The sequence below is a fragment of the Erithacus rubecula genome (assembly GCF_903797595.1).
Source record: "Erithacus rubecula genome assembly, chromosome: 27".
NCBI classification, from domain to species: domain Eukaryota; kingdom Metazoa; phylum Chordata; class Aves; order Passeriformes; family Muscicapidae; genus Erithacus; species Erithacus rubecula.
In genome coordinates, this window is record NC_136679.1 from 1436585 (window position 1) to 1945264 (window position 508680).

General features: G+C 55.7%; 40 protein-coding genes and 2 long non-coding RNA genes across 76 annotated transcripts in view; 26 read left to right on the forward strand and 16 right to left on the reverse strand.

The window, feature by feature from the left end:
- The window catches only part of FBXL20 (F-box and leucine rich repeat protein 20), a 60100-nt gene extending 40515 nt beyond the window's left edge, over positions 1–19585 (reverse strand). For 2 of the 3 annotated variants that reach the window (XM_079327585.1, XM_079327584.1), the window contains exons 1-3: positions 18417–18567; positions 7673–7734; positions 137–191 (exon numbers count right to left, since the gene is read on the reverse strand). In XM_079327585.1, the coding sequence (XP_079183711.1) occupies positions 137–191; positions 7673–7734; positions 18417–18458 (159 nt within the window). In that variant the 5' untranslated portion in view covers positions 18459–18567. Of the gene's footprint in view, positions 1–136; positions 192–7672; positions 7735–18416; positions 18568–19418 lie in introns of those variants that run through there. The other variant, XM_079327586.1, reaches the window with a different exon arrangement.
- Positions 19586–19737: 152 nt separating this feature from the next.
- MED1 (mediator complex subunit 1) lies at positions 19738–38731 on the reverse strand (the record flags this gene model as incomplete). 2 transcript variants are annotated; one of them, XM_079327567.1, is made up of 18 exons in its annotated part: positions 38558–38731; positions 36749–36855; positions 36103–36181; positions 35552–35606; positions 33996–34128; positions 33491–33519; positions 33060–33131; positions 32804–32878; positions 32379–32452; positions 32086–32175; positions 31076–31187; positions 30725–30849; positions 30434–30552; positions 28297–28498; positions 26961–27056; positions 26753–26858; positions 22441–25713; positions 19738–21942 (listed from the first exon to the last, which is right to left on the reverse strand). In XM_079327567.1, the coding sequence occupies exons 1-17, from the start codon at positions 38583–38585 to the stop codon at positions 22467–22469; spliced, it is 4749 nt and encodes a 1582-aa protein (XP_079183693.1). In that variant the 5' UTR covers positions 38586–38731. The 2 variants fall into 2 exon arrangements, with proteins under 2 accessions (XP_079183693.1, XP_079183694.1); XM_079327568.1 differs by lacking the exon at positions 19738–21942 and having other exon boundaries at positions 22467–25395; positions 25573–25713.
- Positions 38732–38845: 114 nt separating this feature from the next.
- Positions 38846–70022, forward strand: CDK12 (cyclin dependent kinase 12). Its single transcript, XM_079327570.1, is given in 15 exon segments — positions 38846–40636; positions 46918–47796; positions 52135–52311; positions 53377–53516; positions 54773–54943; positions 55587–55776; positions 56156–56212; positions 56690–56791; positions 58680–58757; positions 59642–59758; positions 61003–61134; positions 63520–63679; positions 63681–63735; positions 66522–66968; positions 69138–70022. Coding segments are annotated over 15 exon segments (4395 nt in total). The 5' UTR covers positions 38846–39599; the 3' UTR covers positions 69791–70022.
- A 20613-nt stretch (positions 70023–90635) lies between these two features.
- NEUROD2 (neuronal differentiation 2) lies at positions 90636–92983 on the reverse strand. The gene is made up of 2 exons (XM_079327872.1): positions 92898–92983; positions 90636–91772 (listed from the first exon to the last, which is right to left on the reverse strand). The coding sequence occupies exon 2, from the start codon at positions 91765–91767 to the stop codon at positions 90691–90693; it is 1077 nt and encodes a 358-aa protein (XP_079183998.1). The 5' UTR covers positions 91768–91772; positions 92898–92983; the 3' UTR covers positions 90636–90690.
- Positions 92984–104216: 11233 nt separating this feature from the next.
- Positions 104217–108667, forward strand: PPP1R1B (protein phosphatase 1 regulatory inhibitor subunit 1B). Its single transcript, XM_079327625.1, has 8 exons — positions 104217–104447; positions 105573–105633; positions 105991–106013; positions 106709–106781; positions 106870–106977; positions 107499–107567; positions 108006–108152; positions 108240–108667. Exons 1-8 carry the CDS (start codon positions 104367–104369, stop codon positions 108326–108328), a joined length of 651 nt encoding a protein of 216 aa, XP_079183751.1. The 5' UTR covers positions 104217–104366; the 3' UTR covers positions 108329–108667.
- A 588-nt stretch (positions 108668–109255) lies between these two features.
- On the forward strand, positions 109256–130101 carry STARD3 (StAR related lipid transfer domain containing 3). Its single transcript, XM_079327939.1, has 15 exons — positions 109256–109384; positions 115441–115696; positions 118733–118810; positions 118990–119067; positions 120058–120111; positions 120213–120330; positions 121283–121378; positions 122537–122592; positions 123218–123310; positions 124395–124457; positions 125366–125461; positions 125888–125967; positions 126258–126362; positions 127469–127562; positions 129497–130101. Exons 2-15 carry the CDS (start codon positions 115484–115486, stop codon positions 129599–129601), a joined length of 1329 nt encoding a protein of 442 aa, XP_079184065.1. The 5' UTR covers positions 109256–109384; positions 115441–115483; the 3' UTR covers positions 129602–130101.
- Positions 130102–131040: 939 nt separating this feature from the next.
- Positions 131041–132414, forward strand: TCAP (titin-cap). Its single transcript, XM_079327801.1, has 2 exons — positions 131041–131211; positions 131831–132414. The coding sequence occupies exons 1-2, from the start codon at positions 131066–131068 to the stop codon at positions 132084–132086; spliced, it is 402 nt and encodes a 133-aa protein (XP_079183927.1). The 5' UTR covers positions 131041–131065; the 3' UTR covers positions 132087–132414.
- Positions 132415–133624: 1210 nt separating this feature from the next.
- PNMT (phenylethanolamine N-methyltransferase) lies at positions 133625–136362 on the forward strand (the record flags this gene model as incomplete). The annotated part of the gene is made up of 3 exons (XM_079327867.1): positions 133625–133874; positions 134038–134245; positions 135790–136362. 3 exons carry the CDS (start codon positions 133625–133627, stop codon positions 136223–136225), a joined length of 894 nt encoding a protein of 297 aa, XP_079183993.1. The 3' UTR covers positions 136226–136362.
- A 611-nt stretch (positions 136363–136973) lies between these two features.
- On the reverse strand, positions 136974–141946 carry PGAP3 (post-GPI attachment to proteins phospholipase 3). 2 transcript variants are annotated; one of them, XM_079327873.1, is made up of 8 exons: positions 141708–141942; positions 141035–141132; positions 140808–140960; positions 139862–139924; positions 139689–139750; positions 138892–139028; positions 138004–138208; positions 136974–137491 (listed from the first exon to the last, which is right to left on the reverse strand). In XM_079327873.1, the coding sequence occupies exons 1-8, from the start codon at positions 141895–141897 to the stop codon at positions 137428–137430; spliced, it is 972 nt and encodes a 323-aa protein (XP_079183999.1). In that variant the 5' UTR covers positions 141898–141942; the 3' UTR covers positions 136974–137427. The 2 variants fall into 2 exon arrangements, with proteins under 2 accessions (XP_079183999.1, XP_079184000.1); XM_079327874.1 differs by having other exon boundaries at positions 137297–137491; positions 140808–140930; positions 141708–141946.
- Positions 141947–143204: 1258 nt separating this feature from the next.
- ERBB2 (erb-b2 receptor tyrosine kinase 2) lies at positions 143205–153488 on the forward strand. 2 transcript variants are annotated; one of them, XM_079327538.1, is made up of 27 exons: positions 143247–143452; positions 145997–146148; positions 146233–146419; positions 146634–146771; positions 146862–146930; positions 147532–147644; positions 147720–147861; positions 147931–148047; positions 148406–148532; positions 148612–148685; positions 148767–148857; positions 149359–149558; positions 149649–149781; positions 149869–149959; positions 150044–150204; positions 150295–150342; positions 150426–150564; positions 150653–150775; positions 150852–150950; positions 151032–151217; positions 151294–151449; positions 151537–151612; positions 151689–151835; positions 151923–152020; positions 152095–152265; positions 152430–152676; positions 152774–153488. In XM_079327538.1, the coding sequence occupies exons 1-27, from the start codon at positions 143377–143379 to the stop codon at positions 153088–153090; spliced, it is 3678 nt and encodes a 1225-aa protein (XP_079183664.1). In that variant the 5' UTR covers positions 143247–143376; the 3' UTR covers positions 153091–153488. The 2 variants fall into 2 exon arrangements, with proteins under 2 accessions (XP_079183665.1, XP_079183664.1); XM_079327539.1 differs by having other exon boundaries at positions 143205–143452; positions 149869–150204; positions 152774–153226.
- Positions 153489–154425: 937 nt separating this feature from the next.
- MIEN1 (migration and invasion enhancer 1) lies at positions 154426–155844 on the reverse strand. Its single transcript, XM_079327565.1, is given in 5 exon segments — positions 154426–154591; positions 154593–154655; positions 154829–154905; positions 155119–155216; positions 155691–155844. Coding segments are annotated over 5 exon segments (348 nt in total). The 5' UTR covers positions 155780–155844; the 3' UTR covers positions 154426–154570.
- Positions 155845–156698: 854 nt separating this feature from the next.
- GRB7 (growth factor receptor bound protein 7) lies at positions 156699–164244 on the forward strand. 4 transcript variants are annotated; one of them, XM_079327545.1, is made up of 15 exons: positions 156699–157007; positions 159125–159263; positions 159366–159510; positions 160087–160243; positions 160321–160442; positions 160523–160597; positions 161423–161560; positions 161640–161750; positions 161860–161958; positions 162250–162330; positions 162455–162571; positions 162650–162710; positions 162794–162881; positions 163198–163298; positions 163373–164244. In XM_079327545.1, exons 2-15 carry the CDS (start codon positions 159133–159135, stop codon positions 163651–163653), a joined length of 1707 nt encoding a protein of 568 aa, XP_079183671.1. In that variant the 5' UTR covers positions 156699–157007; positions 159125–159132; the 3' UTR covers positions 163654–164244. The 4 variants fall into 4 exon arrangements, with proteins under 4 accessions (XP_079183671.1, XP_079183669.1, XP_079183672.1 ...); XM_079327543.1 differs by having other exon boundaries at positions 156700–157007; positions 160520–160597; XM_079327546.1 differs by having other exon boundaries at positions 156702–157007; positions 160520–160597; positions 163205–163298; positions 163373–163656.
- Positions 164245–164577: 333 nt separating this feature from the next.
- RDH8 (retinol dehydrogenase 8) lies at positions 164578–171914 on the forward strand. Its single transcript, XM_079327558.1, has 6 exons — positions 164578–164679; positions 164754–164915; positions 165489–165668; positions 165741–165834; positions 165928–166111; positions 166808–171914. The coding sequence occupies exons 1-6, from the start codon at positions 164583–164585 to the stop codon at positions 167045–167047; spliced, it is 957 nt and encodes a 318-aa protein (XP_079183684.1). The 5' UTR covers positions 164578–164582; the 3' UTR covers positions 167048–171914.
- IKZF3 (IKAROS family zinc finger 3) lies at positions 170694–227592 on the reverse strand. Of its 10 annotated transcripts, none has more exons than XM_079327548.1 (9): positions 217331–217717; positions 204955–205017; positions 199619–199672; positions 198302–198412; positions 185175–185435; positions 184333–184500; positions 183259–183375; positions 176609–176725; positions 170694–173172 (listed from the first exon to the last, which is right to left on the reverse strand). In XM_079327548.1, exons 1-9 carry the CDS (start codon positions 217416–217418, stop codon positions 172475–172477), a joined length of 1677 nt encoding a protein of 558 aa, XP_079183674.1. In that variant the 5' UTR covers positions 217419–217717; the 3' UTR covers positions 170694–172474. The 10 variants fall into 10 exon arrangements, with proteins under 10 accessions (XP_079183674.1, XP_079183677.1, XP_079183679.1 ...); XM_079327551.1 differs by lacking the exon at positions 217331–217717 and adding an exon at positions 200577–200683 and having other exon boundaries at positions 204955–205019; XM_079327553.1 differs by lacking the exons at positions 204955–205017; positions 217331–217717 and adding an exon at positions 227371–227592.
- LOC306812948 lies at positions 205448–207735 on the reverse strand. The gene is made up of 3 exons (XR_013776919.1): positions 207621–207735; positions 206653–206781; positions 205448–205535 (listed from the first exon to the last, which is right to left on the reverse strand). It is a non-coding gene; the product is annotated as an uncharacterized lncRNA (long non-coding RNA).
- Positions 207968–213740, forward strand: ZPBP2 (zona pellucida binding protein 2). 2 transcript variants are annotated; one of them, XR_013776897.1, is made up of 8 exons: positions 207968–208093; positions 209013–209090; positions 209558–209683; positions 210004–210165; positions 210898–211116; positions 212047–212139; positions 212696–212873; positions 213407–213548. XR_013776897.1 is itself a non-coding variant. In XM_079327557.1 (8 exons), exons 1-8 carry the CDS (start codon positions 208012–208014, stop codon positions 213505–213507), a joined length of 1032 nt encoding a protein of 343 aa, XP_079183683.1. In that variant the 5' UTR covers positions 207968–208011; the 3' UTR covers positions 213508–213740. The 2 variants fall into 2 exon arrangements, 1 of the variants encoding a protein (XP_079183683.1); XM_079327557.1 differs by having other exon boundaries at positions 212047–212132; positions 213407–213740.
- On the reverse strand, positions 218963–226525 carry LRRC3C (leucine rich repeat containing 3C). Of its 4 annotated transcripts, none has more exons than XM_079327559.1 (2): positions 223343–223483; positions 218963–221584 (listed from the first exon to the last, which is right to left on the reverse strand). In XM_079327559.1, exon 2 carries the CDS (start codon positions 221528–221530, stop codon positions 220733–220735), a length of 798 nt encoding a protein of 265 aa, XP_079183685.1. In that variant the 5' UTR covers positions 221531–221584; positions 223343–223483; the 3' UTR covers positions 218963–220732. The 4 variants fall into 4 exon arrangements, with proteins under 4 accessions (XP_079183685.1, XP_079183686.1, XP_079183688.1 ...); XM_079327560.1 differs by having other exon boundaries at positions 218963–222217; positions 223343–223455; XM_079327562.1 differs by lacking the exon at positions 223343–223483 and adding an exon at positions 226387–226525 and having other exon boundaries at positions 220263–221584.
- Positions 221698–223638, forward strand: LOC306812897 (uncharacterized protein; the record flags this gene model as incomplete). The annotated part of the gene is made up of 3 exons (XM_079327817.1): positions 221698–221824; positions 222290–222879; positions 223006–223638. 3 exons carry the CDS (start codon positions 221698–221700, stop codon positions 223636–223638), a joined length of 1350 nt encoding a protein of 449 aa, XP_079183943.1.
- ORMDL3 (ORMDL sphingolipid biosynthesis regulator 3) lies at positions 226714–234044 on the forward strand. Of its 2 annotated transcripts, none has more exons than XM_079327563.1 (4): positions 226714–226803; positions 230592–230792; positions 233322–233473; positions 233585–234044. In XM_079327563.1, the coding sequence occupies exons 2-4, from the start codon at positions 230619–230621 to the stop codon at positions 233718–233720; spliced, it is 462 nt and encodes a 153-aa protein (XP_079183689.1). In that variant the 5' UTR covers positions 226714–226803; positions 230592–230618; the 3' UTR covers positions 233721–234044. The 2 variants fall into 2 exon arrangements, with proteins under 2 accessions (XP_079183689.1, XP_079183690.1); XM_079327564.1 differs by lacking the exon at positions 226714–226803 and adding an exon at positions 229257–229639.
- A 4615-nt stretch (positions 234045–238659) lies between these two features.
- On the forward strand, positions 238660–251145 carry LOC306812936 (gasdermin-A3-like). 2 transcript variants are annotated; one of them, XM_079327861.1, is made up of 10 exons: positions 238660–238715; positions 239816–240080; positions 246757–246952; positions 248258–248423; positions 248496–248589; positions 249025–249066; positions 249313–249467; positions 249652–249802; positions 250503–250576; positions 250709–251145. In XM_079327861.1, the coding sequence occupies exons 2-10, from the start codon at positions 239861–239863 to the stop codon at positions 250943–250945; spliced, it is 1335 nt and encodes a 444-aa protein (XP_079183987.1). In that variant the 5' UTR covers positions 238660–238715; positions 239816–239860; the 3' UTR covers positions 250946–251145. The 2 variants fall into 2 exon arrangements, with proteins under 2 accessions (XP_079183987.1, XP_079183986.1); XM_079327860.1 differs by lacking the exon at positions 238660–238715 and adding an exon at positions 239580–239703.
- Positions 241751–243450, forward strand: LOC306812938 (gasdermin-A2-like). The gene is made up of 4 exons (XM_079327864.1): positions 241751–241905; positions 242084–242234; positions 242745–242818; positions 242956–243450. The coding sequence occupies exons 1-4, from the start codon at positions 241780–241782 to the stop codon at positions 243187–243189; spliced, it is 585 nt and encodes a 194-aa protein (XP_079183990.1). The 5' UTR covers positions 241751–241779; the 3' UTR covers positions 243190–243450.
- Positions 251146–254044: 2899 nt separating the features above from the next.
- On the forward strand, positions 254045–258891 carry LOC306812934 (gasdermin-A3-like). The gene is made up of 9 exons (XM_079327855.1): positions 254045–254341; positions 254498–254693; positions 256002–256167; positions 256240–256333; positions 256770–256811; positions 257059–257213; positions 257400–257550; positions 258251–258324; positions 258457–258891. The coding sequence occupies exons 1-9, from the start codon at positions 254122–254124 to the stop codon at positions 258691–258693; spliced, it is 1335 nt and encodes a 444-aa protein (XP_079183981.1). The 5' UTR covers positions 254045–254121; the 3' UTR covers positions 258694–258891.
- A 3322-nt stretch (positions 258892–262213) lies between these two features.
- Positions 262214–274110, forward strand: LOC306812932 (gasdermin-A3-like). The gene is made up of 8 exons (XM_079327851.1): positions 262214–262438; positions 262595–262790; positions 263030–263204; positions 263277–263370; positions 264107–264261; positions 264440–264590; positions 265101–265174; positions 273077–274110. The coding sequence occupies exons 1-8, from the start codon at positions 262219–262221 to the stop codon at positions 273311–273313; spliced, it is 1302 nt and encodes a 433-aa protein (XP_079183977.1). The 5' UTR covers positions 262214–262218; the 3' UTR covers positions 273314–274110.
- Positions 267523–279593, forward strand: LOC306812933 (gasdermin-A3-like). 3 transcript variants are annotated; one of them, XM_079327852.1, is made up of 10 exons: positions 267523–267610; positions 275858–276122; positions 276278–276473; positions 276692–276857; positions 276928–277021; positions 277409–277462; positions 277706–277860; positions 278043–278193; positions 278846–278919; positions 279060–279590. In XM_079327852.1, exons 2-10 carry the CDS (start codon positions 275903–275905, stop codon positions 279291–279293), a joined length of 1344 nt encoding a protein of 447 aa, XP_079183978.1. In that variant the 5' UTR covers positions 267523–267610; positions 275858–275902; the 3' UTR covers positions 279294–279590. The 3 variants fall into 3 exon arrangements, with proteins under 3 accessions (XP_079183978.1, XP_079183979.1, XP_079183980.1); XM_079327853.1 differs by lacking the exons at positions 267523–267610; positions 275858–276122 and adding an exon at positions 268653–268961 and having other exon boundaries at positions 279060–279593; XM_079327854.1 differs by lacking the exons at positions 267523–267610; positions 275858–276122; positions 276278–276473; ... (3 more) ...; positions 277706–277860; positions 278043–278193 and adding exons at positions 268653–268961; positions 269118–269313; positions 270622–270787; ... (2 more) ...; positions 271683–271837; positions 272024–272174 and having other exon boundaries at positions 279060–279580.
- Positions 279594–280776: 1183 nt separating this feature from the next.
- On the forward strand, positions 280777–285954 carry PSMD3 (proteasome 26S subunit, non-ATPase 3). The gene is made up of 12 exons (XM_079327745.1): positions 280777–281002; positions 281873–282063; positions 282777–282914; positions 283066–283202; positions 283289–283479; positions 283659–283762; positions 284303–284417; positions 284639–284758; positions 284832–284935; positions 285107–285262; positions 285357–285407; positions 285503–285954. The coding sequence occupies exons 1-12, from the start codon at positions 280831–280833 to the stop codon at positions 285578–285580; spliced, it is 1557 nt and encodes a 518-aa protein (XP_079183871.1). The 5' UTR covers positions 280777–280830; the 3' UTR covers positions 285581–285954.
- A 2173-nt stretch (positions 285955–288127) lies between these two features.
- CSF3 (colony stimulating factor 3) lies at positions 288128–291034 on the forward strand. Of its 2 annotated transcripts, none has more exons than XM_079327862.1 (5): positions 288128–288304; positions 288732–288892; positions 289239–289346; positions 289461–289607; positions 290433–291034. In XM_079327862.1, exons 1-5 carry the CDS (start codon positions 288289–288291, stop codon positions 290730–290732), a joined length of 732 nt encoding a protein of 243 aa, XP_079183988.1. In that variant the 5' UTR covers positions 288128–288288; the 3' UTR covers positions 290733–291034. The 2 variants fall into 2 exon arrangements, with proteins under 2 accessions (XP_079183988.1, XP_079183989.1); XM_079327863.1 differs by having other exon boundaries at positions 289832–290568.
- Positions 291035–293077: 2043 nt separating this feature from the next.
- On the reverse strand, positions 293078–310692 carry MED24 (mediator complex subunit 24). The gene is given in 26 exon segments (XM_079327955.1): positions 293078–293394; positions 293502–293650; positions 293770–293847; positions 295268–295367; positions 295710–295803; positions 296045–296226; positions 296388–296423; positions 296425–296653; positions 297177–297352; positions 297662–297761; positions 297857–298035; positions 299213–299295; positions 299876–299913; positions 300573–300715; positions 301275–301386; positions 301653–301739; positions 302072–302154; positions 302269–302316; positions 303280–303393; positions 303601–303751; positions 304243–304354; positions 304845–305068; positions 306132–306205; positions 307502–307540; positions 308013–308095; positions 310342–310692. Coding segments are annotated over 26 exon segments (2961 nt in total). The 5' UTR covers positions 310472–310692; the 3' UTR covers positions 293078–293277.
- A 4592-nt stretch (positions 310693–315284) lies between these two features.
- On the forward strand, positions 315285–331155 carry THRA (thyroid hormone receptor alpha). 2 transcript variants are annotated; one of them, XM_079327945.1, is made up of 10 exons: positions 315285–315441; positions 320768–320813; positions 321796–322032; positions 323266–323327; positions 324889–324989; positions 325069–325216; positions 325545–325750; positions 326618–326764; positions 326861–327119; positions 328096–331155. In XM_079327945.1, exons 3-10 carry the CDS (start codon positions 321980–321982, stop codon positions 328344–328346), a joined length of 1227 nt encoding a protein of 408 aa, XP_079184071.1. In that variant the 5' UTR covers positions 315285–315441; positions 320768–320813; positions 321796–321979; the 3' UTR covers positions 328347–331155. The 2 variants fall into 2 exon arrangements, with proteins under 2 accessions (XP_079184071.1, XP_079184072.1); XM_079327946.1 differs by having other exon boundaries at positions 315290–315441; positions 320765–320813.
- A 240-nt stretch (positions 331156–331395) lies between these two features.
- On the reverse strand, positions 331396–337675 carry NR1D1 (nuclear receptor subfamily 1 group D member 1). 2 transcript variants are annotated; one of them, XM_079327944.1, is made up of 8 exons: positions 337547–337675; positions 334657–334998; positions 334476–334564; positions 334248–334392; positions 333248–333711; positions 332902–333087; positions 331957–332167; positions 331396–331732 (listed from the first exon to the last, which is right to left on the reverse strand). In XM_079327944.1, exons 1-8 carry the CDS (start codon positions 337572–337574, stop codon positions 331533–331535), a joined length of 1665 nt encoding a protein of 554 aa, XP_079184070.1. In that variant the 5' UTR covers positions 337575–337675; the 3' UTR covers positions 331396–331532. The 2 variants fall into 2 exon arrangements, with proteins under 2 accessions (XP_079184070.1, XP_079184069.1); XM_079327943.1 differs by lacking the exon at positions 337547–337675 and adding an exon at positions 335106–335749.
- A 7818-nt stretch (positions 337676–345493) lies between these two features.
- On the forward strand, positions 345494–351631 carry MSL1 (MSL complex subunit 1). The gene is made up of 8 exons (XM_079327947.1): positions 345494–345780; positions 348445–348668; positions 348981–349357; positions 350007–350071; positions 350250–350317; positions 350549–350673; positions 350751–350823; positions 350938–351631. The coding sequence occupies exons 1-8, from the start codon at positions 345637–345639 to the stop codon at positions 351026–351028; spliced, it is 1167 nt and encodes a 388-aa protein (XP_079184073.1). The 5' UTR covers positions 345494–345636; the 3' UTR covers positions 351029–351631.
- A 738-nt stretch (positions 351632–352369) lies between these two features.
- Positions 352370–363598, forward strand: CASC3 (CASC3 exon junction complex subunit). Of its 3 annotated transcripts, none has more exons than XM_079327940.1 (14): positions 352370–352722; positions 354419–354446; positions 354727–354764; positions 356139–356297; positions 356374–356525; positions 356917–357093; positions 357277–357962; positions 359408–359472; positions 359647–359761; positions 360296–360394; positions 360974–361188; positions 362220–362342; positions 362518–362581; positions 363160–363598. In XM_079327940.1, exons 1-13 carry the CDS (start codon positions 352444–352446, stop codon positions 362560–362562), a joined length of 2181 nt encoding a protein of 726 aa, XP_079184066.1. In that variant the 5' UTR covers positions 352370–352443; the 3' UTR covers positions 362563–362581; positions 363160–363598. The 3 variants fall into 3 exon arrangements, with proteins under 3 accessions (XP_079184066.1, XP_079184067.1, XP_079184068.1); XM_079327942.1 differs by having other exon boundaries at positions 352371–352722; positions 362505–362581; XM_079327941.1 differs by lacking the exon at positions 362518–362581.
- Positions 363599–367819: 4221 nt separating this feature from the next.
- On the forward strand, positions 367820–375530 carry RAPGEFL1 (Rap guanine nucleotide exchange factor like 1). The gene is made up of 15 exons (XM_079327868.1): positions 367820–368348; positions 370216–370294; positions 370896–371046; positions 371119–371216; positions 371658–371770; positions 371941–372108; positions 372189–372286; positions 372405–372527; positions 372612–372790; positions 372871–372961; positions 373693–373743; positions 373992–374079; positions 374159–374223; positions 374496–374550; positions 375277–375530. The coding sequence occupies exons 1-15, from the start codon at positions 367919–367921 to the stop codon at positions 375399–375401; spliced, it is 1914 nt and encodes a 637-aa protein (XP_079183994.1). The 5' UTR covers positions 367820–367918; the 3' UTR covers positions 375402–375530.
- A 660-nt stretch (positions 375531–376190) lies between these two features.
- WIPF2 (WAS/WASL interacting protein family member 2) lies at positions 376191–386176 on the forward strand. 2 transcript variants are annotated; one of them, XM_079327622.1, is made up of 8 exons: positions 376241–376331; positions 382103–382215; positions 382386–382518; positions 382657–382773; positions 383191–383841; positions 384867–385073; positions 385182–385283; positions 385984–386176. In XM_079327622.1, exons 2-8 carry the CDS (start codon positions 382153–382155, stop codon positions 386022–386024), a joined length of 1314 nt encoding a protein of 437 aa, XP_079183748.1. In that variant the 5' UTR covers positions 376241–376331; positions 382103–382152; the 3' UTR covers positions 386025–386176. The 2 variants fall into 2 exon arrangements, with proteins under 2 accessions (XP_079183747.1, XP_079183748.1); XM_079327621.1 differs by lacking the exon at positions 382103–382215 and having other exon boundaries at positions 376191–376331.
- Positions 386177–387550: 1374 nt separating this feature from the next.
- Positions 387551–391377, forward strand: CDC6 (cell division cycle 6). Its single transcript, XM_079327620.1, has 12 exons — positions 387551–387756; positions 387929–388180; positions 388395–388613; positions 388846–389045; positions 389121–389284; positions 389420–389526; positions 389667–389806; positions 389892–389992; positions 390126–390190; positions 390301–390500; positions 390579–390719; positions 390936–391377. The coding sequence occupies exons 1-12, from the start codon at positions 387561–387563 to the stop codon at positions 391023–391025; spliced, it is 1875 nt and encodes a 624-aa protein (XP_079183746.1). The 5' UTR covers positions 387551–387560; the 3' UTR covers positions 391026–391377.
- Positions 391378–394774: 3397 nt separating this feature from the next.
- RARA (retinoic acid receptor alpha) lies at positions 394775–416833 on the forward strand. Of its 2 annotated transcripts, XM_079328057.1 has the most exons (9): positions 394775–394920; positions 401500–401787; positions 412614–412762; positions 412858–412999; positions 413885–414045; positions 414131–414307; positions 414388–414592; positions 414728–414886; positions 416391–416833. In XM_079328057.1, the coding sequence occupies exons 2-9, from the start codon at positions 401610–401612 to the stop codon at positions 416600–416602; spliced, it is 1383 nt and encodes a 460-aa protein (XP_079184183.1). In that variant the 5' UTR covers positions 394775–394920; positions 401500–401609; the 3' UTR covers positions 416603–416833. The 2 variants fall into 2 exon arrangements, with proteins under 2 accessions (XP_079184183.1, XP_079184184.1); XM_079328058.1 differs by lacking the exons at positions 394775–394920; positions 401500–401787 and adding an exon at positions 407520–407796 and having other exon boundaries at positions 416391–416832.
- A 302-nt stretch (positions 416834–417135) lies between these two features.
- On the reverse strand, positions 417136–419404 carry GJD3 (gap junction protein delta 3). Of its 2 annotated transcripts, none has more exons than XM_079328068.1 (2): positions 418911–419404; positions 417136–418650 (listed from the first exon to the last, which is right to left on the reverse strand). In XM_079328068.1, the coding sequence occupies exon 2, from the start codon at positions 418621–418623 to the stop codon at positions 417904–417906; it is 720 nt and encodes a 239-aa protein (XP_079184194.1). In that variant the 5' UTR covers positions 418624–418650; positions 418911–419404; the 3' UTR covers positions 417136–417903. The 2 variants fall into 2 exon arrangements, with proteins under 2 accessions (XP_079184194.1, XP_079184193.1); XM_079328067.1 differs by having other exon boundaries at positions 417136–418630; positions 418911–419400.
- Positions 419405–420320: 916 nt separating this feature from the next.
- TOP2A (DNA topoisomerase II alpha) lies at positions 420321–438274 on the reverse strand. The gene is made up of 35 exons (XM_079328050.1): positions 438147–438274; positions 437667–437810; positions 437401–437491; positions 436909–436972; positions 436348–436493; positions 435644–435741; positions 435136–435348; positions 434771–434944; positions 434477–434578; positions 433907–434048; positions 433663–433797; positions 433237–433394; positions 432714–432839; positions 432160–432270; positions 431961–432066; positions 431470–431579; positions 430646–430738; positions 430061–430175; positions 429653–429774; positions 428951–429099; positions 428421–428652; positions 428158–428292; positions 427856–428056; positions 427117–427312; positions 425778–425869; positions 425449–425592; positions 425243–425326; positions 424943–425140; positions 423937–424042; positions 423506–423649; positions 422940–423084; positions 422749–422810; positions 422507–422626; positions 421363–421562; positions 420321–420957 (listed from the first exon to the last, which is right to left on the reverse strand). Exons 1-35 carry the CDS (start codon positions 438177–438179, stop codon positions 420820–420822), a joined length of 4629 nt encoding a protein of 1542 aa, XP_079184176.1. The 5' UTR covers positions 438180–438274; the 3' UTR covers positions 420321–420819.
- A 723-nt stretch (positions 438275–438997) lies between these two features.
- Positions 438998–439725, reverse strand: LOC306813051. The gene is made up of 2 exons (XR_013776931.1): positions 439611–439725; positions 438998–439484 (listed from the first exon to the last, which is right to left on the reverse strand). It is a non-coding gene; the product is annotated as an uncharacterized lncRNA (long non-coding RNA).
- Positions 439726–439865: 140 nt separating this feature from the next.
- On the reverse strand, positions 439866–445504 carry LOC306812898 (uncharacterized protein; the record flags this gene model as incomplete). The annotated part of the gene is made up of 21 exons (XM_079327818.1): positions 445229–445504; positions 444868–445007; positions 444500–444568; positions 444260–444322; positions 444104–444169; positions 443683–443898; positions 443130–443492; positions 442802–442921; positions 442673–442726; positions 442470–442496; positions 442106–442207; positions 441878–441922; positions 441628–441708; positions 441482–441523; positions 441367–441394; positions 441096–441145; positions 440877–441011; positions 440686–440748; positions 440510–440578; positions 440259–440327; positions 439866–440129 (listed from the first exon to the last, which is right to left on the reverse strand). Exons 1-21 carry the CDS (start codon positions 445440–445442, stop codon positions 439866–439868), a joined length of 2280 nt encoding a protein of 759 aa, XP_079183944.1. The 5' UTR covers positions 445443–445504.
- A 2078-nt stretch (positions 445505–447582) lies between these two features.
- IGFBP4 (insulin like growth factor binding protein 4) lies at positions 447583–454601 on the forward strand. Its single transcript, XM_079328066.1, is given in 5 exon segments — positions 447583–447923; positions 447925–448030; positions 453719–453873; positions 453989–454123; positions 454388–454601. Coding segments are annotated over 5 exon segments (792 nt in total). The 5' UTR covers positions 447583–447656; the 3' UTR covers positions 454517–454601.
- A 3085-nt stretch (positions 454602–457686) lies between these two features.
- Positions 457687–474681, reverse strand: TNS4 (tensin 4). Of its 2 annotated transcripts, XM_079328051.1 has the most exons (13): positions 474597–474681; positions 467628–468263; positions 464037–464463; positions 463457–463872; positions 462595–462681; positions 462090–462209; positions 461756–461848; positions 461446–461523; positions 460998–461069; positions 459912–460080; positions 459552–459620; positions 459311–459337; positions 457687–458785 (listed from the first exon to the last, which is right to left on the reverse strand). In XM_079328051.1, the coding sequence occupies exons 2-13, from the start codon at positions 468133–468135 to the stop codon at positions 458656–458658; spliced, it is 2196 nt and encodes a 731-aa protein (XP_079184177.1). In that variant the 5' UTR covers positions 468136–468263; positions 474597–474681; the 3' UTR covers positions 457687–458655. The 2 variants fall into 2 exon arrangements, with proteins under 2 accessions (XP_079184177.1, XP_079184178.1); XM_079328052.1 differs by lacking the exon at positions 457687–458785 and having other exon boundaries at positions 459331–459395; positions 474597–474651.
- Positions 474682–493035: 18354 nt separating this feature from the next.
- CCR7 (C-C motif chemokine receptor 7) lies at positions 493036–501802 on the reverse strand. The gene is made up of 3 exons (XM_079328063.1): positions 501715–501802; positions 496505–496554; positions 493036–495262 (listed from the first exon to the last, which is right to left on the reverse strand). The coding sequence occupies exons 1-3, from the start codon at positions 501722–501724 to the stop codon at positions 494198–494200; spliced, it is 1125 nt and encodes a 374-aa protein (XP_079184189.1). The 5' UTR covers positions 501725–501802; the 3' UTR covers positions 493036–494197.
- Positions 501803–508680: the final 6878 nt, after the last annotated feature.

Consider the following 508680-nt stretch of genomic DNA (forward strand, 5'->3'; position numbering starts at 1 on the left):
ATGCAATTCCAGTTTGGAATTCCCCTGGAGTGCTGCTATGGGAATTTTCCAGGACTTCCAGGGGACAATAAATAAATAAACACAACCCAAATCCAACCCCCTGCTAAAATCCTCCAGCAAGGAGAAAAGTTCTTACCCTGGAAACTTGAGCACAACGACACAGAGTGACCACATCCAGGAAAGAGAAAATTCTGGAAGAGAAATGAGAGATACCTTATTGGTTATTGACATTTCAAACAAAGGGATGTGGAAAACAAAGAGGGGAAAAAAAAATAAAAAAAAAGACTGGGACAGCAAAAGTTCTTTGTGATTGAAGTGTGAAAGGAAGTGCAGAGGCAGCAGGTCCCAAATGGAAACAAAACATGGGCATGGAATGAAAGGTCACACCTTGGAGAGGACCTGAGCTCACCCCAAGGGACCCTGGGGAGCCTCAGAGCCAGGACAGGGATGGGGCTGGCCCTGAGCTGCACAGGAGGAGACCAACACCCCACACTGCCAGACCCCAAAATGGGCAGAGCAAGACCCATTACCAGACCCCAAAATGGGCAGAGCAAGACCAATTACCAGACCCCAAAATGGGCAGAGCAAGACCAATTACCAGACCTCAAAATGGGCAGAGCAAGACCAATTACCAGACCCCAAAATGGGCAGAGCAAGACCAATTACCAGACCCCAAAATGGGCAGAGCAAGACCCATTACCAGATCCCAAAATGGGCAGAGCAACACCCAACTGCCGGATCCCAAAATGGGCAGAGCAACACCTGACTGCCAAATCCCAAAAATGAGCAATGTCATCCCCATTACCAAATCCCAAAATGGGCAGAGCCACAACTCACTGCCAGACCCCAAAATGGGCAGAGCAAGACCCATTACCAGATCCCAAAATGGGCAGAGCAAGACCCATTACCAGATCCCAAAATGGGCAGAGCAACACCTGAACTGCCAAATCCCAAAATGGGCAGAGCAACACCTGAACTGCCAAATCCCAAAATGGGCAGAGCAACACCTGAACTGGCAAATCCCAAAATGGGCAGAGCAACACCTGAACTGGCAAATCCCAAAATGGGCAGAGGAACACCTGACTGCCAAATCCCAAAAATGAGCAGTGTCATCCCCATTACCAAATCCCAAAATGGGCAGAGCCACACCTCACTGCCAGATCCCAAAATGGGCAGAGTAATACTTGACTGGCAAATCCCAAAATGGGCAGAGCAAGACCTGAACTGGCAAATCCCAAAATGGGCAGAGTAATACTTGACTGGCAAATCCCAAAATGGGCAGAGCCACACCTGAACTAGCAAATCCCAAAAATAGGAAGTGCCACACCCCACTGCCAGATCCCAAAATGGGCAGTGCAGCACCTCATTGCCAAATCCCAAAATGGGCAGTGCAACACCTCATTGCCAAATCCCAAAATTAGGCAGTGCACACCCCATTACCAAATCCCAAAATGGGCAGTGTAACACCTCATTGCCAAATCCCAAAATTAGGCAGTGCCACCCCCCCAATCCATGGAATTGTATAAAATTCAATGGGACTACAAAATTCAATGTGATTACAAATTTCAATGGGATTACAAATTTCAATGGAATTACAAATTTCAATGGGATTACAAATTTCAATGTCATTTTATGGTTTATGGTTATTCAAACAATTTTGTCCCAAAACAAGACAAGGTCAAGCAGAGGGTGGGAGGACATCAAGGTCTTGTTCCCTTTGGGAACAATTATAAAACTGGATTTTTTGTACAGATAATACAAGAGTTCCACCAAAAGATGCTTTAATATTTTAATTTTCTATTTTCAGCTTGAAGGAAAATGTTGTCAGCCACAAGCAGCCTGAGAAGCAGGGATGGAAAAAAAACCCCTCAGAAACAGCAGTACTGGGGGGGAAAGGGTGTTCCTGCAGATAATTAATCAGATTATTAATCAGAATGCAGATTATTGATCAGAACTCTGATGATATCACACAGCAGCACTCAGGTAAATCAGGATGAACAGCCTGGGCTCATGCACTCACAGATACTCACAGATCCAAAGAGTTAAAATGTTAAAATCCAAGGAGCTCAAGGCACTTCTGATCTTATCAGGAGATAAATGTGACAGTGATGTGCTGGGGAAAAGCTCTGGAGAAGAGCCCAGTGCTCTTTAACTCTGGCTGGAACCCCAAATTCTGCATTTCACAGCAGTTCCATCCTCCCTGCCTACACACAAGGCTCACCCTGAACCCCAGGTTTGTTTTTTTTTTTTGTGTTCAAGGGTTTATTCAGCACCATGTCCATGCACAACAATACCAGCAAAGCCTGGGAATGAGAGGAAATGGGGGAAATTCTTAATGTTAAATTCTTGTCATAGGACTAAATAAAACATCCAATTCTGCAAGAAAGTTTTCTGTATTTTCATTAAAATTCCCTGTTCCATAGGAATCCCAGATTGTTAATGACAACCTCATCCCTCTATCAGGGCTGGGGGATCTGGAATAAATTATAAATTATAAATCCACTTCCTGCTCCTCCCTTCCCAGCCTGCCCACACACCACAGGGATTCACCCTGGCCAAACCCTCACCCATCCCTCCCCAGCACAGAGATCTCAGCTCTGAGGAGCTCCAGAGACTTTACCAAAATTCCCTCAGCTCCTCCTGTACTTCTCCAAGACCCTGAGTTAATAATTCAGCAGAATCAGGCTGCAAAAAAAAAAAAAAGGATTTTTTTCACAGCAGGCACTCCTTGGTTGTGGATTTTCATCATTCAGAGCTGGATCCAGGGAAAGTCCTGCCTGAGAATTCCCCTGCAGCCCCGAGGATGGAATTTGCCCTCTCCAAGGAACTGCTGGACAACACTAAAATACCCCAAACCTCACAAAAAAAGCAGCAGTAGAAGGTTGATCAAATCCTTGAATGATTTTGCCCAATTCTGCATTAACAGGTCCCAAAGCACCGTGCTGGGAACATTTATTTTTCCACCCAAACAGGATCCCTGTCCTGCTCACAGCTGCCTGATGAACTCTTTTACATCAATCTTTTTATTCTTCAGAGTCAACAGTGCAGGAAATAATCCACAAAATTAACTTTATCATCAAACAGTGATCACAGCTGAAGGCAGACTGAGCTTCCCAAACAAGAATTAAACTGGAATTGCAGCAGATTAAATTGTCTCACTGCAAAGGGATTCCCTGCCTGGATGATTTTGTCTGAACAGCTCAGCTCTGCACAATTTGGGTACAACACAGTCACTGTGAGCAATTTTCAGGTTTCAACCTCTTAATCCACTCAGGGGTTTCTAGGACTCCTCACTTTCCCACTGCTGCCCTAATTAGATTAGGGTCAGGACTCTCATGAAATCCCTGCATGCTGCAGGCTCCAGCAGTGAGGAGCTTAAATCTCCAACCTTCTAAAATTATCCACACCCATTTCTGCCAGTGACCCTCCCACCATCCTGTGCTGGGGTGATGTGCTCAGAAATGTGAATTCAACATCTGTTAAACCAGGTGTGGCAGTGATCTTTATCTCCTGGCACACATTATCTGCTAATGGGCCAGCTTTAAACCAGCTGGGCAATCATCTTTATCTTCCCACAGCCCATCCTCCCTCCAGGAGATATCTCCTGTTCATGGGTCAGGTATTAAACCAGGTGAAACAGTGATTCTTATCTCTGTGGGGATATCTCCTGTTAATGGGTCAGGTGTGAAAATACCAGGTGTGGCAGTGATCTTTATCTATCCAGAACCCATCCTTCATCCAGGAGATATCACCTGTTAATGGGCCATTGTTTAAAACTGGGTGTGGCAGTGATTCTGATCTCTGTGGGGATATCTCCTGTTAATGGGCCATTGTTTAAAACTGGGTGTGGCAGTGATTCTGATCTCTGTGGGGATATCTCCTGTTAATGGGCCATTGTTTAAAACTGGGTGTGGCAGTGATCTTTATCTCCTGGCACACATTATCTGCTAATGGGCCATCTTTAAACCAGCTGGGCAATCATCTTTATCTTCCCACAGCCCATCCTCCTTCCAGGAGATATCTCCTGTTCATGGCCACTGAGTCCCAGGGCATGGCTGATAAAATTCCATCATCCCACTGGGAGATGCTCCAGCCAGGGGAGGAGCCAAACATTTCCTGCCCAGATAAAAACTGAGATTTGGAACAGCAGAGCACCTTTCCCACTGGATTCCAGAGGAAATCCAGACCCTTCCACATCATCCCTGGAGCTTCAGAGGAAACTGCCCCTTCTCCAGGAGCACTGCTCCAGCTGAGCCACATCTGCCCCTGCAGGAGGATGCAGCACCATGGAATGGGACTGTGCCACCACCCTGACTGACTGACTGTGCCAGCTTGGATTCTGACTCTGGCAGGGCTGAGATTGTTCTTTGTAATTCTGCATTTCTATTTTAATTTTAACTGTTATTCCTAATTCCCTTATCTTTGCCTGAGAGCCCCTTAATTTCAAAATTATAATAATTTGGAGGAAGGGGGTTTACATTCTGCATTTCAAAGAGAAACTCCTGCCTTTATTGGCAGACACCTGTCCTCCAATCCAGGACACATCCCAGCTCAGTTCCAGCTCAGCCCTGACAGCACAGCTCTGCTGCCAGCTCAGCTCAGCTGGGCACAGCTCCAGCTGCCCAGGGTAAGCAGCACATGGGCATGGGCTGCAGTCAGTGAGTCAGGGGTCTCTCTGAATCCTTCAGAGAGAAATCAGAGTGCAGGCATTGAATTAAAGCTTTTGGGTGGACTGAAGCACATGAAGCCACTCACACATAAAGTGGATATTTAAGTAGAATAAGTCAGCAATTTTAGGGTGAGCTCTAATGCTTTCAGTAAGTTAAAGGTTTCAAATGCCAGAGTAGCAGAGTTTTAGTGAAGGTTGAAACATACTGATATCTTCAGTGGAGGCTCCAGGTCCACAATTATAGACAGGACTTAGACATAATAGAGCTCTAGTAAGAATATTGCTGACATTTTCCAGACAGAACAAGATAGATTGTATACATAGTTCTACACATAACCTGGTGTGCTAAGAAACTGGAATTCTAATAGGTTAAAGAATGGTGGTCTGAGTTTGCACCTTATATAGGATTTTCTTAACAAGCTAAGAGTTGGTATTGAGGAGAGTTGCTGCTTTTAGCCACAGGCAGGGGCTGCATGAGCAGAGCACAGAGTCAAAGCTGCTCAGGCCAGGAGAGAGCTGCAAACTGCCTGAGCTGCAGGGACAGCTGAGTTCTGCACTGAACTCTGTGCAAGAACTGAATTCTCTGTGTGAACTCTGTGCATGAACTGAATTCTGCACTGAACTCTGTGCAAGAACTGAATTCTCTGTGTGAACTCTGTGCATGAACTGAATTCTGCACTGAACTCTGTGCAAGAACTGAATTCTCTGTGTGAACTCTGAATTCCTGCAGCCTGTGCTGCTCCAGGCCAAGCAGCAGCCCCACATCACACTGGCAGTGCCACCCTGTTCAGGAGGGCAGCAGAGACCCCCCTCTGGCAGGGGAAATGCAGGTTTGGGGCTGGGGGTGGCTTGGGGAATACAGGGAAATGGGGACAGGCTGCACCTCTGGGGACACAGGCACAGCTGGAGCCACCAGGGATTCACCACTGGGAGTCACCAAGGCAGACCCTGCCCCAGGAGGAGAGGCAGGGGAGGGAATTCTGCTTTTTGCTGCTTTGGCTGATTGCTCTCTGTGTGTGTGTGTGAAGGGACAGCAGCTCCATAAGTGTCCCCTCCTGGCTCTCAGGTGGCAGGGGACAAAGCTGGAGCAGTGCCAGGACATGGATTGGAGCAGCCTGGGACAGTGGGAGGTGTCCCTGCCATGGCAAGGGTGGCACTGGATGGCCTTTGAAGCCTGTCCCAAGCCAAACCATTCCATGAATGCTGCTGGACAACTGGAGAAGGATTTGTGGCAGGAAGGAGGGAAGGTCCTGCATGGAGCAGGGAATTCCACCAGGACACCTGTGGGAATCTGTGTCCTGCTGTCCTTGATCATCCCAACCTGCTGCAGAGCAGGGAACTGCTCAGCATGAGGGGAAATCAGGAGTTGATAAATGTTTAAAGCTCATAAGCAATGATTTGGAGAGCTGGAATTCACTGTTAGCATACTGCAAAAATTAATGACTGTGCATTGACAGTGCAGCCTTTGAGAGAGAGGCCTGGATAGGTTTTCTGTGGGAATCTCCTGTAAATGGGTGGCACTGTGTGCAGGACAAAGGCTGGTGTGTTTGGGCACTGCTCTGTGAAGTCCTGTCCCTGCTCCAGGCACTCTCACACAGCTTTGGGGTGCCCTGGGCGTGGAGTGAAAGCTGCACTTGGGCAAAATAAAGAGGAGGAGGGTGTGAAGGAGCAGAGCAGCAGCCTCTGGAGGTGCTGTACCTTCACACACACAGCAAGGGGCCAAACCTCAGCCCCTGGCTGCACTCAGGATCATTCCAGTTCCATCTCTTAGAAACCTCACCCTGCCCCTGCTCCTGGGGAGCCTGATGCCCTCACACTGCTCCTTCCCCTGAAATCCAGGCAAAATCACATTTACATTCCATCCCCCTTTTCTCTCCCTACTCTGTTCCCCACATTCCCAGATCCACACACACTCCCTGCCCCACCTACCTGCATCTGCTCCCATCAGAAAAACCATCTCAGAAAAATCCAGAAAGACAATTTTTTGCCATCTCATATCCCAGCCATGGCTCAGGACAAACAAAGCAGCTGCAAATTCCTGTGCCAACTCCTCCTGTGAAGGTTGTGACTCCATCCTGCTCCTCCCACAGGTGCCCCTCACTCCCAGATCCTGGATTCTGGTTTCACACAGGGATCTCCACACCCCTGGACAATCATTTCCTGTGTCCCAATCCCAAATATCCACCCTGGCAGCAGGGAGGGCTCTAACAGGCACACACTGGGAGGAACACTGGAATAAAAGAAATGGAACCAGAGGAGGCAGGGCACTGAAAATGAGAGATCCTCATCCCTTTTCCCTGCTCCTTTCATTCCAGCAGCACTTCCCTGGCTCACACTCCCCTCCCCAGATTTCACTGTCACCAAGTGCTGACAGAACCAGTTTCCTGCAGTGTAACAACGTTGTTGCTGTTAATAATTCAAGCTTCCACCTGCCTCTGCTTTCCCCATTTCTGAGCTCAAAGCACTGACAAACTCAGCTCTGCTTCCAGAGCCCAAAATGAGGGATAACCCCCCCCACAGGGGCAGCAGGAAAGGGCAGAATTATCCACAGAGACCTTACAGGACTTTTGAACCCTGACAATCCCCAAAGTTTGGTTTTGCCATCCTGCCAGGAGTTGAACATCTGGCTCTTATTGACAAGGGACAGCACAAAGTCCACTGGAGTGTAATTGGAGCACAGGGATTCACTTTTGCTTTAAACTCAACCCCTCAGAGAAGCAAAATCCTGTTTTCCACATCAGCTCATCCTCACCAGGAGGATTAATGAGAAAATCCTCACTCTCATTAAGGATTCAAAAATTCCTCCATCCACCAAACAGACAAATCATTTAAAACCCCAAAAACTTCACCCCATTTAGCACAAACTGCTGACACACAGACCTTTGCCCTGCCTCTGTTTGGGTCTGGCTTTATGAGTGACCTCATCCAAGCTCATAATTTGGGAGCAGAGCAGCAAAATCCTGGATGCAAACACCAACCCACCGGTGTCCAGGGAGGACTCACCGAAGCAGCAGCTCTTTGGGCAGTTTTTTGTTGATGGCAGCTTCATCATTGTTTGAGAACATCTGCAAAAACAAGCAAACAAAAAAAAAAAAATGCCACAGTTTAGCCATAAGAAAAAGGAACAAAGCCAGCTCTACCCCAGGGAAGAAGTGAGTGGTTTACAAGGTTGTTTCCAGATATTTGGATCAGTCAATTCCTGACTTTGTGCTGCAGTTTTGCAGCTGGATGGAGCATTAAAATATCTTCAGACAGGAAGGGGGATGCTCTGTGGATTGAGAGGTTGAACATCAGCTGAGATTTGCAGCAGTGAAATAAATGATAATCATCTGTGTTGTGAGCTGGCTCTGACTGGGGAGGCTCCCTCAGCACTTTTTGGGGTGCACCAAGGCACAGACACAGCAAAACTGGGAGGTTTCACACACCAAGCATCAGGTCTGGGTGGAGGGGAGAGGAACAGGGGTCCAGCAGCCCAAATCTCCACCCAGAGGTGGGAGCTGCAGCAGGGCTGGTTTCTGGGATGGAAAAAGTGCTGGTGAACAGAAAAACAAAATCTTACAGAGCCCAGAATGTTCTCCCAGCCCTCAGGAGCTCTGGGACAAACAGGATTTTTAAACCTGAGGAAGGATAATGCTGGGAAAGCTCTTCCAAGGCAACAAGGCCAGAGCTGGTTCTTGTATCCCCCCAAATCCATGGACAATTCCTGATGCACCTGGAATGGAGTTTGGGACCAGGGAAAAGCATCTCAGACCCTCCAAAACAAGAGAAACTTCTCTTTTCCAAGCAATCTCAAAACAGAGAGCAAAGCCTCACAAGGATCTTGAGAAGAATCTAAATAAAAATAGTTCTAAGATTTGGGATTTTCTTGCCATGGGGAAAATCCAGCATGTTCCAAATATCCTGTTCCTGAGCATGGATCCAGCATTTCCCAAATATCCTGTTCCTGAGCATGGATCCAATCCCATCCCAAATATCCTGTCCCTGAGCATGGATCCATCATATCCCAAATATCCTGTTCCTGAGCATGGATCCATCATATCCCAAATATCCTGTTCCTGAGCATGGATCCATCATATCCCAAATATCCTGTCCCTGAGCATGGATCCAATCCCATCCCAAATATCCTGTCCCTGAGCATGGATCCATCATATCCCAAATATCCTGTCCCTGAGCATGGATCCATCACTTCCCAAATATCCTGTCCCTGAGCATGGATCCATCATTTCCCAAATATCCTGTTCCTGAGCATGGATCCAATCCCATCCCAAATATCCTGTCCCTGAGCATGGATCCATCATATCCCAAATATCCTGTTCCTGAGCATGGATCCAATCCCATCCCAAATATCCTGTCCCTGAGCATGGATCCATCATATCCCAAATATTCTGTCCTTGAGCATGGATCCAGCATTTCCCAAATATCCTGTTCCTGAGCATGGATCCAGCATTTCCCAAATATCCTGTCCCTGAGCATGGATCCAATCCCAGCACAATTTAACATGAAATCCAGTGTGAAAATCCAAAGTGCTGCCTCTAAATGACCCTTTCAGTGCTGCAGCAGGTGATGGAAAACTGGGAATTGTGGAACACCAAACCCCAGGATTTCAGTGTGCTCCCCAAATCCCAGTTTGCTTTTCAATTATCCCAATTTACCAGAGCATGGTGCTGAAATGGGAACTCTCAGACTTGCAGCTCTCAGCCCAATTTGCTGCTAATTAAAATGAGGTTTTGCCATTCCCAGCTCTTCCCTCCCATCTCCAGGTGACTCTGGAGTCACAGTGGGTGGGGACAGATATTCCCAAGCTGGGAGAGCAGCACCTGCACTTTCTAATTAAATTGATTAGTTGATTGATTAGGAGATGGAGGAAACCACAGAGGAGGAATTATTTATGGGAAAATGAGATTATTTCTTTTCCCCCAGCTACAGGCAGCTCCAAACCCTTCCCACCACTGCCCAGACCTTGAATCAGGACTCTCCTTCCCCCACCAAAAAAAAACCAAAATCAGAGAAATTAAAGGAGCAATCAGAGAGCAGGAGCAGAATTCCAAAAAGGAAAGCAGAGCAGAACAAGGGTTAAACACAGGGAACTGTGCCCATCAAATCCCTCAGCAGGAAAATCTCACCTCAGTCCCAGCACAAATCCCATCCCCAGACTGGTTCCTGCAGGAGTTTCCCTTTGACCAGCACTAATCTAAAGGAATGTTTGGTTTTTTTTTGGTTTTTTTTTTTTTTGTCTTGCTAAAAATAATCCTTGGACTTAAATCATGACAGGGCCCAGGCAGGATGGGCTCCATGGAGAACCTTGGCTCTGGAATTCTCCTCCCCTGGAAGAACCAGACCTAATTTTTCTCCAGTTTTCCTTCAAAATCTGAAGCTCAGATGGCAGAGGCTGAGTGAAAACAGGCTGGAATTGGGATTTTTTTTTTTTTTTTGCTAAGTCATGGCAGCATGTACAGCTAAATATACCACAGGGCATGGGGACCTTCAGGCAAGTCCAGACAAAAATAAAGCTCTGAAAAAAATGTCAGAGGCTATTCCAGACATCCAGGCTTTCAAAATGCTTCCAGGGATAAAAAACAAAATTCCCCAAGTTGGTTTTTCTCCTAACATCTATTTTATCTTCTTTAATACAAAGTGTTGTCCAATATATGAAATTATTCTGGACATGGCACAGAAAAACACTTTTTTTTTTTTTTTTTTTTTTTTTGTAGTAAATGTTCATTTTTGTACCAAACACAGAATCCTCCAGCCAGGAGCAGCTTTGCTGCTGTGGGAAGCCACAGGGGATGATATTGGGAAGAATTCCAGGCATGGATCAACCACAACTTCCCTGGGAATTCCATCCTCACCCTCACAGGGAGGGATTTTTTCACACAGCAGCAAAACTGTCCCTGGCTGGAGGATTCTGTGTTTGTAACAATTGAAAATTTATGGGCAGGAAAAATGTGGTTTTCTGTGGCCTGGCCAGAATAATTTCAAATATTGGACAACATCTGGTATTAAAGAGATAAAATAGATGTGAGGAGAAGCAAAATTGGTGCATTTTGTTTTTATCCCTTGAAGCATTTTCAAAACCTGGATGTCTGGAATATTCCAGATTATTCTGATTTCCATCCTCTCTGCAAAGCCCATTCCAGGGCCCAGCATCCTTACAGGGAGGATTTTTTTTCCCAAATATCCAATCCAGTCCTGCTTTATCAGGAATCCATTCCCCTGATGGAATTTCAGCAGCTCCAGAGCCAAATCCAAGTATCAGCCCCCTCTGAATCCAAACACTTTAAAGCAGAAAATTCAAAGCTTGATGGAGAAAAAGGGATGAAATTAATTCAGAGTTTTAGGGAATTAAGTGGCTGCAAGGTTAGAGGAGGCACCTGTGACAGTGAGAGACAGAATTATCCTTGATGTCCATAGCAGGGAAAAAAATGCAGAATTTAAAGCAATTATCTATGAAATATTAGTAAATATTCTGGTTTTTAAACCACTCCCAACTTGTTTATTTGTTGGACAGAAACTGTGAGATGGCAAAGTGTGCTGAGGATGAAACTGAGCTGGAGCTCAGGGTCCTCATGAGCCTTTTCTAATTCAGGATATTCCAGGTTTCTGTGAGCCCTGATCCACCAGGAAATGCTGGCCAGACCTTCCACAAATGCACAGAACCACAGGAAATGAAACAATTCAAAGCAAGCCAGAAAACAGGCTGCAATTATTAATTATTAGAGAGCAAATAATGTGCTCTGGAAACTGGTTTTAAGTTGGGGAAGGTGGGGGATCAACAGAAATTAAGGTTTATATCCATAGTTTGAATATTTTGGAGTTTGCAGCTCAGCCAGACTGTACCAAGACACTTTGGAAAATGAATTTTCCAAGATCTAAAAGTCTTTTCTGTTTTGAAGCTCTGTGTGAATTTGTTGAGAGTTTAAGCCCTGAGATGCACTGGGAGGTTTTTCCAGCTGGCTCCCAGCCCAAATCTCAACATTTCTCACAGAATTTGTACCAATTTTATCTGGTTTGGTCCACATGGAGATGAACAAGCCTGATACAGTCACTGACACAAGACAAACCTCACCCACAACTCCAACCTAGTGACAAAAAAAACCAAAAAAAAAAAGATCAGCACAAAACCACAGAACAAGAGGAAAAATGTGGAATTGACTCTGCATTTCCCATGGAGAAGCTCAGCTAACAAACATGGTCAATGTGTGCTGACACCCTGCCTCCAGTTCTGCTCATTTTGGGATAAAACTCCAGCCTCAAATAACACAAACATGGATTTTGGGGGAGACAAGATTTTGGGAAGCAGCAGCTGGAGGCAAAAAAAAAATTTTCCAGTGCAGAGATAAGTCACAGTGAAGTGACAGCAAAATCCAAAGGCTCCTCAGAGGAGGCCAAAGAATGAAGTTTACATCCACAGGCAGCTGTGAGTGAGGGAATTTTCTCTCCACAAACATTCAGTGAAGTTTCCAAGGATGGAGGATGCAGGATGGAGGATGCAGGATGGAGGATGCAGGTGTCCCAAGCTCTGCTGTGGGATGCTCTGGGATCAGGAGGGATGGGAACTCCTCTCACCCCTCTGCCTCCCATGAGCTCTGCTCAGGCAAAATCCTGACTAAGCAGGACAAACAGAAATAGAGCCTGGCCAAAAAGGCTGATTACAGGCTTAATATTCCTAAAAATAGCAGGACAGGGAGGGGACTGGATGGGCACTGTCACATTGCTGCTTCCTCAGGGAACTTTAAATTGCTGCTGGGATGGAGGAGTTCCCTGAGCCCAGCCTGCACCTGGGATAGATGAAATTAAGAACCTCTGTAGAGGTTTTTTTTGGAAGCAGCAGTGATTCAGCTCAGTGAAACCCTGCAGGAATGGAGCTCCTCCTGCTGCACATCCCTGAGTGTCCTGGAGGGAAATCCCTCAGTGATGGATGGGCAAAGGACAAGGTGCTGCTGCTGCAGAAAGGAGAATTCCCCATGTTCAGGTGAGATAAAACCCCACAGATTTCACATCCCACTGAAAGGAATCCCCTCCAGAACCTGCTGTCACCCTTTTTTTTTTTACCCTTTTTTTGTTCTCCTCCCCCATCCTTCCTGCCAGACACTTCTCCCCAAACCAACCCCCCCAAAATCCCCTCCCTGTGCTCAGCTGAAAATCACAATTGCAGCCCCCCAAGCCCCCAGTTACCAGAGCAGCTCCTGAGCCTGGGCACAGCTCACTTAATCAGCTTTGAACTTCCACCTGCAGCTGAATGAGCAGAACAATCCTCCCCCAGTGTCACACACACAGCAGCAGCAACATTTTTACAATTTCTCATTTTTACAGGTTCTACAAATGCACTTAGAATGGATTTAAAAAAAAAAAAAAAAAATCAAACCCCAAAAACTGAGAAATGATTCAGTAATTTCAGGCTAAACCCAAGACTTAACCAGCTCTCTGAGGCTCATCACAATTCAAATAAGCTGCTTTGAGAAATTATAGTTCTGCCCCTCCCCAACACTGCAATTCTGTTATTTTTACTGGTAATATTATCATTATTACTATTATTATTATTGGTAATAAGGTGTTTTTTTTCACTGCTGGGTTTATATCCAGCTATTATGTAAGAAGATGCTGGGATCATTGGCATAAATAATAGGAAATAAAGTCAAATGATGGTGTTTTAAATTAAAAAATATAAAAATCTACCTGAGCTGAGGTGTGAAGGGCATGGGGGGAGTTTAGGAAAAGTGGGATCAGGGAGGGTAAAACCCTCCCAGGCTTGACTTTCCCAATGCTGTGACTCAAAGGAAGCTCCCAGGCAGGCAGGCAGCAAAAACAATAATTAGTGCAGAGTCCCAGGCCCCAATTAATGCCAGCAGCAAATGGGATGTGGCCATTTGTGGGTGCCAGCCCTGGGTCCCCTCTCCTGTCACACAGGCAGGGCCAGATGGGCACAGGGTGGGGAATTCTGGGTTCCCCAAAATGCCCCAAACCACCCCAGAACCAGCAGGAAATCCCTCAGTGGAGTCAGACACAAAATCAGGGAATGGGATATGAGAAATTTCAAGTTCACCCAGTGTCATGGCAGGGTCACCTCTCACTGTCCCAGCTGCTCCAAACTCCTTTTTGGAATTTCCAGGGATGCAGGGGCAGCCACAGCAAACCTGGGAATCTGTGCCAAATCTCTCCTCTTTTAGTGTAAAATTTTCTCCTTTTTCCTTATCATTATTATCTGTGATCCTGGATGAGCTTTAAGGCCTTTCCAACCCAAAAATATCCTGGGATTCTGTAAAATCAGTTTGCCAGCATTGCCAGTGTCACCCAAACCATCCACACAACTCCTGGCAGAGAGGAAAGGAAGAAGTGAATCCTATTTAGAGCAAAAACAGCAATAAAAAAATTTGGGACATTTTCCTGGTGGACTCTCCTCAGTCTCCAGCTCCTTTTGTACAAGCCATTGGATATTTTCATTTTTTTATTTTCCAAATCCCTCTTCCCTCTGCTCAAGCCACAGGAGCAGCACAGAGAGGTGTGAAAACACAACTTGTGGTTTACATCTCTTCCTATCTCAGTGTTTGAACAATCACTTTGAGCCAAATAAATTAAGAGTTTATTATTCACCTGCCCAAATGAAGTGCTGGTTTTCAAAGTGTTACTTGTGATGTGGCATGACACCAAAATCAAAAATAAATGGGGGTGGGGGAGTGAACAGGAATAAGGAAAATCCATCAGCATGGACACCCCCCTCCCAAAAAAATCTTTATTTTTCTACAGGTTTTTCTCATTATATGATTAGAAACCATGAAAAAAAAAATCAAAACCAAACCCTGTTTCAGCTGTGCCACCTCAGGTGTTCCCTGGGTTGTGTCACCAACAGTTTCTCTTCCCATATAAATCAAATTCCATGGGGTTACATCAGTTATTGCAAGGAGAGCCAGAGTTTTCCCTGCCCTGTTTGTGTCCCTCTGTTTGCACAACCTCCATCCCTTGGAACAGCAAATGCCCAAGGAAAGGCAGCAGGGACAACCCCCAAAAGGATCAACCCTAAAGCCAAACCCCCTGAAAAACACAGAATTGAGAGGCAGGAACACAGCAGATTCCAAAATGGGATTAGGGTCAGGGAGATTATTCAATTTCTGAACACAGACAGGATTAATTATTAGAAGGCAACTCGATTTTGGAGCATTGAAGTTTCTCATTTTGCATCTCTCCAATCAAACCAGAGCAGAGTTCAGAAGGGTCAGCATTTCCAGAACAGAAACACAGACTGCTCAGAAAATCCCAAAATTTCATTTCTAGCAGGACAAACTGCCCCATGGACACTCACAGCAGGAGCACTGCAGGCTCCCAGAGGAAGCTGGAAAAGATGGAGCTTTTTTTGTGTTTTTTGAGGATGTAGAGGAGACTACACAGATGGTGTAAAACAAAAAAAAAAAAAAACAAAAAAAGAACTGGAATTACTTCATGCTGATAAGGTGGAGGAACAGCTCCAGGTGACATCCCAGCCTACAGGAACATGGATTAAGGAAATGCTGAAAACTTGGACTTTGATCAATGAATCCTCCAAGAGCATCAGGAGTCACTCAGGAGCACCAGGAGGTGCCTCCCCCACCCCAAAAAAAATCCCAAACAGGGATTGGGATCTGCCAGGGCACATCCAGCACCACAGAGAATGAAGAGTCAATCTGGGTCATGTTTTCCCTTTTTTTTTTTGTTTGCTTTGCTGCAGTTAAATGGTGATTTTCTCTGTGGTGGCCACACCTCCTGGAAAGGGATTAATCCCAGTTTGCTGGTGGGGCTGGGCATGGCATTCCCAGGAAAAAAAGAGAATCCCACTCTTCCTGGAATCACAAAGCCACATGCAAGTCCAATTTAAGGAGCTTGGCCCATATTCCACACTGGATTTTATTTTGAGAGTAAAGAATTATTATTATTAACCCCCCCTTCACGAGTGGATTTGTGAATTACCCACCAACAATGGCTCAGGAATCTGTTTACGTGGCTCCACAAAAGACAATAAATGAAGTGCAAACCCAACCCAGCCCCCAACTCTGCATTTTACCCGACATTAAAAGTCTGAAAAAGATACTATATATTTGTCACAGCCCCCAAAATCGGGTTGTTTTTACCCCAGGACTCCAAGGCCTTGCTCAGCCAGGGGAACTGCCTGGAGGAAAATGAGAATTAAAGCCCCATTGCCTTCATGACCTTACAGAATTCCACAGTTCTAAGCAGATTTTTCCCAGATTTTTCTCCAGATATTCCTGCTCCATTTTTCCCCCTGTCCCACAAAATGTGAACTCTCACAGCCATTCCAAACTGCTTTCCAGGAAGCAGAGAGGAATTTCCACCCATTCTGCCCCTCTGGAAAAGAAATTTATTTTGAAGTGTGAACACCCAGTTTGGGAAGTCTTCTGAGCAATATAACCTCAGTGGAAAATCATGGATTTAAAGGAAAACAACTCTAAAACTTTCCAGGTTATCCAGGTGAGTGGGTCAAAGTTAAATGGGGAAATAAAAATACTTTGGATTTATAATCATGGAATAGTTTGGGATGAATCTTAAATCCCATCCAGTGCCACCCCAAAATGTTCAGGGATATTTTCCACTGTCCCAAATTATCCCTGGCCTTGGGATGGGGCAGCCACAGCTTCTCTGGGTAAAACACAACAAAGAAACAGGATAATATTTACAGGCATTTCTTGCAGCTCAAAATAAGCCTTTCTATAACACACCAACTCTTCCTGTATAAATATAGATTAAAAAAATTAATTTAGGCCTCAAAGGCTCGTGGAGCATTTTGCTCGTTTTCCAACTCGTCTGTTTGTTACTATGAGAAGAAAATAACATTCCAGCAAAATTAAAAAAAAAAACCAAAAAAAAAAACCCCACCCAAAACAAGCCAAACAAAGCTCTTCCCCACTCTTTTTCCCCAATGATTTGGGTTCATCGTGTCCTGATGAAAACCCTCCCAAAATTGGAATAAACTCCAGCACAGCAATGAAAGCTGAGGATGTTGATACCCTAAGAGACATTTCCCCCCAAAAAAAATCTGTCACCAACCTGCTTTTACTATCTGCTCTGTAAACAGCCAATCTGCAGCAGTGCAAAGTAAAAAAAAACCAAAAAAAAACTCTCAGGTGGTAAAAAAAAAAAATAAAAATAAATAGTCTGTGCAGGCAAGAAGAGCCCAGAACAGTAAATACAATAAACACAATAACCCTGGATAACGCAGGGCTCACGTGCAGCCTCCTCTCCAGAGTTCCCAGGCTGTTTTTAGCACTGGATGCTACAGAAACACGAATATTACAACGCTGAAAAAAAAAAAAAAACAACCCCTTTGACTGCTGCAGATCCCATTTCCAGAGGAAGAAAACAATCCCACGTGCAGCATTTCCTGCACCTTTCTCACCTCCAGCGCTGAGGAATTTCTCCAGTTTAACTCCGGATCGCCATCCCACCCTTCTGCAGCATGAATAGCCACGTTTTTATCTTTTTTATCATTTTTAACAGTCCAGGTTTTTTGGTTTTTTTTTTCTGTCGCCGACACGGGTCGGGCAGGGATTTCCTGGGGAGTAAATCCCGCCGTGCCCTTCCTCGCTGCCCCTCCTCCTCCTCGGGAAGACAGCTGGGACAACAATGCGGCTGGGATGGCTCCACACTCCGCTTTGTGCCATGTCCTTTCAATAGATCTCATTGTTTACCCTCCGTTCCTTCCGTCCTCTCCATCCCCCACCTCCCTGCAAGTAAATTTGGGGGTTTTTTCCGAAGTTTATTGCACGTCATCCCCGTAAAAAATAAAAATAAAAGGGGTGATGGGGGTATTTTTCAACCCTCCCAGTTTCGCTCGTCAAAGGTTGGGGTGTTTTCTAGGAGAAATTCAGATTATTTCCTGCTCGATCAAGTTCTGAGCTGCAGCAACATGTTGGTGGCGATTTCCCCTCCCCAAATTCCCCACGGAGTTTGTAAGAAACGGGGGAACCCCCAAAATGTGGCGGGGGAGAAGTTTTACACAGGTACAACCTCCCCCCAAATTCGGACCCCACTCTGCACCCACAGATCATCCCCAGGCTCATTCAGAGAAGGAGTTTAAATTTTGGGGAACCCCCTCCCCAAAAGGAAGGGAGAGGAAAGAAGTTTCACATCCCCAAACTTGGGGGTCACAGCCCTGGGTGCCCCCACAGTGACCCCCATTACAGACCCACATAGACCGGGGGGAATATCCCCCCAAAAAATGACAAATTTCACACCAATCCCCCCCAAATTCGGGGGTCACAGCCCTGGGTGCCCCCACAGTGACCCCCATTACAGACCCCCATAGATAGGGGGGAATATCCCCCAAAAAATGACAAATTTCACACCAATCCACCCCAAATTCGGGGGTATAAGCCTTGGGTGCCCCCACAGTGACCCCCATTACAGACCCACATAGACCGGGGGGGAATATCCCCCCAAAAAATGACAAATTTCACACCAATCCCCCCCAAATTCGGGGGTCACAGCCCTGGGTGCCCCCACAGTGACCCCCATTACAGCCCCACATTGACGGGGGGGAATATCCCCCCAAAAAATGACAAATTTCACACCAATCCCCCCCAAACCCGGGGGTCACAGCCCTGAGCCCCCCACAATCCCGACCCCATCCAACACCCCCCCCTCTTTGGGATCCAAACCCGGGATGGCGGCGCCCTCATGGCTGAGGGTGGGGGGGTCACACACCCAAAATCCCGCGGCCTCCTCAGGCGGGCCCAGCCCCGCGGCACCGGCCGGGCCTCACCTCAAAGCGGCTCTTAGTGACCCCGTTCATCTCCCTGCGCATGGCGGGGCCGGCGCGGGGCCCGGGGCTGCGGGGCTGCCGGAGCGCGGCCTCCGCCCGGCGCCGCCGCCACCGCCGCGTCCGCTCCGGCCTCAACTTCGACCCAAAACAAAAACACTCGGCACCTGCCAGCAAGGCGAGCGCTCATTGGACAGCGCGGGAGGGAGGGAGGGAGAGGGAATGGGAGGGGAATGAGGGGAGAGGGACGGGGAGAGGGAATGGGAGGGGAATGAGGGGAAGGGGAGAGGGACGGGGAAAGGGAATGGGAGGGGAGAGGGAATTAGAGGGGAATGAGGGGAGTGGGAAATGGAAAGGGAATGAGAGGGGAGAGGTACGGGAGGGGAGGGGGGAGAGGGAATTAGAGAGGAATGAGGGGGAGAGGGAATGAGAGGGGGAGAGGGACGGGGACAGGGGAGCGGGAGGAGGGAAAGGGAGGGGAATGAGGGGGAGAGGAGAGAGGGACCGGGGAGAAGGAACGGGAGGGGGAGAAGGACCGGGGAGAGGGAACAGCGGGGTGGGGAATTAAGGGTTTGGGGTGTCACGGCAGCAAGGGGAGGGGAGAGGGGAACGGGGAGAAAAGGGGAGTGCGGAGAGGAAAGGGAGAGAAGGGTGAGGGGAGGGGTGACGGGAGAGGGACGGGGGAGAGGGAACGGCAGGGGAATGAAGGGTTTGGGGTGTCACGGCAGCAAGGAGAGAGGGGAGAGAGAACGGGGAGAAAAGGGGAGTGCGGAGAGGAAAGGGAGAGGGTCCGGGAAGGGGAGAGGATCTGGGAATGGGAGGGGAATGACGGGGAGAGGGGGAACAGCGGGTGGGGAATGAGGGGCTCGGGGGGTCACGGCAGCAAGGGGAGGGGAGAGAGGAACCGGGAGAAAAGGGGAGCGCGGAGAGGAAGGGAGAGGGTCCGGGAAGGAGGATGGGGGTTGTCCTGGGGGGGACACGCAGCGAGGCTCCCCCCCCACCTACCCCGCAGGCCGCCGCCCCCATCGCGCCGCCGCGCGCGGGCTCCTCCCGCCCCCTCCCGCCGTGCCCGGGGGTGCGGGACCCCCCCCCAAATCCCTGCAGGATCCTCCCCCCGCTGTCCGGGGGGCTGCGGGGCTCGGGGGTCCCGGGGGGAGGGGGGGGTATCCCCCGCCTCTCCGCTCCCTTCCGGGTGCAGCGAGTTCAACCAATCAGCGCGCCGCGTGGCTGTGACGCGCTGCTGACGTCATTCTCGCGGGAAAATCAAGCGTGGCGGGGATGCCCCCGCGCCCCTCCCCCGCCCCAGCACACAGCGCACACCGCGTTGTACCAAAGGGGTTTATTTGCGTGTAAATAAACGTGTTCTCTGCGATATTTCCAAAAAAAGTCGAAATTCCACTTTCCGCCCCCAAAAAAACTGCCGCGGGATATTTACAATTCCAGCGATTTTCCAGCCAGGGATTTATGTACATCATGATAATCCAGGAAAGAACCAAGTTTCTTTTAATCTCCGTGTTCGCCACCTGAGATTAAAAGGTTTGGCTTATATTTAATTTTTCACTTTATTTTATCTTTCTGAATACTGAAAGATGTAAAATAATTGCGAATAAGCAAAAATATTCCAAAAATAAACCATTTTCTCCGAGCCCGAGCACTGACACCCCAAATCCTCCGCGTGGCCACGCCCCTCAGCTCTCCCAGCAATGACGTCACTGGAAGGGGACAGGGCACCAAATTGGGGTGAAAAGCTTTAAAATTGGGACTCTTGCCTCCCACAGTGCTTGAGGGAGACGCTGTTCCCTCTGTTCCCACCTTCCACAGGGGGAATTTTGGATACTGAGCTTTGGTCTGGGTGAGGGGAGAGGAAATGAGTGCAGCTTGTTCCTTTAAAACAGATTTTTGTCTCAATTTTGCTGCTGAATGGGGTCTCCTTTCCAATTTTTAGCAGGAAAACACAGCTCTGGCTGAGGACAAGCCCATCCTGGGGGATTCCCAGCCTGGATTCCAGTTGAAAGTGCTTCTTTTGGAAGGCTGGCTGTGCCAGAGGGGATCAAAGGGTTTTTGTGAAAATAAAACCAGGAGATGGGGGCAGGCAGCTCCACACAGAGCCACTGGAGCAGGATCTCCAGCTGAATTCCTGTGGGATTTTATTCCTGACATCCCCTTTGCAGCACCCCAATCTCCAATTCCAACACTGTCAGGTATCAGCATTTGGATTTAATTCCCATTTTCCTATCGTTCCAAGCTCTGCTGAGGGGGAGCTTGTGGTGTGCAGGACACCAGGAGCAAGGGATATTGGAAAATATGAGAAGGAAAAGTTCTCCAGAGTTGGGGGAAGCTTGGGAGAAATTCCACACTCTGCAGGAGCTTTGGAATTAAATTGGAGGCAGCAGGAAGGGGTGAAAAATCCCTACAATTAACAGGATTGTTGGCAACCTACTAAAAAAACTTTTCCAAAAAGCTGGAAACCAAACAGCTTTCCTGGGGGATCAGCCCAGGATGGGAAATTTCAGTGGTTTAAAAGAAACTCAAATCCTTGACACCTTTTCATGCTGCATCCCCAAAGGTGAAGCACAACCTCATTCCCACAGGGAAATCCAGTGGCAGCAGGATCCTGCTCAGTACATAATTCCAAAGGAGATGTGTTTGCAGAACTCCTGATTTCCCACATTCCTCTTCAGTGAATCAGATGAAGCTGCTTTTAAAAATAAAACACTCTCCTGAGTCTCTTTTCCTTTCAGGGACCACAAGATCAGCCTGGAGAGGATGCCTGAGTCATGCTCCTAATTCCAGCCAAAAGGGGAAAATCCATCTTTTAAGGAAATCAACACTTCTGTAACTCTGATCCCACTCTGGGACTGTTGGTGCAGACAGGAGTTCCTTCCTTTTCCATGGAGATTTGCTGGAATTTCACCAAAGCTGCAGAGCTGCCCAAAGCCACAGGCTCTACCCAAATTCCCATTGGGGGGAAAAACAAGGAGCACGAGGTGTTTCCACATGGAGGTGAATAAATAGCTGAAAGAAATGGGAAGGCAAACCCAAGGCAGCAGCAATCCCTCAGAGCTGGGATAAAAATCCTGATTTCCATGAGGACACAGTGCCCAGCTCATGCCATTGAATGAAGGAATGCAGTGGGGATAAAATAAATTAAAAACCTCGTGGTTTTTCCTTCTTCCAAAGAATTAAAACCCAGCTCTAAAACATTTCCTAAAATAATTACTTGAAAATTTCCTACATCCAAAAGGAGCTTATCCTGAATGGGAAGAGGGCAGAGGGACTGGGATTTCCCAGACCAGCCTATGTCTGATTGCCCCATTTGGGAGCTGCTCCCACATTCCCACACTCACTTTCATCCCCATTAATTCAGACAGGGGATGATAATACTCATAAATTCAGGAAGAATGGGAAGTACCCACAGGCTGCTGGTACTCACATCCTTCTGCACAAACCTTGGATCTCAGAAATACCTTGGAAATACTTTTTTTTTTGTGAAGATAAGTACCCACAGGGTGCTGGTACTCACATCCTTCTGCACAAATCTTGATGACCTGAAAATCTCAGAAATACCTTGGAAATAACTTTTTTTTTTGTGAAGATAAGTACCCACAGTCTGCTGGTACTCACATCCTTCTGCACAAACCTCGATGACCTGAAATTCTCAGAAATACCTTGGAAATACTTTTTTTTTGTGAAGAAAAGTACCCACAGACTGCTGGCACTCACATCCTCCTGCACAAACCTTGGATCTCAGAAATACCTTGGAAATACTTTTTTTTTTTTTGTGAAGATAAGTACCCAGAGTCTGCTGGCACTCACATCCTTCTGCACAAACCTTGGATCTCAGAAATACCTTGGAAATACTTTTTTTTTTTGTGAAGTTCCCACAGGTTTCTGGCACTCACATCCTTCTGCACAAACCTCGATGATCTGAAATTCTCAGAAATCCCTTTTTCCCCCTCCTCTCCAAACACACCCCGTGACGATCAGCGCGGCAAATCGGCGACGAGCCCTTCCTCCCCTCAAAGACCTGCAGCCAGCTGACGTGGGGACAAATTAATTACCAATTAAAGCAACATCCATGAGATCATCATCCTCCTCTCCGATGAGGAACTCGGGGCTGGCGCGGGGCGGCCGCTCTGCCGAGAGGATGGAGCTGCTGCCCATGGCCAGCGACTGCTCGGCCGAGATGGGAGATTTGGACCAGCTCTCTGGTTTCATACCGTGCGATTTCTTCTTGTCCCTGTCCTTATCCCTCTCCCTCTCTCTGTCCCTCTCTTTGTCCTTCACTTTTTTCTTCTCCTTCTTGTGTTTCTTGTGTTTCTCGGCGCCGTAGTCGGGCAGGGGCCGCACGCCGTCGTCGGAGCTGGGGCTGTTCTGGTAGGATTTCTCGGCGATGGAAGAGCCCGACTCGCTCTCGCTGTCGATGTTTTGGGGGGTGTAGGCTGGGGATTTGCTGTGGCTGGGGGAGCAGCGCTCGTGTTTGGGGGTGGAGCCGCTGATCAAGGGGGAGCCGTAGCTTTTGGATGAAGCCATTTGAGGTCTCAAGCCGTCCCCACCTCCTTCTCCAGGTTTCTGCAAGGTTACTTTGGCTTTAATGCTAGGGGAGCCACCATCGTGTTTGCTGATGATGATTTTGGCCACTCCAGTGCTTCCGACGTTTTTGGAATCTGAGTTCTTCTTGGAGGAGTCGACAGATCCTCCAGAAACTGAGACCTTTGACTTCTCCTTGTCGCTCTTCTCCCGCTTTCCCTGGAACTCCCCTCCAGACATGTTGTGTTTGGAGGACATTGTATGGCTTGAGGAATTGGAACTGGGCCCCATCTGCCCATCCATGGGGTCGTCCCCGCCAGGCCCACTCGTCACCACCCCGTGTTTCAGCTTGTCTATGACTGCAGTCAGAGATGGTTTCTTGTTTCTGCTCGGGGACTTGCCTTTGGAGCTGCCATGCTGGTTCTGGGATGAAGACATGGAAGACCCACTGGATGAAAAGGATGATGAAGAGGCCGTGGAGGAATTGGAGGAGGGAGGCGGTTTCTGTGACATAGACCCAGAAGATCCCATTCCTGAAGATGACTTCATGCTCGAGCTCGACCCAGTCCCAGACATGTGGGACCCACCAGAACCTGAACTGATGGGCGACTTCGCTTTAGACGAGGGGGGCGTGCCTGGGACGGGTTTCATGGGAGAGGCGAGTTTGTCAGAACCCCCCGAGGGTCTGGAGTGGGATGGTGAAATGTTTGGTTTGCTCATGGAAGGGTTCATGAGGGATGATGGCTTTCCTTGAGGTTTCATCTTGGTGCTGCCAGAGCCGGTGCTGAGGCCGTGCTTGGTGATGGGGGAGGATCCTGGTTTTCCCACCGACTGCGCCGAGCCCTTGGACTGACCCGAACCAGAACCGCCTTGGCTGGAGTACAGGCTGCTGCTCATCTTTGAGCCAGAAGACCCTTCTGATTTGCTTTTAATTTTGCCTGAGGTTGAAGAGGAGGAAGAAGAGGAGGAGGAGGAAGAATGGCTATGATGGCTTTTGCTGCTGGAGGAGGTGACAGAACCACTACTCGTGTACTGGCCGTGTGAAGACGGTTTGCCAACAGTCACTGTTCCTTTTGGGATCTGAATGGTTATTTTTGGAATAGGAGGAGTAGCTACCCCGGGAGGAGTCTGGGATCTGCCCGAACTCCCAGGAGATTTGGACCCACCTGTGCTTGCTGGTGGCGTGAAGGGCCTGTTGGATGAGCTGTGGGATGGAGATTTCCCATCTGTCTCCTGCTTCTTCCTCTTTGGAAGTTTCTCTTTGCTTTTGCCATCGCTGGACGGGGTCCTGCTGCGCTTCCCTGGCTTCCCATCCATGCCAGCACCTGCCATGGCACCTCCAGACCCATTGCCTTCCTTTACCCGTTTCTGAGACTTCTCTTTTCCTAAATCCCCCGTGTTCAGCAAAGGGCTCTGACCTCCACTGTGGTGCTCCATGATGTCAGAGGACCCCAGTGCTTTGCTGGCAGCTGCAATAATACTAAAATCCACCGTATCGGATGGAGTGCTCCCCTTAAATTTATTTTCCCCCCCGTCAGCCCCCAAAACTTGCACCCCCAAATTAGTTAGAGCTTGGGGGGCATAGCCCTTGAAATCATCAGTGTCACCGCTCTGACTGCTCTCATCAAAGTACTCCTCCCCAAAACCACTCTGGCTCTGACTGTTCAGCAAGTCAGGGTTGAAATCTACCCCATCTGGAAAAAAATGGTTGGAGGAGTCGCTGTTGGGGCTCACAGCGGCGTCCGCGATCAGGTCAGCGGGGTCTGTGTAGGGATTCTCACTGCTGTTGGTCTGAAAAACATCGGGGTCAAAGAGGGCACTTTGTGAATGTCCTGAACTAGAAGAGTCTCTGACTGGAGTCCCAATGGGTGGGCAGTCCTCAGCAGTGGTGGGCAGCTTGGAGGCCTCCTCGGCTATGTCCGAGAGGATGTCGGTGACATCGGCCCCGATGCTGTCCGAGCTGGACAGGCGAACCATCCTCTGGATACTGGGCTGGGCGTGGGGCAGAGCCTGGGGGTATGTGGTGGGAGGAGTGCTGCACTGGCTGGGTGCTGGAGTAATGTGAGGGGTGTCCAAGGTGTCTGCAGTCATGTTGACATCAAAAATGGGGTTCTGGGAGTCAACATCCATGGAAAAGAGCTCCCTCTGGAAATCGTCCTCAGTCTGGTGCTTGGGTTTGTCGGCTGGCATGCGGGATTTTTTTTTCTTTTGTTTATTCCCCCCAGGGCCCATTTCCATTCTGGGGGAGCCAGAGGAAGAGTTCTGCCTTTCCAGAGGGCTGCTCCCATACAGAGTGGAGAAATCCTGAGGGGGATTCTCCTTAAGAAGGTTCATGAGCATGGGGTGGTTCTTGGTGTTGCTGGCTGGTGAGGATACTGGTGGTGGTGTGTGGTGGGGAGGGGTTGGACTTGAACCAATGGTAGACCCCACATTCCCTGTGATCTGCAACAAACTAGTGAGAATAGGGTTCTGAGACACTTTGCTGAAGTCTTCCCCATGGCCCACCGAGTCATGCCTCTCTTTCATGCTTATGCTCATGTTAAACAAAGTAGTGATGGGCCCCCCAGGAAAAGTGTTGGTTGGGGTGGTGGTCCCGCTCATTGGGTTGCTGCCTGTGGTCATGCCATACCCTGGGCTGCTGGCTGGGGGCAGGTTTTTCTTCACCATGTCTTCAACTGTCTCTGCAATGAGGGACAGGGCTGGTGTGTCAGCTTGGATGGTTTCTGCTTTCCTACGGATGGCTCTCATGGTGACAGGGATGGACATGCACCTGCAAGACACAGCACAGGGTCAGGGTGGGGCTGCCTGCCCCCACAAAGCTCACTGGGGAGATTTTACACCTCCAGCAGGTGGGAAATGAGCACTCAGGGGTTTGCACAGCAGCAGCAGGTCCAGTTTTTATCCAGTCTGCTTGGATTCACTCTTATCCCAACACCCCTACTCACCTGCACTTGCAATCACAGAGGGAGAATGAATCAATTATCCCTAATAACTGATAGCTGACAGGTCATTATCTGGTAGTTACAAAGCACAGGGTGCCATCATAGAATCATGGAATGGGTTGGTCTGGAAAGGGCTTTAAAGCCCATCCAGTCCCACCCCTGTCAGGGCAGGGACACCTCCCCCTGTCCCAGGGTGCCCCAAGCCCTGCCCAGCCTGACCTTGGGCACTGCCAGGGGTCCAGGGGCAGCCACTGCTGCTCTGGGCATCCTCACAGGGAAGAATTTCTTCCCAATATCCCACCTAGAGCCACTGTTTCAGTTTTCATTCCCCTTTGTTCTGTCTTCATGAAGGAATCTGGGTTGTTACTCCAATTCTGGCAGAAAACACCTTCATCAAAGCTTGGCAAACTTGATTTCCTACAACCTCATAAAAATCCTTGGATGGATCAGGTTGGAAGAGCTTAAAGCTCATCCAGTCTCACCCCTCTGCCATGGGCAGGGGCAGCTTTTTAAGCTCAAAAATCAGTGATAACCAATAATTCTGGTGATAACATCACATTCTCCTCAGGGATAACAAATCTATAACATGCTGCAAGCAAAACCAGTGGTTCCCACTCAAAAGGTGACAGGAGAGTTGTGCCCTGTGAATGTCCTGCCCTGTTCTGAATGTGACTGAGGTGAGGGAAACCACATTCAAAAATAAGTAGCTGTAGTTCAATGCCTGGCATTGAATTTTCAGCATGGCACTGAGTTCTTCTCTCTTCCAAACAAGCACAGAGCAGCTCCAGAACTGCTGGACAAACACAAGATGGAGCAGAACTCATCTGTGTGACTGGGAGCACAAGGTGAGACAAAATCCCAGCTTACCTTTGAACAACTTTGGCAATAAAATCATCTGTACAGATGAGGGCATCAGACAGCCCTTTGTACAGCTTACAGTTCACATGGCTGGAGTCCTGCACATCCATCACCACTGCAAGAGAGCAGGGAGACATCAAAATCCTGCACACAGGCAGTGAAAACCCTGCCAGCCCTCCCAAAAAATGCTGCTCCTGCTGCCCCTGAGCCCACTCACCACACACCAGGGAGTCATTCACAGGGTGCTGGAAGGACACACTGAAACAGGAGTCAGAGAGAGGACAAACTTCAAACTGCAGGATCCCAGGAGAATCTGAAAGACAGGAGAACCATGAACTGAGGGAACAGTGGAGATGAGTTCTAGTGAAAACAAATTTGGGTCTTGTCTGAACAAGTCCAGGTCATGCACCAGCCAAACTGTATTTAGCTATTTTTCTCCATATTTAGCTGTTTTCTCCATATTTTGCTGCCTAGTTGTTTTTCTGCTTCTTCACATGCTTAACTTCTATTTCTTAGTGCACAAAATAAACCATTTTCGGGTGTTTTTCTGCAACTTGTTAAAACCCTTCAAAGCCATTAAAACATAAATTGTACTAAATCAAGAGAAAAAGAGCTAAAAACCAGAATACTGAAATTAAAAATCCAATATAAAGGTGGGCAGTAAAATTTTAAACAACCACCAATCATTGTACCTGAAAAGCTTTGTGCAAAGCACATGAACAGTATAAAAACACCAATCAAAAAATGCATAGTTGTGTAAACAGTAATCTTAAAATGTATAATTAAAGCTAAAAAGCAAACAATAAATCAGCTTCTGCATAATCATGTTAATTTGCTGTCCAAAAGTTCTGTTTCTCCCACAATGTACCAGAGCCTCAAAACCCCTAAACAGAGGGGGAAAAAATAAGGGAAGCAGCAGACTTTGTTTTTATGAGGAAAACTGCCCAAAGTCCATAATTCCCACTTCATTTTTTTTTTGGAGGGGGTGAAACACTAATCTTAGAAAATTAGGATTTTAGTTACCTTGCTGAAAATAATTAAAGTTAGAAGGGGATAGTTATCTGAAACTTAAATAATTGATTGTCTGTCATTTTATGTTTGCTCAGCTGTGTTTACAATGGGAAAAGAAGAAACTAGTGAGCAGAACCAAAGGAACATGGACAATGCAACCAGAAACCCATTCTTTGAAAAACTGGACTGTCCCTTGAAATTATTTGTATTGTCACTGATAGAAAAGTCAAGAGTTTTGGGTGAGGAAGACTCAACTTACTTCCTCCTTTGAAGACCCCTCCCCACAAAAACAACGCCAGACTTAAATTAAGAAGTCAATCAATACTCAATTCAAGCTAATTACCAATGAAGTGAGGGATGGGAGGGGCTGTTATTATGAATATATATTTGTTAGAATCCTTTGTCAATAAATAAACTCTGTGATCACCTGTGATTTTGCAGTGTGTATTAGAGGATTACCTCCAATGAATAAATTCTTAGAGAGGATTTTATCCACCGCTGTCAGACCAATACTGATATTTTGGCCATTCAGGGGCACCCACCTTCCTTCAGGACTGTTCTCTTGACACAGCTGCCAATGAGGGTGTTGTAGGCAACCTGGTGGCGGATCAGGCTGAGGATCAGGGGCACCCTGCCAGGGTGCTGGAAGGCAATTTTGCTGAGCAGAGTCCCCTGCAGGCTCCGTCCGTCCGGGAGAGGAGCGTCCTTGTTCAGGAAGTAACAGTGTTGCTGTCCTGGGAGAGCCTGACAAACAGTCTGTGTTGGGGTGCAATACAGGATGTGCCCAGAAATGTGGATTTTGTCACCTGATGTTGAAGGGTTGGGGTAGTGACAGTGATCTCCTGGCACATATTATCTGTTCATGGGCCTGCTTTTAACTAGCTGGGCAATCATCTTTATCCATCATCCATCCTCCCTCCAGGAGATATCTCCTGTTAATGGGTCAGGTGTTAAACCAGGTGAGACAGTGATTCTTATCTCTGTGGGGATATCTCCTGTTAATGGGTCAGGTGTGTCAGTCATCTTCATCTTTCTACAGCCCATCCTTCATCCGGGAGATATCTCCTGTTAATGGGCAATAGTTAAAAATTGGTGGGGCAGCCATTCTTATCTCCCTGGGAGATATCTCCTGCTAATGGGCCAGGGGTTATACCAGGTGGGACAGTGATCCTTATCTCTGTGCGGATATCTCTTGTTAATGGGTCAGGTGTTAAAAACCAGCTGGGCAATCATCTTTATCTTCCCACAGCCCATCCTCCCTCCAGGAGATATCTCCTGTTAATGGGTCATTGTTTAAAACTGGGTGTGGCAGTGATTCTTATCTCTGTGGGGATATCTCCTGTTAATGGGCCATTGTTTAAAACTGGGTGTGGCAGTGATCTTTATCTCCTGGCACACATTATCTGCTAATGGGCCATCTTTAAACCAGCTGGGCAATCATCTTTATCCTTCCACAGCCCATCCTCCCTCCAGGAGATATCTCCTGTTCATGGCCAGTGAGTCCCAGGGCATGGCTGATAAAATTCCATCATCCCACTGGGAGATGCTCCAGCCAGGGGAGGAGCCAAACATTTCCTGCCCAGATAAAAACTGAGATTTTCCATCTTTCCACTGGAGTCCAGAGGAAAGCCAGACCCTTCCACATCATCCCTGGAGCTCCAGAGGAAACTGCACCTTCTCCAGGAGCACTGCTCCAGCTGAGCCACATCTGCCCCTGCAGGAGGATGCAGCACCATGGAATGGGACTGTGCCACCACCCTGACTGACTGACTGTGTCAGCTTGGATTCTGACTCTGGCAGGGTTTGGGGATTGTTCTTTGTAATACTTCTATTTTAATTTTCCTAGTGAAGAACTGTTATTCCTAATTCCCATATCTACCTGAGAGCCCCTTAATTTCAAAATTATAATAATTTGGAGGGAGGGGGTTTATATTCTCCATTTCAAAGAGAAGCTCCTGCCTTTATTGAGAGACACCTGTCCTTCAAACCAGGACACAATTCCTGTTTCAGAAGGGGGTAACAGACATCCAGCAGTGCCCAGATGTCACTGACACCACATGACCTTTCTGGTTGATAGGGATAAACATTGAGGATGTTTTCCTTCTGCTCTGAACAAGGAAAACATGATTTTAATTCCTCAGAAATACTGCCCAACAGCATTCATTATTCCCACTAAAAGTTTCACACTGATGGCATCTCTTCTGGGCAGATAATCCTCTCACTCATCCCCAAATTTAAGGATTTCTCCTAAAATACTGCAATTTATTCAGACACACATCAAAAAAGGAAGGAATAGATTCTGGGAAGGCTCAGCCTCTCTGCTCTCCTGAAGCTGTACAACATCAAATCATTTTCAATACCTAATTTTCCTAAGTACCATGGTCATCACAGAATCATGGAATGGTTTGGGTTGAGAGGACATTAAACCCCACCCAGTACCACAGACTGGGACCATTCCCACCACCCCAGATTGCTCCACGCTCTGTCCAACTCAACACTGGAAACTGCCAGGGCTGGGACAGCCACAACATCTCAGGAAACCTGTGCCAGAGCCCTGAATCCCAATGCTTGAAGAACAAGTTTTATCAGTGAATAAGCACAGAGCCCATTTTGTTTACCCCACTTGGAAGGCCCTGAATGCTGTGGGGGTGTCCCAGGCTGGCTGGAGCTCACACTTACTGCGTAGAAGTGCATGTTGTGGTTCAGGGGCACAGGATCAGCCTCCTTGGACAACTCAAACTGTGTGATCAGCTCATACAGGGGCACAAAGGTGGGAGCTGTGTCGAACAGTGGGATACCTGAGGGGACAGGACAGCATGGAATGATGGCACCTGGGAGCCAAGGGTGCAAGTTTCACTGAAAACCCCAAGCAACTCCCCTGGCACATGCTAAAAAACACCAGGATTTACTGATAGAAAAGAGGGAACATTGATAAAACCCCAGAGATGTGACTGGCAGGTGTGAACCCACCTGTGCAGTTCTGCAGCTTCTGGATGAAAGCTCGAGACACTGGAATGGGACGTGGGAACTTCAGGAAGAAACAAGCTGGCAGGTCCACACTGTTGGCACTGGTGATGGAGGAGAAAGATGGAGTTCTGGAAGATTGGGAGGAACAAGAGGTGCTGTGAGCTGTTGGGCTTCTGCTGTCACTTACATAACATTTATGTTTGCTCCAATCCATGCTGTTACACCTGAGAAATGAAGGCCCTCCTCAGAAACACCTGAAACAGGCATTTCTTGGCCTGAAGGCAGCACGTGTGGAATTCACCAAATGCTGTGACAATCCCCCAGCTGAGTGCTGGCCTGGGGTGCTGCCCTTACCCTTTGCTGTCCACAGGATGGGAGCCCATGATGAGTGGAGCAATTGGAAGTTTGTGCATTGCCATGGTTCCCTCGACTGTCACCGACACGTTCATACCCAGCGAGCGAGGAACTGCAGGGGAAGAACCCAACAAGGACATGAGCTGATGGAAAAAAAAACCCACCAGTGGAAAGGTTTGTGGATTAAATATGAATTAAATATGTTCTCCATCCCTGGAAGTGTTCAAGGACAAGTTGGATGGGGTTTGGAGCAATCTGGGATAGTGGAAGGTGTCCCTGCCCATGAAGTGAATGAGATTTAGGGTTTCCTCCCATACAAAATATTCTGTGATTCTATAAAATATCACTCTGGCTCCCTCCACAAGAGTTCACTGTTCACCCCCAAGGACCAAATGAACAACAGCCAAACTGACTGTTCTACCCAAAGCTCCATTTCCCTCTTGCCAGGTGGATCAATTGCATCATTCTCAAAATATTTTCCAAACACATTCGGGAGTTCATAGTTTGCTCTTTGCAAAGCAAAACAAATAATGATTTTGGATAAATTCCTCCTCTTTTTACCCTGACAACTGGAGCTTGGTTTTGGCATTGTAACAAGAGCCAGATGTCCATGCATCAAAACAATCTTCCAGTAGGATGGGAGAGGCATGAGGCTGGATGGGGCCCTGAGGAAAACCTGGGATAGTGGAAATTGTCCCTGCCCATGGCAGGGAATTGGAACTGGATGAGCTTTAAGCTCCCTCAAAACCCAAACCATTCTGGGATTTTGTGGTTTTATTCAGACAACAAAACAAATTTCATGTTAAAATGAGATTTGACTGCAAGGGGAAAAGGCTCTGCCTGCAAAGTGTGACCCCATGACCCCACAGAGCTCAGCTCCAACTCCAGCACACCTGAGCCAGAGTTCAAACCTGGGCTCTTCAAACCCACCAGGGTTTAAAGTCCCAGAGTGATTGTCCTGCTGGACAGGCTGGAATTCTGCTTCCTTCCCTTCTCCACAGCTCACCTACCATTGTTCTCATGCAGAACCATGGGGGCTCCAGTGCCATCCTCAAATAAATCATAGGGGGAGACATAATATTTGAGGTTCATCAGGAGACCTGGGGGAGAGAAACTCCTGATGAGACATCCTGAGAAATCAGCCTGCTCATCCCCACAAAGCCACACAAACACCCCAAGATTCTGTCTCTCTTTTATTTTATTATTTTCCATTAGTTAATGTGGAAACTATCACCCATACTGAGGAGCAGGAATAAATAAATTGTTGTTAATCCCTTTTTTTTTAAGAGTGAATCACAGGTACCTCCACTCCTGGGGGTGAGATAGCCAACACTGCCATGGAGGATCTTGTCCAGGGGGTTTGCATTGGTGGCTTGCCTGCAAGAGGAAATCACAGTCTGAAACAAACCACAGCCACACCTGAAGCCAAAATTCATGTGCTGAGACTGAATTCAACTCAAAATTCACATTTCTGGGACCCAAAAAGAGATTGATCCTAAATTTCACATTGCACAAGAAAAACAAAAGCTGCTTGACCCTCCACAGCATGGCTGGTTTATCAGAGAATCTACAGCAGTGAAACATGGCCAAAAGCTTTCTCAAATTAAAACACAAAATCACTGAACCCACCTAGCTACAAACTTTTTATTTTGCCTTTTAGATTCTCTTCCTGCAGTTAAAAAGGAATTTCTCAGAGCTCTAAGCATTTATAAATATTTACAAACTTACCAGTACATCCCAGCCATCTTTTGGAGATCCAACTCCAAGGACTGCAGAGCCAAGTACATTTTAGTTTTAAGTTTGCTTAGGGAAAAAACAAAAAAACAAACAATAAAACAATATAAGAAATTTTGAAAGGAACTGTGCAGTGCAAACCTACAAACTTGGAGGGTTTTTTTTTTCATTTATATGTGTGGGTATAAATAAATGTATTCTAAACTTGGCTCATTTTATATATGTGGATATAAATATATCCTGTACTTACTTGTCCCCTGGCAGCTTATACAGATTCACAAGTCCCCTCAGATGCTTTGAAAACTCATCAAAATTTTTCTCTCTGAAAGGAAAAAGGGAAGAAAAGTTACCAAATATTCAAATTACTAACAGATAGGGTTCATTTTAAAAAGTGACATTAAGAAAGATGCTGAGCCACTTAAAAAAAAAAAATAACAACTTGCTGCATGAAAATGTATCCTTTAAATGATTCAGCTTTAATGTGCTGTGGGCTTTGAAGATACCTTGCACAGCAGCCAGAATCACAAGATCTGAGCCAAAAAATCTGAGAAAATCCCCTGGAGAAGTGAAGACACTTGGTGGGGAAGGAACAGTTGTGAAGAATTTTGTGTTTCCAGACATCAAATAACATCAGATCATCAGAGCAAAGAGAAAACACAACAAGCCACCCCTGTCACTCACCTCAGATGTTGCACCAGCTCTGGACAGCTCTGCAAAGGAAAGAACACACAAAGATGTCAGTGTGGAATGCAGCCACTCCAGGTTTACACAGGGATATTAAAGATGAGCTTTTTTGAGGAGAGGCCAATCAAACACCAAATTCAAACTCTTCTCCACATGTACAAGGGCAGTAAAACCATTTTACCCCAGCATTAGAAATTTTAAAAATTTCTATTGTCAGATTTGAGCTTTGTAAGAATAATTTCCCTTTCCTCTCCTTGAAAACACAGCAATAACTTCCATAAAATTATCAGAAACATTGAGGTAACTTCTTCAAATAATTTTGAATCTATAGTGTGCATAGATTAGAAAATCCCACAGGAGCAAACTACTCCATGGAGGATTTTAGAAGGAAAATTAGATTCCCATTAGAAGGAGCAGCAAGGGTGGAACTCTGAGTCTAAGGGAATAAACAAAACCTATTTCCTCTGCTCAAAATAAACCCCAAAAGCACAGGGATACACACCACAGGGTTTTCTCCATGGTGAGCCACCTTGACATCACAGAGCAGCCCAGTGGGGTCCAGCTGCACCTCCACATAAAACATGTCAGAGGTGATGTAACACTCGGTGCCGTTCGCACTCAGGTGGGAGCCCAGGCTTGGGAGGAACAGAGCAAAAATTGCTGTGAGATGGACACAAAACCTCCAAAAAACCTCCACAAAACCTCCCAATCCAACCCCAGAAAACCCCCACAAAACCTCCCAATCCAACCCCAGAAAATCCCCAATCCAAGCACACAAAACTCCCACAAAACACGCAAAAAACTGCCCAGTCCAAGCACTAAAAAACCCCCACAAAACCCCCCAATCCAACGCCACAAAAACCCCAGTCCAATCCCACAAAACCCCCACAAATCCCTCCAGTCAAACCCCACAAAACCCCCAAAAACTTCCACAATCCAACCACTAAACCTCCCTAACCCAAGCACACAAAATCCCACAAACCAAGCACACAAAACTCCAAAATTCAAAGACCTCAAATCCAAACACACAGAATCTCAAAATACAACCACACAAAATCCCCAATCCAAGCACACAAAACCCCACAATCCAAGCACACAAAATCCCAAATCCAGGCACACAGAATCTCACAATCCAACCATAAACCCACCCAATTCAATCACACTAAACCTCACAATCCAAGCACACAAAAATCCCAAATCCAAGCACAAAACTCCACAATCCAAGCACACAAAAATCCCAAATCCAAGCAGACAGTATCTCACAATCCAAGCAGACAGAATCTCACAATCCAAGCACACAAACCCCACAATCCAAGCACACAAAATCCCAAATCCAGGCACACAGAATCTCACAATCCAACCACATAAACCCCCCCAATTCAATCACACTAAACCTCACAATCCAAGCACACAAACCCTCACAATCCAACCACATAAAATCCCACAATCCAAGCACAAAACTCCACAATCCAAGCACACAAAAAACCCAAATCCAAGCAGACAGAATCTCACAATCCAAGCTCACAAAACCCCAAATCCAGGCACACAGAATCTCACAATCTAAACTCACAAACCCCCACAATCCAAGCACACAAACCCCCACAATCCAAACTCATAAAACCCTACAATCCAAGCACACAAAATCCACAATCCAAGCACACAAAACCCACAATCCAAGCACACAAACCCCCACAATCCAAACTCATAAAATCCCACAATCCAAGCACAAATCCCCACAATCCAAGCACACAAAAACCCCAATCAAACCACACAAATCCCTACAACCTAAGCTCACAAATCCCCCCAATCCCAGCCCCACAAGGCTCTGCTGGGGCAGGGAAGCAGCAGAACTCTTGAGCCTGAGGAGGAGCCTCACCCTCTCTGCCGGGCGATGGACTCCAGGCATGGCAGGAAAAACCCCACAACTCCAACAAAAACCCCAAATCCAGGCACACAGAATCCCACAATCCAAGCACAAAACCTCCCAAACCCAAGCCCTACAAGGCTCTGCTGGGGCAGGGAAGCAGCAGAACTCTTGAGCCTGAGGAGGAGCCTCACCCGCTCTGCCGGGCGATGGACTCCAGGCGATCGGTCATGGCAGGCAGAGATGACACTGCATGGAGGGGACAAAACCAAAATTTAGGGGAATGATCCCACATTCCCTAAGGAATAAACCAAATCTCAGCTGGTGATTCCCTCCCACTGTCCCATGTGCAGCTGCACAGGACCTGTGATTAAACACAGACATGAGGGTCAGCACAGAGAAACCCAAATATTCCCAAAGTGCAAGGAGAGAATGGAATTTCCTCTGCAAATGGAATCCAGGTGTGGGAACTCACATCTGGAATGGTTTGTCTTGGGAGGGATTTCATCCCAGAGTGCTCCAAGCCCTGTCCAACCTGGTCTGGGACATTTCCAGGGATGGGACAGCCACAGCTGCTCTGGTGAAAAAGAGGATTTTCCCAATAAAAGCAGCACAGCCAGTCCTGACTGTCCTGCCTGGCACTGAGCTCAGTGTGCTGATGAACCCCTGAATATTAAATACCCCTGTGTGCTTTTTATGTGCTTTTTCTATAGGGTTTTCCACCCTGTGGAGAGCACACACCAACCTTTCAGGGCCTTCTGTAGGGTCTCCAAGCAGCTCACCAGGTGTTGGTGTCCCCCTGAGTTCAGCACCACTCGTTTTTCCTTGGGCAGACAGAAGAAAAAAAATGTCATTTTCCTTTGGATCTCAATAGGAGGGAATTAGACAACTTTTGAGCAGTCAAGTGAGGTTAATTTAGATAATTAAAAGCAGCTTAAGTTTCAGTCCCAAATTACAACATCCTGATTTCTGTAGGTGGTCAGTATCTGATTGCATGCAGATTACAAAGGCAGGCCTGGAATTGAGTTATTTTCTTTTAAGCACCTGTAAGAACAGAATGTAACAACTTTTTTGATAGATCTAAGATGAGAGTTTTAGAAGTAAGGACAGTAAAATAAAGAGCCAGGAAACTTTTAATACCTGAATATGGGCAGGAGGCTTTGCTGGAGCTCTCCCCTGCCTCCTGCTCCTCTTTCCCCCACCCAGACCAATATTTCCAACCTATTTTTAACTAAGCCAACACTTGAGTGTTGAGTGTCACTAAAAACTGCTCCACAAAACAATATCCTGGAAGGAGATGAGTAGCAGAAAACACAGATTTGACTCTTTTCCTGGCACTGAGCTGACAATTAATCTGTAAGAGCATCAGGTCCTGCTCAGAGCAGCCTCACCATGACCTGCCGGACCAACTTCATGGTTTCTGTCCAGGGTCTGTTCTGGCTGTACTTGGAGTGGAGCTTTTCCAGGAGGGAGCTCATCTTGTTCAGCTTCTCTGCCTCTGTGACACAGCAACAGTCAGCAAAAAGAAAGTTTTAATCAGTTTAAGAATCCTTTCCCACCTTGAAGATGACTTCAGAGAATTTGCTTAGTGTTGGTTTAACCCAGACCTGGAGGTGAGGTAAATGTTATGGAATATCCCAAGCTGGTGAAACTAAAGGATGATGAAAATCCTATTTTCCTGTTTGGGAAATGCCCAGCTCCTGTTCTGCACAATCCCTGAGTGATGTGGCCCCAGCAGGTTCAGTTCTGTCAGGGTCTGGGTCAGGAAACATGGTGCACTGAGGTGGAGTTTTGTGTCCTGGATTTTCCCCTTGTTCTCTCTCTCAACTTCTTGAAACTCCTTCACACCTTCCATCATCAAAAATCTCAAATAAGTCATCCCAGTTGTCACAAATTCTGTGCTCAGATAGACAGCAAGGCACAGGGGAGTGGCTGGAGCAGTGCCAGGGAGGTTTAGGTTGGATTTTGGGAAAGGTTCTTCCCCCAGAGTGGTTGGGCACTGCCAGGTTCTCCAGGGAATGCTGAGGAACATTCCAGTGACAGCTCCAGGAGTGTTTGGACAGTGCTCTCAGGCACAGGGTGGGATTGTTGGGGTGTCTGTGCAGGGATGGGAGTTGGGCTTTGATGGTCCTGTGGGTTCCTTCCAGCTCAGGACATTCCATGACCCCACAATTAGCTCAGAGCTGAGAGTTGGTGTCCCCTCAGAGCTGCTCCACAGGCAGGACAAAGCTCCACGTGCTGGGAGGAGCTAGAGCAGTGCCTGAGTGACCAAAAGGTGACAAAGAGGCCTCCAGGAACACTCAAATCCTGTATTTTATTTATTTTATTTCCAAGACACAGAGTATTCCACACTCCAATGTCAAAAAAAAAAATCCTGGTGGACATGATTCCAGAATAAACCCTGTCCCCAGCCCCAGAGGGTCCAAGGCAAACGTGACATTTTAGTGTCACCTCACAGGATGCTGTGACTTCCACCTGCCAAATTTCCACAGTTTGTGTTTCTTATTGATGCTCTCCCAGCCCACAGACCTCATGCTGAGTCCTCCATATCCAAGTGTAAGGAATGTGTGCTGGATATTTTGGAGTTTCCTGCTCTGGAGCCATTCCAAACCCACCTGCACCCCCTGCCCTGGCAGAGGGGTTGGACTGGGTGATCTCCAAAGATCCCTTCCAACCCCAGCTATTCTGGGGTTTTGGTTTCAAATCTTTACATCTCTCAGCTGCACCAACACGGGATGCTGAAGTGGGAAGCTGGTCCAAACCCTTTCCCCAACCAAAATGCAGAATCCCAGAGAGAGCAGAATTCCCATCCCCAGCTGGGTGTGGAATATCTGCAGAGAGGAAAATCCACACCCTGCCCTGGCAGCAGTCCCAGGGCTCTGACACCCTCAGCAAATAAAATCTTCCTCGAGTCGAGGTGGAACTGGCTGTGTTTCGGTTTCTGGCCATTGCTCCTCGTCCTGCCTGAGAAGCGAGCAGAGACTGGAGACATTTGTAGGGATTGATGATTTCCTATCAGCCTTCCCCACATAACCAGGCCCGGCTCCGCGGTCCCTCCTCACCACAGAGACACCTCAAATCGCCTTTGCGACCCTCTCCCGGTTCACCTTATGGGCGACACCTCAGCACCGGAGCCTGGGATGCACCGGGCCCGCTGCTTCCCTCAGGGGCCGCCGGGACCCCCCGCGCCCCTCACTCACCCTCGGCGCTGCCCGGCGCTGCCTTCATATTGCAGGGACAGAGAGAGGGAGCGGGACCGGCAGCGGGCGCGGAGCGGCGGCGGCGGCCGGGCCGCCCTCGCCCTCACACGGCGGCGGCCGCCGCCATGGCTGCGCCCGCGGCTGCGCTCCCGCGCTCTCGCGAGACTCCGCCGCGCCCACGGGGGGTGGGCGTGGCTTGAGGGCCAGCACGCCCCGCCCCCTCCGCTTCCTGCAAGCGCGGCGGCGGGCTGTGTGCAGCCCTAACGGAGCATTAACCGCCCGTTACCCGACAGCGAGCCGCCGGCGGCTTTAGAGCGCGGCGCGGCGCGGCGCGGCGGGAGAGCGGCGAGAGGCCGGGCCAGCGGGGCGGCAGCGCCGCCATGGAGCTTTGTTGCGGGCCGGGCGTTAGGGGGCGCTGTCCCCGCCCCGCGCCCCAATAAAGTTCGCTGGGAAGCCGCCATCGGCCGCGCGATTTCCGCGACTCTCGCGAGAGGACGAGCGCGCGCCCCCGCCCATCTCCGAGAGGACTCGCGGACGAGGAGGACTCGCGCGGAGGGAGGGGTGGTGGCGGCGGCGCTATCGCGAGAGTTGCGGGCGGGTCTCGCGAGAGTTGGCGGTGCCCCCGGACGGCGCCGCTCCGGTTCGGGCAGAGCGCTGGGGCCGGGCCGGGGGCGGCGGCGGCTCCGGGGCCTTTCGGCCGGGGATCCGCGCCCAGGCCCCGCCACCGCCGCTGAGGCCGCGGGCAGCGCTCCGGGCCCGGGCCCCGCCTTCCCGGGGCGCCCCCGCGGCCGCGCTGCCCGCCGGGCCTGGGCCCCTCGGATGAGGCGGTGAGGCCGCGGCGCTTCCCCCTCCCCTCCCGGGTCCTTCCCCCCTCCCCTCCCCGTCCCTCCCGCCTCCTCCGGGGCCTCGGGCCCCGCTCCTCATGTAGGAGAGAGGACCGAGGCCGGGGTGGATGGTGCGAGGGGCGGGCGCGGAGGGAGTTTGAAGTTCGGGGCTTTCGCCGAGTCCCCCCCTCGCCGTTCCCGAGCGCAGCGGGGGAGGAATGCCAAATCCGGAGAGACATGGGGGCAAGAAGGACGGCGGCGGGGGGTCCTCGCAGCCGGGCAGCGGGAGCTCCAACAGCAAGGAGAGGCACCGGGCGGGCTCCAGGCACAAGAGGCACAAGTCCAGGCACTCCAAGGAGTCCCCGCTGGCGGCCCAGGAAGCGGCGGCGCCCCTGGGAGCGGTGATCAAGCCGCTGGTGGAGTACGATGACATCAGCTCGGACTCGGACACCTTCTCGGACGATGTGGGCCTCAAGCTGGACAGGAGGGACAACGAGGAGAGGAGGGCGGAGAGGAGCGAGAGGGCTCAGAAGCACCGGCACCACCAGCACAAGCGGCTCCGGGAGCTGATGAAGAGCAAACAGGCGGAGAAGGACAGGAAATTGGAAAAGAGCCTGGATGCTTCCAGCAGGTCCGCCAAGGAGAGGGTATCGGGATCCTCCAAGAGGCTCCTGGAGAGCGAGGAGCACCCCAAGGCGCTCTCCTCCAAGAGCAGCAACAAGGAGTCGCGCTCGGCCAAGGCGCACAAGGAGAAATCCAGGAAGGAGCGGGAGCTCAAGTCCAGCCACAAAGAGCGCAGCAAAAGCCATCGCAAAAGGGACGCTCCCAAAAGTTACAAAACCGTCGACAGCCCCAAGAGGAAATCCAGGAGCCCTCACAGGAAATGGTCGGACAGCCCCAAACTGGACGACAGCCCCTCGGGAGCCTCCTACGTGCAGGAGTACGACCTCAGCCCGCCCCGCTCGCACACCTCCAGCACCTACGATCCCTACAGGAAAAGCCCCGGCGGCTCCTCGCGCCGCCAATCCCTCAGCCCGCCCTACAAGGAGCCCGTGGGCTACCAGTCCAACGCCCGCTCGCCCAGCCCCTACAGCCGGCGGCAGCGATCCGTCAGCCCCTACAGCCGCAGGCGCTCGTCCAGCTACGAGCGGGGCAGCGGCTCCTACAGCGGCAGGTCCCCGAGCCCCTACGGCCGCCGCCGCTCCAGCAGCCCCTTCGCCTCCAAGCGCTCCGTGAGCCGCAGCCCCATCGCCAGGTGCGTGTGCCGGGGAGCTGGGGAGGGTTTGGGGTGGAGCTGGGAGTGGGTGAAGGGAGTTCCAGGAAGGCGGGATAATGTTCAGGAGGGGTTGGGATGGAGCTGGGAGTAGGTGAAGGGAGTTCCAGGAAGGCGGGATAATGTTCAGGAGGGGTTGGGATGGAGCTGGGAGTGGGTGAAGGGAGTTCCAGGAAGGCGGGATAATGTTCAGGAGGGGTTGGGATGGAGCTGGGAGTAGGTGAAGGGAGTTTCAGGAAGGTGGGATAATGTTCAGAGCTTGGGATGGAGCTGAGAGTGGGTTAAGGGAGTTTCAGGGAAGGTGGGATAATATTCAGGGTTTGGGATGTGTCTGGGAGTGTGTGAAGGGAGTTCCAGGGAAGGTGGAATAATGTTCAGGGCTTGGAATGGGAGAAGGTGAAGGGAGTTTCAGGGGAAGTGGGATAATATTCAGGACTTGGGATGGAGGTGGGAGTGTGTGAAGGAACTTTCAGGGGAAGTGGGATAATCTTCAGGACTTGGGATGGAGGTGGGAGTGTGTGAAGGAACTTTCAGGGAAAGTTGGGTAATATTCAGGAGGGCTTGGCATGGACTGGGAGTGGGTGAAGGGAGTTTCAGGAAGATGGGATAATGTTCAGAGCTTGGGATGGAGCTGGGAGTGTGTGAAGGGAATTCCAGGAAGGTGGGATAATATTCAGGGTTTGGGATGGAGCTGGGAGTAGAAGGGAGTTCCAGGAAGGTGGGATAATGTTCAGGGTTTGGGATGGAGCTGGGAGTAGAAGGGAATTCCAGGAAGGTGGGATAATGTTCAGGGCTTGGGATGGAGCTGGGAGTAGAAGGGAGTTCCAGGAAGGTGGGATAATGTTCAGGAGAGTTTGGACTGGCAGGATAAAGGTGTTCAGGTTGAAGGAGAATGGGTTTGGATGGGTATTAGGAATTGTTCAGTGGGAGGAAGGTTCCCCAGGGAAGTTGAGTGTCCCATCCCTGGAATTGTCCCAACTTGGACAGGGTTTGGGATGGTGGAAGGTATTCCCTAGCCATGGGATGGCCTCGGGTGCCCTTTCCAACCCAAACCATCCCCACTGATACCCAACCTCTGCCCGGTGATGTGTGTGGAGTTGCTTTGCTCGGGGCCCTGACAATTCCCTCGGGGAAACGCCTCTGGTGGCAGGAGGCAGCTCCATGTTGGCTCTGGGCAGGGAGGGAGGCTGGAGAAGCTGCCGGGATTAAGTTTCACCCACCCCTGGAGCCTGGGGAGGCTCCCTCAGCACCATCTAAGGCGCTTACCTGGCGGCAATGGGCAATGTTTGCACCTATTTCTGGAAGCCTTTATCTGTTTACTGCATGTGGCAACCTGATCCCGATTTTCAGGAGGGTTTATTTAGGGTGGGTTTTGCTCTTTCTGAACTGATTCATCTTTTCTTTGCCCTTGGGTTAGAGGCAACCACGTGCAAACTCCATCTCTCAGCCTAAACTTTTTCTCAGCACTAGAATTTCTTCCCTTTCCTTCTGAAATTTGGGCAGCCTGGAAGGGTGAGGAGCAACCAGCTGAATTTTAGCTTAACTCTAATTTTCTCTCTTTTTCCCTTTTAATCAGTAACTTTGCTACAGAAGGACACAATTATTTCAAGGTAGCTCTGTGTGTTTTATTTCAGGTGTTCATTAATCACCCTGTGACATGGTTTAATGTTGATCTTTTCTTTCTCTAGCCCTGGCTCACATTCAGTGAGTTTGCAGTTGTCTCCATGGATGCTGTGGAGCTTTGCTTGGAGCTCCATGGCAATTCAGATGTGACCTGGAATGTAATGGCCATAGGAATGCTGTGCTGCATCCTCCAGCTCAGCACTTCTCCAAGCTCTGGGAATTTGGTCTTTGTTGCTAAAACCCTGAACTTCAGGAATCCATGGAGAGCTTGCCTTTGTCCTTGCTGCCAGTTCTGTGTTTGTTTCATCCTCCTGCAAGCTCTGATGTAAAATCTCCCTATTCCACTGTGATTTTACAGTGGAAATTTGCTCCTCCTCTGGCCTGTTTTCTCTGTGTACACCTGGGAGTTTTTCAGGGACAGACCTCCATGGTTTTCTCCTCCTTCCCTTCAATCCTTCTTGCTTGGTGCTGCTACTCTACATGATTTACTAATCCTGTGAAGAGTTAAGGGTGCAGTGGTAGGAGGTGTCAGCTCACCTGTGAGTGAGCATAACCTGTGAGTTGTGGCTGTGAGTGAGTGTCCAGCCCTGGGCAGGGAGAAGCCATTGGAATTTCAGTGCTATCCTGAGTTTTCCCCCAGCTTACTCCACTTCCCAGGAGATCCTCTCTGTGTAAGTGGCTGAGAAATCCAGCAGAAATTCCCCTGATTTATGGGAGCAACTTCTGAGCACTTTGTGCTGCTTCCCTCAACTTTCAGGGGTTACTTTTGAAGAACATATTTGACTCCTGATTAAATGCTGGACCCCAAACCAGATAAGTTCCAAAGGTTACTCAGTGTTTACACTCAGTTTGTACCAAACTCTCTGAACCTCTGGCTTGATAACTTACTCCTCTCTCTTTCCTGGGCAGATAACTCAGTGACTGTGTGAGGTGGTGCAGCCCCTTTGGAAAACACCTGCCTGCAGTGGGTGTAGTGAAGGGACAGAGGGAATTTCACATGTCAGGTGAAGTCTGAGTTGTAATTCATGTGTTCAGTTTGGCTTTGTGGAGCTGCCAGGCTGTGAGGTGAGACTGGAGGGGGGAACTCTTGGTCAGGTGTGTCCAGAAAACAGAGGGGGGCTCACCTGGAGGGGGGCTCAGGGCTCACCTGGAGGGGGGCTCAGGGCTCACCTGGAGTGGGGCTCAGGGCTCACCTGGAGTGGGGCTCAGGGCTCACCTGGAGGGGGGCTCAGGGGCTCACCTGGAGGGGGGCTCAGGGCTCACCTGGAGGGGGGCTCAGGACTCACCTGGAGGCTGGAGGGGGGCTCAGGGCTCACCTGGAGGGGGGCTCAGGGCTCACCTGGAGTGGGGCTCAGGGCTCACCTGGAGTAGGGCTCAGGGCTCACCTGGAGGGGGGCTCAGGGCTCACCTGGAGGGGGGCTCAGGGCTCACCTGGAGGCTGGAGGGGGGCTCAGGGCTCACCTGGAGGGGCTCAGGACTCACCTGAGGGTGTGGCTGTGAGAGTTTGGGCTGAGCCCTCCTCACCTTGAGGTGCTGCAGATGAGTGTGAATGGAGGCAGCTGGTTTAGGGCAGTCAGAAATCCCTTCTGTGCTTCATTTTTTGGGAGAGAAAAACCTCTTTAACTGGCACACTGAGACAGGAACACCTGATCATGCCTTGTGTTCCTCAGGCTTTTCTAGGACACTCTATTTCCACTGACTGACAATATGGGGGAATTTTTAAATTTTTTTTTTTACTGCATTCTGTGTTTTCTTTCATCTCCATTTCCAAAACACATCATTAGGGAACTGCACCCATGTGCTGTGCTGATTTGGAGAAAATCCAGAGTGTTTGCATTTCCAGTGGCTGTAGGAAAACAACTCATTTCCCATCAAGGGGGGAAACCAGGATGATTTGGTCAGTAGGGAAAATAACAGATGTGCTTTGCCTTTCTCTGTAGCAACTGTTGTCACTGCAGCTAAAACAGGGAGATGAAATTCCAGAGTCCCTCAGCTTGCTGGAGATGGATTGTGCTGAGTGCTTGTGTGTGGTGGAGTGTGAGCAGGTGGTGAAAGGTTGCTGGGAATTCAAAAATAAGAATTGAAGCTGTTTGCTGAGAAATTGGAGTAGTTAAACTTTCCCAGATGTTGTTTTCCTGCTTTATCCTTAAGTGTGTGTTGTTTAGAGGAGGTAAAATAATGAAATATCTGTAGGTGATTGTGGGTGGGTGATAAGGAATTTTGTGGCACCTCTGCACCATCTCATGGAAGATCCTAGAATTCCCTTCTCCAAAAACCATCCCAATCTTCTGATTGTATGACTTAAATAAATCTCAGTGCTTTTTAATGTGGATTTTTAGATAAAGCCATAATTTCTTTGTTAATTCACAGCTGTCATGGTTAGTATAATTTATTTGTTTTCCAGTTCTGGAGGGCAGCAGGTTGGGTTTTAATCCCAGAACATTTTTATTCAGAAAGAGGAAGAAATGTGAGGTTAAATTACCCCTCATCCATCCTGGATAACAAAACCAGCAAGGTGTGGGATGCTACAGCAAAATTTAACAAATTAAGGGTGAAAGAGTTAAAATACCTGCAGATAAAGCCACAAAAAATCATCCCAGAGTATGGAAATTGTTTTCTTCCAGCAGCAAAACCTACCTGTGCATCTTCTGTATTTACTACCTGTTTTTTTTTTTTTGAGATGTGCAGTGATAAAAGCCCCTCAGCAGGTGCTGTGTTGGTGTTTTTTGGATGCCCTGGGGATGACAGGTGAGGTTTGCTGTAGTGCTGTTCCTGTTCTCAGGTCTGTGAACACCAGGCTGGAAAATAAAAGCCAGCAGTTGTTTGTGTGGTTGCTGTGGGGAGTTGTTGTTAGTGAAGAGAAAAAGGGTGAGTGGTGCTTGTGGAGTGAGCAGGGCTGGGAGGAAATGGATTTATTCCTGGTGGAACTGTGAATATTTGTGAATATTTGCTGCTGGAAGGTCAGGGAGTTATTCCAGCCCTGGGAAATTCTGTGGTTATCCCTGTGAGAGGATCTGATCATTCCACCTCACCTGTCCTGCTCCAGACAGGTAACCCTGTTGCCTGTTTCTAAATCACCTTTAAAACTTTAAATTTTACCATTAAATAAGGTAAAATTGGACTTTTGGAGAAATTTACTTTGGATCTGGTGAGTGATTTCTCAAGGAGCAGGAAAAGGGGCAATGCAATAAGGAGCATTAACCCCAAAGCTGTTTGTGGGTGCAGTAGGTGACATCCTGCAGGATTCATGTTTTCCATAAACTCCAAATATCTTGGAGCTGTTTAAAAGGTCCCTGCTGTCCCAGACTATCAGCTCAGTGAGCAGAAACCTTGGGGAAAGAGGAGATCCTGAGGCAGCATTGCCATGGCAGAGCAATGTGCTGAGGGAGGAAACAGCTGTGTGACTGCAGATCCTGATTTTTGATTTTCCTCCTGGTTGTATTTTTATTTTTCAAGTGTAAAAGGAAGGATTTACCTGCAGTCCTGGTGTTCCTTGAACACTCCCATTTCCAAGTGGAAAAAAATAATGCTGATCCTTTGGGAAACCCTTCACCTCCCACCCTCAGAGCTGCCCCTCCTGCAAGGTGCTGCTGGTGCAGGGACAGGAACTTTCTGTTGTCTCAGTTATCTAAATGTTTATTGTCTTGGGATAATACTAATTATTGTTGTTAATGATGTTCTGAGCATGGTTACAAGGGAGCCAGGGTGTTTGGATTGCAGCTATTAAATGTGTTTTATAACTACTGTGGGACTTCTTTAGGGAATTCTGTGTTTTCCAAGTTAGATGTGTCCTGAGTAATAAATCCTGGAGTGTTGTGTCTGTCACAGTATTTGTAGGGTCTGAACTCAGAATTTTTCATTGTCCTGTTGGCATCAGAGCCCATCACACCATTAAAACCTCCTGCCTCACCCTGCCCAATCCTTGTTCTTCCTGGAGTGGAGGAAACATTTCTGGCTTAGCAGGAGTTTGATATGAGCCCTGAAAGTGCCACTTTCCACTTCCATTTTAGTGTTGATCTGTTTTCCCCATCAATTTCCCCCTCTCATGAGCAGATCCATGTGAGGGGAACCCTGATGATGTGAGGTGTTTCCTGCCTTGCTTCTCTCCTAGCACAGATTTTAGAGCCCATTCTTTGTAGAAGAACACCAAGACCAATAGACTTAAAATCATTTTTCCTTCTTCCAAATCACACATTGCAAATTCGAGTTCTGATGGCAACAAAAGAACCAGGGAGGTACAATTTCCTGAGACAGCATTCCTGTGAGGGCAGCTGTGTTTTATCCATGGTTTCCTTTAAAGTTGCACATAACTCCTGTGAAAGATTCCTGAGCTTCCAGCTCATCCTGTTGACTGAAGATGATTTGGTTGGATCTCCTGTTGGGTGTGTGAGCTGTTGATCTTCCCCTTGGGGTTTGTCCAGCCTCGATCCTTCCCTTCTCTTCCCATTGTGACAGCAGGTCTGGCATGGGAAAGGTGGATGATAATGATACAAAACTCCTCCTGATTGAAGGACTGGAAGGAGTTTGTGATTCAATCTCTCCTGCCAGGTGCTGTGGACTCTGAGCTGACCAGCACAGCCTCCAGCTGTCGGTGAGCAGCTCAGAGTTTGAGCCCAGCTCCGTTCTCTTGCTCCCCGCAGGAAATCGGTCAAGTCGCGCAGCCGCAGCCCCGGCTACTCCCGACACTCATCTCACAGCAAGAAGCAAAGGTCTGGCTCCCACAGCCGTCACTCCAGCATCTCCCCCAGCAGGCTGCCCCTCAACTCCAGCCTGGGGGCTGAGCTCAGCAGGAAGAAGAAAGAGAGAGCGGCCGCCGCTGCAGCCGCCGCCAAGGTGGATGGCAAAGATGCCAAAGGCTCCCCTGTTTTCCTGGCTAGGAAGGAGAACAGCTTGGCTGAAGTGAAAGAGGCTGGGACAGAGTCTAAAAAAGTCACCAAAAGTGTTAAATGTGAGAAAGGTCTGGATGCAGACTCGGTTAATTTGCTGTACACAAACACAGAGCCTAAAGCCTCTGCGGAGACGACGAAATCCAAGGCGGAGGAGAACTCGGAGAGGAAACATCCTGTTCCAGTTAGGGATTCCAAACCCACGGGAACAAAAGACTCGAAGCCTGTAGCAGTGACAGAGGATCTGGTATCTCCAAAGGAGACAGACACAGCAGAGAAGGAGATTCCACCCCCTCTGCCAGCCATCAAATCCCCCCCTCCACCTCTGCCCAGCAGCACCCCTCCTCCTCCCACGCCGCCGCTGCCGCCGCTGCCTCCGTCCCCCGCCGCCCCACCTCTGCCTCCAGCCCCAGTGCCTCCTGTGCAGCTCCCTCCTCCAGCCCCAACACCTTTGCCATCATCTTCCCACCCAAGGACGTCTACTTTATCCTCTCAGGTGAACTCCCAGTCCTCTGTGCAGGTGGCTCCAAAATCCCAAGTGTCTGTGACGGCTGCTATCCCACACCTGAAAACTTCCACCCTGCCTCCGCTTCCGCTCCCCCCTGTTTTAGTTGGGGAAGATGACTTGGATAGGTAAGGTCACACCAGAGCATCCCCTTTGAATTTCAGAGCAAAACATTCAATAAAGAGGGTTTTGGGGCTTTTTTTTTTTTTTTTGGGGTTAGTTTTACAGTTGGAATCCTGCAGAGTGGTGTTGGTACAAAGGAGTTACCCAGGGTTGTTCCAGGTTTGTGTGGAGAGTTTTATGATCTCGTGCAGGTTGTTGCTTTTTTATCTCTGTGGGAAACAAGAGGTTTGGCTGCTGCTTGGTAAAGGTTTCACATCATTCCTTGCTTGTGGTTATTACAGGGATGGAATGTGGGGCTGGGATTTTGCCTCTCTTTGTGTTGGAGCTGTTTGCACACTTTAAAATGTCAGGTTTTTTTGTTTGATTGATTCTTTAGAAGCTTATAGTCAACAGGAAAAAAAAAATCATAATTTCAATACAAGAACACAAACCAGAGCTTTTTCTGTTTCAGATTCACCAGCCACACAGGCCATGGCCATGTGTGAAAACCACCATTGGTTTAATTTGAGTATTGTCTTCATTCTTGAGTAATTGATGCAATCCTTTATTGCTGGAGAAATAGATATTATTTGCTAGAAAAAGTTTAAAAATGAGTGAAACTGCACTTGGTACAACTTTATTTCTTCATTTCTGATCAAAACATTCAAGCTTGGCTCTATCCTGTAATTATAGCTGTGGCTGGCCTGGGAGTGATGAGCTTGTCTGAAAACCCCACTCTGGGGTTTGCTTTTGGTGAGGAGAAAGGAGCAGAATATCCAGAATTGAGTGGAGAAGAAAAAAAAAACAAAAACAACCAAGTATTTGTTTTTTCTCTCCTTTTCTAGCTGTTAATATGTTGCAGTGCTGTTAACTTAAGGTCATCTCTGATATATTTTTTTTAATATTTGATCTACTTAGCCTGTAGTTCCCTAAAAACTCCTGTATCCTCCCAGCCATCACTAAAGTGCTGGAATTGAGGAATAAAACACATTTTTAGTGCTCAGTGTGGGATCCCACAATTCTGACTCCTGTGCTGAAGTGTCAGACATTCTGAATAATTGCATTTATTCTGATGGATGATTGTGGTATTGATGGCAATCAGGGAAATCTTCTCACCTAATAGTGAGGCTGGGTTTGTGTTTCTTGCCCTCCTTGAGCTGTGGGATGTTGTTCAACAAATATTATTGGTTTGAAATCTCTGTGCTGCTGATTTTCCCAGCCCAAACACCAGGCAAAGCAAATCCTGCTGCAGCATTCCCTCCTTTCCAATCCCAGAAGTTATCCTGCAAAATTTCTATTTTATTTTTTTAACTATTCACACATACAGCTCTTTTTTATTATTATTTTTTTTCCCACCACCCAGGTGTGGCTTTAGGAGTATTTTACCACTGTCCTCATGATGCTGGGACTCACTGAATAGCTCTGTGTGACTTTTTCCCAATAAAAGGATGGGAAATCCCACTTGTTTTGCTGAGTCTGGTGGCAGTTCCATGTGGCCCTGACTGTGCAGAATCTCACCCTTCACCAGCTGCCTTCATTTTTTTTTATGAGCAAAACTCTTTGAGCTGGACTTTTTGTCCTTGCTGAGCCTGGGGAAAGTTCCAGCCCCAAACACAGGGGTTGAAAATTTAGTTTGCAATGTCCAAGGACAGAACATACTTTGTACAGGTGGAAAATCCTTCACCTCTCCACAATTCCCACTCCTGGAATGATTTTTACACCTGGGTGGTTCCACCAGGAGAGGAGGAAAAGGAAATTTAGGAGAAATTGGTTCAAATTTTGTCCTGGTTTGGTGCAGCTTCTTGGGAACACAGCACTCACCTGGCTGCTAAAATTCCTGCTGGTTTTTGGGGTGACCCTTGTGCTGGTTTTTAGGGGTGACCCTTGTGCTGGTTTTTGGGGTGACCCTTGTGCTGGTTTTTGGGGGGTGACCCCTGTGGAGGTTTTTAGGGGTGACCCCTGTGCTGGTTTTTTGGGGGTGACCCTTGTGCTGGTTTTTTGGGGGTGACCCTTGTGCTGGTTTTTGGGGGTGACCCTTGTGCTGGTTTTTGGGGTGACCCCTGTGCTGGTTTTTGGGGTGACCCCTGTGCTGGTTTTTAGGGGTGACCCCTGTGCTGGTTTTTGGGGTGACCCTTGTGGAGGTTTTTGGGGGTGACCCCTGTGGAGGTTTTTGGGGTGACCCTTGTGCTGGTTTTTGGGGTGACCCTTGTGCTGGTTTTTGGGGTGACCCCTGTGCTGGTTTTTAGGGGTGACCCCTGTGCTGGTTTTTGGGGTGACCCTTGTGGAGGTTTTTGGGGGTGACCCCTGTGGAGGTTTTTGGGGTGACCCTTGTGCTGGTTTTTGGGGTGACCCTTGTGCTGGTTTTTTGGGGGTGACCCTTGTGCTGGTTTTTGGGGTGACCCCTGTGCTGGTTTTTGGGGTGTTACCCTTGTGCTGGTTTTTGGGGGTGACCCCTGTGCTGGTTTTTGGGGGTGACCCCTGTGCTGGTTTTTGGGGGGTGACCCTTGTGCTGGCTTTTGGGGGGTGACCCCTGTGCTGGTTTTTGGGGTGACCCCTGTGCTGGTTTTTGGGGGTGACCCCTGTGCTGGTTTTTGGGGGTGACCCCTGTGCTGGTTTTTGGGGTGACCCCTGTGCTGGTTTTTGGGGGTGACCCCTGTGCTGGTTTTTGGAGGTGACCCCTGTGCTGGTTTTTGGGGTGACCCTTGTGGAGGTTTTTGGGGGTGACCCTTGTGCTGGTTTTTGGGGGTGACCCTTGTGGAGGTTTTTGGGGTGACCCTTGTGTTGGTTTTTGGGGTGACCCTTGTGCTGGTTTTTGGGGGTGACCCCTGTGGAGGTTTTTGGGGTGACCCTTGTGCTGGATTTTGGGGTGACCCTTGTGGAGGTTTTTGGGGTGACCCCTGTGCTGGTTTTTGGGGTGACCCTTGTGGAGGTTTTTGGGGTGACCCTTGTGGAGGTTTTTGGGGTGACCCTTGTGCTGGATTTTGGGGTGACCCTTGTGGAGGTTTTTGGGGTGACCCTTGTGCTGGTTTTTGGGGTGACCCCTGTGCTGGTTTTTGGGGTGACCCCTGTGCTGGTTTTTGGGGTGACCCTTGTGCTGGTTTTTGGGGTGACCCTTGTGCTGGTTTTTGGGGTGACACTCCTGCTTTGGCTCCTTCCCCCTGGTGACCAGCCCAGGTGTCCTGAGGGAACTGAACTTTGAGGAACCAAGAGCTGCTATGCAAATAGAGAACTGAGCAGATAAAAGGCAAGAAAATGAGAATTTTTGGTGAAAAAAGCACTGGAGGTTCACTCTCCAGACATAATTTTACCCTTCCCAATCTGGTCTTACAAAAAAAAGTTGTTTTTGAGGGATTTTTGTATGAGATTTTGTGATTTAGTGGTGAATGTGCCAGTGTTCATGGTTTGACTTGATCTTTTCCAGCCTTAACAATTCCATTTGATTCTCTGTTGATATTTGATTATTTTGCCCCTGAGGATTTTGCTGTCCATGAGGGGAGAGTTTCAGCCACCCACCTCTCCCATTTCTGGTGTTTTTTGTTTTCCTCCTTCCTTAAACAGCTTTCACAAGAGATTGTCTTGCAGATTAGGCAGTATCTTCTAAAATAATTAGGAACCCAACCTACTTCCATCAGTTCATTTATTCTGAAGTGTTAGACCTGATGGTACAAACACCAAACCTGCTCCTTGCCCTAAAAACAGAACCTGGGGAGACTTTTTGGATCTCTTTAATTTCCTTCTTTTCCTGGTAAAGCAAAGATTTGCATGGAAAATTTGTGACTGCTCAAATCTAGGAACTCTCCTCACTCAATACATGAAAGAGAAAATAGATTTTGCTCATGCAGCTGCTGCCAGCCTAAACCAAACTCTTGATGTAATTGGATATAAAAAAAATCAACTTTTGACTCCTCAGTTGCATTCAGGAGTTCAAACCTCATCTCAGTCCTTACTAAGAGGTTAAAAAGTTTCTTGTGGAGGAAGGTTTAACTCTGGGTCTGTGTTTATAGTGATCCTCACCAAGTCAAACACTTAATTTCATGGTGATAAATGGAATAAATAGAGGAAGTAAAGATGAGAAAGTGAGGGCTGGCTGATCCCCTGAGCTGCCTCACAGGAAATTCTCAATTATTATTACTGATGAGTACAAACTGAGCAAGTTTTGGTGCAGAGCTGTTCATTTTGTGTTGCACTCTGACACTTTTCTCTGCGTGTTTGCATTATAAAGTGAAACTGATTTATTTTCCATTTGAACGTGCCAATTTTTAACACTTACACCTCGTCAAGCAGAGCTGTTGTCCTGCAGTAACTTTGTTGCTTGTTTGAAGTGGCTGTCAGTCTGACTTTTGTATTAACTTTCCGGAGTTTAGTCCTAAAGAGATTCTTCCTCCAAAACCTGTGAAGAAGGACAGAGAGCAGAGACCACGACACTTACTCACGGACCTCCCACTCCCCCCAGAGCTCCCTGGGGGGGACCCATCTCCTCCTGACTCCCCAGAACCAAAGGCAGCCACACCACCTCAGCAACCCTTCAAAAAGAGACCAAAGTAAGTCTGATTACTTTTGTTTTCTTTTTTTTTTTTATTTTATTTAAATCTTTGAGTCTCTTAAATCCCCAAATTTGTTTGAGAGTTTATATTGGGGGAAGTGAGATGGGGGAGAGAGACCAAGTTCCTATTTTCTGTATTATTCAGTTTTAATGAGTGTTTCCTGTGGGTTGGTTCACATTTGGACTCTCAGCTAAAGGCAGCTTGCCCCATTTATTTGAGAATTAATGGCAGAAATTGCTGGAGTGTGTCATGTCCAATCTTCAGCCACCAAAGTTCTTTTCTCTTTGATTTAGCCAGAAGAAACCTCTGGATGAGCATCTCCTTATAAAACTCTTTGTTGCTTTCAAAAGTTGGTTGTTCCAAATGGGAGATTTGGATTTTTCATGCAGTTTATGTTTGAAATGTTGGCCATGGAGCTGCACAGGCTGCCCCATCCAGATTGGGATAATGGAAGGTGTCCCTGCCCATGGCAGGGGTGGCACTGGATCATATTTCACATCCCTTCCAACCCAAACCATTCTGGGATTCCACAATTCCATGTTCAAGGCATGGAGAACATCCCTTGATAACAAATTTAAAATCCCCTGATGTTTTCTACAGTGTTTTAAATAAAAAAAAATCAAACATCCAGCATCCTGTAAAATATCCCAGACATTCATTTTTCTCCTTCCTTCTTGTGGAGGAAGGTTTAACTCTGGGTCTGTATTTATAATGATCCTCCCCAAGTCAAGCACTTCATTTCATGGTGATAAAGGGAATAAATAGAGGAATTAAAGATCAGAAAGTGAGGGCTGGCTGATCCCCTGACCTGCCTCACAGGAAATTCTCAATTATTATTACTACTAACTACAAACTGAGCAAATTCTGTACATATCCTCTAATAATCCCATCCAGCATAAAATTTCTGTTCAGCACCGGGATCACTTGAAATTACACATCCAAAGCACTGAAATTCCAATTCTTGGCATACAGATGTGCCTGAGGCTGTGCTTTAGGGTTGCCCAGAGGTGTGCTGTGTGGGCTGGGCACTGAGGTGAGTGACAGGTCTCCTGTTTGGTGCAGAATCTGCTGTCCTCGTTACGGGGAGAGGAGGCAGACGGAGAGCGACTGGGGCAAGCGCTGCGTGGACAAGTTCGACATCATCGGCATCATCGGGGAGGGCACCTATGGGCAGGTCTACAAAGCCAAGGACAAGGACACAGGTGAGCCCTGCTGCAGGTGGGTGCCACCTTAGGGATGGGGGAGTGCTCAGCTCCCTGCTGCTGCTGGAGCACTAGTCACCCAGCCCTTCAAAAGGGGTTGAAGGGCAGAGATCTGCAAGATTGAGGTGAGGTTTCTGCTCTGCGGGTGAGGTCCTGTGCTCTGGGGTGGGGTTTGACACCTGGGCAGAAGGTTCTGGTGATGCCAGCTGAATCCCTGCTTTTGAAATTGTCAGGCTTTATTGCAGCAGAGTTTGGGACATTTCAGAATAAATTTCTGTTTCCCCTTGGTGGTGGAGCAGGTTAGGAAAATCTCAGGTATCATGCAAGAATCCTGGCACAGATATCATGTGAGATCCTGTGCTCTGAGGTGGGGTTTGACACCTGGGCAGAAGGTTGTGGTGATGCCAGCTGAACCACTGCATTTTAAATTGTCACATTTTGTTGTAGCAAAGTTTAGGAGATTCCTGAGTAAACTTGTTTTCCTCCTTTGTGGTGGAGCAGGTTAGGAAAATCTCAGGTGTCATGCAAGAATCCTGGCACAGATATCATGTGAGATCCTGTGCTCTGAGGTGGGGTTTGACACCTGCTCAGAAGATTCTGGTGATGCCAACTGAACCCCTGCTTTTTAAAATTGGCCCATTTTATTGCAGCAGAGTTTAGGACATTCCTGAGTAAACTTGTGTTCCCCCTTGGTGGTGAAGCAGTTTAGGAAAATCTCAGGTGACGTGCAAGAATCCTAGATGTGGGATCCTGTGCTCTGAGATGGGGTTTGACACCTGGTCAGAAGATTTTGGGTAATGCCAGCTAAACCCCTGCTTTTTAAATTATTAGCAAGATGATTTCCAAGCAGAGCTTGGGAAATTCCAGAGTAAACTTCTGTTCCTCCTTTGTGGTAGAGCAGGTTAGGAAAAGCACAGATGTCGTGTGAGATCCTGTGCCCTGGGGTGGGATTTGACACCTGGTGACAAGATTGTGCTGATGCCAGCTGAACCCCTGCTTTTTAAATGGGCACATTTTATTGCAGCAGAGCTTGGGACATTCCACAGTAAACTTGTGTCCCTCCTTTATGGTGAAGCAGGTTAGGAAAATCTCATGTATCATGTGAGAATCCTAGCAGAGAAATCAACCTAAAACCAACAACGAGCTAACTAAACCTCCCTCTGCTGACCCTTGCTGATCATTTCCCATGCTCAGAGCTACTCCCAGGCTCTGTGGCAGTGCAGCTGAGCAATCCCTGACCCTGCTGTGCCCTGCAGGTGAGCTGGTGGCTCTGAAGAAGGTACGACTGGACAATGAGAAGGAAGGGTTCCCCATCACCGCCATCCGCGAGATCAAAATCCTGCGGCAGCTCATCCACCGCAGCGTGGTCAACATGAAGGAGATTGTCACAGACAAGCAAGATGCACTGGATTTCAAGAAGGACAAAGGTACAGATGTGATGCAGCTCCTTGGTTTAGTGTAAAATTTACCTCTGGGGTGGGTTTGCTGCTTTTTGTGTTCTGGTTCTGGTGTTTCATCCAAGGGCTGATTCCGGTTGGAGTTGGTCGAAGGATGATTGTGTTGCTGTAGAGTCTTTAAAAAAAAAAAAAAAGGCTTTGCAGGGTCACTTTTAACACTGATTAGTGGCAACAAACTTGCTAATAGTGTGAAAAGCTCTTTGTCCTAGGTCACTGTGGAAAAACAGAGTTTTAGCTTCCTACTGGTTCTTGTTTGGGACTTTCAAACCACGCTTGGCAGTGGTCCTTCAACAAATTGTCTTGTAAGAAAATAACCAAAGTGTGGAGGTGAACCTGGCCAGAGCTTCAGAGGAATTTCTTTGGAGTGGATACTTAATTTCAGATGTCAGTTGGTGGGGCTACTTTGTTGTTTTGGGGGTTTTTTTACACTTTGAGGGAAAAGGACACCCAGTAAGCCCAAAACAGCACAGGACTGTTAAAAAAAAAACAAAACAATTCCAGCAGAATTGTGCATAATAAAATCACTCTCAACAATTTAATCTCCTTTCATTCCTCCTCTCTTTTTGTGTCTCTCCTGTTGTTTTTTTAACCATTTCTCTGTTTACTATCCCAGGTGCCTTTTACCTTGTGTTTGAGTACATGGACCATGACCTAATGGGGCTGCTAGAATCTGGCTTGGTACATTTCTCAGAGGACCATATCAAGTCTTTTATGAAACAGTTAATGGAGGGTCTGGATTACTGTCACAAAAAGAATTTCCTTCATCGAGACATCAAGTGCTCCAACATCTTACTGAACAACAGGTAACCTGGGAGTGAGTGAATCCACCTGGAGATCTCTCCAAGCTCTTTTCCCTAAAAAAATTCTCTGGGACATTGGTCTGTTGGGAAGGGTTTGTGATACTGATGACTGAATTATTTGTGGTGGTTTTGGTTTTTTTTAAAACTTTGTAATTCTTTGAAACATTCAGTCAGAAATGGAGAATTCACCTTTGCATATCTAGCAGTAATTCCTGCAAATGTGGCTTTGTGAGGTTTTCTGCTGCAGAGGGGGTTTCCTCACCCTTTCACTAGGATTTAAGTAGGAGTTTGGTTCTGATGGGTGCCTGACAGCTCAATGCATTCCATAATTCTGTGATTTAACTGTGATTTAAACCAGGGTCTGGTTTTTTTTGTCTTTCAGTGGGCAGATCAAACTTGCAGATTTTGGGCTCGCCCGACTCTACAGCTCAGAGGAGAGGTGAGGAGGGGGAAAGGATTTATCTGGGTGGGATGAGCTTCTTTCTTCTTGATATCCACATCATCCCTCACTTGGAAGGCCTGACAAATTATTTTCAGTGGTATCCAGCTCCAGCTGTTGGACAAATAGGACAAATACACTCCTGGCTTGTGTTAAGAACTTTTCATTACAAGAGAAGCTCAGAAGGAGCCAAAACTTCTCTGCTTCCTTTGACCTGCCTTGGAGTGGGTTTTGCTCCAAAATCAGTCAGCATTCAGCTTGCAGCAGGGATTTTCAGTCTTGGGTACCTACAGCAAATCCTGATTCCTGTAAAATCCTGTAACATCCATTGCACCTCCTCAGCTGTTTTTAACTGAGAAAGTGCAGACATTAAAACCCCCCTGCTGCCACCAACAGCTGGGATGAAAAAGGAGCAGTTTTTCAGTGTTTTGTGGCTCTTGGGATGAGTCTTTGTGGTTTTTTTTTTTTGCTTTGCAGCCGTCCTTACACCAACAAAGTGATCACGTTGTGGTACCGACCCCCAGAACTGCTGCTCGGGGAGGAGCGTTACACCCCTGCCATCGACGTGTGGAGCTGTGGGTGAGTCCTGCTGGCCTCTCCTCAGCATTCCTGGGGGAGCTGCTCCTGCATCTGGGACAATTCCCACTGCTGGAGCTGTCCCAGTGTCCTGGTTTGAAGGATAGGTGTCTGCCAATAAAGGCAGGAGTTTCTCTTTGAAATGAAGATTGTAAACTCCCTCCCTCCCTCCAAATTATTATCATTTTGAAATTAAGGGGCTTTCAGGCAAAGGTATGGGAATTAGGAATAACAGTTAAAATTAAAATAGAAATGCAGTATTACAAACAACAATCCCAACACTGCCAGAGTCAGAATCCAAGCTGGCACAGTCAGTCAGTCAGGGTGGTGGCACAGTCCCATTCCATGGTGCTGCATCCTCCTGCAGGGGCAGATGTGGCTCAGCTGGAGCAGTGCTCCTGGAGAAGGTGCAGTTTCCTCTGAAGCTCCAGGGATGATGTGGAAAGGTCTGGTGTTCCTTTGGAATCCAGTGGAAAGATGAAACTTGCTGTCCAAAATCTCATTTTTTTATCCGGGTAGGAAATGTTTGGCTCCTCCCCTGGGTGGAGCATCTCCCAGTGGGATGATGGAATTTTATCAGTCATGCACTGGGACTCACTGGCCATTAACAGGAGATATCTCCTGGAGGAAGGATGGGCTGTGGGAAGATAAAGATGATTGCCCAGCTGGTTTAAAGCTGGCCCATTAGCAGATAATGTGTGCCAGGAGATCAGGGTAACTGCCCCACCAGGTTTAACAGATGTGACAGAATCCACATTTCTGGCCACATCACCCCAACACACCCAGGCACTTCTGTCCCAGGAATATTTCACAGTGCTGTGCTCTGAGGGTCAGGTGTGTGTCCCCTCATTAAAACCACTCAGTAAATCTTCTAGAATGAGGTTTTACTTGGTTTAGAAATGAGAAGAGGTAAAAATCAAATTTTTCCTATTTAAAATGCAAGCCAGCCTGATATTGATGTCCCCTTGAGATCAAGAGGGGTGGCACAGCCCTGGAGGGGTGACACATTTGCCCTGTGCTGCTCACTCCTTCAGTGCATTTTGTAGAGAATTTTTCTCTAAATTCTTTAAGTTGCTGTTTGCCACTGATTTTTTTTTTTTTTTCCTGGTACATTTTTTTAAGTAGATATTTCATGTTTCAGGAAGTTTCAGTAGTACAGGAAGCCTGGGGAGCAGGAGTCTGGGCAGTTCAGCCACAAAAATGGAACATTTTCCTAAGTGACTCAGAAGCAGAGCCTGGAGAATTCAGCAGTGAAACTGAGGCAGGATTCCCCAGAGCGTGCACTTCCCTCTGGGATGTTCCTTCAGCAGAGTTTATAACACCATGAGAGGTTGGGAAAACCAGTAATTAGTTATAATTACTGACTGTGAGGTCCAGTTGCTGCTGAGTTCCTGTTCCATGTGCATGGGGTTACTCTCATTCCAGCACATGCCAGGCATGGATTCCTTGTGAATAAGGAGAGGTGTTGAAGGCTCAAAGATTCTCCCTCCCTTCTCTCTTTCCTTCTCAGTAATAAAAGAGTTCTATGTGCTTAAACCCAGCTCCTCTGCTGGCCCTGCCAACCACAGGCAGCAGAGGGAAGTTAAAAATCCAAACAAAGCTGAAGCTGGAGGAAATAATTCTGAGCTCTTTTCTCATCACGCTGACACATCCTCCCTTCCCTACAAAGAGTTAACGTGGCAGGGGCTTCCTGCACAGAGCAGCCACTTGCAGGAGGTGATTCCCAGGAGCCCAGGGCTGGGCACTGCATACACACAGGTCACTTTGTCACTACAAGCCCTGATGCAAATCACCCTCCTCAGGCAGAGCTGCTCCCCAGCACGAGCGCCGCGTGTTCAGACGCTCATCCCCAGGGTTTGCTGTCGTGACCTCTTGCTTTTCCTCCTTCCAGCTGTATCCTCGGGGAACTGTTTACAAAGAAGCCTATTTTTCAAGCCAATCTGGAACTGGCTCAGCTTGAATTAATCAGGTAAAGCTTTGCACACACATGTCTGTGAGGGGAGGTGCTGCAGGAGCTGCTCGTGCACACAGGCAGCGAGTTAGGAGGGCTCTTGTTCTTTAACCTGCCTGGAGAACAGGGCCAGGAATGCAAATGGGAATTGCCAGGTGTCCACACCTACCTCAGGTGTGTGGTTGCTGATTTATGGACCCCTCAGTAAACCTTTGCTGTTTGCTGAGTCCAAAAATCACAAACCTGAATTGCTTCTCACACTGGAAGTTGGAATCCTGGAATGGTTTGGGATTGGAGGGACCTTAAATCCCACCCAGTGCCACCCCACTGTCCCATGTGCAACTGCACAGGACCCAAACACTGACATGAGGGTCAGCACAGAGAAAGCCAAATATTCCCAAAGTGCAAGGAAAGAATGGAATTTCCTCTGCAAGTGGAATCCAGGTGTGGGCACTCACATCTGGAATGGTTTGGGTTGGGAGGGACCTTAAATCCCATCCAGTGCCACCCCTGACATGGACAGGGACACCTCCCATTGTCCCAGGGTGCACCAAGCCCAGATCAACCTGGCCTTGGACATTTCCAGAGTGGTCACATCTTCTCTGGTCAGCCTTTGCCAGAGCCTCACCACCCTTATTACAAAAATACTAAAATTTAGTGAGTTTAGAAAGCTTAAAGAAACATTAAAACTTCATACTAAGAAAAATAAAATATCATTATTTTGAGTGATTTATCAACTCCAGCTCAGCATTTTCCTCTTCCTCATCCTCCTTTTCCAACCCCTCACCTGAGCTGTGCCCAGCCCTGGGTTATTCCTGCTTAGGGAGGTGTTTCCCTGGGCTTGGTGGCCCTGCTGCTCCTGGCTGAGTTCCAGCTGGCTGACTGTGTTCCCTGCTCCCCAGCCGGCTCTGTGGGAGCCCCTGCCCAGCAGTGTGGCCAGATGTCATCAAGCTGCCCTACTTCAACACTATGAAGCCCAAGAAGCAATACCGGCGACGCCTGCGCGAGGAGTTCTCCTTGTGAGTGGGGCTGGGCTCCCTGTCCTTTCTCTAAACCCTTCATCTGCCCCCAGAGGGGCTCCTGGGGCTGGGCTGGGGCTCCCTGTCCTTTCTCTAAACCCTTCATCTGCTCCCAGAGAGATGGCTGGGGTCCCTGTTCCCTCTGCAAACCCCTCATCTGCCCCAGAGAGATGGCTGGGGTCCCTGTTCCCTCTGCAAACCCCTCATCTGCTCCCAGAGGGGCTCCTGGGGCTGGGCTGGGCTCCCTGTCCTTTCTCTAAACCCCTCATCTGCCCCCAGAGAGATGGTTGGGTTGGGCTGGGGTCCCTGTCCTTTCTCTAAACCCTTCATCTGCCCCCAGAGGGGTTCCTGGGGCTGGGTTGGGGTCCCTGTTTCCCTCTGCAAACCCCTCATCTGCCCCCTGAGAGGTTCCTGGGGCTGGGGGTTCCTTGTCCACTCCTCAAACACCTTTTTCACCTCCAGAGAGCTTCCCTGGGGCTGGGGACTGCACTGGGCTCCCTGTCCTCTTTCCAAACCTCTCATCTGCCCCTAGAGGGGTTCCTGGGGCTGGGAACCCTCCTGGAAGTGTGGAACTTCAGGGGGATGTTCTCTGAGTCAGAAGAAGGAAGAAGAATACAGAGACAATGCCCAAGAGCTTTTATTTTGTCTCATATTTATTACTATATTTTAAAAACTCTAAATTTAAAACCCTTCACTGTGTGAAATGATACACTTGTATTTTAATTGCATATTTTAACTTCATCACTCAAATTTGGGAGCCTTTTCCAAGGATTTAAGTCAGAAGCAGTGTTCTTCCAAGGGTCAGTGTTGGAAAGCACAGAAAGTTCAGAACTCTCTGGGTTCTGGGCTGTGAGATAATCTTGTGGGAGTTGTGGCTTCTCATATATGGCAAAATACAGAGTGGAAATATGATGGAATATCCTCAGCTGGGACTCACAGGGATCATCCAGTGCAGCTCAGACACCCCAAACTCCCACCCTGTCCCTGGGAGTGTTGTCCAAACCCTCCTGGAGCTCTGGCAGCTTTGGGCTTGTCCCCATTCCCTGGGGAATCTTCAATTCCTGAGCACCCTCCGGCATCAAAACCTTTCCCAAAATCCATTCTAAACCCCCCAGGGATCTCCCCACACCTGCTCCTGCATCAGGAGCAGTGAACTCTGACTGTGTGGATTTCCTTTAGGTGTCCTCTGAGCTTTTCCACACATTTCCATGAACTCACCCACATTTCCCACTCTCTCCCCACAGCATCCCCTCATCTGCCCTGGACCTGCTGGACCACATGCTGACCCTGGACCCTGGCAAACGCTGCACAGCAGAGCAGGCCCTGCACAGTGACTTCCTGAAGGACGTTGACCTCAGCAAAATGGCACCTCCAGAGTAAGTGCCAGCTGCCATCCCCCCACCATCAGCTTTGGGAGGGAGACAAGGTGGTTTTTTTTTCAGTCAAAATTGTGATTTCTGGGTTTTTCTCCCCATGTGGTTGAGCAAATGGCTTTTCTTTTCTGCTTGATGCCCAGTGTAATGTTTAAGAGATGCTCTAAAGCTCTGCTGGAGGATGTGCAGGAGTAGATGTAGCACACCCCTGTCTCTGCCATGGAGAGCTGCTAGGCCTCATTAAGGCTGTGTGTTAATTGACTGCAAGGGTTGAGCAGTGTCACTCAATTTTCTCCATTCCAACCAAGCAGGTGATAAAACTATAACAGGTTTTTGTGAAAAATGCAGCCACAGCTTTTGAGATCCCTATTTGCTTCTGTGTTCCTCAAGGGCTTTTCCTGATGCTCCCAAACTTTGTGTGCCCTGCAATGAGATCCAGGAACATTCAGGAATGAGATCCCAGTGCAGAGTAAATAATTTTTACACTGGTTCTAGAACCTGCACCTTCCTGTGACAGTCTGGCTGCAGTCAGGGGTGATGGAATCCCAGGAGGGTTGGGTTGGAAGGGACCTGAAAACTCACCCAGTCCCACCCCACCATGGGTAGGGACATAATTCACTATCCCAGCTTGCTCCAAACTGCCTTGGACACTTCCCAGCTTCTCTGGGAATCCCATTCCAGCCCTTCAGCACCCTCACAGGGAGGAATTTCTTCCCAAAATCCCTTCCTGAGTCCTTTTCTCCATCTGTAAAAGTGGAGGAACATACAAAGTTGCATCCTGCAATGGTTTGGGTGGGAAGGGACCTTAAATCCCATCCAGTGCCATCCCTCCCACTGTTGGGAAGGATGAGGAGTTAATTAAGAAAGCAAAGGGCAAGTGAGTTGGAAGGGGCTTTTATGACTTAAAGAACAAATTTCTTTAAACAAAAGATGGTTTTACTAAGTAAAAGGATTTTTACACGCAAACAAAAATGCTATGTTCCAAGCAGAGAAAAGATTTTTGAATTTTCTACTACAAGAAAACTGAAAAACAACTTTAAGCTTAAACTTTTAACATACTAACTTTTTGTGATTGGAAAATCCTAACATGAATATGGTAATGTCAGTAGTTATGTGTCTTGGTTTGAAGGACAGGTGTCTGCCAATAAAGGCAGGAGCTTCTCTTTGAAATGAAGATTGCAAACCCCCTTCCTTCAAATTATTATTATAATTCTGAAATTAAGAAGCTCTCGATATGGGAATTAGGAATAACACTTCTTTACTAGGAAAATTAAAATAGAAATGCAGTATTAAAAACAACAATCCCAACCCTGCCAGAGTCAGAATCCAAGCTGGCACAGTCAGTCAGTCAGGGTGGTGGCACAGTCCCATTCCATGGTGGCTGCATCCTCCTGCAGGGGCAGATGTGGCTCAGCTGGAGCAGTGCTCCTGGAGAAGGTGCAGTTTCCTCTGGAGCTCCAGGGATGATGTGGAAGGGTCTGGCTTTCCTCTGGAATCCAGTGGAAAGATGGAAAATCTCAGTTTTTATCTGGGTAGGAAATGTTTGGGTCCTCCCCTGGCTGGAGCATCTCCCAGTGGGATGATGGAATTTTATCAGCCATGCACTGGGACTCACTGGCCATGAACAGGAGATATCTCCTGGAGGGAGGATGGGCTGTGGGAAGATAAAGATGATTGCCCAGCTGGTTTAAAGATGGCCCATTAGCAGAGAATGTGTGCCAGGAGATAAAGATCACTGCCACACCCAGTTTTAAACAATGGCCCATTAACAGGAGATATCCCCACAGAGATAAGAATCACTGCCACACCCAGTTTTAAACAATGACCCATTAACAGGAGATATCCCCACAGAGATAAAAATCACTGCCACACCCAGTTTTAAACAATGACCCATTAACAGGAGATATCCTCACAGAGATAAGAATCACTGTCTGACCTGGTTTAACACACACACCCCCCCCCCCGGCCCATTAACAGGAGATATCTCCCAGGGAGATAATAATGTCTGCTCCACCAGGTTTTTAACAATTGCCCATTAACAGGAGATATCTCCTGGATGAAGGATGGGTTCTGGATAGATAAAGATCACTGCCACACCTGGTATTTTTTTTGCACCTGACCCATTAACAGGAGATATCCCCACAGAGATAAGAATCACTGTCTCACCTGACCCATTAATAGGAGATGTCTCCTGATGGGAAGGTGGGCTGTGGAAAGATAAAGATGATTGCCCAGCTGGTTTAAAGCTGGCCCATTATCAGATAATATATGCCAGGAGATCAGGGTCACTGCTCCACCTCGTTTAACAGCTGGTGATGGAATCCACATTTCTGGGCACATCACCCCCACCCTCCCTGGTTCCCTGCCATGCTCTGCTCTCTCTTGCAGCCTCCCCCACTGGCAGGATTGCCACGAGCTGTGGAGCAAGAAGCGGCGGCGGCAGCGGCAGAGCGGCCTGGCCCTGGAGGAGCCTCCGGTATCAAAAGTTTCTCGGAAAGAAACTACCTCTGTTACAAGCACAGACACTGTGAAAAACAACAGCAGTCCTGTGCCCCCCCCAGCCTGCCCAGCTCAAAGCAGAGCCTGGTGCTGCAGATGCAGTAGGTCAGTGCTCACCTGGGGGGGGGAAGAGGTTCCCAGTGTGTTCCCTGCCTGGGTGTGGGAGGTTTGTGGTGGTTTTTTTTAAGCCAGTCTGGTTCTTTCACCTCTAATTCTGCAGAAAGGGCATTCCAGGCTCTTCCTGTCCTCATTTCTTTTATTTATTTTTTTTTTTCTCCTCTCTCTGCTGTGAAGAAGCAGAAGGTTCTGTCTGGTCTTCAGGAGTCACTGATGAGCTGACTGTGAATTTGTTCTGAGCTGTGTTATTAGTTCTAAAAGAGGCTGAATGATAAAAGGAGTTGTTGAGTCACTTGAGCCAGTGGAGGAACAAATCATAGGAATCAGGCTGCAAGGTGGAGCCAGGTTCAGGGTGTGCAAATGAGCTGAAGTTTGATCTTGTTGACAAATTACATGAAGATTAGGTATGGGAAGTATCAGGCTGGTGGGCAAAAATCACATTATTGCACTTTGCTGCATAAAAGGTCATCCAGAGTGGCAGCACCTGGACTTGTGCACTGTTCCAATCAGCGACCAACTCCCCCTGTGCCCAGAAAATAGTTGGAGGGCAAGAATGTGGATTTACACAAAGCTGCCCTGATTGTTGTGTAGAAGCCTTACAAAAACCCAGATATGGGCTAAGGCTTCCTTTGTGTCCAATGCTGTGCTGACAAGTAACAAGGAAGACAGTTCTTGCTCCAGGGAATGCACAATCCATGTGTTCAGTGAAACATGGCAGATGGACAAAAGGTGGTGCTTGGATTAACAAACAGCTGGGGAAAAAATGTCCCACTCTGTTGCCTACCAGCAAGAGAAGCTCCATTTTGAGCTGCTGAAACCAAACCCTTGCACCCTTATTCCCAAAAAGTTCCAGTCTCACTGGCAGCGTGAAGGGACACCCTTGTCACTTGTCACTGGGCTGTGAAGGGAGGTGGTGCCACTCCCAGGATGTATTTTAGGATAACCTGGATCCTTGCAGGTCAGGACAGAGTCCTGTGATCCCAGGCCAGCTCCCAGCAAGGAATTGCCTTCTGCTTGACCTAATTCCTGTGCTGTGTCAGGGAACACGCCCTTCCTCCACCCCCAGGAGCAGCTCAGCCCCATCCTGGGAACCCTTCCTGTGCAGGAGGCAGTGATTTGGGTCTGTGGGATCTCAGGGGGGCCAGGCTGTGATTCCCCTGCTGTGGGCTTGGGGCTTCCACTGCCATCCTCATCCATTGCCCCCTCACCATAGCCTGGTGTCCTCGGGGTGCCCCCACTGCCCAAACCTGGGAATAGGGTGGTGTGAGCTGATCCTGAGCAGCAGCCACGTGTGCTGTGGGTTTGGGGAGGTTTTGGGGCAGTTTAGGAGCAGCTGTGTGTGTGAGAAGTGGATTTGGGGAGGTTTTAGGGCAGTTTGGGAGCTCCTCTGTGGGTGCAGTGGGTTTGGGGAGTTTTGGGGCAGTTTATGAGCAGCTCTGTAGGTGCAGTGTGTGTGCAGTGGGTTTGGGGCACTGCAGCTCCTCTGTGGGTGCAGTGTTTTTTGGGGAGGTTTGGGGCAGTGCAGCCCCTCTGTGTGTGCAGTGTTTTTTGGGGAGGTTTGGGGCAGTGCAGCCCCTCTCTGGGTGCAGTGTTTTTGGGGAGGTTTGGGGCACTGCAGCTCCTCTGTGGGTGCAGTGTTTTTGGGGAAGTTTGGGGCACTGCAGCTCCTGTGGGTGCAGTGTTTTTGGGGAGGTTTGGGGCACTGCAGCTCCTCTGTGGGTGCAGTGTTTTTTGGGGAGGTTTGGGGCAGTGCAACCCCTCTCTGGGTGCAATGTGTGTGCAGTGGGTTTGGGGAGGTTTTGGGGAGGTTTGGGGCAGTGCAGCCCCTCTCTGGCTGCAGTGTGTGTGCAGTGTTTTTGGGGAGGTTTGGGGCACTGCAGCTCCTCTGTGTGTGCAGTGTTTTTTGGGGAGGTTTGGGGCACTGCAGCTCCTGTGGGTGCAGTGTTTTTTGGGGAGGTTTGGGGCACTGCTGCTCCTGTGGGTGCAGTGTTTTTGGGGAGGTTTGGGGCAGTGCAACCCCTCTCTGGGTGCAGTGTGTGTGCAGTACCACGGGGTGCTGCTGCCGTGCCATGAGTGCAGGGGCTGGGGGGGAGTGCTGGCACTGCATCCCAAAATCCTCCTCACAGAGCATCCCTGCTTCCCCCAGCCTGGGGACACAGAGATGGGGTGCTCAGTGCTGTGGGGCAGGGAGAAGGGGCATTCAATGCTGTGGGATGTGGATCATGGCTCTGGGATGTGGAGAAGGGGTGTTCATTGCTGTGGGACATGGAAATGGGGTGTTCATTGCTGAGTGATGTGGATCATGGCTCTGGGACATGGGGGACCAGGTGTTCCTGCCTGTGGGATTGGATCATGGCTGTGGGATGTGGGGAAGGGCTGTCCATTGCTCTGGGGTGTAGGAAAGGGCTGTCCATTGCTCTAGGACATGGGGAAGGGCTGTCCATTGCTCTGGGACATGGAGAAGGGCTGTCCATTGCTCTGGGCTGTAGGAAAGGGCTGTCCATTGCTCTGGGCTGTAGGAAAGGGCTGTCCATTGCTCTGGGCTGTAGGAAAGGGCTGTCCATTGCTCTGGGACATGGAGAAGGGCTGTCCATTGCTCTGGGGTGTAGGAAAGGGCTGTCCATTGCTCTGGGACATGAGGAAGGGCTGTCCATTGCTCTGGGGTGTAGGAAAGGGCTGTCCATTGCTCTGGGGTGTATGGAAGAGCTGCTCCTTGTGCAGCACCAAGCCCCCAAACCTCACCTCCCCGCTCTTGCTCCCCGCGTGTCCCGCAGGCCTGGGTGACATCACGCAGCAGCTGAACCAGAGCGAACTGGCCGTGCTGCTGAACCTGCTGCAGAGCCAGACCGACCTGAGCGTGCCCCAGATGGCCCAGCTGCTCAATGTCCACTCCAACCCTGAGATGCAGCAGCAGCTGGAGGCTCTCAACCAGTCCATCACAGCCCTGACCGAGGCCACGGCGCAGCAGCAGCAGCAGCAGCACGAGCCGGCGGCCGAGGAAGCCGTGGAGGAGCCACCCACTGTGGAGGTGATGGAGGAGCAGCAGACTCCAGAGGCAGCCAGTGCTCAGGGAGACATGCAGAATGTGCTGGCAGTTCTGCTGAGTCAGCTGATGAAGAGCCAGGAGCCTGGGATCACCCTGGAGGAAAGCAACGGGGAGAAGAGCAACGAGCAGCGGGCGCCCAGGAAAACCCCGACGAGGCATCCCGAGGAGAGCACAGGTAAAGAGATGGAGCAGCACAGCTGACTGGGAGCAGGGAGAGCATCCCAGAGAGTGCTGCTGCTTCAGCTGCAGCCAGCAATAATGAGAGCTTGGAGTGTTGGGAGAGAAGGCAGCAGGGGAGTGGATGGGAGGAGGGAAAGGGGTAGGATGTAAAAAGAGCCTCATCCCCTCTCTGCGGTAAGTGCTGGACTGCTCAGGAGGTTGGACAGCTGCAAACAGGCAAAAAAAACCCTAAAATCCACAGTGCTCCACTGTGAGTGGGCCAGTGAAGGTGAATTGGAGGTTTTGGGGTTTGGCCAAAATTGCAAGGGAAGTTTGGAGGGTCAGTTCTTCCTCAACCTCCCCCCCAGCAATCAGTTTGCACAGTCAGGGAGTTTTTTTGCACAGGGTGCTGCTGCATCTCTGTGTTTTTTCCCCAGCTCTTTTTTACCATCCCCTCCCTGCCCTCTTAAAAAATTTAAAAAAAAATTAAACCTGCAGAGATGATTTTAAAGAGCTGAAATAATGGTGAGTGCTGAAGGGAGGGATAGTGGCAGCTGTGTATATAAAACCTGAGCATCCACAAGTGCCTGGTTCTACCTGGAGCTAACTTGGAGCCCTAAAACTCAGCAGCTCCTGAAGCTGAACCAAACCACTGCTTCTCATAGCAAAACTTTAAAAAAAAAAACAACCCTGCTTGTGTCAGTGAGCTCTCGGATTTCCTTTCCAAAGGTGAGTGTAAATGTCTCCATGTCTTTTTTTTTTTTTGTTTGTTTTGTTTCTGTTGATTTTTTGAATTTATTAGCAACAGCCTGTGACGACCTCACCAAATTGTAGAAGCGCCTCCTGAGTTTGTCTCAGACTCTCCGGGGAGCCTGTTTTGGCCAGATCCCACCTCCTGCAATGTAGCTGAACGTGCTGTGTTCTCGTGCCTTCAACACCCGCCCACCACGAGCCAGTTGTGATCGTGCTTTTTTTTTTTTTTTTTTTTTTTTTTTCTCCTCCTCTTTTTTTTTTTTTTTAATTTTTTTTTTTTTGTTGTTGTTGCCCTAGTCCTGGAAGATAACTAGGTTACTGTAGAGCAGATGGAATTCGATGCCGTTGTTCTCTGTTGATAATTCTTTGGAATGATTTGCTGTCCCCCCCCCCCAAGATCAGCTTGGCTTTACAGATTTTACCTGAAGATTGTTTTGTTTATTTTTTTTTTTGTTTTGTTTTGTTTTTTGGTTTTTTTTTCCCGTTGTTGTTTTATTTTTCTGGATTTCAATACAATCTAGTTTTCAAAGTGGACTGACGGATACGGGTGGAGGGGTGGTCCTGGAAGACTACTGGTTTTCACAATAAAGTTTGACCTTTTTAATAACCAGTTTTGCCAATGTTTTGAGGATCTGATTGCAACAAGGTGTCCGTGGGCTCTGCCATCGCCAGTAATTCCTTCCCCCGTGGGCGAGGGAGAGGAGGCAGCTCAGGTGTGTTGCTCCAGAGGAGGCAGGGCTGGTTTGGGGAGTGGAGCAGGTGCTGTCCCCTCCCTGCCGTGCTGGTGTCACCTGCAGTGGTGGCACTGCCCCGGGGGAGGCTCCGTGCTCTGCTCCCTGTTTGAGCAGGGGGGGCTGGGGGTGACTGAGCTTTGTTCTTCCAGGAGGGAAACAAACCCTGATTTGGGATGAAATCAGGGCTGAAGAGGCACAGGGGGGGAGGAAGCAGAAGGTTTTTCTCGTGCTCTCTGTTCGCTCGTGCAAATATTCAGGGGATGAGCTGTGGGCTCTGGGGGTGGCTGGGAGGGGGCACTGGGTGCCATGGGGACACTCAGGAGGTGGCACCTGTGTGCTGGGCTCGGCTCTGTGTTTGTTGAGCCGGGGCCGGGCGGGGCCGCGTCCCTCTGCCCCGGGGGGAGCCCCGGCTGCCGTGTGGCTCCACATCTGCCTCCTGCAGGGCTCAGCCTCTGATCCGGGAGCAGCAATTCCCCGCACGGGTGCCCAGGTGTTAGGACAGCTGTTACCGGCGCGTTGGGTGCGCGGGGCCGGGGCGAAAGCGTTAATGAACATTGTTAATGAATCTCCCAGCCAGCGTTCCAACTCTCCCTCCGCCTCTTCCCAGACCCGACCTCGGCAGGGATTGATTTTGATTTGCTTAGAAATGTCTTTGTGTGTGTTTGAAACGCTGTTTAAAAGAAGTCACCCTTCCACAGCGTGTCCTCCTGGCATTGTCCCAGCAGAGAAGAGACCCCCCGAGCCCCCCGGACCGCCGCCTCCTCCTGCCGTGGCCGCCGGGGATGTGTCCAGCGCAGCCCAGGAGCTGAACCCGGCCGTGACGGCCGCGCTGCTGCAGCTGCTGGCCCAGCCCGACCCCGCAGCTCCGGACTACAGCCAGCCCGGCAGGACTTACAGCAGCGACAGCTCCGAGGGCGGCTTCGGCCCCGAGGAGCTCAACCCCAGCCAGACTCTGCTAGAACCTTCTGCACAAGCCGTGGGGAAAAGCAGGACCTTCATGGGCTCCGTGAGCCACCTCGGGGAGAGCAGCGGCTACCAGGGCACGGGCTCGCTGCAGTTCCCGGGGGATCAGGATTTGCGCTTCGCCAGAGTCGCCGGCAGCGTCCAGCAGCCCTTCAGCAAACCCGAGGGCAGCGGCAGCAGCAGCAGCAACAACATCCTGCTCCACCCCGAGGCCAAAGTGCAGAGTTACGGCGAGCTGGGGCCGGGAGCAGCCGCTGCCGGCGGGGCAGGAGCAGGGACAGCTCCCGCCTGGGGCGCCCCGACCCAGGCGCCGCCTTCCTATGGGAAATTCCGAGCGCCTGGCCGAGTGCCTCCGCGGGGGGGACGGGGCAGGGGGGTTCCCTACTGACATTCCTGGGATCCCCCCTTGCCTTTCCTCCTTTAGCCACCGGACTTGATTGTTTTTTTTTATTATTAATTTTTTTTTAATTTTTTTTTTTTTTTGGCCAGAGCAAGGTCTCGTCCGCATTTCAGAGCTCCCCGAGCATCCATCCTTCCCTCCCTCACCCCTGCTTGGTTAGTGACAAAAATAATCCCAACCCTGCAGCAAACTGAGCCAGGAGAGAGGGGGGGGATTGATGGGTTGATGAAAAAGTAGGAATGGAAGGAAGAAGAAATTTTAAAAATGTTCTTTCCCCTAAACTGAGCACTGGAGTTTGCCGGTGGGTCAGGGAGGGCTGGGGGGAGGCTGCTTCCCAAAGTGGTTTTGTTTTTTTTTGTTATTGTTGTCTTGTTTGTTTGTCCCCATTTCTTTAAGAAAAAAAAAAAAAAGAAAAGGGGAATTTATTGATGCAGAGGCACCTGGATGGGTTATCCCAGCAGTGGGGACCTGCAATGTGACACTGGTTGTGTTCAATTTATCCAATGTTGCTTCCTTTCCATAAAACATCCAATTTTCCCTCTGCTCCCCTGTGGCAGCAGCCTTATACATTGATTTTTTTTTTTTTTTTTTTTTTTTTGGGAAAGGTCTCTGGGTGTTGGATCCTGCTGTAACTTGGCAGTAGGAATTGTCTTTTTTTCTTGTCTTATTTTTAATTTTTTTTTTTAAGAGCCAAGGAGAACACCTTCCTGAAAAAAACAGGGATTTCTCTCATTTGTAACTTCCAGAACACTTCAAGAATTTAAAAAAAGGAAACAAAAAAATAAAAAATCCCAACATCTGGTGGGATTTGCCAGCAGATGGGAGTGATTTGTCCCCAGAATCCTGGGCTGGTGCTGCCGAGGTCGGTCACATCTCAGCCCTCTGAGGTTTTCCAGGTGTTCCTGTGTCATTTCCATGAGCATATTTCTATTTTTGTTGTTGTCAAGGAAGTATTTACGATGGATTTTTCTCCTCCCACAGACCCTTTGGCTGTTCATTTCAATGAGACTTAAAAAGAGATGAATAAAACAAAGGTACCTATTTATCAGCTTTTTTTTTCCTCCCCCTTAGTAGGCCTTTCCTATGGAAAACATTTAATTTTAGAGCCGACAGTTTTGGAGTGTTATAAAGGGGAGGGGGAATTTTGGGTTGGGCTGAGAGACCTTCTTGCTACTAACAGGATTTAATTTCTTTTTTTATACAGAGAGATAAATTTAAATAAATGCACCTGAATAGGTGATGCTTCTCCACCTGGGGAGATCCTGCCTTACCCAGCTTTGCCGTGGGAGGAAGGAAGGGAGAGAAATTAAATATAAAGATCTATTTTTTATTTTTATTTGCTGGTGATGTGCGGGGACTGCTGGTTCCCAGCACTGAGGAATGATGCTCTTTGCAAAATTCCCACTGGAAATTTGTAGGGTTTGGGATATTTTTTTTGGTTGGTTCGTTGTTTGTTTTTTTTATTTTTAATGTAGTTCATGCCTGATGTGCAGAGAGAAAAAAAGAAGTTCTGAGACACAGAGTGCACTGAACCCACCAAAGGGCTTTAGGGAGGTTTCATTTCTCTATTTTCCCTTTTCCTTGGCACCAGCTCCAGGCTGCCATGGAGCTGCTGCTGTTCCCTTTCTTCCCAATCCCATCCTCTTTGGAAGGAAAAGTCTCGTTCCCGTGCTGAATCCTCTTAGGAAACCGATGCCTGTTTATTGTCTCTCCAAATTGGCACATTCCCAGCAAAGCTGCCGCGAACGAGGCGTCCCCTCCTCTGCCTTGGGGCCCCAGTTTGGGGTGGCTGGTCCCAGTTTGAGGGTCCTCAGTCCCAGTTTGGGGTCCTCAGTCCCAGTTCAGGGTGGTCTCTCCCAGCTGAGTCTCTCTCTGGTCCAGCTCTGTCTCTTGCACAGGGCTGGGAATGGGTTGAAGGACCAGCAGTGGCTGGAGGGTCCCCTGTCCCCTGTCCCCTCTCCAGCAAGGGAGGGACATTCCCAGGCATCTGTTCCCTGCTCTGGTGGCCAGTGGCAGCTGCCAGCTGTCCCCAGGGGCCCTCAGGGCTCCTTGGAAGGTGATTCCTCCATTCCCCTCTCCCAGTGGCTTTTCCTAACTGGTCCCAGCATGAGCCTTTCAATCCTGCCAGGGCCAGGTCCTGGGGGGCTGTGGGGCCACTCCTACCTTCCATCACCTCTTTTTCTTTTATTTCCTCCCACCTTTCTATTTTTTTTTTTTTTTAATTTTACCTTTTTTCCAATACTCTGCACAAGGAAAACAAAAGGATTCTCGGCGTTGGGTGGGATTTGTGTGTTTGGAAGGATTTAAGCTGGTGCAGTTACAAATAAGGGGGTGAGGACATCTCCCCCCTCCTTCCCCCCATCCTGGCTCTGGGTTCAATCCCAAACTCTCCTGCTGTAGCAGTTCCCAGCAGAGAAGCCTCTGGTCAGACTCTTGCTGTACCTCTCCCGAGTTTCCTTTGGAGACCGAGCGCGCCTTTTTTCGGTTGTACCTTTGTCTCTGTACAGATATTTTGTAATATATTGAAAAAAAATTTTTTTTTTCTTTTCAGTTTATAAAAATGGAGAAGTGGAGATTGGAAAATTAAATATTTCCTGTTACTGTATCTTGCTTGCCTTTTGCTCCCTTGCTTCCTTTAGCCTTTGGAATCACACGGTAACTTGTGTTTTCCTTGGAAAGCCTTTTATTCCCTCCTGGTGAGAGGGGTGGGATTTGGCAATGCCAGCCTCTGCAAGCCCCCAGATTCCACTCTCTAATTAAGCTCCAAGCCATCATTAGCCCTGGGTTCCCCCCACTCAAAGGGGTGGGAGATGCCTGAATTGGAGCAGGGGATGGTTTGGTTAAGGTGAGAAAACCCTGGAGCTGATGGGAAGGTAGGAGATGGGATGATGCCGTAGGAATGGGAAAAATTGAGGTTGAGATTTATCCCCAAAGCTTCTCCCAGCTCCTGGCAGTTCTTTGTGAACTGGAGAGGAGCCCAGAGTGCCTGGAGGGGCTGGAGGCTCAGCCTGAGCCATGAGGGCAGGGAGCTGTGCCTGTGTCATCCATCCCTCCATCCATCCATCCATCCCCTTCCTCCACAGGAACCCTCCATGCTTTTCTCCGTGCTGCTCCCATCCCCAGCAGGATGGTTTATCCCAGCAGGAATTTGGGATGGTGAGAGCTCCCAAAATCGCCTCCTTCCTGCTGGGCTGAGGCTCGGCCAGACCCTCCCTGTGCTGAGGAGGAGCTGCGGGTCCCCAACCCTCCATCCCACCCATCTCCCGTTCCAGCCCCGGCTTTCCCGCTCTCCTTTCGCCTGGTTCCGATCCCTGCTCTGACACATCTTAAAATACATCCCCGTGCAGATGGTGGGGGGGTGGCGGCGGCGCCGGGCGCTTCCCGGTGCCTACGAAAAGCAGGAGCGAGCCCCCCGCGCCCACCCGGCCTCCCCTGATTTATGGAGGGGGCAGCTGCGCCCCGTGCACTCGGCTGGGTCCCCAATCCCTAATCCAGCTCCTGCTCCCTGCCCGCGGCTCCGGCAGAAGGGACTCGGTGCCATCCCGATCTTCCTCACATCCCACCTTCCCTTCCCTCTGCCGGCAAACAAAGCCCCACGTGGCCCCGGCTCCTGCGGCATCCCGATCCAAAGGTGACCAGCCCGTTTTATCCCATTTAATTTGTTTTGGCATTGAACTTCCTCGGCAGCAGCTGCCGTGCCAAATGGCCGGGGGCTGCCCGGAGCCGCCGCTGTAAATCTCCAGCGTTCGGCTCTTCCCGCTTGGATTCTCTATCCCGACATTCCTGCCCGCTCCATCCCAGCCTTCATCGGCTCCAAATGGGGGGTCTGGCACAGCTCTCCTTCCTCCTCCTCCTCATCATCATCCCCGCAGTGCCCTCACGGCGTTGGGATTGTGGTGGTGGCATCGGAGCATCCCGGTGCTCCAGGCTCGGCCCTTGGAGCCAGCGGCTGCTCCGGGAATGGGGATGGAGGTGGAATGATGAGGAGGATGAGGAGGAGGAGGATGAGGACGGGGCCTTCCCACCCAGCAGATCCCCATGGGATCCCCGCATCCCTCGGGATCCTGCCGGAATCTCCACCCGGAGCTGGCCTCGCACCTCCCCGGTGGAAATCCCGCGCGTGCCAAGGTGTGCACACACCTGGGGTGGCACACGCGTGTTCACGCGTGTCCGGGGGGGGTGGCTGTCACCAGGTGTCGCTCTCGGCACGGCCACCACCTCCCACCGCGTCCCCGTCCTCCTCCTCCTCCTCCTCTCCGGCTATATTTGTCCTTCCAGCTGCTCCGGCTGTCGGCATTAAAGGTTTTTCATCCAATTTAGACGTTTCCTTCCAAAAATCCGTTCACACCTTTCCCTGGCATTTGCAAAGGAGAAAGAAGAAAAGAATTGAGAAGGATAAAACCACCCAAAAAAACCCCTTGGAGGTGTTGGATGGGGGATGGAAGAGGTGTTTGGGTTGGGTTTTGGGGGGGAAGGATGGGGGTGTGAGACCCCAGTTTTATCCATCCCACGGCATCCTGCACTTTCCATCCCTTGGGCTCAAAATGCCGCGTTTTGAGGGCCCGGGTGGGTTTTTTGATTGGCCTGGATGGGGTGGAGATTCCTTGGGCACGGTCTGGGGGGGGATGGCAGGGGGGTGGCACGGTCCCTGTGCCATGGGGCCACCTGGCCCCGTCCCCTCGCGCTGGCAGCTTGATTAAGCGGCGGCGCGGGCGGTGGCACAGCTGGTGCCTCCTGCCAGCCCCCGGAGCGGGGAGCGCCCGCCATTAGCGGCTCCAATTAACGGGAACGCGGAGCCGCCGCCGCCCGGGGGGTTCCCCAGTGCCCCCCGTGCCACCTCCCAGCCGGGCTGGTGTCGCCCACCCCGTGTCCCCGTCCCCACGCTGGCCATGCCAATGCTGAGCTGAGCACTCCTCGATTTTGGGGACATTCCCCTCGCTGCCACCACGTGCCACCTGCCATGCCCGGCCTGTGGGAGGGGACAGGCGGGATGATCCCACCCCAGCACCGCCGTGACCCCAGCGGGCGCCAGGATGGGGACAAGGCCCCGGCGTGCCCGCGGTGGCGGCGGGGACAGGAGCTGGCACCATCGCCCTCCCCGCTGCCACCGGCGCAGCTGAGCCGAGGCACGGGGGGGCTGTGCCTGCGCGCTTTCACCTGCCATTTAATTGGATGTATTTTTAATTAATGGCGCCTCTGGGACCAACATGAGACAACATGATCTCTGAATAGGGGCAGGGGAGGAATTGGGGCCGCGGGAGGATTGGGCCGCCGGGTGCCCTTACGCGCCAAACGCTGCCATCAATCACCCCCTACTTTTCGGCTCTGGACTTTTGGCTGGGGCTCAAGGCGGGCGCCGGGGCCGCCCCTCGCTGCCGCCTGGCACCCGTGTGACGAGTGGCGCGTCCTCAGCCGCGCTTGCCGATGGTGGTGGTGGCAAATCCTGCCCCAAATCTGCCCTTGGGAGGATCACGGGGGGTATTTGGGGGGTTCCCAATCCCTCTGCCCCCTTCCACCAAGAGGGCTCCCCGTGCCCCCATCATTGTTTTGTCCCTCCCGCCTGGCTCTGGGGAGGGCACACAGCTGGCACCCACCTTCTGGCACAGCCCCGTGGTGCCAGGGCAGCTGCCCACCCCCGCGGGGGCCGCCGGGGCCCGCCCGTGGCAGGTGCCGCGGCGCAATCTAGGGCAGCATTAATATTTAGCGGCGCTGGGGGGTGGCACAGCTGCCTCCTGCGCTGGAATGCAGACGGCAGCCAGCGGGGATGGCGGCCACGGCTGTCACCACACCCCCTGGGCCACCAGGGCCACCACTGTTACCATTGTCACCACACCCCCTGGGCCACCAGGGCCACCACACCCTCTCGGCCACCGCGGTCACCGCACCGGTGTCACTCGGCCGCCATGGTCCCCGTGGCCCCGTGTGCACCCCCAGCTTGCCCAGAGAAACGGGGTGCACATCACCGGGGGGGGGGCACAGCCCCCACAGATCCCAGCTCTTGGCACACAGGAGGTGGAAAGGTGGTGGCCAAACTCCAGGCTCTTGAAGCCACCGGCCCCATGAGGGGGGATGGGAGGATGCTGGGGGTCCCAGCCTGGCTGTGCTGGGACCCTGGGCCAGCTCCCCAGTGCTGGGGCAAACAGCCACAGTGCCACCACAGTGTCAGGGTGGCACACGGTGCCATTGGTGTTTTCCAGGGAAGTGTGGTGTCACCAGAGCCTGGACCCACGTCCTGTGACACTGGTGACAGTGGCTGTGGCTGGAGGGGTCACACCCATCTTGTCTGGCACCGCTGGACACTGCAGGGAGCAGGCAGGGCTGTGCCACCAGTGAGGGGTGGTGGCACATGAGCCCTGGGGGCCATGGCCAAACCCTGACCATGGACAGACCCTCACCATTGCCAAACCCTGACTATGGCCAGACCCTCACCATGACCAAACCCTGACCATGGACAGACCCTCACCATTGCCAAACCCTGACTATGGCCAGACCCTCACCATGACCAAACCCTCACCATGGACAGACCCTCACCATGGCCAAACCCTGACTATGGCCAGACCCTCACCATGACCAAACCCTCACCATGGACAGACCCTCACCATGGCCAAACCTTCACCTTGGCTAAACCCTGACTACGGACAGACCCTGACTACGGACAGACCCTGACCATGGACAGACCCTGACCATGGCCAAACCCTCACCATGGACAGACCCTCACCATGGCCAAACTCTCACCATGGACAGACCCTCACCATGGCCAAACCCTGACTATGGCCAGACCCTCACCATGGCCAAACACTCACCATGACTGGTCCCTGACCATGGCCAAACCTTGGCCATAGCTGGACTCTCACCATGACCAAACCTTCCCCACGATCACATCCACACCAGTCCAACCCTCACCATGGCCGGACCTTCAGCACAGCCAGGCCCTCACACGGCCGTGCCCAGCCCATCCCCACCCCCAGCCCATCCCCAGCCCGCTCCCGGCCCGGCCGAGCCCCGCGGTGCCCGGGCGGTGCGGGCGCGGTGCGGGCGCGGTGCGGGCGGTTGATTAGCGTGATTCCCGCATTGTGATGCAGAGGCGGTCGGGGCACCAGCTGCTCCTGCCCGGGTGTTTATTGTTACCTAGAGACGCCCCTGGCTCCCGCCCAGCTCCCCCCAGCCCCGCACGATGCAAAATTTATAGCGCGGCGGGTCCCGCGTTAACTCTCTGCCTCCCGGGCGGGGGAGGCTGCGGGAGCCCAGCGGGACGGGCACGGGCGGGGGGCAGCGACCGGCAGAGCCACGACGGGCGCTGATGCCAGGCTGCACCGTGCCACATCACACCGTGCCGTGCCACCGGAGCCCCAGGCCTGCAGCACAGCGTTCCCTGCGGAGTCCGTATCCATGGCACGGCTAATCCCCGGCCGGGCACGGAGCCAGCCCGGCCGCGGTGCCCGCCGGCTGCCAGCCCGGCTGGCGGAGAGGACACGGCCCCGGCTGCCCCCTGTCCCGGCCGGGCGCCCTGCTCAGGGCGACAAGAGGGTCCCCAAATGTCCCACAACGTCAGCGAGTGGGCAGAGGGGAGATGCCGGGCGCTGAGGGGCGGGATGGGCTGGCAACACTGGCATCAGCTCCGTGCCCTCCTCCTCTCATGGCAGGGAACGGCTCGGCTCGGCACGGCTCCGTGCTGCACGGGATGGCACAGCAGGAATGGCACAGCACGGGATGGCACAGCACGGGATGGCACAGCACGGGATGGCACACACGGAACAGCAAGCACAGGATGGCACAGCAAGAATGGCACAGCACGGAATGGCACAGCACGGAATGGCACAGCACGGAATGGCACAGCACGGGATGGCACAGCAGGAATGGCACAGCAGAAATGGCACAGCACGGGATGGCACAGCACGGGATGGCACACACGGAACAGCAAGCACAGGATGGCACAGCAAGAATGGCACAGCACGGAATGGCACAGCAGAAATGGCACAGCAGGAATGGCACACACAGAACAGCACAGCACGGAATGGCACAGCACGGAATGGCACACACGGAGTGGCACAGTCGCTGCCATCTGCCCCCGCGTCACCCTGCACCGCTGCCACTCCCTCCATGTCCCCGGCCTGCCCTGGTGACATCGGTGTCGCTGTCACCTGCCCCCAGCCCCAGCCGAGCACCGCGACACCGAGAGCCACCGAGAGCCACCGGGGGCCACCGGGGGCCACCGGGAGCCACCGGGAGCCGGGACCCCGCCGTGTCCCCCCGCCGTGTCCCCCCCGCCACAGCTCCCGCTCCCCCCCCTCCGCTCCCTCCACCTCTCAGCAAGTTTTTTATGTGATTACAGGCACTGCATGGTAATTAGTGCTAAACTCATTTGCACAACTACAGTTAATTGGCTACAACAATTAATTAATGTGTTGGAAATTTGGCACTGGAAAAAAAAAAAAGAGAAAAGAAAAAAAAGTTTGTCATCAGAGGGGAGGAAGGGGGGAGATGAGGGGGATGCACCCACCTGCACCCACCTGCAGCCCTGCTTCTTCCCCTAAGTTTCCCCAGAGCTGCAGTTCCTGCCCTGCTCTGCGCTTTGTTTTCCGTTTTTTCCCCTTCTTTTCTATTTTTTCCCTTTTTCTGTTGTTCCTTTTTTTATTTCTCCCTGTTTTTACTGTTTTCCTGCTTCTTTCACCCCTTTTCCCGTTTTGTTTTGTTGTTGGTTTTGGGTTTTTTTTTTTTTGCAACTTAAGCAAACTCATTTCCCTGATAAAATACAGCATGACTAATGACTGAAGCATGTAAAAATCATTGGGAAAATGTCCTTGGAAGACGAATGCATTTTCAGCAGAATAATTAACTTAATTAACAAATTCACATGCATATTCATCAGGCTATTAATGTCTTCTCAGCTCAGCTTGACGAACATTGCGGTAATAACCATCTCATTTGCATATTGCATTCTACCGCTATCCAAAAAAAAAAAAAAAAAAAGGAAAAAAAAGAGGTGGATGCACAGGGGTGTGCTCCTCTCAAGGCTCCCGGGGGACGGGTGGTGGGTGGGGTGTGTGTCCCGGGGAGGGTCCGGGCCTCGCGTGCCGGGGTCCGCGTGCCGGAGCGGCGGGAGGCGCGAGGCCACGGCGCCGTGCCGGTACCCGCCGCTCCCGGCCCCGGCATCTGCGGCGGGCGGCGCCGAGCGGGCGCGGAGGGGGAGAAGGACCCGGAGCAGCTGTCGGCCTAATTCGGCAAACGTGCTGCTCGTGGGCGGCTTAGAAAAACAGATTAGGCGCCTGCGACAGGCACTGATTCCTGACATACGCTCGGGGTCTGCGTCTTCATCGGTGGAGAGTGGAGGAGGGAGGGTGAGGAGGGTGGTGGGGAGGGTGGGGGTGGTGGGGGTGAAGGGGATGACAGGGATGGTTGGGGTGGTGGGGAGCATAGGGGTGAAGGGGATGGTTGGGGTGAGGAGAATGGGGGTGAAGGGAATGATGGGGTGATGGGGATGAGGGGGATGATTGGGGTGGTGAGGAGGATGGGGGTGAAGGGAATGATGGGGTGATGGGGATGAGGGGGATGATTGGGGTGGTGAGGAGGATGGGGATGAAGGGAATGATGGGGTGATGGGGATGAGTGGGATGATTGGGGTGGTGAGGAGGATGGGGGTGAAGGGAATGATTGGGGTGATGGGGATGAAGGGAATTATTGGGGTGATGGGGGTGAAGGGAATTATTGAGGTGATGGGGAAAATGGGGATGAAGGGAATGATCAGGGTGATGGAGAGGATGGGGATGAAGGGAATGATGGAGGTGATGGGAATGAAGGGAATAGCTGGAGTGAGGAGGAGGACGGGGATGAAGGGAATTATTGGGGTGATGGGGATGAAGGGAATTATTGAGGTGATGGAGAAGATGAGGATGTAGGGAATGGTTGGGGTGATGGGGATGAAGGGAATTATTGGGGTGATGGGGATGAAGGGAATTATTGAGGTGATGGGGAAAATGGGGATGAAGGGAATTATCAGGGTGATGGGGATGAAGGGAATTATTGGGGTGATGGGGATGAAGGGAATTATTGAGGTGATGGGGAAAATGGGGATGAAGGGAATTATCAGGGTGGTGAGGAGGATGAGGATGAAGAGGATGATTGGGGTGAGGAGGAGGAGGATGGGGATCAAGGGGATGATTGGGAGTGATGGGGAGGATGGAGATGAAGGGAATAATTGGGGTGATGAAGAGCATGGGGATGATGGGAGTGATGGGGTGATGGGATGACAGGGATGATTGAGGTGATGAGATGAAGGGGATGATGGGGTGATGAAGAGCATGGGGATGATGGGGGTGATGGGGTGACGAGGATGAAGGGAATGGTGGAAGTGAGGGGGAAATTGGGATGAAGGGGATAACGGGAATGATGGGGGTGAAGAAGATGAGGGGGATGAAGGGGATGATTGAGGTGATGGAGCAAAGGGGGTGATTGGGATGATGATGAGGATGGGGATGAAAGGGAGGATGGAGGTGAGGAAGAGGATGGGAATGAAGGAATTGATTGGGGTTGTGGGGTGAAGAAGATGATGGAGATGAAGGGAATGATTTGTGATGGAGTGAAGGGGTGTTTGGGATGATGATGAGGATGGGGATGAAAGGGATGATGGAAGTGACGGGGTGATGAGAATGAAGGGGATAATGAAGATGTTGGGTGTTATGGAGAAAATGGGGATGATGGGGATGATGGGGATGAAGGAAATTATGAGGATGATGAGGATGATGGGGTGATGTGGGTGATGGGGATGAAGGAAATTATGAGGACAATGAGGGTAATGGAGGTCATGAGGATGAAGGGGAAGATGGGGATGATGGAGATGAAAGTGGTGATGGGGAAGATGGGGTTGAAGTGAGGATGAAGATGAAGGTCATGGTGGGGATGAAGGTTTGATGGGGTGATAGGGGTGAGGGTGGTGATGGTGATCATGAGGGTGAAGGGGATGATGGAGTGATGGGGAGGATGGAGAGGATGGGAGTGAAGAGGGTGATGGGGAGGATGAGGGATGAAGAGGATGATGGAGGTGACAGGGATGAAGGTGATGAAAGGGATGATGGGAAGGAGGGGCAATGGGATGAAGGGACTCTGAGGATGATGAGGGTGATGGGGAGGATGGGGCCATAAAGCAAATCCTGCCCCCAGGACATGGATGACGGATGATGGATGGATGATGGATGGATGGATGATGGATTATGGATGGATGGATGATGGATGGATGATGGATGGATGGATGATGGATGGATGATGGATGGATGATGGATGATGGATGGATGATGGATGGATGATGGATGGATGATGGATGGATGGATGATGGATGATGGATGATGGATGATGGATGATGGATGGATGGATGGATGGATGGATGGATGGATGGATGGATGGATGGATGGATGGATGGATGGATGATGGATGGATGATGGATGGATGGATGGATGGATGATGGATGGATGATGGATGGATGATGGATGGATGGATGGATGGATGGATGGATGGATGGATGGATGGATGGATGATGGATGGATGGATGATGGATGGATGATGGATGGATGATGGATGATGGATGGATGATGGATGATGGATGATGGATGGATGATGGATGATGGATGGATGGATGATGGATGATGGATGATGGATGATGGATGATGGATGGATGGATGATGGATGGATGGATGGATGGATGGATGGATGGATGGATGGATGATGGATGGATGATGGATGGATGGATGGATGGATGGATGGATGGATGGATGGATGGATGATGGATGATGGATGGATGATGGATGGATGGATGGATGGATGGATGGATGGATGGATGGATGGATGGATGGATGGATGGATGATGGATGGATGATGGATGGATTGATGGATGGATGGATGGATGGATGGATGGATGGATGGATGGATGATGGATGATGGATGGATGGATGGATGGATGATTGGATGGATGGATGGATGGATGGATGGATGGATGGATGGATGGATGGATGATGGATGGATGATGGATGGATGGAGGATGGATGATGGATGAGGGATGGATGATGGATGGATGATGGATGATGGATGGATGATGATGGATGGATGATGGATGATGGATGGATGATGGATGGATGGATGGATGATGGATGGATGATGGATGGATGGATGGATGATGGATGGATGATGGATGGATGATGGATGATGGATGATGGATGATGGATGGATGATGGATGGATGATGGATGATGGATGGATGATGGATGGATGGATGGATGATGGATGGATGGATGATGGATGGATGGATGGATGATGGATGGATGATGGATGATGGATGGATGGATGGATGGATGATGGATGATGGATGGATGATGGATGGATGGATGATGGATGGATGGATGATGGATGATGGATGATGGATGGATGGATGATGGATGGATGGATGATGGATGATGGATGATGGATGATGGATGATGATGGATGGATGGATGATGGATGATGGATGGATGATGGATGATGGATGGATGGATGGATGATGGATGATGGATGGATGATGGATGGATGGATGATGGATGATGGATGGATGGATGGATGGATGGATGGATGGATGGATGATGGATGGATGGATGATGGATGATGGATGGATGATGGATGATGGATGATGGATGGATGGATGGATGGATGGATGGATGGACAGCTGACATACAGGAGGGGACAGACAGAACGGTGACCAGGTGGGAAGAGCGTGCCTGGACACACCAGCACACAGGGCTGGACAGACAGACAGACAGACATGACGACTTTCCTCCACCAGGAGCCATCATTGAGGGGACTCTCTTGTTCCCTAGAGAAGGGACAGACCCTTCCATCACCCCTTGGTGGCCCTCAGGGCCTGAAGGGGGCCATGGGGCTGTCACCCTGGGGTCAGGTGTGTCCCCTGGGACAATGAGGGGGGTCCGCAGGACACCTGTGTGTCCCCTGTCACTGGGGGGCCACCAGAGACTCCCCCAATACCTGGGATGAGCCCAAGCCTCAGCCAATCCCCGTCCAGGGCTGGTGCTGCTGACCAATCACAGCCTTCCCTGGATTTGGTCCCGCCCACCCTGGGCACATAAAGCCTTTGCCCATCTGTGCCTGGGGGTCTTTGGGGTGTCCTGAGTCCCTTTGGGACACCGTGGGGGTGCCCTCAGCACCCTCAGCTGTTCCTCAGAGTCCCCATACACGGGGGGACACAGCCCAGTGTCCCCACACACTTCTCTGGTGTCACCAACTCCTGGGGCACAGCAGTGACAGAGGGTGGGTGACCAGCACTGACTGAGGGGTGGGACATCAGGGATGGGACCACCCCATGTTTGCTCATGGCTGCGAGGTGCCACCAACCCCCTCCCCAGCCTGTCTGTCCCCGTGTCCCCAGGGGGGAAGAAATGGGGAAGCAACGGGGAAACTGAGGCACGGGTCACCTGGGGTCACCACAAGGCCAGGGAACAAAGCCACCCCACATCATATCCCCAAAACCCCACAGCATCTCTAGCTGCTCACACCTGGAAAAAAAAATCCTCCAGCCATGCCCAAAATGAGGGGGATCCGCGGAAAATGGGGGGCGGGGACCCCTCGGGGGGGGCGTCGGGGCGAAGGTCGGGTGAAGGGCGCCGGCGGAGGGGCGGGGGAAGCTGCGGGCGCTCGGTGCCAGCTGTATCCGGAGAAAGGCAAATAATTCAGCGGCACCAACCGGAGAGGAACCAGCCCGCGGAGCCACGTGCCAAAATACCAGCAGTAAAGTAGTTAAATGGATCCAGCGCGGGAGCGAGGAGCTGCGAGAGCGCTTGGGCCCCCATCCAAAGGAGTTAATGTCCCACAGTATGATCGATTAGTTGTCAGACGTGATTTCAAACCAATACAAGATGAATGGCATCATTTTCCTTCCCTCGGTTTCGGCGGAATTAAGAAGCCATTAGCTAACACAAATTTTTGGCAACTTTAATAAAAAAGAAAAAAGGAAAAAGAAAAAAAAAAAAAAAAATAAAAAAGCTCCAGTGTACATTTTGTAGCGAGCGTTCCCCAAGGTAACGGGCGGGGTGGAAGTGTCACTGTGTGTCACAGCCGTGGGGGTGACAGTGACAGTGACCACGGTGGTGGCAGTGCCAGCGCCGTGCCCACCACTCAGATGCCAACAGAGGCTTTGCTTCCAGCCAGAGCCACACACCGGGGTGCCCTCTGCTCGGTGTCACACCTGGCCACACCGGGGGTCTCGGTGGCGGTGGCGGGGGGGGTTTTGTGCCGGGGTGGCCACGCGGGGACTCGTCAAGGACAAACGGCGCTCAAGCTGCTGCTGCCCGTGTGCCCGCAGGCGCGGGGCCGCCGTGCCAGCCCAGCCGTGGCCATTACGGCTCCGTGCGCCAGCTGCGGCCGCCCGATCCCCCCGTCCCCGGGGACGGCAGGGGGGGCTCGGGCACCGTGCCACCGCCCGGGCACCGGGGCAGAGCCGCGGAAGGGTGGCGGGGTCAGGCAGGGTGATGGGCAGCGAGGATTTGGTGGCCGCAGGGTGGGGACGCCCCCATGGACCCCAAGGGGTCGCATAATCTCATGGCACCCCAGGGATCCCACAGAGACCCCCGGTTTTGTCACCTCTGTGGTGAAAGGACAACCTGGAGGGCAGAGCTGAGCCACAGCCACCCCCCCCCCCTGCCCCGACCCCGGCTTTCGCTGCTGGATCGCCGGATTTTAGGCACCAAATGGGGTTGAATTAGGATTATTATCACAGCTGCTCTAAATGTAATTAGTTTTGCTCAGAATTTGTTTGCTTTCCCGGGATTACGGCACAATCCTGCCCGGCGCTAACTTGGGGAAGGCTTTAATCGCTCTGATAACGCCGATGCCGGGTTAATGCGATGATTCCGAAGGTGTGGTTTTCAATCACATTTAACAAAAAGATTTGTAGTCGGGTAAAATTTAATGAGGAGCGTGCGGGAGGGTTGGGACAGCCGGGACACTGCTGCCACCGTGCCCAGGTGTGCCCAGGTGTGCCCACCTTGCCCGGTATTGATGGATCCATCACCCCATCCTGCAGTGCAGGAGGATGGAAGAGGAATCCAGCGTGACGTGAAGTCACCCATGCGCTGTCCCAAATCCCTGTCCGTGACCCCTCCAGCCCCAGGAAAAGTATTTTGGTCCCTCGAGGGCATCGGGATTTGCTCCAGAAGATGGGATCCAGCTGCCAGCAGCAGCACGAGGAGCGTGGCCGGGGCCCGAGGGCCATGGGAAGGGGCCGGGGGCTCTCGCTGCCCGGCACAGACTCCGGCGAGCCCAGGCGAGCCAGAGCTGCCAAGAGAAATGGGCAGATTATGGGATGAACGCAGGCCAAGGCAGGGCTGGGATGCAGCCGCCGTAAATCAGCTTTTAAGTAGCAACAAAATGGACATTTCCCATATGAAATGAGGCACCGGCTGCCACGGAGAGGGGGGAGCGGGACCCCGGCCCGGGGGCACCGGAACAGGGTGCGACCCCCAGCCCGGGGCTCCGGAGGGGCTGTGGGGATGGGCTGGAACCCGGGATGGGGGGAAATGGAAGGGAAGGGAAGGGAAGGGAAGGGAAGGGAAGGGAAGGGAAGGGAAGGGAAGGGAAGGGAAGGGAAGGGAAGGGAAGGGAAGGGAAGGGAAGGGAAGGGAAGGGAAGGAAGGGAAGGGAAGGGAAGGGAAGGGAAGGGAAGGGAAGGGAAGGGAAGGGAAGGGAAGGGAAGGGAAGGGAAGGGAAGGGAAGGGAAGGGAAGGGAAGGGAAGGGAAGGGAAGGGAAGGGAAGGGAAGGGAAGGGAAGGGAAAGGAAAGGAAGGGAAGGGGGTCTCACTGATGTGGAGTGCTCAGGTGGGCACCACCTGCTCTCCAGTGTTCCCAGCCAGAGCTGGCCTGGTGTCTGATGGATCCAACCTCTCCCTCTGCCCCTGCTTGGGTTTTGTCCGTTTTCTTCCTCTGAAGCCCGGGAAGGGCTGAGGGGCAGCTTCCCACCTTCACACAAACCTCGGGGCTGCTCACAGAGCCCCGGCCCCCAGGTGCCCCCAGCCCTGCCCCCCATTGCTTTCTCCCCTCCCAGCTCTGCCCGTGCGCCCGTGCCCCACAGGAGTGCAGGGCCCCCTCCTCACCCCCTCCACCTCCCACCACCCCCGTAACCAGTGTGGGGATGGGTGGAGAGGACTCAGTGGGGCAGAGAGTAAATGCGGGAGGAAAACACGAGCCCAACGGGGCAGCGACTGGCGGGGACACGATGGGGGACAGACACAGGTGGGCACACTGCCCGGCCGGGCCAAGGCCCTCCCGACCCCGCAGCCCTCGGGGCTCCGGGCGGAGCTGCCGGCGGTGCCGCATTCCGGAGAAGCCGCCTCCGCCGGCGGCCGGTGCCAGCAGGCGCTGGCAGGTTCGGAGCTTCGCAGCGATTCCAGGCACAGATGTCCTTGTTTTAACTCCTCTGCGATGGAGCCTGGCAGACCGGGCGGGGGAGGGGGCGGCTCTGCAGCCCCCGGGGCGGCGGGGATCGTTGCCAGCCCGGCCAACCCCGGCCGCGGCTCCGGGGACCGCCGGGACCCCCCGATCCCCCGCGGGACTGCGATGGGGGTGTCATGGGCTCCCCATCGCACCAAAACGGGGACAGCCCCCCATATAGTGGCCCCCACATCCCTCCCTGTCCCCCACATCCCTCCCTGTCCCCCAAATCCCTCCCGACCCCCGGACAGCCCCAGGCCCCCGGAGCGGGGCCGCCTCCGCAGCGCGGCGAGCGCCGGGCGCCGGGAGCCTCCGGTTTTTTATGGTATCTGCAATTTTGGCAGAAATCTGTCTTTAATTTAGCTGTCCATATAAAAATCCGCACTGTATAATAATGAACAGATGCCATGAAATTTAAACTGAAGCAATGACTCCTCCTCCCCCCCCCCACGGCTGGCACTCGCCGGTGGCAGCGGCGACCCGGAGCTGGCGCTCGCCCTGCGCCCCCGCCGCGCTCCGCCGGGCCGGGAGAGGGGCCGGGCCGGGGGCACCGGGGGGCACCGCGGGCACCAGGGGTGGTGTAGGGGGGGGAGACACCCACCCCCATCTCATCCTTCTCTGAAATAGCCGGGCTGCGTCCGGCCGAGCCGCCACCGCGAGGTTCCCTCGGTGCTGCCCGAGCTCCGCTGCCCCCGGTGCAGCCGTGCGGGGTCCTGGCAGCTCCCCAGACCCCCCAGCCCACCCGAGGTGAATTTGGTCACACGAGACACTCTCAGATCCCGGCGGGGCGGCGGCTCCCGACCTTCCGCTTCTCTCCACGAGAAGGGCTGGGCACCGGATCGGGCACCGGAGCTGTGAGCCGGGCCGGGCACCGCACCCTTTTACCGCGGCTGTGTTTCGGAGCCGGGCACCAGGACCGGGCACCGAAACCTTGTACCGAGGCGGGGCAGAGGAGGTTTGCAACGAAACCGTTCACGAGAACCGTGCACCAAAATCTTCCACCGGAGCCTTGCACCGGAGCCGCTCTCCGGAGCTTTGCACCGGGGCCGTGCAGCGAGTGCGGGGCCGCATTGCGGGGCCGGGCCTTGCCGGAGCAGCCGGGCGGGCACCGGGGAAACAAAAATCCCGACAATTGAACATAAACCACGGCTCCGCCAGCGGGACCGGCACCCCCTGGCATCGCCGGCCCCGGGAGCAGATGTCGACGGCCCCCCCGCAGCCCCCGGCCCCTGCGTCCTCCTCCTCCCCTCCGCGGGGCCACCCGCCCTTCGCCGCCGCTGCTCCGGGCCGCGGCCCCGGTGCCGCTGGTTGCGGGTGGCGGCAGAAGGGCCGCGCATCGCCAGCCTCGGCCCCACGGAGCCTCCGTCCGGCCCCACCGATTGTCCCCGGCTCCTCCCGGGTTTTTTTCCCCAGAGAAACGAGTCCCGGGAGGATGTTGGGGCTAGAGCCGTCGGAAGAGGATCCGCTGTTTTGCGGAGAGCAGCGAGTGCCGGGGCCCGAGCTGGGGGTCCGGGGCCGCTGCAGCGGCTCGTGGGGCCGTGGCGGATCCGCTCCCGGCCCGGCCCCAGCTCCTCGCCGCCGGTGGCTCTGGCACGGACCCAGCACGTCGGGGCCGCGCTGGATCCGGACCCAGTTTGCCCGACCCTAAACCGGTCCGGTTTATCCCCAAAAGCCGCGGGACTGCAGGGTGCGGGCATAGGACACCGCTCCAGGGTGAAAACCAGCGGCTCTGTCCCCGCAGCCCCTGTGCGGCCCCAGCGCTCGATGCTCCCGCGGGAAACCGGCGATGACCGGGAGCGCAGTGCCCGGTCCTGCCCGGTGCCCGGTCCTGCCCGGTGCCGATAAGCCCCGGTGGTGCGGGCGGTGAACGAACCCTCGGTCGTTAAGAGGCCCGGGCGCCCGTTCAGCACCGCCGCAGCGGATAGCTCCGGGCACCGGCAACGCGCCGGGCACCGGGCAGCGGAACCGGGTACCGAGAGTGGCACCGGGCATCGGGTACCGGCACCGCATCGGGGTCCCGGGGATCCCATGGGCACCGGCTCCCTAAACCGGAGCGAGCGCTTGAGGGGTTCCAACGAGCGCCAGCGCCGGGAACCGTCACAAACACCGGCACTGGCACCGGCGCTGGCACCGGGCACCGAGCCGAGGCTCCAAGGGGAAGCAGCACCGGGAACCGGCACCAGCTCCGGGCACCGCGCCTAGAACCGATCGAGGAGCCCGGCCTTGGCCACCGCCACCGCGCACCCTTCCCGAGGCACCGGCGCCGCGGCCCGGTGCCAGCCGCGGGCACCGAGCTCCCGGGGGATCGCAGCGGTGTCACCGCCGCTGGACCGAGCCGGGCCGCCGCTCCGGATCCCGGTGCCTTTATTGGTGAGGGGGGGACACCGCCTCCCCGGTCCCGGGGGGGACACCCGTGGGGCAGAGCCGCGTTATATCAGCGCCGCCGCCCCGCGGGCCGCACATTCGGGCGGCGGGAGCGGCGGTGGCACTGCCGGGGGCGGGCAGGGCGAGGGGGGGGGTCGGCCCGGTGCCCCCGGTGCCCCCGGGGCGGAAGGAAAGCGGCGAAGGCGGCGGAGTCAACATTGAATATTTATTAATCGCCGTCGAAGGACGCTCGGTAATTACAGCCTGGCCGCGATCGCACCGGCGGCGGCTCGTCACGGCCGACGAGTCCTGGCGGGGCCGGGACCGGGCGTGGAGCGTCCAGCGGGGCCGGGGGGGGGCGGCCCCGGGAGGGAGGGGAGGGGGCCGGTGCATGCAGAACGGCCGGGCCCCCCGGCCCCGCGCCCCGCGCTCCGCCGCCGCCGAGCAGCGTCCGGGCGGCGGGGACGGGGACCGGGAACCGGGACCGGGGAGCGGGAGCGGCGCCCGGCGCGGGGGGGTCTTGCATATCGTTGGCCATAAATATTTATTAATCGAAATGAAACGGAACGGAAACACGAAAGCACTTCTGGTGTCGGGCAGCGGGTCCCCTTTGCTACAACGGTTTGTGGGTTTTTGTTTCTTTTTCCCTTTTTTTTTTTTTTTTTGTTTTTTCCCCGTTTTAGTTTTTTTCCCCGAAAACTTTTTCTTTCCTTTTTTTCCCCCATTTTTCTTTTTTTTTTCTTTTTTTTTTTTTTTTGTTTTGTTTCGTTTTCAAAACATTTCTCAGAAATCCTCCTCCTCTCCTCCTCCCTGGTCTCTAAAAATGCTGGTTTCTCGAAGGTGGTGCGGGCAGGTTCCGACAAAAAAAAAAAATCCCAAAAAACAAAGAATACCCAACAAAATAAAAAGCATTATCGGCTTCCCGGCGTCTCCCGGCTGAAGGAATGCGGCAAACCGGGACGGAGACCCCCGGACCGGGCGCCGCGGGGGGGGCGCAGCCCCGCCAGCCCCCCGGAGCCCCGCTTGCATAGCTCGGGCTGCGCTTCCCGGCTCCGCCAGCTCGGGAAAACCGGGGCGGCTCCGCGGGGGGGAGGGTCTTTTTGTTTTTGTTTTGTTTTGTTTTTTTAGTTATTATCATTATTTTTCCTTTTTTTTTTTTTCTTTTTTTTTTTTTTTTTTTTTTTTTTTTTCTTTTCAAGTTTTTAAAAAAGGTAAAAAACGTCCTGACACACACGCTGCGAGGAGCTCCCGGGGCGGGGAGCGGGGCCGGGGCCCCCCCAAAGCAAAGTGCATCTCGGAGCGTCCGCCGGGCCGGGCCTCTTGCATAGATAGAAATTGGGGTTCGTTCCTCCCTGCGCCTCTTTATTGCTTCGGAAAGTTTCGCTCCGCGCCGCAGCGCGGGCTCCTCTCGCTCCCACGGGCCGGGGCAGCGGGTGTCCAATGCCGGGGGGGTCCGGGGGGGTCGGGGTTAGAGCTGGGGAGAGGAGAAACGGCCCAAAATGGGGGTGGGAGGGGGGAAAAAATTTTAAAAATAAATATATAAAATTTAATCTAAACGAATTAAAAATGAAACGAAGCGGCTCAACCCAGAGGGTCGTGCTGGGTACCGGGGGAGCTCCGCTGGGCTGGATGGGGGGGTTGGCCCGTGCGGGGCGTAACCCCCTGAAAAATAATAATAATAATAATGATAATAATAATAATAATAATAATAATAGTCGTAATAGTTATTGAAATAATAGTGACAATAACAGCGATCATAATAAAAAAAACTAAATAAATTACATTAAATAATCAAGAAAGAGCAATAAATAATGAAAATTTTAAAAATAACGAAATCGGCAATAATAAAAAAATTAAGGAAAAGGGAAAATCCTCCCAAAAAAGCACTTTGTCCCCACGGGGCGCGGGGACCCGCCGCCGGGGCCGGGTCCCCATATTGCACCAAAACCCACGGCGGAGCCCCGGGGGCCGCTCCGCGGGGCCGCCGCGGGTGGGGGGGATTTGTGGGGGAGTCTCCCCCCCTCCCCGCCAGCTCGGCGATGGGGAGGGGGTGTCGGGGGAAGGGGGTCAGTTGTGGAAGAAGGCGTTGAGCTCCTCGTACATGGGGCCCCGCTCGTGCGGGAGGTGCATGTCGTAGGGGAAGATGTTCTCGGAGTGAACCCCCCCGCGCATCCCCGCCGACCCGAAGACCAGGTTGTGAGCGGCGGGGCGGGAGCCGGGCAGCGCCGAGTAGTGCATAGAGTAGTGGTAGCTTTTCTCGTGGTCGGGGGATGAAGAGTCCTGCTTGAGGGAGAAGTTGCCGTTGATGCAGAGCGGGGGGCTGAGCCCCCCGTCGTACTCCGAGCTGTTGTAGTCGGGGGAGGTGTTGCCGTAGAGGCTCTCGTAGGCGGAGGCGCAGTAGCCGTGTGTCCTCAGCCCGTGCGGCCCGGGGCCGGCGGTGGGCGGGCAGGGCGCCGCGGCCAGCCGCGAGCAGGGGTAGGGGTAGGGGTGCACGGCGAAGGAGGCGGCGTTGGGGCCGTGGAACCGACCCCCCTCCTGGCCCTGCTCCGTCAGGAAGTTGCGGGAGTTGAGCTGGAGGCAGCCGGCCACCAGGTTGGTGGTGGGCTGGGACAGTCCCTTGCACAGAGTCTGCACGTAGGAGACCAGGTCGGGCCGCTTGCCCGAGCGCAGGATCTCGGAGAGAGCCCAGATGTAGTTCTTGGCCAAGCGGAGGGTCTCGATTTTGGAGAGTTTTTGGGTTTTGGAGTAGCAGGGAACCACCTTGCGCAGGTTGTCCAGGGCCGCGTTCAGGTCGTGCATCCGGTTCCTCTCCCGGGCGTTCGCCTTCTGCCGCCGCAGCTTGGACCGCTCCAGCCGCGCCTTCGTCATCTTCCTCTTCTTGGGGCCGCGCTTCTTGGGCCGCTCGCCCTCCGCCTCCTCCAGGCCTTCCTCCTCCTCCTCCTCCTCCTCCTCGTCCCCTGCTAGCTCCCCTTCCTCCTTGCTCTCTCCCAGCGAACCCTCGGGCGGCTCCTCGGGGAGGGCGCAGCCTTTCCCCGCCCGCTCCTCCTTCTCGCTCCGGGCATCCTCCTCGCACTCCTCGGCCCAACCGGGGAATTTCGGGACTTCGGGGACCAGGCTGGGCTCGCTGAAAAGTCGCGTCAACATGGTGGCTGCAGCGGGGGGCAAAGAGCCAGGCGTTACCGGCGGCCCCGCCGCCCGCCCCCCGCCTCCCCGCCCCGCTCCCACCCGCCGGCACCGGCGAAAACGAATTGGGCTCGGGGCCACCCTCCGCTGCCCCCCGCCCCGGCTGCCCGAGCCCGGGGCCACCGGGGCTCTCTCGGGGTGCGGTGATTCCGCTCCAGCCCGAACCCCCGCCAGCCCCACCGCCGGGGTCCCCGCGGCCGCCGCCCGCGCCCCTCTCCCGTTCCTCTGCACTACCTCCCGCGCCCCCCCACCCGCTCCCGGCCCGCCCGATGTCCCCCCCGCGGTGCCCCGAGGGCCGGGCCCGGTGTCGCCGGTCCCTCTTTGACGCCTCCAACTTTTCCCTGCCGCGGGCGCGGATCGGCCCCGGTCGCGGTTTCGCCGCCGTCTTCCCGGGGTTGGGGGATCGAGTCGACTCCGCTGTCCCCCCCCCATATCCCCAGGTACCCCCCGTACCCCCTCCGGCCCGGTCAGCCGCGCCCGGCTTCCCCTCCCCACCCCGGGACTCCCCGCGGCCACCGGAGCGCGGCCCGTAAAATGCGGCGGCACCAACCGGGGGGCGGCGGGGGGCGGAGGGGGCGGCCGGAGCCTCCCCGGGGGTCGCGGGGGCCGCGGGCGGTGGCGCTGCCGGGGGCGCCCCCGGGGCCGGGGGGAGCGGCGGGGCCGGGGCGGGGGGCACCGCCCGGGGCGAGGGCCGGGGGCGCCGCGGGGGAGCGGGGGGGCGGCTCCGCCAGGTCGGGCCCCCCCGGGGCGGCGGCGCGGCCGCTCCGCGCTGATTTCGTTGATGCCGCTCGGCCGCCGCTGCCCACTCCGTCCCACCGGGACCGCGGCGCCCCGGGCGTGCCCAGGCTGGGGGGGGCACCGGGGGCGGCGAAACCCCAATAACCCCCCTTGGGGGGGGCTCCGACGGGGGGAGAAAACCCCATCAGCGGGGCCCGCGGGGAGTGGGAGAACCGAGGGCCGGGGGAAAACGAAAGATGGGGGGAAAAAAGGGCGAGACGTGGCGGAGAAACAAAATCAACATGGAAGTTGCCTTTTCTCCATTCAAGTTTCCTCCGTTGCCCTCCCAACCCTCCACTTCTTACATAACTCACCTTCGGGCGGACCGCAGGAATTCTTATTTCATTGTTCCCAGCATCTTCTGGGAGCGGGACGCGGCTCCTTGAGGTGCTCCAGCCTCCTGCAGTCCTCTATCCAAAAGGAGGCGAGAGTGGCATCTCTACCCAGCAAAGGGGGTACCAGCTCTGCTGCCAGTGCCATATGGTTGGCACGTCATGCGCGAGAGCTATCACATGAGAGCTAATGATTGACATGCGCTTGCATTCAGGGAGATTTGTCTCTCTGGGGAAGGAGGACTCGCCATCTGTCACTCTGTACTCTAAAAAAAAAAAAAAAAAAAAAAAAAAAAGAAGAAGGAAAAAAAAAAAAAAAACCTCTTCCAAATCTCCAGCTCTGCCTACACGCTGCAAAATGGGACCCGGGCGAGATGCAGGCGATGGCGGGGCCGGGAGGAACAATGGAGCCAGCGGGAAAAGCCACCATCCCGGCTGGGCCGAGCGTGGCGGGGACACAGGCGGGCGCTGGGGTGAGGGGGAGATGCCACGGGGACCCTGGCTGGGAGCTGGCATCTGCGGCTCGCCGCAAAACGCCGCCGCGGCTCCGTCCCCACCCTCAGCCGGCACCGGGCGGCGATGGCTGCGCCGGCGGGGGCCTGGAGCGGGCTGGGGGCTGCGGCCCGGCACGGCAGAGGTGGTGGCAGTGCCCGGTTTGGCCGCAGCGGTGCTGGCAGGTGTGGCGTGGGCAGGGCTGGTGGCCTCAGGGATGTGTGTCCCCATGCAGGTGGCACATGGACACGCGGCCACGCCGATGTCCCTGCACCCCGTGGCACGGCCACACGCAGCTTTTGGCACCCCCTGTGCACACACACACCCCCCACACCCCCTGCACTCCCCGATGCACACGGGGGCTGAGCCTCCATGGATGCCAGTCCCACGCTGGTGGTGGCCGAGGCCTGGCTGTGCCACAGTGCAGCCAACAAGGCCTTTGTCTGTCAGGCAGCTCCTCACTGCCCTGTCACTCTCTGCCCCCCCAAATGTCCCCAGCACAGTGTCTGTGCACCCAGAAATCGCTGTGGGTGATTTGGCAGGCAGCAGCTGGGCCGTGGAGTGGAAATGGGCACACAGTGTCCCCAGAAGCCACTTCCCATCATCCAGTGACCCTGGTCCTGGCTGCACCCATTGAGGCCCTGAATCTCTGTCCCCACAAACTGCCTGGCCTGAGGGGCACGGGCAGGGGCTGGGTGCCACACACCATGCTGTGCCAGCCAGGCGAGGGTGGCAGGGCCGTGACATGGACACGCTGACAGTGGTGACTGTGGCAGTGCCCACAGCAAACAAAGGGCTGGCCATGCCCGGCCACCGGGGCATTGCCAGGGCCATCAGTGGTGCCCATTCCCTTGGTGCAGGTGCCTGGGCTGGCATGTGACACAGGGGCTCCACCGGTGGCCAGGTCCCCCTGACTGTCACTCAGGCTGTGGCTGAGCAGATGGCACCTGGGCTAGCGCTGGCCCACAGGGAGGCAGCTCCCACCCCAGCCCTGCCGGTGCCATGCTGGGCACCGATTCCCGGGCATCCTCCTGGCACAGTGTGGCCCTTTCCCGCAGCATCCTTCAGCTCCCTCTGCTGCTGCCATCTTCCTTTTGCCGGTGGGTGCCCTGCTGGGATCAGGAGCCCACCCTCACCTGATGGTGTGGCACACGGGGTGAGCCCCCTCCCCTGCCATCGGTCCCCAGCCCAGGGGACTCGCAGCTCTCGGAGGGTGGCCACACCCCAGGTGTCAGGGCAGTGAAGCAATCGATGTCCTGTTTTTTGGCAATTCTGATTCTGCCTGAGGCCGAGGAGATGTCGCAGTGTGAGCGGCTGAGCTGGCCCGTGCGGGGACGAGGATGGGGACAGGCACGAGCCACAAGCCCCTGGCCCAGGATAACCATTGCAGCCTCATTAGCAGCCGGTGAGCGCGAGGGTGGGCGCCGGCGTGAGGCTCATCAGCATGCGCAGTGCTTGGAGGGAGAAGAAAGTGGAGACATGAAACGGGGAGAAGAGATGAAAGGGGAGCAGGGAGATGAAAACCCAAACCGCTGCCTCGTGGCCGGGCGGTGCTGACGGCCCTCGTCACGGAGAGGGCAGGAGTGACATCCAGTGTTGTCCCTGTGCTGTCCCTTCTACCCCGGCCGGTGATGGCACAGGGCACAGCGGGGCAGGGGCGGCCCCATCCCGGTCCTTGGGTGATTTTGGGAAGGGGCTTCATCCAGGGAGGTGAGCAGGGACCTGGAATCACAGCTCAGGGGATGAGCAGGGCCCGTCCCACGGGAATCGGGGCTGTCCCGTGCAGCAGGAGCGGGTGAGGTTCAGGTGAACCCTGGCACAGTTTGGGCAGGAGGGGCAGGGCAGGGCTGGGTGCTGCCTTTTTGGGTGTGGGGGCTGGGGGAGATGGTCCCAGCGACCCCAGGGCTCTGCTCCCCATCCCACTGATGGCCCTGATGTGCAGGGACCGGCTGTCCCAGCACTGCCACCTCTGCTCCCTGGCCACCACCGCCATGTCTCTGGTGGCCTCGATGCCAGGCAGGCACAGTGAGGAGTTTGGCTGAGGCACGAAGCTCTTTCCCCTTCCAAAACCCACCCTCCTCCTCCTCCAGCAGGAGGGCGATGGATGCAGGCGGGGACCCGCCTGCGGCAGCGGTGGCTCCGTCCCCGAGGTGCGTGCCAGGGGACACGCTGAGGGCACGGAAACAGGTCAGCACTGGCAGAGCCGGCGGTGCCAGCCGGGTGCTGGGTGGTGCCGGGACACGGCTGGGAGCCAGCTGGGCCCGTGGCGGCTCCAGGGGCCCCGCGTGGGGCGAGTTTGCCGGCTGCCACTGCCCCAGCGTGCGGCCAGGCCACGCTGCCCCTCCCCGGGGTGGCGCGGGGAGTCACCCCAGCTGTCCCCTATCGCCGGTGGGGTCCCTGCTGCCCCTCAGCGAGGCAGATCCGTGCGCGGCCCGAGCGATGGATCCGGCTCCGGCATCTCCCCGCGAGCGGTGGCGGGGGGAGGCGGGGGCCGCTGCCAGATGGAGCCGGCTCTGCACTGCAATATTTCTGGGAGGTGAAGGCTGGGGAGAGATGGATGCGCTAACGTGCGGCGGAGCCACCGCCGGGAATGTCACCGAGGGGAGGAGAGCGGCGGGAGCAGGGGCTGAGCCCATCCCTGTCCCCATCCCTGTCCCCGTCCTTGTCCCCGCTGCCTTCGGGCCGGGTCTCTGGAGCAGCTCCACCCTCGTAGGACCCATCCCTGGGCATCTCCCAGTCACCGGGTGAGCTGTGGGTGGGGGGCTCTGGGGGATGGGGAGGGGTGGGTGGCGCCCTGCCTGTGCCCGTGTCCCCAAAAGTCCCCGCAGTGACTGCAGGGTCATGGGTGGGGAGCTTGGCAGGAGGGAGCTGATGGAGGAGGGAAACTGAGGGAAGAGAGGGGCTGAACTGGCATCAGGGGGGTTTGGGGAACTCCCACACCTTCTGCCAGAGGATGGGGAGATGCTGTGCCAGCCCTGGGGCTGTGCTGTGGCTGCTTCACCCACCAGATCCTGCTCCCAGGGCATCCAATCCCTGCTCAGATCCCCAGCCTGTCCCCCAGCCTGTCCCCCACACTCACACACAGGCCGGGGACTTGACAAGTGTTTTTTAAGCCACACGTTGTTAATTAGGAAAATGACACCTGGGAATTGCCCAGTGGGAAACTGCTGGAGCTGAGGCTCCGTGTGGAGCTGGGGACAGATGATCACGGGGTGGGGACACAGAGGACTTGTCCCCCCTGCCCCACGCTGCTTTGACACCCTGCTGGGGTCAGACGTCCTTTGGGGACAGTGGGGGGGCTGGGACAGGACAGGGGACCCCAACCCAGGGCTGGAGGGAGCTGCCATTGTGCCACCTGCAGAGTTGGCTGCTGCTGAGCTAACGAGGCCACCCTGATGATGTCACAAAAGTCTGTGATGTCACAACTGGCCTGTGACATCACCAGGCTTCAGAAATGGCCGCAGCAGCTTCTCCATGGCCACCATGGTGGGTCGGGGGGCACACACTGACAGTGCCAGTGCAGGTGTGGCTGAGCTGGTGCTGCTGGCACCCCTGTGGCAGAGGGTGACTGCCCAGGCCCGTTTTGGGGGGCTCCCAGGGCCTGGTGCAGGGGGGATGCAGCACATGGTAGGAGTGGGTGCTGCCCATAGCCATGGCCCCCTCCATCACCCCCTGTCTCACTCACCCGCCCCCCCAAAACCAGACAGAGGCAGCTGGTGACCCTCCTGGAAATGCACTGTCTCAGGCCTCAGTCACAGGGGTTAAGGGACACCTGGGTGGCACCAGGGACAAAAAACAAGGGCTGGACTCGGAGCTGTGGGGCTGGGGGTGCCAAGCCCCATCCTGGGGAGTCTCGGGTCACATCCCCTGGGAGCAGGTCCAGCCGGGTGCTGCTGTCAGAGCTCCAGCACAGGGGCACCCTGGGGTGCTCCAATCCCTGGGGACACCGGGGACCCCCCTCCCTCCTCCCGGGCGCTTTCGGGGACCCCCACCCCGAGCAGCAACACCCCCACCCCAACCCCGAGGCGGAGGGGTCGGGCAGGGAGTGGATTTGGGGAGATGGGGAGGGTCTCCATGGCGACAGAGCGCGATGACGACAGTCGCCATGGCGAGGCTGCGTGGCCCGGCCCGTTGCCATGGCGATGCGCCTGGCACAGCCAGTCGCCATGGAGATGGTCGAGGGATGGAGCGGTCCCCAAGCCACGGGGCTGCCGTGGGATGGGGGAAACGGGGTGTCCCGGGGGCTGAGCCCCCCAATTCCTGGTGCACGGCCTCGCCGGGGCCGCCGCCCGCCCGGTGCCGCCTCGTGCCCGGCGCCGCCGCCGCCGCCCGGGATCATTTTCACGAGGCTTTTCCACTCCAGTTCACACTCCCATCTGACAGGCCCAACTTCTCATTTTCAGAGTAATCACTCCACTGCACTAATTGCACATGCAAATATGCAAATTCGTATTAATTAATTACTATACTAATTAGTTCTGTGGTATTTGCGAGTAATAAATCATTCGGAGGGAGCGGGAAGCTGGAGACCTGGCCCATTTACACTTCGCATAAAAATTTAATAGGCGCTCCGGCTGATCCGGGACAGCCACCGCACTTAAAGGCACAGAGCTGGCCTGGCACGGCGTGGGGGGCACCGGGCTGGCCGCTGCCAGGCGGTCAGGGCGTGCAGAGGGGCAAAAACTGGGGGAAAGCACCGGGGAGGAGGGATTTGGGGTGGTTTAGGGGCGTGTGTGTTGTGAAAGGGGTGATGGATGTCGTGGTTTCCTCGTGGGGAAACTGAGGCAGGGAGGGTAGGTTGGGGGTTCACACTGTGGTACCCCAGCATGGGGGGGTCTTTCCTCGTTCCTCCTGGCACACAAGGATGGGGGAACCTGGCGGGGGGTCACCCTGCTTGGCAGCTGGGCTGGCTCTCACTGGCCACAGTGACCACACCAGAATGTGACCACGCCAGCACTGCCACCAGACTGGCACCATGACCATGCCAGCATCATGACTATGACCACACTGACCCAGTGACCACATGCCACCACATGCCAGCATGGCCACCACACCGTGACAGTGACCACATTGGCACCACAACCAGGCTGGCACTGCCACCACACCAGCACAGTGACCATGGTGTCAGGGTGACCATACTGGCACCACGACCAGGCTGGCACTGCCACCACACCAGCACAGTGACCATGGTGTCAGGGGTGACCTCATTGGCACCACGACCAGGCTGACACTGCCACCACACCAGCACAGTGACCATGGTGTCAGGGTGACCATGCTGGCACCACGACCAGGCTGGCAGTGCCACCACACCAGCACTGTGACCGTGCCAGCACAGTGACCACGCTGTCAGGGTGACCATACTGGCACCAGGACCAGGCTGGCAGTGCCACCACGCCGGCACCGAGCTCGTGCCAGCCCGGCGCAGCCGCTCCCCGCTGCCACCTTGGGGGATTTTGCGAGCCTTTAATTGTCGTAAGCACAGATTAATTAAGCAGCGATAAACACAAACCCATGCATTATTGATGAATAAGGGTGAGTTCAGGTTGGTGCGATCGGTGTAATTAAATATAAACCTCAAGCTGCCCATTGTTAACGGACAAATTACATTACTATTGTGACACGTGTCGGGGCGCCGCGGCCGGCGAGGGGCTCACGCCCTTGCACCTCCACCCACAGCCTCCAGAGAGGGGGTGTGGGGCAGGAATGGGGACCCCCCCTGTGCCGGGGCCAGGTTGTTTTCCATCCTGGATCCGTGTCCAGCGAGGATGGTGCTCCACAGGCGCAGGGACACCTCACCAGCTCACGGATCTGTGGGGACAGCAGAGAGATGGGGTGTCCCCACACGGCCCCGCTGGGGTGGGGGGGTTTGGGTGGCACACACACGGACGCACACGCATGAACATCCCTGGCACACGCGTGCAGATGTGCACAGCCCTGGCACACACACACGAGCACACACGTGCCCATCCCTGGCGCACACGCACATCCACACACACCCCCAGACTCCTCCTTCCTTCTTCCCTCCTCCCCTACCCAAACACCCCCCCCGGCAGCAGGGAACCCCCGCCCCCACCGTGTCCCCGCATCCCCGACCCCCCCTGCACCACCAGACCCCCCCCCCCCCCCGTGGTCACCACGCTGTCCCCTCCGTCCCTCTGGGATCCCCCTGAGCCCCGCACCGCGGCCGTGCCCCCTCCCCGCAGGCACCGGGATCTCCCTTTGAGTCCCCGGGGACACCCCCACACCCCCACGGGGACAAAGTGACACTGACCCCGGGGGGCTGCGCTGGAGTGGCGAGCCCGGCTGTGCCCTCCCGGCCCCCCTTGCCCGGCGCGGGGTGGGGGTGCCAGCTGGAAGCTATTTATTAACCAGTCATGGTTAAATTGGTTTATAAATTAACAGATGTTTTAACTTTATTCTTTCTTCTGGGAATGGAGGCAGCAAACTGGTCTGTGCTGGCGGCCGGGACCCCCCGGGGGGGGGGGGTCAACGATGGGCTGAGGGGAGCGGGGCTGGGAGCCCCCCCCTCTTCAGCCCACCCTGGCAGGGCTCCGTGGGGGCACCAGGATGAGTTTTGGGGTCCCACTCCGCAGGGAAGGGGGCAGGTGGGGCTTCAGGCTGTAGAGAGCACGTGCCACAAGTGGGTAAACTGAGGCACGTGATGTCCCCCTTCACCCCTTCCCTCCTGGAACCCCCCAGACTTGCCCCACGCCCCCATTCCCCCTTTATCGCCCCCCGTATTCCCCCACAAAGTTCCATTTCCATTTTACCCGTTCAGCCTCTCCTGGGCCAGGCACACCTTGGCACTGTGTTCATGAACCCCCCAAACCAGCACAGCCCCTGTTTTGGGGGGGATCTCATCCCCCAGGACCCCCCAGTGCCCCCAGCCCAAATCCCACCCCTCGGGCCGGTGGCCGGTGGCCGGTGGCCGCCAACCAGGGCGGCTCCAGCCGCGGCTCCGCTCCGGCCACTCTGTGCCAAAGCCCTTGAGCCGCTGCCCGGCCCGCGGGGCCGTGCCAGCCCCGGGTGGCCGTGCCAGCCCGGCCGTGCCAACGGCGGCAGTGACATCTGCGTGACATCCGCGGCGCCGGCGGGCACACGGGGCTGCTGAGGGCACCGATGGCACCGGGACCGGGCACGGCCCCAGAGGGGCCGGGGGGATGCAGCCCCCTGCCCACCCTGCTGAGGGTTCAGGGGTGTGACTCCTCCTCGTCGTGATGGGGACGCGGCCGCGCCTGTTCTGCCAGGTTTGGGGACACAACGGCCTGTCCTGCCGGGTTTGGGGACACAACGGCCCGTCCTGCCGGGAATGTGGGGACACAACGGTACATCCTTTCGGAAATGTGGGGACACAGCCCCCCATCCTGCCGGGAATGTAGGGACACAGCCCCCCATCCTGCTGGGAATGTGGGGACACAGCCCCCCATCCTGCCGGGAATGTGGGGACACAGCCACCCATCCTGTCTGGAATGTGGGGACACAACGGCACATCGTGCCGGGAATGTGGGGACACAGCCCCCCATCCTGTCGGGAATGTGGGGATACAGCCCCCCATCCTGCCGGGAATGTAGGGACACAGACCCCCATCCTGCCGGGAATGTAGGGACACAGACCCCCATCCTGCCGGGAATGCACGGACACAGCCCCTCCAGCTTTGGAGTCCCCGCATTTTTCCGTGGGTAGGGGGCTGCAGACCGCCCCACATCATGCTAAAGACAGGGGACTGGAGCCCCCCGATCGCGGTGGGTTATAGGGGTGCAGCCCCCCAGTCCTGCCAGCGCTGGTCAGTGCCTCAGTTTCCCCGTCGCACTCCCCAGTGTTGCCCTGTACCTGGGTAGGGCAGTGGGTGCCCCTTCCCCAGCCCCCCATGAAGCCCCACTTAGGAAGGGTCTCTCCCAAGCCCCCTTCCCCCCAGGATGGTGGCTGGGGGTGTTCCCAGCAGCGAAAGGGTTAAGCCCCCTGCACTCCCCCCTCCCACCGCCCCCTCGGGCTCCCACGCGAGTTCTACTCCCACGCGTGTTCCCACTCCCGGCATCTCCTCTGCACCCAAGGGAGCACCGGCACCCACCCGCCGCCCCCGCTGCAACTCCTGGGGGGCGGCTGCCCCCACGGGGGGTCTTGGGGTGCGGAGGGTGCCCGGGGGGCTCAGCCCAGGGGGACACACGGGAGTGGGGTGAGGGGCACCCCCGCAGGGCCGGGCGGGGGATCCGGAGGGGGATACCGGGGTGAGGAGCACTGACGGGGGGTCCCGGTACCCCCGACCCGACCCCCGCCCATCCAGTGGCCACGCCCCCTCAGTGCACAGGCCACGCCCCCTGACACTCACCCTGGATTCGTGCGTTCGTCCCGGTTTGTTTGTCCCCGCGATGCGCTGTCCCCGCAAGGCCCTGTCCTTACGGTGTCCTGTCGCAGTAAGGTGCTGTCCCCGTGGCACCCTGTCCCCACAATCCCTGATACCCCCATTGGCCACAACACTGTGTCCAGCACACCCTGTCCCCACCGTGCTCCATCCATGAGACATTTTATCCTCTTGGAACCCTGTCCCCACCGTGCTCCATCCCCAGCACACCGTGTCCCCACCGTGCTCCATCCCCAGCACACCGTGTCACCACCATGATCCATCCATGGGGCACTTCATCCTTTTGGGACCCTGCTGAGCACGATGTTCCATCCCCAGCACACCCTGTCCCTGCATGATCCATCCCTGGGGCACTTCATCTTCATGGGACCCTGTCCCCACCGTGCTCCAACCCCAGCACGTCCTGTCCCCACCATGCTCCAACCCTGCGACACTTCGTCCCCACAGGACCCTGCTGGCCACTATGTTCCACCCCCAGCACGCCGTGACCCCGCGGTGCTCCATCCCCAAGGCACCCTGTCCCCGTGGCACCCTGTCCCCACCACGCTCCGTCCCTGGTGTTCCCCACCACCGCAACGCTCTGTCCCCATCTTGTCCCCACCACGCTCCATCCCCACACCCTCTGCCCCCATGACACCGGTTCCACGGTGGGTGCAGGCTCCGGCTCCTCGCCGGTGCCCGCTGGCGGGGGGCGAGCTCTTCTTCCCTCAACCTGCTGCTATTTTTACTCTCTCTCTGCGGGAGGATTCGCTGCTGCGCGGAGCTGCAGCCCCCGCGGCACCGCGGCACGGGCACGGGGACGGGCACGGCACGGGGACGGGCACGGCACGGGGGTGCCCACGGTGCCGTCCCGGCGACGAGAGGGGCCATGTGTGCCACACGTGTGCCTGGAAGGTGCCCCCCGTGTTCCGGGCCCCCCCCATCCTCCCCGTGCCACTCCGCAGGTGCCACCCGCGGGTGACGGTGCGTGGGCGCGGGCGCGGGCGGCGCGTGCCGATCCCGGGGGGCTGCGGGTGCTGGCGCTGCCGCAGCGCAGGGAGGGGAGGGGGCCCGGCCACCCCCTCACACGGCGTCTTCGTGGGTGGGAGAAGCGGGAACAGCAGCGGGATGGAGCCCGGGAACCTGTTGCCATAACGACTCCGGTCCCGGGATGGGGACGGTGCTCAGAGGCTGGCGCGGGGACACCGGCACAGGGCCAGCCCAGGTACAGGGTGACCCAGGGACCCCTCACCTTGTCCCAAGGTTTTGGTCTCCATGAAGACACTGGGCTCTGCTGGCGCCTGTCTCTGGTTTATCCCCACCCGGTTGGTCACTGCGTCGTGCCACAGGGACAAGTTTGTCACCCAGAGCCAGGTTTTGTCACACAGAGCCAAGGCTTGTCACGCAGATCCAAGATTTGTCGCCCAGAGCTGGACTTTGTCACCTAGAACTGGGCTTTGCCACCCAGAGCCGAGATTTGCCACCCAGAGCCAAGATTTGCCACCCAGAGCTGGGCTGCGCCGTGTTTTGCCGAGCTTTGCCGCGTGGTGCCGGGCGGGCGGGAGGCTGGTCCATGGCTCGGTGCCACTCGGGTAAATATTTTGCTGGAGCGGTGGCTGCTGGCCCACGGCCACCCGCAGCCGTTGGAGCACCGGGAGATCCGGGGGACGGAGCCAGTTCCCAGCTCCCCCTTCCTCGTTCCTGCTCGGAGGCGGCTTCCACCGACACCGCCCCGGGACATCCCAGGAGAGGACGAGCCACCGCTCCGGCTGCTGGGGACCCCGCTGTCCCCCTGCGTGGGGACCCTCTGGTTGTGCCCTTTCGGTGGGGCCAGGAAAAGTGCCCTCGATGTCCCCCGCTCCCTGCCTGGAATGTGCAGCTCTGATCCCGAGCGTTGCCCTTAGGGATGAGCCTCCGCTTCCCCAGGGGGAAAATTTTGCGTCCCGTGGGATTTTCTATGGGGAAAATCTCCAAAAGCTGGGGAAGAGCCAGGGCAGGTGGGCACAGCCCTGGGTGAAGACACCTCGATACCCCGGGGGCTGCAGCTGGGGGTGGGGGGACCCCCGGCACTCCGGCCATGGGATATTTTGGGATTCCCATGTCCCCACGGATGACCCCTGTACGTATCCCCAGAGTGGTGTCCCCATGAGGCAGAGTAGCCGGGTGGAGGGAATTTTGTCGCTGCCCACACAGGGGTGGGAGCAGCTGTGCCCCTGTCCCCCAACCTCTGGGGAGACTCAGGCGTAAGGGACAGGGACACACATGGAGCCACCTGTCCCTGTCGCATCCCAACCGGCACTGCTGGTGGGGTCCCCCATGGCAGGGAAGGGGTTAAGGACCCCCCACAGGTTGGCTGAACCCCCCGGGGGCTCCCCAAGGGCTCATTACCGCGGTCTCAGCCCCCCTGCCCGGGGAGGGGGGGATGAATAATTCAGCGCCTGGTAGGAAGACGTGTCCTCCCTCCCTCTCCTTCCTCCTCCTCCTCCTCCTCCTCACCGGCTCTGCCTTCCCCACCTCCCGCCACTCTCATTCCTCGCCGTACCGAGCCCCGGGTGCCACCGAACTCCGCTCGGTACCGGTGCCAGAGACCCCCCCGGCTCCGGTGACTCCCGGCCAAGGCCATGGACCCCAAGGAGCGCAAGAAGATCCAGTTCTCCGTGCCGGCCCCCCCCAGCAACCTGGACCCCCGCGCCGTCGAGATGGTGAGGGGGGAGAGGGGAGAGGGAGCGGGGAGCGGGGACACCCCGGGGTCCCTCCTCCCTCCCAGGGCAAAGCGCTGCCGGTGACCTCGGGGCAAGGAGGGACCCCCGGAATGACCGTGTGGGACGGGAGGGGGACACGGGAGAGCCCCGGGGTGCTGGAGGGAGGCGGGGAAGGACGGGGACAGTGGGGACGGGATGGGGACAGAGCGGGGCAGGAGGGACGGGATGGGACAAGGGGGATTGGAGGGACGGGAGGGACGGGTGGGACAGAAGAGCTGGACAAGGGGGATCGGAGGGGACAGGAGACAAGGCAGGGGATGGGACAGGGGGGATCGGAGGGGACAGGAAGATCAGGATGGGACCGGCAGAACAGGACAAGGGCGATCGGAGGGGACAGATGGGACAAGGCAGGGGGTGGAAGGGACGGAGTGGACCGGGGGGATGCGTTGGGACAGATGGGATGGGACAACAGGGATGGGGTGGGAGGGGACAGAAGGAGGGAGGGGATAGGTCCGGGGGGAGATCGGAAGGGACAGAAGGGACAGGAGGGAGAGGATGGGACAGGCAAAGCAGGACAAGGGGGACCGAAGTGGGCAGGGCATGGGACGGGCAGACCGGACGGGACTGCGTGGGGACACAGAAAGGGACAGGATGGGGGAGAGACGGGGACGGGACGAGAGAGCTCCAAGGTCCCCGTGGGAGCTGCGGTCCCGCGCAGGGAGAGTTGTACCAGGGGGACAGGGAAGGGACAGGGACAGGACAGGGATGGCATAGGAGAGCAGGGAAGGGATGAGACAGAGACACAGGATGAGGACAGGGATGGGATGAAGGCGACAGGACACGCTGGGAGTCGGTGCAGCCACCCCCACCGGTTGTCCCTGATCCGAGGGATCGTCCCCAGCGCACACCGGGCCCAGAGCACCCCGGGGGAGCTGGTGTGGGGCTCTCACGGGGCTGGGACACACTGGGGACACCCCGGGGACTCCGTGTCGGGTGGGTCCGTGGCCCTGCTCCCACAGGCGCGCACACACGCTCACATACGTGCAGACACCTGTCCCTGGGGCGCAGGGCAGGGCACAGGGGACCCGGGGCGTCCCCAGCCGGTGACACCCCGCTGTGCCCCAGATCCGCCGGCGGAGGCCCACGCCGGCCATGCTCTTCCAGCTGTCCGAACACTCCTCCCCAGGTGAGCGGGGTGGGACACGGGGCAGGGGACGCCTGGTCCCGGGACGGGAGGCGGTGGCGGGGATGGGACACGGTGTCTGTCATGCACGGTGTGGCATGTTCGGGGGGGGGACATGGTGGCACGGAGGGGACGTGGTGGGGGGTGGGATGTAATGTCACCTGTGGAATGGGATGTCTGGGACGGGAGACAGCGGCAAGGAGGGGACGGGGTGTCACATTCGGAAGGGGGTGGCAGGGAGGGGACGCGGGGGGGCACAGGGTAACCCCTGGAAGGGGTCCGAGGGTGGGCACGGCCCTGCCCGGCTCCACTGAATACCCGTGCCCGCTCACTTTTCTCTCCCTGGCGCCGCTGACACAGAGGACGAGAACCTGCCCTACCAGGTGAGTGGGCACCGGGACCCCCGACACAGCCCCGCTCCCCCACCCCATGTCCCCCGGGGGGCGTTATCGGGGCCCAGCCCCGGCGCCTGGAGCTTATCGGGCACACGGCGCCAGCGGCAGGGACGGGGACGCGGGATGGGGACATGGAGCAGAGCCAGGCTCTGGAGTTCGGCCGCGGTGCAAACCAGCGCGTGACCGCCGCGGGGTCACCCCCACAGTGTCCCCAGTACCGTGTCCCCAGTGCCACATCCCCGTGGTGGGGTCCCTGTCGTGGGGTCCCAAACACAAGGTCTCCATAACAGGGTCACCATCAGGGGCACTCCAAAAACACGTCCCCAAGGCAATGTCCCCATCGTGGGGACTCCAATGACAGGTCCCCATAATGGGGGTCCCCAACACAGGACCCTCATAGCGGGGTCCCCAGGATGGTGTCCCCAGTACCTCACCCCCAATACAAGGTCCCCACCTCAGGGTCCCCAGCGCAGGGTCTCCATGGCAAGGTCCCATCACGGTGTCCCCAGTGCCACTTCCTCTTAGCGGGATCCTCATTGCTGGGGAGGGATGAGTTCCAGCCTTGTGTCCCCATCGCGACACCTCCATCACAGCCCCTCCCCACCTCCCCGGGGGGGTTCCCGGCTCTCCCGGGGCTGTGGCGACCCCCAGGCCCCCCAATCCCGACTCCTCTCTCCCCGCAGCGCTCGGGCGAGGGCTGCCTGCTCAAACCAAAGAGGACCAACCCGTGTGCCTACACCCCGCCCTCGCTCAAAGGTACCGCCCGCGGGGGGAACGGGGGGACACCAGTGCTCCCAGTGCTCCCAGTGCTCCCAGTGCTCCCAGTGACACCGCGTCTCCCCAGCGGTGCAGCGCATCGTGCAGTCCCACCTGGAGAGCGGCATGGGCGGGGGTGACAGCTCCGACGGGGAGCCCGATGACGGCTGCGACCCCGACAGTGCCCTGGAGTCTGGTGAGGGGACGGGGGACGTGGGGATGGGGCTGCCGGAGCCCTGGGGATGCGGGGACATGGATGCCAGAGCCTGGGGGACAGAGGGACATGGGGAGGGGCGTTCTGGAGCACGAGGGGTGTGGGGATGGGGCTGCTGGAATCTGTGATGTGGGGACATGGGCCTGCCAGAGCCCAGGGGACAAGGAGATGTGGGGACACGGGGACCAGAAGCCCAGGGTATATGGGGACAGGATTGCTGGAGCCTGGGGGACACGGGGCGATGGAGACGGGGGCCATCATCCCCTACAGCCGTCGGGGACAGGGTTGGGACACGGACTGGCTGCTGCCTGTCCCTGCTGCCGGTGCTTCTTGTCCCCGCCGGCGAGGCCACCACATTCCCCCGCCGGGCTTTGTCCCCGTCCCCCGCGGGGCCGGGTGACGCCAGCCGGACCCCCGGCCGCTGAGTGACGCGGCACTGCCCGGTGCCCCGGTGCCGCGCGTGCCTCGCGGTGCCCCGGCCTCATCGACCCCCGCCCGGGCAGCCCCGGGGAGCCAGGGCAGAGCCGAGCGCAGCTACTTCCCCGCCGGGCTCAAGGCGCACAAGCGGAAAGGTAACGGGGGTGGCGGAGGGATGGGGATGAAGGGGACAGGGATGGCGGAGGGATGGAGGTGACGAGGGGACAGGGATGGCGGGGGGATGGGGACAGCCGGAATGTGGGGAGGCAGAGGGGTGGCAGGAGGACAGATGTAGTGGAGGTGATGGCGGTGACAGGGGTGACAGGAGGATGGGGACACTGAGGGGACGGGGTGGTGGAGGGATGCGGATGGTGAGGGGTAAGGATAAGGGATGATGGGAGGATTGGGACAGCGGGAGGATGAGGATGATGGGGACACAGGGACAGCGAGGGATGTGGCTGCTCACTCGCCCGCTGCATCTCCTCGCCTGGGGGTGCCGGGCGGGCACCAGGGCTGGGGGCCGCGTCCCCCCGTCCCTCAGCCGTGTCACCTCACGCTGTGGGTCCCTGGGGCCACCGTGCCGGCCCCTACAGGCGGGCAGAAGGTGTCCTTTGCCGGCGGCATCGACGAGCGCGAGGAGGACCTGAAGTCGCTGACGGTGTCAGAGATCCCCGAGGACCCCGAGGGAGCGGAGGGTGACGAGGAGGAGCCGGGGCAGGAGCAGGACGGTGGCACCGGGGGTACGTGGGGTGCCACCCCCGCACCTGCTCTCCCTGCAGTCCCCAGCGCCACCACGCCCGCTGCTGACGCCCCGTTTCTGTCCCCAGAGCGGCGACACGTCGGCTTCGCCGAGGTGCCCTCGCGTCCCATCGGCACCGAGCGCCACTCGCCCACCTTCCCGCTGGGCACCAGTTAGCTGCCACCGGGCACCGGGCACCGGCCCCCCGGCCCCCCCGGCCCCCGCAGCTTCGCCTGTGCCCCCCGGCTGCCCCCCGCCCGCTGCCTGCGCTTCGTCTGCCGTGTGCCATGTGCCGTGCGCCATGTGCCGTGTGCCGCGCCATGCTGGGCCACGCCGGGACACGTCGGGACCCCCGGCCACGGCCGCCCCCTCCCCACGGGCTTCGTGCCCCCCCGGCTGCAGGAGCTGGGGATGGGACCCCCGGGCGCTGGCGGGGTCTGGGCCCCCCCCTGGCTGCTGCCCCCCGGCCCCAAGCGAGCAGAGCCCCCCGCCCGCAATAAACGGCTGTACAGAGGCTGGAGAGTGTTTGGGGGGGCTGATCCCCCTTTTGACCCTTGTTTGGGGGGTGGCAGACTGGGGGTGTGGGGATGGGGATGGGGGGGGGGGTTTGGGACGGGAAATGTGGGACAGAACCACGGGGCGACCCATGGACCCTCCCATAGGGGGACCCACCCCCCTCTCCCATAGGGAATGGTCTGTCCCTCGCCCCACTGCTTCCCCCCATGTGGGGAATGGTGTCTCCCAGCCCCATGGATACTCCCCCACCACGGAATGGTCTCTCCCAACCCCCCACTGGAGAATGGTCTCTCCCAGCCCCACTGGAACACCCCCCAAAGGGGGGAATGGTCTCTCCCTTGCTCACCCCATAGACACCCCCCCACCACACGGGGAATGGTCTTGCCCTCACCCCACTGACTCTCCCCTTTGGAATGGTCTCTCCCAGCCTTACTAATTCCACCTCCCACCAGAAATGGCCCTTCCCAGCTCTATTGACCCCCCGCATGACAAATGGTCCCTGCCAATCATAGCGATTCCCCCTCCCACGGGTAACGATCCTCCCCAGCCCCACTGACCCCCCCTCCCGCTATGAATAGTCTATCCCCCCCCCCCCGCTCCCGGCGATGGTCGCTGCCGGCGCAGCCTCGCTCTGGAGTTTCCCTTCCGGGGTCAGAGGTGGCGGCGGGGCCGGAAGCGGCGCCCGGCGGGACCCGGACCCGGACCCGGCACCGGGAGGTACCGGCGGCACTTTGGGGGGGGTGGGCTCGGCTCCATTCCCGGCCCCGCTGCTGGCACGGGGCTGGGCTGTCACTGCGGCTCCTGCGCCCGCTCCCGGCGGCCTCGGGGCTCCGTTCGGGCCCTGTCCCGGGGGCGGTCCCGTTATTCGGCGGTGAGACCGCGGCGCGGTGAGCACCGAGCGCTGAGGGGCGAGAATCGCTCCGCTCCGGGCTCCTTGCAGCGCTGTCACCGCCGGGAGCCCGCGGGGCTCGGGGCGATCTGGGCTGTTCTTTTCTAACTTTTTCTTTTTCTGAGGTGCTGGAGACCCCCCGGGTTTCATCCCCTGCTCGAGACAGGGCAGCACCGGGGACCCTTTTGGTGGGAGGTTTCCAAATCCCCAAAAATCCAGCCCCAAATCCAGCCCAAATCCCGACCCAAATCTAGCCCAAACCCTGACCCAAATCTATCCCAAATCCAGCCAAAATCCAGCCCAAATCCAGCCCAAACCCTGGCCCAAATCTATCCCAAACCCTGACCCAAATCCAGCCCAAACCCTGACCCAAATCTATCCCAAATCCTGGCCCAAATCTATCCCAAATCCAGCCTAAATCTAGCCCAAATCCTGGCCCAAATCCAGCCCAAATCCAGCCCAAATCCAGCCCAAATCCAGCCCAAATCTAGCCCCAAATCTATCCCAAATCCCGCCCCAAATCTATCCCAAATCCCGCCCCAAATCTATCCCAAATCCTGGCCCAAATCTAGCCCAAATCTTGACCCAAATCCAGCCCCAAATCCAGCCCAAATCCATCCCAAATCCAGCCCCAAATCCAGCCCCAAATCCAGCCCCAAATCTATCCCAAATCCTGGCCCAAATCTATCCCAAATCCAGCCCAAATCCAGCCCAAATCTAGCCCCAAATCTATCCCAAATCCCGCCCCAAATCTATCCCAAATCCCGCCCCAAATCTATCCCAAATCCTGGCCCAAATCTAGCCCCAAATCCTGGCCCAAATCCAGCCCAAATCTTGACCCAAATCCATCCCAAATCCAGCCCCAAATCCAGCCCCAAATCCAGCCCCAAATCCAGCCCAAATCCAGCACAAATCCAGCCCAAATCCAGCCCCAAGTCTAGCCCCAAATCCAGCCCAAATCAAGCCCTAATCTTGACTCAAATCCCGACCCAAATCCAGCCCAATTTCAGCCCAAATCTTGACCCAAATCCAGTTCCAAATCCAGCCCCAAATTCAGCCCTAATCTAGCCCCAAATCCAGCCCAAATCAAGCCCTAATCTTGACTCAAATCCAGCCCCGATTCTAGCCCAATTCCAGCCCAAATATTGACCCAAATCCAGCCCCAATCTAGCCCCAAATCCTGACCCAAATCCAGCCCAAATCTAGCCCCAAATCCAGCCCCAAATCCAGCCCAAATCCTGTCCAAAATCCAGCCCAAATCCAACCAAAATCCAGCCCAAATCTTGACCCAAATCCAGCCCCAATCTAGCCCCAAATCCTGACCGAAATCCAGCCCAAATCCAGCCCCAAATCCAGCCCAAATCTTGACCCAATTCCAGCCCAAATCCCACTGGGAATGGTCTCTCCCAACCCCCAGGAGCAGCCCCGGGGGGTCACAGCACTGAAACCCCCAAATGTTGGGCTGGGCTGTGCATGGAGAGCTCTAAGTTTCACCCCAGATCTTCTGGAATTGAGGGGAAATTCGGGATGCTGCAGGATCAGGGACAAATCTGTTTTTCCTGAGGTGTCCCCATCTCTCCCTGCAGTGCCAGCTGCTCCTGGGGGGTCTCAGTGTCCCCCCAATGCTTTGCCAAAACTGTTCCCTGATTTTTTTTTTTATTTTTTTTTTTCTGGAGGTTCGGTGTCTGGTTTAATATTAACCTTTTTTTTTGTTGTTTTAAAGAAAAGCTCAGACACCCCTCAGTGCCCAGTGGAAGCAGGGTCTCCATCCCTCTGGTTCTCCAGGTGTTCTCTCACCTGGCACATCCCCTTCTGCAACATCCCACAGTCATCCCCTGTCCTTTGCCCCTGGGATGGCTCAGGGGGCTGCAAGGATTTTTAATTTTTTGTTTTTTTGGGGGTGTTCTCTGCGTGTCCTGGGACAGGAGGAATTGTCACATGAGCTCAGGGGAAGTGTGGGAGGAAGGAGAAGTGGTGTCACGGGGTGGGAGCTGGGTCATCAATGAGCAAACGGGGCTAATGAGGGGCTGGGACAGGAAAGCAGCTCAGGGAGGGGGTGACACGAGGTTTTGGGGGGCTGGGGCAGGGTTGGGACGTGCCTTGGCACAGCCCCTGGGGGTGTTTTGGGTGGCCAGTGTGCTGCTGGAACTGGGCTGGGGGGGTTTTGGGGTGGTGGCAGTGTTTTGGGGTGGTGGCACTGGGATGATGATGGCTCTGGGCTTGGCAGGGTTTTGCTGGGTGTTGCTGTTGAATATTGATCAGGATTTCACCACCTGCCCCTCCTCTGTGTTTGCTTCCCTCTGGGATCCACAGGATGTGGTGTCACCCTTGTCCCTGCAGCCCCTGTCACCTCCTAATCCCCAAACTGGGAGGTTTCCCAGCAAAAATCCTTCCTCAGAGTCTCAAAATCCCCTTTTTTTCAATTCAGATATGCCCAGAAATGTCCCTGGAGTGTCCCTTGGGCTGTGATCTGTCACCCAGAATGTCCCCTGGGCTGGGATTTGTCACCCAGGCTGTCTCCCCTGGGATGTCATTTATCTTTTGGGATGTCCCCCAGGCTATGATTTGTCACTTGAGGTGTCTCCCAGGCTGTGAGCTGTCCCCTGGGCTGTGATCTGTCACTTGGGGTGTCCCCTGGGCTGTGATCTGTCACTCAGGGTGTCCCCCAGGCTGTGATTTGTCACTTGGGCTGTCCCCCTGGGGCATGATTTGTTTTTTTGGGGTGTCCCCAGGCTGTGATCTGTCACCCAGGGACCCCCCCAGCAGTGTTTACCCCTTGCTGCAATGAAATCCTGGAATCATTTAGGCTAAAACCCCCCCCAAGATCATCAAACCCAGCACAGCCGTGTCACCCCAACCCACATCCCCAAGTGCCACATCCACACGTGTTTTTTAAACATTCCAAGGATGCCAATTCCACCTGGGCAGCCTCTCCCAGTGCCTGATTGTCCTTTCAGTGAATAAATCCCCCCTGATGTCCATCCTGGCACAGCTTGGGGCTGTTCCCCCCCCCATCCCACCAGTTCCCTGGGAGCTGCAGGAGTGGAGGATGCTGGAATGCATAATGGTGCTCAATAATTCATCTGTCACCCAGGAACAGCCACGTTTTCCACATCCAGCCCCTGCTCCCAGCTCTCTCAGCTGCTGGAGGGGGGCAGGGGGGGCTTGTCTGGGATTCAAACATTCCACAGGGTGGGTTCTCCCTTGGGAATTGGATGGTTTGGGAGGAGTGTGTGTCCAAAACAGCTTGGGAAAAATGGGATTCATGATGGATGAGCTGCACCAGGGTGCTCTGGTGCTTGTCCCTGTGTCCTGCCATGTCCCAACACCCCATTGTGACCCCACCCAGCATCCAGGATCAGATCCCTGGGGCCTCTCTGGGTGATTTTAAAGCGCTGTGAAAGTTGGGGAGGAGCTGCCTAAGTGCAAAGTGCTGTTGGAGGGGAGGAGGAGGCGGCAGCAGCCCCGGCAGGGGGGGATTTATTATTTATCCCTCACAGATGTCCTTAACTTTTGTCACTTCAAGCCGGGCCAGCACGGGGAGCAGCTGATACAAAGTGACAAGGATTCCAGCTCCTTCCCTCTGAGAGGAACTAACTGGGATTTGACAGGAGTCCAGCTTTGTTCCCTTCCCAGCCACGGCACTTCCCGGGGGTGGGATGTAAAATCTGCTGGCTCAGGGAATCCAGGCTGGCCCAAACTGCCCCAAATGGGGCTGTGCTCCTTCAGGTGCTCCTGGAACACTCCTGGCTTCACATTCCGTGGGGTTTCCACTTCCCACAGGTCTGGACACAACCTTGTGACTTTTTTCCTGCAGTTTTCTGGGTGTCAGGAGTGGGATCTGTGGTGGGCAAACCTCCCTGGGATCCCAGCAGGCACAGGGAGCTCACACCACAATCTGGGGTGGTTGTTTATTTTTTGGAGGCAAACTTCCTGAGCAGGAGGATGTAGCAGGGAAGGAGATTGTGGCTGTGACTAGGAGGTGGCAGATCCCTGGCCTGACCAGTTTTGGGATCCTCTTTGTGTGTTTGTCCCCTGCCTGTCACCCTCCCTTCCCACAGGGGCCTCCTTGTGCTGTGCTGACGGAGAGGAAAAAATTTCAATACAATGGTTGGCACAGCTGCAGGAAAACAGCCCCAACAGCTTCCAACACCTCACTCGTGCAGGGATCGTGTGCCTGGCACTGCCAGGCAGGGCTGATGACAGGGAGCAGCCCCTTTCCTGACACTGGGACATGGGAGCAGCTCCTTCTGTGACACTGGGACGGGATCAGCCCCTTTCCTGACACTGGGACAGGGATCAGCCCCCTTTCCTGTCACTGGGACATGGAAACAGTCCCTTTCCTGTCACTGGACATGGAACAGTCACTTTCCTGACACTGGGACAGGGAGCAGCCCCTTTCCTGACACTGGGACATGGAGCAGCCCCTTTCCTGTCACTGGGACATGGAACAGTCCCTTTCCTGACACTGGGACAGGGAGCAGCCCCTTTCCTGTCACTGGGACAGGGATCAGCCCCTTTCCTGACACTGGGACAGGGAGCAGCCCCTTTCCTGACACTGGGACAGGGAATCAGCCCCCTTCTTCCTGACACTGGGACAGGGATCAGCCCCTTTCCTGACACTGGGACAGGGAGCAGCTCCTTTCCTGACACTGGCACATGGAGGAGCTCCTTTCCTGACACTGGGACAGGGAGCAGCTCCTGTCTGACACTGGGACAGGGATCAGCCCCTTTCCTGACACTGGGACAGGGAACAGCCCCTTTCCTGACACTGGGACAGGGAACAGCTCCTTCCCTTCACTGGGACAGGGATCAGCCCCTTTCCTGACACTGGGACAGGGATCAGCCCCTTTCCTGTCACTGGGACAGGGATCAGCCCCTTTCCTGACACTGGGACATGGAGCAGCTCCTTTCTGTCACTGGGACATGGAGCAGCTCCTTTCCTGACACTGGGACAGGGATCAGCCCTTTCCTGTCACTGGGACATGGAGCAGCTCCTTTCCTGACACTGGGACATGGAGCAGCTCCTTCCTGACACTGGGACATGGAACAGTCCCTTTCCTGACACTGGGACATGGAGCAGCTCCTTTCCTGACACTGGGACATGGAGCAGCCCCTTTCCTGTACACTGGGACATGGAGTCGAGCTCCTTTTCCTGACCATGGGACATGGGAGCAGCTCCTTTGACACTGGACATGGCAGCGTCCTTTCCTGACACGGGACCATGGAGGCAGGCTCCTTCCCTTCACTGGACAGGGATCAGCCCCTTTCCTGGCACACTTCGGGAATGGAGCAGCTCCTTTCCTGACAATGGACAGGGAGCAGCTCCTGTCTGACACTGGGACATGGAGCAGCCCCTTTCCTGTCACTGGGACAGGGAGCAGCTCCTTTCTGTCACTGGGACATGGAGCAGCTCCTTCCCTGCTGTTCTGCCTGGTCCAATTGGGCATCAGGGCCCGGGTTCTCTCCTCGGCAGAGCAGGGTGGGATCTGTTCCAATGGGATGCCCATCTCCTAAAGCTTTGCCTTCCCTGCAGAGGGAATAGTTGCTCCATGATTTCAGGAGAAATCCCAAAACATCCTCAGACCCCTTTTCCAGTATCCACAGTGTCTCCATGGGATTTGTGACTCCTTTTTCTTCTTCCACAACATTTCCATGGGGTTTGCAGCTCCTTTCCCTGCTGCCATTGCATTGAAGCCCATCCAGTCCCATTATCCATCCCACCTTCCTCTATCCCAGGCTGCTCCATCCTTGTGCCACGGACACTTCCATGGATCCAGGGGCTTCTCTGTGCAGGAATTTCCCCCTGGGATCAGCTTTGCCATGCGAGGGGGACAGGAGCAGGGGTGTGGCCAGCCCTGAGGGTGCCGGGTGTGTCCCGTAGGTGACGCTGCCGTGGCCGATGTCCCCGGAGCCGAGCCCGGAGGATGAGCAAGCCCACGGACCTGCAGCACGACCTGGAACGAAGCCTGCCGGCCATTGCCTCCATCAGCTCCTCCTTCTCCCAGAGCCAGGGCTTCTCCCCCTATTTCTTCTCCCCCGAGAAGAGAAAAGCCATCTCGGATGTGAGGAGGACATTCTGCCTCTTTGTCACCTTCGACCTGCTCTTCATCTCCCTGCTGTGGATCATCGAGCTGAATGTGAGTTGGAGGAAGCAAACCCGGGGAATCTTTGCCCTTTTTAAGCTCAGTTCCCTCCGTTAATTGCTCTGTTCCAGCCCTCCTGGGACAGATCTTTGTTTGCTGTTCCCAGTGCTGGCCAAGGAGTTGCTGTTCTTTAGTGTAAACTAAAGTCCAGCTCGTTTCCTGCCCCAGGGTTTTCTCAGGGCTGTCCAGGGTTGTTAACACCGTCCCTTTGTTGTGTTGTAACAAGATCCAAGGCTTCTGGAATCACCAAGTTGAGCCAAATTCCCCTCCTGCTCCCTGGGTTTGCTGCTGCTGTGTTCTCTGAGCTTCAGATGAGCAGGGGAGGATCCTCCAGGGGCTTTGATCCCGAAATTCTGCTGCTAATCTCAGCTTTGGGAAGCTGGAGGTGCTGCTCTACCTCCCAAGGGATTGTTGAGGGGGATGTGAGTGGTTTGATTCCCTCCAAAGCGACTCACAAGCTGCTGTGTTTGCTCTGTGTTGCAATAACAGAGAAAATCCAGTTTATTTACCTCAGTCCCACCAAGTCCAAATCCCTCCCTGGGCTATATTTTGTTTTTATTTTCCCTGAACCGGCCCTGGCTGGTTTCAGGTACTCCATGTCCTCCCCTGGAGCTCCCAGAGCAGAGATGAACAGATAGACCCTGGGCTCTGGCCTGCATTTATCAGCACTGGATCCTGCTGCTCCCTCAGCAGCTCTTATCTCTGCCCTCTTTATCTCTGGGTGTCTGCACTTAACAGACTGTCCAGTCCAGCAGCTCCTCACCCTGCCCAGAGCCCCCTGCTCCCCACCCCACTTAGGAAAAACCATCTCCCAGCCAGCATTCCAGCCATGCCAACGGTGTCCTGGCCAAGCCCAGCTTGGACCCCAGCCCCCTGCCCTTGTCCCAGTGCTCTCAGGGAGAGCTGCTGGAATTCCAGCCCCCAGGAGATAATCCTGGCTCGGTCACCAGGGTGATGCTGAGCGTGGGTCGTGCAGGTAGCCATTAATGAGTGACTAAGTGCTGATATTTGGGCCCCCGAGCTGAGATGCTGCATATTTAAAGCCATTAGAGCAGCTTATTTGCCTGGTTATGAAGAGCAACAGTTTGATTTCATGACTAATGCCTTTTTTCTTTTTTCTTTTTTTTTTTTTCCTTTTTTTTTTTTTTTTTTTTTTTTCAACCGTTTCCTTGGCTGTGAGATAAGCTGAGCAAATTGCCCCTCGTTAAAAGCAAATCATAATTGTGCAGGCTGGGTGCTCTCAGAGATGCCTCAGGTGCTTCATCTGCCTGGTGCACAGCCTGTGTTTAAGCTGAAAACATCCCCCAAACCATGACCCAAAGCTTTCCCTGTGTCTCATCCTTCCTGCAGCATCCCATGGAGTTGAGCTGTGGGGATGAGGCTCTCAGTGGCCACTGGGCAAAAAAAAAAAAAAAATCCCATGGCCACAGGTCAGCTGGAGGCACAGCCCAGCTCTGCCCCCCTCTTTTTGCCCTTTTGTTATATATTAACCCCATCCCAAACTGGGAGAAATCCCTTCCCAATCCCAGTGATTGCTGTGCTTCTCTTGGAGTGCCAGGACACCCCTCTGGCACCCCCCCAACTCATTCCTCTCAGCCCATCCACCAGAAACAACCCCCAAAAAACCCAAAACAGAAACACCCCAAAACCCCAAAGCTTTCCCTGTGTCTCCTCCTTCCTCCTGGAGGGGGGAAAGTCTCTTGGTGGCCACTCAGCAGAGCTGGCTGAGTCCTGTGGCCACAGGTCAGCTGGAGGCACAACCCAGTTTCTTTTTGCTTCCCTCTCCCTGGATTTGAAGCCAGAGCCTTGACCCAGAGGGATCCTTTCCCTTGGAGTGCCAGGACACCCCTCTGGCACCCCCCCCAACTCATTCCCCACAGCCCATCCAGCAGAAACAACCCCCAAAAATCATCCCCCAAAGCTTTCCCTGTGCCTCCTCCTCCCTGCAGCATCCCATGGAACCAGGGAGGGGGGAAGAATCTCTTGGTGGCCACTCAGCAAAGCTGGCCTGGTCATCTGGAGGCACAGCCCTGCTTCTTTTTGCCTCCCTGTCCCTGGATTTTAACCCAGGGGGATCCTTTCCCAGTGGCTGCCCTTGCAGTGCCAGGACACCCTGGCTGCCAAGGTCTGGCCTGAGATCCACCAGCCTGTTCCTCACAGCCCATCCAACAGCTGCTGACTCCACCAGCTCCCAGCCAGCTGGGCCCTGTCCAAAGCTATAGCCTAAAGGTGAAACATTTGTTCCAGTTACCTGAGCCCTCCACTTCCTCCCAGACAGCCATTCCAGGCTCCCAGGATTTATGGTGGCCAAAGGACTGGGGCTGTCAGACCCTGGATTATTTCAGGATGAGTTTTTTCCACTCTCCTGTCAATCCCAGAGTGGTTTTGCCTCTCTGAGATTCCCTTGCAGCCTGTGGCTGTGCATCCCCCTCTCCTCCCTCTTTCCCTTTGCCAGCATGTTTGATGCTTCCCTTCTTCCACCAGATTTCCTGGAGCACTGTTGAGAGCTGTGGGAAGCTGGATGGAGGGAGAAGAGACCCCTCAGTGCTTTGCATGAGGAGGATCCTTAAATCCCCCCAGGTCCTCAGTGATGCTGAGAGCCCCCCACAGGAATGTTCAGTGCATAAGTGAAGGTTCCTGAGGAACATTTTTCTTGTGGTTTTCCATTTTTTTCCCATTCCTCTGGAATCTGCCAGCAGTGGTGTCCATCCTGGGGCTCCAGGCTGTGAGGAGCCAAGGATTTGGGTGCTGGAAATCACCACTTAAAGGTGTTTAATGTCCCTCCTGCCCCACCCACGCTCCTGGGTGTGAATCCCAGGGGGAAATGTGATGTGAATCCAGGTAGGAGATGTGCCATGGGATCCTCCCAGGTGCTGTGCTGGCAGAGGAGCCCACACTGAACCTGTGGGATCTTTTGTACTCCAGGTGCATTCCCTGACCTGACCATAACCCCAGGCACTGCTTTGCTCCTTCTCCCACAAATTTCTTATCACTGCACTCAACAACTTCCTGCTTCCATGTCTCCCTCAGACCAAGGTGGGCATCAAGGAGAACCTGAAGGATGAAATCATCAACTACAGATTCAAGACCTCCTTCTTTGATATCTTTGTGAGTATCTCAACCTCCTGCAGGGCTCGGTGGGGCCGGGAGGGTCTGGAATCTCCCCTTGCCCACCTCAGTGAATCCCTGCTGGTGCTGGTGAGGAGCTGGTGCCTGTCCCTGCTTTCCCAGCAGCTGGCAGAGGCACCAGGGCAGTGACTGGTGTCTGTGGCTGTTTTTTGTTGCAGCTCCTGGCTCTGTTTCGTTTCCTTGTGCTGCTCTTGGGCTACGCCGTCGTCCGCCTGCGCCACTGGTGGGTCATCGCGGTAAGGAGCTGTCCTGGCTGCCAGGACAGGTGTCTGCCCAAAGAGCAGCTTCTCTTTGGAATGCAGAATGTAAAACCCCCTCCAAATTATTATCATTTTGAAATTAAGGGGCTCTCAGGCAAAGGTATAGGAATTGGGAATAACAGTTAAAATTAAAATAGAAATGCAGTATTGCAAAGAACAGTCCCAAACCCTGCCAGAGTCAGAATCCAAGCTGGCACAGTCAGTCAGTCAGGGTGGTGGCACAGTCCCATTCCATGGTGCTGCATCCTCCTGCAGGGGCAGATGTGGCTCAGCTGGAGCAGTGCTCCTGGAGAAGGTGCAGTTTCCTCTGAAGCTCCAGGGATGATGTGGAAGGGTCTGGCTTTCCTCTGGAATCCAGTGGGAAAGGTGCTCTGCTGTTCCAAATCTCAGTTTTTATCTGGGTAGGAAATGTTTGGCTCTTCCCCCTGGCTGGAGCATCTCCCAGTGGGATGATGGAATTTTATCAGCCATGCACTGGGACTCACTGGCCATGAACAGGAGATATCTCCTGGAGGGAGGATGGGCTGTGGGAAGATAAAGATGATTGCCCAGCTGGTTTAAAGCTGGCCCATTAGCAGATAATGTGTGCCAGGAGATAAAGATCACTGCCACACCCAGTTTTAAACAATGGCACATTAACAGGAGATATCCCCACAGAGATCAGAATCACTGCCACACCCAGTTTTAAACAATGGCCCATTAACAGGAGATATCTCCTGGAGGGAGGATGGGTTGTGGAAAGATAAAGATGATTGCCTAGCTGGTTTAAAAGTGACCCATTAGCAAAGAATATGTGCCAGGAGATAAGGAATCACTATCCCACCTGGCTTCAACAGATGCTGGTAGAATTCACATTTCTGGCCACATCAACCCAACACAGGAGGCACTCCAGCCTTTCCTGTGGGGCTTTTCCTTCTCCTCCTGGGCTTCTCAGGGATCTCTGAGCTCTGTCCACTTATTTTTCAGGTCACTACACTGGTATCCAGTGCCTTCCTGATTGTGAAGGTCATCCTCTCTGAGGTTGGTTTCCTTAGGCTGCAGGAAGTTGCTTTGTGATTTCTCAGTGCTGTTTTATTCCCTGTTTGGGTCATTCCCTGTGGTTTCTGCTTCTTTCCACACAGCTTCTGACCAAAGGGGCTTTTGGGTATTTGCTTCCCATTGTCTCATTTGTCATTGCTTGGCTGGAGACCTGGTTCCTGGATTTTAAAGTCCTAACTCAGGAAGCAGAAGAGGAACGATGTGAGTATTTTTTGCTCTTCTCTGGTAGGAATTGGACAAATCCAACCGTGCCTGGGTTTGCTGCTGCTTGATCTGGCATTTCTGGAAAAGGGATCTCCAGGTTGGCTGGGATGGGAAGTGCCTGACTCAGTTCTGTTATGGTCAACAAGTCCCTTCAGGGGAAGAAAATACCAGATTATAAAAAGCATCTTTTAATTGAGGGGAGAAAAATGTGCCAGATTTCCCAATGGCTGGATCCTGCAGCCAGACGTGCTGGAGACAGAGCTCAGCTCTGCATGGGAGAAAGTGTTTGGAAACAGGGAGGCAAATGCCAGGCAGAGTGTTGGACTCCCTGTCCCTGATATCTGTGTTTGGATCTGGCTGGAGCCCTTTTCCCAGGAGGGCTGCAGGAGTCACAGACACATTCTGTGGCACGGGGTGAGTTATGGGGTGTGAAATTCTGTGGTCTCTGAGGTCACTCTGAGCAGGGATTGGGGCTGACCTAATGCTTCACACATCACCTCCAGGGTCCTTCTAGGGAGCTGATCTGGTTTGTATCTCTCCCAGGAGTTCACTGGCTGGGAAGTGACACCAAACTAAAAAGGGGCATTTGTCAGGCGGGGCTCAGTCAGAAATGCTCTGAGTGGAAAGCACCAGAGGATGTTTGGGTCTTGCAAGGAGGCTTTAAGTTGAAAAATGATCAAGTGTTTAATGCCTCTATTGGATTAGGCTCAGCTTCCAAATTGCTTCCAGGGGAAGCTCTTATTTAATTAGATGCTTAATCGCCTTTGGATTATTTGACAGGCAGAAGAGCCCATTGATCTCCGGGGCAGATAAAACATCTCAGACAAAAGATGAGGCACCAGGAGCTGAGGCTGGCTGGTGTCAGTGGGAAAAAACATGGGAAAAACAAGAGGCAGGGCTGGGGTCCCAGAACCTGCCAGGTGTTCAATCCTCCTGCTCCCATTCCCAGGGTTCCTGGCAGCCCAGGCTGCAGCCTCAAGGCCACTGCTGTACCCCCGAGCCCTCTCCGAGGGACAGTTCTACTCCCCACCTGAATCCTTTGCAGGTAAGGTCACCTGTGCCATCACCTGTGCTCATCCCACCATGGAATTCATAAGCATCATCCCTGAGCTCTGCTTTGTTATCCCAACCCTTGGCAGAGCCTCCAAGAGCTGACACAAAGCAGGGTCCCCTCTCTGTGCCTGCACCTGGGCAGGGGTGGCACTGCCACTCTCTCCACATGACACATTTTTATCAGAGCCACCCTCATCCCTGGGAGCCTGGCTGCAGCTCTGCAGGGAGCTGGAGCCTTGTGTGGGCTTGGGATTAAATTCCAAGCTGTGTGCTTGGAAAATGCTGCCCTGGGGTGAGAGCAGGGGGGTGGGTGGTCACAGGCTGAGGATAAGAGCTGGTGACATGTCAGTGCCCTGTGCCAGCTCTGGAGAGCTCCTGGCATGGGATGGGGACATCTCAGCTGGATTGTCCTGGTGTAGCTGAAACCTGGGATGACTCAACCCCCTGGAGTATTTGTCCTGGTGTAGCTGAAACCTGGGATGAGCTCAGCCCTCTGAAACACTTTTCCTGGTGTAGCTGAAACGCTGGGATGAGCTCAGCTCTGCAGAGCAGTTGTCCCAGTGTAGCTGACACCCAGGACAATCTCAGCCCCCTGGAACACTTTTTCCAGTGTAGCTGACACCCAGGACAATCTCAGCCCCCTGGAACACTTTTTCCAGTGTAGCTGACACCCAGGACAATCTCAGCCCCCTGGAACACTTTTTCCAGTGTAGCTGACACCCAGGACAATCTCAGCCCACTGGAACACTTTTTCCAGTGTAGCTGACACCCACACTGTTCCCAGCTCTCTGGAGCAGTTGTCCCAGTGTAGCTGACACAGGGATGAGCTCAGCCCTCTGGAATAGTTGTCCCAGTGTAGCTGACACCCACGATGAGCCCAGTTCTCCAGAGCAGTTTTTCCAGTGTAGCTGACCCTGGGATGAGCTCAGCCCTCTGGAACACTGTTCCTGGTACAGCTGACACCCAGGATGAGCTCAGCCCTCTGGAGAGCCAAGCAGGTGTTCAGGGAGACAGGGCCAGAGTCATCCTCAGTGACAACCCTTCCTGTTGGATAGGGGACAGGGATCAGCCACTGTCCCCCTGGAGAAGGGAGGGAGGTGGTACCAGTGGGGTGTTCATTAACTGTGAGTTAATTGGTGCTTCCCTGTAGGCTCAGACAACGAGTCTGATGAGGAAGGTGTGGGGAGGAAGGCCTTGACAACTCAGGTAAACAGCTCCAGGCTGATGTGGGGCTGTGGGGTCCCATCAGATTCATCCACCCCTCAGTTCTGGTGTCACGGGGCCAGTGGCAGTGTAGCCACTGCAGGAGGATTGATCTGAGCCCCCCAACTTTATCCCACTCCCCCAGAGCTGTGTGCTCTTCCCTGCAGCATCCCACAGGGGTGTGTTCTGGCTCTGCTCCTGCCTGTCCTTGTCCCTTCCCCCTTCCATCCCTGGTCACATTCTTGGGCATCACCTCACCTGTCCCTGTGGCTTGAAGGCTTGACCTCTCCAAAACTTAGCTGGGCACAGGTTTTGTACCATTATCCAAGAGATCCTGCTCCTGTTCAGCCCCAATTCTGGCTCCTCCAGGAAGGAAGCTGCACATCCCAAAGCCCTTGGCCTGCTGGAAACCCTCCTGCTAAGGCAGGAGCAGCTGGTGTGTGGCTCCATGCCAGGGCGGGGAGCGTGACTTGGAGCTCCAAAATGAGGCCTCTGTGACCCAAATTAAGAGATTTCTGATCCCCTTTCCCTCTGCCAGCCTGGGGAGGGGGGGAGCAGCCTCACACACACACACACACACAGACACTCCTGGAGCTTCCTGCTGATGAAATCCTCCCTTCTTTCCCAGGAAAAGGAGTATATCCGACAAGGCAAAGAGGCCATGGAGGTTGTGGACCAAATCCTCGCCCAAGAGGAGAACTGGAAGTTTGAGAAAAACAATGCAAGTGTGGTTTTTCCTCCCCAGCTGGCAGAGGGCATGGATGGCTTAGCAAAAACCGGGACAAACGAGGCTTTGGAAACCTCCTTGCACCATGAAAAATTAACAAGCGTTACAATTACCTGATTGAATTAGGAATCCATTCCAGTTCAGCTCAATGTAAAATCCCCTCTTATTTAATTAGACGTTTAATTGCCTTGCAGTTTGACAGGAGAGGGCCCTTCCCTCCTCCCTCTGTCCAGAGGGTGGGCAGGGGCAGCTGGTTCACCTTTGGGATGCAGAGCCATGGGAATGCTGATCCTACTGCTCCAGCCCTGCCCTTTCTCCATGCCCAGGTGCCTTTGAACCTGCTGGGAGCCCAAACTGGAGTCTTGGCCCATGTGGGGCACTAACTGCTCTTCCCACTGCTGTCCCCCTTCCCCAGCACCTGCAACCTGGGTGTAAATTTGGGATGTGGCTCTGCCTACTCCAGACTTTTCTGAGGTGCACAGAGCTCTTTTCTCTCTCAGAAGAGTGGAGGGGTTTTCCCCCCAAACCCAACCTTGTTTCACAAGGTTGAAACACGACTGGGGGATGTGAATCCTGCAAACTGCTGTCTCATCTGGTGTTTCAAATTCCCTTGTCAAGTGATCCTTTGTCTGATGCCAAACTAGCTGGGCAGATTGTTTTCTTTTTCCAAAGGGGGATGGATTTAAATAGACTAATCAGAGTTTAACACAGGGCTAATGATGAAAGGTTTTCATCTGCCCATCCCTGGCCCCTCCAGGGAGGTTTCTCTCAGCCCTAGGTAATGCTGGCAGCGAACCCCCTTCGCACCCCAGTGCTGCTACAAAGAGAATGTGACCTTGAGTGGGGTTTGCAGCCTGGCACAGGGTGGATTCTTTTTCTGTCTCATCCCTGCTGCCTCTCTGGATATTGTTTTGTTGATGGAAATTTGGGCATGGCCAAGTGAAATGTGCTCGGGGTGGTTTCTGTGCTTGGGGGCTGCAGGGGGTGACAGGAGCCTCAGAGTTTTAGCAAACTTCACCCTGAATAGAAACAATCCCTTTTTGCTGATAAAAATACATCTTTCTCATCTCTTGCTCAGGACTTTGGTGATGTTGTTTACACTTTTGAAATCCCCTTCCACGGCAAGACCTTTATTTTAAAGGTAAGAACATCCTTGGACCGATGCCTTGATCTCTTTGGCACGGGGAAAGAACCACAGCTCAGCTTTCAGGACAGGTCAGGCTGCACAACACAGCTTGAGACAGATGAACAACACTAGGGAATCTCTCCAGGAAAACCCCTTGGCCAGCAGACAAACTCCCCAGTAAAAATCCAAGGCTCCAGACTCCGCTGATAGAGTCGGGAGCAGGTGACTGCAAGACTCGCTTCCAACCCCAGCATCTCGGACTAATCTGACCAAGGAGGCTAATTGGAACTAATTGCCAGCAAGGCCAGGGCTGAGTGTGTGTCTGCTGCTGCCTGGCACGGGGCAGAGCTGCTCAGGAGAGCCTTGCTCTGTGCCCTCTCCCAAGCTGGAGTGGCTTGGCTGGGAACCACGCTTTAATGAAGCGTCGGTGCTGCCGTGGCTTTTCTTTGTTCCAGTGCATATGTTGCCTGGTTGGCAGGAGCTGCCAGTGGAGCAGCTCAGTGTTCACCAGCAAAAGCTGGATGGTCCCACTTTGCTGCATTAAGTGTTTGCCACTGAAGATCCTCGGTCCCTTGGGGATTGGGGGGGAGTGGGATGGATGCTGTGTGTGCTGGAGCTTGGAATGGCTTGAGGGAAAAAAAAATAGACAGTAAAAAATGCAACTTTCCCAAGCAATGGGGAAATGCTGAGGGGCAGACAGGCAGAGCTCAGTGACTCCCAAATCCTGAGGTCTGTGTGTCCTCCCTGACCCCTGGGAGCACTGGGACAGAGGGGTGACAGCCATGCAGGGGAGCCAGGCCAGCCTCACCCCTTCCCTCCCCCGTGATCCCACTTGTCCTTTGTGTTTTACCCTGTTTTCCCTAAAAATAATCTCCCCCAAGGGTAGCAGAGGGGCTGGCTGACAGCTCTGGCTCTGTCCTCAGGCTTTCCTGCAGTGCTCTCCTGAAATGGTTTACCAGGAGGTGATTCTGCAGCCCGAGAAGATGATCCTGTGGAACAGAACAGTGGCAGCTTGCCAGGTGAGCGTGCTGGACAAAGATGGCTTAATCACAGGAGCTCCTTGGAGCAGAAAGCTGCAGCTTCCCTGTCCAACTCAGGCTGCAGGAGCCGAGCTGGATCCCAGTCACCCGGGCGTTAAATCTGCGCCGCTCATCCGTGCGCTCCGGCTGCACGCCTGTGCCCGGCCAAGAGCCCCAGAGCTGGGCAGGGACAGGGGCCAGGCCTCAGCCAAACCTGCCTCTGCCTGCTGGGAGGGTCTGCACCTCATGGAGGGGAGCTGGAGGTGACACCTGTGCCCCCCAAAAACTCGGGAGAGGCGCCGCCCCAAAGGACCCCCCTGCTCTGATCCCAGTGCTGGTTTGGGCTGAATCCTCTTGGCACGTGCAGGCTTGGGAGGCACAATCTGAGCAAACCTCCTTTATTTTTTATTGATTCTCCTTCCCCAGATCTTGCAGCGGGTGGAGGACAACACGATCGTCTCGTACGACGTGGCGGCCGGAGCTGCCGGCGGGGTGGTGTCCCCAAGGTCAGTTCATGCCACCCTAAACACCCCCCAAACCACAGGGAATCACCTCTGGGGCACTGGAAGGGCTGGAAGGGCTGATTGACTCTGCAGTAACACTCCCAAGGATGAGCAGCCCCTAAAATTTCCTCCAGGCACTCCTGGCAGGATTCTCAGAGCTCCAAACCTCCCAGATATCGCTGCACTGTCCCCGTGTTGCCACATCCCTGCCACAGCCTCTCCCAGCAGCCCAGAGAGCAGGATCTGCCCCCTCCAAACCCCAGGTGTGTTTTTAAGCCCTTTTCTTTGCACAGGGATTTTGTGAACGTGCGTCGGATCGAGAGGAGGAGAGACAGGTACATTTCCTCAGGGATGTCGACCACGCACAGCCTGAAGCCTCCGCTCTCCAAATACGTCAGGTGAGAGGCAGGTGCTGCTTTTTCAGCTGGGATCACACACTTCTCCAGAGCTTCAAGGCAAGGAGCCACTTAACTGCAAGCCCTGCTGCCTTCCTGGCAGGATTTGCAGGAAGCTGAGCTATTTGTGGAGCTGAATTTCGCTTCCCTTGTTCATCTCCCTTTGTTCAAGAAACTCTGTGAGCTGTCAGCGGTGCTGGGGCGTCTCCCAGCTCGGGGGAGTGGAGGTGCTGACCAGTAACAGCACGAGCCCCATCCCAGTCCCACATCCTGTTTGTGTAACAGTTAATTCCCAGAGAGGAATTTCTGAGGGGCAGTAAACAGCTGGCTGTGGCTCACATGCCTTTGTGCTCCTCGTGAAACGCTCACTCACCGAATTTGAGGCATTGAGGGGTGAAACGAGGATGGATCAGCTCCCAAAATCTCAGCAGGGCTTTGGCCTCTCCCCTCCTGAAGGGACAGGCTGGTGATGGATCTGTTTGGGGTCGGGCTCATCAGACAAGGACTCCTTGTTCCTGCCGGGGCCCAGCTGTGCACTCCCACTTTGGTTTTCTCAATAATCTGGTTAAAGTAATTGACATTTTATCTCAGAGCTGTTGGAGCTGCCTCAGTCTATTTGGGAACTGGGGACTTCAGGGCCTGGAAAAAATCCTGTAACGAAGGCACACAGCAAAAATAGAGTGTTCTGAAGAGGGAAGGGAAATCTGTATTTGGGCTGTGTGTGTGCACAGCTCCTGTCTCAGAGACAGATCAGATGGTGCTGGGAAGGATCTGGGGGCTGGAATGACAAGTGCTGAGCCTGTCCTGAGCTTCCTGGGACCTCTTGTTTGCACCCAGGGTTGTGCCTGGGAAAGCTTCCCATGGGGAGCAGCTGGCACAATGCAGAGGCAGAGCTGCTGCTCCCTGGCACTGCCAAGGCACCTGTGGGAAACCTGCCCTGCCATGCTGGCTCCTGTACCTGGAGCCAAGGCACACACCTTCCCAGGCTCCCAACATCTGCTGCTGCCCCACTGGGCCCTGCCCTTCACTGCCAGCCTCAGCTCTGTGCAGTGCATCACTGAGAATCCCAGCCAGAACTGCAGCCTGACTCTCTTGGCTTCCCTCCACAGGGGTGAGAATGGACCTGGAGGATTCGTCGTCCTGAAATGTCCCAGCAATGCCAAGGTCTGCACCTTCATCTGGATTCTCAACACAGATCTGAAGGTAAAGGCAGCTCCTGGGTGAGGTGGCTGTGTCCCATCCCCAGCTCAGCTCTCCCCTGGCATCCAGCAGCCCAAGGATCCCAGCAGCCACAGAAGTGTCCCCTTAGCAAGGGACTCAGGTTGGGCAAATAGGGGTTAAACTACTCCAAAATCCCTCTCCTTTCCCAAAAAGTGGGAGTTTGGGAAGCTCTTCCTTATTTCTCACTTCGAGGTTTCACCTCTGAGTTTAAGGGAGGAGATTTTTATCCTCTTTGCTGACCAAAACCACTTGGAGGCACGGCAAGTTTTATAAACACTCCAGAGCCGCAATTCCCCTTCTCCCAAACCCCTCGGCACCACCACAACCACCCCAAATCCACCCCGGGGGAGATCAAGCTGCCCTGGATCCAGAGTTATTTGTGGAGCTGCGTGTCCTTGCCGCTGTCCCGGCCCCAAGGAGGGGCGGGATGGGGCGGGATGGGGCGGGATGGGGCGCTGGCCCCGTTCCTTCCTCCGCGGAAGGTTGACGTGGTAACGGCGCTGCCGCAGCAGCACAAAGGCTCCATTCATCCCTCGGCTGTGCTGCAGCGCTGCTGCGGCCCCCTCCTCTCTCCTGTCCCCTCCCACGGCCCCCTCCCCTCCCCCAGAGCCCAGCATGTTTTGCCAAAAGCTTTGGGAAAGCACCGGGAGCAGAGCGTGCCCTTCCCTCCTCCTGGCACCCATCACGGGCAGGTTTTGGGGCAAACCCCCCCTAAACGTGGTGGGGCAACAAACCCCCCCAAATATCATGGAGCTCAGAAAGAAAAGAGATTGCTTGTGCTTCCCAGGCCGAGCAATCCCAGCATGGAAGGAATGCCGAGCTGTTAATGAGCTATTAATAACCCCCAGGGGCTCTGCCAGCACCCAGACCCCTGCACAGCTCCTGGCTCTTCCCTTGGGCCCTGCACGAGTATTTATAGCCCGTGGCTCATCCCTTCCTGCTCCTTGGGGGAGGGAGGATTCCTCACGTGTGTGTGTTTGGGTCCAGAGCTGTGGCCTCGAACTTTTCCTGCCCCCTGTGTCCGAGGGAAAAGCTGCTCCAGGAAAAGATCTGTGCTGCACCACCCCAATCCCAGGGGAGGGGAGTGTCCTGTGCCCCTCAGGGTATTTGTCCACTGCCCCTGGAGCTGTTCCCAGCCCTGCCTCAGCTCCCTCCTCCTCAGAGATGAGGATTTTTATTATTTTTTCATGGAGCCGAGGCCGAGGCGGTGGGGGGTGAGTCGTGCAGGGCTTTTTTAGAGGAATCCAACCACGTTGCAGTTCCTCCCCCGGAGATCAGAGATCCCTGGGAGCTGCAGCTCCGCACAGCGGTGCTGCTGCATCCCTGGATCCCTCTGGGGTGGGGTGGGGTGGGATGGGATGGGGTGGGATGGGATGGGAGACAGCCCCCAGCCCAGCCCTCACTTCTGTCCCTGGAGCCCTCCAGGGCAGGTGGGTGCAGCTCCCCATCCCCAAATCCTCACATCCCCTGGAACATCCTGAAGTGGCATAGGACCAACCCCAGCCCTTGTTCATGGCTCTGTGTCCTTGGAACCCTCCAGAATGGGATTGGAGCAGCCCCCACCCCCAAAACTTCACTGATATCCCTGGAACCCTCTAGAATGGGATGGGGCAGCCCCCAGCCCCAAAACTTCACTGATATCCCTGGAACCCTCTAGAATGGGATGGGGCAGCCCCCAGCCCTGGTTCATGGCCCTGTCCCCCTGTCCCTGGGGTGTCCCAGGATGGGATGGGGGCAGCCCCCAGCCCCAAACCCTCACTCATATCCCTGGAACCCTCTGGAGTGGGATTGGGACAGCCCCAGCCCTGGTTCCTGGCCCTGTATCCCTGTCCCTGGGGTGTCCCAGGGCAGGTTGGGTGCAGCCCCCAGCCCCATATTGTCCCTCCCAGCCCCGTGTCCCTGTGCTGTGTCCCCAGGGCCGCCTGCCCCGGTACCTGATCCACCAGAGCCTGGCTGCCACCATGTTCGAGTTCGCCTTCCACCTGCGCCAGCGCGTGGCCGAGCTCTGCTCCAAGCCCTGAGGACATTCCAGAGCCCCCTCTGCTCTCTGGGGACACCCCAGGGAGGGGTCCCCCCCATTACCAGGGGGCTCAGCCCTCCCTCCCACCACGGCTGCCCCCGATCAGGGCCCTGGACCCGACTGTTCCGTGCCAAATCCCTGCCCTGGTCCCTCCCTGGGGGCTGGGCTGGCTCCCCCTCCCCATAGGCAGGTTGGGGCTCAGCTGGCACCCCCAGGTTCCTTTCACTGCTCCCCAGTTCTGTGAGGAGGAGGGGACAGAGGTGGTGGCTGTGTCAGTGAGGACTCAGCTGAGCAGATGAAGGCACAGTTTGTGACCCCCCCCCCCACCCACCGTGACCCTGGGGATGTGTCCCCCAACCTCGGGGACCCCCCAAACCCCCCCCCTTGGCACTGGCCAAGCCCCTTCCTTCCCAAACCTGCAGCTCCTGGTGGAGCCAGTGCAGGATTTGCCTTAAGCAGAGACTTTGATCCTTTTTGGGGGTGCAGGGGGGGGTGTTGGGGGTGGGGGTGCGGGGGCGACTGCGTTTCTCTACCTGTGAGCGCCGTGTGCTGCTCTAAAAACAGCAGCACAGCGGGGGCTGCACTGCAGGAGGGGGGCACCCACAGCCCCCTCTGGGCTCTCTGCACCCCCTGGGGGCCTGGGGGGTCCGTGGGGATCCGGGGGGGGGGTCTGATCCCCCCCAATCTGTGGGGACTGAATTAAAGCCTTGCACTGTTTGCAGCTCTGTGTCACCTGTGTGCCCTTTGTCTCAGGGGTGGGGGTAGATGTGGGGCTGGGGTCACCTTGGAGACCCCCCCCAGCACTAAGGGGTGGGGTCTGCAGGCTCCTTGGGCCACTGGCTGTGGGTGGCACTGGCCATGGGTGGCACTGGCTCTGGGTGCCACTGCCCCCCACCCCCGTGGTGGCCCTGGCAGCTCCATCAACCTGGAGCATTCTGAGCTGTCTCCAGTGCCCCTCCAGCCCTGGGTTCATCCCCTGGGGTGGGACCCCCAGCCTGGGGGCAGCTGGGGGGGGCTGGAGCCCCTTGTCCTGTCTATCACCAGCCACATCCACGTAAGCCCTGAGTCACTGGAACTCCTACAAACAGCTCATTTGGGGGGTCCCTACAACCCCAAACACCCCGGGGGGTGTGGACACGCTGGGAAGGACCCCAGTGTCACTGTGGGTGGCACAGAGATGGCACGTGGCACCCCAGGGCTGTGGGGGCACAGGCAAAGGCCAGCCGTGCCCTGGGCAGGTGCCAGGCGGGTCCCGCCGCTGCCATCACGTTGTTGGCACAATCTGCCCCTCATCCCCATGGCAGGAAGGGGGGGGACACACCCGTGGGTGCCACACACGTGTCCGAGGTGCCACCTCCCCCTCTCACCCCCCCTTGGCAGCGCCCGGTGCCAGCGGCTCATCCCAAAATAGCCCCAGCGGGGCCATAAAAGCCGGGCGGGCTCGGGGAGGGGGGAAAGCGGCACCATGGTGGGTCCTGGAGTGGTGGGGGGCTCCGGGGGTCTCCTCTCGGCCCGTCTGGGCTGCCGAGTGCAAGAGGAGGATGTGGGGCGGAGAGAAACCTTCAGTGCTGAGTGGTTGGACCTGGAGCTCCGGACCCGGCCCGAGGATGGGTGAGGGGCAGGGCCGGGGGGGTGCGGGGGGCACGGGGGACACGGGGTGCTGGAGGAGTGGGGGGTTTGGGAGGGATTTGGGTTGTTGGGGGGGCTCCAAGGGTTCTGAAATGTGGGGTTTCCATGGCTTTGTGCAGTGGTTCCAAGGGTTCCAGAATTAGGGGTTTGCGTGGGGGTTTGGGGCAGTGGGAGACTCCAAGGGTGCCAATGGGGTTTTGGGCAGCCCAAGGGTCTCCAACTTGGGATGTGAGGAAGCTCCAAGTGTCCCAAATTATGAGGTTTCCAGGGAGTCTTGGGGTTTTTTTTAGGGTCCCTGTGGGGTCAGGGAAACTCCAGGGAGGTAGTGAGGGGGTGTCCATGAGGGATTGAAAATTAGGGGAATTTATGGGATTCCTGTGATGAAACAGGGGTTTTTTATGGGGCTGGGATTCCACAAGGGGGGTCTCCAGTGGGTTCCCATGGGGCGGTCCCCATTGGGCTGAGCGGGTCCATGGGGAGCCCTATGGAGTGGTACGGGACATGGGGGTCTCCAGGGCTCCTGGCGGGGTGGGGTGACCCTAAAGGGTCCGAGCAGGACACGGGGGTCCCGCTCGCGCCCCCACGAGCGCCCCGTGCCCAGGTGGTGCCGGCGGGAGGCGGACACGCAGCGCCGGGAGTCGCTGGAGCAGCGCGGGGCCGTGCGGGTGCTGGAGCAGCGCTCGCCCTGGGGGCTGCTGCGGGTGGGGGTCCTGGGGCAGCCCCTGACCCAGCACCTCCTGCCCTACGCCCGCACCTTCCCGGTGCCCCTCTTCGCCCCCTCAGACCTCCGCGGCGCCAAGGGGGCGATCCCCCGCACCCTCTCCCGATCCCTGTCCCACGAAGCCCAGCGGGGCTGAGCGGGGCAGAGGGGCCGGGGGAGGGCGGGGGAGGGGGGCAGGGGGGTGATGTTGGGGGGCTGGGGGGACCCACACGCTTGGGTCTGCTCAGCCGCCACGAAGAGGCAGCGCAGGAAGGCGGGGGCAGGTGGGGGTGGGCTCCCGTTCACCTGGGACCCCACCCCGCTGCGGGCATCGTGGAGGCCGGTGGGGATGAGGACCCCGCGGGTCGGGGGGCTCCCGCCCTTCGGGGGGCTCCCGGCAGCTCCGGCGTGACTCAGTTTCCCTGGCGAAAAGAAGGGGATGCGAGGATGAGGAACGCTGAAACCCTGGGGGGGCTGGAGGGGGGTGGGGGGCTGCGGGGGGGTTGTACAAACCGTGGTCTTTGTACGGCAATAAAACGCTACCTTGGCACGGCAGCGGCTTTTTTTTTTGGGGGGGTACAAGGGTGGGAGGCAAGATTTAGGGGGAGAGGGACCCTTTGTGGGATGGGGAATGGAGGAACAGGGAGAAACTCAGGCACAGCAGCTGGAGGGACCCAGTGTTTTATGGGATGGGGGGGTCTGGATGAGGGGGGGTTGTGGTTATATACCCCCCCCCCCCCGCATCGCCCACCCGGTGCCAGGACCCGCAGTGCCCAGATTAGCTGTTCCCACTCTGGATCCCGCTGTCCCTGGGTCCCCGCCAGGCCCTGTCCCCTCCCTGTGCCCGGCCCCATCCCCGTCCTCCCTCCCAGGAGCCGCCTGTCCCTCACCTTCACCCCCCCCCCAGCTCCGGCACCGGCAGGATTTGGGTCCTTTCAACGCCCCCAGCCCCGTAAATGGGTCCCACCCTGCTCCTTATCCCGAGGTGCTGGGAGCACTGGGAGCACTGGGAGCACTGGGAGCTGGCAGAGGTGATGCTGGCTCCTGCCAGAGCTGGGCTGAGGTCCAGCACACTCAGCTCACTGGTGATGGAGAGCTCAGACTGGCCCTATCCCAATCCCTTCCCATCCCCAAACAAACCCCGCATCATTCCAACGCCTTTCCATCCCAATCCCTCTCCATCTCCTTCTAATCCCTTCCCATTCTCATCCCCTTCTCATTCCACCCCAATCCCATCCCTATTCCTATTCCTATTCCTGTTCCTGTTCCTGTTCCTGTTCCTGTTCCTGTTCCTATTCCTAGTCCTGTTCCTATTCCTATTCCTATTCCTATTCCTATTCCTATTCCTATTCCATCCCAATCCCATTTTTCCCCCTCTCCCAATTCCTCTCCATCCCCATCCCAATCCCTGTCCATCCTCACCCCATTCCAATATCTCTCCATCCTCTCCCAGTCCCTCTCCACCCTCATCCATGGGACACTCATGAGCAGGTCTGGGGCAGCACAGAGGGGTCGCAGCCCCATCTGGGGGTGGGGAGCACAGACCCTCCCGGGCGCAGGGACGGGATTCCCGGCTGCCCAGAGCCCGGGAAGGGCGGCGGAGCCGTTATCAGCTCCGGGACGGATCCGGCCGCTCCCCGGGGCGCTGGCGCTAACCGGGTTAGGCGGGATGGATGATGGATGATGGATGGAGGGATGAAGGGTGGATGGATGGCGGCTCCCCGCCGCCCCCCCGGGCCGGACAGCGATAAAAAGGCGGCGGCGGCGGGGCCGGAGCCGCAGCCCCTCGCCATGAGCAGCCCGGCCGCGCTCCGGGAGGGCTACGAGCACTTCGACCCCATCGCGTACCTGCGCAACAATTACCTCCCGCCCCGCGCCGACTTCTCCTCCGAGGAGTTCGTGGTGCCCTGGAAGCTGCGATGCCTGGCCGAGACCTTCGCCAGTGGTGAGGGGAAGGCGGCGAGACCCCCCCCAAAATTCGCGGTGGGGTGGGGAAACTGAGGCACGGAGCACCCGCGGCACACGGGGACAGCTCCTGTGCCCTTTCTGCTTCTCCCGACTCCCCGGCTCAGTGTGGGGACCCCCTCCATGTCCTGTCTCCTTCCCAGGTGAGATCCGCGGGCGGACCTTGATCGATGTGGGCTCGGGTCCCACCATCTACCAACTGCTGAGCGCCTGCGACCACTTCGAGGAGATCGTGGCCACCGATTACCTGGCGGTGAACCGGGAGGAGCTGGGCCGGTGGGCGCGGGGCGAGCCCGGAGCCTTCGACTGGAGCCCCTTCATCCAGCACGTCTGCAAGATCGAGGGGCGCGGGTAGGGGGGCGCAGGGGGTGGTCGTGGGACCCCCAGGAGGAGGGAGGTGCTGGATTGTGTCCCCAAAATCCATGGGATCACAGATCCGGGGCTGATCCCTGCAGAATGATGTCCCCAAATCCCATGGGATCACAGTCACATTTTGCCACAGATGCTGAGGTGATTCCTACAGGACCATGTCACCAAAAATCCCATGGCATCACAGCCCCACATCCTTACAGATACCATTCCCAAACCCCAGGGGTTCACAGCCCCATGTCCCTGCAGACAGTGGGGTGATCCCTGCAGGATCCCAGCCTCATACATCCATGGAATACTGTCCCTATCCCTGTGGGTGAAGGGTTGATCCCCCTAGGATCCTGTCCCCATCACCCTGTGGCTCTTGGGTCAATCCCCCCTGCATCCCATCCCCACATCCCTGCAGCTGCTGGGTTGATCCCCAGGAGATCCTGTCCCTATGTTCCTGTGGGTGTTTGGTTTGCCCTGGTAGGAATTCCTTTGTAGGAATCCCTGTAGGTTCTGGAATCAGCATCCCACCCCACATCCCTGGCAGGATCCTGTCCTCATCTCCCTGTGTGTGCCGAATTGATCCCATTCCTACACTCCCCTGGCTGCCAGGTTAATCCCATCCCTTTATGCCTGTGGATACTGGATTGGTCCCACCCCCACATGCCTGTAGGTTCTGCATTGATCCCATTCCCATATCTCTGTGTGTGCTGAATCCATCCCATCCCCACACTCCCTTGGTTGCCAGGTTAATCCCAATCCTTTATCCCAGTGGATACCAGACTAATCTCATCCCCACATCCTCGTGCATACTGAGTTTGTCCCAACCCCACACCCCTGTCTGTTCTGGATTGACTCCATCCCCACATTCCTGTCTGTTCTGGATTGATCCCATCCCCACATCCCTGTCTGTTCTGGATTGATCCTACCCCACATTCCTGCATTTGCTGGGTCAATCCATTCCCCAGATCGCTGTGTGTGCCGAATTGATCCTATCCCCACATCCCTGTCTATTCTGGATTGATCTCATCCCCACATCCCTGTCTACTCTGGATTGATCCCATCCCCAAGTCCCTGTGCGTGTGGGATTGATCCCCTCCCCACAACCCTGCGTTTGCCAGGTCAATCCCATCCCCACATCCCTGTGTGTGCCAGATTGATCCCATTCCCACACCCCTGTCTGTTCTGAATTGACTCCATCCCCACAGTCCTGTGTGTGCTAGATTAACCCCATCCCCACACCCCTGCGTTTCCCGGGTCAATCCCCTCCCCACATCCCTGTCTGTTCCGGATTGATCCCATCCCCACATCCCTGTGCTTGTAGGATTGGTCCCCTCCCCACATCCCTGTGCTTGTGGGATTGGTCCCCTCCCCACACCCCTGCGTTTCCCGGGTCAATCCCCTCCCCACATCCCTGTGCTTGTGGGATCGGTCCCCTCCCCACACCCCTGCGTTTCCCGGGTCAATCCCCTCCCCACACCCCCCGGCCTCCATCCCACTCGCCCCCTCCCCATTCCCCTGTCCCCCCCGCCCCTCAGGGAGCCGTGGCAGGACAAAGAGCGGCGCCTCCGCCAGCGCCTCCGGCGGATCCTTCCCATCGACGTGCACCGCCCGGAGCCCCTGGGGGTCCCTTTGCGCCCCCCGGCCGACGCTCTGCTCTCCGCCTTCTGCCTGGAAGCCGTGAGCCCCGACCGCGCCGCTTTCGTGCGAGCGCTGGCCCATGTGGGCAACCTGCTGCGCCCGGGTGGCCACGCCGTGCTGCTCGGAGCCCTGGGCGAGTCCTTCTACCTGGCGGGCGCCGCTCGGCTGCCGGTGGTGCCGCTGCGGGAGTCGGACGTGCGGGAAGCGCTGGCGGCCGCGGGGTTCGCGCTGCGGGAGCTGCGCAGTTACGCGATGCCCCCCGCGCTCCGCACCGGCGTGGATGATGTGGATGGAGTGTTCTTTGCCCACGCGCAAAAACCCATGGAAGGCTGAAGGGGAATCACCACTCCGGCCCGCCCGCCCCGGGAAATTTTGGGGAATACCGCCCTAAAGTGTTGGGTGGGGTGGAATTGTTTTCAGGTTCTTGGCGTGTTGGGGGATGGTGATAATAAAGGTTGAGGTTGTGGCAGAGGATGGAGGAGTGTGGAGAGCTGGGGGGGGTCAGGGGTTAATGGGGTGAGAGCAGGGTGGGAAATGGGGTGCAGGGTAGGGGGAGGATGGGATGGAAGATCCCTGCAGCTTCCCTGACTCCATAGGGACCCCTCAGAAACCCCAAAAGCACCAAGAGCCCCTGGAAACCTCACATTTTGGAGCCCACTCACATCCCAAAGACCCCATAGTTGGGGCACAAATGGGGGTGCAGAGGGCAAGAACAAAGTGGGGAAGGGGTTGCAGGACAGGGCAGGTATGAGGTGGGTGAGGGGTGCAGGATGGGGGGATGTGGGGTGTGCTGAGGGGAACACTGAGGGAGTTTGGGGCACATGGAAGGAATTTTGGGGTGCATGGGGTGGGACAGAGTGAAAGGAGAATGGGAAATGGGGTGCAGGTGGGTATGGGGTGAGTGGGGAATTCAGGATGGGGAGATATGGGGTACACAGAGTGGGATGTGGGGGCACACAGGGTGGGAAATGGGGTGCAGGACAATGGGAATGGGGTACACGAGGGCTGGGTGTGGCTGGGGGACACAAGGTGCCCTTGGGGCAAGGAGGGGACAGAGGGAGGGGACAAGAACCCAGCACAGCACAGATTAAACTCAGCTTTATTCACACCCCACAACACACCCGGGGAGGGGGAATGGGGGGGGCACAGCCCCTCTGGGCTGGGAGGGGGGCACACCCAGCCCCCCAAGGCACCCACACAACACCCCCCACCCCAGAGCCACCCAGCAGGGCCCCCTACATGCACACAGACCCCCCCCCCATCACCTACATGAGCCCCAGCAGCCACTATCACCTTGTGGGGGTCCCCAGCTCAGCACGGGGAGGGTTTTGGGGGGGCCCCTCTGTGCCCAGCAGTGGGGGGTTCCCACCCCCCTGGGGATTTTGGGGCTGGGGGAGAAGAACAAACCTCAGAAGGCAACCGGGGGGGGCAGGAGGCTGTGGCCAGGGGGGGGCCAGGGGGTCTCTTGGCACAGGGCAGGGCAGGGCCCTGGGGGGGCACGAGGGGCTCTGCCCCCCTGTCCCCCCCTGGCAGCTCTAGTCCACTTTGAAGAGGTCAGAGTTGGCCTTCAGGAGGTAGAGGCTGTCATCCATCAGGAAACTGGGGGGACAAGGGGGGGCTGGGCTCGTGCCAGGTGGGAAGTGGGGGGGGGGGGGGGATTTAGGGGAGCCTTGAACCCAACATTGAGCACAGCAACACCCGGGGGTCCCTCCAGCACCTCGATTTCAAGAGAGGGGGGGTCTGTGCATGGCATGGGCAAGGGAGGGACTGAGACCATCCTGTGGGAAACTGGGGGGGGGGGGGGATGCTGAGCACCCCAATTTCAACACTGGGGCTCACAGCACTCACACCTCAATTTCAAGCCCCCCATGGCACCCTGAGCCCCCCAATTTCAAGAGGAGGACGCTGAGAACTCCACAGACCACGGTGGACCTGAGCACCCCAATTTCAGGAGGGATTCCCCCAGCACCCCAGCAGGATCCCCAACACCCCAGGGGACAAACCCTATCACCCCCAGGGGACAAACCCTGGCGGGGACGCTCTGCACTCCCCGGGGAACACAGACAGCTCCTCCCCCCTATTTTAAATTTGGGTTGGGGGGCGTCACTGACCTGTAGAAGAGCACGTTGAGGGGGATGGTCCCGATGTGCCAGAGCGCGTGGGCGTCCAGCACCCAGAGCAGGGGCGGGAAGTCGAGGAGCTCGAGCAGCGCCAGCGCCTGGAGCAGCAGCACCGCGGCCGCGCATTTCCACACGTGCGGGAGGCGCCGCCCCTGCCGCAGGCACCACCGCAGCCACCACGCCACCGTCAGCATGCCTGGGAACAGCGCACCGCGGGGTCAGCACTGCCCCGGGGGCAGCCAAAGAACCACCAAACCCCCGGCGGGATTCCGGGGAAAACAGGGAAGGGGATGGGGTAGGGGGTACCCAGCATCGTTAAGGCAGCATCCTTGGGAGAATGGGGGTGTTCAGAGAAAAGGGGATGCCCAAAACTCAGGTCAGCACTTCTGGGAAAACAGGGAGGGGTCAGGGATAGGGGAGGGTCCAAACTTTGTCGGAATTGCTGGGAAAATGGAGTGTAGGGATGGAGGGGTATCCAGACTGGGGGCATTGCTGGGAAAACAGGGGGGGGTCAAGGATAGGGGGTTCCCAGACCATGGTCAGCATTCCTGGGAAATGGGGAGCTCAGGGATATGGGGATACCCAAACCCCTGATCAGCATTGCTGAGAAAATGGGGGCTCAGGGACATGGGGGTACCCAGCTCCCTGGTCAGCATTCCTGGGAAAATGGGGGGCTCAGAGATGGGGGTCTCAGGCATTGGAAGGGCACTGACTGACCCTTGACACAGCCCCAGCCCACCACAGTGGCTCCCAGCCCCTCCCAGTGGCTCCCAGCCCCTCCCAGTGGCTCCCAGCCCCTCCCAGTGGCTCCCAGCCCCTCCCAGTGGCTCCCAGCCCCTCCCAGTGGCTCCCAGCCCCTCCCAGTGGCTCCCAGCTCACCAGCAGCAGCGTTGGCCACCAGGTTGTAGCCGTAGTCGAAGCGCACGAGGCTCAGGTAGGAGATGTGGCCGGCGAGGAAGAGCAGCAGGAAGGCTCTGAAGATGCTGATTAAGGCCGGGCGCTGCAGCCCCAGCGTCCTGAGGAGGGGGGGATGGCCAAGTGTCCTCCCAGTATGGCCCAGAGTCCTCCCAGTACAGCCCAGGGCCCTCCCAGGTGTTCCAAACTGGTCCAACAGAGGCCAGCACCCTCCCCAGTGGCCCCCAGTACAGCCCAGTGGTCCCCAACACCACCCAGCACTCCAGTATGGACCAAGAACAGCCCAGCATAGCCCAGAGTCACCAGTACAGAATCAGCATGGCCCAGTATAGAAGTGGTAAGGTGGTGACCCCTCCCAGCATGACCCAGTGCCTCCCAGTACAGCCCAGTGCCCTCCCAGCACACTCCCCAGCCTAGCTGTAGCCAGCCCCAGTGCCTCCTACTCTGGTCCCCTGCAGCCTCCAGCCAAGCCTGAGTCCACCCCAGTGCCCCCAGTTCATCCCCAGTGCCCCCCAGCCCCTCCCCAGTGCCCCCAGTCCATCCCCAGTGGCCCCCAGTCCCTCCCCAGTGCCCCCCAGTCCATCCCCAGTGCCCCCCAGTGGCCCCCAGCCCCTCCCCAGTGCCCCCAGTCCCTCCCCAGTGTCCCCCAGTCCCTCCCCAGTGGCCCCCAGTCCATCCCCAGTGGCCCCCAGTCCATCCCCAGTGGCCCCAGTGCTCCCCAGCCCCTCCCCAGTGCCCCCCAGCCCCTCCCTGGCACCCACCTGACACAGCACAGGTACACAGAGTGCAGGACCACGGCCGAAGCACAGAAATAATCCAGTTTCTGTGGGGGTTGGGATGGCTGAGCCGTGCTGGCAGTGTGGGAAATGGGGGGAGGGGGCTGGGACAGGACCCCCAGGGGTTTGGGGACACTCTGGGGGTGTCACTCCCTCACCTCTGTCAGCGCCGTGTCCCGAGTGTGGAATACAGTGGACCAGAACCAGGCGTTTAAGGAGACCTGGGAAAGAGGAAATTTGGGATTTTGGGGGTGAGGGGATGTGGGTCAGGGCCCCTCATTTGGGGAATGAGGGTCCTGGGAATGGGATGGGGGTGGAGAAGCTGGAGCTGGGTGGGATCAGGGGGTTATGGGGGAAGAGGGAAGGAAAATGAGGGAGGGAAGGGAAGGGGAAGGAGGAAAAGGGAAGGGGAAGGAGAAAAAGGGGAAGGGGAAGGAGAAAAAGGGGAAGGGGAAGGAGAAAAAGGGGAAGGGGAAGGAGAAAAAGGGGAAGGGGAAGGAGAAAAAGGGGAAGGAGAAAAAGGGGAAGGAGAAAAAGGGGAAGGAGAAAAAGGGGAAGGAGAAAAAGGGGAAGGAGAAAAAGGGGAAGGAGAAAAAGGGGAAGGAGAAAAAGGGGAAGGAGAAAAAGGGGAAGGGGAAAGAAGAAAAGGGAAGGGGAAAGAAGAAAAGGGAAGGGGAAAGAAGAAAAGGGAAGGGGAAAGAAGAAAAGGGAAGGGGAAAGAAGAAAAGGGAAGGGGAAAGAAGAAAAGGGAAGGGGAAAGAGAAAAAGGGAAGGAGGGGAGAGGGAGAAAGAAAATAAAGGGGATGAGAAAAAAGAATGGGAAAAGTGGGAAAAGAAAGAGAAAGAAGAGGGAAAAGGACAGAAAGAAGGAAAGGAGAGGAAAAAGGGAGAGAAAAGAGAGGGAAAAGAAAGGGAAAAGGATGGGAAAAGGGGTGGAAAGGATGGGAAGAAGGATGGGAAGGATGGGAAGAGACAGGAAAAAGGAGGGAAAGGGTGGGAAAGAATGGGAAAAAGGAAGGAAAGGACAGGAATAGGGATGGAAAGGATGGGAAAAAGGAGGAAAAGGACAGGAAAGGATGGGGAAAAAGGGCAGGCAGGGCTCACCCAGGCGAAGGCGACGCAGGTGGGGTAGGTGGGGGCGGCGGGGGGCACGGCCGCGCGGTAGCGCAGCAGCATGACCAGGCTGGCCAGCCCGTTGAGGAAGGAGGCGAAGGCGGAGGCCGGCTCCTGGAAAAACAGGAACCGCGAGAAGGGCCACTGGGAGGGGCCAGGGGGTCAGCGGGCACGGGCGGGACCCCGAGCCCCCTCCCCCGGCCCGGGATGGCGCTCACCTTCCCGTGGAACTGCGGCACGCGGTGCCCGCCCTGCTGGTACAGCCGCACCGTCAGCCACATGCACTCGTACTTGCACTCGTCCCGGCACGTCCAGCCTGCGCGACACACCAGTGCCTCCCAGTATGCACCAGTGGGCAGTGGGAGGGCCGGGGCTCAGCTCAGGGCAGGGGGAGCGCGTGGGGTTCACCCCGTGGCACTGAGGATCCCCCCCAAAGCCTCGCTGAACAATCTGGGAGGACACCCAGCTGTCCCCGTGGTGACCAGCAGCATGGTCCAGTAGCTCCCAGTACGGCCCAGTGTCCATCCAGACAGTTCAAGGATGCCCAAAGTGGCTCAATACCTGCCCTGGCAAAGTCCAGGGTTCCCACGGTATGGCCCAGTGACTCCCCAGTATGGCCCAGTGACCCCACTTCATAGTCCAGCACCGCCCAGTACAGCCCAGCAGCCACCAGCGTGACCCAGTGACAACCAGCATGGAAGCGGCCCGGCCCAGTGACCCCCCCAGCATCACCCAGAGCTTCCCAGGCCAGCCCGGGGCTCCCCAGTTCTTCCCAGTTTGGTCCCAGCGCCTCCCAGTCCCCCCAGCACGGGGCGTGGCTCCAATGGGGCGTGGCTACAAACGGGGCGTGGCCTCTGAGCCCGCCAGCCAATGGGAGCGGGGGGGCGGTACCTGTCAGGCCCATGTAGAGCGGCTGCCGGGCGCGGAAGTGCCGTAGTGCTGCCCCCGAGCAGTTTTGCCGCTCGCAGCGGCTCAGGCACTCCCGGTAGAGCGGTTCTCGGTCCCCTTGCGAGCCCCGGGCCGGGCCCGGCGCCGCCGCCGCCATGAGAAGCAGCAGCAGCAGCGCGGCTTGCGCCGCCATCGCCGCCCGGCCCGGCCGCTTCCGGCCCGCCCCGGAGATGGGGCCGGCGCGGGGCAATATGGGATATACCGCCCCCGCCGGCCGCGGGAGGCGATGGGATACAGTCCCCCGAGCGGGAGAATCATGGGATATATCCCCCCGCGTTCTCCCTGCAGAGGTTCATGGGATATATCCCCCCTCAGTTACTCTCTGCGGAGGTTCATGGGATATATCCCCCCATGGGGCCCGGGGATCCCGAGGCACTTCGGGGACCCTCCAGTGTCTTGCGGGGCTCGGGACCGGCTCAGGGCCTGAGGAGCTGCGTGGTCCCGGCCACGCGAGACCCCCGGCAGCGACCGTGGGATGAGGTCGCAGTGGCGGCCTGGCCTGAGGTGACAGTGATGTGCTGCATACCCATTCCTGTCCCCGTGGCGGGCGGGACCGCAGCGCCGCGAGTCCCCCTGTGCGGGGCCTCCTCACTCGTGGCAGCCTCGGTGGCACATGTTAAAGCACGGCTGGGGTGACCCAAGGGTACATGGAGGGCAGAAAGTGCGGGGGTCACGTCCTGGCCCCCCATCCCGGCTGCTCCTGGATCTGTCCAGACGAGTGAGGTCCCCCTGTGTGGGGGTCCCCACCTGTGGAGGACCCCAATTCCCTCTGTGTGCCAGGGCAGCAGGTGAAGGTGGAACAGGTGGAGGACAGGTGCCAGCTCTTGGTCACGTCACTGGGGACCCGTTAGATGCTGCTGGACTGTCCCTGTCACCCAGGACAGTCCCCAACTCCCTGCACCATTCGGGGTGCCATGTCTGTCCCCCCACCCTCTTGGATTGGCCCCCCCAGACCCATCACTGGTATTTGTGCCCCCTCTCACACATGGGTGACAGTCACAGTCCCAGTGAGGGGACAGTGATGGAGGCCGTGTCCTCTCCCCCCATTCAGGTGACCCCCACCCCACGGGGTCACAGCAGGACCCCAAGGACAGGAGAGTTCGGGAGCTGGGGAGAACCCGCTGCTCCCCAGGGAATGGGAACGGGGGACTCCGGCATGGGAAGTCCCCAGTCCGTGGCTCTGTGGGGGGATGGACTGGAGGGGGGGTCCGGGGTGAGGGGTTCCTGGTGCTCCGAGGGAGTGGAAAATGCGATCGGAGTCCGGGGGGGTACAGGGGGGACAGGGGCGGGGGGCACCCGCTGGTCCCGGGGATGGGAAGGGGGAACGGGGGGTCCGCGGTGCTCCCGGGGGATGGACGGCGGTGGTTCCCGGTGCTACGGAAGATGGGAAGGGGGAGCGGAGAGCGGGAGGTTGGACAGGGGGTCTGTCCTGGCCCGGGCCGGCGGGAGCGCGCGGGGGCGGCGGGAGCGCGCGGCGCGCCCTCGCCCGGGGCCGGGACCGGGATCGGGATCGCGAGGCGGAGCCCGGGAGCGGCGGGAGGCGGCGGCTCCGGCTCCGCAAACTTTCCCGGAGCGGCGGCGGGGCCATGGGCCGCGGCCCGCGCTGAGCACCATGATCGCGGCCGGGGGCTGCCTCGGCGCCGGGCTGCTGCTGCTGGCCGCCCTCTGCCCCCCCGCCGCCGCGGAAGGTGGGTCCCACCGGGGAGCTCCGGGGGCACGGGGGACACCGGGAATCGCGGGGATCCCGGGGCCGCGGGAGCGTCCTCCGCGCCGCGACTTCGCGCAAAGTTTTGCACGGGACCAACCGGGACCGGGGGGGGGGGGGCACCGAGAGGGGGAACCGGGAAAGGGAGGGGGGGACACGGGGGGCGTGACCGAGAGGGCACCGGGGGGACATCGGGGGTGGGACCGAGTGGAAAACCGAAGGGACAGCGGGAGGGGACCGAGGGGGCCCCGAGCTGGGAACGAGGGGGGCACCGGGGGTTAGGACCGGGAGTGGGTCGGGGCGGCACCGGGCCGCGGGGTCCGGTGTCCTCGGGGGCTGCACGGTTGCAAGTGACGGGACCGCCTCTCCCCCGGTCGTTCCCCAGTCCCCGCGTTGCCCCCTCGTTGTCCCCGGTTCTCCCCGACGCGGGCAGCGCGACCCCGGTGTCCCCGCGCCGCGACTGCCCGCCAGGACTGGGGGCCGAACTGGTGTGTACTGGGAGGCGCTGGGAAGGGGGAGGCCCTGCCCGCTGCGCCCTAGCCTCCCCCCCGAGCGGAACGACCCCCCGGTGCCGCTTTCGCAGGAGGAATTTAGGGGCTCGGGTACACCCCGGAGCAGGGACCCCCCCGGTCCCAGGGCTCCGGTACCGCCGGGAGAAGCGGGAACGGGGGAACCCCAACTTGTGGGGGTTCCCTTCGCGTGAGCATCGGGAGGCTTCGGGGTGCGGGGCAGGCGCGGTGCCCCACGAAGCGGCTGGGTGGGTGGGTGGGTGGGTGCGTCCCCGTCGCTCCCATCCACATTCTCGACGTGCCGCACCCAGCCCAGCCCCGGGGGGTGCGGGGAGCCCGGCCCGACAGCCCCCGGGCCTCGGCCAGGCACCGCGGCGGGGCCGGCAGCAACGGGGCCAGCAGGGGATGGGGCTGGTGACCCCACAGTGGGCACCAGCAGCCCCAAAATTGGACCCTGCTGTCTCCCTGTTGGAGGGCAGCACCAGCACCGGGAGTTTCGAAAGTGAATGCCCGGTGGGACAAGCCGGTGTGAGGTTTTGGGACAGGGACGTGGGGACACACGGGGTGGTCTCCACTCCTGTCACCCCACAGGTCACTCTGCTTGGAGGGTTTGTGTGGGGCGAGCTCCTGCTTAGCGACACCCCGGTGTCTCCCCGTCCCTGGGGCCGGTTCGTGTCCGGCAGCCGCGGCTCAGGGCAGCCCCGTGGGCACGTGGCCGTCGGGCTTTGCCGGACACCCGTGGGCAGCCGAGGTGCTTGGTGGTGGCACCGCCCGCTGGAGCGAGCCAGGAGGGATGGATCGGTCACTGCCCTTCCCGGTGCCCAGCCGGGGACCCGGGTGAGCAGACAAGGCCAAATCGCAGGGCACGGAGCCGGGATCCCACCGCTGGCTTGTCCCACCTGCCCTTTGGCTCGGGGAAGCCCCAGCACCTCGTGCCTGTGCCGCAACAGGTGTGGGCAGAGACCTTGAGCTTTGGCCGCCCAACACAACGGCACGTTCCCTTCCGGGGTTCCCCCTGTTGCACAGCCGGGCGGGTGGGAGAGAGCTGAACCCCAAATTCGAAGGGTTTCCTCCTTCCTGGCCGTATTCTCCCTGGCTCAGACGCCTCGCAGCAGGCGGGGGAGGCGAGTGCCAGCCGTGTCTCCTGGACACGGGGCCGCGCCAGCAGCTGCCCAGCACCGGGGGCTGTCACTCAGCCACCGAGCAGCCGGGGACGGGCGCACCGACCCCCCGCCTGACCCCCGCGTGCCCCCCTGCCCCGTGCTGGGATGGCAGTGGCTCAGGGCTGGTGGCTCTGCGAGTGACACGGCGGTGGCGGCAGGGTCAGCGCCGGGCTCGGTGTGGGAGCGGGGCTGGGCTTTGGTGTGGGGGGCTCTCCCCGCCGAGGTGTTGGGGCGCCGGGGGCCGCGGGCGCGCCGGGGCTGGGCCGTGCCCGCCAGCCCTGCGTCACCGCTGCTCCCCAAACACGCCCGACCTGAAAAGGCGGTTCCAGCCGGGAGCGGGCGGCCGGGGCCCTGTGCCACCCGCGCCCGTGACTCACTCGCCCGGGGCCTGGCACCCAGGGCGGGCTCCCGCGCCCCCACCCCGCCTGGATGCGGCGGGGATGGATGCTCGCCCGGCCAGCAGCCCCCCACAATGGGGCCGGCCGGGCCCCGCAGCCGTCGCCGCTCAACAATCGGGTCTTGTCTCGCCGGGGCCGCCCCGGCGGCGTGGGCAGCGCATTCCTGCCCGCGGCCCCCGCTCCGGCCCTGCGGCTCTGGGGGTCCCAACCCAGCCCCCAGCAGTGCCCGGGCCCCACCGCGGGCACGGGGCGATGCCGGTCCCCGTTGTCCCTCGAGCGGGGCCCGGTGCCAGAGTGGGAGCCACGGTGCAGGAAACCCATCGGAAGCTGTTGGGAGCAGCCCCGGAGATAAACGGCGGCCGCCGCATCCGCGGCGTTTCCTGCGGGGGCCGGAGCTCCACGTTTCACGGGGCAGAGGAGGGGTCGCGGACCCGCTGAGCCCCCGCTGTCCCCACAGTCTGCACCGGCACCGATATGAAGCTGCTGCGTCCCTCCAGCCCCGAGAGCCACTACGAGACCCTGCGGCACCTCTACCAGGGCTGCCAGGTGGTCCAGGGCAACCTGGAGCTCACCTACCTGTCCGCCGACGCCGACACCTCCTTCCTCAAGGTGCGCAGCGGGAAAACACCCCGAGGGGGGGAAGGGGAAGGATGGGGGTAAAGCCGGCCCCTCACCCGTGTCCCCCCACCCCAGGACATCAAGGAGGTGCAGGGCTACGTGCTGATCGCGGAGAACCAAGTGATCGGGCTGGAGCTGCAGAGCCTGCGCATCATCCGCGGCACGCAGCTCTTCCAGGAGCGCTACGCCCTGGCCGTGGTGGGCAACGCCGGCCCCGCCGGGGCGCCGGGGCTGCGCCAGCTCGGCATGAGGCACCTCACAGGTGGGCACCAGGTGCTCGGGGATGTGGGGTGCTGCTCCTGCAGCTCTGGTCTGGGGTTTGGGTGGGTGGTTCTATTGGGTGGCAGGTCCCTGTCACGTCTGGGTGTCCCCATGGGGGCTCCCCATCCAGGGTTAGGTGCTCCCATGGAGTGGCAGGTCCCTACCAAGCACCGGGAGTCCCCACGGGTCTGACCCCGCTACGTGTCCCCCCACAGAGATCCTGAAGGGAGGGGTGCTCATCGAGAGGAACCCCGAGCTCTGCTTCCAGGAGACCATCATGTGGAGTGACATCTTCCACCGGCACAACGAGTTCCGTGCCGAGGTCCAGGTGGAGACCACCCGCACCCGCAGCTGTGAGTGCCCCGGGGGGGTTGTGGTATCAGGGAGGGGTCTGGGGGTTCCAGGCCTCCTGGCACCCCCTGCTCACACTTCCCCCTGTGCAGGTCCTGACTGCCGGGCGTTCTGTCCTGAGGGGCACTGCTGGGGTGACAGCAAATGGGACTGCCAGACATGTGAGTGTGGGGCCCACAGAGCCTCTGACCCCCCCACCCCCCCAGGGACCCCCAAAGCCTCTGGGAACCCCTTTCCTTCCCTCCATGTGCCCCTGCTCCACTGATCCTCACTTGGCACCCAAATCTCTGTCCCTGAGACCCCCTGGGCTTTCTGCTTGCACTCCCAAATTGCTGCCCTACTGAGCCCTACTTGCCACCTGTCCTGTTCCCAGAGACCCTCTGGACCTTCTATTTGCCCCCCCCCCCCCCAAATCTCTGTCCCACTGACCCCTATTTGCCACCTAAATCTTGTCCCCAGAAACTTTCTGTTTAGCTCCCAAATCCTTTTTCCACTAAGCCCTACATGACACCCAAATCCTGGCCCCAGAGATCCCCCAAAATCCCTGCTCTGGGAGACTCCCCTTACACCCCTGTGCACCTCTGCTGACACCCCAAATCCCAGCCCTGGGGACCCCTGCTTTCCTCCCCAGATTCCTGTCCCACTTCCCCTACTTAACACCTGAATTCCCACCACCCAGATTTTTGCCCACCTACCCTCCAGCCCCTCATCTTGAGGACTCCCCCATTGCCTGTCCCCAGCGTGTCCCTCTGTGCCCCACAGTGACCAACAGCATCTGCCATGGTTGCCCACGCTGCAAGGGCACAAAGCCCACGGACTGTTGCCACGAGCAGTGCGCCGCTGGCTGCACCGGCCCCAAGCACTCCGACTGCCTGGTGAGCACGGGGTGGGGACACTGGGGGTCCTGGGGGGGTAACAGGGGTCTCACACAGCTGTGTCCCCCTCCCCAGGCGTGCCTGAACTTCAACAGGAGCGGGATCTGCGAGCTGCACTGCCCCCCACTCGTCATCTACAACTCGGACACCTTCGAGTCGATGCCCAACCCTGACGGGCGCTACACCTTTGGTGCCAGCTGTGTCAGCCAGTGTCCCTGTGAGTGACACCCTGGGGGGGTGCAGGGGCAGCCAGCCAGGTCCTGACCCCCCCTCCTGCCTCCTCCAGACAACTACCTCGCCACGGAGGTGGGGTCCTGCACCCTGGTGTGCCCCCAGAACAGCCAGGAGGTCACGGTCAACAATGTCCAGAAGTGTGAGAAGTGCAGCAAACCCTGCCCTGAGGGTGAGAAACCCCCCTGGGGTCTGGGGGGGTCTGGGTGCCCTGGGGATGTGAGTGAGCAGCCCCCAGGGTCTGGGGAGGGGGGCTCTGGAGAGTGCAGGATTGTGGATGAGCTGCTCCTCAATGTCCTGGGGGGCTCATGGGGTTGCCAAGGCTGTGGGTGAGCAGCACTCCAGTGTCTGGACAGGTCTGGGGACCCCAGGGATGTGGGTGATCAATCCCCAGTGCAGCTCTGGGGATCCCAAGGCTGTTTGGGGATGCTGCTGTGCACGGTGGGGGTACCTCCTTGGCTGGTGGGGAGGTGTTTTGGGGGGCTCTGGGGTCCTGGCAGAGCCCCCCAGCCCTGCTGTGCCCCCCTCAGTGTGCTACGGGCTGGGAGTGGATTTCCTGAAGGGCGTCCGTGCTGTGAATGCCTCCAACATCCAGCACTTCTCTGGCTGCACCAAGATTTTTGGGAGCCTGGCCTTCCTGCCCGAGACCTTCGCTGGGTGAGTGCCTGATTCCCCTCCCTGAGCCCACCAGGACCCCCAGTGGGACCCTCCCCAACCTCCCTCCCGTCCCTGACAGGGACCCCAGCACCAACACCCCACCCCTGGACCCCAAACTGCTGCGGATCTTCGAGAGCCTGGAGGAGCTGACAGGTGAGAGCTGGGGGAGCTGGGGGGGATGGAGGGCTCCAGGTTTGGGGGGCACAGGGGGTGGTGACACTCAGCTCCCCCCAGGCTTCCTCTACATCGCTGCCTGGCCGCCTGACATGAAGGATCTGGGGGTCTTCCAAAACCTGCGGGTGATCCGGGGCCGAGTTCTGCACAAGTGAGGAAGGATGGGGATGTGGGGGGACAGAGGGGGACACAGGGATGCAGAGGGGACATGGGGAGATGTTGGGGCACGTGGGGGAGGTGCAGGGGGTTGTGGGAACACACGGGGGGACATTGGGGGGGTCACTGTGGGATGAGAGGGATGACAGAACACGAGGGGATATGTGTGGGATGCAGAGGGACACAGGGACATGAAGGGACACACACAGGGTGCAGAGGACATGGGAAAAACATGGAAGATGTTTGGTGACATACGGGGACATGGAGGATGTTTGGGGACACACAGGGACATGGAGGGTGTTTGGGAACACGGGAAGGACATGGAGGGTGTTTGGGGACACGGGAAGAACATGGAGGGTGTTTGGGAGCACAGGAAGGACATGGAGGATGTTTGGGGACACGGGAAGGACACGGAGGGTGTTTGGGGACATGGGAAGGACGCAGAGGGTGTTTGGGGACACGGGGACAGGCGTGTCTCACCCGGGTGTCTCGGCAGCGGCGCCTACTCGCTGACGCTGCGGGAGCTGGCGGTGCAGGCGCTGGGGCTCCGGGCCCTGCAGGAGATCAGCAGTGGGATGGTGCTCGTGCACCACAACCCCCAGCTCTGCTTCCTCCAGAAGGTGCCCTGGCACAGCATCTTCCGCAACCCCCGCCAGCGCCTCTTCCAGACCCACAACAAACCCCCCGAGCAGTGCGGTAAGGGGGGTTCATGGGGGTGGGGGGAGATGGTGGGACCCCCCCTAATTGTTGCCAAACCCTCTGGTGCTGATGGTGCCCCCCCTGCAGAGAGCGAGGGGCTGGTTTGCTTCCACCTCTGTGCCCAGGGGCACTGCTGGGGTCCCGGTCCCACCCAGTGCGTGGCCTGCGAGCGGTTCCTGCGTGGCCAGGAGTGCGTGGCCTCCTGCAACCTCCTGGATGGGTGAGTGGAGACCCTCGGGAGTGGCACAGCCCTCAGGCACACTGCAGGGTGAGGCCAGGACCCCATCCCTGCCCCTTTGCCCTGCAGAGCCGTCCGGGAACACGCCAACGGGACGCGGTGCCTGCCGTGCCACCCCGAGTGCCAGCCCCAGAACGGCACCGAGACCTGCTTTGGATCGGTGGGGACAGGGACACACACTGGGGGTGGGGGGTGGGGGTGCCCCCAGACACCTGGGTGCCTCAACCTGCCCCAATTCCTGCAGGATGCAGACCAGTGTGTGGCCTGTGCCCACTACAAGGACGCCCAGCAGTGTGTGCGGCGCTGCCCCAGCGGCGTCAAGGCCGACGCCTCCTTTGTGCCCGTCTGGAAATACCCTGATGAACTCGGCGTGTGCCAGCTCTGCCCCACCAACTGCACCCACTCGTGAGTTGGGGGATCCCTAGCTGAGATGGGGGTGCTGGCAGCTGTAGGAGGCTGCTGACAGCAGGGGGGCTACACCCTGTGTCCCCCCAGGTGCACGATCCGGGATGAGGACGGATGTCCCGTGGACCAGAAGCCAAGGTAAGAGTGTGGCTGTGTTGTGCCACCGCCACTCTGGCTGCTGGGGGTCCCCCCCCCAACACTGATGGCCTCTTGCCACGCAGCCAGGTGACATCCATCATTGCTGGTGTGGTGGGGGCTCTGCTCGTCATCGTCCTGCTCCTCATCACCGTCATCTGCGTCAAGCGCCGGCGGCAGCAGGAGCGCAAGCACACCATGCGGCGGCTGCTGCAGGAAACCGAGGTGGGGATGTCCTGGGGGGCAGGAGTGGACCCTCAGTGCCTGGGAGGGACCAGGAGCCTGGCCCCACTCACCCCTCCCTGCCCCACAGCTGGTGGAGCCACTGACGCCCAGCGGGGCCCTCCCCAACCAAGCCCAGATGAGGATCCTCAAGGAGACGGAGCTCAAGAAAGTGAAAGTTTTGGGTTCTGGTGCTTTTGGCACCGTTTATAAGGTGAGGGGTGGGGACAGCACAGTGGGATGTGACCCTACTTGCTCTGCAGCCCCTCACCTGCTTGTCCCAACCTCAGGGCATCTGGATCCCTGATGGGGAGAGCGTGAAGATCCCGGTGGCCATCAAAGTCTTGCGGGAGAACACATCGCCCAAAGCCAACAAGGAGATCCTGGATGTGAGTGTGGCCATGGCACTGGGGGGGGGAAATGGGGCTGGCAGCAGCACCTGCCCACCCTGACCCCCTTTCTGCCCACAGGAGGCCTATGTGATGGCAGGGGTGGGCAGCCCCTACGTGTCCCGGCTGCTGGGCATCTGCCTGACGTCCACGGTGCAGCTGGTGACGCAGCTGATGCCCTACGGCTGCCTCCTGGACTATGTGCGGGAGAACAAGGACCACATCGGCTCCCAGGACCTGCTCAACTGGTGTGTGCAGATTGCCAAGGTAGGACAGAGCACCAGGGCAGCTCTGGGGGGGTCCTGGGGGAAACCAGGGACAGCTGGACATGTGCCACCTCCAGGGGATGAGTTACCTGGAGGAGGTGAGACTGGTGCACCGGGACTTGGCCGCTCGCAACGTCCTTGTCAAGAGTCCCAACCACGTCAAGATCACCGACTTTGGGCTGGCCCGGCTGCTGGACATCGATGAGACCGAGTACCACGCTGATGGTGGCAAGGTAGGGCTTGGGGACTCGGGGACAGTGGTGCTCCCCTCGGTGACAGCCACCCTCAGCTCTGCTCAGTTCTCCATCTCCCTGTCCCAGGTGCCCATCAAGTGGATGGCGCTGGAGTCCATCCTCCGCCGGCGCTTCACGCACCAGAGCGACGTCTGGAGTTACGGTGCGTCAGGGTGTCCCCACCTCAGGGGGTTTGGGGGGTCCTAGGGCACTGCTCACCCCCCATCCATCCCCTCCAGGTGTCACGGTGTGGGAGCTGATGACATTTGGGGCAAAGCCATACGATGGGATCCCTGCCCGGGAGATCCCAGACCTGCTGGAGAAGGGCGAGCGGCTGCCGCAGCCGCCCATCTGCACCATCGACGTCTACATGATCATGGTGAAATGTACGGGGAGGGCACACAGGGACAGGGAGGGGACAGGGCCTGCTGTCACCCTGCTCCCAGCCCTGATGGTGCCCTGCTCTGCTCCAGGCTGGATGATTGACTCCGAGTGCCGGCCCAAGTTCCGGGAGCTGGTCACCGAGTTCTCCCGCATGGCCCGTGACCCCCAGCGCTTCGTGGTCATCCAGGTATGCAGCTCCCCGAGGGTCCCATCCCCTCACCGGTGCCCTGGGGCGAGCACTGACCAGTGTGACCCCCTCAGAATGACCTGGTGGGGCTGCCTGGCTCCATGGACAGCACTTTCTACCGAGCACTGCTGGATGAGGAGGACATGGACGACCTGGTGGATGCTGAGGAGTACCTGGTGCCTCACCACGGCTTCTTCAGCACCGACACCTCCACCACCTACCGCAGCCGCATCTCCTCCGTGCGGGTACGTGGGGAGGGCTGGCAGGAGCCCCCAGTGCTGGCAGGAGCCCCCAGTGCTGGCAGGAGCCCCCAGTGCTGGCACAGCCCTGGTGGTGACCCTGTGCCATGGCTGGGAGGATCCTCAGCGTGGGCTCAAGTGCCCAACTCTGTGTCTTCTCCCACACCCAGAGCACGGCAGAGTCTCCAGCCAAGGTGGAAGAGGGAGAGGGCTTGGCCTCCTTCCCCTTCCCCGCCCAGGGCCTGGCAGAGGGAGCAGAGGGCCCTGTCCCAGAGGTGCCAGATGGGGACAAGGTGGCCCTGCATGGGGAGCCTGGGACTCTGCCCCGGTACAGCGAGGATCCCACCGGCTTGGTGGCCAAGGATGGAGAGGACTCTGATGGCTTCACTGTGCCAGCCCCCCTCAGCACCATGCCAGGTAGGGAGGGCACAGCCAGACCCTTGGGGAGGTGGTGGGGGGTGTCTGCCTGTCCCATGACCCCTGGGGGGTCCCTAACGTGTCACTCACCCTGCAGAGTACGTGAACCAGGCTGAGGAACGTTCACCCCACACTCCCCCATCCCCGCTGGACAAGCCCAAGGGGCACCAAGGAAAGAATGGGCTCATCAAGGACCCCAAGAACTCCTTCTCCTTCGGCCACGCCGTGGAGAACCCCGAGTACCTGGCACCCCACAGCCCTCCTGGGCCCTTCAGCCAGGCCTTTGACAACCCCTACTACTGGAACCAGGACTCCACCAAGGCTGGTGGCCCCGATGGTGGCCCTGGCACGACGCCCACGGCCGAGAACCCCGAGTACCTGGGCCTGGCCAGCCCCGATGCCACAGCCGTGTAGGAGAGACCCCCCAACTTCACCAAGGCAGCTCAGGGAGGGATGAGCCACGAGGGATGGCTGGGGGTCCATCCCCTCTGCCCAGGGGTGGCACTGGCCACGCAGGATGCTGTGGGACAGAGCAGCAGCAGCAGCAAAGACTGGAGACAGAGAGGGGTCACCCCTGGTGGCACTGGGGACCCACAAGCTGGGTGGTGCCTGGAGCAGCCCAGGGAGCTCAGACCCTGCACAGCCTGGAGGACAGACCCTCTGCCATCCCCCCCTTGCAGGGCTGTCCCAGTGCCTGGGACACGTGGACTTGCACTGAGGGCAGCTGGACTGAGAGCAGCCCCGGCTGCTCTGGGATCCTTTGGAAGCACCGGGATGTATATTTGATAATTGTACATTGGTTGTTTTTTCTACTCTCCTGGTCTCTTTGGTTTTCCTCTTCTCCATCTGATCCAGCTGTGTCTCCCAAGGACCAACATGTCATATCCCTTCCCTTTCCCCTTCTTTTTTCCTCTTTTTCTTTACCCTTTTCCCTTCTTTTTTTTTCCCTTTTCCTTTCCCCCTTTCCCTCCTTTGTCCATTCTTTCCTTTTCCCCTCCCTTTCTCATTTTCCCTCCTTTTTTTCCTCCTTTTCTTTCTCCTTTCCCTTCCCTTTTCCCCTTTCCTATTCTTTTTTCCATTCCCTTTTCCCCTTCTCCATTCCCTTTTCCCCTTCCCTTTCCTTCTCCCACTCTTCCCTCTTTCCCTTTCCCTTCCTCTCTCCTCTCTCACCCCCCACCACCTGCCTGAAGGATAAAATTCCTGATCCCAGGCAGGATCCAGGACTGTGTCCCACCCCCCACTCCCAAGGAACACCAGAGGAGCCACATTCTCCATCCTTTATTCCACCCAGGCCCCAGGCCCCTGGGTTTATACACAGTATAGAATAAATAGGGGGGCCCCCCCACCCCGAGGCCAAGGGCAGGGTCATTCCAGGCAGGAAGAAGGAGCTGGGAGCCTGGGAATGGGGAGGGGGGGATGTGAACACACCTCTGGCCATGGGGCCAGGCCGGGGTTCCCATGGCCAGCCCCCACCCCAGATTAAACAGTGCCAGAGGGACTTTAATCATTAACAAATCCCAGGGAAGTTACAGCCAGTGGATTCCCCTTGGAATGAACCTGCTGGGAGCTGCTCCAATGCCCAGCCTGCCTCCCCAAATTCCCAGGGGGTGAGGGAGGGGAGAGGCCAGCACAGAGAAATGGGGGTGCCATGGGGGACCCCCTGTGTCCCCCAGAGAGGTGCAGATGATGAGGGGGGGGGAAGGCAAAGGTGGGAGACCACCCCCCAAGCCCCAGATACACCCCACAGCAGGTTGGGCAGGGGACAGAACGACCCCCAGTGCCACCATGGGAGGATCCTGAGCTCCCCCCGTGTCCCTGGCGCCCCCCCAGCTGTGCAGGGATTTAAGGAAGGCAGCAATGGGCAGTGCAGGGGGCCCCCTCTGTCCCTGGGGGGCTACAGGATGACGCAGGGGGGGGCGGCTGTTGGTGATTTTCTCCAGGGGCTCCCCATTGCGGGCTCTGCGGATGGCCTCGATCAGCTGGGGGGACACAGCAGGGCAGGGGTGACAGCCAGGGCCTGGGGACACCCTGAGGTGACAGGGACAAGCCCCAGCCACGGCCAGGAGCTGCCCCTGAGGAGCAGATCCCATCACAGGAGGGGCTCACTGCAAAGCAAACCCCCCCAGCCCAGCCCCCCCAGGCAGATACTCACATCCTTCTCATAGGGAAAACCCCCGTTCTCCAGCTTGGAGAAGACGAGCTGCCCGTTGATCTCGATCTCAAAGGCACCTGAGGGCACACACCAGACCCCCCCTCAGCTGTGTGCCCCCCCAAACCCCCCCCCCGGCATCCCCAACCCCCCCCAGCAGCACCAAGGCTGGCCAAGCACTCAGGGCACCCCCAGCTTTAACCCACCCCAGCCCCTCCCAACCCCCCAGCAGGGCGCTGGGGGTGGCTGGGGTGTCCCCCCCCATCCCGAGGCTGCTCTTTGGGGGGTCTCACCGGTGCCCCCCAGGCGGGATTCGATCTCGATGTCGGGGTACTCGTCCCTCACGGCGCTCGCCAGCTCCTGGTAGGTGGCCTCAAAGCCACAGGGCTCGCTGGGGAGGGGGGACAGGCTCAGCGGGGGGCCCCCAAACCCTCCCCAAAATAAGGAGCACCCCCCCCCATCAGCACTGCTGCTCCCTGCGATTCCCCCCCTGTTCCCTCCCCAATTCCCAATGCTCCACTCAGAAACCTTCCCCAAACCCCCCTGCACGCCCCCATAACCCGATGGCCCCTCATTACCACCTCAGCCCCCCTAATTCTCTATATCACCTTCCTCAGCCCCTAAATTCCCCTAAAATCCCCTTCAGCGCCCCAATTCCCCCACCCTGTACAAACCCTTCAGCCCCCCAACCCCTCCATATCCTCCTCAGCCCCCGTTTCTCCCCCCAGCCCTCTCCGTGCCTGAAGCCGCCTCACGCCTCATCCCAGTTCCCTCAGTATCGCTGTGGGCCGCTCCCTCCATCCCGAAGGCGCGGGGATCCCCTCGCTTCATCCTCTCCGGGCTCCCCCGCGGCCGCAGCGCTCACCAATACTCCACCACGATGCGGACCCGCCGCTCGGCCCCGTTCCCGTCCCCGTTCCCGTCGCCGGTCCCGTCCCCAGCCCCGCTGCTCATGGCCCTCGCTCCCGCCGCGCTGCCGCTTCCGGGTGCGGTCACGTGAGGCGGCGCTTCCGGCCGCTCTGTACCGCCCGCCGCTCGTCTTGTCTGCTCCGAGTCCTCCGGGACACCCGCCGTGACCCCGGTGACCCCCGGGGGACCAAAAATGACCCCCAGCGACCCAAAGTGACTCCTCTGGTGATCTAAAGTGATGCCCAGGAGACCCAAACTCATCCGTGTGCCACCTGTAGTCACCCCCTGATACCTGCAGGGGACCTGTGACCCCCCCCCAGTGTGACCCACAGTGACCTCCGTGTCACCCGCACCCACCCCAGTGGGACCCAAGGTGACCTCTGGGGGACCCACACGGAACCCGTGGGACCTGAAATGACCCTCACAGGAGCTCTTCAATGCCATAGGAACCCCCACTGCTCCGTGGCACTCACACCTAAAACCCCTGTGGGGGTTCTGTAGGGCCTTGGACCCCCCCCCCACAAAACCATAGGACCCCATGGAACCCTCAGCATCCCCACAGGGACCCCATAACCCCTCCATGGTGACACCTCTAGGGACTCTGAGCCCTTGGCTCCTCAAGTCCTCAGTGGGGATTCACAGACCCCATGTAGGGACACCCACAAGGGACCCCACAGAGTCCCTGAGGGACCCCATGTCACACTGCATGCCCATATCCCAAATATCCCCCTTCCCAAACCCTCCTGGAAGGGCCCCTGAGCTGCATGCGACCCCTATGACCCCCCCCCACCCCATGGCCCCACCTGGCAGGGATCCCTTAGGGGACAATGGGGACATCCCCCTCCTGCCATATGATCCCACTTTGGGGATGCCCCAACCCAAACCCCACACCCTGGTTTGGGGACTCCCAGGGCATAGACTGGGGGGTCTGTGGGGTCTGCACTCCCAGGACATCCCAGGGGACCCCGGCTGCTCCAGGGGTCACCCCAGTGCATTGTGGGAAACTCCCCATCACCACCTCAGGGGGGTTGTGCCTGGTGGGTTTGGGGGGTCCATCCCCCCGGGGGCGGGCCGGGATCAGGCCGGACACCCCTCCCCGTGGCCGGGAGGGCTGGGGGGCTCCCCTGGGTGCTGGTGGGGGCCGGTGCCGGGCAGCAGGCCCGGGGCATCGTGATGTCAGGCGGGGGCGGGAGCTGGCGCAGGTAGATAAAGCCGGGGAGAACAGGAATCCCTGGTCCGGCGGGACGGTGCCGGGAGGCGGCGGGCGCTGCAGGTACGAGCGGGGACCGGGCTGGGGGCTCCTGGGGCCGGGGGGGTCGCTGCTCATCGCGGGGTGTTGGCCCCATCCCGCCGGGAACGACCCCGGAGCTGTGGCTGTGCCCGCACCCCTTCCCTCCCTCCCTCCTTCCCTCCTTCCCTCCCTCTCTCCTTCCCGCCTTCCTCCCGGCTCTTCCTCCTCCCCCGCCGTCCCGCCGCGGCTCCGCTGCTGCCTCTGTGTCCCCCCCAACCTCGGCACCCACCGGGACCCTCACCCACAGCTGGGATCCTGTTCCTTAACCCTGGTGGTCCCGGCACCCTGTCCCTTATCCTGGTGATTCCATTCCTTAATCCTGGTGTCCCTGGAGTCCCATCCCCTAATCCTGCTGGCTCTGGGATCCTGTCCCTCAGTCCTGGTGTCCTGGGACACCATCCCCTCAATTCGGTGGTCCTGGGCTCCCTGCTCTGTGGCAGATCCTGGTGGTCTTGACCCCCACCCCATAACCCTGCTGGCCCCTGTGCCTTTGCCCAAAGCCCCGTGTCCCCCCGTTTGTCCCACCCTGTGTGTCCCCACCCTGCTGGAGCCCCACCAGGCCCTGGCTCATACCGGGGGGACCTGAGGCCATGGGTTGGGCAGTGTCCTGTCTGTCACATTCCCCCGTGTCCCCTGCTGTGTCCCCCCACCAGCAGCATCACCCTACCTGACCCCTGACTGTCCCTGTGTCCCCAGCTCACCCCGGGGTCTGGCCAGGGAGGGGGGACACAGCCAGGGCAGGGAGCAGGGATGGAGCAGAGTGTCCTGGTGGGATGCTGGGATGGGGACAGGGATGTGATGGGGGTGACATCGGTCCTGCCCAGCCATGGACTTGGACCCCGAGAGTGGCAGGAGGTGGGGACAGGGACATCCAGCGGGCCAATGATTAACGCGATTTTTACACCGTGTCCTGCCACCGCCGGGTCCAGCGCCCGCGGCCACCGAGTGCCACCGCCGAGGTGCCACGTGTGTGTTACGTGTGCCACGTGCTGGCACGGCCCTGGCACATCCCTGGTCGCTCCCGAGCCGTGTCCGAGCGGGGCTGTGTCCGAGCACGGTGGCACCGGCCGTGGGTGGGGACACGGGGGGCTGTGCCAGCACGGGAGGACTGTGACAACTCGGGGGGGCTGTGACAACTCGGGAGGGCTGTGACAACTCGGGAGGATCTGTGCCAGCACCGGGGGGGTTGTGCCAGCTCGGGGGGGGGGGGTTGTGCCAGCTCGGGGGGGATGTTGTGCCAGCTCGGGGGGTGGCAGCATGGGGGGGCTGTGCCAGCTCGGGGGGCTGTCCCAGCTCGGGGGGGGGCTGTGCCAGCTCGGGGGGGTTGTGCCAGCTCGGGGGGGGGGGGGGTTGTGCCAGCTCGGGGGGGGTTGTGCCAGTTCGGGGGGGGCTGTGCCAGCTCGGGGGGGGTTGTGCCAGCTCGGGGGGGGCTGTGCCAGCTGGGGGGGGGGGCTGTGCCAGCTCGGGGGGGGGTTGTGCCAGCTCGGGGGGATGTTGTGCCAGCTCGGGGGGGGGCTGTGCCAGCTCGGGGGGGATTGTGCCAGCTCGGGGGGGCTGGCGGCGGTTCCCACGGCGGCTCCCTCGCCCCCGGCTCCCGGCGCGGCCGCCCGGGCTCCGGATGCCAGGGCGGTGAGGTGGAGCTGGGAGCGGCCGCCAGAACTGGTTTGGCCGGACCCGAGGAGGTGTTTGGGCTGAGCCGCCGCCGCCACGCTCGGTTTCCTGCTCCCCACGGCGCCGGCACGGCTCTGCCTGGCAAAGCTCAGCCTGGCAAAGCTCAGACAGCATCTCCCAGTGCCCCCCAGACTCTCAGTGTTGGCGTGGTGAGGGTCCCATGAGGGATATGGGGGATTCTTGGGGGTCTCATAGTGGGCTGTGCTTGCCATCAGTGTAATGTGCCAGCCCCCAGCACCTGGATGGGACTGGGGGGACTGGGACGCCTGGACTGGGGTTCTGCTTGTCAATACCCCTGGGTGGGTGCCAAGGGTGGGAGCCCACACAGAGCCCAGTGTGGTGTCCTGTGGGGGCTGCCCACACCTGGCCATGGCCCCCCAAATGTGGGAACCAACAGACGGTGCCAGACTCCCCCTCTCTCCCCACAGATAATGCCATGGAGGGGGGGGCTCAGCAGAGCAGCCTCTGGGAGCCCCCCGAGCAGGATGGGGGTCCTGGTGAGAGGGATGGGGGCGAGGGGCCACCCGAGGTCAAGCGCTCCCAGCCCCTCTTTATCCACGGCAGCAGGTGGGTTTGAGACCTGGGGGGGTTCAGAGAGGTTAATGGGGGGGCAGGGGGTGCTCAGGGGGGTCACAGGGGGCACAGAGCTCACCCCCCCTGTGCCTGCAGCCGGCAGCCACCACAGGAGGAGCCACGAGCGTCGTCGCTGCCCAGCATCCCCAACCCCTTCCCCGAGCTCTGCAGCCCCTCCAACTCACCCATCCTGAGCAGCCCGGCCCTGGGACAGGCACCCTCCCGAGAGGGCACCTCCCATGTGAGTCAGGGGCACGGGGAGGGGGGCTGGGATCTGGGACAGGGACACCTCTGCCAGTTCTGGGGAGGGGGGAGATGAGATTTGGGACAGGGACACCTCTGCTGGGGGGGGATTCTTGATCTTGGGGCAGGGACTTCCCAGCAAAGGCAGCTCCCATGGGAAATGAGAGACAGGGGGCTGGGGAGAGGGGAGGATCTCAGCTGTGGGGCAGGAACCTCCTCCCATGAGTTGAGGGTGTGGGAAGCGGTCTCAGCTTTTGGACAGGGACCCCTCTACAGAGGTGTCACCCTCCTGAGCCAGGAGGCCAAGGGGCTGGAAAGGGAGACCTCAACCCTGGGGAAGGAACCACCTTCCATATGAGTCAAGGGGCTGGGAAGAGGGTATCCCATCCCTGGGATGGCACCACCACCCAGATGAGTCAAGGGCTTGGTAAGGGGGAACCTCAACCTTAGGACAGGGACCCCCCCCCAAATGAACTGGAGAGCAGGAGGTTGGAGGAGAGGGATGGTCTCACCTGCGGTTCTGCAGGGTCCTCTCGTGCTGGGGGGGCTCTGACACCCCTGTGCCCCCTCCCAGGTGGTGAAGGTGTTCGGTGAGGACGGCGCCTGCCGCTCCCTGGAGGCGTCAGCGGCCACCACGGCGCGGCAGCTCTGCGACACCCTGGTGCGCCGGACACGGGCACTGCACGACCACAGCTGGGCCCTGGTGGAGCTGCACCAGCACCTGGCGCTGGGTGAGCAGCTGTGGGGGCACAGCAGGGGACAAACTGTGGAACCCCCACCCTGCTGAGCCCCTCCTGTCCCCCCCCAGAGCGCTGCCTGGAGGATCACGAGTCGGTGGTGGAGGTGCAGAGCTCCTGGGCCCCGGGTGCCGACAGCCGCTTCGTGTTCCGCAAGAACTTCGCCAAGTACGAGCTCTTCAAGAGCAACGCGGTAGGTGGGACCCCCTGTGCCCCCCACGGGCACCCTCAGCACCCCGAGGGTCTCTGCTGAGCCTCTGCCCCCCCCAGCAGTCGCTGTTCCCCGAGGTGATGGTGTCCAGCTGCCTGGAGGCCAACAAGAGCATGGCACACTCTGAGCTCATCCAGGTACCGTGCCCAGGGGACCCTGCATGGCCTGGGGCCCCTGCATGGCCTGGGGACACTGCCCTGGGGACACTGCATGGCCTGGGGACCTTGTCACACCCTGGGGACACTGCCACGCCCTGGGGACCCTGCATGGCCTGGGGACACTGCATGGCCTGGGGACACTGCCCTGGGGAACCTGTCACACCCTGGGGACCTTGTCACACCCTGGGGACACTGCCACGCCCTGGGGACCCTGCATGGCCTGGGGACACTGCCATGCCCTGGGGACCCTGTCACACCCTGGGGACACTGCCATGCCCTGGGGACCCTGCCCTGTGGACCCTGCCCTACCATGGGTATCCTGCCACACCCTGGGGACCCTGTCACACCCTGGGGACCCTGCATGGCCTGGGGACACTGCCACACCCTGGGGACTCTTCCCTGCCCTGGGGACCCTGCCACACCCTGGGGACCCTGCCACGCCCTGGGGACCCTGCCACACCCTGGGGACCCAACCCTGTCACCTGGGGATCCTGCCACACCCTGGGGACCCTACCACGCCCTTGGGACCCTGCCCTGGGGACCCTGCCACACCCTGGGGACCCTGCCACGCCCTGGGGAGCCTGCCCTGCCCTGGGGACCCAACCCTGTCACCTGGGGATCCTACCACACCCTGGGGACCCTGCCACACCCTGAGGACCCTGCCCTGCCCTGCCCTGCCTTGGGGACCCTACCATACCCTGGGGACCTTGTCACAGCCTGGAGACCCTGCCACACCCTGGGGACCCTGCCACACCCTGGGGACCCTGCTGTGCCCCTGAACCTTCATGTTGTCCCCACTCCCAGAACTTCCTCAACTCTGGGAGCTGCCCTGAGGTCCAGGGCTTCCTGCAGCTGCGGGAGGCCGGGCGCAAGGTCTGGAAGCGTTTCCACTTCTCCCTGCGCCGCTCGGGGCTCTACTACTCCACCAAGGGCACCTCCAAGGTGAGGGCAGGGGGTTTGGGGGAGTGGGAACAGTCAGGGGGTGCAAAGGGGCCAGCCCTGACACCCCCCCACCCCCCAGGACCCCCGGCACCTGCAGTACTTCGCTGACCTCACCGAGTCCAACATCTACTACGTGACTCAGGGCAAGAAGCTCTACGGGACTCCCACCGAGTTCGGCTTCTGCATCAAGGTGGGGATGTCCCTGTGGGGTCATTCCCTGCACCTCCCCCTGCCAAGGGCTCTCTGTCCCCTCAGAGCCACCCGGGGCTGCCCCGTGACGGCTCCGGCCTCTCCCGCAGCCCCACAAGGTGAGGAGCGGCGTGAAGGGCCTGAAGCTGCTCTGCAGCGAGGACGAGCAGAGCCGCAGCTGCTGGATGGCCGCCTTCCGCCTCTTCAAGGTCAGCCCCGAGCCTCCCCATGCTGGGGGGACACTGGGATGCTGCAGAGGGATGCTGGGGAGGTGCTGGAGAGGTACAAGGGGGGAAAATGTGAAGGAGTTCTAGAGGGATGCTGGAGGGATGATTCCATCCCAGTGAACATGTTTCAGGGTGGGGTGTCCCTGTGTCTATGTGGAGGGGATGCAGAGGTCCCCACCGCTGCACTAGGTGGCTGTGGAGGTTCCTGGGTGTCCCTGGGGGCTCCCCCACCCCACAGCAGAGCCCCCCCAGCTGACAGGGCTGTTCCCCCAGTACGGGATGCAGCTCTACCGTAACTACCAGCAAGCACAGGCACGACTGAGCCAACCCCCCTGGATCGGCCCCACGCCTCTGGTGAGTGTCCCCTGCCCCCTGAGCCAACCCCCCTGGATCAGCCCCACCTCCCTGGTGAGTGTCCCCTGTCCCCTGCAGACCCTGGTCCGTGGGGACCCTCCAGTGACCCCCCTGTCCCCCATAGCGAAGCGTCTCAGACAATGCCCTGGTGGCCATGGACTTCTCAGGATGCACAGGCCGGGTGATTGAGAACCCCAATGAGGTGCTGACTGCAGCCCTGGAGGAGGCACAGGCCTGGAGGGTGAGTTGGGGTGCTGGGGAGTCGGGGGGAGTCCCCCTGAGCCCACCCTACCATCCCTTCCTTTCTTTGTGTGCCCAGAAGAAGACGACACACCGGTACAGCCTGCCCGCAGCCTGCCACAGCTCCCCACTCAGTGCTGGTGAGACGTGGGGTCAGTGCCCTGTGGGGGGTCCCTGCCCTGAGCAGGGGGTCCCCCCAAGCCTGACACTCCTGTCCCCACAGCCATCCACCGCACCCAGCCCTGGTTCCACGGGCGCATCTCCCGGGAGGACACCCAGCAGCTCATCGGCCGCCAGGGCTTGGTGGATGGGTACGGGACCCTGGGGTGGGGGATTGGGGTCCCTGGGGCTCCTGGGGGGATGTGGAATTCCAGGGAGGTACAGGAACCCAAGGGTCACAGGGGGGAGCCCAGATCCTGGGGGGATGTGGGGGTGAGGGATCCCAGGGGGGTTGTGACTCCCAGGATTTTGCAGGGTTTGGGGGACACACAGGCTCCTCCTGGGGGGGACACAAAAACTCCCAGGGGGTACCAGGCTACTCCCAGTCTTCATAGGGAGTTTGTGGGACCCCATGGGTGACACTGGGAGGGCAGAGGGGACCTGGGGCCAGCAGTGACACCCCTGGAGCTCGCAGGGTCTTCCTGGTGCGGGAGAGCCAGCGGAACCCCAAGGGCTTCGTGCTGTCCCTGTGTCACCTGCAGCGCATCAAACACTACCTCATCCTGCCAGTGAGTGCCAGCACGGGGCTGAGGGGACTGGGGGGGGGTCAGGGAGAGGGGTCCTGACCTGCAGCCCCCCGCAGAGCGAGGAGGAGGGGCGGCTCTACTTCACCATGGACGACGGGCAGACGCGCTTCGCCGACCTCATCCAGCTGGTGGAGTTCCACCAGATCAACCGTGGCATCCTGCCCTGCAAGCTGCGGCACTACTGCACCTGCGTGGCCCTCTGAGCACCACCAGGAGGGTTTGGCACAGCCTGGCACTGCCAGCATGGCAGGGTTTGGCTCAGTCTGGCACTGCCAGAGTGGCTTGGCACAGTCTGGCACTGCTGGCGTTCTCTGGTTCAGTCTCACTGCCGACGTAGCACGGCTTGGTACAGCCCAGCACCACCAGCATGGAATGGTTTGGCACAGCTTGGCTCCACTGGGATTGTTTGGCACAGCCTGGCCCTGCTGATATGGCATGGCTTGGCACAGCCCAGCACCACCAGCACAGTTTGGCACAGCTGGGCACCACCAACATGGCACAGCTCAGCCCGGCACTGCTGGCACCTGCTTGACACAGCCTGGCACCAGTGGGATGGTTTGGCACAGGTTGGCACAGTCTGGCACAGTTGGGTGGTTTGGTACAGCCTGGCACTGCCAGTATAGCACAGCTTGGCACAGCCCAGCACCACCAGGATGATTTGGCACAGCCTGGCACCACCAGCATGGCACAGCTCAGCACAGCCCAGCACCAGGACCCCCACACTCAAGCACTTTCTCCCCTCCACCCTACAGCATCAGCCCCCAGTGTCCCTGCGGGGGCCTGGCACTCCTTGCCCCCACACCAGGGGTGTTTTGGGGTCCCCATCAGCGGGATCCTGGGGTGTGGGGATGAGGGGGGCACCCATCACCGTGTCCCCCCATGTCTCCACAAGGCCAGTTGAACTGGGACGTGTTTTATACCAGTGATAATAAAGGTTATTTTTGCAGATCTCCTGCCTTGTTCCTTCCCATCCCCAGAGACCCCCAGTGCTGGTGGCACACGGCTGGCACTGTCCCCATCTCCCACAGTGTCCCCATGCCTGACAGCGTCCCCATGTCCCGCTGTGTCCCCGCGGTGCCCCGGGTCCCACACAAAGGCTCCTCTGTGCTCCCCGAGCACCACGTGCGGCTCTGCCACGCGGCCGCCGCAAATCCCCGGGAGGGGGGATTATCCAGGGGGGATTAAGGGCCCGGATTTGGGGGGGCTGGGGCTGGGGCAGCTGCTATAAAGGCGGGGGGCTGGGGCGCGGGGGGGAGAGGCCGTGCCATGGCTCCCAAGACGGTGCTGATCACCGGCTGCTCCTCCGGCATCGGGCTGGCGCTGGCCGTGCGGCTGGCGAGGGACAAGCAGCGCCGCTTCCGAGGTGAGCGGGGCGGAGGGACCCCCGCAGCCCCCCGGGGAGAGCCCGCGGGGGCTGAGCCGCCTGTGCCCCCCCAGTCATCGCCACCATGCGGAACGTGGGCAGGAGCGAAGCGCTGGCGGCGGCGGCGGGGCCGGCGCTGGGCAGGACGCTGGAGATCAAACAGCTGGACGTGTGTGACGAGGGCTCCATCCGCGCCTGCCTCGACAGCATCCCCGGGCGACACGTCGATATCCTGGGTGAGCCCTGGGATTCCCCTCCCACAGCGACACCGGTGTGGGGACTCTTCGTGATGGGGACCCCTTACTGGGGGCTGTCCCTTGCCAGGGACCATTTGTGCTTCCAGCACTGGGACCCTCCGTGTCGGGGACACCTCATGACCCTGACCCCATGCAGCAGGGACTGCCCATGCCAGGGACCCTCTGTGCTGGCACATTCCCTATACCTGGGACCCTCCAAACTCAGGACATCCCATTCTGGGAACCCTCTGAACACTGGGAATCCTCTGAACACTGGGAATCCTCTGAGCACTGGAGACCCTCTGTGCCAGGGACCCCTGACCCCGCATACAAGTGACTCTCTATGCCAGGGACACCCTGCACCAGGGACCCTCTGTGCTGGCACATTCCCTGCATCTGGGACCCTCCAGACTCAGGACATCCCATTCTGGGAACCCTCTGAACACTGGGAACCCTGAACCCACACACAAGTGACTCTCTATGCCAGGGACACCCTGCACCAGGGACCCCATATACCCAGAGAGCAGGATGACCCTGCCCAGGGCTCACTCCACTGATGCCCTCTTCCCACAGTCAGCAATGCTGGGGTGGGCATGGCAGGACCCCTGGAGTGCCAGAGCCTGGCAGCCATGCAGAGCCTCATGGACACCAACTTCTTCGGCCTCGTGCGCCTGGTCAAGGAGGTGCTGCCCGACATGAAGCGGCGCCGCGGGGGCCACATCGTCGTCATCAGCAGCATCATGGGCCTGCAGGGTAGGGGCAAATGGGGTGCCCTGGGGGAACCAGCCCCCACTCAGCCCTGACTGGGACTCCCCAACCATCCAGGCATCGTTTTCAATGACATCTACTCAGCCTCCAAGTTCGCGGTGGAGGGTTTCTGCGAGAGCCTGGTGGTGCAGGCGCTGCGCTTCAACGTGGCGTGAGTGAGGGGCAGGTGGGCGTGCAGCCCCTGGGGCTGGGGGGTCTGGGGAGTCTGGGGGTGCCCAGTGCTCAGTGCCACATCCCTGGGCAGGATCAGCCTGGTGGAGCCAGGGCCGGTGATGACAGAATTCGAGACAAAGTTGTACGAGGAAGCCGAACGCGCCGACTACTCACGGACTGACCCTGAGACAGCTGAAATCTTCACCAAGCTCTACCTGAAGAACTCCAGGGATGTGTTCACCAGCCTGGGCCAGACCCCCGAGGACATTGCTGAGGTGACAGGCAGGCAGGGGGCCCCAGTGGGCTGGGGGGTGCCCTGTTGGGTTGGGCTGGACTGGACAGAGGTGTCAATTAGCCCCAACAAGGAATGGTGATGCCCAGCCAGCAGTGGGGCTGCTCACACCCAGACTGCTCCATCCTGATGGGGCTGAGCCTGGCTGGGAATGGGAATGGGAATGGGAATGGGAATGGGAATGTGGATGGGATGGGATGGGATGGGATGGGATGGGATGGGATGGGATGGGATGGGATGGGATGGGATGGGAATCAAATGGGAATCAAATGGGAATCAAATGGGAAGCAACTGAGGGTGGAGATGGGAGGGAAATGGAATGGGAATTACAAGGTATGGAAATGGGGTAGGATGGGATGGGGATGGGTTGGGATAGGATAAAGATAGAAATGGAATAGAAAGGAGTTGGGGATAAGATAGGAATGGTGATGGGGTGAGGTGGGATAGATTAGAGATAGAGATAGGATAGGAGGGCCTTGGTATGGGGATAGGAAATGAATGGGAAGGAGCTGGGATGGGAATGGGGATAGGGAATGGGAAGAGAGTGAATGGGAATGTGAATGAGGATGGAGGTGCAGATGGGGATGGGATGCACTCAGGTTTGAAAGGGGATGGGGTGGGCGGGGGCTGGGGTGGGGCTGCGGGGACAGGAAGGCGACAGTGCCATGCCCACGCACAGCACACCCTGCGGGTGATCGAGGCTGCTCGGCCGCCGTTCCGGCATCAAACCAACGTGGCGTACACGCCGATGGCCGCGCTCAAACACGCCGACCCCAGCGGCGCCCTCATCACCGACGCCTTCTACAAGCTGGTGTTCAAGTACGACGCGGTGCTGCGGTTTGGCCTCCGCGCCATCCGCCTGCTCCGCTGGAAGGCACAGAAAGTCAAGGCGGGCGCTCGGCTCCTGGGCTTCAAATGAGCCCTTGTGGCCCCTGGGCACTGCCCAGCCCATCCCGGGGGCGAGGGCGAGGGGCCGGGACCCGCGCAGGGTTTCGCTTCCCGTTCCCGGCCCGAAATAGCAGCCGCCGCCGCCGCATTAAAATGGGGAGGGTATTTATATCAGAGCCGGGTGAGCAACGCAGAGCAGCTTCCTCTGGAAGTGCAGCGGCCGTGACGGGGCTGGGAAGGGCTGGCAGCTGCTCCCTGCCCGCCTCCTGCTCCCCTGGGACACCTGCAGCTCCGTGTGACACCCAGGGGACCTCACCCCGTCACCCGCTGGTGCTACATCCTCCTTCCTCCAGCACTGTTGTGGGGTCGGGAATGTCCCGTGGTGGGGGGTTCTGTGTCACCCCTGTCTGGCACTGAGCCCTGCAGGATGTGTTGGGAGGGCGGAGAGCAGAGTGTGAGGGGTGTGGTGTGTTCAGAGGGGCACGGGGTGGGACATTTGGGGTGCAAACGGGGTGCAGGGACTGGTGCAGGTTGGGATGGATGGCAAAGACTGGGTGCAGGGTTGGTGCAGGGTGGGTGCAGGGGAGCCCAGCAGCTCACGCTGCCCCAGGGGCTCCCCTCCATCTCCCGGTGGGGTGGGTTCACTGCGGTGTGGGCGCTTGGCGTGACAGCACCGGGAGGTGAGCACAAGGGGAAACCGCAGGAGGCCCGGCATGAATCAGCCCCGCTGCTCAGAAACCTTCCTGGCTCTCCCTGCACCCCCCGGCACAGCCCCCGGACCCTGGAGGGACCCCAGCCCCCCTGAGAGGGCTGGATGGCAGCGGCTGCAGCTCCGTGTGCCTCGCACGTGTCCTCTCCGAGCCCCGCCGGCTCCAGGGACCGTGGGGACAGGATGGAGGTGGGGAAGGAAATATTTTTGCATGATCCCCCCCTTCTCGCACGAGTTAATGGCAAAGCGGCGGTGGGACCGTGGTCCCGGGGCGATGGCAGCACCTGTGGGACGTGCAGGGGTGACATCAAAGCTGTGACAGTGCCGCTGCCTCCCCCCAGGCTGTGGTTTCTGCAGATTTGACTAACTTTCTCCGCTTGGGGGGCAGGATGGGGGGGTAGGCGTGACTCTACCCGGCCCTGGGGAGCAGCAAGGGGGGGCCCCCGGCACAAAGCCACGGCTGTGGGAAACGGGGCTGAGGGAGGACAGGACCCCCCTCATACACCCCCAGCCCCACGGTGTCCCCCAGTGGTCAGGGGAGCAGCAGTGGTGCTGGGGGAACTGGGGGAGCAGGATGAGCCCCATCTCTGAGTGCGGGTGGGGACAGTGGGGTCTGGGGGGAACAGTGACAGCCCCAGCCTTGCTCACGGCGGTCACGGGCAGAGAGAGGGGGGAACACCCAAGGGGTGAGGGACACCTGGGTTGTGTTTGAGGATGAGGAGCATCACCTCCCACCTGGAGCATCCTCTGTGGCCGTGGAGCAGCACTTCGAGCCCAGCACCATGACCCCCCATCCCACCACTGCCGCAGCTCCGCAGGGGCTGGAGCCGGGCGGGCTGGAAGTAGATTCTTCTAAAAACAATCTCTGCTGGGACTTTCCTGTCGCCGGCGTGTGACAATCGCCAGCCGCTCCCCGTGTCCTCGATCCCCCGAGGATTTCACTGCCAGGTGCCGACTCGCTGCCATGCAAATGTGGCGCCCGATATAACCCGGCTGGAGGGGCAGGTTCGGCTCCTCCCCGGGGGCTTCACTTCCCTCCCGGCGCAGCGAGGGGGGCATCAGGCGTGACACAAACCTGCTGCCCCCGTCCTGATGCCCCGGTGACAGTCGCGGCCCTGTCCCGGTGCTGCAGAGCTCCCCGCTGGCGGTGCCAGAGCTGGGGACACTTCCAAAGGCCCTTCCCGCTGTCGCTCAGCACAGAGGTGGCTCTGCTCACCCCCTGCTCCCCAGATTTGGGAACCCGACCCACGGCAGGGTGGGAAAGCGCCGCGGGTCCCCGCCGGGCCGGCGCGGGGAGCGTGACTCAGTGCACGGCTGGGGAATTGGGACACGGAGGAGGTGGTGACAGTGACTCAGTCCTCCCTGTCCCCTCCCGGCACCGACGGGTTTTTGGGTGCTGGACTGCTCCCCGTGGGAGCAGGATCCGGCCGGGATGCTCCGAGGATGCAGACCAGCACCAGGAAGTTTTACGGGATTTTTTGTGCGTTAGGAAGCGTGTTTCAACACGACGACAGGAGAAACGAGTTCCTCTGTGCTCTATCACGATTACAGCTATCAGCAGATAAGAATCTCTCTGTCACAACACCAACTGAAAGTTTCTGTAAGCCTTTAAAGGCGTTTGGCTCCAGGAAGGAGAAGGCTGAGGGGTTTTGGATCAAACCAATTCCTATTAAGGGACGAACCAGCATGAGAAGACGCCGTGGGACTCGCTGTCCCCAGCCCCGAGCCCGCTCAGTCTCACCCAGCCCTCGGAATCTCCGGGTAGCAGCAGGGGGAAGATCCCTCAGTGCTTGAGTCGCGCCCAGGCTGGGAAGGAAGTGAAGGGAAAATAGAAAAAGGATCCTCTGACTTTCTTCTCGGTTTTTTTTTTTTTTTTGTTTTTTTGTTTTTTTTTTTTTTTTCCGTCTCTGTTTCTCAAGCGTGTCCAGCTCTTGCAGCAGAAGGTGTCAGGGGGGAATGAAACAAGCGCGAACGACGTCAGCCTGGTGCAGCAGGTGCTAAAAGGGCCGGGGGGTTGGTGTGAGCCTCCACCCTCCGCCGCCGGGATGTTTCCATCTGGCTGCCGCAGCCCCGGCACCCCCGGGAACCACGAGCCCACCCCGCAGCCCGAGCGTGGGGCTGAGCTGCCTCCACCCCGCAGCTCTGCGGTGGAATTGTTCCTCTATTCACCAAAACTGTGTCCAACACCATTTCCCAGCAGCCAGAGGAGCAGACGATGTTATTTTACACCTCTGGCTGTGTCGGTTAGTGCGCTGAGTGACTGGTTCTGCTGAGCACAGCTCGGCACCCCGCGGGGACACAGCCACAGCTGCCATCACACCTGCGGGATTTACAGGTCCCAGAGGTGATGGGCACCAGCAGCTCCAGCCCCAGCACTCGTTCCCACACCTCAGCCAGCTCTGCTGGGCACTTCCCAGCTCTGTTTTTATGGCTGACATTTATTTACCGACATTTAAAAAACTTTATTGAACCCTTAGGCACCAGAGGCTCATTTGGTGCCAAAAGCTCCTTCCCTGAGTGTCCCCTGCCCACTCTTGGGGTGTAACTCATCAGTAAATGAAGAATCAAATCAGATGGACACAGCAAGGCACTGGAGAATGCTTCAAACCTGTTCCAGTCCAAAATAACCAAGACAGAAGCAGAATAAATCAGGCTCCCAACCAGTACCAGTGGTTTTTCTGTCTTTTTTTCCCAGAGCTCCTCCAAGCTCAGAGACCTGCCCTGGACCAGCACAGCCCCTCAACATCCAGACCTGGCCCAGTGGGATTCCCACCTCCCAAGCCAGCAGCTCCAGGGGCAGCACTGTGGGACAGGGGTGAGAGATGGGATGTGAAGGGAAAATTCAAGTGTATTCTTGGATGAATCCATTACCCAACCTACTTATGGAAAATAAGATTTTTGGATGGCTCCAGGAGACATTTCTCCTTTAAGAACCTGCCTTTGCCTGCCCTCAAGTCAGGACATCATCATTATTTAAATATTTTATTTATTTATTAACAATTCTTTGGTCTTGAAAACTAAGCCGTTGAAAAGCAAACTTGTCACAAAATTAGAAACTGATAAAGACAACCTCAACATCCTAAAAATGTTGGACTTTAAAATGTCAGGGCAACCTTCTCTTTGTTCTCTGGGAATTCTCTTGCTCCCTTTCCCTCTGTTTTGTGGACTCAAAAGCTTGGCCCTTGGGGCTGGTCCTTGGTGGAACTGCAGCCTCCCTCACAGGAGGAGCATTGTTCACATTGTGACATGGATGTTCACTGGGGGAGAGCCAACATGCACCTTTGTCATCATGGGGCTCTGGGAAACATCCTAAACCTGCTTTACAGCTCCACACATAACAGCAAAAGAGTTCTCCTCAACCCCAGGGATAGCAGGATTAGCATTAGGAAATGCTGGATTAGCATTTCCACAGCACTCTGGATACTCAGGCACACTGCAGGCTGATTTATGCCTCTCCAGACCCACCCTTAGTGGGAAAAATGAATATAAATTCCTTATTTTGTACCTTAAAATTCAGGGAGAAAATAACCGAGCCAAAAGAATTCAGAGGGAGGGATTAATTTCAGTATTTGACCCTCAGTTCTCCAACCTTCCCTCAGGGAAGTGATTGGATCACCAGGGATAACACAAAAGCAACACAGCTCTCAAACCACACAAGCGATGCAGAAAGTCCAGCAGAACACTCCTAACGATGAGATACAAAAATACTTTGCAAAGACTAAACCTTCACTCAGCAAAGCCATTTCCAAACCCCTCTGCAGCACAGGGACACTGACACAGCTGCAGGGCCACGGGGAGACTCAAGGAACTGTTGTAAAAACCAGTTTCAAAGGGATGGCACCTGCTCAGGGTGTGGAGCTGCACCCCCTGAGGGATGTCCTGGTGTGGGTGTGGCTCTCATCCACCTGCCTGAGGTCTCACCTGTCCACAGGCAGCCTGTGGGGACATGGATGGCACGGCCACATGTCCTGCTGTGAGAGCAAGGCAGAGGCACAACACACAGCACAGCTTCATCCTCCTTCCAGGCTCCCATCAGAAAGGAGGAGTTTCCAGCAATGAAAATTGGGATTTCCTCCAGGCCACGTGGATGACTTCACTGGGTATCCCAAAAATATGTATTGTTAAAAATCCCACCCCCAAATAGGACTAATTTCTTATTTTCCTCTTACTGAGTAACTTTAAAGAAAGTCAACAAGTAAGAAGAATGAAAGTGTGCCACACTCTCGTTTGGGCTTAGAGGAAAATCTTTAGGGAGGAATTAATCCCTCCCCTTTCCTGCTCTCATTTTCCTTGTTTTGGTGATGAGCAACTGGGAGGCCATTGGGATTATAACCAGGAAATGCTCCTCCAACACACCTCTGACTGTACACCTGAGTGAGCAGGGGAATTGGCATGAAAATATTTTGTGCTGACTTAAAGCAAACTCTATAAAAACAAACACAGGTTAAAAATTGAAAACATCGTAAATGGCTCTGAAGTTTCACAAAAATAAAGTTCATATCAAAACCAGTCTCTGCTCCTGGTGTTTCCCACAGTCCCACTCCCCACAGCAGCCAGGCAGAGATGCTACAGAACACTGAATTATCAGAAAAAAAACCAAATTTGAAAAGTCGCCACCTCCTTGTGACACACTTAAAACCAGCCTAGAAAAATACCCCAAAAAATCTCATTACACTAATTAAAACCCCAACCAACCAAGCCTTCCCTCTGTCAGGAAACACCTCCTTGGACCTTGGCGAGGCTGTCCTTTCACTTGAGCACGGCTCTGTGCTCTCCCCGCGCTATGTGCGAGGAGAACTCGTAGCGGTCGTGGCTGCGGTAGCCGCAGACGTTGCACTCGAAGGGGTCTCGGAAGCCGTGGCAGCCCATGTGGATGGTGAACATCACATAATCCAGGAAGAGCACTCGGCAGTGGTCGCAGCGGTACACGCCGATGGCCTCGCCTTCCTTGTTGATGACCTTGAAGGCATCGCGCGGGCAGATGGCCGGCGGCTTGATGATGTCGTAGGGTCTCGGGAAATCCTTCAGCGCCTGGAGGCCGTTGCGGGTGGGAGCGGCGATCACCTGGCTCTGCTGGAAAGCGGGGTTGGGTCTCTCCTCGTGGTTGCTGTCAGTGTCTGTGGAGTCGTGGCCGCTGTTGTTCGGGGAAAGGCCCCTGTCGGAGGACAGGCTCTTGTCCCTGAGGTGGCTTTTGTCGCCGTCGGGAGCGGAGCCGTTGGGGACGTCGGCGCGGGGCAGGGGCAGCGGGTAGAGGCTGCTGATGACCGGCACCATCTCGGCCGTGGGCGCGGGCGGGGTCTGCACCAGCGGCCGCAGCGCCTCGGCCCCCAGGTAGGTGATGGCGTTGTTGATGGCCTGGTCCATCATGCGCCCGTGCATCATCTCGCTCTCCTTTTCGTACAGGAAACTGGAGTTGTAATTGATATCGAAGTTGGGCCGTTTCTCACCTGCAAGAGACGAGAGGTGATAATTACCTGGGTGGGTAAAGAGCTGTCTAAACACTGTGATGATTTTTCTAAAGAAATCTTTGGGGATGGGGCGTGATGTGTTCTCTGCTGAAAGAGGCTGTTCTCAGACACAAGTAACTTTTGGGTGGGGTTTTGGGGGTTTTTTTTGTATTTTTTTTTAACCTCAGGCTTGGAAATAAACTTAGAAAAAAATAAGAGGAGGTGGTGAGGGTACTTTCTGAGATTCGGCTTTGACACCAAAGTCAGTTTTCCCCACTGTCCTTTGATAACTACAGCTTCCTCTGCACCATACCTGGCTTTTTCTCTACACAGCCATTCAGGTAATCTAATACTGGTAGATATAAATAGAGGTATAAACTTCCCACAGTTAGGGTCACTTGATACGGGGTTAGTGGAAAAAAATGTTTTCCTCTGGGTGTACTGGGGGTTGAAAAGCTCTTCACTGGACAGAAGTGGAGGGAGTGCACCTGAAATTCTGCTCACACCTCTCCGGGCACACAGTGCAACTCCTGTTCTCCGTGCCAGCTGCAAGGGGGAAATAAACTGCACCCCAAAAGCACTAAAGGCATTTTGGAGGTGAATGTCTAGAAATAAGTAACTGAATTCTGTGGTTACTAAAAGCATAAACTTATTCACAGCTTAAAAAAAAAAAAAAAAAAAAAAGAAAAAAGACCAGATGAAAGGTTTCACATGCAAGTGACTCGCAAACATTAAATCCACGAATCTCTTAGTTACGGTAACTCGACTGGTGCAGATGTTTATCAGTCACCTGTCAACACCGTGACTCAATGTGTATGAAACTCGTGGGGTTTCACTGCAGAGGCAGAAAACCAGGAGCTCACGTTTCTCTTCTAAAACACTCCAAAAGGTTAAGGAACCGCAAGATTGTAACTGCTCCCAGCCCGCAGCGCCGCTCGCCATCCAGCTTCACGTGGAAGGAAACAAAATGCTGCAGTGCTTTTGGGTGACTCATAAAACCAGCTCCAGGCAAGTGAAAGATGTGAATAAATTGGAAATTTAAAAAGGAAAAAAAAAAAATAGGCAGGATTCCCTAGAGATTTTGGTGTTAAGATTCACTGTTGTAAAGATGAAAAAACATGATGTATGATCATAGGATTGTGGAATATCCCGAGTTGGAAGTGACACACCAGGAAACTCCTGAATCATCACTGAGGGTCTCACAGTGCTCTGTGATTCCTGGTGGATTTTAAGATCCACCAGGAAAAGGCTCTGAAGTGGGGCCTGGTGCAGAGGTGAAGAGTCAAGTGCAGGGTTTGGTGATCCCTGCCCTTGTGTGGGACTTGTACTGGTGCATACGAGGCAGCTACTGGGGATGGAGATGTGAAAAATAAAGTGGGTGAGACTCCTGGTGCTTGTCTGAATCTCTGCAGAGCCCTCCAATTATAATAAAGGGGTTTTTCATCCAATCAATAGAGTTCATTCAGAGAAATGAGGCAAACAAAGATGCCTTGTTTGTGTATATCCCTGTCCCTGCTTCCTGACTAAATGAGACATCAGCACTCATTCCCAGATTTCCCAAGGAATCCCTGCACTGGCCTGGCAGATCTGAGCTCTGACAGGGACAGGTCAGAAAGGCACAGGAGTCAGAGCAAGGTCGGACAGCCTGCTCCTGAAAACATCCTTCCCACAGATACAGAGGTAAGTGAGGAGGAAATGTTTTCACAAATTTAACAAGAAAAATCACGGAAGTCCTAGAAAAACAGTCAAAAATTGGTTATTTTGTGCCTTTAGGTGATCTGTGATGGGTTCTCCAGCTTCTCCACACAATCACCTGTGTGTGCAGTGCTAGTTCATGGCATCCAGCACTAACACAAATCCCAGAGGATCTGGGCCACACAGGAACTCATTGGCTCACAGAGGAAACCCCAAACCCACTTGTTCTTCATGTTAGGCTTATGCTGAGGGGGTGCATCCTGCTGCAGACGTGTTTAATAAAATCAGAAAGGTCAGACTGGTTGGGATTGCACAATGAGAGAGCTGAAAAAAGCTAAAATAGAGGAACCTGAAGGATTACAAACCCATTTGCATTAGTATTGCATTTTGAACCACAGCAAGGCATGTAAGGACCAAGCCCTGGATTCAATCCTGAGCACTCAGATGGAGTGTGCAGCAAGGTGACCTTTAGAAAGCCACACTAATGTAAAATAAAAAAATAAATGTGACTAGTTTTCATAGATGAAAGCCCAGTGCTACCCACCAAACCCACTAAGAGCTCCATTACCTTCAAAAACTGAGCTGGTTTCCTGTGTGGATGGATCCAGCTGCACAGCTTGGCCTGCATGGATCTGGCCACACACCTTTCACTGGGATGAATTCATCTGCACAGCTTTTCCTGAATAAATCCATCTGCCCAGCTTTACCTGGGTAGATCCATCTGCCCAGCTTTACCTGGATGGATCCAGCTTACACACCTTTAACTGGAATGAATCCATCTGCACAGTTTTACCTGCATAAATCCAGCTGCTCACCTTTACCTGGCTCTGGAGCTGGTGCAGCCCATGCCAAGGCTTTGGCTGCAGCAGCTGTGGGAGCCCTGCCTGCCCTCCCAGCCCATATTTCTGTCACATGGGCCCCACTTGGAGGGTGAACTTTATATTGAGCCATAAAAAAAAAACCAAAACAACCAACAAAGCACTTGTTACCTTATATAACCCTTCAAAGAGCACAAATAAGGCTTCATCAGCACCAATATTATATAACTGCTGACTAAGGGTTTTCCTTAGGACACAGGGTTGGTTGTATTTTATTTTCTTTAAAGGCAGGTTGATGAAATAAAACTGGCCAAGAGGGTCAGGTGTTCAGTGAAACCCAGAACCTGCCCAACTAGTATTTAAGATCCCCAACATGCAAAACTCTGATCATGTACAATTAAATGCAAAGAAAATACTATGGAAACGTCTGCTTGCTCAAATTACCACAAGAAAGGATTTGATATTTTTTAATCATGGACAAATTTAGGAGGATGACTAAGAGAAATCCAATACTCTTGTGTCTTTAGGCCTTATGCAGGAATCTTCAGCTCCTGCTGAGAAAACATTAACCTTGCTGTTCTTTGTCTGTTCTACATCCTAGCAGAGAACATTTCAGGTACATAGGCACAGAAATGGCACGTGAAAACTCATAAAATATATTTATAAATCACTTCCATAAAGACAGAAGTCACAACAGTATCTTCTATCTAGTTTAAGCATCCAACAGAATAAATTATTTTTATTTTAAACAACCCCTTACAACAAATCACTAAAACCCCATCACTAAAATCAGTGTTACTTTATTCTTTTGCATTAGATGTTAAGCTTGAGCAGGATATTTAAAAGAAGCAGAGGCATTGTACTGTTTGTAACCGACCCACACGTATTTAACTGTTGCAGATGAAAAGGGGTTTTGTTCTTACCAATAAATTTCTGAGGCATTGAGCTTTTTCTCTTTGCCACGTTGCTTGCTAGCCTGTCCAGCACAAGGGCTCTTTCAGTCCCCATCTCTGCCTTGATGTGCCTTGCCTCCACGCTGGCTACGTTGGAAAATGTGAAAAGGAAGGGAAAAAAGAGAGAGAGAATAAAAAAAAACACAACACGTAGGTGAAAAGGAAAAAAAAAAGAAAAGAAAAATTTAAAAAAAAAAGGAAGATCTGTCTGGTTTAATCACCAATCAGCCACATAACTGGAGGAAACAGTTTGGAGATATAATGCAAAGTTGGTTTTGCTTTTTCTGTCATTCCTGCTCCCTGAGCACCCGCTGTGGTCAGTGGCAGCACAGCCCTGAGCTCACTCAGGGGGCAGCACAAACCAGAACTCACCAGTGAGTGGAAGTAAATGAACTGGCTGGGAGCTTGGTTAAATTGCAGATGGAGAGAAAAGCTGTGCTGGCCTTTCTTTTTTATTCTGAGTAAGGCTGGGTGACACCTGCACACTCAGTGTTTCAAACTGCAGGAGACACTCAGTGCTTTTGCTTAACCTTTCAGATATCAGTCATAGATGTCTTAACGAATCACTAAGAAACTTGTATGATATAGATCAGTGTTCCAGTAAAATAAAAGCAATAAAACCTTTCAAAATTCAAAATTTTAACTCTTTTTTTTTTCTCAGGTGTTACTGCTGCTTAATAGTTTTTCCTAAATGCTACAGCTAAAACTAACTATGGAGGTTTCCTCTGTGTTTTAAAACTTACAACCTCCTAATTTTCTAATTTTTGGAAAAATACCTGTGCCCTGTGATGACTCCCTTGGGATTGGGCTAATTAAGGCTTTTCCCATTTTCCAGAGCTCCCCTCAGCTGTGCTAAGCAGTGCCCAGCACTGCACAGAAACTGTGCTTGCTCTCAGCTCCTGGAGGCTGCAGAGCTGGAGAGCTGCCACCTCATATCACTACCACCACACTAATACTGATCATAACTGCTGTGGCTTCCCCCCCAAACCCTGCTCACACCTCAGCAACACCCATCTGGACCAGTACTTTTATGTCAAAAATTACAATAAAGAGGAAAGTCATTGCTAAGAGGATCAGTGACAGGGTTCACTGTGCTGAGAACTGGACACATCTTAATGGACTGCTTGAGTCTGTAGGAATTTGGATTCACAAGCTGAGGACAGTGAGGGGTGATTTACTTTCCCAAGGTGCTATAAAAGGTTGGATCTCACTGTGAAAGAGTCCTGGTTGTTTTGTTACTGTACATACATCATCATATCTAAATACAGAATCATGGAAATATGGAATGATTTGAGTTGGAAAGGACCTTGAAGATCATCCAGTGCCACCCTGAAGACCTTCCACTGTCCCAGTTTGCTCCAAGCCTCATCCAACCCAGCCTTGGACATTTCCAGGGATGAGACACTCACAGCTTCTCTGAGCAAACTGTGCCAGGGCCTCACCACCCTCACTGGGAAGAATTTCTTCCTAACATCCCATCCAACCCTGCCCTAAAACCATTGTCCCTCCCCTGTCACTCTCTGCCAGTATAAAAAACCCTTCTGCCTCCTTTTTAGAAACCCCTGGTAGGCCAAAATGAGGTCTCCCTGAATATATGAAACATAAGTAAGAGACAAGCAGTGCCAGAGAAAAGCAATAAGAGCACTCTGCTATCACTTCAGTCCTGCTAAACACAGATTTATTGAGTATCAGACTTAAATTTCTGTTTGCCCAGTGCTGAAAGTGCAGCTTCATCCTTCCCAGCTCTGTGCAGCCTCTGTACCTGTTTGTCAGTGCTGCTCCTGATAACACGAGTTTCAGTCAGCACAAACCATGACTCACCAAACCTCAGCCAGAACTATTTGTTCATGTTTGTTCAGCAGTTTGAAAATGAAAAGTGTTTCAGAGGTACTTGGTGCCACAAACACCAGCTACAAATGTGAGTCAGGGAGGATGGGACAGGGTCTGGCTCCACTCAGTCACAGTCCTGGAACCTTGGCAGGGCATGGAGTGCCTTGGAGGTAATAACACACTGCTCTCCTAGTCTCAGCTTTATTCCAAATTACTCCACTGTGTTTGGAGGTTCCCATAAATATATTCATCCCTGCTCCCAGCATGAAATGGCCAGACATGATGTAAAAGCTGCACGAAGTGAGACAAAATACCAGGTGAAGGTGACACTCTGAGGGGAAGGGAGGGGGGTAGAGTGTAATCATCTGCTTGGGTTTGGGCCAGAAGCTCTAGTTTGGTCTTGAAAATTATAGGGTTTTTAATTTCAGGACTTCAGTTTAATTCTTATGCTCCAAAGCCTGGAATATGCATCTTTATATTAAATTTAAATGAGTGTAGTCCAAGGTTTGAACTATCCCCAACCCCAAAGCTTCATAATCTTGGCTGGATCATTGCACAAGTCATTAACAACAGTGATCTAAATTTTAAAAACCCCAACAACTCTGAACAAAATAATACTGTGTGCTGTGTACTCAAAAATGTACTTTTCTCTTTGTAAAGAAAAAATAAAGAAGACACAAATTGCCCATATCATAAAAGCAGCTCCCTGGTCCCTATTCTTTGTTTTTCTGATTTTGTTGTTCTAGTTCTTTTTTTTCTCAGTCTTTACCTCTAGGAGTTGCACTCTGAGGACCCATGGGTTGCTCTAGTAAAGCTTTAATTCCACATTTTCAGAGTTTTTCCCCTGTCCTGACAGGACTCAGGGCAGAGCTGCTGTTGGCTCTCCCAGCCCCAGGAGCACACTGGAAGCTGCACGTAGCACATCAGGGATGACTTGTCAACGTTATTTATGTGCCACCAAGGGAACTTGAATTGTTAAATTAATGTCAGGAGGGCAGATGAGAGCTTCCTGCAGGGATAACAGAGTCTTTCCTCAGAGGAGATCTGCAGAGACAGCAACTATTGACCTATATAACACTTCTGGGGCTTCTGTAGAATCAGTTTTGCAGCTTCATGGGTCTCTGCCTTTTTATTTTAGTGCTGAAAAAGGTCTTTGCTTTCACATTAAGGTTTTTTGACTCCTTGCTACTGGCTATCTTTTCCTAAACAAAAAGAATAATCTCTATTTATAGGCCACAAAAGGTCTTTGATGACATTTTCACAACCCAGCCTTAGGGAAACAATGTCTGCTCCCAGTAAGATGAAGGTGGTTATACAGGTTCTCACCCACAACACTGCTCTCTGCTCCCAGAAACTAGCTGAAAGTTATCTCATCCAACTTTTTCTTCTGGATTACATATTAAACAATCCAAGAATAATATTTAGCATTTAGGAAACAGCTTTTTAATCACTCCAACTTCTCTGAGGACTTCTCAAATATAGAGTAGTAATCACGCCCTCTCTCCCTTTTCAATTATCCTCCCTCTGGATGATTCAAGTAACTTATTTTCTCACTGCAACATGTATCTAAAAATAAAATTCAGGCTGGACTAACAGAAATGATCAAGTGGTTTGCTCAAAATTACATTGAGAAAAAAAAAAAAATACAGAAAATCCAGACTTCCAAAGCACTGAACATACAGCAGCCTGGGATCTTGGGTTATCCTGCAAGCTCAGGGCTCTGATGGCTCAACTGCAGGGCCAAAAAGCAAAAAAAAAACCCTCTGAGGATGCTGAAAGAAACTCTGCAGCTCACATAAATCCCCTGGTGCCTCTTGGTAGAATCTGATCAGTGACTCTGGAATGAGAAGTTGAGCTCCTAAGCATGGAATTTTGGTATAAAGATGGGTTGATCTCTCCATGTTTAAAGCTGGGTGTCCCTCTCCTGCTCAGCCAGCACCAGGATGGTGCTCCCTGACCCCCCTGAGAGGTGTCTGTGCTGCTCCCAGTGCTGCTGCCTGTCTCTCTGTACATTTCAGGTGTGCTCCTGCCTGGATAAAACATTTCCAGAGTGTATCCATTTTCCTGCCACTGTGAATTATCCATTATGGAGGACTTTTGATGCTGTCTTGTGAGTGCTGGGTGAGGATCCACCTCTCCAAACACTGCTGTGCCCTGGCCATCATGGGTTCACTGAGTGGTTTGGGTTGGGAGGCACCTTAAGGCTCACCTTGTACCACTCCCTTGCCATGGGCAGGGACATTTTCCTCTAGCCCAGGTTGTTCCAAGCCCTGTCCAAGCTTGAACATTTCCAGAGATGGGACATCCATCTCTGGGTCACCATGTCACCTTGCAGCTGGAGGGAGAGGTGCTGCTGTCTCAGCCCCAAGCACACAGCAGCACTCACCCTGCACTGAGCTGTTCCCATAGTGTGGTTTCTGCCACACCAACCAATGTGAGCAGAATGTTTAGAGGGTGCAGATATTGTTAGCAAAGCCCTCAAGTACAAAGCTGAAATTAGAGGCATTGCTTCCTGTAGCATCTCTGTGTGGTCACTCAAGAAGGGAGAATGGAACAGAGCTGGGTGATTGTGCAATGAGAACAATGTGAGAGAGATGGTTATCAGGGACAATGCTTCAACTTCATTGTTAGATGAAAATTCTCTTTTAGAAATATTTCCACATTTGAAAATATTTCCACATTTGGAATATGAAAGCATGGCCTCTAAAAAGCAACTAGAATGGTTACTACTGTCCTGATGCTTTTAAATATTTTAATCAGCTAGGAATGATGGCATGTAGAGCACTTTTGTGTCTAATGACAACTCCATGTGAGAATCATAGAACTGTGGAATAGTTTGAGTTGGAAGGGACCTTAAATCTCACTCAGTTCCCCTCTCCTGCCATGGACAGGGACATCTTCCCCAGATCTGGCTGAGAAGCTTGAGGGGAATTCAGAAAAACACCAAAATTCAAAGTGATGCAGAAAAGTAGGGAAAGGGTCAGCAATGGAAAGAGGATGTTTACTAAACACAAATGCAAAGTGTTACACTTAGAAAAAAAAAAAAAAAGAACGTAGTAAGCGACCTCCTGGGAGGTTTGCAGTAGAAAAAAAAAAAAAAAAGAGCGTAGTAAGTGACCTCCTGGGAGGTTTGCAGATTTCCCTCTCCCTGGTTCTGTCACCCAACATCCTGTTGATACAAGAGAATTGGATGGAAATGCCCCAGGAGTTCCCATTTTCCATAAAATTTCCTACTTCTCTAACAACACTGCAGTGTGTGTAAGGGTGTGAAGGTCTCCAAGGCAGGGGAGCAGCCACCTCTGGGCACAGTGGGGATTTCCACTCCCTGTGAGCAGTGAAGGTTCCCTGCAGTGCTGATTCTGAAATTCATCTAAAGCATGGCTCAGATTAGAACAATTTCAAAGCAGAATCCTGCAGCAGGTCTCATGCTTTCCAATTTCAGGGGTGGACATGTTGGGTGATTGCCCTGATGTGAATGTGTACTGTAACACAAACCACAGTTACAATGTGTAAGGGTTCTCAGGAAACCCTAAACTTGCTGATGAGCTAATAACCAGTTACTTCTGTTAATGTTTTAAGAAATATGTCACTTGCTGACAAGAAGAGAGCCTCCCCCCAAAACTGTAAAATTATTAAAAACCTCTATGAAACACACTGATTTTCAGGCCTGGCTTGTGATGATTCCTGCAGAATCTTGTCCTTTAATGCTGTTGATAGAGTTATTAGGAGGAAATTCCTCCCTGTGAGGGTGGTGAGGCCCTGGCACAGGTTGCTCAGAGAAGCTGTGGCTGCCCCATCCCTGGAAGTGTCCAAAACTGGGTTGGATGAGGCTTGGAGCATCTTGGAATAGTGGAAGGTGTCCCTGCCCAAGGCAGGAGAGGGTACTGGATGATCTTCAAGGTCCTTTCCAACCCAAACCCTCTGTGATTTCATGTTTTCATTATTTGATGTTTTTTCAAGGCTGCACAACAAAAGATGGGAGTCTGAATTCTGAAACTGGCCTCAGCTCTGCTTAAATCAGTCATAGAATCCTTTGGGAGGTCACAGCCACTCTCTGACTCTGAATGGCAAGAGTAATTTTTTCCTGACTTACTGGGGTGTTATGAGATTCAAATCACACAATTCATTTTAGGATTTGAACAGTTCAGGTGAAACAGGGACAAAGATTACGGTGATTATTTTCACCAAAGTATTTTGGAACTGTAGCACAGAGACTGCAAAATGGAAAATAAGAAAAAACATGTTTTGATACATTTCATGTTTTCCAAATGCAGCTCTATACTCAAAGGAGCCCTTTACCTCTCACTCCCTCCTAAGCTGATATGTCAGTGATTTTGGGGATACCACTCCCTTTTCATGACCTAGATCCAGGCCACTAAAACTGCTGTAAATTCTAACAGTTATTATTCTAAAGAAAAGGAACTATCAAACACATTGAGAGAGGAACAACAGCTGTCAACAACTTATCCTGTAAAATGAACCACATAACAGCATTAATGTAGGAATCATTTCACTCACTGAGCATCATCACCAGAAATGCTGGGTACAAGGTATTTTAGATGTTTTACACCAAGCAAATGTTATAGAAAAAAATATTAAAATAAAAACACTAACTGCCTGCCTGAGGGCTACGATAAACCAGCACCTTTAGAACATTATAGCCCCTCAGGTTACTGGAAAGGAGTAGGAAAAGCTGCTCTCAGGCTGTGGGTTAACAGCTCATCAGAAGCCCTTTTCTAAGCCCTGTAATGTACTGAAACCCCAAAACCACTGCAAGGTGATAAACTCACCAGCCTCACACATGCCAGCGTTCTGCAGGTAAGTCCGGCACCGCTCCTTGTGCTCCTCTAACGAGCTCCTCTGCTTGTAGCTCCTTCCACAAAACTCACATTTGTAAGGCTTCTCCACTAGAAAGAGAGACAATAAAAGAATTTAAATAATCACAAGAGACCACTAAAAGACTGTCTTGCTTGAAGTGTGATGGTTCTAGCGTTGTGCTGGTGGGGGACAGCACCACACTGCTGGTCTTGATTAAATCAGAATCTCATTTATCCTTGGCACATAAGTTCATTTTTGACTTTGATTCTCTGTGAGGTTGAACTTTTTTTTTCTGTACAGAGCAGTGCAGTGATAACATCTATCATTTAGAATCAAGGTTTTCTTTCTGAGCCCATGTAAACACAGGATACAGACAAATTCAAGGGCAAGCACAACCTGTCTCCTGCAGAACAGGGGCAGCTTAGATCGAGTTATACCTGGCTTGTTATTCAAGTCACCTCATCTCTGTGCCTCCATTTCCCCCTCTGTAACATGGACAGAACACCCTACCAGGCTTGAGAAGAAACACCTGTTGAGCATTTTAAGAGATTCAGATGAAAGGCACTACACCACAGTGAGGTGGCAATAGATTCATCTGCCTGGGATTGTGCTCCTGGAGCTTTCCTCACAGCTCAGAACGGCACGGGAGGAAGTCCCAGCAAAGAATGTCTCACACTCTCCTCAAGTTCAGAGCTTGCTGGCACAGCCAGCTCCACTCATATGAAAATGAGCTGATAAGGTGGGCATGGATCAAAGCTTGGACTTGATGATCGTGGAGGTCTTTTCCAACCAAAATGATTCTGTGAAAAAAAGCTGGATTTATTTGTGCAAGCAGGTTTGTGGTCTGGGATATGGATTCCCATGGCCACTGCCTCTGCACCAAGGGCAGAACCAGCCCCAAGCTGGCTCCAGGAGCAGCAGTGAGCGATCACTACTCTGCATTGAGCCTTCCACAGGCTGAGCAAACCTTGCTGACTGTCTTTTCCACACCGAGTGTCCCAGTGACACACATCCAAAACACATGGAGTGCCTGTGAAGTCACTTACCAGAATGTGTCCTTAAGTGACCCGTAAGCGCATCCCTCCTTTGGCAGGCATAACTGCACAGGTGACACTTAAAAGGTTTTTCCCCTGTGTGTAGTTTAATGTGGCGGAGGAGGTTTCCCTTCTGAGTAAAGGAAGCTCCGCACTGATTACACTGGAATGGCCGTTCACCTTAAAATGACATACAGAAAAGGACATTTAATGGTTACGTGGGTATCATGCTGTCCTCTGCCTTTTTGGAAGAGGAAAGAATGAGATGTTGGATTGATTTCTTTCTATAGGAACGCACAGAGTGTGACTTCAGTGGGAGGGAGGTGCAGCTCTGGTGTCAGAGCTGCTCGTAGCATATGTAGGACTATGGAAAACACTGCACAGTTCTTCCATGGAAAGAAGTGCTCTGGAGGAGGCTGATTCCAACAAGCCAGCAATTTTTAGAAGGAAAAAAAAAAGTCTTATCTTACTGCAGGCTGAAACTTAAGATGCTCACTGGTTTGTTGCCAAAGTACGGCACAGAGAGAAATTTATACACAGACTGAAAATGGCAGCACAAAACCAAATTAACTTTTGCTTTGTGCCAGAAATACTGCATTACATAGTGCCTTTCATCCAAAATTCTTAAAATGCCTCACCGACTTGCTTTTAATAATATTCAATCTTGATAAGAAGAAAGGTGGGTAAAGTGAGGCACAGAACAGTTCGTAACTTGATAAAGATCACATCTGGTGTCAAGGACAGAACAAGGAAACCCTTGTTTTGTATCCTTTTTTTAAAATAACTAGTCTAGATTGAAAATGATCATCTTTTCAGTACTCCAGCTCTTACAAGAACAACAGAGGGATATTTACCAGTGTGGCTACGCTTATGAACCATCAAGACATTGAGGCTAATGCAGGCTAATCCACAGATATCACAATTCATCTTTCCACTAGCTGGCCTGACGTTGTCATATGAACCCGAGTGTCTTTCCAATTTAATGCTGTCATATTCGTTATATTCTCTGGGATATGTGTAAGGCAGTTCTGATTCTTCCAGGTTTTCCATAGGCTCGGCATTTAAAGCACTCTCCTCTCTTTCACTGTATTCACCTTTCACTTTAATCACATCATCTGCAGGTAAAACAAAGCACAGGAGTGAAAAAATGGCTAATCTTATGCACAGTGAAGTACCTTAGGAAAAAAAAAATGGATTAAAAATTATATAAAATGACAGTATCGATCTTCCTAAAAGTTTTACTGAAATATGCAGATGTGAAACTTCACTGCTCATGGACACTTAGTGATACTCACAGTGAGATAACCCTTGAAAGCAATTAACCTTCCTGGTAATTATCTTTAATGGAGAATTTCCTTCTACAGATTATGAAAGCATAATACAGTACAAACATCTCCTAAAATTACTAGCCAGGATTCAAAAGAAAATATTTTTTCACATCACTCACAATTATTTTTTTTATAAAAATCAGCATTTCAGGTTGCTTCTGTGAATTGGAAACACACAAAGACACAAATTAAAAAGAGTAATTATATCTTATAACTTATGGATATCTTGTGGAAACTCTGGTGCTTGGAACAAACCTAGGAAATATGTCTGATCAGTGTAGGACTCCCAGTTTTTCCATGGGATAGATTCTCACTAGTTAAACCTAATCAATAATCCTAATTTTCATTTGTGAATGTCAGTTTTTATCCATAGCTCTCAGGTGTGTGAGGAGCAGTTAATAATCTTGATTTACTATGTGATAAAACTAGCAGAGGCAGGGTAAAGGTTTCCTGATAAATAAATATATCCCAGAAATGCCAAAAGTTTTGCCTGAAGTAATTTTGTGAGGATGTGGCATCTCCTGAAGATCAGCATCCATGGCCTTCAAACAGTTTCCTGGACCTGCAGCCAGTTCAGGGGAATTCAAAGGCATTGCCTCAATAAATGCAGCTCTGTGGCAAAGGTGGGTGTAACAGGCAGCTAATGATTTACTAACAGAGTAAAAATGCAAGCAAATTGGTCACACTGTATAAACAGCTGATGATTCCCAACTTAGGGTGCTGAATTTCCTTTCCACAATTAACTCCCAACATTACCAGCACTTCCATTAAAATCTTTAATAATTGCCAGGACAGCTTAAAGCTGGCTGAGAAAATTGGGGCTGTTCAGCCTGGAGAAGAGAAAAATGTGTGGAGACCTTACAGCACCTTCCAGTGTCTGAAGGGTCACAAGGGAAAGAAAATTCATCATGAGCTGGAGTGACAGGACAAGAGGGAATGGCTTTAAGGTGAAAGAGGGAAAAATGAGGTTGGGCATATGGAAGAAATTCCTCCCTGTGAGGGTGGGGAGGTTGACCAGAGATGCTGTGACTGTCCCTGGATCCCTGGAAGTGTCCAAGGCCAGGTTGGATGGGGTTTGGACCAACCTGGGAGAGTGGAAAATGTCCCTGCCCAGGGCAGGGTGTGAGACTGGATGAGCTTTAAGGTCCTTCCAACCCAAGCCATTTCATGGTTCTCAGACAAGAGACAGAGAAACTCAAGTTGTGCCTCAAGATATGAAGATGAGCACCAGGAGATGCACCACATGGCTTCCTGTTTGAAAGTCTTGCTCCCTGGCCACCTGCTCCTCCCTCCAGCCAAGGGTTAGACAGTTCAATCTGGCACTGAATCACTTGCCCTTCCTCCAAAGTACAGAACACGAGCTGCTGAATATGTATTAGCTCTGGTTCTGAATAATCAACCACATCAAATGCTGAGAACAAACAATGGGTGGCAGTGAAAATGAGGTGGCAACATAAAAGCAACGTTGAAAAAGAAAGATCTGGCAAGTTAAACTTTCATGAAATTAAAAATTTCAGCCACATTTTAGAGAGAAAATCACTCCTCTGGCCTAATTGATTGTATTAAGCCATGTCAATCTATCTGACTTTGGGTTGAGCTGAGGGAAATAGGTGGGTGATGGTTTCTTTGTCCTGCACAAGACCCCACAGTAGTGTGGAAAACTCTGAGATCCCTCTTGTGCTCTCCTTGGATGGGGATATTGATGGAAGAACAGAGTTTTCTCCCATACTGTGTGTTTTTATCCCCTGTCCTGGAAAATATGTAGATTTTGCTGTTGGGACTTGCTGCTCCAATCTTGGATGAGTTCAAGTGGGTTTAGGTGTTTGCTCAGAGGATCACAGGGAGCTCCAGGTTCACAAAAAAATTGACTGTTTTTCTTTATGGCTCCTTCAGTGCCAGCTCTGCTTCACATCCCATGGATTCCTGCTTCCACAGGACCACAGCTTCCTCTGCAGTTGCCTTCTGCTGCCAACTACATGCCCAAGTATGTGAAGGTGATCTTGCTATCAAGACTCCTTCAAAATTAGTTTATACAACCATTTTCATCATTCCAAGGAAAAAAAATGATTGCCAGCTGCTGAAAGCAGATTTCAACACCCATCCCTTTCCCAGGGAAAAAAAAAAAAAGCATTTTTGCTTGGTTGGTTGGTTGTTTTTTTCCCTCTCAAAAGGAGGCTGTTCCAAAATAATTTGCTACATCCTGCCCAGCATGGTAAAAGGAAGTACCCGGTGCAGCTGCACCTTGTTGGTGCTTTCAGAAACAATTTCAATTCCCACTTTCTACTTAACGTCTCACCTTTCATCTGCATCACACGTGGTTGTTGAGCAGAGGCCAAGCTGTGACCTCCAGTGGAGGCTTCTGTGCCATTTGCTGCTCTTTCTCACCACAGTTCTTGGTTCACAGCTCCAGAGCTGAGCCAGGGTCTGTGTGGCACAATGTGAGCATTGGTTTGAACCCCCCACAGAACATCCCTGGGGACTGGTGTAAACTGGTCAAATCATTTTCTGATCCCACCATGGAAAATAATCACCTCTGTAGTTTCCATACTGCACCTTGTAGTAACAGAGGTGGATGCACCTGGGTTTTGATCAAGGCTTTTCCATCACTGCCTCTGCAAAAAAACAGGGGATGTTTCAGGTGTCCATGGCACCCAAAATTCGAGTGTTTTCCTGGAGGTATTTGAAGGACTTCCACAGAAAAATTCCTTCTCTGATGGATGGGACCAGGAGAAGCCACAAGGGAAGAGGCTTTTTAAACTCAAATACAAATTAGAAGGGTTGGAATTTTTTCACTTGTTATGGTTTAGGGGCTAATTCACCTCCTGACACAAGGCAGCTTTGGTGCAAAGAAGACTGAGGAAAAAATGGCTTGGTATGGGTTGGACTAAAATTAACTTGTGGAGTCTGGAGCCACCAGATTACTTTTCTGGCCCAGACTTTTTTTCTGTACTGGCATGCACAGGGAATACCATGTGTTCAGGAGATTGGCAGCTGTGTGGAAGGTTTATATCTGTCACTTAAAAATCATATCAACATATTTTATTAGATCAGGGAGTTTCCAGGCTGGTCTGCCTTCATCAAGAGGAAGGAAGCTGTCACTTCATGTAGAATAGGGAAATTTAACAGAGGAAAAACACAATTATCCCTAAAAACACTAACAAAGTTCCCACAGTGGAAAAAATAAGTGCTATCATGCCTTCTATTAGGCAAGTAAAGAGGTTGTAAGAGAAAAAAAAGCATTCATGGAGTCCAAGCCAGGGAACTATTTTTCTTGAGGCAGTTCATGGAGTTTACACTGAGAAAAAAAAGCTGCAGCTTTTAGAGAACAAAGTGCTGGTGTGATGTGTTAAGGCTGATGCACATGGTTTCATTTCCTGGGGAGATGATTACAAGATGAAAGACATACTCCAGAGTAATATTTTTGTTTCACCTGAAACACTGTAAAAACAATGGGTTCTGGAAAAAATCCAAAATAAAGCTGCGGTGGCAACTTCAGACTGAGTCACCACCCAAACAGTGCTTGTGTGTGCTCTATAAAATGATAGAATCACAAAAGGTTTGTGTTGGAATGACATTAAAGCTCATCCAGTCCCACCCCCTGCCCTGGGCAGGGACACCTTCCCCTCTTCCAGGTTGGTCCAAGCCTGGCCTTGGACACTCCCAGGGATGGGGCAGCCACAGCTGCTCTGTGCCAGGGCTTCCCCACCCTCACAGGGAGGGATTTCTCCCCTAAATCCAACATGAATTTCCCTCTTTTCAGCTTAAAGCCATTCCCTCTAGTCCTGTCACTGCTGTTTCTGAAGCAGAGCCCCTCTCTGCTTTCTTTAAGTCCTTTCAGATACTGGATGGCTGCTCTGACATTTCCATACAACCTCTCTTCTCCAGGCTGAAAATGCAGAAATCAAAAAAGTTGAGAGAGCTGAACATTTAGGGCAAGTTGGAGAGTTTCTGAATCTTAGCTGTTTTCTCTAGGAGGAAGTTTCAGAAGGAAAACACCCAAAATTCTCCATTTAATCTGAGACTCTGGCATCAAATACAGAGGAGAGAACATAAGTTTTGTCCTGTTGTTAAGCAAAGTTTACCAGGAGCGATGGGAAAAGCACAAGGAATGAAACCCAGAAGCTATTAAAGACAACTGCAGGAAAGGGTGATGTAGCTCAAGTGTTTTACAAGGAGTGGGGTCATAATCGTGAAATCCTCAGCACATGCAAAAAGTCAACTGGGTAACAAAGAAACTTAATCATCTTAATGTGGCATTTTAATGATGCTGCTGATTTGCTGTGCCAATTCAGAGATAATGAGCCCCTAATGCTACAGATGTTCAGCCAGACTAAAGGAAAAAAAAAAAAAAAAAAAAGGAAAAAGGAAAGCTTTTCTTGTATGCCATTTCCTAACTATCCAATTAAACAAATTGTGAAAGCATATAAATAGTTTACCAGGTTTTGACAGCTGTTAATGGGATTCAGATGCTGAGGAACAAGAAGGGAGTCGATATTGGAGGCTTCTTGTGACTACCTGGGTTTGACAGGTATTAACTGATGATTCATCACCCTTATCCCCACAAAACCCCACAGACACATGCCAGAGCTGCTCCCCTCCCAGAATGAGAGATTCCTGTGCCTAACCCAGCCTGAGACAGAGAGCAGTGAAGCTGAAAAAGTCAGGGGAGTTTCCAAATTCAAGGCAGAATCCTGAGCGTTGGTGAGAAACACCTCAGCAATGGAATCAACACACTGGGGGCAAAGATAAGTCATGAATAAAAAATTTCCATATTCCTTGCTGAGTAAAGAGAGTAGTACATCCCATAAAAATTATAAACCAGGGGAAAGTAATTAAAATAAACAAGGCTATGCCTACGTTTTTTTTTTTTCCTCAAGCAACAAGAAGAAAACAATTGTGTGTGTATACTGAGAATTTGGAGACTGTAACAAATGGAGAATTATAAAATGTAAAGTGACACAATAGCAACATGAGATTTTTTTTTTTTTTTTAATGAGGCAACAGTATCAGAGTTAAGACAACTTTTCTCCATGTTTTTCTTCCACCCCACTGCAGATATCCATCTAGGGAAGGGAAAGGATTTCAAGCATTTTTGGCCCACCCTGATTTGTTTTCCCTCTGACTCCAGCCTGGGAACCCTTTTTCCTAACAGCTTTTATGACATCATTGTTTGCCAACAAAAAAGAGCAATCAACTCACAGCAGAATTAACTTCCAGCCAGACAGAAGAAACAACCACCCCAACCAGGACATGGTGACACCTTGCAGGGTGCAGACACTGGGCCTGTCACATTTCTTGGGTCCTTTTTTGTGTCACTACAGGCCAAAGCAGAGATTCCTGCACCAAAATGCCCAAATATTGCATTTATTACTTGGACATATTGGCTTTGGGTTTGTTTTATCTTTGTGCCTTTTACTATTTCCTTAGTAGTGTTCTTCAATAGTCATTTTTACACCAAAAAAACTTAGTAATTAATTTGTTTAGGTACTTTATAAAGCAGGAGTGAGTGGTGATTCTTAAATTACCCAGTGCAGAATGCACCTGGTGGAAATTTTACTTCTAAATATAGGAGAGAAACTTTCATCATTCCCCTTTGTGGAGTGTAGGCTCAATGGTAATGAGTCTCCTTGGTTTTATTGTGACTTGAAACAAAAATAGAAACAAATCAAATTGAAATGCAGCACTGAGAATTGGAAAGAAAATAAAAAAAAAATCAGCCAGGCATCATTTTCCAAGTGCTCAGATGTGTATTTTCTACTTCATTAATACCAGTGCCTCTCTATCATTAAAGCATAGTGTAATTTATCTGGTTGTACAATTAATTGCAAAATAACACCAACCAAACAACACACATTGTTTTCAAGCTCATGTAAGTCAGGAAATGTCAATTATGTAACTGGTTCTTCAAGCATCTTACTTAAAATAATGATTTTTCTTATAAAGATTTATATTCTTGTGGAAATACTTGATTTTACACACAATATTTCCCCTCTACTATCATATTTAGTGTTTTTCTAGGATGTTCATTCAAAAGGTTTCCAAATTAAGTTGAAGTTATACTAACAGAAATAGGGGTAAAGGAGAAATGTTCCCCAAAACTGAGTGTTCCCAAAGCTGGAGTAAAACAGGACAAACTGCACAGCAACACTGTGCAGTGCTGGGTTTAGAGAAGGAAATGACATTTAATTTCATTTAGCTGCATTTAAATGCTCTTTAGTGAACCTACAAACAGAATTTGGGGAAGCAGAATGACCTTCCCTGGGACAAATTGGACTAAGGGCTGGAAAACTGTGGTTAGTGTATGCTGAAACTACCATGGGATTTTATTTAAATTTAAAAATGTGGCAATAATTTGTCATTTTTACTCAACTTTCTACACCCCCAGTGCTGGAGGTGAGCACAGAGGGAATGCCATCCACATCCTCAGGCCTGCAGGGCCCAGGTTTTCCAAAGTGTCCCAGATGAAATTTATTTTAATTTTGACACCTGTTAACATTATCCTTTCAGATTTGAATATCTTTAAAGTCTCCTCCTTACAAAAAAAAAAAAAACAAAACAAAACACAGAAAAAGATGAAACTGCACAAGCTCTTCCCTTCCTTTGCCGTTAAGATACCATCAGCCAGAGAAAACATTTCTAAAATTACAATTCCTGAAGTCCAGCAAGGCAGATACAATCACAACCGTTAAATCAGACTTCAATGAGACAGTTAATCAGAGAACATCTGGACCCAACAGTCAGACTGAGAAAGGCCACATGTTAAATTCAGATAATCACTGGCATTATTTATATCAAGGGACCAATCACTAATGTGACCACACAGGCACGGTCAGCTCTGGTCAACTGTGCTTCAAATGAACTTCAAACCTGAGAAATTCAAAGTATAATTTCATTTAATCTTTGTACATTCATCTCCCAGGAGCCTTCTTGACAATGCAATATATTCTTGTAAGAAAGGTTAAATAGGGAGAGAAAATTAGATAAAATAATATGAAGAATAGAGAAATGAGGAATTTTAACACGTATAGGCTGAAGGCAGGAGCTTAGTTCAAATATTCTTAAACACCCTGAACAGTGCACTGATTTGATAGAATTAAAAAATTCTAGTAGTAAATAACCTCGACTTGAATTTTAGATTACACCTGTGTCATCTATTTGAGATTCTTTAATGAAATATTTGTAATTCACTTTCATCATAACCTTCAAGAGGAGCGAACGCATCCTCTCCGTGCTCCCATAGGAACTCTGATCTCCCAGCTCTTTCCCAACCTAAACATTCCCAGATTCAGACCTGCAGGACAAACCCAAGGCTCCCTGGAAGAGCAGGATTCCTGCTCCGGGAGCACCTGCAGCTCCCAGAGGCGCTCCTGGAGGTGGAGCTGCTGCACCAGGAGAGCAGGAGAGGAGCGCGGCAGGTGAGCGCAGCCTCCCGCTGCTCCAGGGGAGTACAGCGAGCCCTGATCCGCCTTCACAAAGTTCCTAAAGCTGCTGCAGAGAGGGAGGAGGAAATAAAGGCGGAACAAGAGCTGGAGCAACCTAAAAGGAGAGGCAAAACCGAGCCGGGGAGTCTCAGGTGAAACAGGCACGGAGCACCTGGTGCAAATTCTGCATGGTTCAGTTAAAAGTCAGTAATGAGACACGAGAGCCACCAATTCCAGTGCTCATGGAACTATTTGTAAATGTTTTTAGCAAAGTTTTCTGACTGTTGTGGATCTGTTTCCCTTTCCCAATACTTTTCCAGCAGCACAATGAACCTGTCCCTTCAATTCCCATTTTGTGCTGAATTAACAGCCTGGTTTGGGGGCAAAATGTGACTCATCCCCATTAACTGGTTTCTTTCTCACCAATCTGTATTTCCAAAACTGGATTATTTCCTACAATAACATGCAATTTGAGTTCCCAGAGCCATTTTTAGCATCTTCACTTATTTTCTGCTGGGGTGAGTAGGGAGGGATCACAACTCATCTGCCTTGGACTGGATTTAATTTTGATACCAAAGGAATAAATATTTCTCTCACCTGTAATTTCAGGGAATTATTTTGTATGGATACAAGATACACGTTGTAGAACAAGTGAAGGGGGGATAAAAGGAGTTTTAAAAGTTATTAAATGAAGCCCATCATGTATTGAATAACTGTGCATTCATCCTCTTTCCAGCCCTTGTTCTGTCTGAGAGCTTCCACTGGGAGTCAGGATATCTCAAAAATAAATTCTATTTTCTAATCGCCATAATGGGTTAATTAGAATGAGAAATAGCTGCACTTTCTGATGATCTCCAGGCAATCAGAGCAGCCGAGTGTCTGTGCCAGTGCTGAGTGCTCAGGATAGTCCAGCAGATGTCAATCATTTACAGGCTGGGTGACACACCACCGCCCCGTTGATGTCACCCGGCGTGCCTGGCAGCATTCCTGCCGCTGACGGCAGGCTGAAGAGTTCAAACAAAGTCAAGAGCATCGTTTGTTGATAAGGAAAACGCGGCTTTCAGTGCCAGTAGAGCCCCCAGAGAAGCCTGACCCGTACAGCACAGGCTCCTTGTTGGGTTTAACACTGCAGAAATCCCCTTGCAGTGAACTTCTGCTGATGCTGTGAGATAACCCCGAGTCCCATGAGCGCCGGGGCTCGAGCTGGGCTTGGGAGATGTAATATTCTGATAAAAAACGGCACTTCCTTTCCAGGCAGATAAGTGCGTGTTCTTGCAGCACCGCTGGAACCTCACTGAGCGCCCCAGCGAGGCTCCGTCACCTCTCCTGCCTCACTCCAGCCTTTCAACCGCCCCCCACACTCACCTCAGTGCAGCAGCAATTAACATCCATAAACCACAAATGTGGCTTTTATCTCTTTTTAGCTCGCAACCATGAAAGCTCGCTGACATTCATAACACCCCAAAAGTTGTCTGCCTCAACAGCTGAGAGAATTAAGACACAATTAAACATTCGTGCTTGACTGCGACTCCCAGAGGAAGGAACGTGGCTTTTTAAATTTAATTTTTAAATTAAAGACGTGTCAACTTTGGCCACCAAAGGTAACAGTGTTGCTGGCACAGAAAGAAACAGGGGAAATCAAGCGCTTCCCCCCCGCTCTCATTGCTTGTCTCTTTTCAGACTAGACACAGGAAGCACCATGGGAACGGTGTATTTTTATGGTTGCAGGCGAGCATACACCATGTGCACCACAGCGTGCAGCTTCCAGTCCCTTGAGGCAAGAAAAGGGGGTTTTGTTTCTTTTTTTCCTTCTTCCCCATCAAGCTTTTAATTACCATTTTACTATAGCCTGCTGCCTAATTGTTTGCCCGATACTTAGCGCTGATCATCACGGAATCCTGTTTAACAGGGGGGTGGAATAAGACAAGTTGGGTTGTTTCCATGGAATGGCATCTCACCTGTGTTAGGGCACACATAAAACCATCATAAGCTGGTGTGTTTGCACAGGCTCAGAGAAGTACAAATATAGAACAGTCAGCTGGAAAAATGGAATTTTAAAATTCCCAATGAGACTCACTGATGGTGTTTCAGCCCTATGCATTAATTTAGTGCTTTTATGAACTGTTTGTAAGTTTTTAAAAGGATCCCAGCATCACTTTTAGCATAAAAAAGCTCCACCAGACCAAGTCAAACAACATCTAGATTCAAGCAGGTCCAGCTTCTGCTCAAAGCCTCAGAATAATTCCCCACAACATACTCACAATGTCACCCATGAATAATGCAAGAGTCACAAAAACATGTAGTCCAAGAAACTGAAAGATTCCTACTCACTACGGATGGCTGACAAGACATGGAAAAACCAGACATAATTGTGCTGGAGAAAAACATGTTACAGACATACTAAGGCAGTGGAAAGCAGGTTATCAAAGGCCTGATCTCTCTCCATGAGTCAGTGGCCTTCAGCAGATGGAACAAAGCCCGGGGGCACGGATCATGTGGGGGTTCAGGACAGAAAAAGGAGAGGTTTCTGTGTCACAGGCTGTCACCAGCAATGAATTGGGAAGGTGCTGGAGTGGAATTGCTCTCTCACAAACGTGATTAACATTTATGAGAACCACATAAATATTTTTCATTATTTCTATTTAAATAGAAATTAACCAATATGTTTTTTCAGGTGTAGGCGGGACATAATCCTTTTCCCAAATGCCATCACCAATACTGATGATATTTCTATTCTGTGATCCTGGAGAATATTATATATATTCATTTTTACCAGGGTTAGTGATCCCCAAAAAATAATCCTCCCACCAGGACAGCACTGTCAGAATGTGGTTTCATTTATAGAAGTCAGACAGTAGTTACTGACCCACGAGGACTGCTCAGGGACTAACAGAGATGTTGCTATTTTATAGAGGGCATGACATGAAAACTGAGATTATTTGTGAATTTCAGTCTCCAACAGCAACTGAACTGGTGTTGTTGGGAGGAAATTTAAGTGCATCAACTGATCATTGCATGGCCTGGAGTACTAGCACAGCATGCTTAAATATTTAAGATTTTTTTTGTGCTTCCGGTATCAGAATGACTGCAGAGTGCAGTGTGTGAAGCACTGAAGCAAACACAATGTATATTTTATTTTGTGCCATTTTACATGGAGAAGCTGGAGGTACCTTTTTTGTGCATTTGAAGCAGCTTTCTCCTTGCAGTTGGGGTTTTATTCCTACAGTGAGCAGCAAGGAATGGGGCACTGTGGTACTGAAGGTTCATATTCACTTTATAATGAATGAGCTCTAATGGTAAGGGAGGCTGCTAGAGGGAAATTATGTTTTATTGATATTTATAGCATTGTCTTTGAGATGTAAATTTTCAGTGTTTGCATTCCAGAGCAAATGGTAAAGAGACTTTTAGAGATCAGCAGCAATATAAAAAATGAATGGTAAGAGCAGTACTGACACAGTCTCTCACATGTCCAAGTTTTTCCTGACTTAAATGTATCCAAAAGAGAGTGAGAAATGGTACTGCAGGCACAGGGCAGTCAAAGAATAGGAAAAGGACTTGCTTCATGTCTGGACTCTGCATAGGAGCAGGATGGACAAGGCTCCTGGAATGGGAAGGTGGGAAAAAGCTACAGCAACTCCTCTCAGGTGGTCAGTATTGAGGAGTTTGGGAATGAAACCCTGTCCTGGCTTCCTGCACCCACAGCTCAGTGAGCAGGAGGAGTAAAGGGCTGGAACACACAGGGAGAAGTGAGTTAGTGAGAGTGGAATTGGTGCAAGGGGTGGACAAACAGCTGGAGCACGGCCGTGAATATTTTATGTCCTGTGGGATCTGAGAGATCAGCTGTCTTGGATGTAGAAAATGCTCAAGTCTTCCATATTCTGTCTATTCTATTAAACTTCTGTATTTAGGGTAAGCAGAGCAGAACTCACCTGCCCAAGGCAGGCTCTATATTGCAGACCTCTGTAATGAGCTAATCTCAGCTGCAGAATCCTGCTAAGCAGCAGCTGCTCTGGGGACATGAGGCTTCTCATCCTAAATTTGGTCAAAAAACCTGTGTGATGCCTCTCCATAAGGTCAGACACCAGCAGAATTCCAGATATTGGCACTGTAGATCCTTGAGTGAGATTCATCTCACCACTCCCTTGAGTGTTTTATGTTTACTTGCATTTTGTTAACCAATAAAAACAAATGGTCATTAATAATGCAGAAGTTTAACCTCTGCAAAATAATCACAATGATGTTAGAGGAAACAACCAAAGCACAGCCAAAACACATAATTCTTTAGTGATTTACTTGATTCATGTGATACAAACTCTACCTCAAACTCCTACCCAAAGCCACAGCTGTAATTTCCCTGGACCTGTGGCACTGAGAGGATCTGTGAAACTGGTAACACAGAGTGTGCTGTCCCCAGGACAGGTGCCCCACATCCTCCACCAGGCACAATCCTCACTGCTCGTGGCTGAGGCCCCTGGCAAGGATGAGCACTCTCAGATCATGGGCAGGAACTGTTGTTAATGCTGAGATTTCAGTTTAGGAGCTTCTACAGCACAGAAGAAACCCAAATCTCTGTCATAGGCACATGTAAACCCCTGAGCTCTGTAAGATTGCCAAGTTTCAGGAGCTGCTGCTGTTTTCTTCTATCTATAAATACTTATCTATAAGTACATATTAGCTTACTATTTTAATTAATCTTTATGTTTTCTCTCAGACCTGTAGGAAGGGTATTTTCTTCAACAATAAATGTGGAAAACTGACCAACTTCCCCTTCACCCACAGTTTAAAGTACAACATTGCTGCTACAGTTTCGAATTTTACAGGTCTGAGTGGTCCTGTGAATTTGAGGCAACTTGTTCTCTCTTTCAAAAAAGAAAAAAAAAATAATTATGAAGTTATTTTTCAGGCATGAAAGGACTTAGCAGCATTAATAAAAATTGCAGTCTTAACACAGGTTTTGCCTATGCAAACTGCTCTTAGGAATTTGTTGCCACACACATTAAAGGCTCACCAGATCCACTTGCTGTTTTATCTTCCCATCCATATTTCATAGATCCTGTAAAACTGACCTTGGTGGAATGTAATGGAAAAGTATTACTGTTCTTTAGAGTGTGTTGAAATGCTCTGAATGAATTTTATTGCTATTGCTTTTAAAGACATGCTCTCATAGCATAATCAGATGAATAAAGAGACAAAATAGAACTGTTATTTATCAGAATTCCAACTCTACTTTACCTCCTGCTTCTTCATTAGACTGATTGTGTTCCTTCATATCTTCCACATTATCCATGCTTTCCATTTCCTGGGATTTGTTCAGATTACAGTCTGTCAAATCCTCTTGTTCTTCTGGGAAAAAAAAAAAAAAAATTAACTATTTATTCTCCAAGAATATTTCCAGGTGATTCCCTCAAAGAAAGCACCTGCACACTACCAACACTGCTGACAGTATCCACAATGTTATTTCTACAGATGCTCTGATTCAACTTTGGGGAATGATTTTTACTTCCCAAAATCCTTCACAAATTCTCTCACACCTCATTTTCAGCTTTTGCCCAGATCTAAATATTCTGAAGATTGTTCTAAATGACATCAGGAATAAAATCCAATACATCTAACCCTATCATAGGTGCTCTGACAACTTGTGTGAGCAGAGATGGAACTCCTTGGAGCAAGGCAAAGGAATCACAGATCCACTTTGTTCTTTTGGACAAAATATGAATAATTCTGGCCTTAGGCCAGAAAACTGCTCAAGCACATGTAACCAAGGCTCCCTTGAACCCACTTGCACTTCTCTGCTTCTTCCACGTGTGTATTTTTAAATATCAACATTATCATGCAGATCAGATTCCCAGAGATCTCAGCCTCTCTCCTTGGAAATAAAGACACATTTTTAACTGTGAAATTTATTCCAGTGAAGTGTTTCAAATAAAGCCTCTTTCATTAACCCCATGATGCAAACTAACTCTATATTATGTGTATTTCTGTAAATTCCAGATTAATATTCCATTAAGAAAACAGTATTTTCTTTCAAACATTATGAGAATTTTTAAAATTTACAGTAATACTGTGAAATTGCTGGTAAATCCTTTAACTTACTGACAGCTGGATTGTAACACCCCTGATTTTTCTCAAGTTAAATATTACATTGGAGCTGAAAAGGGACTCAACTTTTTGATTAATAAGGGAGTGAAACACTTGTCAAACTTACTCAGGAGGTTTGTGTTCATATTTTCAGAAATGCAGTCAACCAAGAGAATTGTATTATTCTTGCTTCCCTAATCAAAACTTCCAACTTGCTCGTGAAAATATTTCTTTTCCTTCTATACAATCTTTTTTTTCCTACTTCACTGTTCCAATGTTACACTGAACTTCCATGCTTTTATTTAACCTCTAAAATTTACTTTTTTTGCCTTAATGCCCCTTTTTTTTTACTTTTGACTCTGTTATTTAGTGTCCTGGGACCCTAAACCAGCTTCAATTCATGTCTTTTTCTCCATTGAAATGTAAAATTGTTAAGAGAGGGTGGAAGAACAGAACTGAACAGCAAAATACCTGCAGCTATGGGCTGTTCCTGAGGGTTACTGAGGTCCATCCCGGGCTGTGAATCTGCAAAAGACAGAAAAGCAGCCTGAGGTTGATATTTATATTAGAAATATTTAGATCAGTTCACGACACAGTTGTTACAATCTTATAAATTCCCGTTCTCTTGGCTGAAAGTAAAATTGAAAAAGAAAACATTTCAAAGAAATAAAAACCAAATTAATATCATGCTTTGCTTCTTTATATCCTGATCACTGGCCTGTGCCCAGAAAAAGGATTAAGTGTGATTTACTAACTTCAAAAATTATAGAATAGAAAATTTATGCTTTTGATATACTCATTGATTACCCTGTGAGCACAGTCGCAGTAACTCCGTAGGAAATTAATTTCTCTAAAGCACAAAGATATTTTTACATTCCTTTCCCAGCACAAAGGGAAACCCCCCATTATCTTCACAAGATCTACTTGGTTTTCATGGGAATGCAAGTCTAATTCCCACTGAGAAATTCCAAAAGGGATCAATTGCTAGGAATTTTAAACATTTTTCAGAGGACTACCCCGTGCAGCCTGGTTCCCCAGCGTGCTGGGGGCTCAGCAGAGCTCTGAAGCCAGCAGGAGCTGCAGGTATTCCCACTCCAGTGCCCAAAGTTCAGCTGCTGGGTTGAACTAGAGGCACAGACCTGAGCTGTCTTTACTCAAGGTCTCCCTGCCTTGAGATTTTGCTGTTAGGAGACTGAATTTTTAACAGAGACACAGTTACCTGCTTCCTTTCTATTTTCTTTCCTGGAGTATTTTTCCTCCTCTTTATTTTATACATGCCATAACATCTTTTAGAAGATTTGAACCTAAAAAATAATAGTTTCTGGACCAGGAAAATTTCTTCCTGGCAGTTACATAACAGAAACACCCAGGCAGTGGGCATGAGGTGTTAACCACTGGTGACATTTAGCCCATAATTATCTGTCTTTACCTCCTCTGCATATGGAACTTTTTTGTGGTCTCTATAACGTTAAAATATAAAGCTCTGGCAACTCTCCAACGAGGCAGACTGGTATCAGAAGAGGTACTCCAAAAAAACTTCATGAATAAAGGGGGGAATAATGTGTACAATGAAATAAAGGCCTTGGATCATAAAGATAGTCATAGAATTCAATGACAAAAAGTTCAGATATTTACTGAATCAATATTTTGAAATAAATTAGAAAGATCAAGGAACTGTATAGTTATAGCCCTTAATTTCTCATTTTCATTCTGTTATGCCAGGAAAATTGAGGTACAAACAAGCAAATGGACCAATTTATACAGTAAATAATTATGCGAAAACATTCCGGGTAAATGAACAAAATTTTCTCTAATATTGATTTTGAATTTATAACACAATAAGTTGTCCAGAAATGCTGTGGTTGCTCCATCCCTGGAAGTGTTCAAGGCCAAGCTGGGGCTTGAAGCATCTGGGATAGTGGAAGGTGCTCCTGTACATGGCAGGGGATAGAATTGGATGAGCTTTAACACTCTTCCATTCCAAAACACTCTGTGATTCCATTAATACAGACACCCACATTACACAAACCCTTGTAATTCTGCACATAATTACAAGAAATATCCCTTATTTTGCAACAGCTGATTTTAGTTTAAATTGCATTTGGGTGATGGGGGTCAAAGCTCCAGGCTGAAGACCCAAGGTGCTGTTGAAACCTTGGCAGCAATTCTGCATTCTCCTGAGCTCCCAGGTGGTCTCAGAAGAAAAAAACTAGAACCTCTACATGACTGCTACAATTCTAATAACTCTACATATATTCCTGAATAACTGTATATTTTTAGTAACTGTTGGATTCCTCAGGTTTCCCTGGCAGCTGTAGTACAACTTGCTGGAGAATGACACTGCCTGAACCCCATGAGAACCAAGCAGGACATGCTCAGCCTCTTCAGACCTTCATCTCCTCCCTGCTGAGATGGAGTCTAGGAATTTATTCATATTTTATTGAACACAACAGTTTCATGCCCATGATGGCTGCTGGGCAGCCCTTTGGAAAGAGATAAGAACAATGACACACCATATAAATGTTTCTCTTCTTGCTTGAGAAACATCCTGGTCTTTGTCTCACTTTCAGTCCTCCAACCTCCCCTCACCAGCACCTGTTTCTTTACAGCACCAATCTCCAGCAGCTTCTTAGAGCCTTAGTGATCTCTTAATATTTAATCTCAGATCTCTTTCCTGACTATCCTAAACCAAATCCTTCGTGGTGACAGGAGAAAATACGGGTAGATTCCATCCCTGATTCTGTACCAACAAGGCCATTTTTCTACCAAATGTTCAGAAAAACACAAGGCAGGAAATCACTTACAGAACACGTTGGTCTTCCCAAGCTTCAAAGAGCTCCACTGGCAGGGGTGCATGGGAAGAGGATGCCTGACTCTGTGTGCAGTAGCTGAGGCACAGTGTGCTTTCACAAAGCAGAAGTAACACTCATGTGCTTTCGAAACCAATCCTTGGCCATCCTGTGTTCTACACCAATAGGCAAAGGGAGTCAAACTATTCAAATAGATTGCTAAAAAAGTGCTGTGGTATTTTAGTATGCAACAGTATTCACACTTCGTCCTGGTGTTTGACCAGAACAGCCAACCAGAAATTTAACTCCCCTAAAATGGATATTTTTCAAATCATCGGTGATGACCCTGATTCCTTTCTGTCGTTAATGCAGAATGGGAGGAGTATCTTGAATTATTATAATTTCACCTGTTTGTCCCTGAAATGGAACCAGAATGCTGCCTTTTTCCTGCCAGTTGCACTTTTCAGCCCAAGAGCAGGGGCAAGGGGATAGCTTTGAAAATCCCATCTGCTTTTGTCTTTCCATCACAGTATATGGAGCAGAAACAGCCAGTTTCCTTGTCTGAAATCAGTGCCTTCACTAGGTACACCACTCAGCCTCTTGCACCCCAACAAGTTTTACACCTTTAGCCCACACTGGGCCATTAAGGAGAGAAATTCTAGCTGGTATCTCCACCAAATATGCTTCTCCAGCATCCACAGCCTTCATGGCTTTCTGAAAAAGGCACCTGGGCCAAGTAAACTCTTTATAAAGTCTCTGGTACTTTGCTGCTCTTAAGCACTATGCAGTGTGTGAAATGTCACAGGCATTTTAAGAGCATGTGTCGTTTTGGGAAGAAATCCTGATCAGCAATGCCTAACTAAAGGAGATTTTTCTCATATTGGTACATATGACCTTCTAAACCTAGCAGAACAATCCAGTGATTCAGTATAGGATATCCTAAATCATGGAATATCCTCAGTCATAAGAGATCCACTAGGATCATCAAAGTCCAACTCCTGATCCAACTTGTTGATCCCAGCCCAGAACCTGGAGTTGACAGCTCCAGCTGGACAGTTCTTTCTGTAGTCACAAAACCAAACCAGTCATGGAGAGATACGATCAAGCTAGCTACAAATTTTGATTCAAACACCCACCCTTGCCAAGGTCTGTCTGCTGCTCTGTGACCCTACCAAACCTCCACACGCTGGGCATAGAAAATCCAAGTCAGCCATGTTATCCCTCCGTTTTGGGAGCACGGGGATTTGTCCAAAACCCATGGAAACATTCCTGGAAGTTACTGTATCCAGGGATAACACATTACAACACTGTTGCACTAACTTCATCCCCAATGCAACAACTGCAGGCACATTGATGCATCCTCATCATCCTCAAGTACAGACCTCAAACATGAAGGATCATTTCCATGTTCAGTTTGAGCACACAAGAAACAAAAACACCAAAGAAAGGGTTTCTCAGATGACCTCAGTTATAGAGAACCTCTGTTATCTTCTAATTGCAGACTATTCCAACACACCTCACAAAGTTTCCTCTCCCAAAAAGACAGTGATCCAAACTTGATCAAGAAAATTAAGCTGCATTTTTAAGTGTCGACGTGCCCTCAAGCCATTCTTTCAAATCTTCAGTAATTTCTCTCAAACAGCAACATTCTCGATTCAGTCAGTTTATTTACATATAAACAGTTAAAAAGCCATCAGCAAAGGAAAATGCATTTTTAAATAGACATCTGCAGCTAACTTAAAATAACCAAAAGCCTCAAGTTATTGAGACAGAGCAGAATCTAAACTGGAGCCCTCAAAGCACTGAGTTGAAGTGAGAATCTCCACCTCTGAAATAAGAAACCAAGTGATGCTTTGCAAAGCTTCTTTGCCAAGATTGTTAAAAACACCAGAAAAACTGCTTTTCTATGACAGGTAATTATTCCAGAACCCAATATTAAGTTCCAGATTGGTTTTTGCTGGCTCTGGATATTATGGGCACGTTTTACAGGTGAAAAGAAAGAAGACATCCTTGAATTCGTTAAACCTCAGAATACGAACAGCAGATAAAGCGTGCTCTAAACCCCGTCTTTATCACTCGCTTTGTGATATCTCTGAAATTAAATAGAGAGGAGGCAAAAAGCCCCGTTCGTTTCCCGTTTAATTACTACACGCGATTCCACTTATTTTCCAGAGTCTGCGATCTGTTTGCAGCAAGCGCTGAAGAAGCGGCTGAAAAGCCCCCGGGAGATGGAGCCGCTGCGGGGCAGAGGGTCCGGGGGGAAGAGCGGGGTCGTTTCTCACCTTCCTTGCTCCGTTCGCGGGTCTCAGCTCCACCTGCCCGCCCGGGCTCGGTTCTGCCGGCGGAGCGCACCGGCCTCGCCTCCCGCCCGTCACCGTGACATCCGGCTCGGCGCTCGGCGGGCGGAGAGCGGCGCCGGGCGGCGGCGAGAGGAGAGCGGAGCAGCCGCTCCCGGTCCCGCTCCCGCTCCCGGTCCCGGTTCCGGACTCGCCGGACTTGGAGCCGCTGCTGGTGCTGCTCGCCAGGGACTCCCGCCCCTCGGTGGGGAAGGGGGTTGAGGGCACAGCGTCTGTTTTGGGCAACTGGGGGAGCCCCCAGTCATCCCCAGAATGGACACACCTCGGATTGTGTGTTAAAGTTAAATGGGTGAGATCATAGTAAACAGAATTTAGGTTGAGATGTTTTTTTCTTGAGAAAACAGTGTTGCTATTTAGCAGAAAATCGAAGTATAAAGTTCTTCGGTAAAATAAAGCAGATATGAATTTCAAAGAGGCTCATTCCACACCGGGCCTGAACAGGGCTTTGAGAGACCTGACGAGGTGCAGGATATCCCTGCTGAGGCAGGGGGTAGCAGCAGGTGGCATTCAGAGGTCCCTTCAAGCCCAAAACCAGTTAATGAAGTGAGAAGTGAAATTGGGATCTGAGCTCATCACTTGGATCTAAACCCAAAGGCAGCAAGCCGAATTACCATAGATCAGGAGCAGGATAACAACATGGAAACACGATTCTCCTACTCACTTCCTGTGTGGTGCCAACGGCTCCTTCTTACACTGTTGCTTTTCCATTGCTTGGAAAAAGATTCTAGAAATAAAATGGGGGAAAAAAAAAAAAAAAAAGTGGCATAATCAATAAATTCTTGGCTATTCCAGACAATCTCTATAACCCCTTTCCAGAAAAATGTAATAATTAGGCAGGTTTCCTGGTTCTACAAATTTTAAGGCAGCCCTGGGATTGCTGTGCAGCAATCAGAAACCTCTGGTTTCCATCCCAGGATTATCCATGGCCATTTTCTCTTACTGTCAGATTTGTTCTCTGATTTAAATCTCTACTCTCCCTCATTCCCTCATACAATTGTTTTTCCATTCAGAGAAACAATTGTCTCTTCACTCTGTTTTTATTTTAAGGGCACAAATCAAACAAGCCTGGTTTTCCCAGTCTATAAAAATATCCCTGGGCTAATTGTGACCCTCCTTTGTGTGATCCCACCTTTGGATCACTCACCTGAAAGACCAGACAGAACTTGTGGTCTGCAGCCTCTCCAGAGCCCTGCAACAGGTCCTTCACCTGACTGCACTCATGGAAATCTCTCTACATATTTCCTAGGATAAAATATTCACCTTTTTAATATCTACTCACTCCATGATCAAGTTTAAAACTGCAGATTTTTGTCCTCTTCTAGTATTTCCTACTGATACTCTGTTAACCCAAAACGCCCCCCTCCAAAAAAACCCAACAAAAAACAAACAACAAAACAGACAAAAAATCCCATACCAAAAAATAAAAAAATGAACAACAACAACAACCAAAAAACCCAACAAAAAAATAAACCCCAGTAACCCAGGTTTGAGATACAAATATAAATACCTGAATTCACATTTTGTTCTATCAAATCTTGCCTGCAACACTTCCTGTTCTTAACCCATTCTCCCTCCCTCCCATCCCCCAAAGCTTACAAGTCTATAATGACAATTTACCAGTCTGGGACTCAGAAATATCATAGCACTGAAAATAAATGAGTCATTTGGCTAAAGATACTGACTGTGAGTTTATAAAGAACCAAAACTGCAGCCAAAGCTTTATAGTAGAGATATTATTTCATAATAATTAGAAACCTGGGGACTGATGGGCTGTGCAGGACCCGAAATGAGCTATAAATATTCTTAGGAATTGAGGGCTGCTCAGGCTGAAATACGACTTGTTTATAGCAGACATGTTACAAATTGAATCATTTTGCCTGCACAGTGTCAGCATGAAATGTTCACTTTGAGTAAAACTGAAAACATGTGCATGGGAACGAGGGATTGTCTGAGGTGGTCCTGGTTCAGACCTACTCAGCAGCTCAAGGATATTAAAAACGAAAACCCTGACACAGTTCTTACACCTTACATGACCACTGGAGATAATGTGTTGGTCTAAGGAAGAAGAATACCTGAGTAGAAAGCAGAAAACTGTTTTCCATCAATAACTTGATATCTCCTTTTCAACACTTTTATTTTTGTATTTTTACCAAATTTTTCTTTTCTTTATTAAAGGAAACTCATAACTTGAGTGCTCTTTTTACATAGAAGCATCAAAACTTTCACAGCTCTCTGTAAAAATAACTCTTATTCCTACGTTGGTTGGTTCCATATTTGTTATGCAAATACAGTGATATCATTTTTGGACACTAGCATGGTCTGGAGTGATAAATATGATTTAGGTAGGTAGGATAAATACTATTTTGCTAATTTCCAGAGGCTCGGCCACTGTTCTGGTCTTGAGAGTCACGGAATTCGCTGTGGGGTCAAATGCAAAGATCCTCCTCTCCCCGCCGGCAGCTTCCAGAGGGTTTTTGCATCACCTGCTCTAGAAACAAAACAGTTACATGCTTAAAAGTTTCAAAGACACAAGTTTTCCAAAACATGTAACTGACTTGGAAGTTACATGCAGTGATACTGTGGCATTTGGCTTTATTTTCGAGCCAGCAACTGTGCACTCTGTGCTTAATTTCAGCCGCTGCAAGTGGCCGAATCAGAGGGGTTTGGGTTGGAATGGAATTTAAAAACCATCAATTTCCACCCCTGCCACGGCAGGGATACCTTCCATTCTTCCAGGTTGCTCCAAGCCCCATCCAACCTGGCCTTGGACACTTCCAGGGACAACTTCCCTGGTAAATCCATTCCAGGGCCTCACCACACTCACAGAGAATTTCTTCCCAATACACAATTTGAATCTCTTGTTTTTAGCTGAAGCTTTTCCCCTTGTACCATCACTCCAAGCCCTTGTATAAGATCCCTTTCCAGCTCTTATGGACCCTTTTTAGGTACTGAAAGGGATGGTTTTTGCTTTTAAGTGGAAAAAAAAAAAATGTGTCCTGTAATGACTTTCTCTAGAAACCTGCAGCTGAAGAACACCCAGCCTCTCAGGAGGAAAAGCCACAGGATGTGCCCAGCTATTACTTTCAATCTTTCTCACAGTAAGAGACAGAAACACAGAATGGTTGGGTTGTAAAGGACCTTAAAGCCCACCCAGTTCCCCTCCTTCCCCACCCCGCCATGGGCAGGGACACCTTCCATAGCCCAGGGCACGTTCAGCACTGACAGACACAGCCATGACGAAGCCTTTTCCCCCCTTTTTCCTCTGTACTTCCCTCTCCTTGTCCCACAGCCGGGAAAAACCACTTTAGAGTCAAAAACACAGCTCACTGCGCACTGTGGAGGAGCGATGTGGGGCTGAAGTGCGACAACGGGCGCGGAGGGGGAGGCCGGGGCCGCTGCCAAGCGCCTCAGGGGCCTGAAAGCGAGAAAACAAAAAAAAAAACCCTCCCCACAACAAAATACTGTTTAAAAACTCAATGTAGTGCTGGCGAGGAAGCAGGATGTTTTAAAAACAGTGTAAAAAGCAGCGGGTGTGGGCGAGGGAGCGGAGGAGGAGCGAGGGACCCCGGGCGGGGACGCCTCACCCTTCCCGCCCTGAGCCGTGAGGGGAGGAAAAAGGGCGGGAAGCGCCGTGCGCGCGCGGGGCGGGAGGCGGCGGGAGCGGGGCCGTTAGCGCCCCCTCGCGCCCGCGGCGGCCGTTGTGAGGGGCGGCGGGAGCATGGCGGGGGGCGGCGGGCGGCCCCGCTGCCCCCCGGGCGCTCTCCTGGCCGTGGCGGCCGCGGTGGTGGCGGCAGGATGGGGTGAGAGGGGCTAAGGGTGAGGAGGAGCCGCGGGGGGTTGTGTTGGTGTGAGGCCGGTTGGCTCGGAGGGTGGTGGAGGGGATCGGAGTCCGTCAGCGGTTTTGCTGAGAGGGGTGGGGAATCCACATAGAACCTTCCTTCCCTCAAGAGTGAGGGATTGAGGTGGAGGTGACACCCCATGGGTGGGTACTGCTGCTTTGTGGGGGACAGATGTCCCCAAAAACACTTCCCTCAGTGAGAGATGAAGCCTCGTTACAGGGGAGAGTGAGCTCCATTGACACCACACTGCTGGGTGCTGCTCTGTGAGGGACAAATATCCCCATAAAACCTTCCCTTAGAGTGAATAAAAGCTTCTTAAGAGAGGACAGGCAGCTGAAGACCCTTAAGAGGGGCTCTCAGAGGTTCCAGTGACACCCCACTGTCCCCCAGACCCAACCCTAGGACACAACAGTCAGGCAGGATCACCCCAGTGTGTCCACGGCCTGAAAAAAAACCCCACAACTATTTCCAACTATTTCCAACTATTTTCTCTCCTTGGGATTCTTGTCACGGATTCTTCACGCTGACACCAGTCTGATGTTTTCCAAAAAGGAAAGAGAGATCCCTTGTGTTGTCTCAAGGTCACACTACAGAGCATTCACTTTATAGTTAGATTTTATAACTGTTTTAGTGGCTTTTTGTAAAGAGGAAACTTCATCTGGTCTGGAACCTGGTACATTCAGACAGGTTTGCAACATGGGCACTAAAATAATTAAAGAGTGACAGGTCTAAAACATGCACTCCTGCTTGCTGCTAAGAGAAAACCATAGGGAATAAGGAAAAGTAAGACAGAAGAAACAAAATAAGGCAGAAACCAGGGTGAAATAAAGGATTAACAATCATACATTTAGATTGATCTCTAATATTCCAATTACTACAGCGAGAGCAGAACCTAAGGAAGAGCAATCTATTGATTTAATTGGAAAGAATGAAGTTTATGGTGACACTAGGCATGAAGGTAAATTCGTCCTTTTTTCTATCTATATCTAGTTTTTACTGGAATTTGGGGTTTTAAGTCCAGGGATCATTATGTAGCACCACTACACATGAAACCTTGTATGCACAGGAACAAGGGAAGGGGAAATGAGGATGGAAATATATTTGTCCCATAGTACTGCTGGAAGCACTGATGAAAATTTAACATCTAAATGAAAATTTCAATGAAAAATCTGGTGCTTTTCTTTTTGTCTGCACCACAGTTTGTGTGTGGGACGTGAGTGTCTCCCTCTAACAGTCAGCACCAGCCACACTGTGGACAGTTCCAGGGTATTAATTAAGCACAAATGGAGATTGATCTTTAATATTACATTTTGCAAGTCCAAAACTGAAAAATACACTTTAAACATAGTTTTCAGTGAGGAGATTTTTTTTGTGATTTCATTCAATATCAGCATTTTACAGAATTTACCTGATTCTGTGTTGCAGTGAGTGTGTATGTTAAGGTGTTCACAAACAGCCCATTTCTGGTCTGTATGGATTTGGCTCTTTCTCAAGAAAAAATAATAGATCCCAACTATTTGTGGACTGGTCCAGATGGAAGATATTTACAAGGTTAGTTCAGACTTAAAATATCAGATATTTTCCTTGTTTTTATTCATCCCATCCCCCCCTGAAGTGGTTCCAAATAGTTCCTTGGCCCTTTGTCAGATATTTCCACAAGTTCTGACATTAAACTCCATTTCTCCCTCTAAAAGTTCCAAATGCTTGATCTAAAAGGCAATTTGTAGTAAATCCTAAAAGTCATAAATTATAGATCATTTAAGGCTAACATGAACCAGCATCATTATGCACAGGATCAAGATTTTATCTTCAAATGTCCTAAATGTATCAGAAAATGGCAGTTTTTTGGTAATCCAATATTTCTGTTTTAGGGCAAGAATATGTGAATCTGACAGAGACAGGGAAGCTGATGGTGATGGATTTCAGGGTGTCAATGTCTGGTGCCTACACTTGCACTCTCTCCCACAAAGTCATTGAAACTACAACTCAGGAAGAAATAGAAATGGTTGAGGCTTATAAATTCATGGTTTATGGTAAGATTGTAAGTTAGGAGTAAGCACATGGCCTTTGCAGATTGGTGGGTTTGTGAACTTCATGTTTATTGCAAAGTTTGATTAAAAAAAACCAAAATAGTTAAAGTGTTATCCCAGAATAAAATAATTTTTTTAAAAAAACAGTTTTTACTTATACACACACATGCACCCTGGTTTTGGAAAGAGTTTAATATTACTGCTCCCAAGGATGCATGGCAATAAAATAATCTTTACCCTTAGGTATAAAATTAACTGCTAGAATTCCAGAGATCTGCACTCCAGCCTCTTTCACCTCTTGTATCCACTCTTCACCAACATCACTTCCCACCCACAACATAACAATCCAAAACCACTTGAGAAACACTAACTTTTAAAATAATAATAAAATTACTCCTACACCATAATTGTGTAGAATTGGCACCAATCTGTTCCAGACACACAGCTTTGCAGACATGCTGGTTCTTTGACATTTCACTATTTACCTCCTTTTTTTTGTTTTCATTATTTAGGAACACAATGTCCAGTAAATACATAAATTCCTTTATACTTCAAATTAAAATGTCCCTTACTATTGAGTCAGCACTAACATATTATGGCACAATTAATGACTGTGCTTTATTTATTTACTTAACTTTTGAATAAAAGCCCACATTTCAGATACAAAGAACTGATAATCTAAGATTGGATCTGTGATTCCACCCCAGATTCACACCCAAGCTGTTTTCCTCCCAGCCTACAGGGAGGCTGACCATTCCTATCAGATGTCTGTTCGCTTCAGCACCACGAGCTGCAGGCTGCAAACCAACAACTTGTTCGTCCAGAAATTAAACAAAATCCTCAACAGCACCATCTCTCACCTGACCTGCCACATCACAGCCTGGTCCTACAAGTGCCACTCCATCAGGACACCAAAGAATGGCCTCCAGCATGAGCTGTTTGTTCATTTCCTAGGTAATTTCAGTGCTTGTTTGGGAGGGATCGTTTGTTGTTATGAACAATTTGTGAGTGCTATAAACAATGTCTGAAAAACAGCAGAGTCAAGAGCACCTTTGAAAGTTGTTCTGGGTTTGTTTCCTTTTTTTTTTTTTTGAGTCCCTGTATTTTTTTTTGTTGCCCACAGATGGAGCTAAAACGCAGTTTTTATGTGAAATTTAGAGTTTAACTTTTTACAGTCCTAGCGAGAGCAGGTATTAGCAAGGTTAGAAAGGATTGTCAGAAGGAGACAGCCCATAATATATCCTAATTTCACTGTCATATTTAGGTTTTCTGTGTTTGATTTTTAGGAAGTCTGGTTTTAGAATCACAGAATGGTTTGGTTTAAAGCTCTTTCAATTCCTCCCTGCCACATATCTTCTAGTGTATCAAGTGGAAAGTCCCATCCAGCCCAGCCTTGAATATTTTTGCTTGATTCTAGGAAACTGCACAGAGCTAAAGCAAGAGCTTCAAAGCTCCCTCATGGCAATACTGAGCTGGTTTAACCTCACAAACAAGTTAAATCAGCCCAGATGCTGCCTTGAGTTAGAAATGGTTTATCACTGCAGGGAGGAAGTTATTCTTTAATTCTCTGACCACATTCACTCCTGTATCTGCTCTCACCACACACCAAGAGGGACCATCCAGCAGATTATGGAGCACTTTTGTGGATATTTCCCCCTAAGTAAAGTCAAGACAGTTTAATGACCCAAAGATTTTTAATTTTACATATAACTTCAGCCTTTTAGGACCCTGAGGTTGCTATGTGAGACATTTAGTTCAATTCTCTCAGCTTAGTGTATTTCTAATTTGACTTCTGACTCCTATTAAACAAAGGAATGGAAAACCACAAGGACCTAATCTTTCTTTTTTCCCTTTTTTCATGGATCTTTTTTCCTCCATCCACAGTCAATCCATTTGCACCAGGATGGGAAGAAGTTTGCCAGGATGTTCCTTATGACTGTGAAGATGTGACAAATGGGAGAGTCCGACAGGTTCTGTGTCAGTCACCTCATTTCTCCTCTGCCTCTCTAACACTTACCTCTGCCTTAGCTCCTGCACATATGACTGGTAGTAATCCATCTTTACCCAGATTTTGTGGGATTAATACTGCAAATGATGATTCATGGATTTAAAATAATTCCATTCAGGAAGAAAAATGGGTTTAGAAGTTAAATTGATATAAATAGCTTTAAAAAACAGTTTAAAAATCAGGCTCATTACTTGCTTTGTATTTGCTTCTAATAGTAAAGAATGAGAAACATTATTATTTATATTGAATTTCCAGTCCACTAAATGAAATCTTTAATTTATTGTTTGGTCAATGGAATGCAATTTAAAGTAAGTCTACTGTAGCCAATTTCTGAAATCTGTTCTCTCTGCCTTCTAAATATTAAATCCTGGGATCAACTCACATCCTAGGTCTGATTCCAAGCCTTTTGAAGCCAAGAAACACTCCCAATAAAGGTGACAAGACTAGAAAACATTTCCTGATATTTTTAAACCAACAAAAACCAACTGGTTATGTTTTTATTCTCCCAATACTTCTGAATTTTAGGCAGCAGAGCTAATTGGGAGGTTTTTCCATCAGCTGAGGGATGTTTTGAAGTACGAGTTTCATGCTGTTCCTACAATTCAGTACGTGGACAACAGCTTCTCCATGACTCCCATTGACAGCTGCAGGCCAGGTTTTGGGAAAAACCACCTCACCCACCAGAACTGCGCCAGCTGCTGTGGTAAATACCAAACCCATCCATTGAAATAGAGCTCATTGATTTAAATATAGCTGATTAGAGCTGGGAACAGAGCTCTGGGGAGGATTAGGGAAATATTGGGGTCAAAAGCAGGGATATTTCTGTTCATCCTTTGGGAAGATATTCACATTAGGGATAGAAAGTAATGATAGGAAATGAGCCAGTGGAGCGTGTCGGTGCGCTCACAGGTGTAGCTGCATTTCCATGCAAAGTAGAAGCAGTGCAGTGGGTTTTTTTCCTTCCAGGTCACTGGTGAGTGACAGTTCTCAGGATCTAGAGTCCATAAGAAACAATTCTCTTCATGAAATTCCTGCTAGCCAATTCTCTGCTGTTTTTTCAAATTCTTTTGCAGCACTTGCTGCAGGTTGTGGAGTTGGGAGGGATTTAGCCAGAGGCTCAGGGAGCTCTGGAAGGGCAGGAGATCCCAAGGGCACTGGGAAAGCTCATGGGGATGTCTGATGGTCCCCCTGAGGTGAGGGAGGGTGGCTGGAACTCCAACTCTATTCTCTTCACAGTGGTTTGTGGTCCTGGAACTTACAGTCCCGACAATGGGGTGTCGTGTTGGACCTGTGACAACCCTCAAGCCAGAATGTATGGAGCAGTATCCTGCTATTAAACTGGCAGAGACTGGAAAACCAAGGAGCAGCTGGTAAAGAATTCTTGGTTTTGTGGTGTTTTTTTCATTTTATCTGTCAATCCTGGAATCCTCCGTTCCCTGTGGAACGAAACATCCTCATTCATCCACCCCTAGGTTTTCCTGTGTTCACAGACCCCTTAGACTGAAAAAAAGCACTGCTTAAAAACACAGTGTTCATGCAAGGAGAAGTAATTAAATGGGAAAAAAAGGAAGTTTGTCACGTGGCTGAAACTGTCTGTTTCTTGGTGGTGACACCAGACACGCCACAGCTTTGTGCTGCTCAGAGAACACAAAGGAGCTACAAACAATTCCAGGCAGGATGGCAGGTGGCTGTGATGGAGTTATGTGCCAGACTGGCATATGCCAAAATCTCTGTGAGGAATTTCTAGCAGATACTAACAGAAGTATTTGATCTTTGAGATTTAAAAGTGTTACTTTCCCCCCTTCTTTTTTTTTTTTTCCCCCCACATTTCTTTCACTGTTTCTGAAATGTTCCAGCCTGGACATGAGGAGAAAGGAAAATCAGGTCTCCAAGACAAAAGAGAGGGTGACTAACAGATTACATAGCCCAGCATTTAGGAAGGTTAAGGACCCAGGTTATGGCTCTCTCCTTGTTCCCAGAATAAAGAGGGAACATTCCAGAGGGAAGCAGAGAGTCTGCAGAGCCTCTTCCACCTCCTCCTGCTGCATCTTCCCCTTCAGCTGCACAAACCCTCGTGCAGGACCCAGCTGGCCCCAGGTGCTGCAGGAACAAATGATCCTCTTACACCAGCTGGGAATTCCTGACCAGTTCACCGGATGATACAAATTGCCAAAGCACTGAGCTAATGGGAACGTTTTCTTCCCAGAGAAACCTCATCCCAACCCACTCTGGAAGGTTAGCTGCTGGATCTGCAGTGATCCATCACCCTGCTCACAGAGTGAGTAAAGATTTTTTGACCACTATCAAGAACATCATGTGTAACTCCAACAGTTCCCCAGCCCCAGCTGAGCCTCCCATGGCACAGCTCCTGGAACACAGACTTTCACAGCTTCTTTCTAAGCTGTTCTCTGTGGAAGTTTCTGCCTTCCTGACTCACTTTGTTGAGGGACATCAGAGAATTCAGTTTCTACACACACACTGAGCCGTGGAAAGCAGTGCCCAGCTTCCCTCCTTTTTTCACAAAGCAAAACTAAGTCAAGCAAAAGAAGCATCTCCCACTCAACAACCCCAACTTCTTACAACATCTCAACATTCCTTGGTGGGTATTCATCCAAAAATCGACCCAGTTCAACCCAGTTTAACTTATCCATAGTGACAGGAACACAGCAGGAGACAGCACGGGCACAGACCCCGCTCCGAGCTTTTCAGAGTCATTACTTATTAAATACTGAGGAATAAAGTGTGCTGTAATGAGCATTTCCACTGCCCTTGGGCTGATTATCCTCACTGCCAACTGGACACCGTGCATGGCTCAGGCTGAGGCAGATGAAGCAGCCAGGCTCAGCAGTGCTGCCTGGTTCTCTTGGCCTATTTCAGCAGGAGGAAATGCCACATGCATCAATTATGAGGGGAAAAAAGCCCTAAGTATGTACTAAGAGCCATGGAGAGTCACAAATGAGCTGTGCTTCCTCCTAAAAGCTTTTCCAGCACCTCCACTTCTTCAGTGGGCCTCAAACTGAGTGGGACAATTTTAGTTGGATACATGGAGGAAATCCTTCCCTGTGAGAGTGGTGAGACCCTGGGTCCCTGGAAGTGTTTGGGCAGATTGGGCAGAGCTTGGAGCACTCTGGGATAGTGGAAGTTGTCCCTGCCCTGACAGGGGGTGCAGTGTCCCCTCCAACCCAAACCATCCTGGAATTCTGTGATTCTAAAAGTAGAAAAATAGCTCAAATATTTAAGTATCACATTGCAAAGCAGTTTGTGACAATAATTCTGTGGAAACTCATAAAAACCTGACAGGAAGTGGCTTCTCTGTGACCTTTCCTGTGTGAAAGTCCTCTGCATCCAGCCAGAGCTGGGTGCCTGGGGCAGCAGCTGAGCTTTCATCCCTCACACCTCTCTTCCCTGTCACACCTTGGGATACACAAATCCCTGTGATCACCTCTCACCTCATCCCTCTCTACCTCCCACAGCTACAACAGCTCATGAGGAACTGCAAGATCCATTCTCACTGTTTTAAACACTCCTCAAATTCTCCTCTTCTGCTTGGCTCTGGTTTTACAGGAGGAATCATGGAAACCTGAAAACTCTTGGTGAGGTGGGGCAACTCCATCACCCCTGCAGGCTCACCCCTTTGAACCCCCACCTTAACCTGCTCTGGTCCCACAGCTCTAACCACACTTGGTGCCAAGGAACCACCACAACACCTTGAGAACTCTGAGGAGTCCTCACAAATAATAAATTTAGAACTTCAAACTTCCTGTCCTCTTCTCCACACAGACCTCCTGGATCTCAGCACGTACTGACAGCACACGAGGGCTTTGAGACATCCTCAAATGGCAAAAATAACAGGATAATCTGCCAGCTGGAAGCTGCAACCCATTGTTTTCCCATCAGAGCTGCCTGGAACAACCCACTTGAGAAACACTTAAGGAGCACGTGTTCAAACATTCACTGCAGAGCTGCAAGCAAACTCGTCCATTGGGTGACAGTGACATTTCTGCTCTGGTGTGAAAGTTATCTTGTAACTCCCTGCAGCAGCTTCATTAACCCACAATCAAAATTTTCCTCTAAATTTAAGCCAAGAGGAGCTGAAGGAGCCACAAATCTGCCCAGGACACAAGTTGTGGCCCCTGCTCACAGGTGGTAAGGAGAGGGGCTGTGGGAAGCAGGCAGAACAGGGTTGGCACATCCCAGGTACTCATCACACCTGGCATGGGTGTGATACAGCCCTGGCTAGTTCATCCCCAGGGATTCCTCCAAAGACACATCCAGCAGCAATTCCAGAGGAAAGTTGCCTGAAAACAAACCTTGACTAAGAGTTGAGAGTGTTTCAAGAGTGCCCAGGTGGCACTGAAGGTGCCACAGACACAGGTCCCCAGTGCTTCCATAGGAGGATGAACCTGAGCCTCACTCCATGGAGGCTGATGGTCCTGTGTCTTCTGGGACAGGAAAAATTCCTGGAAATACAACATTTCCCTCTGAGAGGGAAAACTTTGAGGGTCACACAATTTATTAATTGGTACAACTTCATCCTAAAAGAACAACTGTTGGAAAATGGACCTAGCCATGCCTGCCTTGGATGAGTGATGAGAGGGAAAATAACCAGGGAGTGTGGAGGGGAGTGCACAGCCAACTGAAGTGCTGAGCTCTCAACCACAGGCACAGGAAGTGCTACTGTGATTTTTAGATCTGCTTCATTTTCCTACCCACTGAAATTAAATTTTCTCCTATCCAAGCCCAGTGACCACACAATGTGCCTAGCAGCCTTCCTAGAGCCACTGGCATCATCAGATTAATAAGTCCTGTGCAGGCAGTGAAGAAAGATGATTCATTACTGTCAGCAAAGCAGCTCTACATGGATTTTTTTGGGGGTTGAAAAGAAATAAATAAGGCCCCTGACTGAAAGGAGGGTGATGAAGTGTAGCCTGGCTTTAATCCCAGTGTAATCGCTGCCATCACTCCTAATTATTGATAAATATTTCCCTAATTGTGGAAATTTAACAATTAGACATCCTTCCTTCCCTCTTGGAAATCTAATCAGTTCAAAGTTCAGGATGCACTCTGGGGCCACTGCTGAGGAACACACTTCACTTATGGGCTGAGGAAAAGCGGGCTTGCCCCAAACCCTTCTCCTAAAGCCCCCCAAAGCCCCCCTGCCCCCAGCCCATGCCGGGAGCACAGACCCAGGGGCAGGGTGTCCCCTGGCACTGGATATACTGGGAGTTTCCCAGGAACACTCCTCCATCCCTGTGCTCCCGAGGGATTTCAGGACCAAGCAGACAAAGAATCATCCCTGCCAAGAGGATTCAGGTCATAGATCTTGCCCCAGTGACACATTTTCCTCCACCCTGGAGGGGAGACCAAGTCAGTGAGACACCGGGCGGGCAGAGCTCCTTGGAAGTTAATACCGGGATTTACCGGCGTGCTGGAACGCACCGAAGGAGGTCACGCTGTTAATTCTCCTGCTGCTGATCCCTGGGGATAAATCTACATCAGGAAATGAATTACCCAGAGAAGGGTATTAAAAGGGATGATTCTAATACCCTGTTGAAGGAGAAGTGTTGCCTTTAACACTGAGCTCTTCATGCCCACCGTGCCGAGTGCCAGCTCTCTCTCCCAGCAGGATCTGGCCCACAGCACCTCACAACTGGAAAGAATGGGTTGAGAAAAATCCCACCTTGAGGTTCAATCCACCTGGCAGGTTGTGCCCCTGCTCCTGAGACCCCAAGCTAGCCAGAGGACCCCCAGGAAATATCCACATAAACCCATTTTTCTGTTCTTCCCCATTCCCTGTCACACACTGGTCTGACAGTACTGGCAGCTTAAGTCCAGCCCAATTCCATCCATCCCAGACCAAGTTACCTTCCCAAATCTTACTGCAGATTTTTATTAGACTTCTTATGTTTTTTATCCCCCTGTACACCCACACAGGCCAGTGGCTGCTCCACATCCAGACAAACCCCTGGAATTCACTTCCTTTCCCCCGTGCTCATCAGTGTGGGCTGTAATGAGCCTTATGGTTTCCATCCAAGTAATCCACAGACAGGATCCAGATCAGGGCTGAGGCTGATCCCGGGGGACTCAGCATCATCCAGCCCCGTGAGAGGGACACCGGCAGGACTCCAGAGAGCCACAGCCCCACGGACAGGGTGGCAGCTGGGGCCGCGTGTCCTGCGTGTCCCCCAGCCCTCCCCAGCTGCTCCGGGAGCCGCGGGAGGAGGATCCCCAGGGAGTGACCGGAGCGGGGGACGGCAGCCATCTGCTCCAGAGCCCGGGGTCTGCGTCTGGAGACAGCCGAGTGACAAACAAGGTTAATGTCCCACGAGCGGGAACTGTCACTCTGCGTTAGGGCCCGGCTTTCACCTTCCATGGCACAAAACTCCAGCGCGGATCAGGCGGGGAGAGTCTCCGGCAGAGCGGGACGGGGCTGTGACCGGAGAGGGCTCGTGGGGACCGGTGGGACGGAGGTGTTGGAAGGGTTTGTCCCTCCCGGCCGTGATGATCCTGCCCGTGTGCCACGCGATGCCGGGGAGGGCAGGGAACGGAGCAGAGGCCAGGGAAACCACCCCACGGGGTCCTGGGTGTCGCGGGGACCGGCACCGTGCCAGCGACCTGAGCCGAGCCGCGGCTGTTCATTATTGAAGGCTGGGACAAGGTTACCGGAGGGACGGGTGTCCTGTTTCTGCAAGCGCCTGCCCACAAAGACATCGACTGTCGCGGGCACCTCCGTCCTTCCTTTGCAGCCACAACGTCACCAGAGCCCGGTGACACACACACACACACCTCAGCACACGCCGGCCACCGGCTCCGAAGTAAAAGCCAATTTTATTGTCGTATAAAGTATGAACTAAAATGTCCCTTAACCCAAACACGGATGGGTCGGGTGGTCCCAGCATCCCCCATGCTGCGGTGGCCTGGGGGGAGCAGCCTGGGGGGTTCAGTCGGGTCCCCCCCAGCCCCTTTTCTCCTCAGCCGGTTGTAGAGGAGGAAGGAGCTGCCGTGGGGACGCCGCGATGGGAGCTGGGGCTGAGGTGTTTGTGCGTTGCAGAGCTCCTGCTCTGTGTTGGAATCAGGCACTTGTGGAAAGGTGCAGACCCAGCTCCTGGCCAGCTCTGTCCCACGGCTCCCACCGGCACCGGGGCACGAGGGCACAGGGCTGGAGCCCTGCCTGTGCTGAAACACACTGCCCACACCAGGGGCTGGGGCTGGGCCTGGCAACAAGGCAGGTCTGGCCCGGTACAGAGCAGGTTCCAGCAGCTTTGGTTGGTGCTCTTGGTGAGTTAAGGCAATTTAGCATTGGTTGGTTTTAAAAAAGGCCAAAACCAGCAAAACCAGATATCCCAGAGGCCAGACAGGCAGGTGGAAGAGTCTGGGGCTGCTCTGGCTTTGCTTCTGAGTTGCCACTTGGACCCTGCATGCCCAAAAGTGGGCACTGACCCCTGCCTGTGCCAGGCTGTGCTCAGCATCACCTCCACCACTGCCACCAGGAACCTACAGCCCAATACTGGAAGTGTCAAGAAGGGACTTTGGGATATTTTAGGGGAGATTCAGGCTCCTGACAGCAGTGCAGGAGTGGGGAGGGGACAGAGGAGCCATGGCAGCTCCCTCCATCCTGCTTCCCATCACAGTGACCGGTCAGCAGCTTGTGAGGTGGGAGCTCCCCTCCGGCAGGGACACGAGCAGATGGCCAAGGGTGCCTCAAACACCCTCCCACCTGCTCCCCAAGAGCAATGAGGGGAAACCCACTCCCCCAGCATCCCAGCAGGGCTGGACCCACTGCCAGCACCCCAGCTGCCCCTCCATCAGCACCCACATCCCTTGGCAGCCTCAAAGGGCTCTGCCCCAGGGAGCTCGTTCTCCATTTGGTTCTCATTCCCATGATTCTCCTTTGAGGAGAAAGGCCCTGGGTTTGCCCATCATGTCTGAGTGGGGACCCCCACACTCCTTGTCCCACCCGGCCTGAGAGAGCCAGGAAAGGAGCAAGGAGATGAAATGGAAGATGGAGCAGCACCAACTGGTGTGTCCCCAATCTCCTGCCTCTTGGTCCCACTGGCTGCAGTCACAGCCCTTTACCCTCCAGGACCAGTGGCCGTGTACCTGTACTGCTCATCCCCACTGCCCTCCCAGCAGGGACCCAGGTCCTGGCTGCCAGACCATCCCTTGGGCAGCCATGGGGGAGCTGGGGAGAGATGAAAACACCGATTCCATTAATGCCCCAAGGGATCTCTGCAAAGGAAATAGAAAAAGTTTTAGATGAAGTCCAAATGTCCAGGTCAGTCAGATCGATGGCCACGTGCCAGGGGGATGCTCCGGATTGCTCCAGTCCTTCATAACTTGGGAGGATGCTGTGGATCCTCCATGCTCATGGCTGATATCCATCCCTGACCTCAGCCACCAGAGCCAGCGACTCATCAGCTGTGGCTGCTGCTGCCAGGAGGAGAACAGAACAAACCCACGAGTATCTCTGTGCAATGGTGACATCTCCTGCAGCCGTGGCGAGTCCCTGGAGTGGCTGGGCCCCATCTCCACACATCCCCATGTCCTGCAGGATGCTGGTGCTCACACCACAGTGCTGATGGTGGATGACTCCTCCGACCTCCTCTGCTTGCTGGGCAGTGACTTGAGATACTCCAGGTGCCGCCGGGCGTCCTCCTGGTTCTGCCGCACGTAATAGACCAGGTAGGAAATCACCATGGCGAACCAGCCGAACATGGTGACCAGCATGGCGATGTCCGTGGTCTTCTTGTACACGTTGCACAAGTCTGTGTCGGCCATGACCTGCAGGAAAGCTTTGCCCACGTGCTCCTCCTGCGTGGAGGAGTCGCACACGATGCCCCCCGAGGAATCAGCTGCCAGCTCCACTGCACGGATCAGCTCCTGCAGCCGACAGTCACACAGCCACGGGTTGTTGGACAGGTTCACCTTGGCTTTCAGGTTGCTAAAGGTGTCTTTGCTGACCGACACCAGCCTGTTGGAAGACAAGTCCAGAGAGTGCAGGTGCTCTGCCAGGCCCTGGAAAGCCCCACTTTCGATTCTGGTGATGGCATTGTGGGACAAGTCCAGCTCCAGCAGGAGAGGCAGGTCCCGGAAGGCATCGCGAGGCAGGAAGGGGATTTGGTTGAAGTCCAGGTAGAGCTTGTTGGTGTCATTAGGGATGTCTCTGGGGACCTCAGTCAGCTGAGCGTTGCTGCAGCGAAACGTCTTCAGCCCTTCCTCTTCTGAGGGGTAACAGCCCTTGGGGAAGGCAGCAGCTGGGTGGAGGCAGGAGCCCAGGAGGATGAGGAGGAGGAGGAAGAGGCTCTGCAGGAACAGTCCCATGGTGATGGGGCAGAGGAGAACCCCCCGTGCTGCAGTCATGGCGCTGCACTGCCTTCCTCACACCCACAGCGGCTTCAGCTGGACTTGGCACATCTGAGACAGGGACAACAAGGACACAGTGTCAGGCTAGGGGAACCAGGGGCAGAACTGCCACTGTGCTGGCTGTGAGCACCACATCTGACTCTAGCCATGAAGCAGGGACAAGGATGGGGGACCGGGACAGCGTGATGGCTCACGCTTTCCCCCACACCGACCATCATCTCGTTGTAGGCTCCTGCGTGGCAGGATCAGGCCCCAGGGGCTGGGCACGTCTCCTGCGCCGGCAGCTGGGTTGTAACAACCGGAGGCGCTCGGGCTGAGGCAGAGGCGGGGTGAGCTCCAGCCCTGCCAAGGTCACGGCGCCGCGATCGCTGCTCGCAGGAGGCCGATGCATCCTGCGGCGGCCGGAGGACGCACCAGAACGAGCCCCGGCTCCGGGCGAGCAGCCGCTGCAGGCGGCCCCCGGGGAATGCCACGGAAAACATGCAAGCAGCGGCTCAGAAAGGTTCCTGCTCCCGGCTCCACTCTCCGGGAGCGCCCGGGGCACACGCGGACACGCGGCCGGTTTTCTCCTTCCGAGGGGACCGGCACAGGTGGGTGCTGGGTGCTGCTGTGCTCTGCCCACTGCCACCCCACCGTGGGGTCGGGCTGCTCACACCACCCCGTAACCATGGGCCCCATCCAGCCCTTGATTCCGGAGGGGAAAAGCGTCAGCAGGAAAGAAACAAAAACAGAAAAAGGAAATTCACTGGAGCTGAGCGTGCAACCAGTTCCCAGGGTGGTGGCAGCAGATAAGGGCCGTTTCTGAGCGCTCCGAGCTCTGCCCGGCTCTCCCAGCCCCGAATGCCACCACGTCCAGGGGTGCCAGCCTGTCCCTGTGCCGGCCGTGGCAGCGGAGCTCTGGAGGCAGGATCCAGGTGTTCTCCCACCACCTCACAATCAAAGCCACTGGCGCTAACACGCGTCTGTGTCAGCCGGTCAGGCAGAGCTCAGTGCTGCGGGAGCCCCGAGCTGTGCCGCCGGCAAAGCTGCTGATCCCACTGCTCCCCGAAGCGCCCCAACCCCGGCAAACCCGCTTCGGGGCGCTGAGCGGGGCTCCTCGGTGCCGTGCAGAAGTGGCCACCCAAGGGTGGTCCCCACAGCACAGGCAGGTACGCACAGGTGGGCACTGTCACACAGCCCTGCCACGCCGGCACACCCCAAGGTCACACCTGTGCAGAGCTGACACCTGCACTGCCGGAGCCCCGGAATTTAGGAGGCTCCTGAGAGGGAACCAGAGCTCAGGGCACACGAAGGGCACCCGGATCCCGGAGCCCCACACTGCACCAGCCCCCCCAAGTCTTCCAGAGGTAAGCTGGGACAAACACAGCCCCTTGGTACCCTCTTCCAGCTGCCCGGGAAACCACCGGGACGAGCCGGGAACCGGTGTCTCGGGAGGGGGCTGCTTCATTCACGGAACCGGGACACCTCTGCAGGTGGGATGCGGAGCAGGCACGGCAGGACGGCAGACGGGCAGTCCTTGCCCCACCGCGGCTTTCCCAGCCCGCAGCCGGGCGCGGGGATTCCCAGCCCGACCCCGGTGGTCGCCGCCAGCCCCAGGTAATGCGGTTGAGGAGCCGGAGGCAGTGCGGACGCCAGGATTCTCCGTGAGCCCGGGGATGCCCGGGAATCCCCCCGGCCCCGCTCGGCACCGGGGGCGTCGCAGGCGAGGGAAGCCCCGGTGCTTCCCCGGGGGAAGCTCCGCTCTGCGCGGCGCTGCCGGCCCTCCCGTCCCCGCCTCCCGCCCCGCCGGAGGTCCCGTTGCGGACTCACCTGCCTGTGCAGCCCCCGGCGGCGGAGCGGCCCCGCGCCCCGGGCCGGAGCGGCCGCGCCCCGCGCAGCGCGGCGGCCCCGGAGCCGGCGGCGGCGGCGGGGCCGGTGGGCGGGATCCTCCGCCCGGGCCTCCCCGGGGCTCCCCGCCCCCGGCCCGCCCCGCCGGGGGGGCCGTGCAGCGCCGAGCACCCTCGGCCCCGCGCCCGAAGCATTCCCAGCTCCTCGCCCCGCGGGGGAAGCTCTGCCCCGGGTCCTCAGACCGGGAGGCGCGGGAAGACACCGGAGAGACCCAGTGAGGAGCTGCCGAGACCCCCGAGCCAGAGGCAGCTGGTGCCGGGGCGTCCCGGGACACTGCATTGCTTCCGCCCCGCCGCGTCCCCGCTGGGCTCCAGTGGGAGCCCGCCCGGCTCCGCCCGGGCCCTCGGCGCCCCCCGGTGCTGCCCCCGCAACCCCCCAGGAATCCACTCATCCCCTCCCCAGATCTTCGGGGGGAGCAGGACGCCCCTATTCCCACTCCGGCGGGGTCACGGTGCCCCCCCCCGCCCTGCACCGGCATCGCTTACTCGGGGAAACCCGACCCGCGGCGGCGGCACCGGGCGGGGCGAGATCCAGGGGAAGCGGAGCGGGTTCCCAGTCCAGCCCTCATCTTCCCGGGCCGGGGGCCGCCGGGATGGGCCGTAGCTCGGGGTCCCGCCGCACCGGGGCACCGGCGAGGCTGGCTCAGGACCATGGAGAGCGGCCGCCGTTACCGGGCCCAGGGCCGCCGGGAGGGACGCGGCTCCCGCTGCCCCGGTCCCGATCTCCGCGGCGGGACAGCGCGGCCCCGGGCACTGACGTTCTCCCGCTGCGGCGGGAGGATAAACCGTTTAGGAGGCGCCTGGCCTGGATCTCGCCTCAATTAGGAAAAGGGAACCTGACGGCAGCCAGACACGGCAACGGACAGATCCTCCCCAGAGACCCTCGCCCTCCCCGGAGCCCCCGCGCTCTGACAGGAGCAGGCCATTGCTGGGTCTGGCACCCTGAAAGTGTTCAAAAAACGTGGGGATGTGGTGCTTGGGGACATAGTTCAGTGGTGAAGGTGACAGTGTTTGGTTACTGGTTGGAGCCAATGATCTTAGATGTCTTTTTGATGTTTCCATGCCCGTAGCCAAGCCCGACGCTGGACTGGTGCCGGGCTCACCGGGCAGGGTTGTCCCGGGACATCGCCGGGAGCCCGCAGGCAGCAGCCGGCAGCCACACTCGGTGCTCTTGAGCACCTCTCTGGCATCTCCCCGTTCGGGAGCAGCCCCGTGGTGCCCATCACCATTCCCAGCGCCGCCGGGAGCTGTGCACGCAGCGGGAGCAGGGGTGGGCATGTCGGGATGAGGCGGCTCCGGTGACACCGCCACCCGCCCCGGTATGGGGCCGAGGGGCCAAGGTGATGGGGGGGACTGAGCTGGGACCCGAAAAGGCGCTGGGCGACCCCCGCAGCAGGCACAGAGTCGGGAGCGGGAGCAGCCCCAAGGCTGCATCCCACGGAGGTCCCGCGTGGAAAACACAGCACCCACCAGCACAAAACCTGCAGTGCAGCAGGACCCAGGCGGACCCTTCCCACCGCAGGATGGCTAAAAATAGCTGGCACCGGCTTCTCGCTGCCACCACGGAGCTAAATATAACCGGCATCGACCGGGCAGCGGGACCGGCAGCCGGTAGAGCGGGAGCTGAGCACGGCCCGGCACCGGCTGGGGCTGGGAGCGAGCGAGGCCTAGGAATCCACACGGGAACAGCCCCTTGAGCACGGGGGGAACGCGGGTGCAGCTGCTGGTGAGAGGATGGGCACGGATCCCCCCAGGGAACTCCCCGCCCCCAGTGCCGGTGTTCCCTGGGCGGGTGAAGGCGGTGTGTGGAGCCCAGGGAGCGGGTCGGGTCCCCCCCGCGCTGCACCGGCAGCGGCGGCTGCTGCATCACGGAGAGCGATGAATATTTATGGGCGTTTAAAAATAGCTGCTGCATTGTGCTTCCCCCTCACGTGCGGAGCCAGCGGGGTGCGGGGAAGCTGCTAAATTAGATGTCACCGAGCAGAGAGCTGCTCAGTCAGGCAGGAGCGGGATAAAAATAGAGCCTGCTGTGCGTGCGTGGATCTCCTGCAAAGCAGGACCGGATCCCGTGGGATCCCCCGCCTCCGCACACCGGCATCCCCGCACCGCGCCCTGCCAAGAGAGCACCGCAGAGGAGCCGGGCAGGGACAACGCGGTTCTACAGGGCGGCAATCAGTGGCCTTTCATCTGCTTTACCCCACATGTGCATCTCTCCCTGTACAAAGCCCTCTGGAGGCAGACATTGCTGGGATCTGGCTCCGGCAAGCGACCCCGTGCCCTGCCAGCAACACGGTGCCAAGATGTGAGACCCAGACAGCGCCGGGTCTGGCAGCCCGTGGGTTCTGCATCTCCTCGCCCTGCCCTGTAAGGATGTGCGGCTGGAACCGAGGCCGGATGGATGCAGGCAGGGTCAGGACACATAGCTCAGTGTCACCTAGGGGCACCCAGGGACCCTCGACGTCGCTGTGACTGGACCTAGGACAGCACCAAACCCCAGCGTGGGCTGTGCAGAGCGAAGTGTCTGTGCCAGCAGCTCGGGGGGCTGCGAGAGGCACCGGCAGAACCACATGAGCGCCTCGGGCTCCGCACACTGCCAGGGGTTCTGCTCGGCTCCGGGCAGGGGGTTCGCAGCCCAAAGCGGCTCCGGCGCTGCCCCTCCGCTGCTGGGAGAGCCGGCAGCAGGCACACACGGAGCCCTGAACAGATGGCTGCGGCACCCGTGGGCCGTGCCAGCCCCCCGAGTGGAGCTTTGATGGTTGTACAAACAAAAGCGGAGCCAGATGGTCTCCCCCCGCGCTCCAGCGCTGGAATCCTGCGCTCGCTCCCAGCCCCGACCTTGGCCGGGTGTCCTGCAGCGCTGCCGGCCTGCCCGGGCTGTCTGCACAATGCTGCTGCTGGGATTTACATGGAATCACGGAATCAGAGTTGTTTGGGTGGGGAGGGACTTTAAAAACCACCTAGTCTCACTGTCTGCCACGGGCGGGGACACATTCCAGTATCGCAGCTCGCTCCAAGCCCCGTTCAACCTCCAGAGACGGGGCAGCCACAGCTCCTTCGGGAAGCTGCCCCAGCGCTCCCCACCCTCGGATTTCCCCTGGGAAGAGCGGCGGGGGGCGCAGCCCACCCTCCCCGAGCAGGCTGGACGCACCCAGCCGGGTCTGGGTCTCCCTGTGAGCGGAGCGGGGGTCGGCGCAGCCCCCGGTCCCCATCCCGGAGCCGCTGCCGGCGGTTCCCATGGCGGCTCCGCCTCTGCCGCCGCTGCCGGACTACAGCTCCCGGCGTGCCGCGGCGGGGCGGGCCGAGGGGCCGCCGGGAGCGCACCGGGAGCGCGGCGGAGCGAGCCGAGCCGGGCCGGGCCGGGCCGGGCCGGAGCGGGCGGGAGCGGTGAGTGCGGGCCGGGGGTGCGGGCCGGGACCGGGACCGGGACCGGGGGGCTCAGCGCTGCCCGGGGGCGGCGGCGGCCGAGCCCCGCGGCGGGGCCGGGGGAAGGTGGCTGGCATGGGCCCGGCCCGAAAGGAAAACAGCCCAGAAGAGAGAAGCGGGTGCTGGGATGGAGCTGGGAAGCGGTGGGGTGGGAGTGGGGGGTCCCAGGGATGCAGTGCGGGTCCCCACGGTGGGGCCGCGCTGGGCAGAGCCCGGCCGGGAGCGGGTCCTGCCCCGGCCTCCCGGGACACCGGGAAACGGGAGGAAAGTGGGGTCTGGGGCCGCACCTGAGCCCTGAGGAGCCCAACCCCGTGTCCGAGATCTCCCGTTAAATCCGCTAGGAAAGGCCGAGGGGCAGGATCCCGCCCTCAGCAGGGGCGGCTCACGCGTGTCCTCCTCCCCGTGTCCCCCGTGTCCCCCGTGTCCCCAGCCCCGGACCCCCGGGAGGAACCGGGCGGAGCTGGGTTTGGACATGTCCAGCACGGCCCCGGGCTGGAGGGACACGGCGCGTTGTGTTCCCAGTCTCACCTCTCACCCAGCAGCCGCCTCCCAGCACAGCCCAGTTCGCCAGCGTCCCCCATGTCCTCCATGCTCTGGTTCATCCGTTGCCAGCGGCAAAGAAGGGTTTATAGGATTTGTTTGGGAGGTGGCAGCTGTTGCTGCTAGAGATTGGGATCTGTGATCCGTGGGATCATCATCACCCGCAGTCTGGGAACACTCGAGATCAAGATAAGCACCTGAACCCTCCTTCCCTCAGGTGCCAGGATCAGAGCATGATCCTGAAATCCCTGGGGAGGGGTGACAGCACTGCCAAATCATAGGATCATTTGTTTAGGATGGAAAAGGCCTTTAAGGTCATCAAGGCCAAGCATTAAGGGAACAGGAGCAGATGGTGGTCACACTCCTCTGGGGACTAAGGTGAGGAGGGAGCTGTCCCTGGATAGGGAGCAGGACAGGCAGGATGAGGCAGAGGGAGGGCTCAGCTCCACCACCACATTGTGCCCTTTGCCACTGGCTACAGCTCTGCCTTTTCCCCTCCTTGGATGGCCACTGTCCAATGTCAGCACAGCCCTGACCTTCACCCTCAGCCTGGTGCAACATTCAGGCTTTTCTGTCACAAAAAAGAGTGGGAAAGCAGAGCCTGGCAGCAGCTGCTCTGGGAAGGGGGGGCTGGAGTCCTTCCCGTGATGGGCTGTGCCTTGTTGTCCTGTAGGTGAACAAATCCTGGTGTGGAATTTGAAAGCAAACATGGGATGGGGGTAGGGAGTAGGGACAGAGCTCTGGGAGCTCATGTGCCCTCACCAGACTTGTGCAACATGAAATTTGGGAGAGCTGGGCCAAATGCTGCAGAGCCCAGGGCAGAGCTGGTGAAATATTTAAGGTGGGGAAGGACAGAGTTGGAGACTCATTGCAGCAGCGAGTGCTTGGTGTGTCTGTATCTCCTGCAAGAATGAATTAACCTCTTGTATGTTCCAGTACCCCACCCTCTAATCCTCAATTTTACAAGGAAGGGAAACTGAGGCACAGGCAGGAGAATTGCTTCACAAAGAGCTTCCAAGTTGGGCCCTTTCCCACCCAGGTGTGGGTCTGCAACTGCCCCCATTTGCAGAAGAGACCAAGTCCAAGCTGCTCCTTAGTTTTTGGAAGTTACACTCATGGTTAGAAATTCCACAGCACCAGCCATGTGCACCTCTGGCCTCAGGGAGCTTCCACAGCCCTTGGATAAGAGTATCAGGAAAGACTCCTGGAGAGAAGGTTTTTAACTGTTGATGAAATAAGATTTTAAGGCCTCCAGTGAGAGCATGGGTCCCTTTCTGTGGGCAGCTCCTTGCCACATCCTTCCTCCTGCACCCCTCACTCCAACACCCAGCCCTGTGGTTCCTGCTGCTGCACAGCTGGAATCCCACAGACACAGCTCTGTATGGAGCATCCAACTCCAGCATCCTCCAGACTAAACAAACCCATTTCCTTCCAGCTGTCCTTGCAGGTCATGTTTTTCCTACACCTCTGCTCATTTTCTCCAGCTCCTTCCAGGACTGGACAGTGTTCACCCAACATCCAGGAGAACTATTTCCCATGTCTGGCACTCAGCACTCCTGTTTACACATTCCATAAGGTGTTTTGCTTTTTGTTGTTGTAACAGTCTGACTCTTTTTGGCTCATTTGTGCTTCACCCCAACTCCCAGTTTTCCTTCTGAGAGCCCTTGGGAATTGCAGCAGGTTTAGGGCAGAGCTGCTCCCTCTGCCAGGGGTGAAGTGCTGAACTCTGCTCCCAGTCCTGTTTCCAAACCAAGCTTTGGGCTTTTTTTCTGGAATTTCCATATGCTGGTGAGCTGGGAGCTGGGCACCCCAGAGACCTGCAACCTCTTTCCTGGAAACAAAATCCTTCTTCAGGTATGAGTGAGGTGAGGATCTGCAGCAACAGCTGCATGGAAGAGGTTTGGGAGTTACTTGGAGCATTCCAAGAGCTGTGGAGTGGAGGCTGGCTGTGAGTCCCAGCCCTGGGCAGGAGTGGGGATGATGCCAGCTCCTGAGACAAGGCAGCTCCATGAGGGAGCTGGAACAGCTGGCAGTGAGGAGAGTGTGATGTTGGATCTGGCTCGGGCTCGCCTCCGGAGAGCTGGAGGGAACAGCAACAGCTTCCAGCTGTGGGAAGCAGCAGCAAAGCCACCAGGCCAGACATCAGGAAACAGCCTTCACTGTGGGGTGCTCAGCCAAGGAGGATGAGCTGGATCATCTCATCAAACTCCTCTTCCTTGGGACACAAAGATGATTTTACAGAATTTCCCTGATCTTGGTGTGCAGACATTCAGCTTTACAGTGGGTTTAGTTTGTGCTGCAATCCCTGGGAGCCAGAGCTCTCCTGCTGCCACGGGCACTGTGTCAGTCCAGAAAGCCACTTGATACCTTCACTGTCTCAAGGACACCACTCTAAGGACTTGCTTTGAAGCAGTGACACTCTCTTGCTTCCTCTCCTTCCTGGCATTGTTCAGAAAAGCATCTTTGTGCTCCTCCTACGTGGCAGTTGTTCTTTCCAGGTAGGGGAAGGGCTAATTCCTCCACAGTTCTTCCTTCTGAAACATCCTCCCAAGGCACTTTGTGCTGTTATCTCTCCCATTTTACTTTTCACGTTCTGCAAGAAGAATCTCATTCCTTCCCTGGGGGGCAAATTTTTTTTGTTCCTCTTTTTTCCCCCCTCTCTAAGTCTTAATTCTGAAGGCAAAACACGTGAGCCAGAGTAGGAGACCAGCAAACCTCCTGAGCTGTGCAGAACCCTGTTAATTTAGTTAAATTAATTAGGAGATCTGTTGATACAGAGCCTTTCTTCTGCAAATACTCTGTTCTCTTCCCAAGTTTAAGGCATGCTGACTCCATAAACATGCAGGAAGCTTCCTGTGCTGTGCATTTCCATGATTAACACTGCGTTGAGGATTTAAAAGTGCTTAAAAGTATTGGTTTGAGTTTTATCAAGCAATCGTGGGACTGAATGTCGACACCTCAGCTCCAGGAAAACATCTCAAATCACAAGAAGCTTCTGTCACAGACAAGCTTCCCACACATAATTCCCAAATCTCAACCACTCCCGGCGTTAACGACGTCAGCTCTAAGAATGGCAATAACGAGGGGCAGAGGAGGGAACTGACTGGAGATTTTTATAGCAAACAGCAGATTTTGGGGTTTGCTTGACAAGGAACTGGTGCTCAGCCCCACTGAGCAGTTTGGATCTAACCTCAGTGCTTCTGTTCCAGGGGCTCCCGTCAGCCACCAGAGGCAGGATGAACGTGGGGACGGCGCACAGCGAGGTGAACCCCAACACCAGGGTGATGAACAGCCGTGGCATCTGGCTGTCCTACGTGCTGGGCATTGGGCTGCTGCACGTGGTGCTCCTGAGCATCCCCTTCTTCAGTGTCCCCGTGGTCTGGACTCTCACCAACATCATCCACAACCTGGTAAGGGAGCGCCGTGGCCCGGGGCACATACGGGGAACCTTGGCACAGCTGTTGCTCTGAGCAATCTGCTGAGATTCCTGTTGAAACAATTCCTTTGTGTTTCCAAAGATGCAGGGTGTGTTGCTCAACCTCCAGCCCTCAGCCTGTACTGGTGCCTCTGGGTCATGGATTTAAATCCAGCCTGGGTACAGGTGAGGCAGCAGCACCTGGTGAGGTTGCTCAGAGACATGGATTCATTTCCTGCAGGATAAGTCCTTTGTTGTGTCTCCTTCTCCAGGGGGTCTGTGGCAGGCCCCAGGTACTGGCAAGATATCACTGGGGTTGGTAAAACCTGAATTAGCCTTATGAGAGTAAAGAAAAAACAAGATTAACTCCCAGATTTTTCTCTGCTTTAAGTAAAAGATTAGTCCAGGAATTGATTCCTTTTATCTGAAGATCAAGTCCCCAGATAGGTCCCCTTGGACAGAAGGGGACAATAAACTTCAGGGATGGAACAACTGATTGTGTATCTTTTATTTGGAAGAATATCTCAGCCTGAGGATATTCCAGAGACAGAAATGACAGAGATTGAGGACCCTCATGATAAGTTATTACTAGTGAGGGATAAAAACCTCCACAAACGCCCAAACTGGAGCTGCTCAGGGGATAAAAACAACCACAAACCCCCAAACTGGAGCTGCTCAGCGCTCAGCTCAGGAGCTGCTGGCTTCTCATCCATCTTCTCTGGCAGCTTTAGGTTCTGGGGACAAAATGGAATTTAATGGCCAGGAGTGGCTGTCATTCAGAGCTGTGGTGTAGTTGGAATGTTTGTGACTTGTGTTCCCCTGGTAATCAGAGGGTGACAGATCTTCTCCCAGCACGTTTTCGGGGAGCCTTCAGCAGCAGGCAGGCACTAATCTCCTGATCACAGAGATCCCAGGGCTGTAATATTGCCAGGGCCTCCTTGGCTCACAGCCAGGGCCGAGTAAGAGACCTGAGTGCAGCAGCAGAGCTGCCCTGGCCTTTCCCAGCTCTCCTGTCCCAGTTCTCCTTTCCCAGCTCTCCTTTCCCAGCTCTCCTTTCCCTGTTCTCCTTTCCCAATTCTCCTTTCCCTGTTCTCCTTTCCCAGCTCTCCTTTCCCAGCTCTCCTTTCCCAGTTCTCCTTTCCCAGTTCTCCTTTCCCAGCTCTCCTTTCCCAATTTTCCTTTCCCAGTTCTCCTTTCCCAATTCTCCTTTCCCAGTTCTCCTTTCCCAATTTTCCTTTCCCAGCTCTCCTTTCCCTGCTCTCCTTTCCCAGCTCTCCTTTCCCAGTTCTCCTTTCCCAGCTCTCCTTTCCCAATTTTCCTTTCCCAGCTCTCCTTTCCCTGCTCCCGGCCGCTCCGGGTTTTCCAGCAGTGCCGCATCCCTCTAGTGGAGCGGCGCGGGAGTGCAGGCTCGCAGATGCACTGCCCTGCACTGGGGTTTTTGGGGTGCAGGCTCGCAGATGCACTGCCCTGCACTGTTGGTTTTTGGGGTGCAGGCTCACAGATGCACTGCCCTGCACTGTTGGTTTTTGGGGTGCAGGCTCGCAGATGCCACTGCCCTGCACTGGGGTTTTTTGGGGTGCAGGCTCACAGATGCACTGCCCTGCACTGGGGTTTTTGGGGTGCAGGCTCACAGATGCACTGCCCTGCACTGGGGTTTTTGGGGTGCAGGCTCACAGATGCACTGCCCTGCACTGGGGTTTTTGGGGTGCAGGCTCGCAGATGTGCTGCCCTGCACTGGGGTTTTTGGGGTGCAGGCTCGCAGATGCACTGCCCTGCACTGTTGGTTTTTGGGGTGCAGGCTCACAGATGCACTGCCCTGCACTGTTGGTTTTTGGGGTGCAGGCTCGCAGATGCACTGCCCTGCACTGGGGTTTTTGGGGTGCAGGCTCGCAGATGCACTGCCCTGCACTGGGGTTTTGGGGTGCAGGCTCGCAGATGCACTGCCCTGCACTGGGGTTTTTGGGGTGCAGGCTCACAGATGCGCTGCCCTGCACTGGGGTTTTTGGGGTGCAGGCTCGCAGATGCGCTGCCCTGCACTGTTGGTTTTTGGGGTGCAGGCTCGCAGATGCGCTGCCCTGCACTGTTGGTTTTTGGGGTGCAGGCTCGCAGATGCACTGCCCTGCACTGGGGTTTTTGGGGTGCAGGCTCGCAGATGCACTGCCCTGCACTGTTGGTTTTTGGGGTGCAGGCTCGCAGATGCGCTGCCCTGCACTGTTGGTTTTTGGGGTGCAGGCTCGCAGATGCGCTGCCCTGCACTGTTGGTTTTTGGGGTGCAGGCTCGCAGATGCACTGCCCTGCACTGGGGTTTTTGGGGTGCAGGCTCGCAGATGCACTGCCCTGCACTGTTGGTTTTTGGGGTGCAGGCTCGCAGATGCACTGCCCTGCACTGGGGTTTTTGGGGTGCAGGCTCGCAGATGCACTGCCCTGCACTGGGGTTTTTGGGGTGCAGGCTCACAGATGCACTGCCCTGCACTGGGGTTTTGGGGTGCAGGGCCCCATGTGCCTTACACCGTGTGTCCTGCAGAGCATGTACATCTTCCTGCACACCGTGAAGGGAACCCCCTTCGAGACCCCAGACCAGGGCAAGGCCCGGCTGCTCACACACTGGGAGCAGATGGATTATGGAGTCCAGTTCACCGCTTCCCGCAAGTTCCTCACCATCATGCCCATCGTCCTGTGAGTATTCTGGGGTGGCTGAGCTGCCTCGTGTCCCAGTACTCTTCAGTATTCTTTCCTGGGAGACAAACACACGGAATGCCACAGCTCAGTTTACCTCTCCCTCTGCAGGTATTTTCTAACCAGCTTTTACACCAAGTACGACCGGATACACTTCATCATCAACACCATCTCCCTCATGAGCGTCCTGATCCCCAAACTGCCTCAGCTGCACGGAGTCCGGATCTTTGGGATCAACAAGTACTGAGCGGCGCGGCCGGAGCGGCCGGCGGAGGAGGGGGCAAGGGGGGGCTCCTCTCTCCAGCCCAGTTTCCTCCCCCCACGCAGACTGGGATGTGGTTTCACAGCAGCTGTTTTAAAGCAGATCCCAACAGACACATTCCGCATGCTGGATCCTCGTGCCCAATAAATCCCAACTCTCCAGAGTAGAGTTTAGTGCGGAGCGGGATGTGCGACACCGGATTTCTCTTATCCCAGGGTCATCAATAGATGCAAAACCACTGAGACTTTGAGGTACAACAAGGATGAATTCTGGGAAGAGTCTCATTTATTCCAGACATGGAATGTCGAGAATAGGGATGAGGGGAAAAGCTTTTAGTGCTGGTACTATTGCTGTGGTAAATGCACTTTAAAATACATTTCCCTTCTTGAAGCTGGGTGCTTTGAGCAGAATGTGAGGGAAATCCAAAGGGATACAGCCAGACTTTCCCAGGACTGGATTGTTTTGGGGTCTGATTTCCAGTTTTAGGCAGGAGGAAGTGAATGACAGATTTTTATTTTGCAGTCGTTGACACCACTGAGAAGGGAAATTCTTTTCCTAAAAGCAGCACAGGAAGGAATGACCTGCAGTTTGACAAAGCTTTTGGTTTCCTACAGCACCATCCATGTGGTCCAGGGAAAGGGTGGATAGATCCTAAATCATGCTTGTTTTTTTCAGTTTATACCTAAATCTGCCCAGTAACTCCTCTCCCCACCCCAAACTGCTGTTTTTAAGTGCACAGGGGCTCAGTGGGCATTTGGATCAAGGGCTGGGGGCAGGTGATTTAATGACTGACAACAAATGCCATGGAGCTCCTTGGAATGTGGACATGGACAGGTGTGGGAGAGGCTGGCAATGGGCAGGTACAGGAGGAAGGCTGATTGCTCTAATCAAGCCATCCTTGACTTGGAATTTTTCTCCTCACTTTAGCTCCTTGGTTGCTTAAGTGCATGTGGCTGGGATTTGCCATTTCTCTCTGGACTCAGGGGTTGGATTTTTGGCTTACCTGGAAATCTGTCCCTCAGCTCCATGCCCAAGGGCTGTGTGAGCAGCAGCACCAGCAGCAGATGAATTGACTAGCAGAAGGAATCAACTGGTCACTGATAATAGATCCTTTCACAGAGGAATAAAATCAATTTTTTTTCCTCTAAAATTACCACCTAAATAAAGCAGGCTTAGGTTTCCTGGCTGAGACAGCTTTTACTGATTTCCTGAAAATCAGAATGACCTGATTTTCCTTTGGGTTGTGTCCCATATGGATTGTTTTCCCTCATTCTTCCCCTGTAGCCCCACAAATACCTGTATTTTTGTTGTCTTAGTGCTTATATTGTCTCACCTTTTTTGACAATGGTATAAATCTTTTAAATCTACTTTTTTTTTTTTTTTTTTTTGTCCCTGCACTAGTAAATCCAGCTTTAGAGGACATGGTGGAGAGTGTTGAGGTTTTGGATGGTCTGAGGATAGGACATGGAAGGGGGAATTTCAGATCTGTTACTACTCCATGCATAATTTTAGGCAGGTTGCTTCACTTCTCTCTCAGACTCCCTATGGAACTGCTACAGGGAAGGGGAAATGTGGAGTGTACTCAGAGGGCTGCTGGAATGCAGGGAGAATCATTCCTTAATGTCTTTAAGAAGTGGAAATCCAAGTGCAAAGAAAGTTTTCAAGCAGGTAGAAGGAGAAGAGTGTCTGGCTGGAGACCCCAGGGTAGTGGCAGATGTCCAATTTTCTTGATGGGCAGTTTAAACCTTCAAACTTAGGATAGAAGAGCTGCTGCTTTAGCTGAGGTACTCTCTGCCATAATCAGCTCTTTAAGCTACTAGACAATGATAATTGTGATAAAAATAGAGATATTTCATCAATCAGCTGGGAAATACACAGATATGAGCAGTATTCCTGTGGAAGAGGCCACTCCAAGGAGAGGCAGGTCCTGGCAGGGTGGCTGAGGCTGGACCTGAAATGCTGATTGTGGTGCTGAACAGACCTGAGTGTCTGCCCAGACACCACTTCCATCCAGGGGAAACAAAAGAAAACTAATTATTGTCATAGAAAACATGGGAAAAACATCTTTTTGCTACAGAAACAGCCTCTAGATGCTTTCAAACATAATTCCTCTCAGACAGACAAATGCTGGGTATTTCTAAGCATATTATATCACAGATTTGTCAATTTAGAATAATTGTGAATTGAAAGGATTGGCTTTTTATTTTTTATGAGATACAGCAATTCCCAGAGTCTCCTTGAAGGTATTAACACAGCTGTGGGTTTGAACACTTGTGTGGTCACTGACACTATGGACATCTGACCCTGTTCCCTTAAATTAAAGATCAGCTGAATGGAATTATAAATTTATCAAACAAGCAGATTCTAAAGCCTAAAGCCCCAAACTTGTAATTAAAACTCTGCCTAGCAATAAAAGTAAACTTCTTTTGACTTCTCTCGTTCACACAAATTATCAAAATGGCCAATGCCAGAGTGACATGACACTTTGTAACACAGGTACAGCATTTTTCCATGGAATAACTGAGATTAACTTGGACTCAGTTAATCCAATCAAGGCAAACATAAATGGAAACAGAAGAAATATGGATAGAAGGAAGTTGAAAAGAGATTTCATGTTCTATTGTGGTGAGTTAAGTATCTATATGTGATTAATAATATTTGAACAATTACACATCGGGTAGCACCTTCCTTAAGATCCCAACTTTAGGGTGGGTGCAAAGATCAATCAAAAATAAAAAGCAGAAAGTTAATTGTAATTAAACCATCATTCTTAGGTGTACCTGACACAGTCTGAAATGAAAGGACAGCAAGAGCAGGCTGAGGGCTGATCAGACATGTCCTGGCAGAGGAGAGATCAGGGGTGAAGCCACATTGTGGGAGGAAAAACAAAATGTGAGCAGAACTTCTTTGAGTGGAGTTTTCCCCAGGTGCCTGCATGGAAGAGATAATTGATTGTTACTGATTGTAAATGGGATTCTGATCACATCACACTTGACAAATTTCCACTCACACCTGTCCTATATCATGATCAGGACAAGTTCCTACCTGGAGAGATCAACTCTCTTGTGACAGAGAAACAAATCTTGGTAAGAAGGTATTTTCTGTTTTGTTCTGTAAAGAAAGAGAAAAGCTTTTGAAAGGTTGGAAGCCTTCTCAGGAACTGCCAGCAGCCTGTCCCATCTCACACTGGGCAGAGCCTCCTCAGCCACTGTCAGCACCACGCACGTGTCCACTCCAGGACACTCAGAAAACCAGCAAGTCCTCCCAGCCTGGTGCTCCTGAATCAGGGATCCTGACCTGGGAGTCGTTTCACAGAGCTACCAGGCTGCCAAACAGTCCAAACCTTGGCAGGAAAAAGACTCTAGAATAAACTAAATGGAGGGCTACTTATTCTCAAGTACTTTTATGTTTGAATCACTGTTCAATTTTGGGTTGTTTTTAGAAGCTTGGTACTGGCCCTCCAGGAGGGGACAGCAGTGGGTTAAACACATTAATATTCCTCCTTGTAACTTATGTTGCTTTAGCATTGCCTAGAGTATCTTTTAAGCATGTGAGTGTTGGTGTGTCCATATCCTCCTTGGATCAGTTAATTCAGCTGAATTAGTTGGGAGGGTTTTTTAAAGGAATGCTCTGTACAAAGTTTTAGGGCTTTTTTTCCTATAGCCTTCTTTTTGCTGTGGATAAAGGAGTCTCATGCACAGAACTTTCTAAAATAAAGTGTGAATATTTTTATTACTCCTTTGTACAGTATTCTAAGAGAGACTAATAAAAGTGAAGTATTCAGATTAAAAGCTGCACTTGCCTCCTGCAATCTGCACATGGATGACTTTTGCTGTTATACAAGTGTGGCAATGACTACAGGAAACATGGAATGCCTTGTGCTTGAAGGCACCTTACAGCTCATCCGTTCCTGCCTCTGCCTTAGCCAGGGACACCTTCCATCTCCCTCTGGGTAACCTGTGCCAGGGCCTGACCAGCCTCACTGGGAGGAATTTCTTGCCAATGTCCCCTCCTGAGGTCATTTCTCCATTTGTAAAAAGAAGCAACATTACCTGGCTCTCCAAAGGTGAATCCTGCAATGATGTAATGGTTTGGGTTGAAGAGACTTAAAGCACATTCACTCCCACCTGCTACCAGAGGCAGGAACATGTTTCTGTCCAGTCTGGACTGGGAGACTTCCAGCAATGGACTTACATCTCCTACATCTGCAGAATTTTGCATTATCCAAAGTCCATATAATCAACTCTGCTCAAGGAAGAGTTACATAACTAACGGCTGTTTGGAGATAACTGAACACTGGGGAGGAGGATGGTAAATAAAAAAAACTGAGAATAATTCTAGGCAATAATAAACCTGGTGTAACTAGACAGAGATCTGCCAGCAGTGATTGGATACAATGCTGCTCCTGACCAGGTGTTGCTTTGGGGAGCCTATTGTCAGCAAGATAAGAGAAACCAAATTACTCCATGATCTGGGTTTATGTGTGTGCCAGCCTCTTGTGCAACTCACCACTCCCATACTTAGCAAACATTTCCACCCCTTTGGTAGAGACCCAGAGAACTTCTCCCAGTCTGTTGCATTTCATATACTGATGTGTGTGGCATTAAGAATGGTATCTCCCTGACTTCCCCTGTACCTGTATTATGGTTTAGTCCTTTTCCCTCCTCCCTGACCTGAATGGCTAGGCTCTGATTTTACTCGGCCCCTAGCGGGGGGTTTAAAATCCAAGATCCGGTCATTTCCACTTCCTCTTTCTCCCAGCACCACATCCTGAATAAAGCTGTGAACACTCCTGGGAGAAGGAGCCTCTTTTGTTTCTTTTACCTCCTTCCTGCAAGGCTTTGAGCTTCCTTCTACTAACCGGAGTTAGGCGGAAAGAAGCTTCAGATCGCAACTTCTCCCAGTCCTGCTGCTCTCCAGAAGCCACATCACCTCAGCAGCCCCGTGGTCTGCTCTGCACACCCACCACCCCACAAACAGGCAAGTGCATTATCCCAGAGCTTTGGGTAGGGGAGAGGGTTGGTGGGAGCTCTCTCTTTCACTGCTCTTGTTTAGTTTTCCTCTCTTCTTGTGAAATTCCAAGGGAAAGAACCAGGAAATGCTACTAACATTGAGCCCACTAAGCTGTTTGTCTTTGGAATGATTCAAATGGAATCAATGTAGGGTTAGATGGGATATTGGGAAGAAATTCCTGTGTGAGGGTGCTCAGGCATTGCCACCAGCTGGCCCCCATCCTTGGCAGTGTCCAAGGCCAGGCTGGATGGGGCTCGGAGCAACCTGGGACAGTGCAAAGTGTCCCTGACCATGTTAGGGACAGGAATGGGATAAACTTTATGGTCTCTTCCCACCCAAACCATTCTGGATTGCTCAATTTCCCTTGCCATCTCTATCCCATAAAACACCAGAAAAATGAAACTGAAATTTTTGCTAAAAACAAGCTTGGTCAGAAAACAAACAAGGATTTCTTTCTGACCCTCAAACACCAGCTCTGCCCTGCAGACCAACAGGGTCTGCCCAAAGAGCTGGACTGGGCTGATTTCCCTTAATATTGTGGCACATTTGCCTCTAAAATCTACATCTTCAGAGTGTGCTACCTGTGCTCTTTCTGTAACATAACTGGATGTCACCAGCAAAGGAGGAGGCAGCCAAGCAAGCCCCAGCCCCTGCTGCTTCTTTTCCAAATGCTTCTGTAACACCCCTGTGAATCTTGTGTCCTGGGGTAATATTGACAATTATTTTGAAGACTTCCTAATAATTAAAGCTACACTTTGTTACAACACTGTACTTAAGCTGCGCAAGAGGAAGTTTAACATAGAAATCAGGAAAAAGTTCTTCACTGAAGAATTAATTGGTCACTGGAATCATCTCTACCACCAGAGAGGTGCTGGAGTAATCATCCCTGGATGTGTTTTAAAAAAGATAGGACATGGCACTCAGCACCATGATTCAAGTCATGAGGAAGTGTTAGGTCATAGGTTGGAATAGGTGACCTCAAAGGCCTTTTCCAACCTAGTTCATTCTGTGATTCTATGTTGTTATGTCAAGTAATTTGCCATAGTTTGTGTTGTCTCTTTTCCAAGGCACAAATCCACTTGGCTTTGCTTCAAAACCTCAGTCACAGCAGAATGTTTAAAAAACTCACCAAAGGAATTGTAAAACAAATGAATCCAAGAGAAGAATTTGTCCCTGTTGACAGCGTCACTGACAATGAGCACTTCAGGCCCCTCTGTCTACTGAAAAAAAAGAGAAAATTAAAAACCATATTCCACCCAGCTCCCTACTACCAGAGGACAGGGTTCACACTGGAAGATGTGCTGCTGCCTGGAGAAGATGGTAAAAGCATAGGTAAAGCCCAAATTTATCAATATGAATTTATGAAATACCACAGATAATATTTGGGAACCATTTGGTCCTAAACAGTACCAGCTTTCCTATGTGTGATATACTTACTGTGCTGACTCTGTGTAATCCTGCTTAAGATTACACATGCAATTATTTCAGAGTCACTCCTGCAAGATTCTGGCCAATTTACTCTCACAAAAGCCACCAGAGACCAAGTTGATGGAGGTCTCAGCATTTCGTTTGACTCCGCAAGTGCAGATCTGCAAGGAGTGCTTCCTCGTCCAAGGCATTTTCTGTCAAGCCACAGAAGAGGAGCATTTCACTTGCAGTCACTGGAGGCACTGACAAAAGAAAGGTAAGGAATGACAAAGGGAGCACACATGCTCCAGTGTGCCTCCTCCTGCCTTCAGCACCAGATTAACAATGAGTTTTCAACAGCCAAAACCCAAGATTAAGACCTTAGGGCATGACCTCTCTCTAACTAGTCCAGGTTAGACAAGGAATGGAGTGAGCCTCCTGTTCTGCAGGCTTAGCCCCCTGCTGCCTCAGCTGCTTCTGGTGCTCCAAACCTTTCCTAAGCCTTTTCTCTTTTAGGAAAATAAACACCGATCATTCTTTCATCCAACAACTGCGACAAGTACGGAGAAAATACGTCAAGCTATATGTGGTCACCGAAATCCTCGAAGCCTCAGAGGAAACTGTCTACGAGGAATCCACCAAGGCAGATGGGGGCTGCAAAGCCACATTTTGTGCCACATTCTCTGCAAAGGTTTGGCTTTCCCCCCCTTCCTTCCCCAACACCTGCACCCACATGTTCTAACTGGTTGTTTTCCTTCACCAGGGCAACAGAGAGAACAACCAAGGCATAGTCATACCCAAGGGCTGTACCCTGGCCTTCAGGACCATCCCAGTACTCATTAGAGATGGAGAATGGCGTAAGTAACTTCCAGAAATGACCAATTCCTCCTTTCCAGAAACAGTGCAGAAGAGGAAGAATATTTTAGGAAGTATCACTCAACCCTACTCTGCCCTCAGCTGGTGTACAAGGAGATGAGAAAATGTGAGGGACAGAAATCGACTGGGAGAGGTCAGATAACCCATGCAAGGTCAAAGAGCTAGAGGGGAAAGATGCTCTTTGAGGAGGGGTCAGTAGAGAAACAAAAGAAGGAAGCCTCATATCTGTGTGTCAGGAGCTGCAGAATTCCCATTCATAAAGGGCGCAGAGAGGAGGGTTTGGTGTCTTTCTTTTCTCTTTTTTTCCTCTTTGCTCTTTCTTTTCTTTTTTCCAGAAGAAAAGAGACAAGGAGAAAAGAGGGTGGGTGACCACCACTGGGGGGGCTAGCATACAACACCCTAAATTGTCCTTTTTATTCTCTTTCAGATGTGGATCATTCCACAAAAGAACCCCTGTCGATGGAAACTGTAGAAGGTGATCATAAGCAATGTATTTCAGAGCTTTCACTTGCACAACTTTTAGCTGCTTTGGTAAGATGGAATCTCCCAGCACAAAACAAATCACCTCTAGTGATTTGCCTCTTCTCTGAGACATCACAACTGCCCAAATGCTAGATCACTTCAAAAACACTCATACAAGTGTTTCAGTCTCTGGGTTTAGAGCTGCTAATGAACTCCTGGAACTCAAGTGACACACTAGGACACCTTTTGATTTGCAGATCCCTCACAAGGAAAATTAGGAGCAGTGATGAGCGAAGTTAAATACTTCTGCCGAATTTTCCCTGATTTGACTTCTGACCAGCTGCTCATTATCTTCAACACCATCAAAGCTGTGATGAGAGACCAAATTCTCTTTCAAGAGCTCGGCCAGAAAGTAAGTGAAGTTTTTCTTGCTGACATAATTTATAAGTACAGACACATCCAGGACCACGCTTCTTGCTTCATGAGTCAACTGTCCATCCAAAATTCCCTCACTTAGCACATCTCAATGTACAGGACGAGCTGTAGCCTCTGCCCTCAGATCCTGACATTACTTTCCCTTGTTCCCACAGATGGATGAAATTCTTGAGCAAAATGATGGGTATGAGCTGAAAACTGAGAGCCCAGACTTAAAAGACCTGTTCAGCACCTTACAGCATTCTCCAAGAGATTGTCTACTTCAGCTGGCAGAAGGAATCACTTATGTCCTTGACGCTTTGTATGGTGAGACTTTGGAATTTAAGAGGGAGATCAAGTCAGGGATGACTCCCAGTCCTACCATTCCCTCCTAACTTCCTGTCTCACACCTCCTCTTCCTCAAGTGGAATATAGAGCCCAGAGGGTGCTCGGGCACTGAACACACTCCCCAGGGAATGGTCACAGCCCCAAGGCTGACAGAGCTCCAGGAATGTTTGGACAACTGTCTCAGGCACACAGTGGGATTGTTGGGGTTGTCCTGTGCAAGGACAGGAGCTGGACTCCAATTATCCTTGTAGGTCCCTTCCAACTCCATATTCCATGATTCTGTGAGTTACAGCCAGATCACTCTCACAGTCAGGCTGCACAAATCATTTCTATTGAAGCATCCAAAGAATGTCCAAGTAAATGGGCACTTTACACGAGATATGATCACCCTTCCCCTCCTCTTTATTCTCTCCCATCCTGCTCAACAGTCCCATCCCACCACTAACCTTGGTGTGAGGTTTTGGATCCAAACCTAGTTTATTTCTGCAGAGTTAATGGATGAACAGCTGTGGCTGCTTCTGGAATCCTTGGAAAGGAAGATTCTGTCCCAACAGCTGAAACTGGTGAGAACACACATCACACTTGGCTCCTTCAAGGGGGCCAGACTATTATAATTCTAGCAACATCACCTTAGTGATGTCACAACTTGACAACTGATTTACATCCTGATTTTGTTTTTATTTCTGTTGTTGCTTTGAAGGTTGAAAACCTCCTGAAACATGACCTGGATATGGGGAAGAGTTTCCATGTGGATGCCAGGCTGCTCTCCTTCCCACACGAGGAGGAACAGATGTTAACCATGGAACTGGTGCAGCTGAGTGGAGTGCAGCTCCAGCAAGATGGATCAGCTGTCCCAAGGGATCAACCCTTTGAGTCTGTGGCAGCTCTGTTTGCTGCCCTGTACACCCTCAACCTCATGAGTGGCCCCAAGTAGGACCCAGCAGGCCCTGCCCAGGGAAACCCTCTGTAAAGCATTGGGAAATCTCTGCTGACCAACCAGGTTTCTCTTCCATTGTCACCCTTGTTAATGCTCAGGGCTGCTTTGGCTGGGAAAAGCAAATTTAAGGCTGGAAAATTAGTTATTGATGCTATGATAGGCTGGATATCAAAGTGGATTTCTCCCTGTCTCCCAAGAATACTGAGGTGCAACAGGAAAATCCACAAGCTCAAAGAATCCAGGTAATCAAAGAATCATGTAATCCTGCTGCCCTCAAAATGCTGCTGCTGCTTCTGCAATCAATAAATGGGAAAGGAAAGGGGAAAGGGAATGAGAAGGATAGGGAAATGCAAAGGCAAGAAAAGCCAAAGGAAAACATGAGCGGTGATTCACTTACCCTGGTTCCTCTCTGCTTCAGCAGGGACTGCTGGTGGCAGGAAGGTGGGGAAATCCCAGAGGTTTCACTGACACCTCCCTGCTCCCATCTCCCTGAGTTGCTTCAGGGACACAGGGAACACTTCAGAGCAACACTACAATACTCTCATTTTCACTTTATAAATAAAGAGCAGCTTCTTGCTAAGCAATTGGGTGTTTTCAAAGACAATTTTTAATTTTTGTGTTTGTGAGTCCCATGGCACATCTGACAAAGTCAGGATTGAAGCTGTACCAGAAATAAGGTCACTTAGTAACTTCCACCCCCACTTCATGCATACAATGAGATAGGATGGAAAATAATTATTGACTAACTCAAACCTTTTTCTATGCACTCAATGAATGGCTGCCTTAGATGTTCATAGCTCCACTGAGATCGCTTTCAAACGTCCACACAACTCAGGCTGCTCAAGAGGTCACACGTTGAGAAAAGGCATTTCTCTAAGAGCATTTAGTTTTCTCCCAGGTCTACAAAAAAAAAAAAATTATGATTCCATGACTGCTAGCAGTTGGTGGTATATCCTACAAAGCTTTTTATATCCTTTCTGTCAGCTGAATTCCAGTACCAATAAATCCTACACAGCAGTGAAAGACACTAAGGTAGCAACAATTAGATGCTATGGCTTGTCACACCCAAACCATAAGGAGACCCAGATCACCACCAGAATCTGGGGAGGGTGGGGGGACTTCTTCCTTTACATCTGCAGCTGTTCAGATTATCCACTAGTCCCAGCAACACATTCCAGAAGTTAATAGAAGTGAAGTATTCAGATTAAATTGCCTCGTGGACTCTTCACAATGATGACTTTTGCTGTCATACAAGTGTGGCAATGACTACAGGAAACATGGAATGCCTTGTGGTGAAAGGCACCTTACAGCTCATCCATTCCTGCCTCTGCCTTAGGCAGGGACACCTTCCACTCTCCCTCTGGGTAACCTGTGCCAGGGCCTGACCAGCCTCACTGGGAGGAATTTCTTGCCAACATCCCCTGCCAAGTCCATTTCTCCATTTGTAAAAAGGAGCAACATTACCTGGCTCTATAAACTTGAATGCTGCAACGATAGAAAGGTTTGGGTTGAAGAGACTTAAAGCACATTCACTCCCACCTGCTACCAGAGGCAGGAACATGTTTCTGTCCAGTCTGGTCTGGGAGACTTCCAGCAATGGACTTACATCTCCTACATCTGCAGAATTTTGCATTATCCAAAGTCCATATAATCAACTCTGCTCAAGGAAGTGTTACATAACTAACGGCTGTTTAGAGATAACTGAACACTGGGGAGGAGGATGGTAAATAAAAAAAACTGAGAATAATTCTGGGCAAGAATAAACCTGGTGTAACTAGACAGAGATCTGCCAGCAGTGACTGGATACAATGCTGCTCCTGACCAGGTGTTGCTTTGGGGAGCCTATTGTCAGCAAGATAAGAGAAACCAAATTACTCCATGATCTGGGTTTATGTGTGTGCCAGCCTCTTGTGCAACTCACCACTCCCATACTTAGCAAACATTTCCACCCCTTTGGTAGAGACCCAGAGAACTTCTCCAAGTCCTGCTGCTCTCCAGAAGCCACATCACCTCAGCAGCCCCGTGGTCTGCTCTGCACACCCACCACCCCACAAACAGGCAAGTGCATTATCCCAGAGCTTTGGGTAGGGGAGAGGGTTGGTGGGAGCTCTCTCTTTCACTGCTCTTGTTTAGTTTTCCTCTCTTCTTGTGGAATTCCAAGGGAAAGAACCAGGAAATGCTAATAATATTGAGCACATTAAGCTGTTTGTCTTTGGAATGATTCAAATGGAATCAATGTAGGGTTAGATGGGATATTGGGAAGAAATTCCTGTGTGAGGGTGCTCAGGCATTGCCACCAGCTGGCCCCCATCCCTGGCAGTGTCCAAGGCCAGGCTGGATGGGGCTTGGAGCAACCTGGGACAGTGGAAGGTGTCCCTGACCATGTTAAGGACAGGAATGGGATGAGCTTTATGGTCCCTTCCCACCCAAACCATTCTGGATTGCTCAATTTCCCTTGCCAACTCCATCCTGGTAAAACACCAGAAAAGTGAAACTGAAATTTTTGCTAAAAACAGCTTGGTCAGAAAACAAACAAGGATTTCTTTCTGACCCTCAAACACCAGCTCTCCCGTGCAGACCAACAGGGTCTGCCCAAAGAGCTGGACTGGGCTGATTTCCCTTAATATTGTGGCACATTTGCCCCAAAAATCTGCATTCTCAGAGTGTTCCAGATGTGTCCTCTCTGCAACATAACTGGAGGTCACCAGCAAAGAAGGATACAGCCAAGCAATCCACAGCCCCTGCTGATTCCTCTCCAAACACTCCTGTAAGAACCCTGTGAATCTTGTGTCCCGGGGTAATATTGATCATTATTTTGAAGACTTCTTAATAATTAAAGTAACACTTTGTTACAACATCTAGCTTAAGCTTTGCAAGGGAAGATTTAATATAGACATCAGGAAAAAATTATTCCATGAAAGGGCTCACTGGAATTGTCTGCCCAGAAAGGTGGTGCAGTAATCCATCCAGTGCATGTTTGAAAAAAGACAAAACGTGGCACTCAGCACCATGGTTTATTTGATGAGGAAGTGGTTAGGTAATAGGTTGGAGTAGATAAATTCAAATGTCTTTTCCAACCTAGTTCATTCTGTGATGCTTTTGTTTCAAGCAATATGGCTTAAGTTATGTTGCCTCTTCCCCAAGGGACAAATCCACTTGGCTTTCCTACAAAACCTCAGTCACAGCAGAATGTTTAAAAAACTCACCAAAATCATAGCAAATGAAATGGATCCGAGCAAGGACCTGGTCCCTGTCGAGAGCATCGCAGACAATGAGCACTTCAGGCCCCTCTGTCTACTGAAAAAAAGAGAAAATCAAAAACCATATTCCACCCAGCTCCCTACTACCAGAGGACAGGGTTCACACTGCAAGATGTGCTGCTGCCTGGAGAAGATGGTAAAAGCATAGGTAAAGCCCAAATTTATCAATATGAATTTATGAAATACCACAGATAATATTTGGGAACCATTTGGTCCTAAACAGTACCAGCTTTCCTACGTGTGATAAACTTACTGTGCTGACTCTGTGTAATCCTGCTTAAGATTACACATGCAATTATTTCAGAGTCACTCCTGCAAGTTTCCAGCCTATTTCATCTCAGAAAAGCCACCACAGACCAAGTTGATGGAGGTCTCAGCATTTCATTTGACTCCACAAGTGCAGATCTGCAAGGAGGTGCTTCCTTGTCCAAGGCATTTTCTGTCAAGCCACAGAAGAGAAGCATTTCACTGCAGTCACTGGAGGAACTGACAAAAGAAAGGTAAGGAATGACAAAGGGAGCACACATGCTCCAGTGTGCCTCCTCCAGCATCCAGCATCCAGTTAGCAATGGGTTTTCAACAGCCAAAAACCAAGATTGAGGCCTTACGGCCTGAATTTTCCCTAATTAGGTCAGGTTAGACAAGGAATGGAATGAAAAGTTCAACCCAGACCCTCCTTTTCTACAGGTTCCTCCTGGTTGTGGTTTGACCCTGGCCAAATGCCAGGCACTGATGAAAGTTCCTCAGTCTCTCCAACCTGCTACAGCTGGTCAGAAGACAGGAAAAAATATATGAAGGGCTCATACGTTGAGATAAGGGCCTTGAGTAAATACTCAAAGGGCAAACCAGGCTCAGCTTAGAGCTACAAATGGAGCTTATTACTAACAAAAGCAGAGAGTATAATGAGAAATGAATTAAGGCTTTAAAAACACCTTTTTGTCACCCAGTCCCTCTTCCCCTATCTCCACCAGTGCCAGGTAATGGGCATGGGGGTTTTGGTCACATTGTCACCTGAGGTTTTCTGCTGCTGCTCAGGGAGAGGACTCCCTTCCCCTGCTAAGCTGTGGGGGGCCCTTCCCATGAACTTCTCCAGTGTAGTGCCAAATCTCACGAGCAGCACTCCTGCCAGAACTGCTGTGGGGTGGGTCACATTCCCAGTCCTCCAAGTGGTGGAGTCCTGCACACCACCATGGGCTGCAGTGCTCCAAGGAGAGGCTGTTCCACCTTGGGAGCAGGGGCCCCCTCTCTCCCCTGGCTCTCCCTCTGCATCACAGCCTCCTCCAGGCATCCACCTGCTCTGCATGGACACCTCTCCCAGGGGCTGTGGGTGGATCTCTGCATCCTCATGGATCTCCATGAGCTGCAGGGGCACAGCTGCTTCACTGTGGCATTCACCACAGCCTGCAGAGGAATCTCATCTCTGGTGCTGGAGCTCCTCCTGCCCCTCCTCCTCCACTGACCTTGCTGTCTCCATGTTGTCTCCTTCACATGTTCTCACCTCCTCCTCTTCTCTGGTGAGGAAAAAACTGCATCCCAACTTGTTTTGATTTTCTTCTTAAGCGTGGTATCACAGAGGTGTTACCAACATGTTTAATTGGCCCAGGCATGGCCAGCAGCATGTCCATCTTCAGAGCCATCAGGGATGGGCTCTGCCAGACATGGTGAAAGCTTCTGGCAGCTTCTCACAGAAGCCACCACTGTGGAGCCCTGCTACCACAAACCAGGCCATGGAAAACCAACACATTCCCCCTGCTGCCTCAGCTGTTCCTGGTGTTCCAAGCCTTCCTACACTTTTTCTCTTTTAGGGGAATGAACATGAATCATTCCTTCATCCGGCAACTGCAGAGAACAGACATCGATCTATACGTGGTCACCGAAATCCTTGAAGCCTCAGAGGAAACTGTCTACAAGGAATCCACCAAGGCAGATGGGGGCTTCAAGGCCACATTTTATGCCACATTCTCTGCAAAGGTTTGGCTTTTCTCTTATTCCTTCCCCAACACCTGCACCCACCTGTTCTCACTGGTTGTTTTCCTTCACCAGGGCAACAGAGAGAACAACCAAGACATAGTCATACCCAAGGGCTGCACCCTGGCCTTCAGGACCATCCCAGTACTCATTAGAGATGGAGAATGGGGTAAGCAACTTCCAGAAATGACCAATTCCTCCTTTCCAGAAACAGTGTAGAAGATGAATAACATTTTAGGAAGTATCACTCAACCCTACTCTGCCTTCGGCTGGTGTACAAGGAGATGAGAAAATGTGAGGGACAGAAATCGACTGGGAGAGGTCAGATAACCCATGCAAGGTCAAAGAGCTAGAGGGGAAAGATGCTCTTTGAGGAGGGGTCAGTAGAAAATGGAAAGAAGGAAGACTCAGATCTGTGTGTCAGGAGCTGCAGAATTCCCATTCATAAAGGACACAGAGGAGAGTTTGGTGTCTTTCTTTTCTCTTTTTTTCCTCTTTGCTCTTTCTTTCCTTTTTCAAAAGTAAGGAGATGAGGAGAAAAGTGAGAGCACCACTGGGAAGGCTGGTATATAAACCCTAAACTGTCATTTTTATTCTCTTTCAGAGGTGGGTTATTTGCCACGAACGAAGTTGGAAACAATAGGAGGTGATTATACGTGATGTATTTTAGAGCTTTCACTTACACAACTTTTACCTGCTTTGGTAACATGGAATCTCTCAGCATTTAAAAAAAAATCACCTGGGGTCATTTGCCTCTACTCTGAGACATCACAACTGTCCAAATTTCCATATCATTTCAAACACTCATACAAGTGTTTCAGTCTCTGGGTTTAAAGGTGCTAATGAACTCCTAGAACTCACTTGACAGAATTGGTGTCGTTCTGGTTTACAGATGAATTAACGGGAAAATTAGGAGAAGTGATGCATGAAGTGGAATACCGCTGTGAAATTTTCTACAAGTTGGCTCCTGACGTCCTGCTCATTGTCTTCAACACCATCAAAGCTGTGATGAGAGACAAGAACCTTCTTCAAGAGCTCAGGCAGAAAGTAAGTGAAGCTTTCTTACTGCCATGATTTATAAATAGAGACACATCCAGAATCACATTCCTTACCCAACCACTTTTGTGCCAAAACTGTCCATCCAAAATTCCCTCACTCAGCACATTGCTTGTACTAGAAAAGCTGCATGCTCTGCCCTCAGATCCTGACATTCTTTCTCTTATTGTTACAGATGGAAGAAATTCTTGAGCAAAATGATGGGTATGAGCTGAAAACTGAGAGCCCAGACTTAAAAGACCTGTTCAACACCTTACAGCATTTTCCAAAAGATGGTCTCCTCCTGTTTGCACATGGAATCACCTACAACCTTGATGCTTTGCATGGTGAGGATTTGGGAATTTAGAAGGGAAATCAAGACAGGGATGACGTCCAGTCCTGCCATTCCCTCCTACCTTCCTCTCTCACTCCTCCTCATACTTCTCAAGTGGAATCAACATCCATGTCCCATGGAGGGGAGAGGAGAGAAATCCCCTCCACACCCACCCAGGGCTCCCTCCTCCCTCAAAGTGCAGTCACAGATTCTTCCCAAGGACCAGCTCCAATCTCTGCTCTGCTGACCAGAGACCCAAGCAAATGGCTGGAGCTGTGTCTGGGAGGGTTAGCTTGGATATCAGGGAAAGGTTCTTATCCCAGAGGGTGCTCAGGCACTGAACACACTCCCCAGGGAATGGTCACAGCCCCAAGGCTGACAGAGCTCCAGGAATGTTTGGACAACTGTCTCAGGCACACAGTGGGATTGTTGGGGTTGTCCTGTGCAAGGACAGGAGCTGGACTCCAATTATCCTTGTAGGTCCCTTCCAACTCCATATTCCATGATTCTGTGAGTTACAGCCAGATCACTCTCACAGGCTGCACAAATCATTCCATTACAACATCCAAACAACCCTTGACCAAACAAGCATTTCCTATAAGAAATGATCACCCTTCTCCTCCTCTTTACTCTCTCCCATCCTGCTCACCAGTCCCATCCCATTACCAACATTGGTGTGAGGTTTTGGATCCAAACCCAGTTTATTTCTGCAGAGTTAATGGATGAACAGGTGCTGCTGCTGCTGGAATCCTTGGAGAGGAATATTCAGTTCCAACAGCTGAAACTGGTGAGAACACACATCACACTTGGCTCCTTTCAAGGAGGCACAAACTATTTTAATTCTAGCAACATCACCATAGTGACGTCACAACCTCACAACTTATATTATAATGGTTTTGCTTTTTTTTATTGTTTAAAGGTTGCAGAGCTACTGAAACATGACCTGGAGGATAAGATGTGTAATTTCCATGTGGATGCCAGGCTGCTCTCCTTCCCACACGAGGAGGAACAGATGTTAACCATGGAACTGGTGCAGCTGAGTGGAGTGCAGCTCCAGCAAGATGGATCAGCTGTCCCAAGGGATCAACCCTTTGAGTCTGTGGCAGCTCTGTTTGCTGCCCTGTACACCCTCAACCTCATGAGTGGCCCCAAGTAGGACCCAGCAGGCCCTGCCCAGGGAAACCCTCTGTAAAGCATTGGGAAATCTCTGCTGACCAACAAGGTTTCTCTTCCATTGTCACCCTTGTTAATGCTCAGGGCTGCTTTGGCTGGGAAAAGCAAATTTAAGGCTGGAAAATTAGTTATTGATGCTATGATAGGCTGGATATCAAAGTGGATTTCTCCCTGTCTCCCAAGAATACTGAGGTACAACAGGAAAATCCACAAGCTCAAAGAATCCAGGTAATCAAAGAATCATGTAATCCTGCTGCCCTCAAAATGCTGCTGCTGCTTCTGCAATCAATAAATGGGAAAGGGAAGGGTAAAGGGAATGAGAAGGATAGGGAAATGCAAAGGAAACAAAAGCCAAAGGAAAACATGAGCAGTGATTCACTTACCCTGGTTCCTCTCTGCTTCAGCAGGGACTGCTGGTGGCAGGAAGGTGGGGAAATCCCAGAGGTTTCACTGACACCTCCCTGCTCCCACCTCCCTGAGTTGCTTCAGGGACACAGGGAACACTTCAGAGCAACACTACAAATACTCTCATTTTCACTTTATAAATAAAGAGCAGCTTCTTGCTAAGCAATTGGGTGTTTTCAAAGACAATTTTTTAATTTTGTGTGTTTTGTGAGTCCCATGGCACATCTGACAAAGTCAGGATTGAAGCTGTACCAGAAATAAGGTCAATTAGTAACTTCCACCCCCACTTCATGCATACAATGAGATAGGATGGAAAATAATTATTGACTAACTCAAACCTTTTTCCATGCACTCAATGAATGGCTGCCTTAGATGTTCATAGCTCCACTGGGATCGCTTTCAAACGTCCACACAACTCAGGCTGCTCAAGAGGTCACACGTTGAGAAAAGGCATTTCTCTAAGAGCATTTAGTTTTCTAAAAATTATGATTCCATGACTGCTAGCAGTTGGTGGTATATCCTACAAAGCTTTTTATATCCTTTCTGTCAGCTGAATTCCAGTACCAATAAATCCTACACAGCAGTGAAAGACACTAAGGTAGCAACAATTAGATGCTATGGCTTGTCACACCCAAACCATAAGGAGACCCAGCTCCCCACCAGAATCTGGGGAGGGTGGGGGGACTTCTTCCTTTACATCTGCAGCTGTTGAGATTATCCACTAGTCCCAGCAACACATTCCAGAAGTTAATAGAAGTGAAGTATTCAGATTAAATTGCCTCGTGGACTCTTCACAAAGATGACTTTTGCTGTTATACAAGTGTGGCAATGACTACAGGAAACATGGAATGCCTTGTGGTGAAAGGCACCTTACAGCTCATCCATTCCTGCCTCTGCCTTAGCCAGGGACACCTTCCATCTCCCTCTGGGTAACCTGTGCCAGGGCCTGACCAGCCTCACTGGGAGGAATTTCTTGCCAACATCCCCTGCCAAGTCCATTTCTCCATTTGTAAAAAGGAGCAACATTACCTGGCTCTATAAACTTGAATGCTGCAACGATAGAAAGGTTTGGGTTGAAGAGACTTAAAGCACATTCACTCCCACCTGCTACCAGAGGCAGGAACATGTTTCTGTCCAGTCTGGTCTGGGAGACTTCCAGCAATGGACTTACATCTCCTACATCTGCAGAATTTTGCTTTATCCAAAGTCCATATAATCAACTCTGCTCAAGGAAGTGTTACATAACTAATGGCTGTTTGCAGATAACTGAACACTGGGGAGGAGGATGGTAAATAAAAAAAACTGAGAATAATTCTGGGCAAGAATAAACCTGGTGTAACTAGACAGAGATCTGCCAGCAGTCACTGGATACAATGCTGCTCCTGACCAGGTGTTGCTTTGGGGAGCCTATTGTCAGCAAGATAAGAGAAACCAAATTACTCCATGATCTGGGTTTATGTGTGTGCCAGCCTCTTGTGCAACTCACCACTCCCATACTTAGCAAACATTTCCACCCCTTTGGTAGAGACCCAGAGAACTTCTCCCAGTGCTGCTGCTCTCCAGAAGCCACATCACCTCAGCAGCCCCGTGGTCTGCTCTGCACACCCACCACCCCACAAACAGGCAAGTGCATTATCCCAGAGCTTTGGGTAGGGGAGAGGGTTGGTGGGAGCTCTCTCTTTCACTGCTCTTGTTTAGTTTTCCTCTCTTCTTGTGGAATTCCAAGGGAAAGAACCAGGAAATGCTACTAACATTGGGCACACTAAGCTGTTTGTCTTTGGAATGATTCAAATGGAATCAATGTAGGGTTAGATGGGATATTGGGAAGAAATTCCTGTGTGAGGGTGCTCAGGCATTGCCACCAGCTGGCCCCCATCCCTGGCAGTGTCCAAGGCCAGGCTGGATGGGGCTCGGAGCAACCTGGGACAGTGGAAGGTGTCCCTGACCATGTTAAGGACAGGAATGGGATGAGCTTTATGGTCCCTTCCCACCCAAACTATTCTGGATTGCTCAATTTCCCTTGCCAACTCCATCCTGGTAAAACACCAGAAAAGTGAAACTGAAATTTTTGCTAAAAACAGCTTGGTCAGAAAACAAACAAGGATTTCTTTCTGACCCTCAAACACCAGCTCTCCCGTGCAGACCAATAGGGTCTCCCCAGGGAGCTGGACTGGGCTGATTTCCCTCAATATTGTGGCACATTTGCCCCAAAAATCTGCATTCTCAGAGTGTTCCAGATGTGTCCTCTCTGCAACAGAACTGGAGGTCACCAGCAAAGAAGGATACAGCCAAGCAATCCACAGCCCCTGCTGATTCCTCTCCAAACACTCCTGTAAGAACCTTGTGAATCTTGTGTCCCGGGGTAATATTGATCATTATTTTGAAGACTTCTTAATAATTAAAGTAACACTTTGCTACAACATCTAGCTTAAGCTTTGCAAGGGAAGATTTAATATAGACATCAGGAAAAAATTATTCCATGAAAGGGCTCACTGGAATTGTCTGCCCAGAAAGGTGGTGCAGTAATCCATCCAGTGCATGTTTGAAAAAAGACAAAACGTGGCACTCAGCACCATGGTTTATTTGATGAGGAAGTGGTTAGGTAATAGGTTGGAGTAGATGAATTCAAATGTCTTTGAAAACTTAGTTAATTCTCTGATGCTTCTGTTTCAAGCAATATGGCTTAAGTTATGTTGCCTCTTTCCCAAGGGACAAATCCACTTGGCTTTCCTACAAAACCTCAGTCACAGCAGAATGTTTAAAAAACTCACCAAAATCATAGCAAATGAAATGGATCCGAGCAAGGACCTGGTCCCTGTCGAGAGCATCGCAGACAATGAGCACTTCAGGCCCCTCTGTCTACTGAAAAAAAAGAGAAAATCAAAAACCATATTCCACCCAGCTCCCTACTACCAGAGGACAGGGTTCACACTGCAAGATGTGCTGCTGCCTGGAGAAGATGGTAAAAGCATAGGTAAAGCCCAAATTTATCAATATGAATTTATGAAATACCACAGATAATATTTGGGAACCATTTGGTCCTAAACAGTACCAGCTTTCCTACGTGTGATAAACTTACTGTGCTGACTCTGTGTAATCCTGCTTAAGATTACACATGCAATTATTTCAGAGTCACTCCTGCAAGTTTCCAGCCTATTTCATCTCAGAAAAGCCACCACAGACCAAGTTGATGGAGGTCTCAGCATTTCATTTGACTCCACAAGTGCAGATCTGCAAGGAGGTGCTTCCTTGTCCAAGGCATTTTCTGTCAAGCCACAGAAGAGAAGCATTTCACTGCAGTCACTGGAGGAACTGACAAAAGAAAGGTAAGGAATGACAAAGGGAGCACACATGCTCCAGTGTGCCTCCTCCAGCATCCAGCATCCAGTTAGCAATGGGTTTTCAACAGCCAAAAACCAAGATTGAGGCCTTACGGCCTGAATTTTCCCTAATTAGGTCAGGTTAGACAAGGAATGGAATGAAAAGTTCAACCCAGACCCTCCTTTTCTACAGGTTCCTCCTGGTTGTGGTTTGACCCTGGCCAAATGCCAGGCACTGATGAAAGTTCCTCAGTCTCTCCAACCTGCTACAGCTGGTCAGAAGACAGGAAAAAATTATATGAAGGGCTCATACGTTGAGATAAGGGCCTTGAGTAAATACTCAAAGGGCAAACCAGGCTCAGCTTAGAGCTACAAATGGAGCTTATTACTAACAAAAGCAGAGGAGTATAATGAGAAATGAATTAAGGCTTTAAAAACACCTTTTTGTCACCCAGTCCCTCTTCCCCTATCTCCACCAGTGCCAGGTAATGGGCATGGGGGTTTTGGTCACATTGTCACCTGAGGTTTTCTGCTGCTGCTCAGGGAGAGGACTCCCTTCTCCTGCTAAGCTGTGGGGGGCTCTTCCCATGAACTTCTCCAGTGTAGTGCCAAATCTCACGAGCAGCACTCCTGCCAGAACTGCTGTGGGGTGGGTCACATTCCCAGTCCTCCAAGTGGTGGAGTCCTGCACACCACCATGGGCTGCAGTGCTCCAAGGAGAGGCTGTTCCACCTTGGGAGCAGGGGCCCCCTCTCTCCCCTGGCTCTCCCTCTGCATCACAGCCTCCTCCAGGCATCCACCTGCTCTGGCATGGACACCTCTCCCAGGGGCTGTGGGTGGATCTCTGCATCCTCATGGATCTCCATGAGCTGCAGGGGCACAGCTGCTTCACTGTGGCATTCACCACAGCCTGCAGAGGAATCTCATCTCTGGTGCTGGAGCTCCTCCTGCCCCTCCTCCTCCACTGACCTTGCTGTCTCCATGTTGTCTCCTTCACATGTTCTCACCTCCTCCTCTTCTCTGGTGAGGAAAAAACTGCATCCCAACTTGTTTTGATTTTCTTCTTAAGCGTGGTATCACAGAGGTGTTACCAACATGTTTAATTGGCCCAGGCATGGCCAGCAGCATGTCCATCTTCAGAGCCATCAGGGATGGGCTCTGCCAGACATGGTGAAAGCTTCTGGCAGCTTCTCACAGAAGCCACCACTGTGGAGCCCTGCTACCACAAACCAGGCCATGGAAAACCAACACATTCCCCCTGCTGCCTCAGCTGTTCCTGGTGTTCCAAGCCTTCCTACACTTTTTCTCTTTTAGGGGAATGAACATGAATCATTCCTTCATCCGGCAACTGCAGAGAACAGACATCGATCTATACGTGGTCACCGAAATCCTTGAAGCCTCAGAGGAAACTGTCTACAAGGAATCCACCAAGGCAGATGGGGGCTTCAAGGCCACATTTTATGCCACATTCTCTGCAAAGGTTTGGCTTTTCTCTTATTCCTTCCCCAACACCTGCACCCACCTGTTCTCACTGGTTGTTTTCCTTCACCAGGGCAACAGAGAGAACAACCAAGACATAGTCATACCCAAGGGCTGCACCCTGGCCTTCAGGACCATCCCAGTACTCATTAGAGATGGAGAATGGGGTAAGCAACTTCCAGAAATGACCAATTCCTCCTTTCCAGAAACAGTGTAGAAGATGAATAACATTTTAGGAAGTATCACTCAACCCTACTCTGCCTTCGGCTGGTGTACAAGGAGATGAGAAAATGTGAGGGACAGAAATCGACTGGGAGAGGTCAGATAACCCATGCAAGGTCAAAGAGCTAGAGGGGAAAGATGCTCTTTGAGGAGGGGTCAGTAGAAAATGGAAAGAAGGAAGACTCAGATCTGTGTGTCAGGAGCTGCAGAATTCCCATTCATAAAGGACACAGAGGAGAGTTTGGTGTCTTTCTTTTCTCTTTTTTTCCTCTTTGCTCTTTCTTTCCTTTTTCAAAAGTAAGGAGATGAGGAGAAAAGTGAGAGCACCACTGGGAAGGCTGGTATATAAAACCCTAAACTGTCATTTTTATTCTCTTTCAGAGGTGGGTTATTTGCCACGAACGAAGTTGGAAACAATAGGAGGTGATTATACGTGATGTATTTTAGAGCTTTCACTTACACAACTTTTACCTGCTTTGGTAACATGGAATCTCTCAGCATTTAAAAAAAAAATCACCTGGGGTCATTTGCCTCTACTCTGAGACATCACAACTGTCCAAATTTCCATATCATTTCAAACACTCATACAAGTGTTTCAGTCTCTGGGTTTAAAGGTGCTAATGAACTCCTAGAACTCACTTGACAGAATTGGTGTCGTTCTGGTTTACAGATGAATTAACGGGAAAATTAGGAGAAGTGATGCATGAAGTGGAATACCGCTGTGAAATTTTCTACAAGTTGGCTCCTGACGTCCTGCTCATTGTCTTCAACACCATCAAAGCTGTGATGAGAGACAAGAACCTTCTTCAAGAGCTCAGGCAGAAAGTAAGTGAAGCTTTTCTTACTGCCATGATTTATAAATAGAGACACATCCATAATCACATTCCTTACCCAACCACTTTTGTGCCAAAACTGTCCATCCAAAATTCCCTCACTCAGCACATTGCTTGTACTAGAAAAGCTGCATGCTCTGCCCTCAGATCCTGACATTTCTTTCTCTTATTGTTACAGATGGAAGAAATTCTTGAGCAAAATGATGGGTATGAGCTGAAAACTGAGAGCCCAGACTTAAAAGACCTGTTCAACACCTTACAGCATTTTCCAAAAGATGGTCTCCTCCTGTTTGCACATGGAATCACCTACAACCTTGATGCTTTGCATGGTGAGGATTTGGGAATTTAGAAGGGAAATCAAGACAGGGATGACGTCCAGTCCTGCCATTCCCTCCTACCTTCCTCTCTCACTCCTCCTCATACTTCTCAAGTGGAATCAACATCCATGTCCCATTGAGGGGAGAGGAGAGAAATCCCCTCCACACCCACCCAGGGCTCCCTCCTCCCTCAAAGTGCAGTCACAGATTCTTCCCAAGGACCAGCTCCAATCTCTGCTCTGCTGACCAGAGACCCAAGCAAATGGCTGGAGCTGTGTCTGGGAGGGTTAGCTTGGATATCAGGGAAAGGTTCTTATCCCAGAGGGTGCTCAGGCACTGAACACACTCCCCAGGGAATGGTCACAGCCCCAAGGATGACAGAGCTCCAGGAATGTTTGGACAACTGTCTCAGGCACACAGTGGGATTGTTGGGGTTGTCCTGTGCAAGGACAGGAGCTGGACTCCAATTATCCTTGTAGGTCCCTTCCAACTCCATATTCCATGATTCTGTGAGTTACAGCCAGATCACTCTCACAGGCTGCACAAATCATTCCATTACAACATCCAAACAACCCTTGACCAAACAAGCATTTCCTATAAGAAATGATCACCCTTCTCCTCCTCTTTACTCTCTCCCATCCTGCTCACCAGTCCCATCCCATTACCAACATTGGTGTGAGGTTTTGGATCCAAACCCAGTTTATTTCTGCAGAGTTAATGGATGAACAGGTGCTGCTGCTGCTGGAATCCTTGGAGAGGAATATTCAGTTCCAACAGCTGAAACTGGTGAGAACACACATCACACTTGGCTCCTTTCAAGGAGGCACAAACTATTTTAATTCTAGCAACATCACCATAGTGACGTCACAACCTCACAACTTATATTATAATGGTTTTGCTTTTTTTTATTGTTTAAAGGTTGCAGAGCTACTGAAACATGACCTGGAGGATAAGATGTGTAATTTCCATGTGGATGCCAGGCTGCTCTCCTTCCCACACGAGGAGGAACAGATGTTAACCATGGAACTGGTGCAGCTGAGTGGAGTGCAGCTCCAGCAAGATGGATCAGCTGTCCCAAGGGATCAACCCTTTGAGTCTGTGGCAGCTCTGTTTGCTGCCCTGTACACCCTCAACCTCATGAGTGGCCCCAAGTAGGACCCAGCAGGCCCTGCCCAGGGAAACCCTCTGTAAAGCATTGGGAAATCTCTGCTGACCAACAAGGTTTCTCTTCCATTGTCACCCTTGTTAATGCTCAGGGCTGCTTTGGCTGGGAAAAGCAAATTTAAGGCTGGAAAATTAGTTATTGATGCTATGATAGGCTGGATATCAAAGTGGATTTCTCCCTGTCTCCCAAGAATACTGAGGTACAACAGGAAAATCCACAAGCTCAAAGAATCCAGGTAATCAAAGAATCATGTAATCCTGCTGCCCTCAAAATGCTGCTGCTGCTTCTGCAATCAATAAATGGGAAAGGGAAGGGTAAAGGGAATGAGAAGGATAGGGAAATGCAAAGGAAACAAAAGCCAAAGGAAAACATGAGCAGTGATTCACTTACCCTGGTTCCTCTCTGCTTCAGCAGGGACTGCTGGTGGCAGGAAGGTGGGGAAATCCCAGAGGTTTCACTGACACCTCCCTGCTCCCACCTCCCTGAGTTGCTTCAGGGACACAGGGAACACTTCAGAGCAACACTACAAATACTCTCATTTTCACTTTATAAATAAAGAGCAGCTTCTTGCTAAGCAATTGGGTGTTTTCAAAGACAATTTTTTAATTTTGTGTGTTTTGTGAGTCCCATGGCACATCTGACAAAGTCAGGATTGAAGCTGTACCAGAAATAAGGTCAATTAGTAACTTCCACCCCCACTTCATGCATACAATGAGATAGGATGGAAAATAATTATTGACTAACTCAAACCTTTTTCCATGCACTCAATGAATGGCTGCCTTAGATGTTCATAGCTCCACTGGGATCGCTTTCAAACGTCCACACAACTCAGGCTGCTCAAGAGGTCACACGTTGAGAAAAGGCATTTCTCTAAGAGCATTTAGTTTTCTAAAAATTATGATTCCATGACTGCTAGCAGTTGGTGGTATATCCTACAAAGCTTTTTATATCCTTTCTGTCAGCTGAATTCCAGTACCAATAAATCCTACACAGCAGTGAAAGACACTAAGGTAGCAACAATTAGATGCTATGGCTTGTCACACCCAAACCATAAGGAGACCCAGCTCCCCACCAGAATCTGGGGAGGGTGGGGGGACTTCTTCCTTTACATCTGCAGCTGTTGAGATTATCCACTAGTCCCAGCAACACATTCCAGAAGTTAATAGAAGTGAAGTATTCAGATTAAATTGCCTCGTGGACTCTTCACAATGATGACTTTTGCTGTTATACAAGTGTGGCAATGACTACAGGAAACATGGAATGCCTTGTGGTGAAAGGCACCTTACAGCTCATCCATTCCTGCCTCTGCCTTAGCCAGGGACACCTTCCATCTCCCTCTGGGTAACCTGTGCCAGGGCCTGACCAGCCTCACTGGGAGGAATTTCTTGCCAACATCCCCTGCCAAGTCCATTTCTCCATTTGTAAAAAGGAGCAACATTACCTGGCTCTATAAACTTGAATGCTGCAATGATAGAAAGGTTTGGGTTGAAGAGACTTAAAGCACATTCACTCCCACCTGCTACCAGAGGCAGGAACATGTTTCTGTCCAGTCTGGACTGGGAGACTTCCAGCAATGGACTTACATCTCCTACATCTGCAGAATTTTGCTTTATCCAAAGTCCATATAATCAACTCTGCTCAAGGAAGAGTTACATAACTAACGGCTGTTTGGAGATAACTGAACACTGGGGAGGAGGATGGTAAATAAAAAAAACTGAGAATAATTCTAGGCAATAATAAACCTGGTGTAACTAGACAGAGATCTGCCAGCAGTGATTGGATACAATGCTGCTCCTGACCAGGTGTTGCTTTGGGGAGCCTATTGTCAGCAAGATAAGAGAAACCAAATTACTCCATGATCTGGGTTTATGTGTGTGCCAGCTTCTTGTGCAACTCACCACTCCCATACTTAGCAAACATTTCCACCCCTTTGGTAGAGACCCAGAGAACTTCTCCCAGTCTGTTGCATTTCATATACTGATGTGTGTAGCATTAAGAATGGTATCTCCCTGACTTCCCCTGTACCTGTATTATGGTTTAGTCCTTTTCCCTCCTCCCTGACCTGAATGGATAGACTCTGATTTTACTCGGCCCCTAGCGGGGGGTTTAAAATCCAAGATCCGGTCATTTCCACTTCCTCTTTCTCCCAGCACCACATCCTGAATAAAGCTGTGAACACTCCTGGGAGAAGGAGCCTCTTTTGTTTCTTTTACCTCCTTCCTGCAAGGCTTTGAGCTTCCTTCTACTAACCGGAGTTAGGCGGAAAGAAGCTTCAGATCGCAACTTCTCCCAGTGCTGCTGCTCTCCAGAAGCCACATCACCTCAGCAGCCCCGTGGTCTGCTCTGCACACCCACCACCCCACAAACAGGCAAGTGCATTATCCCAGAGCTTTGGGTAGGGGAGAGGGTTGGTGGGAGCTCTCTCTTTCACTGCTCTTGTTTAGTTTTCCTCTCTTCTTGTGGAATTCCAAGGGAAAGAACCAGGAAATGCTACTAACATTGAGCCCACTAAGCTGTTTGTCTTTGGAATGATTCAAATGGAATGAATGTAGGGTTAGATGGGATATTGGGAAGAAATTCCTGTGTGAGGGTGCTCAGGCATTGCCACCAGCTGGCCCCCATCCCTGGCAGTGTCCAAGGCCAGGCTGGATGGGGCTCGGAGCAACCTGGGACAGTGCAAAGTGTCCCTGACCATGTTAGGGACAGGAATGGGATGAGCTTTATGGTCCCTTCCCACCCAAACCATTCTGGATTGCTCAATTTCCTTCCCCCATCTTCATCCCATAAAACACCAGAAAAGCGAAACTGAAATTTTTGCTAAAAACAAGCTTGGTCAGAAAACAAACAAGGATTTCTTTCTGACCCTCAAACACCAGCTCTGCCCTGCAGACCAACAGGGTCTGCCCAGGGAGCTGGACTGGGCTGATTTCCCTTAATATTGTGGCACATTTGCCTCTAAAATCTACATCTTCAGAGTGTGCTACCTGTGCTCTTTCTGTAACATAACTGGATGTCACCAGCAAAGGAGGAGGCAGCCAAGCAACCCCCAGCCCCTGCTGCTTCTTTTCCAAATGCTTCTGTAACACCCCTGTGAATCTTGTGTACTGGGGTAATATTGACAATTATTTTGAAGACTTCCTAATAATTAAAGCAACACTTTGTTACAACACTGTACTTAAGCTGCGCAAGAGGAAGTTTAACATAGAAATCAGGAAAAAGTTCTTCACTGAAGAATTAATTGGTCACTGGAATCATCTCTACCACCAGAGAGGTGCTGGAGTAATCATCCCTGGATGTGTTTTAAAAAAGATAGGACATAGCACTCAGCACCATGATTCAAGTCATGAGGAAGTGTTAGGTCATAGGTTGGAATAGGTGACCTCAAAGGCCTTTTCCAACCTAGTTCATTCTGTGATTCTATGTTGTTATGTCAAGTAATTTGCCATAGTTTGTGTTGTCTCTTTTCCAAGGCACAAATCCACTTGGCTTTGCTTCAAAACCTCAGTCACAGCAGAATGTTTAAAAAACTCACCAAAGGAATTGTAAAACAAATGAATCCAAGAGAAGAATTTGTCCCTGTTGACAGCGTCACTGACAATGAGCACTTCAGGCCCCTCTGTCTACTGAAAAAAAAGAGAAAATTAAAAACCATATTCCACCCAGCTCCCTACTACCAGCCAACAAGGTTCACACTGGAAGATGTGCTGCTGCCTGGAGAAGATGGTAAAAGCATAGGTAAAGCCCAAATTTATCAATATGAATTTATGAAATACCACAGATAATATTTGGGAACCATTTGGTCCTAAACAGTACCAGCTTTCCTATGTGTGATATACTTACTGTGCTGAGTCTGTGTAATCCTGCTTAAGATTACACATGCAATTATTTCAGAGTCACTCCTGCAAGATTCTGGCCAATTTACTCTCACAAAAGCCACCAGAGACCAAGTTGATGGAGGTCTCAGCATTTCGTTTGACTCCGCAAGTGCAGATCTGCAAGGAGGTGCTTCCTCGTCCAAGGCATTTTCTGTCAAGCCACAGAAGAGGAGCATTTCACTGCAGTCACTGGAGGCACTGACAAAAGAAAGGTAAGGAATGACAAAGGGAGCACACATGCTCCAGTCTGCCTCCTCCTGCCTTCAGCACCAGATTAACAATGAGTTTTCAACAGCCAAAACCCAAGATTAAGACCTTAGGGCATGACCTCTCTCTAACTAGTCCAGGTTAGACAAGGAATGGAGTGAGCCTCCTGTTCTGCAGGCTTAGCCCCCTGCTGCCTCAGCTGCTTCTGGTGCTCCAAACCTTTCCTAAGCCTTTTCTCTTTTAGGAAAATAAACACCGATCATTCTTTCATCCAACAACTGCGACAAGTACGGAGAAAATACGTCAAGCTATATGTGGTCACCGAAATCCTCGAAGCCTCAGAGGAAACTGTCTACGAGGAATCCACCAAGGCAGATGGGGGCTGCAAAGCCACATTTTGTGCCACATTCTCTGCAAAGGTTTGGCTTTCCCCCCCTTCCTTCCCCAACACCTGCACCCACATGTTCTCACTGGTTGTTTTCCTTCACCAGGGCAACAGAGAGAACAACCAACGCATAGTCATACCCAAGGGCTGTACCCTGGCCTTCAGGACCATCCCAGTACTCATTAGAGATGGAGAATGGCGTAAGTAACTTCCAGAAATGAGCAATTCCTCCTTTCCAGAAACAGTGCAGAAGAGGAAGAATATTTTAGGAAGTATCACTCAACCCTACTCTGCCCTCAGCTGGTGTACAAGGAGATGAGAAAATGTGAGGGACAGAAATCGACTGGGAGAGATCAGATAACCCATGCAAGGTCAAAGAGCTAGAGGGGAAAGATGCTCTTTGAGGAGGGGTCAGTAGAGAAACAAAAGAAGGAAGCCTCATATCTGTATTTCAGGAGCTGCAGAATTCCCATTTATAAAGGGCGCAGAGAGGAGGGTTTGGTGTCTTTCTTTTCTCTTTTTTTCCTCTTTGCTCTTTCTTTTCTTTTTCCAGAAGAAAAGAGACAAGGAGAAAAGAGGGTGGGTGACCACCACTGGGGGGGCTAGCATACAACACCCTAAATTGTCCTTTTTATTCTCTTTCAGATGTGGATCATTCCACAAAAGAACCCTTGTCGATGGAAACTGTAGAAGGTGATCATAAGCAATGTATTTCAGAGCTTTCACTTGCACAATTTTAGCTGCTTTGGTAAGATGGAATCTCCCAGCACAAAACAAATCACCTCTAGTGATTTGCCTCTTCTCTGAGACATCACAACTGCCCAAACTTCAGATCAGTTCAAAAACACTCATACAAGTGTTTCAGTCTCTGGGTTTAGAGCTGCTAATGAACTCCTGGAACTCAAGTGACATACTAGGACACCTTTTGATTTGCAGATCCCTCACAAGGAAAATTAGGAGCAGTGATGAGCGAAGTTAAATACTTCTGCCGAATTTTCCCTGATTTGACTTCTGACCAGCTGCTCATTATCTTCAACACCATCAAAGCTGTGATGAGAGACCAAACTCTCTTTCAAGAGCTCGGCCAGAAAGTAAGTGAAGTTTTTCTTGCTGACATAATTTATAAGTACAGACACATCCAGGACCACGCTTCTTGCTTCATGAGTCAACTGTCCATCCAAAATTCCCTCACTTAGCACATCTCAATGTACAGGACAAGCTGTAGCCTCTGCCCTCAGATCCTGACATTACTTTCCCTTGTTCCCACAGATGGATGAAATTCTTGAGCAAAATGATGGGTATGAGCTGAAAACTGAGAGCCCAGACTTAAAAGACCTGTTCAGCACCTTACAGCATTCTCCAAGAGATTGTCTACTTCAGCTGGCAGAAGGAATCACTTATGTCCTTGACGCTTTGTATGGTGAGACTTTGGAATTTAAGAGGGAAATCAAGTCAGGGATGACTCCCAGTCCTACCATTCCCTCCTAACTTCCTCTCTCACACCTCCTCTTCCTCAAGTGGAATATAGAGCCCAGAGGGTGCTCGGGCACTGAACACACTCCCCAGGGAATGGTCACAGCCCCAAGGCTGACAGAGCTCCAGGAATGTTTGGACAACTGTCTCAGGCACACAGTGGGATTGTTGGGGTTGTCCTGTGCAAGGACAGGAGCTGGACTCCAATTATCCTTGTAGGTCCCTTCCAACTCCATATTCCATGATTCTGTGAGTTACAGCCAGATCACTCTCACAGTCAGGCTGCACAAATCATTTCTATTGAAGCATCCAAAGAATGTCCAAGTAAATGGGCACTTTACACGAGATATGATCACCCTTCCCCTCCTCTTTATTCTCTCCCATCCTGCTCAACAGTCCCATCCCACCACTAACCTTGGTGTGAGGTTTTGGATCCAAACCTAGTTTATTTCTGCAGAGTTAATGGATGAACAGCTGTGGCTGCTTCTGGAATCCTTGGAAAGGAAGATTCTGTCCCAACAGCTGAAACTGGTGAGAACACACATCACACTTGGCTCCTTCAAGGGGGCCAGACTATTATAATTCTAGCAACATCACCTTAGTGATGTCACAACTTGACAACTGATTTACATCCTGATTTTGTTTTTATTTCTGTTGTTGCTTTGAAGGTTGAAAACCTCCTGAAACATGACCTGGATATGGGGAAGAGTTTCCATGTGGATGCCAGGCTGCTCTCCTTCCCACACGAGGAGGAACAGATGTTAACCATGGAACTGGTGCAGCTGAGTGGAGTGCAGCTCCAGCAAGATGGATCAGCTGTCCCAAGGGATCAACCCTTTGAGTCTGTGGCAGCTCTGTTTGCTGCCCTGTACACCCTCAACCTCATGAGTGGCCCCAAGTAGGACCCAGCAGGCCCTGCCCAGGGAAACCCTCTGTAAAGCATTGGGAAATCTCTGCTGACCAACAAGGTTTCTCTTCCATTGTCACCCTTGTTAATGCTCAGGGCTGCTTTGGCTGGGAAAAGCAAATTTAAGGCTGGAAAATTAGTTATTGATGCTATGATAGGCTGGATATCAAAGTGGATTTCTCCCTGTCTCCCAAGAATACTGAGGTACAACAGGAAAATCCACAAGCTCAAAGAATCCCAGTAATCAAAGAATCATGTAATCCTGCTGCCCTCAAAATGCTGCTGCTGCTTCTGCAATCAATAAATGGGAAAGGAAAGGGGAAAGGGAATGAGAAGGATAGGGAAATGCAAAGGCAAGAAAAGCCAAAGGAAAACATGAGCAGTGATTCACTTACCCTGGTTCCTCTCTGCTTCAGCAGGGACTGCTGGTGGCAGGAAGGTGGGGAAATCCCAGAGGTTTCACTGACACCTCCCTGCTCCCATCTCCCTGAGTTGCTTGAGGGACACAGGGAACACTTCAGAGCAACACTACAAATACTCTCATTTTCACTTTATAAATAAAGAGCAGCTTCTTGCTAAGCAATTGGGTGTTTTCAAAGACAATTTTTTAATTTTGTGTGTTTTGTGAGTCCCATGGCACATCTGACAAAGTCAGGATTGAAGCTGTACCAGAAATAAGGTCACTTAGTAACTTCCACCCCCACTTCATGCATACAATGAGATAGGATGGAAAATAATTATTGACTAACTCAAACCTTTTTCTATGCACTCAATGAATGGCTGCCTTAGATGTTCATAGCTCCACTGAGATCGCTTTCAAACGTCCACACAACTCAGGCTGCTCAAGAGGTCACACGTTGAGAAAAGGCATTTCTCTAAGAGCATTTAGTTTTCTCCCAGGTCTACAAAAAAAAAAAAAATTATGATTCCATGACTGCTAGCAGTTGGTGGTATATCCTACAAAGCTTTTTATATCCTTTCTGTCAGCTGAATTCCAGTACCAATAAATCCTACACAGCAGTGAAAGACACTAAGGTAGCAACAATTAGATGCTATGGCTTGTCACACCCAAACCATAAGGAGACCCAGATCACCACCAGAATCTGGGGAGGGTGGGGGGACTTCTTCCTTTACATCTGCAGCTGTTCAGATTATCCACTAGTCCCAGCAACACATTCCAGAAGTTAATAGAAGTGAAGTATTCAGATTAAATTGCCTCGTGGACTCTTCACAATGATGACTTTTGCTGTTATACAAGTGTGGCAATGACTACAGGAAACATGGAATGCCTTGTGCTTGAAGGCACCTTAAGGCTCATCCATTCCTGCCTCTGCCTTAGCCAGGGACACCTTCCATCTCCCTCTGGGTAACCTGTGCCAGGGCCTGACCAGCCTCACTGGGAGGAATTTCTTGCCAATATCCCCTGCCAAGTCCATTTCTCCATTTGTAAAAAGGAGCAACATTACCTGGCTCTATAAACTTGAATGCTGCAACGATAGAAAGGTTTGGGTTGAAGAGACTTAAAGCACATTCACTCCCACCTGCTACCAGAGGCAGGAACATGTTTCTGTCCAGTCTGGTCTGGGAGACTTCCAGCAATGGACTTACATCTCCTACATCTGCAGAATTTTGCTTTATCCAAAGTCCATATAATCAACTCTGCTCAAGGAAGTGTTACATAACTAACGGCTGTTTGGAGATAACTGAACACTGGGGAGGAGGATGGTAAATAAAAAAAACTGAGAATAATTCTGGGCAAGAATAAACCTGGTGTAACTAGACAGAGATCTGCCAGCAGTGATTGGATACAATGCTGCTCCTGACCAGGTGTTGCTTTGGGGAGCCTATTGTCAGCAAGATAAGAGAAACCAAATTACTCCATGATCTGGGTTTATGTGTGTGCCAGCCTCTTGTGCAACTCACCACTCCCATACTTAGCAAACATTTCCACCCCTTTGGTAGAGACCCAGAGAACTTCTCCCAGTCCTGCTGCTCTCCAGAAGCCACATCACCTCAGCAGCCCCGTGGTCTGCTCTGCACACCCACCACCCCACAAACAGGCAAGTGCATTATCCCAGAGCTTTGGGTAGGGGAGAGGGTTGGTGGGAGCTCTCTCTTTCACTGCTCTTGTTTAGTTTTCCTCTCTTCTTGTGAAATTCCAAGGGAAAGAACCAGGAAATGCTAATAATATTGAGCACATTAAGCTGTTTGTCTTTGGAATGATTCAAATGGAATCAATGTAGGGTTAGATGGGATATTGGGAAGAAATTCCTGTGTGAGGGTGCTCAGGCATTGCCACCAGCTGGCCCCCATCCCTGGCAGTGTCCAAGGCCAGGCTGGATGGGGCTTGGAGCAACCTGGGACAGTGGAAGGTGTCCCTGACCATGTTAAGGACAGGAATGGGATGAGCTTTATGGTCCCTTCCCACCCAAACTATTCTGGATTGCTCAATTTCCCTTGCCAACTCCATCCTGGTAAAACACCAGAAAAATGAAACTGAAATTTTTGCTAAAAACAGCTTGGTCAGAAAACAAACAAGGATTTCTTTCTGACCCTCAAACACCAGCTCTCCCGTGCAGACCAATAGGGTCTGCCCAAAGAGCTGGACTGGGCTGATTTCCCTTAATATTGTGGCACATTTGCCCCAAAAATCTGCATTCTCAGAGTGTTCCAGATGTGTCCTCTCTGCAACAGAACTGGAGGTCACCAGCAAAGAAGGATACAGCCAAGCAATCCACAGCCCCTGCTGATTCCTCTCCAAACACTCCTGTAAGAACCCTGTGAATCTTGTGTCCCGGGGTAATATTGATCATTATTTTGAAGACTTCTTAATAATTAAAGTAACACTTTGTTACAACATCTAGCTTAAGCTTTGCAAGGGAAGATTTAATATAGACATCAGGAAAAAATTATTCCATGAAAGGGCTCACTGGAATTGTCTGCCCAGAAAGGTGGTGCAGTAATCCATCCAGTGCATGTTTGAAAAAAGACAAAACGTGGCACTCAGCACCATGGTTTATTTGATGAGGAAGTGGTTAGGTAATAGGTTGGAGTAGATGAATTCAAATGTCTTTGAAAACTTAGTTAATTCTCTGATGCTTTTGTTTCAAGCAATATGGCTTAAGTTATGTTGCCTCTTTCCCAAGGGACAAATCCACTTGGCTTTCCTACAAAACCTCAGTCACAGCAGAATGTTTAAAAAACTCACCAAAATCATAGCAAATGAAATGGATCCAAGCAAGGACCTGGTCCCTGTTGAGAGCATCGCAGACAATGAGCACTTCAGGCCCCTCTGTCTACTGAAAAAAAAGAGAAAATCAAAAACCATATTCCACCCAGCTCCCTACTACCAGAGGACAGGGTTCACACTTCAAGATGTGCTGCTGCCTGGAGAAGATGGTAAAAGCATAGGTAAAGCCCAAATTTATCAATATGAATTTATGAAATACCACGGATAATATTTTTGAACCATTTGTTGCTAAACAGTACCAGCTTTCCTACGTGTGATAAACTTACTGTGCTGACTCTGTGTAATCCTGCTTAAGATTACACATGCAATTATTTCAGAGTCACTCCTGCAAGTTTCCAGCCTATTTCATCTCAGAAAAGCCACCACAGACCAAGTTGATGGAGGTCTCAGCATTTCATTTGACTCCACAAGTGCAGATCTGCAAGGAGGTGCTTCCTTGTCCAAGGCATTTTCTGTCAAGCCACAGAAGAGAAGCATTTCACTGCAGTCACTGGAGGCACTGACAAAAGAAAGGTAAGGAATGACAAAGGGAGCACACATGCTCCAGTGTGCCTCCTCCAGCATCCAGCACCCAGTTAGCAATGGGTTTTCAACAGCCAAAAACCAAGATTGAGGCCTTACGGCCTGAATTTTCCCTAATTAGGTCAGGTTAGACAAGGAATGGAATGAAAAGTTCAACCCAGACCCTCCTTTTCTACAGGTTCCTCCTGGTTGTGGTTTGACCCTGGCCAAATGCCAGGCACTGATAAAAGTTCCTCAGTCTCTCCAACCTGCTACAGCTGGTCAGAAGACAGGGAAAAATTATATGAAGGGCTCATGAGTTGAGATAAGGGCCTTGAGTAAATACTCAAAGGGCAAACCAGGCTCAGCTTAGAGCTACAAATGGAGCTTATTACTAACAAAAGCAGAGGAGTATAATGAGAAATGAATTAAGGCTTTAAAAACACCTTTTTGTCACCCAGTCCCTCTTCCCCTATCTCCACCAGTGCCAGGTAATGGGCATGGGGGTTTTGGTCACATTGTCACCTGAGGTTTTCTGCTGCTGCTCAGGGAGAGGACTCCCTTCCCCTGCTAAGCTGTGGGGGGCCCTTCCCATGAACTTCTCCAGTGTAGTGCCAAATCTCACGAGCAGCACTCCTGCCAGAACTGCTGTGGGGTGGGTCACATTCCCAGTCCTCCAAGTGGTGGAGTCCTTCACACTACCATGGGCTGCAGTGCTCCAAGGAGAGGCTGTTCCAGCTTGGGAGCAGGGGCCCCCTCTCTCCCCTGGCTCTCCCTCTGCATCACAGCCTCCTCCAGGCATCCACCTGCTCTGGCATGGACACCTCTCCCAGGGGCTGTGGGTGGATCTCTGCATCCTCATGGATCTCCATGAGCTGCAGGGGCACAGCTGCTTCACTGTGGCATTCACCACAGCCTGCAGAGGAATCTCACCTCTGGTGCTGGAGCTCCTCCTGCCCCTCCTCCTCCACTGACCTTGCTGTCTCCATGTTGTCTCCTTCACATGTTCTCACCTCCTCCTCTTCTCTGGTGCGGAAAAAACTGCATCCCAACTTCTTTTGATTTTCTTCTTAAGCGTGGTATCACAGAGGTGTTACCAACATGTTTAATTGGCCCAGGCATGGCCAGCAGCATGTCCATCTTCAGAGCCATCAGGGATGGGCTCTGCCAGACATGGTGGAAGCTTCTGGCAGCTTCTCACAGAAGCCACCACTGTGGAGCCCTGCTACCACAAACCAGGCCATGGAAAACCAACACATTCCCCCTGCTGCCTCAGCTGCTCCTGGTGTTCCAAACCTTCCTACACTTTTTCTCTTTTAGGGGAATGAACATGAATCATTCCTTCATCCGGCAACTGCAGAGAACAGACATCGATCTATACGTGGTCACCGAAATCCTTGAAGCCTCAGAGGAAACTGTCTACAAGGAATCCACCAAGGCAGATGGGGGCTTCAAGGCCACATTTTATGCCACATTCTCTGCAAAGGTTTGGCTTTTCCCTTATTCCTTCCCCAACACCTGCACCCACCTGTTCTCACTGGTTGTTTTCCTTCACCAGGGCAACAGAGAGAACAACCAAGACATAGTCATACCCAAGGGCTGCACCCTGGCCTTCAGGACCATCCCAGTACTCATTAGAGATGGAGAATGGGGTAAGCAACTTCCAGAAATGACCAATTCCTCCTTTCCAGAAACAGTGTAGAAGATTAATAACATTTTAGGAAGTATCACTCAACCCTACTCTGCCCTCGGCTGGTGTACAAGGAGATGAGAAAATGTGAGGGACAGAAATCGACTGGGAGAGATCAGATAACCCATGCAAGGTCAAAGAGCTAGAGGGGAAAGATGCTCTTTGAGGAGGGGTCAGTAGAAAATGGAAAGAAGGAAGACTCAGATCTGTGTGTCAGGAGCTGCAGAATTCCCATTCATAAAGGACACAGAGGAGAGTTTGGTGTCTTTCTTTTCTCTTTTTTTCCTCTTTGCTCTTTCTTTCCTTTTTCAAAAGTAAGGAGATGAGGAGAAAAGTGAGAGCACCACTGGGAAGGCTGGTATATAAAACCCTAAACTGTCATTTTTATTCTCTTTCAGAGGTGGGTTATTTGCCACGAACGAAGTTGGAAACAATAGGAGGTGATTATACGTGATGTATTTTAGAGCTTTCACTTACACAACTTTTACCTGCTTTGGTAAGATGGAATCTCTCAGCATTAAAAAAAAAAAAATCACCTGGGGTCATTTGCCTCTACTCTGAGACATCACAACTGTCCAAATTTCCATATCATTTCAAAAACACTCATACAAATGTTTCAGTCTCTGGGTTTAAAGGTGCTAATGAACTCCTAGAACTCACTTGACAGAATTGGTGTCGTTCTGGTTTACAGATGAATTAACGGGAAAATTAGGAGAAGTGATGCATGAAGTGGAATACCGCTGTGAAATTTTCTACAAGTTGGCTCCTGACGTCCTGCTCATTGTCTTCAACACCATCAAAGCTGTGATGAGAGACAAGAACCTTCTTCAAGAGCTCAGGCAGAAAGTAAGTGAAGCTTTTCTTACTGCCATGATTTATAAATAGAGACACATCCATAATCACATTCCTTACCCAACCACTTTTGTGCCAAAACTGTCCATCCAAAATTCCCTCACTCAGCACATTGCTTGTACTAGAAAAGCTGCATGCTCTGCCCTCAGATGCTGACATTTCTTTCTCTTATTGTTACAGATGGAAGAAATTCTTGAGCAAAATGATGGGTATGAGCTGAAAACTGAGAGCCCAGACTTAAAAGACCTGTTCAACACCTTACAGCATTTACCAAAAGATGGTCTCCTCCTGTTTGCACATGGAATCACCTACAACCTTGATGCTCTCCATGGTGAGGATTTGGGAATTTAGAAGGGAAATCAAGACAGGGATGACTTCCAGTCCTGCCATTCCCTCCTACCTTCCTCTCTCACTCCTCCTCATACTTCTCAAGTGGAATCAACATCCATGTCCCATTGAGGGGAGAGGAGAGAAATCCCCTCCACACCCACCCAGGGCTCCCTCCTCCCTCAAAGTGCAGTCACAGATTCTTCCCAATATCCAACTGCTCTGCTGACCTGAGACAGGACCCAAGCAAATGGCTGGAGCTGTGTCTGGGAGGGTTAGCTTGGATATCAGGGAAAGGTTCTTATCCCAGAGGGTGCTCAGGCACTGAACACACTCCCCAGGGAATGGTCACAACCCCAAGGATGACAGAGCTCCAGGAATGTTTGGACAACTGTCTCAGGCACACAGTGGGATTGTTGGGGTTGTCCTGTGCAAGGACAGGAGCTGGACTCCAATTATCCTTGTAGGTCCCTTCCAACTCCATATTCCATGATTCTGTGAGTTACAGCCAGATCACTCTCACAGGCTGCACAAATCATTCCATTACAACATCCAAACAACCCTTGACCAAACAAGCATTTCCTATAAGAAATGATCACCCTTCTCCTCCTCTTTACTCTCTCCCATCCTGCTCACCAGTCCCATCCCATTACCAACATTGGTGTGAGGTTTTGGATCCAAACCCAGTTTATTTCTGCAGAGTTAATGGATGAACAGGTGCTGCTGCTGCTGGAATCCTTGGAGAGGAATATTCAGTTCCAACAGCTGAAACTGGTGAGAACACACATCACACTTGGCTCCTTTCAAGGAGGCACAAACTATTTTAATTCTAGCAACATCACCATAGTGATGTCACAACCTCACAACTTATATTATAATGGTTTTGCTTTTTTTTATTGTTTAAAGGTTGCAGAGCTACTGAAACATGACCTGGAGGATAAGATGTGTAATTTCCATGTGGATGCCAGGCTGCTCTCCTTCCCACACGAGGAGGAACAGATGTTAACCATGGAACTGGTGCAGCTGAGTGGAGTGCAGCTCCAGCAAGATGGATCAGCTGTCCCAAGGGATCAACCCTTTGAGTCTGTGGCAGCTCTGTTTGCTGCCCTGTACACCCTCAACCTCATGAGTGGCCCCAAGTAGGACCCAGCAGGCCCTGCCCAGGGAAACCCTCTGTAAAGCATTGGGAAATCTCTGCTGACCAACCAGGTTTCTCTCCCAATATCATCCTTGTTAATGCTCAGGGCTGTTTTGGCTGGGAAAAGGAAATTTAAGGCTGGAAAATTAGTTATTGATGCTATGATAGGCTGGATATCAAAGAGGATTTGTCTGTCTGTCTCCCAAGAATACTGAGATGCAACAGGAAAATCCACAAGCTCAAAGAATCTCAGGCCTGCCACCAGTGCCTCATGTAATCCTGCTGCCCTCAAAATGCTGCTGCTGCTTCTGCAATCAATAAATGGGAAAGGAAAGGGGAAAGGGAATGGGAAGGGCAGAGAAATGCAAAGGAAAAGGGGAAATGCAAAGGAAACAAAAGCCAAAGGAAAACATGAGCAGTGATTCACTTACCCTGGTTCCTCTCTGCTTCAGCAGGGACTGCTGGTGGCAGGAAGGTGGGGAAATCCCAGAGGTTTCACTGACACCTCCCTGCTCCCATCTCCCTGAGTTGCTTGAGGGACACAAGGAACACTTCAGAGCAACACTACAAATACTCTCATTTTCACTTTATAAATAAAGAGCAGCTTCTTGCTATGCAATTGGGTGTCCTCAAAGGCAATTTTTAAATTTTGCGTCTTTTCTGTCCCATGGCACATCTGACAACCTCAGGACTGAAGCAGAAATAAAACCCCTTGATGTGGACACAGCAGTCTCATATAGAAAATTTTCTAAAATAAAGTGTGAATGTTTTGATTAATCCTTTGTACACTATTCTAAGAGAAAAAAGTAATAAAAGCTAAGAATTCAGGTCAAAACATGCCCTTGCCTCCTGGAATCTTCACATGGAGGACTTTTGATGTCATACAAGTATGGCAATGAATCCAGGAAACATGGAATGGCTCGGGATGGAAGCACCTTAAGACTCATCCACTTCCAGCCCCTGCCATGGGCAGGGACACCTTCCACTATCCCTGGTTGATCCAAGCTCCATCCAACCTGCCCTTGGACACTTCTAGCTTCTCTGGACTACCAGTGCCAAAGCCTGGCCAGTCTCACAGAGAGGAATTTCTTACCAATATCCCCTCCTGAGTCCATTTCTCCAGCTGTCAAAGAACAGCAGTGTTACCTGGCTCTATAAAGTTGAATCATGCAATGATGGGTTTGGGTTGAAAAGACTTAAAGCCCATCCACTCCCACCTGCTGCCAGGGACAGGGACACCTTGCAGTCCTGTCTGGTCTGGGAGACTTCCAGCAATGGACTTACAGGTCCTACATCTGTAGGAGTCCCAGTTACCCACAGCCCTGTAACAGACTTTGCTCAATGACTAAAAAGGAAGTGCTACACAAGAAACAGCAAATTTGTGGGAGTGGAAGACTGGTAATGAGGATGTAAACATGCTGAAGTGACCTCACTGCTGGGAACAGCTCCTGAAAGGCTGCTTGCAACAGGCAGAGATCTTCCAGCAAGGACCAGGTCTAACACTGCCCCTGCCCAGGTGTTGCTTCGGGGAGCCTACTGTCAGCAAGGTAAGAGAAATCCATTTATCCTTGCTGTGCGTTTCTGGGGAAGCTCCTGTATTTCACAAACACTCCCACACCTCTGAGCAGCAGGGAAGCCAGAGAACTTGTCCCAGTGCTGCTGCTCTCCAGACCCCACATCACCTCAGCAGCTCCGTGGTTTTTCTGCACACCCAGCGTGCCACAAACAGGCAAGTTCATTATCCCAGAGCTTTGGGAATGGGAGAGGGTGGGTGGGAGCTCTCTGTTAAGCGCTCTTGTGCAGATTTTCTTCTCCTCTTGAAAAAGCCTATTTGTCTTTGGAATGGTTTAAACTCAAAGAGGGCAGGGCTAGATGGGATTTGGGGAAGAAATGCTCTCTCTGATAACACTGAGGTCCCAGAACAGGTTGTCCAGAGAAGTGTCAATAAACCAGTTGTACAGGGCTTGCAGTAACCTGGGTGACTGGAAGCTGTACCTGACCACAGCATGGAGGGCAATGGGATGATCCTTAAGGTCCCTTCCCACCAGGAAAAAACAGTTTCCCAAAACCAGTCAGGACTGTCCAATTTCTCTCTCCAGCTCTAGTTCGTAAAACACCAGAAAAACAAAACCGAAACATTTGATAAAAACAAACTGTGTCAGAAAACAAACAGCAATTGCTTTCCAGTCTTCAAACACCAGCTCTGTCCTGCAAACCAAAAGGGTCTGCCAAATGAGGCTTGGCTTGGCTGATTTCTCTCTGTTTTGGGGCACATTTGCCCCTAAAATCATCATCCTCAGATTGTGTCAGCTTTGCTCTCTTTGCACCATAACTGGGGTTCACCAGGAAAGCAGAACGAGGACAAACAAACTACAGCTCCTGCTACTTCCTCTCCAAACACTCTCTGTGACAGCTGTGTGAAACTTCTGCCCTCGGACTGTGAGGGGCATTTTGAGTCATTACCTCACAATCTTAAAGTCACTCTTAGTTACAATGTTCTCCTGTTATGTCAAGTAACTTGTCATACTTTGTGTTGCCTCTTTCTCAAGGCACAAATCCACTTGGCTTTGCTTCAAAACCTCAGCCACAGCAGAATGTTTAAAAAAGTCACCAAATTCATCGTAAATCAAATGGATCCATACAAAGAATTGATCCCTGTCGAGAGCATTGCATACAATGAGCACTTCAGGCCCCTCTGTCTACTGAAAAGAAAGAGAAAACCAAAAACCATATTCCACCCAGCTCCCTACTACCAGCCAACAGGGTTCACACTGCATGATGTGCTGCTGCCTGGAGAAGATGGTGAAAGCACAGGTAAAGCCCAAATTTATCAATATGAATTTATGAAATACCATAGATAATACTTTTGAACCATTTGTTGTTAAACAGTACCAGCTTTCCTATGTATATATACTTACTGTGCTGACTCTGTATAATCCTGTTTAAGATAATTTATGGAATTATTTCAGTGTTCCTCCATCCAGATTCCAGCCAAATTACTATCACAAAAGCCAGCAAAGACCAAGCTGATGGACGCCTCAGCATTTCACGTGATCCTGCAAGTGTAGATCTTCAAGGAGGTGCCTCCTTGTCCAAAGAGTTTTCCATTACGCCACAGAAGAAGAGCATTTCCCTGGAATCACTGGAGGCACTGAGGAGAGAAAGGTAAGGAATGACACATGCTCCAGTCAGCTTTCTCCAGCCCATGCCAACCTAAAATCAAAGTGAAGACTTCAGGGCATGAATTTCCCCTAACAAGGCCTGGTTAGACAAGGAATGGAGTGTCAAGGTTCCCAATGAGTTTCCTCTTCTTATTCCCCCCCCCCATCTGCCTCAGCTGCTCCTGGTGCTCTAACCCCTTCCTAACTTTTCTTTTCTTCTAGAGAAATCAACATGGATCATTCCTTCATCCAACAGCTACAGAGAACAAACATCCATCTATACGTGATCACCGAAATCCTCGAAGCCTCAGAGGAAACTGTCTACAAGGAATCCACCAAGGCAGATGGGAGCTTCAAAGCCACATTTTATGCCACATTCTGTGTAAAGGTTTGGCTTCTCTCATTCCTTCCCCAACACCTGCACCCACGTGTTCTCACTGGTTGTTTTCCTTCACCAGGGTACCAGGGAGGACAAACAAACCATAGTCATACCCAAGGGCTGCACCCTGGCCTTCAGGACCACGCCAGTACTCATTAGAGATGGAGCATGGGGTAAGTAACTTCCAGAAATGAGCAATTCCTCCTTTCCAGAAACAGTACACAAGAGGAAGAATGTTTTAGGAAGTATCACTCGGCCCCTGAGCCACTCCCAGCTTATTTGAAAGAGGTGGAAGTAGTGTAAGGAACAGAAATTATTTAAAGGTCAGATTTACTCAAGGTCAAAGATGCTCTTTGGTTGGAAGTTCTATAAAAAAGGGAAAAGAAGAAATCTCAGATCTACATTTCTAGTGCTGCTGAGCTCCTGTTGATATATGGCACACAGAGCAGAGTTTTGGTGTTTCTTTTCCTTTCCTACTGAGAAGAGTCATTGAGAAATCTGGGTGGGTCAACACCACTGGGAAGGCTGGTATAGAAAACTGCCCTTTTATCCACTTTCAGATCTGGACTATTTCCCAGTAGAAGCTCTGAGAAGAGCAGCATATATAGCTGATGGTAAGTAATGTATTTTACTGCTCTCACTTGCACAACTTTTAGCTGCTTTGGGTAAGATTGAATCTCACAGCAGAAAACAAATCACCTGGAGTGATGCATTTCCCTCTTCCCTGAGACATCACAACTGCCCAAATGCTAGATCACTTCAAAAACACTCATACAAGCTTTTAAAACTCTGGGTTTAGAGCTGCTAATGAACTCCTAGAACTCAAGTGACAGATTAGGACACCTTTTGATTTGCAGGTCCCTCACAAGGAAAATTAGGAGCAGTGATGAGTGAAGTTAAGTACTCCTGCAGAAATTTCCCTGAATTGTCTCCTGACCTGCTGCTCATTGTCTTCAACACCATCAAAGCTGTGATGAGAGACAAAAACCTCCTTCAAGAGCTCACACAGACAGTAAGTGAAGCTTTTCTTACTCCCACAATTTAAAAATACAGACACATCCAGGATGACACCTCTTGCCTCATAAATCACCTGTTCTGTGCCACAACTGTCCCTCACTCAGCACATCTTGCTTTACTGGAAAAGCAGCAGCCTCTACCCTCAGATGCTGATATTTCTTTCCCTTTTTGTTACAGATGGAAGAAATTCTTGAGCAAAATGATGGGTATGAGCTGAAAACTGAGAGCCCAGACTTAAAAGACCTGTTCAACACCTTACAGCATTTACCAAAAGATGGTCTCCTTCTGTGTGCAGAAGGAATCACCTACATCCTTGGTGCTCTCCATGGTGAGGATTTGGGAATTTAGAAGGGAAATTAAGGCAGGGATGACTCCCAGTCCTGCCATTCCCTCCTACCTTCCTCTCTCACTCCTCCTCATACTTCTCAAGTGGAATCAACATCCATGTCCCATGGAGGGGAGAGGAGAGAAATCCCCTCCACAGCCACCCAGGGCTCCCTCCTCCCTCAAAGTGCAGTCACAGATTCTTCCCAAGGACCAGCTCCAATCTCTGCTCTGCTGACCTGAGACCCAAGCAAATGGCTGGAGCTGTGTCTGGGAGGGTTAGCTTGGATATCAGGGAAAGGTTCTTATCCCAGAGGGTGCTCAGGCACTGAACACACTCCCCAGGGAATGGTCACAGCCCCAAGGCTGACAGAGCTCCAGGAGAGTTTGGACAACTGGACTTCAATTATCCTTGTAGGTCCCTTCCAACTCCATATTCCATGATTCTGTGAGTTACACCCAGATCACTCTCACAATCAGGCTGCAAAAATCATTTCTATTATAACATCCAAACAACCCTTGACCAATCAAGCATTTCCTATAAGAAATGATCACCCTTCCCCTCCCCTTCACTCTCTCCCATCCTCTTTACCTGTCCCATCCCACGACTATCCTTGGCAGGAGGTTTTGGATCCAAACCCAGTTTATTTCTGCAGAGTTAATGGACGAACAGCTGTGGCTGCTGCTGGAATCCTTGGAAAGGAGGATTCTGTCCCAACAGCTGAATCTGGTGAGAACACACATCACACTTGGCTCCTTTCAAGGGGATGCAGGCTTATGTTAATTATAACAACATCACCTTAGTGATGTCACAACTTGACAACTGATTGACATCCTGATTTTGTTTTTATTTCTGTTGTTGCTTTGAAGGTTGAAAACCTCCTGAAACATGACCTGGACAAGGGGAAGAGTTTCCATGTGGATGCCAGGCTGCTCTCCTTCCCACACGAGGAGGAACAGATGTTAACCATGGAACTGGTGCAGCTGAGTGGAGTGCAGCTCCAGCAAGATGGATCAGCTGTCCCAAGGGATCAACCCTTTGAGTCTGTGGCAGCTCTGTTTGCTGCCCTGTACACCCTCAACCTCCTGAGTGGCTCCAAGTAGGACCCAGCAGGCCCTGCCCAGGGAAACCCTCTGCAATGTCATGGGATATCTCTGCTGACAAAAGAGTTTTCTTTCCCAATATCATCCTTGTTAATGCTCAAGGCTGCTTTGTCTGGCAAAAGGAAATTTAAGGCAGGAAAACTCATTATGGATATTAAAGGTTGGATATCAAAGTGGATTTGTTTCACTGACACCTTCCTGGTCCCAACACTGCCATCATCCCTGAGATGCTCAAGGAACACAGGAAGCATTTTAGAGCTACCATACCCTCATTATCACTTTATAAATAAAGAGAAACTTCTTGCTATGCAACTGGGTGCTGTCAAAAGTCACTTTCTTAATTTTGTATGGTTTTGGTCCCACAGCACATCTGACAAGCTTGGGATGCTGTACATAAAATACAGACAGTTAGCCCTGGGGGGAAGATGGGGGGTCCCTCAGGCTGTGGGGCCCTGGGAGGGTCCCTGGAGGCCAGGGGTGATTGCAGGAAGGAGCAGCACTGCTCACCTGTGGGAGCCCGACCCCAACCTGGAACCATCATGGGACCCTTTGGCCCCAGATCAAACCCCCCATAGAACCCCTGGCCCCTCATGGGACCCCCACTCCCAACCTCCAGCCCGCCTCCTCATGGGACCCCTCACAGAATCCCCGGTCCCGGCCCAGCTCCTCACGGGATCCTCGAACTGGTCCCAGTACGGCCCCTCATGGGACCCCTCACAGAATCCCTGCTCCCAGCCCCTCACAGGGACCCTTCACGGGACCCCCGACCCGGCCCCAGCGCGGCCCCTCACACGACCCTACACGGGACCCCCGAACTGGTCCCAGCACAAGACCCCTCAGAGAATCCCCGCTCCCAACCCAGCCCCCTCACGGGATCCCCCACAGAATCTCCAGTCCCAACCCAGCCCCTCACCGGACCCTTGACGGGATCCCCGAACTGGCCCCAGCGCGGCCCCTCACGGGACCCCTCACAGAATCCCAGCTCACCACCCGAGCCCCTCACGCGACCCTTGACGGGATTCCTGAACTGGCCTCAGCGCAGCCCCTCACGGAACCCTTCAGAGGATCCTCGATCCCAGATCGGATCCTCACGGGACCCTTCACGGGATCCCCGTCACGGGCCAGCCCCTCACGGGACCTCGCGCTAACGCCTCAGCGAAGACTCGCCGTCGCCCGCGCCCCCAAAAGGCGGGAACAGATCAGCACCCGACGGAAATGCCCGAAAACTCTACGGAGATCCCCGAGGCAGTGAGGCGAAAGAAGCCGATCGGTGCCGGAACTCTCCGAGAGGGCTCGGCCAAAACTCCCGAGAATGCGGCGAAAATCTACGAGCGAAGACGGAAATACCCGAGAGTGTCACGGAACTCTACGAGCAGATGCTACGGAACTCTCCGAGCAGTGCCTGAGATACCCGAAAGTGCGACGGAACTCTACGAGCGATGGCGGAAACGGCCGAGCGGAAGGCGGAAGGAGACGATCGTGTGTCGCTCGGCGCTCGGCTGGTCGCGCCTGGCGGCCCGTTGTGCAGTGTCACGCCATGAAGCAGGACGGCGCGTCCCGCCGCCGCGGCGACAAGGCCAAGGCACCCCCGGAGGGACCCCCGCCCGCCCCTCCCGACGTCGAGATGCACGAGGAGGCGGCGCCGGTGGCCCCCGAGGCGGCCGGAGAGCGGCAGCCGCAGCGGGAGCTGGACGCGATCACGCTGGAGGGTGAGGGGGGGGTGTTGTTGTAATGGGGGTATCTGTGGGGATGAGGGGAAAACTGGGGGGTCTTGGGGGTAGAAGGGACCTGGAACAGATCCCCTGAGAGGGAGGGATGTTGGAGGAAGGGGATTGGGGGGAGGTATAGGAAACCCTGAGGGAGTTGGGGAGGGGGTCAGGGTGTGGGTACCTGAGGGGGGGTGGGAAAGGGTCTGGGAAAGTGCTGGAGGAGGGGAATGGGGGGATCAGTGATGGGGACAGTTGGAGGCGGCTCTGAGGTAAAGAGGAATAAGTGAATTTAGGGTGGGGGAACACTTTGGGGAAAGGGAGTTGTGGGGACACCATGTGGGAGAGGGAGAGGGGAGGTGTGTCTGGGGCGTGTCACTGTGGGAAAAGGGATGTAGGGGGCACAGAGAGGGAAATGGAGACGGGAGGTGTGTTTTCTATGTGGGAGACACTGGAGAAGGGTATTTGCGACAGTGTGTGAGGGAAAGGAAGGGGGAGGTTGGTTTTGGGGGCAGTCGCTGAAGATTGGAAGATGGAGTCTGTTTTGGGGGGATCACTGTGGAACAGAATTGAGGCAGCTCTGTGAGGGTGAGGATGTGTTTTGGGGACAGACTGTTAGAAACAAGGAGGCTGCAGACCTGCTGTGGTGGGACCCCAGGGCATGCCAAGGGATACTGGAGCCCTTCAGGAGGAAGGAGGAGACTCTGCAAGGGCCTCACCACCCCCCTGCTCCAAGCAGGGACCGCCCTGAGGGCAGGTCAGGTCACTGGGGACACCAAGACCGTGGGCAGAGTGACCTGAGAACAGCAGGACGGGGTGAGGGGGCAGGCTGGCAGAGGATTTGGGGTGAGGGGTGTCCGTGTGCCCGCACAGACATCAAGGAGCACGTGAAGCAGCTGGAGAAGGCGGTGTCGGGGAAGGAGCCGCGCTACGTGCTGCGGGCGCTGCGGGCTCTGCCCTCCACCTCCCGCCGCCTCAACCCCAACGTGCTGCACAAGGCCATCCACGGCTTCTTCACCTCCAACTGCGCCGTCAGGGACTTCCTGCTCGGATTCCTGGAGGAGGTAGGGACGCAAATTGGGAAGGGACAGCTGCCCTCAGCACAGCAGAGCTGCCCCAGTGCAGGATGTGGAGCTGTAAGGGGGAATCCGGAGGATAATCGAAGGGATGGAACAGCTCAGCTGTGAGGAAATACAGGGAGAATTCGGATTGTTCAGCCTGAAGAAGAGAAGATTTAGGGGTGACCTAATTGTGACCTCCCAGTATCTGAAGAAGCAACATGAAAGATGGGGAGGGACTGTTTACAAGGTCTTGGAGTGACAGGACCAAGGTGAAGGGCTTCCCATAGACAGAGGGCAGGACTAGATGGGGTATTGACCAGAAATTCTTCCCTGTGAGGGCAGTGAAACACTGAAGTAGATTTCCCAGGAAAGTTGTGGCTGCCCCATCCCTGAAAGTGTCCATGGCTGGGTTGGTTGGGGCTTGGAGCAACCTGGTTTAGTGGAATGTGTCCCTACCCATGGCAAGGAGTGGGACTGGATGAACTTGAAGGCCCCCCCAACCCAAAAAGTCAGGGATTCCATGATTCTTTTCCTCTCCATGGAGCCTCTGGAATAGGGCAGTGGGATTTGGGGACAGTGGGGATGAGCAGCCCCTCTGCTCAGATACACATGTGAGGAGGGACAGGTCCTTGCAGTCCTGGTGTGGCTCCTGTCACACCTGGAGCAGAGCTGTCTCCACATGGGGACAGTGATCCAGAATTTCTCTCTCCCCTCAGTCCATGGACACAGAAGCTGAACTGCAGTTCCGCCCACGGACAGGGAAAGCAGCCTCAGCCCCTCTCCTGCCAGAGGTGGAGGCCTATCTGCAGCTGCTGCTCGTTATCTACCTGATGAACAGCAAGAGGTATCCTGAGGTGAGACCCCTGAGCTGCCCCACAGTTCTGCACCCAGGCATCCTCTGGCTCTGCCCCATGCTATCCCCTCATCCCAGCAGTGTTCGGTTCTCCCCCAGGCTCAGCCCCTCCTGGGATCAATGCCCCTGCACTGATTTCCCTTCCCCTGCAGGCTCAGAAAGTGTCTGATGACCTGATGCAGAAGATCAGCTCCCAGAACCGCCGGGCCCTGGACCTGGTGGTGGCCAAGTGTTACTATTACCACTCCCGCATCTACGAATTCCTGAACAAACTCGATGTGGTCCGGAGGTGGGATGGATCCTGTGGTGGGCTCTCCCTGAACTTGATCCCCCTGTTTTCCTCCCCTTTCCCTGACTCCCTGTCCCTCCCTGCAGCTTTCTGCACGCCCGGCTCCGCACGGCCACGCTGCGCCACGACGCCGACGGCCAGGCCACGCTCCTGAACCTGCTCCTGAGGAATTATCTCCACTACAACCTCTATGACCAGGCTGAAAAACTCGTCTCCAAATCCGTATTCCCCGAGCAGGCCAACAACAACGAGTGGGCTCGTTACCTGTACTACACAGGTGAGCAGGGCTCGCTGCCTGCCCTGGCTCCTGGCATCCCACACTGAGGGCTCCAGTTCCTCAGAGAACCCCTTTGAGCAGCTGGAGGTGGGGCTTCCAGGCAGGATTTGGAGCCCCATCGGTGTAGGTCGGGTTGGATTCACTGGGTGGCTTTCCCCACCCGCCCCGTGTGGGCGCAGGGCGGATCAAGGCCATCCAGCTGGAGTACTCGGAGGCGCGGCGCACCATGACCAACGCCCTGCGCAAGGCCCCGCAGCACACGGCCGTGGGCTTCAAGCAGACGGTGAGTGGGGAGAGGGCAGGACCCCCCTGGCTTGGGTCTGAGACCCCCTCGGGGTTGGGGTCTCGCAGGGGTTGGATGTGGGATCTTCTGGGATGTCAGGCCAAATGGAGGTTAGTTTGAGACCTTCCAAGTTTGGGATTTCCTTGGATGTCAGGCCCCGTGGAGTCAGGTCCTCTGGGATTTGGGACTTCCCAGGTTCAGGACACCCCAGGATTTGGGACCTCCCAGGCTTGGCACCTTCCAGGGTGAGATCTGGTACCCCCCAGGGTTAGGCTCTGCAGGGACAAGTGTGGGATCTCCCACAGTCAGACCCCATGGGGGCAGGTTTGGAACCTCCCAGGATGTTGAGCCCTGCAGGGATGACAGGTGCAGGACATCCTAGGTTTGTAACTTCCCAGGAGCAAATCTGGGAACTTCAGGCCCCATAGGGACGGGAACAGGTTTGGGATCTCCTGGGCCACATGGTGCATCTCTGTCTTGAAGGGGCAGGGATGGTTTCAGGCCCCATGGGGACTCACTCAGGGTCTCACTCTACCCCAGGTGCACAAGCTGCTCATCGTGGTGGAGCTGCTCCTCGGGGAGATCCCGGACAGGCTCCAGTTCCGGCAGCCCTCGCTCAAGCGCTCGCTCATGCCCTACTTCCTGCTGACCCAGGGTACAGCCACCCACCCCTGCCTGTCTCTGTCCTTCCTGCAATCTCAGAGAATCATGGAATATCCTGAGTGGGAAGGGACCCAGTGGAAATTCTCTTCTCTCCCCTTGATGGGACTTGGATGCAGATGCCACTTGGGAAGGAGGAGAAGGAGGAAGTCAGCCAGCCCTGACTCGCTTTCCCCAGCCTTTCTCCTTCCCCCATTCCCACCTTCTTCCCTCCAGCCGTCAGGACGGGGAACCTGGCCAAGTTCAACCAAGTCCTTGACCAGTTTGGGGACAAGTTCCAGGCCGATGGCACCTACACTTTGATCATTCGGCTGAGGCACAACGTCATCAAGACAGGTAGGAGGTGTTTGGGGAGCCCCACCAGGCTGGGCAGGCCTGGGGGCTGCATCCCATTCCCTTCTCCCTGCAGGTGTCCGCATGATCAGCCTCTCCTACTCCCGCATCTCCCTGGCCGACATTGCCCAGAAGCTGCAGCTGGACAGCCCCGAGGACGCCGAGTTCATTGTTGCCAAGGTACCAGCACAGGGAGTCCCATCCTTTTGGGGACCCCGCCCCGTTCCCCTGCACCCCCTCCCTGCAGCACTGCTGGGTTTGGGTTGAGGCTCATCCAGGGAAAACTGGGGATTGGGCTCCGTGTGAGCCCTCGGGGACACCCCGTGCCCTGCCCCCTGCCCGGGCTCGCAGGCCATCCGGGATGGAGTCATCGAGGCCAGCATCAACCACGAGAAGGGCTACGTGCAGTCCAAGGAGATGATTGACATCTACTCCACACGGGAGCCCCAGCTGGCCTTCCACCAGCGCATCTCCTTCTGCCTCGACATCCACAACATGTCTGTGAAGGTGAGCACAGCGTGTCCCCAGCTGCCTGATGGGGACAGCAGGACACAGCTCGGGGCTGCCTCAGCTCTCAGCTCCTCCTCTTCTTTTTATCCAGGCCATGAGGTTCCCACCCAAATCTTACAATAAGGACTTGGAATCTGCAGAGGTGAGATCTCACCAGGGTTTCTGCAGCCACTGTGGCCATGGGAAGGATGTGGCTTCTGTCCCCACCTGCCACCAACCTTGGCCTTTGCTTTCCAGGAGCGCCGGGAGCGTGAGCAGCAGGACCTGGAGTTTGCCAAGGAGATGGCAGAGGACGATGACGATGGCTTTCCGTGACCCTGGGCCCTGGCTGTACTTTTTTATTTGTCCCTTGGACAGATGGTGGCTGAGCAGGGCCCTCCGTCCCCCCCCAGGACCCCCTTTTATAAATCCCTGCATGTCTGTACTGTGGGAGGGGACATGGGGGGTTCCCTGGGCCCACACCCCCTGACCACCTGCACTCGTGGTGGGACCCCCTCCCCAATAAACATCCTTACAAGGATCCCTGTGGTGACACCAGAGCCTGTGCCAGGGGGCTGCGAGGGGAGTGGGGCTGGAGGGAGCAGGAGTGGGGTCTCCACTGGTGCCCCCCCAGCTCCCATGACAACAACGGGGTCAAACTTTGTTAAACTTCAATTATGACTTTTAAAATAAAAGATGGAAAAACACCAGCCTGGGTGGGCTCCTGCTGTGTGTTTGTTGGGATGGGCAGGGGGGGGGGCATGGGGCTGGTTTGGGGTCTCTGCTCTCTCCCTGAGGCTAGACACCAGATTTAGGACTAGATCTGGTCGGGCCATCCTGAAGGACTTTTGTCTCAGTGGTGCTGGGAGTGGCCCCAGCAGCTCCAGGATGGAATCCCAGAAGGATTCCATTGGGAAAGACACAGAGCTCCCCCTTGTGCCCCACAACATCAGCCCTGGGTGTGATGGGGTCAGGGGACATCACAGGACATGCAGCCACTCCAGGTGGGTCCCATCAGCATCTGTGACGAGTTCTGTGAGAAAATCTGGGAATCTCCCATCCACATCCATGCTGGGATGGCAGCCAGGGCTGCAGGTCAAGAGCCGGGCTGTCCCAGCCCATTCCCACTCTGGGGGAGACCAAAGAAGGCAAGAGCCCAGCCAGGGGGGCTGGGGACACAGGGACATCCCAGGAGGGAGCACTGGCGTCTTCACGGATGTCAGGATGTGGGTGGAAGAGGAAGGGTGACCACGAGGCTGAAACACAACAGGGTGGGTGCCCAGGACATTCCCTGGACCAAGCAGCTCTGGCCCCATGGTGTGTGTGGGGGGTTTGCTGGCCCAGCATCTTCCCCCACCCCCCCAACACCCACAGTTTCACATTTGAAACCACTTCCTTCCTTGGAAAGCTGACAGGGCCTTTGGGTTCTGATTCAACCCCCCCACACCCCCATCACAATTCCTGAAAGAACCATCCTGCTGAGAGGGCAGAGCTCTGGAGTGATCCTGTGGGTGCTCAGACTGAGGGGACAATGCTGAGCCCCTCCATGGCCACCACCTCTCCCTCACTCCAAGGTGAGGAAAAGCACAGTTGGGGGGGGCTGTTTCTCCCAAAAATCCCATCAACAGTCTCTACTGACAAGGTCCTTTTATGCCTCCAGAGGGCAGAACGTTTAGTGCTGCCAAGTTTGAAGAGAGGTTATCAGTAGGTTTTAGAGTTAACACCTGGCAGTGCCAGGAAGGCTCTGCTTGGTACTCATGTATTGACTGCAGCTGATTTGGGTTGATTTCCCAGCTGGAGGCAAGAACTTCCAGGTCTTCCAGTTTCTGGGACTGGTGCTCTGGCTGTACCCCACAAACTGTACCCCAAAAACTGCTCCATTGGGTAGGTAGCCCATTCCAGTGCCCACCAACATCTGCGACCTTCAGAGACTGGGCTCCCTGTCCCCATCCCTGTCCACACAGCCTCCAGGGGGGCAACAATGGGACCCAGCCAGGGGTCAGGGTGCAGAATGAGCCTCCCCAGCCCAACGCTGCCCTGGAATCGCCCTGTGCAGGGCTGCGAGGGGAGCGGGCGCCTCCCACGCCCCGGGCAGCCCGTGCCGGGCAGGACCCGGCCAGCTGGCACCGGCCCAACAGATCCTGGAAGGACTTGCGGGAACCGGCACGAGCCAAAATTCCCTCGTCAGCACAACGGGACTGGGAGCAGCCACCCTTTGCCAAGGGTTTCCCTGGAAGCCTCTTCCCCGTAGGGGCAGAGGGGGGGGCTGGCCCCCCGCGGGTGGGGTCAGCCCAATGTGGCCGGTGCTCGGTGCTGCTCATGGGGACACTGGGCACAACCCGGCCCCACAGCACCCAGAAGGGCAGGATCTGACCCCGTGGTGCTGCCCCGGGGAGCCACAGCCCGGGGCAGGTGCCTGGACCTGGTCGCACCTTGGCCACCTCCAACTGGTGCCACCACTGTAAAGGTCAGACCACCAGCACCCACCCTGATGCCAGGGTGAGGGTCTGGGGCAGCTGACAGGGGGTGCTGCCCATGTAGGCTGTGGATGGGGACAATCCCAGAGTGACAGCAGCAATGAGAAGCCACCATGCCCTTGGCCGGTCACCTGCAGGTAACCCTGTGAGTGACCTGCACATGACCCCACTGTGCTGGGCACTGGCCCGCCTGGCCAGCATAGTGAGAGCCCTGCGAGCAGGTTAATGAGTCACCAAGGCACCACCTGCCCTGTCCCAGCACCCACCTCAGGTCCTGGGCTCCACCAGGGACTGCAGCACAGCCAGGGCACCGCTGCCCACCGGCCCCGGGAAAGCCCCACTGCGTGCCTGTGGCAAATCACAGAATTCTCATTTGCATGCTGTGAAGTGGAATTCACTGAAGACAGTGAAGCAATCCTGTAGTTGCCTCATCGGTGAGAATCCCCGAGGCCTGTGCACTATAAATGCCCCGATCAATGAGCACAGCAGGGCAGGAGCGAGAGGAGCTGGGCTGGGCTGGGCAGGGCCGCACTGCACAGAGGAGAAACACTGAACCGGGCACCCACCATGTGCTTCCTGACCCGTGAGTAGCCAGCACCCACTGCAGCAGCCCCATTCCCCACTGCTCCTATTACACCCACTTCCCTCGCTGCTCCCATTACACCCAAACCATCCCTAAAGCCCACTTTGCCCATAGAACCCACTGCCCCCATAACCAATGCACCCAGACCACCCACCCTAACAGTAGCACCCACTGTCCCCACTACACCCAGAACACCCATAAACCCCCCTACCTGTTGCACCTGCTGCACCCACACATCCAGCATGTCCTGCTGCTGCCCTTGGACCCAGTCAGATGCAGGGAACACTGGAACCTCTCCCTTTTTGGGGACTCTGCCCCTTCCCCAGGCCACGCTGCTGTCACCATCCCCAGGGTGGTCCTGGTTGCTGAGCCCACCCTGGCTGAGGGGTCGGGGTGTCCGGTGGATGCTGAGCTGCTGTCCCTGCAGGTGGGCTGGCGCTGCTGCTGGGTGTGCTGCTGTGGCAGGCACTGCATGGGGCTCCACTGACCGAACTCTCAGGGGACCAGGACTTCCAGCTTTTCCTGCAGAGGAACCTCGAGTTCACCCGCAAGATCCGTGGGGATGTGGCTGTGCTGCAGCGCGTGGTGGTGAGTCCCACATGCTGCCAGAGGGGGGTGGCAGCTACTGTGAGGTCACAGATAAGGTGACTTTTCTCTCCCTGCCCTTATCATCACTGCAGGGCCAGGAGCCAGCAGTGTCCCCTGCACTGCCCACGGCTCAGCCCTGGGGTGTTGGGGCACCCACTGGGGACACATGGTGACCTCCCTGGGTACACACTTGCCAGGGCAGCCACACTTTGTCCCCATTGCACCAGCTCCGCTCCATCCCCTCCCTCCTCCTGCCTGGGCTGCACAGGGTCCCACAGCCCAGGAATGGGATGTTGGGGGGTGTCAGGGTCCTCTGCTGTCCTGACCCTGTCCCCTTTGTCTGCAGTGTGACACTCTCCAGCTGTGCAAGGAGGACGAGCTGGTGCTGGTGCGGCAGGACCTGGACATCACCCAGGCACCGCTGGATCAGTGTCACAAGCGCACCTTCCAGGCAGTGAGTGCTCCTGCTCAGCTCTGTCACAGCTCAGGGCACCCCAGAGACCCCCCACCCCGTGTCTTGGTGGCCAGGCCATGCCCAGCCCCACTGACCACACCATGTCCACCACAGGAGACCTGCTTCAGCCAGATCCGTGCCGGGCTTCACATCTACCACGGCTCTCTGGCCACCATCCAGGCCCTGCTGCCCGGCCACACCAGGCTGGTGGAGACCCTGCAGCTGGACATGGCCAACCTGTCCTCCAACATCCAGCAGCAGGTGAGGGGGCAAAGGGGAAAGCTTCGTGGGGACAGGTGGGAAAGCAGGTGCTGCATCCCAAAGGGGTGGGCAGGATGGGGGCTGTATCCCAAGAGATGGGTGGGAATGGCAGGGGCTGCATTCACAGGGATGGGTGGGCAGGGTGTGGGCTGTATCCCCAGGAAGGGCACACTGGGGCAGGGGTCATCTCCAGGCCTGGAGCTGATGCCTCTGCCTGGCTGCAGATGGAGGACCTGGGCCTGGCCACAGTGACGTACCCCACAGAGAACCAGGACCCCCTCCCCACCTTCTCCTCCAACTTCCACCATCAAGTCGGAGGCTTCTTCATCCTGGCCAACTTCCAGCGGTTCCTGGAGACAGCATACCGGGCACTGCGGCACCTCACCAGCCTCTGACCCCTGCTGCTGGATGTCCCACCTGAGGGACATCCCGGGAGCACCCACTTTTCTGCTTATTTAATATTTATGGCTATTTAATATTTATCTATCTGTCTGGGGATGCTCCCCCGCCCGCAGCCCTGGATCCTGCGGTGGATCCGTGCACAGGTACATGTGCAGCATCACCCTTGTTTAATATTTAAACACAAGCGTATCTCTGCTATGAGGTTCTGGAGCTGGGCTGAGCCCCCACAGCTGCTGCTGGCACTGCCTGTGCCTCAGTTTCCCCACAGCTTGCACTGCTGAGGTTGCTGCAGCATCCCATGGGAAAACACCTTCATCCCAGGATGAGGATGCTCCAGAGCAGCATCTCCCTGTCTGGGCTGAAGCCTGCAGGGACACATCTGATGGGTGTTATTTCTAGTAGTTAATATTTATTAGCCATTAGGGAAGAATGGAAGGGAAGATGGAAGAACCACAGGGGTGCAGCAGTCTTACCAGGATGAGGCTTTTCCAGGGAGTCCCAGCACTCTGGGGAGCTGCATCTCCGCTCTGTCCCCCTTCCCTGCTAAACTTGGAATGCTTTTTGCAGTTTAACTTATTTCTGCCTATCCTTGGCTGGAAAGAGCCACTTGGACACATTCCCATCCTCCTGAGCCTGACGCAGCCCCGGTCCCGTGGCTGTGTGGGAGCTCTGGGTGTGGGGAATTTTGTACTGTATTTATTGCTGCAGCTGGGTGAGCCCTAAGAAACACCCACTTTTTTTTTTTTTTCTATGTGATAAAAATGGAAATAAACTCTATTTTTGCACTCTCTCTCTGTTCCGCTGTCTCCTGCTTGCGTGGGAGGGAGACAGAGTGGCCAGGATGTGGGGACAGAGACATGGGGGAATGGGACTTTGGGATGGGGCTGTGGCTGCTGGTGTCAGCTCAGAAAGATGAAATGCACACCCCAGTGCCCCCACCCCACAGCCTGAGCCCTCTGGAACCGTGGCACGGCCGCTTCCTCCCCGCCCGGCAGCCAGCTTGGGCAAGAGCCGATTCCTAGAAAGCTCCGGAAGCCACCCGTGCTGGCAGTGCCTGCTGAGCCACCAGCACCATGCCCAGAGCTGGTTTGTGGGCTCATCCTGGGGGGCTTGGGGACACTGAGGGTCCCCGACCACCCTTCTGCTGCTGTTGTCACACACGGAATCTCAGGGATGTGCCATGGTGGGAGGAGGCTTTGAGCAGTGAGGAAGGCAAAAGGGGCAGCCCCAAATGTGGCTGAGCAATGTCAGGAGAGGCTTGGGCATCTCCCCTGTCACAGAAAGCCCCTAAGGGCACCCCCAGATTCTTCCCCATGGGTGTGTGCCCACCCTGGGCTGTCCCAGCTTCACCAGCCCCATTTCCTGCCACTGGGCCCACGCTGGCATCCCATGACCATCAGCATCCCTCACCACACTCATCCCAGCCACACAGGGACAGAGCCCAGTGCTGGGCCATGCCAGGGCTCCCAGTTCCTGCCTCCCCCCAAATCCCAGCCCTGGGCAGGGGCTGGCACAAGCTGGAGCCCCACGGTCACAAACTTCCAGGGGGAAGCCCTCGCCCACGGAATGTGGCTGCACACACCCCACGGGCAGCAGTTCCCTCCTTCCTCCCTTGCCTCATGGGTGATTACAGAAAAGCCTTCTCCTGCTCCAGCCCTTTCCTGTAAGGGGAAGCTCCAGTGCCAACACCAGGCATGGGGCTGCCTTGGCAAATATTGACAGAGCCGGGAAGGCCACGCCAGCTCCTGCTCTTTGCTCCGGGCTAACGGTAAAGAGCCGCCCCTGGGCGAGCAGAGGTGCCTGGGTGGGTCAGTGCCAGCTCAGGTTGGGACTCACACCTGTGTCAGGCCCAGGGAAACCATCCCAGCCCATCCCTGTTTGTGCCATGGCTCTGTTATCCACCCCACCCAGCCCCACAGCTGCTCCAGCTGCCCTGGATGGGACCAGGGCTGGACCCCCGGGGGTTTGTGTGTGAAGGATCAGCAATATCCACAGCTACCCCAAGTGCATTGGGGTTTCTCTCTCCAGCAAAGCCTGGGAGCTGCCAGGACCTGAGCTCATCCTGGGATCAGATGGGGTCAGCCCAGCCCTGAGTCACTGTCCCACTGCCTCTTCCCTGGCCAGCACTGACCCAACTCCTGCAGCACCACTCCAGGATCACTCTCCCTCTGCCCCATCTCCCTTCAGAGCTCCCAAAACAGGGCTGGGAACCCCACTGGTGCCGAGGAGGGCAGAGGCACAGCCCTGCCCCAGGAGTGGCTCTGGAGTCACAGTGCCCTGAGGGAAGGGCTGGTGCCTGCTGGCCCTGCTTTCCCCTTTCTTGTGAGTCAACACCAGTGAAGGGGCAGAGGTGCAACCTTGGTGGACAGGAGTTCATGACAGCTCTGGGAGGACTCACTGCTGGAGCAGCAGGGTGTGGGGACAGTCCCAGGGGAGCCTGTCCCAGCACGAGGCCAGTGTGGTGCTGGCAAGGCCACAGTTACTCACCCAGTGCCTGTGCCGTGCTCACTGCAAACTGAACTCATGGGGAGGAATCCCAACAAAAACTCACACTCATGGGAAGGAAATCCAACAAGAACTCACTCATGGAGAGGAATTCCAACAAAAACTCACACTCATGTGTCCCAGGGGAGCCTGTCCCAGCACGAGGCCAGTGTGGTGCTAGCAAGGCCACAGTTACTCACCCAGTGCCCGTGCCCTGCTCACTGCAGACTGAACTCATGGGGAGGAATCCCAACAAAAACTCACACTCATGGGAAGGAATTCCAACAAGAACTCACTCATGCAGAGGAATTCCAACAAAAACTCACACTCATGTGGCAGAATTCCCAACAAGGCCCTGCTTGTGGCTGACAGCACAGCAGGGAAGCATCCCTGCCCCACCCAGTGCAGTGCCTGCTCCAGTCAGAGCATCACAGGCAGCCCACCACCCACTCTCAGCTCCTGAACAGGGTGAGGGAGATTTCCCCTCCTGCCCAGCACAGGGCTTGGCCACTGGCTCCCCATCACCCCAAGATTCAAGGGGTTTTGGTGAGTCCCAGGACTCCAAATGTAGATGAGGCAAAAGCTGGTTGTACAAAAGGATTGATTTATAGAATAAAAAAAAATTCGGCGGTGTCCCAGTCTGAAAAGCACCATGAGGCAGAGCAAGGAGATGGCTCTGTGTGCTGAGCAGCAGCTGCTGCAGTGACAGAGGCCATCCCAGCCACCCAGAGCACCAGGAGCTCCCTGGGCTCCTCAGGGATGCCTGTGGTCAGAGCAGCCCCGCTCACAGCGCAGCGATGGCCTTGGCGGCGACACGGCGGCCCAGGGGCAGGCTGAGGTCAGTGATGGCCAGGACAATTTTGGGACTGGACATGGTGGACACCTTCACCAGCTCTGAAACCTGCCCAGAGACAGAGAAGCACCAGTGTCACCAGGAGGCTGGGATGGGCCCATCCTGTGGGACTCTGTCCCAAGCAGGGACAGGGGTGTCACAGCTGCTGGACCCACCATGGTGAAGGGCATGAACTGGAGGATGCTGCCACGGCTGCCCTGCTCCAGGCACTCCACACACTCCTCCATGAACCACTGGACAAACTGGGTGTGGGTGCCAGCAGTCTTGGCCCCCAGGATGGAAGAGATGAGCAGGAAGAGGTTTGCTGTGGGTGCAGGGAGAGAGAGCAACAATCAGGACACTTCTGGGAGGCTGAGGGTGGCCTGAACCTCCCACTGGTGTCCAGTGGTTGGATGTGACCCCACAGACCCATCCCCACCTTACCCAGCACTCGGTTCAGAGGGTCCCTCATGCTGACAGTGTGCAGCTGGGAGGCAGAGAGTGAGCTGCTCATGGAGCGATCTGTGGGCAGGAACAGAGTCAGCAACAGCCTCCCTGGCTCAGCCAACATGCCCATGCTGGCCAGCTCTGGCCACTTGAGGTCACCCAGCTCTGGGAGGGGCTTTGCCATGAGGCAACTCTGTGGAGCAGAAGAGGTTTAGGCCCCCCCTGCACCCAACAGAGTCTGTGCTAGCAGGGCACCCCAGAAACACAGCACAGATGGTCTCTGTCCCATCCCTGTCCCCTCTGCCAGCCCACACAGAGCCCAGGCAGGTTTCCCAAGCTGCTTTTGGGGTGTGATACATGGTGTCACCATCAGGAGTGGAGGAGAACAGCAGTGACACACACTGCACATCCTGTGTGCAAGCCAGATGTTCAACAGCTGCACAGCAGCCCTTTTATCTCACTGTCAGGGCACAGTCCAGCTATCAGAGCTGAGGCATGTCCAAATCTAGCAGCAAATCCTGGGACAGTCCAGGAGGACTGAGCTGATCACAGCTGTGAAGCAGCACTGGGCACTCCTGTGGGAAGAACGGGGTCAGGTCTGCTCCAACAGGATGAGAATTTCCTTGGGAAGGCTCTTGTGCACACCCCACAGTCCCTGCCCAAATCTGCAGGATCCACCTTGTGCTGCTCTGAGGATGCTCACCAGAAAAAGAAAGCCCTCCCACACTTTTCTCATGGAATCACATGAGTTAGATGGTGGCTGCAGGAAGCAGCATTTCCACATCACTGCAGCAAATAGCCCAAAAAAGTCCTAAATGTCACTGGGAAGAGGTGGGACTGCCTCAGGAGGTAAAAGAAGATAAGTGAAATAAAGGGAAAAGCCCATATTTCAACAGTAATGAAACCAACTGAAACCGAAGGTCAATGGATGTGTCGAAAACTAATACAGAAAGTAATTTGGGATAAGGGGAGAAACAATGACCTGAGAATGTCCTGACTCACTGCCCAGGAGTGTGGACAATTTATGTGACAGCACCCACTGGGCAGGACATGGACACCCCCAGCAAATCCCCCGCTGGAGCTGTTGCAACCCATGACACTACAGGGACACAGATGTGACCAGGGGCCTCATCCACTCTGCTGCAGTCTTGCTAACAGCACTGGAATGTCAGGATTTGACCCCAGAAATCAGGAATGTCACCTCCAGCTGTGGTCCCATGATGAGTGGCTGGAGGGACACAAAGCCCCCCCTGAGCTCCTCGGGTGTGGGGACACTAGCATGAAAGGAAGGTGTAATGTCATCCTTTTAAGCTGTTCTGATTAGAAAAAATAAGAAATTGGTTTTCCCAAATGTAAAAACTCTAAGATAACTCAAAAAAAATTCAAGAGCACTAAATCCTCACCCAGCCCCTTTGGGAAAGGAAGGGGTTTTGTGCAAATACAGCCAAAAGGGAGTGAGGCAGTGGAGCCATCCCTCCTCCCCTCCTGCACTTACTGGGGCTGGAGAGGATGTTGGAATCCTCCTCGTTGGAGCTCAGCAGCCGCATGAGCTTGGAGGGCTGTGTGTCATCCAGTGGAAACAGGCTGATGTAATCCTGGGGGGAGAGGGGGGTCAGCCCCACCAGCCCCTCACCCTGCACAGGGCTGGTGACCCACCCAGGGCTCTGCACAGCCCCATGGCCCAGGATCTCATCTCTGCTCACCCAGAGCACCCCAGTCTGAGCTGGACAAGTGCTGACCAGCTCATTACAGCCCCTTGCCCAGACAACAGAAGGGAGAATCCTGAATTTTAAGGTTGGAAGGCCTTAGAGAACCCAGAAAATCTGGGCAGGGAGTGTGGCTTTGCCCACCCACTCCTGCCACCCTCATCTTGCCCAGCCACTGCTGCTTTTGGGCACAGAGAGCCCCCAGCCAAGCCCTGCTCCATCCAGACCCACCTCGATGTCCTCCCGGTGTCTCTTCTTCTGCCGGGCCGAGGCCTGGACCTTGCTGTGGGAGGAGTAGGAGCTCAGGGCACACCAAACAGAGAGCCTGGGGACAGAGCAGGGACACAGCCAGATGCTGCCAGCCCACCTGACAACAGGGTGTGGGACACAGCAGCTTCCTTCTCCTCAGGGCACAGCAGGAAATGGGGAGCAGAGTAGGAACTGCTGCCAGTGCCAAAGCCAGAGTGGGATCTGAGCATCTGGGATCCTCATCCCAGCACACTCCATCCCCCCCATCTCCCCAAACAGGCCTCATGGAGACAGTCTCCATTAGTCTGGGGTCTTACTTGGCCAGGGCTTTCCCAGGGGGGTCCATGAGGGTGTGCCACTTGGAGGAATCTGTCAGCAGGTTGGGCAGGATGTGGCCCAGCAGTGTCAGTGTCAGCTGCTGCATGTCCAGGCAGAAGATGGCATAGAGCAGCTCCACAGCCCTCAGTGTGTGCTCCTTCCGAGTCTCCTTCAGCAGCTCCTGCAGGGCAGGGGGGAGAGGTGGGCCTGCCCCACTCCCCTCCAGTGCCAGAACTGTCCCAGCACCCAGCCCAGGGACACCCAGCACGCTGGGAACTACACCCATCAGGCCTGGCCTCAGCACCCCACCCAGCACTAGGGGTCCCTCCTGCCCCTTCATACCTTGACCAGGTTGTTGCAGAACCAGTAGACCCCCCCCCATGTGCAGCAGGGTGTCGAAGATGTGGATGGAGCGGCTGTCAACCCAGCCCTTCTCCAGCACCTTGGTGAACACACTGGTCAGCACCTCCTTGATGGGCTTCTTGGGGGGCAGAAGATTCCAGTAGGGAATGGTGTCCATGCCAGTGGAAGGGAACTTGATCTGTGTGGCTGTTTGCTGCAGGACATCTGCACACATGTGCTCCAGGATGGAGCTCATGATCACCACGCTGAGGCAGAGAGATGGCATCAGGTGGGCACCAGGAAGGGACAGCAGGGCAGAGAGTGGCACAGCAATGGGAAGGGACAGCAGGGCAGGGAATGGCACAGCAATGGGAAGGGACAGCAGGGCAGGGAATGGCACAGCAATGGGAAGGGACAGCAGGGCAGAGATGGCATGGCTTGGGAGGTGTAAGTTAAGCAGGAAATGGCATGGGACGAGGAAATGGAAACAGGAGATTACGCAGCACCAGGGAAGTGGAAGCAGGGCAGAAGACAGCACAGCACTGGGAAACAGAAACAGGGAAGATGGCATGGTGCTGGGAAGAGGAAGAAGGGCAGGAGACAATGGCACTGAAAATGAAACTGGGGCAGGAGGCCATGGCACTGGGAAGCAGAAGCAGGGCAGGAGTGGAAAAGGGGAAGCAGGGCAGGACAGGGCACAGCAGCAGGAGTGGAAAAGGGAAAGCAGGGCAGGAGGGGTGGCACTGGAAGTGGCAGCAGGGCAGGAGCAGCCCCGTGGGCCCAGCTCACCGCTCGTTGTAGAACTGCAGCGTGTTCTCCCCGTACAGGGGCGTGGCGAGCTGCCGGATCATCTGCAGAGACTTCTCCCGCTCGTCCAGGCCCAGCATGCGCACGTGGGCCACCAGCCAGGCCACGGCACACACTGCCATGCTGCACACCTTCCCCTTGATGTTGTCTGTGATTTTCTAGGAGAGGAGACAGCAGAGGATGAGCACGGCCAGGTGGATGCACAGCCATCACCTCCTAGGGCTGTGGGTCTCAGCTGCAGAGTCCAAGCCCTTCTCTCCTCTCTGGGTGACACTATCCCTGCCAGTCCCACACACAGGGCAGTTTGCAGCAGGAACAAGGGGCTAGAGCCACATCAGTTTCCCACTTTCAAGTCACAGCAAGCTCCAAGACAGCTGCCAGAGTGATCAGGGCAGGAGAACAGGATACCCCAGAGCTTTGGACCCTCAGGAACAGAACAGCTCCCCTGTGCCCCCCACCAGCCCTACCTGGATCGACTCAAAGGTGAGGACTCCATTCTCCCAGGCATTGAGGATCTCCAGTATGGCAGCTGAGATGCTCAGACATACCTCATGCCACTTCATCTGCCTGTGGGGGCAAGATGGGGATTCAGACACACCTGTGGGGCCAGGGGAGCTGGGCTGGGGGCTCATGGCAGGGTGGGCACATGAGTGGGCTCTTACACCAGCTTCATCTCAGAGGAATTGTTGAGGAGGGCAACCAGGGACTCCACCTTGGTGGACTCTGGGCGGAAGCAGGGGTGGTCGGGGTTGAGGATCTTCCCCTCCTCGGGCATGCAGGTCAGCATCCAGGTCTCAAAGAAAGGCACCTCGCCTGGAGGGTTGGAATCTGACAGGATCACCTGGAAAGGAACCAGCAGGAGGTCTGCATCCCACAGGGGTCCTGCTGGAAACCCCCACTCTGAGGTCTGTCCCCCACTCTGAGGTCTGTCCCCCACCCCGGGGTGCTCATGGCTATGGGAACAGCGCCGCCCTGTGGCCTGGAGGGAGAGACAGCCACTGGTCAGGCCCCAGTAGGGCACTGGTTTCCCCTCTGTGGGCTGTGGTTTCCCCCAATACCAGGGTTTCCCCAGCAGAACACAGCCCAGATCAGAGGAGAGATGCCAGGCCAGCTGTGAGTGTGGCCACAGGGTCACTGTGTCTGGCTCAATCAGGTCTCCTGTCCCCCCACCCCGTCAGGCCCCATAGAATCCCTGGGGTTGGGGTCACATAACCCAGCTGGGAGGGTCCTGTGGGGGCCATGAGCTGGGAACCCCACACATCACTTCCTCTCCTCAGCCTGTGTCACCCAGGGGACACTATTTTTGTCCAAAAAAGCTTTGCACATCTGTTCAGCAGCAGCTGGGCAGGGAAGCTGCAGAGCTGGGAGGGGGAGGATGAGATCTCATTGGACAGCCCTGGGCACATCTTTCCCTGCCTGGTCCCCTCTCCCTGCTCCCAGGGCTGGGCAGGACCCTTCTCTCCCCCCCCCTGCATTCCCAGAGTTTCAGTATCATTTCGCCTCCCAACACACACAGAAACCTGGAAAATTTTCATGCAACCAAAGTGCTGTTTCCTGAGCAGGGCTGTGAGTTCCTCCTTGGATGGGGAGGGCTGACACTGCCTGGCCATGCAACCCTCCAGGCAACCAGTGCCAAACTGGAGAGGCAAACTGGGAGCAGTCTGGTAAGCTCTAAGTCCATTGGAAGCAACATTCCCACTAATCCCACCCCCATCAATGGAGCACGAGTCCTCAGGTAGGGGACAGCCAGTCCTGCTCCATCACCTGGCACCCAGAGAGCCCCAGGGACAGATTTCCAGTGACAGGCACTGTGTGCTGTGCCCTGGGCTATGAAGTGGCTGCAGGAACAGGAGGGACAGTGGTGACAGTGGCAGGCTGGCCACTAGAGGAGGCTGATAGGCTGCAGCAGTGCAGCAGCTGAGCTGGCAGGGTGAGAGCCACTCTTGGATTCCAGCCTCATCCTTCCCCTCCCTCACAGGATCCAGTCCCACCCTCTCATCCCCTCAGAGCACCCTTACCTCTGAGCCATAGGTCTGGGCCACATGGCACAGCATGAGGAAGGAGATGTCAAAGAGCAGAGCCCGGACTGGGCCACTCTTGGCTGAAGGAGGAGAAATAAAAACCTTGAGGCTCTGTGACCTCAGCAGAAGGAGGAAAGCAGAACCCCATGAGTGTGGGGGGCCCCACACAGCTTTTCTAGCCCCCCTCGGTGCTTCTGTGTGAATAAGGGGATGTGCCAAGTGCCTCTCCCCACCTCATCAGCCTCTGCCTGAGCCCCCAGAGCAGCTCTGGCCTCCCTCTGGGCAGCCTCAGCCCAAGTGGGGCCCCCATCACCATGGAAGGTCAGAGCACTCTGCAAGTTTCATCACACGGACTCAGAATCCTTATCTGGGCTGTGCTGACACATCACCCCTTCCAGGGAGGGAGCCAAGGGGCCCTCAGGCTCAGCTGGGGAGAGGCAGCCCAAGGAACACCCCAGATTTGGGATGGACATGAAGGCAGTGTGTCCCCAGGAGCTCAGATCCCTGCTGGCACATGGCCCCCTCCCTGCCACACCCCCAGTGGGGCCTGGCACAGCTCAGCTTGCTCCAGTCCCAGTTAAATGCAGCCAGGCCCCAGAGAATCCCAGCATGGGCAGCAGGGGGGGCACAGCTCCCATCACCCCACACACACACACTTACAGATTTCTCCAGTGATTTGCTTGGTGAATTCATTCAGCCTGGAGGGGCAGAAAGTGGCAGCACAGCATTGTCACTCCAACCAGACAATTCCCAACCTTGAGACAAGGAGGGGACTGCCTGGCCTGCAGACCCCCCCCCCAAACCATCCCAGCACAGAGGGGCAGCAGATGCAAGGCCCAGCTCTGTAGACACCCTCCAGCACCACAGGGACAAGTCATCTTTTCCCTCTTTCTGCTCTCTGTGGCCACACAGGTCCAGCCACACTGCTCACCCCACACCAATGGGCTCAGTCCAGAGCCAACCCTGTGGGTGTTTTGGAGCACAGGTCCCCAAATAGGCCCCATGCACCCCAAGGCTGGGTCAAGCCACCTTGGGGGAGCCCATCACACAGCCCCAGGTGTGTGCTGGTGCTTGTGCACTAAGCAGGACACATGTGTCTGCACCAGGCAGGGTCACATTGCCCTGGGTCCAAGGCTCTGCCACATCCTTCAGTTTTTTGAGCACCCCCAGACCAACCTGGCTCCAATTCTGTGTCCTGTTCATGCAGAGGCAAAGATGGGGTGCAGATCTCAGCCCTCCCCAGTGCCCCACAGGGCCAGAGGCACATGCAGCCCTGTCTAGGGGGCAATTTAGGGGGCTGCCTGTTCCCCCCAGCCCCCTGGTCACCAGTGACAGTGCCACTCACATGGACACTCACTTGACAAACTTCCGAGCGAAGGATTTCAGCTTCCCAGTGGCTGCTGCTGCTGCCAGCAGCAAGTCCAGACTCTTCCCAGACAGCATGTGACCCAGGACCCCCAGCAGGCCCTCAGGGGACTTGGAGTGATCTGCATCCATGGTCTACAAGCAAAAAAGTAAGGGGAAAGGGAAATAATGGGGAACGTGCTACAGAGCAGCAGCAAAATCCAGCTTTTGGGGTACAGAGCTGATCTGCTGCAAGAGCTGTCCCTGAGACCTTGAGGAGCAGGGACCTGCTGGATTTGGGAGAGGTAGGATAGAGACCTCTGAGCCCCTGCCACCAGCAGAAAAACATCCCCTGTCACTCAGTAGAAGCAAAACAAGCAGAGTGACACAGGGACATGGGGAGTCCCCAGGGAACAGGGGAGATGCACACAGGGAGCAGCTGAGCAGGATGGGCAGAGCTGGCTGGGCTCAGGCTGCTGGCACTGATGACATGTCACCTGACAGCTCCTCCAGCTTCCTGGGAAGGAGGAGGGGAGCTCCTCATCTCCACAATGGAGCAGCAAGGCTCCAGTGATTCCTCCACTACTCCACCCCAGGGCAGGGGGAAATCAGGCACCTCCCAGCTGCCCTGGCTGCCTGGTTAGACCAATGCTGCTGGCAAAGGGCTCCAGGCCTGAGCCCAGGCAGCACAGCATGGCTGCAGAACAGCACTCACCTTCAGGATGTTGGTGACAGTGGGCTCAGCCCTCAGGATGAGCCCAGGGTTTGGCTGGATGTTGGCATTCTCAGCTGATTTCAGGGACGGAGAGTTTTCCTTGTCTGCAGCCCTGGGGGACCCCAAAGAAGGGCCAGTGTGTAGGAATCCATCACTCTGCCTCCCTCCCTTCACCCACTGACACCCTCAAGGGACAGCCACTGCCTCAGGCCACCACCAGCTGCCTCTCTGATGGGACAGACTCTGCCTGTACCCAGACTGTCCCAAAATCAGCATCCTGTCCCCCCAGGCTGCCATGTCTCAGTGTCAACTCCTCATGCTCCCCCCAAAACCAGGTTCCCCAGTCCCACTTCTGTGGTTTGCCAGGCTTGGCTGTACCGTTTGTCGATGAGGTTGTTCATGTTGGCCTCAGAGAGCAGCCCCTGCTTGCTGCACTCCTGCAGGAGCAGGCTCATGCAGTTGCAGCTGCAAGAGAGAGGAGAGTTGTAGCCCCAAGGACAGAATTCCTGTCACCCAGACAGTGCCACAGGGCAGGGGGACTCATGAGCTGCCCTCCTGGCCCTGTCCCACCCCTCCAAGGGTGCTGCAGGGTCCAGAGCAGCTCTGGGTGTCACACATGTGACTCAGCTGTCACACACTCACTGCCTCACTTATGTGGCAGCAGCAAGTCCTCATAAGAAGAAATGGGATCAGAAACTAAGCCAGCCCTGCCAGAAGCTGCCCCAGCACCCCACATTGAGGACAGGGTGGTTGTGGCATGTGGCTACATGGCAGCTCTGGCCATGGTGAGCACTCACTTGCAGCGCTGGTCAGCTTTGTCAAGCAGAGGGGTCAACTTCAGCAGGAACTCAAAGGCACAGTTCACATCCTCAGTGAAATCCTGAAGAACACAAAGCCAGGCACTTAGCTCACCTCCCCCTGCTCCCACCTGCTCCATCAGGGAAGGTTCTTAGGACCAGCACCATCCTGACACATACAGACCCTCCCATCTCACCTTGTCCCCTTGAGGATACTTCTTGAGTTTAACCAGCACTTGGGGCATCTGAAAGACACAGGGCACAGAGTGCTGTGAGGGCAGACCCCATTCCACAGCTGGGACCCCCCAGCAGCACCAGCCCACACCAACACAGCTGCACACAGCTGTTCTCCCAACCCCAGGAAAGCAGCATTTCTGGAGCAGGGGGACTTTGTGCCCCTGTTCCCCTCCATGGTGTCCTTCCACCATCACCTGGAGCCACACTTTCCCCACAACATCTCAGGAAAACTCACTCTGCCAAACAAAATGAGGCTGGGCTGAAGGGAAGCCCATGACAGCAAAGCTGATGCCCAGTGGGTGACAGAAGGGCTCAGATGGGATGGACGCCAAGGGACACATTGTGGGGAGTGGGGGCATCTTGAAGAACACATTGTGAGGAGTGTGGGGGGCATATTGTGGGGTGTGAAACACCCTAAGGGAGATATTTTGGGTGTGGGGGCATCCCAAGGGGCATCCTGAGGGGCTGAAATTCCTGGGCTTTAGAGCTGGGTATTCTAGGATTTTGAGGCCAAAATTTCCAGAGTTTTGGGGCTGACATTCCTAGGTTTTTAGGGCAGAATAACCCAGATTTTGGGACTGAAATTCCCTGAGTTTTGTGGCTGAAATTCCCAGGATTCTGGAGCTAAAATTCCCAAGATTTTTAGGCTGAAATTCTGAGAGTTCTAAGCATGGAATCCCCAGGTTTTTGGGGCCAGAATTCCAAGGGTTTGAGTCATAAAATTCCCAATATTTTGGGGCTAAAATCCCCAGGATTTTTGGGCTGAAATACCCAGATTTTGGGGTTGGAAGGCATCCCAAAGAACACACTGTGGGGTGAGGGACACACTGTGGGGTGTGGGCACCCCAAGAGGCACACTGCAAGAGAGAAGAGCTGATTGCTCTGGCAGAGCTCATGGCTCAGCAGGAGCCAGACCTGCAGGGAAAGGGCAGCAGCAGCAGCAGGGACTCAGTGCTGGGGCTGGGCCTTACCTTCAGGAAGGTGAAGGCTGTCCACTTGAGCTCCTCTGTGCCCTCAGGACACTCGATGAGGCCCACAAAACAGGCCTTCCAGATCTCCAGCACGAAGAGAGGGGAGGGGATGCGCTGTGGGGCACACACACAAACCGTCCCAGTGCTGGGCTGGCAGCAAAGCACATCCCCCAACACAGCCAAACCCTGAACCCCTGCAGAGGTGTTGATGGGCTCCCACTGCTCCTCTGGACCAGGACCAGCACAGGCAAGGCACATGGCACAGAGCTGTGGCCCCACAGCCCCAGGCTGCCTGAGCAGAACACACTGTCACTTCTGTACCTGCATCCTCTTCACCATCATCAGCTGCTCCACCAGTGGCTGGGTCTCTCCTGTGAGGTTCATGGTGCCCTCCAGCAGCACCACGGCGTGCACAGTGGGGAAGCCTGTCTTGTTCAGCTGCTCTGAGTGGACTGAGAGCATGGTGGGGATGCTGGGTGGAAGAGGACAGCCCAGGGTCACTGGAGCCCTGCAGGGACAGATTCCTGCTCCTCCTGTCCCACTCCCATTCCCTGGCCAAACCCCTGACCTTTGCTGCCCTGGGGCAGGACACTGGAACACCTAGCACAGCCAAGCCCTCAGGCCCTGGGAGCAATTCCAGGGGAATTCAGAGCAGGGACACTGGCTCCTGGTGTGGCCAGAGCAGCTGAGGGATAGTAAAAGGTCTCAGGGTCACCAGAGGAGCAACCCCTGGGTAAGACTTTTCTGCAACAGGTCACCACTAGCTCTGTCCTCTCTCTTCTGGACAGCTCCTGCTGGAGCAGGGATCTGAGCTGGGAAGGGACAGGGAAGCAGGGAGGCAGTGTGGAGGGAGGCAGGAGTCTCTCAGTCCTCAGAGCAGGGAGTTTGGGGGACTCAGAGTGGGGCCAATGGGCTCAGACCCATTTTTCCCCCTGAGCCCATGGAACAGCAGCACACAGCCACCTTTTGATGAGGGACACGCAGTCATCAGCCTGGCTCCGCAGCGGGGAGCTGCCAAGGTTGTTCAGGTTCTCTCCCAGCTTGACAAGGGACTGCTCCACAGTGCTCCAGGAGGCTGGGGAGGGAAGGCAGGGATTCAGCAAGGAAACAGTGGCACATGGGGAAACTAAGCAGGCCAGTTCCAAGGCCTACAGCAGCCCAGATGGGCTGAAGAGGCTGAGAGTCCCCACTGGTGATGCAAGCCCAACCCAGGAGACTGTACTTCCAGCAGGTCCTACCCCAAGCCCAGCCTGGCACAGCTTCCTGGCCAGACACAGGCACAGATGAAGGTGTGGGGCTGTGCCAGGCTGTCAGAGCACAGGGCTTGCCACGCACCCAGAAACAGCTCATGCAGCCTTCACATCAATTCTGCTCCTCTTCCAAGGGCAGCACAGAGGGGAGGGGGCAGAGAGTGGCACAGAGCCAGGGAGGAGACAGTTACAGCAACAGGGCTGCAAGATGGATAGGCTTGGAGCCGCAGGGACAATGCGGCAGGAGCCGGGCAGGGGGAAGGGAGAGGTGGCAATGACATCTCTCCAGGGCCAGCACGAGGGGCAGGGACATACATGTCTCCTCCAGCTTGGCAATGTGGATCAGGGCACGGTTCTTGGTGCTGCTGAGCATCTTCTCCAGCCTCTCCAGGCACATCTTGAGCTGGTTCTCTGCCGCCGCCTGCTCCAGCGGCTCCTTCACCTTCTCGGCGTAGAAGGCGGCGCAGCGCAGCAGCCAGGTGAGCGCACTGAGCAGCGCCCGGCACAGGCTGATGCACTCCTCGGCCTTGCCGTGGCAGCTGGGACAGGACAGAAGGGGGAATATGTTCACTGTGTGTGTAGAAACTGAGGCACGGACACTGGCTAGGTTGGGGAACCCAAAAGCAGGTGCCACGCTCCCAGCCCACTCCTCTGCTGCAGATCCCAACCTGCTCGTCCCACCAGCATTCCCGCTGTGCCAGGGGGAAGGAGACACCCCCACCCCCCACCATGCAGCATCTTTGCTGGCCTCTCCACTACAGGGAAACTTTCCAAGCTTTTAATCAAATTATCTTGCTAAGAGAGGCTCAGCATTGATCAGTGCACTGCGAGAGGTGAATGCTTTCCCCTCCTGATGCACAAATCATCAGGGCCAGAAGTTTTGATCAAATTAAGCAGGGGATCAGAGCAGGCAGGAGAGGATTAAGGACTAGCCCTGCAGTTGGCCAGCGACAGCTCCTTGTCAACATCTGCCACTGATGCATATTCATTGCTCCTACTTCATTTCATCTCATTGAAGAGCCTTCCTCATCCTCCTTCTCCTCCCACTGTCCCTGCCACACGCTCCTGCCTCCCAGAAGAGGCTGTCAGGGGTTAACAGGAAGATTTCTGAGCTTTCTAAAAAAGTTTTTGTGGCCTGAATTGTCTGGACTCCCCTGGGTCCTGCAACACCAGCGGAAGAGCATAAAGGGAAAAAACAAGGCAGTGCCTGGGGCAGCACAGGCAGGACCAGAGCAGGACACAGCATCCAGGGCCTGGGAAGGTGCAGAGGGAAAGGAAATAGAGACCCTCAGACCACGGGTCTTACACCCATCCCATCTACCTAAAGTGGGCAGGAAAACCACGGTGAGGTTTATCCCAGAATAGGGGGATTTCCAGCAGCTTCCCACAAAGCTGGTGGGGTTTGGATTCCCTCTGCTGTCCCTGAGCTGGCACTCATGTGGCAGCAACTTGGTAACAGACACAGAACCAGAGGGGGAACCTGCCTTCCCCTGCCAGGGTGAGTATCCTGGGATCAGACAGGAGTCCCAGGCTCTGCTGGTTCCTGGTTCTGCCCATGGCACAGCCAGGCAGAGATGGCAGCCCTGGAACATCACACAGTACCTGAGGCGGTCACAGAACATGTCCATGATCTCCAAGAGCGACTGGACACACAAATCCCGGGAGAAGTCATCGAACTAGAGCAGGGGAACACAGAGACACAGATGGGGGCTGACACAAGCTCAAGCCCTTCCTCCAGGGCCGGGCCAGGCTCTGCGGCCGCAGGACACTCCCACTGGCAGCTGCCCAGAAGCCACTTGAATGAGAAGTAGGTCAGGGCCGTCTGTCGGCCAGGTCGTGCCCTCCCGGAGTGGTGAAAGGCGGTGATGCCGCGGCAGCAGGGCCGGGGCTGGGTTTTCTCCGCGGCCTCAGGCCGGGGCTGCGCTGCGCTGGTGGCCGGACGCCAGCCCCCTGCCCACCCCCGGCTGGCTGAGGCTGGCAGCGCCAACAGCCCGGCCGGCCGCGGGGCTGGGGGCGGGGGGCAGCAGAAGCGCGGCTCCCCCGCCTCCTCCCGCAGCAGATGGGGAGCCCCGCCGGGCCGGAGCTTGCCCGCAGCTCCGCGCTGGGCCCACGCTGCGCTGAAGGAGGAAGGCTCGGCTGTCAAGGTCAGCGCTGTGCCCGCCCCTCCGAACGGGCTGCGACTCGGCACCGGGTAACAGCAACGAGCCCGAGCCCTTCGGAGCTGAGCTGGGCTGGGCTCTGCTCTATCCTCCCCCCCAAATCGGCGCTGGGACCGCTAGAGGGGTCCCCACTTTGCCAGGGCTTCAAGGCACAACTCTGAGCTCAACCTGCAAACCTCCAAAATTTTCATTGCTGACTGCCAGCAGCGTTCTTCTCCCATCCCCCATAACAACAACGGGGGAAATCATTCTCCCTGAAATCATTCCTCCTTTGGTCACCCTGAGTAGGGCCCTGAGGTGACCCTGACAAGAAGAGAGTGGTGGGTCTGTCATAGCCTGTGAGGGACTTGCTGACACCAAGCAGAGGCAGCCATGGAGGGTGCTCAGTATCCCCACAGAAGCAGCCATGGGAAGCCACAGCTGAGCGTGGTGTGTGGCTGCAGCCGCACAGCCCAGGCCTGGCAGCTCCTCCAGGGCCAGCTCTGATCCCCAGAGCGCTGCCAGCGCCGCCGGCTGCAGTGGGATGTGGTTTCCGGCGGTTGGGATGAGGTTACACACAGGCCAGGAGCCTGCCAGGCCCCCCAGGGCAGAGGGACCAGGCACTCACACCCCCAAAACCCCCTGGGACCCGCAGCAGCCCATCCCCAGGGGGACACGGAAAGGCTCGGGAGCTAATCCATGCTGGCTGCCCGCTGCTGACTCAGCCCAGGACGTCGCTTTTCCACTTGACCTATATTTGGTGGGAGCTGTGGGGAGGGAAAGGGATTCGTGGGTGAAGAGTGAAACCTCTGAGAGCACCTGCCAGAGCCGTACCTTGCTGATGGCCGTCAGCACCGTGGAATAAGACACCATCTACAACACAGAAAGCCAAAACAAGAGCGGTGTCACAGGGGCTGTGTGCCAGCACCGTGCTCGTTGCTGAGGAACGGCAAGGTCAGGGCATGGCCCCGCTGCCTGTCACCGCAGACAGGGCCGGGGCCGGGGCGCTGACCCGGCACAAATCCAAACAGACATTTTTAGGTGATCACTGATGTGTTTCACACAAACTTTAGGCGATATTAAATGCCAGGATATGAAAGCGTGGAGCTCACAGCGAGTGCAGAGGCTCTGGGGGGCAGAATTCCCACCCTGGGCGATGGTAGAGGCTATTTATGGAAACATCCCTGCCCAGGGCACGCGCTGAGCCCTCCACTGACTGCCCCGGCCCAGGAGAGGCTCAGAGTGGGGGATTTGGGGTGCCTGCCCACCACCAACACCCCACGTGCTTTGCCCAAACTCACTGAGGCTGCAAGGTAACCCCCCAGAAGCACCAGCAGGTCCTTACCTGGGAGCTGATGGCGTATTTCAGGTAGGACAAGATGAGTGGGTTTGGGGATGGCCCGATCATGGCCTGCTCCAGGAGAGCCTCTGCAAGGAAAGAGGGTCCCAGGTCAGCACACTGTTCTCCCCTCATCCCACAGGGAAGCTGGCAAAATTCCACAGTACCAACCACAGTGATTCCATACCAGTTTTCTCCTAAATTCACTGAATCCCACAACTTTCTAATCCCCGACGGGCACAAACCAGTAAACAATTCAGGCAGAGCACACAGCCTCCTGCTAACACAGCTCTCTTCGAGCACTCCAGCCCCAAAACTGCTGCTGTTGCTCTCCACATTCCCCTCCCTCCCACTTCTTGCCAGGAGGCTGCTGCAGCCTCCACCGAGTGGCTTTTGCCTCGACACCTGGGGCTGAGCTTGGGGCACCAGTCCCCTGCACTGGGCGCAGCCCTGCCCGTCTGGCCCTCGGTGGCCTGAGGGGCTCTGCCCGTCCCATCTGCTCAGCCAAGCCTTTAATTGCCCATTTGAACCATGGCAGAGTGCAGGAAGCACCTCCCCGAGCAGGCCCCAGGCTGTGGTGCAGGCTGCAAGTAGGTCAGAGCACCCAGATGTAAAAGGGGGAGCAGCAGCCGGGTGGGAAGTTGTCGCCCCAAAGTCGAGGAGGAGGAGGAGCTGCTGCCAGATTGCAGGAGCAGGAGACTCCCTGTGTCTTGCTCCAAGGCTGAATCCTGGGCCAACAGTGTCTGGGATGAGGACAGAAGGCTGGTGGCAGCCGTCCCCTCCCCAGCCCATCCCAGAGTGTCACCATGAGCCAGCCACATGCTGCTCCCCGCTGCAGACATGTCAGCAGCGATCTGCCAGGCCCTGCCGTGATCCTGGCACCTCGTGCCAGCTTTCCCTCCTTTGTACTTCCAAGCTGAAAGGCATGAGCTTGGGAAAAGGACAGCTTCAGGGGCTGTGGTGAGGAAGGGAGCTGCTGTTCCAGCCATCAGGAGCTCGGCAATGGGCTCTCCCTGTGTGCACACAATGGTCAGAGTTAGGGCCAGCATGCTGCCCGTGTGGTTCCCAAAAGGAAAAGGGGACATGGCTCCTTCCCCTCCTGCCAGAGGAGCTGCCCCAAAGAAGCCACTAAGCTCTGGCTAAGTGTGGGCCAGGAGAAACTCGTTCCTGCAGAAATAACAGGGAATTATCATCTCTGCGTCTGTTTTTGGGAATAGACAGATGAGCCCAAGCCAAGCACCCTGCAGGCCTCGCTGCCAGCAGAGCAGGAGCCGGTGCCACCAGGGTGGGAACAGACACCAGGGAGCCCCAGGGACCAGCTGGGCAGCAGCAGGACTGGCCCTCGAGCCAACCACCCCCACCCCCAGCAAATCCATCCAGAGCAAATCCATCTCCCCACGGCCACAGCTCGACTTGGCCCCTCCAGCCACACCTCAGAGATGACAAACCCAGCAGGGCCAGCTCAGCAGTGGGGACAGGGTGTGACAAAAGACAGACACTGACAGAAAATCCAATGGGAGGATGGAGAGAGGGGAAAAACATCCACAGAGGAAAGATCACCACACTCAGAGGAGTGAGAGCTGCTGCCTGTGTGGGGCTGGTTCCTTTAAACCCCCTGGAGCAGCAACCCCCAGCTCTGTTTATTTATCCAGGGACTTTCTGCACAGGGAAAATCCCAGCACCAAGTTTCTATAATTAGAAGGAGAGCCTGGCAAATCTTTAAACCAGCCCTAGCCTTTGGCAGGATTTGTGTGAAATGCCCTTGAATTGGGCTAGGAAGCAGCCTTGGGAGCAGCACCTGGATCCTGTGCAGTGCTAGAATCAGGAAACTGGGAAATCATTAAGGCTGGAAAGACCTCCAAGAGCATCTAACCACTAACCCAAGTACCCACGAGCAACATCCACATGGTAACTCCACCACAGCCTGTTCCAACACCTAACCACCCTTTCAATGAAGGAATTTTTCCTGATTTCCAACCTAATTCTCTCCTGGCTCAACTTGAAGCTGCTTCTCTTGTCCCAAAAGCCAGGCTGTGCTGACCCCTGAACCCTTTCATGGGGAAAAAGGAGGGAAGGATCCCAAAACGGAGCTGGCAGGGTGGGAAAAGGGCGGGGGAACAGTTGGGAATGGGCTGACATGGTTGGGAATGGACATTTTGGCGTGAAAACCAGTGTGGGAAGGGGGGGCCTAAAATGCAACAGGGACCCCCATAATACCCCTGTCTACACCCCAAAGGGGAGAACACTGGAGGCAACACCCCAATATCCGCGTGGGGACCCCCAAAACAGCCCAGTGTGCCCAGGAATGAGGGGGAACCCCCCGCCTCCCCCCGACCTGCCAAGTTGAGGATGTCCCAGGTGGCTCCGCGGGGGAAGAACCGCTTCATGTTTATGGCCCATTGATAGTCGCTCCAGCGCTCCTTCCAGGCCTGCAGGATGGCCTGCTTCAAGTTCACCACCTTCATGGTCACCCTGCGGACGGACAGCTCAAGGCGAGGGGGACGGAGCGCTGACCCCGCCGCGCAGGGCAGAGCGGGCCGGGCAGCGCGGGGAAGCGGCCCAGCGGCTTCGGAGGGGCGCAGCTGAGGGTCTGCCCGCTCCCCGGGCCTGGGGCAGCTCGGAGGCGTCCCGGAGCCCCCCCGAGGTCCGGTGCCCGCGGGTCCCGCCGCCCCTCACCGTGGCCCGGCGCCGCCCTCAGCGCCTGGGCACCGCCATTGCGGCACCTGCCAACAAGCCGCGCGCTGATTGGGCGGCGGGGCAGGGCGGGCGCGGGGGGTGATGGGAGTGGTAGTTCGGTGGGGTTGGGGCGGGCGGGGGCGGGAGTGAGTGTGCAAAGGGTGGGTGGGAACGGGGGGCGGGTGTGCAAACACCGGGGTGAGAGTGCAAACACCGCGTGGGTGAGCAAACGGGGGAGAGTGGGCTAACACGGGATGTGTTTGTGTTGAAACATGGGGCTGAGTGTGGAAATAGGACTTGACTGTGCAAACACCGGGGGTGAGTGTGCAAATAATGGGGTGTGTGCAAACACGGGAGGGTGTGAAAACGGGGGGTTGCAAACACGGGGGTGTGCAAACAGGGGTGAGTGTGCAAATAGCAAGGGTGTGGAAAGGTGGGGGGGTGCAAACACGGGGGGAGGGTGCAAATACTGTGTATATGTGAAAACGAGTAGTTGCGCAAAACCAGGGTGAACGTAAAAACAGGGGATGTACAAACGGGGGGTGAGTGTAAAAACAAGGGATGTGCAAACACGGTGTGAAGGGATGAGTGTGCAAAGGCTCTGGGGTGGCAGCACGGGTCTCCTAGCACGTCTATGTGTGTGTGTGCAGGTGTGCAAGCGTGTGCACGCACACGGGATTGTGTGTGTGCACGTGTGTGTACATAGATGTGCAGGTGTTCATGCACACGCACGGGCACAGGTGTGCACACGCGTGTGTGAGCACAGAGGCGTGCACGCGTGGGTGTGACACGTGTGGGTGTCACGCTGCGTGTGACACAGGCACGTGTCTGCACGCGTGTGGCTGCACAGGAGTGTGCACGAGTGCACGTGTGTGTTCCTGCACACGCGTGCAGGCACCAGCACCCCCGGGCAGGTGTGCACGCAGGTACCTGTGCAGGGGTGGGCACACGCGGGTGGGCACTGCCCTGTGCCGCAGACACGCGTGTGCACACACGTGTCACAGCCATGGGCCCGGGCTGCCCCCCACCCCCTCCCTGCAGTACCAGCAGCTAAAAATATCCCCAGGGATGGTGCCAGCCGTTGCCATGGCAACGGGAGGATGGGGAGCGGGGCTGGGGGGTAGCCCCCCACAACAGACAGCCCCCCAGAACCCCAACATCCTCAGTATTGCCAGCACACCAACCCCCCCCAGAATGCTTCCAGCAGCCCCCCAACACCTCCAGCATCCCCAGAACCCCCTGCAACCCCAAAACCCCCAGGTCTCAGCACCCCAGCAGCCCCAAAAGCCTCAGCACCCCAACACTCTCAGTATCCCCAGAACCCCCCAGGGCAGAACCCCAGGGGAACCCCCTAGACCCAAGAGCAGGGCGAGGCCCCCAGGGGGGCTGGGGTGAGAGCTCAGTCACCCATTGCCCCCCACTGTTCGGGGCGGGGGGGGGGGGGGAGCTTCGCGGCCCCTTAATTCCCCGGTTAATCATTCATGGGGCCGGGGCGCAGCAAATCCCCCCGTGCCGGGGCCGGGATTAGGCGGGCAAGCGGCTGCCCAGCCGGCGAGAGGCCCCGGCAGCGGGGGGGGTCCCACCGGGGGGAGCCCTGTCCATGAGGAGGGATTTCCTGTGCAGGGGGGGCCCCACTTCCCACAGCTGGCGGGGGAACAGCCACCACGGGGGTCCCCAGGCAGGAGGGGCTCGGAGGAGACACCCCCCTGGCACAGCACTCCCGAATTCTGGGGGCTGGCGGGGTGGGGGGTGCAGGGTGGGCTCGGGGGGTCGCAGCTCCCTGGAGCTCCGCGGGGGCGGCAGGGTGGGGGGAAGGCGTCGAGGGCTCGGCGCCTTGGCAGGGCGCCCCGGCACAGCTGCCTCCGGCCCGGGGCCGGGGGGGCCGGAAGGGGCTGGGGCCGTTCCCAGCGCCGGGGGCAGGCGAGGGGCGAGCAGGGGCCAGCGTGGGGGGCTTCCCCTTCCCACGGGGTCAATGGGATGGCTGGGACCTCTGGTGCTGCATCCTGCTGGGGGGCACATGGCTGGTGACTGGTGTTTGGTGGGGTGTGAAGGATCTGATCTGGGGCGGGGGACACCCCCAAGGGGGCATCTGGACCCCCTGGTGGGGGTGGGTTCTGCCCCATGGGGGTGCCCAGTGCTGGTTATGGGGGTGCCTGGTGTCATCCCCTTTCTGGGGGTCCTGGGGGGCACCACTGCTGACTTGGGGCTATATTTAGTGTCTCTGCCGCAGAGCAGCGGGATGAATTTTAATGAGCATGTTCCAGCCGACTGCCTGCGCCCCGAGAACAGCATGGCCCCTCTAAATCCCAAATCCCCCCCAAAACCGGATCTGCCACAGGGCACGGGATCCCCATTCTGCTGAGGCAGTGCAAAGAGACCTGTGGTGGCACTGGGGGCACATCATGGGACACGGGGAGCTGGTGACGAGTGTGAGAGGTGCATACTCCAGAGGCGAGGCGAACTCCAGCCCTGCCTCAGTTTCCCCACTGGGGTGGGGGCTGCCAGGCAGCTTCGGGCAGGGGGATTTGGGGACATGACGTGGTGTTGAGATGGCCGAGCCCCATGGTCTAGGGGCAGGCAAGCTCGGCCACAACCTTATCGCGGGCAGACGGTTGCGGGGGGCCGTGGCCGTGCCGTGTTTGCTGAGGATAAAGTGTACGGAACAGGCGGGGAGGGACGGGGGGGCCGTCACGCTGCTGCTGCCCCCGCCACGCTGGGGCCGCCAGACGTGCGGGTGAGGGCCCCAGGGTGACACAGGGAGCAGGGGATCGATGGGGGCTGTAGGAACCACAGGTCTGTGGGGGATCAGGGGCAGCAGGAGGTCCAGGGGTCCATCGGGGTCTGTGGGGCACCAACCAGCAGTCCCAGGTGTCACTTTCCTCAGTGTTCTGAGTACCCCCATCTCCTGGGGACCACCATCCCTGGGAACCACCGTCCCCTGGGCACCACCATTGCCTGGGAGCTCTCATTCCCCGGGGACCACCATCCCCTGGGGATCACCATTCCTGGGGTGGCACTGTCCCCTTGTTGTCCCTATTCTGAGCAACACCCTGCGTGCCCTGAAAGCCGCTGGCCCTTGGGCACCCCCCACCATTCCTTGGGTGTTGCCTGCGCTCCCCGAGTATGGGAAATCATCCCCTGAGTACACCCTTTCCAAGGAAACCTTCATCCCTTGGGGACCCTCCTCTCCTAGAAGCCTTCATGCCCGGGAGACCCCCATCCCCCTCATCCCCTGGGTGTCACCGCACCGCCTGTTCAGCCCAGGGAGGGGGGTACCCACGGGGCTGGGGGGTGGGGAACGGCCAGGCTGAACCCCCCGGGGGTCCCAGGGCCGAGCTGCGGGGCGCCGAGCGAGGGTGGGGAGGGGGGGCAGAGCCGCTTTAAGCCCGGGCATGACGGGACGTGTAGTCCGGGGAGGAAAAGGGGGGGCTGGGAGCAGGGGCTGCTGGGAAGGGGGTGGGGTGGCACGGGCGGGTCGGGGGGCTCCGGGGGTCGACCCTCAGCGCCCTCCCCAGTGATCCCCCCAGGCTCCCAGTGCATGCCGGCATCCCCGGCCCCACAGCGGCTCCGGCTCCGGCCCCACAGCGGGGTACGGCCCCCGTCCTCCCCAGCCCCACACATCCCCCGGGGGGCGCAGGGGCAGGGCCCCCCGACGTGCGGGTATCCTGCGGGGCCGGATCCTGCCGGGGCGGTGCGGATTTGGGTGGGATCCCCGTGTCTGGTGTGTGCCCCTCCCCGGGCCGGGCTGGGCACCCCGGGGTGTGGAGCTGCCCTCTGCCCCGTGGGCACTGTCGCCAACCCCCGTGGGGACCGTCCCACATCTCCATGAGCATCATCTCCACCTCTACCCAGCAAGGGCACCGTCCCAGGCCCTCCTGGGTGCTGTCCCCAAATCCTGTGGGAAGCCTCCCCAGTCCCTACTGTCACTATCGTAGCATCCCCGAGGGCACCGTCCCCAGCTCCCTGCGGGTGCCGTCCCCTGCCCTCGTGGACACCAGGTTGTCACTGTCACAACATCCACGTCGGTTCTGTTCCGAGTCCCTGCGGGCACCATCGCCACCCTGCCACGGGCATCCCCCTGGGCCTCCAGCCCCCCCTTCGGTACAGCCCCTCACGCCCCGTTGTCACTGTCCCCGTTGTCACTGTCCCCGTTGTCCCCGTTGTCACTGTCACGACATCCCCGTGAGCACCGTTCCAAGCTCCTGTGGGCACCGGCTTCACCCCACCACGAGCACCATCCCGGTGACCCTGTGGGCACCGTCCCCAGCTCCCTGTGGGTGCCATCCCCAACCCCCGTGGGCACCTCCCCTAGCCCCCCCTGCACATAGCCCCCCACCCTTTCTCACCACCCCCCGTCCTCGTTGTCGCTGTCACATGCCCGTGAGCACAGCTCCCATCACGCACCCAGACACGGCCACCGTCGCCACCCCGTGATCCCTGTGTCCCGCGCCCCCCATCCCGGGGTCACCCTCCCACGGCACGCCCGGACCCCGCCGCTCCCCCGTGGGTCCCCACGCGGGGCCGGGCGCGGCGGGTGCAGGGAGCGGCTGCGGCCGGCGGAGGGGGCTGCGGCCGCGGCGGAGCGGAGCGGGCGGGCGGCGGGGCCGGGGGAGGGAGGAGCCAGCGCCGTTCGTTCCGCCGCCGCCGCCGCCGCCGCCGCTGCGCCCCCGCTCCGCTCCGCTCCGCGCCCCGCACCGCCGCTCCGAGCCCCGCTCCGCACCCCGCACCGCCGCTCCGCGCCCGCCGCCGTCGCCACCAGGTACGGCCCGAGCGGCCCCGCCGGCCCGAGCGGCCCCGCCGCCCCCCGGTTGTTTACCGCCGCCCCCCCGGGCCCCCCCGGCTAAGCACGGGCGCAGTTCGGTGCATGGAATGGGGGGGTAAGGGGCGATCGGGTCGGGAGGCTCGGGACTCGCCGAAGGCTCGGGGGCCGCGAACCGCGAGGAAAAAACACGGGGAAAGATTTTTTTCTTGGAAAATCCGGGCGTTTGGCGTGGGGCGGGGGGGCCGCGTTCCCCCGTGGGGGCGGTGGGGGGGGGGGCACCGCGCCCCCCACTCCCACCGCACCCGCCGCTGCTGCATGCGGGGCACGGCGCTGCCCCCCGCCCGCCACGCCACGCCACGGGGGCAGCCCCCCCCGGCCGTGGCCCCCCGGCCCCGCGGCCCCCCCGTGGCCGTGGCGTGGCGGCGTGGCGGGGTCCGGGCCGCGGCGTGGCTCTGCGGTGATGGGCGCGGGGCCGCGCCGTGGGCAGGTCGCGGGGCCGGGCCGTGGGCAGGCCGTGGCCCTGTCGCGGCGGGGGGGGGGGGGGTGGAACCGTGGACGGCCGGGCCGTGACGGCGCCGTGGGGTGTCCGTGAGGGCTTTAGGGGCCCCTGTGTCCGCTCCCCCCGCACCCACCCCGCGGGGCGGCAGGAATGCTGTGATTTTTTAAAATTTTTTTAATTTAAAAATATTTTTTAATTTTTTTTTCTTTTTTTTTTTTTGCGCCGAGAGCAGAACGCGAAGTGGGGGGGGGGGGCGGTTCGGCCGCCCCCGGTTAGGGCGGGGGCAGGGGGGGGGCGTCCCCGGTGCGGCGGGGCGGGGGGGGTGCCTTGAGCCCCGCACCACAGGCTTCGCCCTGAGCGGGGCGCGGGGCGTGGCGGGGGCTCCCCTCTGCACGGCGCCCCGCGGTCCCGCGGGGTGTCCCCCACCCTAACCCCGGGAGGGGCGGATCCTGCCCCCGGTCCGGTGTCGCCGCCGGGGATGCGATCCCAACCGGACTCTGGCGTGTCCCCACTGTGCGATGCAGGGAAACTGAGGCAGGGGCGGGCGGGCACCACGGCCAAGGTCACCCCGGGACCGCGACCTTCAGCCGTGACCCCCCCACCGAGGGCTGCCACCGGCACCGTCACCGGGAGCCGCACCGGGAGGCCGGGCTGCACCTCACCCCGCCTGACCCCCGACGGCACCGGGGACCCCCGCGGCTCCGCTGAAGCGCTAGGGGGGCTGGGGCCGCCGTGGGGCGCGGGCAAACCCCGGTGGAACCGGTTTGGGGGGCTCCCCTGCCCGGGGGTCTTGGCGCAGGGTGGTGGCGCGGCGCGTTCCCCCCTCCCCACGGCAGTGCCATGCGCGGGTGCGTGTGCCCCCCGCAATGGTGCGGGCCCCGCGGGCCGGTCGATCGGGATCCTCGCGTGGGGGTTCTCCCCGGCACCCCTTACCCTCCAGCGGCCGTGACCTTCGCGGGGCCGCGGCGTGGTCGCCCCGCGCACGGTTTTGCGGAGGGGGGAACACGGGCCGTACACGCCCGGTGTCCCGAACCCTGCGGAGCAGGGACGGGGGGGCTGCGGACGCACCCCCAGACCCCTCCTGACGGGCGGCGGCTGCAGGAAGCGGGACCACCCCCCGGCTCTGCTCCTCACCCCGCGAGCGCATTCCCGGGTCAGCAGAGACCGAAATAGCGGCAGGGCCGCCCCGGGGGTCCCATCCCACGGACCCCCGGCCCCGCCGGACCCCGCGCAGCCGCCGGTGCGTGGGGGCGGGGCCGGACGCCTGGGTCCCCCTCCGAACCGGGGGGGAAGAGGAGGAGGAGAAGGGGGGATGCGGTGTAGGCGAAGGCGGGCGCGGGCTGCGCTCCCAGGGCCCCGCTCAGGCTGGATGCGGGCGGGGGGCGCAGCGGCGTCGAGCCCCCAGGGGCGGTGCCGTTCGGGATGTCCCCCGCGCTGCAGACCCTCGGACAGGGTCGGGTGACTGCAGGAACACTGCGAGGACGGTCCCTGTCCCTCGCGTCCTCTTTTCAGGGGGGACGGGCTCCCACGGGCGGTCCCGGTGCCGTGTCCCGGTGCCCGTTCCCATGTCCTGGTGCTTGTCCCTGTGTCCCCTTGTCAGTGCCTACGCTGGGCACCTCGTGGCAGCCGCCTCCCCCCTTCCAGCAGGGGCCCCGGGGAAGGGACCCAGGAGCCTTCCCCCCCCTCTGTCCCCGTGCACGTGAACCGGAGCCCCCGATTTAGAAACGTCCCATGCCGTGCCAAGGGCTGAGAATAGCTCCCGGCGTCCCGGCACACCTCCTGGGGCCAGGGGCACCCCGCGGGGCTCGGGGCCCACAGCCACCCCAAAGAGCTGAGGCTGGGCACACTCAGCACACACCAGGTGCTTGGGGGTCCCTGTTGGGTGACCTTTGTGGCCTGGACAAGAAGTGACATAGGGATGAGCCACATTCTGTGTGTTGGTACAAGGGACACGGTGCTGGGGTTATGGGAGTGTGGCTCTTCCTCTGCCAGGCAGCTCTGGTGGAATGGGAAACTGCGTTAGGATGGGGAAAAGGAGGCACAGCTAAATGCTCAGACACTGCAGGAAGGAGTGGCCGGTGTGGCCTTGGTCGGGTGTAGTGTTATTGGCAGTCCTGTGGGGTTTGTGGGGGCTGTGGGGCCAGGAACGGGTCATGGTGCATGCCCCCTATGTGATGATGCAGGACCCGTTGGACACAGGACCCGCTGGAGGCTCAAGGCCACAACATTGGGTGTCCAGTCAGTGTCAGGACAGGTCACCAGCCCTGCAGCCACCAGCTGTCATAGGAGTGGTGGCTTCTCTGAACCATGAGCCACAGGAAGGACACAAACCTGGGCCCAGCCATCCTGTGCCATAGCACAGCCCACACCCCACATGTCTGGGGAGGGGGCACCATGCAAGGTTCCCGTGGCACTGGGTGGGCTGCCCTGATGTCAGGCCCGTGGCATCCCCCTTGCTTGGGCTGCCCAGCTGCTGCACATGCCTGGGATTCCTGCAGCGTCCCGGCACGGCACGGCACAGCACACTGTCCCCACTGCCACACGTGCCCATGGCACTGGGCACTGTGCCCCTGGGCAAGGTGTGCTGGGCACTGGCACAGGTGTGTGATGAGCGTACAGCACCAGACGCGGACACGCGTGTGGCACTTGGCACAGCCTCACACACGGGCATCGGCGCGTGCCGGGTGCTGCCAGCCGTGGCACGGCAGGTGCCCTGTGCCTGGCCACACTCCCGCGGCACGGTCCTGCCAGCCAGTGCAGCCACGCTTCCTCAGGCAGCAGCAGATCTGTACCACCCTGGTGCCCACCGTGATGCTGCCCCAGTGCCCGTTGTGACACTGCCCCAGTGCCCACCAGGACGTTGCCCTGGTGCCCACCTTGATGCCACAGTGCCCGTGATGACACTGCCCCGGTGCCCGCATGGCCGGTGGCCGCGGGTCTGCCCTGCCCCCAGGCCCTGCTAATCACACTAATTGGCACCGTGGCTAAAGCGCTTAGGCCCTCACCTCCCTGACCCGGCTGGCAGCTGGGCTGGGGGGGTGCTGGGACCCCCGGAGCCCATCTGTGCTTGGGGGCAGGGACGTGGCAGTGGCCCCGTGGGGTGGCCCCGGTATCCTGGACCCACGTCCGGCTGCACGGAGGCGGTTAATGCCTTTGTGAAGGGGCGTCCCATTGTCTGGGGTCCCCATTCCGGGGTCCCCGGGGTGCGGTCTATGGGGAGCGGGGTGCTAGTTGCCCCCGCTGGGGCGAGGTGGCTCCCGCCGTCGGCCCAGCCCCGGACTTTGCCCCCGGGTTGTTTTCAGCTGCCTGCAACCACCCGACTCAGCAGAAACGCTCCCCTGGGCGTGGGGCTGGGCTGGGGGGGAGCCGGGGGGGGGCTCCCGCTGGCTGCCACCCCGCTCCCACCCAGCACCCACCCAGCACCTGGTGCTGCAGGTGGGACGCGCAGGTTTGGGTGCCGGCGGCGCAGGGTGGGCTGAGACCTGACTGCGCTCATCACACGTGTCCCGCTGGAGGAGGAGGAGGAAGAGGAGGAGGAGGAGAAGAGCCGCCTCCCGTGTCTGTCTGTCTGTCTGTCTGGGCCGCCCCAGCGCGCCCGGGATTCCTCGAGTGACGGTTCCTGGAGCGGCACCGCAGGCTCCGCAGGGTGATCCCAGGGTGCGGTGATGCCGGGGGTGCCAGGGCCCTGCTGGGGTCCCGCTGGGCTGGCGAACCCCGACCTAACGCCGCCGCCCCCCGGCTTTAGCCGTGAGCCTCTCCCTTTGGGGCTGCACCCACCAGGCCGCCGCAATGGGGAAACTGAGGCGGGGTGGCCGAGCCCACCCGCCGCACACTGGCTTTGGGGACACGCCATATTCTACCCCACAGTGGTTTCAGCGATGCACCCCGAGCCCCACACATGCACCGAGCGTGTCGGGGCTCCGCCAGCGCGCGGGGTCCCGGGGGAGAGGGGCGGGGGGCGGCGGGGGGGCCGGTGCCCGGCGGGGGCCGCGCAGCTCTGGATCCCTGCCAGTGCCTATACTTGGAAGTTCTCCGCGCGCCGTTCCCATATGGAACAAACATTTGCTGCAACCCCTAGCTCTATAGGTACCGCCAGCCCCAAAGCCGGCCTGAGGCTGCGGCAAGGGGCGCCCAGGCCACATGAGCCCCCCGAGGCGGGGAGTGTACCCCGGCATGGTGGCATGCGATGCGGTGCCTCAGTTTCCCTGAAGAGTCTGGTGCAGGTGACGCCCCCTCCTCAGGCGTTCTAGGGGACCCCCTGTGCGGCGCGGGGTGCTTTGTGCACCCATGGGTGCAGCATCCCTCGCCCCCCATCCTTCGCTGATCGGGGGTATCCTCGTTTGGGGGGCAGCAAGAGGGGGAGCAGCCGGAGCGCCCCGCAGCGTGGGGGTGTCGGGGGGCGGCGGGGGTGGGGGGGAGCCTCCAGCCCCGTCCGCCGCGTTTTAAATCCGCCGGAGGAATTTCTGTGGCGGCCAAGACAAACGTGACCTACTTTCTGCTGTCCCCGCGCGGAGCGGAGGAGCCCGGGGCTGGGCACCGCGCCCGCCGCCGCCCCCCCGCCCCCCGGCGCGGGCTGCGGGCCCCCCGCGCCCCTCACACCCCTCCGCGCCGGGAGGGTCACCGGGGGGTCACGGGGGGGCTTCTGAGCAGGGCCCCCCATCCTGCCGTGGTGGGGATGTGGAACGGGGTGGGCACGAAGCGCCGGGGGTGCCACCGCTGTCGTGCTTTAGTGTCCCCGTCACGGGGTGCTGGAGGGGGATCGGGGGGTGCCCCCCGGTGCTGCCCCTGCCCTGACCCCCCCACAACGTGTCTTTGCCACAGCAGAGCTCGCAAAGGAGGGATCGCCTGGACCCCCGGCGCCTCCCGCCCCGTAAGTTGCCACGTACCCCAGAAGTCACCCCCACCCCAAGGTCGCCCCCCTCACCAAGTCTGCCCCCGATTTGGGGGTGTTCAGCTGTGCAATGAACACGTCAGGGCTCAGCCTGGCTCCCGAGTGCAGAGTCCGAGGGGCTTCCCTGGGTGGTGAGGGGCTGCCCTCTGCACCCCCTCCCCAGCGGGCTCCCCCCACTTCTTGGGGCCCCCCCCAGCCCTGCCCCAAAGGCGGGGGGAGCTCACTGTGCTGTGCTGCACACTCAGCCCTGGGCATGTTCTCACACAGCCTTGCACCCCCGGGCTTTTGCACACCCACCCACACTGTGCACACTCACACACCTCTGCACACACCTCTGCACACTCACACAGCCTTGCACACCTCTGCACACACCTGTGCTCACTCACAGCCTTGCACACCTCTGCACACACCTGTGAATGCTCTTGCACACCCGTGCACACTCTCTTACACGCTTTCTATGCTGCCACAGCTCCGCACACCTGTGCAGGCTCTCACACACCTGTACATATTCTTGCACACCCGTGCACACACTCTCACGTGCCCTGCACACCTGTTCATGCTCTGCCACACACACTTGCACACCTGTGCATATTCTCGTACATCTCTGCATGGTTTTCCACAACCCTGCACGCTCTTCCAGTCCCTTCATGCTCTCTTAGCTTGCACACCTGTGCATTTCACCCCCTGTGCACACTCTCACCCCGCCGTGCCCTCTGGCCCAGCCCCGCTGCTGTCGCACACACCCTGCACGTCGCTCCCTCCTTGTATTCTCGCACGTCCCTCATGCCCTTGCCCAGCCCTGGGCGCCCTTGCACGCTCCACACGTTCTTGCACACTCACACCCAGCCCTCCCCGGTAGCCACAGCTCCCGCATGGCTCCACACCCCTCCCTGGGGGTCCCCTCTGTGTCCCCCACGGCTTCCCCCCTCCGGAGGTCCGTGCTGACGCCGCCGTCCCGCAGGGTCCGGCCCGGGATGCTGCGCGGTGCTGAGCACTGAGGGGCACCATGGGGTGCGCGGCGTAGCCCCCCGCCGTGGCCCCCCCGCCGCCGTGGTCGCCCCGCCGTGGCCCCCCCGCCGTGGCCCCCGCGTGGCGCCGGAGCCCCCTCGGTCGGTGCTGAGCGCTCCTTGATGGAATTGCGGTGAATGGAACAGAAGCCCAGCACCCTGGACCCGCTGTCGGAGCCAGAGGACACCCGGTGAGCCCCCAGCCACACGCGTGTCCCTGCGCATCCCCGCGTGGCCTTCACCTGGCTGTGCCTTCTGTGTCCGAACGTTTTGGGTGTCCCCAAGTGTCCCCATACCTGCTGCACCCCTGTGCCCACTGTGTGCCCTGGATCCCCGTGCTCAATGTGTCGTCATGCATCCCTGCATGGTCATGTATGTGTCCGTGCCCTGAGTGTCCCCTGTGTCCCCGTGTGTCCCTGTGTGGTCGTGTATGTGTCCATGCCCCGTGTGTCCATGTGTCCCTTGTGTCCCCGTGCCCACCGCGTCCCCATCCACCCCACGTGTTCCCATGCATGTTCCAAACCTGGGTGTCCCCATGTCTTGTGCGTCCCCGTACCCCAGGGTGTCCCCCTGTACCCCACACGTCCCCAAGTGTCCCTGTGCCCTCACGTTCTGGGTATCCCCACACGTGCCCATGAACTGGGTGTCCCCCTGCACCCCACATGTCACCAGGTGCGTCCATGGCCAAGTGTCCCTATGTCCCCACTCGTGCCCCCCCATGGCGTCTCCCCCACTCGTGCCTCTCCCAGCCGCCCCCTCCCCTCGGGGGCCCCTCTCCCCCCCCCCTCCCCCCATCGGTCTATTTCGGGGTTGCCCGGGGGTCACCTTGGGGTGGAGCCCCCCTGGGAGGGGTGTGGGGTCCCCGGGGAGCTCCCCCGCCCCCCCGCAGGTGCCGCTCCCCGCGGCCTCGGGCCCCCCCCCCGCGGGGACGGGCGCGCGCGCGGACCCCCGCCGCCCGCCATTGGCTGAGCCCCCGATGACGTCACTTCCCCGCTCAGCCAAAAGGACATTTTGTCTTTGACTGTGAATGAGCCCCTCCCCCACCCGCCCCTCCCCCACCCTTCCCCCGCCCCACCCCCACCCCCCACCCTTTCCCTTCCCCTCCCCCACCCGCCACCCTTTCCCTTCCCCCCCCCCGCCCGATCCCAGCCCCCCCGGGGCGGTGCCGTGTCCCGGAGGGGGGGTCCCGGGAGGGGTGTTCTGGGTGGGGTGGGGTCCCCAGGTCCCTCTCCTCCCCCCACATCCCGCACCCCAGGGCCGGACCCCACCTGTGACATCGCCGCTTTGGGACCCCCGGGCGGGGGGAGCTGCCCACTTCCCAGCACAGAAAGGGGTTTGAGGAGGATTTTTGGGGGACTGTTGAAATTTGGGGGGGCAGCGGGAATCCATGGGCACCGTCCCAGCCTGTCCCCCCGCTCCCGCAGGTGGCTGGATGGGAAGCGCAAAAGAAAGAGCAGCCAATGTTTGGTGAAGAGCAGCATGTCAGGTACGGGGACCCGCGGCACCCCATAACCCCCGGGCACCCCATGCTCGACCCTCGTGCTCGCCGGGCTCTGCAGGTCTCCCTGGTAGCTGATCTGGCGGCCCCGAGTCCTTGCCAGGGTCCCCTGAACACCCTGTGTGTCACCTGGGTCCCCCAAAGACTATGGACACGCCTTGTCCCCCATGGGCACCCCAGAGTCCCACGGACACCCCTTGTCCCCTGTGTGCACCCCAGGAGCTCCACGTCGTTGCCAGGGTCCCACGGACACCCCGGTGTGTCACCCCGAGGTCCCCATGTCTCCAGACACCCCAGAACCCCGCGCATACCCCACTCCCGTGTCCCCCCGCACCCCAATCCCTGCAGGGTCTCCCGGGGTCCCAGTCCCCCCCGTCCCCGCCGGCGCCCCGTGGCTCGGGGCGGTGCTGTCGGGGCGGGGTGGGCGATAAGGGGGGCCCCGCGGGCGCTGCCCCCCGCCCTGCCCCATTCCCCGGCGGGGAGCGGCCGGCGCCGGCGGGACCTGGAGCGGGGGGGCCGGGGGGAACCCGGGCGTCCAGCTCCGCCCGTCCCCTGCACCCTCCCCGCTCCCTTGAGGGAGGGGACACCCGGGGACCCCCCCAGCCAGCTCCTGCGGAGCGCCACAGAGGGCTCCAGGGGTCCCCGCGCCTGGGTTTGGGGGATCCCGGGTGCGTGTGGAGGTGCTGGGGACACCCCCGAATTAAGGGTGTTCTCTATATGGGGGATCCAGGATCCAGCCCCTCTCCACCCCTCGGGGATTTACGATTCCAACCCACCCAAAACACGAGGGTGGGCTGGTGGGGGGAGACATCGGGAGCCACCCCTGTGCATCATGGGTCATCCGTGCCTCAGTTTCCCTGAGCCGATGGTGGTGGGGAGGCTGGGGGGACTCTGGTGGGGGGCTGGTCCTGGGCTGCCAGGCAGGGGGACCCCGGACAACAGCGGGGACAGTGGGTCTTTGTGTGCCAGGGGGACGGGGACCCCCCCGCTGCCGGTCCCCAGCCGGATAATGGGATAATGGGGGCTTTATTGCTGCGGGGGGCTCAGCACCCCCCACACACCCCCAGCGTTAACCCTTCCCCTGCCGAGGCAGGGGCGGTGGTGGGGCAGACAGTGGTGGGTGCAGACAGAGGGGAAACTGAGGCACAGAGAGGGGAGGGCGTGCTGGGCATCCCTGGCGTGGGGTGTAAGGGGGGTCCCTGGTGCTGCATGTGCCAAGGATCTCTGATGTGGGGTGTGCAGGGTTTCTGGGAGGGGTCTCTGATACAGGATGTGCAGAGAGGTCCCTGACCCAGGGTTTCTGATATTGAGGGAGGGTCACTGGTACAGGGTGCTCCTGCAGTCCCTGACTTGTAGCTCCCTGGGGTTACCCTGTCATGGTAACTGACTTGGGGTGTCCTGGGGGCCCATGACAAGGGAATTTCTGTCATGGGGTGCTCTGGGGGTCTGTGTAATGGGAATCCCTGTCATGGAGCACCCCACGAGTCCCTGCTGTGGGGGGCCCTGCCCCGTGGTGCCCTGGGGGTCTCTGACTCCGGGATCCCCACAGGGTACATCCCTAGTTACCTGGACAAAGATGAACAATGTGTGGTGTGCGGGGACAAGGCCACCGGCTACCACTACCGCTGCATCACCTGCGAGGGCTGCAAGGTGAGTTGGGCAGGGGGGCTTGGGGGTCTTGGGGTGGCTCAGCAGGGCTCACTCTGTCACCCCCCTGCGCCCTCCCCAGGGATTTTTCCGTCGGACCATCCAGAAGAACCTGCACCCCACCTACTCCTGCAAATACGATGGGTGCTGTGTCATCGACAAGATCACCCGCAACCAGTGCCAGCTCTGCCGCTTCAAGAAGTGCATCTCCGTGGGCATGGCCATGGACTGTGAGTTGGGGGGCACGGGGGCACTCGCCTGGTGGAGCAGGTTGGGGGTCCTGGCACTGTGGGGCACGTTGGGGTACCCAGATCAGCTGCAGGACCAGGCTGGGGTGCAGCAGTGGGGTGGGATGCAAGAATGTGGGGTCCTGGCTGACTGGGGGGGGGGGTCCCAGATGATAGTGGGGGGCTTTTGGGAGGTGGGTTGGGGTCGTGGTGCTATGGCACGAGTTGGGGTGCCCAGAGCAGCCACAGGAGGAGGCTGGGGGTCACTGTGGGGTGCAGCCATGGGGTGCATGGCTGGGGGGAGCCCGGCTGATGCCGGGGGTCCTGGCAGTGGTGCTGGATGACTCCAAGCGGGTAGCCAAGCGGAAGCTGATCGAGGAGAACCGGGAGCGGCGGCGGAAGGAGGAGATGATCAAGTCCCTGCAGCATCGCCCCAACCCCAGCGCCGAGGAGTGGGAGCTCATCCACGTTGTGACAGAAGCCCACCGCAGTACCAATGCCCAGGGCAGCCACTGGAAGCAGAAGCGGAAATTCCTGGTGAGGGGATGCAGTGGAGGGTCTGTGTCACCACCTCGGCCCCCCCCAACCCTGCCCCCAGCCCCAGCTGGGATCTGCTGAGCACTCGCACACTCAGCACACACATGGTGGCAGTGCCAGGGTTTGGGATGTCACAGGTGTCCTTGGGCAGTCGAGGGGGGTTGGGACATTGCTCAGTGTCCTTGAGCAAGTCACCCCCGAAGGGTTCAGGGGTGAGCAGTGACCGAAGGGGACAGCTGTGCCCGCAGATGGCCCTGGCCCTGTCGCTAGCCCTGTCGCTGTCCCTGTCATGCAGCTCCCTCTCCTGGCTGCTGCACCAGCCCTGCCACGGCTGCTCCCGGTGACATGGAGGCCCCAGGGTGGGGCAGGGTCACATCACAGCTCCCTGGGGGTCCCAGAGAGGGGGAACAGGATCACACCACACCCCCAACACCACTGCCCACTGTGGGGGTCCCAGAGGGGGGGACGTGGTCACACCGCACCCCCATGTGTCCGCTGTGGAGGTGATGGGAGGAAAACAGTCACTCTGCACCTCCTAACACCACTGTCCACTGTGAGGGCCATGGGTTGGACATTGTCACACCACACCCCCAATGCCACCATGGGTGTCCCAGGACAGGACATGGTCACACCACACTTCCAACCCCTCTGCCCACCATGGGGGTCCCAGGGGTGACACGGTCACACTGCACCCCCAACCCCACTGTCCAGCATGAGGGACACAGTCACACCACACCCCCAATGCCCTGTCAGCCTTGGGGGTCCCAGGGGTGACACGGTCACACTGTCCTCCCCAATGCCACCATGGTGGTCCCAGGGGGTACATGGTGATGTCACACCTCCCCAACACTACCATGTCCCCCACAGCCTGAGGACATCGGCCAGTCCCCCATGGCCTCCATGCCCGATGGGGACAAAGTCGACCTGGAGGCATTCAGCGAGTTTACAAAAATCATCACCCCGGCCATCACCCGCGTGGTCGACTTTGCCAAAAAACTGCCCATGTTTTCAGAGGTAACAGCAAGCTGGGGACTTTGGGAAGTCTGGGGTGGTCTGCCCAGTGTGTGATCACACCCAACCCCCCTAAAACTTCCTCCATGTCCCCCTCAGCTGCCTTGCGAGGACCAGATCATCCTGCTGAAGGGGTGCTGCATGGAGATCATGTCGCTGCGGGCGGCCGTGCGCTACGACCCCGAGAGCGAGACGCTGACGCTGAGCGGGGAGATGGCGGTGAAACGGGAGCAGCTCAAGAACGGCGGCCTGGGCGTCGTCTCCGATGCCATCTTCGACCTGGGCAAGTCCCTCTCTGCCTTCAACCTGGATGACACCGAGGTGGCCCTGCTCCAGGCTGTGCTGCTCATGTCCTCAGGTAATGGGTGGGATGGGGTGGGTGCCCCAGTGCCCAGGGAATTGGAGGGTATGGTGGGTGGACACCCCAATGCTCGGAGTTCTCATTGTCCTGGGGAGGTGTTGGGTGGGCACCCCCATGCCCAGAGGCTGTCCATGGGGATTGTTGTGTTGGCACCCCCTTGCCCAGAACCTCCAGCATTTAGGGATGCATTGGGTGGGCACTCCAAAGCCCAGAGCCTTCACTGTCCTGGGGGTGTGTTGGGTGGGCACGGTGATGCCAGAGTCCCCATCATTTGGGGATGCAGTGGGTGGGTAATCCTAAGCCCAGAGCCCTCACTGTCCTGGGGATGTGTAGGGTGGGCACTCTGACACCAGAGCCCCCCAACATCTTCAGGCTGTGTTGGGTGGGAAACCATGCCCCCCTGGATTTGGGGTGGATTTAGGATGGGCACCCCAATTCCCAGAGCTTCAGGCATCTGTGCCAGGATGGGAGGGGTTCCAGGAGCATGAGGTGGACACCCCAGTCCCTGGTACCCAGGAGCACAGGCTGAGGCTCTTGTTCTCCTGGGGACCCCTGCCAGACTGATGTGGGTCTGTGGGGTGGGCACCCCAACAACCAGGGGGACACTCAGCCTTGTGGGAGGGAGAATCCCTGCAGATGCTGGACTGGGAGAGGGATTTTTCCATGGACAGAGAGTGCCAGGACAACAAGGAGAGGTTTAAACTAAAAAAGGAGATTATGATGGGATATTGGGAAGAAACTCCTCTCTCTTGAGGGTGGTGAGGCCCTGGCACTGGCTACCCAGAGAAGCTGTGGCTGCCCCATCCTTGGAAATATCCAAGGCCAGGACTGATGAGGCTTAAAGCAACTTGGGGTAGTGGAACATGTCCCTGCCCATGGCAGGGGTGGGACTGGATGAGATTTAACATTCCTTGCCACACAACCCATTCTGTGTTTGCACGATGCCCTGATGGTGATTCCCTGCCTCCTGCAGACCGGACGGGGCTGATCTGCGTGGAGAAGATCGAGAAGTGCCAGGAGACGTATCTGCTGGCCTTTGAGCACTACATCAACTACCGCAAACACAACATTCCCCACTTCTGGCCCAAGCTGCTGATGAAGGTGACGGATCTGCGGATGATCGGCGCCTGCCACGCCAGCCGCTTCCTGCACATGAAGGTGGAGTGTCCCACCGAGCTCTTCCCCCCCCTCTTCCTCGAGGTCTTCGAGGACCAGGAGGTGTAGGGCTGACACCCCCCACCCTGTGCCCCCCACAACCCCATTCTGGCCCCCTCCAGATCTTTCTCGTCCCCCTGTAAGGACAAGGGGATGCTGCGCCCAGGGTGGGGGTCCTGCTGTGCCCCCCAACAGCCACCCCCCACCCCCCCACCCCGCCCCAGGACTTGACGAATTTTGTTTGTTTGCACAGGGAAGGGCCCCGACGGTCGAGCGTTCCCTTTATTGTCCTTCTCTTCGTAGATTATTATTTTTTAAGCATTTATTTCCCTCCCTGAGAGGCTAAAATATTAAACTAACTGCACTTTGGAAGGAGGAGGAGGAGGAGGAGAAGAGCAGGGAGGAGAGGAGGGGGCTCTGGGCTGCACAGGGAGAGGCTGCCTCGGCTGGGGGGCCGTGGCCATATGCACTTTTGGCCGGGCAGCAATTTGGGGGGCTGAGGTGGGGGCCAGGACCCCCCCTCCATAGCAGGGCAGGGGCTGGGACCCCCATCCCCCATAGTGGGGTGAGGGCCAGGACCCCCCCATAGCAAAGTGGGGGTCAGGACCCCCCTCCCCCCCACAGCAGGGTGGGGGCACAGGGGGGGCACAGCAGTGGTGAGGGGGACCCAGCCCTTCGGGGTGCAGGGCTGGAGGACCCCCCCCAGCCCACTGGGTCTGCCCCGGCTGGGGTGACCACCCTGTGTCCCCCCCTTATCCCCAAATTTGGGGCCAGATTTGGGTTTTTGGGGGTTCTCTTGTCTTTTTTTGAGCTGAGAGGAGATGATTTTGTGCCAAGCGCCGTGGATGGTGGGCGCTACAGGACACTTGGGGGGGGCCACTCCCCCCCAAACCCCCCCCCAACTTTTCCGTTGTCCTTTTTTTTTTTGTTGTTTTTCCCCTCGTCCTCGTGGGTTTTGTCGTGTCCGTCAGGAGTTGCAAAGGCCCTGGAGGCGCCGGCGGGGGGGCAGTGGGTGCCCCCCCGGGATCCCCCACTGCACTACTGCCCCATCCCCCTGGCAGCAGCACTTTGGGGGGGCTGCACCCCCCAACCGGCCCCCCAGTGCTGCCGGGGGGGCCGGGCTGAGGCGGGGGCCGGTAGGGGGAGTCCCATAGGGGGCTTGGGGGGGGGGCACAGCTGCAAGGGGGCACCCGGGAATGGTTTTATCACCTTTTTACCCCCCCCCCCCCCAGATTTAGGTTTGTGAATTTTTTCTTACCTCAGGCGGAGGCCGAGGGGGGGTGCGGGCCGGGGGGGGGCCGGCGAGGCAGGCCGGACCCACCTAAGCTAATATATATATATATATATATATATAAATATATATAAAATATATAATTTTTGTAATTAAAAAAAAAAAATCTTTTTACGGGTCGTTTAAAAGCAGAAAATCCCAACACCAGACACGTCCCCCCACAGGCACAGGGGGCCGGGCTGGGCTCCCCCCACACCCAAGACTCCCCCAACCATGGGGATCATGTCGGGGTGGGGGGACCCCGCCAGACCCCCTGCAGCTGGGTTGGGGGGCACAGCGGGGCTGTGGCACCCCAGGGTGCCGTGGGTGGGGGGCGCCAGCCCCCCATCCCCAAATACCAGCGCCGGATTTGACCTTGGTGCAAAATGTCTTAAACCCCCACCCGGGTGCCCGGCTCGGGGGGGTCCCGGCTCGGGGGTCCCGGCTCGGGGGGTCCCGGCTCGGGGGTCCCGGCAGCACCGGCTGCGGGCGGTGCAATAGGAGCCGAACACTAACGCCCGCACATGGGGGGCGCAGGGTTTGGGGGTTCGCCCCCCACCCCTGGCAGCACCGGTCCCAACACGTGCCTTCGGGCCACGGGCGGGGCTGCGGCACCCGGGCGATGCCCCCCACGCCCGGTGCTGTTGTGGCCGTGCCGGTACCGTGGCCGTGCCATGTCGGTGCCGTGGCCGTGCCGGTGCTGTGCCGGCGCCGTGGCCGTGCCATGTCGGTGCCGGTGCGAGGCGGCACGTTGGTGCAATGCCTGTGCCACGGCCACGCGCGTTGGTGCCGTGCCCGTGCCGTGTCAGTGCCATGGCATCTCCTGTTGGTGCAATGACGGTGCAGAGGAGCCGTGGCCCTGCCGGTGCCGGTGCCGTGGCCGTGCCATGTCTTTGTGGTGCCGGTACCGGTACCGGTGCCGGGGCCCCGCGCTGCCCGCGTGTTCCCGCGTACAGCCCGTGTAACGCCGCGCGCTCCCGTCGCGACACGGCAGCGCTGTCGCGGGACGTGTCTTAATCAGCCCCCGTGATTCCCCCAGAGCGGCCACACGGGGCCCTGGGGCAGCTTGTCCCGGGTTGGGGGGGCTCAGCCCGGCACCCCCCACCCTCTGCCCCCCACCCCGCACGCCCCCCCCACACCCTGTACTCCCCCCGCGCCCCCCCCGGGCCGTCCCCGCGTCTCCGTCTCGCGTCGCCATCGCACGTCCAGCATCCAGCGTCGGTCCCGGGGGGCCACACCAGTGCCCCCCACCCCTGCGCCACCTCCCCCGGGCCACCCCCCGCCCCGCGTCCCCCGTCCCCGCGCCCCCCGTGTCCCCCCCCAAGCACATACCTCATGGCTCCCGGAGCTGCCCCTGCCCGTGGGCGTCGAGCCCGGCCGGCAGCTGGCCCAGCACAGCCCGGCACGGCCCGGCTCGGCTCGGCGTGCCCCACGCGGGGTCCCCCCACTATGCAGGGTGCCGGGGGGGCCGCGGCCGGCGTCGCTGAATGTAGGGGCGCGGGCCGGGGGGGGCCGCGGAGCCCCCGTGACAATCACAGTCTGTGACGTGCGATTTTAAACCCTTTTGTGTTTTGGTCAGGATTTTAAAGAAAGATATTTTTATGGTAATTGTTGCTGGTCTATTTTACTATATATTTATGTAATAAATATATGATGAAAAAAAAACCAACCAACCAAACCCCCTCCCCCCCCAGACCCACCCCCCCAGCGCGGCTGGATCCAGCCTCTGTGTCCCACCCCCGGCCGCCAGAACGGGGGTGTTGGGGCAAGGGGACCCCCCGGCGCTGCCAGCGGAGCCGTGGGGGCTGTGCCCGATTTGGGGTGGGGGGGTCCCAGCATCCTGGCGCCCACCTTGGGGTGAATCCCTGCGAGTCCGACGGGCGCCACGGGGTCGGTGCTGCCCCGAGGGGGGGGGGAAGGGGGAAGTCTGTGTGTCCCCCCGCTGTGGTGTATGTACAGGGGTGCGCGGGGGGGGCCGGGGGGCACTACTGGGCGTCGATGCGGAAGGAGAGCAGCTTCTCGGAGTGGAGGTTGTTGAGGGTGCGCAGGTCCGGCAGCTTCAGCAGCAGTTTGGTGAAGCGAGAGGTCTCAGCCGGGCGTGTCTTCAGCACGAGGGCCCGCAGGGCCCGCAGCAGCGTCTCCTGCAGCTGCTCCACTGATGCCGTGTCCTCCATACCCGAGCGGTCTGGGGAGGACAGGGGGTGAGGAGCAGGGGATGAGACACCCCAGTTCCACCCCAAAACCCCCTGATGCCACCTTAGCATTACCCCAATCCCAGCACTGAACCCTCTGATGTTGCCCCGGTGCCACCCCAGTATCCCTGAATATCTTGGACACTCCACTAAGCCCCTGGTCCCAGCCCCAAACCCCTCAATCTCCCCCCAAAACTCCCCGAACCCTCCTGCCCACCTGCAGAAACGAGGACCACGGCAGTGAAGAGCCCCAGCTCCTCGTCACTGAGCTCCAGGGCGCTGAGCTTCTCGCTGAAGTCAAACATGGCCCCCAGCAGGTCTCCCATGCCCATGGCCCAGAGCTCCTCCAGCCCATAGCGCGTGCGGCTCATGAACGTCACCGTCTGCTCCTTCACGTCGAACAGCGACGCAAAGCGAACCATCAGCACCTGTGGGAGGGGGGCAGGATATGGGACGGGGCACCAGGCACTGCACTTCATGCCAGGGACATCAGTGTCCATGTCACAGCTCCCAAATGTGGGGCACTGCCGTGCCATGGGGCACCAGACAATGCCAGGGGCATTGTGCCATGCCATGGGCTCCATGATCCATATTGTGGCTGCCAAATGTGGGGTAGTGTGCCATGGGTACTGTGCTGTATCAGGGGCACTGTGTTTCATGCTGCCAAATGTGGGGCATGACAATGCCATGGGACACTGGGCAGTGCCATGAGGCTTTTTGTCAGTCCATGGTTCCCAAATGTGGGGTACCATGCCATGCCAGGGGCATCATGTTCTATTCCAGAGTTCCCAAAATGTGGCACTGCAGTGCCATGGGGAACTGTATAATGCCAGGAACACTGTGCTGCATACCACAGCTCCTGATTGTGAAGCACTGCAGTGCTGCAGGGCTCCATGCCAGTCCACAGGGCACTGTGCCATGACAGGGACACCGTGCTCTGTGCCACAGATCCCAAATGTGGGGCACTGCAGTGCTGTGAGGCACCAGGCAATGCCATGGCCACCGTGGCTCCCAAATGTGGGGCACTGCAATGCCACGGGACTCCTGCCATGTTCTGGGCCAATGTTCCCATGCACTGGGGCTCCATGCCAATCCATGGAACACCCTGACAGTCTGTGGGGCACCACGGCGTCCATCGAATCCTCGCCACTCTGGGACGTACCTCAAAGGTGCCAGCCTTGAGCAGGGTGACCTGGTCGTGCTGGGAGAGCGCCTGGAAGCCGGGAATGTGCTTGGCGAACTCCACGACCTCACGGACGGCGGGGGTGAAGCTGAGGGAGAAATCCTCCCAGATCTCCTGCACGGAGCGCCCGCTGCGACCGGGCACGTGGCTGTTCATGGGGCACGCCTGCGGGTGACCAGGGGTCAGCGGGCACCGGGGGCTCCCCCGGGCTCTGCGGGGCTCCCCGGGCTCTGCTGCCACGGGAAAGGGGGCCACCGACAAGGGGATTAACGTGATTAGCGGCTAAAAATAGCCGGGGGGCGATCGGGAGCCCCCGGGCGCTCACCGGCAGGACGTCCTTGGGGCTGCGGGGCCAGGGGCACCCCCGCGGGGCCGGGGGCTCGGGGTAGGCGGCGGGGCACAGCCGGGGCTCGGGGGGGCCGGGGGCCCAGGCGGGGGGCGCGTCCCAGCGCAGAAGACCGCTGTCGCAGGCGGGAGGGGGTCCCAGCTTGTCGTGGGCGTAGATGAAGATCTCCTTGTGGGCCTTGGCCACCTGCGCGATGACATCCTCGGTGGCCCCGCCGGGGCTGGGAGAGCGGGGCGGTGTCAGCTGCTGGGGGAACTGGGAGAAGCAGGCGGGGGGGGCGAGCGGCGGGGGGCCGGGGGGCGGTGCGCGACCCCCGCCCGCAGCGGGACCCTCGCCGGGCCCCGGCATCGGCGGTGGGGCACTGGCCATGCCGCCCATGGCGCTCTGCATCTCCGCCAGCATCCGCTGCTTCTCCCGCTTGGGGATGCGCCCGAAGCGCACGGCTGAGGGGGGACAGCGGTGTTAGGGGGACATCAGTGGCAGCAGGACGGTGACCCACCCCTCCCCACTTTCCAGATCTGCATGAGGGGCCAGAGGCTGACGGAAGCAGAGTTGCATCCCCGGGCTTGGAGGGGACACGCAGCCCCGAGCACAGGGGGGACCCTTCCCAGGAGGGGATGTAGACACCGGAGCATGGGAGGGATGCATCCAAGGAATGGATTATGGGGAACCCTGTGGGGGAGAGGATTCACAGCCCTGGCCATGGAGGACCCATCCCGGGAGGGGACATGCAGCTCTGGGCACGAGGCACCCAGTCTTGGAAGGAACACGCAGCCCCACATATGAGGGGTCTCAGGAAGGGGGGACACATCGTATGGGACAGGCACAGCACCCTTCACAGGCAGGAGGAGCCGGCTCCAGATGGGATGTACAGCCCTGGAGACATCCCGGGAAGTGACCCAGCCCATTGGGCACGGGGAATCCCACCCCTAGAGGGAATCCCCGGCTCCGGACGTCACGAGAGTCCCTCCGAGCTCACCATCACGGGACATGCCGACCAGCAGGCACTTCTTGAAGCGGCACTGCTGGCAGCGGTTGCGATTGATGCGGACGATAGAGCAGTTCTCGTTCTTGAGGCACTTCTTATACTGGATGTTCTGCTGGATGCTGCGGCGGAAGAAGCCCTGCAGGGCGAACGGGGGGATCACCGGGGGTCCCCGCAGTGTGACGGAGGCACCGTGTCCCACCCCCGGCCCCATCCCTGTACCTTGCAGCCCTCGCACGCGTGGACGCCGTAGTGGAAGCCGGAGGCGACATCCCCGCAGACCTTGCAGAGCAGCACCATCCCGTTGAGCTCTGCGGGGGGACGGGGGGGTGTCATCGGGGTCCAGGGCTGCGTGCCGCGGGGTGGGGACACCACCCGCCAGCCCCCCACGAGCCCCACTCACTCGTGACGGTGCTGCCGGCTTTGCTCGGCGAGCTGCGGCGCCGTTCGTCCGCGGGGACCGGCTGCACCCCCGGAAAATTCACCGAGGAGCTGTACGAGCAAGAGGAGGTGGAGGAAGAGGAGGAGGATGAAGAGGAAGGGGAGCCGTCTTCATGGGGGGCCAGCGTGGCTCCGCCATAGGCGCGGGAATCCTGGAGAGAGCCGGTGGGCGATGGTGGGAAGTATGTGGGGAAGGGCTGCGAGCCCGACTGGGAGCTGCTGTTGGAGCTGTCGCTGCAGAGGGACACGGGGCTGGTGCGGGTGGGAGAGGCGCCGCTGGAGCCCACGTAGCTGATCACCCCACCTGCAGAGAGAAGGAGCCACTCATGCACCGAGCTGTGCCGGGCTCAGCCTCCCCCGACTCATGGAGGTGGGAACCTCCGGAGGTGGGTGGGATGCCAAGGGAAGCACCCCGAATCCATCGGCAATCAGGATCCATGGGCATCCCGCGGAGCCACGCATGCACTGAGCTGTGCCAGGCTCAGCCTCTTCCAGCTGAGGAGGGGGAAACCCCTCGGAGGGGGGACTGCAGCCCCGGGTGGGGTGGGAACCACAGGGAAGCACCCCGGTGCATCCCGGTGGACCATTTATATACTGAGCTACAGCAGGCTCAGCCTCCCAGCAGCGCGGGGGAGGGGGCGGGGGAAGCCCCCCAGTGGGGAATCGCAGCCCCACGCGGGGTGGGGTCTCCAGGGAAGCACCCCGGATTCATCCCGGATCCATGGATATCCCGCTGCGCCGCACGTGTGCCGCCCACCCTGAGTCAGGCACCGCACCCACCGGCCGCCACGGGCCACGGCCCCACGTGGGACGGGGACAGCCGGGTTTATCCGGGTGCGTGCCGGCTGGGGACACGGGCAGGGCACCCCGGAATTGCCTGCAGGAGGAATGTGGGCTGGGAACCCTCTGGAGAGGTGAAATCAGGAGGTCACAGGAGTTACTCCTGTAGTTCCTGGCTCCGTGCCTGCAGCACAGCCGGGCTCCCGCCCCACAGCTGCCGGGACAGTCCCACGGCGCAGCCCCCCATGACACAGCCCCCCACGGCACTGGGGTGCTCCCAGTGCAACCCCTCATGGCACCGAGATGCTCCCAGCGCAGCCCCCACAACTGGGGGGATACATCCCCACTGCAGGACTGAGGAGCTGTGTGAGGACCCCCAAAAGTGGGGAGCAGCATGGGGGGGAAAACACGCGTGGTCCCCGGCTGAAGTCAGTGTCGTTGTCACCCCACTCACGGGGCAGGGACAGCAGCACCGGGACACGACTCCGGGCTGGGACACGTGGATGGTGATGTCGGGGACACACGGGATCACCACGGCCATGTGTCTCCCGCCGCACACGGTGCCGCTGGCACAGATGCCACGCGCCAGAGCCAGCTTGTCACCATCCCCCCGCACTGAGCCACCTCCAAAGGGGGTCACTGAATCGGGGACAGTGGGTCCCACCTCCAAGGCAGCTGATGCTGGGGAGACCCCGCTGCCAGGACACCAAAATAATGGGGGGATCCCCATACCCCAAAGCCTCGGGACACCCATTTTACAGTTTGGGGTGCGAGGATTCCCCCTAACGGCTTGCCCCAGAGCGAGGGAAACTTTATTGACCCCAAAACAGAGGGAACCCCCCCAAACAGCCTCCCCGCAGCCCTCCCCCGAGCTCAGGCGGCCTCACGCCGCCGCCCCACGTGCTCCATCCGCACGTGGCCCCCCTAGACCCCGCCCCTTCACGCGTTACCACGCCCACCTCTTTCTCATTGGCCAAACCCTGCCCCGCCCCTTTTCGTTGCCCCGGAGACTGGGCTCCCCCCCCAATGAGCGGCGGCGTCCCCAGATCTGCGCGTGACGTCATCACTGATGTCATGTGCCGACCAATGGAAGGGGGTGGGGCGGGGCTGCGGGGAAAACAAACTCCGCACGTGGCAGCGGCGGGGAGGGGGACACGTGCGGGGGGGGGACACGGGGGAAGGGGGGGGCACCGCCTCCGGTCCCCCCTCCGTCCCTCCCGGTGCGCAGGGAGCCCCGACACGCGCGGCACCGCCTCGGCCGTCCACGGGCTGCCCGCTGCCCGTGGCCCCGGTGCCGCTGATAGAACACCCCGGTCCCGCCGCGGTCCCCTCCGGTCACCCTGACCGGTCCCGTCGCCCGGGACACACCGATCTCTGTGCGCTACCCTGCAGTGCCGGTTTCTGGGACACCGCGGTCCCGCTGGCCCGAACACACTTCTCTCCGGTTCCGCTGCCCAGGAGACAACAATCCCTGTTTTCACCCTTCCTACCCCTGCGTCCACCACTCTCCAGTGCTCGGGAATCCTCAGTCCCGGTCATTGGGACACTCGTGTCCCGCCGCGCTCCCCTCGGGTCACACTGCACGGGACACCCTAGAACAGCGATCTCTGTTCTCAGCCTTCCTACCCCCGCTTCCAGCACGCCCCGGCGTTCGGGACATCCCAGTCGGGTCTCCATCCCTTCTGCCCCGACCGCTGGAGTGCCCTGGTACCGGTGATCACGTCGCCTCGGTGTGCAAGACGCCCGGTACCGGCGCGCAGCCCTCCCTACCCTCCTCCCGGGGACACCCCGGCCCCGTTGTCCGAGCCTTACCCCGCTCTGCAGGACCCCTCGGTCCCGGTAGGAGGGAGCCCCGTTCCGGGACGTGGCCCCGGTGCGCATCCTGCCCGGTCGGGCGTGCGGGACCCCTCGGTCCCGGTGTCGGGACCCCTCCAACTCGCGGTCTCAGCGCGCAGCCCCTCGCCGCGGTCCCGGAGCGCTGCCCCCCGATCTCCTCCGGTCCTGGGGACCGCTGCCGGTGCCGGTGCCCGCACGGTGGTCCCGGGGGTGGGGGGCTCCGGCGGGGCACTGACCTGTGCTGCCGGCCTCGGGGGCCGCCATCCTGTCCCGGCCCCGTGAGCCTCCCAGAGCGGAGCCGCGCCGAGCCGTGCCGCGCCGCCGCCCGGTGCGGGCTGTTGTGCGCCCGCCGCCCGCCCCGCCGCCCCCCGCACCGGCCGCGGCTGCGCACTGGGCCGCACGCGGCGCCGCCGCCTCCCCCATGTGATTCCCGGGGACAGCCTCGTGCCCCAGTGACACACTTTCCGCCGGCGGCCCCGGCCCCGCGCCGCCGCCGGGGAGCCCGGGCTCGGCGGGGACCCCCGCACCGGGGCCGCCTGACGGACCGCGGGGACCGATACCCGCACTGGTCGCCGCACCGGGGACACGGGATGCCCCTTCACACAGCACTGCGCTGTCCCTGCGCTGGGAACCCCTCCCGCAGCACTGTCCCCCTGCACTGCGGACACTTGGGTGCAGCACTTGACACATCTGTCGCCTGGCACGACACTACCCCCGCACTAGGGACCGCCAGTCACAGCACTGGCAGCCCTGTCACCTTGCACAGCACTGTCACCTGTGCTGGGAACACCTGACCGTGGCACTGACTGTCCCCTGCAGCGGGGATATCCAGGCACAGCGCTGTCACTCTGCGTGGCACCTTCCCCTGGGGACACCTGGGCACCGATGTCACCCCCATACAACACTGGGGATACCCAAGTACTTGTCACCCCTCAAAGCACTGTCCATTGTCCTAGGGACACACAGGTACCCCCGTAACCCCGCGTGGCACTGTCCCCTGCACTGGGGTTACCCAGCTACCCCTGTCACCCCACATGGCACTGTCACCTGTGCCTACCTGTTCGGCTCCATCACTGCAGCCCCCCGGCACAGCCCCTGCCCGCTGCCCCCTCCCGATGCTCCCCTGCCCAGCCCCTGCTGTCCCCACGCCGCCCACGGCGGGTGCCCGCTGTGGCACGTGCCTGGCATCCACGTCCCAGCCTGGCCCCACTCCCGGCCGCCGCGGGGGCTGCGGCAGCGCGGTGCCAAGGGCAGAGTTGGTGGCAGATCTGGGTCGAGGCGCCGGCCGGGGCCAGCCCAGCCCGGTGGCACCGGGGGTTCCGTGGGTGCTCCTGCTCCCGCCGCGGGCAGGGTTTTGGGGGTGCCAGCAGCCTCCCGGGTGCCACGTGCCGGGCGCTGCCCTGGCCCCCAGCCAGGAGGAGAAGGAGCAGAGCACGGATGTGCCAGCACCGGGAAATCCTCCGTGCTAATCTCCACAGGAGGGGAGGCCTCCGGTGCCCCGGCTGTGCGAAGTGCCCGGGGAGGGACATCAGAGTTCTGCACCCCAAAGACCCCATGAGTGACAAGGCCACCTCTCAGCTGGGGGTGCCCGGGGGTTGCTGGGGGTGATCCCGGGTTTTGGGGCGCCCCAAGGCATTGGGGCGGTGGGAACACCCCGGCACCCCACAGGACGTGCCCTTGCCCTGAGTCACGGGGCGGTTGCGCGGTGCCGTGGCACCTCCGGCCGGGAGAACCGCGGCAGCTCCCGGAAGGATGTGTGGGGCCAGGCTGGCACGGGAACGGGGGCACCCGGGGGGGGAAACGCCGGTCCCGGGGTGAAGGGACCCGCCTGTCCGCAGGGCCGTGCCCGGACCGTGCAGGTGCCCCCGCTCCCACGCAGCTCCTCGTTCCCCTCCCGGCACGTTCCCGGTGATTATCCGTGACTCAGCCGCACGTCTGGATTGGAAAAACATCCCCGCGCACTGCGCTGCGGCACACGGCGCCTGCGATGCTCGCCTGAAATCCTGATCCCTCAGGAATCCCCTGGACGGGATTTGGGCTGGGAGGGACGGGACAAATCTCTTGGGGTCACTCTGTGGGGTCCCACTGTGAGACTGTGAACCCGGCACGGGGGGTCCCTGGTGAAGGTGCTGTGAGCAGGGACCCCGGGCTGGGCACAGCTGGGATATTTCCGGGATATCCCGACTCTGGGACCACCCATGGGGATCAGGGTGAGGGAGAGGGGCCAGCAAAGCCCCCGGGACAGGGGGGTACTGCAGCTGACGTGCACCGGGAACGCCCCCAGAGGCCGGGTCTATGTCTCGAGGGGCTTCTCTCGGGTCCCTGTGCACCCCATCATGGCAGTGCCCGTGCCAACCAGTCCATGGCGGGGAGGGGGCACCTGAACGCCCCTCAGGGTTGTCACATCCACCAGATTCACCCCTAAATCTTGCACCTCCACGGATCTGTGCACCCCTGCAACCCCAAACCCTGCACTTCCACGTCCTGCACCCCCCAAACTCTGCATCCCTGCACTTTCTTGGGGAAAGCCCAGATTCTGTCCCCCTGCACCCCCAGATCCTGCACCTCCCGGGGTCTCTACCTCTCAATTCAGATCTGCCCCATTCCATCATGCCAGGACCCCATGGGTTACCCCCACCCGCCGTGGGGTGTCCGGAATGTCGGGGACACACACACATCACCCCATCCGTACCATCAGCTGTGTCCCTGCCCTTCCCATGCCGAATCCCCCCAGCTGCACCCCCCGCATCCCCCCACTTCAACATCCCCATGGATGGGGGATGCGGCTTGCATTTCCCTCCCCCGCCGCTGCTCCCGGGGGCAGGAGGCAGCGGAGGGGCGGTGGGGCCGGTGCCGGTGCCCGGTGCCGGTGCCGGTGCCGGTTCCGTGGCCGGTGCCGTGGCCGGTGCCGTGGCCGTGCCGCGTGACGCTCGCCCCGCTTCCCGCCCGGCGCCTGCGTGCCGAGAGTTTATTTTTACTCGGGGCTGGAGCCTTGTTTACCTTGTTGAACCTTTTCCAGGAAAAGGGGGGGGTGTCTCCGCCGGGAACGGAGGTTCATTCTTGCCTATCACCCTCGGCCCCCAGGCTGGACATCGGGGGCTGGCAGGGGACAGGGGCCCCAGCCCTGCACCCCCAGCCCCGCTTGAACACCCCCAGACCCACCGTGGGGCTGCAGCTGCCCTATGGGTTTGGGGACACCGGGTCCTGCTGTGTCCCCGTGTCACCCTACACACATCGAACCTCAGTTTCTCCACCCGTAACTGTACTTAGGGGGTGGCAACCAGAGGTGCTGGGTCCCACACTATTTGGGGGTCCTGCACCCCTGACCCCCTTTTCATCCATCCCCACTAACGGCACTTGTGGGGAAGGGTGGGGCAGGAGCCCCAGTGCTGCTGTGGGGGGCCAGGAGAGTGCTTGGAGAGTTGGGGTTTGGGGTGGTTTGGGGGTGTTTTCCTGCCGGGAGCAGCCCTGGCTCGGCTCCTGGCTCTTGGCTGGGGCAGCAGCTCCCGCTGCCAGAATCATCCTCCCTCCCCGGGAACGGGAAAAATTGGGTAAACAAGGCAGGCCTGGCCCCGGGCGGGGGCACCCCACGGCAGATGGGGACACCCCAAGACAGGCGGGGACAGCCCGTGGTGTCCTGGCACTGCGGAATGGGGCAGACCGGGGCTGGGGGCAGAGACCCCAGGAAGTGCAGGGTCTGGGGGTGCAGGGGTGCAGGGTTTGGGGATACAGGAACCCCCTAGGAGGGTGAAGGAGTGCAGGATTGGGGGGAGCAGGAGAGCACAAATTTGTGGATGTGCGGGATTTAGGGATGAATGCACCCCGGGGGGTTGCAGGGACCCCAAAAGGGATGCAGAGTCAGGGACCCCACAAGGATTCAGGGGTGCATGGCCACAGGAAAGGTGCACTGGGAGAGGGTTTGGGAGTGTCAGCGTCAGTGTCTGAGAGTTCAGGGGTCCAGAAACTGGGGTGATACTGTGACATGGGGGTGCAAAAGGGGTGCACGACCCCTGGGCGAGGGGGGACCCCAGTGTGTTCATCATGTGGGGGGAGTCTGGGGAGCACCCCTGGGGGGAGTAGCCATGGCAGGTGAGGAACCTCTCACCTGCACCCCTTCCCCCAAGATTTCACGTGCTGATGTTTGTGTTCTCTCCGCAGCCTTGGGACCACACGGGGGGGGGGGGGGGTGGCAAAGGGAGGTAGGATAGGGGGCGGGACAGCACCGAGAACTCCTTCAGCCTCCAGATCCCCCACCCCAGACCCACCACCTGGGACCCCTCCTCCACTTTCCCATTCCGCCGTCGCCCCATGTTTGACCTTCCCAAAGGTCAAATGTGTCAGGAAGGGAGCGGGGAGGGGGGGGTGCACCCCATCAACCCCCCCTCCCCCCAACCCACAGGTCACACAGAGGCCACGGCGTCGTGGCCAGCTGCCCGGTTGGCATCTGTGCCAGCCCATGTGAGCGGGCTCCCTCCTCCTCCTCCTCTTCCTCCTCCTCCTCCTCCTCCTCTCGCGGGGAGCCCTCTCCATGCGCGTCACGTGGCGCTGGCATGTGCGCCCTGCTCCATTTTTAGCCCCAGCAGCCTCCGTGCTGCAGAGCCATGTGCGGGCGGGCGCCGGCCGGCACGTGGGCCTGCCGCAGCGGGGACGGGCACGGCACCGGCACCGGCACCGGCACCGGCACCGGCACCGGCACCGGCACCGGCACCGGCACCGGCCCGGGCAGGATGGGCACGGCGGGGACTCGGCACTGTGTGTGCGGATAGGGCTGTGTGTGAGCGGGGCTGTGTGTGTGTGAGCACAGCCAGGTAGTGTGTGTGAGCATGGCTCTGTGTGTGTGAGCACAGCCAGGTGTGTGTGTGTGTGTGTGTGTGTGTGTGTGTGTGTGTGAACATGGCTCTGTGTGTGTGAGCACAGACAGAGGTGTGTGTGTGTGTGTGTGTGTGTGTGTGTGTGTGTGTGTGTGAACATGGCTCTGTGCGTGTGAGCACAGCCAGGTCTGTGTGTGTGTGTGTGTGTGAACATGGCTCTGTGCGTGTGAGCACAGCCGTGTGTGTGTGTGTGTGTGTGTGTGTGTGTGTGTGTGAACATGGCTCTGTGTGTGTGAGCACAGCCAGGTGTGTGTGTATGAACAATGCACTGTGTGTGCATGAACATGGCTCAGTGTGTGTGAGCACAGCCAGGTATGTGTGTGTGTATGAACATGGCTCAGTTCATGTGTGAACATGGCTCAGTGTGTGTGTTAACATGGCTCTGTGTGTGTATGTGAGCACAGCCACGTGTGTGTGAACACAACTCTGCGTGTGTGTCTGTTCATGGTCATGTGTATGTGAGCACAGCCAGGTATGAGTGTGTGAACATGGCCCTGTGTGTGTGTGAACATGGCTGTCTGTGTGTGCATGAACACGGCTCTCTGTGTTTGCATGGTCACATGTGTGTAAACATGGCCCTGTGTGTGTGTGAGCATGGCTGTCTGTGTGTGCCTGAACATGGCTCTCTGTGTTTGCATGGTCACACGTGTGTGAACGTGGCCCTGTGTGTGTGTGAACATGGCTGTCTGTGTGTGCCTGAACACGGCTCTCTGCGTGTGCATGGTCACACGTGTGTGAACATGGCCCTGTGTGTGTGTGAACATGGCTGTCTGTGTGTGCCTGAACACGGCTCTCTGCATGTGCATGGTCACACGTGTGTGAATATGGCTCTGTGTTTGAGCACAGTCATGTGTGTGAACATGGGCACAGGTGTGTGTAAACATGACTCTGTGTGTGTAAATGTGATGACCATGTGTGTGTGAACATGTGTGGGTGTGTGTGTGAGAGTGTAGTTGTGTGTGTGAACATGGTCATACATGTGTATGAACATGGCTCTGTGTGTGAACATGGCTCTGTGTGTGAACATGGCTCTGTGTGTGTATGAGCATGGTTCTGTGTTTGAGCACAGTTCTGTGTGTGAACATGGCTCTGTGAGCACAGTCAGTCGTGTGTCAGCATGGCCACATAGTGTGAACATGGCTTGGTGTATTTCAGCACAGTCTTGTGTAAACATGGCTCTGTGTGTGAACATGATCACAAGTGTGTGTGAACATGAGTGAGCACTGTCATGTGTATGAACATGGCTCTGTGTCAGCATGGTCACACGTGTGTGAACATGGCTCTGTGTGTGTGTGGACATGGCTCCATGTGTATATGAGTACAGTCCTGTGTGAACATGGCTCTGTATGTGTCAGCATGGTCACACGTGTGTGAAAATGACTGTATATCAACATGGCCATGTGTGTGTGAGTACAGCCATACGTGTGTACAACCACAGTCCTGTATGTGTGTAAGCACAGCCACACGTGTGTTACAGCCACGGTTATGAATACGAGAGCAGCCATGCATGTATGTGAACACGATCACATGTGTTAGCAACCATGGCTCTGTGTATGAATATAGCTACACACATATATAAACACAGACACACGCAGGGGGACAAGCACTGCCACCCCTGCAGGTGACCACAGCCACATGTGTGGATGTGCACAATCACATGGGGGGTACAAACACAGCCCCCCGCGTCTGAACAACAGCCAAACATGTGCACACGCTGGTGGGCACAGCTGCTGGCAAAGCTTTATGTGACCCATGGCACAGCAGGAACCGCGGAGGGGCTTCCCCAGTGCCACACCGAGGGGGCGGCACCACCAGTGTGACCCGGGCACGGGGAGCAGGGGCGCCCTGATGCTCGCACGGAGCTGGGTGAAGGGGGAATCTCCCCCCGCGCGTGTTTGTGTGTCCCTGAACGCAGCTCTGCAGAGAGGCACGTCCCCCACGTGTCCCCTGTGCGTCCCCAGCACGTGCCACGCGTGTCCCCTGTGTGTCCCCGGTGACACGGCCCCGTGTGCTGCGGGGGGAGGAGTTTCAGCGGGGAGAGGGGGAAACGATCCTGTGTATGTGTGTGTGTATACGTGTACATACATGTCCGTGCATACCCATTCCCGTCCGTACGTGTGCGCTGAGGCTGCAGCCCGGGCTGTGCGTGTACACACATGTGCATGAGCGTGCATGCATGTGCATACGTGTGCATGAGTGTGCTCGGGGAACTGCAGTGCCTGTGCAGGGGCTGCAGCGTCTGCGGGCTGCGCCTGTGCTGCAGTGGGGGCTGCAGTGGCTCCCTGCAGGGGGACACGCGTGTGCATGTCCGTGTAGGTACGGGTGTGCTGGGGCTGCAGCCTCTGCAGAGGGGGTGCTGCGGATTTGGCGTGTGTGTGTGTGTGTGTGTGTGTGTGTGCACGTTATTGCACACGTCCAGCAGGCACTGCAGAGCTCTGTGTGTGCACGGGGGGGGGTTCAATCCCCGCTGTGGGGAAGCGCAGACCCCGAGAATCACAGCACAACCATCCCCCCTCTCGGCTCTCCCCGCGTGGGGGGCTCGTAGCGGTGGGTCCCTTTGTGTCGCCCCCGCTTCCTCCCCCAACCCGGAGCTCTTCCCGTCCCGCCGCGTCCCCTCCCGCCACGGGACCGGCCCGTGACCCGAGACCCCCCCGTTCCGTGGGTCGGGGGCGGGCGCGGGGGGCGGGCGCCAAGAGCCGGTACCGCCACTCTCGGGGGCCCCCGAGCGGCCGCCCCCGGTACTGCGGCGCGGGACCCCCGCCTCACGCGTGTCCGCGTGTCGCGACCACCCCCACCCCCCCACCCCGGCCCGGGGGAAGCGGCGCGGGCGGGGCACCGTCCCGGGGGTCCCCAGGCGGGGACCGGCCCCGCTCCTCAGCCCCGGGGATCCCACCGCCCCCACCGCCGCCGCCGGCGCATGCGCGCCGAGCCCCGTTCTCCGGTACCCGGGGTCCCGTGCCCGGTACCGACCCCCGCCCCGCCGCCCCCCCGCGCGGTTCATCCCCGCGCGGGTCATCCCCGGGGCGGGGGCCGCTCCGCGCCCATGCCCCCGGCGCCCCCCGCGCCGCCGCCCCGCGGTGCCGGCGGGCGGTAACGGGGCCCGGGCCATGCGGTCCACGGCGTTCCGGGGAGGCGGGCGGCGGCGGCCCGAGGGGGCGGGCGGGGAGGAGGAGGAGGAGGAAGGGGGGGAGGAGGGGGAGGAAGGCCCCGCTCCGCCGGCCCGGCGGCCCCGGGCCCCGCCGCCGCTGGGGGCACACACGGGCCGCGGCTGCGGGGTGGCGGAGCGGGAGCGGAGCGGGGCCGCGGCGGGGCCGGCGGCCGGCGGGGGCAGGGCCGCGGCGGGGGATGCGGGCGGGCTGCCCGGGGAGGCGGCGGCGGCGGGGCCGGGAGCGGGGCCGGGGCCGGCAGCGGGGCCCGCGGAGCCGGGGAAGCGGCGGCCCGCGGCCCGCGCAGCGATGGGCGCCGGTGGAGGGTCGCCCGGGCAGGCCGCCTGCCTGCGGCAGATCCTGCTGCTCCAGCTGGACCTGATCGAGCAGCAGCAGCAGCAGCTGCAGGCCAAGGAGCGGCAGATCGAGGAGCTCCGGGCCGAGCGCGACACGGTATGGCGGGGGAAGGTGTGTGTGTGTGTGTGAGGGGGGGGCACCGCGGGGAGCGGGGAGAGGGCGGGAATGCGGCGTGGAAGGGGTTAACTCCCGCCAAGGTTAACCCCTCCTTGGGTTTAACCCCCCCAGATTTCACCCACTCCCCTGTGGGGTGACCCCCCTTTCCCTCAGGGTTAACTCCCCCTTAATTTAACCCCCCTCAGGTTTAACTCGCCCCCACCCTAGGGTTAACCACCCCTAAGTTTAAACCCCACCATGGGGTGATCCCCGCTAGATTTAACCACCCCTAGCATTAACACCCCTCCCGTAGAGTGATGCCCCCTCCCTCTAGGGTTAATGGCCCCTCAACACCCCTCAGGGGTCCCTGGGGATGTTTTGGAATTCTGCCCAGCAGCAGGAAAGTTCCCACTCCCCGTGACACCAAGGGGTTAATGCCCCCCCTTTAGGGTTAATTTTCCCCCCCTTTGAGGTTAACACTCCCCCCCCCCGCCCTTCTTTGGGGCTTGATTTCACTTCTCTTTGGGGGTTATTTCCATCCCCTCGATGGTTAATTTACCCCCCTTGTTGGGGTTAATAACCCCCCCTCTTTGGGGTAATAACCCCCTTTTTGAGGGTTGATTTCACACCTTTTTTGGGGGTTGATTCGGTGCCCCCTTCAGGGGTTAATGTGCCCCCCTTCTTTGGGGATTTATTCCAACACCTCATTTGGGGTTAATTCTGCACCCCGTGGGAGTTAATGCCCTTAAAATTGAGGGTTAATTCTGCCCCCCTCTTTGGGGTCAATGCTCCCCCCCTTCCCACTTTGGGGGTTGATCGCACATCCCTTTAGGGGTTAATTCCATCTCCTTGAGGGTTAATGTCCACCCCTTTTTGGGGGTTAATTCTGCACCCCATGGGGGTTAATCCTCCTCTTTTTGGGGGGAGTTAATGTCTCCCCATAGGAGTTAACGTCCAACTGCTGTGTCACCTTAGGGTTTAGTGCCCCCCCTTGGGGGTTAATGTGCCCCCCATGGCAGTTAACTTGCTCCCCCCGTGGCACCCATGGGGTTAATCCCCCCCCTTGGCTGTTAATCGGGATTTACTGTTCTCCCCTCATGGGGGAGCCCCCTTGGGGGTTAACGTGTCCCCCTTTAGGGGTTAACGACCCCCGCTGGCACCGCAGGGGTTAATGCCCCCCCCCCTTGGAGGTTACTGTTGTCCCCCCGTGGCACTCCAGGGGTTAATACCCCCTTGTTTGAGAGGTAATGCCCTCAGTGGGGGCATTTGGCCCCCTCCCCAAGATACCCGGGGGATACATAACCCTCTAGGGGTTATTGCCCCCCCCTCCCCAAGGGGTCAAACACTCGCCAGGGGCAATTCTGGGGTGAATCCCCCAATACCCCCAGGAGATCTCTGCCTCCCCCAGGGCTGGGTTGCCCCTCAGGGGTCGCGGGTTCCCCCGGGGGTCGCAGCACCCCCCCGAGACAAAGCGGCGGGGGCACAAAGGGCGGGGGCGGGGCGGGGGTTAACGGGTTAACGGGGCCGCCGCCCGTCACCGTGGCGACGGCGCGGGGGGGGCCCTTAAAGGGGCCGCGTCACCGCGGGACACAAGGCACGGCCGCAAGGGACATGGCCCCGCTGCTCGGGCCAGCCCGCCGAGGAGGGGCTGCACGCCCACCCCCGGGTCTGGGGGGGCTCTCACAGCCGTGAGAGGCTGCCAGCCCCGCAGTTGAGCTGTGCTCAACGTATGTCCTGACTGTGTCACCTCAGAGCTGCCATGTGTGCCCCTTCTTGTATGCCCCCCCCACATTGCCCTGCGTGCATTGTCACCCCACGGATGCTGCATGTCCCCCCCCCCCACAGCCATGGGTCACCCCCCTGCCCGCCCCACAGCCCTGTGGCCACGTGCCATCAATGGCGGTGGCCATGCCCAGCTGCAGTGTCGGTGTTAGCAGTGGTGGTGGCCCTGGTTGTGGCAGGAAGGACGGGGACACCCCACGTGATGTCACCGCAGGCAATGCCGCGTCCCCCAACATGGAGGAGCCACTGCGGCAAGTCCGTGATGGGACTTCAGGGGCTGCTCCTGGGCACAGCTTCCCTGGGGTGGCACTGGGACCACCATACTGGTGCACTGGGCTCTGCTCCCCAAGGCTGGGTCTCCCCCACAGCCACACCCTTGGGGGGTGCTGGGACCCCCCCACAGCAGTCCAGAGCAACCCCTCTAAACAGTGCAGGCTTGCCTGGGGAGGGCTGGGGTGAGTGATCGTTAAGCCCACAGCTAATTTCAACCCCCCATCTCCATCCTTTGGGAGGATAAACAGAGGGTGGGACCCCTGAATTCTCTGGTTTCTGCTGTCCCCTCTCTGGCAGTATTCAAGGCCAGATTGGATGGGGTTTGGAACGACCTCGGATAGTGGAAAATGTCCCTGCCTATGGTAGGGGATGGGACTGGATGGACTTCAAGGTGCTTTCCATCCCAAACCATTCCTGGGTTCTTTGACTCGATGAAATCCCCCTTCAAACTGGGGTTTGCAGCTGGACACAGGCATGGGCAGTGCTGGAGCAGGAGAAGCAGCTGGAGAGTGACCATTTTGTGCCATTGGACATCCAGTAGCAGCTGCCCTGGGGTGCCCACGGGGGTGACCCCACCCCAAGGTGAGCCCTCCCTCACCTTCCCTGCAGCTCCTGGCGCGGATCGAGCGCATGGAAAGGCGGGTGCAGCTGGTGAAGAAGGACAGTGAGCGGGAGAAGCACCGCATCTTCCAGGGCTTTGAGGTGGATGAGAAGCCAGAGGCAGAGACATGTGAGAAGTTGCCTCTGGAGTGTCCCCAGGACCTGCTGGAGCCGCCCCCGACCCTGCAGCCCAAGCACTTCCCCTATGGCAGGAATGGGAAGGGGCATAAAAGGTACAGAGTGCATGGGGGGCTGTATGGGGAGAAGGGGGGACACTCCCTATGGCTTCACTCTCTGTTTGTGGGGCTGGCACTGCCCAGCAGCCTTTGAGGTGTTTGGAGAGGCCACCCTGCATAGGAACACATGCCTGTGTCCAGGAGAACCTCAAGAAAGCCTGCGTGGGGTGTGCAGGGTCCCAAAATTCTGGGGAACTCTCTCTGTAAACTGCTTAAGTCTGGCCCTGGTGCAGCAGGAGCCAGGAGCCCCCCACAGCAGCCCTGGTACACGGTGAGGATCCATGTGCTCAGCTCCTCTTCCTCCTGCAGGAAGCCAACATTTGGGAGCACGGAGAGGAAGACACCTGTTAAAAAACTAGTGTCAGAGTTCTCCAAAGTGAAGAGTAAAACTCCAAAGCACTCCCCGGGGAAGGAGGAATCGGGCGGCTCCTTGGCTGAAACTGTTTGTAAACGAGAACTGCGGAGCCAAGAGACTCCAGAAAAACCCCGGTCGCTCCTGGAGACCCCGCTGAGAGCATCAGCCCCACCCAAGGGCCCCAGCACCCACCCCAAGGAGAAAAGCTTTGTCAGCGAGGCCGACGACCTGCCCTATCTCTCCACCACAGAAATGTACTTGTGCCGCTGGCACCAGCCGCCCCCATCGCCGCTGCGGGAGCCTTCTCCCAAAAAGGAGGAAACTGTAGCAAGTAAGGGAATGATGGAGAAGCTGCTGGGGCTGAGCTGGTTTAGGAACAGGGCTCAGCACCCTTGTTGTGAATCTGGGAAAAAGCTCCCAGATTCCCAAAAGGATTGCCCATGGCACTGGGAATGGTGCCATGCTGCTGGCTACTTCCACTGCGGTGGGTGCTGGCTCTGGGCTCTGCCAAATCTCATCTCAGGCTCACTCTGCTCTGGGCAGGGCTCCTGGCTGGTGTCTGTTGGAGCAAGCAGTGAAGCAGCTCCCTGTGGGTGGGTGGGAAATGTTGTCTCTGGTTCATGCTGTGGTGACACTGCACCAGGGTCACCTGCTGTCCCCAAATCCGGTGCTCGTCCTGCCTTGACCCCAGTGAGGTTGGTGCTGGTGATGGGAACTGGGCTGTGCCAGGTGGCTCAGCACTTTGGCTCAGACAGAGCCTGGCACATCCCTGGGAGTGTCTCAGGTTTGCTTGGCCAAGGTGGTGGAGATGAGCTCTGCTGTCCCCTGGCAGCTCCCACTGGCTCAGGATTGGGGTTTGGGACATCTCAAGCCGTGCTCCAAGGGGAAGCATGGGCAGGCAGGGAGCAGGTAGGTTGTGGGATGGAGCAGGGGCTGTGGGGATTCCAGTGTGGGGTAACACCCTCCTTCTTGTCCTGCAGTTCCGTCTTGGAGGGACCATGTCGTGGAGCCCCTGAGAGACCCCAACCCCTCGGACCTCCTGGAGGTACGTGAGCCATCAGAGCTCGTGGTGCCACAGGGGCTTTCCAGGTTGTTCTACAACCTCCCAGAGCTGGTGGCATCTCATCCCCTCATCCAGTATAAACCCTGGCTGTGGCTGGAGGGCTGAGGTGGGGGATCTGGCTCTGGGATGATGCACTGATCCCTGTCTGGTGTCGTTGCAGAACCTGGATGACAGCGTCTTTTCCAAACGGCACGCAAAGCTGGAGCTGGATGAGAAACGAAGGAAAAGGTGGGAGCAAAGGGAGCAATGGGGGTTTGGAGTCCCAGTCCCACAGGGAAGAGTCCTGGGGTGTGACCTGGAGCAGGGGGCAGGGCAGGGTGCAGCTGGGATGTACACCAGGGATGCTGCAGGAGGAGGGATGCTCTCACAGCACTGGCAGCCAGTGCAGCCCCGTGATCACCTTGGGGGAGTCTGGCACTGCCCGTGGCTCCTCACTTTCCCAGCCATCCTGTTTTCCAGGTGGGACATCCAGCGGATCAGGGAGCAGAGAATCCTACAGCGGCTGCAGCTCCGAATGTACAAAAGGAAAGGGATTCAGGAGTCGGAACCTGAAGTTACCTCATTTTTCCCTGAGCCAGATGATGGTGAGGCTTGGGAAGGGGCTGTCAGGGTGGGGGTGCAGATGTGTGGGGGGGTCTCACACACTCTGGTCTCTCCACAGTGGAAAGTTTGCTCATCACCCCTTACCTGCCCGTCGTCGCCTTTGGCCGGCCCTTGCCCAAACTGACCCCACAGTGAGTACCAGGGCTGAGGGGATGGGGCTGGGGAGTGCTGATGTCACTCCTAGGAAGGTGCCCTGCCCATTTTGGGTCAGGATGGTTCTGCAGTGACACCAGCTGTGCCCACAGGAACTTTGAGCTGCCCTGGCTGGATGAGCGCAGCCGCTGCCGGCTGGAGGTGCAGAAGAAGCAGACGCCACACCGGACCTGTCGGAAATAAGGGAGATGCTGGGAGCTCCAAAAACCTTCAGGAGCTCCAAAACACCTCCAGGAGCTCCAAAACACCTCCAGGAGCTCCATATGTCCTCGGGGGCTCTGAACACCTCCACGGCACCAGAAGCTCTGCCATCACCGAGTCACCACCAGCTGCTGCCTGCTCCATGCTGACGGATGGTTTCATTCTTCTGCGATCCCAGTTTTGTTCCTTTGGGTTTTGGAACGTTTCCCGGACTCATCCCCCACACTGGCAGCGGATTCCCGGTGCCACCGGCCAGCAGCTCCACTCCCCGGGGCAGTGGGCGGATCCCAGCCCCACCCTGGAGTCCTCTGCAGCCGGTAGCCTTGGGATCTGGGGCTCTCACCGTGTCCTGGTGGGAGCACGGGGATCTCCAGCACCAGATCCGGTGTCCAGGGGTGCCACATCCCCCAGGACTCACCCGCTGCTGCCTTGAAGCTCCTGGGGTTCTCTTTTGGGAGGTTTTCCCTCATTTTGGGGCTTTTCCTCTCTGGAGCAGTTTGGCGGGGGCAGAGGGGACAGTTAAAAGGCAAAATTTTTTTTTTTTACTTTTTTTTTTTTTGTGAAATAGTAACCCTGTGCGCACAATTTGGGGGGTTTTAATGTTTTTTAAAAATGTAATTTAAATGTTTTTGAGGCGGGCGAGGGGTTTGCTGTGAGAGGGGATGATTGATTATTGCCTGTCCGAGTCCCTGGGTGCTGCTGGACCCTCTTGGTGCTGGATGGGTGGGGAGGGGCTCCATGGGTGGGGGCTCCACGTGTTCCTCTTTTTTCTCTTGTTTTTTCTCCCTTTCTTTTTTTCCTCCTATCTCCTCCCTTTTTCATCACCCTTTTGTCACAGTTTTTCCTCCTTTTCCCCCCCTACACTGACCCTGTGCCCCCCATCTTATTCCCCACTGCCCCCCCTCTATAATTAACCCCGAGCTTATTGAACGCCGGAAAACTCGTTTAAAAAAAAAAAAAAAAAAAAAAAAAAAAAAGTTAAGAAAAAAAACTTTAAAAACCGAGAAATTGTTAAAAAATCGATAAAATTTTAAAACCACCAAGTTATAAACACGTTAAGGGAGGGGGTGGGGTCACGCGCGGACACGCCCGCTCGCTGGTTTTATTTTATTATTTTTTATTGCTTTTCGTTGTTGGTTTTGGTTTTTTGGGGGGTTTTTTTTGGTTTGTTTTTTTGTTGTTGTTTTTTTTACAATAAACAAGGAAAAGGCCGCTGGCTGCTGCTGCTGTTTTCCCCCCTCCCTATTTACCCGCCCTCGGGTGTGACGTCATTTCCGCGGGCGCGGTGACGTCACCGGCGCGCGCGGCGCGCGCCCCCTGGCGGGCGGCGGCGGAGGCGGCGCGGTACCGGCGGGAGGCGCCGCGCGCGCCGTTCCCGTGGTGCCCCGCGGGCCAAGATGGCGGACCGGCGGCGGCAGCGCGCCTCGCAGGACAGCGAGGACAGCGAGGGCTCGGCGGCCTCCGACAGCGCTGCCTCCGCGCCCGGCTCGCCCCGCTCCGCCCGCTCCCGCTCGGGCTCCGGATCCCGATCCCGCTCCCGCTCCCGGTCCGGCTCGCCCCGCCTGCCGCACCGCCCGCCGCGCGGCGCCGCCGGGGCCCTCGGTGCCGGGCCGCGGGGCCGCGGGGCCGAGAGCGCCGCTGGGGCCGGGGGGAAGAGCGCGGCCGAGTCGGAGTGTGTGAGTGAGGGGCTGAGGGGACAGCGGGCTCCGAGGGTGGCCGGGGGGAATCGGGGACACGGGGAGCTGCGGAGGGAGCGGCGGACGGGGCTTTTCTGGTGTCTGGGGAATCACGGGGGAGGTTGGGGGCCCTGGGGAAACGAGGGAGGCGCCTGAGGGATGTTCTGGTGTGGGGTTGGGACACTGAGACCCAGGGCGGGGAAGGGGCTGAGAGAAGGTTCTGATGTCTGAGGAGGGTCTTGGGGAGGAGTGGGGGGACTCTGGTGTCGGGGGGCGCGGGGAAGGTGCTGTGACTGATATTAGGACCTGTGGGGCATGGGGACATTGGGGACAAAGCGGAGAGTGAAGAGCTGAGGGAGCACAGTCTGGAGAATTGGGGGAATTGGGCTGAACCCCCGTACAGTGTGTGTGTGAGAGCCGGGGCAGCCTCGGGTGGGGTGGGCACTGCAGCCCCCCAGGAGCAGGCAGGGGGCTTTGCTCTGGCCCCCTGTGCCCCCTGGCTGGATCTCCCCAGTCTGAGATCCTGTCCCTGCTCCTGGGGTCCCTGCAGCGAGGGCAGGGGGGGGTTGGTGCTGCTGTCTCCCCCCCCTCTTGCAATTCACATCCAGCTGCAATTCCCTTCTGGTTTGAGCTCTAATAGTGGTTATTTCCAGCTCTTTCCTGTTTTGGGTTCCAGGGCTGGTTATTTCTAGCTCCCCCCCTGACTCTCCCTGTGTGGTTTTCTGTGGTGGCTTTGGGTTTATCTTGTCACCTTGGTCAGGTTGTTTGTGCTCTGGGGTTGTTTTTCCTGTACAGTTGGATTGATCTTTGTCTTTATGCTGGAATCAGGGAATGATTTGGTTTGAAAGAAACCTTGAAGCTTATCCAGTTCCACCTGTTACCATTGTCAGGGACACTTTCCACTATCCTAGTTTAATCCAAGCCCAACGTGGCCTTGAACACTTCCAAGGATGGAGCAGCCACAGCTTCTCTGAGCAGCAGTTTTACTGAGCACTTCTCCTGCTCTGAGCTGTTTGCTTCCTCCAGCCCCTTCCCTGAGCTGGATCCTGCTCAGCTTCTCCTTGTTATTCCTTATTCTTGCCCTTTCCTTGGCAAGGGAGAGATCCTGGTTCCCTTGTCACTCTGTTCCCTGGAGACCCCCAGCACTGACAGCTGTGCTTTGCTCTCAGTATTCCCCCACTGTAGCTGCTCTGGAAGGTTCTTAGAGAAGGGCTCTGGAAGTCTGGAATTTGTTTATTCTTCCTCACTGGAGCTGAACTTCCAAGGGTGGAAGCAATAGGGTCAGGGTCAGACCTTGCTGTCCCTGTGTCTGGGATCATGGGATGCTGAGTATTAGGAAAAAATGATACTAGAACAAAAGAGTAGCTGTTAGGAAAAGATATTAATATAGTAGATACTAAGAAAATATGTTTTGAGGGGAAATTTTTTTCATGGAAGTAATGGTCAGGCTCTGGCACAGGCTGCCCACAGAATGGTGGAATCTCCATCCCTGAAGTGTACAAAAAGTCTGGATGTGGCTTTTGGGGACATAATTCACTAGTGATGTGGGGCTGGTGCTGTTTGAAGGTTGGACTTGATCTCAAAGATGTTTTCCAATCTAAACAATTCCATTATTTTATGGCTTTATGAATCCATGTTCCTGGGGCCTGGCTGCTGCTCTCCCCTCCTCTAACACCCCTCTCTTTTCTCTCTGCAGGAAAGTGAGGATGGCATTGAAGGAGATGGTGAGTGATGGCTTTTGGGCAGGGTTGTTTGTGTGCAAAAAAAAAAAGTAAATCCCACACAAAACAGCTTTACCAACAATCCTGTGATTGTTGCCATGCCAAATATTCACTTGTAACATCAGGCAAACATGGGGCAGTGTCCCAAACTCTTCTCTGCTCCCTCCTGAGCTGGCTGTGCATTGCTCTGGGGTGGTGCTGGTATCCAAATTCCCTTTGGGAGGGAATGGCAGAGGAGCCATGCCCAGCCCTGCCCTGACCCACCTCCTTTCCCTCCCCACAGCTGTGCTCTCTGACTATGAAAGCGCCGAGGACTCGGAGGTAAGAGCAATCTCTGTCCTGCTGAGCCCCTGATTCTCATGGAATTCCAGAACAAACCCAGTTTGTGTCCTTGGATCTCTTCCACTGACCCCTCTGTCTCCTGAGGAAATGGCCTCCCCCAGTCCCAGCCCCTGGCACTGGGGCCATACTGGTGTACAGCCAGTATGTGCAAGGGAGAATCCTCCTGGCTCCTCACACTGGGAACTGGATTTGCCATGGCCAAGAAGGGCGTGGGAGGAGAGTGGGATGCTTGTTGGGTTTTAATTAGTTGGAATTAAAAAGCAAAGTGGTGGCTGGGAGTATCCCAGGCACTTCCCTCTGTTCTGAGGGAGCAGCCAGAGGGGGAGATGCACTTTGGGAGTTGGAGGGTGCTAAGGGAATCCCATCCCACCCATGCCTGGGGGCTGCAGGTTCCCCTGGATTTTTAGTTCAGAGCTCTAAAGTTTGAGATTTACAGGGAGTTTAGGGAAGTTCTGATCTCTAAGGATTATGGTAAAAGCTTTCTAAGGGAAATCCATCTCCGTTTTGGCAATCTTGAGGGAAACAGTGGCTAGAGAGCATCCAAACCACCAAGCAGAAGAAATCCAAGCTGTTTCTTTGGGAATTAATTTCATTTTGGGAATTAATCTATGCTATTAACAAGATAGGAGCACTGCAGGCTGCAGAGGTGATGAGGCAGCTCCCAGAGCTCTTACAGCCTGGAATCCCACGTGGAGCCTCCCAGGGGCAGCAGGGTTGTTGCATCACTGCTGTGCCAGGATGACTCTGTTCCTGTACCTAAAAATAATGCCCAGCCTGGGCTTCCCCAGCGTAAACACCGGGAGCAGGCAGTGTGCAAGGGCTGTGTTGAAAGAGGAAAATGGAGCAGGGTTTGGTTAATCACCCCCAGCTATTTTTAGTTCAGCTCCAGCCTCCAGAGGCTCCTGGGGGTGAAACCAGGTCATGCTCCTGAGCAGAGTGAGTCAGCTGAGGAACTCCAGGGAATTTGGAAATGTGGCCCTGGCTGGATCTGGGCCCTCAGTGTGGAAGGAAGGGCCTGAGATCACCAGTCTTCCCAGTCTGCAGGAGCCTTTTTGGAATGGTGGGATGCTGCATCTTTGTGGGGCAGCTGATCCCAGCTCCATTCCAGAAAGCTTATTGGTTCCTCCTTCTCTTGGGAGATGTTTGGTTTAACCTTTGCTTTTCCTGTAAAAATACAGGGATAGGAAGAATTTTAGAAGCTAATTGTCTGCTATGGAGGAGTCATGTCTAACAGCTGGAACAGGGATCTAACTCCAGAATTGAGGGAGTCGCTGGATCTGACTCCAGATTTGGGGAAATTCCTGGCAGATCTGTTTCTGATGAAGCACATTTGAGTCATTGGGTATCTCCCAGGTAGAGGAAGAGGATTACAGCGAGGAAGAAAGCTCCAAGGTGGAGCTGAAGCAGGACAGCAACGATTCCTGCGAGTCGGCGGCCAGAGGGGAGAAGGGGAATGAGAAGGTGGATCCCAAGGGAGCCGTGACTGGCGAGCGGCAGAGCGGGGACGGGCAGGTGGGTGTCCCACGGCTCCGGGCTGGGGGCTGGCAGCAGGACTGCTGCAGTGGTGAGAGCTCCCTGCTTCTGACAGGAGAGCACGGAGCCTGTGGAGAAGAAAGTTGGGAAGAAGGTTCCCAAGCACCTGGACGACGATGAGGATCGGAAGAACCCGGCGTACATCCCGCGCAAGGGGCTCTTTTTTGAGCATGACCTCAGAGGGCAGACACAGGAGGAGGAGGTCAGGTATGTGAGTGTTCCCCTGGGGCTCTGGGAGGGGCAGCTCAGCCTCCAGGCCAGCCTCTGGCAGCAGGGCTCCTTTGCTTCAGTGGGATGTACTGGGAGGGTCTGTGCTTCTGTTACTTGCTCTGTGTCCTGCCGGGACACTTCAGCTCTTTGAAAAAGAGACACAAAAAAAAACTACAAAAAAGCCTTGTGCCAGGCAGCAGTGATTCTTTGAGCTGCTTTTCTCAAATAACACCAGCAGCTGCTGGGCAGGAGGAGTGGAAGGAAGGAGGGATGCTGCCTCCTGTGCATTCCCTGCCCCAGGAATGCTCAGACTCTATGTGTGGAACTACTCAAAACTGCCACATCTTGGCCTTACAGCCCTTTGCTCCTCCCTGTGTCCTTTTTCCAGGCCAAAGGGTCGTCAGCGGAAGCTGTGGAAGGACGAGGGGCGCTGGGAGCACGACAAGTTCCGTGAGGATGAGCAGGCCCCCAAGACCAGGCAGGAGCTGATAGCTCTGTATGGCTACGACATCCGCTCAGCCCACAACCCCGACGACATCAAACCCCGGAGGATGCGCAAACCACGGTGAGCCCCAGAGTCACAGCAGGGAGAGGGGCCAGCTCTGCAGCTCCAGAGGGAAAGCTCTGTCACATGGGACCATGTTTCTGGGGTTTCCAGATGTGCATGCTGGGGAGGTGTTCCCTGACATAGCGATTCCTCCCACCCAGGAGTTTCTTTTTAGTGAATTGTTCTATTTTTCACCCTCAGGTTTGGCAGTCCCCCTCAGCGAGACCCTAACTGGTCCAACGAGAGGCCCCCCAAGCCCCCAAGGCACCAGGGTGCCAAGAGCCCCTCAGCTCCCCCACGTTCCTTCAACAGCCGCAGCTCTGCCAGCGCTGGCAGGATGCCCCCTGCCAGGAACTACCCAAGGATGGGGGGCTACAAGGAGACCCGTCCAGGCTACCGGGCTTCAGAGGCAGCTGTGCCACACCGGAACGGGGAGCAAGCCAAGCAGGAGAGCGGCTACCGCGGGAAGCGAGCGGAGCAGAGCCCGTCAAGGGACACGTCCCCTGAGCTGGAGGTGGCACATGTCCATGGCAGCCCTGGGAAGGAGGAGGGGGCTCTGGAAAACCAAGCCACGGCTGCCGACGCTGCGCAGCCGCCGCCGGACAGACCAGTGGAGAAGAAATCTTATTCCCGGGCAAGAAGGACCAGAGTCAAGGCTGGGGAGACAGGGAAGCTGGCAGAGGAAGCCCCTGCTTCTGAGGGGCTGGCTGCTGTGATTCCAAAACCCACAGCAGCTGAGACCTCCCCCCCACCAGCCAAGAGCAACTGGGAGTCACCGGTGGAATCCAGCGTGGATGGACTTGAGCAGGAGATGACCCAGATGAACCTGACAGAGCAGAACTGGAGCTCGGGGCAGTCCCAGTTCATCCCGCCTCGGGAGCTGAGGGGTAAGTGGGAGCAGCCTCCTGCTTTTCTGGCAGCCCAGTGCCTCCTGCTCTGTGCAGTTGGTTGGAGCTGTCTCTGCCCGAGTCCCATCCCAGGGTGGGTGCAGTGTGATGGTTCCTGCTGAGAAAGTGCAGTGTAGATACAACAGCAGAGAAAAAGGGAAATTAAACTTTTCAGTGTAGGTGAATGGAATTAGGGCTGGGAGGGATGGACGGGGAGATCCTTTCCCTGTGATGTGAGTCACAGCAAAAGTGACCCCTGCTTCAGGAGAGCATGAGATAAGAATCAATAATTGGGCTCTGTGCAGGAAAGAACTTTTCCCTGTTTATCAGCTCATTTCCTGTCACTGGGATTTGGTTGCCAGTAGCCAAGGCTTGGCTGAGATTGGCAAATCCCTTTGTGCCTGGGAGGAGGGAGGGACATGGGACAGAGTTACTCTGGTGCCAGCTGAGGACAGTTCAGTTGCTCATCTGCAGAGAGGTCATCCAGGTATAATTATCCCTTTGCAGAATTAGAGTCTGTTCTGGGAAGTGTTAGGATGCTTCCCGAGGGGAGTAAAACTGGAGCAAGGAGAAGGAAGCAACTTGCTGCTTTCATAAGCATCTGTGAGGTTGAGGTCATGGAACCAGAAGTCATTTATTACTGGTGGGACTATGAAGTCTGTGAGAACAGACCCCTGGAACAGGCTGGAAAAGTCACAGTGGGATGAGAGTTCAAAAGTGCTGAGATTGTCTGGTTTAGGAGTTTTTTTAATGTGTAAAAATGAAGCATCTTCCCAAATTTCCCACAGGGCAGCTCTTGGCTGCAGGTACACAGTCATGTTCTGCTGTGAGGATGATGACTCTGCTGTCCCTTTTTTGTCCCTAGCAGAGGAGGGAGGAGTTATTCTGGGAAGCATTTGGCTCTCATTAGTCCATTCTGTATCCCTCTGCCTGTATTTGCACTGTCAATGATCCATGAGCACTTCTAGTGTTTGTTTTATCCATTTTCACTCCCTTAGAATCACCCGTGGCACTGTGGTTTTAAACCATGGTTTAAAATTCACTATGCTGTGAATTCACATGAATTTTTTTATTTGAATCCAAAAGAGCCTGTGATAAAAGTATTTACACCCTGTAGAGGTTTTAAACTGCAGCTTCAGATCCCACATGGATCCTTGATCCACCTGGAAGAAATCTGTATGTCAGCAGACACTGAGCTCAGAGCAGGATGTAGGGATTTAGTTTTGAAGCAGGATTTAGGCATTGCCGAGCACCGTGGGTGATTGTGCAGTGACAAAACAGCCTCTAATTTGTCCCAAAATATTTAAAACCACCGAGGCAATGAAGTCCAAAGGTTCTGTGTCATGGGAGCCAGAGCTGAGCCACGGCCACACCCCCGGGGCGAGGCAGCTCCAGCCTGGGAACCAGCACAAACCACAGTAATAACCAGTCTGTTCCTTCCTCAGGTATTCCCAACCATATGCACGTGGGAACTGGGCCACCGCCGCAGTTTAACCGGATGGAGGAGATGGTAACGCGTGATCCCGGAGCGTGACTCCTTGTCTTGGGGTTGTGGCAATTAGAGGCTGCTGATGCCTCAGCATTTCCCTCGTGGGGGTGTTTAGGGCTGACCCAGGGGAGGTTTGAGGGGTCAGGGGTGTTGGGTGGGTGTCCCACAGCCTCCCTGACACCTGGAATCTTGCAGGCAGTGCCGGGGGGCCGTGTCAAGCGCTACTCATCACAGCGGCAGAGACCCCCCGTGCCAGAGCCCGCGCCCCCCATGCACATCAGCATTGTGGAAGGACACTACTACGACCCATGTGAGTGTTTCCTTCCTCATCCTGTGGCTCCACGTGTGCTCAGAGCTGAGCAACTGAAGCAGGGATCTCCCCACTCCTGTCAAGATTGGGATTTGTCTTCTCTTTTGTTTATTGTAGTGGCACTGTGTCCTCACATATAGTGTCTAAAAGGCAGCTGGGAGCCTGCCTGGTTGTGTTTAAACCCATGGAATGTTATCACCTCTCTTTGCTAGGGCTCTTAGGACACCCCAGTTCTTCCTGAGAACTGGAATTTAAACTGAACTTTAAATCAGGTCTTTGATGTTGGAGTATGGGGAGAACAGGACTGAGGATGGATTAGGAATTCCCTCCAGCATTTAAAGTGTTAGAGAAGAAATTCCCTGAGTCTTTTCCGGCTTTCTAAAGGGAGTAGGAGGGAGCATGTGGCATCTGTGAGCCTGGGAGCCTCTGTGTGCCATGGGAGCCCTTGGGGAGGGCTGGGCTGTGTGTCCCCAGCTGCAGGGGAATGAAATTCCATGGAGCTTTTTCCTCACAGCATGTCATGTGTTGTTGCAGTACAATTCCAGGGACCAATCTACACCCACGGTGAGAACCCAGCCCCGCTGCCGCCCCAAGGGATGATTGTGCAGCCAGAGATGCACCTCCCTCATCCAGGTGAGGAGCCAGTGGGACACCCCTGGACCTGGGGAACAGAGAACTCTGCTCTCCCACAACCTCTATCACAGGGGAGCATCCATTTTCCTTAATTTCTACAACATGGAAGAGGTCTGCTCCCTCCTGCAGTGAGGCTGAACCAGTATCAGTTTTAAGGAAACAAAAAATAAGTGTTTCTGGAGCTTCCAGCCAGTGCAGCATGGGGGGACTGAACCTCTGGCAGCTCCCAGCTGGATGTTTGCAGGTCCCTGTGGGGCCTCACCAGGCCAGGCCGCTCCCTTCCGTGGGCACTGGGCTGGTTCCTCACTCCCTGGCCCTGTAGCTCAGGAAAAAGCAGAACTGGGAGCTGTTGAACACGTTCTCTGCTTGCCCACACAAATTGTTTCCTGCAGTGGAATTGCAATCGGGCCGTTTCTGCTTCTGGTGAACCCAGAACTGGGGAGGGGGCTGTGCTCTGCTGCTCTGTGTCCCCCCCACTGTGGGGCTGCAGAGAAGCCTTGGAGCACAGCATGCTCCTTTCTGCTGCTACCCAGGGACAGTCTATCTTTTTGGGTGACATCTGCTTCCTGTCCCCTCCAGGTTTACACCCCCACCAGACGCCCCCTGCCATGGCAAACCCCGGCCTGTACCCCCCACCAGTGTCCATGCCCCCGGGCCAGCCCCCACCACAGCAGCTGCTCACTCCGACTTACTTCTCTGCCCCTGGAGTGATGAATTTTGGGAATCCTGGCTACCCCTACCCCCCTGGAGCTCTGCCCCCTCCACCCCCTCCTCATCTCTATTCCAACACGCAGGTAAGCCGGGTGTGCCGTGGCTCCTTTGCAGGCAGGAGCAGATGGGATGTTGTGGAGTGTGGGGTGTGTTCTGTGAGGTGTTCCTGGGAGAGGATGTGGAGCAGCTGGGCTGCTCCATGGGGAAAGGCTGCTGTCATCCCAGAAAGGATTGTTCTCATGGCTGCTGTGAGCGTGGTGGGCAGTGGGTGAAATCCTGTCCCTTGAGGTGTTCCCTTATGGAACAGTGAAACACAGCCCCTGCTGAGCCAAAGATACCTTGGGAGTGGCTTTGCAAGTCAGTTCTGTTTGAGATGGAGGCTGGGACCTGGCTGGTGTGAGCAGCACAGGGATGGATTTTCCTGTTCCATGGCCCAATTCCATATCTAAGGTCACTGCTGGGCAGCGAGGAGGCAAATTGGATTGAGTCCCTGAGGAGATCCTGTAGGGACATGGATCAGAGCAAACCAGATTCCTGTGAGGAGGCAGACTGGATTGGATCTCCCTGAGGATCTGATCCCTGTGAGGAGGCAGATAGATATAATCCCTGAGGAGGCAGATCAGATGAGATCCTTGAAAAGGCAGATGAGACCAGAGCAGACCAGATCCTGGTGCCGTGGCTGGAGCAAGGCTGACATGCTGTGCCTGGAGCAGGGCTGACACGCCGTGGAAGGCTGGAGAGCTGCATGTTCCTGAGCTCCCAACCATCCCTGCCCTTCCCACTGCTCTGGCTGGTCCTGGCAGCTGATCCTCACCCTGCTTTGAGGGCATTTCCCCCAGGATGTGCAGGGGAGCTGTGTCCAGGCTGAAAAGCTGCTGTTGGGAAGTTCAGGCATTCTATGAACTGCAGGGTGAGGGAATCCCAACTGCATAGCCTGTGTCCTGTCCCTGCAGGATGAGGGGATGATGATGAGGGGTGGGGACACACAAACTGATCTCTGGAGGGCACAGCCCCTCTTGGCTCTGGCTGAGGGGCAGCTGCCCAGCCCCAGTGGGTGCCAGGAGGGGCTTGCAGGGCCCCCCAGCCCGGAGCTCTGATCCTGCTGCTCCTGCAGGCACAGTCCCAGGTCTATGGGGGGGTCACCTACTACAACACTGTCCAGCAGCAGGTGCAGCCCAAGCCCTCCCCACCCCGCCGGACGTCCCAGCCTGTGACCATCAAGCCACCCCCTCCAGAGGTACCATCCCCTCTCCTTGGTCCTTGTGTGTGTGTGCTGTCACTGGTGTGTGTGTGTGTGTTTGAGGCTGCAGTTCCCCCTCCCATCCCAAAAAAGTAACATTGTTCTTTTGTAAAAGGGAAATCTTAAACTGTCTCATCTCTGACCTGTCCCAAACCTCAGCTTCTCGTTGCAGGTGGTAAGCAGGGCTCCAGTTAATTTGAGTTACTTAAATCTTTAAAACTAAAACCACGTAAAAAGTAAGTCTGAAGTTGACTCTTTTTTATTTTATTTGCTCAGGGTAGAAAACAGGATGATTTTGAGAGGGAAAAATCCAGCCCTAGCTGGAGGAGCTAGGAGGCAGGGAGTTCTCTGGAAGGATAAACATTGAGAACTCAGCAGATAATTCAGGCAGTAGAGTTAAAGGTTTTTTAGGATATGAGTGCTTCCCTGTGCTGGGAACAATCTCTTTGCTCCAGTGCTGTGAGCTGTGCATGTGTGAGCGTGCTGGAATGCCATGTGTGTTTTTGGTTTCCCTTTCCATACCTTCTTCACATATGGGAGCCAAGCAAGCCCAGACCCGGGCAGGCATGTACCGGTGGGTTCCTGTAGATGGGGAGGGCTGAGAAGCAAATTTTCTGATGGAGGGGCCCTGAAAAAGCCTCATGATGGAAAAATGTAGAACCCTCCCATGAGGAGAGGTTGGCAGAGGGGGCTTGTGCCCAGAGAGGTGGGTTGGGGGGTTGCTGGCAAGACCCAGCTATAACACTTCCCCCTATGCAGGGATTTGTTGGGGGCCTCTAAACCGTTGCTGTTCTTCCCTCTTCCCCCCTGCCAGGACAGCAAAGGTGAAAAATCAAAGGAGAGGAGCAACACGTAGGGGACACGGCCACAAGAATCCCAGCACCAGACTCGGCCCCTCGGCGAGGAGGAAGCTGCTCCTTGGAATGGCTCCTTCCCTTCCCTGCGTGGAGGTGAGGCAGCAGGATGAGACACCTGCACTGTGCTCAGGGCCAGGCACTTCCCCCGTGGCCCGAGCGGTGCCTTCCCAAAATCCATCTCCCTGCTGCCCACCCCCCTTCTCCCCCGAGCTGGGGCCGCCAAAGAACCAACCCCTGAGTCGGTCCTTGGCCACACTTCTCCCAACTTCTCCCCGTTACTAAACGTTCCCCGCTCCCTCCTGGGGTGTCAAACTCCGCTGGCTTGATCGTGGTCTCTCTTTTTATTTAAGGAATGAAGCAGCTCCTTCAGTAAAGCTGATTTGTTTCTTTTGGGTATTTCGTTTTTTATTTGTTTGGGTAAGCAGCTGTGAGATTCCCCCCACCCCAGTTCATTCTTCTGTTCAATTCTCTTTTCAATTAGCAAGTTGATTTCTGCTACCAATAGAGCTGTGCACTGCCTGGGCAGGATCCACTTAACTTAGGAGCTCTTTCTGACTATTTTCCCAGCAAACTGTTGGTAACTGGTGTGTGTGAGCCCTCAGGTGGGAATCCACAGGGTGACCCCCATCCCTGCACCACCCCAGCAGCACAGGGGACATTTCCACCCTCCCTCTGCCAAGTCCACAGAGAGAGGGGGAGGTTTGTGGGCACCCAGCACCCCGACGCTGCCCGAGCAGCCCAGCCAGCACCCAAACCAGCTCAGCAGGGCCAGGTTTGCTCCCAGCACTTGGGTGTTGCTGCTGAGGCTGTGGAGGGTGTTGGAACCCGCCCCAACGCACCAGGCTGAGTTCTGGCCCCACAAGGAAACACCTCAGCCCTGCGCCAGCTCCTGCCTCATTTCCCCATGGCAGCCTTGTGTCCCTTTTGGGATTCCCAAGCCCATGGGGTGACTGTCACCCCAGCTGTGCCACACTGATCCTGGCTGGCTCACCTGTGCCGCAGTGCCGCCGCTCTGCTCTGCATCCCTCCAGCCCCTCCGCCTTGGCCACGTCCTCACAGCCGTTTGCAAATTGCATTAGGAAACTTGGCAGGGCTGGCTGCTCATTCCTGCCCGTTCCTGCAGATTCCTGCTGCTCTCCTGAGCACGTGCTGGGGCTGTGGGGACGCGCCAGCTGCCGGCGCAGGCACTGGGCGAGGGGGACGTCACCGAGCAAGGGGTGGCTCGGCCACCCTGTCCCCATCTGTGGCCAGGATGGGGGACCAGCACCCACCTGCTCAATCTCTTCATCCCTCATCCATGCCTGGCTCTCCAGCAGAAATTCGTTCTTTGGTGTTTTTGTGAGTCCATGACCTTTTGTGTCTTGTTTCAGCCACCAAAGCCACATTCCCAAAGCAGAATCCCCTCATGTTTTAGATGTCACCGTGTCATTGATGCATTGGTCACACAATTGAAATCCTGGGCCTTACACCCCCATGCTGGGGTTTTGGTATTTTTTTTATTCCTATTCTGTGGGATGCACACCCCTAACAATGTTGTAGGAAGCAGACAGCTCTTGTGTGTCCTTCCTGGGACAGAGACCCATAGGGACAGTGTCCATCTGAGCTTCCCTGGCAGGACCAGTGCCACCTCTGCTGTCTCCCAGAAATTGCTCTATCCACAAAAACTGTTCCCCCTTTCTCAGGAGCCACTCTGCTCTTCTAGACACAGCTCTGCCCTTCTCAGGAGGCTCACAGTGGGACTGAAATTGCAGCTCTGCTGTGCCTGGCGCCAGCCACCCTCCCCCTCACATCCCTGGAAGCAGCTGCCACCATCCCCAGCCCAGCTCTGTCCTGGTAGTGGGGCTGGAGGGAGCCCCCTTGTCTCTCTGGGGGCTGATGTGAGTCCTCTCCTCTCCCCCAGCCTCACTGGGAAGGACCAACTGTTGCGTTGGTGATGCAGGAGCTGCCACCCACCCATTTGTGCTGTGCTGCTTCCACCTCGGCAGCTGCAGCCTCCTCCCAGCCCCCCACCCACCTGCCCACCCCAAACAGACATGAGGGGCTGTACCCCACTCCTGTTACACCCTGATCCTGTGGATGGAGCATCACAGTGCAGCCAGGCTGGGCAGGGGAAGGATGCTGGGGAGCCTTGCCAATGCCATAGTGGAAGTGTGGCTTTGAGGGGCAGGGGGGACTCCTCCCTTTGCATCCCACCCCCTTTTCCTCACTTCCCTTCAGGTCTCCCCAATTCCTGCCTTCACTTCTGGCAGTAGACTGGGAGTCCCAGAGCAGTTCCAAGAGCTGCAGCAGCAGGAGGCATCACCTTCCTGCCCACATTGCTGTGCTACTCCATCCCTTCCCAGTGCCACTGCCTCAGTTTCCCTCCCTGGCAGCAGGATCAGGTCTGAGCATGGTCCAAGATTTGGCTCAGCCCTTCTCAGGGAGCTGCAGTTCTCCCCCAAAATGCCTGACTCCTTCTCCCAGCACTGCAGCTGGGAAGTGGGTTAAGGAGCTGGCTTGGGGAGGGATTTTTCCCGGGGTGTAATTTTTCCCTCCTACACATGGTCTGTTTTGAGCAGTGCCTGGAGGCTTCGCACCCCCGGCTCACTGCTGGGGCGGGGAATGTGCTGGCTGCCAACCCAGGGAAGCGCCCGCTCCAGATCCCAGCTCGTTAGGAGAAATAACAGCAGATTAATTAAGCCAATAGTTCACTCTGCGCCAGCAATGCCCCCATCCCTGCCGACATGGGGAGAGGGGATGGGACTGGCCAAATCTGGGGCACTTTTTCCAGGGGGAGCATTGCCTGTAGCATGCCACAGTGCTCCAGGTCCCTCCTGCTCGTGTGGCCCAGAGCATCCCTATTGCCACCAGCAAGTGGGGTCTCAGGGGGTCTCTCTGTGCCTCAGTTTCCTCTCCTGCTGTCAGGACAATCCCCTCCCTGCATGGCTGAACCTGGCCAGCAGCACCACTTGCAACCCTTGTCTGGATGCTGTGGGGAAAGGGGATGTAGGAGCTCAGCAGAGTGGGATTTTTTGGGGGTGTTAAATGGAGTGGGGGGATCTGGATGCTGGAGGCTGGAGTAACAGAGGAGGGACGTGCTGGGCCATGCTGTGCTGTGCCATCCTGACAGGACCTCTTGCAGCTGGGGATGGGGATGGGGATGGGGATGGGGATGGGGATGGGGATGGGGATGGGGATGGGGATGGGGTTGAGGATGGGGATGGGGATGGGGATGGGGGGATGGGGATGGGAATGGGAATGGGGATGGGGATGGGAATGGGGATGGGGATGGAGATGGGGATGGGGATGGGGGGATGGGGATGGGAATGGGAATGGGAATGGGAATGGGGATGGGAATGGGAATGGGAATGGGAATGGGGATGGGGATGGGGATGGGGAAGGGAATGGGGATGGGGATGTGGGGACGTGTTTTGCCGCTCTCTGGCAGCCGCATGGATGGAGTTGCCAGGCAACTGCCGGGTGGAGGCGAAGCGGGAACAAAGCGGGAGCTGCCGGGACCCTCGTTCCTCCATCTCTGCCAAACCCCCTGAGCAGCGGGGCCCAGCAAAGGCCATGGGGCCACTGCTGTGTCCCCCAGCCGCTGCCACCATCCCACCTCGGAGCTTCCACAGGGCCCTCCCTGGTATCCCTGGTGGTTTTTCAGGGGGATGGACCCGGGAGAAGTGGACTGGCACACACTGGCCTGTCCAGAGGGTGCAAGGTGGGGCTGGGGGCAGTGGGCATGGGCAGGATTGGGTGCTCAGCACCCCGCGGGAGTGGGGCAGGAGGATCAGCCCCAGGCAAGCGCCACATCTCGCCCTGCCCTGCCCCAGAACCTGCCCCGGCACCTGCCCCGGCATGCCGGGGCCCGTTCCAGCCTGGCAGGCTGCGGAAGTGGGGGGGTCTGGCAGCCACCCACCCTGCCCACCCTGCCCGCGGGGGGAACCCAGCCCCAGGGCTGCCAGGGTGGGGGGTCTCGCACCCACACCCGGCCCTTTCCCACGCTGCGCCGGGTGCACAGAGCTGGGCTGTGGGTCACCCCACAGCTGGGGATGTGCCCCCATGCAGGGGACACTTGTGAGGGGCAGCATTCTGGGGGTGGCAGTGCCATGTGCCCCTTGCGCTGGCGTGGGGAAACTGTGGGTGTGCGGGGGGGAACCGGGCACGGGGGTGTGCCGGGGGTGTGCCGGGGTTGTGAGGCAGCACGTGGCTGTGGGGCTGTGCCCCCTGGTCGCGGTGTGTGACAGCGAGGGGTGACAGGCTCTGGGCTGTGCCCCCCCAGGCTGTACGGGTGTGGAAGGGGGGCGGTGCGTGGTACCTCGGGGATGCGACAGGAGAATGCGGGGAGATGGATGCGGGGGTGTGTAATGCATCACCTGTGAGGGGAAGCGGGGGGTGACCGTGTCCTGGTGCCAGCCGGTGTCACCGCAGCGCCGGGGCGGGTTCGGTACCGAGTGCGGCGGTGCGGGGAGGGGGCGGGCAGGTGCCGTTGGCGGGCCCGGGGGCGGCGGCGGTGCGGGGAAAGGGGCGGGCAGGTGCCGGGGGTCGGCGGCGGCGGGGCCCGTAACGGGGCGGGGCGGCGCTGGCGGCGGGGCCGGTGTGGGGCGGGCGCAACGCGCAGCCGGTGCGGGGCGGGCGGGGAGCGGCGCCGCGGCCCGAGCCTGAGCGGAGCCGAACGGAGCCGCCGCCGCCGCCGATGGGCCCCTGAGCCGCCGCCGCCGCCGCGCCCGGGCGGCCATGAAGCCGCTGGAGAAGTTGCTGAAGAAGCCGGGCTCGCACCTGCCCGTCCGCCCCGCCGCCCCCCCGGGACAGGTACCGGGGCCGGGGTCGGTGCCGGCGCCGCGGCGGCAGAGCCTGTCTCGCCCGCCCTCCTCCCCCGAGGAGCCGGCGGGGCCCGCGGGGCCGGTACCGGGGGGCGAGGGCCGCTGGCTGGAGCTACGACCGCCCGAGGCTCCGCTCCGCTCCCCTGAGGACCCGTCACCGGGCTGCGAGCGCGATCGTGACCGGGACCGTGACCGGGAACCGCCGAGCCCGGAGCCGCCGCCCGCCGCCCGGTGCTGCTGCGGCTGCGGCTGCGCCCCCGCCGCGCCCGCGCCCCCCGAGCGGCTCCTGGCCGCCCTCCTGGACCGGCTGCCGGCGCCTGCCCACGGGAGGGGCTGCGGGGCAGGTACGGGGCTGCGGGACCGCCGGGACGGGCTGCGGGGCTGCGCGGGGCGGGGAGCGCGTGGATCGCGGGCGATGCGGCGGAGCGGAGAGAGACCGGGGGCGGCCGCTGCTTGCGAGAGGGATGCGCTGGTGGATGCTGGGGTGGGAGACAGGGGGCTGGGGGACCCCTGTGCCCGGTGAGGCGGGTGGCCCTGCACAGGGCACAGCGGTGCCCGGTTGGGGTGACAAGGTCAAGGCTGGGTCCCCGCCGGGACAGGGCACCAGTGGCAGCGCGGTGGGCAGGGGTTCCGCGGGTTCAGCACTGCAGAGGTGTTGGCAAGGGAATATGGGCTCAATAACAGCGCCAGCTCGGTAGGGACCGGGGGTGGCCGGGCACCGGCAGTCACTGCAGCATCCACCTCCCGGTTGAATGGTCCCTAACATCCTCTTGGTGCTAAAATTAGCCCCACGGGAGCTGCAGTGGAGGAGGGGGGGCGGTTGGACGCCCCTTTCCTCTGGCACTGTGCTCCTGGTGCTGTCCCACCATTGCTCCCTGTGCTCGGGTCTTGGGATGGTTTTGGTGCCAGAGCTGGATGGGAGCCAGACTGGGTGCAGGTGGGTGGGAGCCTTTTCCACACCACAGGGATCCCCTGTCCCGGCCAATCCCACTCGGCTGCAGGGACCAGAGGCCGTCGGGGACCCCAAACCACTGCCAGCCCCCTGCTCCAGTGATGCCAGGGCTGGGATTGGGTGCAACCACCGACAAGAGGAGCCCTCGGGTAGGGGCGAGCTGGGACTGGCAGCGCCAGGTCCTGCCTGCACAAACAAGCTGCCAGGCCTGGTGGTGCCTGGGCTGGCAGGGAGCAGGGGGGCAGGAGCCAGCATGGGGGTCCCGACACAAGGAAACGTCCCTGTTACTCTGGGGTAGAGCATGACTGCTGCAGTGGGATGGGGAAACTGAGGCAGGGCTGGAAGGGGCTGCAGCCTGAAGGGATGGGGGGAGTGTTCAACTCCTGCCCCACAGGCAGAACCTCGGAGGGGGCTGCACTCGGCGCAGGGGGCTGGGACAGCTGGGAGCTGTGTACGTACCGTGCTGCTGGTGCCCTGCCTGTCCCTGTGCCCAGACTGCTGTGCCCTGCTTTCGGCAGCAGCTGATGCCCCGTGGGTGCTGTGCCCGGCGCGGGGGTGCCAGGGGACCCTCTGCCCTGGCTTGGCACTGATCCGTGACCGGGTTAACGGTCTGGGGGGCGCCTGGGGTGTGACTGGGTGGATGCTGTGCTCTGTGGGTCAGGTCCTTGGGTCTTGGAAGGGCTCTGGGGTCCCACCACTGTCTCCCTGGGACATGTGGGCACAGCCCTTGGGCACCCTCGAGGGTTGTGCTGGTGCCAGACGTGGGAGCGGTGCCTTGTCCAAAGGTCGTGGTGGTGACTGATGCCAGCTCTGACGGGCACAGACGCCGGTACCGGGCCCTTGGCTCACCTGGCCTTGCCAAAACACCTTCTCAGTGTGGTGCCACCCATGCTGCCCCAGAGAGCCCGGCTGTGGCACCCGCCCTGCGTGCCTCAAGCTGCCTGCCTCAGTTTCCCTTGGCCGTGTCCTGCTGTGCTCTCACGGGGCTCCCGGGTGTGCCGGGGCGTCGCGGCCCCGGTCCCGCCCTGCCGGCGCCTCTGCCCCCACACCGGCTCGGCCGGGCCCGGCTGCCCCGGGGCTGGGAGCGGGCCCTGAGTCAGCGCCGGCGCGGGGGGGTTCGCGTGGGGCTCGGCCTCTCCCGGTGTCACCCTGGGAATTACCATCGCTGCCCTCACCCATCCGCCCCGCCGGGCATGGGAGCCCCGGGGGGGCTCGGTGGGGGTCGGATGCCCACACCTGTTCCCCTGTCCCCCCCTCAGAATCGCTGCTGGATGATATCGTGCTCACCCACTCGCTGTTCCTGCCCACCGAGCGCTTCCTGCAGCAGCTGCACCAGCAATATCCTGGGGGGCCCCGGGGGGCCACGAGGGTGGGCGAGGAGGGGTCGGAGGTTGGGCATGAGGAGGGCACTGGGGTTCAGTGAGGGTGGAAACAAGGATTCCCACTGTGAAGGGACAGAAGAGTGGGTGCAATGGGGAGATGCCCATTGAGAGCACAGGGAGGGCATGAGGAGGGCACGAGGGTGAAATGAGGGGTGGTCTGAGGCTGGGCATGATGAGGGAATTGGGGTTCAGTTAGGGTGGGCATAAGGGAGCCATGAAGGGGGCATGGTGGTGGCACAAGAGTTGGCATGAGGGTGCAACCAGGAGAGCACCAGCATGGGCACCAGGTTGCTGTGAATTGCACAAGGGGGACAAAAGGGTGGGCATGGGACTGCAAGGAGAAGGGGGACATGGGGAGGGCGGCGAGGTGCTATGGGGGGCTCACAGGAGCAGCAAGGAGGGAACTGGAGTGCTGAGAGGGTGGGCTACAGGTTTGGGTGCAAGGTGGGCAGTGTGGTGCTACCAGGGAGGGCACAACGACCCTCACTGAGGTACAGCGGGTGCTGGGGGGTGGCCGAGGGTCCCTCCTTGCCGTGGCATCTCCTTGACAATGCCACCTTCGTGCTGGCGGCGGGCAGCCCCCCGGCGCGCTGGGAGGAGGGGTCGGGGCTGCGGCGCAAGCGGGCGGTGCTGGCCGTGCTGCTGCACTTCCTCGAGACCTACAAGGGGCTGCTGCAGGAGGAGGAGAGCGCCGGGAAGGTCATCAAGGTGGGTGTCCCCGTGTCCCCCCCCCCCCCTCAGTGTCCTGCAGTCCCGGTCCTGACCCCTCTTGCCCCGCAGGAGCTTTACCTGCTCATCATGAAGGACACGTCCCTCTACCACGAGCTGGAGGATGAGATCATCAAGCTGCACCAGCTTGTGGAGACTGTGGAGCTCAAGTGAGAAGAGGATCGGGGGGCCTAGGGGTGCCTGGTGGTCAGGGGTCACCACCGGGGAGGGGTTCCCAGACAGTCCTATGGAGTCTGGGGTCCCTGTGGACAAGGGATCCCCAGGTAGGACAGGGGGTCCTGAGGTTCCCTCTGGGTCAGGAGGTCCCTGGGGGTCCCCAAGAAGGACAAGGAGTTTTGGCAGTGCCCAGGTGCTGGAGGGGTCAGTAACAGCCCACCCTGGTGCCCTCCTGGTTACACCTTCACATCCAACTTTGTGCCCCCTTCGTGCCCTCACCGTGCTCAGCCTTGGACCCCTCCCCACTGCACCCTCGTGCCCACCCTCCTCTTGTGCCCACCCTCCCCTGGGTGGGGCTGCCAGGGCACCCCGCGGGTCTCGGGATGCGCCCCGGGGGTCCGGGGCCCTGCCTGAGCCCTGTCCTGTGCCCCCAGGGTGGCCGACGAGACCCCTCCCCCGAACAAGCAGGTGAAGCCGCTGTTCCGGCATTTCCGACGCATCGACTCCTGCCTGCAGACCCGGGTGGCATTTCGGGGTTCTGACGAGAGTGAGTGACTGTGGGGAGAGCTGAGGGGGGCTGGGGTCCCCTCCGTGACCCACGAGCCGCTGTACGGAGCCGTGCCCTCTCCGGGTCTGCTCCGTGCCTCAGTTTCCCCGGTGGGCAGTGCCCGGGGTGGTGTGGGGGTGCCCGGCGCTGACTCCCCGCCCTCTCCCCAGTTTTCTGCCGCGTGTACATGCCCGACCACTCGTACGTCACCATCCGCAGCCGCCTCTCGGCCTCGGTGCAGGACATCCTGGCCTCGGTCACCGAGAAGCTGCAGTACTCGGAGGAGCAGAGCAGCCGGGGGGACGCGCTCATCCTGGTCACCATGGCCTCGTCCGGAGGTGCCCGTGGGACCGAGCGGGGCTGCGGGCAGGGCTGGGGGTCCGGCAGGTGCTGACCCCCGCCCTGTGCCCCTCGGCAGAGAAAGCGGTGCTGCAGCCCAGCGAGGAGTGCGTGTTCACCACCCTGGGCATCAACAGCCACCTCTTCGCCTGCACCAGGGACACCTTCGACTCGCTGGTGAGCGCCGTGGGGCAGGGACCCCCCCATCAGCTGCCCTGGCACCGCCATCACCCCTGGCACAGAACGGGGGGGACCCTCTCGGCGCCCCCTGAGTGTCCCCGCTGTCCCCTCGCAGGTGCCGCTGCCCGAGGAGATCCAGGTGGTCCCGGGTGACACCGAGATCCACCGAGCCGAGCCCGAAGATGTCGCCAACCACCTCACCGCCTTCCACTGGGAGCTCTTCCGCTGCATCCACGAGGTTTGGGGGGCTCGGGGGGCTCGGTGGGGGTCGGTGCACTGTGGAGGAAGGGCGGCTCTGATGGAATGTGTGCATCCCCCGCAGCTGGAATTCGTGGATTACGTGTTCCACGGGGAGCGGGGCCGGCGGGAGACGGCGAACCTGGAGCTGCTGCTGCAGCGCTGCAGCGAGGTGCAGCACTGGGTGGGCACGGAGCTGCTGCTCTGCGAGGGGCTGGGCAAGCGCGCCCACCTCCTCAAGAAGCTCATCAAGATCGCTGCCATGTGAGTGGGGGGGACACAGGGGAGGGGCTGCAGGGGGGTCCCTGCGTGCCCAGCCCGCCCCTCACGCTGTCCCCCACCAGCTGTAAGCAGAACCAGGACATGCTCTCCTTCTACGCCATCGTCATCGGCCTCAACAACGCCGCCGTCAGCCGCCTGCGCCTCACCTGGGAGGTGAGAGCGGGGCTGCCCCGGCCCCCGCGCTGCTCCCACATCCTCCTGTGCCCTTCTGAACGCCCCCCAAAACTCCCTGACCCTTTCCTGGGTGATCCCAGACCGCTCCTGGGTGCTGCCTGTTCCCTCTGGGTGTTCCCATCCCACCCTCCAGTGCTCTCAGGACTCTCTGGATGCTCCCGGACCAGCCCTGGGTGCTCCCTGGATCCTTAGGGTGTCCATGCCCCCACCTGTGTCCTTCTAGACCCCTCCTGGGTTATTTCAGACCTCCCCTGTGTGTTCTTGGAACGCCCCAGGAACTCCCTTCCCCCTCAGTACTCCCAGAATTTCTCTGGGTGCTCCTAAACTGCCCCTGGGTGCTCCCACCCTGCCCTCCAGTGCTCCCAGGACTCTCTGGATGCTCCTGGACCACCCCTGGGTTCTCCCTGACACCACCCAGGTGCTCCCAGGACCCCTGGGATGCTCGTGCCCACACCTGGCTGCTCCAGACCCCACTTTGAGTGCTCTTGGAGCCCTCTAGAAGCTCTCCACCCCACCTCAATGCTTCCAGGACTCCTCTGGGTGCTCTCAAACCACCCCTGGATGCTTCCAAACCTTCCTGAACCTTTCTGGACACCCTCAGATGCTCCCTGACCCTTTACTGGGTTGTCCCAGAGCCTCCTGCCCTCTCCTTTGGTGCTCCCTGGCTCTGCTGGTTGATACCTTACCCTCTCCCCTTTTTTATCTTCCAGAAGCTCCCAGGGAAATTCAAGAATCTGTTTCGAAAGTTTGAGAACCTGACGGTAGGTGAGAGGTGTGGGGGCTGCTGTGGGTGTTGAGGGGTCCCCAGGCCTTTCCTGGGGGTGTTTGAGGGTCCCCAGGCCTCCCCTGGGGGTCTTTGGGCTGCTGTGACCAGGGGACATCCCTGAGGTGTCCCAGGGTGTCCTGGGGTGTCTTTACTCCTCTCTCCCATGGCCACCAGCATGGGGAAGGGGATCCAGGGCCCCCCTGGGGAGCCCCCCAAAGCCTGACCCCCCTGAATCCCCCTCAGGACCCCTGCAGGAACCACAAGACCTACCGGGAAGTGCTGGCCAAGATGAAGCCCCCCCTCATCCCCTTTGTGCCACTCATCCTCAAAGGTGAGGGGGGTCTCAGGGGCTTTCCCTCCGTGGGTTGGGGTCCCCATGGGACCCCCTCATTACCCCCTCTCTCCCCCAGATCTGACCTTCCTGCATGAAGGCAGCAAGACCCTCCTGGATGGGCTGGTCAACGTGGAGAAACTGGTGGGTTCTTGGGGAAAATGGGGCAGAGGGACCCCCAGGATGAGGCCAGGGGAGAGGGGACTCCCCTGAGGGGCTGGAGGACCCCCCTGCCCTGAGGGTTTGGGGCTCCCCTGTCTGGGGGCGTGGGAGGGTTCAAGGTTTCCTGGGTGCAGAGAGGATCCAGGGGTGTTCCTGAGGGTGGGGGGTGTGCAGGAGGCTCCTGGGGGGGGTCAGTGGTCCCTGGGGGGAGTGGGGGGGTCTCGGGCTGACTCTGGGGTCTCTCTGTGCCCCAGCACTGCATCGCTGAGAAAGTGAGAACTGTGAGGAAGTACCGGAGCCGCCCCCTCTGTGAGTGGGGGAGGGGGCACTGCTGGGACTGGGGGGGCACTGCTGGGATTGGGGGGGCACTGCTGGGACTGGGGGGGAACTGCTGGGACTGGGGGGAACTGCTGGGATTGGGGGGCACTGCTGGGGCCGGGGGGGGCACTGCTGGGATTGGGGGGCACTGCTGGGATTGGGGGGCACTGCTGGGGCCGGGCACTGCTGGGATTGGGGGGGCACTGCTGGGATTGGGGGGCACTGCTGGGATTGGGGGGCACTGCTGGGGCAGAGGAGGCACCGCTGGGATTGGGGGGGGCACTGCTGGGATTGGGGGGGCACTGCTGGGGCAGGGGGGGCACTGCTGGGATTGGGGGGGCACTGCTGGGATTGGGGGGGGCACTGCTGGGATTGGGGGGGCACTGCTGGGGCAGGGGGGGCACTGCTGGGGCAGGGGGGGGCACTGCTGGGGAGGCCCACATGGCCCTGAACCTGTGGTGCTGGCCCTGAGGGATGGGGATGTGGCCAGAGCATCCTCACACCTCTTTGTCTATGTCCCTGCATCCTCATCCATCATCCCTTCATTCTGCATCCCTGCATGCCTGAACCCCCATCCCTTCATCCCTGTCCCCACATCCCCATTCCCACACTCCCATCTTCTACCTTTCCATGCCCATCCCTTCCTCCCCTCCACCCCCATCCTCTCCCTTCCCACTCTGCATTTCCCCGTCCCCATTTCCCCATCCCTGTTCCCAGGCCTGGAGCTGGAGGCGTCCCCAGCCCAGCTGCAGACCAAGGCTTACGTGCGGCAGCTGCGTGTCATCGACAACCAGAACCTGCTCTTCGAGCTCTCCTACAAGCTGGAGCCCGGCAGCCAGTGAGGGGGGGCTCACCCCGGGACCCCCAAACCCCGGGACCCCCCCGGGGGGCCCGGAGCCCCCCAGCACTGACGCACTTTGCCCAGCCCCGGCCCTTGGGTGCTGCCCCCACCCTTGGGGGGGGGGTGTGGGTTTGGGCACCCCCCTGGCGCATCCCTCTCTGCCCCCCTCTCCCTTGGCTGGGGCACAGGGGCCCCCCCGTCCCCTCTATTTTTGTATATGTGGCCTGTCCCCTCCCCCCCAGACGTGTATATTTTGTACTGCCGCTGTCCGGAATTGTACATTTATTTTTTAAGAAAAAGGAGGAAAAATGGAAAAAAAAAAAAAAAAATCAAGCTGGGGGTGGGGTGGGGAGCCCCAATAAAAGTCTGTCCCAGCACCTGTCTCTAATGTCGTGCTAGGAGTTGAGGTTGTTGTGGGAGTGACGTCATAGCTCGCTATCGGTGACGTCATGCCTCGGCAGTGACGAGGTGGAGCCGACCTTCCCAAGATGGCGGCAATACGAAACCAACCTTTGACCTTCCAAACATGGCACCAACCAAGGTTTCCGCCGACCTTCCCAACATGGCGGCTGTTAACCTTCTCAATATGGCGGAAGGGGAGGGGACAGGCGGCGTGGCCGCGCTCTGGCGCAGCACCCCGGGCCTTCAGCAGCGTTTCAGCGCAGAGTGGGGAATTTCTTACGGGTGGTGACTCTCCATCTCCGGTCACCGAGACGCTCCGGCCATGGTCGCTCACGGAGCGGGCATGACCTTCCCAAGATGGCGGTGATGGACCATCCCCTCATGGCCGCCCGACCTTCTCATCATGGCGCCGCTGCCCCGCCGTGCCCGGCCCACATCCGGTTCGGTCGCGCAGGCCCAGAAGCGCCACGGCCGCCATTTCGTTCGGCGGGGCTGGGGCCGGGGCCGGGAGCGGCGGGAGGAGCCGCGGGTGAGCGGGGGAGGGCCGGGGGGCATCGGCGGGGCCGGGGCGAGCGGGGCTCGGGGGGGCCGGGGCTGCGGCCGCGGGAGTCCTGGGCGGGGTGTGGTGGTTTGGGGTGGGCGCGTGAGGCCTGTGCAGAGCCTGGGGCCGGCGGGGCGGGGGGTGCGCTGAGGCCTGCGCGGGTCTGGGGGGTCCCTGGGGCCGGCTGAGGGTCCCTGGGATGGGTGTGGAGTGCCAGGAACCGGCGAGGCCGGGGGGGCTCCACATGGACCCCCCGGACCCTCCCACCCTCACCCTTGGGACGGCTGTGAGATCTCCCACCTCCCTGGGTCACGTCCGGCCCCTTCCCCACAACTGCTCTGTACCCCTCGCTTGGGTGGGTCTGGGGACCTGTGACCCCCTTCCCATGGAGACCCCCACTCTGACCTCCAAGTCTCCTCTGAGACCTGTCCCCAGGACCCCCGTGGGCTTCCACTGAGACCCCCGCACTGCCCTTGACCCCTCCACCCTGACTCTTGAATTATCTGTGGGATCCTTCCCCAGAACCCTCCTTGTACCCCCACCCTGGGTGTGCCTGGAGCTGGCGGGACTCATGGCCTGAGACCCCCCTGGGATCCCCACACTGACCTCCTGGACTTCTCTACCTGTCCTTGGACTCTCATTTTTGGGTTGGCTGGAGCCAGCTGGACCAGGGGTCTGGCACCTCCACCCTGACCCCAGGGTGTCCTCAGGGACTGCCCTGAGATCCCTACACTGACCCCTGGACCCCTTCACTCTGACCCCAGGATGTCCTCAGGGACCCCACCCCAGGACCCCCAACCTGAGGGTCTCCAGAGCTGGCAAGGCTGGGGGCCTGGCACCCCCACTGTGACCCCTCTGAGACCCCCATATTGATGCCCTGGACTCTTCCACCCCTCCCCAGGAGCTCCCTGGACCCCCAGCCTGGGGGTACCCAGAAATACTGGGGTCAGGTGTGTGGGATCCCACGATGGGGACCCCCAGCATGGAGACTCTGACCCCAGAGTGTCCCCTGGGACTCTCCCTGTGACCTCTGAGACTCCCACCGTGACCCCACTGACCCCTCCCTGCTGACTCCTGGGTCAGCTCAGGGTCCCCTCCCCAAGATCCCTGTGGGGCTGTCTGGAACCAGCAGGACCAGGGGCTAGGGACCCTCAATGTGACCCCTGTGTCTGCCCAGGACCCCTTTGCCCTTCTCAGGACCCCCCTGTGACCCTCACATTGAGTCCCAGGACCCCTCTGGACCCCCACGCTGACCCCCTGGACTCCTCCACCTTTCTCAGGACCCCAGTGGGTGCCCAGAACCAGGAAGGCTGGGGGTGTACTGTGGCCTGTGGGGAGAGGGGGGACTATTTGGGGTGCAGCAGAAAGAGCCTGTGGTGGCTTAGGGATGACCATGGATACAGAGCTCCATGGCATCCTGGATTTACTTGAGTTGGAAATGCCCTTTAAATCCCATCTTCCACTGGAAGGGGTTTTTCCAATCCCCATCCAACCTGGAACACTTCCAGGGATGGGGCAGCCACAGATTTTCTGGGCAACGCTGGAGTTGAGTTGTCCCTCCTGCTCCAGGGAAACACATCTAGGACTCCCTGCTCCCTTCCTGACCACCTGGCTGGGAAGGGATCCCACTCTGTTGGGATAGCTGCACCCGGAATTCCCAGCTCCGGCTGAAAGGAACCGGGAAGTCCCCGCGTTTCCTGCCGCTTCCTCCCGCTGGAATAACTCAGCGGATCCTGCCCGGCCCCTCGTGTGCCGCCTCTCCCTTCCCGGCAAAGGGGGAGCGGCAGGGAAGGCTGCGGGCCTGGCAGGACGGGCTTTTCCTGCTTTTCCCTTTGCTGCAGCGGAATTTCGGGACAGGGTTCCTTGCTCCTGATTAAAGGTTTCCTCTGCTGAGTGACCTGAGATGGGAGCAAGGGATAGACTGAGCTGGGGGGAGGTTCTGTGATGGGGGGTGGGGAAACTGAGGCGCTGGAGCTCATCCCCGAGGAGTTAGAAACTCTGGAGTTTTGTTAAAAACGCCTCGTCACCGCCCGCGGGTCGTTAATAATTCACAGGGAGCGTCTGGATCCCGCGGGGCCCGAGCGTGTCTGTCTGTCTGTCTGTCTGTCTGCATGCAGGGATGCGCCGGCTCCGCGGGATGCTCCAAATGGAGCTGGCAGCTCGGCTCGGGAAGCATGCTGATAGGATTTTAAAAGCCTGAATGACCTTAAATCCTGCGATGGCTGTCGCTCAGGATAAATTATTTATGTAGCATCCTCAGCTCCTCGGGAGCGGCCAGGAATGTCAGGCTGCTGGAGGACAGGGTTTGAATTTGGGAGGGGGTAAGAAGGAACTGCGGGTTTGGATGGGAAGAGAGGGAAGATAAAGGCGCGGGGGCGGGTGTTGGAGAGGTCCAGCCTTGGAAGTCGTTCCCAAACCGGTGCGGCCGCATTTCTGCACCGACATCAGAGGGTGGAAATTCCTCTTGATCTGCAGTTCAAAGCCTCCCTGAGGATGAGGCGCTGCAGCTCGGGCTTGCAAATGTGAAATACAAATCCGCCCGGAGCCCAAATCCCCCTGAAAAGCGAGGAAATAGGCGGCTGAAGGTCACTGCTGCTGCCTGTCCTGCTCCAGCAGCAATCCCCCCGGGAGGAGCAGGATGGGGGCTGCTGCTGGGGAGGGCGTTTCAATTCCCTCCACAGCAAACAGGGACTTGAAAAATGCCTGGAAAACGTGGTGTGTCTCCCTGGCTGGGCCGGATCTGCCCAGTCCTGCTCCTTTTAGGGGCAACTGAATGTCAAGTTCGTGGGATTTTGTAATGTTTTGATCTCGGGGTTGACAGGGAAGTGATGATCCAAAAACTGCCGAGGGGTCTGTGGTCATGGTGGGCTGCAGCCTGTGGAACAGCAGCTCTGAAGCAGCTTTCCACAGGGTGACCTCGATCTCCTGATCTCTCCCTCCTCCCAAGGGATAGCTTTTCACACCTTGTTTTCCTCATGCTTTGCTCAGAGCTTTTCTGAGGTTTGGTTTGGATTGGAAAAGCAAAGGCACTGTGTAAACCTGCCCCTCCTGCCTCAGCCCAGCTTTTATCTGCTGGTGTCTCTGGATTTAGCCACTGTGGAGCTGCCACCACAGCATATGGAGCCCTCAGAGGCTCTGATGTGTCTTGGAAGGGTCCTGGTAAGGAAGAACAAAGGAGAAGGAGAGCAGAGAAGTTGGAGTGTTGTTCTCAGGGATAACTGCTGCCAGGCATGAAGGGGTGCTGGGAGGAGAACTCCCCCCTTTCTTCTTTTCCTGGAGGATTTAGCTCCTGTCTCCCTAATCTGTATCAGCTGGGTCTGTCTTCTTGCACATGAAAGATCCAGGCTGTATTTCAAAGGCACTGTTCCCACCCAGAGCTCTCAGCTTTTCCCAGCCATGTGCTGAGTTCAGGGCCTCTCGATTTTGGTTTTTCAATGTGACCTTTGCTGTTAATCCCCAGCCCGAACGGGGCCATGCACCGAAATGGAATGACCTGTTTCTTGGGAATTCAGCTCCAGTTTATCCTCAAGCTGCTTTAGCTTAAACTCTTCTCTCCCTTCCTCTCACTCTTCTAGGTCAGAGCCTGGTTCCGAGCACAGGTTTTGCTGTAAGGGCACCTTAGAGGGGACATAGTGACTCGTGATCTGTTTGTGGGAATACCCCACTTGTCCTACAGATCCCTGTGGATTGCCCCTGTGGATTGTCCCTGTGGATTGTCTGGAGCCTGTCTCAGGGTGTCACCAGGTCACACTAAGAGACTCCAGCAGTGCTGGCCTGGCACGGGTGGCACTGGCTGGTTTGTACCAGCTGACAAACCCCTGTTTGTCTGTCTGTGAGATGAGTCCCTGTCACAGGGGCCACCGAGGGAAGTGTCACCCTGGGAGTAACCAGCTGGCGCAGGAGCAGAGCGGGGACACAATGTGTGACGTTCCCATGGGTCAGGAGCAGAGGTGGTGGCCCTGGCATCACTCCTGTGCTGGCTCAGGGCTGTGACACACGAGCCCGAGTCAGGAGTCTCGTTACCTGACGCGTTCCTCAGCTGCATCCCTGCTAATTCCCTCCGGCAGCTGATCCAGCATGGCTGGGGCTCTGCCCGGAGCCACTCGTGCCACCCTGGCCCCGTGATCCCACTACGGGTGGGAAGGAGCACAGGGAAAAGTGTTCCTGTTCCAACACGTCCCAGACGAGCACGTTCAGAGCCGTCTGTGATCCTGCTCCAGTGGGAAAGGCACAGCCCCATGGGTTTGCTGGGTGTTGTTCCCAACTGGAGTGTCCGGAGGGATTGATGGACGAGCCTTGAGCTCGGGCTGGGGTGAAGGAGCCCCACGTTTGTTAGGGGGACTTGGGAGTCTTGGATGACTTGGAAAATGCCACAAGATAGAGAGAGGAATCTCTTCCTGATGAAGCTGTAGCTGAGGAGTTCTCACAGAGTGGAAGAGTTGATTTTAATTAAAAGGCAGTTTAGGTATTTATTTATTTCCCTGAACCCCCAAGCCAGTGGTTTGCCCGAGGGCGGGGGAGCTGCTGCTCCCTGCTTCCCATTCTCACACCTTGGGACTGTCTGACAGAGGATGGACTGTGTCCTGTGGGATTAGGAAGTTGTAGTTTATCTAGCAGGAGATGAGTGTGAGAAGGGATCTGGTTGTTAATACCTGGTACAAACCTGAGTCATAAAGGAACTTTCCTTGCGGTAGGGGCTGTTCCCGTGCCCTCTGTCACCTGCCCTGGAGGTCAGGCCTCGGAAATGGGAAGTTTCAGGTGTGAAACTTCTCTGTCCTTTCCTCCTTGGTGGTGTGGTTCCCGTTAGTGACTGTGGAATAGGCTTTCCTGTGGGAAGGACATCTGTGGCCCAGAGAGGGACATTTGTCCCCTGCCTCAGGGTCTGCCCTGTGTGCCTGGGACTCTCCGTGTGGTTAGCAAGGCCTCCAGTCATCACATTCCTATTCCCTGAGCCTGTGCTACGGGAGGCCCTACCTGAGCACTGCTGTCAGTGCCACGAGGGCCTGTGACCTCCCAGTGATTCAGGCTCCTTTTCCTGTCCCCACTCCCTCCGTGTTCAGTCTCCAGTGCCAAGCAGAGCTGCCGGGCCCCACCGAGCCCCGGGAGCTGTTCCAGGTGAGCCGTGGTGCCAGACAGGTTCGTTCTGGGCTTCTGATGAGTTGAGTTGGAGCATTGCCAGATCCGTGCTGGGAAAGCTGGTTTTCCTGATTGCTTGGACATCTTTGAGGGGGCTTTGGAGCTGTGGGGCACAGAGAGCCGTCAGTGATGGGGGGTTATTGATGTAGGAGACAAGAGGTCGGGAAATTCAGGGATGGGAGCCACAGGGCAGTCCTGGGCTGCACTGTGCTGCTCTGGCTGCTGAAGCTGGAGCCATCTGGCAGATTTGCCCTGGCCGTAGCTGGAGAGGCCATGGGGCCATGTGCCAGTGCTGGCAGGCTACTGTCACACTCCTGTGTGAGCAGCCTCCAGCTGCAGCTGGAGGGGCTGGATGGATGGTGCAGGATCAGCTTGGCCGGGTTTTTCTGCCGAGCGAGGTGGTTGTGTGAGACATGTCCTGGGTTTTGACTGCAGGCGCCGTGGGGGCCCTGGGGATTTGGGGTGGGGATGTGCTGGTTCCCATCTCTAAGATCTGCTGCTCCAGGGTGTTGGGACAGCCTGGCAGAGCAGCTCCAGCTGCTGCTCTGCATGAGCTCCGGGCACAGGGCACCGGGGCTGCGGGCTTTCCTCGAATTCCCTGACTGATTCCTCCCTCCCCTCAGGCATGAGTGCCCAGGCCCGCCCCCAGCACTGAGCAGCCGGAGCCGCCAGGATGCCGATCCCTCCTCCCCCGCCGCCGCCCCCCGGCCCCCCGCCGCCCCCCACCCTCAGCCAGGTAGGGCTCACCTCTCTGGGTGGGGAGGTGGCCTGTCCCCACATGGGGCCAGAGGAATTACCCCTGGAGAAGGCTGGCTGGGGCAGGGGTGGGCTGCTCTGGGAGGTGGGGATGTGCTGTTCCTGTGGTGGGGGGTCCCAGGGAGGTGCTGAGCTGCTGCTCCTCTCCAGGCGAACACGGAACCGCCGAAGCTGAGCCGGGAGGAGCAGCGGGGCCGCGGGGCTCTCCTGCAGGACATCTGTAAAGGGACCAAGCTCAGGAAAGTGACCCAAATCAATGACCGCAGTGCACCCATCCTGGAAAGTGAGTCTCCAGAAGGCTCCCAGCCCCATGCTGGGCACTGCTGTGCCCTTCAGGGCACTTGCCCATCTGGTTCCCAGCAGCTCCTCATTGGAGGAGCGGATAATTCCAGGCTTAACCTCTTTGCCTCCCTCCTTTCAGAGCCCAAGGGCAGCGGCGGCAGCTATAGCTCCAGCTCATCCGCCATCCAGCCCAAGGGCGGCCTCTTCCAAGGCGGCGTTCCCAAGCTCAGACCTGTGGGAGCCAAGGACAGCTCAGGTAATGGCCACAGGCCCGTGGTGTGGGTGGGGGTCCCTGGGGAGGGCCCTGAGCAAGGAGGGGTTCAGGATCTCATTGTATATCCATGGGGATTTCAGCTGCTTAGAGTCAGGATCCTAGAGTACATCCCATGCATGGCACAGGCCAGCTGTGCCCTCGTTGAGCCTCTGTCCCACACACAGACCTCTTGGAGGGCGCAGGAGTTTCCTATATTGCTGAACTCTGTGTGTTCTGTGTGGTGGCCACAGAGTAGAGTGGTGAGAGAGGAGCCGTGTGTGGCTGTGCTTGCTGCCAGTCCCTGCGTGTGCCAGACAGCCGTCCCTGTAGCCTGGCCCTCCTCAGCCGTGGTCCTGTGCAGGGACAGGTCACTGCTCCCGTGCCGTGCCCGACCCCTCACTGCGCTCTCCTTCCCCACAGACAGCTCCGCTAAACAAACACTGCAAGTCCCTGGCTCCCGAGCAGCTGCTCCCAGGCCCCCCGTGCCGGCCAGCAACAGCCGCCCTCAGGACGATGCCGACAGCAGCCGTGGGTCCCCACCGGAGCTGCCGCGCACTCAGAGGCCCTCCCTGCCCGACCTGTCCCGGCCCGGCACCGCTGGCGGCACCGGCATGAAGCACAGCTCCTCGGCCCCGCCGCCGCCGCCGCCGGGACGCCGCGCCGCCGCGCCCCCGGCCCCCCCTGCCGCGCACGCCAAGGCCTCGCCCTACAACCGGGAGAAGCCGCTGCCGCCCACCCCGGGACAGCGCCTGCCCGGCAGCAGGGACGGACCCCCGGCCCCCCCGCCCATCAAACCCCCTCCTTCCCCCGTCAGCCTCCGCTCGGGTGCTCAGGGCCAGTCTCTCGCCCCCCCGCCTCCCCCTTACCGGCAACCCCCCGGTGTCCCCAACGGCCCTTCCAGCCCCAGCAGCGAGTTGGCTCCGGAGCTGCCACAGAGACACAACTCCTTGCACAGGAAGGCGCCGGGCCCGTTGCGGGGTCTGGCACCGCCGCCCCCCACTGCTGCCTCCCCGTCCCTGCAGAGCAGCCGCCCCCCGCCGCCGGCCAGAGACCCCCCGAGCCGTGGAGCAGGTAAGAGCCACTCGCTCTGCGGTGCCTGGGGGCAGCTGGGGTGATCAGGGGTTGGTGGGATGTGCTGGCAAGAGTTGGCTTTGGAGCACAGAAAGGCTTTTGCATGTGTGTAGGGGCTGAGCTGGGGCAGGAGTTGCAGTGCCATGTTTAACACATGTCCCTGCTCATGTCTCATGACCATCTAGCTCTGTCCAAGCCTGGTGCTGACTCCTGCCTTGCTCTCCTGGGTTCTGGGAGATGAGAACATGACAGAGCGTAGCTTCCCTAAGCTTCCTAAATGTCATTGGGAAGGTGCAAAAAGCTATGGCAGAGCAGGGAGAAGCCTTTCCCTGGGTGTGCAGCCCTCGGGAGCGTGTCCCCGTGGCTGAGACTGGTGTTGGCTGTGCCCCGGTGCCCCCCCGTGCACTCCTGGGCTCCCCGTCCAGACCGCAGCTCCTGCCTGGGCCCCTGCCAAGCCACTCCGTCCTTCTGGCCCTGCCAGAATCCCTCCTCAGAGCTACAGCTGGGGATCTGCTCTGTCAGCCCGGGTGTAATTAGGCTAATGAGGAGCACGAACTGCCACGGAGCTTCTGCTGGAGGCTGGGTAGGAGCGAGAGGTGGGTCAGAGGGGCTGTCGGTCCTGTCACTGCCTTGGTGACACTGCAGATGTGTCTTCCAGTCCTGGCAGGCAGCATCTTGGCTCCACGTGGGGCTGCTGCCCTCAGACTCGGGGATGTGCGGAATTATATCTGCTCCTGGGATCCCCTTTGGTGTGGAGGGACCTGTGCCCAGAGTGGGCTGGGAGCAGCCCCAGGGGTGGGCGGTGAGCTGGGGGGCGGCAGGACTTGCTGGTCCCTGCACTGCAGCTGGTTGAGGGCTGAGGAATGCAGATGTCAGGAGCGAACAGGAAATCTCCGGGCACGCGTAGGAGCATCCCTGGGCCGCGGTCTGGCACAGCAGCTGGCCCGGAACGCTGGCTCGGGGATGTCCCTGGCTTTGCCCCGGGAATGCTGACCCCGGGAATGCTGACCCCGCCGTCCCCGCAGCTCCGCCGCCCCCGCCCGTGATGCTGCGGAACGGAGGGCGCGACGCCCCCCCGCCCCCACCCCCCTACAGACTGCACGGCCCCGCCGAGCCCCCCAGCCGGGGGAAGCCCCCGCCGCCCCCCACCCGGACCCCGGCCGGGCCGCCGCCGCCGCCGCCCGTGCGGAACGGGCACCGGGACTCCATCTCCACCGTCAGAGCATTCCTGGGTGAGTGGGACCCTGCCTGGATCCCCCTCGCAGCTGAGCCCTGTGCCTTTGGCCAGGCTCCCTCACAGACCCCTTCCCTCACCTGCACCTTTTGCCATTTCTTCGCAGATGACTTTGAATCCAAATACTCCTTTCATCCTGTTGAAGACTTCCCAGCCCCAGAGGAATATAAATACTTCCAGAGAATCTACCCCAGCAAAACAAACAGAGGTGAGGAGGAGGGGGTGTCCCGAATTCCCTCTCCCCTCCTGTGTCCTCGTGGCTGACACTGTCCTATTTGTCCCTGCACAGGGTGGGTGGTGCAGTGGCCATGCCCTGGGCCCTGCCTATGTTGTGGGGGTGCTGAGCCCCATTCTCAGGGGTACCAAGCCCTGAAGGCAGCTGTCTGTGCTGCAGGGTGGGCAGAAATTTGGGCTGAGCGGATGCTCTATCCCAGCTGCTCCTAGTTTGCCTGCTGGGAAATGCTGCAGGGCTCATTCCTGCCTTTGCTGAGCACCTTTGATACCAAAGGGGATCTCGAAGGACCCCACAGCCAGAGCCAGGGCTGGGTGGGGGCAGGGGGGATGCAGACCCTATCCCAGGATAGTCCCTGATCACCAGCACTTGGACCCGGCAGAGCTCAAAGTGCCCTTGGTGCTGCGCGTCAGCGCTGCGGATCCCGGCGGAGACTCCGGGGAGAATGGGATGCTCGTTTATTTTTAGAGCCATGAATGTTTAATGCGGGTTTGAAAAGCCCCGAGCTCGGTGCGGCTGCAGCGGCTGCTGCCAGGCGCAAATCCCAGGCTCCAGATCTCCGCGGGGAGGTCGGGGGGGGCCGGCAGCTGGCGCGGGGGTGTGGAGGAGGGAAAGCAGACGTGCTGGATCCGGCTCTGCGGAGCTCCCGCTTCCAACAGGCTTCCTTGTCTTCCAGCTACGCGTGGGGCTCCCCCTCTGCCCCCCATCCCCAGGTGAAAGCGGGCTGTGCAGGTGGATTGTTGCAGAGCAGAGACATGGACCTCCTTCCCCTTCCTCAGCCGGACCCCCCCCCCAGCTCCCAGCCCCCCGGATCCTGCATGACACACTCCCAGCCTCGCCGGTTTTCCCAGGACAAGCGGATCTCCCCAGTCCAGCGTGCTCCGCCAGCCCTGCCTCATCTATGCACCCCCCAGGACTCAGTGACCTCGTGGCAAGCCTGGATGGGTCCATCCCTCATTCCTCCTCATGGATCCTGGGTCGGGATCTGCCTGGGAGCCGGGCACGGGACTTGAGGCCGAGCCGTGTGCCGGCTGTTGGGACCAGGGGGGCTCATGGAGAGGGGCTGGGGTCAGGCAGGGAATGGACACGCTGTGAGACCCCCAGAGCGAGGGGAAGCAGGGACAGGCTGGCAGAGCCTCGTTATCCTGGGAAAGCCTGTTATCCAGGTGGAACCTTGTTACCCTGGCACAGCCCATTGCTTTTTTGCACAGGAGCCAGTGGAGGCAGGGGGGGAACGTGAGTGGGACCACGCAGGGACACCCCAACAGCACCGGGCTGATGGGGACCCTCTGACCCTTCAAAACCACTGCTCCCCTGGCACTCCCCCCCAAGGTTCCCCTGGCTCTCACTGCTGACACCCCCCCCCACCCAAACTTGAGCATTTTAACAAGAAAACACTAATTCCATGGGAGGGGGCGTTTGTGCTGGGTCTGGTGCATCAGGGGGCACGTGGGGGGGGCCCTGGAGGCCGGTGATGTTTTGCCTTACACTCCCTGTCCGACGGGTGGTCCCACGGCGGGGGTCACACTAACGTAGTTACTGATCTCTTTGTACCATAGCAGGAAGGGCACGGGGTGCAGGGGGGCCACCCCTGCAGACGGGTTTGGGGCTCATTCAGGGGATTTTTTTCTATGATGATGGACCTTCCCCTGTTGAGGCTGGAGCGAGGTGGGTGAGGGGTGAGTGGGGGGTTTCTCTGGAGAATGAGCCCCCCCAGTGTTGCCCTTTGGGTTAAATAACGGTTCAACACGGTTCTGCCCCTCCTGGAGCGAGGGGCCCTTTTAAAAGGGAACAGAGGAATTTGGAGGAGCTGGAAATTACATTTAAATAAAAGTAATAAAGTGATAAATGATGTCAAGAACGCTGTCTAAGGGGGGTCCCCAGGAACCCCTTTCCTTTCTGCTGGGGACAGAGCACTTTGGCAAACAGGGTGGAGGGTACTGGGAGCACACCGAGGCAGTAGGAAGGAACGATCGGGGTTACTCGTGGCACTGGGACCACTGGGAAGGAGAACTGGGTACTGGGAGCAGGGGGAGGGGGCACTGGCGGGTGTGGGGACTGGGAGCATGGGGGAAGCGCGGTGGGGAATACTGGGAGGAGGGGTGGGGAGTACCGGGAGCATGGCGAGACAAGACTGGGCGGCAGTAGAAAGGCAGTATAGGAGGAACTGGTGGCACTGGGGGGTCGGGGAAGGCGGGATTGGGGGGTGCGGGCCGTGGGAGCAATGGCGGTACTGGGACCACAGCTCCCAGCATGCCCCGCGCGCCGCGCTCGGCACTTTCCGCCGTGCCTCGGGTGCCCCCGCTGATTGGCTGCTCTGTTGCGGCCCTTCCTCCGGCCGTGGTGATTGGCGGCTGCGCCAGCGGCACGACCAATGGGGCGAAAGGGGCGGGGCCAGCTCGGGCTGGTGGCGGGAAGTGCGGAGCCGGGGCTCATTTGGCGCGAGAAGGTTGGTGGTGATAACGCGGGGAACCCGGGGGGAGCCGAGGGGACACGAGGGGGACATGGGGGCCAGCACAGTGGGGGCTGGGACTAGGGGGGCACGGGCTGGCCGTGACCCGCGGGGCTGGCGGTCTTTCTCAGCCGATCGCCCTCTGACCGCTGTTCTCCTCCACCCGCAGCCCCCGCCATGGCCAGCAGCAGCGCGCAGAGCCAGCCCACCATCAACTTCCCCCGCACGAGGAGCGCCCGCCGCCTCGCTGCCCTCTCGGCCAAGAGCGACCCCGACGCCCCTGCTCTGCGCCCCTCGCCGCGTTCCAAGACCTCAGGCCCCGCCGAGCCCGGCCAGGCCACCCCGGGCACACGCTCAGGCCTGAGCACAGCGCAGTCCCTGAGCCCCAAAGTGCAGCCCCTGAGCCCCCGCAAACGCCTGGGTAAGTGCTTCCGCCGAGATCCCCCGGGAATGGCAGGGGGTGCATCCCCCCTCTAACCCCGAGGGGCTGGGGCAGACAGATGTGCCCAGCCCCGTCCTGCTTCACCCCCATTTCGGGAGGAAAAGCTGCTCCCGCGGGGTTTTTGGGGAGGCTGAAGCACAATGTCCCCCAGGGAGAGCGGCCCTGTGTCACCACCATCCTTTTACCCCTTCAGGTGATGATAACCTGTGCAATGTCCCCCATGCCCTGCCTGGCTCCCCGGCCAAGCGCAGCAAGGAGAACCGGGGCCGTCGCCTGCTCTTTGGGGACCCCTCGGCCTCCCCCGAGCAGCCCAAGAGCCCGGGGCCATCCCCGCGGAGCAGGGGGCCAGAGACCCCTCGGAGCTCGGGGCACAACGGGCAGCACTCACGGACACGGCTCTTCAGGCAGGAAGGTGAGTGTGGGCAGGGCTGGGTAGGGGGTTGTGGATGGGATGGGGAATATGGATACGGGTAGAGTTGAGGGTGGAGCAAAGGATTGGTTTGGGGATAGGGATGGATATATGGAGCTAGGGATATATATGATGGCAAGGATTGGGATGGGGACATGGATGCAGATGATAATCAGTTGGGATGGCATCCCAGCAGTGCCACATCCTTCCCTGAACCCTCCTGCTCCCCGTGCAGGTACCTGTTACCAGCAGGTCAAGCAGGTGCTGCATGCGGCCGTGCCCGAGCGGCTGCAGGGCAGGGAGCGGGAGACGGGGATCCTGCGGCACTTCCTGCGGGAACACGTCCTGCGGCGCCGTCCCGGCAGCCTCTACGTGTCCGGAGCCCCCGGGACCGGGAAAACAGCCTGTCTGAGCCGTGTTCTGCTCGACTGCAAGGTCTGTGCCGTGGGGCTGCTGTGGGGCTGGGGGGCACTGGGATGGGGCCAGTGTAATGTTCCCATTTCCATGCAGGAAGAGCTGGCCGGGAGCAAGACTGTGGTGCTGAACTGCATGGCACTGGGCAGCCCCCAGAGCGTCTTCCCTGCCCTGGCACAGCACCTGGGGCTGCCCGTGGCCACTGGCCGGGAGCGTATCCGGAGCCTGGGAGAGCATCTGACGGCCCAGGGGCCCATGGTGTGAGTTACCTGTCTCTGCTGGGTGGAGTGGGATCCCCCTGGATGCCAGGAGAGGCAGACTGGCAGCAGTTATGCCCTCCCTGCTTGGAGTGCTGTGAGGGGACAGAACAGGGGTTGATCTGGGCTCTCCCACAGCCTCCTGGTGCTGGATGAGCTGGACCAGCTGGAGAGCAAAGGCCAGGATGTGCTCTACACCCTCTTTGAGTGGCCCCAACTGCCCAACTCCAGGCTCGTCCTCGTGGGTGAGTGTGCTGGGTGTAGCACTGCTGCCCTAAGCAGCCTCCCTCTTTTGGGGGGGGTTGATGGGGACTTCCCTTTGCAGCCCCCTCCTGCTCCCTCCTTGGAGAACAGCTCTCATCCTCCTCTTTCCCTTGCCCTGCAGGGTTGGCCAATGCCCTGGACCTGACAGACCGCAGCCTGGCCAGGCTTGGAGCCCACCCAGCTGGCAGCCCCCAGCTGCTGCACTTCCCACCCTACACCAAGGAGCAGCTCACCCGCATCCTGCAGGAGCGCCTGGGGCAGGTGGGGACACAGGGAGGACAGAGGGGGGGACATGGGGTTCTCTGCCCACAGGGGTGGCAGCACTGACAGCTCTGGTGCCTCACAGGTGGCAGGTGACCCTGTCCTGGACTCTGCTGCACTCCAGTTCTGTGCCCGCAAGGTCTCTGCAGTCTCCGGTGATGCTCGCAAGGCTCTGGATGTCTGTAGGTCAGTGTGTGCCCCAAAACCCGGTGGTGCCAGGGCCAGCTTGGTCACTGTGAGTCCCCATGGCTTCCCTGCACCAGGGTGTTTGTGCCAGAGGTGCCCACTCTGCCTGGTGCTCATGGCTGTCCCTCCCCAGGCGTGCTGTGGAGGTGGTGGAGCTGGAGGTGCGAGGCCAGACCCTGCTGAAACCACTGCCTGGGGGTGAGTCACTGCTGCCAGAGCCAAAACCCTGGGGGGGCTCCTGGGGTCTCCTCGGAGGGAATCTAGCCTCCTTTTGTCTCACCTCCTGGGATCCTCTCTGTGTCCCACAGGTGACTCCCCAGTGTCCCCTGTCCCCAAGCGTGTGGGGCTGCTGCACATCTCCCGGGTGCTCTCAGAGGTGTTTGGGGACCGGCTGGCCGGGGGGTCCCAGGGGGCTCAGGACACCTTCCCACTGCAGCAGAAATTGCTGCTCTGCTCCCTGCTGCTGCTCACCCGGCGCTCACAGACCCGTGAGGTGACCCTGTGCAAGGTGAGGTGACAGTGGGACACTCCCTGGGGTGTCTCTTGGGTGCTTTGCTGTGATGTAACCCTCCCCTTTCCTCCCCAGCTCCACGACACCTACAGCCAGGTGTGCCGGCGACAGCGGCTCCCCGCCGTCGACCAGGCTGAGTGTTTGTCCCTTGTCACCCTCCTGGAGTCCCGCGGTGTCCTCGAGCTCAAGAGGGCCAAGGAGGCTCGGCTGGCCAAGGTACTGTGGGGTGGTGGAGCTGGGTCTGGTGACAGCACTGGGGTCCAGTGGTGGGGCTGAGTCTGGTGACAGCACTGGGGTCCAGTGGTGGGGCTGGGTCTGGTGACAGCACTGGGGTCCAGTGGTGGGGCTGGGTCTGGTGACAGCACTGGGGTCCAGTGGTGGGGCTGGGTCTGGTGACAGCACGGTGCTGAGCATCCCTGTTCTCCCACCCAGGTTTTGCTGACTCTGGAGGAGGCAGCTCTGGAGCACAGGCTGCAGGACACGGCGCTGCTGGGCAGCATCCTGGCCCAGGGGCTGCACTAACCCCCCCCCTGCACCCTCCCCATGGCTCCAGGGGGAGATTTCACTGCTGTGGCAAGAGCAGATGAGTGGCTCCTGAGGTCTGGGACATTTGTCAAGTTCTGCCCTGGGGCTGCCATACTGGAGTCTTTTTATTAATATTTTTAATATAATATTATTATTAATGTTATATTAATGGGAGCTCTGGTGGGAGGCTGGGATACTCCCCAGCCCCTTTGCAGGGTGTGGTGGGTGTTCCTGGCCCCTCTTGCCATCCTGGTGTGTGATCCTGAGGTCCAATGTTGCTCCTGCCATGAATTATAGACCATGCTTGATCCCAACTCTTCCAGCACCTTCTGAGGCCCTCCAGAACCTTCTTCACCGCTCTGGCTGAAGGGAGAATATCCCCAGTGCCAGCCCTGCTCTGGGTCCCAGTGCTGGCAGTGGCAGAGGGGGTACAGGGATTCCTTGGGGGGAAAGAACAGGGGATCCCATTATCTCCTGCCATGAAATAAAGTCCTTTTGGTTCAGCTCTGGCTTCTGCACACCTCATTTCACTCACCCCTGTTCCCCCAATCCCTGCCTGCCCCACAGCTGTGAGGACCTGGTCCTCTCCTCTCCAGCCCCTCTCCTGGGCTGCAGCCCCAGCATCAGCTCCTGGCCCCAGCTCCTCTGTTTCTGTTAAATAATGGACGCTTTGACCTAATTTTGCAGCTTCCTCATGGCGGGGGGGTGCTGGGGGCTCCAAATGGGGGGGGGAGTGGGAGGGGATGAGGCTCTGCCTGTGTCCCACATCCCTCCATCCCACCCTCCCTCAGCCAGCCCACCCTGTCCCCCAGGACCCCTGGCTGCTCCTGAGCAGCTCCTGGCCAGGGATGGGGCGATGGTGCTGGGGGAGGGTGTGGTACTGGTGTCCCTGATGTGCCTCAGTTTCCCTGTGTCGAGGGGTGGCCCTGCCATGTCCCAGCTCCACCCCAGCTCTGTGGTATCCCTGCAGGTCACAGGACACGGGGATATTTCCACTGGGTGCCCACAACAAGAACACAAAGGGGATTGTGGTGGGTGCCACCACAAACTGGGCAGCCCCCTCTCTCTGCCATTGCAGAGAGACACTTTGGGGACACAGTTCCTGCTGGCCATGGGGAGCAGCGGGGAAACCGAGGCAGGGGAGGCAGGGGGGAATCTGGGAGCCCCGAGGGCCCCGAGCAGAGCAGGCTCAGCCCTGGCTGCCGGCGCTATTTATAGCCAGCACTGCCATGTGTCGGACGTGTGCGGCCGCACGGGCGGGCGCCGGGGTCAGCCCAGGCTGTGCCTGCTCTGGGCTCTGTCCCGGTGCCCTCGCCACATCAGGGGCTCTGGGAGACCTTGTCCCTGCCCCTCCCCGCACTGTGGGGCACAGTGGGCACCGTGACCCAGCTACATGTCACCAGGCTCTGGGGCTCAGTGGGAACCAGTGTCATCTTGCCTCTGGGCTGAGCGTGGGCTGCCTGGGGGTCCCCAGCTCCCCACGTCCTGCCCTGTGCCAGCCTCGGGAGTGGCACAGCCCCACAGCACCCACGGTGACATGGCACATAGTGTCAGTGTCAGGAAGGAAGCGCCTGGCTGCGTGTGGGTCCATGGTGACGCGGTGGTGATGCAGGCAGACGTCCTTGTCCCTCTGTGTCCCCGGGTGTGGCCCCCCTGTGTCCTCTCATGGGGATGGGTGAGGTGATGGTGGCACAAGCAGGTGCAGGCAGGACACAGGGACATCCCCACACCTGGATCAGACTGGCCGTGGTGGCCACCCCACAGGGAGGCCACTCCTGGCACTGTCCCTGGCCTGTCCTGACTAAATGTGTGGGGTTGGGGACTGCCAGGCATGTTCCCCCCTCGCCATGCCAGTGCCAGCTCCAGCTCCAGCTCCACTCTGCCGCAGTGGATGAAAAATCGATGGCGCAGCTGGATCCAGGCGCGTGGGTGCCGGAGCTGCCGTTTGTCACCGTGGGCTGGCAGCGCTGCGGGGCGAGGGGACACCCCGGGACACCAGCAGCGATGAGGGGAGGCCGAGGGGCTGCTGGGGTCCTGTCCCCCCACTCCAGCACACGGTGCCCATGTCCCCTGTCCCTGCACACGTGCCGTGCCCACGGGGCCGGGCTGTGCCGTGGGCAGCCCCACAGGCGCGTGTCCGGCCCGAGCGCGCGGCGGGGGCTCGGTGTCCCCTCGGCGGTGTCCCCGGTGCCCCGGCTGCCTCGCTGTCCTCCCTTGCACTCTCCTTACATAAGCGGCCACGTGGCGGGCACGGCCGCCTCCCGCCGCGCCGTCACCGCCGGCACCCAGATTCCATCTGACAGCCCCTTTCCGCTCGGCTGCTCCCGCCTGGCACCGGGAACGGGGGTGCGGGGCAGGACCCCGAGCGACCCCGCCGCGCCCGGCCCGTGGGGCCTCGGCGGGACGGGGACACGGCCACCCTGTCCTCGTGCCACCTCCTGCCGCGCCCTGGCACCCGCTGCTGGCCTGGCTGCCCCGCCGCCGGGCCTCGGTGCCGCGACGCCATGGGACAGGCTGGGCCCCACGGCCGGGCTGGTGGGGGGCTCAGTCCCGTGGGGATGCGCTCGGGGGTCCCCGGTGGGAGCGGAGGGGGGTCGGTGCTGGCCGCCGTGCACATCTGGGAGTGATTTGGCACATTCCACTGGGCTGAGCACATGCCGGCGCCTGGGCCCCGGTGTGCGGGGAGGGGGCCAGGGGCTGCTCCGGGGTCTGGCTGCCCATGTCTGGCCAGGGTGTCCAAGCTCGTTCTGGTGAGCACATGGGGGAAACTGAGGCACGGGGATGTGCTGAGTGGCCTGGTGGGCAGCGCCACCCTCCTGCGTGGGCACTGTGGGATCCTGACAGGCACCCAGGGGTCCTGGGCAGTGGGGGACCAGTGTGATTCCCCCTGGGGCACGTGCTGAGGCTGCCTACACTCCTCACACGTGTGTATTCCCTGCCCCACTGCCTTCCCAGCCCTGGTGCCACAGGGTCTGGGCTGTGCTGCTGGGTGCATGGCCTTGGGTGCCCTTTTTCCCTCAGAATGTGGCTGGGTGTCCATGTCTCCATTGCCATCCCCTTCTAGGATCAGCCTTTCTCCGGGGACAGACAGACAGAGCAGGGAATCCCCCTGGGAACAGGCATTCTGTAGCTGCAGGATGCCACAGGTGCCCCCAGCCCTTCCCCTCTGAGCCTGGAGGCGCAGCTCAGGGACTCCCCATTCCTCTCCTCTCTTCCCCCCAGTGTGTTCCCATCTCTTCCCTGCACCCCGGAACACCCACTCCATGTTTTCCCTTATGTGTGCCCCAGTCCCCCACCCGGTGGGTGGGTGAGGGTATCCAGAGGCAGAAAAGAGGGAAGGGGGCTGGGGGGGCATTGGAGCACCTCCTCCTGTGAGAGTGGGGGGAAGAAGGGTAAGAGGGGCACCAAGGTTGCGGTGCGCGGCCCCTTTAAGAGCCCCCCCATCCCCCGGCGCGGCGCGCGCACCCACTTTCTCCCCTTCCGCTTTCTGGAGACTTCAAAGAGTTACAAAGCAGCGCTCGCCCCGCCCCCGCCCCGCCCCCGCCCGAGCCCCATTGGCCGGTGGGGCGGAGCGGGGGCGTGGTCACCGGTCCAGGGGCGTGGCCCCATCCCGCTTCCCCCCGCCCTCCGCCGCCGCCGCCGCCGCTGCCGCCGCCGCCCCGCCCGGCCCAGCCCCGGGTAAAGTTTCCCCGCGAGCACATGACTCGCAATGGCCGCGGCCGCCGCTCGGTGAACCCCCCCGGGAACCCCCACCCCACCCCTCCCTCACCCCTCTAAGCCGGGGCGAACCCCCCCCCCCTTCCCCCCGCTCCTTCCCGGTGCCGCCGCCATGCAGCCACCACCGGGAACTCCCCGGGTTTAAGGATTTCGGTGTTGGAGTCTCCGTGAGCAGGTAATGAGGGGTCTCTGGATCTATCCGTGGGAGCGGGGTTGGGAAGGAGGGTCTTGCTGCGGCTCGGGTACCGCCTCTGGGGATCCCCCTCCGGTAACGGGTGATCCCGGGGTTCCCGCAGCGGGGGAGGGACTCCGCCGGGCTGCGGCTGCCGGGAGCACCGGAGCCGCAGCGGCTTCGGAATCGCGGCTTTGGCCTCTGCCTCCTACACTGGGCTTGGGGGTGCTGGAGTTCCCTCTCCCGGTACCGACCGCCTGGGCGCTCCCGAGCGGCTGCGCTGCCCCCCCACTCCGGGACGGAGCTCCGGGGAGGCTCCGGTAGCCTCCATACCCCACCGGGGACCGGACCACCGCCACACAGCGCGGTGCTGGGGATACCTCCCCGGGATTACCGGGCTCCCCCGGGCCGCCGGTGCGCGCAGCCACATTCCCCCCACGGCGGCGGGAGGGGGGGGGACCGGGGCCGCTTCCCCTTTTCGGGGTGCGGCGGGGCCGGGGCCCGGCGGGGGAGCGGGGACGGGAGCGCGGGGGGCGGCGGGGGCCGGGGGCCGGGGGGCGGGAGCGGCGTCTGCGCCGTTTCCTGGCCGGCGGGCGGAGGAAGCCATCGCTCTGCGCGGCTGACAGGGCGGCGGCGGGCGGGGGGGGCCCGGGGGAGCCGGGCGGGGGGCGGCGGGGCCGGGGAAGGGACCAGCGGCCGCCGCCTCCCTCCCGCAGCAGCTGCCCGGGGCCGGGCCGGGGGCGGCGGAGCCCCCGCGGGCTCTGGGCGGGGGTGGGCGGGTGGGGGGTGCTGTCCCCCGGGTGCTCGACCCCGGCAGAGCGGGGATCCCCCGGGGACCGGGAGCAGCACCCCAGGCTGGGGCGGGCCGGTGCGGAGACAAATCTGTGCCTCTATCCCCCAAATCTGTGCCTCTGACCTTTGACCTCGTTGGTGGCAGGGGCCGCCCCGCAGCGCGGTGGGCGCTGGCAGGGATGAGGGGGTTCCCCAAGCCGGTCCCCCCGTCCCGGGGAGCCGGGCAGGCACCGGCTGGTGGCTGCGGGTGCGGCACCCGCCGCGTCCCCGCGCCGGGATTAGCGGGTGACGGCTCGGTGGCTTAGCGGCCCCGCGGCCACTGCTCCCGGGCCATATGTCACCGGTGGGCCCCCACCCTGCCCTTGGGGGTGACCTTGCTGCGTCTCGAGGATGCGCCTGCTCCTGTGGGTGCTCACACCAGGGATGCCCGTGGGTCATACGGTGGGTGTCTGCCCCCTTTGCCCATTGCTCGCGGTCCTCCCAGGTGACACGGCCACCGACAGTGGGATGGCAGGAGCCGGGCAGTGCCCTTTGCCTCATCCGGCACTGCCTGATGCCTGTGGCTGCTCCATCCCACAGGGACGCCTGGCTTCACCCAGCTGTCCTCGCACATCCTCCGTGTCCCCGCGCTTGGTCCCTGTGGCAGGAGCAGCGTCGCGGCCGCGGAGCCTGGGGACGGCTGTGCCACCGCCACCGCCTGCCCTGCGGCGCTGGGATTCACCATCCCGCCGCTCCAGATCTATTTATATCCAGGAGGTTCTGGTGTGACAACGTGCCACATTTGGCCGCGTGTGCCCTGAGCCACAGTGCCCTGAGCCTGGAGCTGCCCTGGCAATGTCCAGCGCCGATGTCAGTGCTGCCATGAAGAGGGGTGGCTGAGCTCTGGTGTTCCCCCCAGCCCTTTTTGGGGCGCTGCTGCTGCACGTCAGAGCTGGGGGAACCGTGACTTCCCTGCAGTGCGTGCCTGGAGCCTCAAGGTGCCCCATGGCATGGGGCACCCCTGTGCCGCAGGGCCCCCTGGCAGCGCCAGCCCCGGGGGGGCCGCAGCGGGTGCGGGGGGTGCGATCATATCTGCGGTGACACATGTGCTGATTACGGAAAATGGGTTAATCTCCCTGCGGCTGGAGGCAGCTTAGCGGGGGGTGGCTCGTGGCAGGGCCCGGCGAGGGGCCGCGTGCGCCCGCCGTGGCCTCCGCTGTCCCCGCTGAGCCCCGGCTGCCAGGCAGTGACAAGGGACATGGCAAGGGGACGTGGCAGCGGCACCCGGCTGCCTGCCCGCCCGCAGCCAGCCCGGGCGCGATGCGGTGGGTCGCGGTGGCTGCGGCACCGAGCGGTTTGGCCCCCCCAGGTACATCAGGTCTGTGCTCCCGGGAGCCTGCCCAGGCTGGGGGCACCGTGCCACCAAATCCCGGTGCCCGGGGGTGTCGCGCAGCCGCCTGCCCGCCGTGTCCCCCCGCGCCGTGTCCCGAGCGGCCCCGTGCCAGCTGCACTTGTCTGCCGGCTGTCGCCGAGCCAGCGAGGGCTGTCTGGGGCCGCGCTGTTCCCGGCACGCCATTCCCAGGGCGCCGGCTGCCGCCGCAGCCTCGGCTAAAAACAACCGGGACTGCTGCGAGTGGCTGCCGGGCCACCATCCCCCTGCATCCCGGGAGCCCCTGGGGAACTGGGATGAACTGGGATGGGGCGCTCTGCGACCGTGAGCCGTGCGCCTGCTTTCATCCTGAGGGTTGGGATACAGGGTGGGGATGTGTACCTGGGGATGTCCCCTCCTTGGCAGGCAGTGGTGGGTGTGGGGTGTGTCCCCAGGGTGCTGTGAGGGCAGCAGGTCATGCTGGACCTTTGGGACTGGCCTGCTGCTCTCAAGACACCCACGGTGCAGCCAGGCCGGAGCGGTGCTGGTGGTGATGTGGCACAGCTGTGGCCATCCCAGGGGCCGTGGCGGGGGCCAGGGCACCTGTTCCCGCAGAAGAATGGCGTGTCTGGTGCTGGGTGCGGGACGTGTAACCGGAGCGGCGCGTTCCCGGCGTAACCGGAGTCGGCCCGGCCGCAACAGGTGGAATTTCAGTTTGTGGCTCCTGGCGGCAGCGAGATGTGGGGTGCCGGGGTGGAGACCCCACACTGCAGGGCCAGCAGTGACTCCCTGGGGTGCCTATGTGCCTCAATGGACACCATCCCTGCCAGCACAGTGTCCCCATGGCCAGTGTGGTGTCCCCTTCCCTGTGTCTGTGCTGGGGGAACGGTGGTGGCTCGGCGTATCTTGCAGTTGGTGTTGGGATGCAGGAACACCACTCCTGCCCAGGGATCTGTGGTGGGGCTGAGCAAGCCCCTGGGTGGGCTGCTGGCCCTGGGGAGTAGGATGTAGGTCCTGGGGTCTGCGCTGGCCTCAGCATCCTCAGATTCCTGTTCCCAGCAGCCCCAACTCCGGCAGCACACGCCGCCTGGCCGAGTGTGTGCCGCTGGCTCCGGCCGTGCCGCAGGCTGGGCATGATTCACGCCTGCCCGGGGACGTGAGAAACGTGACGGTGACTCACCGTGGAGAGCTCGGGGGATACGGGGAGAGGGTCTCTCTCAGCAGCCCTGCCAGAGGGGCACCTCATCACCCCTGCTCAGTGCTGGCTCGCCCGGGGGGGCCCGGAGGGGCCGGTGGTGGCGGGGGGCAGCGGGGGGCAGCCAGGCACTTGGCCTCGCGTGCGAGGCCACCCCGGGCTGGCTCTGCTGCCAGCGAGGAAACCGCAGGCTGCAACCACAGCGGCTCCACAGGCGCTTCCTGCCCTGCCCCGAGGCTGCCATCCTGTGCCCCCGCACCCCAGCACGGCAACCCCGCTCTGCCCTCCCACCGTGGGGGCAGCCTGGCACCGGGAGGGTCCCCATTGCCTGTTCTGATGAGGGTGGGTGGGGGACGTACGCAGCAGCCGCTGCCAGATTCGGGGGAGTGCAGGATGCTGCGGTGGCGAACCCTGCGATGGCAGCAGGGACAGCAGGCAGATGGCAGCTTGGGGTGGCAGGTCAGTGGGGTCATTAGTCAATGGGGTGATGCGTCAATGGGGTGAGAGACTCTAGGGTTGCAGGGAAGCAGGGTGAGAGAGTTTAGGGTGACAGGGGCTGTGACAACTGGGCCAGGACTGAACTGAAACCTGTCTGCCTGGGAATCGAGAGTGGCAAGGGGAAGCTGTGGCCTGGAGCACGGTGCCCGCCGGCGTGACAGGAAGGGCTGGGTCACTGCCCGCTGCCCTGCCAGGCACCCCCAGGCACCCCCGGGCCCGCTGGCCCCCCGCTGGCCCCCCACTGGCCCCCCGAGCCGGGGGTGCAAGGGCGGTGCCCCCGCTCACCGGCGTGTCACATCCGGGCGCTGGTGCTGCCATCGCCGTGTGCCCCGACAGGAAGCACAGCTGGGTTTGGGGGTGTGACACGGTCCGGGGCTGGGGAGCTGCCTGCACTGGGGGGTTTTGGGGGGTGTCAGGGTGGGCTGGAGGTGTAGCTGGCTGGGGTGGTCACTGGGGAGGGGGTGTTGTGGTGTGGCTATTCTGGTGGGATATTGGTTGCTCTGTGGTGGAGGTGGCTATGGGCACTGAACCCAGCCTGGGGGGGTCACACTGGGACGTGCCTTTTTGGAAGTGATTTTTTGGGGGACTGTGCCCATGCTGTCTGCATGTCTGGGTGTGTACACATTTTTGCAGAGAGCTTTGTGCTCTTTTTGGGGTCAAGTGGGATGGTGGCTTGGGCAGCCGTGTCACACCCCAGCTGTGTCCCCCCACCAGCCATGGCCTCCCAAATTATGTCCCCAACCAGCCCCACTGCTGCTGGCACTGGGAATAGTCTGATCTGCGTGTCCGTGCGTCTGTCCATCCGCTCCCGGGGGCCACCCCCAGCCTGGGTGGGAGGTTCCTCGTGGCTGGATTTGGCCCGGGCCCTGCAGCAACGTTTTCCACGGGGCTGGAACGAGGCTCTGGATTCCAGGAAGCTCCGGGCCTCGTCCAGCTCCTGCGGGGACTGGAGGAAAAGGCGTTGGGGCGGGTGAGCATGGGCCCTGCTGAGGGGCTGCACCACCCCTGGCCCCACACCGCTGACCTGGGGGGCTCTGGGAATGCATCTCTGTCAGAACACCCAGGACCCCATTTGGGACACCCAGGACCCCCATTTGGGACACCCAGGACCCCCATTTGGGATGCCCACAACCCCCTAGTTGCAGAGCAGCTGTTGGTGGGGGCTGTGGCAGCACACGGTCCCAGGGGAGCTCCTTTGGGCAGCAGCTCCTCCTGCCCACCAGAACCCACAGGAGCAAGGCTGGCCATGCTCCCCAGACCCACTGCTGGCCATGTGGAGCGTTGGGAAGGGGGGTCACTGGGGTGCACGGTGACCAGCCCGGCGGCGCTGGCCTCGCTCGGTCCCTGGCCCTCGGGGGGGGCCTGAGCGGGTTGAGTAATTGGGCCCCGGCACGGCTGGCGCGGTGCCCGGCAAGCACTTGGCACCGGCAAACATAAACAGTTCTTCCCGCGCCTCCCTCCCCTGGCTCCCCCTGGCCAGCACAACTCGGGGGCCATGGCCTGGCCGGGGGGGCCATGGGCAGCCCCCTGCACCACTGGGGTCTCTGCAGTGCCATGTGTGGACCCCACGCAAGGGCCGTCCCCAGTCTGATGCTGAGCCAGTGTCCAGCACCATGCCCTGGCAATGCCTGTGGGAATTCCCCCCTGTGCTGGAGGGGATGTGACCCCCACCCAGCCACTGATGGGTGCCCACTTGAGGGGTGACAGTGCCATAGGTGTCCCCATGGGTGCTTCCCGCTGGGTGCTGGTGTGAGTCGAGAGAATGGGGGTCCTGCCTCCAGTGGGTGCACCCAGCTGAGTTCTGGGGGGGCGGGCAGGGCCATGCCCATCCCGGCCCCTCCCCAGCGCCTTGCCGGGCGGCCCAGCCTTGTTCCTCTGGATCCTTTTCCGCCTCCGCGGGGCCGGGAGCCAGCACTCTCGGCAAATAAACAGCCCCCGCCGGGCCCCGCGCCAGCACTTAAATAAACAGCCAGCCTGGGATTGTGAAAGCCCCGCGCCCCCCTTCCCACCGCCCCCCGACTGGCCGGGCCCGAGGGGTCCGTGCCCACCGGCCTGGCGTGGGAGCTGCCGGCACAGGCACGGCCTGGCACGTGGCACATGGCGTGGGGCGGGGGCTGCGTCACGATGGGCACGGCCCAGCCCTGCTGAGCCCCCCGGTGTTGAGCCCCCTCCCTCTGCGGCCGGGCGGCTGAGCCCCCTCGGGATCCGCGCGGGGAGCCGGAGTGGGCGCGTGGCCGTGACGGCAGAGCCAGCCTGGAGCAGAGCCGCTGTCCTCAGGGGACCCCGGTGTGCCCGTGTCCCCCCCTCCTTGTCCCCAGCTGCCCTGCAACCCCCCAGGCTGGGGCAGGGGCTGCTGCCCCATCACCCCTGCTGTGTGCCCCATCTCTCATGCCTGGCCTGGCAGAGCAGCTTTGGGGTCGTGGTGTGGCCTTTGGCTGGAAGGGGTGTGCTATGGGGCCACAGTGTCCCCAGACCATCCCCACACCGTCCCCCTGTCCCCCCCACTCAGCTAAGCTGGGATTAGTGAGCTGCGCCTGCCGGTGCCGCCGTCCCGGTGCCGTTAATCGGGGGATCGGCGTTAATCCCACACGGAGCCCCAGGCCCGGCCGGCTGCGCCCTCCTGGGGCCGGCAGGGGATGTGGCCCTGGGGGGGCTGGGGAAACTGAGGCACGGATGGTGGGTGACCCCACATGGTGGGGGTCAGTAGTCCCATCCCCTCTGCTAATGCCCCTCTCTGCTTCCCCCACAGGACCAGTGCCAGCTGTGAGGACAGCCCGGCAGCAGGGCACCCGCGGGCCCCATGCTCTGCTCGCCCCCGGGACCCCGCGCCTGAGAGCCCCCCGCACCGGAGACCCCAGCATGGCCAGCAACAGCAGCTCCTGCCCCACGCCGGGCGGGGGGCACCTCAATGGCTACCCCGTGCCCCCCTACGCCTTCTTCTTCCCACACATGCTGGGGGGGCTCTCTCCGCCCAGCACCCTGGCCGGCATCCAGCACCAGCTCCCCGTCAGTGGATACAGCACCCCATCACCTGCCAGTGAGTACCCCCAGTGGGACCCCCAGTGCTGGGGGGATGGGTGGGGACGCCCCTGGGCCAGGCTCTGTCCCCAGTGTGGGATGTGGGTGCCAATCCCCAGGCTGGTCCATAACGTGTCCCTGGGGCAGTGGCACTGGTGAGGGAGAGTCTCCCTGCTTCCAGCCACACCTGTGAGGAGCTGATTTTGGGGATTCCATGTGCATTGCAAGTGCTGGGTGCTTTTCCCCATGTGTCCCTGTGAGTGTTGCTGCTAGGGAAACTGAGGCAGGGAGTGGTCAGTGGCCTGGTGGGGTTGTGTCATTACTTGCTTTTGTTAGTGGCTGTTTTATATGCTGGTTATTAACAGCCCACGGGCCCTGGCCGGCGTGTCCCTGTCCCTCACTGTGACCAGCCTGGCTGCCAGCGTGTTTGGTGGGTGCTGTGTCCCCATGGTGGCTCTTTGTTCGCCGGTGGCGGGGCCGCCGAGGGGGAGGCGATGAAGGCGATGAGGACAATCATCATCGCGGCTGCTCCCGATTCCATTTCCCCGTGACAGGGTCGTCCATCACGGCCCCAGTAATCACCGCCTGCCGTGACGGCAGCTGGGAGCCGCTGGAGCTGGGCTCCCACCCGGGGTGCCCCCCAACCAGCACCCCTCACAGTGCCTCAGTTTCCCTGGATGCTGTCTTGGATGCCACGGGGTGACTGCTGGACCTCTTCTCACCCCGGCCCCGCAGTGCTGGGTGCCCGTGCCTGTTCCCTGCAACATGAGTGCCCTGCGGCGCCCGCTGCCGGGGAGAACCCCATGGGTCGGGGTGTGGCGGGGCCCCCCCGGCCCGTCCTTGGCCCCGGGGGCTGGTGCAGGTCCGGGCAGGGCCGGCCCTGGGTGCTGTCCCCCGCCGGAGCCGCCCCGGCGGCGGTGGGACCCAGTGGGACCAGTTCAGCGACTGGGTGTCGGCGGGTGGGGCCACTCCCCCGCGCTGGCTCTGGGGCCATTCCGGGCGTGTGGGAACAGGCTGGGGGGCACGCCTGTGTCCCCCCCTTCCCTGACACTGAGGACAGGGCCATGGGCATGGCTGGAGGGTATCCTGGGGTGAGTGGCCGACTGCTGAATCGTGCCTCAGTTTCCCCTGGGCCTTCCCTGCTGGATACCTGAAGGATGCAGAAGGTGGGGGCACCCTTGCTGCCCCCCCTGTAGCATCCCCACAGCCTGTTAGGGTAGGTCCTGCTATACTGTGGTGTCCCGTGGTGTCCTGCTGCAGGGAGGTGCTGGTGTCTGTGTTCCGCCTGCGGGGGGCCTGGTGCTGCCACCCCCTCCTCACCATGTGTCCAGCCCTCACCAGATGTGCTACAGCTGCACGGCCCCAGGGCTGATTGGGCTTGGCCCTACTGGAGGTGCAGATGCCCCTCCTGGGATTTGGGATTGGACTGGGCAGTCCAGTGGGTCTGTGGGTGCTGGGATGGGGATCTGCATACGGGCACGTATGTGCTCCCATGATGGATGTACACGTGTGCCCTTGTGAGATGTCTGTGTGTCCATGGCACCGTGTGCTGCTGGCAGTGCTGGTGTGTGTGTGCACAGCTGTGTGTTCACACCTGGGGCTGGCAGGGTGTGCACGCTTGTGTCACGTGTGTCACATGTGTGTGTGTGAGAGAGTCCCTGCGTGTGCACAGCTGAGGCTGTGTGGAGCATGCACACGTGTGTCACGTGTGTGTGTGTGTGTGTCAGTGCCCTCTGTGTTGGTGACACATGCAGAGCAGTGCCGTGTCCCTGTGCCAGGTGTGTTCACGCGTGTTGGCGCGTATGGCAGCGCTGCCTTGTGCCTGTGCCCTCATCCCCATCCCTGGGGGCTCCGTGGCGCCTGGCTGTCCCTGCAAGTCCCCTCCCCTTGCCCAGTTCTGGCCCGTGCCGTGTCTCGGGGGTCCGTGAGGGGTTCCCTGTGCAGCCCCCCCCCCCAGACCCTCCCTTGCCCTGGTTCCCAGGCCTGGCTGCAGGCAGCGGGACCCCAGCCCAGCCCCCCCGGCCCCGCTCCGGGCTGCCGGGACAGGGGGCCCCGCGCCCGGGCTGGCCTGTCACCCTACCCGCTGGCTCCGGTTTCCTCGCGCCGCAGCCGCTCCCCCGCAGCGCCCCGTAATTAATTAATTTTTAAAAATTAATGAGCAAAACGTGCTCCCTGCAGGCCGGGGGCCGAGGGGGGGCGGCGGGGCCGGGGGGCCCCGCTCAGGGCAGTGGCCGGGGAGCCCCGCGGGGTGCGGTGCTGGGGACCCCCCCGGCCCCCCCATCCCTGCCCGGGGAAGATTGATGAGGCGCTGGGCCCCCAGCCTGGGAAAGCCCATTAGGCGGAGGTTCTCTATCACTGTCAGGGGCCGGGGGGAGCCGCCTGTTCCAGCCGGGAATTCGCCGGGCTCAAAAGCGGCTGAAGGGGATAAATGGGGTCTTTTGAAGTGGGCGGGCGAGAGGGGGGCTGCGGGGCCCGGGGGGGGTGGGGGCTGCGGGGCCCCGAGGTGCCGGCGCGGCGGTGGGGGAAGGGCTGCGGCCAGCACCCCGCGCTGGGCTGGAGGGGTTTGTGTGGGACATCCCTGTCCGTGGCGACTGTGACCCTGTGATCCCAAAGCCATCCTCTCCGGGCACGGGGGGGGGTCCTCCATGGGATCCCCGTGGGCTGTAGGGTTGGGTTTCCATCAGCCTTTTGGAGGCATCTCTATTCCCCCGGAGCATCGCTCAGGGAGCGGGGCCGGGAGGATGCGGAGCTGGGGGTGCTGCTCGAAGCGCCGTTTTCGTGTCCCCAGGCTGCTGGTGGGATGTGGCTCAGGGCGGGGTGTCCCTGTCCCCCCTCACACTGTGGGATTGCGTGCGGGGTGTCCCCTCGCCCAGTTCCTCTTGGCTCTGGAATTAAGGTTTTGTTGGGTTTTTTTTGTTTTGTTTTGTTTTGTTTTAATCTCTTTTTCTTCCTGTTGCCGCCGACGCGGGACGGGAGGGGATGCGGGACGGGAAGGGATGTGGGAAGCGGTGCAGGAAGCGATGCGGGATGGGAAGCGCTGCCCGTCGGGGCGGCCTCCGGCATGGCCTGGCCGCGCGGTGCCACCGCCCGCGTCCCCTGCGCCGTCCCCTCCGTCCCCTCCATCGCAGCCACATTCTTTCCAGCGCTGGTAAATGAGTCAGAGCAGACATTTGTCATGTTCGCTGCAGGAAGTTGGAGCAGCGCTGGGCTTTTGTTCGAAACCTGCTGGCTAAGCAAAGCCCCGACTTGCCATTATTATTTAAACAGGCGCTGCCGCGCTGCGCAGCCCCGCACGAACACACGGACACGCACACGCGTGCAGGGCCACGCACACAGAGACAGGCACACATGTACAGCCACACAGAGACAGGGACACATGTACAGCCACACAGAGACAGGGACACACATGTACAGCCACACAGAGACAGGCACACATGTACAACCACACACATGTACAGCCACACAGAGACAGGCACACACCCAGAGACAGCCACACAGAGACAGGCACACATGTACAACCACACACATGTACAGCCACACAGAGACAGGCACACACCCAGAGACAGCCACACATGTACAGCCACACAGAGACAGGGACACACATGTACAGCCACACATGTGCACTGCCTTGCACCCAGAGACAGCCACACATGTACAGCCACACACATGTACAGCCACACATGTACAACCACACACATGTACAGCCACACAGAAACAGGCACACATGTACAACCACACACATGTACAGCCACACAGAGACAGGCACACACCCAGAGACAGCCACACATGTACAGCCACACAGAGACAGGGACACACATGTACAGCCACACATGTGCACTGCCTTGCACCCAGAGACAGCCACACATGTACAGCCACACACATGTACAGCCACACATGTACAACCACACACATGTACAGCCACACAGAGGCAGGCACACACCCAGAGACAGCCACACATGTACAGCCACACAGAGACAGGCACACATGTACAGCCACACACATGTACAGCCACACAGAGACAGGCACACATGTACAGCCACACAGAGACAGCCACATGTGTGCACAGCCACACATGTACAGTCACACACGGACACTCACAGAGAGACAGCCACACAGAGACAGGCACACATGTACAGCCACACACCCAGAGACAGCCACATGTGTGCACAGCCACACATGTACAGCCACACGTGCACATCCACACATGGACGTGCACACATGTACAGCCACATATATACAGCTACACATGTGCACAGCCACACACAGACATGCACATGTGTGTACAGCCACACACACAGAGACAGCCAGACATGTAGACAGCTACACATGCACAGCCACACACATACAGCCACACCTGTGCACAGCCACACATGCACACAGGACAGCCACATGCACGCACACACACAGTGACAGCCACACACACACAGCCACACACACACGGACATGCAGATGTGTGCGGCAGTGCCTGCATCCTCCCATGCATGTCCAGCTGTGCACATGTGTGTGCTCCTCCTGCCCATGGCAAGGCCCAACTGGGGGGTCAGCTGAGCTCCTCTCCCTCCAAGGGCACCCCTGGGCTAGAGCAGCGTGGAGCCAGGGCAGTGTGGATGCCGTGGTGTGCCCGCTGTGCAGCTGGGAGATCACTGCTGTGGTGGGAAGTGGCACCCCCAGGGCCTGTCCTTGGCGTGTGACCGTCCCCGCTCTGTGCTGGCAGCGCTGTCACCACTCGGGGACCCCGGGTTTGCAGTGTCAGCTCCAGCACGGGCTTGTGTGTAAGGATGGTGTGGTGGCACATGGTTCTGTGCCCTGCAGGGGTGACAGGCCAGCACACGTGTACACACACACAGATACAGTGGGCTGTGCACACACACGTGTGCTCACATTCTCAGCTGCTCCCGTGCTCGGTGGGACACGGTGGGTGTCACACATGTCTGTGTGTGTGCAGGACGAATGCACACACGTGTGTGCACACAGGCTGCCCTGCACAGGCACATGCACCTCTCCATGTGTCTGTGTGCTGGGAGCACACAGGCCCCGCTGCAGCAGGGATGCACATACCTCATGCACTGGGAACATGCATGAACACACGTGCACATGGGGGCCGAGGGTCAGGCCGAGGTGAGCCCTTCCCGCGGGTTCACCCGCAGTTCACCCGCATGCCATTAGGCAAATGAGCCGCGGCCGCCGGGCAGCCCCCGGGACCCCCCCGGGACCCCCAGGGCCCCCCGTCATCTCCGCCGGGCAGTCCCCGGGCTCCCCAGCCCCGCCTTGAGCCCCTCCCCATTTCGCTCCCGCGTGGCGCTGCCCCCGCGTGTCCGCGTCCGTCCACATGTCTGTGTTCCCCTGCGTGTCCCTTTGCCCCCGCGTGTCCGTGCCCTCTCCGTGTGTCCATTTCTCCACCGCGTGTCCGTGTCACCTCATGTGTCCTACCACGTCTGTTACCCCCCTGCATGTCTGTGTCCCTCTCGGTGTCCGTGTCCCCCTTCCCGCATGTGCTTGTCCGTGTCCTGTGTCCGTGAGACCCCCGCGTATCCATTTCTCTCCTGTGTGTCCGTGCGCCCCCCCCCGCGTGTCCGTGCCCCGTGTCCGTGTCCCCCCGCGTGCGGCTGCGGCGCGGAGCGGGTTAAGCGGGGAGGCGGCGGGTGCCGGGAGGGACCGGGGCTGGCGAAGCCGCAGAGCCGGCGGGGCTGCGCCTTCCTCCCCTCCCCCCGCCTCCTCCTCCTCCTCTTCCTCCTCCTCCTTCTCCTCCTCCTCCTCCTCCCGCCGCTCGGGCGCGGAGCGAGCGGCGGGGCCGCTCCGCGGGGCGATGGCAGCGCGGCGCGGGGCGCCCCGGGGGCGCGGGGGGGGGCACTGACCGCCCGGGGCCGCCCCGGCCGGGGGAGCCGCCCCCGCCGCCCCGGGGCTATGTACGAGGGCGCGGCGGTGGCGGGGCTGCCCCCCGGCCCCTTCCTCCGCATGGATTTCTACGGGCCGGGCCCCCGGGGCTGCCCCCCCCGCCGCCCCCCGCCGTGGAGCAGCTCCGGCCGCTGTAGGTACCTGCGCACCGGGGGCGGACGGGCCCCCGCCTCCGTCGCATCGGGCCGGGGAGAGCGGCCCCGAAACCCGGGCGGGTGTGGGGGGGGGGTGCGGGGATGGGTGCGGGGTGCGGTGCTCGGTGCGGGGGCCTTGGCCGTGGGCGGGGGGCTGAGCTGAGTGCTGGTCCTGGAAGAGTGCGGGGCTCAGCCCCCTCAGCCTCCTCCCCACCCGCTCCATGCGCAGAAGCCACCGGCTTTTTAAACACCCCCTGCTCTATTTCGGGGGCAGTCGGGACCTCGGGGCTGAGCTCGGTGAAAGGGGGCAGGGGGGGTCGCCTCTCGCCCCCCCCTTCCCGCAGCGGGGTCCGGGCAGAGCCGGCTCCACCGGGAATTTCGCTCTCTCCTGATAAAGGCTCCGGGAAAATCCAATTAACTACAGACGGAGCCGCCGCTGCTGCCCAGGCGCGGGGGAGCCCCAGCCTGGGCCCCCACCCTGCCGCGGATCGGGGGGTCCCCCTGGGCCGGGGGGTTCTGGGTGTGGATGTGCGGCCGGGCCAATCCTCTTCGCGCTGGCGGGACCCTGCCCTGTGTCCCTGTAGGGGTCACGGCCCGGTGTCCCCCCGTGCCCATGCGCTGTGCGGGGGGGTCACGGAGGGCGTGAGGACACCGCCGTGCCGGGATGGGCAGCGGGGCACACGGGCAGCGCACGCTTAGTGCTGCCAGCCTGGGAGCTGCTCCCCCACGGGGATGTGGAGCCCTGCTGTGGTTTGTGCCCACGGTGTGGGGGATGAGTGAGGTTTGGGGGGCGGCCGGAGGAGTCCCGTGCCCCCGCTGTGGGCAGCCGGTGTCCTGGCACCCAGAGGCCACCACAACAGCCCAGGGAAAGTCCTGCCGGGTTCCGTGGGACTTTCACCCCGCTAAGGGCGGGGATCCATGGCGGGGTGCCCGGCCGGCGCTGTGCAAAGGGTGTGTGGCCGGGGACCCCCGGTCTCTCTTCCCTCATTGTCTCGGGGCCGTTCGACCTTTGCGCTGGCACCGAGCGCGGCCGAGGGGCCTTTGTCTGCGCTGGGGACATGCGGGGGCTCCGCTGCCTCTCTGAGGGGTGGGGGCTGCCGCCTAGACAGGGTGGGCAGGGGGGTCCCGGGTGCCACCCCTTAGTGCAGGGCTCTGACTGTCCTGACCAGGGCAGCTGGGGACCATTGTCCCCTCTCTGTGCCCCCCAGCCCTGCGGGGGCCGGAGTCCCCTCCCCGCGGGCCGCAGCGCTGGGTGGACATGGGTCCCCTGCCCTGGCTGGGGCACCTCGGGGCTCTGGTCGTGGTGACCGTGACCTGGCGAGCGCGTGGGCGGCGGGCGCTGGCGGGACTCCCTGGCTCTGTGCCCCGCTCCCGACGTCACTCGAGGTGCCGTGTGTCCCCAGCCCGAGGGGTGCCAGCCCGGGCAGGGCTCACGGTGTCAGGGCAGCCGTGCTGTGCCTCAGTTTCCTCAGAACCAGCTGCGGCTGTGCCCGCTGGCCCCGCGGCGCTGGCTGCTAGCCCAGCGTGGCTCTGCCCTGCCCGGCGGGGCGTGTTGCGCTGGCATAGGAGCCAGAGCTGCTCGGGGGGCACGGGGAGCCCACCCACACCCCCAGAGAGGACCGGGGCTGCCGCCCTGGGGAAACAGAGGCACGAGGCAGCTCCTTGAGGGTGGTAGAAAATCTTGTAGGAGCCCACCAAAACAGTGGGAGCCCCCTGCCCCTGCGGAGCCGTGTGCTGTTGGGGGTTTTTGGACTGGTGTGGGGGTGCGAGGGGGCTACGTGGGGTTGGATTGTGTGTGGCACCCTCCCGCTGGGCACAGGCTGGCCTCACATGGCCTTTTGTAAGCTGCGGGTCACAGATGGGTGTGTCGGGGTTTTGGGGACGCCAGGCTCTGGTGCTGGCAGGGGGCAGACACCGGGTCCCGGGCAGGATGTCCCGTGGGGACCAGGCGGTGCCCGGTGGGTTGAGCGCCATGGCCGATGGCACCTGAACAGCTCAGGGTTCCCGGCACCCTCTTCTCTCCTTCCCTCCCCCTTCTCCTGCAGAGGCACAGGAATTCGGGGCACGTGGGATTCTCATCCGCAGGGAAGCCCTGGGTGGGCTTCCACCCTCCTGTGGGGGACTGTGACCCCTGGCACGGCACTGCCACCGCACCGGGCTGCGGGGACCCCCGTAACCCCGTATGCGACCCCCGAGTGGGCTCCCCCCCCTTCCCCCAAGTCCCCCCATCCTCATCCTCCCGCTCCTCCGGCCCGGGTCTGTCCCGCAGCCACGGCGGGGTGGTGGCGGCGCGGAGGCCGGTGTCCCCGCCGGGCACTGGCACACGGGGTGTCCCCGCAGGCCATTTCCCACGCCAGGGCGGGGGTGCTGGTGTCGGGGTGCCCCGGGGTCCCCCGGCGCGGGCAGGAAGCAGCCGGCGGGGCCGCGGGCGGGGGGCGGCGCGTTCAGCGTTCACCCGGGATCTGGCGGAGCCGCAGCATCTGGTCTGCAGCTGGAGCCGGGCTGCGCTGCCTCGGCCGGGGGGGACAGCGGGGTCCCCCCTGCTGAGGGGGCTGGGGGGCGGGATGAGCCCGGGCATTGGGGTCCGCCGTGTCTCCAGCTGCCCCCCGTCACCCAGCCCTGTTCCAGCAGGGGAGGTTGGCACCCATCCTGCCCTACTCGGCACCTTTGGGTGCTGCTCTGTGCCCTCCCCGTGCCCCCCAGGGGCTCGAGGGGCACCCAGGCCTGATGCTGCCATGCTGGGGAGCTGGCCAGGCTGGTGGCTGTGCCTTGTGCCCGTGTCCCCTCCTCGGTGGCACCGCTGGTGGCGGGGGTGGCAGGGGATTCCCGGGGCGCTGGCGCAGCTCTGCCAGCGCAGGGACGCGGAGGGAGCCGGGTCCCCTCCCCCCTCCGCATCCAGCACATCAAAATCTTGTCAAATCCGCGTTTTGTGAGTGCAGCTCTCCACGAGGAAGTTCTTAAATTATATAAAAGAGGCGATAAATTATAGACGACGTTCGCTCAGTCACTTTAATGGCTCCGCTCCCTCGAGTGGCAGCGGTGATTTATTCAGCCTGGGAGCTCTGCCCGGCGCTCGCCCCCGCGCCCGTGTCCCACCCGCACCCTCCTGTCCCACCCTGCACGCCCACGTCCCACCTCGCAGCCTTGGATCCCACCTTGCACACTCACATCCCTCCCTGCCCCCTCCCAGCCCAGCGCACACGCTCATATCCCACCTCGCACGCTCATACCCTACCTTGCACACTCCCCCGGTGCCCCACACACTCACATATCCCACCCCGCACGACCACCTCCGTGCGCTCACATCCCACCTCACGCATTCCCCTTGTGCCCCGCACACTCGTATCCCACCCCACATACTCGTATCCCACCCCACACTCTCATTTCCGTGACCTCAAATCCCACCCCACGTACTCCTCACCCTGCCCCGCTCGCTCCTGTCACACCCCGCGCATTCCCCGTCCCCGTTGGCGCCTGGGGACAAGCGTCGGGGGTGGCTTTGTCCTGTTGTCCCCTCCCCGGTCCCATCCCGTGGCCTTTGGGGAGGGGCCCGTGGCACTGCCGGGCTGGGGACCCCCACTCCTCGCTCCCCAGAGCCCCCCACTCTACCGGAGCCCCTTCTCCGGGCTGGGTGTCGCCGGCCGGGGGTCCCCGCAGCTCCCCGGCCCCGGGGGGACTCCGGCGGCCGTGGGGCCCTTTTTGGGGTGCAGGGGCCGGCGGGGGGGGGGGGGGGGGCGGGCTCCCCCGCCGGGCCTGGCCTTTAATATCCTGTTTGACTGGTTCGCTTGGCTCCGCTGCAGAAAAACATTCGCAAACATCCCGGAGCAGCCGGGGAGCGCTTAACCCCTGCCTGGCTGCGCCCCACGCCGGGGTGCACCCCGACTGTGCTGAGCCCCTCCCCAGCTCCAGGGGAGCATCCTGACCGTGCTGAACCCCCCTGTCCTGCATGCCAGGAATGCACCCAACTGTGCTGAGCCACCCCAGCTTCAGGGGTGCACCCCAACTTTACTGAACCCCCTCCCCCTACCCGGGCTGTGCTAGGGCAGGGGCCAAGGCTTGGCTTGGGGAACTTGGGCACCTCCCTCAGGGTGCTGGGGGGCAGGGGTGTTTCTGGGGTGCAAGAGGCACATACCTCGAGGTTTTGGGGTACAGGAGGAGAACAAGCGTGTTCCATGAGGTTTTGGGGTGCAGGGGTACTGGTTGTGTCTCCTGTGCTGTCAGAACCTTGGTCTGCTTGTTATGGGGACAAAGCAATGCTGCCCTTGGGGGTGTCCTCCACTGGGGGACCTCGGGGTGCCAGCTGGGTGCCACTGTGCCTGTCCCCTCCTGGGGGGCCATGCTTTGGTAGTGGGTGGCCCTCGGGCTGTGGGGGTCACTCTGTATATACGGGGTCACACTGTACATGTGGGTGTCACTCTGTACATACAGGTGTCACACTGTACACATCCCCACACGTGTGAGTGACTGTGTGGCACTGGCCCTCCCAGGCTGGTCCTGCACTCTCCATCCCCCCATCCACTGGCAGTGCTGCCTGGGCTGGGGGCTCCTGGGATTCCAGCCCTTTTCTTTGCTTTTTTTGGTTTTTTTTCCTTTTTTTTTTTTTTGTCTGCCTGAATTCCACATCGTCTCTGTGACCTGGAAATGTCACGTTGCATCTTCCCAGCACGCGTCCTCTCCCCGCTGGCCCCGCTCGACCTGGCGCCAGGGCTGGGGCTGCCGGGACCCCTGGAATTGGGGAGCAGCAGTGGGGTGCAGGATGGGGGGGGGGTCTCTACCTGGGGGGCTGCATGCCCTGAGTGCCACCTCTCCCCCACAGCCGTGGAGACGCAGAGCACCAGCTCGGAGGAGATCGTGCCCAGCCCCCCGTCGCCCCCACCCCTGCCCCGCATCTACAAGCCCTGCTTTGTGTGCCAGGACAAATCCTCGGGGTACCACTATGGGGTCAGTGCCTGCGAGGGCTGCAAGGTGAGCACTGCCACCCTGCCCCACGGCTCCCTGGGGTGCTGGGGGTGCTGGGGGTCCCCGTGCCAGGCGCTGACCGGGCCGTGCGGGGTCCCCAGGGCTTCTTCCGCCGCAGCATCCAGAAGAACATGGTGTACACGTGCCACCGGGACAAGAACTGCATCATCAACAAGGTGACGCGCAACCGGTGCCAGTACTGCCGGCTCCAGAAGTGCTTCGAAGTCGGAATGTCCAAGGAGTGTGAGTGGGGATGGGAATGGGGATGGGGAGAGGGGTGAAGAGCAGGGGTGAGATGGGAACACGCAGCCTGCTGTCCTGGTCAGGGGGCTCTGGGTGTGATGGGCCATCCCAGCAGCCCCCAGTGTGTGCCCAGCAAGGCCCGGGGGGATGGGGACCCCCTGGGATTGTGTCACAGCCTGGCAGTTGCCCTGGCAACCTGTGATTGATAATGTCAGAGATAAATGATGCTGAGAGGCCTCCCTGCTCTGCTGGCAGTTGTCATGGTGCCCGGCTGTGCCCCCGCGGTGGGTGCCAGGGGGATAGGGCTGCTGAGGCACAGCTGCCTCCCTGAGCCCTGCCCCATCTGCCAACCCCTGGGACCCCTGGGAGGAGCTGGCAGAGCCTGGGGGCCCAGGAACTGCCAGAGGGGTTCAGCATCCCAGGGGCTCACCCTGCACCTAAGAGGGGTTCTGGCACTCTTAGCCCATAGAGGCTGATCCCTGCAGGGCTGGGGCTCTTCCCAGCTGCTCCCCCCCTTCCCAGCTGCCACCCCCAGGGTCCCTCCTGTGCCCCTCACCCAGCACAGTGGCTCGGCTGCCACTCTCTGTCCCTGGGGTCCCTCTCTGATGTGTTGGCTTTGCAGAGCACCATCCCCTTGGTGAGGAGTGTGGACTCCCCAGAGGTGCAGGGTCTAATTGCTCCTAATGACTTGGAGGTTGTTTAAAGGATTCTGTGGGGCTGATGGCCTCCTGGGAGCTTTGCATTATCGCTGAGCCCATTGCTGGTGGCGAGTCCCATCTTGTCCTGAGGGGCAGAGCGTGGTGGGGCAGGGGCTGGGTGGCTCTGGGGCCAGGTGAGGTGACACTGGGTCCAGGTGAGGTGACACTGACCCTGCCATTCCTGCAGCCGTCCGCAATGACCGGAACAAGAAGAAGAAGGACGTGCCCAAGCCGGAGTGCTCGGAGAGCTACATCATCACACCTGAGGTGGAGGAGCTCATCGAGAAGGTGCGCAAAGCCCACCAGGAGACCTTCCCCGCGCTCTGCCAGCTCGGCAAATACACTACGGTGAGTATCGAGGGGTCCCGGGGGTCTTGGGGGGCTGGCAAGAGTGGCACCCCCTCATGTCCTCATCCCCCACCTCCCACCACAGAACAACAGCTCGGAGCAGCGCGTGTCCCTGGACATCGACCTGTGGGACAAGTTCAGCGAGTTGTCCACCAAGTGCATCATCAAGACGGTGGAGTTCGCCAAGCAGCTCCCCGGCTTCACCACGCTCACCATCGCCGACCAGATCACCCTCCTCAAAGCCGCCTGCCTCGACATCCTGGTGAGCAGGGGGACGGGCACGGGGACAGGGACAGGGAGGGGACAGCAGGCTGAGCCCCCCCCCGCCCTCTGCCCCCCCAGATCCTGCGGATCTGCACGCGCTACACGCCGGAGCAGGACACCATGACCTTCTCGGACGGGCTGACGCTGAACCGCACGCAGATGCACAACGCGGGGTTCGGGCCCCTCACCGACCTGGTCTTCGCCTTCGCCAACCAGCTGCTGCCGCTGGAGATGGACGATGCTGAGACAGGGCTGCTCAGTGCCATCTGCCTCATCTGCGGAGGTGGGTGCCCTGTCCCTGCTGGCTGAGCAAGGACACCCCAAATGATGCCCAAGTGGTGGGAGCTGGGAACCCACAGCATGGTAAAGGGGATGTGCTGTCCTCCCCTCCCCCAACCACTGTGTGCCTCCTCCCCAGACCGCCAGGACCTGGAGCAGCCTGACAAGGTGGACAAGCTGCAGGAGCCACTGCTGGAGGCACTGAAGATCTACGTGAGGAAGAGGAGGCCCAACAAGCCCCACATGTTCCCCAAGATGCTCATGAAGATCACAGACCTGCGCAGCATCAGCGCCAAGGGTGAGGCTCCTGCGCCTTTGGGTCCTGAGGGAGTGTCCAGGGGACACTGGGGGATCCAGTCACTCAGCATCCTCCAGAGGGGATGAAGAACAGGACACACCCAGCACTGCATCTTCCAGGGATGCTGAGGATGTGACCATGTCCCTTGTCCTCAGTGCCCAGGGAGAAGCAAAGCTGGGGGTGTCAGTTTGAGGGTGATGCTTTCAGGGTGCTGTTTTGGCAGTGTCGCTTTTTTGGGTGCCATTTTGGGGGTAATGGTTTTGGGGGTGCCATTTTGGTGGTGCTGGTTTTAGTGTGCCATTTTGGGATTTTTTGGGTGCCAGTTTTAGTGTGCCATTTTGGTGGTGCCATTTTGGGTTGTTTTGGGGGTGCCAGTTTTAGTGTGCCTTTTTGGGTGCTGTTTTGGGTGCCAGTTTTAGTGTGCCATTGTGGTAGTGCCGTTTTGGGGTTTTTTGGGTGTCAGTTTTAGTGTGTGCCATTTTGATGGTGCCATTTTGGGGTTTTTTGGGTGCCAGTTTTAGTGTGCCATTGTGGTAGTGCCGTTTTGGGTTTTTTTGGGTGCAGTTTGGGGGGTGCCACTTTCAGGGTGCCTTTCTGGCAGTGCCAACTTGTGGCATCACCCCACTGACTCTGCCCCTCCCACAGGCGCCATTTTGGGGTTTTTTTAGATGCCAGTTTTAGTATGCCATTGTGGTAGTGCCATTTTGGGATTTTTTTTGTGTGCCATTTTTTGTGTGCCAGTTTTAGTGTGTGCCATTTTGGGTTTTTTTGGGTGCCAGTTTTAGTGTGCCATTGTGGTGGTGCCATTTTGGGATGTTTTGGGTGCCATTTTTTTGGGTGCCAGTTTTAGTGTGCCATTTTGGTGATGCCATTTTTGGATTTTTGGTGTTCCATTTTTTGGGTGCCAGTTTTAGTGTGTCATTTTTTGTGTGCCAGTTTTGGATTTTTGGTGTGCCATTTTTTGGGTGCCAGTTTTAGTGTGCCATTTTGGTGGTGCCATTTTGTGATGTTTTGGGTGCCATTTTTTGGGTGCCAGTTTTAGTGTGTGCCATTTTGATGGTGCCATTTTGGGTTTTTTTGGGTGCCATTTTTTGGGTGCCAGTTTTAGTGTGTGCCATTTTGATGGTGCCATTTTGGGTTTTTTTGGGTGCCAGTTTTAGTGTGTCATTTTGGTAGTGCCATTTTGGGATTTTTTTTGTGTGCCATTTTTTGTGTGCCAGTTTTAGTGTGTGCCATATTGATGGTGCCATTTTGGGTTTTTTTGGGTGCCAGTTTTAGTGTGCCATTTTGGTGGTGCCATTTTTGGATTTTTGGGTGCCATTTTTTTGGGTGCCAGTTTTAGTGTGTCATTTTGGTGGTGCCATTTCGGGATGTTTTGGGTACCATTTTTTGGGTGCCAGTTTTAGTGTGCCATTTCGGGATTTTTTGGGCGCCACTTTCAGGGTGCCAGTTTCTGGCAGTGCCAACTTGTGGCATCCCCCCGCTGACCCTGCCCCTCCCACAGGCGCCGAGCGGGTGATCACGCTGAAGATGGAGATCCCGGGCTCGATGCCGCCGCTCATCCAGGAGATGCTGGAGAACTCGGAGGGCATGGACACGCTGGGGGGGCAGGGGGGCGGCCCCCGCGGGGGCAGCCTGGGCCCCCCCCCGGGCAGCTGCAGCCCCAGCCTTTCTCCCAGCTCCAACCGCAGCAGCCCGGCCACGCACTCGCCGTGACCCGCGCCCGGCGCGCACCAGGACAGAGCCCGGCACGGGGGGAGACCCCGGCCCGGCCCGGCTGCAGCCCCCACCCCGGGGCGGACTCCTCGGCAGCCCCCCCGCCCCGCGGGGAACCCCGGCCCCGGTCCCAGCGCCTTGGTTGAGTCACATTTCAGGGGCGCGGGGACCTCGGGGACGCCCCCGGCCCCACCAGCACCAGCACCCACGGGATCGCGACCACCGAGCCACGCCCCCCCCCCAACCCCGCCCCGGCCGTCCGCGGGGGGGGGCCCGGCCAGCCCCGCACGCCGAGGAAGCAGAGTCATTTAAAAGAGAAAAGAAAGCAAAGTATATATATATAAATATCTATAAATATCTATAAATACGTTTTAAAACCTTTGTAAAAGTTTGGAGGGGTTTTTAGGCCTGTGCAGGTGGAGGGGGCACGGCGGGCGCTGCCGGGGGAGGAGGGGGGGGCACACGGTTTATTATTATTAAATTCTTTTTTTTTTGTTGTTGTTGTTGAGATTTTAGTGGATTTAGAGTCGGGGGGCACCGGGCGGGCCCTGCCCCGGCCCCCCAGGCGGGGAGGGGACTGCGGGGGGCACAGGGTGGTGCCAGTCCCGGCCTCGCAGGGATGGGGGGCCCGGCCCTGCCGGCACGGGGAGGACGGGGAGGGGGGACTGGGGGGGGCTGGCTCCAGAATAAAGTTTATTTATTCTAGTGCCCGGCTCGTTATTCTTGTGGGGGTACCAGGGGAGGAGGGGGTGCAGGGGTGGGGAGGAGATGGTCAGGCTGTGGCACCCCAAGTCTTGATTGAGGGGGGGTTCTTTGCTGCAGGGGGACAGCCCAAGACCCTTCCCCATACTGTTCTCCCTGTCTGGTCATCCCCAAAAGCTGGGACAGAACACTTTGGGGTCCCTCTCAGCCCTCTAAAACTCTTCCCACTCCTGAGGCCACAGTCATGTCCCTCTATGCCAGGGACCAGCCCTGACGCATTTGTACCACTCCCAGCACAAAGTCTGGGGACAGCCCTGTCCCCCCTCCGTGCTGGGATGGGGGGTCAGGGGTGTTCCTGCCACTATGCAGGGATGGGACCTGTTTGTTTTCTTTTTGTCCGTATTTTTTTTTCCAGCAGCTGCCGGGTGAGGCCCATCCGCCGGTCACAACAGGAACCGGGGGCAGCGGGGCACAGCCCAGCCCAGCCCAGCCCAGCCCAGCCCAGCCCGGCCCGGCCCGGGTTCCCTTGTACGACCAGAGCCGAGACCCCTCTGGGGCAGGGAGATCCGGGCTGAGAGCGGTCCCAGCAGCGGCAGCGGTCACACGGTGAGGTCCCCCCGCGGCTGGGGACCCCGGGGTCCCTCCGCAGCCCCCGCCGGCTGCCCCGGAGCCGCGCCCCGCTCCTGGGGCCGGGGGCAGCAGCCGGGCCGCGCCGGGGGCCCCTTGCGCAGCAGGTGGGCGAGCTCGGCCAGGCTGAGCAGCGCCGACACCAGCCCCACCACGAAGTAGAAATGGATGAAGACGGTTTTCTCGGTGGGGCGGGAGACGAAGCAATCGACGCGGTGCGGGCAGGGCCGGCGGCGGCAGACGAAGAGCGGCTGCACCCTGAAGCCGTAGAGCAGCGCCTGGCCCAGCAGGAAGCCCAGCTCGGCCGCGATCCGGGCCACCACGCTGCCCACGTAGAAGGGCTGGAGGCGGCGGGCGCGCTGGCCCGGAGCCCCCCCGCGCCCCGGCTTGGCCGCCTGGTGCACGGCGAAGATGACGAAAAGGGCGGCGGGCGCCGAGAGCACGACGACGTGGAAGACGAGGAAGCGATAGTGGGAGATGGGGAAAGCGGCGTCGTAGCACACGGGTTTGCAGCCCGGCTGTTGGGTGTTACACACGAACTCCTCCTGCTCGTCCTCGAAGACGTCGCTGCCCACGGTGGCCAGGACCAGGATGCGGAAGAGGAGCATCACCACCAGCCAGAAGCGGCCCACCATGGGCGAGTGCTCCTGCACGGCGTCCAGCAGCGAGCTCAGGAAGCCCCACTCGCCCATGGCCGCGCTGCGGGAGCGGGGTCAGTGCTAGGGGGGACGCAGGGTCGGACCTTTCCATCGTCCCTCCATTCCCAAACGCACCACGGCATCCCCACTCACGGGAGGGAGCCCAGGCACTGCCAGCCCAGCTCAGAACTGTCCCCAGGCACCCGCTGTGCTCAGTGCTCGCTCCCCCAGGGATGGGTCCAAGGACACCAAAAGGAGCAGGAGCAGCAGCTTCCCCATCCCTTGTCCCCCCTGCACAGCTCGGCCTGGCTGAGCTGTGACCCCCCACAACAGCCCCGTACCTGCGGAGGCTGCGTTCCACGGTGTGCCAGCGCTGCTGGCGCCGGCTGTCCAGGGCTGTCCCGGACTGTCCAGTCTCTTTGTCCAGCTGGGATGGAATAATGGTCCCACAGCCACGCCTGGAGTCCTTTTAAAGGGGCAGGCGCAGGGGCGCCCGGAGGGAGGGAAGGGCTCAGCACTGCTGTTAGGGCTCGAGGACAAAAGCTGCCCTGCCCAGGGCCAGCAGCTGCCTAGGGTGCAGGTTGGTGACTCTCCCAGTGCAGAAATGCTCCCAAACTTTGTCCTTCCCAAACCCACAGAGCCTCAGGGTCCCCAGGCTGGAGCACTCAGCCCCCAGAAGCCTCCCTGTGCTGGTATCACCCCCCTGACCCATCAGAGCCTGGGTACACCCAGCCCTGCTGCTGCAGCTCCAGCCCTGGGTACACCTGGCTCTGCAGTGCCTGGCAGATGCTCACAGCTGGTACCAGTTCTCTCTGCCCCAGAACACTGTGCCAGGACTGTTGGGGATCCCATGGATTTTCCCAGGTTTTCCCAGCTCTGGCACACGTAGACTAATCCCTACAAAATCCTGTGTGGCACAGCCGGGGCTCCTGCCAACCCCTGCCCAGTGCTGACAGATCCCCTTTCCAGTAATGGGAGCCAACACAGGTCACCCTCAGACCCCCATCACTCCTTGGGGATGTACAATCCACCCACTGTGTGGGTCAGTGCCTGATGCCCAGAACCCACCTCACATCCAAACAACATCCCCAGCACCCCATCCAAGGTTTTAGGATGGGAAACTCCTGGTGCAGACTCTGTGGCCCACTCTGTTCCCAGAGCTCTACATCCACACGAGGGTGATGGCAGAGTCTGAGAGCAGCCCCACAACCCACCCGTGGCTCTGTCCTGGGTCGTGTTGTGCAGCAAGAGCAGCTGTAAATAGCCCGGCCCTCGGAGGGGACGCGCCGGAGACGCTCTCCAGAGCCAGTGGAAAATCTGACAGTGCTTTCCACACTTGACTGGCTTCCAGCACAGCACCGATAGCACGGGGGGCCCTGGGGTTTCATGGGATCATGGAATGGTTTGATGGGAAAGGAGCTAAGAGCTCATCCACTCCCATCCCCTTCCATAGGCAGGGATATCTTCCACTAGATCATGTTGCTCCAACCTGGCCGTAGATGCTTCCAGGGATGGGGCAACCACAGCTGCTCTCTGGGCAAGCAGCTCCCCCCGTGCTGGGACCACAGGGGTGTTCACAAGAATTCAGCTGTGCAGCCACAGTGGCCACAGGCAGTGGGGAAGTGGCCAACCAGTCCAGCACCCCCAGAGCGTGTGCCAAGCCCTCTGCTCTGACAGAGAGAGGGCTTTGCATAAGCTCTGCAGTTATTTCCCTAAAAACACACAAGTTCAGTGAAATAAATAAAAGAAAATATGGAAAAACATTTTTATTAGACAAAATACATAAACGAACAAACACAGGACAACAAGAAAAAACACAGAAAATATTTACAAAGAGAAGGAATAGTGCTGGGAAAATGATTCCAGTTCACCTGTGTTGGGTGGTGGAATTAAAAATTAATGTATTTTAGTACTATAAGATATTTCAAGAGGGATGTATAAATTTGAAAGGGTTTGGCATGTTCTAAAGTCAACTTGAACACTAAAATGACCACAAAGTGTCAAATAATGGGAAGAGGGAAGTGTGGCAGCACTTGCTGGGCACGTGGCTCCAGTGTTCACCAAAAAGGGATGTTCCTGTTTAAACAAATCTAGCTTATTTAAACCCAAGAAAAAACGAGCTGTGTTCACCTATCACGAACATTTTAGGAGCAGCTCAGGTGAAGATTTCCTGGGCTGAGGTGGGTCTTTGGTGGGAGCTCTGGAGTGCTGCTGAAGGCTCACTGTGGAGTTTAAAATTTTCCTAAAAACTCAAAATATATCATCATCAGAGGACTCCTCCAGGTACTGGACAGGTTTCTTGAGGCGGCCGGGCCTGGCACGGGGCTGAGGTTCAGGGCTTTTGTCATCAGAGTCAATGGTGAAGGTGTTGTCCTGTAGCTTGGATTTCTGGAGGGAAAGCAGGAGAGGAATCATGGATCTGAGCACAATGAGCACCACACACACCCACCGTGCCATGGGGATGGTGGGGGTTTGAGGACCAAGGATCCAGGGTGTCTGACCCTTATCAGGGAAATCCCAGAGAGAGGGTGGGCACTGCCCCAAGGCTGACAGAGCTCCAGGAGCACTTGGACAACACCCTCAGGCACAGGGTGGGATTGCTGGGGTGTCCTGTGCAGGGCTGGGAGTTGGACTCTGTGATCCCTTAGATCCCTTCCAGCTCAGAATATTCCATGATTCTATGACCCCACTCCCCACACCCAGGTAGAGGTTCAACCTCCACCAGCTCTTCCTGCCAGAAGAACCCACCCCAGCACTCTGCAGTTCCCTGAGCACTGATGGCATTACACAAACCTTTGATGCAACAGATTTGGCAGGCTTGGAGCCAAAATCCGAATCAGAATCTGAATCCAAACAGCTTGGCTGCCTCTTCATGACCTTCCTCCCCTTGGCATTGTCACCCTCAGCACGCTGGGGTCCCTCCTTTGCTGCTGGCTTGGCTTTGGGTGCAGCCTTTTTCTTGGCCAGGATATCCATGATGGAGGGCTGGTTGTCTGCAACAGAACACGTTGTTAAACCCCTGTTTTGCTCCTCTCTCATTCCCAGTTTGGGAATTACTTCCAACAGAAACAGGCTCTGTGCTGCTGCAGGGTCAGTGCACAGGTCGTCTCTGTTTGAAGCTGGGTTTTCTAGAAAGATCCCTCTCCCACAGATGTGAGGAATGAGGTTGTTTATCTGCTCAGTTCTGCTACATTTAGAGGATCAAATTAAAGCATCCCCAAAGCAATTTACAGACTATTTCAGATTGAAATGTCCTGATCTCTCAAGGCTTCATAACCCATCTCAGTCCTTCAAAATCCTGCACAGGGAGGAAGGAATTTCCCAAACACTCACTGAATTCCTTTTTACCTATATTTTCATTTTTTAAAAGAGCATCTTAAAGCACAACTTCCAGTTCAGGTCATTTCAGAGTGATAACATGCTTTCTCAATTTAGGAGTGGAAGTAACACTATTTTCCTGCTGGGATCAACACCAAGTCGATTCCATTTGGAATATACAAAACAGTGTCAGAGTGTGGCAGCTGAGTTTAAAAAACCCCAAGTCACATGCTGGAGATGGATGAGATGGATCCAGCACTGAATAGATCAAACTACCCCCAAAAGTTTGCCTGGCCAAGGCAGCTTTCTTCCAAAAAGACATTGACTGCAAGACACAAATTCCACTCAGATTATCCCTGCCAAATATTACATAGCACTGTAGGAAGCATTCACTTTTCCTGTTCCCAAACTTAAATTCCCTCCCTCCAAGCATGTCCAACATGAACTAGAACATGATATGTTTGGAAACAGACCTCAAACACGACAACCAGAGAACCTCTGCCACAAACCTCAGATCTTTGCTGAAATGCAAACTCCAGTTGCCCAGGCCATCACTCGGCCTGTTTCCCACAGGAATTATAATTGTTCTCTAGAACTGCTGTTGCTGAGCTGCCCTTACCCTTGGTGGCTCCAGCCTTCTTGGCTGCTGCAGGTTTTTTGGGCACAGCCTTGGTGCTCGGCAGCGGGACGGATGGAGCTGGGGGATCCTGGCTCACCTTGTCCTCAGGGACATCTTGGACTGGAATGGGATAAGGAAAGCAGAAAGTCAGCCTGGAACAGCCAAGTTATCCCCTCTGCTCTTCCCTGTGCACTGCTGAGGGGTTACAGGGCAATGCACTAGTTTAGAGGTCTCACACTCACCGGGGACAGCACTTGGCACTGCCTTTTGTTTGGGAGCTTTTGCTGCTTTTTCAGTGGTTTCCCTGGAAAACAAACCCTTAAGTTTTTAATTCAGTTTATGATGCACTAAATAGGGGCATTAAAAAATCACTTTTAATTTTTGTGTAGCATTAAGCACAACTAATTTCCAGTGATTATGGAAAAATACTCACTTGGGAGCAGGTTTGGGCTTGGGAGGAGCCTTTTTCTTAGAGTTTGTGTCCGATTCAGAGTTGCCTTCACTGTCACCCTGGAATTCAGACTCCTCATCTGAGCTGGAGGGATTTGAGTCCAAAATGACTATGGGCTTGACTTTGGCTAATGGAAGGACACAGATGTGTTATTTTACACATTTGGCAATATGCAGCTCTGTTTCTTGTTCAATATTTTAGCTACAGTTATTAAAAAATAAAGGTCTGAATAAAAACAAGCAGATGCTGGGTTTGCCAGGGAGAAGACTCCAAATGACAAGTGTGTTCTGTCATTTGGAGTCTTCCAACCTCACCCACAACACATTTAATTTGCCAAGACAGTTGTGTAATTAAACCCAATAGCCATATTTCTCTAGTTGCCCATTTCTGCTTTTCCTTAAAAATGTGCACAAATGATAGAAATATTTAATAGCTTCAGACAGTAAAATAAAGAAGCCTTTTGAAGATGATTTCTAAATGTGATCTGAGCTGGGAGATCCATAAATAGTCTGTTCCATCTCCTGTCCTGCATCCATGTCCTCACTCACCTGCTGCCTGGCGAACCACTCTCTCTCTTTGAGGAAGTGTCTCAAAATCAGACTCTTCTGAATCAGAGCCTGAGTCAGACCAAGGGTTTCGTTTCTTGGTTTTCTTCAATGGTTTGAAGGGGAGAGTGGCTTGTCTCTTGCCTCCTGAAAAATATTGAGAGGTAGGATGAACCAGCAAACTTCCATGGGTAGTTTAGGCTCAGCAGTTCAAGCTCAGCTAAGAAAGATATTAAATTCAGAGGATTCTGGTTTAAACAAAGAGAAATAGGAATCTATCCTGCTTGACTGTTATCCAGCATCACTTTCTCACCTAGTTTTTCCAAAACTACTGATCCTAGGTGTTGCTCACCACCTTCAGGAAGAGGTCAGATAACCAAACTGACAGCCCACTCCTTTCTTTCCCTTGGAGGGAATAACATCATAGTATTTACCTTGCTCAGTCTTCACCTTCTGCATTAATCTCTTCTTCAGGCCTGCAGATTCCTTCTCTCCAGATGTGTTTTCATCCTGATTCTCATCAAATTCAGTTTTTTCACTCTGCAGATGCAAGCAGATACCAAACAGTGAGTCACACAGAGAAGAGGCACACGGGGTAATGGAGGAAGGAGCTGCTTATTTTAGCCATGTAAAAGTTAGTGGTACAAGAAGCCTGAGTCTGTGGAATAAACTCTGTGTAGAAATGATTGCAGGCAGGATCTGTAAATTGGACAGGATTTGCCCCCAAATCAGGTGACTTAAAAGGCAAAATCCAACATGAACAAAAACAGGAACTCTGGCCCCAATCCTGAGCACTCTGCTGTGTGCTGGCTCTGGGGGGGATGGGGATGCAGGACTGGACAGAGTGGGATAAAAACAAAAATGGGAGTTATTTGGAAAAATTAAGTGGAATCATGTGGAGGAAATGAGTGACCTGTGTGGCTTCCAGGGCCAAACAGGTGAGGGAGGGGATGGGTTATATCTCTCTGTTGGAAATGGCTGAATAGCACAATTTCAACTAGTCCTATAAAAAGAGTTCAATCTTTTTTATCTCCTTGATATGGAAAACAATGATGGCATTAAGTGGGTGAAAGCATTGCTGGGAATGCAAAGGCTGTTCTGGAGAAGGGAATGTACTGGCTGTGCTTCCTGCCTGCTACAGGGTTTATCAAATTCCCAAGACACCTGGAACAACCTTACTTGCATCCACCCCCTTTTCTGAGCTACCAGCCCATCCCTGGCACTGCAATGTGCCAAAAATTTCCCTCTAAGCCATCTCCTGGTATGTGAGTCTGTTCTCCTTCAGACTGACACCCCTATTCCCAAATCCTGAGATCCTGTCCTTCTCCCTGAACAACTGCCTCAACAGGACAAGTCCAGCTAACAAGGACTCACATTTCTTTAGGGTTGTATTGAAGAGGATGTAAAGGAAGATTGAGCATTTGGAATGTTCCTTTTTACCTTTACTTTCTTTTTAGTTTTCTTCTCTGCCTCTGCCTTCATCTCAGCAGTGATCCGAGGAACAACCCTGATGCCATGAGGGGATGGCATTACTTCTGCCAGCTGGGTTTTCTTCACCTTTGCTTTTCCTCCTTTCACCTTCAAAGGTTTGCCAACAATCCCTGCACTCTCGTCCTGTGCTTGCTTGGCCTCCACTACCTGCAGAGGGAAGCATAAAATAACACCAAAAAATACAAATGTCAATAAAGGGCTGGTGGGTAAGATGAGGGAGTTGATTGTCTGCACTGAGCATCAACATACATCTAGTTCTTCAATGAAGGCAGCAAGGTCTTCCTTCCACAGGTCAGAGGCACTCTTGCATTTAAGGTTTTCCAGTTCCTTTTCCTAAAGGCAATCACAGATCATAACCATTAGTAACACATTTCAATCTATCAGCCAAAAAATAAACTATATAATACATAATATATAAAAATACAATGTTTTTATAAGGAAAGGAAGGCACATACTTTGTTATCTCTCTGCTTGCAGAGCTCATCTTTCTTCTCCTTGGTCAGATACCACAGGGGCATGTTCAGCAGGTAGTTGAAGTCTGGGCCAGAGGCTGCAGCTGGTTCTTTGTCATTTCCTTCTTCCTCCTCCTCCTCTTCATCCTAAATATGGATTTGAAACAAACATAGTCAACAAAAACCCTGACACACATGGGTAGGGCTACTGATCAAACAAGGAAGCCCTTGAATCCTGCTAATTGAAAAGCAACTTGTGCCTCTCTAAGGATTATGAAGCCTCAGAGCTCAGGGCCAGTTTGGGCATATTCAGAGGATGATTGAGGCATTACCTTGTTTTGAGCCTCCTTCCAAGCCTTCACTGGATCAGACTCATACCCTCTCTGGATAAGAACTTGAATCAGCTCTTTCTTGGGTTTGTTTTCTGCAAACAGACATTTCAGGATTGTCACTCAGTGCTCATTACCAGTCGCTGTCAGCAACAGATGAGCTTTTTAGTTTGGATCCTGTGGTTGTAGCTGCTCAGCATCCTACAGAGCCCCAAACCAGCCTTTCCACATCACATCTGGGACATGTGGAAGAGCCTGAACAACACCTGAAAAACTCCTATTTAGAAGGTGAGTTGTCAGGGAAGAATTGCTCCTGTACCAGCCAAACCAATGTTAATATTTTTCTGTGTTTCCATACATGCATTTCCCCCTGCTTTAAGTAGTTTTTGAACTTGGGGAAAAAAAGATATGATGGTATAAACCAGGTTTCATCATGACAGGCAGGTGGAGAAGAAACCCTTGATAGCTTGGTATAGCTTGTACCTCATTAAACATCACTCGGGAAATTTATGCTCTAAGTGCTCAACCACTGGAAATGGTTCAGCTGGAATTTGCTCCTTTTTAAGGTATCAGAAGCCCTCAACCATGAGACACAAATACAAATGAAGCCAGCTCTGGCAGCCTTGGAACTACTTATTACAAAAACCCAAGAAAATGCATTTCAGGGGAATTATTTCTCTTGCTGAGTTCAGTCAGACAGGCTTGGGCTGCTGGGATTACTGGGCTGCCTTCAGACACAAACCACAAAGCATCTTATGACACGTTGTCTGGCCACATCCTCGGTGAAGGCAGCGGAACACAGCCCGCCTTTTACACCGAGGGGGAAAAGTTGATTGAAAAATGGGTATGTTGGGAACAAAGATCTGCTTCTTTTTCTAGCTCATGATTCTCAGATGCTGCTGCTCGAGTATCATCTAAGTTTGAACCCGCAGTCCACTGAGAATGTGATTTGGAGTATTTTTGCAGAGGTTCACAAAGATAATGGAGAGAGATACAGATTTTTACAGCAAACACTGCCCCTTTCTAAACCCACAGATAATTAACTCTTACTCCTACCAAGTCAGAAATAAATGGGAATTATTGCTAAACTATTAAAAAATTCTCTCAAAAATTCTCAAACACAGAGCAGAAAAGCTGCATAAGTGTCCCATTGTCATTATTATGTGCATAATACACAGACCAAGGATACTCTGTGAAGCACTTTCCTCTTGGATGTCACCAGAACAGAGATAAGCCCTGGTGTGGTTTATAAAAGCCAGCCTGGGGCTGAGGGGGTGCTGACAGAACTCAAGAGATCACCCAGTTCTACCAGTTACAATGCCAGTCACCAAGAACAACGTACCAATCACAATTTTGCCATCTATTTTCTCCAGGATGAAGCGAGCCTGGTTGCTCAGCTTTGCAGACTCAGCACCCAGCATCCCAATAAGCCATTCCTTCCTCAAGTTGTAATATCGGAGCCGGAGCTCAAAGAACTCCTTAAGAATATCCTGAGCAGAATCGTATTTCTTGAGAAAGCCCACGTGGTCAAAAAGAACCTGGAGGAAAATGAAAGAACATGGGTGTTATTGATAAAACTGATTCCAAAGTTACCTGTAACACAGGTGTGATGGTACCACTGAATTATCAACCAACAAATTATCAAATCTCAGTGTTGTTGTAGAAACTACTTCAGTTTGTGAGCACAGCAGCAGAGACAATTTTGGAATTTCAGTGTTCTTGAATACACACAGTAGAGTTAAGGTTACTTGAATCTTAGAGCTCTGTGCAGGACAAACATCTTGCATCAAAGCTTCACACATTGTCAGGAACCAGACATTCAGTGCCCCTGCTGCTGGCTCAAAGAGCTCTGCAAACTGTGATTTCAGATCATTTTGCCTCCTTCAGGCAAACCATCCACTCTGGGCCCACTCCTAAGCCAGGCTCTTGACCTTTGAAAGCTGATTTAAAACCAGTAACAGCAGAAAAATCAAAGTGAATAGGTTACTGCCAAAGAGAATTTTTGTTTCACGCAACGACTGCAGCTGTCCACAGAGTCTGAGTTAAACCAAGAAATTCCTTCAGCAAAATCTGTCACGTACCATGGAGTTGCATGTTAAACTTGTTTGGAGTTTGAAGACCTTATGCAGCCCCACAGCCTCAGCCTCAGCCAGTTTATCTTCAGCCATCTTCACCACGAACCTCACCGTGGTGTCTGTGTGATATTCTTTGTAGTCTGTGATTAGAGGGGGGGTCTTCTCAGTCCCATTCAACATCGGCTCCAGAACCTGCTCTTTGTATGTCTGAGGAAAGAAACAAAGTCAGACCCAAACCCCACTACTCACCTTTTGCTTTATAGAGCAAACTATACATTCATTCTCAGAGCAGATTGCCTGATTATTACCTGTGTCCATGTTCTGACAGGCAGCTCAGTGATCTCGATGGTTGTAGAATCAAGGATGGACACTTCACCACTTATCACATACTGATTAGGTCCCAGCTCATCTATGGAGCCTTTAAAGTTCTTGTAACTGGGAAGCTGAGGAGAACAAACACTGGATTCAGCTTTGTGTGGATGCCTCTTTTTTTAAGCATGCCCATAAAATTCTCAATATGAGCTCAATAAACTAACAAGCAAGACATTAGTTTTTAAGTTATATTATTTACCATTGGCAGTGGCTCTTCTCCATCCATCAGCCGACGGATATTGTTCACAATGTCCCTGATATCAAAGTTGGGGATCTTACAGGCCCAGCCAGTACCAATCCCTTCAGCCCCATTGACCAGCACCATTGGAATGATGGGCATGTACCACTCTGGCTCCACACGCTGGTTGTCATCATAGAGGAACTTCAGGATGTTGTCATCCATTGGTGGGAACACCAAACGTGCCAGGGGACTGGAACAGAGAAGGGAATTTAAGCCCAAATTCTTGTTACAGAACATGATTGCCATGGAAAAAAGAAATCTCCCTTGTTCTCATTATCCCACCCAAATTTCTCCCTTTGGTCCTGCTTCCACTTCCATATTCTCTGCACTGATAGCCACATTTCCATCATGGAATCTAGCTTCAATTGCTGTTACTCTGAGCATGCAAGTATAGCCTGAAGTTTTAAAGGGAAAAATCCAATTTGTTTTTCATTCTAATTGCAGTAAAATGGAGTCCCTTAAGACAGTAAGAGCTCTGGAATGCTGACCTGAGCATGGTGAAGATGTATCGAGGGCTGGCAGAGTCTTTCCCTCCGTGCAGCCTTGTGCCAAACTGACCGATGGGTTGGAGCAAGTTGAGGTTGTTGCTGCCCACAAAGTTCTGAGCCAAGTTAATGATGGTCATCATCAGTGCAGCCTGCAATAAAGGAGGTGCAAAGCTGAACATGCAGAATGGTTCAGGGTAATATTCACACCAATAACTTAATTGATATAGAGGATGAATTCAATTGATGAAATACTGAAGGAAACTCAAGGAGAATGCATCCCAAGACCATCTGAAGTGTTCTAGTGACCCATGTCTCTATCTAGTGCTGCCTACCTGCTCTGAAATCTCCAGTGGAAGATTCTGTTGGTCTCCACAGGGAAACTTGTGGTAGTGCTTAACTTGTCCTGACCCAGGCAGAAAGGTTATTGACATCTGCCTAAGTCCATCACAAATTAAGTAGTTTTCATGTTCCACTTTTTGAATGAGCTGTGCTCCCATGAAGTCCAGACAGGACAGGCAGAGTGACCAATGTCAGATTAAATTGATGCTGAAGAACTAAGCATGGAAACAGCTGAACAGCCACTTCCTTTTGGTGTACACACTCAAACATCTAATTCTGCTTTAGAGGCATTGTAACTGACACCAACAGAAGGGCTTTTTGCCTTTCCTTTAATGTGTTTTGGACACCCAGGCAGGTTCTTACCTCACCATGATGGTATGAGGACATCTCAGCAACAGAACCAGCCAACTGAGCAACCTTCACCTCCCGCTTATCGTTTCGTTTGAAACAGGTGAACAGAACTTTCCTCTGACCTGGCTTCAAACCTGTAGGAAAAAAGAAAAGACCTCATGGTTAAGACATGTGATGTGATGCACTTGGCTTCTGCTCTCTAGATACAAGAACTACTTATACACCTAAAGATTCTGAGTATGGTACTGGCAATAATATATTACAAAACGGACAAAACATTTCATCCAAAGATGAAAAAAACTTGGACAGCAGAAAACAGACTCCAGGATACTGACCCTGAAACCTCAGCAAGGTTCCCTGGCTCTGATTTCCTCAGTTCTGGGTATACACCATGCAGATCATGACTTTGAAATCACTTACCATCAACAAGTGATGGGATTGATCTCTCATTGTCTGAGTTTGAGAACAGCACTAACTCCTTGTTGATGAAGTCGTTGTATGTCAGGTAATCAGTGTTCTTCCCGTACAGATAATCCTAAGAAATACAGAGAGAAGATTGCTTTAATTATAACAGGTCCTAATCAGTTTCTTGGCTAGTTTCACTGAAATGGGAACCCCTTGTAAGACCAGCCAAATACAGCTCAAATGCTGATCCCCTTTGCATGGCAAAGGGAAACACTTCCCAGCACGCATTATTTCCCCCATTTTGGGGAAAATAAAGACTTCATTTGCCTCTGCTTGAGTTATCATTTTCCTATAGATACAGTAACTTGAAAGATGAGAGTTAAAAACGAATTGACAGTTAGATAATTGACAATGAGGCTACACACTGATAAGATGAGAGAAAAAGCTGCTCTGCAAAATCCTGACACATTTTCAGCGTCCTATAATCCGGACCTGACTCACTGAGTGAGCTGTGTGCAGATCTGGCGTGCTGGGATGAAGCTGAGAACAGCCCCAGGCAGAGACTGGAAACCAGTTTCCTTATAAACATAAACCTTTTACCTCTGGCAGACCGTGCAGCTTCCGTTGTCTTCTATCCTCCATGAAATTAGTCAGCCACTCCTTTCGCTCTTCTATCTTCTTCTTGCTAAAGGCCTGGATGTTACAAAATGAAAAGTAACTCAATTCCAGAACATTCTGTGGTTGTGCACTATTGGATCACTTGAGAAAAAGGAAGAGCTTACCCAGGAGAACAACATGCTAAACTGGCTGATTTAGGAGTCAAAAAATGCAATAAAATGTTTCTGTAGCTAAACGTATCAAGAGCATAATTTCCACCACTCTATAGGAGACAGAGTAGTTAGGTTTAAAATCACAGGTTTTTAATATAATAACAGAAGACTAAAGCAGATTTGAGGGGAATTTAATATTTTGGGGGAAAACTTGATTTTTTTGGCATTCCCTAACAACTCTGAATATTTAAGAATCAAAGACCAGCTAAGGTGAAGTTCACAGAAACCAGGACTGTTTAATCCAGTGTTTAGCACTGGAGGAAGAAGGGGAGATCTCACTTGGAGAAAGCTGCATCAGAATACCCAGAAAAATGTTCAAGGAATATTTACTATACTGTCTGAAAATGTCAATTGGCTTGTAGTGATTAGTTTGTTCCAAGCTATATTTAAAAGCCATCATTAAAAGGGTACTCTTGCCCTGAGGTTGAGGGGCAGATTCACTGCTCCTGGTTCAACTAAAGCTGTAGCCTTGGTAACACAGAGATTGTCTCCAGCCCAAAGGCCTTGAAGAGCATTTTAAGAGAAAATACAGAGCCCTCTACAAGGTGAAATACCAAAGGTAGTAAGCCAGCAATTAAATCAAGAGTTAGTTACCAGGGTGATGGCAGCATCATCTTCAGGCCCAGAATATTTGAAGCCAATTCGGTGTCTTGCCATATCTGCAAAGTATTCTTTGGCCTCCTTTGATGTGCTGGTACCCAAACCTGCAGGGACAGGAGAGTTAATCCTAATGACTTTTTGCCTAAATTAAGTTCCAATTCAAAAAAATATTTTGCTATGCCCAGTTTTTGCGATGCATCAAATGAACATGAAGTGTGAAGGTGACTTCCTGAAAATTTGAGTTACTTCAAAACAAGATGTATCACTAAAGTCATAAGAATTACAGTTAAGTGAGCAGTGGCATGAAGTAGTTTTGGATTTTATCTGTAATTCCTGTAGATATCTGAAATCTAATTGGAATATCATGAGAGGGAAGAGACCTGGAGGACATCCAGTCCAAATCCTTTCTGCAAAGCAAGGTTGACTGCATCGATTAATCAATGCTCTGGCTTGGATCAGTTTCACCATGTTAAGTTTTTACAAACCTTTGTAGTACTTGATTTTCCATGAGTTGTAGTTCTGTGTACTGGTTTTCCATTCTTCAAACTCAGGAATGCTGTAGAAGGCAATTTCTTCTTTGTTTTTAGAAGCCTACAATGGACAAACATTTGAACTGTGAAATGAAAGGCATTTTTGGACAATGGATCCTCATTCATTCACCTCATCCTTCCCCAGACCTCTCACCTTTATGATGGGAGTAATGAATTCCTCCAAAAAATTGTGTCTTAGCAGAGATGGCCAATTGTGATGGATGAAGTTAATCAGCAAACCTTTGATGTGTGATCCATCCTGATCCTGAATTATAAAAGAAAAAAAACAAACCACATTTTATCATGGAATTATAGAAATTACAATTGTTGGCTTCATAGTAAATGACACTGTAATTCCAGCTAACTGACCCTATTAACTTTCACCTCTAAAAGGTGGCCATGTGTTAATTATTGAAAATTAAGAGAAACAGAAAAGGTAGATTCTTGGTGAAAAAAGGTGTCAGGGACTGGTCAAGGACTTTGAATCAGCAGACTGGAAAGACAGTGTTTAGCTGTTTGATGTAACTCACTATTTTGCTTTTTTGTGGCTGAAAAGTCATTATGACCCACAAAAATGTAAAATGGGAAAAAGAAACACAGAGAACTTGGTACAACAATAGCAACAGTTAGAGAAATATATTCTTCCTATCTCTTTATTTAAATTCTAAGTGTTTTCTTCTCACAACTTTCAATTTTAATGAATCTAACCTGATCTGTCATGATCATAATCTTTCCATAGCGAAGAGTTTTTAAAGATTCTTGATCTTCATAGTTCTTTTTATATTGCAAACCCACAATCTTGATGATGTTGTTGATTTCAGCATTTTCCATAATCTGAAAGAGATTACACAGAATAAAAACTTGTCTTTCAGACTCAAAATATAGCTCAAGAAAGTATAAAGTTATCTATAAGTGAATCACTGGCTGAGTTCTGTCCTGCTGGTGTTTTTTTGCTGTTTTGAAACTTGCAATTTCTAATGGTTAAATTATTCTAGATAATTCCAAACATTTTCCAATCCACAACATGAACAGTATCCCCTCAGGCAAATCACTGAACAGGACTTAAATCAATATTCCTACTCAACCAGTGAGGCAGGCTCAAGGTGAGGGAAGGCTCAGGTGTATTAAGACACTGCTTGGAGTTCCAGTGCTCCAGGTGCAGCTGCACCAACTCATTGCACAAATCACACCACACCTTCCAACATGTAAGTGTAACCATTTTCCAACCAACCTGCTTATGAGAAGCTTCCCTGACATTGAGGATTTTCCCACGAAGAGGAAATACTCCATATTTGTCTCTACCAACCACTCCCAGACCAGAGACAGCCAGAGTTTTGGCTGAGTCTCCCTCAGTCAGGATCAGTGTACAATCTAGAGAATTCTTGCTGCCTAAAAAAAAAAGAAGAAAATCGAGTCAGTTTTCTCCTTAAGAAATGAAATCCAAGGCTGCACATTCACGACTGAACAAGTATAAATAATCTTTTAACGCAGTTTTTTTGGCACTGCACACAGTAAATGGGGATAATCATAGTAAATGGGACTGCAAAATGAGAGTAAAACTATAATGACAGGTTTTGTCTTCTCACTTTTCCTTAGGAGACAAATCTTTTGTTTAACAAACAAGTTTTAACTGTTTTGGAGGATATCAAATACTTACCAGCATCGTTGGCATCATCCAGTTTAGGAACACCCTTAATCTTGGAGTGTTTCACAGATGAACATTTCTTATTCAGCTGGTTCTGAGCTTTAAATTTTACCCAATTTAGGATACTTTCAACAATGCCACAGCCAACTGCCTGCAATACAAAAGCCAATCCAAAGTTGTGGGAAAAGCTTCAACAATGACAGAAATGTTTGTTACATATTTTTCAGACATCTTGGCTGTCTGTGTATATCAGGACTTACGCCTTTAATGAATTTTTCACTCAGTTTACAGGTAGAGCCAAAGTTCTTTGACTGCAGAGTCATGTTCTCCTTAGTCTGAGAGTCAAAGGTTGGATTTTCAATTAAGGCATTCACAAAAATCCACATGTGGTTCTTCACCTGTAAAATACAACAAGGATCACACACTTGCACAGGCTCAGCTCACTTGTCAATCACACTGTGAGGGAACACTCAGTACTGAAGGTTTGGAATTTTCATAGACATCTTGTTAATTTTGAACAGCTAATGAACACTCATGAACAGTGTTAGATGATTAGGGATGTCAAGGAATTGGCATCTCTCCACCTCAATAGGTGTTATCTAACAGATAACAATGAGGTTTAATGCATCTGCACTGACTTGAATGACTACAAAAACATTGCTCAAGCAAAGGGTTTAAATTGATTTAAACTGGACAACATGAGACTTCCATAATTAGCAATCTTATATATATTGTCCGTACAATGGAAATGTGCTATTAATTAATGCAGTTATGCATTAAGCTGAAGTTACAATTTGCAGTAATGTTCAATGTTCTGACATTTTACCTGGAAAGGCTTCACTCCAACTCCATTTTTGTTCTTCTTTTTCACAACATCAATGAGTTTGGTCACGATCTGGTCAGCCACATAATCAACATGTCTGCCACCCTGAGGAAAATGGGACAAGGACCTGAGATTGAGGCTACTACAACCCACAAAACTATAAATACCTATTTAAAACTTTAAGCACATTCTTTGCTACATTAACACATTTTTCATTAATTTCTATATACACTTGCAAACAGCAAAGAATATTAACGCTGAAGAATAAATATGGCACTAGACCCACTAAGGGGTTACCTTGGTGGTGGCAATGCTGTTAACAAAGCTGACTTGCTGGAAGCCTTTTTCACTCAAAGTCAAGCACACTTCCCATCGGGAATTGACTTCCTCATGGATAACTTTGAGTGCATTCCCAGTTTCATCGACCTTATCCTTCAGATAAAGGTCCACATAGCTGCGGAATCCTTTCACCTGCACACAGATGAGAGCAGACAACTGGTTGATAACAGCTCCTATAAATACTTAATTCACATTCTCCTTCAAAGCAGGTGCAGAAATCCCTCCTGCACATCTTTCGTTGCTCTGTGTGATGACAGGATCTCACTGATTAAATGGCACAAAAAAAATGCAGATATTTGTCTTTCTTTTCAATGCTTACTTACAGGTAGCCTCTGTCCATTCAGGAAAACTTTGACATCCTTTGTGGATCCAGCAATATCATAGGCTCTTCGAGACATCAGTGCTACAATGTCCTTATCCAGAATAGTCATTTTGAATTTGGACAGATCAGGTTGGAAAGTGACACAGGTGAAATCATCTCCATCAAAGTACTTCAGCTTCATTTCTCCAGCCTTCCCCATATTGTCTGTCCAAGTCTGAGGAAAGGAGCTTTGGTGAGTTGCAAGTCAAACACACACAAATATCAACCTTAGTTTTTAAAAGCAGTAAGATGGTTTACGTGTTTCAGATACCTTTAAATTAAACAACAACTCTGTTTAAAAACCAGAATTCTGATGCTGTCTGCTAATTTCATTATTCCTTTATATGTGGTGGATCAAATTCACTCTAATCACAGTGAACTGACTGCAACATGTGCCTAGAGTTTTGAAACAAAACCTGAGGGTCTCATTTGAAAGCCTCAGGTACAAACACCCTGAAAAGTGCTCCTACCTGCTTGAATAACTTCTTGTATTCACGACATCCAGTTTCCACAGTAAATTTTGTGCTGAATATGTTGCACAGTTTGGCTCCATAACCATTTCTCCCCCCTAGAATTGGAAGGAACACAGACTTGTGTTATTATCTTTGTCCAAAGACATCTAAAAGAATCCAAGAAAAACTGGAGTTTGTTAACGTCAGCCCAATCCAAAGACGACTGTCAACAAGCAACAATATTCTATAAGCTCAGTATGCAACTACAAACTTTGATTTAATTAGGGTTTAACAGATTATTCAAAGACAATTTTCCTTGTTTTCATATTTGCACTGTTATTACAATTAAACAGAGCAGAGCACAGAGACTTGATAGATTCAGAATGCCATTTGCATAGAATCACAGAATGGATTGGAAGAGACCTTAAAGCCCATCCAGTCCCACTTTCTGCCATAGGCAGGGACATCTTCCACTAGCTCAGCTTGCTTCAAGCCCTCTCCAACCTGTCCTTGGGCATTTCCAGGGATGGGGCAGCCACAGCTTCTCTGGACAACCTGTGCCAGAGCCTTGCCAGCCTCAAAGAGAGGAACTTCTTCTGTATATCTCACCTACATTTCCCCTCTTTCAGTTTCCACACTGCATCAAGGACCCCCTTCCCACCCTTCATGTCACACACTTAGAGCTGCTCAGAGATATTAGTGCCTATCTGAGCCTTCCCCACCTGTGACTTTCTTCTCATTGTCATCGTAGTTGCTGGATGTCAGCAGCTGTCCAAAGATCAGAGCAGGCACATAGACCTTCTCCACTTTGTGTTCAACCACTGGGATACCTTTCCCATTATTCCACACACTGATTGTGTTATTCTCTCTGGGGAGGGAAAGAAAAGTCTGGTTATAGGCTGCAAATGGCTTAGCTGTGAAAGAAGTCACCGAAAAACTCTGGGGAAAGGCACCAGGAACAAATCTGTGCTCAGCAAGTGCAGCAGCTGCCAGCAGAGGGGGGACAGGCAACACAGAAATACCCAGATCTGCACATGCCGGCTCTGAAATGGACCCACACACAAAACCCTCTGCCTGTGCTCAGTCAGGATGAAAAGGGAGAGGAAGTGGAAAACGAGCAATGAAAGAACAGCCATTTCCCCAGTGAGCCCACTGTAAGAGGCCAGGGGACAAAGCAGAGAGAAAAGCTTCCACAACTGGTGAATTAAATTTGGGCTATCTCAGATCAGCCCCACGGCAGAGCCCTGCAGAACAGCTGAAGGCAACAATGAAACCAAACTTACACATCAATTGTGACTTTAATGCACGACATGTTTTTATCCCTCTGCTTGTTGTCTGCAGCATTGACTAGAAAGGAAAGTGAATATTGTATTTTTATTACATTCTCAATCAAGGGAAAATTATGAACTATGAAGTGTTCCAGTAGAATGAACACAAAAACTCACTACAGTGCTACTAATAATCATCTCAGCATGAAAATACTTTGCAAATTACAAAGAGGAGTACAACAAGTTATCATGGAATTATGAAGGTTGGAAATGACCTCTGAATTCCTCCAGTGCAACCATTAACATTAAAAAGGAGAATTTTGGGCAGAATGAAATCAGGTTTGTAATTGGATTTCTGAAAATGTTATTTTCGTTTGTTTCCCACGAATGGCTTGCTATTAAGTAGTGCTAATAAGTTTTTGATAATTTATGTTTAGTTCCAGTTTCTTCCATTCAACCCCCGTTAATAACCCATCACTCATGGACTCAACAGATCTGTCAGCTTACCCAGAATCTCATCAAAGATTTTGTACAAGCCAGGAACAAAGGTCACATCTCTGCAGTTGAGGCCAACGCCTTCATCATAAACCCACATTTGCTGGAAAAAAAAAAAAAAAAAAGAGAAGGAATTTGTAAATGCCCAGGTACAGCCCCTCTTCTGTGCCAACCGCTTGTAAAGCAGGTGTTTTGTGGTTGATAAGCCGAGGTTTTGTGCTTTGTAAGCAGCTGCTAGTGACTCCTCGGGGCTCAGCCCTGCTCCCCACTGCTCCTACCTGGGTGACGAGCTCCACGGAACCGATGTAGGTGTCTGGCCGGAGCAGGATGTGCTCCAGCTGCGTCTTCTTCTGGTAGATGTGCTCCACCGAGAGCTTCTTGGGGCCATCGGCCTTGTTCAGACGGATGTTCTCGTCCGTGGGCTGTCGGTGGAGAGGCAGCGGCGGTGAGGGAGGTGAACGAGGGGAACAGGAGGGGGCCAGGCCGAGGAGTGGGAGAGGATCGGGGATGGAGAGGCGAAAAGAACCGGAATCGCAGAGGAGCGGGAAATCTGAGAGGGAAAGCTGAGGAAGGGGACGAGAGAAGAGCCCGGAGAGACCCTGAGGGGGCCCAAGGGGCGCTGCGAGGGACCCGGTGAGACCCTGAGGGGGCCCGGGGAGAACTGGCGGGGGCTGAGAGGGAGCCGAGACTCTGAGGGGACGGCGTGGCGGGGGATCACAAAGCCCCGCAGGGTCGGGGGCAGCGGTCGCAGGACTCACCCGGAGAGGCGACGGGGACTGCGACAGCTCCATGGCGATGGCAGAGGCTGAGGCTGAGGCTGAGGCTGAGGCGGCGATAGCGGCTGAGGCGGCGAGAGCAGAGTCAACGTCCCCTTCAAACCTCCGCTCGTCCCGCCGAAACGCGCAGCCAATCCCCGCTCGCGGCCCCCTGAGCTCCGCCAATCGCAGCACGGGGGCGGGCACGCAGCGAAGAGCTCTGCTCCCCGTCTGGCCAATCAGAGGTCGCGCTGCTCGTTCAAACCGACCAATCGAGAGGGAGAGAGGTGAGATGGGCAGCGAGACTGGCCAATAGAGAAGAGAGACGGGTCGCTGAGGCTGCCGTTTGCCGTTGGTGGTGGGATGTACTGGGACACACTGGGATGTACTGGGATGCACTGGGATACGCTGGGAAGCCCTGGGCACACACTGGAATACACTGGACAGAGCCACTGGGGTACTGCTACACACTGGGAAAGCGTCAGGGACTCACTGGGACCCGATGGACTGGGACACTGGACAGACCCTGTGCACGCACTGGGGTACACTGGACAGACCTTGGATACCCACTGGGATACACTGGGAAGGCCTCGAGAACCCACAGGAATACAATGAGCAAGATCTGGCAACCTACTGGGATATACTGGAACACGTGTTCTGGGAGCAAAACACAGACCTCACTGGCATGGAGACCTGTGGCAGGGTGTCCCCTCCCAGTTACTGCCAACCCCAAGGGGACAGGAGCCTGCTCCCAGCCCCTTCAGTCCCTATTCCCATCCCTGTGTGTGTCCCATCAGCACCTTGCTGCAGCTGGCCATGTCCCCCAGGAACAAAGCACAGTGTCATAAAAAACATAAAAAGCATAAAACCCAACATTTTTGTATCTTTATTTCTGAGTGGTGACCCTGTTGACACCAGCTGGGGTGGAATGCTGCAGGCACAGCCTGGCATTGCCCCATGGCACAGGGATCTGTGAGATGGCACAACTGGCGCTGGGCATGGCACAGCCTGGATGTGGACCCGGTGTCCCTTCAATGCTGTGGCACAGCTCCAACACCGCCCATGCTGCTCCCAGGGACATTCCCCATCCACACAGGACTGGAGGAATGCCTGGTTGGGTGTCACCATTGTCACCACATGTGCCGGTAAGGAAAAGCCACCTCGATGCAGAGCACGGCCAGCGGCGTGGAGCAGTTGTGCCGGTGCCCAGCCAGCAGCCGGCCCCCAGCCAGGGCAGTGGCCATGCCCTGGGCTGTGCCAGAGCTGCGCCAGCCCTGGCAATCCCACCGGCGGGCATGGCCACCCCGCGGTGTGGAGCCGTGCCAGGCCAGCTCTTGGGGCCTGTGGGTGGGGATGGGGTGAGAGAGGGGCTGGGGGCACACTGGGGAACCCCTGTTCTTCTGCAGCACAGACCCCCCAGTGCAGCTCCCACACAGGGGCACCCATCAGGACCCTGTGCCCACTCACCAGAGGGGATCCATCAGGATGTTGCGCCCATTGAAGGAGTAGATGGGACCCTGCAGGGCAGCACCAGACTGACCCCCAAACAGGGAGCTCCAGGACTTTGCCAGCAGCTGCCCCTGTGGGCACAAGCCATGGTACTGAGCCAAGGGAATGATTTTGTCCCCACCATGAGGGCAATAACATCCTCTTGGTTCTGTCAGCTCCCCAAAAACCCTGAGCACAGTCAGCAGCCCCAGAGCAGGACTGGGTGAGGGTCCCTCACCTGCTGCAGCTCTTGGGGGCTGTGAGGCTTTGCCACCCACAGCCCCCTGGGGACAGGCTACCTGCCTTCAGGTTGATGATGGGGAGGGTCCTGTCTGTCCTCTTGACGATGGACACCAGGTGCTGGGTGGGGGCTGACAGGAAGGCCCGGAAGGTTCCGTAGAGCCCGGCCTCCTGTGACTGCCGGTAGCACTGCAGGTCAGCGCCCCGGACCCCGCTCATGTCACCGGAGAGGGGCACGTTGAGGGCAGCCAGGCGGAGCTGGGGGTGGCAGGGAGGAATTGAGATCTCTGCAAGCCCCTGGCAGTGCTGGCCAGGATTGGGGGTCCCCGTGGCACCTCTCCCATGACTGGCCACTGGTCCCCCCCCCTGGGGTCAGGCATTCCTTACAGATGGGATCCGTGGGGCGATGGTGGTTGGCAGAATCTGGGACAACCCTTGTTCCTCCTCCTTCTGGATCTGCAAAAACACAGCTCAGGTCAGTCTGGGGACAGCCATACATGTGGCATGAGTGGAGGGCACCCTCCCTAGATCAACACAACCCCAGGGTCTGCTCATGCTGAGCTAGAACTGCCCTACTCATCCAGCCCAGTCCTATGGCACATCCCTCCCAGCATGGCCAGACCCTCATCAGGGCTCACCAGTGAGTCTGTTGGAGACTGCATGGGTGATAGAATGCTGGGACCTCTTGGCTGCACCCTCTTTGCCTCCTGGATGGAGAGGTGGAAGAAGAGGGAGAGAACAGTCCTGTAAGGTCTGTCCCCTCCATCATGCAGAGGAGGCTCTGGTTGAACCCTGCAGCTCCTGCACCCCTCACCTGGTACTGTGGGGTGGAGGCAGAAGGGTCATCACCAGCCAAGAACGACTTCGGATCCTCCACCTGCTCAACGACACGAGCAGAGGGACAGGTTAGGGGGATTCCTCTCCTTCCTGGGGATCTGCTGCTCTGGTGCCAAATCCAGCCCTGCATCCTGCCCCCCCAGCCCTGAGAGGGACCCCTCACGGTACCAGGAGGCGGCTCCAGCCAGTGGGGGTCCGGAGGAAGGCGCTGCTCCCTTCCCGCACATAGACCAGGCTCCCCTCGGGCACAGTGCTGCTGGCCTTCACCATCAGCTCCTTGGACTTGAAAACCCACGTCTGGCGCTGGGGGAATGCAGAGGGTGAGGATCCTGCTGTGGGGTACGGGGGAGCTGGGGGAGCTTGCCCGGGGCTGCAGCCTGGACTCACCCGCAGATCAGCGCGGGAGTCCGATGGCTCTGTCTGAGGGACACCAGCATCTGGAGAGCCCAGAGATGATGGGGGATCACAAGGTGTCCCAGCATAGGGCCTGGATGCTCCTATGGGAGCTGGCCCCACAGGGATGCAGTGGGAGTGGGTGGCAGTGGTGCCAGGGACCCGTGCTGTCATGGTCCCAGCGCCCAAGGAAGGGAGGCAAGGCTTCAGGAAAGGTGTCTCCAAGGAGACTGGAGCCCCCAAAGCACCTGGGAAATGCCCTCACCTGATGGCCAGCTGCGGTCTGCAGATGCCTGTGAGGGCAAACAGAGCCTGTGTCTGCTGCTGGGCACAGGGAGAGGGACAGGGACACTCTTGGGGACAGCAGGGCCGTGGCTTACCGGCTGCTTGCAGGGTGGCTGGGCATGCATGGGGTGCACCCTCTGGAACCAAAGACAGGCAGGTTTGGGGGTGCCCTGGTGCTGTGCACACTCACACATGTGTGTGTGCTCTGCCACAGGCGTGTGCACACAGTGCTGGGCCTTACATTGAGGTAGAGAAGACCTGGTGGGCCAGGGGGGCCGGGGGGCCCAGGGGGACCAGGGTTCCCGGGGGGACCTCGAAGACCCTGCAGTAGAGCAGTGTGGAGATTGCACTGGGCTATTTTGGTGCTGCCTTTTAGGGGGGCAGCTATGACATACAATTGATCTCCCCCATGCTTCCCACTCCTGTCCCCTCCCAGGGCTGAATGCCCCTGGATGGGGCAGGGCAGACCCCTGCCAGTCAGGGACTCTCACATGGGGGATGATCGCTCCATAAATCTCTGCTTCCTCTCTGCTATCCTGCAAAGGAAGAGGGAGAAGATTGAGACTGATCTCCATCTTCCCTTTCTCCATTTTCTACTTTCTTCTTCTCCTTCCTCCACCCCATTTGGGACTATGGGTCCTGTGGGGTTGCCAGTGGGGTGAACCATGTCCCCAAGGCTGGGCTGGGGTCCCTGGGCACCCCTTACCCCGGCCACTCACCGTCTGGTACCTGTTGATGGACCCCCAGGAGCCAGGCTGGCTGCCAGTGCTGGGGAAGGGGAGGTGGCCAGGTTTGCACCCACGTTCCCCATAGCAGCACCCCTGTGTGAGCCACAAAGAGAGGCAGGGTTAGAGCCTGTGCTGTGTCTGGGTGGTGGGGATGGAGTGTGGTGGGGATGTTTATGGGTGGCACAAGTGTGCACTCGTGTGCACTTGCCATGGTGTCCATCATCCCCCACCCTTTGCCCTGGGGTGAGGTTAAGGACATTGGGGGAGCAAAGGCAGCATGGAGGGCTCAGGGTGTGCCCTGACCCCCCAGCCCCCTGACCCAGCTTCCCCCACACTGCTGCTCATGGCTACAAACCGGCTCTCCAGGGTCGCCCTTCTCTCCCTGGAATGGAAGTGAGAGATCCTGTCAGTGCCCAGCTCTGGGGGTCTCCGGGCCTTCCAACCCCCCAGGCAGCGCTGTGCCCCACAACCAGGGCACCACAACCATGGAGCTGTTTGCTCAGGGTGCCCAAGACCCCGCTCCAGGACCCCTGCCCATGGTGCCACTGCCCAGCTCACCTTGGGGCCCGTCAGCCCAGCCAATCCACGGTGTCCAGCGTGACGTGAGTCACACTGCAAAGAGAGGATGTGTGGGGTGACTCTGGGGTGCCCCCCGCTAGAACCCACAGCCTGGGACCCCCTACTCACCCTGTAGTCCCCTGGTGGTCCTGGTGGCCCCATGGGGCCGGGCATGCCCGGGGACCCTGGCTCTCCAGTCCGGCCAGGGCTCCCTGGCATGCCTGGCAGCCCATACTCGCCCTTCTCACCCTGAAAGCAGAATGGAACAGGGTGGTGAGTGTGGAGTTGAGCCCCTGTGCTCCCCTGAGCCCCACAGTGGCAGGACTGGGGAAGTCGTGGGGCAGCCCTGGAGTGCTCGGAGAGGGGCTGCTCCACCAGGGCAGGGTGAGGGGTTGGTGAGCCCAGGTACCCCATCCCACCCCAGAGCCATGGACAGGCTGGGTTGGGACCCCCTTACCTTTGGTCCTGGGAATCCTGGCTCCCCTTGGAGCCCTGGTTTGCCAGGAAGTGATGCTGATCCTGGGGGACCAGGAGGTCCTTCGTGTCCAGGCACCCCGGGGGGACCCTGAGGCCCTGGGAGTCCGGGTGCCCCTGGGGGTCCATCTGGCCCAGCTGAGCCTGGAGATCCTGGAAGTCCTTCAGCCCCAGGGAAACCAGGTGGTCCCACAGCTCCTGGGGCGCCTGGGGGTCCTGGCTTTCCCTCCCGCCCAGGGGCCCCCTGGGGGCCATCGTGGCCTGGGTAGCCGGGGGGTCCAGGCATGCCGGGCAGCCCGGGGGGACCTGGGGGTCCTGGGTTTCCCACAGGGCTGGAGACTCCCAGCTGCTTGTCAGGTTGGAGGGAGAGAGGAGGGGGAGCAGAGTCAATGAGCTGCCGTGTCCCATCCCCTGGTCCCCCTGCCCACCCACACAGCCACATGTCCCTGTCGTCCCCCTCCCCGCCAGTCCTGCCGGGGAGGGGACCCGCGGGCAGCACAGGCATCACCTGTTCGTGTTCCCTCTGCGGTGCTCACCTCGTTCTCTGATCTCTCAGGGAGGGCAGCAGGCGCAGGTGGGCCCCGGGCTCCCCAGGCGCCCGGCGGTCCCGGGGGCCCCGGTGGTCCCGGAGGACCCGGAGGGCCCCGGGGACCCTGGTGACCTGGCTGTCCTGGGCTGCCGGACTTCCCTCTCTCCCCTAAGAATCCGGGCTGGCCTCTCTCTCCAGGGAACCCTCGGTCACCTTTCTCTCCCTGTCGGGGAAATTCAGAGCCTGGCTCCACCTTCTGGCACTATTCTCCAGTGGAGCCCACCACGGGCTCCTGCTGACTGCTTCCCTAGGGCCATCTGAGCCTCTTCTCAACCCAGACCCCAAAGCTAGAGTCTAAATCCTGAGCAAAAAGGACAAAAGACCATTGGGATTTCGCACAGTGGGTTCCTGTGGGGGCACCGCCGCACCTTTGGGCCGGGAGGGCCGGGAGGGCCGGGGCGCACGGGGCAGACACAGCCGGAGATGTTGTGCACCTGGAGGATGCAGGGTGAGAGAGGGATGAGCCGCGGGATCGGAGCCCCGACTGACGGGTCCGACACGGATGCTCCGCGCCCACCTCTCACCTGGAGAGCGGAGTCCGTCTCCGGGGCCGAGGGGACCCGCCGGGGCAGCCCCTTCGCCGTAGTCTGTGCGGAGGAGAGGAGGGGCTGAGTGCGGGATCCCAGAGCATCATCCCCATTCCCCACTCGCACCGTCTCCATCCCGTCCCGCCCTGCCAGCCCGTGTCTTCCACAGTCCCTTGCCCAGGTCTCCATCCCAGGCTGTCCCTGACACCTCTCCGGGGACTAGGACCCTTCTACCACCTGGATCTGCAGGAATTCCTCTTCCACTGCGCTCCCCTCAAAGATCTCCGGGGCGGCCGTGGGTCGGTGCTGCTGGGACAGACAGGGAATATTCAGTGCAGGGCTTGGGGGGATCCTGGGGGGCAGGTGGGACCTTGCCCCAGTCGGGGCTGCCCTCAGCTTGGCGTGGGTACTCAAATGACTTCTTTCCAAGGGGGCAGAGGGAGCTGCGAGTTGCCCTGGGGGTTGGAGCAGGGCGCGGTGCCCGGGCTGGTGTGTGCAAGCAGGGCACGGATAAGGGGAAGGACATAGCAAAGAGCCTGGCAGTAGCTGGGGAGTTTCAGGGGGGCTGGAAAGATGGAAGGGGCCACTGCCCGGGGAAAAAGCACCTGGCCTCGTGTGCGTGGCGGGGCATGGCCTGACCCCTTCGCTGCCCCTCTGGAGAGTTGGTCCCGGCGCCTAGGGGCTGTTGCCAGAGGAGGTTTGCTCAGCAGCAGCTTCCCCACGGGCTCCACGCTGGCATCCGTGTCTGCAGGAGCAAAGGAGCGCTGGGATGAGGGGTGGCAGGGCTGGAGGAAGACCAGGGTGGCACAGCACTCCCAGCTCCCAGCACCTCCCATGGCCACAGCTGTGCCACCACCAGCCCTAAACCCTGGCACCCCACACATCACCCTCCACCCGCCCCCTCCATGCTGAAGTGTAGGAATTTGGGGTGCTGAGAAATCCATATCCCCATCCTGCCAAGCCTACCTTCCTCCCCATCCAGGGTGGGAGGCGTGGGGCTGGTGCCTGGGTCCGGGGTGGTGTCCTCTGAGCCCAGGGAAAACCACTGGGCCGTGGCAGGGTGCAGGCACCCGGCCAGCAGCGAGACGATGCAGAGGGCGCGGAGGAGCCGCGGGAGGCTGCTGGACCCCATTCCGCAGCCTCGGGGCACGGCTGCCCGGGATGGGGGTCCTTGGCTCATCCCACTCCTGCGCCGTCTGGTCCCGCGGCCCCGGCACGGCGCCCGCTGTTATCGGCGGCCCCGACACGCCCCTTGCCCGCCCCACACCCGCACCCCACGGACCGCATCCGGCGGGTGCTGAGCACCCACACAGCCAGGACACCGCCTGTGCTGCCAGCCCGAGGAGAGGAGGGCAGTGGGAACAGCAGGAAGGGAGCCAGGGCCTGGAGGAGATGCCAGAATGGAAGCGAGGGAGGGCTGGGGAGGAGAAGCTGCCTGGAAATGGGGAGTAAATCCAGCGGAGGAGGGGGCTGGCTGAGAATGGAGGGCATTGGCTGCAGGTCCTCCCTGAGGTCTGTCCAGCTGTTGGTGTCTGGAGGCAGGACATACTGCAGTCCTAAAAGTGTCCCAAAGTACGTTCAAAGGGCCTGGGGCCTCACTGGTTTCATCAGCGCCACCCTCACCTGTGGGGCTACAGCCCTCTCTGACCCCCAGCCCCCTCCTGCTCCTGACTCCTGCCAGCCTGCAACCTCTCCCCAGGGCTGAGGCAGCTCCAGACCCTGCTAAGGGTGTGTGGCTGAGGAGCAGCAGCCAGTTTGGGCCCCCACAGCCTTGGGAATCCCAAAGACCATCCCACCAAGGACTGGGGGCATGAAGCTGTCCCAGGCAAGGACCTGGGCTAAACTGAGCACCAAACAGCAGCACTGAGCTCCTGCATGGCCTCAGAGCTGTGCTTGGGGTGGGGGCAGCACAACTGTGGGGGCACCAGCCCAGCCCCACTTCGTTTTACAGGATGGTGCTGGGACAGGGACCTGGAGGAGCAGTGCCTGGGCAGAGGTGAGGGAACACTGTCCTCCCCTGTGTGCCCTGCTGGCGCTGCCTCTGCTCGTAGACACAACAAGGTTCCTGGCGGGCACTCAGTGCTGCCAGGGCCTGATAAGGTGCCACAGCCCGAGCAGGGCTGGGCACCTGTTTGGGTTTGGTCTTTGCTGGGACACTGAGTCAAGGCTGGTTCCTCTGTCCCGAGTCATGGCCACTGTGCAGCAGTGGCAGCCGGGCAGGGGCTCAGAGCAGTGCTGGGTGACAATGCCTTGTGGGGGTGTGGGGGACATAGACCCTGTTTGCCCCATCTTGCCTACACTTGGTGGTGATTAGCTCAACTGCATGGGGAGAGAAGATGGTATTGAGAGCCTTGGTGGCAATGCCACCAGTGCTGTCACTCAAACCACAAAATGCCAGTTTAAGGACTAGATGTACTCACCCATGAGATGAGTTCGGGGTTCTCAACCCAGGCCCTGCAGGACAGGCAGCTTTGCTCCTCTTGTCCCATCCACTACACTGACCCCACAGCAGGGCTCCCTACCATACCCGAGCTGTGCCTAAGAGCCCACTGCAGTGTCTACGAACCCCTTGCCACATCCAGACAGGTTGCCCCAAACCCGATGTTGACTGAGATGCCCCAGGGCACAGCTCGTGCGTCACCAGCCCCGGGTGATGCTCAGGGACTCTCCCCCGGGCACAGGGCCTGCTCCCCACTCCTGCCCCATCCCGGTGCTGCGGGGACTGACAGGGCGTCCCGGGAGGCAGCCGGGGCTTCCGCCCGCTCCCGCTTTTCCCGAGTAGCCACTAGGTGCCGGCAGCCTTCAACCTAACCCGGGCTGTGCGGGGCGGGGGGCGCGGGGGCCGCGGGTGCGGAACGGGGGGCAGGTGGGCTCAGGGAGCCGGGGGGCCGCCCTGGGCCGTCCCGGACACACCGGGGCCGAGCCGCACGGGATGCTCCGTGATCAGCAGCACTTTTCTTCCCGCCGGGGCCCCCACACCCAGAGCCCGGCTCCCACTCCGGGGGTCTTGGCCGCAATCCCCGCGCTGCAGCCCCGCACGGTGTGTGTGTCCCCCGTTCATCCTGGTTGCTGTCGGGACTGAGCAGGGGTGGAGGAGCCGGGTGATTCGGCTGGGTAGCGCGGGGCCGGGGGTCCGGGCTGGCTCTCCGCGCTGCCCCGCCGGTGGCCCCGCTGCTGAAGCCACCGCCGGTGCCGCTGCCGGTGTGGCCGCCACCGGGGGGAGCGTCGCTGCCCGGTGGGTTCCCGGTGGCGACGGGGGCGGCCCCGCCGGTGGCCCCGGTGGCGGCGGCGGGAGGTGTGGCCAGGGGCCGCATAAAGCCGCATAAAGCCGCCGCCGCCGCCCCGCGCCCGCCGCCAGCCGAGCGCCGCGGAGCGGGGCCGGAGCGGGGCCGCCATGCGCCCGGGGCCGGGGCTGCCGGTGCTGCCGGTGCTGCCGGTGGTGCTGGCGCTGCTGGCGGCGGCGGCGCGGCCGGGCAGCGGCGAGGAGGCGATCCAGTGCCCGCCGTGCTCGGAGGAGAGGCTGGCGCGGTGCAAGGCTCCGCAGGGCTGCGCGGAGCTGGTGCGGGAGCCGGGCTGCGGGTGCTGCGCGACCTGCGCGCTGCCCCGCGGCACCGCCTGCGGCGTCTACACCGCGCGCTGCGGTGCGGGGCTGCGCTGCTACCCCCCCCCGCGGCGAGCCCCGGCCCCTCCGCACCCTCATGCACGGCCAGGGCATCTGCACTGACCTGGCCGACGTCGAGGCCATCCAGGAGAGCCTCCAGCCCCCAGGTGAGGTGGCGGAGGGGCGGCAGAGGGTGGGTGCCCAGGGTGGGTACCCTGGGTGGGTGCCTGGGGGTCCTTGTCCCTCTCTGGGGCAGTGGCATAACCCCTGTTGGCACCAGCCCACTCCCTGTTAACTCGGCAAGAGCTGTGGCCACAGGACTGAACTCACCAGGGACCTTCCCATACTTAGAGGGAGCTGATAAAAATGATGAGTGACTTTTACACGGATAGATTCTGACAGGGCAAGAGGAAGGATTTTAAACCAAGAAGGGAAGATGTAGATTAGATGTTAGGAGGAAATTCCTCCCTGTGAGGTTGGTGAGGCTCTGACACAGGTTGCCCAGAATATTTCTGGATGCCCCATCCCTGGAAGTGTTCAAGGCCAGGTGGGATGAGGTTTGGAGCAACCTCGTCTGCTGGAAGGTGTCCCTGCCATGACAGGAGGGTGGAACTGGGTGGTCTTTAAGGTCCCAAACAATTCCATGACTGTAAGAGGAAGGATGGGATGGAACAGCACAGGATGGGAATGCAGGGAGTGTGTTCCAGGGAGGGAGCAGACATCAGCTGCAGGAGACCTGGTACAAGTGGCTCATGTTTGTTTGTGCCATCCTTACCCACTTCGGGCACAGCAGTGTCACAGCCACTGGCTCCATATGTGCTGGAGAGGTGAACCTTCACCTGCTGTGCCCTGGCTGCAACGTGTCCCTGGACCGTGGGACAGCCCAGTGTCCCCGGAGCACCTGCAGCCCTTTGGGACACATCCCAGCTGCCAGGGAAGCTCCCGTTGCACAGTGACCCCTGCACTGCTGCTTTCCTGGGATGCTGCCGGCAGATTTGGCAGGAGGAAACAGGAGAGAGGCCACGGGGCACCTGCTTCCCACCAGGGTGAGGTGCAGGAGCTGAGTCTGTCTGTGCCGGACAGGGCACGGGGTGCAGGCAGGGCAGGCTGCAGGAGCTGCTGCTGCTGTGCTCTGTCTGCCTTGCAGGTGGTGATCTTGGCCTCTGCCACGCCCCTGGTGCTCGGGCAGGATCTGGGGTCTGAGAGCAGAGCCGGCAGTGGGAACCCACCCCAGAGCTGTGCAAGTCACAGCATGGGAACGAAGCTGCTCCCAGGGAATCAGTGTGGGGACCTGGTCCATTGGTAGTCCCCCTCTCCCATCCTGCAGGCTGTGACCAGGATCATGTCCCCTGAAACTGGGGACTATCATCCCAGAACAATCTACTAGCTGGTCTGGCCTGACCCTGGGTCCCCACATGGGGTCACTTGGAGCTCCCTGAGGGGCAGGAGGGACTAGAGCAGTGTTTGTGCCTGCCCATCCAAGGGCTGGATCCCAGTTCACTCCCTGTTTGCATGTCTGATCCATGGCAGCTCCTCTGGTGTCCCTGCTGTCATGAGTGCCGTTCATAGATAGGCCCCACTAGCCAAGCCCCTGCAGGGACAGGAGCTGGCTGGGAGTGCTTGGAGCCCCCCTATCCTGCCTGTCTGTCCTCATCCCACATCCTGCAGGAGCTGTCTGGGCTCCCTGGCCCGGGGCTGCGCCGTGCTGCCAAGCCCTGTTGGTTTTGGCCGTGCCCCGTGTAATGCAACATTTTTTTCCCAGAGCCTTTAGGAAACAGACTTGCATTTTTTCCCTTCCTTCCCGCGGTGTTTTGGCTTGGCTGGGGATGGGTGGGTGGCTATGGGAGCCGGGTCGCCCTCCGGGCACTGTGCTAGCCAGCAGCGTCACAGGCAGCAGGATGGGCAAGAGGGCAGTAGGAGCCCCAGTGTGCAGGACAGCCCTTCAGGATGTGGGCAGGACACCCACAGCAAATTGCTCGATGCAGCCCCAGTGGTATATCCCCCCCGTGGGTCCCTGACCTGTTCTGCAGCCCGGGGACACTGGGAGTGTGGGGCTGGGGGCTGCAGGATCCCTTGCTGCCACACAGCCCTGCCTGGCACAGCGAGGGCTCCCTGGCATGGCCATGCCTCTGCTGTGTCCCCTCGGGATGAGCAGAAGGGAATTAAATGCCTGTTGAGGGGCAGGGCTGCACGGAGCAGGTGCCCCCGGCTGTGCCCGGGGCTGAGCGGGTGGGAAGTGGTTAACGGCGGCTCGTACAGTAAACATTTTGTCTGGGGGCTCTGTCCGGGGGGCTCCGCATTCCAGGCGAGAGGCTGGGATCAGGGGGCTGGGCTGAGGCTGGGCTTGCTGAACAGTTGGACATGGCTCCCAGCTCCATAGCCAGGAAGAGCCTCTCTGCTCACCCGGCACCCGTGGCACCCACGGGACGTGACTCTTGGCAGTGAGGGAGCAGTGGCTGCTCTCCTGACTAGACACCACCTTCCATGGCAGTGGTCTGGGCACCTTGTGCTGGCCCCTGACCCTGCCACCCTCTCCCAGCCCTGCCAGCTCAGGGCTGGCTTTGGGAATCCCACTCCTTGGCCCACTCTCCTGTGCAGAGCCTGCTCCAGAAGCTCCCAGCCATGACTTTCCGTCACAGCCAGCGGGTGGTGGTGGCTCAGCCCGTGTGTGGCAGCCAGGAGGAGGTGAGGACATATTCCCCAGCACACATGATGAGTGATTTAATGTTGGGTAAATGATTATGTCTGGGAAAACCTGACCCATGGGAACTGCATTCATCCCATGTGGTCTCTGTAAGCTGGGACAGATCCTGTTTCCTTTCTCTGTGCAGTGGCTGGGAGGAATGGTCGTGGCTGAGCCATGGCTGGACAGTGCACAGGCAGGGATGACAGGCTGAGTTCCACCAGGCAAGGTTCAGCTGTGTCCCTGGGGTGGGGGCTCATCCACACTTGGGTTTCTCCAGGCTGGCTGCTACTCCTGGCAAGGTTCTGGTTCCTCTGAGGAATCACCTGCATCTGTATCCCTCGCTCCCTGTCCTGCATCCTGACCACCCCTCCCTCCGTCCCACATTGGGCACTGAGGTGGGAGTTGCTCAGCCGTGTTTGAGCACGGCAATGTGTCCCGGCATGGGGACGGGCCAAGCTCCCAGCTGGCATTCCTGGCCAAGGGACAGTAGGTGCCTGATGCCTGTGCCCCTGCCACCCCCATCCCTGGCTCCCCAAGTCCTGCCAGAGCCAGCACTTGACAAAAAGAGCACAGCCTTCCCAGTGCTGGTGCCTGCCAAGTTGAGAGCCCAGGAATCCAAGAGCCAGCACTGCCACAGCCCTGCCAGGACCACCCACAGGTGACACTGGGGGTGCTGGACAGGGACATGGAGGGTGCTGGGGCTCACTGTGGCTCCTGCCATGCTGGCCCTAGCCACGTGGGTGTCCCTTCTGGCCTTTGAGGCATAAGAAGTCCTTCGTGCTGGGGCTGGTGGCACAGGATGGAGCTGTGGGGGTCGGTGACACTTGTCTGTCCCCATGGGCACACACACACGAGGTCCCAGGGCTTTGCTGGCTGCCCCAGGCTCTGCTCCCGCGGGATCCGCGCGGTGGAGCCGGAGCCCTTCACCGCTCCCTCGGGCTCAGCGCTGTGAATCACAAACTCGGCACGTGACCAACCTCATTTGCAGCTCCCGTTAATTGAAGGCGATGCTGAATGACTCGTTTGTGTCCTCTGTCCACAGGCCGGGCAGGAATCCTCCTCCTCCTGGGACAGGCGGCTGTTTTATGTGTCCGGCGAGGGCAGCACCCCCTCCCATCCCCTTGGCACTCACTTCCAAAATGAGCAGAGAGGCTTTCCTTGGCCAAATCGGGACCCCCTACCCTGCATTCTTCCAGGGTGGTGGTACCCATCTGGTGGCAGATTGGGTGGCATCAGGGCAGTGTGGGGCGTGGCAGCTCTGGGCATCACGCTCGTTGCTTTCCCCAAATCATTGTGTGCTGAGGGTGAGTTTTCTGGTCCAGTCGGATTTCCTGAGCTACTGTGTGTCACTTAGCAGGGGACAGTAACCCCAAGGACAGCAGCGATTCGTGTGGCAGGGACGGATGCTGGAGCTGCCGTGAGAGCCACGGACCGCGGGTCCCCAGCGCTGTCAGGAGCCGCCTCGCTGCTCGGAGGCACCGGCGTTTCATGTGACCTTATGAAAATGTTATTGGCATCTGGTTTTATTTAAGCCGGGAGATTTGATGCTCTGGAGGCGGCTGGCGGGGGGAATAGGGGGGGGTTTGGCCGTGCCGGCGATCGGTGAGGGTTTCCCCTGCGGGGGCAGTGCGGGCAGCGCCGGTGCCTCCCGCTCCTGCCTTTCCACGGCGTGGGAGCAGCGCACGGATGTGCCGGAATTTTGGCATGGTGGTCCCCACCGGTGCCAAATCTGCCCAGCTCTTCCTGTGTGTCTCCCCACAGGGATTCAGGGGAGGGAGGGAGGGAGCATCGTTCCGGAACCCCCGTGCCCCTGGCAGGGCTCTGCCACCAGCGCCTGCATTGCGCCACAGCCTCATGGTTGGTGCCGCCGGGGCTGGCGCTGGCACCGCTCTGTGCAGGGTCCTGGAGGCTTTGGGTTTGTGTTTCAAATTTCAAGGGCATGAGCTATTTCCTGGAAAAAATGGACAGATTAAGCAAAAAACAAATAACACCCACGAGGGAGGGGGCTTTGACTGAGGCTTCACTCTGGACTTTAACCGGGCCCCCAGGAGCTGGGTCAGGAGCTCTGCACGGCAGGGACTGTGGCAAGAGCTGCCGGTGGGAGATCAGGACCGGGATGCCGGGGGGATTCAGTGGGCAGGAAGCTCCGACCCCTCTGCCTGCCTGTGGGAAGGGCCAGTGCCAGGCGTCACCCAGCCCTGTGAGCCTCTGGGTGTGACCCCCCGGCAGTGAACACCCCCTGCCCTGTTTGGGAAGGTTTTCCCTGCTTCCAGCTGCAGTATTGATTCGTTTAAACCCATCCCCACAACAGCCTCAGGACTGAGGGGCAAAACACTGCTCGGGTTGTTCCAGGGAGGAACCCTGGCTCCTGGGGTGTCCCCCCTCTACAGAGTCTTCAGGAACCCCAAAACCAGAGGAACCGGCAGCTTTTTAAAAACTAAACCCATGCCGAGCACTCGTCTCATGACACTCTGTCCAGCTGCCAACATCTGGGCCGGCAGCTTGGCTGCGCTCCTGGCGCAGGCGGGGATGCCAAGTGCCGCCTTTTGGGATCGGCCCCGCGGGAGATTAACTTTCTTATTCCAGGAATTTCTTCTTTCATGTCTTGGCGGGGGCCGTGCCCCGCAGCAGAGTGCGGCTCCACTCCCGGCCGTGGCGCCCGGTGCCGCCCCGGGGCTGGCGGGGGCTCAGCACCGCCCCGGTGCCCCCCCTGCCACTGCAGCTCCTCTGAGGCAGGTTTTGGGGGGCACCGGGGGCGTGCTACAGCTCATTGTCTGTGTGTCCTTGGGTCAGCTTCCAGGCCTGTAGCTCCAGTGCCGTGGGTGAGCACACGTGGCTGGCAAGGGCACAGCCAGACCCAGCACATTGCCCAGCGCTCTCAGCATGCATTTGTGACCCTACAACAGCAGACACATGGCAACAAGTTGCTAGTCGTGGCTAATGAGTAGGAAAAACTCCCAGGAGTCTTTCTCAGTGCTGCAGGGAGCTCAGCCCAGCGCAGTGGCAGGCGCAGGATGGATCCAGGGCTGTGAATGACCAGAGACAGTGCTGTGGGATCTGCCAGAAACCACTGCATGTTGTTTCTCGGGGTGCAAGAGGCACCGTGGGGGCTGTGCCACCCCCAGCGCTGCCCCGTGACACTGAGCCCCCTTGGTCTGTGTCTCTGCAGAGAAGGAGGAGATCGACCACCCCAACAACAGCTTCAGCCCCTGCAGCATCCACGACCGCAAGTGCCTGCAGAAGCAGCAGGCGAAGAGGGTCAACAACGGCAACAAGATGCGCAGCAGCGGGAGCCCGCAGCACCGCGAGGACACGCGGGTCATGGTGAGCGCAGCGAGGGCTGGGTTCGGCGGGGGGGTGCTCCAGGGTCGGGGTGCTGGGGCTCTGAGCCAGGGGTTTGTGCCAGCCGTGCTACCAGCTCAGTCCCCCCTTTCCCCAGGCACAGGGCTCGTGCCAGAGCGAGCTGCACCGGGCGCTGGAGAGGCTGGCGGCCTCGCAGACCCGGACACACGAGGACCTGTACGTCATCCCCATCCCCAACTGCGACCGCAACGGCAACTTCCACCCCAAGCAGGTAGGGTGGGTTCTGACCTATCACAGGGGGCATTTTGGAGAGCCAGGAGGCTCAGGGAGGAGGACATGGATGGAGGGGACAGTGACAAGGTATGGCAGAGCCTGTCTGGTTCCTGGCTTTGGTGGGAATCACCCTTAGGGTGCTGGGGGCACTTTACAAAAGCCCCGGGGTGGGATGGGGATGGTAAAGCCCCTGTGAGAGGTCCTGGTTGGGAGTGGCCCTGGGGTCCACACTGGACGTTATTGACCCAACCCATCCCCACAGTGTCACCCAGCCCTGGACGGGCAGCGGGGCAAGTGCTGGTGTGTGGACCGCAAGACGGGGGTGAAGCTGCCGGGCTTCCTGGAGCTGAAGGGGGACTTGGACTGTCACCAGCTGGCGGACAGCATGTGAGCGTCACCGCGGTGGGGCCAGGACCCCTGCCGGGGCTACCGAGGAGAGAAGGAGAGGGGACGTGACTGCTGAGCAGTGCCCTGGTGCTGGGGAAGCCCGGGATGCGCCCCGGATCGCACCGCGCTCTGTGCCGCGGCACCGCCCCTGCGCCACGACCACTGACAGCCGCTGCCAGGGGTCCGGCAGCGCCAGCGGCACCATCCCGCACGGACACGGCTTGGATGGTGCCTCCTGGGACTGCGGTCGGGCTGCCTGGGTGGAGGGGGTGAGGGGCACCCTTGGTGGTGCTGCTGCTGCCCCCCCGGTTTGGTCTCGCAGGCAATCTCGGACACCTGGCACCTCTCGGGGTGTGGTGGCAGCAGCACGTTTGCAGTTCGGTGCTCTCCACGCCACACCTCTGCTCGGGCAGCAGCAGAAGTGCCTCATCCTGCCCTCCCTGGTGGTGAGAGGCTGCCCAGGCAAGGACTGGGGGATGTGGAATCCCATCCCGAGTGTGTGTGTGTGAGGGGCAGTGTGGCCGCACAGAGCAATAAGAGACCTTCCCCCTCCCTGCTGCAGCCCCCAGGACCTCCTCCCCACAGCTCAGCCCCATCCCACCCCCTGTGCAGGGACAAAGCCTCCCATCCATCCTGTCTCCCCCTCCTCCATCCTGGGGTGAGGGGGTCAGGATCCCTAGGCAAGCACCATTGAGGGGAGGGTGGAGGTGTGAGGGATGCCCAGGAAACACATCCCATGGGGAAGAGCTTCTTTTCATTCGAGTTTTTCCTTGCTTCCACAAATTTTTTTAGTATTTGAAAAATGTTGTTGGTGGGATCTAATAAGTGACTGTGTGGCCATGAGGCTGGAAATCTCCATCCCCAGGGACTGGGGCAATGCAGTGATGGCTCCTGTCTTCTCTTCTTGGCTAATGTAACAAAACTGGGATGGATTCTGGAATGTCTCTGTGATGGGATCTGCAGATTTCACTGGCACAAAGTTCCAGCTGAGAAAATGCCACTGGTTTAATACCTGTTTTTTCTTCAAGCTGGGATGAAAATTTTTCACATAAAAATGCCAGGGGAAGTGTGCCAAAGACAGAGGGGACTTCCCCAATCCCCTCCTGACCCACCCTCTGGCTCCATGGCCTCAGTGGTAGGTTTTGGCTTTCTGCGTGGGTTTGTCCTGTCCAAGGCCCCCCAATGGGAATGAAGTGTTTCAGTTTTAGTGAAACACCCTCTGCTCTCCTGCTCCCCTGCCTGCCCTGATCCCTGCCTGCCCTGGCTGCCCGTGGCCCTGCTCACACACAACTTCTACACCGAGTCACTTTGCCAGGACAGTCCCCAGTGGGGAGGGGAGTCCCTGCCCCAGCCACCCCTCAGCCCCTCTGCACCAAGGAAGGAATTCCTGGGGCCAGTCCCAGCGCCAAGCCCCCTGTCCACAGCAGTACACAGTGCAGTGGCAGTGCCAGTGTGTCACTCCCTGTGTGCCCCAGGGCAGGCCCAGCAGGCCCTTTCCTGCTTTGGGGGCTCCTGGCAGTGCTGATGCACCAGGGCACATTCTGTGTCCTGCTTCGAGGGCTCCAGCATTTCATAGGCTCTCTCCTGTAGTTTAGGGCTGTATTTACACACCACCATGTACCAGTGTCCCCCACCCCCAGCGTGTCTCCTGGTGCCCAAGGGGTCCCTGTCCGTCCCTCCTGGGCCAAGCCCATCCCATCAGATTCCCGTGTAGCACCGACCTTTTACAGTACACTTGAACCTTTGTATCTTCAAAAAAAGGTAATTACTGTATTTAATTTCCCGTTATTTGATGTGTTTCTATCGAGTGTGTTTTGTCTTTTATGGCTTTCAATCATGGGAGAGGAGGGAGGCAGAGCAGGAGTGAGGGGGCTGTGGGACCCCACTGGTGTGGGGACAAGCTCTGCCCAAGGACCTGGTCTCCTGCTCCTGCATTGGGTTTGGGGTTCTGCAGACCCGGAAACCCAGGAGCCCATAAGCTTCTGGAAGAACCTCACTAAGTAGGGAAGGGTGGGAAACAAATTATTTTCTTGCTTCCTCATGACTCCCAGCTCAGTGTCTCCACCGGTGCCACCGGGAGGATTGTCACAGCGCCAGGAGCAGCGGCAGGACAGAGACGGCGCCAGGCTGGAGAGGGGACCCTGGACTGGCTTCAAAGTTCAGAGGCACACAGGGACAGGCACTGGCTGCTCCAGGGCCATGGGCTCGTGGCCAGGCAGTGCTGCTGGCCTTGACAAGCCACAGCCTGAGGCACATGTTCCTGCTGGTGCCAGGGTGCACCAGGCATCTCCAGCCCCGCTGGGCGTTTTGGGAGGTGTCAGGATGCAGACGGGAGATGCCCAGGCACAGGAATTGTGACAATCACACACTTCCTGGTCATGGCTTGGCTCTCTCCCAGTGCCTGCAGGCAGTGCTGCCTGGGGTCATGGCCCAGGAGTTCAGAGTCCCTTTGGTGGCTCCCAGGGCTGGCAGTGCCATTGGGGCTGGTGCCAGCCCGATGCTCTGGTTACTGGAGCCAGGCAGCCGGCAGTGCTGGCGTTGTGCAAACACTGCCAGGATGGGGCTGGAGGTGGCCAGAGCCAATACAGACAGCCCAGAAATCTGCTGGCATGGCCAATCAGCCTCTGGACCAGGCTGACACCAGTGCCCCTCGAGCCTGACCCTGTGCCCTGGCCCTGTGCTGATGGCTACCAGGGCTGGCCAGGCTCAGTGGGCAGCAAGACCCCCCAGAGCATCATGTGGAGCCAAAGCCTTTGCCTGTCCCCATAACCAGTTGCTGATCCTGACCAACAACATGATAACCACAGCAGAGTCCAGCTCTGGGGGTCCTGGGGCTGCCCCAGGGTCTCAGGGGTCCCACAGCTCAAGCTACCTTGGGGAGCTGCAGCCCCCTGGTCCCTGCAGCATGATGGGGATGAGCTGGATCCCCTACAGTGCTGGGTTGTGGCTGAGCAGAGCTCAGGGCAGAGGGACCAGGGGGACAAAGCTGCTCCTGTCTCCTCCATGTGCTCCCCCTGCAGTGACCCCAATACCTGGCTTGGTCATTGCCAAGGGTGGCTGCAGCTGGACCTGCTCCACAGCCTGGCTGGAGCAGAGGGACTCTGCCATGGGTGCATCTGTTCAGCTGTTCTGGAGCAGAGCATCTCTGTTGCTGCCATCCCTGTGGTGCCTGCGGCAGAATAAATGTTCTACTGCTTTATCAAAAATATCCAAGAGGGTTTGTTAACATAGGGACCAAAATTAAACCAACACAGAGACACCAAATGAGAAGGTAGAGAAGAGTGCAGTGGCCTCAGAGCCACTTTCTGCTCTGAGCTACAGCACGAGCTGACCCTTCAGCTGCTGCAGATCACAGCAGCACCATCTTCCTCGAGGCCCTGCCAATTTACGTCATCCGAGAATCCGGCCCAAATTCAGGCAAGTCATTTCCAAAAACCCCATGTTTCACTGTCATGAAAATGCCACCATTTATTTCCCAGCTTTCTGCAGTGCTGGGAGGTCGAGCCCCCCCCCCAACCCTGCGTTGTGTAAAAGGGCAGGAGAATTTCCCAGCACCAGGAAAAATGCACTGCTGTCATTCCTGCCTGTGGATGCTGCTTGCTCCTTGAGGGAAGCAGGTTTCCAGCAGGACTTAGTAATTTTATACACTTTGATTTGCAAAGCTACCTCTTTGTGCTGCTCAGGGGGTGATTCCTCCCCTAGATTTTCCCTCCCACAGCACTGGGGTGTCAGGGCTGTGTCCCCAATGTCCCCAATGGTGGGAGATCAGCTCAGCTCCATAACCTCCCTCAGCCCAGACACCCCAAGAACAGGGGACTTCATGGCTGGTAGAAACCCTAACCAGAGCACTGTGGTCCTTCAGAGCAGATGGTCCAGCTGAGGGACAGTTGTTCCATAAGAGCCCAGCTCCTGTCCCTCCTGGGCAGCTCTTCTCCCTTCCCCAGGGCAGCCAGTGCCCCACGGAGAGGCTCAGAGGAGCATCTCACCCCAGAGCTGAACGTCTTTAGCCGAGACTCCTGATGTGACGGTGCATAACAAAAAAGTTCTAAATACATGCTGTTGCCAATGCAACCCAGAAGCAGGAGAAGGGGAGCAGGAGAAGCTCAGCAGTGTGTGGGCAGCTGCTGTGCCAGGGTTCTGTCCCTATGGGCTGGGCAGGAGCTGGCGGAGCAGGTCGATGACGAGGGACACTGGCTGCACGGTGTCGTACTCTGCAAACAGGTGACAGAGGTTCTCCGAGTCTGTCTGGCTTTTGGCCACGAACCCAAAGATTCTTTGAGAAAGAAAAGAGGTTTATTCAGTCTGCATCCAGGAATCTGAAGGAATAGGCTGAAACCAGCCCAGCCACAAAGCCAAATCCCAGTTCCAGCAATTCCACCTTGGCCCGCTCCCCAATCACGTTTCCTTGGAAGCCAAGCAGCCGGGAGGAGCATTTTTGGCAAGGCTTCCCCAGCTGTGAAAAGCTTCTTGAGCACAAGGTAGAGCCAGATATAAACTCACTTCCTGAGCCCAGCACAAGTCCCTGGGAAGCCTGAGGGATTTGGACGAGGGGTTCTGCACAAGGGGATGTGGAGAACTGGGCTCAGCCAAACCTCTCATCCAAACCTACAGAGCAACCCCCCCAAAAGCTTCACCCATCAGTCCCACGCCTCATCCTGCCACCATGGTAACTTCTATCACATCCCCTCCTCATTTTTAAGCTCATTCTCTGCTGCTCTGCAATGCAGCCACTCCCCAAAGCAGCATCAATCCCCCAGATTTCAGCCCCCCACTCCATGCAGGAGGTCCCTGCTCTCACCTGGAGGACTTGCAGTACTTCTGCCACCTGGGGGAAGAACAGAATTGGAGTTGCTCAAAGGCTGATGTTTAACTCATTCCATCAGCTGCAAAGCCAAGGGTTATGTTTAGATCCACCCCAGCACAGTGTGCCCAGGGCAGTTTTATGGAAATTGGGATTTGAAGTGGTGCAGAGGCACTGGGAACCACAGGGAAGGGAGCACAGCAGGTGGTTCCAACAGGCACAGCTGCCCAAAACTCACTTTCTGTTCTCAGGGTCCATCCCACAGAACCTGATGGCAGCCAAGGGGTAGTGTCGCCTGAAAAACACCCTGGAAGGGGAGAGGGAATTGTTAGGAAAGGGAAGGGCCTGAATTTGCAAACCTTGTGGAGAGACTGAGGGTCTCAAAGTATGCCAAAATCCCAACCCTGGCTGCAGCTGGTTCCTGCATCCCACCAAACACAGCACCCCTTGTTAAGGGATCAGGTCCATCCCTGGGTTGTGACATGGGTTTGTCCAACCAGGGACAGTTTTCCTGAGGTTGGGAGGTGAGGAGGGAGCTGCTTCTCCATGAAACCCCCCTCTGGACCCCCCCCCCCCTTGGTCCACCCTGGTCTCTTACTTCCTCTGGACATCGGTCAGCGTGACGCCCTGCTCTGTCACCCTGAAGTGCACCAGGATGGGGGTGGGCAGTGTTTCCAGCTCCAGGGTGCAGGAGATGCCTTTCAGGATGGCTGGGGCTCCTGTCAGTGTCTCCACGTTCACTGAGTTGAGGTACAGGACGTTGCACACTGCAAGGACAGCACAGGATGTGACACGGGCCAGACCCAGGGCTGGGTCCCAGGGGTCATCCTGCAGATCCCTCACACGGACCCAGGTCAGGTTTGTTTTGACAAAAATTAAAAGATTTGGTGACTCAGAAATTCTTCACTAATTTAGTTTGGTTTACTTTAATTCTTTGCACTAATTGTTGTAAAAGTCAAAGTATTTAATTTCCCGTTTCTAAATGTCACATTTGCTGGGGTTTTTTCTTCTGTTTATTACATATTTCCTTTAATGAAAAGCAGAAATACCCCAAGCCAACCAAGGGCTGAAGGCCAACCTAAAACATGACATTTCAGGCTGATTGAGCTGTTTAAAGGGCTGTTCTGGGTCAAACTAAACTTTTCAGCTTGCCAACTGATTTTTCAGAATTTCCAGCAAAACAAAGTAGTCTCCAGCTCCCCAGCCTGGGCTGTGACCCGTGTGGTCTCCTGCCCTTCATTCTTTGCTCTCACCTTGAGCCCACCCAGGCTGAGGTACACACACCCTTCCCTGCTCTGCCATTCCCACATGTGCCCCAAAATCTCCCTCAGTATTTTCACCATTCCTCTCCTAAAGCTCCAGCTGTTCAACCCCCTTTAAAGCCCATCAGGAGAGAGATTTAAAAATCAGGAACTTTTTAAACTGTGGAAACCAGGGATCTTTTATCAGCTCATGACCTCAAGAATTGTGTTTTCAAGCATCTTGAGGACTCAGAGTCTCCTTTCCTTAAAAAAATCAGGTTCCCTTGCAACCCAGGGAAAAATCTGCAGAAATCCTGCAGGGATCTCCAGGGGGATGTCACACCAGTGCCCACCAGTGCCCAGGGGTGATCTGCTGCTGTCACAGTGAGCCCAATGTGCCAGCTGGGCTGTCCCCAGGGCCAGCAGCCAGCTCCTGTCCTCACCTGCAGTTCTCCTGGCCAGGGACAGTGCAGATTCGGGGGCACAGTCAGGGCTGTCCTCTCCATCAGCGAGATCTGCACAAAGAACAAGCAGGAGCAGTGATGCCACAGGCTGGGCTGAGCAGGTCACCTCTTTGGCCCTTCCTTATCTCACAAGAGGCTCAAAAGCCCAGGACCACTCTAATTGCAGGGGTTTAGAGCAGTAATTAACTTAATTGTCCTTCATTTCCCTCTCCGGGCTCTGCTCACCTCTGATCTCCTACTTCCCTTGCCCTCTCCCTGTCCCCAGCAGAAGGGAGAGGCTGTCCCATCCCCAGGTCAGCTCTGAAGGTCCCTGATGCTCCTGCAGCCAGGGGAGCAGCCCCTCGCAGGCACCCGGGGGGTTTCAGACCCCTCCCCACAGCAGGACCGCGCCCACCCCCCCGGAGCATCCTCCCGTCCCCTCACCTACCTCGGGTGGGGATGCTGAGCTTGCAGGGCAGTGCCAGTGGGGTGATGGAGTGCTGGTAGACAAAGGCAGAGAGGCTCCCTGCAACCAGAATGGTGAGTTAGGGGGGGCTGCTGCCTGGGACCCCCACCCACACATCCCCACCCTGCAGCAGAGCCCTAGGGAGCTCCTGTTCCTGCTTTGGAGGAACCATGGTCTCAGTGCCAGGGAAGTGCAGGCAGGACCTGGGGCTGGGGGGGTTCATGTGCTGTTAAAACACATTCCTGGTCCTGGTTGGTGCTGCCAGGGGCTTTGGGAGCAGCTCCATCCTTACCAAAATACAGCTCCTCACTGGCACCTTTCAGGTGAACCCCTTTGGTGGAGGACTCGATGAGGAAGTGCCGGACGAGGTCACTGCTCTCCTCACCTGCCAGGGGCACCAAAATCAGCATCAGCACCAGGCCTAGTGCCACTGTGCCATCCCTGCCCACCCCAGAGCCCTGTCCCAGGGCACCACTGTGCCACCATCACAGTGCCAACCCCTGTGAGAAGTGGAATGGGCACCCACAGAATCACTTCCCACACACCAGAGCCCTGTGGCTTCTCACCTGGTTTTGAGTAGTTTCAGTTAAACCCTTGAAGCAATGCCCCTGTTTGCATCCCTGTACCTGTCTGGCTGCTGGATGGAGAGCCAGGAACCTTCATGGCCAGTCCAAAGGAGCCCCTGAACGAGGTGCTGTCCCTCACGAGGAATGTGCCTGGCTCCTTGTCCCTCAGCAGCTGGATTGCTGTCAGAGCACAGGCAGGGCTCAGCCAAACCCAGCAGGTGGGACCTGCCCGTGCTGTGCCCTGCTGCTCTGCAGGAAAAGCTCTGGAGTGTGTGCCAAGGACAAGTACATCCCTTGTGTGCCACCAGCATCCCTGCAGGATGGTCCCACAGGTCCCTGCAGTCCCCAGGACACTCTGAGTGACAAGCAGAAGCTTTGCTGGACTTGGAGGACACAGAAGGGCTGTGACACAGCCCTTGTTTCTTTGCTGCCCCCCCTCCACACCCAACAGTCCCCCAGCAGGCTTTGATTTGTCCCCACTGAGCCCCCACAGGGACACCAAGAACTCTGGGGACAGGCCAGAGCCAGAGGTGGGGTCACACCCATGGAGCCTTTCCTGCCTCACCTCGGTCCCTGCTGATGCTTGGCTTGAACCAGTATTTTGATGTGTCCATCACAAACTTCATGGTGGGCTGCCCAGCCTTCAGGGGACCTGCAGGAGAGCACAGCATGTCAAGGCCAGCAGAGCCCAGCAAAGACATTTCTCTCTCTCAGGCTGGCCAGGACTGAAGGTTTTCCCATCCTTTGGAATCCTTTCCTCCCCACTCCTCAGAATAGCTCATTCCCATGCAATTATCTCTCTTGGCAGGCTGTGATGCAGTGCAGAGAGGGTCACATGGAATCCCCTGGCAGTGCCAGCCTGCCCAGCCCTGCACAATCCACTGGGCCATGGGATTTACACCAGGATCTGACCCACACACACTCCTGCCATTCCCATAAGGATCCCAATTAAAACCCTCTGCCCTGAGAGCTGCCTCTGCTCATCTCCTCCAGAGAACAATACCCCCAGTGTTTGCCCTTCAATGGGGGACCTTGTGAACCCTGGTACCTTTTGGTGTCCTCAGAGCAAACCCCAAGCCTTCCTCCCAACCCGGTGTGGCTCTGCAAACAGGCAGGACAGGACAGAATGATGCTTCTCATTCTCAGATACTATAAATAGGTGCATCTGCATCTCCTGGAGGGTGCAGAGCATTCCTGGCTGCTGAGCCCATGCCCCAGGACACTGGTGGGCAGAAGGCTGTGGCTAATCCAGGGCCACCAGCCTCAAGCTGGAGATCACCTGAACCACGGGGAAACACAGCAAGAAGGACCTGCCACCCTTTGTGTCCACAACCCACAGCTAAAGCAGAGGGAAAATGGGGTTTGCTCCCCCTTTCCCAGCAGCTTTTGGGGTCTGCAGCTCGTCCCCACCCTGCCCCATGACTCACTGTCTGAGAGGCAGCTGAGAGCAGGCGCTGACAGCGCGTTGTTCAGAGCCCCCAGCCGGGGGGCTGCGCTGGAGCCGGGCAGGGGGGGCTGTGAGGCAGGGCTGGGGGGGGCTCTGGCCAACAGGGAGGTTCCATCTCCGTGCTCCAGGCACCCGTTCACCAGCAGCACTGGGATGTCAGCAGCAGAGGTGAGGATGGAGGGGGGGCAGCTGCTGGCCTGGCCCTTCTGGGCCAGGGAGGTGCTGGTGCTGGGGGAGCTGCCTGCCCGGGGGTGTGGGGGGCTCTGGGCAAAAGCTTCCCTGGAGTGAGACACGATGCCAGAGGAGGGGGAGCAGGGGCTGCCCAGGGAGCTGGTGGTGGATGGAGAGGCAGCAGCTGAAGTATCTGAATCCTCATTGTGGAGAGAGTGGGTGCTGCTGCAGGAGGGAGACAGAGCAGAGATCAGGAGCTGCTCACACACACACACAGACCATCCCAGCCACTCACCAGCCCTGCAGGGCATAATCTCCCAGCCCAAGGAAGGAATGAGGGATTTGGGTACTGCCCTGTGCCCCTTGCACCAGGCACAGGGGGCGTTTACCTGCCCAGGATGTAGCTGGTGTCAGAGCCAGGGCTGGTGGAGAGCTGGGACACCCAGCTGCCCCTCTGCTGGGCCCTCAACACCTGCATGGGCTTCAGCAGGTTGTCAGCACCTGGGCAGGTGCTGAGGGCCCCGGGGCTGCAGGAGGCTGTGTCTGTCTGTCCTGCCAGGCACTGCCAGGCTGTGCTGCTGCTCTCGGATGCTTTGCTGCAGCTCAGGGCAACCAGCTGGGGGCTCGAGGGTCCGGGTGGGCTGCAGAAAGCCACGCTGTCACTGCTGCTGTATTTGCCTCCCTGTGCCCCTTTTTGGGGCAGGAAGGTGCTGGTCTGGGGGGACCTGGAGAAGGGGGTGCCCGAAGGGCTGGGGGAGCCCTGTGGCAGGTCGGGCCCCGTGGCTCTGCCTGGTGTCAGCTCTATGTACTTGATATCTGCAGAGAGAGAGAGACAGAGAGAGAGAGGAGGTCACGAAGGATGTGGTGTGCAGAGCTGGGCTCCTCAGCAAAGCTCTGCGAGGAAAATGTCTGTTCTTCCTGCTGGGAATTCTGGCTCCCTCTCTGCAGGGCTGGGGGTCCAGCAGCGGCTTTGTTGAGACCCTGTGGGTGCAGATTCCTCACAGACCCCGAGGTGAAGTGATGCCCTGGTGCTGGCAGGCTCCCAGGGAAGGGGGTTACGTGCGGTCATGTCTGGCTGCTCAGACCCCCCTCTCCTGCACTACCCAGCCAGGACCTGCTGAGACCTGCAGCCAGAGGAGGGTGTTCCTTCCAGCAGCTGCTCTGTTTGTACCTGACTCAAGAGAAAAACACCTGGCTGCTCCCCCTGGGGTGATGTCAGCTTCGGAGGGTGGCCCTGCACACCCTGGGCAGAGGAGCAGGGGATGTCACCTGGCCCCAGGTACAGCTGGGCTTCCATCCCAATGAGCAGTGTGGCAGAGGAAATCCACGTGGGACAGTTACAGCACTCTTGTGTCCATAGGACAGACAGGGGTTGGCAGCTCCCTCCTCCTTTCTCCCACCCTGCACAAATCTCTCTAGAGAAGTAACTTGCAATGAAAGTCTCTGTGCCTTGCTGTGGGATTCTTCCTTCTCCTCTGTGTGTGCTGAGCCAACCCCTCCACTTGCCATTAGTGACTGGGAACACACCTGACAGAGTTATCTCCTGTCCAAAACTCTCAGTGGAACCTCACCAGGGGTGCCTGATGCTTGTTCTTCCTTGGACAAAGCCAGCATTTCTGGCTGAGCTGGAAGAGCCCTTCTAGCAAGAGACACTCAGACTTGATTTGAGTGCTTGCAGCAATAGCAGATCCATCCCATCCCAGGGGAGCTGCTCTGCTGGTTAATCACTCCAGTGCCAGAGGTGTGCACCTCCCTTCCAGTCTGGACCTGCCCAGCTCTGCTTTCAGTGCCTGGTTCTTGCCCTGCCACGGAGTTCAGGAAAGTTCCCTTTCTCAAAGGTGTTTCTCAGAGAGGGAAAATCCTTTTTGCTGCAGCAAAGACAGACTCAGATAAACACAGCCAGCCATGAGCACCAAGGAGGTGCTGGGTGAGCCAGGAGGGCTCATCCCCAGCTCAGGTCAGCTCTGTGTCCTGGTTCCAGCCACAAACCCTTGCAGAGAGCTGGCCCGATGCTTTTTGTCAATGTCTCCCCAAAGGGAGAAAGAAATAGGGATCTTAATTGCCCTTTAAACAGCTGACAAGTATCTGTGCACCAGGCTCAGGAGGCCTTTTACCTCTTACTTCTCTTCCTGTGCTCCTCTTATCACCTGTGGTTAAACCTCAAATATTTGCTTAAGACCTTGGCAAGTTTTCCAGCACCAAGGAGTGGCAAAAGGGGCACAAACAAGGAGCTCAGATGTCACGCAAGCTGAGATCTGAGATCTCCTTTCTCCTCTAAGAACTAGGAGGACACAGAGGGAATAATGCCCCTCATGATCATGCCTCCTGCTGTCCATGAACAGAATCATGGATTAGGCTGAGCTGGCAGGGACCCACCAGCATTTTTGAAGCTTCCTCATGGTCTCCACTAGACAAGACAGGAACAGGTCCTTGTCACTTCTCTTGGGCACCATCAATCCCTGCCACCCTCCCAACAGGGCACAGCTTGCAGGGCTGGAGCAGCAGGAGGTGAGTGAACAGCAATGCTGCATTATAGGAGGAAGTTTGTGTAAAAAACTAAAAGCTGTCAAAACAAAATGAAAGCTGAAGTGAGGCTTTTCCCATTGAACTCGTGGCCAGTTTTCCAGATGTGCAGTTCCACACTTGGAGCCTGATTCTCCAGAGCACTAACACATTACCTGTGTGTGCTGGGGCTCCAGCAGTGCAGGGAGTGGGGCAGTGGAGTAGGTCAGAGCTGTACAGCCAGAGCTGTATCTGCACTTTGTCACGGTATTTTATCTGCAAGGCCACCCTGTCCATCCCAGCAGGAAGCAGGGACACTGTCTGCTCTGGAATTGCCTGCAGTCACACCCACCTCATCCTTCTCCAGCCTCACCATCCTCATGTTTGCATGAGGGGTCAGGGAGAACTGAATTTTTTTCTTGTCTTTAACATCCTCACATTTGACCTTGCAGTGTAAAGAAGCCTGGGGAGTGATTGTCAGGGTGTTTCTGTGTGTAAAGACAGGGAAGGCAATAATGCTTTGGGGAAGCAGGGAGACCTGAGGCACCTGAACCACCCTAGACCTGTCAGCAGTGTCAGCTCCCTATGTGCTGTGCATGTTCCCATGCACAGGGTGTTGAACACCTAAAATGAGCAGGAGAGCCCAGGCAGGAATACTTGGATCAGGAGCAGCTCACAAAGCAGAGCTTGGGTTGCAGGGATGACAAGGAAGAGTTGCTCAAGGGTTCACATAAGGCACTGGTGAGCAGAGACAGGGCTGGTATGTGCTGCTGGTGCCTTGCCTATGCCAGGTATGCTGCCCAGGGAGTGCACAAACCCTGCAAAAAGAATTTCCCTGGCAAAAGAGTTGGGAACACTTAAATGGGATGGTTGTGCAACACTCGATACCTTAGCCCAGGGCTCTGGAAATCTGGCTGCAAATCCATGTGCTCCCACAGGTCAAGTGTGACCCTGGGAAAGACTCTGCTGCCCTTGAGGGGAGAAGGGTCCCCACTGGGCACCCAGAGCCCAGGGCCAGCCATTGGTGGTGACAATTGGGATTAGAAGTTTTCCAAGAGCTGCAAGTCCCATTTGTAATGAGAATTGTTTTCTTCAAACACAGGGAAATGAACATCAGGTAGAACTAAAGGCTGTTTTCCCTGTTCCCTTCCGGACCCCTTTGAGCTGTCTGGACATGAGACATGTCAGCAGTGATCAGACCAGGGTGGAGCACGGGAACAAGGCAGAGTTTGGATATGCAGCCTGTCCTGCTCCTTAACATGGAACCCTGATGTCAGGAAACATCCCCCCACGCTGATTCCCCTGGGGACAGTGGGGAATGTCCCTGATGCCCATTTCCAGCCTCCCCAGCAGCACAGGACCTTGTGTGGGTCCAGGGGACAGGAGAGTGCCTGACCCCTTTGCCCCAGGCTCTGGCAGAGAGTTTCACCAGTGGGAGCTTCACCATCTCCACAGCCTGAGCGCTGCCCTTGCCTCACCTATTGTCTCCAGCTCCTGCTTCTTGGTGGCCACCGTGTCCCCCCGAGGAGCAGGCGGGGCTGCATCCTTCACTGGCCTGCAGGGCAGCGGCTGGAAGGTGGGGTCGATTTCTAGAATCATCTTGTTGAGAGTCTCTATGGTGACATCCAGGGAGGGCGACATGGGCTGAGCCTCAGTGTCCACGCTGGTGCTCTCCTCCTCCTTGGGCTGGCTGGGGGCTGGGGGTCTCTCCCAGGAGGAGTTCTGCTGGCCCTTCCCCTGCGTGTGAGCAGGATGCTCTGACACAGGCTGGGCTCCGTGTGCTCTCCCGCTGGGGAGCAGGCGAGTTTTGGGGTGCCCCATGGAGGGGGGATCAGTCCAGGCTTCTGTGGAGTAGTAGATGTACTTGCCTGGCAGCCTGGAGCAGCCCGGGTACCCTGCAGGGCTCAGGCTCTTGCTCTCCTCCGGTGAGGAAATGCACACAGTCTGTCCAACACGCAGCACGTGGGATTCTATCACCTGGGACATGGTTTGGTTTTCCGGTTTCACAGCTTAGAGGCCAAGGGAAACCTCCTCCTTCTCCTCCTCCTCGCCTCCTTTCCTCCACCAGGGCCCTCAGACCCCGTCTCCAATCCAGTCTCCAGTGGAATAAGAATCTGAGGAATGCAGAGAGGAGCGGTTACACAGGCATGCCCCGGGCAGCAGCAGACTTCAGCGGAAAAGTCTATAAAAACGGGATTTGGAGTGAAAGCTGGAATTCAGCTCATATGAAAACAAGTCACCCTGTCCTGCTTTTCCACCCCCTCCAGCTCCCAGTGCATTAAAGACTCATTGGCAACAGCTTTTCAGGATTCAAAGGCCTAAAATTGATCCCTGCTTTTATTTGCTAATTTTCTGAATTAAGAATGAAATGAAGACTCTAACAGCCTCCCCATGGGACCCTGACCCACAGGAGCCATCCAAGGGCAGCCAGCAAGCCTGGAGCCCTGCAGGGCAGAGAGATGGAGCTGCCTGCCAGGGCAGCGTCCTGCAAGTGGGTGTACAGCTAATCCAGGATTTTATTTTCCTGGTACAACACAAGTCTGGAAGCCTGTGGACGTGGCTGCTGCCTCACTCATGGTGCTGCCCAAGGGATCTGACTGCAGATACATTTTGGCAGAAAGTATTTCTTTATTCCTCATTATAAACCCCTATGGAATGAGGTCAGCTTCCCTCGGGGGTCTGGGAAAAAGAGTTTTGGGATGCTGGTTGGAGGTAGGGAAGTTGTCCTGCTGCTCCCCTCCTGCCTGGCAGGAGCTGTCCCTCCTGCTGCCACCAAACACAGAGGGACCCTCACTCCTCGGTTTGGGATGAGGGAAATAACCCCATCCCCCACTGTGGCAGCCAAGCCCAGCATCTCTGTGTTGGGGACATCCAGGACCAGCACATTCCCTGTGCCAGCACCAAACCATCCTCTCTGATCCCTGGGGTGGGGTATCCAGAGATGCAGAAGGTTTGCTGGCAGCAGTTCATGTCACAGTTCACAGCTCCCTGTCCACATCCTGTGCAGATTTGCTGTGTGACACCCACAGAGGGGCACATTTCATACAATATTTGTCCTGTCCTGCATCGGTCTCCAACAACGCACTTATTTACTCTCTTATCCTGGTCTGATTAACAATGGAGTCACAGGATTAGGAGCGAGACACGTTGCCCCAGGGCAGGCAGTCCCCCAGCCCCGCGGGTGCGGGCAGAGCCGGGCTGGTGCCCTGCGTCACTGACTGTAATCGGTGACTAATGCCCCGCCAGGTGTGGAGAACAGCCGCGGAGGGCGGCTCAAAACAGAGCAGCTGTGCCCTGGGTGAGTTATATAACCCCGGAGAAGCCCCATATCTTGCCAGAGAGACACTTGGAATACCCCGAGATCGTGAAGTGTAGGGAATTAGGAGTAAAACATCGCTGCTGTCTGTTGCTGCTGTCAGCACCGGCCCCGGGCGAGTCCCAGCAGGTAAAGCCCTCTCCAGGGCTTCCGAGAGCAGGGGAGCTGCAGGAGTGAATAAATACCTCAAACCCCATTTACCTTCCTGTCAGCCCGGCCCCCGCCGTGCCTCCTGAGCCCCTGCGAGGTTTTAGTTACAGGAGAGGCAGGAATGGCTTGGGAGCAGGGCTGGGCTGCAGGAAGGGAAGCACCTCTGCTGCCTGAATTAGACAGGTCCAAAGCACCTCTGAATTGTTGCTAATTATTCCTAGAGGTGGGAACCTCTGGGAATTTGGGGCTATGCTGTTGGAGCCAGGTCTGCCTCAGTTCCCACAGGAGGTGGACTGAGTCTGGAGCCAGTTTTTCCTATGGAGAACCAGCTGTGAAGGGATCTGCCAGAAACTGGGGGGCAGGTGGGTGAGGGGCTGCAGGTAGTGAGGTCCCTACTCTGGCTGCCCTCCCTGCTGGCTGTGCCAAGGCCAGCACCAGCACGTGGCTCTTCCTTGACATTTCCAGACCCCAGGACACAATGGAAGCAGGAGCAGGCTGGGAACCAGCCCCTCCTTTCCCACAGCAGCTGGGCTGGCTGTGCCAGGGCTCTTCCAGAAGTTGGTGTCACCTCTGGTCCAGTGACAGCACAGCTCTGCTAGGGGGTGGTGAGAGCCCAGGTAAGCAGGTGCCCACCTTGGGAACCCACCCAAGGTCTCCTGCCTTGGGGCACCGTGTGCCACAGCACTGCCAGCTCTGCGTGAGAAGCGCAGTGTGGTACAAGGCTCGGAGGGAGCGTTCGTTAAATATAAAAAGAAGAGTCATTCCAGGTCAAAAACACAAGTGAGATGGAGTGAAAATTGGATTCTCCCCTGGGGAGAAGAACTGCCTGGCTCCAGTCAGCATCCGCAAGACAAGGCTGGTTTTAATTTAAGTAGGTACAGAAATAACGTGCAGGATGCATGAACCAGGGCTGCCGGGGCTTCCAGGAGCATGCACGCAACAGCTTCCCTCCTTTCTTGTACTCCTGCCCTGAGTTTTTGATCTTTCTCATGTGTGGTGCTGCCAGAATTAGCCTCCAAACCTCATTTCTCCTCCTTTCTCTCCTCTGGGTTGAAGTGAGAGGTCTCCCAGGCTCCTTACAGGAATTTTGAGCCTTGGCTACAGGCTCTTGTGCACAGAGAAAGGCTGAGGTGAGTCACACGGTGGCTGGCACAGCCATGGACAGGTAAATGCTGCTCACAGGTATCAGGACACCCCCAGAGCCACTAGGAATGGCAGTGTCCCAGGAATATCAGTGTCCCATGCACAGGCCAGTGAGAGCTGGGCAGGGAAGAGAGGCACAGGTAGGAACCTGTGTCACAAATATCCACACCATGCTGTGAGCCAGGCCTGGGCTCTGTGGCAGCAGCAGAGTGAGCTCTGGGACAGAATCAGGGCAGCCCTGGCAGAGGGAACCCCAGAACTGCAGCCATCCCTGGACAGGCTGGTTCAGCCAGGGCTGGGAGATCCACTGGCTGTGTGGAAATTCCAGGGAAGCAGCTCTGTTGTCTCAGCTAAATCAAGGCTAGAACAGAAATAGATGGAAATAAGCTGGCACAACCACATCCAGACTGGAAATTGCAGAGTTTCTACTACTGGAAGCAAACTGTGCAACACAACTCTCTCTGAGCTGAAGGGGACAAACCACATATTTCACATGCAGATGGACACTCTTAGAAACGTCCTCAGTGAGGGACCTGCGTGCTGTACCAGCAGCCCCAGGCTGTGGGGCTGGAGCTGCAGCTCAGCCCGGCAAACCCAGCTTGGCAGGAAAAGGAGGCGAGCTCGGGGTGTCAGCACTGGCAGTGCAGCAGCCAGGCGGGGCAGGGGTGGGCGCTGCCTCCGCAGGGCTGCAGGGCGCGGCTGGCACAAGCAGGGTGCCCTGGAGCCAGGGCTGTGCCGGCACACCCCGGCTCGCTCGATAACCGCAACCCTTCCCAAGCAAACCCGCCGGGCACGGCCGAGCCCGGGGATCCACATGGAGCAAAGTTCCTCCCGCTTGAGCTCCTGGAGCCCAGGGACTCCCCAGCCCCGCTCGGGGATCCACACAGAGCGGACACTTGTCCAAATATCAACAGTTTTAATTTTTCTGTGGTTAATTATTTTTTTAAAATCCAGCTTCTAAATATTTGCAATGCCCTCAATATAAATTAATAAGTTTTGAATTCCTTTAAAGAAAAAGTTTGCAAGTTTATGCCTTGCAGATTTATTATCGGTATTTTAACTTTCCCTTCAAACCAAATTGTAATAGATTTCTAGTTTAGATTTTTCAAATTATCAATGAAATTCTTCATGAACACAAATCATAACCGTTTCTATAATCATCATTTGAATTGCAAATTAAGCAGAAGTCCCTCCTGCTTGGACTGCGAGGGTTCAGGGACCCCCACCGAGCAAATCCCTCCTGCTAGGGCGGCGGGATTTCGGGGACCCCCAGCTCCGTCTGGGGATGCACACAGAGCAAATCCCTCCTGCTGGGCTGCGAGGGTTCAGGGACCCCCACCCTGCCTGGGGATCCACACAGAGCAAATTCCTCCTGCTTGGGCTGCGGGATTTCGGGGACCCCCCCAGCCTTGTCCGGGGATGCACACAGAGCAAATCCCTCCTGCTCGGGCTGCGGGACCCCCGGGACCCCCCAGCCCCGAGCTGGCTCTGCCCTGGCACGGGTGGGGCAGGGGAAGGGCAGCGCTGCCCGCAGCATCTCCCGCAGCATCGCTGCCCATCCCAGCGCTGTTATTTGCAGCTCAGACACCCGAGCCGGGACTCAGCCTCCCTCCCTGTCTGTGCAGACCCCAAAACAGCCCAGCCAGCTGCCAAGCCCGCTTGTTTTTCCTTGCAACGTGAGCCCTGGGAGCCTCCCGATGACAAGCCTGTTACACATCCCCTCGCCAGGAAGGGCAGAGGGAACTGCTGGGACACCCAGGATTTCCAGAGCTCATTATGCACAGTTTAATCACCGCGAGGGCTGCGGGCGGCTTGCCTGGATTAGAGGGGCGTGCTGAGGGGGGTGAGGAAGAAAGTTCCCATGGTTATGCTGTGTTTTCCCTGCAGAGCAGGGAGAGCCACGGTATCGCATGGCAGATATTAATAAACCCCAGCTCCGGGGGGTTCCAGCACCTGGTGCCCGAGGAGGGGCTGCCCTCCCACGCCGGGGGAGAAGGGGAGTCTGTCAGAGCCTCCTCCCTCGCTCAGACATCTCCTCAGCAAGAAAAAGCAGCGCTTTTGAAATCCCAGACAGCATCTTGGTCTCTGACCAGCCCCCGGAGCCGCTCGATGGGGCAGCACCCGCATGAGCAGTGCCAGAGCAGGATGTTTGGATGGAGCAAAGAAAAACCCTCCACAGCAACCCGAGAGCATCCACAGCAGGACCACCCACCCCCAGCGACTCCCCCCCCTCCCAAAGTGCTGCTTGTTTAGCAATATTTCAGACTTCTGGAAGGGTCTCCAGGCTTTTGGAGGAGGCGGGTTATTAGCAATGTTGAAATCGCTGCTCCAGCAGCTCCCCCTCCCACTGCCTCACAGCCCTTTCCTCTCCCGGGACAGCTCTTTCCCCTCTGGCAAGAGCTTCTCTGGGTACAAGATCAGCACAGAGCCTGGTCCTTGTTTCCAAGAGAGGTCCCAGCACAGCAGGAGAAGTTTCCCCTCCCCTCTTTGTGGGTGAGCAGTTGACATGGGAGGCTCGGGGACAATGTCTTTAGAGCAGGGTGTCTGTCTAAAAATAGGCTAAATTAGCAAATCCTAAGAATGTTTGAGACGAGTTACAGGAACAGACACTAACGAGCTCCTCAGAGCACCAGCCAGGATGTTTCTTCTCTGAGACCATGGGAACATCTCCCTCCAGCCCTTGTGGGACTCACTAGGCAGCATCAGACAGGAATCTGCAGCATCAGAGGCTGTTTCCCTGCATTTCAGGAGTGCCCAGGGGAGGGAGAGGATGGCAGCTGCTGCACAGGGGGCTCTGCATGCTGCAGATGTTTCAGAAGGGTCCTGAACATCTGTGCTGGCCTGGGCACATCCCCTGCAGTGCACAGCACTGCACCAGGCCTGGAAACCTGAAGCACCAGAACATGCTTCAGGCTCTTCCCTTGGGTCTAAGCAGTAGAGGTGGGACTGGATTCTCTTCCTCCCCTCCTCAGACTCCATTTTCCTCCCAGTACATCTACCTACAGCTGCAGCAGATCCCAGCACTCCCACCTGGAGCCCTGGCTGCACAGCTTCTATGGCATCCTCCTGATAATCCCTCTTCTCTGACACAAAGATGGAGACCCAGAACGTGGTTTTGGTTTCACAGCATTTTTGTTACTGACCCCATTCCCAGGCTGTGGCTTAAGAAGGTTCAGTGGTACCACAAGAGCCTGAATAACTCGGTGCCCCACACAAACCTCTGCCCCAACCACTGACACTTCTGCTCCCACGTGGCACTTTTATTGCCCTGAGCTCCCCACAATTCCCACACCACAGCCTCCCACAGGGAGGAAGGAGACACTGGATCATGCACTGGAACACACAATCCCAGCCACTTCACCTCAGCTGAGCTGACTCGAGGCAGCGGAGGAAACATGCACAGACAACAAGCACCACTGGAAATCTTAAATAGGCTTCAAAAGGGTAAGAAAGGTAATTGCTCCTGCCATAAACCCCATGGACTACTGAGAAAACCTCAGAACCTCAGCAGAGCAATATGCATAATTCCATACCACTGCTCCCAGCATTATCCAGAGCCTTCCCCACCCTGGATCACCACGGCTCAGTTTCTGCCCACCAGCAGCACTGCTGGGGCAGGAACAACCACCTCTTGGCTTATTTGAGATCCCTGCAGCAGATTCCTCCCAAGGCACAGGAATAATCTCCAGCTAAATGCAAAGCAGCAGCAAGAGGAGCATGGAAGGGAAGAACTGATACGAACTGCACGCAGCATTAGCATGAGAACTGAAAGAATAAAAGGACTTGGAAGAGGCACGGCAAAGGCAGAGACAGCCCTGGAATGAGCACTCGGAGGTACCTGCGCTGCAGGGCTCGTCCCCAGTCCTGCACGGCGCCGCTGCAGCACCTGGAGCTCATAAAGCACAAGGGTGGGTCTGTGCAAGGAGCTTGGATTTAACGGGAGCGCGGTCCCTCCCACCTGGGCCGAGCCTCGCCGCCCCTCCGTGCCCCGCAGGTGTGGTGCGAGAGGGAAGCCGGACCCAGGCACGGGGTTTGGGGTGTGTTTGGTGAGGGGCCAGGCTGCCCCCGGAGCAGCCGGCACGGGGCACAGAGCCCCCTCCAGCCAGGGACGGCTTTCAGCTGGAGCAGAGCAGGGTGACTGCTGGGGCAGGTGAGGAATTGATGCTGCAGCTGCCAAGGGCTGTGCCTGCCCCTGCATCCCTCAGCCCTGGCACTGTCAGAGGGGCAGTGATGGGGACTGAGCTTCAGCCTGTCTGAATCAGCTGTGGCAATAAATGAAGAGGGAACAACAAGCACAGACTCCTCTCCAGCTGGAGCATCGGAGTTGAGTTCCTCCTGCTTGTTTCCAGAGGTACCAGCTCGTCCTGAGTGCTGCAGGACACATTTCTGGGAGGAGCAGTGAAGGAGGGGACAGCCTGTCCTGTGTCACTGCCTCGTTGGTTCAAAGGGAAAGACATTATCACAGTCTGGTTAAAGGGCATCTGTCGCCATCCAAGGGTCTGCCCACGCTGTCATCACTGCAGTGTTATCCCTGCTGTGTTGCATGGAGAAGATTGAAAAAACATACTGAGGGTAACCATGTCTCAAATCAGAGTTTGCAGGGTCCAGCCCAGAGCAGCCAGGCCTGACTGCTGCACTCAGCACTCCCACATGGGGAGCAGGGGATAATAAATAACCCCCAAGCATCCTTCTGGATTCTGTGCATTGTGGCTCAAGGGTTTCTTCCAGTGTCAGTGGACACAGAGCCATGGAGCAACTTTTCAAACCATGTCTCTGAAATATCCTTTTTCAAGGAAACTGCTTATTCTGCTGCCCATAAATGCCTTGGGCTCACTGCAGTGTTGCCACATTGTGAAGGGACACTTTGAAACATCTGATTTTATCAGGAAATAGGCCATATAAACTCCCTGCCTTAAATTCCTTCATCTCACTTTACAATCTTTCCAACGTTTCATTTATTACCAGCCACTGTTTTTTCCTGTCCTTACATCCCTGGGCAAACAGTTTGATATGGGCAGCACAGCCCCTTCCCATCTGTGATGGCTGTGGGATTGCAGTGGGAGTGATTTCCTGGCAGCTTTCCTTTTCTTGGCAAGGGAAATTCACCTAGATGAGGTCCTTGACAGATGGAATTTCTAACCTGGAGGATGTTCAGTATCACACACACATCAGCCTGACTCCAGCTGGAGGGAGCCAAAAGGGAGTAAAATTGGGTTGGGTCCTTCAATCTGGGTATCTTGGGGTGCTCAGGTGCTCAGGGGAGCACCAAGGCTGGGGGAAGAAGAATGTTTTGGCAGCAGAAAGGTGTCTCCACGCTTCTGTTGTTTGCAGGCAGCTCTGAGCACACACAGGCTTTGACTCTGTTCACAGCCCTGGGAAGCTCAGCAGGATAAATGTGTTCAGGGCTAAGCACCTCCTTTGGAAAAATCACCCCAAAGTGGCCCCGTGCTGTGCCACCCCATCCCAGAGCCAGCACCTGGCTCACAGAGGGGGGTTTGGGTGGGACTCACCTGTGGAGCCAGAGTGGCCTCCCCAAAGGAAGGTGCTGACACCTCCACTGCCACCTCCACTGTCACCTTCTGCTGACATCAACATGCTCAGCAGCCCAGGAATCAGTGCAAAGCTGTTTGCTGTGTGTTCACATCCAGTGCTGGCCCAGGCTGAAGAGGCCTCTGTGTCCTGGAGTGATGCAATTCTCTGACAGGGCAGTGGCATGTTACTGTTATTGGCACTTTGGAAGCCAAAATGCAATTCTTGTTCTGCCCTAACGTTGCTTTTCTGTCTTTTCCCTCTGCTTTTCTCTGTTGTGCAAGGCATGATGAGATGGCCTGGGGGAGCAGCTGCTATGGAAAATGGTTTGTTTGTAGCAGGGCTGTCAAACTCCTCCCCACTGCTGAAGTAAATGCAGAGATATCAAAAGACCCCTCAGAAAAAACCCCATCATTTACCTCTGGCTTTGACACTGCTGGTTCTGCAGTGATGCCAAGGAGTTCAGTGGTTCTTTGGCCAAGCTGTTAAATTTTCTTTGTGATCTCTGTATCCACAGAAGATCAGCAGGGAAGAATTAATGGAGTGCAGGAAGGGTTGTCAACACAGCAGTGTGTTCTGCCCTGCCCCTCAATCTGTGTCACACAGGTGTAAAAACCTTACACTGGGGCTTTATTACCCCAATTAGAACTCAGGTTACACTGAATTTCCTGCAGAAGCAGCAATGTCTGTGAGAACCACATGCCAGTCAGTTCACCTGTGCAGGTGAACTCCCCCTGCAGTGAAAATCCCACCAGGAACAAGCCTCTGCATCATCCTGGATTTTCCCACCCTGAAGGCCCTAAACATTAATAACAAACAATACATCCCCAAACTTTGTAAACAGTAAGGTGTGCAGGTGGGCAGGACCAGGGTAGCATGGATGGGATGGGGTGGTCAGCAGCAAGTTAATGCCACATTTCTGTTCCCAGGAGAAAGCAGAGGGAAATGAGGAGGAGTGAGACACTGACTGGGGGACAGCACTCTGCTCACAGCTGGAGATGGCCATGGAAAACTGGAGTGGCCACAGGACAGGCTGGAGGGAGAACAAGAGAGGCAGAGAGCCACAGAGTCCCTCCTGCAGGGTTGCAAATGTGTTCCTTGCAAATGGGCTCCTTGTTCCTGGGATTTGGGCAAAATAAACGCCCAGACACTGACGAGGGACCCAACATAAAAGAGCATTTTGAGAGGAACAAATATTGGTTATGAATAAGACTTGGGAGTGTTTCCCTGGAATGCACCTGTGCAAATGAGGAGAAAGGGGTGAAACATCCCTCTCTTTGTCACCTCTGCTTGGAACTGAGGGCTTGGTCCCTGTGTGAGGGGAGGTATCCATGGAGCTCCAGGGCTGAAGGATGGGATCAGGCAAGATGGGAGGCCTTGGACCTGAAATGTTGGGGCCACGCAGAAGGGAATTGTCCCCCAGGTCCTTCCTCTGTGCAGTGGCCTGGGCAGAATTCTCTGACCCCTCTGCAGGTACCTCCTGTGCCTCCTCTTCCCTTGGCTAAACCCTGTCTGTGCAGAGCAGATTTCTCCAGGCATGGCCCTACCCAAGACGTGCTCGTAAAGGACAAAGTATTAACCTGACAGCTAAAAAAAGAACAAATAAAACGCCTAAGTTGGCCCAAGCAGCTGCTCTGCCCTGTGTCCTGAGTTGCCACTGACACCAACCCTCTCCTGCTACTGGCTGTGGAAAACCTTCCAGGAGTCTGACACGGGTGAAATGAAGTGACAGCACGTCCAGCACTTCAGAAGTGTCATGGGAAGTGACTGAGCAGTAAATCTGTGCAGAAAGCAGGCAGCTTCTGCCTTCCTCCTTCCTCCTCCTTTCCTCACTCCTCCAGCGTTCCTCCTTCCTCTGGGGCTTTGGAAAATGAAGGGAACATGTTGAGTGCTGCAATACCTGGCTGAGAAAGCCACAGAGGGCTGTGGCATTCCGGGGATTGATGGCACAGCTGGTACGAGCAGGTCTGGGCAGTTCCCAAGGAACCCTCTGAGGGATTCCTGACCTGCCTTGGACTCAACCGGTGGCAGGAGACCCCAAACACCCCCCAAGGGTGTAACCGGGTCCTGTTGCCATATCCAAACACCCCCAGAGATTCCCCCAGCCAAACCAGCCCCTTCCTCTGGTGTGGGAGCTGCTGGGCACCGTGTCCAGGGCTGTGCAGAGCACAAAGCATTCAGCCCTGGGGGTCTGAGGCTGCTGCTGGGGCAGGGACACCCCTCACACCTCCCTGCACCCTGTAACAGCCAGGGCTGCAGGGACCTCACGGCTTCCTCGCCAGGTGAGTCACCCTTTTCACGGAATAACAAAACATATTTACTCAGAAGGGTGACGAGGCCCTTCGGTTCCCCTGAGGGGGTGTTAATCAGCCTCCTCGCAGTGAGAAAGGAGCTTTTGTTTTCCAGACCTCACAGTTGTGGTTTTCGCGAAGTCTGAAAGTGCGAGGCTGCAGGGAAGTCACATCACGCTTGGAACCATCGGTGACAGTCAGAACCGGTGGGGAGGCAGGGAAAGGACAGGGAAAAGCTCCGTGTGTCCATGCCCTGCGGAGGGGATGGAAGAGCAGGAACGTGCCAGGGGCGTGGGCAGGGCTGAGCGCAGCTCCGGGTCTGTGCCCGCACACGCCGGGAGCCGCAGGGGAAAACCACTGAGTCAAGGACACAGGATGGGGCTGTGCTGCTGCCCTGCCTGGCACAGCCCAGGGGATGAACCAGGGGGTTCCTGCTGCCTCCCTCCCCACGAGGAATTACCCGCCTCTGGAGGTGGGGCACGGAGAAAACCCTTCTGCTGGGTGCACTGGTCGCTGACCATGTGCCAAAGAGCTACAGAAAAGCCCAAAAAGAAAACTGGCATCTCCAGGCTCCCTGCCCTGAGGATGTTGATGCTCAGCATGTAACTCTCCTGAGGAAATGTCCTCCAGGATGAACACCTTGGGTTTCTCTGGGGTGTTTCCCAGAGGTTTAAAGCAAGCATAGGAGCACAGGGCAGCTCTCCACAGGTTGCATCTGCATTTTGCTCTCAGAACCTCAAAAAATTAGAGACCGAGCTCTTCTTTCCTTAGCAGCAGTTTTTGATGGATCATTTCCAGTGAGGAAACCTCACATGGGCATTAGTACCTGCCTCCCTTCTGCTGTGGGAAGGCAGGAAAAGGCAGCACAGGTTGTCCCACATGGCATCATCGGTTGTCAGAAGCTGGGACGTCATTGTCCAAAACTTTCATTGGAAAGAGAATTCCAGGATCCACCCTGGATCCAGCCATGAGCCATTCCTCACTGATGTCAGGCACTGGATGAATCATGAAGCCTCCTGGCTCCCCACCACAGACGTATTTCAGCCTGTGCCAAGTGACACCATCCCCTTGCAGAGAGTCACCTCTGCCAGCAGAGCCCCAGGGACCCTCAGCTGGGTTGTTTGGGGGGGCTCTGCAGGCTGGGGTTCTCAGGAACCAGAGGATGTTTCCAGTGCCTGCTCCAGACCCCTCACCAGCTCCACCAGGACAATGTGGTGAGGGGGCACAACCCCTGGGCCCATCCAGATGGGAAGAGTGGCTGTGTTTGCAGGGGAGCAGCAGCACTTCTGCTGCTGTGGTTGAGCCTCTGGGAGCTGTTTCTCCATCCTTTGGTCTCCAGGCACTGCCTCAGGCTCTGCTCCCAGCCAGCCAGAGCCACAACACCTGGGACATCTCCAAAGAGCACGTTAGCCATGGATCAATGAGCACTTCCACACTCCTGTACGTGAGCAGTGACACAGGGCTGTGGAGATGCTGCCTGAAAAAACCCCACACTTGGAGCCATTCTAGTAACTATCAGCACTAAATCCCAGGGATTTTCAGAGGAGACTGTCCTGGTCACTCCCAGGCTGAGCTGCTGGGCAGCAGGACTCGCCCAACTCAGTGAGCCAGCTGCAGTTTCATCATTAAATCCATCAGCTGGTTCAGACTGGCTGATCACTGGCTGTCCCAGGGGAGCTGTGTGCTGGGAGAAACCTCCAGAGCTCCACAGCAAGGGAGAGACTGTTTTGGTGGAGAAATCCAGGAGGGGAAATCCTAGAGGTGTTTGTGTTTGTGTGTATCCACAGATACAGACGCTTCTCCTCTGTGGAGTGAGATCCTCAGGGATTTGTTTCCCATCAGTGCAAGGTTGGGCTGTTCTTGCTGTATAGAAACCTGGTGTGCTGGCCCTAAATCCTGCTGGCAGCTGGGCTCAGGGAGCAGGTGCACAGGTGGGGATGAGATGGAGCCATCACACCTGTCCTTGTTTGCGCTCCAGTGACCTCTCAGCAGAACATTTCTGCACACACTGACAGCACGGCAATGGGAGAGACATTAACCTCTGAACCAGAGCTGCTGACAGCTTCCAAACAAATAATCCTGGTGAAGTCCTCCTCTCCAGGGTAGGAGAGTTGCTGGAGGTTTCACGGTGGCAGAAGAAGAAAAGGAAATTAAGCCCAGCTCATCTCACGCTGCCTGGACTCTCCTTCCCACCTCTGAAATGCCTTTTTGACTAATAACACCATTTTTTTCCTTTTTCAGAAGTGAGACTCCTGCAACCCCAGGGCATGGAGTCATGAAACAGCTTTTGTCTTGGAGCTGGCGTCTGTGTTATCAAGGTGAACTCAAGGAGAACAATTGCTTTCCACACTCACTTTTCCCCTCCACAATCAGCTCTGTTTGCTCTAGCTGCGGTGCCCCACGCCAGCACTGATAGGGATTGGCAATCCAGGGGAATTGCTCCCATATTTGTTCAACGGAAAAACCGTAAACCCTGCGAGGAGGGAAGGGAGAGGATTCAGGGCACAGCCAGAGCGTTAATTACAGCTCTTACTGCTAATAGCAGGAGTGAGGAGGAACGAGCAGGGAGGGCAGGAAGGGGAAAGGTAGAGCCAAGGTGTGCTGAGGGCCTCCGGATGGGTGCAGCAACAAAGGGCTGGAGAAGAATAGGCTGATTATTCTGGGTTTACTGGGATAAAGTGGGCAAGGATGGTGAGGATGCTGGAGGGCTGCCAGGGGCTGTGAGTGGGACAGGCTGAGGGGTGCAGCTCCCTCTCTGCAGCTCTGCAGGGACAGGCACATGCACGTTTCCATCTTACAATGGCTCAGCCCCACTGAAATCTGGAGCAGCCTTTGAGGGACTGGGGATCAAGCACTCTCCCAGCAGCTGTTCCCAAATTTTTCCTGGGAGAAGAGCTTGGGATAGACTCTCAGGATCCGTTTTCTGCCCCGCGTTTTCTTTTTTCCCCCCATGCTGACCGTGCACAAAGCACTGCAGTGCTTTTTGGGAAGTGTCCTCTTCCCTGGATGGCTGGGTGTCACCGCACGGGGAATCACAAGGTGCTGCAGCCCAGGGGAGCCGGTGCGGGCTCACATTCCAGGGGACCCCAGACAATGGGAGCCTGGCTGGTGACTGCAGGCAGTGCCAAGGGCTGACTCACAGCTGCTGACACTTGTCACGCTGAAAGCATTTCGGTATTTATGGAGGCTGTTTGCAGCCGCAGTGCGGGCACAGCGGGGCCAAAGTGCCGCCGTCCCCGCCCTCAGCCCAGCCCGCAGCGCCCTGGCCCGGCTGCTGCCAGGGCTGCAGGGTGGGAAGGGCACCTGGAACCCTCCAGGTCACTTCCCTGTAAAGAGGCAGCTTTGTCCTGGCCAAAACTCTCCCATACGAGTCCATCCATTCCTGTCCCACCTGGCCCTGAATTCTTCCTTTCCAGCCTTTGCTCTTTGCTCAGGGATGCAAAGGGCTCTTTGAGGCCGTGGCATGGGAACATCTGGGAACAGCTGCTGGGAGAGTGTTTGATCCCCAGTCCCTCAAAGCTGCTCCAGATTTCAGTGGGGTTGAGCCATTGTAAGGTGGAAATGTGCATGAGCCCGTCCCTGCAGAGCTGCAGAGAGGGAGCTGCACCCCTCAGCCTGTCCCACTCACAGCCCCTGGCAGCCCTCCAGCAGAGTGATCCTCACCTAACTCACCATCCTTGCCCACTTTATCCATAGTAATAACTCCTAATCACCTGACAGCAGGGACAGCTCACAGCAAAGGACCAACATCCTGAAACCCCATGAAGAGACCCTCCCCCAAAAAGTGTATTTTTATTAAAACTATTTATTAAAATTTTGCTTAGGGGAGCCCATTGCTTCATCCCTTTCCAGCCCCTGCCCTATTGTCCAAGCTGCAGGAAAAGGAAGGAGCCGAGGCCCCCGCTGTTCCTTCCTGCCCGAAGCCGGGGCTGCGCTGGATCCTCTCCCTGAGCTTCAGCCCCCGGGACCACCGCGATGACAACTTCCACAGGACCGCGCTCACTGCCAGGCAAAGCAGAGGAAGCTGCTAATGGATGCTAATGGAGCTGTGAGGATGCTCCCGGGGGGCAGCCGGGCCGGCCTGTAGCGAGAAAAGCGGCGAACAGCTCAACTCGCACTCGCACGGCTGTTGTGGCTGTCGCTCTCAGACATCCCTCGGGGTTACAGCTTCAGCAGATTAGGGCAGAGGAAGATTTGCAGCTCCAGGCAAACCACGGAGGCAGGTGGGTTGGGAAATCTGAGGCCGGTGCCGCTACTGCAGAGGATTTTGGGGATGTCTGCCTCGGCAGCATCCCATTTCCTCAAGGTAACACTTGCATCTTCCTCTGAGGAGCTCTCAGGTGAAAAAAGAAATACTGCTGGGTCTGGATCCTGAGCACAGAGATGAGCCTGACCCTGTGCCAGGCATGGCAAACCGGCCTCTTTGATTTTTGCTTTGCCGTTAGGAATTTTCAGGACTTTACTCATGACAAAAATGTGTCGTGGGCAAACAGAACAAACCAAAAAGAATTTACAAGAACAGGACGGTTTGGCCGTGGTTTTGTCGTTTTCCTGCGTGTTGGTGAGTTAGCACTCGTGCTCCCTGTGCCTCTCCCGGGGATCACCCGCGGTGTCAGGGCTGGGCACAGGGAAGGGACCAACCCCCAGACTTTCCCCGGGAGCCGATCTGTGCTGCATTGCCCTTCCCGTGCTCCGCAGCCGGGTCATGCTCTATTTATCGGCTCATTTCCATACCCGAGTGCTGCAGTGCTGCTTCCTCCAGCCCTGCGAATTCCAGTGCCACGGGCTGTGCCAGCAAAACGGGGCCGGGAGGAGCTTGTGACATTGGGAAGGGCTGCGAGCTCCGGGTCTGCTCACAGCTCGAGCATCACCTTGGGCTCTTTTCTCTCCCTCTGTGACACACACTGGGCTTGGTTCCCGTCTCCAAAGGGCCCCAAGACCTTCAGGAGGTACCAGAGCAATGAAAAATGTGGTTCTCCTGCCTGGTTTCTAGCTGGGCTTTGTGTTATTCAAGGTGTGGAGGAATGGGAATTGTGCTCTGACAGGGGCACTGGGATTCACCTGGTGTGAGGCTGTGTTGGAAGGAGAAGCTGCCAGCTGCAGCCAAGAATAGTTTTTGTGGATTTCCTGGGCATCACCTGCTCCCTGCAGCAATGGTGAGAAGGGAAGTGGGAACAGTGTCTGTTTGGGAGGCACAAACACATCCGAGCACCAAATGGAGCTTTTAGACCCTTAATGAGAACACTGAAGGGCACCAACTGCTCCCCTCACCCCAGAGTGACACAGTACACAGCTCTGAGAGATTCAGAAACTTTCCTGGGAGACGATACAGGGAAGAAAAAGACATACAGGGTTAATGGTGGGTTGATCCCAGTGGCATCTGCAGCTCCTGCATCCTGCTGCAGTTCCACTCCTGGCAGTATTGTCCCACACTGACAACTGTTCATAAAAACACAGACTCATGGGATAATTTGGGTTGGTAGGAAGCTTAACCTTAACCCTACCCCACTCCCTGCCACGGGCAGGGACACCTTCCACTGTCCCAGGTGCTCCAAGGCCCGTCCAGCCTGGCCCGGGACTCTGCCAGGGATGGGGCAGCCACAGCTGCTCTGGCAGGGACGATTCTCCCAGGGGATGTGGTGGCTCGGGGGTGTCCGGTGGGTCCGGTTCTGTCCCGGTGGGTCCAGTTCTCTCCCGGTGGGTCCGGTTTTCTCCCGGTGGGTCCAGTTCTCTTCCGGTGGGTCCGGTTCTCTCCCGGTGGGTCCGGTTCTCTTCCGGTGGGTCCGGTTCTCTCTCGGTGGGTCCAGTTCTCTCCCGGTGGGTCCAGTTCTCCCAGTGTGTCCGGTTCTCTCCCGGTGTGTCCGGTTCTCCCGGTGGTCTCAGGTCTCTCCCAGTGGGCCCGGTCTCTCCTGGTGTGTCCGGTTCTCTCCCGGTGGGTCCAGTTCTCCCGGTGGGTCCGGTTCTCTCCCAGTGGGTCTGGTTCTCTCCCGGTGGGTCCGGTTCTCCCGGTTGTCCCAGGTCTCTCCCGGTGGGTCCGGTTCTCTCCCGGTGGGTCCAGTTCTCCCAGTGTGTCCGGTTCTCTCCCAGTGTGTCCAGTTCTCCCGGTGGGCCCGGTCTCTCCCGGTGTGTCCGGTTCTCTCCCAGTGGGTCTGGTTCTCCCGGTGGGCCCGGTCTCTCCCGGTGGTCTCAGGTCTCTCCCGGTGTGTCCGGTTCTCTCCCGGTGGGTCCGGTTCTCCCGGTGTGGTCGGTTCTCCCGGGTCTGTCCCGGTCCATCCCGCGGTCTCCGGTTCCCCCCAGCGGCGGCGGAGCCGCGCTCTGCTCGCGGCCGCCAGGGGGCGCTGCGGGCGCAGGCGGGGGGGGAGGGGACAGCGGGGGTCACGTGACTACGCGGGGACAGGTGAGGGGACAGGTGGGGACAGGAGAGAGTGAAGGGGACAGGTGGGGACAGGAGAGAGTGAAGGGGACAGGTAGGGACAGGTGAGGACAGGTGAGCACAGGGGGAGCATATGGGGACAGGTAGGGACAGGAGAGAGTGAAGGGGACAGGTAGGGACAGGTGAGGACAGGTGAGCACAGGGGGAGCAGATGCGGACAGGAGGGGACAGTGAGAGTGAAGGGGACAGATAAGGACAGGTGAGGACATATGAAGACGAAAGAACCAGGTGGGAACAGGTGGGGACAGGTGTGGTCAGGAGAGAGTGAAGAGAACAGGTAGGGACAGGTGAACACGAGGGGAGCAGATGGGGGCAGGAGGGGACAGGTGAGGGCACGTGGGGACAGTTGGGGACAGGAGGGGACAGGTGAACACAGCCGGGAGGCAGGTGAGGGTTCCCTACCTGCTGCCCGTGCTGTGCTGTGCAGGGGAGCACACGGGCAGCATTTCGGGTAAAAATACCGGAGTGTTTTGTAAGGGGGTGTGGGAACCTTCCCTTGAAAACAGATTTGCTGCCACCGAGTGTTTATTTCCATGAGGTCTGAGGGGGTGGGAGCTGGGCTCTGGCCCCCGCAGATAAAAGCCGGTGGCATAGGTGGGGCGAGCGGGGTTGTTTTTGTTCGTTTGTCTTCTGCAGAAGCCACAAAAAAGGACTTTTTTTTTTTTGCTATGCAAACAAGAGGGGAAAGGTAAAACCCGAGTGGATAAATGTGCGTGGAGCCGGGGAGGTTTCAGCTTGCAGGGGGAAATGGGGAGAGTTCAGCTGTTCCTCCCGGTACGGGAGGAGCACAGAGGTGCTGGGAGAGCTCTGGGGGCTTTGGGCACCCCCTGGAAAACGAGCCTGAAGTGGGTGTGTTTCTGCACTGAAGGCTGTAAATTTTCATGAGCATCTTTGCTGGCAAAGACAGAATCAGAGTTGGAAGGGACCCACAGGGATCATCCACTCCTGTTGTCCCTGCACAGGACACTCCAACAATCCTGGGACAGTTTTCCAAAACTCCTGGAGCTCTGTCAGCCTTGGGGCTGTGACCATTCCCTGGGGAGTATGTTCAGTGCCTGAGCACCCTCTGGGATAAGAACCTTTCCCTGATATCCAAGCTAACCCTCCCAGACACAGCTCCAGCTGTCCCCTCGGGTCCTGTCCCTGTCACCAGGACAGAGATCAGAGCCACCCACCAGGAGGATGCTCAAGATCCCAGTGCCCTCAGCTGCTCCTCCAGGTCCTTCACCATCCTCACTCCCCCTTCGGATGCCTCAAACAGCTTTAGATCTTTATCTTTTACACAGGAATTACTCCAGAACGCTGTGTTTACACGGTGGGGTTTTAGGGTGACAGAACCTTCCAGCAGAAGGTTTTTCACTGTCAGAGTTTCTGTCCCAGCCTGTGCCAGCTGTAGCTTCGCCTCGGTGCACAATTCACACCTCTGCAACGTTTATTGTCACTTGCTTAACGAAATCTTTGAGTCATTGATCGCTTGTGAGTGTTTTTCATAAATTCAGAAGGTGAAGCCACCCGTTCTTGTGTGGTGAGAGACTGAAAATCACAACGAGGCCTCCTGGGGAAGAGGGTGTGTTTGGAAAATTTGCTCGAAAAAAGCATCTTCTGCTGCCTGACAAATCCCATTTTCCAGGCTGGGATTTTTCCAGAGCAGCTGCACTGGAGTTTCCCACAGGGAAAGGAGGTGGCTGGAAAAGGCATTTATGTTTTTCAGAGTTCTCTAGGAAATTTGGGTACAAAGCCAGCGGAAGGTGATTTGTGGGAGATGTCATTTTTATGGGAAGATCTAAGAAACAGGATGGGGTTTAGCACTGAGAATGGATTATTGAAATCACATGGAAGAGGCATGGGATGATCCAGAGGGAAAAGTCAAGCGAATCAAAGCACTTTAAAATCACTTCCAGTAGATTTAAACGAAACTGAAGTAGAGCAGCTCCACTTCTCAGGCTGACTGCCGGCAGAGGGATTCCATGTGCTATCAGCGACACGATCTGAGCCCACACCTGTACTCAGGGTAAGTGTTCCCGAGTTTTTCGGGGGATGTGTGTGTGGGGATCCTTCCCAGCCGCTCCCACACGGGGTCAGCAGCTCTCAAGGACAGCGCTGTGCTCGCTCCTGGGCGAGTTCAGAGTTTGGCTGGGAGCCCTTCCCAGGAGCAGGGAACTCATCACTCAAGGTAAGGGGAGAGGAGAGTGGCTCCCCTGCTCTCCCCATCCCAGTTTTCTGTCTCTGCTGGCTCCCAGGGCCGGGATGGCTGCAGCCAAAGCAGGTTGGTGACCACAGACCCGTGTTGGATGTGCTGGGGGTCACTCAGAGCCTGTCTGGGCTGTCCTGTCATTCCTGAGGGTGTCATTCCAGCCCTGGGTGCTTTGGGAGGTTCTTTCTGTTCTGGGCTTTTCCTATAATCTCTATTATTTTATTTTATTTTATTTTATTTATTTATTTTTTATTTCAGATGTCAGGGAAGAGAAGGAAGCATTTCCATTTTGTGGCTCTGTCTCATGGCGTGTCCAGGCCCTGTGCCATGACCTCCTCCATGGCTGCAGGAGGAAATGCCCTGTGAGGAAAGGCTCTTTCTGCACTGCTGGTTATAAAGGGGGCTCATTTCCCTGCAGGTCCTTGGTGGAGGTGGAACATGTAGCAGAAACCCCCTGGCAGGAGCAGCTTTTCTGCAGAGCTGGTGTCTCACCAGAGCATCACCTCTGTGCCCTGGTGCAGCTGGGACAGGACCTGTGGCACATTTGGGGGGCTGCTCCCCCATCCTGAGTCCCTCCAGCCCAACCATCCCCTGATTCCACAAAGAACTCTGTGGTGTCCAGCAGCCACAGCCTGGGTGATGCTGCCCAGTGGAGCAGGAGGCTCTGGCAGCTTTTCAGGGCTGGTTTGTGGTGTTGGGGAGATTTTTCAGTTGGTTGTTCTGTGCAGCTCCAGATGCCTGAGGCTGTTTGGGCTGTGCTGGCACGTGTGGGGAGGGGTGTGGGGGCCTGCCAGGAGCTGCTGGAAACACAGCTGGATGAGTTCTGTAAGGATCTGGTGCCTTTCCAGGTATGCTGCAACCCTCCAAAGCCTGGTGGAATATTGTCTGGGGGGAGCCCAGCTCTGCCCTGCTCCTCCTCTGTACACAGGGGGTGATGTTTGAGCAGGAGCCTGTCCCTACCTGTGCCCCCCTGGCAAGGCAGAGCCAGAACCCACCTGAAAAATGTGAAACTCTTCAAAGGGGCTCGTGCAGCACAGCCCAGGAGCTGAGCCTGGTTTAGTCATCCATCAAGGCTTTGTTTTTATCCTCTCCCACTCCCTGCCCTGGCACAGGGTTGAAGTTCTTTCTGTTGCTTGGTGTGGTCAAAACTCAGAAGAAGCATGTTATCTTCCAGGGAATCAGTCAACTCTGCCCTGAAAACATGAGTTTCTCTCTCAGCAGCTGTGTTTTGCCCCAGTGGGTTGTGCTGTGATTGTCCAGGAGTGAAACCAGGGCTGCTGGCACACGTGTGTGCTCTCTGAGGTGGGACATTCCCTGGTGAGAAGACAAAGCCCTGGGTAAAACCTGCAGGATCCAGAACTGGAACTGGTCAGAGAATTTCTGATTTTGGTACAGAGCAGCATGCACAGACTTCAAATCCTGGCAAGCCTTTTTGTCTATGTCACTGAAAATTATTTGGCCTTTTCCTCTCCTGCAGGATGGTTCTGGACATTAGTGCTGTCCTTCAGACACAGAAATTTCCCAGCAAAGACCCTGATTGCTTGACAATAATTTTTATGCCAGCACTCAGCAGCACAGAAAGAAAAGTAGATCTCTGCTTATTGTTTTTTTTTTTTTTTTTTTTTTAAGACAATTGAAAACAAAGCAGCAGGAAGGGAAGTTTCAGTTCCTGCACATGAGGAGCTTCAGGGGCTCAGCAGTGACAAATGCCTGGGCTGGCTCTGCAGCTGCCCTGCACGTGGAGCCAGAAGGCTCCTTATGTGTTCAGACCTGAATAAGGTTTCTACAACAAGCTGGGGCAGTGACAGGTGGTGGTTCAATATCAGCACTTGACTCTCTGCTGGTTTAATATCAATACTCAGATCTGCAGGACTGGGGTCTTAGTGAAAGTGAAAAAATAACTTTCATTTTGGGCAGGTCGGTGGCTGCCACAGCTGGGCTTGAAAACTGACGATTTCTGCTCAATCTGAACGTGTGAAATTGTGTTCATTTCAGCAGGAGGCTGTGAGGGCTCCCACACATGATAAGCACAGAGGATATTTTACCTGGTTTTAGTTCCTGGGGAAGGGCAGGACAGGCTGGGCTCTGTGAGGAACAGGGCTGGGGACACAACTCCCACTCTGGGGCTGATCTAGGAGTGGATTGTGCTGCTGTCAATGAATGCACCAGCTTTTTAAGAATGCTGCTTATCTGGTAATTTTTCCTTATATCTCTACTGCATGTTCTTTTCCCCTGCTTGGTTCCAGCAGTTGGCTCTGAGCTGATCCTGCCACCTTCCAATCCATAAAAAATCTTGGTCAGATTCCTTGATTCACTTGCTTTGAGGTCATGAAGCTGCTTGTGATGGCGCAAGCAAAGGGCAGGTGATGTCTCAGCTGTCTCAGCTGCCCCAGGTGCCTCTCACAGTGGCCCAGGGATGGACAGAACCTCATCCCCCTGGGGAGGTGCCCCAGGCAGGGCAGCTCTGCCAGAAAGGACAGTTGGCTGTACAAATTCTCCCCAGAGATGACACCTCCACCCCCAGAAGAGGAGTTTGGGTTTTTTCCTTACAAAAGAAGTGAGGAGGAAGCCATAGCCTGCTCTCAGCTCTTCTGGCTGATGCAATGTGCCCCCACCCTTCCCCAGCACCCACGGGCATTATTTTTAGGGTTTGTTTACCTCACTCGGTTCCAGCTCAATCTTTTTTAGGGTGACAAGGACTTCCCTCACACAGCTGCCCAGGTGGCACCAGAGAAACCACAGCCCAGCCTGGAGAACTTTCCCCTTCCCTTCAAGTGATTTAGCACTGGGTGATGGGGGCAGAGGGTGGGAAAGAGGTGACACCTCTGACACAGCTGGGAGCAGCTGCCAGTTACTCACTCCTCATTCCATTTTGGCTCCACCCAGCCCAGATCCATTTGGCTTAAAAATACACATGCACAGAGATCAAGAATTGTCAGGGGAGGAGAAATGCTCAGCAGTGATGCTTGTCCAGAGCAGTGAAAAGTCCAGGGCTTCTGAGTGATGCAGGATAACCAGAACAGGGATTGCAGCAGGCACAAACTGGGACTGGGCACTCACTCCCTCCCCTACTTTTATGTGGTGTGAGGCAAACCTGTGTCTCCTTTCTTTAATGAGGGGCAGGTTTTTTATTGGCTTTTTAAAGAAGATTTGGAGCTATGAAAGGAAGTAGGCAGCTCTTGCTGTGAAAGTACCAAAATAGGTTCAATCTATGCAAGAAATACACTCTTTTTTTGGGTAACAAGTTCTGTGTGACTTGGCTACAACATTTGTGGCCCAAGTTGTGATTTTGTGTGGTTGCTTGCTGTTTTACTGGCTTAAGTTAGAGCTTTAAGGTGGAGTCTATTTTCTTAATCAAGAAAGTTCCTGAATATTAAGAGTTTGGCTCACAGTCACCTCAGAGGGGCAGGGGGATGGTTAAAAGTTTGCTGTGGCTCTCTGCAGATCCCCAGTTCTTGCTTCAGGCTCTGTTCAACCTTGTGCACAAAGGGGCACTGAGGACCTCACCGTGGTGAGACCAGTGTTTATTTAAGGATCTCTGTGTTTGGGGTTCTGATTTTAAGTTGTGTGGTGCTGTAGTCTGGAGATGCTTCCTGAGCCTCTGGGCCAGATGCTGAAACTCACCTTTCTCTTTTGGGAGAAAATGTGAGCCTTTCATTGCTCAGTGAAAACAGAAACGTGCCTTGGCTCTGACACTCAGGGGTCTCTGTCTCCTCGTGTTCTTTGAGTTTCTTCCTCTTTAATTCAGTGGTTACAATTATAAGGCAGTTTTTGTGAAGGATATGGGTCCCTCCTCACTCCCCCCTGTGTGCTTTGAGGCATGAATTAGCAGGGAAGGTCAGGCAGGAGCGCTGAGTTTATTGTTCTGGTTGCAGTTCTTGCTCTCACCCTGGATGTGGGCTATAGCATGAGAGCTGCTGCCTCACCCTGTGAGCAATTCCACAGGAACCTGGTGGTTTATTACTGGATTTTCATTAGATGTGAACAATAAAATGCTAGAGCTCAAAGAATTTTCACTTAAAGGTTGATGAGCAGCTATTAGGTACATCCAGCTGTACCTGGTGGAGCAGGTACATCAAGACACGGGTTAATAGTTAAAATAAAACCTCCTTAATGTGCTGATGTCTTGTTTCTTTTATAATTCATCAGCAGATGAAGTAAACTAACATTTTTCTATTATTTTCTGTGCTCTCTTTCCTGCAGGGCAGCACTGGTATGAAGCTGAGCTGATCCAACAGCTCCTGACAGGACAGAAGGATTGACAAGGACTGTACAAGGATGGAGAAAACGCAATGGAAAACCAGAAGAATTTTGTTTAAATCATTATAATTTATTTTTCTCAAGTAGCAAAAATACAGTCAGTTTTCAGACATCAGTGGGGAACCTCAGATTTGGATCTTAGGCCAACGTTAACATGACTCATCTAAATTAGATGCAAATTTGTTCTGTCTGTTCAATGTAGCCAGGGCAAGGCAGAACTCTGACATCAGCCCTGCCTCACTGAGGAACAACTGCAGCTGCCCCAGAAGTGCCTCTGCATCTCTTTCATGGAAGCAGCAGTGTGTTATCCTGTTTGGAATTCATCTGGTGTGTAAAGAACCTGAAAACATCTTCATTTGCAGGAGGGGAATGTTTTTACCTGCAGGTTACAAGTACAGTTCCATGTGCTGGTGGAGCAGTTTCCTGGCTGGAATAAGGTGAATGGATTCTGCATGGAAAGGATCCATGGGAGCAGAGTGTTCTGGGGGTACATTCATGAACAGATTGAACTTTGTGTAAAGCAGCTTTGCATATTGAATATACATTAACAATATATTGTTGCTGATGAGGAAAACTGCAAATACCTTGTGCTGGGGGTGTCCCTGGCTTTGGCCAAATTGTGATAGCTGTGTCTTGCCCAAATAAGCATGAAAAGAAAACCAAGGGCAAATAGCTGTTCAGTGTCAGTTGTCACCCTCTGTTTCATGTGACAGAGAAACAGCAATTCTGTACAGTCACCTGGGCATTGTAAACGAAAAAGAGTTCAACAGTTCAACAGATGGGTAACACAGAGCAGAATGTCCTCTCTTCCCAAACCCCAGACCTTGGCAAAAATCCCATACACCAGAGGTAAATGGTTTATGGAGAATTTATTCAGGTTTGGTGGCAGCCAGGTGAATAACTGGCAGTGCTGTCTCAGATGGAGCCAGTGAATTGTCTTGGAAGGCTGATTTCAGTCCTCAGTTCTCTAAAGCAGTTCCCTCCAACCCATGAACCAGAGAGTTCTCTGTGTCACTCCTGATGGATCCATGTGCTGAAAAAATGGATAAATATCTGTTTAGTGAGTGTTTTGCTGCTCATGGCTCTCTGTGTTCGGGGGAACATGGACATGTCTCCCCTGTCAGCCCTGGGAGCAGCTCCAGACTGAGACCTCTCTCCTCTGGTGATGGCTCTGGGAGAGCTGGGTGCTGTGGGATCAGAGCACACAGGACAGGGACAGGACAGGATAGGGACAAGGACAGGGACAGGGAGAGGGACAGGACAGGGAGAGGGAGAGGGATAGGACAGGAATGGGACAGGACAGGGAGAGGGAGAGGGACAGGACAGGGACAGGACAGGGAGAGGGACAGGGATAAGGACAGGGACAGGACAGGAACAGGAGAGGGAGAGGACAGGGACAGGACAGGGAGAGGGACAGGGATAAGGACAGGGACAGGACAGGACAGGGACAGAGACAGGGACAGGGATAAGGACAGGGACAGGGATAAGGACAGGGACAGGACAGGGACAGGGACAGAGACAGGGACAGGGATAAGGACAGGGACAAGGACAGGGACAGGGATAAGGACAGGGACAGGACAGGGACAGGGACAGCTGCCCAGCCTGCAGCATCTCCCAGCTGACGTTCAGCTGTCCCACCACAGCAGTTCCCAGATCATTCATCTGCCATCAGGAATCTTCACTCTTCCTGTGAAAGTGCCAGCTGGAATTACAGCCTGGGCTCCTCCAGGTCTGGCTTGCCACGACAATGATCTGCTGCTCAGCTGCTGTGGCTCTGGCAGTGCTGGGGCTGTGTTCACACCAAACCTCAGTGAGCAGTGTCTGTGTTGGTGCCTGCATCACTGATGCCAAACACACCCCAGTAGCTTATGAGTGAAATACAGATCTGACTTCAAAGGCAGCTGAAGTCCTGCTAGAAGGACTGGGAAGGGAGGAGAAAACCCACATTCATATTTGTCTCAAGGTCAGCAGGTGATAGTCCAGAAACAGGATACAGGCAGAAGTAAAGTGGTATTTGTACTTTTCCTAACAGAGCTATGAGTGGCTACAGTATTATACAAAATAATTGAAATTATGGTGAGAGTTTGTATGGATTTTGCATCAGCTGTGGCCATCTCTCCCTTTCCATGGGGGAAGCAGAGCAGTTGTGTGCTCGGATTTTCCACAGCTGGGGCTGTGTGCTGGGTTGAGCCCAAGGCTGTGGCTGTGGGTTTGCCTTGGACTGACTCAGTGCAAGGGCATTTCTGTGGCATTGCAGAGCTGTTGCCTTGTTAAAAACAACATCCAAAGCAAGGGTGATGCTCCTGGCATCTCAGCTCCCAACGACAGCTCTGCTTCACCAACCTCTGCTTTCTCTTGGTACTTGTCACTTTTAGGCTAAATTCTATTCTGAACATTTCTTGTTTTGACAGGGAAAGACTAAGCTGAAGGTGAAATGACAGGAGAAATTGTAGATTCACCATCTCTCCCTCGCTTTGCTGTTAGTGACAACTCTGTTGTAAAGTCTTTCCAACCATGGGATATTGGCCAACAGTGGGATTGGCCATGGGATATTTATTGGCCAGCAGTGAGATTGGCCATGGGATATTGGCCAGTCCTCACTGCTTGAAATAGGAGAAGTGTCTGGATTTCCCCCTCAGCTTTTCTGCAGCGTGGCAAGTCTTGCTCTTGCTCAGACTCAAGGAAACATCCAAAACCATTTCAGCTGGACCAGGGCGTGCCTGGAGCTCGGCTCAGGGGGAGAAGGTGGTGGTTGTCTCAGTCTCCATGGCAAAAGAGGTTCTCTTGCTGTCACGACAGGAGGTGAGCTGCCCCAGGCGCTGCTGGCTCAGGCAGCCCAGCTCCTTCAGCAGCTTGAAGAGGTCGGTGCGGAATTTGACGCCGATGAAGGCGTAGAGGAAAGGGTTGAGGCAGCATCGGAAGCAGGCCAGGGTGTAGGTCACATCATCTGCCACGTCCAGCTTCTTGCTCTCCTCGCAGGAGCTGGTCTGGTTGAAGGCTGAGATGGTCTTGGCCAGCATGACACCGTTGTAGGGCAGCTGGAAGACGACAAAGACGATGACCACGGCGATGATGACCTTGATGGCTTTGTTCTTCTCGAAGTTGCGGGCCTGGAGTAACGTTTTGATGATGATGAGGTAGCAGAAAGACATGACCAGGAGGGGAATTAAGAAGCCAAACACCATTTGGGACACTTTGATGCCGGTGTTGAAGGTCTGCAAGTCATTGGCAATGATGGAACAACGGGGATTGCTCTCAGAGCTGTTCACACCACTGTGAACCAGCTCAGGGGTGGAGAGGATGAAGGCCAGGAGCCAGATGAGGATGCAGGTGACCTTGCTGATGAAAATCATGCGAGGACGCAGGCGATGGGCTGAGGCTGCCTGGACAATGGCAAAGTACCTGTCGATGCTGATGGCCAGGAGGAGCAGCATCCCACTGAAGAAACTCATCTTGCAGATGCAGTAGACAGCTTTGCAGGCAAAGCTCCCAAAAAGCCAGTCCGTGGCTGCGCTCGTGGCCCAGAAGGGAAGGGTCAGCAGGAAGAGGATGTCTGCCACAGCCAGGTTCAGCAAGTAGATGTCTGTCATGGTCTTCAGCCTCTTGTAGTAGATGTAGGTGAGCATCACCAGCCCATTCCCCAGCAGCCCCATGAGGCAGATGAGGCAGTACATGGCTGGGAGGAAGGCAGCTCGGAAGTTACGGACCTCCTTCTTCTCACACAGGGACTCGAACATGCTGTAGTCAATGGTGCTGTTGGAGTCATAGTAATCAGTGACATTGTCCCCAGCACAGAACTAGAGCAGGAAAGAGAAGAAGAGTCAAGGACTGTGTTGTCTGCATGGCTGGGCTGAGAAAGGAGCCTGGAGAGAAGTCCCAGGGAGTTCCCAAATGCTGTCTCAAGCCAACATTACAAACAGAGCTGACACAACCTCGTGGCTGAAAGTGTTTCCCATAAATACGTGAGGTCTGGGGCTTTTTGGGGGGCTCCAAGTGGGAATTCCACCAGAAATGTTTCGTGCTCAGCCAAAGTAACATCTGCAAACCCTCACATGTGTGGCAGCTTTCCAGACTGTTCCAGGACCTTCCTCCAGCTGTGTGTGCACAGCCAGCTGTCAGATAAAGCGTGAGAAATGAAACAACCTCCAGCTAAATTAAAAAATCAACCAAGGTGTTGGTGGGACATGAGGAAGTGCAGTGAGGGCAGCAGGAAGCTGCTTCCGTGTTGAGCACAGGGCCAGTGTCTCATTCCAGCCCCTGATTTCAGTTCTGATTACTTATTTCATCTTCCTAACTGCCCTAACCTGCGGTATCTGTGCCCTGCTTTTTGTGACTTATTAGTCTCCAGAACCTTCTCCCCATCTCACAGACATGAAAGGTTTCCCCTGGACACCCCCACCAGTTTATCAGAGAGCATCTCGGTGCTCTCCATCTCAATTTGGCTTTCACCACATCCTGCCAGGCAGAGAAAGGGAAAAGCAGGGTTGCTCTGCTCTGCCTACAGGCTGGGAGGTGCCCACTGGTGCCAAGGGACCACAGACACCAGCACCAGACCCTGGGTTTGGGAGCAGCTCGTGGCACAGCTCTGTGCCTGGGGTCCTCCTTGCTGGGCCAGGGGGCTGAGCAAGAACAGGGGAAGGTGCTGAACTCTCCCTCCTTGGGTGCATCCCTCTCCAGCTCTGTGCTTGGTCAGAGCCCAGCACCTTGGCAGGAATCTGTAGGGAGCAGGAGCTGGCAATCAATGTGCTGCACTCCTGTCTGTCCTGGAAATGCTAATTTTGGGGCTAAAAGGAGATACACACAGCCAGTGATCTGAAAATCACTGTTCTTTTCACCATTTTTCTCTCCTTGGTTTGGTTTCTCTTGTTTGTTTTTCTGTAGCTGGGCTCTGCTCTCACCTCCCACAGCTGGATCCTGGGGATGAGCAGTTGTCTCCCCACACATTTCTGGGGCTGTGGGTGGCTCTGAGTTTTTGAGATCTCCCTTCACCCACAAAACAAAGCAGTTGGATTTCAACAACGTTGTTGAAAACATCTTACCTGAAAAACAAGTGGCAGGCTGAGAACAAGGGTGGCCTTTAGCTGCTTGCCTAGGGAAGAAGGAGATGCTGTGTTAGTGGCTCAGTGGGGGTTTCCACATGGTTCTTATTTTAAAAAAGCAGTGGGTCATGTTGCCCATGGCATTGTGAACCCTGCAGAGCCCTCAATGCTGAGAAAACCAAAATCTGGGTAAGATGCCAGCAAGATAACCCAGGGTCATGTGTGTTACTGTCAGAGCAATGTGGGGTGCTGCAGCCTGGCCCCTCTGGTTTCACAGAACCACAGAGTTGTTTGGTTTGGAAGGAGCTTCTAAAGGTCATTCAGCCCAACCCCTGCAGTGGGTAGGGATGTCTCCAACCAGGCCAGCTTGCCCAGCTGAAAGCTGAGAGATGAGACCTCTTAACTCAAGCACACATTTTGATTTTATCCATTACTTTTGCCTGCAGGCAGCCAGCAGCCTGTTCCCTTGTGTCTGAGCACTGAGGATGCAGCTTAATTTGTGTGAAAATATCCAGCTGTGAGGGCAATAAATCTGGCCCAGCTGTGCTCCTGTGGTGCCTGGGCTGTGGAGAGGAGAGCTCAGCTCCCCAAGGGACAGATAGAACTGGAACTGGCTGAAATTTATTGCTTGTCTCTAAATGTCAGGAGTTGGCTTCTGCTGCCTTGGGATGTGAAAATACAGAATGTTAACAGCTGGAAGGAAAAGCTGAATTCAGAGCCAGGTGTGATGATGGTGAGAGCAATCTCAGCCGAGCAGCCCTTCCTGCTGTGGTTAGTAGGGCAGGGGCCAGGGAAAGCTTTCTCCTCTCTGGTTTTACAGCATCTACCTCAGGCACTTCCCACTGAAAGTTGCTCATCTGGAAGGTGCAGTGAGAAAGCCCCAGGCTCTACTCTGGTGTGAGGAGGAGATGTGCCCCTTCCTGAGGGTGCCTTGGCCCAGGATGTCCCTCCAGCCCTTCTCTCTCTGTGGGTTTTCTGCTCTGGGGGCACTGAGCAAGGAGAAACCTGTGGCTTTCAGCTGCCTGTTCCTCCAGATCTCTGCCTTGCTCCTCATGGCCTGGTTGTGACTGATTCCTGTGCTCAGCCTGCTGAACTCAGCTCTGCTTGCTTTCAGTTTGGAGCCTGCTGTGCCAGGCTGCTGCTCAGGTTGCACCAGACCAGGATGATGAATTGCCAATAATTTCCACACATAGCTGCACCCACTGCACCAAGTGCCCGTGTTAAGTCACATGCAAACAGCTCCACTAACAACAGATAGAGTTACCTGTGAGTGGGGGTGTTTTTCAGTACATGAGGGTGAAGTGTGGGTGAGAGATCCTCAGTGTGAAAAGTCTGCACATCCTCAGCCCTGTGTGAGCCTTCCCTGAGCTCTCCTAGAAGCTCTATCTCACCTTCCCCCCTTATTTTCATTTTTTATGCTCATGCAGCTCTGTGCTCCTTCTCCAAACCCTCCTGGGGGTACCTGAGGGATTCCCATGGGAGCTCAGTGCAGGTGGCTCAGGGGTGCAAGGCAGAGGCTGAGGGTGAATGAAGCTGTTCTGTCCAGCCAGGGGCTTTCACCCTGATCTGTCCCAGCCTGCAGGGAGAGGTTTGGTGTCTGTTGTGGTTGTCTTCCCTCCAAACTGTGCCCTGAATTTTGCATATGACACAGAAAACACAGGAAAAGCAGGACTGTGACCCCTGGGTGGGTTTAAGCAAGCACAGGGTGTAGCTGTGGATACAGGCACGGGGTCCCTGACTCTGCAAACACCAGAGCAGCCTTTAGCCTTCTGCTGCTCCTTCTGAGCAGCCTGGTTTCCCTGGGACTGCTGCAGCTGGTGCTCCTGGCTGCTGTGGATGGTGAGTACCTGTGCTGGCAGCTCAGTCCCCCAGGAAATCCCCCTGTGGCAGAGAAGAACCACCCTCACTCCATGGAGGGAAAGCACCCCCTAAACCAGACTCCACCAGCTCTCCCTGGCTTGGTTTGCAAACTCCAGGTCAGCCCTGACTTATCCTGACCAGCCCCAGCCCTGGTGAGGGCTCCTTTGCTCTGCTCTGTTTTTTTACCATCCTGTGAAGCTCTAGAAAAACAGGACTGAGAATGTGACTCAACCAACTCCTGAAACAGTTCAGCCATATCATTCCTTTGAAGATCATCATAAGGTTTCTTTTTTCTCCCCATTTTCAGTTGCTGTTTCAAGTGTCTTAAATGTCAAATGACTTTTCAATACAGAGAAAGCCTGTGCTGTTTCTGCCCCTCTTCTGTGCCCCCACCTCAGATTACACACTTGCAAAAGCACAACCAGAGGGGCCCTGCTGCCTCCTGCTCCCTCTGCACCAGCTTGAGCCCATTTGTGCCACTGGTTTCAGTCAGATTGGACAGGACTGGAATCTACTCAACCTGTCTTGTGGTCTGGGGCAGTGTGCAGAAACAATTATTATGACACAAGTCTTGCTGTGCAGTTTATCAGGCAGTTTAGGTACATTCTTTACTTTTTGTTTCTTTTTTTAACACCTCCTGGCAGTTGGCTGCTGTGGGTATTTTCTTAAAGTTTTTAGAGTTTTGTTCCTCAAAATATTAAGGAAAAAAACCCCCTCTCAAAAGTCCCTTCAACCAGTTGCACTAGAAACCTCATTTATAAAAATACACCAAAACCCCACCACAGCAAATGAGTCAGCCTGGCCCTGTGTCATGCCCATGCCTCAACCTGGGAGGTGCTGGTGTGGGGACATCCAGGACCTGGACACAGATGGAAGGGAGAATTGCTCCATGAGTGAAGGAAGAAAAGTTCAATCCCTCAGTTCTACAATCTTCCTCCACAGATTGAGCCTGAGGAGCAGGATTCATCCTTTGACAGCTGTCGAGGTGTTCAGGCTCCCTCAATAGCAAAAGGAAAGAAATAAGTGTTTTTAAGCCCCAGTTTAAGCCCTAGGGTGGGCACCTGGACAGGTGGATCCCTCCCAGTTTATCTGGATCTCCCCCAGCACCAGCTGTTAACTGTAAGCAAGGTAAGAGCAGCTGCAGGAGCTGTGAATCTCATCAGGTGCACCCAGAAAAACCTCTGACAACGGAAGCATTTGGTACCAGGACATTTCCCTGGAAGAGCAGAGACAGCCCTGAGGGTGGTTAATCAGATCACACAAATGACCAGGGCAGCTCACCAGGGGCTGGCTGCTGCTACAGCCAAGGGATGCAGAGAGCAAAGCAGGAGTTGGGAATAATTCAGGGATCAGATGCACAGAGCAAAGCAGGAGTTGGGAATGATTCAGGGATCAGATGCACCAGAACAAAGCAGGAGTTGGGAATAATTCAGGGATCAGATGCAGAGAGCAAAGCAGGAGTTGGGAATAATTCAGGGATCAGATGCACAGAGCAAAGCAGGAGTTGGGAATAATTCAGGGATCAGATGCAGAGAGCAAAGCAGGAGTTGGGAATGATTCAGGGATCAGGTACATGAGAGCAAAGCAGGAGTTGGGAATGATTCAGGGATCAGATGCAGAGAGCAAAGCAGGAGTTGGGAATAATTCAGGGATCAGATGCAGAGAGCAAAGCAGGAGTTGGGAATAATTCAGGGATCAGATGCAGAGAGCAAAGCAGGAGTTGGGAATAATTCAGGGATCAGATGCAGAGATCAAAGCAGGAGTTGGGAATAATTCAGGGATCAGATGCAGAGAGCAAAGCAGGAGTTGGGAATAATTCAGGGATCAGATGCAGAGAGCAAAGCAGGAGTTGGGAATAATTCAGGGATCAGATGCACAGAGCAAAGCAGGAGTTGGGAATGATTTAGGGAGCATTGGCAAAGCTGAGCAAACCTGCTCTGGCCAAAGCCTCATGGTAAAAGAACATTTTTTGGCCATTTGGAATTGCAAAGCCAAAATTCTGGCCCCAGCACGTGTGTGGGCAGTGATTAACCTGCTCTCTGTGTTTTGTACATGTAACAGATTCTGGTGCCCTTTCTCCAGCAGTACAGGAGGCTTTTGGGGGAAGAACCAGATATTTCTGAGAAAAGTTGATCATAATTAAGTGGTCTAATGACTATTGGCAGTTAACAGCCTGTTCTCCCCCCTTGTCCTCCTCACAACTGGCAGAGGAAAGACACTCATCTCAGGAGTGAGTGCACCCAGTGAAACCCAGTCATGCTCACCTTTCATGTGCTCACTGATCTAGCACAGAAGAAATTTAATAATTATCTACCTCCACTCCTTTCAGGAAACTTTGAATCAAAAGATGAGATAAGCAGTCAAAAATTTCCTGAAGTGACCCAGTTGTGTTTTAAAGAAAGCACCATGGTGATGCATCTTCCAGGGAAATGAAATATTCCTCTGAAATATAATAGTTGAACAAAAAACTCCAAGCAGGAACATTACCATAATCTGGTCAGGTTCTCACTAACTCTTTCTTTTCCCTTTTCCCAGGAGTTAAGTTCAGCTGTCCCAGGACACTGAACCCCTTGGATCAAGCAGCCCACAAAGTGCCCACAGGATGATGCAGAGGCCAAAAGTTTAAATGAGAAGAATTATTTGTGGTGGGCAGGGATTCCAAAATCCAGGAATTTCCTCAGCCAGAAGCTCTGAGGAGACATCCAGGAGAAAAAATTCTCCCCCTGCCCACTCCCTGCTCCCGTGGGACCTGCCCCCTATTTCTCTGCATTTCCTAGATCTTCCTGCATCCCTGGAGAATCCCCTGAGCTTCCTTTATTCCCCAGAACTTCCTGCATCCATCCCCCTGAGCATCCCCAGAGCCTCCTGCATCTCCAATGCATCCAGTGTTCCTGCAGGTATTTTTTTAATAGAACTAATTTGTGAAAGACTGGATAGATCGTTAGTGAACGAATTCAGTTCTTCTTGCTCCCAATTCTTCGACTGATTCACTGAATTAAAATGTTGCCAGAGAGAGAGTTCTCTATCTCTATTTTATTTTTAAATATTTTTAATAAGAACACAGAAGAAAAGGTGTGAATTATGCTTTGCTTTAGAACAAAAGAGCCCCGTAAAATTGCCTCCCAACCTCTTTTATGTTTTTTTTTCTGAAGTGATTTGAGGTTTTTGAGTTTCTAAAAGAGAACTTTTTTTTTTTTTTTTTTTCAATTTTTATTTTTCAAAAAATAGTGAAAATGAGGAAGATGAAAGTCTTTTCTGCTACTTAAATACTCTGATAGAAGAGCTGCACTCCTGTGTCAGGAATTAGTAGAGCTGAAGACACAGCCTGAGGCTGCAGGGCAGGTACTCACCTCCATCCATGGTGTGGTTCCAGCAGGATCCAGTCACAGAGGGAGTGAGAACATCACCCAGCCCAGTGCTGCCTCCCCAGCTCCTTTCAGGGACCCTCCTCGTGGAACTCTGACTTTATACTTCCTGCACCCCTGTGAGGTGCACCCTGATGTCACTGACCCTCCTCCTCCTCCTGTGCTCAGAGCTGTGCTGAGCTCTCAGCGTGCTCAGGTGCTGCCTCAGAGGGTTTCACACACTCAGAGCTGTTCCTGACTCATGGGGAAGTGAAGTGGGCTTTGCTTTTGGACTGACACATGAGGAATGGTTTGTGGTGAAGGAAACAGGGCAAGGAGGCTCTTTCTTACCTCCCCTCTCCAGCAAATCCTGCTTCATCAGTGCTCAGTGCTGGAGGAAATAGAGGAGCCCATCCCATCTCTCCCATCCCATCCCATCCCATCCCATCCCATCCCATCCCATCCCATCCCATCCCATCCCATCCCATCCCATCCCATCCCATCCCATCCCATCCCAGGGTGAAAAGTCTCAGTGCACAGGACCACCCATGACCAATAGCCCTTCATCCTTCACCCTCACCACTGTCAGCAGCTCAGCCACTTCCCTCCTTTCTCTTTCAGGGTATTTTTGTCTTCCCCAAATTCTGCACTTTGTCACTGCCATGCCTTCCCCCAAGGCAAACCAGTGACGTTTGTTTGGTGTCAGAGAGGGCTCTGCTTCTGGAACAGAGCCCTCAGATAGAGGGGTTGCTTCTCAGACAGAAATGTCTCCAGCTCCCCACAAATGCACTTTTCTCCTAAGCCAGGCTCACCTGGAAGTGATGTCTTTGCCATCTTGTCCTCTCTGTCTTCTTATGCTATGTCAGTGTTGTTACTGCAGCCAGGTGGAAAAATAGGGCATCACAGTTTGGAATCCCAGCCCAAATTGAATATATCTGAAGCTCAGGGTAGTTTTGAGGCTCCTGTGGATTGTCTTAGGTCCTTTATGAAAACTCACATCCACTTTCAGACCCTCCTTGGATGTGGTCCCAGCCTAACTCAAAGTCTTCCCAGTGCTTCCCTCTGGGTGGACCAGTGCTGGTGTGTTTCTGGGCTCATTCTGGGGTACTCAGGGTCAGGATTTTGGGGTTTTGGGGGGCAGGGGGCTGGGGCAGGAGAGCTGTGACAGTTTTGCTCTGGTGACCCTCCCTCTCCTCGGCGCTCTCTGCTCCGACTCCCCCGCAGCTCGCCTGGCCCTTATCTCAGCCAGCAGATACCATTAAAATCTCTGCATTTATTTTATTTATTCTCTGCTTGCCTGTGCTCATCACCTCTCAAGGCAGGTACTTGAGAGCTTTATCTCGTAACCACTTCCTCCAAAGGAGCCCCACAGATGAACATGAATGTGTAAGAGGGGTAGAGTACCCGGAATCAAGGGGTGTAAGTGCTGGGGAGGTTGAACCCAGCTCCCAGCACCTCGTGGGTGTGCACAGGGGCATGGGCCCCTCGGGCTGCTCTCTGCTCACCCTGCTCCAGAGACAGGCACTGCTCTGCTGGATCCATCCCCCTGAAGCCAAAGGTGAGAGAGGAGAGGCAGGCAGGTGGTTTGCAGCTTGTTTTCTGCACGTGGTGCCATGATTCAGCTTCAAAGGTTTGGTACATGCCAAATTCTGTGGTGTTAGAGCCCATTCAAGCCAACTGTTTTTCTGAAAAAGAATAGGGATATTTAAAATAAACTCTTTGCTGTTTATGTATGACACTGAACTTCTTGTATACATTTATACCCAGGGAGTTCTCAGAACATTTATTAAATCTTTGCTTAGTTTGATTGTGTGTATTTGCAGCCTATTTGATGCCTGGGTGATTCCACCTCTTGACACATTGCCTGAACCTGGGCACCCCATGGGCTGCTTCTCACTGTGTGAGCAGACAGACCAAACTCAGACAGTGTCAGGCCTGAGTTGTGTCCATGAAAAAAATTGCACTGTGCTACTAGAACCTATTTCTTATTCCAAAGTTAATCAACTATATAAAAAGAATAAAATATCAGGTATTCCAGTCTCTGGGTCCCTCTGCTCCCCTCCAGACTCAGGAGAGTGGAAGTCAGTGATTTAAACCTGCTGCCCAGGCTGCAGCAGGAGCTGGGTGGCAGATTTCATCCACAAGCTTCTCAATGAAAATGCAGCTCCCAATAAATTCCACAGGAAATTGCTCAGAGAGATTTCCATTCAGTTCTCATTGGTTCCACATGGACTGAAATACTGAGCTGAACTGAATTGAACTGTGCAGTCTTGAATTCTGACATTAAATTGCAACTCAGTCAGCAATGGAACATCACAAGGAAGTTTAGCTCTGTGTTTCACATCCCTGGCCTGTGTGTAAAATTGGAATTCCTGTTGTGTCCCAGCACAATCTCACAGACATCCTGAGGTGGGAAAGGTCCCAGAGCTCCAGGAGAGGGTTCCCAGGCACCCCATGCAGGGTGGGGGATCTTGGAAATCAAAACTCAGGGTTTTGCCTAAAGAAGGTGGAATTTGTTTTGAGACGAGCACAACCCAGGATGTTCTTACATCCTAGGTTCAAAACTTTTTGGTGTTTTCCACCAGTTTTGCTTGAGGTGGTTTGAGATGCAAACAGCAGCTCTTTGGCTGACAGGAGCCCTGGGAAGGTTTGTCCCCGTGGCTGGAGGAAGCCAGGGGTGCCCAGACAGAAGTGTTGGTGAGCTCAGGGTGGACCTTTCCCAGCTGTACTTCCCAGCCACGTCCTTGCACTGACGTCAAGGAGGGACCCTGACCTCTGTGCTGCTGCTCCCTCTGCCTGCCAATCCCACCCCAGGTGCCTGGGACCTCCCAGCTCCTGCCTTGTCCTGCCCAGACCCCCCTCTGACATCTGGGGACATCCAGGGGGGGTTTGTGGTCAAAGTCAGCAGGGTCACTCCAGGGAGGTGTTGACGTCGTTGTTCCTCAGGCAAATATAAAATAGCAGAAGTGAAATCGTGAGTAAATTCCTGACCTTAAGAGTGGCACCAAGCTGGGATTCCTCACCCAGCAAAGTTCTTTAAGGTGGTGTAGGGGATGCCCTGAGAAACATCTTGTGATTGTGATCTCACCACCAGGTTATTAACAGATCTTTATCTTCCAGAGGGAGGAAGCAATCTGTGCAGCACCAGGCTCTGATTGGGATGCACAGCTGCCCATGGTGGTCAGCCACAGCAGAGAAGGGCACACCCAGTGTCACTGGGAATTCACCTGCTCTGTGCCCACGTCATGTCCTACGTGGTGGCCTGGCTCTCCAGTTTTGGGGTGGTTTTTTGAGGAAAAAGAAAAGATTTACCAAATTGGCATATTCCCTGCACTCAACAGTTGGACACCAGCAAGAACTTCATCATGGGCAGGGTGGTCAGGCATTGGAAGGGGCTGCCCAGGGTGGTGGTGGAGTCCCCATCCCTGCATGTGCTCAGGGGATAACTGGGTGTGGCACTCAGTGCTCTGGTGTTGTTGGTAAGGTGGGGATTGGTCACGGCTTGGACTTGGTGGCCTTGGAGGTCTTTTCCAAGCTAAATGATTTTCTGATTCTATTCCATGAAAGCAGCTCCCTCATCCTGGAGCTCAGGCTTATGAACACCAGCTGTGTCTAGAGATGGTTTCAATCTTCCCACCCAAATTGGCAAAGTGCTGGGCAATTCCCACAGGATATCAAACACTAGTGAGCAGTGAATCATTTAGATTCACCAACATAACAAGATATGGCTTAGGGAGATAAAGAGATATTGATTAAAGAGATAAATCTTTATGATCCTTAAAAATAATTGAGAGTTGAAGTGTCCTTGACCATCCAGCAAACATCACTCCTGCAAGCTGTGTTCCCTTGTTTGAAAGGTGTAAGGTTTAACACCAATCTGCTGAGGCCTTTGGATGAAAACTGGATCTAGAAACTGGAAATAATCCCATCAGTGTTTGCTCCAAGAAGAGCTCATCCACCCCTCTCTGTTACAGATCTGGCATTTCTCATCTCTGGGATTAAGAAATTGTAATAAACCCACGATAATGTGATTTTTCACTTGGTTTCTGTTGCTGCTACTATCACTCTTTCTGGTTTGGTTTTCCCCACCCTGAAGCTGTTGCTAGAACTAAAATGGCTTTTTTTCTTGACTCTTTAAGAGAATTGGGTGATCAAAGCAAATTGAAACTCGTTGACAGAAATTACTGACTTCTGGAGTCATAAGTGAAACTTTTCTTGATGATTTACAACAAAATAAGACATCAGCCTGATACGTGCTAAACCACTTCAAAAAACCCCTCGAAGACAGTGGAAAAAAACGTCAGAGTGAAAGAAGGGAACTTGAGAGCACAAACAGCTAGACAGACCTGAAGCAGGATCTGGACTTTCAGATTCAAGTGCCTGATCCCACTTGGCCATCAGATCCTGCTGGGAGAGGTTTGCCAGTCACTGTCAGGAGCAATCTGCATACATGGGGGATTTTAAATCCAGGGGTCCAAGCCCTGGATTCAAAGTCTTGAGCAGGTGTAGCAACTCCTTGAAGGCACAAAGAGTCTTGGCTGTAAGAGTCCAGCATGAAACCGGAACTTTCTGGGTGCCTGCCTGGAAGAGCACGTGGAATTCCAGCCTCTCTGAGCAGCTGACACGACTGAACCCCCATTTCTGCAGTGCAGCACCTGCAGTTCATCTCCAGGTGCATGGAGAGCTCAGAGCTGCAGGTGAGTGAGCTGTGAGCATCTCATCCTGGTTTGGCAAATCGCTACAAATACTTTACACTGTGAGCTGGGACAGCTGCACCTCACTCTGAGCTGGTACAACCAGCAGCTCTCAGGGTGAGGGGAGTTGAAGTCCAGCTGGGAGCTGAGTCCTTGTCAAGCCCTGGGCAGTCACACAGAGCATGTGGTGATCAGCCACTTGAGTGCCACAAGTGCTGCTGCCTGGCACTGCCCATCCTGGACAAGAAAAGCACTGCTTGTGTTTCCAGCCAAGGCTGGGGCTGGGTGTCCTTTGGGCAGGTTGATGGGGACTCCTGGTGGCAGTGCCTGCTGCAGCTCCCACACCTCTGCCAGCACATAACCTGCACCAATTCCATCTCCAGCAGCCCATGAGGGGTGTTTCTCCCCAGAATTCCAGCACATGGGACTGCTGGGAACACTTTTAAGGGGGTGAAGGACACCCCTCTGCTGTTTTGGTGGTGGTGGCAGCATGGGGGGGAGGTTTGGGTTGGTGGCTGATCAAATGTGTTTTGAGTAGCTTTTGATAAACGGAGGAAAAAAATCCAAAATAGCATTTTTTAAAAAAACCTGAATGGCAAAGCCTGCCTGGCTGGAGGTTCAGGGCAAAACCTGGGATAAGAGAAGGAGAAATAAACCATCCCTGGCTCCTTGGGACAGGGCAGGCACAGAGGAGCTGGTGGGAAATGGAAAAGCACATCCTGGGATAGAGGAGGGATCTTGGCAAAGCCTGAGCAGAGCAAGGCTCTGCCCCTGCTCCCTGTGTGCTGCCCAACCACACTCCCCCTTCTCAGGAGCCTCCTCACCCCCAGTTCATCACCACAGGTGTGGATGGGGGCTCTGGACCTGCTTCCCCAGGTCAGGGCTCAGGGCTCAGGGTCTGCTCCTGCCCTGACTGCATTGCTGCAGCACAAGACACTCAAGAGCTGCCCCAGCCACCCCTTTGTGCCAGCATTCGTATTTGCTTTGATATTTTATTCCTGTAAAGCTCCTTTAATCTGTTTTATTTCTTTCTGTCACCAGCATAATCCTCTCTTGTGAGCGGCGTCTGCAGCTCGTTTGGCTCCAGGCAGAGCAACTTGGCAAGACTTGTCCAGGTGATACACAGGTGATTTCTTACTTTTTTTTTTTTTTTTTTTTTTTTTTTTTTTAAAAAAAAAACCAACCTTGTTTGTTTCTCTAGAAGTCTTTCCTTCTTCTCTGAAAGTTCAGCTTCTGCACAAACATGAGGCTTTTGCCTTTCTGGGAAGCCAAGCTCAGCCCTGTATGTAGGGGAGGGGTTTGGAAGGGATTTGGGTGCATGAAGCTCTCAAGAGGCCTCAGCCTGGGTTCACTTTACCTGGTGAATAATTTCTGAACAACCTCACAAGGTGCCTGGTTCATATTTTAACATCTAAATCCCTTTCAAAACTTACCCTTTGGGCCTGTTTAGTGCTATGTACCCGTTACTCTGTACCAGCTTTGTAGGTTAGAAGGTTTCTGGGGTGATAAAATCTAATAATTACATGAATGCAAAAAATTAAAACAACCAACAAACCCCCAAACCAACAAAAAACTTTGAGATCAGTTCTTTTTTTAACCCAGGCTCCATAATAACTTTTACTGAGTGTGTTTTTGTGGTGAGATAAAAGCATATTTTTGACAATGACACAACACAGATGAGAACCTTTGCCTGCAGAGCAAAGCAGCAGCAGTTTGGTGATGTCAGAGGTCACAGCACCTGAGTCAGACTCAAAAACCCCTGGTTTTTCTTGAAGAGAAAAACAAGCCAAGGAAAACAACTCTCTGGCATGATGCAAGGCTTGGGTTTGTCTCTTTGCTTTGGTCCCACGGGGGTGTGAGGGACCCACCAGCTCTCATGGGGGATGGCTGCACCCCAAATCTGCAGCCTGCACCCACCAGACAGGGCACCCAGGAAAGAGCAGCTGCAGCAGGACCAGCAGCAAAGCATGAGGGCTCCTCCTCACAGGAGGAAGAGTTCCTGGCCATGCTGGGGACCTGCAGGTGGCCACAGGGTCCATCAAGAACATCCCACTGCCAGGACATGGGGCCCTCCAGGAGCTCCAGGTTGCTCCTGAGGTCTGTCCCTCTCCTGCTGCTCCTGTCCCTTGCAGGCAGCTCTGCCAGGTACCATGGGGCTGGTCAGTGCTGCCCAAGGGCAATCCTTCACATTCTCATGTGCTTGGACAAGTTATTTCACTCGTGAAGACGACACCCACTCCTTCACATCCACACCCTGAGCTGCACACACCCATCTGTG

Bases quoted from the DNA above. Each gene is read 5' to 3' on its own strand.
- NEUROD2 (XM_079327872.1), bottom strand. From the start codon at position 91,767: ATGTTGACGCGACTTTTCAGCGAGCCCAGCCTGGTCCCCGAAGTCCCG.
- PPP1R1B (XM_079327625.1), top strand. From the start codon at position 104,367: ATGGACCCCAAGGAGCGCAAGAAGATCCAGTTCTCCGTGCCGGCCCCC. The intron at 105,634-105,990 runs GTGAGCGGGGTG...CCGCTGACACAG, and splicing joins GTCCGAACACTCCTCCCCAG to AGGACGAGAACCTGCCCTAC. The intron at 108,153-108,239 runs GTACGTGGGGTG...TTCTGTCCCCAG, and splicing joins GCAGGACGGTGGCACCGGGG to AGCGGCGACACGTCGGCTTC.
- STARD3 (XM_079327939.1), top strand. From the start codon at position 115,484: ATGAGCAAGCCCACGGACCTGCAGCACGACCTGGAACGAAGCCTGCCG. The intron at 120,112-120,212 runs GTTGGTTTCCTT...CTTTCCACACAG, and splicing joins TGAAGGTCATCCTCTCTGAG to CTTCTGACCAAAGGGGCTTT. The intron at 124,458-125,365 runs GTAAGAACATCC...CTCTGTCCTCAG, and splicing joins GCAAGACCTTTATTTTAAAG to GCTTTCCTGCAGTGCTCTCC.
- TCAP (XM_079327801.1), top strand. From the start codon at position 131,066: ATGGTGGGTCCTGGAGTGGTGGGGGGCTCCGGGGGTCTCCTCTCGGCC. The intron at 131,212-131,830 runs GTGAGGGGCAGG...CCCCGTGCCCAG, and splicing joins CGGACCCGGCCCGAGGATGG to GTGGTGCCGGCGGGAGGCGG.
- PGAP3 (XM_079327873.1), bottom strand. From the start codon at position 141,897: ATGGCGGCGCAAGCCGCGCTGCTGCTGCTGCTTCTCATGGCGGCGGCG. The intron at 139,925-140,807 runs GTGAGCCCTGCC...CCTCTTTCCCAG, and splicing joins CCTGCGTCGCCTTCGCCTGG to GTCTCCTTAAACGCCTGGTT. The intron at 137,492-138,003 runs GTCAGTGACGCC...TTGTCCCCCCAG, and splicing joins CTCAACGTGCTCTTCTACAG to TTTCCTGATGGATGACAGCC.
- ERBB2 (XM_079327539.1), top strand. From the start codon at position 143,377: ATGATCGCGGCCGGGGGCTGCCTCGGCGCCGGGCTGCTGCTGCTGGCC. The intron at 150,205-150,294 runs GTGAGTTGGGGG...GTGTCCCCCCAG, and splicing joins CCCACCAACTGCACCCACTC to GTGCACGATCCGGGATGAGG. The intron at 150,951-151,031 runs GTGAGTGTGGCC...TTCTGCCCACAG, and splicing joins CCAACAAGGAGATCCTGGAT to GAGGCCTATGTGATGGCAGG.
- GRB7 (XM_079327543.1), top strand. From the start codon at position 159,133: ATGGAGGGGGGGGCTCAGCAGAGCAGCCTCTGGGAGCCCCCCGAGCAG. The intron at 162,331-162,454 runs GTGAGTGTCCCC...TGTCCCCCATAG, and splicing joins GGATCGGCCCCACGCCTCTG to CGAAGCGTCTCAGACAATGC. The intron at 162,572-162,649 runs GTGAGTTGGGGT...TTGTGTGCCCAG, and splicing joins AGGAGGCACAGGCCTGGAGG to AAGAAGACGACACACCGGTA.
- RDH8 (XM_079327558.1), top strand. From the start codon at position 164,583: ATGGCTCCCAAGACGGTGCTGATCACCGGCTGCTCCTCCGGCATCGGG. The intron at 164,680-164,753 runs GTGAGCGGGGCG...GTGCCCCCCCAG, and splicing joins CAAGCAGCGCCGCTTCCGAG to TCATCGCCACCATGCGGAAC. The intron at 165,835-165,927 runs GTGAGTGAGGGG...ATCCCTGGGCAG, and splicing joins GCGCTGCGCTTCAACGTGGC to GATCAGCCTGGTGGAGCCAG.
- ZPBP2 (XM_079327557.1), top strand. From the start codon at position 208,012: ATGGCGGGGGGCGGCGGGCGGCCCCGCTGCCCCCCGGGCGCTCTCCTG. The intron at 209,091-209,557 runs GTAAATTCGTCC...TCTGTGTTGCAG, and splicing joins TGGTGACACTAGGCATGAAG to TGAGTGTGTATGTTAAGGTG. The intron at 212,133-212,695 runs GTTCTGTGTCAG...TCTGAATTTTAG, and splicing joins CAAATGGGAGAGTCCGACAG to GCAGCAGAGCTAATTGGGAG.
- IKZF3 (XM_079327548.1), bottom strand. From the start codon at position 217,418: ATGGAGGAGTGTTCCTGGGAAACTCCCAGTATATCCAGTGCCAGGGGA. The intron at 199,673-204,954 runs GTGAGTAGGAGA...TGTCTTTTGCAG, and splicing joins CCGTTGGCACCACACAGGAA to ATTCACAGCCCGGGATGGAC. The intron at 185,436-198,301 runs GTAAAGTAGAGT...TTTTACCTGCAG, and splicing joins GTCTAATGAAGAAGCAGGAG to ATGATGTGATTAAAGTGAAA.
- LRRC3C (XM_079327559.1), bottom strand. From the start codon at position 221,530: ATGACTGCAGCACGGGGGGTTCTCCTCTGCCCCATCACCATGGGACTG.
- ORMDL3 (XM_079327563.1), top strand. From the start codon at position 230,619: ATGAACGTGGGGACGGCGCACAGCGAGGTGAACCCCAACACCAGGGTG. The intron at 230,793-233,321 runs GTAAGGGAGCGC...TGTGTCCTGCAG, and splicing joins CCAACATCATCCACAACCTG to AGCATGTACATCTTCCTGCA. The intron at 233,474-233,584 runs GTGAGTATTCTG...CTCCCTCTGCAG, and splicing joins ACCATCATGCCCATCGTCCT to GTATTTTCTAACCAGCTTTT.
- LOC306812936 (XM_079327861.1), top strand. From the start codon at position 239,861: ATGTTTAAAAAACTCACCAAAGGAATTGTAAAACAAATGAATCCAAGA. The intron at 240,081-246,756 runs GTAAAGCCCAAA...CAATTATTTCAG, and splicing joins AGAAGATGGTAAAAGCATAG to AGTCACTCCTGCAAGTTTCC. The intron at 246,953-248,257 runs GTAAGGAATGAC...TTTCTCTTTTAG, and splicing joins GAGGAACTGACAAAAGAAAG to GGGAATGAACATGAATCATT.
- LOC306812938 (XM_079327864.1), top strand. From the start codon at position 241,780: ATGAGCGAAGTTAAATACTTCTGCCGAATTTTCCCTGATTTGACTTCT. The intron at 242,235-242,744 runs GTGAGACTTTGG...TTATTTCTGCAG, and splicing joins TGTCCTTGACGCTTTGTATG to AGTTAATGGATGAACAGCTG. The intron at 242,819-242,955 runs GTGAGAACACAC...GTTGCTTTGAAG, and splicing joins TGTCCCAACAGCTGAAACTG to GTTGAAAACCTCCTGAAACA.
- LOC306812934 (XM_079327855.1), top strand. From the start codon at position 254,122: ATGTTTAAAAAACTCACCAAAATCATAGCAAATGAAATGGATCCGAGC. The intron at 256,168-256,239 runs GTTTGGCTTTTC...TTCCTTCACCAG, and splicing joins ATGCCACATTCTCTGCAAAG to GGCAACAGAGAGAACAACCA. The intron at 256,334-256,769 runs GTAAGCAACTTC...ATTCTCTTTCAG, and splicing joins CATTAGAGATGGAGAATGGG to AGGTGGGTTATTTGCCACGA.
- LOC306812932 (XM_079327851.1), top strand. From the start codon at position 262,219: ATGTTTAAAAAACTCACCAAAGGAATTGTAAAACAAATGAATCCAAGA. The intron at 263,371-264,106 runs GTAAGTAACTTC...TTTGATTTGCAG, and splicing joins CATTAGAGATGGAGAATGGC to ATCCCTCACAAGGAAAATTA. The intron at 264,262-264,439 runs GTAAGTGAAGTT...TTGTTCCCACAG, and splicing joins TTCAAGAGCTCGGCCAGAAA to ATGGATGAAATTCTTGAGCA.
- LOC306812933 (XM_079327852.1), top strand. From the start codon at position 275,903: ATGTTTAAAAAAGTCACCAAATTCATCGTAAATCAAATGGATCCATAC. The intron at 277,022-277,408 runs GTAAGTAACTTC...ATCCACTTTCAG, and splicing joins CATTAGAGATGGAGCATGGG to ATCTGGACTATTTCCCAGTA. The intron at 277,463-277,705 runs GTAAGTAATGTA...TTTGATTTGCAG, and splicing joins AGCAGCATATATAGCTGATG to GTCCCTCACAAGGAAAATTA.
- PSMD3 (XM_079327745.1), top strand. From the start codon at position 280,831: ATGAAGCAGGACGGCGCGTCCCGCCGCCGCGGCGACAAGGCCAAGGCA. The intron at 282,915-283,065 runs GTGAGACCCCTG...CTTCCCCTGCAG, and splicing joins ACAGCAAGAGGTATCCTGAG to GCTCAGAAAGTGTCTGATGA. The intron at 284,759-284,831 runs GTAGGAGGTGTT...TTCTCCCTGCAG, and splicing joins GCACAACGTCATCAAGACAG to GTGTCCGCATGATCAGCCTC.
- CSF3 (XM_079327862.1), top strand. The intron at 288,893-289,238 runs GTGAGTCCCACA...CTTTGTCTGCAG, and splicing joins CTGTGCTGCAGCGCGTGGTG to TGTGACACTCTCCAGCTGTG. The intron at 289,347-289,460 runs GTGAGTGCTCCT...TGTCCACCACAG, and splicing joins ACAAGCGCACCTTCCAGGCA to GAGACCTGCTTCAGCCAGAT.
- THRA (XM_079327945.1), top strand. From the start codon at position 321,980: ATGGAACAGAAGCCCAGCACCCTGGACCCGCTGTCGGAGCCAGAGGAC. The intron at 325,751-326,617 runs GTGAGGGGATGC...TGTCCCCCACAG, and splicing joins AGCAGAAGCGGAAATTCCTG to CCTGAGGACATCGGCCAGTC. The intron at 327,120-328,095 runs GTAATGGGTGGG...TGCCTCCTGCAG, and splicing joins TGTGCTGCTCATGTCCTCAG to ACCGGACGGGGCTGATCTGC.
- NR1D1 (XM_079327943.1), bottom strand. From the start codon at position 335,139: ATGCCCATGGATCCTGATTGCCGATGGATTCGGG. The intron at 334,565-334,656 runs GTGAGTGGGGCT...GTCCCCCCGCAG, and splicing joins AGCCGGCAGCACCGTCACGA to AGCTCAACGGGATGGTGCTG. The intron at 332,168-332,901 runs GTACGTCCCAGA...CCCCTCCCACAG, and splicing joins TCAAGGCTGGCACCTTTGAG to GTGCTGATGGTTCGCTTTGC.
- MSL1 (XM_079327947.1), top strand. From the start codon at position 345,637: ATGGGCGCCGGTGGAGGGTCGCCCGGGCAGGCCGCCTGCCTGCGGCAG. The intron at 349,358-350,006 runs GTAAGGGAATGA...CTTGTCCTGCAG, and splicing joins AAAGGAGGAAACTGTAGCAA to TTCCGTCTTGGAGGGACCAT. The intron at 350,824-350,937 runs GTGAGTACCAGG...CTGTGCCCACAG, and splicing joins TTGCCCAAACTGACCCCACA to GAACTTTGAGCTGCCCTGGC.
- CASC3 (XM_079327940.1), top strand. From the start codon at position 352,444: ATGGCGGACCGGCGGCGGCAGCGCGCCTCGCAGGACAGCGAGGACAGC. The intron at 356,298-356,373 runs GTGGGTGTCCCA...TGCTTCTGACAG, and splicing joins GGCAGAGCGGGGACGGGCAG to GAGAGCACGGAGCCTGTGGA. The intron at 357,094-357,276 runs GTGAGCCCCAGA...TTTCACCCTCAG, and splicing joins CGGAGGATGCGCAAACCACG to GTTTGGCAGTCCCCCTCAGC.
- RAPGEFL1 (XM_079327868.1), top strand. From the start codon at position 367,919: ATGAAGCCGCTGGAGAAGTTGCTGAAGAAGCCGGGCTCGCACCTGCCC. The intron at 371,771-371,940 runs GTGAGTGACTGT...CCCTCTCCCCAG, and splicing joins ATTTCGGGGTTCTGACGAGA to TTTTCTGCCGCGTGTACATG. The intron at 374,080-374,158 runs GTGAGGGGGGTC...TCTCTCCCCCAG, and splicing joins TGTGCCACTCATCCTCAAAG to ATCTGACCTTCCTGCATGAA.
- WIPF2 (XM_079327621.1), top strand. From the start codon at position 376,206: ATGGCGCCGCTGCCCCGCCGTGCCCGGCCCACATCCGGTTCGGTCGCG. The intron at 376,332-382,385 runs GTGAGCGGGGGA...GCTCCTCTCCAG, and splicing joins AGCGGCGGGAGGAGCCGCGG to GCGAACACGGAACCGCCGAA. The intron at 385,284-385,983 runs GTGAGGAGGAGG...CTTGTCTTCCAG, and splicing joins CCCCAGCAAAACAAACAGAG to CTACGCGTGGGGCTCCCCCT.
- CDC6 (XM_079327620.1), top strand. From the start codon at position 387,561: ATGCCCCGCGCGCCGCGCTCGGCACTTTCCGCCGTGCCTCGGGTGCCC. The intron at 387,757-387,928 runs GTTGGTGGTGAT...CTCCACCCGCAG, and splicing joins GGCTCATTTGGCGCGAGAAG to CCCCCGCCATGGCCAGCAGC. The intron at 389,285-389,419 runs GTGAGTTACCTG...GCTCTCCCACAG, and splicing joins ACGGCCCAGGGGCCCATGGT to CCTCCTGGTGCTGGATGAGC.
- RARA (XM_079328057.1), top strand. From the start codon at position 401,610: ATGGCCAGCAACAGCAGCTCCTGCCCCACGCCGGGCGGGGGGCACCTC. The intron at 414,046-414,130 runs GTGAGTATCGAG...CTCCCACCACAG, and splicing joins AGCTCGGCAAATACACTACG to AACAACAGCTCGGAGCAGCG. The intron at 414,887-416,390 runs GTGAGGCTCCTG...CCCCTCCCACAG, and splicing joins GCGCAGCATCAGCGCCAAGG to GCGCCGAGCGGGTGATCACG.
- GJD3 (XM_079328068.1), bottom strand. From the start codon at position 418,623: ATGGGCGAGTGGGGCTTCCTGAGCTCGCTGCTGGACGCCGTGCAGGAG.
- TOP2A (XM_079328050.1), bottom strand. From the start codon at position 438,179: ATGGAGCTGTCGCAGTCCCCGTCGCCTCTCCGG. The intron at 433,798-433,906 runs GTCCTGATATAC...TATTGCAGGCAG, and splicing joins AAAATTCATTAAAGGCGTAA to TTGGCTGTGGCATTGTTGAA. The intron at 422,811-422,939 runs GTGAGTATTTTT...TTTGTTTTCCAG, and splicing joins AAGCCCAAACCTGCTCCCAA to GGAAACCACTGAAAAAGCAG.
- TNS4 (XM_079328051.1), bottom strand. From the start codon at position 468,135: ATGTCCCAGGTGATAGAATCCCACGTGCTGCGTGTTGGACAGACTGTG. The intron at 461,524-461,755 runs GTAAGGATGGAG...TTCTGGTTGCAG, and splicing joins CAGTGAGGAGCTGTATTTTG to GGAGCCTCTCTGCCTTTGTC. The intron at 459,338-459,551 runs GTGAGTTTTGGG...TTCTTCCCCCAG, and splicing joins ATGGACCCTGAGAACAGAAA to GTGGCAGAAGTACTGCAAGT.
- CCR7 (XM_079328063.1), bottom strand. The intron at 495,263-496,504 runs GTAAGATGTTTT...TTCCTGCTCTAG, and splicing joins GCCTGCCACTTGTTTTTCAG to TTCTGTGCTGGGGACAATGT.